This window comes from Pseudorasbora parva, chromosome 7 (genome assembly GCF_024679245.1).
Source record: "Pseudorasbora parva isolate DD20220531a chromosome 7, ASM2467924v1, whole genome shotgun sequence".
NCBI classification, from domain to species: Eukaryota; Metazoa; Chordata; class Actinopteri; order Cypriniformes; family Gobionidae; genus Pseudorasbora; species Pseudorasbora parva.
Window position 1 is genome coordinate 26831965 of NC_090178.1, and position 517500 is coordinate 27349464.

Consider the following 517500-nt stretch of genomic DNA (forward strand, 5'->3'; position numbering starts at 1 on the left):
GCAACATAACAAGGGGGTTGTAGGTTGCCAGAGCAACACACAAAGCTAGGCCGGCGGGAGAGAGGTAAAGGAGGGAGTGAAAAACAGAAAGAGGGAAGTTATATCAAAAGTTAAGCCTGTGAAGGACAGGTTCAATTTCTAACAGTGCAAAAGTTATAGTTCTTAAAAAATGTATAGTTCCTGTTTTTTTTTTTTTTTTTTCTTGTGGCATGGTAAACTGAGCTCAAGGACGTAGCTTACCCTCAGCTTTATTTACATTGTGGTGAAATGCCTCCACAGTATTGATTTTCATTAGAAAACATGAAAGATTGATGGAATTACTTGGAACATAACATTTAATAGTGAAATATGATAAAATGGATTATCGAAAAAAGAAAACGTGTAGGGCGGGACTTGGTTCCATCATCAGTTGTTGTTGATTGGATGAAGGCAGATCTGAATGCAAACTTATGGTCGATTGTAAGAAAGGGGCGTGGTTTACACAGACTAAATGATTGGAGAAGTCCGGTGTACATCAGCAACAAGTCTGTTGTTTCACCAGAAGATTGTGTTATGACATTTTGATGTAATAGCTGTCCGAATCCACATCTCTGAGTTTTCAAGAATATATCAATTAAAAAATTCACTCTTTATATCCCTTTTGACCACTGCAGAGCGCTGTGCGGTTGCGCTTTGCTGTTATTTCGATGCATTTCTAGAATTTCTTTAAAATGCTGGCAAGTATTTACGAGAGCAATATTTTTAATCACCACTGGCAAGTATTTACGAGAGCAATATTTTTAATCACCACTTCAAACAAATTAAAATAAAAGCACGTGAATATTTGAATGGGCTGTTATTTACAGCAGCATTTATTCTTATCATACTAAGCATATGACATTTTATGTACAGCATACAATCATGTTACAGACCACGTGAACAGTGCGTTCCCGATCACAAAACTCTCCCATCCACCATAACACAATCACAATCCAAATGCACGAGTTTTAGGTTTTATCCTGTGGTTTTATCACTGAGGTGGCCTGCACATTTATTTTGATGGATTTGTGAGAAACAGGCAAGGGCGCCTTACATACGTCATGACCAGACATTACCGAGTCTACCGGGGCAGATCCATGGATCCAATAGTTTAAAACTTCAGCAGAGTACCCGCCTTTGCGGAAGTAAATACTTGTCAATCGAGAGTGGCAAGACTCTCAAATAATGAAATGTATGAGAGTCTAGTAAGACCAGGTTTCACATGCCATAGAATAGAAGAACAAATTTTTGTGTCCCAAAGAATCGTTTTGTGAATGGTTCTTTAAAGAAACATTTAATTTTTTCTAACCATTTGATAGTCTAAAGAACAGTTTTGCACTACATGGAACCTTTTGTGCAATGTAAAGGTTCTTTGGATATTAAAGGTTCTTCATGGAACCATATACCCTTCCAAAGAACCATTTAAGAACCTTTATTTTTAAGAGTGTATTCAGAAAATAGATTTTTCATTTTATGCTGACAAAGTGTGAGGGAACAAAACAACCAATAACCACTTTTGAGTCTTTAGCATTAAAACTGTGTGTGAGCTAAAGTTAATCATATTCAAAGTTAAACCAGGTCATGCACAATTGTTCATTCAAAGCAATGAGGACAAAAAGAACAAGCTGCTTTACAAACAAAGTTTGAACTGGAACCATTTCAGTTTTTCTCTTTTTTTCTCTTTAAACACATTCTCTCCTTCAACACACCTTTGTTGCAGTTTCAGACTTGATGTTAAATGATCTCTCTCTGTTTTTCTCAAATGTACTTCACTTCTCTGTGCAAATTCTTTCTGTGCCATAAAAAGCAATAACTTCACACATTCTCATGCTCATGCACGATACCTGCGGTCAATAGGATTTGAGAAACAATATTGACTCACTAGGTAGACTGCTGTTTCTCTCGGTCCACTATTTACCTCAGTTTTACTGAATGACTGCCAACAAGTTTCCAATTCCCATCTCCTTCCAGTGAAGGGGCAAGTAGCAACACATAGCTGTGGAATAGCTCTTTTTCACTCACACACCCTTGTCTACCTGTCCTATTTACCTTTAACTTTGCTTTTCACTGACATTAAAGCACCACTCCCCTTTCATTCTCCTGTACTTGTGAATGTGAACCTATGGTGTTTGAACTTTTTAAGCTAATGACATTTCTTTTTCTTTCCTCTTCCTTCTTGACCTCATTGCCTCTGAACGCAGGGTTTAGTCTGTTAACACACTAGTCTTTATGTCTTGCCTCAGGACATAATGGTATATTGCTGTAGTTCTACTCTGTAATAATGCGATCTTTTAACACTACAAAGGTGTCCTACTTTCTATAGGCACTAACATCAAACTCAAACATGGGGAAAAGCCAACACATATGTTTAGTTATTTTAAATATAGCTAATACAAGAATTGCGACCCAAGAAAGGGTTAACAAGGTAAGTCCTGTTGTTTCCTTAACAACAATATTAAATTTCATATTCCCCAAATCCCTCCGTTCCTGTAACACTTTTAAAAAAAAAGTCTCTCAGAGGTCCGCGTCGAGTATCATTTACAGCGGCACTGCCAGGTCACGGGTTCCCCGCTTTACTCGCTCCGGATTGGACAATTGCCTCATGAAATATTTAAAGAAGCACCTGACTTAGCGCTGCCATTGGACGCAGCTAGTGTAGTTATGTAAATGAGCACCTGGTCGTGTTTGCAAGCCCTGAGGGGAAGAGAAAGAGGTCTAAAGCTAAGCGCTTATGAGCGCGCGTAGAGAGAAGCACTGATTGAGAAATAAATAAGGACGTCCGTGTCACTTGCGCTCGCAGAGGAGTCGGATTTAACAGAACATTCCTACTTACAAACGTTTTCGAACGTGGGACGTGCAACTTGCTTTCTTTCAGAAACTTTCTGCCTATCATCTTTTTTTTCTTTTTCTTTTGTACTGTTTATTCATTGGAACTTGTGTGGCTTTAAGCACATAAACATTGTGTGGCACTATATTTACCTAATAGTATAAAAACAACCTGAACAAAGTGAACAACACGGATTAAAAAGAAGAATCATTTGGAGACGCTTTCTTGTTCTGTCACACTTCTAGGTGAGTGATCAGAAAATACACCGATAAATGCATGTAAGTGTAGTTTTATTTATGGTTTGCAAGTTGTCAGACGTTACTTTGCCGCCTACTATATCGTTTTAAGTACGAAAGGCACTGTCGATTCTCGGATTGCGACTGTCAAGTGTTGTTTCGACCGCTGTTGGAAACACATGCGCCTTTCCATTAAACTCTAGTTGTTTTAGATTGCTCAAATGTGTTAAGTCGTCGCGCGAGTAAACTTAACCGTCTCTGTCTCGTGCATGGCGGCCAAGAGTCTCGGAGTGTGTATGTGAGGAGTTTGGACGTCTGCCACCGGGAATGCGCTCGGTCTGCTGTGGATCGAGTCGTGCTGTTTGTTTGTGAAGTTGTTATTCACACCCGCTCGCCGAATTTAAGTGGTTCCTGTTTATGATACCTGGAACCCGGGTTTGATGCCAACATTTATTAGAGCAAATACTGTGAAATCGCTTTGAAAACTGCTGTGGGTCATTCTGGTGGTATATTTACCCACCTGTGGCCCCGGCATTACGCGTCAGTAGTATTTATGGGCTACCGCAATCTTGCTTTTAACTGTAATTGCAGAGCAGTCTCCAAAACACTCAAAAACTGACGAGTCATGGTGTCAAAACTAGATCTATGCAAATGTCTTTTTAGACCTAGGCTATTGCACTGTGTTTTTGCTCTTTAAATTATTTACAGTTTAAATAATGATCTACCACATTAACTAATTTAATCACAAATAGTTTTTCCAGCTAAGAGAGCAGGTATACGTTTTACTTCTTTGATAGAAAAATGAAACAAACTGCATGCCTTTTTTTGAGATGGACACAATCTCTCAGAGGGACAAACAGAATTAAAGCTGCGAGCAGCGATGACGGGCCCAAGCCGGTGGCACCGCCACCCCGGTGGCATCAGCTTAACTGTGCACAGCAGGCCATTAGGCATTTAATATGGGAAAAAATAAATAAAGGGACTATGTCAAAGTCAATTGAATTCACCTCATTAACTGCAGCAACTGGTGCTGCTATGACCAGGAACCACAACACTCACATCTCTGAGATCAATTACATTTTATTCATTAATTTTATGTCAGATGATGTCAAATGTCAATTTCAAATGAGTGCAGAATACTGTCCAAATGCTGAAGTTGTATTATCCTTACACTTCTCTTAAAAATAAATTAAGCCAAATCACAGAGACCGCAACAATGATTTTAATATCAGTGTCAGGTAAGAGTAATATGCGTGCATAAAATTTATGGAATTATTTTATCATTAAATAATTAGTTTAAAGAGGTGTCATACGTGATCTTTGCAAACACAGCACATGACCTTCTTTAAAGCCCATGTTATAGAAAACAATTAAAAGTATTGGGACATCACTTTCAATTATGTGCAAATATATTTTTTTGCAGCTCAAAATTTTGTAAGTTCAGAAGACCAGTATTTAATTAAAGATATAATATATGTTTTTGTTTTTTACTTATTTTTCACAATAAAGTGATATATATTTGTGATAGCCTATGATATGAAAGGGTTAAATTATGAAAACACAAGAGAAAAGGTGACACACACACAGAGTGAGAGAGACCCCCTCCACACACACACACACACACACACACACACACACACACACACACACACACACACACACACACACACACACACACACACACACATAGTGATCCTAAGAGAGGGAGAGGGAGGGGGGAGGGGGAATGACAGACACAAAATCTAAACAGTGAGAGATCATTGTTTTTATTTCACTGTCTGAAAACACTGTTTTGCAATAACAACAATAGTTTTATCTTCAAAACAGTGTTCCCTAGGACATATCCAACCTGGTTACTAAATAAGGCTACACTTCCAACTTCTGGTTATTCTATATACCGGTAGCTCATTGGTTATAATTTTTGTCCTTAAACATTAATCTTCTCATTTTTAAGTTACACACACCAATTACTTTTTGTTGAAAAAGACAATTAAATGTGTTTTTTCCTTTGTTAGTAATTTTTTTTAAATATTTATATGTTTAATAATTATTTGTATTAACACAATTATTTAACTAATTATATAAAACAATATTGTCAATGCCCTACAAATAAACTGGTTTTATACATTTATTTTTTTATTCAAACCCAGAATAATATGTTTTATCCTTTAATGCAGGCCAAAGCACAGCATTGAGAGGTAATCTTTTTAGCGCACACACACACACACACACACACACACACACACACACACACACACACACACACACACACACACACACACACACACACACACACACACACTCATGTCTGGTTCACTATCTTTCTGGGGACTCATAGACGTAATGGTTTTTATGCTTTACAAACCATATATTCTGTCCTCCTGCCCCTACCCCTAAACCTTCCCATTTCACAAAACTTTCTGCATTTTTACATTTTCAAAAGAACTCATTCTGTATGATTTATAAGCTTTTGTACCCATTGGGACCTCAATTTAGGCCCCTACAGTGACATGTGTCCCCATGAGTCTGTGTGCATTCAGGTTGAAGTCCCCACCAGGCTAGAACAACACACACACACACACACACACACACACACACACACACACACACACACACACACACACACACACACACACAGTAGTAATGCTGAAGTATGCTGCAGGCAACTCAAATCAGCTCAGCCCATCCCCCCATCCACAACACCCCCCTTCACCCCCCCACCCCTGCCCCTGCCCCTCACACACACACACACACACACACACACACTCATGTCTGGTTCACTATCTTTTTCTGGGGACTCACCATAGATGTAATGGTTTTTATGCTGTACAAACCATATATTCTGTCCTCCTACACTGCTCCTACCCCTAAACCTACCCATCACACAACTTTCTGCATTTTCACCTTTTCAAAAGAACTCATTCTGTCTGATTTATAAGCTTTTGTACCCATTGGGAAGTCCCCATGAGTCTGTGTGCATTCAGGTTTAAGTCCCCACCAGGCTAGAAAACCATTCACACACACACACAGAGGTAAGGTTTTTTTTGCTTGAAAACTTATACAATATTGCCCTCTACTGGTCATTTAAGTGAGAGCATAAGTGTTGAAAAAAAAAAAAAAAAAAACACAGTGTGATATAGAGAATAACCAGCAGGTGGGAGTATAGCCTTATTTATGAACCAGGCACTTGTGTTCTTATTTTGTGTTTTTTAGGCTTTTGCTACGGGACCACCGTTTGAGATATCCAATAACCGTTCGCATTTTAGCATCTTCTGTATATTTACTTCATGTTGTCCGAGTTTGGAGGAGATTGAATGAATCGCTTTTGAGGAGAAGGTAAAAACTCAGAGCTCGCTTTGCCACTTCTTGTTATCTTCCAACCAAATTATCTGACTTCCTGTTGGTCAGAGCTAATGACTGTAAATTAGAAAGTTGTCCGGCTCGAAATGTACAATATATATACCGAGTTTGGTGAATGTAGATAAAACTAACCCCCCCACTTTGGACAAAAGTGACACACTTCCTGCTGCCAGTTGGTGGCGCTATAACTTTGACTCACAAAAGTCATATCCATGTGATCGGCCTCTTACAACGAACACACAGCTGAAGTTTCATCAAAATGAATTAATGTATGCAAAAGTTATAACACACTTCCTGTTTCCCTTTTCTCGCCATAAATTTGTCTCTTCGCCACGGCCAAACCGTTCGAGGTATCAAAAAGTTGCTTGCAATTTAGCATCCTCAGTGTCTTGACTTCATGCTGACCGAGTTTGGTGCTGATCGGGTGAATCGTCTAGGAGGAGTATCGCAAATTCCAGAGCATGCGTTTTCCGAACAACCCATAATAGCTCACTTCCTGTTGGGCTGACACATAACTTAGAGCACGAAAGTTGTTCGGCCCGATGAACTCTATATGTGTACCGAGTTTCATATGTGTACGTGAAAGTGTGTTTCATTTATAGACCCCGTTTTCAGACCCCACTTTAGGGGGCGCTGTCGAGCCCCCCTGCCACGCCCGGGTCCCAGCCTCAGCCCGGCCCTGATGGCCGCGCATTCTGATGCGTGTGCAAAGTTTCAAGAGTTTTCGAGCATGGGAAGGGCCCCCAAAATGCCCAAATAGTCGGGTTAAAATAATAATAATAATAATAATAATAATAATAATAATAATAATAATAATAATAATAATCCTTAGAAGAACAATAGGGCTCTGCGCCCTTTCAGGGCTTGGGCCCTAATTAAAAAGCTGGTGATATGACTTCTGCTATGTAAAAATGCTGATATGAAATCAATTGGTTAGTCTACTACACATTTGTTTATTTGATATCTCTGTGTAAATACATCTTTGGTTAGACCTTTCAAACCCAATGGTATACGTTTTTGTCATCAATTTTAAGAGTGGGATTAGATGGGTTAAATAGCAGTGATTTTAGTTTTTTAGCTCTTTTTAACAACTGTTTGAGAGTGGCGTGTTTGAAAGGGAATGTGGCATCCAGTTGTAACAGTCAGATCTAGCCTACATCCTCTCACCACCACAGTCCATGCGATTCGAGCACAACCCTGCACTGCTATGACGTCCAGGTAGATGAAACGCACTGTCATGGCCAAATTGGTGGCTAATGCATTTTCATTCATACATTTTCTTACAGTCTGTTTACTCCTCAGCAAGGTTGTAGGTGGACCCTCATTCTTCCTTTCCCCCCCAAAAAATCTTGCATTTCCATACAAAGTCACAAAAAATCAACACCATGTTAAGTTTTCTCATGAGATCAGTTTGGATAGTTACGACCACCGGAGGTGACTTCAGATCCTTGTAAGTCCTAGTGGATGGCTCAACGTCAAGAGAGCGACTTTGCTATCTGTTGTTATGTGTACCAGAGTCATTGCAAACATTAGAAATGACAATTGTCAATGCCTTGGCAATACACTGCAATGCCTGCCATGCCACTAAAGCACATTTGAATTGACTTTCTAAATCCTAAATTACGTGGCCATATGAGAAAATGTACACTTAAATGGACTTTTGCATTACAAAAAGCAGAATTAATTTCATGAAGCATGGATGGAAAATTAGGCTATTTAGTTACACATTAGTACATGTACTTACTATAGTAATAACAGTAAATTATTATTTAAAGTAACAAACCCTAAACCAAACCCCACAACTATAGTTAATTAATATTACTCTGTAAGTAATTTCGTAAGTCAAAGTCACCTTAAAAAAAGTGTAACCGTAAATTATCACGGTAACCATAGTGCTACAGTTATGGGATTTAATTGAGACAGTCATAATTTTTCCATCTACTTTATTAGAGTAGACATTTTTATTTTAAAAGTTTTATGAGAGGTTTCAATGGGAGGTTTAATATTTTTGAAGAGGCAAAAGAAAATCCAGAGTATGCGCAAAAGCTATGAAGAGATGCTAATGAATGCACCATGAAGCTGAAAATTCACCCATCCCCCTATTCCATCTTTTCCTCTCTCTCTCTCTTTGTTTAAAAGGGTTTTTTGGGACTTGTGAAGACACAATGAAAAGTGAAATGAATTGTGCTGTGTCACCAAGGGAGGGGACAAGTGCCAAGAGGGGTACAGAGGAATGTGTGTGTGTGTGTGTGTGTGTGCTCAGCAAACATCTCTGAGGAGGTCAAAAGCATGGATCTGAGCAGTGAGGGTTTTAATATGAGTTTGTTTGTGGAGAAGTTACCCAAGAACTCTTTTCTGGAGCGTCATACTCGGGAGATTTGGCTCTATTTAAATGCAACGAAAAAAATTATAAATCATTTCCTTTACATTCCTCGTTTTTTATACGGGTGGGTGTACGTTTTTATGTGTTTAAGCTCACAATGAAATGTTTTTCATGCATCTTTTAAACCCCTTTGTCTCTACAACCATATTTATGTTAACAACAGGGTAATCTCTGACTAGTGTGTAGTGGCTAATGGTAGAGGGATTGAAGGAGAATTGAAAGAGAGAGGGAGAGACACGGGTGGCATACAGAGTGGAAATGTGTTCTCAGTTGGAACTAACATCAGACGTCCCGAGTCTTGTTTCATCTATTAAATTGTCTTTTGACACACCCTATACTTCTCTCTCTCTCTTCTCTCTTCAGTCCACATACCTCTGATGCTTTAATTCATCCACCTGAGCAATCTGTCTTACTTCATATCACATTCTGTTCATCTTCTGTCTTCCATCACTGTCTCCATGCTGTCCCATCTTGATGTTAGAGTAGCTATAAATCATTTATCCGTACATCCATTTATCTTTCCATCTATCAGACAGTTACACATCACGGTCTCTATCTTCAGTCTCTTTTTTTTCAGCTCCTTTACAGTGCTGTGGGTGTTTGTGTGTACTGTATATGTGCTTTCATCTAGGGCTACTTAATTGTGGAAAAAATCATAATCACGATTATGTTGCTCAATATTGAAATCACAATTATTTAACACGATTATAGGTTGGTGATATGAACAAAGACTTATTTCATGATATGAGTAATCTATCAATAGTCTATCTATCATCAATCTATCATCAGTAAATTATCAATATTTCAGCAAAAACGAATACTAGGTTAATTAAGGCACATGAACGTCCTCAAAACAGTTACAGAAGACTAGTAAATACAATAAGAACAACAAAACTAAATTACAAACAAAACCTTTAAGTAGTTTGTCATGTTTTTATAGAAGCCCATTTCTGCTACAAAAAGAAGAAAAAATCATGCATTGATAAATCATAATTATTACAAAAAAGATGAAATTATGAAAGTCATAATTATGACATGACGTCATCATTACAAACAAATTCAAGCTTTTATGTAAATGTCATAATTTAGACTTTTTGTTCTCCTAATTAGTCTTGCTTTTTGTTTAATTGTTATAATTATGATTTAACAAATCAAGATTTCTTTTTTTCATATTTGGTGAAATGGGCTTCCATATCATTTATAATTGTTTCCTATTATAAACTTGATGATACATTATAAATGAATTCATGATATTTGTGATTTAAAAAAAAATATTATTTATTTATTTTATTGATTAATATGAAATATATATATAATTTGCTTATATAAAGCATGATATCCTTGTATTTTGATGGAATCAACTTTTATCTCCAGTATTTCAACCTAAAGATTTAAAGGTACATTTTCAAGGATTTTCTGCCTGTTTTTTTGTTTTTGTTTTTTATTCATCATGCTCCATATTGTGTGCTGTTCACATATTACGCATATAGCTCCTCTGTTGAAGCTTGGATCATTAAAGAAATCAATGTTCAGATCCTTGGCCTGTGTGTATGAATCACACTTATATAAGTGTTCTGCCTTCATTAATAACTTACTTGAAGACGTAACCACAAAGTGAAACATTACAGCCGGATCTGCACATGGCAGCCAGCTTTATACCAACTCACTCGCTCAAACCCGCAGGGGTGAGCAACAAACTAAAGTGTTTATCCAGATTTATTCATACGGGAAGAAATGATACATCATCCAACACAAAGTGGACACACTGTTTATATTATGTCGTTTTAATAGAGGAAATCACACATTAGCATGTCCTCTAGATACATTTTGCAGGTGTATGAACCTAAGTGTAATATGAAAATGTTTCCGCAACTGCTGTTGGGCTCGTTTTGACTCTAGTAATTACTCATGGCTTCAAGTAAACGTAGACAAGCTTTTGAAAGTTGTTTGTGAAAACAGGAACATTCAACATCAAAGCTGCAGGTTCTGTACATCCCTTCTTTCCGTTGCCTGAATCTTGATTGCCGAGCAGAGGAAAACCATGGCGACCATGACATCACTTCTCACTTCAGCTTTGTTAAACTTATTAAACAGTTTTCAGTAATCCTCCAGACATCATCTAGATATTGCATGTACACTCTTCTGTTTGCTTATTTTTTTTTGAGGCATTTTTATACATTGTAATATCTGAATGAATCAAATCAACAGTCCAGGTATGTCTCATGCAATCTGACGCTAAGCTCCAGGTGATGGTTTAGTGTTGGTGTGGTTTTCAGCATAAATCAGTGCTGTTCAAATTGCTGAGCTTTACATCAAGCCTTTCCGGTTGACCTGTTCAACTGTTTTTCTTTTCACTTTTGGCTTTTCTACTTTTTGAGAATGCCATTCTTTCTTGTATTTTCACCCGCTTTGAATTATTATTAACTCTCAATCTAAAGACCGGCATTTCATTCTCCTTTTCATTTTTCTTCAAGGTCCAAATGCGCATTACACTCTAAAAACTAATACTATGATTTACTCAATTTTTTTGGTGAAACATTTTTACACTAAAAAAATTGAGTAAAGTTTAAAGCAGTGAAATCAATTATAGACACCATAAGAACTGAGTAAATGTAAGTAAAAAAATTAAGTAGATCTGAGTAACTGCATTTGTTACATTAACAAATTCAATTGAGCAGAAAAAAATGGGTAAAAAGCATTTAAAAAACAATATTTATGACTAATATGAACTGTTTTTATTTATGAGTATTACTAACTTGTATAGTATAACTTTAATTCCCTCTAAACCTTTGTAAAATACTCCACAGTCCACACAAACAAACTTATACATGACATGGCCTTTATTGTCGACGAGTAATGTTACAACAATAACGTTACAGCATATATTACTGTTTTGACATGTAAAGAATAACAGTTATTTTACAACATTTAAACTCATGTAACAAACATTTTAGAAGTAAAAATTAAACATTTAAAAGTAATTCAAGTGTAATCAACCGGTCTGTTATCCCATTTCCACCGTATCAGCGCTGTTTCTGGAGCCTGAGATGGGCTAAAGTTAGCGGTCTGCGGGTGGACTTTGAACTTGAGACCGCTGTCCTGCGTTTCATTTGTAGCTGAAAGATGCTGCGAGGCGCCAGACTCCATAACCTGACAATAAACAAACAGTGCCCAGTTTTAATAAGATTTTATCATCCAAATTCATTATATTCATTATCTTTACGAATAAAGTTGTGTGTTTTGAGCAACACAGCAGGCGTTTCAAAGACCAACGCCACACGTTAACTTAAGGTGACTCAAACTGTCCCTGTATGCTGTTTTGAATTAAATAAAATGCCTTTTAGCACAGTAATGATTATATAGATAAAACAAAACATACAAACCTGAATTTCACAGAGGAAATGCCCCAATTCTGCGACGCTGAGAAGAAGAAACTGCTCTGGTGACTGAGGAGAATTCAAATATCCGCTCACTCAACCGTCGAGCTGTCGTCACGTCAGAGGGTGGGGGAGGGGCGCATTGTTTTAATCGAGTAAACTTACTCAATTTCTTCAGTGTGTGTTAAATATTAATAATCTTGATTTTAATTAAGTAATATTTATGGTTCTTGGAACAGATCGGTTTAATTCTCCATTCTCAAATATTTTGAAATATATTTCACAAATGTATTAAGTATATTTAAAATGAATAATTGGTTATTCGAATACTAAATTATTTTAGTGAAAAAAACTTAAATATAACTTTAAATTTTAGACAAAATTAATTGTTGGATTTTTAGTCAATTATTTTGGTATGTTTAACTAAAACCATCAAGTAAATGATATTGAGAGATTTTATTAAGTTAATAAAGTTAATTATTACTGTGATATTTACTAAGCCACTTAATTATTTTTTAGAGTGTAGCTCAGTTGAACAAAAGAGCTTTATCACACTTTTTATCTTCGCTTTCATGGGCAGTTTACACAACGCAGTATTCAACTAAAAGCCATTAATTTACACGACAACTTGTGTTTTCAGGCCCCCCAAAAAATGCTGATTTTCAAAGTGCAAATTTTTTAAATTGTTACCATTAAATGGTCTCCGTGTAAACATCAAAAATGTGAATTTGTGAAAACACATCATGTGCTTGTATATTTTGTGTGTGGGTGGGGGTGGGGGAGTCAACAAGCTTAGCCTGGCCCCCCTCATTTTGGAATCGTATCGCACCAAGCAACTTTTTGAAAGGGCAGTTTTTACAATAAAGAGTAATTTATTATGTCATAACCAATAACCAATGCAGAGAAGCACAACCGCACAAGTACAAGTAATGTTAGGGATGTCCGTTTAATGATTGTCACTGCGTTCACTCAAATAGTTGTAAAACACAGGCTATAATGGTTGCTACACACTTGATTATTGATAAAATAAGCTCTCTTTAGACACATTGTGTTGTGTTTAACTTCTCACCCATACGCAGCAGTGATACTGTAGATACATTTTTCTGACTTGACTACTTTGATTTCCGTTCAGTCATTTTGTTCATTTAAACATACTAGTATTTAAAATGTATTTTTTCAATGGCTAAATTTTCAGAACACAAATTCTCACTGTAACCTCGCCCCCAGACGCAAGCGGTTCTTACTTCTAGCCCAGCAATGTTTCGGAGCTACTTAAGAACCACTTTTTCTGGTTTGGGGCTGGTGCTTTGGGTGTGGAAAGACAAAGAAACGATTTGAAACTAGCTCTGCTCCAAACAAGCACCAGTATTAAGGAGTCATGGGTGTGTTTTAGGTAACATGTAATAAACCAATTAGAGTCTCATCTCCCATTCCCTTTAAAAGCCAGCTGCTCTTGAACCATGGTGAAATTTGCGAATGGAAAGACTGAACGTTTCTCCAGAGAAGAATCCTTTTTTTTAAATATTTGAAAATGTTTGTGTGCTGCTGCAATAGTGCAGTATTTGTAAGTTGCCTCAAAAATAGAGAGAGAAATGCACCCTTCACCTTGGTAATTAATTTTCAATTACATAATCAGAAAGTATTTGTTTTCGAATCGGTTTGTTTAAAAGTAAACATTTCAAGCTTTCTATATTTCTCAGGTCTGTCAGACATGAGCTATACGCTGCCTATGCTGAGTTTCGGTTCATTTATGTGAAGTGCTGCAGTCCAGGGAGACCAAGCAGAAAATGCATCATGTTTGGTGTCTTTTTTCTTCTTTTTTTTTTAACAAAATCACAACATTTTGCTGTTATTGTGAGTGTACACAAATAAAACCTCCATGTCATTAAGTGCTAGACTTCAGCTTCCACACTGCGTACGAACACTTGGATATACGGCTAATAATAACGCACATTTATCTGAGGTTAACGGTAGCGCAAACACCCATGCAAAATAGCTGCTATTACATTTGTCAATTTAAAAGCTTTATTTGATGTCGGTTGATGATAGAAAACGTTTGGATTTTCATGCCTATCACAAGGACCCACCGTTAACCTGTTCCTCGTGGACAGCATGACTTTACAACTTACTGTGGATTTTTCTTTTTGACAAACCAACGTATAAATTCTTGGTCGACTAAGCCCCTTCTTGATGACTATTTTTTAGTCGACAATTAGGGAGCAGCCCTAATTTAATATAAAGGATTTGTCCGTGATTTGGGAATGTGCTTTGACCATTCGTGTGCTAACAATCTTTAATAAATAAAAACGTATGTATCATGCCAACTTTAACCAGATTATTTGCTTATGAGCAATGTGATGTGAGTAGATTCAGCAACTGAACAAATGCGGCTGAAGCACCAAAAAAAAAATTTTTTGGTTTGGGACTGAATTATTTTGGAGGGCCAAAATCATTGAACGAAACAGTTAGTGACTTCTAAATGATCTGTTATGACCTTCAGTGGCTATATTGTGTAGACAACTTTGAAAAGCTAAAACAGGTAAACATGCCGTCAGTGTGGATGCACTTCACCACTGGTTCTAGAGTAGCAATATGTCACATTTGGTTGGCTCATTGCCAAATAACTGTTAGTTTATTACCTGTGAACAGTTCAGTTACCCAAATTTAAACAGTGGAACATTATTTTCTGTTTTAGTTTTGCGGATAAATGAAAACCTCAGTTTGACTGTAACTTTCTTTTTGGTGCGCCAATAGCTGTAAGTTTTAAAGAAAGTCATTGTCATTCTTCTCACCTTATTAGCATTGCACAGTAGGTGAAGTTGCAGTGGTGGAGGGATAGCGATGGGAAAATTGCCCCAGGCATGAGTTAATGCTGCTAGCATTTCCTTCTGTCATGACAGGATTAGATGAACAAGTTTCACCCAAACTTTAATTTTCCACTGCATTTCAAAGCCATCTTGTCATGTAAAAGGTCAGTCCTTTTATAGAATGTTTTTTTTTTCTTTGTTTTTTTTATTTTTTATGAAGCACATTCTGCTATTCCAAGGAATATCTGACCTCACAAATGACTTTTCCTGATAATTGGTAGATCAAAACAGATGGTTACTTCTAAGAAAACACATTTCTTATTTTATGAGCTCCAAGATGAGGAAACTAGGGTGATGTTCTCTGAATATTGGTGCGTGGAAAAATGGATTTGGCTTTCTGTTTAAATGGTCTGGGTGTATTGTGGGAACTGTCAGCTGTGAGTGTTTGATGAGGTGACGAGATGAATCAGGCAAGTGCAGAAATCTACCTGGCAGGTCAAGGGCATATAATGTCTTCTGGGTGAGCTTTTCATGTAAATGAGGCTTTAAGGCTTTAATCATTTTTCCCACCCAAGATTCCCGTAAGACATTTCTTTTTTTGTAAAGTGACTAAACCTTCCTGCTGTTATTTAACCTTCACTGCCTTTGTTTTCTGCTTGTTTCACTCTTGCTCGCTCTGTCTCGTATGTCCTTTATCTGACTCTTTTCCTGTTCATTTAGTGAATAATTCTGATTTACTCTTCCCGTTAGCTGCAAATTCACAAGTTAACGGTCATCTTGTCAGGATTGCCAAAAGAATAGCGCATCCGTGCGAATGAGTCGGGCCGGGGACTGACGCACACCTGAGTCATGATTTGGCATGCCAATGGTGTGTCCAAGTGTAAACACGACCCTTCATTCTTCAAAACACTGCTGCTGTTGGATAGCCAACTTCAGAGGCGGTGTGGTCGGACCCTTTGAGTTAAAGAATCATAGGTCAGTTGTGCGCTGAGGAAATTGCCTTTTATCTGATGTTTAAAGGGAAACATCAAAACAATGGAGCAGAGGAAGCTGAGCCTCCTCAGCACGACCATTACTCATCGATTCTTTCTCATGCCAGTGTGAACTCACACATCGTATTAAGTTATTCTCCGCAGATTTGGACAGACAGTGGTTGGAAACTTTTCATCTGCCTCACTGACTCACTCATAGCCTCACATACACACAAACTGTGACAATCAACACTGTTGTTTAAAACTGGACACCACTGTACTCTATCAGTGTTGTATATCAACACTATGATGATGTTGTAATGTGATTAAATAACAGTAATGCCATGTAATATCCTATACACTTTACTTAAAATCTTAACTGGGATTTGTCAGAGACTGAGCCTAGCAGTCAAGGCATGAAAATGTGCCTTGAGTACTGTGCATGAAACTGTGGTTTATATTTATGAGACCCAGGTTTTATTCATCTTGTTTTCATCTTTTGTTTTGCCATTAGGTGCTGTGATCATAAAACATAATATAAATGTTCACTGTTATGCAGATGACCTACAGTACTCATCACTGAGTTCTAAGGATCTGAATAGTCTGGATGTCCTTCAAGCTTGATTAACTGACATAGAAAAATGGGATGGCCTTACATTTTCTGCAGTTAAATACAGAAAAAAACTGAAGCTGTGATTAATTGGTCAGAGTTTAAGTAAAAATCTGATTGACCTTGCTTTGAATTTTTTTTAAATATTAACCAGGTAGAAAGAAATGTGGGTGTTTATTTTGATTCTAATTAAAACTTAGAATTTAATTTAAGAACCTGATTCAGTCCTGTTTTTATCAGTTAAGAAACATTTCCGCGTTGAGGCAGTTTTTAAATTTTAATGAAGCTTATTTATGCTTTTATTCCCGTCTCCATTATTGTTATCCTATGTTTTCGTCTTTGAATAATCACACTTTATCTTGTTTACAATTAGTGCAAAATGCTGCAGCCAGATTACTGACACAAACTAAGTAATTTCATCATATTACACCTGTTTTAGCTTCTTTAGGTTACCTGTTTATTTAAGGGTTGATTTTAAGATTTTATCGTTGACATATAAGGCTTTGGATGGTTCGGCACATATTTAACTGAGCTCCTGAGACCTTATGAAGCAAGAGGTCTGAGGTCATCTTTTAACACACTGCTGGATGTTTGATAGAGCATAGTTTGCCAATTGATATTAGAATCTGAATGTGTGTCTGTTTTGAAATGTCATCTGAAAACTTACTTTTATAGACCAACACAGTCTCACCCCTACTCGTCAAATGTCTGACGAATGGTCAAGGGACCCTGACGTCAGCTGTTGACACAGGGTACCCCTAAATCGTAATTTTTCGACGTACTGGGTAATCCACTGATTTCAATGAGAAACCTTGGGCGTCATATACAGACGTGTTGGGCATGTGAATGTTATCGTCATAATGGACATTATTTTGTTATAATTTTTCCATTATGACATGTTGGAGTGTGATTCTCAATTTAATCAGCCAGCATAATTATATTTACATTTATTTATGCTATGATACACGTTTGACAGTAGTCAAACCCCACCCCGCCCTAAACCTACCCATTTGCGTATTATATGATATAAAACACAGACTGTAACAGACAACAGGCACACTTTATTGAAAAAGTCCAACTATTCCGAGGCCAAACGATTGAATTTAGCAACCCGATCTCACAGATTTCCGTGAAATGAACACTGACCCTTAACTGGGCCAAAAATCTGTGGTAGTTTCACGGAATCGCCGAAAATTCCGTGATGGGTTCACGGAAGTGATGCCTATGTAAATCAATGACGGGCATCATCCGTGGTCCACACACGGATTCCCTGTTCCAACACCTTATATTCATCAGTTTGATTCAGTCAGCATAATTTATTTACATTTATTTTTCTTTTTATTCAGATACGTTTTGAACATGTAACTCCATCCCTTCCCTAAACCTACCTATTTGTGTATTATAAAAAACAGGATATAACAGGCAGATACACAGATACAGCAGGCACAATTTATTCAGAAACTACGAAAATCCCCAAAAGCGATCAGAAACGTCGAGTCCATCCGGCGAATATACATTTCAAGTATTGCCGCTGGAAGAAACGTCACGTCAGGTTTGACAGCATTGGCTGTTGTATGTCACGTGACCAATTGCGTCATTACGTCAGCTTTGATTGTGAAATGCCATTGGCTCTCGTGTGTCTCATGACCAATTACGTCATGCTGAAGAGTCGTTTGTATCATTTGAATGAGAAATATAAACGAGTGCGTGTGTGGAGCGTGATCATAATTTCAACGATTAAAACATTAAGATCAACTACATGAAGATATCGTATGAATTCAGAAGACTTGGAATGCAATATGAGTTAATACTTCTATACTGTTTCTAGTCCGTTTTTGCAATAAATAACTGTGACTGTACATTTATTTGCCTGTTATGTGTTTTATATTGTTGAGTGGGTAGGTTAAGGGTAGGAGTGGAGTTAGTTGCTCCGAAATATAAAAGTAGGCTATAAATATTCCAAAAATCATGTCTACTTTTACAAATGCAAATAATTAAATGTGTGTTGGGAATCCGTGTGTGGACCACGCATGCTGCCTGTCATTGACTTACATAGACATCACTTCCGTGAACCCATCACGGAATTTTCGGCGATTCCATGAAACTACCAGATTTTTGAGTTAAGGGTTTAGTATTTAGTTAGGGTTTAGTTTAGTATTCAGTGATGTCTTTTGTGTAGTTTTGGTTTTGATACTTTATATTATATTTTTTTTCTTCATGTATTGTGTATAGCTCTTAAAATAAAATAAAATAAAAATAGGGAAAGAAAAAAACGCATTTAGCTGCAAATCTGCAACAAATTTTTTTTTTTTTTTTCTGAAACATGAACGAGTCATTTCTTTGTGAATTTCACTCGTTTGGTACTTTGAGAGTTGTTTTCACTTTTATAGTTGGTCTCTGTCCTAACCCGTAGGGGGTTAAACAGTGCAGATGGAGTCATGGAGGTGAAAGTCAGCAGTGATGATGTGTTTCATGTATTGATGATGTGACATGTATTGAAAACTTCAAAGGAGTTTGCCCTACGGTTTGTTTCCTATAGGGTTATAGACTCAAAAACACATTTGTGAGATCTGCTTTATCAGCAGTTCTAATACGGACAGTTTTTGATGTGATTGTGTATGTGTATGAACTTGCTTCAGGCCCTTCAGGGTTTTGTTAAATGGAGCTGAACTGACAAATTTGCTGTGTGAAACTCCCCAGAGCAGAATCACACCCAGAGTGACCTCAGCTGTGTCAACTTGAGTTATGAGTCTCATTGTTACTGTATAAGGTATAGGGGATCCTGATTGACTTGTGATGTATGCAATGAGTCATTTAAGTGTTTAAGATCTTCATCTGTTTAAACTGAACACAGTACATAGGGGCGTCATTCCAGAGCGTTTCCTATATGCCTCCCACTGGACCAGTTCCACAGAGGAGGTTAAGCTCATTCACTCACTCCAGCAAGGAGACGTGAAGCTAATGCTGCTATATCCAAAATGTTTTTCTTTGCAGAACATGAAATGAGAGTTTATAGGGGAATTGAAAGATCAGATCAAACTAAGCTAAACTAAATTTGCATTTACTTTGAGTGTACAGCTATACTCATTTCATGAGTTTTAAATTATCCTAATGTTTTTTCCCCCTTCTCCTTTGTACACAGGGTCCTTTTTTGTCACATTTGCCCATAGCAAGCTACATATTTCTTACAGACCAGTAAACTATATTTGATACATTTCTGAATGTGTACTAATGATTATCCAGCCATATATATATATATTAAAAAAACTCATACAAAAAAAACTAATCTTATTAGTGAAAAAAGTACAGGTCATTATGTCAGATCAAAGGCAAGTCAGTTCATTCGGTGGTCATGTTTAACAGCCCTGAAGTGAGGATTTCTAGCCATTAAGTACCTACAGTATACAGCGTTTTTCTTCAATAGGGAAATAAATCTACATGACTGTTTATCGATTTTAAATCAGAAACAAAATAAAACAACATAAAACCATACATTTTGCTTCAGAAGAAATGAATGTAGACAAACACACTATTAGCTATTAGCTGTAAGATGGGACTTCCAGATGTATATACATTAGCTGCAATATTAAATGTTGCAGTTATTTGTGTGAGAGAGAAAAAAAGCCAATTCTATTTGTATTAAATGTGCACTTGTCACTACACTTGCAGATATTATAATATCGATGACATAAAAGGCTACATAAGTGTACTTAAAGAGTACACTTCATGACTGATTTGCAAGGTATGAAATGAATTAAAGGAACACGCAGACTTTTTGGGACTTTAGCTTATTCACCATATCCCCCAGGCCCAGAGTTAGATAAGTCCATACATTTTTATCTCTGTGCGTGCCATTACTCTGCCGGACCCACCAGCGCTAGCCTAGCACAAAGACTGGAGACTGGAGGTAAAAAGCAGGCGCAATGATATTACGCAGCGGCTGAAAATAGTCCCCAGTGTGCTCTCTGTGCAAGCAGGTTGTCACGTTGGTTATGTTGACGGAAGTTAGCCTACTTTCAGGGGCTGCGTAATATAATTGCATCACTGCATCCATGGTACAACAGCAAAGTACATGGATTATTATGCAGGAATGAAAGTATAATCCCTAGCCATAACGGTCTAGAAAATTGCAACTTTTAGTTTTCCGTCGGCCTTAGTGCACAATGTAACTATACACATCACAACATGTAAATAATTTTGTCACTTATTGAGCAATAGGTTAGATGGAGCCGTTTACCTCCAGTCTTTGTGCTAAGCTAGGCTAGCGGTGTGTGCGTGAGAGTTATAGCCGTACAGAGATAAGAATGGTATGGACTTATCTAACTCTGGAGGATACGGTGAATAAGCTAAAGTCACAAAAAGTTTGCAATGCAGGTTTCTTTAACATATTACACTTTTAGAAAGTGTCAAATTAAACTTTTTCATTTATAGTCGTTTCGATTGTGTTCTGGTGTGCACACTTATTTTAGTTGACTAACATACATAATAATACATACTACTAAAGCTCATAAAATTTTGCCCAGCAAAAAAAGTTGCTGTTTAGATTTAAATAGGCAAATGCAGAGTCTATGATTGGATCATTATTGCAGTGATTATCATGTTTCTAGCATGTCATATGTTTGGCAAAATTCTTCTAACTAATTGATGGAGTGTGTAGCACACATCATGGCCATATTCCAGGATGACAATGTCAAGATTCATAAGTCTCAAACTGTGAAAGAATGGCTGGGAGGGAGCATGAAGAATCATTTTCACTCATGAATTGGCAGATCTTCAATTCAATGAAAGTCTTTGGCATGTGCTGGAGGAGACGTTACAGGATGCTTGACTCTTGTGCTATGTCAATACAAGATTTTGAACAAAAACTGTTGCACCTCTTGATGGAAATAACATCAAAAGGTTCATTCATTTTTGGTCAAGTTCTTGTTCTATGCAATTCCAAATACCTCCTGCAATACCTTCTTTTTCACAAGGGTTATTCGCTTATTTATAATAGTCAACGTTTTATTTTATTTGATAAGGTCACACAATTGTTTTTAAAGTTTGACTTGAATGATGTAATGGTGCAGTTCATAATAAAGTTACCGGCCAAATGGCGACTACCTCTATTTTCTTTTCTTGCCAAAGTCAACTTTTACTTGCATTGGCATTTGGCAAGTGTTACATTTGGACCATATTCTCAGTATTTTGTTCTCTGTCGCTCTCTCAATCCTTTGGATTCGGTTAATTAAAACTGCTGATGGGTTGCTAAGGTTACGCAACAGCAATTGCACTTATTGTCAACAGACGTGAGAGGATTCACAATGCCAACTGTAATAAACTCACACTTGCGTTACAATAGCAAATTATTTGGCACACAAACTGATATCCACCCCTCCTGTTTTTCCTGGGTTTTGGAATCACTTGCAGTCTGTGTGTGTTGGCCACCGCCTGTCTTGAGCTCAGGACAGCTGCACTGGCTGCTACACACACACACACACACACACATTATGTTGAATATGACATACACACACTAACCTAACACACGGTCCATTAAGCTGGGTCTATTACATGCATGCCTCGTCTACACCTCTTTTCCACACCTCCTTTCAGATTCTCCTCTTCTCTTCTACTCTCTTTGTCCTTGTGTCTGCACAGCTGTGCATCAGCTGTCTGTCTCTCACAAGACCCCAGAAGCAGCGCTGTCACTCTGCACGGGGACAGCTGCCACCTCACACACACACACACTCTCAAGAGTCCCCTCATTCCATAGATTTGTGGGACACGCCGCTGTGTAAAACACATACAAACACAAATCACATTCACATAGAGCATGCTGTTATGGGGATGAAATAACTGTAATGCCAGATGATAGTGGAATAACAGCATGGGTGCTGTGTGTGAAAACTGTATCCTGTAAACGCATAAACTGTTCAAAAAATTGAAGGTGGTACGATTTTTTAAAAACAAAATGTTTATAAAGAAGACGTATGCTCACCATGGCATTTATTAAATAAAAAATACAATTGTGAAATATTAAAATAACTGTTTTCTAGTTTAATATATTTTGAAATGTAATATATTCCTGTTATGGCACAACTGAATTTGGTGGGGTTGGTGAATAGAAAGTTCAAAAGAACTGCATTTGTTTGAAATAGAAATATTCTGTAACATTTATAAATGACTTTACTGCCATTTTTCTCCTATATAGAATTTGTCAGTTAAAAACTTTGATTTGTGTGGTTTTTAAATGTACTGAAAGAACCTTAACCTCTAAACACAAACCCCATATCCACAGAGAAGGGGTGACGTTAATGGAAAAGATGGCGTGCTGTGCGATTTCGTTTTCTACATGTGGCTTTTGGATTGACAGTATGTTGTGTTTGGGAGAGTTTCTCAAACTTGATAGACCACCAGTGTAAATGAAGTGATATAAACTGCCTTCATCAAGAAGTGTAGAACAGTGGAGATTCTAGGGCTGGTTCGAATGCCATTTTTTTTAAGCTTCGGTAGTAATTAACACCAAATATTCGCAGGGAAGGGGCTGAACATTTTGCTCTCTTATAAAGGCAGGAATCTCGAGAAGCGGTGCGCCTCACGCGGGCAGGGCTTAAATGCTTCGAGAACGGACACTGCACTGGTGATACAAAACACACACGTCCCAGTAACAGCTTCTGAATTCCGCAGTAGATTCATTTCGATTTATATTGACGGCATTAGGCTTGCTGTGATAGTCAGTGTTATCGGTCAGGCATAACATCGGTTACATCACTTCGCCACCCCTTACGTTTAGATTTGTTTAATTGTAATACAATATTACTATTAGAGAACAGGCACTACAAATAAAAACTGAACGTGTCTGCCCAATACAGTGTGAGCTGAACTAGAGTCGGACAGAACTTACATGCTATCACATCATAAATGAGATCAAATTTGACCTCCTAATCAAATGGACAAAAACCAGCACATTTCCACCAAAAGAGAACCACATAGAACAGCATCGTTAATCAAATTGATGCTGCCAGGTATCCCTATAAATAACTAATATTAATTTAAAATAAAGTAATATAATCATTTTCTCTCTCTTCCTCAGGTATGTCTGTTGAAGATAGTTCAACTCTGGACAGGTAACCAGGTGTCACTGTTGCAATGGCAACACAGATGCTGCCGTTGTTGCCTGCCCTCCTTACTGTCCTCCTTGTTTCCTGGATAGCGGCCCAGGATTTGGATTGGCATTTTGACACTGGTAAGAATGCTCTTAGTTGTCATGCATCACAATGAATTCACAGTTTCTTTAATCCGTCTTCTCTTGTGTCTTTATACTCTTCTAGTCCATAGTCTTCCTCTTTTCTGTTTGTTGAGGTTTCTGATGTGTTTTAAATGCCTGTGAAATATTTCTGTGGTCATTAAAAACATTATATTCATGTCTAGTCTCTGAATGAAGGCTTTGGATCCGTGTGTATGGGCTGCAGTGTTTTTCTCCATGACCAGTTTCTGATAGTTAATCATGTAATAAGCTGGAACGTCTGCACTCACAGCTTGCCAAAGACAGAGAGAGAGGAGGGGTGAGGATAGTGGGGGGAATTCACTAAAATGTAATTAATACTGATAGACTAAATGGTTTTTTTTTTGCACACACTACGGATTCACTGTTATAATTGAGCTACAGTGGATTTTTTGCTGAGTATACGTGGCATAATGCTTTTGTACGATTTCAGTTAAGTTAAAAAGACAAATGACTGTTTTATTCCAATGTATTACTGTTTGTATACTTTGATTGCAGCATTTGGAATTTCAGAATTCATGTAACTAAATACATGTAGCCAAATACACTATATTGCCAAAAGTTTTGGGACACCTGCCTTTACATGCAAATTAACTTTAATGACATCCATGACATGTCTCTCCACTGCTCTAGATTCCAGAGGTGGCATGCTTTTACACCACTGCATCCAACGCTTTGCATTGCATTTGGTGATCTAAGGCTTGAATGCAGGCCATGGAAACACATTCCATGAAGCTCACTACGCACTGTTCTTGAGCTAACCTGAAAGCCGCACAAAGTTTGGAGGTCTGTACCTATTGATTCTGAACTAGTTGGCAATTTCTGCACACTGTGTGCCTCAGCATGTGCTGACCCTGTTCTGTGATTTTACGTGGCTTACCACTTAGTGGATGAGTTGCTGTTGTTCACTATTGCTTCCACTTTGTTATAATACCACTAACAGTTGACCGTTGAATATTTAGTAGTGAGGAAATTTCACGAATGTCAACCTATCATGGTACCACGCTTTAATTTACTAAGCTCCTGAGAGGGATCTATTATTTAACAAATGCTTGTAGAAGCAGTTTGCATTTAGCCTGACAAGCCAGACCCACATCAAGATGTTTGGTCTGGAAACTCACCATAGACAGGGCTCAATCCGAGGCGCGGGATAAACGGTTGTCTTTCAAACTTCCTCTGCACACGATAGGATAGCGCTACACCAACCAGAGCAACGAAGGTGAAACAGAGCTTGTTGATAGATTAAACATTCACCGTATCTGGTCGGCAAAACTCAGAACACAGAAAACGACAGCACACATCTTCCCTTTTTAAGAATGACTTCAGTGCCGTTCTTTGTTCTTTTCTCAGAGAAAAACTTAACTCCAAGTCTTCCAGAGTCGTGGTCAAAGCTGATTCGAAAGACCGCCATTTGCCAGTTTCTGTGTTTACTAGAAGCACTCGGCCGTAGTCATTATGGCCCCGCCCACCGACTCTATACACGATGTGATTGGCCCGGCAAGAGTTTGGCGAATACCGCTCAGAAGGGTTTTGAGTGTTGCTAGACGACACTCGCGGGCAGATTAGATTTGCTGCTGCTAAGGTGCGTCTAGATTTCTAGGCTAGTTTGCATTACTATGTGCTTGTTTTTTTACACATGTGGCCATGTAACTGATTTGAACACCTGAATTAAAATATTTGGATGGGTGTCCCAATACGTTTGGCAATATACTAGTGTATCTTTCTTTGTGCTCTTAAAGGGATAGTTCACAGAAGTTCAGCAGAAGTTCAGCAGAAGAAAGAAAGGCATACAGGTCTGGAGCAACTTGACAGTGACCTAATTTCTTTGTGTTCTTATCTTAATTTCTTATCTTGTCCATAAAAAAAATAAGAAATTTGTCACAAATAACCTTAGACTCGCAGGGGAAAAGTTCAGAAGAGGGGTTAACAGCAGCATTTATAGTGGCAAAAAGTGCTCTTGATTTTGACAGTTCTTTTCCAAAAGATATGAAAAATATGTGTCCTTTGCTTTTTTCACCCATTTCTGATATTGATTCAGAAAGGGGTGCTATCTTTTTCTGATATTTGATATAATGTACAGCACCTTGGTCAACAATTTTTTTAATGGTGCTTTATAAACTGAGTTGAGTTGAGTTGAGTTGAGTTGAGTTGAGTTGAGTTGAGTTGAGTTGAGTTGAGTTGAGTTGAGTTGAGTTGAGTTGAGTTGAGTTGAGTTGAGTTGAGTTGAGTTGAGTTGAGTTGAGTTGAGTGAGTGGGTGAGTGTAAGTCTGTCAGGTAATACAGTGTGTGCTCATGTAATCCAGTCGATTTGCCATTTTATTCCAACCATTGGTCAGAGGCTTTCATAAATATTTAGTTTTTATATGGTTAGGTTTCAACTAATGTAATGCTCACATTTTCACTGTGTGTTAGTTAGAGCTGTGATCTAGTGACCAACTCACAATTTCTTTTTAGGGTTCTTTGATTTATTCAGGATTAAATTGAAATTGTCTTTACCTTTACTTTAACTTTTGATTTAATGCATCCTTGCAAAACAAAACTTCCTGACTAAAAAGTTTTACAAAATGTCCTCAAAAATGTTAAACACTCTAACTCTTTAAGACCCCCTGCGTTAGGGAATTTGCCACCGTGCAACTATTGATTTTAGTGAGAACAATGTGTTTGAGAGAGAGAGAGAGAGAGAGAGAGAGAGAGAGAGAGAGAGAGAGAGAGAGAGAGAGAGAGAGAGAGAGAGAGAGAGAGAGAGAGAGAGAGAGAGAGAGAGAGAGAGAGAGAGAGAGAGAGATGAACTTGGAGGTGCAAATAGATCAGGAGCAGAAAATGAGTGTATTCGTGTCACAGAGGCCATTCATTGTCAAAACTAGAGAGCATCTGCTTATAATCTGTATAGACTGTAAAACGCAGCTCTCATCTGCTCTGTATTAGCTGGAGATAGTGAGAGACAAGTCATAGAGAGAGAAAGAGAGAGTTTGGAAGAGAGAAAGTATTTTACTGGCAGCACGTTGATGATGTAATGAAATGGGCACCTGTCCATTTGTGTGTGTGTGTGTGTGTGTGTGTGTGTGTGTGTGTGTGTGTGTGTGTGTGTGTGTGTGTGTGTGTGTGTGTGTGTGTGTGTGTGTGTGTGTGTGTGTGTGTGTGTGTGTGTGTGTCAGAGAGAGATAGAGTAAGGGTTTGCTGGCTGGGCAGGGTTTGTTTTCCAGCCATTGCATTCTTATCTCATGACTCACTTTACAGCAACTGAGTACATCCCCCCCAAAACCTCACCCATCACCCCCAGCTTCAGCACACACACTGTGACAGGCACACCCTCTGAACTGACACACAGGCAGGACTGACATGTGATACGTGCGGATGATTTCAACACTGTGTTTGTGCCAGAATTTTTCTCTACTGTCCTCATTTCATCTCTTTATTTCCCTGCACTACATCTGTGAGACATTTCTGAAGTCATTCCAACAGTGCAGAAATGCTGCTTTGGTATTTTTGTGAGAATTTGACATTGTGCCATGTACAGGACATAATTTACCTATTTCTTCAAGGAAAATGCCCCAAGGATTTAGAAAATTCTGATAAAGTTATCATGTTAAAACAAGTTTTGCACACTGAAATTCCTAGTAAAGCCCACATTTTATTAGTAAATGTTGGAGAAAGTGTTGGACCCTCTTTATGGCTAATTTATTTATAAATCAAACCCAGAATCAAAAGAAAATTCTCATGACATATCACAAATGTATTTTGTAGAAACCATGGAAACTTGAGAGATGCTTTAATATAGTATATGTTTTATGAGACAAGGGAACAACTGTTTAGATACATTTATAGACAGAAAACTAATTATTGTATAGTAATACAGCAATTTTTCCATCATACAATATGTTTTAAAATGAATTGCATTCCATTTAGCAAAACAAGCCATCCAGCATTTATAAATATGATGTTCTAATATCAATCTAGCTTACTGCAGTATGTAACAAGTGTTTCATAGCAGCCGCCGAGCAAACACACAAAGTAACATCATTCAATTCCCCTACACACAAATCTAATATGATAAAATACGCTTGACCAGAAGATGCAGAAACGGCGACTGGCGTAATAAAAGTTCTGCTGCTGTCGAGTTCTGTGTCGCGCTCGCCTCCCATTAGCAATCGCTTATAGTTCATCTCCCACAGCACTCGGCCCTGCTCTGCTTCATACTAAAGTAACGTTAATAATCACATCCATCAACATCATTTCTGCCCGAGTCCTGTCCCGATTCCAGAAAAACTACAAATTGTGCCTTTAAAAACGAACTGAACTACAAAATACTACTTCAATTTCATTTCAATATTTTAATCCATTAACTCAGGGGAGTTTTTAAAGTTATGTAAGGGTCCCATAATACTCTTTGACTACATGTCAGAAATAATCATTAGAATATTTTGTCTTAAAATATATTGTTATATTTTTTATATCTTAGGTTAACATGTTAGCTTTGTGTAAAATATTAAAGGGTTAGTTAACCCAAAAATGAAAATTCTGTCATGAATTACTCGCCCTCATGTCGTTTGCCACCTGTAAGACCTCCGTTCATCTTCAGACCACAAATGAAGATATTAGTGTTGAAATCTGATGGCTCAGAAAGGCCTTCATTGGCAGCAATGACATTTCCTTTCTCAAGACTTATAAAAGGCGCTAAAGACGTTGTGGTTCTATAATAATTTTATGAAGCGTCGAGAATAGTTTTTGTGCGCAAATAAGCTAAATAATGACTTGTATAGTGATGGGCTATTTGGGCGCGATACGCTGATTCATTAAGCTCCGAAAACTATTCTCGTGGCTTCATAAAATGATTGTAGAGCCACTGTAGTGAGAGGAACTTTGTTACGACGTCTTTAGCGCCTTTTATGGGTCTTGACATTGGTGTCAATGAAGGCCTTTTGAAGCGTTCGGATCGGACGGAGGTCTTACGGGTGTCGAACAGGATGAGTGTGAGTAATTCATGACAGAATTTTCATTTTTGGGTTAACTAACCCTTTAACATATTAACAAATTTCATTGATTTGTTTGTTTGGTTAATTGATTGATTGCCTTTTTCTTTAGTTATTCGGGGTAGGATTTTTGGTGTGGTTTAGTCTAATAATAATTATCTTTATAAAAATAAGATTAGGAGTACATGGCATTTTCATCAGACATCAGTTTTATTAGTACTATTATAAAATATTATAATTAATAAGTACTGTTAATAAATATGCAGTATATGTGAATTTGAGATACTAAAGTGCATGGTTTCTTGTGTGTGTGTTAAGCCATGTAATGGGGAATGTTGCGGAAGGGCCGATCGATCTACCTCGGCAAGAAAATTCATAAAGCAGTCACTCACAAATGGCAAGAGAGGGCCAATAGAATCACCAAGAGTTGAATAATATTCATTAATATTTTGAAATGCCATTTATTTTCTTAGATGTTTAGTTTTCATTTTAGTTTTCATAATTTCATTATGTTTACATTTATGCATTTTGCAGACGCTTTTATCCAAAGCGACTTACATTGCATTCAAGGTACACATTTTGACATTATTGTCAGTTCTTGCTTTCCCTGGGAATCGAACCCATGACCTTGGTGTTGGTAGCGCCACGCTCTACTGGTTGAGCTACAGGAAAGCCGTTGTTGTTTTTAAATTATGTAGATTTTGTAGATTTTTTGTGCTTCCTTTTGAACTTGTTTACTTTTAGTTAGTTTGCAACATTTTTTTTTCATCTGATATTTAGATTTAATTATTTTTCAGCTTTATTTTAATTAACAAAAAGTTTCAGTTAACGATAATAACACTGGTCAGAATAAGCATTCTGTCACAACCCTGACTCTTCATGATGCGTTTGTTTCTGAAGTATGTTTGGGAGAGTGTTGTCAGATCCTATCTGAAATGTTTCTTGTGTATGACAGCTAAATGTCGCTACGCTCTGGGGATGGAAGACGGCACCATACCCGACTCTGACATCACCGCATCCAGCGCCTGGTCCGACTCAACCGAGGCTAAACATGGCAGGTGAGCGCGTACACATGCTTTCATGTCACACATCTTTTGCTCGTGCATGCATAATAAAATATTCTCACTCTCATTTTGTGTTTGTGTGATTTGTGGTTGGTTGTTTGTGTTCATGGGCTCCATGAGGCTCATGAGAGGACGTGATTAGGTTACATGAGATGTCAGTAATGGAGCGTATCCTGATATAGAGCATTAGGTAATGACATTACAGCACTGTCTGTCTGGACCAGACTCACATGCTGCTGAATACAGGCCAGTACCACACACACACAGTAGCAGATGCAACACACACACGTTGGGTGTTTTATGGGGACTTTCCATAGACATAATGATTTTTATATTTGTACAAACTGCATATTCTATCCCCTAAACCAACTAATCAAAATTCTCCTCATAATGTCACTCTTAGAAGAAAAGGTTCTATCGGCGCTACGTATTTGGAACCCCTAAAAGTTTCTATATAAAACCCTTTTTAAGTGCCAAAAGGGTTCTTCCTTGTCATTTTAGAACCTTTTTAGCATAAAAGGTTCTTTGGAGTTGAGCTAAAATGCTAAAAAGGTTCTATAATGACAAGAAAGAACCCTTTTGGCACTTAAAAAGGGTTCTATATAGAACCTTTTAGGGGTTCCAAATACATAGCCCCGATAGAACCTTTTCTTCTAAGAGTGCAGGGTTTACCTGAACCACACACACACACACAGACACAACAAACACAAAAGCAAACCTAAAAACAAACTCTGAGGTTAGTATCACCATCCCATCCTGACACAGACAGAAGTGTGTGTGTGTGTGTATGTGTGTGTGTGCCAGTGGTTTCTGTCTTTTGGCATGTGGTTGTTATTAAGTCCACATTCTGTGTAAGACAGCAGGGGGATTTTGAACAGAGGGGAGAGGAGCTTACAGGGGAAAAATTAAGCAAGGGAGAGGGGGATATAGCCTTAGACGGAGAAGGGGAATACAGGGGAAAAAGAGGGAGGTTTATAGGAATGATGGGGTGCTGAGAGGTGCTGAAGATGGGATTTATGATGGGGATGCAGCGCTTTAGGGGTGTGTATGCGCAATGTTTGTATATTTGGCAGGGTTCTCACACACATGACTTCTCAAGTGAAACAGCTGCGACAGCATGCTGAAGAAACACAGTGAGGGAAAGACCGAATGAAGAGAGGCTGCAACTAACAAGTAAAGTAATTGATTCATTTGTTGGTTATTCCTTCATTTCATTTCACAATTTAAAAAAGGTTATTCCACACGTGGTGATCATTATAAATGATCTTTGATTTGGTCTAATTGTATGTCTTTCAGTCTGTGGACAACTTTGGCTGTTTACTTGACAACTATTTTGTTCCACACGCCTGAGAACAGAATGGTTATTCCGGTAACACTTTAGAATAATGGTCATTAGTTAGTTAACATGAACTAATAATGAACTGCACTTATAAAGCAGTTATTTATCTTTGTTAATGTTTAAACTTTATTAAAATTTTGTTAACATTAGTTAATGCACCTTACTGAACTAACATGAACAAACCATGCACAGCTGTATTTTTATTAACTAACCTTAACAAAGATTAACAAATACAGTAACGCATGTACTGCTCGTAGTTAGTTCATGTTAGTTAATACATTAACTAATGTTAACTAATGACATTTAGACATTTAGAATAATGACATATTCTAAAGTGTTACCATTATTCCTTCTTTTTTTGAGCGCATACAATATCCTTTTTGTTACATGACAGTATTCTGACAGTCTCTTCTCCATTAAGTGTCCCGTTCTTGGCCAGAAGAACATTTCAAAGTAAACCAGTCTTCATTATGCTTTTAAAAGGGCCTGTGAGACTGATGCTTGTGTCTTAATGGCTCTGAGGTCATGGTGAAGATTCAAGGGTGAATCTGAAATGTCTCGGACTGGTCTCAGTTTCTCGATCTCGGCTGTGTCACAATGAGGTCTCAGTGAGGTGACAATATCCACACTTCACTGGAATATCTTATTGCAGGTGCGTTTCTCTTTGTGTTTGAGTGTTTATGGTCTCGGCTGCCTGTCATTAGTGCCCTGTCACCTATGTGATAGCAGTAGCTGAATGCAGAGACATTCAGTGTTGTTCTTTCTTCTACGTGTGAGTAAATGTTAGTCTTTTCTGACACCTAGCTAGTGTATCACTTTTAGGCTATCATGCGTGTCTGAGTGAAGAAAGTGTGCTAGGAAGTTTAAAAGAGAAAACGGCTTAAATGTCGTGTGTGTGTGTGGGGGGGGGGGGGGCATATTTTAGTGAAATATCAGGACACAAATGTGTATAATGACAGGTATTACAAGGAGAGTGTGAAATATGTGGACATTGGTCATGTCCCCACTTTTCAAAATGCTTATAAATCATACAGGATTACAGTTTTTTTAGAAAGTAAAAATGCAGACTGTTTTCTGTGATGGGTAGGTTTAGGGGTAGGGGCAGTGTAGTGGAAAAGAAAATACGGTTTGTACAGTATAAAAACCATTACTCCTGTGGAATGTCCCCATATTTCACAAAAACAAACGTGTGTGTGTGTGTGTGTGTGTGTGTGTGTGTGTGTGTGTGTGTGTGTGTGTGTGTGTGTGTGTGTGTGTGTGTGTGTGTGTGTGTGTGTGTGTGTGTGTGTGTGTGTGGCCATGCTAAGTATGTTTACCCATTTAAAAGTATAAAATGTATTTGCTAATTTTTAAGTCATATATAGACTACATACATTTTAAATAAAAGTGCAAGGAAGTAATTAGGGAAACTAGTAGTAGTAATGCCACACATCTACTATTCACATGATCACCAAGGCTCTAACTTGTACATAATATTTGTGTTTGTCTCCTGTCCCAGGTTGAGTACTGGAGAGGGGGATGGGGCGTGGTGCCCGGCTGGTCCGGTGTTTCCCAGCGGCTCAGAGTACCTGCAGGTGGACCTGCACAAGCTTTATTTCCTGTCTCTGGTGGGCACGCAGGGACGCCATGCAGACGGGCTGGGGAGGGAGTTTGCACGTAGTTACCGGCTGCGTTACTCTCGTGATGGACGGCACTGGATGACATGGAAGGACCGCTGGGGACGGGAGGTTTCTAACCCTTAAATGAACTAGCATAACAAATTTAGATCTTTTGTATGTTAGAATTGTTGTTCTTTTATGTTTTAATTTTCTCTTCATCTCAGGTGGTAACAGGGAACGAGAACACATATGATGTGGTCCTGAAGGACCTGGGACCGCCCATCATAGCACGCATGGTCCGCTTCTACCCACTGGCGGATCGTGTGATGAGCGTGTGTTTAAGAGTTGAACTCTATGGCTGTGTCTGGAAAGGTGAGTCCCACACATCCTTTATATCACACACACTCATCTACATTACATTCACTGTAGGCATTTTTGTATGGTGTTTACCTTTGAGTGATGTGCTTCTTCTCTCTTAGACGGACTGAAGGCGTACATCGCTCCTGTGGGTCATGTGATGAACCTGTCAGGTTCGCCTGTCTACCTTAATGACTCCATCTATGATGGCAGTAAAGAGGAAGGGTAATACACAACTTTTTTCTTCAAGTATTTTTTTTAAGAATATAATTTCAGTTTTCCATGTCTGCATGAAAATGCTACATGAGTCCCAGTCTTGACATCTTGGCTAAAACAAGGCAAATTTGGCCTGTCTAACCAAAGAAATGAATCATTTATAAATGACATGTAACCAAATTCAAGGTTATTTTGGCTAGAAGTGGGTTACTCATAGCCGGACTATTCCAAGTCTATAGTTAACCGAGACAGTGAAATCACTGCCATTGCTTGCTGGGATGCTACACGTATTGGTATATAGCATTTTAAAGATGCAGTAAGCAATTTCTTATAAACACTGTTGCAAGTGGATCAGACGGAGCACCACAACACATTTGTAGTCAATTAGCAGTAAGGGGGCGCATACACTGATGATGGGGGAGGAGAGAGAGTGAGCAAAAGGGAGATTTAAAGAAAGACTGTAGAAAGAGAGAGCTGAGAGACATTACAAAAGAGAAAAGGTTATGATCAGGCAAAATATATGCTGAAATGATCATTCTAAATGTAGACCAGCATTCTTGTGTAAAGGCTCTACATTATTAATTCGTCACAAGTTTGGTGTAGTTGAACGGCCGGAGTCCTGTTTTTAAAGGGTTAGTTCACCCAAAAAAAAAAATTCTATCAAATAATTTCTTACCCTCATGTCGTTCGACACCCGACTACGTTCATCTTCGGAACACAGATGAAGATATTTTTGTTGAAATCCGATGGCTCAGAAAGGCCTTCATTGACACCAATGTCATTTCCTCTCTCAAGACCGATAAAAGACACTAAAGACGTCGTTACAAAGTCCATCTCACTACAGTGGCTCTACAATCATTTTATGAAGCGCCGAGAATAGTTTTTTCAGATCGGGTGTCAAACTGCGGAAATCACGTGACTTTGGTGATCCGGATCATGAATCGATACGCTGATTCATAACCGTTTGAATCTTTGTTTTGAAATCGGCCCATCACTATATACGTTTTTTTTTGCACATAAAAACTATTCTTGTCCCTTCATAAAATGATTGTAGAGCCACTGTAGTGAGATGGGCTTTGTAACGACGTCTTTAGTGCCTTTTATGGGTCTTGAGAGAGGAAATGACATTGGTGTCAATGACATCGGTGTTCAACAAAAATATCTTAATTTGTGTTCCAAAGATGAACGGAGGTCTTACGGGTGTCAAACAACATTAGGGTAAGTAATTATTGACAGAATTTTCATTTTTGGGTGAACTATAAGCCTTTAATATTAGAAAAGCTTTCCACCGTTGGAGAGACCCTGTCTCACGCCCTGTCCCAAATGGCACACTTCATGTACATTTTCGGTCTTGTGGACTTACAATGGCCACTGCGTGCACATGTCCATTAAGTCTACGAGGACGCAGGGTGTCCCATTTGTCATTTTAGGTCTCAGTAGGGTGCTCGCAAGCGCCCCCTTTGAGGTCGGTATGCGCTCTAAATGCGCCTTTCTGCCGAGTCCGCACTGGTGCAGGTTACACAGCGGACTTCTTCCCGGCAGTCAAAGCGGCATTACATCATGAAAGTGCGGACTCAGTGGAAGATCGTGAGGGTTTAGGGTGCCATTTGGGACAGGGCCTCAGAGGTTGCTTTTCGTTGCTCCTTACATGAGTAACACTGGTTTTGCTGTAAGGATACAGGACAATTTTGAAATAATTTTAAAAAAGCTGGATGCATTTAATACACTTAAAGAACTGGCTCATAAGAGTCACTCGTTTGGAAAGTGTTTCGACTACACTGATTGCTTGTATGTTTTTGATTTGCTCAAAAGAACCAGCTCAGAGTTGTTTGGAATCAAGACTTACACAATCTTAGAACTGTTGAAGAACACACATTGTAGAACCGAAAATGAAACAAGACATTCGATTCAAATATTGTAAAGAATACCACGCAAAAAGAACCGTTTCTCTGTTCCCAACCATAGTTTCATGCTGTGTGTCAGAAACAAGCAATTGAGAACATGCTGAGTTAACCTTCTCAAATCTCACCTGGCCCTGTCGTACTTAATTTTCTGTGATGTATGTTAGTCCAGACCCCTTTCTCATGTATGTATGTGTATGTGTCAGGTGGGGTTGACGGATATTGTGTAAAAACATTCCCAGATGTCTTTTAATGGAGCAGAAATGTTTGCAATAGCTAAGCTAACGTTTGACACTAGCCAGATGTGTGTATGCATGGGAAATTCCAACATGTATGCGAGTACATGCATCTGTGTGTATGTGTGTGCACATGCCTAATGACTTCACATCTGTAATGTCTCGCTCTTCTCCGTAGGATGATGTTTGGAGGACTGGGCCAGTTGTGTGATGGTGTTTTAGGTGGGAATGATTTCATGGAGAGTAAAGAGCTGAGAGTGTGGCCAGGATATGATTACGTGGGATGGAATCGAGATTCCTTGGGCCAGCCCACCGTTGACATTGAGTTTCACTTTGAGAAAACACGGGTCTTTCACACCATGCAGGTTAGTATGAATGCAAACAGCCCAAAATATGTTTAGACACACTTAAAATATCTTGATGACTTTGCTTTAGATACAAAAACATCACAGCAAGTGGCAAAATAATGAGACTAGACATTTTTCTCAGAAGTAATTTTACTTTTCTGAGCCATTTTAAATAATAACAGGTGTCAAGGAGATTTTTGGTGTTTTTGCACACATGTTTTAAGTTTTTTAAATGTTTTTAAAACATTTCAGGAATTTCTCATGTCTTTCCAAACCTGTATGACTTTCTTTCTTCTGCGGAACACAAAAGAACAGTATTCGTTCGTGCATTGAAAGTCAGAGGGTTCCAGAGTAACACTGGACTCACTCACTGACACTGGACAAAGCAAACATTTGTCAAAATATATTCTTTTGTGTTCCGCAGAAGAAAGAAAGTCATACAGATTTGGAAAAACATGAAGGTGAGTAAATGATCTGCTGTTCATCAACTCAAATGAACTCCCCACTATGCGAATTGGAAAAAGCAATCCCAGAATTCATCTCAGTTAGTTAGTGGGGCAGTATTGAAGCTCTGTCTCAGTAAATCACCCTCAATGAGTCTGTCATTATCCTTCAAGCCTTTAATGAACATTTGATTTGTTTTTATTTGTCTTTTTGCCTTGGGGCTTTTTGCATTTGTGGTTGTGTATGATTCTGAGAGGCATCCGAGTGTTTTGGTTTCCAATTTGCGGCACCATAATTATTTCTGTTATGTGTTTGTTTTGTGTATTGTCTGTTTTAAAGGGTCTTTCTGGCCAGGAATGCTGATTTGTTTTTTACCACTTCTGACTTTTTCTTCTCTCTTTCTGAAGAGGGCATTCTCTTCATTCCTTCATCTCTGACATAACACAATTCATAAGCGCCATCCTCTTCCCATATTGCCTTTTTTTTGTTCCTGCGGCTTCCCACAGTTTAGAAAACTTCCTCTCATTCTCGCTTCCTTTAAATCTCGCTGTAGATTCCCAAAAGAGACATGAGAAATAGGACCAGAGGCTCCATTAAAACATTTCTCATATTAACAAGCACTTGTTCACGTGCCTTTGTGAGATGATTTATGTCGCCTCCCTCCGTTCGCTCTTCCAGACTTTTGTTTAGAGTATTTCCGGCTGTATTCCTGCAGTTTTAAAATACCGCCAGCCTCACCGGCAGTTTTCCTCTACAAATCATCCCCCTCCCCCCCGGTTCAGGGACTCCTGTGTGTGTGTGTGTGTGTGTGTGTGTGTGTGTGTGTGTGTGTGTGTGTGTGTGTGTGTGTGTGTGTGTGTGTGTGTGTGTGTGTGTGTGTGTGTGTGTGTGTGTGTGTGTGTGTGTGTGTGTGTGTCCTTGTTTATATTACATTGTGGGGACCAAATGTCCCCATAAGGATAGTAAAGAGATCACCTACATTATGGGAACCAGCCAGCCATGTTTCCTGTGATGGGTAGGTTTAGCGGTTGGGGCAGTGTAGGGGGATATAATGTACAGTTTGTATGGTATAACAACCATTATGTCTATGGATAGTCCCCACAAAAATAGTGAACCAGACATGTGTGTGTGTGTGTGTGTGTATACCTACTTAACCATATTTTGAGAACATATTTATACCCAGAAGTATGCAAAACCTGCCCTCATTTGTAAAACTGGTTTAAAAATAAAGTAATTTAATTATTTTTGTAAAATGTAAAAATGCAGAAAGTTTTCTATGATGTAGGTATAGGCTGTGTGTTAGGGTTAGTCTATAAAATGTACAATTATCTGTATAAAAAAATAATAGAAGTCTATGCAACGTCTCAGTTTAGATAACAAAGGTACAGTCCTGGTAAACCCTACATTATGAGGACAAAATGTCTCTACAAAGATGGCAAGATCCAAAATGAACCGTTGAGAAAAACAGTTTATAAGTCACACAATGATGTTTTTTGAAAATATAAAAATGCAGAACATTTTCTGTAATGAATAGGGCCAGGGTTAGGGTAGAGGGGGATAGAATATACAGTTTGTACATTATAAAAATCATTATGTCCATGGAAAGTCCCTATAAAACATGAAAACACAATGTGTATGTGTGGTCCAGGTAAACCCTATGTTATGTGGACAAAATGTCCCCACAAAGATGGCAATATGCAAAATCCTTGTCCATGTGGGGAATTTTTTGGTCTCCATAAAAATAAAAATAACAAACTGATTATAAGTCAGACTAAATTGTGTTTTTTTGGAAATGTAAAAATGCTGAGTTTTCAGTGATGGGTAGGTTTGGGATAGAATATACAGTTTGTACAGTATACAAATCATTATGTCTATGGAAGGTCCCCTTAAAACATGAAACGTGTGTGCGTGTTTGTCTTTGTGTGTGTGTGTTGTGATGTATGAGGTGTCACCATGATAGCTTCGGCTACACTTTAACCTCCGCTGTTGTACTGGTTTGTTTTGAAACAAGTCTTGTGTGTCAGTGAGCGTTTGCACACATGTGCGCAGTTAGACGTTGACCTAACAGCACCATTAATGTCTAACCTGTCACATTATATATGTTCTTGCCCTCCACCTTTCATTCCCTCCCTGTTTCTTTTATTTTCCTCCTCTTCTCCCATTTGTGGAGTAATGAGACCCTGATGCCCTTTATTTCCACCTTTCCTTATTTTTGTTCCCAGCTGTCTTGTAGTGTCTTATAGCAGATTGTTGCTTTTTAAATGCCTCTGTTTCAGGTGCACAGTAATAACAGACACACTCAAGATGTGCGGGTGTTCAGCGAGGTGATGTGCGAGTTTAAGGCCAGTCTGTTGAGCCCGTGGGCGGAGCCTGCGCTCAGCCTTCAAGTGCCGCTCTCCGACCTACACGACCCTTCGTCCCGCACCATCTCACTGCCACTCGGAGGACAACCGGCCCAGATTCTCCGATGCCGCTTTACTTTCAGTGATCGTTGGCTCCTCATCAGCGAGATAAGCTTCTACTCGAGTATGAACACACACCTGACCTCTTGCAGCAACGTACACTGGCTTATTATCATTAAAGTTAAAAATGGCTGCTTCTTCCATGTAGATTAATAGTAAATTATACATTACTATGAAACATATTACATGGCTGTTTATAAAATGGATAAATAAAAATATAAAAATATGGAATTTTTTTTTAAGTGAGAAGAGTCTTGCTCAGCTTTGGAGGAAATCGTTCTATTATAAAGTTCGGAGGTCATTATATAAAAATACTTGACCACAGTGAGATGCGATTTGACCAATCAGGCAGTTTTTCATAGTCACGTTGAAACCCTTCTAATGTGGGGGTCTAAGCAGGTCTAGTTTGTCTTGGCAGGCTAAAAAAAACTCCAAACCGCTCAAAACTAGCTGAGACCAGCAAAAAAACTATTCCTTTTGGGTGGATTAAAATGTGTTTTTCAGCAGAAAATTAATGGAATTTATGATCTTTTGCCACAAAGCAAATATTCCCACAACATTCGAAACATAAAACGTGTCGACTGCTTCTGTTTTGTACTCATCCTCGTGGGCTTCTTTTTCTGACCTGCATGTTAATGAAATTTAGCTCAAGTGTGCCAAAGTAACCAAGTACTGACATCTTAGTGACACTTCAGTGTGTGACCTTGAGTTCTGATTGGTTGGTCAGTAGCATCCAGAAAATAAGCATTACAATAAGCCTCAACAACAACAATTTGGAGAGAAAGTGAAACTTTGTGATCACACTTGTTGAGTATGTAGATAAGATCGAGAGCTTAAATGATGAATATTCATGCTTCATCAGAGATAAGGCCTTCTTATCTAACTCTTTCTCTGTCTTGTCTCCAGTGCCGTTTGAGGATGGATCCGTCCTTCCTCCTCTCCCTTCCTCCAGCACTCATCCTGTCAATGCCACTTCTCCTCCCACCCCTAGCTCTGCAAACGGAACCAGCAGCCCCTCCGGTGAGTCAGACGCGTGTCAACCTCACCGCAGTATGAGTGTGTATGCCACGCACTGCTGTGTGACGTTTGCATTTTAGAATTTAGCACTAGTAGACATTAGTAGACGTTTGAATGTTTGTAATGGAACAGAAGAGTTGAATGTTTTCAGTTCATTAATGATTCTCCTAACAATCCTTTTATTTTTAAGGATGTACCCCAATAATTGGTCCAAAATATATAGTAAAAGTACTATACAAAAGCCATGATACTTCACATATTTTAATAATTTTGTGTTATGTATATATGCATGCACATACATATATGTATATATGTATGTATGTATGTATGTATTATTATTATTATTATAATTATTTTTTTTTACATATTTAGTTCTTGGTCCGGAGTGTAATTGTAATAAATGGTACTTTAGGCTATTATTATTAATTTAGACTTGTTAACAATGTATATGTATAATAATGTATAACACATTAACATGTGTGTGCGTGCGTGCGTGCGTGCTTGCGTGCGTGCGTGCGCGTGTGTGTGTGTGTGTGTGTGTGTGTGTGTGTGTGTGTGTGTGTGTGTGTGTGTGTGTGTGTGTGTGTGTGTGTGTGTGTACTTATTCATGAGGTTCATTGATAGAATTGGAAAAAAGATACATTTTTATTAGTCTGAAAAGGCCTACTTTCACCCCATCTTCACAGTCTGAACTCACCCATCTTTCAACACCCTCATGTCTCTCTGCCCCTCAGTCACCCACCCCACCTCTATTTCTCCCTCTTCTGACCTGTCCATCCTCATTTTTCCAGACCTCTTCATGAACATTACTTCACTGCTGCCCAGCAGCATGCCAACAGGTGAGAGAGAGAGAAAGAGAGACGGACAAGGGGAAGAAAAGAGTATCATCTCCATGCTTATTACACTGTAGATTTTTATGGCATGTTTTCTAGCACATAGGCCTTTTATAATGTTTCCCTCTAAATTGCTTTACATTTAAAAACCCTGTCCTCACATACTTTAAAATGCCTTGGGAATGTGGTTGGTGGTTTTGTGGTTGCATGAGTATCCATCTTGAAGCCTGGAGCAGACTTTTTTTTTTTGCATGATTTGGTTAATAATGCAATAGTGTTTTGAGGTCATGTTTTATACAGGCAAGCTTATAAAGGATCTTTATTGTGAAATTGCTCCAGATGTCCCTCTTTTGTCCCTCTTGAATTAACTTCAGTTCCCTCAGCTTTAGGACTGTGCCCACTCTCACAGCTCATTTACTCCTGTCAAAGCTTATTACTGCCCCCCAAAACAACAGCTGCCTCCTAAATTTACAGACATAAGCACACACACACACACACACACACACACACGCATGCACGCACGCACGCACGCACGCACTCACACACACACACACACACACACACACACACACACACAGTGTATAAGAAAGCAAGTCAAATTACAAAAAGTGTGTCAATGGCCATGAAGCCATTTACAGCACTGAGATTAAAAGGTGGCTGTAATGGACAGATAAGCTTTGGTTTTACCCTCTAAACACTCTGTAGACAATCAATGCCTTGTTTATGGTGTTTGTGATCTTTTAAATGTTAGATTAATATGCGTAATCATAAATCTGTCATGTTTCTTATTAACAGATTTCTCTGCCATCACTCTGAGAGCGGGGTTACCTGTGGCCAAAGATGACAGCAGCAACACAGCCATCCTGATTGGCTGCCTGGTTGGAATTATCCTGCTCCTATTGGCTATTATAGCCGTCATACTGTGGGGGCAGTACTGGAAGAAGCTACTTGGCAAGGTGGTTTTCATTACTGTGTTGTACAGTTAGATTCTTTTTTTCCCCAAGTTGACGTGTTTCCTAAAATTATATCCGTTTTTTCCGGTCCTTCAATCTGATTTGAAATCGCATAATTCCCCACTACATAGTAGGTGAAAAACAGATTGTGGAAATAGTATGTCCGCATTCACAATAATAATAAAAAAGTATCCAGATAACTTGCTACTTATGGAGGTTTAGTGTGCATCTGATGGACACTTTACAATCCCCTGAGGCCAAAGAGAGTATTTGGGAATGGCAGTGACGGGATGCGACTGACTCCGATAGGTCACATAATAAGGATAACATGATGTAGTACAAATGGATTATATTCACACTTTATACTGGAACATACTTTTTAAAAGGTAACAAAGTAATAACAAGAAGTATGTGGTCTTTATAATGAGTCTTTGAATCATTCACTCAGTTTATTCATTTAAAAACAATGATTAATTTATCAACGAATCAAGTAACTCTTTATGAATGAGTCATTGAATCATTCATTCAACAGATTTGTTCAAAAACACAGATTCATTCAGGAACGCCACTGCTGTGTGTTGCTCTAAGACATGCAATGGTTGATCCTGCTTTGGCTTTGTTTGGAACTTTTTCATTCATTGGTGGAGCAAAAATAGACAAAGAAACTGGATAATGCATAAATAAAACCGTTGTGTGTGTGTGTGTGTGTGTGCGTGTGTGCGTGTGTGTGTTTTACATTGTATAAGAAAAGCAAAATATTTCTGATATATATCTTTTTGATTCATTTTCTCAAGAGAAAACTATACATTTTATATGCATTTATCTGTTAGAACATTTAGGAGTAAACTAGCATACAGACAACTAACAGACATGGACGAAATGCTTTCAAAACTTCAAATTTGATTTCATGGCTCTTTCCTTTTATGTTTTTACGTATCCAGGCCCAAGGCAGCCTCTCTAGCGACGAGCTGCGGGTTCATCTTTCGGTTCCATCGGACAATGTCGTGATCAACAACACTAACACGCACACGTACTCCAGCCGCTACCAGCGCATACACACCTTCCCTGACGACAGGGACCGAGAGGGAGAATACCAGGAGCCCAGCACTGTACTGCGGCCCCGAGAGCAGCGAGACAGCACAGGTGACACACACGAAACACACTAAAGCATTCATATACCTCCGTCAGTAAGTGCACAGGAAACCCGGGTCACCACGGAGAATGAACTGCCAAAACGACATCAGAAAAAGTACTTTAGGACAATCCACAAACCAGACACAAAAGAGCCACTGTCCTATCTGACCGAGAGGAGGGAGATTTTATTTCACTCAAACTTTTCTTGTATACTTTTTCATGCCACAGTTGCTTTCGTGATAAATACTTCATTTTTTTTAATCATTGTGTGATTGTTTTCATATATTAATTAACATAAATGAATGCCTCAGAACACACTGACCAATGAAAAGATAATTAACAGCCTGCGTCATTCTGGATGATAACACTGCCTGCTGTGTTTGTGCATCTCACATGTAACTGGTTTGCTCTGTCACCCCTTAACGGCCCTGTTGTTTATGTTTTGTTGTTGTGTCGTCTCGTGTTGTGATGCGTCTGTGTTGTGGTTTGGTTGTGGCGTTTTGTGTCGTTTTTTTTTTTTTTTTTGTCATGTGGTGACCGCTCACACTGTCGTACTCTTCGTGGACTCGTGTGTCCGTGGGATTTGTGTATGTGTCCTCCTAGCACTGCTGTTAAACAACCCAGCATATCATCTCCTCCTGTCTGACCTGACACATGGCCCCAACAGGCTGACAATCTGCCACAGCCAGCAAGAAAAACCCCAAAACCTGTCCCAGGGTAAGAGAGGGTTCATGTTGCCCTAAGAAAGGGGCAAAGGGGGGTGTCCTCCCCAGGGAACTCTTCCCCTGTCCTCTGAACTCTTAAAGGTAACAGTTAGAGTGATATAATGGCCCCAGAACAGAACACAGGGTATTATTAAACAATGATGAAAAGGTGTTTCTGGGACTTTTATATCTCAGGGGTTGATTTTTATTAAAACTAAAAGGTTTAAATGTATCTTTTGTTATAAGAAGGTCACATTTAAAACTGTCTTGGAGGATATTGTTTTGTCAGGGATAAGGTACTGTAGAGAGTGTGTTAGTGTTTCCATACTGTCTTCTGACAGCAGTCTAAAGCCATACATATGCATGTAATGTCTCATCTCCAGTGTATGTGAGTGTTTAAGTGCATGCTGGCAAGTTCATAATTACTTATAATTTAATATGGCTGATTAGTTCTTTATTATAAGTTTTTTATTTTGTACCTTTTTTTTTCTCAGCATGTGCTATTGACATGGTTGATAAAGGCCTGCCCATTCAGGAGGGACCGCCTCCTTACCCTGGAGCTCCGCCCCCTGGTTTATCAGGGGCTCATTATGGAGAAGCATCAGGATGCGGGGGGAGTGTTCCTCATTATGCAGAAGCTGACATCATCAGTCTGCAAGGTGTTAGTGGTAACAATACATATGCAGTTCCAGCCCTCTCAGCCACGCCCACTGATTGCCCACCATTGCCCGAGTTGCCACGGGAACGACTTGTATTCAAAGAAAAGCTGGGAGAAGGACAATTTGGAGAGGTACAACTTTGGATTGCATTAACAACATTGCAAATTCCCAAGTTCTTTTAGCTTTATGGGATTCTTTATCCATAAACTGTATTGTTTGGCCAAAAGTAGACTTTTAATATTGTTTCCTTTATGCCAGTCTCTTTTTTTTGTCTGCTTCCTTGTTAGGTTCACTTGTGTGAGATTGAAAACCCCCAGGACCTTGCAAACCTTGAGTTCCCGTTTAATGTCAGGAAAGGGCGCCCTCTTCTGGTGGCTGTGAAGATTTTACGGCCAGATGCCTCTAAAAATGCCAGGTAACTGTACACGTTGCCAAAGCACACTTAATCATACACTTTATTTACAGTGTCCTTGTTACACATTACATGTAGTTACTATAGGAATTACTATAAATTCTGCATAATTACATGCAGCTAACCCCAAACAACACCATAATCGTAACCCTAACCCTATAGTAAGTACATGTAGTGGATTATTATTACTCAGTACTAAACTGTAACCCGTATACCTTAAAAAAACTGTAAAATATGTTTGAAAATGTAATATTTAAAATACAAAGATTATATAGTTTTTCTTAATGCCACTCCATTTGACCTTAACAAAGCAAATCATTGTAAAACTTTTTTTTTACTTACATTTTTTAATTGTATGCTTCAATATATATATATATATATATATATATATATATATATATATATATATATATATATATATATATATATATATATATATATATATAACTTTTATTTTTTATTTTTTTAAATCTGATACCTGATTAACTGCCACTTAAGCAATTTAAAAATGGACCTGGGCTACTATGTATATTATTTTATATATAATTTTATTTTATATATATATAATATACTGTGTATATTATTTATTATTACAATAAGAAGGTTTGAGCTTATATAAGTACACATTTTTATTCCAAATAATCAGATTTAGTTGGAAAAGTTCTTTATCTGTAAAACAAAAACTGTTGTTGTGTATTTTGTGTAATAAACTGAAAATCTTTTACGCTTCATTTCAAAATGTCCTTTTCCCTTCTCTTGTTACTCTCTCATTCTTTTCATGCTCTTCTTTCAACAGGAATGATTTTCTGAAGGAGGTGAAGATCTTATCTCGCCTGAAGGATCCGAACATAATCCGCCTGCTGGGTGTGTGTGTAAGCAGCGACCCATTGTGTATGGTCACAGAGTACATGGAGAGCGGAGACCTCAATCAGTACCTCTCCCATAGAGTGTTGCTGGACAAGACTGGACCTTCACATAATACACCGACCATCAGGTACACACACACACGGAAGAGTACGACGACAATATCAGGTAATGATGCATCTAGGCTAAATCTGTCTCTGTTTCAGCTACCCAGCTTTGATCTCCATGGCGAGTCAGATCGCATCAGGAATGAAGTTCTTGTCGTCTCTGAACTTTGTGCACCGAGACCTGGCCACACGGAACTGCCTGGTGGGTGGAGAGAGGAGTGAGGGGGAGGACAGCGGCGGAGAGCGTCCAATAAAGATAGCTGATTTTGGCATGAGCAGGAACCTCTATGCTGGCGATTACTACAGGATACAAGGACGAGCTGTGCTGCCTATTCGCTGGATGGCATGGGAGTGCATCCTCATGGTAAGAACACACACAACTGTAACTTGGCTATAATAAATAAATGAAAATACTAGAATATTAGTGTAAGTATAAGTTTTTATTGATAAGTTTGTTTTTTCAGTGTTACTATAATAAAGACAATATTAATTTCTTACTTTATATTTATTTATTAATATTTATTAGAAGGTTTAATATTTAATATCTTATAATTTAATTAAAAAATTGTAAAACTTTTTTTAAATTAATAATAAATTATACAAAATGTATAATGGGGTCCAAATAGTCTGCAACCACTAGTGAAAATGCTTATTTTTTTCTTCATTACCATAATAATAGATATATTTATTAAATTTGTATTTATTAATAATATTTTCAGACTTAATATGTATTAAATTCTATGTATTATCTATTCAACTTTATATTAATAATATAATAATAATAATTTTAATATATAAAATGGGGTCCAAAGGTTTGCTTCATTTTTTCTGCATTACCATTATATATTTTTATATTTATTTTTTTAAATAAATATTAATTTAATAAACATTTGTATTTATTATCATAGAATGAAGAAATACATTATTATATTTTAACATTTTGTAAATGTTTTTATTTGATAAAAATAAGTTATATAATGACTACCTAGACTACCACTACTGAAAATGCGTTTCTTGCAATTCAAATTTAATTACTTAATTTTTTTATTTATCAAGTTATATCTTTGATCATTTATTACCAGACATATTATATTGGATATAAAATGTGCATTAACATTTAATTTATCTGTAAAAAGGAGCTCACATGCTTAGTGTCACAAATCTTAAATATCATTTTCTTTTTTGGACCCCGCTATATATAATAAGTGTGTGTGTGTGTGTGTGTGTGTGTGTGTGTAGGGGAAGTTCACGACGGCGAGTGATGTGTGGGCATTTGGCGTGACCCTGTGGGAGATGTTGAGTGTGTGTCAGGAGCAACCTTACAGTCACATGACGGACGAACAGGTCATTGACAACGCAGGGGAGTTTTTCAGAGACCAGGGAAGACAGGTATGTATGTATTTCCTAACACTTATTAACCCCCAGTTTTTTAAACAAGCGTAGCCTCACTCTCTCTCTTCATCAGGTGTACCTGTCTCGCCCGGCTGTTTGCCCACAGGGTTTGTATGAGCTGATGCTTAGCTGCTGGAACAGAGACTGTAAACTACGGCCTTCATTTGCGTACATTCACTCCTTCCTCACCGAGGACGCCATGAACATGGTTTAGAGAGTGACAAAGATGAAGAGAATAGGAATGTAAGAAAGTGTGTGTGTGTGTGGACCACAGACTGGTGGTGTGTTTTTAAGCAGACACGGCTAAGCACTCTTATGTAAATTAGTATTTTTTGATCAGCGGGTTGGGGCGAACAAAAGCCGCAGGTTCGGTGCCTCTGAATGACCCACTTCTAATTTCTTATCCTGAACTCTCCAAGCAACATTTTATCCCCAAATCATTTTTAGGCTCACTATTCATACTTGTCACTTCACTATTCCACAGTATTTGGTTTCACTGAGCTCACATTTTTCCTAATGCACCACAGAAATGGCTTTGCTCTGCCTTATATTCTCTTTCTTTAAGAACCTGAGAAACAAACATCTATGTAAATATTTCTTGCTGTGAAACTAAAGTCTTTTGTGTTCTGTGAGGTTCAGTACTGAAGACTAAGCTATAGGCTAACAGGAATAATATGAACTAGAACTTGGGATAAAATGCTGCTTGGCCTTGGAACCTTAAATCCTAGTCCTGAAACATGAATCAAATCTGTCTCTTCATTCCCTGAACATTGAATAGATCTCAAAACATAATCATAGGAACTGGTGGAGGGTTTTTATAGCTAGATGACAGGCAGCACAAAAGCACACGGCTCTACAAAATGTCTATTTAGTCGTTGTTCTCTTCAGGCAGCATTTGACAAAATACTGATTATGCATATTAAAACTTACTATAGAAGAAATACAGAACATTTTCTACTCGCATATTAAGTAATAATAGTGAATAACATTTTAACTGTCTAACTTTGCTTCCATTCATGGTCATTTAGAAAATCTGAGGATGTATCAGTTTGTCATGTCTTTTTTGTGTGGTGGAGGGTAATTCATCATCACTAAACATTAACATTGAGAGGGACATTTTCTTCTAAATCATAAGAAATAAGGTTTTGTTGAATCATTGTAATGGAATAGCATACAGGGGTAAATTCATGAGTCATTGAACTCTTGGAGTTCAATGAATGTCAAAAAAAAAAAAAAATGCTGAAGAGCTTCCAGATATAATATTCAAATATAATTCACGGTACTATAATTATGTACAATAGTAGTTGATGTGTGAAAAGTTTATGACACGATATTGTCCAATTGTGGTCAATTAGAGGATGAATACATATGGTCTGCACATTAATGGTCCCTTGAGGCCCATTCACACCAATGACTATAACATATATAAACATTATACAAATACATTTTTAATAATCATTCTAATCTATTAAAAAATAGGGAAGTCCACACTAGAGCTCGTATGACAACAGAGAAACAATATTGGTGGAATCACTTTTTTCCAGCTGATGAGTGATATTAATATTGGATTGTGATTGGTTGTTAAAGAACTTGAGCATTTAAAGTGGCAGATGCTTATAATAAACAGAACGTTATTGTGTATTGGTGTGAACAGGATGCTAATATAGTTATTGTTAAAGTTATCATTCTTGGTGTGAATGAGCCTTTGCTCAGCTCAATGTTTATGGTCACTTTTCTTCAATAACTGTAAAGGCCATAAAGATAACTATTAGCGTCTACACCAACGGAACAATATGTTTATAACATCCCACAGTGGTTTTGATATCTTTAATATAAGAGGATGGCTGTCAACATTTGTATCTTCCATCAGCTTAAAAATTGATTGCAACAATATCGTTCATGGCCTGTCCACATTCAGAAAAACTATAACTATACAGTTTAAATATTCATTCTACTTCTGTGAAAATAAGGAAGACCACACCACAACGATAAGAGCACAGAGGAATCACTTTCAGAACTTGTTTTGCCAGCTGATAAAAGCCAATCAGAATCCACACAAGTTTAAAGCGCTTGAGCATTTAAAACAGCAGACGGCATGACTGCATCGCACGCGACATGAAGTTATCATCCGTTGGGTGTGGACACCAATATAGTTATCGTTATAACTGTTGTGAAACTGGCCTTAAAGGGTTAGTTCACCCAAAAATGAAAATGTCATGAACATTTGTCATGAATTACTTACCCTCATGTCGTTCGACACCCGTAAGACCTCCGTTCATCATCGGAACACAAATGAAGATATTTTTGTTGAAATCCGATGGCTCAGACAGGCCTTCATTGACACCAATGTGTCAGAAACGACACACAAAGACGTCGTTACAAAGTCCATCTCACTACAGTGGCTCTACAATCATTGTATGAAGCGACAAGAATGTTTTTGTGCGTAAAAAAACAACAGCTAAATAACAACTTATATAGTCATGGCCAATTTCAAAACAAAGCTTCAGGTTTAAGGGGTTTTTTGCACAACACAAAATATTCCCATCGCTTCATAAAATTATTGTAACCTCTGTAGTGAGATGACATGGATTTATTGGAGTAATTTTTGATGGCACAGCAAATGTAGTTTTTTTGACCTGCCATTGCGTGGACTGACTTAACGGAACACAGATCATGAACTTGTTGGTACCAGAATGTGCAGGGTTAAACTAGACTTTTGGAATTCAAAAACTGTTTTGAATGGGATGTATGGCAATGTACAACCAATGCACTATTTGAAAGGACTCAATATGAGCCTGGACATGCCAGAAATTGAAACGAATGGGCCGGGAAAGTACATAGTGAGAGAAAGAGAGGGGGAAAAAAGCAAGCATAATGGCCACAGAAATTTACATTTATACCAATAAGAAATGTATTGTTTAAAGAAAATAGAAAAATAACCAAAGTATTTGTCCTGAATTTACTATGTAAACCCGTGGGACACTTGCAGAAACTCTCTTAAAGCTACAGTACGTAATTGCATTTAATCTCAGTGGTGGTTTCAGTGACTGCAGACTGACTGTACATTTAACTTGAAACTGGTGTGGAGACGCCACCTCCTCCTCATTTAAGAGGAAGACTGTGTGTGTGTGTGTAGGTGGGGTAGAGAGAGCAACATACATAACATTTACTGTAATATACACAAAAGAATGTGATTCCCAAATGGTTATGTTGCCTTGCCTGATTATGCTAATTCAATAACTGTTAACCTTTTTTTGGTACAATGAGGCCTGAACTTTTGTTGTATTTTTATAAATATAGTTTTGGGCATGTTCTGTCCTCAGCTATTCATGTTTCTTAAATAATGAAAATGTAAATAATTCATGGGACATAATTTTCTTCATTAATATTGCTATCTGTTATTGTATTAATCGGTTGTGTCTGTCTCCGTTTTCGACTCCCTGCCTGTGTTAGTCAGTGTCATTGCCGGTGTTGTCTATTTTGTAGGTGTTTTAATAAAGTAACCTTTTCCAATAATGTCAAATCTGATCCTCGTTTTCATTTACAATTTGTAAAGTTCCGAGATGTACACAACTGCATTCCTGTTGAAAACACTAAATTTGAGCAAACACACTTCCACACAAGTTATAAGCTATACCACATGCTAAAAGTTTATTTTAAACCGTACATATATAATCATACGTATAAATCTCAGCCTGGATATATAGATCTACAGTTGAAGGTGAAATATCTACATCACCACTAAACACAGTAAGGCAAATATTGGGATAGGTTGTTAAATACATAGACACTGAGGCTTTAAGGCAATGAAAACAAACTAATGGCAAAAAAAGGTAATTATTCTGAAATTAGCTATTAAAGTCAGGAAGTATCACATGACATGTCACAGTTATGTTCCTGATGCTGAAACACTAGAGACCAGAGCAGGCTGCTGTCAGTTTGATTCATTGAGGAAGTTTAAAGGTCGCTTTGAGGCACTTTGAAGGCGTAAACTGGATATGCATAGGTTTATATTACTCTGGTAATGTTGAGTTGATTTCACTGTGAAGCACACAACAGCATTGGAAAATTATACGAGAAATTAAACCAGCCTTTACTTGAGTTTCTGTGGGCACAAAGACATGCTTGTGGCCTGCGTTAAAAACCTAACGTGTTACCTCTTCTTCTTTTTTCCTGTTTGTTCATCAATGTCATCCGGTTTGTTTCTTCACTCACTTCCAACCCCCTCTTACTTTTCAACTTGCAGTAAAAATCCCTTTACTGAGCACACAGACTTGTTTAAGGGAACGTGACCTGTCTGAAGAGTAAGTCTTCAATTCCAAATAACCTTTCAATGTGTCTAAAAACTCTTTGCCACTGTTTAAAAAAAAGTCTTAAACCGTCGAACAATATATTATCGGAACAAAAGTATAAAAAAGGCACGAATAAAGCGACATATTTTAGTGTCTGGACACGGAAGGCATTATGCATGTGGACTATGGCTTCAATAATGCACTTGAGGTGAATTTAAATGCATTGGTCTAGGATGCACTTTGGTTTTGAAAGGAACTGAACCAGAATCAACAGGCGTGTGGCTTAAACAGACAGAAACTATTCAAAAATTAAACGATCAGCCCTGCTTCCCTGAATATTCACTATTAACAGAGGCTCTTGAGTAGGTGTAGTTCACCTTTTAAATGTATAAAATTATAATGTGATAAAATCATGTCATTCACAAAACAGTATATAAAAACTGAATGTTACAAATTGTGGATTACAAACAATTAAAGACCTCAATGTTGTAAGTTCAGCATAAACACAGGCATGCACACATGCACACACACAGGAAGCGCTGAGATCCGCAAGCAGAACAGATCAGACTTGATTCCTTCTTCATGAACTCCATCAGCCCATTCGGGTTAAAGCAGCCTGGCCAAAAGAAAAAAAGAAAAGAAAGTGTCCACATTTAGCGTGTCTGGAGTGGAAACCAGGTGTTTTATAGCAATGCAGTAGCAAAAGTATTTGATGTGAGCTTAAAAGGGCATTAACACAGAAAGATTTCCATTAGATTTACTGCTAAGATTTAAAGGTGCTATTTATTTAGGCATTATGTTTGATATACATTTATTACCATCTGTGATTTAAACGTTAGCCAAAACATTGTGAGGATTGTTAAGTTTGATGCATATCCCTGAATGAGATCAAATTGCAACTGTAAATGTCAATGAAAAGATATAATACTTGTACTTGATGTAAGGATTGCCTTGTGTCGTCACTCAAAAATGTCCCCATGTGACATTTTTCATGTATTAAAATGTTTCAGTAAAAATTGCTGGTTAACACAATATTTTAATTCAGAGTGATTTACATTTATTTAGAGGGAGATTTTCACATTTTAATGCCTTGTCCTTCCTTCATTTGGAAGCGCTCATACACATAAACAACTACGTTTGAGCAGATTACCTCTGTACCTTTCGTTGGTTTCATACAGATTACATAAATCAGAGAATTTTAATTTACATGTCAAGCTTTCTATAGACATTTCTTGTTGTGACTAAGGCAAGTAGCCTAAAGAGTTTCATTTTATCAAAGGGTTACATTTTATCCCCACCAGGTATACAAAAATTACTTCTCCATAACTTCATCTAAACATGTTCCCTTCCCCCTACAAATTTCCTCTAAAAAGCTGTCCAGACAAAGCAGCATTTCTTCTTGCCAGTCACCCGCCATGTTTGTTTACTTTAAAGTCACGTTTGAGATGTTTTGACGAGACATTTTGCAAGATTTCCTGTGTTCACAGCCAGGACTCTGTTATTTGTGAATGGAATCGGTTCTTGGTAATGTACTCCACACAGTAGAGAAGCAAAACTGTTAAATCTCTGATTTGTTATCACATGTTTGTGGTCTCTCCCATTTTCGTCTGTACCCAGCATTAGCTGACGCCTTCGTCTTGTTGTATTGTGTTAGTTTAGCAAAATCATCTGCTGAAGCCTATTCATACATGCGTCAAACTACTAAGTCAACCTGCTCTCGAGCATTCACAGACTGGGGTTTTGACCATTCCAATATGGCAGACAGCTTACATATAGACGGTTTCATCGAACTCATACGCGTTACCGTGGCTACGTGCCTGGCCCGAAGCTAACTTCTGGTCTGTGTTTGTTTCTCGGTCTGGCTAGTGGATAGTATGGCGCACTACTCAGCAGAAACACATTTTTGACGTACTCTTCTTGGATAACATGATATAAATATTAACAATCAAACAGAGAACATATTACAATAGTGCAAAAATCGCTGTGTGCGACTCACCAAATAGCCTTGAATGCTTCATGCATATCCAATCTGACTGCATGAGATTGCCGTCAAATGTCATTTAGACTGTATGTCTAATGTGATTTACTTTTCATTAGTGATTAGTGTGATTTATCTTGTTATCAGAAATAATGTACATGCGTGCGTGTGGTCACCATAGGCCGTAAAAAAAATATGGACGACGTGACTTCTGTTTCCGCTGACCATAGTTGAAGCTTTCAGACGCCGCACACGGCGCTGACATCTTGGGACCAGAGTCTGTGCAGTAGTGATTTCGGGATCGGAGTCTGCGCAGAGCAGGATGTAGAGCAGGAAGTACAGCCGTGATATCAAAAGCCCGCCCACACTCTCACAGTTGCAGAACAATTAATTATGTTGGTGTGAAATAAACAGTTATGTAAATGTAGATATTAAGCTAAAGCTCCAATCTGCTCCCAAAAATCCAGAAAAAAGTCAGTTAGTGCCTCAGTGAGAACTTCACTCAGAGAAGACGTCGATCTCAGCTGTCAATCATGACGTCACACTTCCCGTTTTTATAGCATCAAATAATTAACTAAGCCATCTCCCTTACACTCTTACCAACACTCACACACATCATCAACACATCTCTCTGCACCGGCATCTTCCCTACCACATTCAAGCAGGCTCGGGTAACCCTACTGCTTAAAAAACCCTAATTAGACACATCACTTGCAGAGAACTACAGACCTGTTTCTCTCTTGCTATTCATAGCGAAAACACTTGAAAGAGTTTTTCAACCAGGTCTCATCTTTCTCACAGTCTAATCAACTGGACGTAAACCAGTCGGGTTTCAAAAAGGGCCACTCAACTGAGACGGCATTATTGCCAGTTACTGAAGCCCTGCGGATAGCAAAAGCTGCATCCAAATCATCAGTCCTGCTGCTGTCTGCTGCCTTTGACACTGTAAATCATCAGATTCTTCTGTCCACCCTCTCATCTCTGGGCATCACAGGGACTCCACTCCACTGGTTTGAGTCCTATCTCACAGGGTCTTTTAAGGTTGCCTGGAGAGGAGAGATATCCAAAGCACATCAACTGATCCCAGGGGTTCCTCAGAGCTCAGTGCTTGGACCTCTCCTCTTCTCCATTACACTACATCACTGGGACCCATCATTCAGGCACATGGCCTCTCATATTATTGCTATGCTGATGACACACGGCTCTCCCTCTCATTTCAACCAGATGATCCCACAGTAGCTGCACGAATCTCAAACTGTCTGGCGGATATCTCTGCATGGATGAAAAAACATCACCTGCAGCTCAACTTAGCAAAGACTGAGCTGCTCGCCTTCCCTACTAATCCGACCCTACAACACGACTTCACCATCCAGCTAGGTTCATCTTTGATTACCCCTTCAAGATCGGTCAGAAATCTTGGAGTAATCTTTGATGACCAGCTGTCCTTCAAAGACCACATCTCAGTGGACAGCTCGGTCATGCAGGTTTGCGTTGCCCAAAATCAGGAAAATTAGACCGTTCCTTACGGAGCATGCAACACAGTTTCTTGTCCAGGACCTGGTCATTTCTAGACTTGACTATTACAATGTGCTTCTGGCTGGACTTCCATCATGTGCAATCAAACCGCTGCATATGATCCAGAACGCTGCGGCACCTCTTGACTTGAATGAGCCCAAAATGGCTCATGTCACACCTCTTTTCATCTCTCTGCATTGGCTACCAGTATTGCAGTACCCGCATATTTCGACTCACTCCTACGAGCCTACACCCCCACCAGAAGCCTTCGCTCAGCTAACGAGCAGAGGCTTGTGGTACCATCACAGAGAGGCATGAAATCTCTCTCCAGAACTTTTTCATTCATTGTTCCTGGTTGCTGGAACAATCTTCCGTCCACCATACACATGACAGAATCACTCGCTTCATTCAAAAGACAGGTAAAAACTCATCTCTTCCATGAGCACTTAATCTCATCATTAAAAAAAACTCTTCCTCCACTACTTTTTTCTCTTTTCCCTCCCTTTGCTGGTTTTTGCTACTCTGAGTAATATACAAATCTTTGTATTTAGGGCACTTTTTGCGTTTCCTTCATGACAGATTGCTTCCTGTACTCCTCAGTTGTAAGTCGCTTTGGATAAAAGCATCTGCTAAATGCATAAATGTAAATGTAACTAATTAAACTAAACTTATTTAAAAAACGAACACTTGAAATAAAATCATTGTGATGATAACTGCCTACAATGACATTAACTTTGGGGAAAAAATATTTGAAGTGTAATTTGATTTGTTTAGTTTGCCTCGCGTCCATAAGAAAACACGGAGGGACGGCTATACTGGGACCGGCCACCTGGGGACGATCAAGGCGCGGAGGCTTCAGTTTCTGAGAGGAGCGTTGCGGGCTTGGTGGTCACCTGTGAGATCTTCACTCCAGTCAGTTTCTCCACTGCGCTCGGCAGGCGAGTCATGATTTCCAGTACTTCTCCTGTCAGCTTAGCAACGCCCACTTCAGACCCACCGCTGGACACCATGGTGATCTTCTTAGCTTCACAGAGTGGCCTGCTGATCTCTTCTGCCATCTAGAGGAGTGGAGGACAAATGGCATTTCAACATTATTGGGTGATCGTTATCATTTATCTTATTACCATTCAGAGGTTCAGATGCACTAACCAGTGGGAGTTTCTCCAGCAGCATGTCCACCATGGCACCCTCTTTGTACTGTTTAAAAGCTTCTGCCTTTTTGGACATCTGCTCTGCTTCAGCCCGACCCTTCGCTTCCATTGCAAAGGCTTCTGCCTCTCCCCTCATCTAAAAACAGAGACCGAAAAAGATGAGGAATGAGAGAACAGGGATGTGTAAGAGTCTAAATGCCCCGATATACTCACAGCAAAATTATTTTTCGTTCTTCGCTTAGGGGTAAAAAGAAGTTCGAAAAACCATAGCGATGTAGAGGTTTGCACAAGCTCTGCAATTTGGCATTGCAGTTGTCATGTTACGTTTATTTATATATAGCACTTTATACTTGTTTGCTTCAAAGCAAGTAGCTTTACAGTATTAAACATGAAACAATTATATCAGTGTCGCTTTCAATAAGTACAACTTCAATTTCTTCCACAAAGCAGCTCTGTGTTAGTTTTACTTGTGTCATGACCTCAAATGACTGAATAGAAGAAATGAATTGGAGAAGACTTCCATGTCAAAGTAGGCTGACCCCCAGAGCACACCTACCTATTACGCAATTGCCATGGACCAATGGTAGTTCAAAGGTGTTGGCAAGCCGATTCAAACTCCCAAAATTACTTAGCTTTGGCCTGATTTTGTTTGAAATGATGTCCCATCAGTTCTGATTACGCTTTAAATACATCAGGGGGCCTTAAAGGCGATTGTCATGTGAGGTGTGTCTTATGCAAACAGTAACGCTCATTGCCACTGATGGAAAAACAAGTGTGTAGAGAGATTCATGAACTCACTCTGATAGACTCTGCCTCAGCTTCTGCCTCCATGATCAACTGAAGCCTGTTAAATGAGAGAAGATGAAATGGTTTTTCGGGATTATCATACCAAGCTATCAGTTGTTGTTTTTTTTTTATTTGCTTCCAGCCAAGCACAAATGTGTGTTTAAGTAGACAAAAAGCGAAACCTTTGGATCATGATTCTTGTGTATCACTGCATCAGTTCCTCACCGTTCTGCCTCAGCGATCTTCTCAATACGGTATCTCTCAGCCTCGGCTGGTTTCCGGACCTTGGCTTCCAGTTCCTTCTCCCTGCGGGTGATCTCCTGCTCCTGTAAAGTGATCTGCTGCGTACGCTCCACAACCTGAACCTGCATCTTCTCCTCCTCGATACGCTGCTTTGTCTTGGCCACCTGATTCAAATGACAGTGGATGTCAGTAGATGTGACTTAAGTCCAAAGTATACTACAAAGGACTCAGCAAAAAATGCTTTTCTTACTTAGTATTTTTGTCTTGTTTCTAGTCCAAACGTCTAAAAATTCTTAAAACAAGAAGTATTTACTAGACAAGCAAACATTATTGTCTTGTTTTGAGAACAAATAACTGGTAAGTGTGTGTAAAATAAGAGAGTTTTTGCTTAAAATAATGCTTATTTTTAGCAAAAACTCTTAATTTTGAGTTATTTGCTCCCAAAACAAGACAATTATTTTTGCATATCTAGTACATCTTTCTTAATGTAAGAATTTTTTGATATTTTGACTAGAAACAAGACAAAAAGACTAAGTAAGAAAATGATTTTTTGCTGTTATATATGTAAAGTAGTTCATTTGGCTGGGAATTTCACATGTAATAGATATTTTGGATTTGGACTGCAAAAAAGTAACCAGCTATCCCATGTAATTACTGTACTTGCCCATGACAAACAATTGCCATCCAATTACTGTACTTGCCCATGACAAACAATTGCCATCCAACAAGGCCGTTTATCTTAAAAATATTAATTGATGTAAAGTTGCAATCCTCATTTTTTCAAGCTGGAAACCAAGTTGAATATCATTTGGTACCTGAAGCTGATAGGCCATTTCAGACTCTGCCTTCTTAGTGTTGACTTCATAATCATAGGATGCTTTCTTCAGCTCAAAGTCTCTTTGCGCTTTAGCCATCTGAATTTCATTTATATACTGAGCAGAGACCTTCTCCTGCATGGCGTGAGCCTCCTACACACACACACACACACAAAAACACATACATTTAGTTTTATCCAAAACCATTTAATGACAACAGGAATGTATAAAATCTCACCCTGATGACCGCATCTCTCTTGAACTGAGCTTCACCGATACGGGCATCTTTTTGCACCTGAGCAGTACGAGCTTTACCCAGCGAGATTAGATAACCCTGTGAGAGAGTCTGGATGAGTTTCATACTGAGGTGTATGGTTTACTACATATATACACTACTCTTTAAAAAGTTTGGGGTCAGCAAGATTTCTTTGGCATAAAAAAGTATACTTTTATTTGGCTACTAATTAAACTTATCAAAAGTGACAGTAAAGACATATATAATGTTAAAAAAAATTCAAATAATGCTGTTCTTTTGAACTTTCTATTCGAAGAATCCTGAAAAAATGCATCTTGGTTTCCATAAACCCCAAACTTTTGAACACCAGTATTTATTAGGGTGTGAGGTGCATAACTTCACCTGATCGTCATGCACATCTTTGAGCGTGTAGCTGACAACACCGATCCCCATGTTGACCAGGTCAGAGGAAGCCACCTTAAACACCTGCTCTGAGAACTTTTTACGGTCCTGATAGATCTCCTACAGAGAGAAAGAATGAGAGATTGCACAATAAATAACAAATAGCACACCACATGTCTCAGTCACCAGAGGTTGCTTGTTTATTTCAGCACTTAAACCCTTCAGTCCTCTTTGAAATGTTCTTATAAAAAGCTTGTTTCTTTCATTCTCTGTGTGTTTGATACAGAATACAAACAGCTCTTTAAGCATCTCACAGTACCTCCACAGTCAGGTGGGCGATAATGGCTCTCTGATGTCCCTCGAGGGTCTCCAGGGCAATCTCAGCAATCGCAGTCTCGGACTTCCCCATGAACATCTGACAGGCTGCAGCCAGCATCTCTTTATTCTGACCCTGGATCTTCACCTGCATAACACACAAATATCAGCACTCAAGACTGTTAAACTAATGTAACAGATGACTATTACGTGTGTGTTTCTAACCTGTGCAATGCCAGTCACTGAGACCGGTACTCCATGCCTAGTGTAGACCTTTTCACTCTTTACATTCAGAGTCAGAGTATTGAGAGAGATCCTAGGAGAAAAGAAAAACAGTTGTAAAGCATTTAAGTCAGCATGAAGCAGAAGTTGCGATAGTCTTTTCTTCCCAATTGACCTATCGGTAAGCCCCGCCCCCCTTAGTTACTGTTGCTAACTCGGACAAACAAACGGATCTTTTTGGACACAAAATGTAGCGTATACCCCGTCTGAATGATGACCAAACTTTACCGATGGTTTATTAAGTTTATTACATCATTTTTCACCAAAAAAAAAAATCACCGTAAGAGCTGAACAAACAAAGCGTGCGCATTAACGTCACATTCACAAACTCGCTCTCTCTCCATTGCATTATCATTAACATACACAGCAAATCACACAAAAGCACTCATAGAACTAACAATAAACAAACATATACAGACCATGTGCCTTTTCGGGGGTGCAGCTTATAACTGGTAAATCTGTATCTGCAAAACAACTCTGATAAACTGTGCGCAAGTTCTCCTTTTCACTACCCGTAAACTTCAATACTCATCAATATAGGAGTCCCTCATTACGATCACAGATGATAGCTACAATCCAGGATCAAAACTGTTCATGTACCACAGGGTTAGGTTAAATTAATTAACATTTAACCATCTTAATATGGAGAAATGCACCGAAATGCAGACCATCGTTTATGTGTTTTTGATCTAACTTACACCGTTACATGACGTGAAAACAGTTACCTATAACTGACTTTAATCGTGACAACCCAAAAAAATCCCGATACTTGGAATCAGTGTTACAGTACCCCAGGAACATTATTTGACCATTTTTGTAGCAGAAACACCATCAAACCGATGAAAGCATCAGATTTTCCAATGCTTCTCTATGGCGCTGAAACCTAGAGATGTACGAGTTCCGGTGCCCGTGCAACTGATGCTCAACATCTATTGGCTCATCTGCATTCGAGGGAAGGGGCTTACCGATAGGTCAATTATGACTTATATCCAAGTGAAACCGCTTCGCAACAGCGAATTTAAAGGGGCGATGAATTAAGGAATCAATTTTCCCTTGAGCTTTTGATATATAAAAATTCATGGTAATATAAGAATATCCTCTAAGTTTCAGATCTGAAAACGTTCTTGTTATTCAAATAAAAGCTTTTATAGACACCAGGCTCAGCAAATGGCCCTATGCTTCATACTGACGTCAGTGTGCGACTAAACACCTCTACAGCGCGTCTAATCCAGTAGCCCCGCCCACCAACTCATGGAGGGCTCATGCAAGCTGGTCAACAACAATAAATATGCAGAGGAAGATTAAGATATTGCCCTATTCCTGGTTGTGGAAGAACACAGTCGCTGCATAAGCTTCCTTCTGATCCTAATATTAGGAATGAGTGGTTGAACTTTATTTTTAATCAAGTTCCAGCTCACGTGGGGAAGACATATTCACTTCAGATGCTGGATTTGGATCCGACAGGAATGGTGCAACACACCATGTGAGTAAAACATGTTTTTATATGTAATAGTACTGCATTGTTATAGATCATTTTGCTTCTGTGTACATGTCTAACAGAACTTTAGCACGCTGGACTCAAACACATATGGGCCAGGGCTCGCAAAGCCCGGCAGGTCAATTAAACTCTTATTCCGTTCTTGTTCTGCTATTCTCTCTCTCAGTCTCTCTCAAGTTGACATCTGAAGGGCGGCACGCGCGGAACAAGTGCGCGCGCACAGTTCGCGCTTATATCGTCAGGTCTTGTGGGCTATGTGTAATATAAAAATAATAGTCCAATCAATCGCGGGTCGATGAGAAATAAATTATTGTGTTTGTTTGAAAAAGACGTTTACAAACCCTGTGAACGAGATAATCATTCTGGTTGCCGATTCTCCCTCATTCTCTCCTCTCTCATGTCACTGAACTGACAGGGGGCTTAAGCTCATTAAATATGCAAAATCTTATCCAATCCTAGCCGTCGGCATTTACTTCCAAGTCTCCAGTGCGTCACGCCCACCAAAACCCAGCGTTTTGGAGAGAGCCTCAAAACCAGTGTAGAAAATAGCCTATTACTTATTAGTTATGATGTTTTTGAATGTAAAAACCACACAAACGTCATTAGTTGATCTCAGACACCAATATAATTTTTTTTTTAAAAGCCAGTTCATGACACCTTTAAGGCAGGACTTTATTTTGTCCATCAGGAATTGATTGAATGGTTAACTGGTGTGAGGGCAAACCTGTCACTCACATGAGATTACATCAATAGCAAAAGATCAATGTCGAGAATGCTTTCTGTACGCAAAAAAAAAAAAAAAAAAAAATCTTCATGTCATTCTCCTACGCTGTTCACATAGTAAAACTTCCACGTTCTGTCAGAATTCTGGCTCATTATTGGCCAGCTTCTGCCTCAGTGAACACTTGAACAGCGTAGGAGAATGTTACTGAAGACAAGAGCTTGTTGAATAAAGTCGTTATTTTTGTATTGTTTTTTTGCGCATAAAACGTATTCTCGTCGCTTCAATAAGGTTGAACCACTATAGTCACATGGACTGTTTTAAAGATTTCTTTATTACCTTTCTGGGCCTTGAAAGTTGCAATGACGTTGTTGCCTATGGCTGGTTCAGAAACAGTGGCGGAGCCAGATTTGACTGGCCACCCTGGGTGCCACCCCAAAATTTAGATTTTGGGGTGGCACCCAGCTAAGCTATTTCCATTTCACATCCTATTGAAAGAAGCATGCATTTTGACGTGCGGCAATGACGTGCGTGTCATCCGCGCGCATCTATGGTGTAATACTTTAAAAGAAGTGCGGACAGGGCTGCGTGTGTGACGCGTCCAGGCGCAGGAAAGTGAAGTATACCCAGGGTTTTACCATTGAATATTAAGAGAATATTAGCGATAGTTTCCCAACAGATGATTAATAGCCTAATAAAAGTTGTTCACAATCCTGCATCGCCATTCATAGTTTTCTATTAAACAACACAATTTGTCTTAATACATTATTAATGTATAATGACTTCACCCGTTGGAAGAGTGTGTATAGACTAGCTATTTTCTTTCTGTGTAAAGTCTGTTTTAATGGATGGATATTATATAGCCTAGTTTGCGCTTTTGTTGTTGTTTCAGAATTTACAGCACAACACATCGATGCTACATCTTTCATTCTTGAAGTGAGCCTTTTTGACTGTATGGAGATTAGATTTACTGTTTAGCATTGCCGCCGAACGCGATACGTTTGGTGCCCAAAATATGGCGCTTCATCAAAAGCGCTTACACAGTAAGCACGTCTTGCACTTGCACGTCTTGAAAAATACGCATAAAAGCATGCCAAAAATAACGAATATCATCGTAAACACAGTCTCCTATGTCTTAACCTAATGTAAGCAGTGAAATCGGATGCATGTATTATGTATATTGGATTCAACATTATGCATTTGGTCTTAAAGGTGCCCTAGAATGAGTTGAAATAATATTTAGGGCCCAAGCCCTGAAAGGGCGCAGAGCCCTATTGTTCTTCTAAGGGTTTTTATTATTATTATTATATATTATTATTTTTTTTACCGACTATTTGGGCATTTTTGGGGCCTTTCCCATGCTCGAAAACTCTTGAAACTTTGCACACGCATCAGAATGCGCGGCCATCAGGGCCGGGCTGAGGCTGGGACCCGGGCGTGGCAGGGGGGCTCGACAGCGCCCCCTAAAGTGGGGTCTGAAAACGTGTTCTATAAATCAAACACACTTGCACGTACATATATGAAACTCGGTACACATATAGAGCTCATCGGGCTGAACAACTTTCGTGCTCTAAGTTATGCGTCAGCCCAACAGGAAGTGAGCTATTATGGGTTGTTCGGAAAACGCATGCTCTGGAATTTGCGATACTCCTCCTAGACGATTCACCCGATCAGCACCAAACTCGGTCAGCATGAAGTCAAGACACTGAGGATGCTAAATTGCAAGCGAATTTTTGATATCTCAAACGGTTTGGCCGTGGCGAAGAGACAAATTTATGGCGAGAAAAGGGAAACAGGAAGTGTGTTATAACTTTTGCATACATTAATTCATTTTGATGAAACTTCAGCTGTGTGTTCGTTGTAAGAGGCCGATCACATGGATATGACTTTTGTGAGTCAAAGTTATAGCGCCACCAACTGGCAGCAGGAAGTGTCACTTTTGTCCAAAGAGGAGGGTTAGTTTTATCTGCAGTCACCAAACTCGGTATATATATTGTACATTTCGAGCCGGATAACTTTCTAATTTACAGTCATTAGCTCTGACCAACAGGAAGTCAGATAATTTGGTTGGAAGATAACAAGAAGTGGAAAGCGAGCTCTTAGTTTTTACCTTCTCCTCAAAAGCGATTCATTCAATCTCCTCCAAACTCGGACAACATGAAGTAAATATACAGAAGATGCTAAAATGCGAACGGTTATTGGATATCTCAAACGGTGTTCCCGTAGCAAAAGCCTAAAAAACACAAAATAAGCACACAAGTGCCTGGTTCATAAATAAGGCTATACTCCCACCTGCTGGTTATTCTATATATCACACTGGCTGTTTTTCTGTTTTTTTCCCCCTGTTTTTTCAACACTTATGCACTCCCTTAAATGACCAGTAGAGGGCAATATTGTATAAGTTTTCAAGCAAAAAACCTTGCCTCTGTGTGTGTGTGTGTGAATGGTTTTCTAGCCTGGTGGGGACTTAAACCTGAATGCACACAGACTCATGGGGACTTCCCAATGGGTACAAAAGCTTATAAATCATACAGAATGAGTTCTTTTGAAGAAAGTTTTGTGTGATGGGTAGGTTTAGGGGCAGGGGCAGTGTAGGAGGACAGAATATATGGTTTGTACAGCATAAAAACCATTACGTCTATGAGTCCCCAGAAAGATAGTGAACCAGACATGAGTGTGTGTGTATGTGTGTGTGTTTGTGGGTGGGTGTGTGTGTTGTGGATGGGGGATGGTGAATGGGCTTAACTGATAAGAGTTGCCTGCAGCATACTTCAGCATTACTACTGTGTGTGTGTGTGTGTGTGTGTGTGTGTGTGTGTGTGTGTGTGTGTGTGTGTGTGTGCGTGTGTGTGCGTGTGTGTGCGTGTGTGTTCTTTTTTCTAGCCTGGTGGGGACTTCAACCTGAATGCACACAGACTCATGGGGACACGTGTCACTGATTTCTACAGTGTGTGTGTGTGTGTGTGTGTGTGTGTGAGCCACTCTTCTGTCTAAAAAGATTACCTCTCAATGCTGTGCTTTGGCCTGCATTAAAGGATAAAACATTTTATTCTGGGTTTGAATAAAAAAATTCATGTATAAAACCAGTTTATTTGTAGGGCATTGACAATATTGTTTTATATAATTAGTTAAATAATTGTGTTAATACAAATAATTATTAATAAAAAAATATAAATATAAAAAAACACTAATAACAAAAGAAAAAAAAAACACATTTAATTGTCTTTAAAAAAAAAAAAAGAAAAAAAGTAGTGTGTGTAACTTAAAAAATGAGAAGATTAATGCCTTTTGTTTAAATATAAATATAGAATAACTAAATATAGAATAACCAGAAGGTGGGAGTGTAGCCTTATTTAGTAACCAGGTGGGATATGTCCTAGAGAACACTGTTTTGAAGATAAAACTATATTGTTGATATATTAAAACAGTGTTTTCAGACAGTGAAATAAAAACAATGTAATCTCACTGTTTAGATTTTGTGTCTGTCATTCCCCTTCCCCCTCCCTCTCTCAGGATCACTCTCTGTGTGTGTGTGTGTGTGTGTGTGTGTGTGTGTGTGGGTCTCTCTCACTCTGTGTGTGTGTGTGTGTGTGTGTGTGTGTGTGTGGAGGGGGTCTCTCTCACTCTGTGTGTGTCGCCTTGTCTCTTGTTTTTTTCATAATTTAACCCTTTCATATCATAATTGCTATCAGTAATATCTATCACTTTATTGTGAAAAATAAGTTTAAAAAAAATTTATTATATATATATAATACTGGTCTTCTGAACTTACAATATTTTGAGCTGCAAAAAATACATTTGCACATAATTGAAGGTGATATCCTAATACTTTTAATTGTATTCTATAACATAGGCTTTAAAGAAGGTCATGTGCTGTGTTTGCAAAGATCACGTATGACACCTCTTTAAACTAATTATTTATTGATAGAATTCAAATGGATAAAAAAATTAAATTTCACATGATTTTATAAAAGTGGCTGTTTATAATAAACTTCTATAAATTTTATGCACGCATATTACTCTTATCTGACACTGATATTAAAATCATTGTTGCGGTCTCTGTGATTTGGCTTAATTTATTTTTAAGAGAAGTGTAAGGATAATACAACTTCAGCATTTGGACAGTATTCTGCACTCATTTTGAAATTGACATTTGACATCATCTGACATAAAATTAATGAATAAAATGTAATTGATCTCATAGATGTGACTGTTGTGGTTCCTGGTCATAGCAGCACCAGTTTCTGCAGTTAATGAGGTGAATTCAAATGACTTTGACATAGTCCCTTTATTTATTTTTTCCCATATTAAATGCCTATTGGCCTGCTGTGCACAGTTAAGCTGATGCCACCGGGGTGGTGGTGCCCCCGGCTTGGGCCCGTCATCGCTGCTCGCAGCTTTAATTTAAATTGTTCTCAGATATCTACATAAAGGGTATGTGACTTATTTAAGGGTAAAAAATGTCCAGATACGGTTTTACAGGGCCATTTACAACCCCATAAATTGTCCCTTGGATCAAATGCTCTGTTTTGCCTTATTTGGAAGGGTCATGAATATGCATCCAACCTTATGTTTGATCCTGTTTCTGGCGAAGATAAAGATTTTGAGGAACAACCAATTGTTTTGAGATTGGAAATGGATGCCTTTGAGTGGTAAGTTTAGTCTTTATTTTCAGTAAGACCTTCAAAACGAAGCGTCAGTACTATAACTTCAGCCTACATGTGAACTAGCACATAACATTAACTTTACATGTTAACTTATATCATCAGCAGTCACAACTTTGTTTTTAGCATTTTAAAACATTTTAATCACTGTAATGCATTACCATTTGATTTTACAATTATAGCTTCTTCACTTTGAATCACAAACTCTAAACAGCAAACTGGGTAACGTTAGTGCACAAATATGGTGTTTGTACAGTACAGTAGCCTACAGGTTTTTTTTTTTTTTGATGCCATGTCAAATTACTACCGTTTCAACTTAACTGGTGGAGATGACGTAAGCTAGAAGGATCGAGGGAGCGATCTGTAAGCAACTATACATAGCTCCACCCGAGTTATGTGTTGTCGATGAAAATAGCCTATAGGCTAAATTATAATTCTATCTGACAAAAGGTATTGCCATATGTATCTACGGTTGTATCTTGTAGATTTATATGACAACACTGGCAGGAAATAATATTAACTTTGACATTTGTCATACTGATGTATACTACTTGGAGTTTCCTATTGTTACAGTACTAGCATCTTGCATTGGATCTAGAAAACACAGGGGATATTATCGTTAATCCTCAATAAGAAACTTCCAGTTTAATCAGAAATTGTTTAGACAGTCAATAGGTGGATAGTATCACTACTTACTGCTCACAGGGATATAGTTTGAATTGCCGCTTCTCCAGTATCAGACGCTGAGTGAAGCCTGCTATTGTCCGTGGTGAAATGGGCCGAGCAAACAAACAACTTTTAATTAAATTGTTGCGGTATCCGGTTATACATAAACATGCCTGTTGACAGTTTTGTTCAGTGGGAACTGGGAAGGCTATGAAAAGTCCTCATGTCTCCTGCACAGCCTGGTACATAACATCTATATCCTTGATCTGCCTTTTCGCTATCCTCGCGTAACGCATGCTCTGACGTATACAAATGTTGGGGGCGTATATATATAAATGATCCCAGCGATTGTGTCACATTTGGCGTTATGTCGAGAATCACCTGTTTTTCTGTGGTGTTTTTCACAAATAAGATTTACATATAAAGGAGGAAATAACGGTGTTTGAGACTCACTGTATGTGATGTCCATGTACTCAACTCTTGTCATTTAACTATGCCATGGTTAATTAAATGTTTCATTCTAGGGCACATTTAAAGAGATTGCACCTCCTTCAGTCCATCATTAAAGTTAATCAAAGAACAAAAGAAAAAATAACACCCACTGTTATTTACTGAATAACTTTTTTAGCTAATTCTAACATGCAATAATCTATATTTAATTTTATAGTAAAGATTATGCAATGTTATTTTTTACATTTGATTATTCAATTTCGGGAGGCTAACTAAATTACTGTTACACCTTTTTTACAGAAATTTCTACAATTTTGGTGGCTGATTTTTTAGAATACAATGTTACATCGGTCAAAAAAAAAGAAAACAATTTAGTATTACACATAATATTCTTTCACGGTCTAATAGACCCCCAAAAGTAGCCTTGGCCACCCCCCACTCACTGAGGGTGAGTAATTAATGACATCATTTTTATTCACTAACCCTTTAATAGGGCAGAGTCCATCAGCAGTTATGTGGCGTCACTGCTAGAATCTGCGGTCGGCTTGTTCTGAGACACTGCTCAAGAACTATGGGGATTAAAAAAAAGAGTGGGTGGATTTTTTTCCATTATAAGGAGGTTGTGTACACACACTGCAGACACATTTATGTTCAAAGTGAATTTTGCATCATAGGTCCCCTTCTCAATACCACGTGTAAACAGGGCCACAGATGTGAATGTTAATGTAAAGCAGGCTAATCAGATCATGGACAGACTAATGCAAATTCATCCACCGTGATCTACAAACTACTGCAGTGATGTGTAGCAATCTACAAAATGGGACGAAGGTAATGTATTCTTTGAGGAACGAGTGATTCATTCATTTACTCCATGTATATGTGAAGAGGAATGTAAACACAAGTTTCTACTGCACAAAGGGCCTCCTCGTTCTTAATCCCAGTCTATTCTTGAACCACAGAGACAGCACTGCAGCACCTGCTTAAACAGAATAGTCCAGGCACTAACATGTTCTAATATTCAGTCTGGTATTGTAATTCAATACATACCGCTGGATTTGCTGAATGCAGGGAATAACAAACACTCTTCCACCAGCAATCATCAGAGGAGGAGAGCGACCACATCCTGGAAGAGATGAGAGTTTTGTTTGCTGGTATAAAGCATCAATACTTGACTAAAAGCATACTTGGAGGAATTTTGAAAATCCACTGGCTATGGGTGGGAGGTATACCAAAATCTAGAGTAGTTTTATATCACAGAAACAGTATGTAATCACAACAACAGGGATGCTCCAATATTTCAATAGTCGATAATTATTTTATTATGTTTACAGATGATAATAATTGATAAATGGTCAATAATAAAATCAAATGCTGTTTGAAAGAGATGTATGTTTGTATTCAGCATGACTGCGCTAAATTAATCAAAAGTGACAGTAAAGACTCTATAACAGAGTTACAAGAACTATTTCAAAATGAATGCTGTTCTTTTGAACTTCCAATTCATCAAAAAATCCTGAAAAATTGCATAAAGGTTTCCACCAAAAATATTAAAGGATTAGTTCACTTCCTGATAATTTACTCACCCCATCTCATCAAAGATGTTCATGTCTTTCTTTCTTCATTTGAAAAGAAAATAAGTTTTTTGAGGACAACATTTCAGGATTTTTCTCCACATAGACTTGACAACCAACCAACGGCTTTTCCATGGCAACCAACTGAAGGTCCAAATCAATGCAGTTTCAAAGGGCTTCGAAGGGCTTCAGAGCTTCTGCACGATCCCAGACGAGGAATAGGGCCTTATCTAGCAAAACCATCGCCATTTTCACACACACACCAAAAAAAATACTCTTTAACCTAAATTGCTCATTTAAATTGCTCGGTGGAGCACCAGTGATTACGCAATCACATCGGAAAGGTCACGCTACCGGCCCAGTGTTTACAAAGCGCACATGCAAAGACTCATACAAATGTCCTTTACCAAAAAAAAGTAAAACAACGTTTTTGAAGTTGAAGATGTTGTTTTTGGTAAAGGGCTTTTGTATTAGTCTTCACAGATTCGCTTGGGACGATACTTCCGCCTATGTCTAGCTTGACCTTTCCGATCATGATGCCGCAATCCATGGTGCTCCGCAGAACAGTGCAAGATGACTAATTTATGTTAAAAAGTATATACATTTTCAACAAAACAATTAAAACAAATGACTTTGCTAGACAAGACCCTGTTCTTTGGCTGGGATCATGCAAAGCCTCTGAAGCCCTTGCATTTGAAACTGCATTGATTTGGACCTTCAACCCATTGGTTCCCATTAGTCTATTATGTGGAGAAAAACCTGGAATGTTTTCCTCAAAAAACTTATTTTCGACTGAAGAAAGAAAGACACAAAACATCTTGGAATAATTAGAAAATACCAAAACATTAGAATTCAGATTTGCCATGACAGGAATAAAAAAAATTGTAAAATAAATTAAAGTAGAACCGTAATTTTAAATTGTAATAATATCTACAACATAATGGTTTTACTGTATTTTTGATCAAATAAATGTAGCCTGGGTAAAAATAAAAGACATTTTAAAAACCCCAATTTTTGAACAAATATCTCGTTCTTGTATGCATTTCCTATTACAATTCCTGTTTCAAATTACAAGAAAAAACTAAAAAAATATTTAACTTTTTTCCCCTGTGTAATTTAAAAACAAAACAAAATGTTATCACTGTTCAAGATAGACTTTTACTATCAGGTCACATTTCCAGTTTAACAACAGAGAAACACATTTCGTCATCATAACATTATATTGCTGGAAATTGTCCAGTTTAACAAATCATGGTACAATTATGATTTCCAACATTAGCAAAGACACTCATGAACACTTCGGCCTGACAACTGTTTACACAAAGAACAAGGGCGACAGAGGCATAATGGAGCAGGTGACTTATTTTCTGGCCCTCTGTAAAGTGCGGTTTGACTACATTAACCTTGTTATAGTAAATGTGAGCCTGCTGGGGTTTTTCCCCCTGAGCATTAAAGTCCTCTTGATGTGTAACCACTGGCATTTAGCTACAAAAAAATCACAATCATTACAGTGAACTTTGTGTCTGTTTTGACCTGTGAATGAAAGTCACATGAATAGCTGAAACCAGTTCTGCATTCGTCATTGTCTAAAAAGAAAAGAATGCAGTTTGCACAACATAATTGATCCGTACAATCAACAGAACTCTACGGGTTATTGCTAAAGTCTGATGAGTGTCATATATATATATATATATATATATATATATATATATATATATATATATATATATATATATATATATATATATATATATATATATATATATATATTACACACACACACACAAACACAGAGCATATACAGTATAATTATACTAACCTTCGAGGAGGACCATTACTATACTTATATGCATAACTGACATAACTGTGTAATAAAGCTAGACAGATGCAGCATACCTGAGATCACCATAGCCTCATTGGGACCACAGGTGTAAAACATCTTGAATTAGATCTGAGGAAAGAAAACAGCCACTTGAGCAATACATGCTGGGAATATTTTAGATATGACATCTGAGTAAACGGACAGCACTAGATAATCTCATGAGTTTAGTGGAATATTGATGACATTAGTCTGGCTCTTATGTGCAGCCAGGTCTTCCAATTGCCTTTCTGTAAAACATCATCTCTTTTCACTTTTATTCAAATCACAAATTTGACCAAGCAATATTTTTTTTTTAAATAAAATAAAAATTCTGAGTAACGTTATCTGCACAACAACGCTATGCAACAGGTTAGTTTACGTTCCAAAAAATTGTTTATACTTTTGAACTAACATTTAACTTTATTATACCAGGTAAAAATAGTTCCCATATAATTCATAAAATCGATACACTTCGGTTTCTAAACATCAATAATCCAAAACTAACTGGAAAAAGGCTAACAAACTAAAACCAACATGATTTTTATGTAACTTAACTTAGTAAAAACGCTAACGTTAACCTTCGACAAAAATTAAATATTTCAAAATAAAACCTAGACACGAAAGCACAATCACTAGCAAAACAGGTGCGAATATTATAATGAACAACGTGTAACGTGATTAGAAGCGCTTAATGTACGTTACTAATTTCCAACAGAACAGGAAATGCTTGGCTAGCGTTACTCCTTAGCGGCGGCTAATATGCTGCATTTCACGCGAATTAAGTTTACTTTGGTGTTGAGCTTCGCAAGTTCACACACTTGGTAACATTTAGACAACCCATATGTTCTTACCGATTGCTGATATTTCGGTAAAAACGAAGTATATGTGGTCCAGATTCTCTCTCGTGTCAACTGCAAAAGCTCGTCGTAGTCACGCAGTCTTGGCCACGCCCATTCAAAACACCCAGGCTGTGTTTGGTTTGAACCACTAGTAAGCTCCCTACCGTGACTACAGTTTTGAGCCTTCGAGATGCGTAAAATGCAGCCTGTAGTATCCACTAGGTTTTGGGTTTTGCGATGGTCATGGACTATTGGGTAGACTGCTCTCTCTGCAGCCTGTGAAGTGAGGAAAAGACACCTTCATTTACTAGTACCTAGGCATCTTAACATTATGACAGCTTTCAGAATCATGATTCGGTAAATTATTTATGACATAAAAAGTCATAGGCCTATTTATGCAAAAATTTAGAATTTAATGAGTTAATTATGAGTTGAAAAGTTATGTGCAAAATTAATTAATGTATTAAATAAAATTACATACTAAATCATAATATATTAAATAAGTCAAAATTATGATAACCTGTTAAGTCATAATTATAAGATAAAAGGCCAAAATAATTATAACATAAAGTTTAAATACTATGTCATAAGTATGACATTTTAACATCATAATTTTATATTTTATTAAATCTCTTTTTTTTTCTTTTTTTTTCCTCAATTTTATTACATCTCTGAGATTTTTTTTAAATCTCAACTTTTTTTATGACTCATAAAGTCCTCTTTTTCTGTCTATGTCTTTCTTTTCTTTTCTTTTTCTTGTGTGGCAAAAATAGGTTTACATTGGTAGCCTACAGCTATAGCCTATCTAAAATTAATCTCTCATTTAAACGCTTTTTACTATTATTATATTATATTTGCAAATGTGAGAAGTCAAAAGGTTATAGCCTATCCCAGAACATGTTTACTATTTATACCATGTGTTCCGGATTTTAATACTACTTTATTATATATTATATATATATATATATGGGAACACTTTATAATAAGCTTGTATGTGGTAACATTATGCATTAGTTAACATAAAACAACACCTCTTTTCAGCATTTCTTAACTCACATATAGTCATGTGTCTATTCACATTAACTAATTAACAATTAGTTAACATTATAGTTAATGCATTAGTTAACATGAACTAAACAATACCTGTAGCTTTACTGCTTTTGTAAGATTATCTCATGGTTTCCACTGTAGAATAGTTTACCAACAGTCCAAAATCAATGGCTTATTAAATAATGTTGATACACAAAAGCATTTTAACCTTTAGAGTGAGATGGTGAGTTAGAAATGTTCATCCAGTGTGTCATCAACTATGTAAAATATAAATATGTACTCGAACATCAATGGATATGTTGTTCATGTTTATACACACTTTACTATCATTACTTACATTTTGTGAGCCTTGTTGTAAATGTACACTATACATTACCTGATGTGTGTTACTAACATTTGTAGATTCTTTATTAACATGAATTTTCACTAACAAAGCATTTAATATTATTAATTGCTTTGCTGTAATGAATACAAATGTTGAAACATCAGTTAATGTTGAAATATTGTAAACTTGATAATAAGGACCTCAAAAAAACAATAATACATGTTTTGTTTAATAATGTTGATAAGGTACACAAAAGCATTTTTACATTTAGAGTAAGATGGTTAGTTAGAAATGTTCATCCTTAGTGTGTCTGCTACTGCTACATAAACTAATGTAAATATGTTCAGTAAGAAACCTTACAAAAACAGTAAAGCTACAGGTACTGTACTGTTCATGGTTAGTTCATGTTAACTAGTGCATTAACTAATGTTAACTAATTACGCTGTTAATGTGAATGCAATAATATATGTGAGATAAGATTTACTAATGCTGAAAAAAAGTGTTGTAGGCCTACATGGTTTGTTAATGTGTTAAATAATGTTAACTAATACAACCTTATTGTAAAGTGTTACTTAGGGTACTGTGTTTGGTTCTTCTGTCAACACCATATTTCTTTGTCAATGCAGAAGGTTTAGTGAGAATTACATTATTTTTTATGATTTATTGCCACTGTTTTTCCCTGTCTCCCCAGTTTGTATTCACAATGAAAATAATCTTTGTGCATTAACTTAACAAAATAAAGTTAAACAGTAATGCACAACATAGCTATACATATTTATAGCTTACTACAACATCATAACAATTAAGTCTGGCTAATAAGGGCATTTTCATATTTAAAATAAAATAGTTAATGTTTGGCAGTTGTAGCGATACAGATCAAACTGATGTATAACATGGTCAGTGATTGGTTTTAAAAAAAATGTACCAAAATTTTTTAAAAAGAAAAGCTCATCTGGATACAACCAGCAGACTTTCCTCTCTATTTTTCTACAAGCAATTCTTGTCTTGTTGGCACTCCCTATATACTTCCGGTCCTCCAAATTCCCGGCAATAGAATGTGTCTTGCACCAATCAGGTTCCTCAACATCCAGCAGTGCCCCGCCCACTAGTATCCCAGCCTCGTTCTGGAGACAGTCCAGGAATATAAAGCCTTTGTCCGGCTTTTCCAAATTATATCTGAGCCACGCCGTTACTTCACAGATTTATTTGAGAACTTCTCGCACAATTTGTAACAATGAGGGAGATTGTTCACATCCAGGCCGGTCAGTGCGGAAACCAAATCGGTGCCAAGGTAAGGACAGTTTTTCGGAGTTTAAAGTGAGTCATTTATATTTTGCAGCAATGACAAAAGAAAAGAAATCTGTGCAGGGGTCTCAGAATGCAACAATACAGCCATTATATGTTAAGAACTCCAGTGTTATTCTATTTCAGTGCTTAATCTGAAACAGAAAGATTGTATCTTACTTTTCTTTCTGAACATTAGAAGGCACACTATTATGCAGAACATAGACCTATGTTTGCATTGCACATCTTACCAAATTGTAGGCTATTAACGGATTGCACTATAGCAACACGTTAGGCAGTTTTTTAGACCCACATTATGTACAAGAATGTTTATATTACACTGCTTTGTCCTTTGTGAACCCCCTTTATTCACGCCCAGAATGCGGAGCCCACTCTTCATTCATTCTCATTATTTCTTTAACACAGCTGTCTGTATAGCTATTTCTCTAAATAAATGCTCAAATTCCATAGACTCTAAACATACATTTCTTTGTCTATAAATCAGAGATGTGGGTGAAGGGATTGACTGAGGGAAAGGGGGGTCTGTCTTCTTTCTTTCTTTCATTCATTCTTTTCAATGCACCGGGTGTGGCGGATCTGATGTGAACAGCAGCGCTCTCAGCAATTATACTACCCGTTATCAGTGTCACGAGCCCTTTAAACAGCTGTCACTGGACCAGCTCGCGAGCCATGACACATGATGCCACCAATATTACTATCGCATACCTTAACATTATTTACAAGCGAAATTATTTCGGGATATATATAAATATGTTCTGCCTTTTGACAAAAATTCTTAATTCAATGTGTATTGACTGCTTTGATTCAATAGTCTAGCGGAGGATGCTGGGAAGGGTGGGGCGATGGAGAACGACAATGAACAATTTTAATAGAAGGCTACAATTAAAGAAGGTGAAATTATGAACTATTAAGCAGTTAAATTAAACTTTTTGTTTGAGTCATTGTTTAATTTGCCCTAAAATTAGCTTCTTTTTAAACTGTAATTTTTCTCATAACAATTAAGGATTAACCATATGCATTTAAAATTTCCAATCAATCCATTCAATTCGATTTTGTACCACATCAACACAAAGATTAAAGCTGCCAAAAAAAGACAGAGCCTATTCACACCTATGACCCTATTGAAGATGCATATTTTTGTTAAAATATTTCCCATGAGATGTTCCATGTCTTCTGTGGCATCAGACATTCGGTTAAATCGTCCTCATCTTTTGTAAGACTTTGACGTTCCTTTCAAATGATGAGATTGTGAGTGTCTGTTGAACTCATCTGAGTTCAGGGCGGGGACGAGGAGGCATCCACAAATGGACTTAATGTCTCTAACAGCTGCAGCCCATCCCCTCTACAGTACAGATATAAATGAAACATTAATAGTTGATAAGTCAATTACATATTAATGGAAACCTTTGATTTAGTGGATTGAATAATTGTCGAAATTACATGTGATGGGATAATTATCTTACTGGCAAAAATGTAAAATATATAAAGCCGAATGATTTAATTGTGTCAGCATGGTGTTCTATGATGATATCATGTGATGGCAGCAGAAATCTAGGTTGCCTGAGTAACAGGTTTTTGATAGGCGAGAGTGTCAGAACAGGGTCACAGTAGGGCGGTGTCAGTCAGCGGCGTCCAGTTTATTGGCCTCATTCTTTCAAAACAATTATTTTCAATATATCCCAAGAACAATCTTTTCTTTCTTCATTTGTGTTCACTTGCTGCCTTAAGTCCATCTCAACCCCTCTCTCCCTGCGTATTTCTCAGATTAAGGTCACTTGGACACTAACATGGAATTAATGATTTAAACACCAATAAAGCCTCTTTCTGAGCTTAAACCCAATTCCAGATTAGTTGACAGTGTTTCTCAATATTTCAAGGTTTTCATGCAAGTGCAATGAGGACGATGTTTTAATTGCTGTGTGTTGTTTGCAGTTCTGGGAGGTCATTAGTGATGAACATGGAATCGACCCAACAGGAACCTATCATGGAGACAGTGACCTGCAGCTGGACAGAATTAGTGTCTACTACAATGAAGCTACAGGTACTTTACTAAGACATACATATGGGGCAAGATGCGGAAGATGTCTGTAATCTTTCATCAAAAAACTTTAATGCCCATCCCCCTCACCACGACACCCCTTCTCTTCTCTGATGATGTGTTCACCAGCAAGGCAGGACAATATAAAGCCTTTGTAACATTATAAATATCTATACTGTCACTTGATCAATTTAATGTTCTTTACCCCCAAAAAATCAATAAAATAAAATTCTTACCGACACAAAACATTTAAATGGTAGTGGTAATGTTACAAAAGCTTTTTATTTCAGATAAATACTGTTCTTTTGAACTTTCTATTTATTAAAGAATCCTTAAAAAAAAATTACACAACTGTTTCACCATTGATAATAATCATAAATGTTTCTTGAGCAGTAAATCATCATATTAGAATGATTTCTGAAGGATCATGTGACACTGAAGACTGGAGTAATGATGCTTAAAATTCAGACATTTTAAAATATATTCAAACAGATAACAGTTATTTTATATTTTAATAATATTTCGCAATGTTCCAGCTTTTTTTGTATTTGTCTAATAACATAAATGCAACCTTGGTGAGCAGAAGAGACTTCTTTAATTATTTTTTTTTATTTTTTTTTTTACCGATTTTAAACTTTTGACTGGTGTGTATATTTATATATATATATATATATATATATATATATATATATATATATATATGTATATATATATATATATATATATATATATATATATATATATATATATATATATATATATATATATATATATAATATGACTGTAAACATTAAATGTTAGAAATGCGCTTTGGCAATAAATTGTAACAATTGTTATTACAGTAAAGCACATTTGAATGTAATTGACATATAGGGGTCAAGAAAAAAGGGCATCGTACCCTTCATGCTCCCTTAAATCTGAATTCTGGTATTAAAATACATCGATATGTTTAAAACAAAATTGTATGCGTACTGAGCTGGTCTGCTTTTTTCCCCTTGTCCCTGTCTCTTCTCTCTTGTGGAGGAGGTAAATATGTGCCAAGAGCTATTCTAGTGGATCTTGAGCCTGGCACCATGGACTCTGTGCGTTCAGGACCCTTCGGACAGATCTTTAGACCAGACAACTTTGTATTTGGTGAGTGACTGGCAAAAGGAAATATGTTAAAATTAGCAAATAAAAGTAGCAAAAGCAAATGAATAATAAAAACAGATGTAAAATGTCTTGCACTTTCTGATATGTGCGCTTTCTCCCTGTCAACTCACAGGACAGAGCGGCGCTGGTAATAACTGGGCCAAGGGCCACTACACAGAGGGGGCGGAGCTTGTGGATTCCGTTCTGGATGTGGTCCGTAAGGAGTCTGAGAGCTGTGACTGCCTGCAGGGCTTCCAGCTCACTCACTCCTTGGGCGGAGGAACCGGCTCCGGCATGGGCACCCTATTGATCAGCAAAATCCGTGAAGAGTACCCAGACCGTATCATGAACACCTTCAGCGTGGTGCCATCCCCAAAAGTGTCTGACACCGTTGTGGAGCCTTACAACGCCACACTGTCAGTCCATCAGCTGGTGGAGAACACAGATGAAACCTACTGCATAGACAATGAAGCCTTATATGATATTTGCTTCCGCACCCTCAAACTCACCACTCCTACATATGGCGATCTCAACCATCTGGTCTCTGCCACCATGAGCGGCGTCACCACTTGCCTTCGCTTCCCCGGTCAGTTAAATGCTGATCTGCGGAAATTAGCTGTCAACATGGTGCCCTTCCCCCGTCTGCACTTCTTCATGCCCGGTTTCGCCCCTCTGACCAGCCGAGGCAGCCAGCAGTACCGTGCCCTTACCGTGCCTGAGCTCACGCAGCAAGTGTTCGACGCCAAGAACATGATGGCAGCCTGCGATCCCAGACACGGGCGCTACCTGACCGTCGCCGCCGTGTTCCGTGGACGCATGTCCATGAAGGAAGTAGACGAGCAGATGCTCAACGTCCAGAACAAGAACAGCAGCTACTTTGTGGAATGGATCCCCAACAACGTCAAAACCGCTGTGTGTGACATTCCACCTAGGGGTCTGAAAATGGCTGTCACCTTCATCGGCAACAGCACGGCCATCCAAGAGCTGTTCAAGCGCATCTCCGAGCAGTTCACGGCCATGTTCAGGCGTAAGGCTTTCCTGCATTGGTACACAGGAGAGGGGATGGATGAGATGGAGTTCACAGAGGCGGAGAGCAACATGAATGATCTGGTGTCCGAGTACCAGCAGTACCAGGACGCCACTGCCGAAGAAGAGGGCGAGTTTGAGGAAGAGGCAGAAGACGATGCTTAAGCAAATGAAAGGGCTTTTGGGGAGAGGCGATAGTGTGTTCAAGTTTGAGAAAATGTAGCAAAACGCATATGGAAACAACTGTTAGTGTCTCTGTCAGATGACGTAGAAATTAGCACTAGACAAACGGGGCCAAAAATAACCAGAGGAAGGCAGAAAGAATGTGAAAGTGTTTACAATTACAAATTGATCACTTTTTTGTATTTTTTTACTATTCTCATGGTCAGCTGCACTCTGAACAGAGCAGGGAAGAAAAAAGGGCAAACATCCAGTTAGAATCAATGCTATAAATGAATAGATGATGGGGTCAGGGAGGACAGCAACATCTAATTTTGCTTTCATTTTAACATTTGCTTCTTTTTTGTCTGCAAATAACTTGAGTAAAAAAAATGATGGTGTTTTTTGTGTTTTCCTTTGTTGCTATTGCACTAGAACAGGGTAACTCTGTGAGATAATGGCACTTGAAGGTGACCTCATTGGGTCTGAACGCAGTATTTAGAGAAATGTTTCGAAGAAAAAAGTATGTTGTGTGAAAGATGAAGGAAAAGAAATTGAATGAAAGAAAGACAGAATCACAGATTCAGAGTAACAGGGTTATTTATCCTTAACCTCACTTGGACGCCAGCCAACGTCTACAGGAGGACATGGATTAATAATATGGACGATACAGGAAAGTATTTTAGATTATGCAGGTTGGAAAGACAGGAATGTTGGCATGTTCAATTGATTGTTGGTGCAAATTTTAAATTCATGGACTCTGTTATGTCTTATTTCTGAGCCCATACTTTTAAGTGTTGCTGCATATTGTTAATTCAATATTTTAAATGGTTTGATGTTCATTGATTGTCCCTGTGTGGAAAAAAACTGAGCCTCTGGAGAAAACCAAAATAAAAATGAAAACAATTTCGTTAAGAATTAAGTCTTTGCTGTCTTTTTTTCTAACCTATAAGATCACATTTATTGTTATCCCTTACAATAATTAGTGACTATGCATTAATGATTCATAATACTGTAAAGTACAGCAATATAATACATGATAATAATAATTTCAGAGAATAAAAAGACAAAGCAATAATGGATAAAGTTTCTCTCATTTCTTGATTTCTTGTTGTAGGCTATACTTTCCAGAATTGAATACATTTGTTTTGCATCGTTCTAGTGAGTTTTTCTAACTATAGCCACCCTTACTATATCTCTCTCACTGGGGGTTGTAAGGCAAGAACGTAAACTGCTTACATACATTTATTGTGACATTTGCTTATACAATTTTAGTTGAAAATGTATATTATCCAATATTAAGTATAGCCAATTTAAGTTGGGAAACAATATGTTGTATTTATAAATGTCACACTTGATATTTATCTAACAGTTCAAATGTTTTTTAGATGGATTTTAGGAAGGGGATCCCTCATAAACGTTCATCATCTTTGGGGGTCCGTGTCATCATAAAGTTTGAAACCCTGGGCTAAAGTACTCTATACTGTATTCATTGTGTTTAATGTTATTTTGATATAAACAAATATGAGTAACTTAACCTTGAATAGTCGCGAGGTTTAGACATGAAGAAAAGGTAAGAAATATCAAAACGATTGCTTTTTTAAAAAAATCCTAACGGAAGAAAAACATAAACAGTAGTTTAAAACACGCCCCATTTGCAAGAGAGCGCGGAAAACTTTGGACAATGGCAAAAGCTATTTCTCAGATGACCAATCAAGGTGCAGTGACGTAATTTCACCCAATCAGTCTAGGCTGGGTCTCTGACTGATAGTTTGACTAGCGAATCAGTAGTCTTCGCTGAAAGGGCGGGCCTTATAGTTTTCAGGAAATGGCTTCCGTGTGTTCTGCATGGTAAGGTAAGCGCACATTTTTATTTAATATAGTGGATCATGCTCGATACCCCAGCACAAACGTAAACAGTGGTCATGTCTTGCATGTTTACCTTTGCATTATGATGGGAAGCTTTATTTTGGATTCGGGTTTCCTGAGAAATAGTGCATACTTTTTTCTAGCCAATTAACTCTGCTTCCAGTGTGGCAGAAAAACTTATTTGATCACAAAATATATGTTGTAAAAAAGAAGTTATAATATTATCCTAATATCCTGTCAAATGTGTTAAGCACATTGTATCATACATCACCATTAATCAGAAAATATATGATATTGGCAATGATGTTTATGTGTCTAAATCCATACATTCGGTTTTTAAAATATTTGTATTTACATTGTGAATGGTATCCATGACAACCATATTTCTGTTGTAACATCACTCTTGATCATTTAGCCAGGGAGGAAGATGGATGCCACTCAGCAGATTGAGGATCCTTTCTCTGAAGAAGAAGATCAGGAAGAAGAGGAGAAAGAAAAAGGACTAGAAAGAGAACCGTTAGCAACACTGAAGGTGTTTAAAAATGACCACATACCGGAGACAGGTAAGACAATCAACCTGTTCATATAGTCTACCTTATGTGATATTGTATAACTATTGTACTTCCTGAAAATTATTGAAATGATTACATGAATTCCCCCTTTTTTTCTCTTCACACATTTAATCAGAATTCCCTCTCTACGTTGGAGAGAATGTCTTGGGTCGTGATCCTGCTGCCTGTTCTGTCCTGCTTCCGGCCCAATCTGTGTCCGGTCGGCATGCTGTCATCTCTATCTCTGTGTTCCGCTCTAGCAGCAGCCACTCTGGGAACGGTGATGCTGTGGAAGCACTTTTATGGGACATGGGCAGTTTGAATGGAACCAGAAAAGGCAGATTCAAGCTGACGCCTCAGGTACGATACGCCTTGACCGAGAGAGAGAGTGTGGTGATCGCTGACGTGCCATGCGAGTATGTTGGCCTGAACATCTCGAAGAGAGATACACATGAAACTCCAGAGAAAGGAGTGTTAAAAAAAGAGAAAAAAGAAAGCTCACCACTATCAAGCAATGACTCTGAGTCAAAGTTCAGGGAAGGCGTGCGGAATGGGTTGAATGAGAACGAGAGGAGTGCCTTGCCTCCTGTGCCTTTATGGAACCACGAGGATGAAGAACCCAAGATGTGTTCATCACAGCCAGCTCACAAACATCCTGAGATCACCCTGGTACCTGAATCTGACTCTGGTTCAGATGAAGAGGATGCTACAGATGAGAGGAAAGATTTTGGTAAGGAAAGTGAGACCTAAAGAATATTACTGAAAGATATGGTAACAATATTTTCATGCTTTCTTTTTTCCCTTTTGCTAGTTTCAGACTCTGCGTCCTCCTCTCATCTGTGTAGTTCCACAAATTCATCATTCCTGACCCCTGCAAAAAAAGTAATTCCAGAGAGGTAGGTTGAGTTTTTCTTGAATTTTAAATTTACCCAAACTAGCCTAAAATTACATAATAGCTTGTTTACATAATGTTGATGTCTTACTGCATAAAGCAGGGCAACTAATGTTACACTATTAAAGGGATATTTTACCCATCACTTTCCTAACGTATTTGTTCTGCAAAACATAAAAGAAGATATTTGAAGAATATCTTTTCACTTTTTAGTCTATTATTAAAGTCAACTGGAGCAATGTAGATAAAAGTAGCATGAAGTTAATCCATATATGACTCAGCTGGTATATTCAGTTCAGTCAACCCAATTGTGTTGTATGATAGAAATGTAAGCCATTATCCCATTTCAAATTAATTAAAAACATTTACACAGATTACATCTAATTTAACCACACAAATATCCAACATCATCACGTTTGGTCATGCAATGTGCAAGAACCATTAAAGTTTGACATTAGTTGACATTTGAGGTTCTTATTGCCATGTTTGTTGTAGTTTTTGCATATTATGTTTGAAAAATATTATTTAGAAGCACATTAAACCTTGAATGTTGTTCTGTTCATCAAGTGTCACCTCAGAGCTCTGATAATATATATACCAGTCAAATCATATAGATTAATTTCACTCTAACTTTATGAGATTGAAAGTTTCAATGAGTCCCATCAATCTTCATAATATAGACAGAAACAAGAAATGTGTTCAGGAGAGAAAACATAAATTACAGTACAGAGTTTTAAAATAGAAAAGTTACAGTTTCAGTTTTTACTGTACTTTTTTATCAAATAAATGCAGATGTAGTGAGTAAAAGAGACTTCTAAATCTACAGACACCATAGTTTTGAATGGTAGTGCATAAATTAGTTTTGATCAACATGAGTGTGAGTAAATGAAAACATATTTAAAATCTCTGGGTGAAATCTAATCAGCTTTTTGCAAAATAGGTCTTTATGAAGCAACCAAAAATAACGGAGTGGATAAAAAAGATGGATTTCTGGCTTGATGCAAATTCATGCACTGAAAGGACAGCACTTTCTTTACAGTACATTAGTTCAGACACGTTGGGGTTTGGGTTCTCTTCTTAGATTAATTACCATTTGGATGTAAATGTGATGCGCCTTCTCATGTAATTTAAAATTCTCACCTCAATGCTTTAAACTGCAATACACCTATAGGATTCCCATCTTCTCCCAATAAATAGAGCTGCACGATTCATAGATTACAACAAATATAGATTTTAATGTTCCGGTGTGATTTTGTCAAAGGTGACATAGATGAATCGTCAGATTCTCACATAGGTCCTCATAGATCATGTGGGTGTTTAATGTGAGATTGCAATCTTTTAGTGATTAACCGCGCAGCTATACAAATATCCTTCGTTTTCTTGTGCTTAAAATTAACACAATTTTCATTTTTTTTTCTTCTCAGTGAGGATGAGAGCTCCATCACTCCATCTTCAGCCTCAGGTGACAGATTCAGACTGAGGGAAACCTCTGGTGAACCCTGTTCAAACTCATCTAAGCCTGGTCTGCTAGCTCTCAACTTGGACAGTGACACTGATTTTGAGGAAACCGACATGGAGAAAAGCAAAACTGACCCAGAGGTACAGCCTGAATTAGCTGCAAAGGTCAAACCAGTACCTTCAGCTGAATTTGATATGGACAGTGATACTGATGTTGAAGAAGAGGAGCTGGAGACTAGTAAGGCTGAACCAGAGGCTCAAAATGCAGTAACTCTAGATAAATCTGTATCTTCAGTAGGTCTTCATATGGACAGTGATACTGATTTTGAAGAAGAAGAAGAAGAGAAAAGTAAAACTGAACCAAAGGCTCAGATTGACAAAGCTCCAAAGGTGGAACCAGTATCTTCAGCTGAGTTTCATATGGACAGTGATACTGATGTTGAGGAAGAGGTGCCAGAGGAAAATAAAGCTAAACCAGAGGCTCAAAATGCATTAAATCTTGATAAATCGGCATCCTCGGTTGGACTTCATATGGACAGTGATACTGATGTTGAAGAAGAAGAAGAGAAAAGCAAGACTGAACCAAAGGCTCATATTGAAGAAGCTCCAAAGGAGAAAACAGTACCTTTAGCAGATCTTCATGTGGACAGTGATACAGATGTAGAGGAAAATGATGCTCCTATAACTGAAAAAGTCTGCAAAAAGAAGGCTGAAGTTTTAGCAGCTACAGAAAGTGCTTTATCAAGACCACCACATACAGAATTCAATATGGACAGTGACACTGATGTTGAAGATGACAATATCATAAAGGTTTCACATCCCATTGGAGAGCTAATACCTACACCAACTCCGGGCACAGAGCTCCACATGGTTACTGACACAGATGTAGATGAAGAGAATGAGGATAAGGAGAAGGTGAAGGCCAGAGATCTTCTGTCAAACAGTGAAACAGATGATGAGGATCCTTTTAAACCTGTACCTGGCAAAGCTGTTAAGGTTGCAGCAAGTCAAAAAGCTTCTGTGGGTGGCAAAGCAAAGCAGTCAGAAAAGAGCACCCATAAAAAGCAAGACCATCATCAAGTAAAGAATTGTCTTGAGGAACCAACCCAAGATTTTGGTCACTTGGAAGATTGGGACCTACAGCCCACACAAGCATATGGTAACCATCTCATTCACCTCCTACCTATTAATCTCATTCTTTTTGATTATCATATTAACAAAACAGTAAATGCCTAAAATTGGTACATTTTTAAGTTAACTGTGAGACTGCTGCTAATGGTACACACACATACACACATAAAATTATATATATATATATATATATGGCAAACCCAGCCCACCCGGCCCATGAGTTCCCCATGAATGTTTTTGCTGGGGTTAGGGCTTTAAATTTGAGTAAATAAATAAAACTAGGACAGGGACAAATACTGATAGATATTATCAAATTTCCTGCAAATGCACAAACTTAATATTGCACTTTTGCCATACAGAAATGCACTTGACAGTAAAGCACTGATGATTTTAAATTACTGCTTTTAAATGCTGTCAAAGCTCTGATGATTTAAATTAACTGCTTTTAAATGCTGTCATCATTTCTCACTCTCGTGTCCTTCCAAACCTGCATGACTTCCGTGAAACACAAGATATTTTGAAGAATGTTAGCAACCAAGCCAATTTGGTTAGGCTACCATTTGAATATTGTATGAACAAAAAAACAGACTCAAATTATTTTATTTTATGTTACACAGAAATAAATTAATTCAGGTTTGGAATGACATTAGGTGGTGAGTAAATGGTCAAATTTTTGGGTTGAGCTACCCCTTTGAAACCAATCTTTTTTTTAAAAAGAGTTAACACCTAATTTATGTAAGCCACTGATATGTTTCTTATTGAAATAACATTTAGTTAAATTTCATTAGATCTATTTAAAAAAGTGCTTAAAACATAAAAAAAAAAAAAAGTTGTCCTTAATTCATGGGATCCAGGTTTTAAAGCTGTTTTATTGACTGTAGTTTAACTGTAAGAACATGGTAGTCACAGTTAAAACAATACTCCTCATTACCATGGCTATATGGTTGCTAAAATATATAAAACATAATAAACTATGATATTTGTATTTAAAAAAATGTAAACACCTGTAGAAAATACGAAAACAGCCTCTATAAAAGTGATTTATATTCCGCAATATTAATTTAAGTAGGCTAGTAATAGCAACATTTTTAATAAATGTTTCTTCCATATTTATTCGCTTTTAGTAGCTGCAAGGTAATGTGTGTTTGTGCTAAAGTGGAACGTTTATAGTTGTGTGTATTGCCGTTTTCAACTTTACCTCATCATGAATACATGCCCGTGGCTGTTTTCAGCTGATTCAACACAGAACCTGTAATGTTCCCATATCACACGATTGTATAAAACTAAATTCGGAGTCAAAGTGCCGTTCATAGAGCAGCATTAACGAAGCGTACGTTCGTCAGCAGCTGCGCTGTGTGGATATTCGCCTTTATCAGTTCCATGCACTCAAAAAAAAAAAGTGCTTAATGGAGGGGAGGTCTCTCTCGCTTTGGCCTGTCAATTGAGATGACAAACCAATGGGCTGCTGTCGCTGCATGATGGGCCAGTCAGTGTCAAATAAATAAATTAAATAATAACCTATCGCCCCCAAAGTGCATCGGCTCACCGGGAAAATGCCCGGTATGCCAGATTACCAGTCCAGCCCTGCTTTATCATGACAACAAAATGCAACATAATACAAGTTTTAACAGAAGAATTAATGAAAATTAACTTACAATTTCATAAAAATTCTACTTTTACATCCTCCAAAAATTATCTGTGTTTATTTCCATTGTAAGTGCGTTACCTTTTTCTTTCTTTTGTTCCGTTGAATGAGACAATGTTATTTGTGCTAATCAATATTATGCCACCAAAGCGATCAGTTGAACTTAACTTATATTGAACCCATGCATTGTCATTAATGTCAAATCCAGGAGCTGCTGGGGCCAGTGCTGGGTTTAAGCCAAAGCAGCTTGATCTTGAGGCTACGCAAGCATATGGAACAGACACTGACAGAGAGGAAGACCAGGAGGAGCTACTGAGCCATACCCAACTCTACTCCAACCTCTCCACTGCTGAAACTCAGCTCATTCCTGTAGCAAAGGCTAATAATGATGATGATGTGGAGGAGGATGAAGAGACACCTAATGACTCACACCTTTCCACAGCAGACACTATTATCATCGCCAGCACCCCAACACGAGAAGAGCAGACACAGCCCTTTTCTCTCTTCACAGCCCAAACACAACTCATCTGGGAGGGAGAAGGCAAAGAGTTTTATCAGAGTGAGCCCACCCAGCTCATGGAGGCAGACACCATCAGTGGAACACAAGAGGGCGAGGAGGACAACGTGCAACAAGGTAGGCGAATCCATGGTGGAGAAAAAGTACATAAAGGTAAAAACTCCAGTTCCTCTTTTATCATTGCTGAAACTCAGCCCATGTGTGAGGAAGAAGAAGCAACAGATGCAGATCTGAGCGGGAACTGCTTTCTGAAACCAAGTACAAGACAACAGGCTGAGAAATGTAATTCTGCGCATCTTGATGAAAACAACTCAAGCTCCCATTTCACCATAGCTGAAACACAACCAATGGGTGATGATGAAGAAGCACCAGATCAGGATAATGTGGTCAGTAGTACTCCTACAGAAAAACATGCAAGGCCCCATATCACCATTGCTGAAACGCAACCAATGTTTGAGGAAGAACAAGCGGATGATCTGAACGAGGTCAGCAGAAGACAACCTAACAAAGATGAACCCTTACAACAAACTGAAAAAGCCACCACTTCCAATCTTCCCATCTTTGAAAAACAAGATGATGGTGAAGATAATGAGGGACAAGAAAAAGAGCTCAGCTGCAAGACGCCTAGCAGAAAATCAATCAGGGGTAGGCCCAAAAAAGTAAAGGAAGCCTCACAACCTGCTGAGAATGTTGTCCATCACACTATCATAGAAACTCAACTGATGTGTGAAGAGGAACAAGCATGTAATGAAGATCTGAAGAATAAGATCAACACCAGGGTTTCAAGTACAGGACAACAAACAGATCAACTCAGATCTCCAGAGCTTGCTGAAACAGGCTTGAAATCCTGTGTCACTATCGCTGAAACTCAACCTATATGTGAAGAAGAGGCGCCATGTGAAGATTTGACTATTACAGTCAGCTCCAGCCAGATAGATGAACACAGCTCCACAGAAATCCCAAAACCCTCAAACTCCCATTTCATTATAGCGGAAACACAGCCTATGCATGAGGAAGATGAAGGACAGGAGAAAAACCTCAGCAGTAAAATATCAAGCAGAAGATCACGCAGGGGGAAACCAAAGATAGACGAGGTTCCACAAACTTCTGAGGGTTCTGTTAATCACATTATCACAGAAGCCCAACCAGTTCCTGAGGAAGTGATTGAAAGAGATGAAGATATGAGCATTGGGTTCAAATCCAGGAGATCCCGAAGGGGAAGACTGATAAAAGAGGACTGTGTTCCACAACCTACTGAAGCAGCCGTCAGTTCCCTTTCGACTACCAGAGAAACACAGCCTGTTTGTGAGGATGGAACTGGAAGGGATGAAAATCTGAGTATCATCAGATCCAAAAGATCTTGCAGAAGAAAGCAAGAAGATGAAGGTGAACCTGCACAGTCTGTTGGACCAAACTCTGATCTCATGATTGTTGAAGCACAACCCATGTGTGAGGAAAACACTCAAGAAGAACCTAGTTGCAGAAGTAGCAGGAGACAGAGGAAAGACAAGACAGAGGTGGAGAGTGAGACACCTGCATCTGGTAAAGTCCAAGGTAAAACCAGAAAAGGGCAGGAAGGGAAAAGAAAGAGGGGAAAAGCATTGTCTGAGGACGAGGGAGAGAGTGAAGAGGAAAAAAACACAAGGAAAGGAACCAGAAGAGCAGGTTTGAAACAGAAATGTAGTGAAAAGGAAAAAGAGGACAGATTGGAAGAGAGTGCCCAAGCAGAAAAAGAAAGGATGGAGAAAGAGCTCCAAGAACAGGAGGAGCGAGAGAGGGCAGAGAGAGAAGAAAATGAGAGACTGGAGCGTGAGCAAAAGAAACAAGAAGGGAAGGAGAGGGCTGAAACTGAAATGAGACGACAACTGGAAAGACAGCAGCAAGAATTAGAAGAAAAAGAACGACTGAAAAGGGAAGAAGAGGAAAAAACAAGAAAAGAACATGAGAGAATACAGAGGGGAAACGATCGTTTAGAAAGAGAAGAGAAGGAAAGGTTGGAGAGAGAGAGAAGGGAGCAAGAAGAAAAAAGACAAAAAGAAGAGGAAAGAATTCAAATGGAGAAGGAAAAAACAAGAAAAGAACATGAGAGAATACAGAGGGAAAAAGATTGTTTAGAAAGAGAAGAGAAGGAAAGGTTGGAGAGAGAGAGTAGGGAGCGAGAAGAACAAAGACAAAAAGAAGAGGAAAGAATTAAAATGGAGAAGGAACAAAAAGAGAATGAAAGATTAGTGGCAGAGAGAGAACGATTAGAAAAGGAAGTGCTTCAGATGAGAGCAAGAGAACAAAAAGAGACAGAGGATAGGAACCATCAGGAAGCAAAACATAATGAGGGGCTGGAGGAGGACAAAACAGAATTGGAAACTCCTCTTGTTCTTCCAGCCAGACGATCACGGCGTTGTTCAAGCTCCTCTATGAACTCAGAACAATCTGTATCCTCACTAAAGGAGCCATCCAACCAGAGGGGCAGAGGGCGGGGCAGGGGACGGGCACGGGGCCGAGGGAGACAGTCAACTAATGAGCAACCAATCAGTGCTAGACAGTCTAGCCGAAGAGGACAAGCTATTGAAGTCGAAGACATAGAGCAGGACCCCAATTCAGCAAACCGATCAAGATCCCGCTCCAGTTCTAGAAGTTCTGAGAGATCTGCTATTAGTGTCGTAACGTCGAACCAAGGGACAAGAGGAAGAGGAAGAGGCAGGAAGAGTGTGAAACTACCAGAAACGCAGGACGTTTCCCAAGCTAAAACTTCAGGAAAAGGCAGGGGCAGAGGAGGCAGGCATTCTGTTGAGGAGAATGTAAATGTTGGAATGAGCAATGAGCGTAAACAAGATGCAGAGATGACAAAAGACACTGCTGTACCCCAAACCAACAGCAGAGGTTGCAAGAGAGCAGCCAACACTAGCACATCCACAGAAGAGGCTCCCTCACCCACGCCCAAGACTCCAAGGCGCTCTGTTTCCAGTCAGGCACACAAGGTCACACACGCCCTCACGTACAGACATTAACTAGTGAGTTTTATCACTGTGTGGATGACCTCAATCTGTCTTCTTCTCTTTTAGGTGTTATTTACTGGTCTGTCGGATGAAGATGGAGAGAGAGTGGTCTCTCGATTGGGTGGAAGTCTGGCGAAAGGGGTGAATGATATGACTCACCTGGTGACTGATAAGGCAAGACGCACTGTAAAGTTTTTGTGCGCGGTTGCCAAAGGGGTGCCGATCGTGACTCCCGATTGGCTAAAGAAGGTGAGGGAGAGATTTTTACAGAAATGTTCCTGGTTCAAACCAAGCCAAACCTAAAACCCACAAGACTAGGACTTTCTCCTATTCAATGCATATGTTTGATGTATCTTTTTAAATGCATTGTTAGGTGTTCGCACAAATTGCGACAATATACAATATACAAAAAAAGTGTAGAACAGTGCTATAGACCAGGGGTTTTCAAACTGGGGTCCGGGGACCCCCAGGGGTCCTCCAGAAGGTTCTAAGGGGTCCCCAGAAAATTTCAGAGAATAAAAAGACAAAGCCAAAATGTATAAAGTCTACTGTAACTCTTTTATTTCTAAATATTTCTCTCCTTTCTTGCTGCACTTTCTAGAATTGTATATGTTTGCGTCTTATCTTTAGCAAGTTTTTTTCACTAGTCTCCTTTGTTTTGCTTACTGGGGTTGTAAGGCAGTATTCTTAAGTGAGCTGCTTACATACATTTATTGTGAAAGTTGCTTACACAAATAATTTTTAATTGAAAATTGTTCTTCTTTGGGTTTATACATCCAACAATAAATATAGCCAGTTTAAGTTGGGACACTATATGTTGTATTTTTATATATATATATATATATATATATATATATATATATATATATATATATATATATATATATATATATATATATATATATATATATATTTATTATTATTATTATTTTTTTTTTTTTCTAACATAAAAAAAGGATTTTAGAAAGGGGGTCCCTCATAAAGGTTCATCCTATTTGGGGGTCCCTGGCATCATAAAGTTTGAAAACCCCTGCCATAGACAATCTTTGTTACTAGTAATGCTTTAATAACCCTACACAATCAACGCACACACACTAATATCTTAGTGAGTCTGTTCACCAAGGCTGCATTTATTTGATCAAAAACAGTAAAAACTATAATATTTGAAATATTATTGAATATTTGAAATATTATTATCAGTTTTATAAAATAAACATTGAAATAATTTTTCTGAAATTGGAAATGTTTGTCCACTACTCCATGCGTTTAAGAATTCTTTTGATATTGCTGATTTTTATATATATTTAAGCTGTTTAAGGGTTTCTAGCTGTATTTGTAATTGTTATTAAAGAAGTCTAAAGAAGTACATACATTTCCACCAAAATTACCCGGAACAATTTGTTCCCCCAGACCTGCTACTGTCTGCGTTTCCACTGTGGTCTAAAGTACCGTGAAGATTAGGCAAAGAAGTTAATTAATTAATTATTTACTGAACGCAGAACGAACCTCGCAAAAGACTTAAAAATGACGGTTGAAATTAAAGGCAGCTTGAACTCACCCAATCAGCATGTTCAGCGCCCAAGTCCTGGGCCTCGAAAGTTCCTGATCTTTGAAAAAGTAATACCTCGCGAGCAGGGCCGTTTGGAGGGGCAAATATTTACCCGGAACTTCAATTAGACCCTGGTTCCTGCGGTCGAAACACTGAGTACCACCCCAAAGTTCCCAGTTCCTGCAGTGGAAACGCGGCTTAATTATTTAGAACTGTCATTTGAGTTTTAATCAGACGACATCCTCTCGTTCTCTCCCAGTGTGGAAAAGCTGGTCAGTTCCTTTCTTGTGATGAATATATATTGAAAGACGTCGAGCAGGAGAAGAAGTTTAGTTTCAACCTACAGAAGACCCTGCAAACTGCTCAAAGACAACCTCTTTTAAAGGTATTAGTCCCTCACAAGCACTTCCGCCTTTGTGTATCAAGTTTAAACTGGTCTATTTCCATGACATATATTTACTCCTCTAATTTTGCTTTCATAGGGTTATGAGATTCACGTAACCTCATCTGTGATGCCAGAGCCATCTCAAATGAAAGAAATCATCACCTGTTGCGGTGCACGTTTCCTCCCTAAAATGCCTTCTGCTCACAAGGTACCCAGAATCAATTCTCTTATTTTAATGCACATTTTATTCCCATATTTCATTGTGGTTTCTCCCTCTCTATTCAGGAGCACACTGTGGTGGTGTCATGTGAGCAGGACAGGGCGCTTTGTCAGAAGGCAGCGAGTATGTCATTGCCCGTGGTCAGCACAGAGTTCCTATTGACTGGCATTCTGCAGCAGAGAGTTGACCTGCAGGCCTATTCTCTCATTTCCTCTCTCGACACATCCAATCAGCCTGCAGCCCCCAAAGCTGCTGCCAGGGGCCGTAGGAAGTAGTGTCAATGACACAGGAAACGACCTTTCTCTGTGCTGAAGACAGAATCTGATTTATGCATGGACGTTTAAGATGAAAATGTGACACATGACATCCCAGTTTTATGAAGATAGAAATGATTTAGATGAGATGCTGCTAGGCTTGTAACCACACACCCACCAATTCAAGTGAATGTGAGAGATGGAGAGAGTGTGAGGTGGCTGTCAATGAATGATGAGTTTGTTAGTGAAGGGATAATGGGTGTGTCTCATTTTTTTTAAATATTACTTAAATAAACGCTTTCAGATCCAAAATAAAAAGATATTGTGGATTTTTGCTATTTAGTGCTTAAAAACTAGATATATCAAAATGCAGATAAAAACAGCAAAATGGTCCAGTGCACATTTTTATTCATAAGGGCGTTGGTCTCAGTGATGGATCGATCCGAAGAACACCTTAAAGACCTTCACGTCGGTTCTGCAAAGGTTGGCTGAGTGTGTTCGGGTCCGTTGACACGCCCATTAGGGGTTGAAGCGCCGGGCTTTACCGACCGCACTCGAGACGCTGCGAGACACCGGACGAATTCCTTAGGTGCTTAAGTGATTTTCGAAAGGAAGCAGAAAGGGACGAATAACGGAATTCCCCCCCCTTTCCAGTCTATCATTTGTGGACCATATTGGAGGTGAGCTGTAAACACGGTAAGGGAGAATATCAATTTTGCGGCAGATATGTCATAAACGGGCAGCTGGCTTTGGGTGTCGGGATTTGAAGGGTTAAATTCTGCAGTTTCTGCTTCGTCTGGTACTTTTCCGATTGGATAAAGTTGCCGTTTGCTGCTGGAATGAAAATACAATAAGGCATAAGATGCTTATTTTGGAGGTTTAAAAGAGCATTTAGGCTTGTTGAAGAGATTTGCGCCCAGTTCTGCATATCACATCAAATGCCCCGTCAGCTCAAGAGCGCAGGTTAAGCATCCTTAATTAACATATGAAATGTTTACATTCAAATGTTCTTTGAGATGGAATGACTTAAACATTAAAATGAGAAAAGCCATATGATAATTAGGCCTGTTTGTAGCGATGAGCTCGACAAATGTCAGTTTTATAATAACATTAATAATCTAGATATAATATAATTTTTGTTTGAGACTAATTTCGCCGGTTGACTGGTTCAATAGGGATGTTGCACCGTAATAACCCCAGCATGTGTGGGCGATCTTTCCCATCGTGTGACCGAGAGAAAATTTGTTTCACTAGCAAATAGTTTTATGATTGGGAGGGGATAAGATCATTTGAAGGTTTTCCTCAGAAACAGAGGAGATGCGGTAAGTCAAAGCTTCCGCCGCCCCCGCTGCTCTTAACACATAGCTTACGCCGTGTCTCAAAACCTATCCATGCCTATCTATACGCCATATTTTTAAACATAATATGATGCTCCAAAATGGTGCCTAGGTAGGAAGCTCACTTGGTTGTGCAGACACAGCCATGATCTCATCGCCTTTCGTGTTATACATCAGAACCTTTTAACAATATCACCTTTTGAATTTAACCTCTGGTTCAAGGTTTAAAATGCATTATGACCCAGGAGATATAGTAAATTAGTCTGAATAGAATGATCTGGAAGTAATTTTTCTGATGCCCAGCAGTCCTGGTCTCTTAGGAGATGACCTGCTTCTAACATCAATAACCACATTATGATTTTGCTACCAAGCACCTTTCTTGAGGTTATGCTTGATTTCCCTGAGCCCCTATTTATCTTGTTTTATTTCCCTGGTTTACACAGCATGCTTCTGGCATAATTTACCAATATATAATACTGCAGCTCATATAGGGCCTGGCTATCTGCAGCAGGTTGATTTGAGCTCTGATTCATCGTTTGCATTACACTCAGGAGAACAGCATCTCGTGTTGTATATGAGCATAGGGTCTGCATTTCTGCCTTTATGTTGCCCATGTTTTATCCTGTCTTATAAGGGAGGAACTATAAGGTTGCTGTAAGAGATGCCATACTGAGAGAGAGAGAGAGAGAGAGAGAGAGAGAGAGAGAGAGAGAGAGAGAGAGAGAGCAAGCATGCATGCATGCATGCAAATGGACCAGATGGCACTGTCCATATGAAACGAAAAAAGTGCTGATACACTTTGCACATGTGTCTCATGGTCCAGAGAGAGAAAAAAAAATAGGGTAAACGTACCCATTAAGCACATTGAGACATAATGCACAGGGCTACGAAAAGTTATGTTAATATAAAAGATTGATCTCTCACAAGAATAGGATTTAATTCAGACATTTAATAATTTTTTTAATTATTATTCTTGTTGATTTTAAACAACATAAATTATTTTTAAAGAATAATTAACTTAAAGTGACAACCATTAGTTAATATTAAAAATATGTTTATTAAGTATTTACATAGACATTTAGTGTGGCTAGTAATCTAACAATGTTCTGATTGCACTTGCACTGTTGCTAAAACAGTATTTTGGATCTAGCTGTATAATTATTTCCCTCATCCAGATTCCAGGATATAATATGCAAAAGTCTAAACATTAATCTCTTAATTTTGCAATAAGAAGTTATACTTATCCAAAATAAAGGCTTAAACATTTAAAAAAGGCACTTTTAAGGGGCTCCTCTTCTGCTGAAAGTTTTCAGACCACTTTCAAAATGTCCGTCAGACAATGTGAACACATGGATATCCCTCTTCTTCTTCTTCTTCTTCTTCTTTTTTCTTTTTCTTTTCAACTGAATGTCAATAAATTGTTCATATGCAATATTCTAAGCAGAAGTCTGTTATGAAATCACTGAATGGCCTAAATGCATCTGCTGTTCTGGATGCTTGCCTTGCTGGCCAACACTCAGAAAAAACGGTACAGTCTTTCAAAAGGGAAAAGGTACATCTTTGTACCTACGTACCCCTAAATTGTACATAGGTACATATCAGTACTTTAAGAGAGCGTATTAGTACCTTTAAGATACATATTAGTAACTTTTTGGTTTTGTACTTTGTACCACCCCAGTGACAGCAATGTACCTTTTTTTTCTGACAGTGAATGTCTGGCCTGGCAAAGGGTTTTCTTTGGAATCTTGCTATGTCCTTATGGTTGCTAGCTTTTTCAGACTGTTAATGCATGTGTTTGTCTTGTTATTTACACAGATCAGGACATTTAACATATTTAAAATCCTCTAAGATCAGTGCAGAACATTAAAGGTTAAAAATGCAAAACAAATCAAAACGCCAACAAGGAAAGACAGATAACCGAGAGATTCGGTCTCATTTCGTTTCCTCTCACATTTTTAATGTCTTCAGTCATTAAATAGCATAATGTCCTGATTATGAAGATAATGATCCACCCAAATGATGTCATGTTTCTCATGTGCATTTATACAGACACAAACTCACAGAAAGCACTGTATCTAAAAACATAATAAATCACATGCTAGGTAATTTATTAGTGATAAACCTTAATTGGTAATCTCAATAAATTGTATGTTCTTACTATTCATTATAAATCTCCTCTGAGATACCAGATCAATGTCAGTTTGATAAGCAATACAAAAGTCAAGCCTATAAACCCACAATTATTGACATGTCCAAATAGCTCTTTAAAGAGAGGCTCATTTGTCAACATAGCCCTTTTAGATCCATGGCCTGATGGTCAGAGCTCCCATGTCTCCCATAAAGAGGAAAAACATAGATGTCTAACTTAAACATAAACTGATTTGTTTTATAGTCACACCTTATATTCATAGCATCAAAGCACTCAATCAACCAGTGTCCATTTGCCAAAAATGCCATTTTGATCATTGTCCTTTTCTCTAGCAAGAATCTTCTTTTACAATGTCAGTGTTGAGAATTTCAATCCTCACTGAATGTAAATGTATTTTCATGTGTAAATGTTTTCAGAGCCAATATGCAGAATCTGAGACTGCTCGTCTTGAGCGTGCTGTTCTGCTCAGGTAAGAAAGAGTTCTTGTGAATCTTTTGAGTAGTTGATCTTCTGTATTATTATCATCACTATACAACGTGTTGTTTCTGGTGCAGAAATGTTAAGGACAGTGGGTCTGACATGCTAATAGCTATTGTGGTGCTTTAATTACAGTCCTGATCCACAAAGCATCTTCTACAAATGCTGTAATGTTCTTACAAATGGCAATTGAGCACTGATGCTTTGCAGCTTGCGAAGACTGCATACTGTGCATAGCTTTTAGTTATATAATGAATATCTGACCCCACGTGACAAGTAATATTAAATGTGCATCTATAATGGATGTATATTATCATATTTTCCATAACAAAATGTGTAGTTTTCATACATGCTAAATTATGTATTGGGTCCCTGGATTTTCACCTGAGATTTGGTGCCAAAATACAAGGGGTAAAAATGACTTTAGGAAGATGGCAGTATCATTACTTTATTTTTACACAGAGATTGGTTAGTCTATTAGTAAAATTATATTCCTACGATGATAGTTCAAAAATGGGAAAAAAGCATTTCTTGTGTTTTTTGCATGAGGTTTGTCTGTAACTCAAGAGCTATTAATCTTAATATCATTTTAGATTATGGTAGTTAACAAACCTTTCTTTTTATAAGAATCTTTATTTCTAAGGCTCAAAAGGGTTAATTTCCAGAGAAATGGGGATTTCAGTGTGGCTCTGGCTCTGAGTAAATTGGCCAATTGTACACATGGTCAAAAATAAATGTGGCTCACATACAGCTGATACTTTTTCTTTTAAAGAGGGATATCTGAAGAACAAATAGTGCTGAAACTCTTTTTTTCTATCAACACAATTACCTGTCTGAGTGCCATAAGTAGTCTTTTACCAAAGTTTGCGTGCCTATAACTCAAGAAGTATTAAAGTTGTCTTATATATCAGCTGTTTGAAAAGTTACCCATATTTGGTTTCCTTCCATTGAAAAATGGGTCAAATTCAACAATTTGAAAATGCACATATCTACGGGACTGAACCATATAGGGCCATAAAAATAAGAGACAAAACAAGATACATTTCTAGTTTTAAAGGTGTCATAAACTGGCTTTGTTGTCTGAGGTCAACTAATGACGTTTGTGTGGTTTTTACATTCAAAAACATCATAACTAATAAGTAATAGGCTATTTTCTACACTGGTTTTGAGGCTCTCTCCTGAACGCTGGGTTTTGATGGGCGTGACGCACTGGAGACTTAGAAGTAAACGCCCACGGCTAGGATTGGAGAAGATTTGCATATTTAATGAGCTTCAGCTTCGCTGTCCTATGCCTCTGTCAGTACAAAATCAGTTCACATGAGGGAGAGATTATTAAAGCGACAACTGCAATGATTCTCCCAACCACAGGGCTTGTAAACGTCTTTATCAAACAGACACAATGATTTATTTCTCATCCACCCTCGATTGATTGGAATATTATTTCTGTATATGGCCCGCACTGTAGATGGCCTGCACGATCGGTCGATATAAGCGCGAACACACACACACACACACACACACACACGTGCGTGCCCAGATCAAGAAAGAATTTCTGCCAACGGGCGTATGTTTTGATAGCCCGTCTAGAAAACACACAGCCCCGGGACTTCTATTAGGCCTACATATAAAAAAAGACGTTTTACTCACAAGTTTGTTGGACCATTCCTGTTGGATCCAACATAGAAGGCACAGCATTGTGTCTGCAAATCCAGCGCCTGAGACTTGTTTACAAATGATTCAGTGGTGAAATGAAGCGAACACATGTATACGGTCTTCCCCACGTGAGCTGGAACTTCATTAAATATAAATGAAGTATCCTAATATAAGTGCATTCTAGTACATTCCTAATATAAGGATCTGAAGGAAGCTTATGCAGTGACTGTGTTCTTCCACAATATCTTGCTATCTTCTTCCACATTGCTATTGCTGCTGGCTAGTGATCTGAACCAGTGAAGCCCACAAACGTTTTCTGGGCCCGGTGTCTATAAAAGCTTTTATTTGACTAAAAGGGGAGACTCTGAAACTTACAGGATAATCTTATATTACCATGACCTTTTATATATCAAAAGCTCAAGGGAAAGTTGATTTCTCAATTCATCACCTTTAACATTATTTAGTCTTCAAATATTCTTCTTTAAAAGAAAAAGTATGTGTACAACTTACTCTGTTGTACAGAGTAAGCTGAAAGTGTGTACAATTTACTCATGAAGCCACATTGAAATCTTCATATCTCTCAAAATTAACAATATTGGGCCTTTAAAAATAAGATACTAAAAGAAAAGTTAATTGTAGACTTGAAATTATAGCCCCTTTCCCCATTGTTTAATTCATGGGTTTATTCCGCTGGATTTTGTCAGGCATAGGAGAGAAAAACGTTCTCCAAGTTTCTGGAGAGTTGTTATACGCAGCTTCTCTGTTGTTCTCCATCGTCTGTTTTCTGCTCTCCAAACTCTCCTAAGGGATTGTGTTTTATGCACCCAGAAGAACATATGGTTTCTATTAAAATGGAATGTGTAAGTCAACATACTGGTATATGCAATGAAACTTACACACAAATTCATGCTGTCTCCCACTCACACACATGGAACCACATAGTCCACTGCTAACTCTCCCATGCCTTGTAACACACATGAATTCAATACAATTATTACAAATTATTATGAATGCGAATAAAAATAATAATATAGATACACAATATAAACTGATTATGAATACTAATGAAAAGTAATATTGAAAAGTAAAATGTAATCTACATTTATTAAGAAGTAGAATCTAAAAGCAAATTAAAATATATTTTATACTTCTTGAGTTACGCAAACTACATGCAAAACACAAGTGCTTATTCACATTTTTGAACTGTGCATATAATGAAACAACGATGGCTTGAGTCAACATATTTTACTAATAGAACAATCTATTAGAATGACCAATCTCTGTGTAAAAATTAAATAATTATGCTGCCATATTTCTAAAGTAGTTCTTGAGCTTTGAAATGATCAGATGTCCATTTTAATTAAATGGCTTTGTCCACTAAAATATTATTGAAATTCTTTCTTTAAACTATTCCAAAAAAACGTGTCTTTCCATATGAATTTTCAAATTAATAAATTAAAAATGTCAGACAGTATGTAATGCGGTGTATGGCATGAACAGATGTTTAAGCAGTGTTTCATTCTTTAATTTGATATTCAAATACAAAAGAAAACATGTACATTTCTGTATGATTTAACTAATTGATGTCACATTATGTGTTTGTTAATCTAAACACTGGTGCTTTTCTTTTGGGATATTTAGCTCTTTCTGCAACTCTGAAAGGTAAAAGCAACAAGTCAATTTTTATTAATTTTTAATTTATTAATAAATGTTTTTTTTTTTTTTAAATAACCAGTATAATACAATAAAATCTTTCTATTTATGTGGTTCTTGTAGCCCAAAAAGTGTCCCAGACTCTGTTTTATGGGGAGGATTTCCACATCCCCATGCCGGCAGGTAAAGCTGACGTGTTGTTCAAGCCTTCAATTGTTCGAGGAAATGAGAAGTTGCTGATGAGTTCTGGTGAAGTGGTTGATCTTCGTGCCAAACTCAACACTGTTTTGACCCACCTGATCTTGGAGAACGTTGGAGAAAGTGATGAAGGAGTCTACACCATCACATCTGACCAAACCACAGAGGATGTTACACTCATCACACTCTATGTTAGAGGTACTGCATCATTTTCATGTCATAATACCAAAAACCGTTCTCTCACTTTGAACAGCAGCTTGTACACTAAATGGGATGCACACATTCATACTAGAATAGCTCTGAGTGGCTTCCATTATTATAGGAAGTCATGTGGTGAACAGGTTTAATGACCTCCTGCAGTAATTGTAGCTCTGTCAAGAGACACTGGTTGCCTTCCGTTCTTCTCTCCCTAAAGATCCTTCTTTCTCCCATTATTAGTGATGGTTGCTAACACTTTCCTTGTAAACGGAACATAATACAGCATTTTTTTCAGTAATAGCTCAGAGTGTGGAAAATTTAAGAAAAGTCGAGCTGTTAATATGAGCTGTTTTATTTTCTATTTATTTTGAGTGGGGTTTGCAAATATGTATACATTTTCTAATAAACATTTAATAAACATAAAACAATTTAATAATACAATTAAAAAAGAATACTGCAAATATTGCTGAAAAATACTGAAAATACTTATTTTTTTAACCAAATGTAGGTTTACTTTTCTTTCTTATAATAATGTGTGTAATGGTTTTAAAAGTTCAACTTGACACATGGTAGTCAACAAAGATTGAGAAAGTGGATTATGGGACAGGAAATAATATACACTTCATTGGGGAACAGACATTTCATCCTAGTTTAATGTTATGATAAATAATATCTAATAGTTCTTAGAACTAGCACAACTTCTTCAGAAAATGTAAAAATCTTCCTTTTCTTTTCTTTCCCTCTTTTACTTCTCCAGATTGCTATAGTGAGCTCATTGTTAAGTATGGTTCAGATTTTCACGTTTCTCTCAATGATATCTCGGAGCCGGTGCGTGTGGGCTTTCGTCACAGCTCAGTGGAGGCCAATCAGACTTCACTACCGGCTGTGGACCTGCTGAAAGATGATGGATCACCCAAGGAGAATTACCAAGAGCGCATTGAGATCACTTCTCAAAGGTTCACTCTCCGTGCTGTTACAGAGGCTGATGAAGGCAGTTACACCTTCAGTGATTCCGATAAGAAAGACAAAAAGAAGATCTGCCTGAATGTTAAAGGTGAGAGCAGGAAGCACTTTTCCAATGGCTCATGACACAAAAATATTATTTAAATGACATTATTGTCCTAATCCTGACCTTCTGAATTAAGCAAGTACAGCAATTGTTTACACTACATGGTAACTGAGATAACATAATAATATATGCGTAGCTATGGAAAACATTTTGAAGGAGAAATGAAATAGAATAATAAAGTCAAGCCTGCCTGCCAGCCCACATTGAGAACGTGACTAAGACCCCAATGTTCTAATAACCCAATAGCTGAACATTTTACCACACATTACATGGCTATAAATAAATGGAAATATTGATTTGTGGTGAAATTATTTGATTATGAGAAAAGAAAGTGCCACAGAGTGATATGAGATATGTGAAACTAGTGCAGGAGATTGTTTGCCAGGGACAATGGTCAAATAAACAGTTTAGAGGTCATTATACAAAAACTCCAACTGACCAATCAGAGTCAAGTATCCTGGAGGCAAAGAGAAAAATTAAGATGTGACATAAGACTGGAGTTTGTTTTTATGGAATATACACTAAAAATAAAGCTTCCAAAGAATTTTTTTTTTTTTTTTTTTTTTTTTGCATTGATACAATAATCAAAATAATAGTTTTTTCCACTTAAGAGCCTTTTACATGGAACCATTAATGCCAATAAATAACCTTTCTTTTTATTGTTGCATGTTGAGAATTCTTCAGGTACATCATAAAAAAAGAATAGTAGGGTAATTACAAAGATGGAAGAGAGACAGATGGAATGAAGTCTGTCATTCTCTGCCTGCAGCATTTATTCCCTTAAAAATTTATGCATTCTCCTCCCTACTGACTCCTTTTCCACTTTCCTCACTCTCATGACATCATCTTAGAAAATAGCTGAACACCTCGGCTTCAGTAACAGCTTTCTTTCTTTCTGTCTTTCTTTTGTCTTTTTTCCAGCACATCAGATATTTGTAACCCTTTCATACGGTAGCACTCTGAAGATAAACCTGCACCTAAATAGCTCCTTTGCTCACCTGTTTTACACCCCAAAGTCTGATAACAATAAGTATATGATTATGGAGAGAGGAGAGCTCAAACTGCCTGCTAACCTGGATCTTGAAGGTCGCCTCTCTTTGGAGGATTCTATGTGTTTTCTGACAGATGTGAAGGCCAGTGATGCCGGAGTTTTCAGTGTGACTGACCACCAGGGATTCCTGGTGTCTGATGTCCACCTGGAGGTGGAAGGTAAGGAGATGCAAAATGACAAATGGAAAAGAACAGTTTATTTCATTTTTATACTTTGCACTTATAGTTTTTTTTACAATCGCTATGACAATTTTTCTTTACTTTTAACAATTTTCCTCAACTTATAATGCAGCACAACATGTCTGTGTAGGTTATACTATTAACACATTTATGTTTGCTTTTACACAAAATGCATATAGATAACACATATTTAAAATGCTTCAACTTCTTTTACACACAAGCTCAACCAAGACCTAAATAATGGATCTTTACTGCCCACTTTACCAATGCTTTATGTAAGAACAGTTAACTTTAACATCATGTTCTAAACTTAACATATAAGTCAAAGTAAACAGCTGTTCACATTGAGAATGGAAACACAAATATAACCCCTTTATTTAATTCCATTGCTACTTCGAAACAGCGGATTGAAGGTTTGCAAATACACAAATCACAGCTGATTCCCATCTAGGAATGACAATAGCAAGTTTCTGTTCATCATTTATGAGCTTTCCTGAGGGAGGTAGATGTTGAATCCTGAGATAGACATAATACAGTTACATAGAGACCTGGGCTGCATTTCCCGAAACCTTCTTAACTCTACGTCATTCTTAAGTAATACCTTAAGGTATCCCTTAACGTTAATATGTGTTTCCTGAAACAAACTTAGTTAAGAATACCTTCTTTAAGTCATAGCCTACTTTCATAAGGTTGGTCTGGACCACCCTTAGCTATAACTTATCACTAATAACAGATCATTCCACTAGTGGCCACCACTGTGAAAAAAGCTTCATGTCAGTCTATACAAATATAAATCTGAAGTTGTAATATACACCCAGTCTTCAATTAGGCTAGTTGAATATTTTTTTTTTTTTTTTTTTTTTAATGCAAGCATTAAAAGTGTCATAAAAAATGTCATTACAAACACTAATGGTTGTTAGCTTTTTAGTGATATTATCCAAAGGTACATCAGCTGGCAAACCATTAGATAGGAAAGGCTTAGAAGTCTATTTAAAGGGAATGATTGTGGAGGGGAGTTCAGTCAAACTTTGGCAGCGAGGCAGCGAATAGAATTGTGCCAAATCAAAGACAGCACCGTCCGCGGAGCCATTCAGTGTATGTGCACTATTTCATAAGTGAAAACTTTAGTCCCTTGGCCACCATGTCAGAAGCTGCTATTAAAAATAAATTTCGCCTACCACGACAGCAAATTCAGCAGCTTTTAGATCTTGTTGGACCAACTTTGTCAAGACAGCTACCCCCCCCCCCCCCCCCCCCCCCCCCTGCGGAGCCCTAAAATCAGCTGCTGGCGGCTCTTCTCTTTCTTTATTTTTTCTCCGCCATATAGCCTAACTGGTTATATGTTTTGTATGTTTTGCGTGTTGCGTTTTTAATGACTAGGCCATCTAATAATATAAATGAGTTATTTACACAATAATGTGAAGCAGCTGCTGCATGGGCAATCACCCCTGGTTGTGGAGTAAATCAAGACACTATGGAAAATATATTATTAATAATTTAAATGACGTGTGATGCTCATGCGGTTGAGCATGAGATTGCTGGTTCGTGCACTCATTTCAGAGTTATGTAAAATTTAGGTGCAATTCTGTATGATAAATGAAAGTTCAACTATTTCTGAAGTGCTTATTTTATAAAGATTTTTTTTTCTTCGCATAACGCAGTGAAACAGCCCCTGCATAAGTAAATAATCGATTCTTGAGCCATCGATATAAGCCAATTCAGCACCGCCGCCATGGACAGCACCCGCTAACGTCGCACTTATGAAGGTTTACCTTAAGCGACCTCCTAAGGTATAGTTAGGGGAGCACGCCTAGAAATGGTATACCTTCAGTTAAGTTATACCTTTAGAGTCTTCGTAGCGCGCTAAGAGACAACGTTATCGGGAAATGCAGCCCAGATGCATACAGTCACTGTAATACATGGTAAAATTATTTACACTTTGCAGTAGGAGAAGCCCTTATACAATGTCCTTCCGGTTGGTGTCTTGAAAAATCTGGATAATGGATGCCACTATGTCCCGGTTAAGATTTGGCAGACTTAATTCACCAGCCTCTCTGTATGATATGCCGTGGTCTATGAAATGTTCTACGATAGTAGCTCTTATTTCATCAGTTACACTAATTCTGGCCCTTCTTTGAGCTCCACCATGCATCGTAACATCGTCAATCTCTACCTTGTACCTTGTCCAGGTATTCCTCTCTCTTGTCCTGATACTCATCTTCCTCTCCCTCATGCAGGCATTTTTTTACTTTCTTTGTGTTGCTCTATATTGTTACTTTTTCACACAAGATCAGCCAAAAGAGGCCCTCTTTTACTGTATACCATATGGCCATGTGATTGGAAAAACACCGGAACAATTCCTAGATGGGAATCAGCTGTGATTTATGTATTTGCAAACCTTCAACCCGCTGTTACTGTCAGGATCTGGGTTGCTTCTCTGTTTCCCCTCATTCATACCACCACACTCTGTCTTCACCTGTTGTTCATCACCATCAGCGCTCTCGCTGCTTTGTGCCCACACCTGTGTCGTGTCTTGTCTAATTACTTAGTCTACTTCTGGTGTTCTCTCTGTTCTGTGTCGGAGTATTGTTCAAGTGATGTGAGTAACGCTCTCTCTTTGTGTCAACTGTACATCTTACCTGTGTCTTGTCTTTTGAAGCAGCGCTCGCCCTGTTGTCTCCCGTTGCCCGCCCTGGCTAGCCTCACCTGTGGAATTATCCGCTCTGCTGCCGTCGTCTGGGGTCCCTCTCACTGAGAGGAGTTTTCTGTTTGTTATTAGCACTTGTGGCAGATGATCCACGGAGGAGCTGTCTTCCTGAGAGCACCGTTTTGAGTTCTATTTCTAAGCTGTCTGTCTATAGACTGTTTTTGGACATTAAAGACATTGCATTATATCACCTTTGCTTTTGGATCCTTCTTGCTTGTGACAGAATACTCCGACCACGCAATGGATCCAGCGAAGGGGGAATCATTTTTTTCTGCTGTAGAGATTCAAGGAGTGATGCTGGGTCGTCATGAGGAGGAGTTATCTGCTGCCAGAGATGCGGTGGACCATTTGGCCGCACAGGTTAATGATCTGTCCGTTCGCCTCCTTCATGCGCACCAAGAATCTCCTGTTGTTCAGCATCCTCCGTCTCTTCCTGAACCCCGTGTGAACAATCCTCCATGTTATGCAGGTGAGCCGACAGAGTGTAGAGCCTTTTTGACTCAGTGTGAGGTGGCTTTTTCCCTGCAACCACAGACCTATGCGGAGGATCGTTCCCGCATCGCCTATGTGATATCTTTACTGACTGGGCGTGCTCGTGAGTGGGGAACCTCCATGTGGGAGGCTGGGAGTCCCTGTTGTCACTGTTTTGATCTCTTTAAGGAGGAGATGATCAAGGTATTCGACCAATCGGTCTTCGGACAGGAGGCGTCGCGTCTTCTCACCACGATCCGCCAGGGGAGGAGAACAGTGGCGGATTTCGCAATTGAGTTTCGCACCCTGTCTACCACAGCTGAGTGGAACGAGCCCGCTCTGGTCGCACGCTTCCTGGAGGGTCTGAATGTGGGTCTGAAGGAGGAGATTTATGCTCGCGGTTCACCGTCCCAGCTCGACCAACTGATAGAACTGGCAATTCGCCTGGATAGATGCTTTGAGCAACGGCGTCGGGCTCGCGCCGGCTCCACCACTCTTCGCGACCCTTCTATGCCTGTTACTGCTAGACCTGATCCTGAACCCATGCAGTTGGGTAGCATTCGTCTTCTGCCAGAGGAGAAACAACGCCGCATCTCCAACAGACTCTGTCTGTTTTGCGGCACGGCTGGCCACTTCACAGCGTCTTGCCCAGTAAAAGCCAGAGCTCGCCAGTAGACAGAGGAGTACTGGCGAGCGCGACTGTTACGTCCTCTCCATCAAGTTCCTGTACCACCTTGCCCGCCTTCCTTCGTTTGGCCGGTTCTACCATCTCCTGCCCCGCATTGATCGACTCGGGGGCTGAGGGAAACTTTATCGACGAGAGATGGGCTCGGGAGCATAACATCCCTCTGGTGGACTTAAAGGGGAACACCACCGTCTTTGCCCTGGATGGTAGTATGCTTTCTAATGTCCACCGTGTCACCAGTCCGGTGAGTCTCACAATCTCAGGGAACCATCAAGAGACTATGTCCTTTCTCATTTTTCAGTCCCCTTATACCCCCATTGTGTTAGGCCATCCCTGGCTAGTCCGGCATAATCCTCATATTGACTGGGCCAAGAATACCATTTTGTCTTGGAGTCTATCATGTCATGTCAATTGTTTGGTGTCTGCTACTCCTGTGGTCTCCTCTGGGTCTGTTTTTCAGGAGGAGCCTGGTGATCTGACTGGGGTTCCGGAGGAGTACCACGATCTGCGGGCGGTCTTCAGTCGTTCCCGGGCCGTTTCTCTCCCGCCTCACCGCCCTTACGATTGTAGCATCGATCTCCTACCTGGCACCCTGCCACCCCGCGGTAGATTATATTCTCTTTCGGCGCCCGAACGAGAGGCTTTAGAGAGATATCTCTCCGAGTCGCTCGACGCTGGGATTATTGTCCCATCCTCTTCGCCAGCTGGTGCTGGTTTCTTCTTTGTTAAAAAGAAGGATGGATCCTTGCGCCCTTGCATCGATTATAGGGGGTTGAACGACATAACGGTCAAGAACCGCTATCCCTTGCCCCTTATGTCGTCGGCTTTCAAGATCTTGCAGGGCGCAAAGATCTTTACTAAGTTGGACTTGCGTAACGCGTACCACCTTGTTCGCATTAAGCAAGGAGACGAGTGGAAGACCGCGTTTAACACTCCTATTGGTCACTTTGAATATCGCGTCCTTCCTTTCGGGCTGGTCAACGCTCCCGCGGTATTTCAGGCGTTGGTCAACGATGTCTTGCGCGACATGTTAAATGTCTTCGTATTCGTGTATCTGGACGACATCCTCATTTTCTCACCCTCACTCGAAGTACACATTCAACACGTTCGTCGGGTCTTACAACGACTACTCGAGAACCGTCTGTTCGTTAAATCAGAGAAGTGCGTTTTTCATTCTCAATCGGTCACCTTCCTTGGTTCGGTGGTCTCGGCTGAGGGTATCAGCATGGATCCCGAGAAGGTGCGGGCGGTTCTCGATTGGCCCGTTCCGGATTCTCGAGTGGCTCTCCAGCGATTTTTAGGTTTCGCGAATTTTTATAGACGGTTCATCCGTAACTTTAGTCAGGTTGCCGCACCCCTATCTGCCCTCACCTCGACTAAGTCTCAGTTTGTTTGGTCAGAGATGGCACAAGACTCATTCGATCGACTCAAGAGGCTGTTCACCTCCGTGCCCATTTTAGTCACCCCGGATCCTGAGAGACAATTCATAGTCGAGGTCGATGCCTCCGATGTAGGGGTTGGGGATATTTTGTCGCAACGTTCCGCTTTGGATAACAGGGTTCATCCGTGCGCCTTCTTTTCCCATCGCCTTTCTCCGGCGGAGCATAATTATGACGTGGGTAATCGGGAGCTTTTAGCTATTCGGTTAGCATTGGGGGAGTGGCGGCACTGGTTGGAGGGAGCCAGTGTTCCATTTATCGTTTGGACTGACCACCGGAACCTCGAATACATCCGTTCCGCCAAGAGACTTAATGCTCGTCAGGCCCGTTGGGCTTTATTCTTTGGTCGTTTTGATTTTTCCATCTCCTTTAGGCCAGGTTCTAAGAACATTAAGCCCGATGCCCTCTCGCGACTGTTTGGCTCCACAGAGGCAGCTTCGACCAATGAGGTAATCGTACCTCCGCACTGAGTGGTCGGAGCTGCCGTCTGGGGGGTGGAGCGGACGGTGAAGAGGGCTCTTGCGCTCACGGTCAACCCCCCTCGCGCCCCGACCGGAACGCTATTTGTTCCCACGACCGCTCGTTCATCCGACCTCCAGTGGGGCCACACCTCTAAATTAGTCACCCATCCTGGTGTTAGGGGTACTTTGGCTACTATTCGTCGGAGATTTTGGTGGCCCACTAGAGAACGTGATATCCGTCGATTTGTAGCGTCTTGTCCTGTCTGTGCCCAAATTAAGTCGAGCAATGCCCCACCTGCGGGTCTCCTCCGACCACTTCCCATTCCGTCACGCCCCTGGTCGCACATTGCTTTAGATTTCGTAACCGGTCTTCCATCATCCGCCGGTAACACGGTTATTCTTACTATAGTCGACCGTTTTTCCAAGGCTGCGCATTTCGTTCCTCTTCCTAAACTACCGTCCACCCTAGAGACCGCGCAGGTAATGGTAGATCACGTATTTAAGATTCATGGTCTCCCTTCGGACATTGTGTCTGACAGAGGGCCTCAATTCGCCTCTCAGTTCTGGAGGGAGTTCTGCCGACTGATTGGGGCATCCCCCAGTCTGTCATCAGGATTCCATCCCCAGACCAATGGTCAAGCCGAACGGACCAACCAGATTCTCGGACGGATGCTGCGCAGTTTGACTTCACAGAGCCCAGCATCCTGGTGCAACCAGTTAGCCTGGGCCGAATATGCCCATAACTCGCTACCCTCGTCCGCCACTGGGTTATCCCCATTTGAGAGCTGTCTGGGTTACCAACCTCCACTTTTTGCGTTGCAGGAGTCTGAGACTTCCGTGCCATCCGTACAGGCTTTTATCCAGAGGTGCAAGCGTACTTGGAAGAGGGTGAGATCTGCGTTATGTCGTATTAGAGCGCGCACTCGTAGAGCGGCTAATCGTCGTCGGGTTAGGGCCCCTCGTTACGTTTGCGGGCAGAAGGTGTGGCTCTCCACCCAGAATCTACCGATACACGAGGGTTCTAAGAAACTTATGCCCCTTTTCGTTGGTCCATTTGCTATTGTAAAGGTCCTCAGTCCGGTTGCAGTCAAACTAAAATTATCTCGTCAGTTACGTCGGGTGCACCCTGTTTTTCACGTGTCCTGTATCAAGCCTGTCATTCGCGTTCCCACCCGTCCCGCCCCTCCTCCTCCTCTCAACGAGGTGGATTCCATTTACAGAGTTCGTAAGCTGCTTGATGTTCGTCCTCAGGGGCGTGGCCACCAGTTCCTGGTGGACTGGGAGGGCTACGGTCCTGAGGAGAGGCGGTGGATTCCGGCTCGGGACGTCCTGGATCGCTCGCTCATCGAGGATTTCTATCGGTCCCGCCAGGCCTCTTCCTTAGGAGCGCCAGGGGGCGCTCGTTGAGGGAGGGGTACTGTCAGGATCTGGGTTGCTTCTCTGTTTCCCCTCATTCATACCACCACACTCTGTCTTCACCTGTTGTTCATCACCATCAGCGCTCTCGCTGCTTTGTGCCCACACCTGTGTCGTGTCTTGTCTAATTACTTAGTCTACTTCTGGTGTTCTCTCTGTTCTGTGTCGGAGTATTGTTCAAGTGATGTGAGTAACGCTCTCTCTTTGTGTCAACTGTACATCTTACCTGTGTCTTGTCTTGTGAAGCAGCGCTCGCCCTGTTGTCTCCCGTTGCCCGCCCTGGCTAGCCTCACCTGTGGAATTATCCGCTCTGCTGCCGTCGTCTGGGGTCCCTCTCACTGAGAGGAGTTTTCTGTTTGTTATTAGCACTTGTGGCAGATGATCCACGGAGGAGCTGTCTTCCTGAGAGCACCGTTTTGAGTTCTATTTCTAAGCTGTCTGTCTATAGACTGTTTTTGGACATTAAAGACATTGCATTATATCACCTTTGCTTTTGGATCCTTCTTGCTTGTGACAGTTTCGCAGTAGCAATGGAATAAAATAGAGGGGTTTTATATATATATAAAACCCAGCAGGTTTAACAGCAGGTTTAAAACATGCTGTTATCTTTTCTGACATACAGTGTTAAAGCAGTAAATTTGACAGTAAAACTCTTTGGTCTTGGTTGAGCTTGTGTGTTAAAGAAGTTCAAGCATTTTACATTTGCATTTGCATATTTCCTCTTAGTCACACTATGCATTTGGTGTAAAAGCAACAATAAATGTGTTAATTGTATAGCCTACACAGACATGTTGTGGTAACTACTTTGAGAGTTTAGGAAATTAAAAGTATTTTAAAAAAATATAGCAATTGTAAAAAAAAACTGTAACATGTAATAATTTAGTAGTTATGTCTGAGAACTCTTTCTTAGCAACTTTATACACACATATATATTTCGTCTAGGGCGTCAAAATGGCTAGAAACATCCCTACTAAAACCAACAAAACAAAAATGTGGAAAGGCTTCACATGATCTACAATAAATTTAAAAAAAACTTTCTATTGTATAAGGGCAGACCTGACACATAAAATAATGCAGCTTCTGTAATTCTATGCAGTGTTAATGTTTTTATGACATTGTGCTGTGATTGACTAAATGTTGGAAGAGAACATGTGTTAGGGTTTTGGTCGATATAGTGTATTGTGTTAGTGTATTATTGTATTTTGAAAATTACTGTTGGAGTTTAGTTTACGATGTGTGATTTTGGGCATGACATTTATAGTTTTGGCAGTTGTGTTAAAGGTGTGTTGGTATGTTAAGAGTTTAGAAAAATTGTTAAAAGCACTGAAAAAATGGTCATAGTCATCGTAAAACTGTAATTGTGTATCTCTTTCTCTCTCAGCATACAAACTTCCTAAACTCTACATTGCCATCCTCGCTCTGGTAGCATTATTGGTGTTGCTGCTTTTGGTGTGCTTGGTGTCATGTCTGGTCAAGATACGCCAACGTGCAGCAAAGGCCAGAGCCATTGAGGAGAAAGCCCAGAACGCAGGGAAAGTGGAGGGAGATAACTTTAGACAGGTATTTACCACCTATCTTATCACCTATGTTAGCACCAAGTACAGAAAATAAAAACAGTCAAAAATATAATGGCCCTAAAAAGTATCTGGACTTAGGTCACTTTACAGATACAGTAATCTCATTACATTAGACACAAATGATCAATCCAGTCAAATTAGACTTATTTCACTTTTATTCCATTTATTACAAATATCATTATTTAAATGTTATAATCCCGTTGCTCATATTTCTGCAGGTTGTGAAAGACGCATGTACCCGTCAGAATGAGGAAGCCCCGGCCCTATCACAGAAAGAAGACATCACTGAGAAATCACAGAGCACAGAGGTCAGCATTAAGGTGAGAACCAGGAAGCTGAAATTATCATTGGATTTATCTTTATAGCTAAACCCCAAGCATTTGCTCAGTATAAAATGTTTTGTTATGTTTAATGTTGTTGAAATGCTTTAAAAATGCTAAGTTCTGAGTATGTTCCTCAGGGTTTGGAGGTGTCTACTAAAGAACCAAGCCTACAAGAGAGGAACATGGAGACCAGTGACTCTGGAGTGGGATTTAATACCACTGGGCTTCCGCTTGACAGTGACACTGATGCCCCAACAATAGCCATAGCAGATTCTGATATATTGAGTTGCTCTGCTGCCCCTGACATCAAAGCCGTTCCCAACCAAATTCCAGAGCCAAAGACGGCCCCCTCACCTCCAAAACCATCACCAACTTCAGATCTAAAACCTACAGATGTGGCTAAGTCGACGGCTCCTCCACCACCTTCTCCTGAACCCAAACCACCAGTAACACCAACACCTGAACCCAAACCTGCTGCTACACCTGAACCAAAAGTGACCATCTCACCACCTGAAACAAAACCGACCCTAAGCCCATCGCCAGAACCCAAGCAACCCATGACACCTGATTCAAAACCATTAAGTCCAGCACCTGAGGCCACATCAACTGATGTTAAACCAATTCCAAGTCCAACCCCTGAATCTCCAAAAGCATTAATACCAACTCCTGATGCGAAACCAGCCGTTACTCCAGATGCCAAACCAGCAGTTTCACCAACTCCTGAGCCCACACCAGCTAAACTTGGCACTCCTGAACAGAAACCTGCCGTAAGCCCTACACCTGATCTCAAGACTCCGGATCCTAAACCGGTTTCTCCAATCCCTGAGCCTAAACCACCAGTCTCACCAATTCTCGATTCGAAACCAACTACAAATGGTACTCCCGAATCCAAGGAGCCAAGTGCACCTTTATCTCCTGGCCTGGATGTGAAGGGCACTACCCCTCCCAAAACCCCTGATACTGGGAAAGGCTCAGTGAAAACTCCTGAGCTCATCTCCAGTGGAGGTCTAGACTCGGCTTCTCCCAATGACAGTGCACCACCTTCAAGCACTGATGGAGCTGCCACCAACTAGATTAAAACCATAGCCTCGTTCCTGCCTCCTCCTATATTAACCACCACAGACAATCTAGGCACTTGAATTAACAAAGATGAGCTAAGTGACTTCCTAAGGGGGTGGGTTCCTCAGTCTTTTGAGTCTCACTTTTAATACGATTAACATGCATCAATGGAAAGATCCACTGTAAATCCACTTAGTTTACTAATATTTAATCAGCCCATAAAAGGGTTTGAATGCAGAGATGAAGCACTTCAGAACTTACACCATTGGCGGATTTAATACAGAAAGAGGGAGGCTATCTGGGGTATTCCAAGAAAGTGTACAAAGACAAATCTTCCATCACAGAAATAATACATCACTGCATGAAGATATTCAGAAAATAAACTCTATTACCTGTTCCGTAATCCAAGATTACTGTGGTTAAATTTGGAGAAAGGCACGCAAGGGCATGGGACATTAATCATTTTCATTCTTTACAAGATCATTTCTGCTCCATTTTGAGAAGTCGGAGAACCTAAATTCCAGGATTGATATTGAAAAAGCGGTGAGCCAACCTTCTGCTATCTGAGGATTGGAAAATGGGAAAAATCCTGCAAGTCAACATGTCATTTTGACAAAGGGGATTAACAAGGAAACTACTGAAGTGCAAAGCCAAAAAAAGGAACAAACATTTGACCAACAAAAATCACAAACCTTCATGGACTAATCTGTGACTCTGTGCCTGGACGACATTTTTGAGAATCTTCTTCTATCAGTCTAACTTAAGACACTAGTCTCGCAGATGTTCTTGTCCAGATATGACAGTGCACATTTCCTATTCATCTAGTCACAAAAATATTGATGTTGAAGTCTCTTTCAGTTATTTCTGTAAGCAAGAACTGAATCAAAAAAAAAAAATCACTTCTGACAATGGTTGAAAGCAACAGTACATGTGAACAGGTACAAGTTTGGTTCTTAGATCTCAGTGGTTAGGTTTCCATCATTAGAATGTATTCTGGAATATTGTGGTAAAAATGAGTTGACCCTACTAATAGTGCCAATTTAGCATGTGGTTCCCATAAGGAAATATGCAAATCAGGTAATGATGCAAACACATCCAAAAAATATGCACTGAGCGCTCAGGTCTCCATTGCTGCCAAGAAGTGAGTGCTCAGTTGTGGTAGATGCAGCATACTACTGCAATATGCCAGACTTTTACTGGCACCTAACAGCATTACTCCCACATTGTGATCCAAACACTTGAATTGGCTAAAAAGTGTTTGATAGCACACCATTCACGATCAGTTCTTCAATGTTTGATGAATTGCTCCCATGATCCAAAATGTATTGAAAATATACGCAGTAGCGTAATGGTAAATAGCGCTGACTCTGAATCTATAGTGATCCTAATTTACATAAACAGGAGGCTTGTTTGTGCTGAAAAGAATGACAGTGATTGCACAAGAGCAGTGACTTAGCCCAAGAACATCATGTATGGTTAAATCTGCTGATTCTTCTTTGCTTGAGGAGCAAGAGAATATGGTTTGTAGGAAGATCTAGATTGTTTGAGTTGCTTCTGGTTAATCTATAATGTTCCACAAGTAATTTTGGATTTATAGACATATAGTTGAAAGACGGTCTCACATATCAGTTTACATATATTCCAGGTGCCTCCGGTGGAGCCTGAACACCACTGCCTGTTAATGTTGTATCCGTCCAGGAACCTGCTCCTACCACACTATCTGTGGGAGCTGATGGTAAATCGCAGTGAGTAGCGGATGGAAGCTATCTCGATATGTGTATTAAGAACTTGAAGCATGGGCAGATTTGGAGGTTTGTGGGTAGTTTTTCTGACTGATGATGATCACTACCTCACATTTAATCCTGACTAAAATACTAAACCACTAACTAAACATTGTAACATATGTGGACTTTAAAAAAAAAAGATGTAGTTCTTTTGGCAAAGCACAAGGTTTGAAATACAATCAAATGCCTTCTCCACAAACCTCTGAAAATGGCCTTGTTCGTTCTCAGCTGTCAACAGCTGTTTTAATATCAGTGCAAGGAAATGACACTTGAAGCACATATAGTCTTAGTGTCACATCTCATAGTGTAAATATCACAAACCCTAGCTGTCATAACCCTATCTGCACTGTAGCGTTCAAAATTATATATTCCATGACAAAATGGACTTTGTGACCAATAATGGATGCATAAGAAGTAAATCTGACTCAGAATGGCTTATCTAAACCATGGCTTATCTAAACCATGTTTTGAGATGTTAAAGATGCACTCAGTAATTTTAGTTTGTTGCGCTAACTGACAGTGTTCTTGGACTTACACTGACACTGACACCTGGTGGTGTGGAGGCAGGATTATGGAAAATCTATTTTAGGTACCCATACCATTGTAGAAATGCTCTGTTTGCGGTCAACCTTGATTAATGTATACAGTGACTGAACATGTCTGTTTATAAGTGGGCCTCAGATCAAATTATTAGTTTTCGGCTAGTTATGTGATTTTGACATGGCAACCCATGGCAACACTCCATGTAAAATTGCTCAAAAATTTGATTACAATTTTAATGAGCCAATTATAAATAAAATTACTGAGTCCCCCTTAAAAGTTAACCTCCTCACTCTGTTTGGAGAGAGAAAGAGAGCCGGTATTGAAGTAAGAACATCTAAGCAATATAAAAAAATGTCCAGATACACACACAATCGTGTACACGTGAATAATAACTTGTATTCACTTGCATTATGAGGTTCTGTAATTTGTTTCTACACTATCCAGATTCTTTTGTTTTTACAGCCATTCATAGGCAGCCACGACAGGATTTTTAGCATCTTTTATACAATACAATACAAAACCTATGAACATAGTGTAGCATAGCTGTCACTCTCCCATTAGCTAATCCCATTGGCTGATAAACCTCACACACCCTTACGATCTCCAGCAAGTTATGTCACAGTTAAGTGCATCCCGGTAATGCACATCACACAGGTTTCCAGGCTAAATCAATATTCTTCTGGTCACTCTCTGAATCATCACAGTGTCTTAAAGCAGAAGATCATACTTAAGATATACGTCACCCTTCAGGACACTGCCACTGATAATAGTCTTGTATCATGACATGATTATTGTCTGTTTTTGTATTTTGTGTGTTGATGCTTGTGTTGTATGTATGGTATTTATGATGAGAGATTATAGATGTTATTCACAATTGGCAACATCAAGAGGCCTGTATGTGTTTGTACAAGTGCATGTGAGTATGTTTGTGTGTGTCAGTGTGTTAGCAACAACCTCCATTGGATAGCTGTCATTTCAATGCAATTAGCAACGTCCTTTTTCTCCCCAGCTGGCTGGTAATTGCTGTTCCTTTCTAAGTGGTATTAAATGCAGAAGCAATTTAAAGAAGAGCACAGTTCGAGATTTATATCGGAATGCTGTTTAGTGGGACCTGACTATATCTGTTTTGACACCAAGATAGCCATGTACTACAGGTCAATTTAATTGAATTGATGCTCAAGAGTACGCCAACGGAATAGTAATGTAGTTATATAGCACTTTTCCCTTGGTCAAGGTGCTTTACAAAATATAGACACTAAAGTAACGATGCATCGTCATTGCAGTCTGTCATTGCATGCTATAAAGTTACTCTTCCATAGTGTCTATCTGTGCTAGTGTGGTCATGCCTATTTAGGAGGTAGTGTGTAGATGTCTAAAATAAGTACTCAGATCTTCATATATCGCACGGCTCTGCAGGTCTCTTTGTGTAAAACGTCCCTTCCATGGATATCACTGAAACTGTTGCATTTTATGTTTCACCCTATATCTTTCCATTCCGTTGGTCGATGACATTCTAAAGTGTATTAAAGGGACAGTTCACTCAGAAAAGAAAATTCTGTCATTGTTAACTCACCTTCATGTTGGTCTAAAGCTATACGACTGGCTTACTTTCAAAATGATTTTGTCCATACATTGTCAAGAGTTGTTTTGGAACCTGTTGGCTTTCATATCATGGACAAAACAGTTGAAATTTTCCTTAAACTATCTTCTTTTGTGTCCCACAGAAGAAAGTCACACAGGTTTAGAATGACATGCAGGTGAGAAAACTAAAGAATTTTAATTTCTGGATTAACTATGCCTTTAAGTTAATAGCCAGAATTCAATGGGTGTAGAATTATCTCTCAAGAGTGAGGAGAACGAGTGATGGGAATGTATAGAGCATGAGAAGTCCAAGTATCCTGTGGTGTTGTGCATCCTTCATGTAAACTCAAAGTGCAGTTTTGTCCCACAGGTGCATGAGGTTTCTGCCTCTCTTTTCCTCTCCTTATTCCACCTGAGTGATGCTCTACATTTTATCAGTCCCCGTTGTTCCTTTTTGCACAAACACAACACCTAAACATTTTGTAAAGAAAAGATACTTCCTTTATTTCATGCCTAGAAATAATAATAAATGATTTTAAAATGCTTGTGAGAGTTGTTGTGTTATTTTTCCTCCTCACACCTGTGACGCAGCAGTTATAAAGCCCCGCACACAGCACTCTGACATGGCTCTCCTGTGACTGCGAGGAAAAATAACTGCTTTCTGCCCTTGTGGTCAATCACACTCGAAGTCACTCAACTGTCTCTCTGGCTTTCTCTTCCTCTCTCCCTCGGCCTGTTGCTGGCAAGGTGCAGAATGGCCCTCCCTCTTAATTTTTCTTTTCTGCCCCTCCAACAGCACATAGTTTCCAAAGTAGTTTCCAGGCATGGCTGAATGCAACAGACATGCCTGGTTTATTTATAGACAGAAAATGGTAAACAATTTACTATAATAGTCTGTCAACAGTCACAGACATATAATTCCTTTTATATTTATTTAATGCTTTCCATTTGATTGTGCCAGTGCTTGAACAAAGATGATTTGCATAGAGTTTTGTATAATCAATTGCACATATTTTATTAATAAAGTGTATACAAATAAATCAAAATCAATCAAAGATAAAAATGCGTTCATTATTTAAATTTCAAACTAATTGCCCTATGTAGGGCCACAGGGATGCTGGAGCCATACTCAGCATCCTGGGCCAAATTCAGGGAAACACCCTACACAGATGGCCAGTCCATCGCAGTGCTAACACACACATTCATGCATTTTACTGTCTGAACAATATGTCATATGTCTTTGAGGGTAAGCCACAGCAACACAGGAAGAACATGCAAACTTCACACAAAAAGGCCTCCTGGCTCAGCTGACCTTTTTGCTGTGAGGCAACAGTGCTACCCATTGAGCCACCCAAGATAAAGCGCTTGGTATTCCCAGACACACTCCCATTCAAGTTCTAACTAAGCCAAACACTGGTTAGCTTCTGACATTTGATGCTCATATAGCTCATAGTCATAATACATTGATACAGTAGTTCAGCCTTTTTAGCTAAAGAAAAAAGAAAAGGACAAAAAGCCCTATAAATGTTGTCCATATGGCTCTCAAACCAAATAAAGTGCCTATGATGCAGGCTGGACATCAGTAAAATCAAAGCTCATTGGTTTTCAGGAGTCTCGTAACCAACATTGTGATGTCAATACATATTTGCATACTGTTTTGGAACAAGTAAATAATGACAGAATTAAGTGCAGTCATTCAATTAGATTAAATGTACCTCAATAACAAGTTTATAACTGATGTACACTCAATGGCTAGTCGCTACAGAATATTCATGCACTGTGAGTATTACTATTACAGCAAAATCACCAATTCTTCATTAGAATTCGCTCACTCATTTTCTTACACTCGTTTTCTTACACTCATTCAGTAGACTACATTAGTGGGGTACTTGGGAATAGTGAATGAGGGGATGGGGTGGGGGTGCACTATTTATTGTTACTTAAACAGTTGATCCTAACAAAACTACACAGCAAAAACTGCTCTCTAGCCTTATAGGTACAAGCTGCAAGGTGATCAGAATTCAGCATTTTAAACTGCCAGAAGTAGGTGGAAAAACCAAACATCTATTTTCTTATATCAATCCCTCAGAGTAATGGATGGAAGATGGAAAGAGGAGCGCTGTTCTTTCCTTCATCTGTGTCGCATGGGTTGTAGAATGGATAGAGCGGCACTAGAACAGTCCCTATGTAGAAGGAGAAGAGTGGCGTCATGGTGACAGCGTTGTAGAAAGACACCTCCTCCTTATCGCAGTCCAGGAAGATGCCGATGCGGGTGGGGAGGGTGTATAGGATCACCTGTGTGGGCTTTGGGTGGGTGCAGGCCACGATCGAGCCATTTCTCAGGGATAGCGTCCACAGTCCGTTTAACGTTGAAGAAGAGTCCATCTCTCCACGGTGCACATCCGCTCTGGCCACACCTACTCGCCAGGCGGTCTTGCCCTTCACCTCCACCTCCCAGTAATGACTGCCATGAGTGAAGCCCTCTGAGCCCATCACACAGTAGTAGTAGTGGAAGCACTTTGGGTTCCTCTCATCTGGGTTCTCCTTGGGTAGCACCTTGTCCTCGTTGTAGGTCACTGACGTCCTCTCTTCAGACAAGGTCAAGAGGGGATGTGCCGTTTCAGGGTCAAAAGTCAACATGGATATGTCTGTGTATGAAAATGAAGTAATAAAGTACAAACTTATTGAGAATTCAGTAATCAGTGATAGGCCTATGTAGTACAATAAATGTATTTAATGTAACAAACATTACATCTATTAGCCTAAAGTGGTGGTGTTTCCTTCGTGAATGATCCAGTGTTTTGAACGAAACGTTCTTGTCCAATTCCATGAGCTTATAGCATCATGGAAGTGGACAACTATACCATGGAATATCTTTTGTACATTTTGAAGAAGCATTTCATTGGATTAACTAGCTGAACATGTCAGTGAGTTGAGTCTATCAAGACTTGAATGAACACTTTGACTGCTTCTTAAATTGCATAGTTCCCTAGCAGTTGCCCTATTAGCATTTCTAATTTACGATACTCATAAAAGAGTAGGCAAAAAGTATGATCTACTACGTCCAATGAGATTCTGAAGAGTACATATGATGGACACTATCCCATGAGGCAACAGGAGAGGATCTGTGAATGGCAGTGAAGCAGCGTAACTGACGCTGATAGGTCACATGATAATGCCAACATGGCAAATATACTATTTCCAGATTACATTGACACTACACACATTCATATTATAAGAACTTACCTCTTTAGTGGTCGGAAAATAATTACTTATTTAAAATAAGTACTTCTTTAAAATAAGTACCTACTCAGAGAGTGTGCGATTGGGGACTTTAAATTATATCAGTATCAATCATAACACATTGACTCACCATCATTGGCCATCTACTGGCAATGTAACTGAACTAATCATTTTAGTGAACAGATTCAAACGATTCAAGTCACTAAGATTAATCAAAATCCCCACCACTATAGTGAGATGATTAGCTCTTAAGTACAAACCCGATTCCAAAAAAAGTTGGGACACTGTGCAAATTGTGAATAAAAGAATCCAATAATTTACAAATCTGATAAACTTATATTTTATTCACAATAGAATATAGATAACATATCAAATGTTGAAAGTGAGACATTTTAAAATGTCATGCCAAATATTGGCTCATTTTGTATTTCATGAGATTCAATTTGCAACTTATTAGGTCAATTGGCAACATGATTGGGTATAAAAAAAGCCTCTCGGAGTGTCAGTGTCTTTCAGAAGTCAAGATGGGCAGAGGATCACCAATTCCCCTAGCCTGAAGCCAGACCCACATCAAGATGTTTGGTCTGGAAACTCACCATTGACAGGGCTCAATCCGAGGGGCGGGATAAACGGTTGTCTTTCAAACTCCCTCTGCACGCGATAGGATAGCGCTACACCAACCAGAGCAACGAAGGTGAAACAGAGCTTGTTGATAGATTAAACATTCGCCGTATCCGGTCGGCTAAACTCCGAACACATCTTCCCTTTTTAAGAATGACTTCAGTGCCGTTCTTTGTTCTTTTCTCAGAGAAAAGCTTAACTCCAAGTCTTCCAGAGTCGCGGTCAAAGCTGATTCGAAAGACCGCCACCGTTAGCCAGTTTCTGTGTTTACTAGAAGCACGCAAACGCAACTCGGCCGTCGTCATTATGGCCCCGCCCGCCGACTCTATACACGACGTGATTGGCCCGTCCAGATTGTGAGGAATACAGCTCAGAAGGGTATTGAGAGTTCCTAGACGACACTTGCGGGCAGATTAAATTTGCTGCCGCTAGGGTGCGTCTAGATTTCTAGGCTACAATTCCCCCAATACTGCGGTGAAAAATAGTAGAGCAATATCAGAAAAGAGTTTCTCAGAGAAAAATTGCAAAGAGTTTAAAGTTATCATCATCTACAGTGCATAATATCATCTAAAGATTCAGAGAATCTGGAACAATCTCTGTGTGTAAGGGTCAAGACCGGAAAGATGCCCGTGATTTTCGGGCCTTTAGACAGCACTGCATCACATACAGGAATGCTACTGTAATGGAAAAACAACATGGGCTCAGCAAAACTTCCAGAAAACATTGTTGGTGAACACAATCCACCGTGCCATTAGCCGTTTCCGGCTAAAACTCTATAGTTCAAAAAAGAAGCCATATCTAAACATGATCCAGAAGGGCAGGCGTTTTCTTTTGGCCAAGGCTAATTTAAAATGGTCTATGGCAAAGTGTTCTGTGGTCAGACAAATGAAAATGTGAAGTTCTTTTTGGAAAACTGGGCCGCCATATCATCCAGACTAAAGAGGGCAAGGACAACCCAAGTTTTTATCAGTTCAGAAGCCTGCATCTCTGATGGTATGGGGTTGCATGAGTGAGTGTGGCATGGGCAGCTTACACAGCTGGAAAGGCACCATCAATGCTGAAAGGTATATCCAAGTTCTAGAACAGCATATGCTCCCATCCAGACGTCGTCTTCTTCAGGGAAGACCTTATATTTTCCAACATGACAATACCAGACCATATACTGCATCAATTACAACATCATGGCTGCGTAGAAGAAGGATCCGTGAACTGAAATGGCCAGCCTGCAGTCCAGATTTTTCACCCATAGAAAACATTTGGCGCATCATAAAGAGGAAAATGCGACAAAGAAGACCTAAGACAGTTGAGCAACTAAAAGCCTACATTAGACAAGAATGGGACAACATTCCTATTCCTAAACTTAAGCAACTTGTCTCCTCAGTCCCCAGACTTTTGCAGACTATTATAAAAAGAAGAGGGGATGCCCAACAGTGGTAAACATGGCATTGTCCCAACTTTTTTCAGATGTGTTGATGAAATTTAAAATCAACTTATTTTTCCCTTAAAATTATAAATTGTCTCTGTTTAAACATTTGATATGTCATCTATGTTGTATTCTGATTTTTTTTTGTAGACATTTTAAAGTTCCATATCATTGCATTCTGTTTTTATTACCAATTAGTACAGTGTTTCAACTTTTTTGGAATCGGTTTGTAAAGGAAATTTAAATATTTTAGTTTAGAGAAATGTTTCATTTAGTATGTAATATAATAATATAATACTATGTAATATTTAGTCTCAGTACTTGGGTAGAGAGATGCTTGCATGTGTTTCCAGATCCGGTACTGAATGGGCCCCACAAAATGACCAGAGAGGATTTCACATTCTATTGGGGCAGGACGAATGAAATTGACCTCGCATCTAATAAAGAAAAATAATGACAGATAAACAAGAAAGGAGGTAGATGATGATCAGTTTGCAATAATGAGAAAAATTACAACAATGATTATGATAACATAAGAATTAGAGACCAAGAGAATAGAAGTAGAAAAGGTACTTGCCTTTGTAGAAGCTCTTTGATTTCCTAAATGGATTAAAAAAAAATATATAGTGCTTGGAGTATGAACCTTCACATTCAAAGTCATGCCTGAATGTCAGCACTTCGAATTCCTCACTCTTTTAATCATCTGATTGTTATAGGCACTTGATCTGAACAGTGTCATATGGCATCTAGTATGTTCTGTGAGTGTCTATTGCACTGCATGAACAGTAATTTTGTCATAGTTTGACAGTAAATGTGTCATGTGGTAAACGTTGATGATGTCAAAACAGTTCAATAAAATAAACTTTTAAATTAGGCAATCCATATAGGATAAGGAATGATTTCCTTGCCTGTGCAGGTCACACCAAACTATTTAAAGCTTAAAGATAAAGTATTTCACTGCTTAGACTGTCAGTTTATGCAATTTAAAATGGAAATCCACCTTCAGAAGTTTGGGACTGTCATCTTCCCGCAGTTTGCAATTCAGTCGCTCAATGGCTTTCTCTAGATCTCTACCCTGCATGGCAATCTTTTTCTCTCTCTCTTTTAAGATCTTCACTCGTCTCTCCCTTTCCTTCTTCACTCGTTCCAGGTCCGTCTCCTCCTCCTCATCTAGGAAACGATGGAGGTTTTGGAACTCTGCTCGGATTTCACACTCTATCTCTTCAAATCTGTTCTGTGAGAGAGAGATATTACTGATTTAATGAGAAACGCAGAGGAAGAGAGACTAATAATTTAAAAGGCTAATAACTCTGGAGAAATGATCAGGGTGACATTAGCTTACTAATGAAGTTAATATTCTAATTTAATGCAGAAGATTAGAGGACATTTTTCAAGAAATAAAAAGATTAGAAGGGAAATAAAGTCATATTAATAGAAATTAAATAATGTATAATATTTTATAATATCTTTAATTTTTACAGTTTAAAGAACAGATCTTTATACATGACAATATATAACTTATATATGTTTGGAAGGGGTGTGTTTATATTATGATAATGACCATTCTCATACTTGCATATTTTGTGAGTTATCTTTCCATGAGTTAATACTTTTTCATCCACACATAAGTCTTACTAAAGTAAATCAATCAGTACCTCGACCTCCAGTGCATCCACAAAGGCGTCTTTCTCAGCTTCATAACATTCATCAATTTCATGTTTAATTTTTTTAATCGCTTGAATAAGCTTCTCCTGAAACACAAACACAGGCACAAACACAAAGCCACTTTGTAAATACACTAATTGGATTGATACACTTTCTGCATTAACCCTGAAATGTAATACTTCTTAAAGCTTCTTGAACAACAGATTTTCAGTTTATTCTTCTCATAAAGTTAACATAACAGGCTTAAGCCATAGATCTACTTGGAATCTTCCAGAAATTCAGACGGTGTATTTCACCTTGCTATGACATATGAAGGTGACATTTTATTCTTACCTTTTGGGCGCCAAGGAGGGAGTTGTTAAAGTGGTTGTTTGTGTCCTTCATGTGACTTGTGTGCATTCCAGTTTTCCTTGTCAGAACAAAGACAGAACTCTAGGATCTCATACGTGAGAGAGAGGGGGTTAAATCAAACTGAGTGATAGGTGTGTATGAGAGTTTTAGAGTAGAGAGAGAGAGAGAGAGAGAGAGAGAGAGAGAGAGAGAGAGAGAGAGAGAGAGAGAGAGAGAGAGAGAGAGAGAGAGAGAGAGAGAGAGAGAGAGAGAGAGAGAGAGAGAGAGAGAGAGAGAGAGAGAGAGAGAGAGAGAATATGAGGGTAATATATCAAAGGAGGGTGTCATACTGATTGGTCAGGGACACGCGCACACGACAGGGACAGGGACCAGCACACGACAAACCTAAATCTGCAATAAATTATTTTAAGTTAAAAATAAGTATAGTATAATACCTTTAATGGCTTGAGACACAATTTGACTTCACATAATAGAATGTTAGCACATGAGAAGAAAGGCAGAGGGAGGTATGGGGTCCACAGCTGTCTTACTGCAAAGCATGAGCAATTTATGGAAGTGAGAGAAGAGATTTTCTATTTCTGTCTGCAACAAGAGCCAACGTCAGAGAACAGAGGCAGACTATTACAGGCAGCAACAGAGAAGGGCTATTGGGGGGCTTATGTTTCACTCTATAAGGGGTCTGACACAAGAATTGTGTCTGTGTGTATCCACAAATTATATATAATGGCAGACAATGTGTGTGTGCCTGTTTTGTATGTGCAAACAGAGGAAGATTATGTTTCATAAAGAGCAGTCTGTCTGACAAAGATTTTTCAAATATTTCTGTCAAATAGTTGAGGGCAGAGCTGAATGACAAGAAACAAAACTCTTTGTGATTTACGTCATCTCTCTCTCTCTCTCTCTCTCTCTCTCTCTCTCTCTCTCTCTCTCTCTCTCTCTCTCTCTCTCTCTCTCTCTCTCTCTCTCTCTCTCTCTCTCTCTCTCTCTCTCTCTCTCTCTCTCTCTCTCTCTCTCTCTCTCTCTCTCTGTCAGTGTCTGTGTACACTGCTCAACCAAGGCAATGTATTATTCATGGACCTGCCCTGTGTGTGTGACTGCTGAGACTAAGATGCAGACACAGTAAAAAGGGAGAGTGCAATCATTTTAAATGCACAGTCTACACAAGACACTTAAAAATGGTCAAATTACACAGGCTTTTTAGATCTTCATAATATTGGGCAGTGGCTCTCAGGAATACCAAAGAGATGTCCTCATGCTACTTCTATACTGCAATGATGATACAACCGCTTGTTGTCATTTTTTATTGAGATAACAGAAACTAGGAGTGCCAATAGCTTAAATAATATAAAATTGTGATATATTACTAGCCTGGGAAAACCCAGACAACTTCCGGCAAGAATGGTCTGGTTTTAACCAGGCTAATATTTTACATTATTCATTTATTTCAGTAAGTCTTACTTTTATAAAACGTTTTTCCCCTTTAAAATTAATATTATTGGGAAATGAAAAAAGTAATGTTATGTCAGTTACCTCCTGATTATTATCGAATTTTACCATCTTATTTTTACATACAATTATTATATTACGACTTATTTCTATTTCAAACCCATTTTGGATGTGTAATAATGAGGCCCCCTAGTGGACACCAAAAAAATTAGTTACATGTGTCTCCATAGACCGTAAATAAATACTCTAATCCATGAAAATAATACATTTTAATGCAATTAATTTTAACTGTCAATGTAAAATTATATTATATTATATTATATTATATTATATTATATTATATTATATTATATTATATTACTTTTGGGGTGTGCTCTCTAATAAAGAATAGTCGAGAAAGGACACTGATACTCATGCGAATTTTAAAATCAGCATTTGTTTAGAGATGTAAGAAAAAGAAAACTATTTCCCCCTTATTCCCTTCCTACTCTAGCTTATGCTACTTTAAGCAATGTCAACACAGGCACTTTTTGTGATTTTTCGCCTCTTCATGACGAATCACTTCATGTATTCCTCAGTTGTTAGTTCGCTTTGGATAAAAGCGTCTGCTAAATGAAAATGTAATTATATTAAATGAATGGATTTACCATAGACTATCATTTTCTTTACCTACATTACCCACTTCCTGTACGTATTACGTTGACAGCGGAAGTAAACAAAAAGCACGTCGCAATTCAACACTGTGTGTGTTACAAGAGATAGGTCCTTTTTTTAAATCATTGTTAAATGTCCTGTATTTTTTTGGCATAGTAGATTATTACATTGTCATTGTCTTCGTCCATACTTGTTTATTAGACTCGACTAATACATAATTTGTTAATGATTTTTCTAGTTGGTTAGCGGTAGCGAGGCTAAGCAGCAGTAACGTTAGTTTATTTTAAATTGTTTTGAGTCTCTTAAATCTTCTTAGATAAACATAGGCATTAATGTTTGGACAGTTTTGGCCTCGAATCAATATAAAGTAGGAAAACCACCTGAAAACGAAGGTATATCTCCATTAAAACATCAACCATGAATGGACAAGCTGAAGTAGAGGTGGATTACAAGAGAAAATACAAAAATCTCAAGCGCAAATTAAAGTTTATAGTATATGTGAGTATCTTTTTCTTCAGTGTTATATTTTTTAGATTGTCCTTTCGAAATGTTTGTTAATTCTATTTATTTCTCTGTTAAGGAGCAAGAGTGTTTTCAGGAGGAGCTGAGAAGAGCTCAGAGGAAATTATTAAAAGTTTCTAGAGACAAAAGGTATCAACGTTATCAAATGCTTCACATTTGCTTAACCCACAGATTCATGCACAGAACTGAATGCTTTTGTTTCCATCAGCTTTTTGTTGGACAGGCTGTTGCAGTATGAAAGAGTGGATGAAGAGTCTTCTGGTAGGTCTATAAAGAAAAATGCCTATGGTTACTTCTGAAATTTCCAGGTATTCTGTTTCTGTGTACTGAGAGTTTTTTTTTGTTTTTGTTTTTTTTTTAGACTCTGATGCGACAGTCTCCTCAGACAGTGATGGAGAGGGAGCCAGAGAGAGAGAGAGGGATGCAGGGAAAAAGTGAGTTTACAGCAAGTGGATTGTGGTTTGGATTTCACAGATGTAAAACATTAGATATGTAACTGGTAAAGTTGAATGCTTTCATTTTTAGCATACATAAAATGTATACACTACTGTTTAAAAGTTTAGGCTCGGTAAGATTTCTGTTTTTAGGGAATTCATGCTTTTATTCAACAAGGATGCAGTTGGAAAGGAAACACTGTTCTTATTGAATTATTTTAGTCATCAAAGAATTCTGAGAAAAAAAGGGAATATTTTTTTTCTCCAAAAAGTGACATTTAGCGGCACAACTGTTAACATTGATAATAATAAGGCATGTTTCTTGAGAAGCAAGTCAGCATATTAGAATGGTTTCTGTAGAATCATGTGACACTGAAGACTGGAGCAATGAAAATTCAGCTTTACTATGAAGAAAACATTAAAAAAAAACATTTTAAATTGCAATAATATTTCACCATTTTACAGTTTTATTGCATTTTTGGTCAAATAAACCAAATCTTATACTTGGTGAGTATAAGAAACATTTAAAAAATCTTACCAACACCAAACCTAGTATAGTACCCTTAAAGAGTTGTTGGCATTATAGGGGTGTATGACTTTAGAATTTTGCAACCTTTAGAATTGCATGAGCACATTGCATTTGTAGTGCAAACACTAATCTGTGGCTGCGTAAAATCAATAACCATCCAATAGGAAAAGATTTGTAAAAACACATTAATTTATTTGCACATCTATTGTAATCCATAGGCAATGACAGATAATTAGCTTTGAAGAAATTTAATGTCAATTTATATGAATTTTTTTTTGTTTTTGTGCTATTCCTGATTTTATCAAGATAACATGTTTTATGCATAAGCCACTTCTGTTGTTGAATATGTTTTAATCTTTTTGAAATAGCTCTGTGTCAATCATTTTATTGATTTGTTGTTGTTTTTTTCAGGAGGAGAAGTCCTGGAGTTCCTCCCGTCCCATCGTCCTCGTCTCCTCATCTCTCACTCCTGTCCCGCTCTGGTGCGGTTCCTCTTCAGTCATCTGCTCCGGCACAGTACCTGAACACTGTGAGTACATCACACCTCCATGAGCACTCCACAGGTCTCATACATTCTGCACTCATGCTTTTCAGTTACATACATGAGCTATGTTTCCATCGAAAGTTGTGAATTTAACTACTGCACAGAATTGGGATATCACATGAAACATTTCCATGCCATTTGTTCAAGAGAACAAAAGCTGTCACTTTTTGGGAAATTGGTGCAAAATATCTGTAATAAAAAGTAAAGGTGGTTCTTTTTTATACATCATTTACTTGCCATGTTTTCTTACATTCAGATGCTTTGCAATCACGTGAGACAGTTCTGACACCCAACCGTTTTAATGACAGACTTTGGCTCAGGCGTTTCAGAATGACCAAAACAACATTTGAGATGCTGTGCAATGTAATAATTCCGCTGGTTAGTCTAGTTATCCAATCACAGTCTCTGTCAAGAATCAAGTTGTGAGGGGTTTTTTTGTAGCACATCAAGTGATTTATTCCGTAAATGTTTTTCAATCTTAGTTAAGGAGCATGTCTTCTTAATGGATAAAACAAAGCCTTAATTGAGTGCTATTTTAGAATTTATGTGCATCTTACCTGTTCCGTCCAGCATTTTTATGCAATATCCCAAAATTCACATAAAAATATGTGGATGGAAACTTAGCTAGTGTTTTACATTCTGTTTTTGTCACCTGTTAATTTGCCATTTTATTCATTTTCTTCTCTCTTTTTGTCTTTTATCACCTCACCTGGTTTATGTGGACTTCACACACATCTCTCTGGGCACTGGGTGTGTGTGTGTGTGTGTGTGTGTGTGTGTGTGTGTGTGTGTGTGTGTGTGTGTGTGTGTGTGTGTGTGTGTGTGTGTGTGTGTGTGTGTGGGAATGACTGTTATTTTTTGTTGCTGTGTGTGTGTGTGTGTGTGTGTGTGTGAGATTTGGGGGTGAGCAGTTATCCTTCCCTCCTGAGTATTTGGCTCCCTCTGCTGAGCGTGTGAAGAAAGAGAGAAAAACAAAACTGGCCAAACACAGGAAAGACGGTTCAGGGAAGGTGAGAGAGGGACAGAGAGTTTGGTGCTGGAAACACAGTTGCCTAGATTCATGTGGCCATTACTGTTACACTGTTTGTCATGTCTATCAATAATCTTTCAGTTAGAGTAATACATTTCTCTTCATGCATTTTTTTTTCCTGATATGCAGTCTAATAACTAACATTTCTCTGGTTTTCCCTCTCATTCAGGTTGTTGGCCCACTCACGTCCAGTTACCCTGCAGGCAGTGGTGCAGCTGGTGGTGCGAGTGGGCCGTTCAGCTGGGTCCCACAGCAGATGCTGAGTGAGGATGCAGTCGAGGAAGAGGGAGAAAGCGAGGGAGATAGTGACCAAGGAGAGGAAGAGAGAGGAGAGGGTGACGAGGCAGAGCTGGTCATTGACATACCCAATGAGTGAAGGTAATAGACAAATACAAGCCTCTGTGAGAATTTAGCAGCAGCTACAACTACTGAAAAATCTTTTCATCATTATGGATTATATTATTATTAAACGTGGGGTGCACTATGTTCTATTTTTGCTTTAAAATAGCCAAAAACCACTAGGCCAGTGTTATATATTTTGTTCACTTGAGTACTTAAAATATCCCAAATGTTTCCAACTATTTGTAAATTGTGAGAAAATTCCTATTGTAACCAAGGACCCAGGTAGCCGCCTGTCAACTGCGTCATATTTGCGTTACCCTCGGTTTACGGTTTTATTTGGCAGAAGCGCTTTACCCTTAGCAGTGTGAACATCATAAACATCAACGTCATAACATCATTTTTAAAACACTAAAATGTATCTAATATGATAAACAGAGCTCATTCTTATGACCGGAAAAGCAGAAATGGCGCCGGTCGCCCGGCAACTGTGTCCCATCCCGTCATAATAAAAGTCCTGCTGCACACGAGGCACGTGTTGTTCATCTCAATTGCAATCGCTCCAGCGGCTTTGCTCAGCTCCATAACACTCCTGCTTCATACTACAGTAACGTTAATAACCGCATCCGTGAACGTGATTTCTGCCCGAGTCCTATTTTCCATCGGCTGTGAGGTGAAGACCACTTGTCCCAAGATGCTGCGCTCAAACTTGCCGTCATCAAACTATGCCTTTTGTTTTGATTAGGTGATCTCTAGCGAATGGAAAAGTTGCATAGTGCACCTTTAAAACTACCTTATCATCAGGCAGCATCATGCTAAATCTGATATTAACTGTTGTAGAGCTCTTGCAACTAATTGAATTCAAAACCAAGTTGCTTTTCCTGGGCTCAACAATAGGAATGGCATGATAATGTTATCCAGACATACACTACTGTTTAAAAGTTTGGAATTTATAATATTATATTAATGTTTTGAAAAGAAGGCTGCATTTATTTAATCAAAAATATAGTTAAAACCATAAAAGTGTAAAATATTATTGTAATATATAACTATTTTATTAATTATATTTTAATATATAAATCTAATTTATTCCTTTGATGCAAAGCTTCAGTGTCACATGATCCTTCAGAAATCATTCTATGATGATTTTTTATTATTATCAATGTTGAAAACAGTTATGCTGCTTAATATTTTTGTGGAAAACATAATAATTTTTTACGACTAAAGAAGGCAGGTCCAAGGCGCTTAGTCAGATGTAAACGAAGGATAAGGAAAAAATTAAAAAGCCTCTATTAGGTATGGCTTAAGTCATTTTAAAATACAAGTGCAAACATGTTTCGACCAAACAATGTATTCATCAGGGCAAAGCAACACAAAGAATGAGAATGATACCAACAACATTCAATTAGCCTAATAAAGCCTTATACAATCAATTAGACAAATTAGGCAATCAGGTCTACAGGTTTGGGGAAACCAACGTAATGGGCAAAAAAAAAAAAAAAAAAAAAACTCCCCTTTACCGTAGACCACCTGGAGAGGAAAACATAGCAAGTGTCATAAATTAGAAGGCAACAAAACCCAAAGACAGAAAAAGCAAGAAGGCAAGACCATCATAAAGACATGTAAAATACATCATAAAAAACACGTGAACTCTGTCCTCGTTCAGACCTGAATAACGAAGCGCATCCAGTTGATGGACCCAAAATGACTCGCGCTGGTTAAGTTTGCGGAGCCTATCACCTTCTCTATCTAAAGGTCTCACATGCTCCAAAACCTCTATTTTTAGTAGGGAATCATTCTTATTTTACATATGTAAAAAGTGTTGGGCTATCTGATAATCAGGATTACTCATACGAATAGCATACCGTACTTATGCTCTGCCAATCGATCACGCAGACGTCTTTTAGTACGACTTACATAAAACACATCCTTACATCGGCAAGATAAGTATTTTTTAGGACTCTTTAATGAATAGATAGTTTAAAAGGACAGCATTTGTTTTTAATAAAAATCTTTTGTAACAATGTAAAAGTCATTACTGCCACTTTTGATTAAGTGAATGCATCCTTGCTGAATAAATTAATTCCTTTAAAATAAAACTTACTGACTTACTTTCCTTTAAAGACTTACTGACCCTAAACATATGAGCATATGTGGTTTTGTTCATTTGCAAAATTGACTTGAACATTTTTGGCTTGAACATTTTTGGTAAATTGTGTTTATGGATGTATGTAGTTACATTATAACTCTACAATTTATTTTTACGTTTTTAATTGGAAATATACATATTTCTAGAAAATATAAAAAATCCATTGTTAAAAATAATAGTTTTTTTTTTGAGAGTGCTGACAGGACAACCAGAATATTTGTTATTGCTGAGCCCTTTTTTCTGAACCTGTTCTATCTACACACCTTATATTGTTAGAGTTTTTTCTGAATATTACATATTTATCCCATGTGGAAAATATAGACTGACCAAGTTACCAGGATTTTAGATCTGTGTTGTCAATGTTGGCGTTTGGTTGTGCAACAGATTGAGTTACCAAAAATCCCCTGACTCATCGTGGATACTGGATAGGCTCATTCTTTATAGACTGCTGAGCTGCAATACATTACCTGTAAGCATGCAGTAAATGCAGAGTTGTGTGACAGAATTTAGACAAGAAGGGAGGGAAAGAGAGTGAGCAGAACAAAGAGAGGAAAAACAGTGATTGAGAGAGCCACACCCATTTTACCCAGGAGCGCATCAACACTAGTCCAGGCAAGTTGCTATGGGATTATTAATCATGCACAAACACCAGCTGAACATGAACTAGACACGGCAGTATCTCTAACAGTTTAACAAAATTCTTTATGTCTTTAATAAAATATATTAAATTAATGCAATTCAATTCTATTTTTTTTCTTTACACAGGTGCCAAAGGAAACTGCAAGCAAAACATTTCTGTTTTTCAAAATAATTTTTGGTTTAATGTCCTTTTAATGTCCTCTTTTTGTTTAATGCTGTTTTTTTTTAATTAAATATTTAAAATCTGTTCTCCCGTGTTTCCGTCTATACTTTCCTTATGCTGAATTTTTTTTTTTGTCAGTACACCAGCACTTGCTTTCATACACCACCTCTGATTTGTGGGTACCAAATGACATTTCAAATTTATGACTGAACATTTTTCCTGTTTGGCGTGTAGACAATGTCAGATTGTTCTTTTGGCCATAAAAATGTACTTTAACATTATTGCTAATGTGGATGTTGGGGAATGCTGACACACAGGTACTTATTAAGGTGTGTGAGAGGTGTGTGTACTGGTTTGTGTGCATTATAGCAATACTAAGATGAGGTGTAGTCAGAAAGGGTGATTTTGAAAGGGAGGGATGGATGAAAGTGAGTGAGAGAGAAAGGGGGAGGGATGAAGAAGGTTAGATTGTGCCCAGACTCTTTCTGCATTGCCGGAGAGAGAGAGTCTAGCAGGATCTTGTTTTGTGTAGCTGCTAGTTCAGCACTGTTAGCTGCAGTCTCTGCTTCGCTGTACTTAGGGTTTTGGCCATGCTGTTTGCTCTTCCCAGATTCGCTGTGTTTATCTCTGCAGTGCTGTTCAATGGTGTTGTAGTCTGGGCAAGTGCACACACGGATCTTGTTCCAGGTTTCCTTCAGTGTCAAGAGTGTTTCTTCAAAGGCACACCTCCACAATCACTGTCTGAGCTGGGTTTGGAGCAGAGGTGTCACAGACATCTGACCGGACGGCCTTTTGCATCGCTCTTTAACACCAACTGCCAGACCACCGTCTATACAGCCCTTCACCTCAGCCTGCATAATGGATGGGGCAGAGGAGAGCACAGCACGGTGAGACAGTGTTTTTCTCTTCCTTGGTCACTGGAGCTTTGTACAGACTTGACTTGAGCATTCTTATCTGCTAAGACATTGTTGTGATTCTAGGGTTGGCTGTTATTATCTTACAGCCACAGCTTGTGTACTAAAGTACTGTAATAAAGCACAGGTTATAGATGTCTGAGTTTTCGACCAGAGTCTTGCTAAACGACATGCATTACGGTTTCTGCTGACATGCAGATGTATAAGGCTGTCAAGTGGAAAAGAAAAATTGCACCATTTCAGGGATCATATTAGGTAGGGTCAATATGAAAATAAGAAACATGATTCTTATCAGTGTCCTTTCTGTAAATGTTTTCAACACTTTAAAAAAAATGCAATTCATACATTCTGTGACTTTAATGTAGTTCTTTTATGATAAGCATGTTTTTAATTCCTGTATTAGAAGTTTTTTTTTTTTTTTTTTATACACAAATTAAAAACATTCATCTTGGCTGAGTATTCAAATCACTTTGTGATGGAATTGTATTTTTAGTATTTTTATACCTAAATATACATATAAACGTATATTTATTATGTAATGTTTCATCAAAATTACTTTATTTGAAAAACATGTCTGCAAAATCAGTAATGTGGTGAAACCAACATGCAGAAAACAAACAGGAAGTGATGTCATTGAAGGATTTCTGCTGTTTGTATGTCAAAGCCATTTAGTCTTTTTAAATATCAGATAATTGGACCTTATTATAACAAGGCAGGGTTCATTTTGGCTGTGAAATGTGCAACTCCCCAAAATCCTAATGACATTATACTTTAAAAAAATTCAATTTAAAACCTTTTGGAAAATAACAATTAATAATGATACACATACATACATATACTGTACATACTGTGTGTGTGTATTATAGCAACATCACTTTTAAACATATAAACATGTTTATATGTTTCTTTAAAAAAAAAATCACAACCTGTATTACTTTATACATTTCTAAACTTTTCTAAGATTTTTTTTTTTTACAGTTCTTTAAAATGTACATTAAAATGAAGGTAAAACTATAATATGTAAAGTAACCTTTTAAGATGGTCTGATTGCATTTAATAATAAGGGCTATTCATGAAACTGAACAGAACAGGTTGTTTCATTCCGTCACACCTAAAAAAACATCTCATTAGTCTCTGTCAAACAATAATTATGTAAATCATGCATTTTTAGTTCATTTATAGTGTGAAGAAATACATTGTATACTTTTGCAATTAAGCAAGTAAATACATTGTACCTGTCTTTCTCTCAACACATCAGCAGGATGCCAAAGAAGAAATCAATGAGGAATCCCATGTGGCCATCCCAGCTCTTTACAGAGGAACCACCAAAATGACCCCATCACCCTCAAACTCCCCTCTCCAGAAATGGGATGCTCTGACAGCAGAGCTGATACGGAGCTCCATTGTACCGATGTGTTTAGAGACAAGAGGGGAAATTTATTTGCAGATCGGTGTAGGCGGGTTTAATGAGTGTGGGGGAAAATTATTGTGGTCAGCTGTGTGTTGTGCCGCTTCAGATGGAGATGGTAGTTTCAGTTTTGGGCTAGTGAAGGATGGGGGTGTGAGATTGCTCAGCATTAAGGCGTTAGAGGAGCTAATAGGAGTTGCAAGCGTGTTATCAGGAGATTGTGGTGAAATGGGACAGAAAGAAGAAGAACTTGCGTCGCTCTTGAAAAAGCAGCTGAATGACATCAAAACACCAAACTCTGATGCACTAAGTGAAGAACACACTGACATACGTAACTCTCAGGAAGCAGGAACATCTGATTCAGAAAACGAGGAAGTGATAGAGCATGTTAATGATGAAGCCTCAAGCTACACATCTTCCTTTAGCTCAGACATGGACGTTGAGGAGAGCACCAATGAGACCGAGAGCTCAGGGTCTGCTCTACTCTACATTGTGTCTTCCACCATCTCTCTCCTTTATGCCCCCTTTTCTCCTATCGTAAACAAGGTCACTAACTTTCCCTTCCAGCTCACCTACGTTCTTCAGGAAGATCTGGCCGTTCTGGCCTCGGTGCCTGGTGACAGCTACACTTTGGTCAACAACTTGTGCTCAGGAGTGTGTTCTGGGGTTACATGCACATTGAGCACCTTGTACCAGACAGGAGAAACAAGTGTTTGCACGGTTTACGCCTGTCTCAGTCCATTGGCCAGCAGCCTGGGCCAGGCATTCCTGGATGGATTCACAGGGACGGGCACTCTGGCGTCGGATGCTTTAGGGATCGTGACAGGAACGGTGGGGAATGGGTTTAGCATCATCAAGATGGTTTTTGGGCCAGTCTGTGATCAGATGGTAGATTACCTGTGTGCTGTGTCCTCTGAAATGGGCCACCAGGTGTCAACAGTAGGTAGTGGGACTGGAAAACTTCTCTGGAGAAGTGGAAGAGGGGTGGGCCACGTACTGAACATCATTGCGTCTGTTATGGGCGGAGTGGTGGAGAATACAATAACCAATGTCCAGGAAGCTTTCGGAGAGAGCTCAGGGGAATCATCCGAATCGCAAATGCCTGAATTGCTGACATCTGAAGTGGTTGGTGAATAGATTTAAACACATGTATATGCCTGCGTTAGAGACCTTATTTGCATATTACACTACAAATTGAGTTCAGAAGTTCCCACTTTTTCAGTAGAGTTGGTTCTGGAAGTATTTTTCCCATTCATTTCAATAGGGATTTGTAAAAAGCAAAGCATTAATGTATTTGATAATCAAACATAAAGACAACTCAAACTGCTTTAATGAACTACAATCCAAATAATTGCATTGCGATACAACTAAAATAAAGGAAATTGACTATATATAAATATTTATAAATATTTAAGTAATTTGAGAGTGTAAGGAAAGTGACTATTGTTTGCTGCAATTTGCTTGTTTCAGTGCTCTGATTGGTGGAGATTTCTAGCAGTATCATGGGTAATGTAGTTTAACACAAATTCAGCTGACAAACACAATTCTTTAAAAAATAAGTTAAAATAATGCTGACTGATGGCTTTTACAAAATATCATCAATAAGCAGACGCATAGCTCTCAGTACGTCAAGTATCGTTAAAAATCAATTCCCTGGTGAAATTGAATGGGATTTTTACTGCCATGAACCCAACTGTCACACTATATAGTGTGTTGTAGACTGGACAATGAATATTGACCATGGCATGTGAATCACGAAACCTCTATTTTACAGTCTGCTTTAAAAGGAGGAAGTGAATGGTGCACTGCAGGGTGATTTGAACCCACTTCAAGGTTCTGAGCAATGTTTATTAAGTGAAAAGCAAGTGATGTAATTGTTGTGAGAGGTTTATGTCATTGCATTTGACATAAAGGCCTTTGCTGTGTCATGGTTTATATGCTGCAATAAAACCTATTCTCTGTGAGTCATGCTCTCTGTCATTTATAGGCCAATCTGTAGTAAAAGACCTTCTCAAGCCAGGAAATCTACATACTGGAATCTGCATTGAAAAAGGAAATGCACTTATGATTATAAAAAAATATATTTATAACCGTTCTCATAATGCAGTATAAATGTCTTAATACGTCATAAATGTATTTATAAAATTGTGATGCTTATAAATAAGTATAAATGGGGCTATAATTCATAAGCGGGAGCTTCATAGAACGTTTTAGCAATGTTTTTAATGTACCATCATTGCTTGTACCAATATTAGAACAGCACATGGCTGTACATAATCTTTTATAATGACCACTCATTATAAAGTGGAACCTTTATGAAGTGATGTAAAAATAAAAACAAGTATTTTTTGTATTCTAATCTGGTATTTAGTGCCAAATACCAATTTGTAACATTTAGTATTGCCATAATGTTTACAATCTTGATTATTTAAGTTATTTAAACTAACCACAAACCCCCAAATATATAGTCCCTTATGTGAGGGACCCCCCCATCTTAAAATTAAATGCTATCTATATAAATTCTTGTAAAGAAATTAATATAATTAAAAAAATATATATTATTTGGAAAATATAATGTAGTGTTATTTTTATGTATTCATTTGCTCATTTATTTATTCTAATCTTTTATTATTATTATTATTATTATTATTATTATTATTATTATTATTATTATTTTAATAATGTTGTTTTTCTCAGAACTTTTCCATGGGCTGCTAACACTCTCTTGTGGTGCCCTATAGGAGTCTCTAGAGACCAGTTTGAAAACCCTTGATTTAAATTAATATATTAAAGAATGTAAGATCATTACAAAAAGATGAGATAAGATTTTTTTTTTAAATGACACCCTACATTTGTGAATATATAATTTGAACTTCAAAATTATAAAGTATTGTCAGTGCATATTTTTACATTCAAAATAACAAATAAATGTCCTTAACAGACAATATTACTCTTAAGTTATTAAAACGAAATAATGTAATTTCCGTAATTTCATTCGAAAACTGCCTCATCAGTTCTTTTTTCAGTGCCTTGCATCATAACGTTCAGTGTTTCATGTTATTGCAATTTCTATTGGGCACTGGTCTGTTTTACACATTTATTGCGTCAGACGGATGCGCTTTACGACGGTTATTATCACTTTACGGCAGCGCCTGTAAAACACGTAAAACACCGGATTCTGTGCATGCTGGATTTAGGCTGACGTTTCCCCACTGCTGCCTACAGGTGAGTTATTATAGATCTTCAGTGAGACTTTAACAAATACATGTACTACCGTATTTATGCTTATCAATAGAGTCTTATATGTGATTTAAAAAAAAAAACTTTAGTAGGCACCTAGCTCTGCTGAAATGAACAGATCATGCGTTTAGCCAATTAGCCGGTCTATCTTTAGACTTCAAATTACTCAAGTTATTACTGAAGCATTACATTATAATATAGATGCAAACGGTTACTGAGTAAAAGAGTTTATTGTGATCCTAATATTACTAAAAGTATTTATGGAAATCCTAAATCAAGGACATCATATTCTGAATATGGTTTGACAGTAATGTTGTCAAGTCCAGTTTGTTTGTCAATAAAGCAGTTTACACAAAAGTTTTTATGACGAGGCTTAAATCACTCGCAAATGTAATGTATATAAGACAAGCAGAAAAGTGTGATGTGCAATAACTGTAAATAATATCTTAAGTTTTGTTTATTGAATATTGACTACTGCATCTGATACTTTTGCTTTCATGTATTGACGGGCTAACGATGTAAAATCTATCTATACAGTTGAACAATAGTCATTGTACCATACACAAAACTGTAGAAATTAAATAAAGTTTTTATGTAGGTTTTATAAAAATAAAATAAAACATTTAAAAGAAGTGAATTATTAATTGACATGACTCATCATATCTCTCTGTCAGATGGACACTCTTTACATCTCTTCCCACCCTGATGACTTCAGGAGTTTGTTGCCCTTGATCGCTGCTGAATTCTGTCGATCTCCTCCACGAATAGTCCACGAGGACCCTCCGTCTGAGGTGGCCAGATCTCGTCCTGCTCTGGTCTTAGATGGTGCGGTGCTCACTGGTGCCAATGCTGTGAGCTGGTACCTGGCAGCAGCAGGTAAACGGACAGGCAGTGATAAGAAGCAAGAAAGTCAAGTGTGGCAATGGCTGAGCTTTGCTGAGAACGAGCTGATGCCAGTGGCCTGCTCTGTAGCATTCCCTCTGCTGGGGATCATGGTAGTCGATAAGAAGGTATGTCTTTTGTGTTTTCCTTGATGGTCTGATTGCCTGTGTATGTCATGTGTTGATTGAGACAGACACATTCTCTGTACGGCTATGGCTCCTCATTTTTAGACAATTTTTCTTCTTGGCACTATCTTTGATTATTCATTTTTGATGTAATATGACATTATCTTTAATTTTAGCTTCAGCAGAGTTCCAGAGCAGCGCTGCTGCGTGTTCTCAAAGCTCTAGATGAGACTCTAGCACCGCGGACATTCCTGGTAGGAGAAGGTGTGACTCTGGCGGATATGGCTGTTGCTATGGCAGCACTGCTGCCATTCAAATATGTGAGTGCACATCTGTAATCTTAAATCACTTGAATTATTTTATCACGACAGATTGTATTATTAAAAGGGACAATTCATGCAAAAATATTAAAATTTCTTATCATTTATTCTGCTTTGTAATTCCTTACCTGTATGACCTACTTTTTCTGTGGAGCATAAAAGAAGATATTTTAAAGAATGTTTCCGCTGTTTTTATCCATACAATGAAAGTCAATGGGGTCCAAAAACAATGTCGAATTCCATTGAATTTCATTTTATGGGCAAAAAACGTTGTTTTCCCCCCTAAATATCATCTTTTGTGCTTCACACAGTTCATAGAAGAAAGGAATTGGTGTTATTTTAGTATTATTTATGTATTGTTTTAGAATTATTATTTATTTTGTTATTTTTATTAAGCAGGTTAGACATTGGTACATTTTCTGCTTACATTTGATATATTACTATATGGCATTTATTCCTATTTATTTTAATTTTTAGTAACTTTAGTACTACCGTTTAAACTTACTTCAGTTAGTTGCCAATTAAGGCAACTTATGTTTGTCTAATTTTATTTCAACTTTATTTAAATAACGAGTTTTAAATAGTTTTTTGTTCTAGTTTTAGTTAACAATAATACTTGTACATGATGCACTGATGTTTCAAAAATGTTTTGAATAACATGAGCGTAATTTGTTCATCATTTACTGTTCATTTTTTAATAAACTGCTTCAACTTTCAGCTGTTATTGGTGTCAAAGAATGGTTCCTCATTATAGTCATTCCTCTTCTTTTTTTTTAAAGGCACTGGAGCCTGCAGACAGGAAGTCATTGGTGAATGTAACCAGATGGTTTAATACATGTGTGAACCAGCCACAATTCATTAAGGTGTTGGGTAAAATCTCACTGTGTGAAAAAATGGGGGCCGTGACCCCCAAACCCAGCGCTGCTGCCAATACCACATCAACTGCTGCTTCTGACGCTGCTACACCAGACAGCACACCTGGTAATGGTAAGTATGTGTGTATTTGGAAGGTTTTTAAAAAAATTTTTTTTTTAGAAATGTCATAGCATTCTGAGGGAATTGTATGACCATTATAAACTAGTAGATTGAAACATGATCCTTCAGATAGATTTTAGTCCTATTAGAGTCTGCAGTCTGTTAACCCTGAATAATTAGGTTGTCCTCTTATCCTTATTATTCTCAGGTCCTCCTAAGACAGAGGCTCAGCTGAAGAAAGAGGCCAAGAAGCGAGAAAAGATGGAGAAGTTTCAACAAAAGAAAGAGATGGAGGAGAAGAAGAAGATGCAGCCTCAGACCGAGGTAGAGTGACGATCTCAGCATCTTTTTCTCTTATTGACATAAGTAGAGATGAAAAGAAAGCAGAACGCTGAACTTGCATTATTGTTTATTCATCTGTCCCCTCCAACAGAAAAAGGCCAAACCTGAGAAAAAGGAACTGGGTGTGATTAGCTACAACATACCCACGCCTTCTGGGGAGAAAAAAGGTGTGCTTTTGCTCCCGTTAGCAATAATTTTCTTTTTCAGATGTGTCACACACCCATCTAGTTATTTATGTGTGTCTCTTCATGCGTCTCAGATGTCCTGAGTCCTCTGCCCGATTCTTACAGTCCTCAGTATGTGGAAGCGGCCTGGTACTCCTGGTGGGAGAAACAGGGATTTTTCAAGCCTGAATATGGGGTATGACATGAAAATAATCACAAATGATAGTAAAGACATTTAAAAAATTTTTTTTTCAAATAAATGCTGTTCTTTTGAACTTTGTTTATCAAAAAATCCTCAATTTTTTATTTCCCACAAAAAATATTAAGCAGCACAACTGTTTTTAACATTGATAATCAGGAAACAAAATCAGCATATTATAATCATTTCAGAAGGATCATGTGACACTGAAGCCTGGAGTGATGATTCTGAGAATTCAGCTTTACCATCACTGGAATACAATTTTAAAATATATTTAATTAGAAAACAGTTATTTTAAATTGTAATGATATTTCAAAATATTACCATTTTTACTGTATTTTTTATTAAATAAATGCAGCCTGAAATGAGCATAAGACACTTCTTTCAAAAGCATTAAAAAAAAAATGTAAAAATTTTGAACGATAGTGTATATTCATTAAATTATATTTTCTGCTGTTTCTTATCCAGAGAAAGAAAGTAAGTGAGCCAAACCCACGTGGCGTGTTCATGATGTGTATTCCTCCACCTAATGTGACTGGATCCCTCCACCTTGGTCACGCCTTGACCAATGCAATTCAGGACTGCCTGACAAGATGGTAGCTGGATATAATGGTTATAAATAATTAATCTAATGTGATAAGCCATAGTATTCATTTTATGCTTTATTAGATGTAATAAAAAAATGTTTGCAATATAAAAGTCGAGACGAGATACTTTGTGACTGACTGTTAATGTTAGGATAACTTTAGATATGGAGCCTGTGACGTCGTCATGTGTCAGAAATAATGATGTTTAATCATCGGTTTGCTTTGATGTGGAAATGCAGGCACAGGATGAGAGGAGAGACCACACTGTGGAATCCCGGCTGCGATCACGCTGGTATCGCCACACAGGTTGTGGTGGAGAAGAAACTGATGCGAGAGCTGAAGATGACCAGACATGATCTCGGGAGAGAGAAATTCATCCAGGAGGTCTGGAAGTGGAAGAACGAGTGAGTGTCGGAGGTTGAGGAGGACTCAAATGGGGATGGATAATTCCAAGATTATTAAATCATTATTTAAACTCAAATGATACGAACACATTTCTCTTCCTTTTGGCGTCAAACAGAAAGGGAGATCGCATCTATCACCAGCTGAAGAAGCTGGGCTCCTCTCTGGACTGGGACAGAGCTTGTTTTACGATGGATACTGTGAGTACAATGGACAAAAAGCGCAAGCATAGTATAGACTACTAGTATAGAAGTATAGAAAACTATCCAGGTGTTGCCAACGTGAATTTTTTTCTTTTGCTTGTCAAAATTATTATGGACAAGCTTCTCATTACTAAACTTTAAATTGTCATTATTTGATAAGGGATTATCTAAGTAATCATTTGTAATTCTTTCTGCTTGCAGAAACTTTCATTTGCGGTCCAGGAGGCATTTATACGTATGCATGAGGAAGGTGTGATTTACCGGAGCAAGAGACTCGTCAACTGGTCCTGCACCCTCAACTCCGCCATCTCTGACATAGAGGTACATTCAAACCATATATATGGCCAGTTTTGGGGTCAAGATTTTAAAAAAAGAAGTTAATACTATTAACTAGTGAGGATGTATTAAATATACCAAAGGCAGAGGTGGACAGTAACTAAGTACATTTACTTGAGTACTGTACTTAAGTACACTTTTTTAGTATGTGTACTTTACTTTGAGTATTATTTTTTTGGGAAACTTTAACTTCACTACATTTGAAAGACAAATATTATACTTTTTACTGCACTACATTTCTATTAAGTTCCTCAAAGTCGAAAGTCATTACTGTAGCAGTTTTGAAAGTCGGTGGGAGATTTTTTTTCTTCCTTAAAGGGATAGTTCACTTTAAAATGAAACTTATGTCATCCTTTACTCACCCTCAAGTTGTTTCAAACCTGTATGAATTTCTTTCTTCATCTGAACACAAGGGAAGATATTTTGAAGAATGTCAGTAACCAAACAGTTAACTGGAGCCATTGACTTCCATAGTATTTTATTTTCCTACTATGGAAGTCAATGGCTCCAGTTAACTGTTTGGTTGTATAGGGTCTGTGCATTCGGCCTTAAAGTGACAGCAGCTTTGTAAAAAGCTTTGTTACTTTTATACAAATATTGAAATGAGTTTAAGGTAGTCGAATGCTAGCCTGTCAGATGGAGCATGACTGACTGGCTTAAACCACCTTGATGGCATAATGTGCATATATATATAACAATTATAAAATAATGCATTTACATTGAAAAAATGAAATGATACTTAAAGGGGGGGTGAAACACTCAGTTTCAGTCAGTGTCATGTCAATCTTGAGTACCTATAGAGTAGCATTGCATCCTGCATATCTCCGAAAAGTCTTTATTTTTTTTATAATTATATAAGAAAGATGCGCTGTTCCGAGTCTTTCCGGAAAAAGCCGAGCGGGTGGGGGCGTATCGTGTGGGCGAAGCTAAAGAATGACGAGTGCGCGCTGCTGCTATTGTGTTGAGTGCGTCGTAAAGCTGTGTCATCCCTAACAGCGGGAAAAAAACTTTATTCAAAATAAAAATATGGCTTTTAATCAGATACAGCCATACATCTATGATCCGGAATCAGACCCAGAGGCTGCAGTTGAACAGGAGCAGCAGCAAAAACGACTAGAGCAGGACGTCTCTATGTGGTACAAGTTATACACTAACTATATAATATGCTTAGCGGCTTGTGTTATTTACATATTTATACTTGAATTATATCGTCGTATTTTTGTCTTTGAAGGTGTACATGTGGGAAGTGCAGTTGTGCACGTGTGTGTGTGTGTTTACGCGTGGTTTGTGTAGACAATTGTAACGTTAGTAAACGGACTGGTTTTGCACGGCAGGCTAAGTTAGTGTTTACATAGAAAGACACGGAATAGTAGCGCATTTGAATGAAGAAGCGTGCTTATTTAGTTCAACATATTTCCCCACTCTTTGTGTATTGTTGTTTGGAGTGCTTTTACAATACACAAACATAAAGTTACACATATAGTGGCCAGCTAAACAAATGTACACGCACTACACATCGCATGCTCCATTGATCAATTAACTATACGTGATCATGTTTGGGCTACTTGATGGGCATAGGCAAAAACACAGACATTTGAAGCAGTCTCACTCACAGCCTGCGGTTCTAACGTTGGGACCTTTATCGTTGGGACTGCTCCATCCTTCAGCATTAGGCGATCCGGCGTCGAGCTGGGCCTTGTTTATGAAACAGTCGGCACCGAAATGCAGCGAACAGATATAAACATTCGCGCAACTCAGTTGCTGATCCGGAAAAGCAAATTACATCCACTGTTGCCTTAACGCGGTGTTTTTGGGGAATCTGTGCAGGACTGTCTTGGTCTGGCAACCAAAAACGCACTTTTTTGGTGACATTGTTATGTGCACATTACCTGTGCAGCGCATCCTACGAGCCAGCGCTTTGATGGGCGTAGCCTGTTACTTTCGCTCTCTCCCTCTCTCTCTCTCACGCTCTTCCGGTAGAATTGTCCGTAAGGCCCATACAAGGAAATTCCGCCCCCATTAACGTCAAAGGGGACGCATGATCGCAAAAAACTTGCCGAAACTTATGACTAACCGGAAGTAGTATTTTTGACAAAGAAATACTCCCATCAAACGTCCACCTTAACTTTTGAAACTTTGTCCATGTTTAGTATGGGAATCCAAGTCTTTAACAGTGTAAAAAGATCAGTATGCATGAAACAGCATTTCACCCCCCCTTTAAATACTTCTGTACTTTTACTCAGGTAAAAATCTGTTTTTAGAACTTTCAGTTGTAGCGTAGGTCCATCTCTGACCAAAGGTGACGGTAAAGTCTTTTTATAATAATATTATCATGGTTTGATTGGTTTCTACAAAAATGTTAAGTAGCACAACTGTTTTAAAAATTGATAATAATAAATAAAAGCACATTTTTAGAATTAGAATGATTTCTAAAGGTTCATGTGACACTGAAGACTGGAGTAATGATGCTGAATATTCAGCTTTGCTATCACTGGAATAAATTAAATTTTAAAATATATGAATATAAATAGAAAATAATTGAAAACTTATTTAACACCAATTCACAATATTGTTGTTTTTACTGTATTTTTGATCAAATTAATGCAGATTTGGTGAGCAGTCTGTTAGTACTTCTTTCAAAAACATTAAACCTCAAACTTTTTAATCAATAGTGTATAATATTGACACAAATTGACACAGCAACGTTTTACCTTTTGTTTGTTGTTGATAACTTTCATAAAACTGAGTTTTAAACTATCTAAACACATAGTAAAAGCTAGTCTGAGAAAATGTATCCATCAATTTATTTGACAGTTTAACTACATATGTTGGAAAGTAGCTGATGACTGAAGTTACATCTACACTAAATGTCTCTGAGGTCACCTGATTAATTTTGTGTTCTAGGTCGATAAAAAAGAGCTAACAGGGCGAACCCTGCTTCCTGTGCCGGGTTATAAGGAGAAGGTTGAGTTTGGCGTGCTGGTGTCTTTCTCTTACAAGATTGAAGGATCAGGTAAGGGTTGTGTCTGGAGAAATTAATTTAAAAGTACTGACAAGACCTACAGAGGTTTATAAAATGACACGTTCTCCTGTAGATGAAGAGGTGGTAGTGGCCACCACACGTATTGAGACCATGCTTGGAGACACAGCTGTGGCTGTCCACCCTAATGACTCCAGATATCAGGTAATGCCAAAGTTTCCTTTTCCTTATAACTCTTGTCTTTAAAATGGTCTTGAGAATGTGTTTGAGTTAAATGAACTGTTTACTGTCCAGCATCTCAAAGGAAAGATGGTCGTTCACCCATTCTGTGACCGAAAGATGCCCATCGTGTTTGATGACTTTGTTGATATGAACTTTGGAACAGGTAATAAGCGTATATTTTCTGTAAGCTTGTCTTTGACGCTGCCGTCTTCTGGGTCTGTGTGCAGTTTACAGTGCAGTTTTGTTGTACAGGTGCTGTGAAGATCACTCCTGCTCATGATCATAATGATTATGAGGTGGGAGAGAGACACAAACTGCCCTTCATCAACATCCTGGATGAAAATGGCCTACTAATCAATGTTCCTCCTCCGTTCCTGGTAGGCATGCACATATTGTGACATCTTTGACCCTGTTCACACCAGGAATTATTTAAATCAAGTGACAAATTGTTCTCTGGTGTTTTAGGGGATGAAGCGCTTTGAGGCGAGGAAAACTGTGCTCCAGGCTCTGAAAGATAGAGGCCAGTTTAAGGAGGTCAAAGACAATCCGATGGTGGTGCCTGTCTGCAGGTTAGACTCTGACTTCCACTTAAATCCTTTCAGGCACAATATGTAAGACTGTTGGATTCAAATATCCAAAAAACAACTAGAACAATGTTATATATTTAGTTGACTTGTGTACTTATCCTAAATGTTTCCAAGGATGTTTAAATCCAGAGAAATTAGCAGTTTTAACCAGGACGTGCACCATGTCTGTGCGTCGCATATCAATGACATCATACCCGTGTTACCCGTGGTTTCCGGTTTTATTTTGTTGAACCCTTGGAAACACCAAAGACGCTTTAATGTATGTCACGTGACGTACTTCCCTTTTCTCTACTCTCCGGCACAGTATCAAACGGGTAGAACGGGTACGACGTTCTCTGGGGGAAAAAAAACACAACAAGCAAAGCAAACCACCACTAAGTCAGGCAGCATCGAACGAATGGCACAGCCAACAAACACACATCAAGCTCTACCCCGCCCTTCTGTTCCACCAGGTGTCCGTTATTGTGAAGCACAATTGTTGATTGGTCAAGTTCCATGTCCATCATAATGAATGATCTCAATCAGCAACCAATCACAGCACCTAAAACTGAGTGACAGAGTAGAACAGAAAAGTGAGACAAAGGCTGCGTCCCAGTTTGCCTACTTATACTACATCCTATGTACTCCTTTTGTGAAGAAAAAGTATGTACTTTTGAGTGTGTAGCAGAAAACTATGCAAGCTTCGGGACACTACTTCCCCATCTTTAACAGACTTGTCAATCATCGTCAGATTCGTCACAGTTAAAATCCTTCACATTCAGTTAAATTTCCTACTGTATCGGAGAAAAATGTAGCGCACGTTGATCTGCCATGTGTGGGTCTTTAATGCAGAGACTCCTCACGTTTGCAGTTTAAATATAATGACGCATTTAAAAGTTAATGGCCAAACGTGTCATTACAAAAGTTCACAATGCTGCTGCAGGTGAAATATAATGTGGATAGCACTGAATAAATATATTTTTGTCAGGTTGAATACTGATAATTGATCACTCAAACCTTTATCTAAACCTCTCTACTTAACTCTCGGACTCGCACATCCGTCATGTTTGTAGTTTTCGAACACTTTTTTTTATCAGCCTTTGTAGTTCTAATCAAATCCTCGTCCAACTCGCAATGGGTTGTGGGCAATATCAGCTATAGTTAGAGTGCGCATCGATCACTTCGAATTTTGACCGGAAATAGTAAACCATCCGGGTATCTTTGGAATACTCTTTTCAGCATACTACGATTTGGGACCTACTACTAATTCTATTTTCTAATACTATTTAGTATGAATAGTATTCGAATTGGGACGCAGGGAAGAAACCATAGCGAAGGGGAGAAACACAACAACCAATAACAAAAGGGGGACAATTAGAACTCAGAAAATGTTAGACAATTTACTAAAAGTCTACTATTAGACCAGTGAGGAACTCAAATATAGGCAGCGGATGTACTTATTTATTCACTTATGCGAAGAATCTTGGGACTAATAATATATCTAATATATTTTAAGCAAATTAATGCAAATATCATTTGCAAATAGTCCCAAATAGATTATTTCCCAACTAGAATTAGACCTAGAATTTCATTCACTGTTCTGTTTGACCTGGTTATGGCCTTGCTTTGAATTAGTCTATTATTTTAAATAAAATAAAAAATATATATTATTTCAGTATAACATAATGATTTAATTTCTATAGGTTATATAATTATTATTTTTTAAACTGAGGAGGAAAGAGAAGCCTATATGAACCATTCATGTTCAGAAGAGAATGTTCAGAAGAAACATTTATGTTGAAGAACTGTTAATAATAAAGATTGAGAAGATTGGATCAGTTGTGCTCTTGTTTTTTTTGTGGAATACTTGATGCGGCACAGCCTGACCCAGAGTCTACCTCCAGCAGCCCCATGTAATTTGAGTTTGAGACCCCGGTATAGATGCATTCTATTGAATGAGAGAACCCATGAATGGTCATTTTATCCACATATTGCATAAAATAGTATATAAATTAATTCCGGAAAAAAATCTGAAACCTAAAAATGTATTGGTGAATGAAAAAAAACAAATTTGTATCATTACATCTCAATTTATTTCTCAATTTAAGAGTCCTGGTGTCTACTTACAAGGACGTAGCATAACATAATAATAAAATAAAAATGTTCTAAATGTTTTTTTCCCATTTGATTATTATGCTCTAAGCAATGTAATGACATAAAAAAACACTAAATTCCCCCCCCCCAAAAAAGAAAAAAAAATTCCTGGGTCCTGTGTCTTAGGAGGTTAATGTCGGCATGAAATGAAATTGCAGTAGTCTTTTCTTTCCTACTGTGCTGTATATCCGAGTGAAATGACTAGAACAAGAAAACATGAAGTGCAGCACTTCCATTTTTTTCCATTGGGAATTGATTGGTTCGTTGGATAGTTGTGGTTTACTAGTGTGATCAGTAAACACATCATCACATCAGAGAAAAGAAGTGGTGTCATTGCAAGAGGGAGGGGAAGTTAATTTGATTAAAGGGATAGTTCACTCAAAAATGAACATTTGATGTTTATCTGCTTACCCCAGGGCATCCAAGATGTAGGTGTGTTTGTTTCTTCAGTAGAACACAAATGGAGATTTTTAACTCCAACCGTTTCTCGTATAATGCATGTCAATGGGGTCTAGACATCACATTTTTATTTTTGGATTATGAGGACACATGAATTTATAAAAAATAAAAAGGATGAATAAATGATATTATGATAAATCATTTATAATAAGCAATATTACATAAAAAATAAGAATTGCCATTTGTGACAAATGTTCTGTTAACATGCACAAAGCGATTGATGTGTATGTGTGTTATTCTCAGCCGTTCTAAGGACATAGTGGAGCCTCTGTTGAAGCCACAGTGGTACGTGGACTGCAGAGAGATGGGAAAGCAGGCTGCGGATGTCGTCAGAAACGGAGAGCTCAAGATCATCCCTGACCACCACCTCAAAACCTGGTTCAACTGGATGGACAACATCAGGTGATCCTTCTGTCTCAGCTCATATGTTGTCTGCTGGAGTCACTGTATGTGTGTAGTAACACTTCATGGGTATCAGGGACTGGTGCATCTCACGGCAGTTGTGGTGGGGCCACAGGATACCAGCGTACTTTGTGACTGTGAAGGATCCGTCAGTCAAACCAGGCGAGGTAAGCAGAGGCACAGCAAAAATGCGGCCTGTAGTGTGTGCTGTGGATACACAGGGATGGTAGGAATTAAGATGCTGTATTGTTGTATGCATTTAGGATGTAGACGGACATTATTGGGTCAGCGGGAGGACAGAGGAGGAAGCCAGAGAAAAAGCTGCCAAACGCTTTAATGTCACTGCAGACAAAATCTCTCTACGCCAGGGTGCGAGTCTGACACACTCATTACCACTGAGTCATTTATCCTTCTGTTTTGTTTGTGTCAGTTTTTACCCTCTGGCATCAATAAAGCATTTTTTTTTCTGTCTGGCTGTGTTTCAGATGAGGATGTGTTGGACACTTGGTTCTCCTCAGGGATCTTCCCCTTCTCCATCTTTGGCTGGCCCAACGAGGTCAGATATTAACACAGAATTAACACACACACTCATGTGCAGAAGGCAGCATGCAAGAATGTTATGGAAATATTTAGCTAAGCTCAGTCTAAATTTGCTGACTTGTGTAGGGCTGACTATTACTATTTTTGCAAAAAAAACAAACTAATAAATTTAGTATTTGTGCTAATATGCCATTGTCAATATATATATATACAGAGACTACAGTGATTGTGTAATTTTGTAATATTTGTGTGTTAGTCAGAGGACCTGAGAGTGTTCTACCCAGGAACGCTGTTAGAGACGGGTCACGATATCCTGTTCTTCTGGGTGGCTCGTATGGTTATGATGGGCCTCAAACTTACTGGAAAACTACCTTTCAAAGAGGTCAGTTTGTTGTGTTTTTTAATATATATTTTCTATTTTGTATATTTTATTTTTGGGGCTTCTAGGCCTGCAAAATTTAAAAGTGAGTGTCTAACAGGCTGATAAACTCCTTCTCAGATGTATCAGCAGGTGTCAATTCATTCAAAACTAATGTAACTTGTGGTGTAAATCTGGCATGTTTTTTTTTTCAGGTGTACCTGCATGCAGTGGTACGAGATGCCCATGGCAGGAAAATGAGCAAGTCTCTCGGTAACGTCATCGACCCTCTGGACGTCATCACTGGCATTTCACTGGAGGTGGCTAAAGTGCTGATTCTTGCATTAACACCACGTGGCTATATTTTTGATGCACAAAATGAATTTGAGGCTTGTGTGTGTAGGGTCTTCACGCTCAACTAACAGACAGTAATCTGGATCCTCTGGAGGTTGAGAAGGCCAAACAGGGACAGGTATAACCCTCTTGTATTCTTTTGTTCTTGTATGTTCTGCTATGCTTTTCTATTACATTCAGTATCTGTGTCTGCTCTCTAGAAATCTGACTATCCCAGTGGAATTCCAGAATGCGGGACCGACGCGCTCAGATTTGCTTTATGTGCTTATACCAGTCAAGGTAAAAAAAAAAGTATCAATCATATCTAAATTAATCTGCCAGTTATTGCAGTACACAAAAAGAAGAAAAATTATTATAATCACGATTTACTCCCCTCAAGCCATACTAGGTGTATATGATTTTCTTCTTTGAGCTAAATACAGTCAGAGATATATTAGAGCCAGGATATTAACATGACAAAACAGTTTTCAACGTCAATTTCGATTAAATAAAACTTCAATTTCTACTATAAAAGAAGCTCTCTGGTGTATTCATGCATCTGACCTCAACCGACTGAACAGAAGGAATGAAACCGAGAAGATTTTCTGCTCAATTCGAAAGCAAAGTTTTCTAGAAAGTTCACTTTGGCAAGATGATTTGAACTCTCAAAACACTCTAAACTAACTTAGTTTTGGCTGATTAGAGGTATGGTAAGGTACATGGATGTTACTATCATCACTGACAAACCTGTATTAATATATGTTTTCTGAATATTCAGGTGGATAATAATAATAATGGTAACACTTTACAATAAGGTTCATTATCTAACATTAGTTAACATTAACTAATAATGAACTGCACTTGTAAAGCATTTATTTATCTTTGTTAATTTCAACATTTACTAATGTATTATTAAAATCTTGGTAACATTAGTTAATGCACTGTGAACTAACATTTTTATTAACTAACATTAACAAAGATTAACAAATGCTGAACCGAGGTGTTGTTCATGGTTAGTTCATGTTAACTAATGCATTAACTAATGTTAATTAATACAACCTAATTGTAAAGTGTTTCCATAATAGTTAGTAATAAAACCTGTCTTGACTTTATGCATTTTTTTGGTTTATTTATACCAGGCCGAGACATAAATCTGGACGTGAACAGGATTCTGGGATATAGACATTTCTGTAACAAGCTTTGGAACGCAGTGAAGTTTGCCATGAGGACTTTGGGAGAGGAATTTGTTCCCTGTGAAAAAGCTCAGGTGAGAGAAAGAGATGGACAGACGGACTTGATGTGGTGTATTGTGGGTTGATTTCCCTCTCAGTTAATTTCTAAACATGTGATTCTGTGTCTCTCAGCTGTGTGGCAGTGAAAGTGTGTCTGATCGCTGGATTCTGTCCCGTCTGAGCGCGGCAGTAGGGCTGTGTGATAACGGATTCCAGGCCTACGATTTTCCGGCTATCACCACTGCCATCTACAATTTCTGGCTGTACGAGCTCTGTGATGTTTATCTGGTAATGAATACACACACCACCTACACACCTACACTTGCTTTTGGCTTCTTCATTTGTATACATTTCTTAGTAAGCTTTAGAGTTTTGTTGGAAAGGTTAACTTTGAGACTTTGGTTTTTGTTCTGCTCATGTAGGAAAGCGTGAAGCCGGTGTTGAGCAGGACGGATTCAGAAGGACAAAAACAGGCAGACGTCTGCAGACAGACTCTCTTCACCTGTCTGGAGGTGGGACTCCGCCTGCTGTCTCCCATCATGCCTTTTGTTACTGAAGAGCTCTTCCAGCGGTTGCCAAGGAGACGGCCTCAGGACAGCCCCCTCAGCATCTGTGTCACACCTTATCCAGACACTTCAGAGGTGAGCTGTTGGGATTTTGGGGTTAAAAAGGTGCAAAATCCCAAAGAGATCCAGCCAGCATAGAAGTTTTTAAATAAAAAAGTTTTAGATAACAAGTGATTAATAAAGTGTAAATGACATGAAGAGTGGAGAGACGAAATGATCTGAAACAAATTTTGTTTGATGTTGGGATGCTTGTTATCCGTCAGCAATGTTTTTGAGCTCTCTCCATCTCATCAGAGAGACCTTTAGGTAGTCCACCTCATACTGGGCTAGCGTACTCCAGAACTGGCTGTATAAAAGTCTAATATATTTGTGTTAAAACATCACAAGGGACCTGCTTTTTTAGCAACACTCTCGTAGTCATGTACTTAATGTGGGCGTCCCATGACAGATCGGAAGAGATATTAACTCCAAGCAGTTTAAAGGTGGAAACTCCACTAATTGCATGTCCTGAACTAACAGGAGAAGGACAGGGAATGTTTTCCTCATTCCTAGCACTGATGAGCATGTCCACTGTCTTAGTTCTATTTATTGCCAATGTAAATTCCTATGTGTTGGTTTCTAGTATAACTGGTGTTTTGTTTGGTTGTAGTTCTGTTGGCACAGCGAGGAGGTGGACCGGCAGATGGAGTTTGTCATGTCTGTGGTCAGAACCATCCGATCACTCAGGGCCGATTACAACCTGACCAAGACCCGCGCTGACTGTAAGATATCACAATACACTCCAGGGTCAATATTGTCATACATATGGACCATTTTAAACCAATTGGTCCAACGTGACTGATCCAAATCCAATGCTGGTCATTAAAAAAGAAATGCACAATATGTTGGTATGTATATCTGACTGATAGTAGAATTTTTTTCATCAGTATTATTAGTCGATTAGTGTTAGTCAATAGAAGATTAGTATTTGGCATTGGCTATTTACATTTAGAATACCTTCATCTAAAATGTACTTGAAGTTTATCTTAATAATAATAATCTAAATAATAATAATAAATACTAATAATTTATTAAATTAAATGTTGTCCTTAGCAGACCTCAAAATGACTTATTCATTTTGTACTGAACATTATAATGTTGTGATGTCTAAATTCACTTGTAGATTTTAAAATGATCTATTTAATTATTTATTTATTTATTTAGTTGATTATAGACAAAGTAGTGTAGAAGTTCATATCAGCCATATACACTACTGTTCAAAAGTTTGTGGTTGGTATAATGACTTTTTTTGTTGAAAGAAGTCCCTTATGCTCATCAATATAGCATTTATTTGATTGTAAAATATTACATTTTAAAATGTGTTTTCTGCTTTGATACATTTTAAAATGTGATTTATTCCTGTTGGCAAAGCTCAATATTCAGCATCATTACTCCAGTCTTCAGTGTCACATGATCATTCAGAAATCACTCTAAAATTGTGATTTATTATTATTATCAATGTTGAAAACAGTTATTTGGTATTTTGTGGAAACTGATAAACAGTTTTTTTCAGGATTCTTTGATGGATAGAACGTTTATTTGAATAGTATTTATTTGAAACAGAAATCTTTTGCAACTTTTGAAATGCCTTTACTGTCACTTTTAATTAATTTAACGCATCCTTGGTAAAAAAAAATCTCATAAGAATACATTCTCAAAAGGGAGGGGGAAAATGTGTATAATATGATGTGTGTGTATATATAAACATTTTCAACTAAATCCATATTGGATCTAATCAGTAACTTAATGTTTTAATCAGGCTATTACTTAATTTACCCCCTTTTTATAAATACATTTTTCAAGAACTACAGCAAAACAGTGTAAAGTAATGCAACACGCACACACACACAACACACAAAATAGCAATATTTAATTGTTATTTAAATATACCTCTGATTAAATTTATTAGAACATATGAGAATTATCAGTATGGACTCCATTGACTTGGATTTAATTAAATTAATTTGAAACTTATACTGCTCAAAACATTCTAGATTTATGAAACTTCATATTATTTTTCTAACAAAATAACACAATATTTTCATCAATAGGTGGCAGCAAAGTGAAATGTGGACTTTTTCCTTTTACAAACGCTCTTTCCTTTTTTAAATGTAGACAATTTGGTCTATGAACTTTTGCTCTACAACACTTGTCATTTTACTTTAATTTAGGAATTATTTTATGTGCATGTAAAATCATGTTTATTAACAAAATGAGGAAAGGGGTTAAATGTATTTGACAGAATTTCAGTTCAGGAGTTTAATTAAAGAATCAAACGTTGGGGCATACCTAGTCTCAACATTAACCACATCAAGCACAAACCCTACTGACCATAAAAAGGTATCATCACTTGAGAACCTCACAGAACCTATTTTATTAGCAGACATAAATGTAACTCTTGTGTTCTATGTCGGTCTCAGGTTACCTGCAGTGCATCGACTCTGATACTGCGGCTCTGGTCCAGACATACAATCTTCAGATCCAGACACTGTCGTACTCTCAGACCATTCACCCAGTGGTTGGAGGCGACAGCACTATCCCACAAGGCTGTGCGGTGGCCATCGCCTCGGATAAATGCACTGTACACCTCATGCTGAAGGTAAAATTGCATAAAGGGAATGCGTTTTGGCTTGCACTTATATACCTTATATACTTATATTCTGCTTGTCATAATCCCCACCACAGCTGCCAAATACAATAATTGAATTAATCAACCGGAAATTAGGAGATAACGTGAATTTAAATGATTCTCCAAAAATAACATCAGCACATGCTCAAAACCTAATAATCTGGTTTGGCTTTGCATCAAGAATTTATTTCCTCCTCCTACAGCGTCACATTTTAATGTGTAATGAGCTTTCTGTGTCTGTAAACATGCCAGTTTTGAAATCCTTTTCTCCGACTCAGGGTTTGATTGACTTGGAAAAGGAGGTCACTAAATTGACAGCAAAGAATGGGGAGCTGGAGAAGCAGTTGGAAAAGCTTAAGGAAAAGATGACCAAGAACGACTATAAGGAGAAAGTTCCTGTTAAAGTGCAGGAGGCAGATGCTGAGAAGGTAAGTAGGATAGAGTGGTCTTAAATTACAGTTCTCTACTGGTTCTTGTCTTGAAAAGTGCAACTTTTTTGTTTTTTCCAGCTGAGGCAGAATGAAACGGAACTGCAGAAAGTGAAGGAAGCCATTGAGAACTTCAGAAAAATGATGTAACAGCTCATCTTTAGAATGATTTTTCTATTGTGTGAACATTGAGATCCTTTCCTTTCCTTTGTTTAATGTCACTCAGTCTTATCTACTGAACAATAATGTGGGGAAGCTTAAATAAAAATCAACCTTATATTAAATATCAAAAACAGTCTGATTTGTGTAATATATTAGTTCCAATATAAAATGTCTCAAACTAAATTATCTATTTTCAAGAAACATACAACCATGCAATTTCAAGTACAATAACAAACTTTTATTTTGTGTTGAACAAAAATAATGACATGTTTGAAGTCCTGGAGAAATCCAACCACAGTTTCCCATTTTTATTTAATATTCATATACAATATAACATTCAGGACATTTATTTAACGATACAATTTGTTCATAATTACAGTGCTCCACGAAATAGAGAATAAAAATAAAAACAGACTGAGAAAGAGGCAAGAGACCTATGAGTCCCATCACTGAGTCTCTCAAAAGAAACAAACGTCCAGACGGTGATGACAAACCTGAGTGTCAACATTTCCAAGCCTCGTTTTCATGCTTAATACACACTGCGATGGAGGCACGGCACAACCAATCATTTAAAACGCCTCTGTCAAACCAAAAACTTGTAGCCTTGTCACAATTAGATGATCAACGAATTCTAAACGCCTCCCTGCCGTCCCACAGAGCTGACTCAAATGTACCGGTATGTGATTCCCTTTGACCTCTGGGCTCCAGTGCTCTCTTCCAGTCTCTTATTGGCTCTCTACAGTATCAAGGGAGGCCTTGAACTCAGAAATGGGGAGTGGAGTGCAGTGTGTCGTATCAAAATTTTGCATGTACTTTCGTGCCTGAGAGAGAGAAATGACCAGTTACCACAAAAACTTTAAAAGTTTGAAAACAGAAAAACCCTTAATAGCTTAAACACCACATATAAAGACAGCAATTATTGCACACTGATGTGCAAGATTGTGGGAAGCCACAATGTACTTCACTACAGTATAACGGTGTAGAGTCTGATATTTTTGGAACATACCAAGAATAGAGCAAGCTGTCTTCTGCCTTCTAGTGCCATGTCTTCACCTGAAACAGAAGATCAGATCACCGACAGTCAAATGTCTGTGCTGTTTTAAGCAGGAGCTGTAGCCATAGTAATGGAAATCATTGCTGAACATCCTCGCTTCTACCAAAGTGGAAGTGGGTATGTGTACTGTGTATGAAGCACGTACCAACGCTCCAGGGGAACAGGGTCTCTCTGTCTGTCTTATAGGACTGCAGCACAGACAAGCACCAATCATCATCCACCTCATAGCCGGTGTACACAGATTCTGAGGAACGGGAAAAGTGACATTCTGCTTAATACAGTAACAGCCATATCAAGAAGAGGAAACACAGAGGGAAAAAAACATGGAATAAAACCATCTAGAAATTCTGTCTGATACAGACACTACATATTAGGGTTTATAACCGGTGTTATGGCCAGTATTCTAATCCAGTTTTCAAACTTTCTGATTTTACTGACCACCAAATTATTATTCCTTTGCAAGAGCCTCCCTTTCAAAAATATACAAGAATATTTGTCAAAAAACAAATTCATACTGTACAAAATAAAAATTTACAGTGAGGAAAATAAGTAAACACCCTGCTATTTTGCAAGTTCTCCCACTTAGAAATCATGGAGGGGTCTGAAATTAAGGTGCATGTCCACTGTGAGAGACAATCTAAAAACAAAAAAAATCAGTTCTGGGCTGATTTCTCACCTTTCTTAGGATCATTGAGACCCCATGAGGTGAGATCTTGCATGGAGCCCCAGTCCGATGGAGATGGACAGTCATGTTTAGCTTCTTCCATTTTCTAATGACTGCTCCAACAGTGGACCTTTTTTCACCAAGCTGCTTGGCAATTTCCCCGTAGCCCTTTCCAGCCTTGTGCAGGGGTACAATTTTGTCTCGTGTCTTTGGTCTTGGCCATGTTAGTAGTTGGATTGTTACTGATTGTATGGGTTGGACAGGTGTCTTTATGCAGCTAATGACCTCAAACAGGCGCATCTAATTTAGGATATTAAATGGAGTGGAGGTGGACATTTTAAAGGCAGACTAACAGGTCTTTGAGGGTCAGAATTCTAGCTGATAGACAGGTGTTCAAATACTTATTTGCAGCTGTATCATACAAATAAATAGTTTAAAAAAAACATATATTGTGATTTTTGGATTTTTTATTTTAGATTATGTCTCTCACAGTGGACATGCACCTATGATGACAATTTCAGACCCCTCCATGATTTCCAAGTAGGAGAGCTTGCAAAATAGCAGGGTGCTCAAATACTTATTTTCCTCACTCTATGGAAAATATTTGGTACACAAAAAGATATTTTGAAGAATATGGTTAATCAAACAGTTGATGACTAAACAAACATGACTTTCATAGTATGGGGGGGGAAATACCATGGAAGTCAATGGTGTCCATCAACTGATTGATTATCCATATTCTTCAAAGTATCTTCTTTCATGTTTAGCAGAAGAAAGAAATTTATAATGGGTTTAAACAACTTGAGGGCGAACTATCCCTTTAAACAGACACTGTTTTCTATCCACCATTAACCATTACTGTTAAATTTACGGGTAAGCATGAAGAAAAACAACTGAACTGAATAAAATAAATAATGATTAATCTCATAATTTTTGACCAGTCTTTAGAAAGCAAAATTAATAAATAAAGTCACCATTGTGTACATTTAAACTTATTTATTAATTTTTACACCTTTTCTCTAATAGTGTTCCACTCACTGGAACACAGATTGACAACCTTTTCTAAGTTATACTATTTTAGATAATATTAAATATTTAAAAAAGGTAAAACCATAAGCTATGCTATAGTTCAGACATTTATTTCACATAGCACAGAAAAGGAGAATTTTTTTTTTACCTCAGTAAAAATATATATTAATATTAAAAAGCAATTTAAATAAAATAAGGAATATTTTGAATTCCAATATTTAACAAAGACAAATAAAAAAATATTAGAAATCAAATTATATTAATATTAATAACTATATAAATAAAATAAGTAATATTATCAACTTCTAATAGGCCAAGATATATTAATAAATACATCAAATTTAATATTTTATTAAAATATGTAATTCATAAAAATGAATCAATAACCATAAATACACACCTCCCTCAACCTGTGTCCCTGCTGCGAGCCACTGCCTGACAGCCCTGATAGCATCATCTGTCATGACCTTAGGATACCTGAGGGACAGAGAGACTGAGAGATGAAAGCAACCGAAGGAGCCGAGTCAGATTAAGCCGCTTGTGTGAATGCCGTCTGACCTGTACTGGAGTAGTTTGAGTAACAGGTCATTTCCTCTGTTGGACATGATGTCTTCTGGACCCCTGTATCAAAACACAATATGGCCAAGGCAAGATCAGGAGCGATTCGCGTTTGCCTCCATGGGCAAGAATGTGTTTATTAGTGTCCCGGATGACTCACGTGGTAGTGATGATTTCATCTTTGGTTCTTCTGATCAATAACACTGGACCCTGGTACCTGAAAGGAGAGCCAAAGGATTCAAATGGAGCTTACGTTCTACATTTCACATGATTCATTTAAAGTCACAATGAAATCAAAATTGACCTCTCTTATTAAATGATTTATCGGTCCTCGGTTTTATATGTGCCCTCATAATCTTTAATCAAAATAACTTCCCCTCCCTCTTGCAGCCAAATCCCTTCTCTGATGATTTTGTTATTGGCGCAACAATCCAATCAATTCCCAATGAACAAAATTAAGTCCTGTCCTACATTTTTTCTCATTTTCTCAAGTTTCACTCAAATGTACATCACAACAGTCTGTCGCAATGTCTATTTTATGTTGAATTTAATAGTAAAAAAAACAAAGATGACTGACTAACTTGCAAAGCTGTTCAGCATTGTTCAGGTTCATGTACTGCCTCACCGTATGGGTGACCAAGGGTCCTGAGGAAATAAAAGCAAACGGATTCATCAGTGAATTGTTTGGGTCACTCTTTAGAGAGGAGTAGAGATGGAGAGAGCACAACACTCACTCCAGCTTTCTGGCATGACCTTCAGCGCAAGGGGTAAAAGGTCATCAAATGAGGCATCTAGAACCAGTGCTCGGATCTCTGGGTATGACATCACAGCCCAACTGGCTAAAATAGAGCAAGTTAAGAATTACAGTAAAATTAAGTCATCATTTTTTCCATTGTCTGATCTGTGATGGTTTACCTGTGAAGCCCCCTATTGACCAGGCGTACACAATGATGTCATTCAACTGGAAGCCCAGTTTGTGCACGGCAAACTGAATGACTACGTCCATCGCGTTGGCCTCGTTTTGAGGAAATGGAACTCCCTGAAAAAGCAGAAGAGAAATATGTACACTTTTCATCCATTTTGCAGTTTAGATAATACATACAGATACTCTCGTGTAACCAATGTACACTACATTAGCTGTGTGCTGTTATGACAAGGTCAGTGTGAGGAACAGATGGTGCGATGTTGACTTACTGTACTGCCGCCAAACCCAGGGTGATTCCAGCCCAGCACTGAGTATCCACCTATAAACACACCAGAGGAAACAGTTTCACATCCATCTAGTGAATGAATGTTGAAAATGCAACAGACACACTGAGGTGAACACATTTACCTTCCAGTGGCGTATTCATGCAGCCGACCTCATAGAATCCTGCGTTTCCCTCACAGCAGATCACCTGTGACACTCATCATATCAGCTTTGGGTATATCAGGTAATTCTACTAAAAACTACTTTCTTTCTCTGAAGCTTCTGTTATGATTTCTCTATTGCTCTTTTCTAAATGGCACAATTACTTTATTTATACTATTTAGATATTTACCAGTGTTTTTCCAGATGGTCCTCCATCTCTCCTCCGATCCACAAACATGGTGTCAATCTCATTCCCATCACAAGCCACCAGTTTGTTCCGCTGACCGTCATACTGAAAACAAGGCAAAGATGCGTTTAGGGCCTTTTTGCCACGTTTTTCCCTACACATATTTCCACATCATTTCTTGGATTTACACCACTGTACAAAAGATATATATATATTATTTTTTTTCTCTCCAAATGAATGCTGTTCTTTGGATTAATCCAAAATTCCAGAAAAACTGGAAACTTTTTCTTGAGCGCCACATATTAGAATGATTTCTGAAGAATCCCGTGACACTAAAGACTGGAGTAATGATGTTGAAAATACAGCTGTGTCATCAAAGGAATAAATCACATTTTAAAAATGTATGAAAATTAAAAACTTTATTTTATATCATCCAGGCGGATGCTGCACATTGGTGGTGGTTGAGGAGATTCCCCTCTTCTATGTAAAGCGCTTTGAGTGTCTTGAAAAGCGCTATATAAATCGAACGCATTATTATTATTATTATATTGTGATAATATTTCACAAAATTACACTGTATTTTTTATTAAAATAAATATAGCCTTGGTAAGCATCAGAGACATTCTCGGTTTTGGTTTTATATATACACACACACACACACACACACACACACACACACACACACACACACACACACACACACCAAATTATTATGCAAATTATATATTTCTCTGATTTTTATAATTAGTCAATGCAAATGACAATCATCAACCATTAGGGTATAATTCAAATTTTAATGAACAAACCTCCTAATGATAACAGTATTTATTTCAAAATTGAAAAAAATGAAAATGCACTGCTCCAAATTATTATGCACAACAGAGTTAAAACATTGTATAGGTTGTAAAGGACTGAAAACATATTTACTTAAAATCAATTCTCATTTGATTTCATTTTGCTTATTCTATGCTCCATACACTTGCGTTATAAGCGAATCTGTTTTTAGAGATAAAAACTTTTTTTATTTACATTTGATTTTCATGAAAACGCATCCCAGAGAACAATCTACTCTGTAACCATGTGTTATTTACCCCCAGGTTCATTTGTCAGAGTTGTCCTTTAACATAGGACACCCTTCTTTGATATCACATCACAATTCTTGCATCCCTTAAACTTATGAGTTATTGGAAAGTTTCAGCTTGAATTAGTTTGAAGGATGTCAGAATAGCCTTCCAGAGCTGCTGATTTGATGCGAACTGCCTCCCACCCTCATAGATCTCTTGCTTAAGGATGCTCTAGGTTCTCAATAGGGTTGGTCAGGGGAGGATGGTGGCCACACCATGAGTTTCTCATACTTTATGCCCATAGCAGCCAATGATACAGAAGTATATTTGCAGCATGAGATGGTGCATTGTCAAGTATGAAGATGATTTTGCTACAGAAGGCACGGTTCTTCTTTTTGTACTATGGAAGAAAGTGGTCAGTCAGAAACTGTACATACTTTGCCAAGGTCATTTTTACACCTTCAGGGACCCTAAAGGGGCCTGCCAGCTCTCTCCCCATGATTCCAGCCCATAACATGACTCTGACACCTCCATGATGTCGCAGCCTTGTTGGGACATGGTGGCCATCCACCAACTACTCCATCCATCTGGACCATCCAGGGTTGCATGACACTCAGTAAATAAGAAAATTAGTTTTCAACCACTTCCGCTTGTTGAAGACTAATTCAACTAGTTGAATTGAATTTCCGCAAAAATTGGTTAGGGGTGGCCGAATATTATGCACAACTGCAATCCTCTGGAGGATCCTACACCTTGAAGTTCGCAGGACTCCAGAGGCACCAGCAGCTTCAAATACCCGTTTGCTGCTTTGTAATGGCATTTTAGCAGCTGCTCTCGACTCTTAATCCGATGAATTTGTCCGGCAGAAACCTTCCTCATTCTGCACGAACCCATCTGTGCTCTGAATTAGCCACAAATCTCTTCATAGTACGATGATCACACTTAAGTTTTCGTGAAATATCCATTGTTTTTTTATACCTTGTCCAAGGCATTACACTATTTGACGCTTTTCAGCAGTAGAGAGTTCCTTTTTCTTTCCTATATTGCCTGACACCAGTGTCCTGCTTAATAATGTAGAACGTCCTTCTTTAACTGTACTGGAAAACTTACTTTTCCTTTCACTGGGCTCATCTGGCAAACTAATTATAATGGGTGTCTGAGCTTCATTTCAGTGATCCAAAGAGCCCTGAGACACAATACCATCCATGAGTTTAATTGAAAAACAAAAAATGTTTATGACACATTTTTTTGCATAATAATTTGGAATGCGGCGTATATATATACACAGGGTTCCCACGGGTTCTTGAAATCCTTGAAAATGTGTGATTCTGAAATAAAAAATTCAAGGCCCTGGAAAGTTTTTGAAAATAAACATGCATAGATACAGGTCCTTGAAAGTGCTTGAAATTATTTTGTGAAAGAAGTTTTCTGGAAAAAAATCCCTATTATACCCTCTGGTCCGCTAATGTGTTACTTCGCCAACACTTCGTGGCCCATGCATACTAGCTTGCTTGGTTTACGTTAGTTACGTGCATTTATGCATTACGTTGTGTTTCCCGCGTAGGGTACTTTGTGTTGTACGTTGCCATGACGTTCACACACAAGAAACTACTGCAATGGTACCTCAATGTTTTCAGTGCTTACACTGAACCCCAATATGTTCAGTCAATGACTGTATATTGTGTTCAATAAACATAAACATTTTTGATAATCTGTTCCCTTGGTTTACGTTAGTTACGTGCATTTATGCATTACATTGTGTTTCCCGCGTAGGGTACTTTGTGTTGTACGTTGCCATGACGTTCACACACAAGAAACTACTGCAATGGTACAGTAATTATGTTACGATTGTTCCATTGACTGTCAATATGTTATCATTGGTCCATTGACTGTCAATATGTTATCATTGTTCCATTGACTGTCAATATGTTATCATTGTTCCATTGACTGTCAATATGTTATCATTGGTCCATTGACTGTCAATATGTTATCATTGGTCCATTGACTGTCAATATGTTATCATTGGTCCATTGACTGTCAATATGTTATCATTGGTCCATTGACTGTCAATATGTTATCATTGGTCCATTGACTGTCAATATGTTATCATTGTTCCATTGACTGTCAATATGTTATCATTGTTCCATTGACTGTCAATATGTTATCATTGGTCCATTGACTGTCAATATGTTATCATTGTTCCATTGACTGTCCATATGTTACCATTGTATACAGTCAATATGTTACCATTGACTACAACAAGCTTACACTGAACTCCAATATGTTCAGTCAATGACTGTATATTGTGTTCAATAAACATAAACATTTTTGATAATCTGTTCCCTAAATTTTTTTATTTAATGTAATGTTGCATTGCTCTGCTGGTTAAGATAATGTAAATCCATGAGGCAAGAAAAACTTAAAAGCATATTCATATATCTTAAAACTTCTGTTTACACGAGCCTAAGTGCGTTTCAATTAATTGAAAAAGTTAATATCAGACCATCCCAGTATAGGATGTAACGAATATTCTTCAGTTTTATGCAAAACAGAAATACCACAAATAGAATATCAGATCTCTGTCATATGGCCATAAATAAATGTAAAAAAGGTTTTTTACATAGTTGTAATAATGTATCCTAGAAGGAAACACAATGTAACCTTGCTCTCATCCTAAATATTTCCCAGAATTTGAGGGTACTGGACCTGGAAAGTCCTCGAATTTGAATTTTAACCAAGATGTGGGAACCTTGTATAGCAGTCGTTATATACAGATTTTTTTAATCCCTGATATTTCCAGGTTTTCCATGACCCAAGGAGTTGTATAATGTATAATGTGAGTTTTTTTCCCTTCTAAAACAGCTTTTAAAAATGAACTGGTTTTTAGTTGTCGTTCTGTTACCTCTTCTACGAGTCTGGCCTGGCCCTGCTGTAACATGGGCCTCATGGCCTTCTGCAGCAGACCCACTGACCCCGGGTACAGCATCCTCCGGCCGAAAGAGTGAGCTATCAGATAGCTACACAAAACACACATATAAGAGACTCGAACACGTGGCATAACTGCTGATGAATATGTAATAGGAGTCACCAATTACCAGACCTCTCCTCTAAATTTTTGTATTTGTACAAACCTAACAACAAAGTATATCCTTGTAAGTGTGTAAATGTGTTATCAGGCACGCGTTACCTTAAGATGTGGCACGGCAGCGTGCGAACTGAATTCAGCACACCGTCTGCAGCCCCTCTGTGTTTCGGCTCTGGCCGTAGCAGAGACACACCACCTTTAGACAGCTTCCTGCAGACAGAGGAAGTGCAGATACATTAGAAACACGCACTGATCGCAGAGCTAGCCAATGACACCCAATTAAAGCTAACTCTTTTAAAACTGAAAGACTGAGTTGTTGTTTTTTTGTCTTTTAATTATTTTTGTGGCAAGAAATATGTTTGGTAGCCAATGTCGAAACTATATTTGCTAAAAACTCCTTATTTGGTTTAACTTTGTTAAAAATGTATGCCAAAGTGTTGACTTAATAAAAAAGTTCTCACAGGGTTAAACACAGCACAATTTAATAAAACATGCTTTAGGGATAAGGGACTCGGAAAAAAAGATCATGTTAGTGGATCTTTTCCTAATATTGCAAACTTGTGTGTCTTCCTGTAATGGCCCATTTCTCAATGATGATCGATTAAAAACATCATATAAACTGAAGTTTGTTCACGGTGTATTGATCCACTCTGTTTGCCATTTGTTATTAATACAGGAATTTATTATAGGTTTTAGATCCGATGTCTGCTGATGGTGCCTCTTTTGCAGCAGTGTCTGCTTCCTTGTTTCTACACTAATTCCACAGTGTCCAGGTTCCCAAAAATGTAGAAATTAAAATGATGAACGTCTAGTTTCAGCAGTTTGCATTACAAGTGCTGCACTCTCATTTTTAAGGGATGACACACTGGTGTAAAAGACATGACTTTGAATGTAATAAGTAAATTAGAAATATACATTTCTCTATTCTAAGATGAAAGCCTTTGCCGTTGGGGACAGATATTCCTCTTTTTTGGTGAGAGAAAGAGAGAGACGGGCTTTACTTACGGACTACCGACTTCTTTCCAGCTGAAATCTACAGGCCAATGTTTGAAGTCAAAGTCAAAGCATGCCAGTTTTTTCTGTAGGGGATATAACAACATCCATTTAATGTGCTAATTAAAGCAAAGCTCTATGTGAATATTCCTATGGCACTGCTACTGTGTCACCTTGTTGCTAGGCGTGTGGTTCTTCCTGGTCTCCTCCAGTATGCTGATGAACTGAAGGTACTCTGGGTTTCTCCAGCGCCCCCACCCTAACACCAGCACAACAGTAAAACGTTTACTTTACGACAGTGTGAACATACATGAAGTAATTAAACAGACAAACATTACTAATAAACAAGGTCAAATATAGTGTCACCTCTCAGACAGGCCACTCCCAGCAGACAGACCATCGCTGTGCCAACATACTGACTGAAAGGAACCAGTTTACTGCTGCAGATGTACCCTAGAAGAGCCAGCATTATTAATAGCACACAATAACAATATTAATGTTTGGTATTACAATTGTTCAGTCTGACACAATTTAGAAATATATACTATTCAGGGCACAGCAAGGATGGTCACATGGTTTTACATTGATTTTATTGATCACGTATCTGCGTTTTTATACCTCGGAAACTGACATTTTTGGATTTCTAAAGTGTTTTAAATGTTGTTCTGTTGAATTCAGCAGTGTACAATGAAAAATATTACATACTTTGTATATTTAAACTATTATTCAAAGTTTGGGGTCAGTAAGATTTTTATGTTTTTGAAATAAATCTCTTATGTGCACCAAAGCACATTTATTTGATTTAAAACAGTAATGTTGTGAAATATTATTACAATTTAAATAACTGTTAGTAACATAATTACCCCAGTCTTCAGTGTCACGTGATCCTTCAGAAATCACATTAATGTGCTGATTTGCAGCTCAAAAAACATTTATTTTTATTTATTTTCTAACAGCATGCAAGTTTCTATAGCTATGATTAATGGCTCTATGGTAGGGTTAGATATTCAAAAATAAATTTTTAAGAATTTTTGGTAACACTTTACATTATTTTCATTAGTTAATGTATTAATTAATATGACCTAACCATGAGCAGTACATTTGCTACTGTATTTGTTAATCTTTGTAAACATTAGTTAATAAAAATCCAGCTGTTCATGGTTTGTTCATGTTGGTTCACAGTGCATTAACTCATGTTAACAAGATTTAAATAAAGTATTAGTAAATGTTGAAATTAGCATTAACAAAGATAAATACATGCTTTATAAGTTCATTATTAGTTCATGTTAAGTAATATAATAATGAACCTTATTGTAAAGTTACATTTTTTTTTTAAGCTGCTGTCCGTAACTTTATTTGTGTTCAAGATTTATAAAAAATATATAATGAGAATGTACAAGATAAATAAATTTTTCAAATCGTGTTTTTGTCTTAGCCTGAATCATTATTGGTACACTTATAATAAGTGTTTATATTGGGACTATATCAGACGGGTCTGGTAGGAACCGCTGTGGAGGAGCACAGTCCCTGCGTGATCCGCCATAGACATAAACAGAGAGAAGTAGTTCCGGCTGCAATGTTCTTCAAGATGCCGCTAGAGCGCAAATAGTTACGAACTGCAGCTTTAACTTTAAGATTCAAGATTTAAGATTTGGAATTTCTTGCTTAAAACCTTTTTTCAAAAGGTATCAACATAGTAAAACAAGTTCCTCAAAGGAGTAGATCTATTACAGTCCAGCAAAATATTTTTAATGGACAGTGGATTGTGACAAGATGAACAATTTGGGGAATTCTTTTTATCAATGTTGAAAACAGTTGTGCTGTTAGATACAGGATTCTTTGCTGAATGAAAAGTTAAAAAAGAACAGAATTTATTTGAAATGCAAATCTAAATTGATTGTAACATAAAAAAATATCTTTACTGTCACTTTTGATCAATTTAATGTGCCTTTTGCTGAATGAAATAATATTTTTATTATTTATCTTTTGAACAGTGTGGCGTATTTTTAGCAAGGTGTGCAAAAATCTGAACTACAGCTCACCTGAGACAGCAGAAATTGCTGATTCTTTTTATTAGTGGGAAATAACACATTATACTATCAATGTATCTTAAAGGTGCCCTAGAATGAAAAATTGAATTAACCTTGCCATGGTGAAATAATAAGAGTTCAGTACATGGACATCACATACTGTGAGTCTCAAGCATCATTGCCTCCTCCTTCATATGTAAATCTAGTGAATCCATAACACAACGGGGAAAAAAGTGCTTCTCAACATAAACTCAACCGTGACGCAAGCGTTGGGGATCATTTATATGCAGGCAGAAATGGGAGCGAATCATCAAAACAAGCTGCTCGCATGGACAAACTTCATGTTCCAGGCTGTGCAGGAAACTTGTCTACCCTTCCCACAGATAAAAAATGTCAATAGTCATTGTTGATTTTTATAATCAGATACCACAACAATTTAATTCTAGAAATCGTTCGGTTGTTCGGCCCATTTCAAGCAAGCTTCACTCAGCGTCTTAAACTGAAGAAAGTGGCAACTATATTCCTGCAAGCAGTAAGAAGCGATTTATCCACTCATTGACTGTTTAAACAATTTCTGATTAAACTGAAAGTTTCTTAGAGAGGCCGCATTGTCTAGATAACGCAAGATGCTAGTACAGTAACAACAGGAAACTCTAAGTACCCTACAAAACTAAATAGTGTGTCTAATGACAAAGGGTAATATTTTGTATTACAAAATACAACCGTAGATACTTTGCTTAGATCGTTCACTCGATCCTTCTAGCAAACGTCACCTTTTCCACCATATAAGTTAACACGATAGTATTCCACAAGGCTATTCATTTTGTAAAAATATAAGTTATATGTATATTTTTGAGAACTGAAGTATGGTGTTTCCTATGATGTTTTTGCCTATTTGTATTTCAGATTAGGCTACATCACAGTCACTGCGTAACGTTAGCCTACATTGTGACTAACGTTATAAAAACATTGGGTGATGAAATCGTTGACAAAAAAAGACAAGTCTAAAATGTAGGCTGAATGACACACTTTAAGCAGAACATCTCAAATGGAGATTGATAAAATGCAGCTTACTTGTTTATTGGTGTTTTCAGTTCACCAGCGTGCGAGAGAGAGCTTGCGTGCATATGGTTGCCAGATTGGACCTGTTTAAAATAACACTGGATATCATACAGGTTTTTTTCACAGAAAGCTGTTTGGGGGAAATCTGGCAACCGCGAGCTCTTTCTCGCGCGCGGATGATCTGAAAACACCAATAAACAAGTAAGCTGCATTTTATCAATCTCCATTTGAGATGTTTTGCTTAAAGTGTCATTCAGTCGGTCTGTGTTCTGTCAGGACGGTCAGAACTCACAAGCCGCTTCACTGAACTGCTGTGAGCTGCTGAAATAAGCCAATCAGAGCAGAACTCAACATTAATATTCATGACCCTTCCAAATAAGGCAAAAACAGAGCATTACATCCTAGGGACAATTTATAGGGTTGTAAATGGACCTGTAAAACTGTATCTGGACAATTTTTGCCCTTAAATAAGCCACATACCCTCTATGTAGATATCAGAGAACAATTTAACATATTGTTTCAAATCATTATAGGGCACCTTTAATTATACCAAATACAATTAGTAGTATTTCCTTGTCATTTAATTACACAATTATTAGAAAATGCCATTAAATCACCTCGTTGTAAGACACACAGGCACCCTTTCGCCAGAAACATAAGAGAACAACATGCTCTCTAACCATAATACACTCCTCTAACGGCACAATATCAAAATGATATTGAACTATAGTACAACCACAATAACATAACTTTATCATACTGGATACAACATTAAAATACAGTAATTAAACCTATTCAGTACTTAATATTATAAATGCATCATAACATCTTTGATTCAGCTATTTAAATATTCAAACAAAATCATACCTTGGTTTGATCATGATATAAAATATGGCTACCGAGTCAGCAAAGAGGTTGTTCAGTTAATAAAAGACAGCATAGCTCATTCACAACCTGAACATCAGTACTCCTCTCAGGTCTGCTTAGCAGAAGAACATCACTGAGACCTCTTATGAATGAACCAGGCTAAAAATACATACAGCACTGCTGTGAGAGCATTAGCCCGTGACTCATTTGATATGATTACACCGACTGAGCATAACAATAAGACTGAACCAATCAACACCTGCTCGTGTGATAACTATAAGATATGCATATTATATTTATATTTATTTTATATTTAAAAAAATTATATTTTAGCACACAAATAAATATGCTGGTAACACTTTATTTTGATGGTAAGTAAGTTTGAACCTAAATGTCAACTAACTCTCATTAGAAGATTATTAGTAACTGTCTTCCTAATACGTGCAAACACTTTATTTTGATGCTCCCCAACAGACATTACTATAAGTAACCTTGCAAGTACATGTCTTATTCTACTAACACTTAACCCCTTATTCTACAAACACTAATCCTACACTTAAGAGTCTACTTATACTCAACTAATACTCTAATGAGAGTTAGTTGACATGTAGGTGCAACATTATGTCTAGTCAACCGAATATCTAAAGGGGAGCATCAAAACATAGCGGAATCAATATGTTTAGTTGCTTGCTGCTGTATGATGCTGTATTTGTGTTTTACCTTTCCTGTAGAGATAGCAGAGGAGCAGTGGAGAACTGTAGTACGACAGAGACCACAGCACTGAAGCCTGAAGGACAACACATGACAGGGATTCAATTTTGCATTACAAAACTGTTTGACTTCTTTTGCTTTGGTCAGGGATAAACTGCAAAGAAGCTTAAAGGGTTAGTTCACCCAAAAATGAAAATTCTGTCATAAATTACTCGTCGTTCCAAGATCTTTGTTCATCTTCAGAACACAAATTAAGATATTTTTTAATGATTCATTTTTTATGATCCTCCATAGACTGCAACTTTATTACCAATTTTAAGGTCCAGAAAAGTAGTAAAGATATTGTTAAAATAGTAACTCCTTTGGTTTAACCTTCATTTTATCAAGCGGTGAGAATAATTTTACTTTTTGTGCACAAAAAAAACTAACAAAAATAAAGAATTTATTTATAAATTTCTTCTCCGTGTCAGTCTCCGGCACTGTTCAGGTGTGCTCCACGACGCAAGAGCCGGCCTATAGTGATCCACCGTTCTGACGTAGAACCCAGATGTGCTTGTCTGGCTAAAACCAAAGTGAGCTCAATCTTTAAACATTTAACATTAGTCTAGGGGTACTGCTCTGCATTTTCCACCACTGCTATTTGACAATTTTGTCAAACTGCTGAAATCATGTGACATTTGTGATCCGAATCATTAAACGATTCACTGATTCATGGCCGTTTGAATCTTTATTTGAGGTTTGAAAACAAATGCAGAAGAGAAGACTGATGTTGAATAAAACTGTAGTTTTTGTTATTTTTGGACCAAAATGTATTTTCGATACTTCAAGAGATTCTAATCAACCAACTGATGTCACATATGGACTACTTTGATGATGTTTTTATTATTTTTCTGAACATTGACAGTAAAGTGGGCATAGACTGCATATGCTCTGAGACTAAAATATAAAATATCCTAAACTGTGTTCCGGTGATGAACGGAGGTCTTACGGGTGTGGAACGATATTAGGGTGAGTCATTAATGACATCAATTTAATTTTTGGGTGAACTTACCCTTTAAGGATGAACCACTGGAGTCACATTGACTATTTGAACAACATTTCTAGGCCTTGAAAAAGGTAATTGTGTTGCAGTCTATGTGGGGTCAGAGCTCATTGATTTAATCAAAAATGTCTTAATTGGTGTTCCGAAGATGAGCATTCTTATGGGCTTTAGAATGACGAATAATTATTGAGAGAAATGACATTTTTGGATGACCTATCCCTTTAATTTTCAATGACATCACTCGGTCACTACACAAACTGCAGAGAAAATGTGCATGATTGATCACAGTGATCACACATACCCAACCGAGGATGCTGTCTGTGTGTTTCTCCAAACCTCTGGGCTGATAATTCCACCCCTGCAGAAGACAAAGATATGCCAGTTATGATGATATTTACAAAAGTTTGCTATGGTGACTGACCATTAGCCTGGCCACTCTCCATTGACGAGCGTTAACTTCCTTGAAGGAGGGTACTCTGTTGAGTTTAAAACTATTGGATCTGCCATAACCAATCACTAACGTTTGGCTAACGTTGATGACGTTGATGTCGTGTGCTAGTTTGATTTGACGTATGTCATCTCAAACAAGTGCACGACATCAACGTCTTCTTTCTCTGCCACTCCCTCTGTTCGCTGAATGGACTGGTTAAAATTTGACCGGAGAAAACCAGAGAATATACTGGAATCCCAGACAAGAGCGCTAAAGGAAAAGGAAAATTGAGCGGATGAGCCAAGCTAATAGACCATAGTGTTCAGGACATAAAAAAACTACAGATATTTTAAAACAATAAACATGCTTGATGGATATTTTTTACTGATATTCAATTATAAATAACAACAAATAGTATTATTATATCCATAATTAATATTTTGTTTTTATTGTTCCATTCTCAAATAATTAAGCTATTTAACAGAAGAAAACAACATTAAAGATGTATATCAATAAATATGGGCATACTAATATTAAATAAACATTAACAGTTGCAAAAAACAATACCAGTCAATCTAGTCTTAGCCATGAGTTTCAGTCATGAAAAATAATTCAGAAAGCTTCTTGAAGGAGAGCCTATTAATTAATTATTAGTAACAACACTACTGTTTAAAAAAAATCTTGACTAGGTACTATTCAACTTTATTGTTTTCATACAGCATAACCTTATTAAACTCTCTGTGAAGGAGTGCTCCTTCACAGAGTTTAATTAATAGGTTAGGCCTACGTAAGAGAAAGAGATGGTGACCACAATATTAATCAATTATTAATGCAACTGTCCAAGTACGAAACCAAGACAATGCCAGACGTCTGCTAAACTAAACAGAAACACTATAAAACGCAATCAATCAAGCAATCAACCCGTGGGTGCGGTAATAGTGTTGTTATGGTTGCGCTCCTCATGACAGATGGTTGACTGACCTCCTGTCATTCGACCATTAACGTTAGAGCCAAGCTCAATTCCGTTAGCAAACAGCTCTCTGTCAATGGGTGCGTCTTAAAACAGAGCGAGCTGCCTATCTAGGCTTCTAGCTGTTCAGGACTTAATTGACGCATAACACAAACGTTTGAATCATATCATCGCATATGGTGCCCAAAATGCTGTCTAGATAGGCAGCTCACTAGGATTTAGGACTAAACCAATAACGCAATTAAGTTATCCACTTCCGCACATTCATGCAAGACTGATCTTGTCAGTGTTTTAATGCTACGGCTCTATTTGAAGGGGAAGGAAGAGTCCTACCCTGCGGGGCGTTCTGCCGTCAGTTCGTGTCTGGTCCGGTGAGCGGTGGATCCGCTGCAGATTGGGCCCGAATAGGCACCGGAGCCACGTCCAGCCGGCCATTCTCACTCGGTAAGGTACTACGGCGGCCTGTGAGGATCACACATGCGACAGTAGCGAATGCTAAAACGCGCATTTTCACGTCACAGTGCGATACGTAAAATTTTTTACGGTCTATGGTTTCAATACAGTGGTGTACAAAAACTAAACCTTGTTTGAAGGTATTTATGGCTGATTTTCATTTGTATATTGAGTCTCTCCAATGTATTTATGACAAAAAAATATAGATACACAATTCTATACTTGAAAATTGAAATTGAAGTAACGTTAGCCTACAAACGTTAATTATTGATTTACTTTATTTTCTTTACTTCTATTTCAATAATAAACAATAATATTGTACATAGTTTTTATGTATTGTAAATCCAAGTTGTGTTATCTTTTTGAATGTCTTGTCATAGTTGTAAATGTTTTGTGTCTATAATGTTAAGGAAAAAAATTAAACAAAAGTTGTGATTCAAAACCATTTTTTTTACATTTAAAAAGAGATGAGATTTATAGAGGGATATAGCAGACAAAATAATCAAATAAATACATGGGAATAAATATATAAATCATAAAATGTTGCAGTCATGATGTTATATTTCTTATTGATCTTCTAACAAATATTACTTTATTAATAAATACATGTATTTGTATTTGAGGCAGATGATCCGCTGTGGCGACCGCTGAAGGGAAAAGCCGAAAGAAAAAGAAGTACATGTGTTCATGGGTGTATGCACATGTAAAAGATTATGTTTTAATAAATATTTTATAACATATTAAATGTCCATAATTACAATATACAATGATGTGCAAAAATGTTGTATTCTGTATTCTGTTGTGTGTCATGGTTAAAGGGGGGGTGAAACACTCAGTTTCAGTCAATCTCATGTCAATCTTGAGTACCTATAGAGTAGTATTGCATCCTTCATATCTCCGAAAAGTCTTTAGTTTTATTATATTTATAAAAGAAATATAGGCTGTACCGAGTCTTTCCGGAAAAAACCGAGCGCCTGGAGGCGTATCGTGTGGGCGGAGCTAAAGAATGACGAATGCGCACAAAGCGGTGACGTCCTCAAGCGTGGAGAAACCCATGGCTATCGATCAGATTCAGCTAATACAGATATGATCCAGAATCACATTCGGAGGCTGAAATAAATTGATCAGGAGAAACAGCAACAGCAGGACGTCCGTCTCTGTGGTATGTACTGTATTTAGTGTCCTGTCAACATTAAAACCTGTCAACATTTGTGTGTGTTTACTCGCAGTTTATGAGGACATGATTCGGTTTATGGACGGTTTTGCACGTCAGACTAGTGTAACGTTATACATAGAACAACAATGGAGTAACCGTTAGCGCATTTGAATGACGAAGCACGCGATCGTGTCGTTTACTGATGTTTATTCACACGACGATAGCCAACAGCATAGACATTTGAAGCAGTTTTACTCACCGACCGTGAACCTTTATCGCTGGGACCGCTCCGTCAAAAACACACTTCTTTGGTATGATTTGGTGAAGTCCTGTGACAGCAGTGACCATGGAGATCCACTTTGAGACGCAACTGAAGCGATGTTGTGAAGCTTCCTGTCATTTCTGCGTTCAAATCGGTTCAAATGCAGCGCTGCCTTCCCGGAATGCTGTGCTGAAGCGATGAAGTCGCTCGACGTCACCCATAGGAATAAAGTGGAGCACGGCGGGGACTATAACGACATAAGTGTTCACGGACGACTGGATCTGCACCTTGAAAGAGTGTTTATGGGGCGTGCATTTCCTCTCTCGCTCTAGTCACGCGCGCGCACGCACCCTACCGGGAGAAGAGCCCGTACAGCCCATACAAGGACCTTCCGCTCTATTAACGTCAAGCCGAGCCATACTCGAAAAAAACTCTCAGAAACTTGTGAGAAACCGGAAGGAGTATTTTTGACACAGAAATACTCCATCAAACGTCCAACATTAGTTTTTGAAACTTTGTCTATGTTTAGGATGGGAATCCTAGTCTTTAACAGTGTAAAAAGCTCAGTATGCATGAAACAGCATCCCCCTCCCCCAAAATAAATGTCTATAAACTTAATAGAAAATGTCCTAGCAGACAATTAACTGTACAATTTTTCTACAGATTTTTTTCTTATTGAGAAGACCATATGAAAGAACGTTTCTAAAAACTTCTGACACTTTTTGAAGAAGCATAATTTTATAGTAATAACAAGAAGAGTTTTCTGTCGTAAATTAATACACAAATCACATATACACCATCTTACAGATTTATGTATGTACAATTTATTTCAGACAGTCGTTTCCTTTCAACATCCATATATATGCTTAATAAACTCAACCACAGCACTAGTTGTCTCTGAAATGAGAAAACACACACACACACACACAGAGAAAACATTAGCTTGATGATTAATGCACAGAGAGCATATGAACAATGATACGCATGCACTGTGTCCTCCGTATGACTAGGAAATAATCATGTGTCTCACCTATCTAACTCTTTATATACATCCATTTCACCCGTTGGCTTAAGATCCTAGAGAGAGAGAGAGAGAGAGAGAGAGAGAGAGAGAGAGAGAGAGAGAGAGAGAGAGAGAGAGAGAGAGAGAGAGAGAGAGAGAGAGAGAGAGAGAGAGAGAAAGAGGGACAAGGATGAGAAGGGCGGAGACATCTCAGATTTATAGTTTGGCAGAGGTTCGATTTGGTCCATCCGCTAATATCACTAATGCAGGCGTGACAGAACTGGGAGGGAAAACACACTCCCTCACAAGTCGTGTTTTTATGTTTTATGGGGACTTTCCATAGACGTAATGTTTTTTTATACTGTACAATCTGTATCTTTTAACACACTTACCATCACAGAAAAATTTCAGCATCTTTACATTTAAAAAAAAAACACTTAGTATGATTTATAAGCTGTTTTCCTCATGGGAACCAAAATGTCCCCTCAAGGACAAGGATTTTGGATATTGCCATCTTTGTGGGGAGTGGGCACATTCTGTCCCTATAACTTAGTTTATCTGAGCCACACACACACACACACACACACACACACACACACACACACACACACACACACACAGTCAAACAGATTGTAAAATGTTGGGACCTGTTTTTTAGGAACACACACACACACACACACACACACAATTACTCATTGCTCTGAGAAGGACTATAATAACTCACCATGTAGACTGCGCCTTGGGGAGGTGTCTGCTGGGAGAAGAGAGGGAGAGAAAGAGGAAGGAAGAAATAGATTTAATAATAGAGCACAGATAGATATACATTGAGAGAGAGAGAGAGAGAGAGAGAGAGAGAGAGAGAGAGAGAGAGAGAGAGAGAGAGAATGAAAGAAAGAGGGGGTAGTAAAAATAGATTTAATAATACAGCAGGGGGGCGAAGGAGAAACAGCAAAGTAGATGGAGAGAAGGAGGTGCTGCGCATTTCAATCACCTGTCTTAGATCGTCAGGATTTTCATAGACGTTCTCCACCTCTCCGGAGTGGTGAGACAGCGATTGCTCGACACCTACAGGAATGAACACAGACACACAGGGGTTTCACATCACATCACACCAAATCCGTTGTGGTTTGCTCTGTCCATCATCCTCTGCCAGGGTGAACTGACAGCTTTCAGATCTTTGATGGACAGACTCAGGGGGGAAAAGACAAATGCGGGGCCTTACTTCGGTGGGTGACGCAATAGCCCTGTCTCCATAGCAACACCCCAACAGCTACGGCAATCATGGGTATTAGAAATAAGAGCAATGAGAAGGAAGAAACATAAGAGTATGCTGAAACATCTTCTGCTGGAGGGACTGTGAAAAAGACAGAAAAAGAAGTTAAGTTAGGTTACCCATTGGTGTGCAGAAGTGTGTGTGTGTGTGTGTGTGTGTGTGTGTATGAGTAGCAACACTAACCTGCAGGTGGCAGTGTAGGGCCTGGAGAAACTGTTGGATCTGCTCAACAAGAGCGTAAATGTGAGTAGACAGATATGGTTAGAAATGATTCAATTATTTTAAAAAATTAACTTTTTAAGATTGGATGGATGGTTCTAGATATGAAGGGTCCACACTAGGACAGTGCATGCAACTTTAGAGACAAACACAGAGCGAAAGGATGCGATAGCCTACCAACTGCATACATGATGTAACGTTAGGCCTAATGAGCATTTAAATATCCCAGAATATGCGCCAGAAAGATGCAGAGATATGGAGGATGAGGAAGAGAAATGAACAAAATATGGTTTTGACTTAATGTTTTTGCATATGGTGAGGTGACGTCATTCATGAAAACAGAGAACATTGTTCTTATCTGAGTCTGCCTGGTATTTGCATGCTATATCTGATGATGCTGCTGTGGTTGAAATACTCTCTAATCATAACTTGAACTCTTCGAAATATTAAATAATAATGTCAAAAAAAATATGTATTTATAAATCTTTAGTTTAGTTAATTATTTATTTATTTTTAATCTGAACCATGTTTAAATTAATAGTTCACCTAGAAATGAATTATTTATCATTATTTTATGCTGGGTTCAGACTAAACAATATTTTTGTCACTGTGTCAGATTATGCGATTTTGACTCCTAAATTCTTACTGTGTCATGGGCAAGAAGACTACATGTTGCTTCCTGACCAATCTTTGTTTGTCATTGTCATGACGAACCCTGTCCCCCTGTGAAATCGTGTCTGCTTAGGACCCAACGGTAGCTGTTTTAAATGCTTGATCAAAAGCTGTTTAGGGTAAGCCTAAACATGGTGTATAAACTAAGCTAATATGCTATGCTGTATAGTTTGCTAGAACGTATGCTAACTAAAAAAGACATTAAGAACAAGATATGCTTGATTTCATAACTTATAGCTTAATTGATCTACTACTAGTATATGAAACATGATTTGCAAGACATTAAAGACTATTTTAACATAATTTAAATGACAAAAATCAAAACGTGAATTTGTAAGAATTGTAATCAGGCTCTGAACAGATCACCCATGAAAAGTTCTTTTAGCCAATAGAATCTTTCTGGGGTCCTAGGCAGACACAATTTCACAGGATTTGGCATGACACCGTCATAAAGATGTTCGTAATGTCATGGTGAAGACTAGCCTAGAAATCTAGACGCACCCTAGCGGCAGCAAATCTAATCTGCCCGCGAGTGTCGTCTAGCAACTCTCAATACCCTTCTGAGCTGTATTCACCTAACTCTTGCCAGCCAATCACATCGTGTATAGAGTTTGTGGGCGGGGCCATAATGACGACGGCCGAGTTGTGTTTGCGTGCAGAAGCTGGCAAACGGCGGCCTTTCAAATCAGCTTTGATTGTGACTCTGGAAGACTTGGAGTTAAACTTTTCTCTGAGAAAAGAACAAAGAACGGCTCTGAAGTCATTCTTAAAAAGGGAAGATGTGTTCAAAGTTTTGCCGACTGGATACGGCGAATGTTTAATCTATCAACAAGCTCTGTTTCACCTGTTTGCTCTGTTTGCTCTGGTTGGTGGTAGTAGCGCTATCCTATCGCGTGCAGAGGGAGTTTGAAAGACAACCGTTTATCCCGTCCCTCGGATTGAGCCCTGTCTATGGTGAGTTTCCAGACCAAACATCTTGATGTGGGTCTGGCTTGTCAGGCTAGATGAAGATGGAACTAGCGACTAACTTCTGGAAACTAGAGCGTAAACAAAATGCTTGTATTGGCTTAGTCCTAATTGTACTGCTGAAGTGCCTCTATCGTTAGCCAGATTTTTTTTCCCTCCTCGACATCGGTCCTGTCCCAAATGCCACCCTATTGCGAAGTCCGCACTTTCTTGACGTAACACCACTTTGACTGGGGTGTCACTAGTGTGATCTCGGCAAAAGTGCACATCGATGGTGTATATTGGGTACAGGGGGTACAAAGGGGGTATTCGAGGAGGAGCACCCTTCTGAAAACAAAATGACAAATGGGACACCCTACTCCTACAGTCTCATAGAATTAACAGATACATGCAAGCAGCAAATGTATGAAGTGTGCCATTTGGGACAGAGCCATCGTGAAGTGTCGCAGTTGCAACGCCGCTTGTCTATACAAGATAAAATGTATCACTGTGATTTTGTGCCAAAATCAGGATGATATCAGGTAGTCTGACCCAGGCATAAGTTGTTATCTGATCTGCTCTCACTCTCTTTGGCGAGTTCATAGTTGCACTCCAATTTATAGGGCCCATGCAGTGTTCACTGCTTTCTGTTCCCTGAGCACAGGAAATCTGTTGAGGTTTACTTTATTTTGGCAAAATACGTTCATTCAGAACCTCCTGCAATGTCATCACACACAGAAGAAACTTGAGTCGAAACTTGATATTAAGAACAGAACACACCTCATGACAGAAGCAGGGATGTCTAATTCATGGATAAATAATTCAAAATGGTTTTGTGAACAGGATTCAATTTCTTGTTCTTGACTTCAGAAGACTTTCATGGACCACTTTTAGGGGCGTTCAAAAAGAGTCCCTTTTTTCGTTCAACTACCCTGTGTTATGCGTCATTCCACTGCAATGCTTTTTCTTTGTTTTATTTAAACATGCGTTGGACGGATGTGTTTGACCATTGCGCTTGTGGGAGTCAGGTTTAGGGGGATGAGCGTAACAGATGTAGGCCAGTAAGAGCTGTGCGTGTAAACTTCAATCCCTTGGCCTCAAGAGGTGTGCTAGTGGCTGCGGGTCGAGAAGTACAGGTGACAATTGCGTTGTTTTTTGAAGTCTGAATGGAACCCCTGGCCACGGACTCGAGATTAGCATGGAATTTTCTCACTGACTGTTGCTACAAACCACTGGCTGCTGCTGTTTCCGGTTGCACTTAAAGGGAAAAGCTGCCCATAGCTTCTGGTCTAGGATCAGTTTTCTCTTTAATAATAGCACACTCTTAGTAAAAAAGGTTCTATATAGAACCTTAAAACAACCGTTAAAGGTTCTATCGGCGCCACGTATTTTGAACCCCTAAAAGGTTCTATATAGAACCCTTTTAAGGGTTCAATCAAGAGAATCCTTTAGGGTTCTTTGTAACCAGGAAAAATGTTCTAAATATAACCTTTTAGGGGTTCATGCATTATCATTTGTTTTGTCCTTTCCAGGATTAAATATTTCATATTATTGACAAACATTTCACTGCATTATTCAGTGTGCATATTGTATGCATATTGGCGAAAACAGATTTGGTGTCTGCGCGCTTCTTGAGAGCGTCTAAGATTTCAATTTTCAGCATGTTTTGCAGCTATGAGAAATTATTATAAAAAATATTATTATAAAACTGTTTGCATGCTTTCTAAGGTGGCTATATATATATATATATATATATTAATTTGAAGATTGCTAGGGAAGGCAATGGTTATTCATAATTCGAACTGAGTTTTTATGCTGTCTTTTGGTTTCAACTAGCTGTGGTTTGAGAACGGAGCCATTTTAATAACAAATAATTTATCAAGAGCGTTTATGCTGGGATGTGTAGGTTGTTGATAGGTGACACATAACTATACACTGCCTTAAAATTTTGACTTCATTGAATTTAAAATTATAGTTAATACAATGAACATTTTTGAGAATCGACAACCTTTATTGAAATATTATTAGAATATTTTGTTAGCATATTAGGTAATTGTGCGTGTTTTATTTGTGATGATGCAGTGAAACATGCCAAATTGTGCTATTTTAATAATTTATCACATTTTTTATGTGTTTCAGTTACTAAACAAATTTTCTTCAATTTCATGACATATTTAAATGTGTTTTTAAGCAGAAAGCTCATCTAGCCTTAACCTGGAGTTGGTTCACCCTCCAAGGACAATAGTGATAAAAAAATAAAAATTCTCGTTTTATGTTCCATTGAAATATGAAATTTTGGTTTTGGAATAACATGTTGATGAGTAAATGATGACAGAATTCTCATTTTTGAGTAAATTATGCCTGCGGCAAAGATCTCTTCTCAATAGCAGAACTGCAGAAGATCTATTTTCTGCACCCTGCTGCTCCAGAGATTCACTACTCATGTTTGAAATAATCCATTATGATGGAGTTGGGTTTCATGAAATTGATTGGTCAAGGGACTTGATTGTGCTGCATTATGGTATGCGACCTCTCCCGTGACTTACATAATTCCACAAACTAATGTTCCTGTTATTCATTCATTATGAAAATTCGATGAAACACAGAAGCCCTATAACAAGCAACAAAAATAACTCCATGGAATAAATATTCACCTGCAGGCTTTTTAAATGTGACTGTTGACACCTTGAAGAAGCAAAGTGCCAGACAGAGAGAGAGAGAGAGAGAGAGAGAGAGAGAGAGAGAGAGAGAGAGAGAGAGAGAGAGAGAGAGAGAGAGAGAGAGAGAGAGAGATAAATGCATACACATCTTTCTCTCACCTATATTGGCCATTGTGACGTTGTACACATATTGCACTGAGTTTCCATTTTTCAGATACAGAGTGCAGGCATAACGTCCAGCCGTCTCAGGGGTCAAAGGTAGCGCTACAGAGGTTGTGATCCGGCCCAAAACAGCAGCAAACTGCAAAGAGCGACTGGGATCCTGAACATATGACCAGCTTACAGATTTGACCTGAGATCGCTCTGTGTACATACAACTCAGATCCAGAGCGTTGTGGGATGGCTTGGCATTTCCTGAGGGTGAAACAGACAGTCAGATGATGAGAGAGGAGAAATAAACACAGAGGATGGGCAGTGAAGGGTTAAAATGATATATATTCATTAGACAGCCGAGTGTAGCCGGTCAGCTGTGATTGACTGTGACTGATGTACAGTGTCTCCTCAAACACAAAGCAGCATCAATCCTGAGCTAATTGAGCTCCAACGGTAATGCCACAACCCACAGAGTTGTCAGCGGCAACAGGCAGGTGTAATTACACATAATGAGATCTGTAATGAGGCCTACTAAAAAACATTGCGTTAGAGAGAGGGATATATATAGAAAGAAGAGACCAAAGTAAAAGAGTTGAGTGAGTATAGGAGAGCAGGGAGGACGTAAGGGGAAAAGGAGATTAAAGTAGCATAGAGGGAGATCGGATTAAGAAAGGGAGCGAAAGATGAAAGTCAAGACACTGACGGATTGACTCTTGCATTATGAACTACTGTGATCGATATAACAGCTTGTGCAATTATAAAATGAATCCAAGCCCACTGATGCAAGAACATGCAACATTAAGAATCAGTAAATGAGTGTGCTGATGTGCATTCACTGATGATGAGTTAATCATAAACACAACAAGTGAAAACTTATTTCTAAGGTTTTTAACATTCTATTACATTTTTCAGTGTTTTTAATGAATCAGTTGATGAATGATTTGTTTACCAAGATTCTGAATAACTCACCGACTCAACGAAATAACAACAATATTAAACAACTGAACAATCCTTAATCCTTTTAAATTAAAATACGTAAAGATTATTTGATTCATTTTGATGGAATTTACTAATGGATTAACTAAGTTGCATAGGTTACATTTAAAAAAATAGTACAAATAACTTTTATCACGGTTTTGTGTTTATGTTTAGCATTCATTATGTTTATTTTCTGCCTATTGAGTTTGACCCAATTTCCCATGCTCCCGCTCCTTTTTAGTTGTCATAGTAACTATTTCGATTTGACATTCTGTTCAGGTGTGTGAAACATTCTGTTTAATAGTGGAGCAATATCAAAAAGGAGTTTCTCAGACAAAACTTGTTTAAAGTTGACATTATACTTAATATCATCCAACGATTCAGAGAATCTGGAACAATCTCTGCGTAAGGGTCAAGGCCGTAAAACAATACTGGATGCCGTGATTTTCGGGCCTTTAGACGGCACTGCATTACATACAGGAATGCTACTGTAATGGAAATCACAACATGGGCTCAGGAAAACTTTCAGAAAACATTGTCGTTGAACACAATCCACCGTGCCATTAGCCGTTGACGACTAAAACTCTATAGGTCAAAAAATAAGCCATATCTAAACATGATCCAGAAGCGCAGGTGTTTTCTCTGAGCCATGTCATAAAATGGACCGTGGCAAAGTGGAAAACTGTTCTGTGCTTAGACGAATCAAAATTTGAAGTTCTTTTGGTAAAACTGAGATGCCATGTCATCTGGATTAAAGAGGACAAGGACAACCCAAGTTGTTATCAGTGTTCAGTTCAGAAGCCTGCATCTCAGATGGTATGGCGTTGCATGAGTGTGCGTGTCATGGGCAGCTTACACAGCTGGAAAGGCACCATCAATGCTGAAAGGTATATTCTAAGTTCTAAGTCTAGAACAATAGTTCTAGAACAATACATTCTAGAACAATATAGTTCTAGAACAATATATTCTCCCATCTAGACATCGTCTCTTTCAGAGAAGACCTTATATTTTCCCACATGATCCTGGCTGCATAGAAGAAGGATCCGGGTACTGAAATGGCCAGCTGCAGTCCAGATATTTTATCCATAGAAAACATTTGGCGCATCATAAAGAGGAAGATGCGAAAAAGAAGAGCTAAGACCTTATTGATCCCTTTGTATTTAAGCCTTTAATTCAGCTCATTGTTCTGTGTCTTTTCAGTTTGTGTAATTGCCTATATTAAAATGATAGACTTTTTTCAATTTATTAATAATTTAATAATTTAAGTTAAATGTGTATGTAAAAAGTATTCCTTTATATCATTAAATATCTCACACACTGTTACCTGTATTATTATTATTCTGTGTTGTAAATTGTATTTTATGTTTTATGTTCTGTAGAACAGGAACCTGCTGGAAACCGAATCAGGCCCATTAAATTGTACATTAAATTGTACCTTAAATGTTACTTTTTTAACTTTCCTGTGTAATAAATTAATTAAAGGTCCCGTTCTTCGCGATTCCATCTTTTAAACTTTAGTTAGTGTGTAATGTTGCTGTTAGAGCATAAATAATACCTGTAAAATTATAAAGCTCAAAGTTCAATGCCAAGCGAGATATTTTATTTAAAGGGGGGGTGAAATGCTGTTTCATGCATACTGAGCTTTTTACAATGTTAAAGACTTGGATTCCCATCCAAAACATAGACAAAGTTTCAAAAACTAATGTTGGACGTTTGATGGAGTATTTCTGTGTCAAAAATACTCCTTACGGTTTCTCACAAGTTTCGGAGAGAAACAAGTTTTTTTAGAGTATGGGTCTACTTGACGTTAATAGAACGGAAGGTCCTTGTATGGGCCGTACGGGCTCTTCTCCCGGTTGGGTGCGCGCGCGTGACTAGAGCGAGAGAGGAAATGCACGGCCGTACTGCAGATCCAGTTGTCCGTGAACACTAACGTCGGTTATAGTCCGCGCCGCGCTCCACTTCATTCCTCCACTTTGACATTAAGCGACTTCATCGCTTCAGCACACGCAGAAATGCTTCAGTCGCATCGCAAAGTGAATCTCCACACTCCAAGAAGTGTGTTTTTGACGGAGCCGTCCCAGCGATAAAGGTTCGGTCCTGCTTTAGAAGCAGCCGGTGAGTAAAACTCCTTCAAATGTCTGTGCTGTTGCTTATCGTCGCTTATGTAAACATCAGTAAACGACACGATCGCGTGCTTCGTCATTCAAATGGACTTCATTGCTGTTCTATATAACGTTATAACGTTACACTAGTCTGACGTGCAAAACCGTTTTGCTTGCTACTAAGGTTTGGTCGCATACAATAGTCCATAAACCGAATCATGTCCTCATAAACTGAGAGTAAAGACAAATGTTGACAGGCCAATACAGTACATACCACAGAGACGGACGTCCTGCTGTTGCTGTTTCTATTTCAGCCTCCGAATTAGATTCTGGATCATATCTATTAGCTGAGATCGATAGCAAAGGGTTTCTCCACGCTTGAGGACGTCACCGCTTTGCGCATTCGTCATTCTTTAGCTCCGCCCACACGATACGCCTCCAGGCGCTCGTTTTTTTCCGGAAAGACTCGGTACAGCCTATGTTTCTTTTACAAATATAATAAAACTAAGACTTTTCGGAGATATGAAGGATGCAATACTACTCTATAGGTACTCAAGATTGACATGAGATTGACTGAAACTGAGTGTTTCACCCCCCCTTTAACAGAAGTTCCCTTTCAAAGCCTACAGCGAACGGCCGGTTTGGACTACAGCAGGAAGGGCAGGGATGTAATGACATCACTAGAACCGTTTGTTGACTAACCCTCCGCCCACAAGAACACGCGAAATAGGGGGCGTGATTTTGTTGCTCTCCCACGTGGAGAAGAGCGCGCATTCAGCGCTTGCATCTCCCCGTTATGGTAAGAGGTGGGACCTTTCCGGGCAAAGTGCGCCAAGCTGCTGTCCAATCACAACACGGGAAGCGCTGGCCCAATCAGAACTCGTTACGTGTTTCTAAAGGAGGGACTTCATAGAACAAGGAAATCATCAGGCCGTTTTTAGGACAGAGAAAACAGCGCTGTACAGATAAGTCAATTGTGTGAAAAATACAGTGTTTTTTTACACGCGAAACATAAACTCATGTTACATTGCACACTGTAAACATAATCAAAACACATGCAAAGAACGGGACCTTTAAATGAAATGGAAATAAAATATCAGACAGACAATGTGAGAAACTGCTATTCATTTACACACTAAATGTCATGTCAAAAAGTCTTGATGTACACAAAAAATATTACCATGTAAAACACTCAGTCTGTTGTCTTGGCTGAAAGCCTTGTCATCCAGGAAGACCTTGCATTTGTAATATCCTCCATCCTTCAGAGCTGGGCTTAACAGAAACGAAAAGTTCCCAGCAGCAGCCAGAGAGGCGGGATCTCTCAAATAGAGGTAGGCTTTGGTCTGGTTGGTGATTCTCCTCCAGCGGTCAAACTGGAATATGAGCTCCATTTTTTTTGAATCAGGACACTGCCAGTAGAGCAGCGCATAGTCACCAAGGATAGGAGGACAGGTTAGAGTGACCAGTGAATAAGCGAGGGCTGCAATAGACCTTGGCTCTCCTGTGGAGGACACAGGGTAGGAGAGATTACAAAGTGAAGCAGGGGAAGAGACTTTATCAACACAAGAAAAAGCTTGAAATAAAAAGCGCAAGGCAAAAGAGTACAAAAAGAAACTGAAGAAGCCAACTGAGTGACAAACTGAGCGACAAGAACTGTGTGATACAAGAACAATATTGTCAATTTGGACTGATCCTGTCCACTGTGCTGCGAGTCACTTTAGCCTCTTTGTTCTTGACACAGTCAAGCGAATAGAACATTAAGAGTCCCAGAGCAAAGTCATATGGGGAGATATCAGAAACGAGACAGGCATGAAAATGGGGATTATGTTATTAAGCTCAGCGAAAGCTTTTCAGAAACATTCTCCTCTCAGATTTAATAACCCAGATTAACCGTGTGCTGACACAACATTTGGGAAGAACAAACCAAAATAGCTGATTAAATTGTTGTACAATCAATCAATAATTAAAGCATGTTGAGGTTAACGGAAAACAATTCACCTTTAAGTTAGTTAAAAGAGCCTGAAGGAGAATGTTTAGGTTTGGCTATAGAGTAGGCTGGCACTCAAGGAAGGTCCCATTTTATTCACAATAGTATTTCAGTAACAAAAGAGCCTATTACCATGTGTCACATTTATGAAAGAAAACACAGCTCTTCCTGAAAGAGAAAAAGAAAAGGTTGGACAGAGAGAGAGAGAGAGAGAGAGAGAGAGAGAGAGAGAGAGAGAGAGAGAGAGAGAGAGAGAGAGAGAGAGAGAGAGAGACATTGTTTATAATGAGGTTGAGATATTCCCTGCTTTTGTGTGAATGTCTCAGATCTGTAACATTGCTTGCATTAAATAATCCACATTTTTAACACAATATTAGCAGCACTGTCTACTTTTGTTTCAGCAGTAAAAACCGTTTCAAACAAAAGTCAAAGTAGAATCAAACATTGCTTCTGCAAGCAACAGTAGCTAACTGGTTATGATTCAATTACTTATAACGATGGGTCCTGAAATAGCATACTCTCTGCTAAAATAATTATTTTTGGACCATTAAAAATACATTTGATATACAGTATACATTTTTGTGGTATATGCGCAATTCAGATTTACTACATTAGTCATTGTTATGCACCTCAGCATCAATTATGTCGCTTAAAAGAGTACAGCGCTGGTGATGAATCTGTATTTAAACTGGGTCATTAATGTAGTCGAAATGTGAATATTCACAGTCTTTTCTAGACTGAGAAAAGACAGAAAACGTATTTTTGTCTCATGGGGATGAAAGACAGCAATTCCCAGAATGCTTCGCAGCCACCTACTAGATTACTGAATCACTGATCACTTTCCCACCGCGACCGCGTTCATTTTCATAAAATCAGTTTAGTAAGAAAACAGACACTACAATTAAAAACAGAACGCGTCTGTTCAATATGTGATTTAGCCACTGAGGGAGTCTCACAGCCCAAAATGCTGCAGGAGTCACATTAACAGTCATGGATGAGCTCGAGATGAGAGCTGAGGTAAATGCTACGGCACTTGCGGCATAGATTCACAGCGCATGTTCAGTCTGGCGCGTTTTCAGTTCATGCCTTTGAAAGCTTAACTTTCATAGGAATTAGTTTGAGAAGTTGAAAGACTTACTTTGCTCTGCTGGCCGCACTGTTTAAACATGAATTCCTGAGGCTGCAGCTGAGTGCTGTGAGTGTGATCTCCCGTGCAAGTTGAAAACAAGCGGAAATGGCTCCCTCTGCTGGCTGTAGTCTAAAGCCTCTGGCCAACAATTCCTTGGATGGCTTCAATTTTATGAATATTATGAATTTGTATTCCGAAGCAACCTGACACTTGTTTCATTTCTGAATGAATCAGTGCTTTAAATCAGTTGAGTGAAGGATTCAAATGGGTACTCAAAACTGAGAAGCTGAGTAATTTTGGGGAAATGCTCCCCACGACTCTCTGATTGGTAGAATTGGTGAAATTTTCTGTACAGCATCATGGGTAAAGTATCTTTTACCACATAATAAATGTATTAATCATATTCACATATTACCACATACCTGTTTAGAAAATCTTTCAATGATTAAATTCTTTTGTTTAATTTTTTTTTTCTTTTAACATAAAACAATATGTTAAATTGTTCTCTGATATCTATATAGAGGGTATGTGGCTTATGTAAGGGCAAAAATTGTCCAAATATAGTTTTACAGGTCCATTTACAACCCTAGAAATTGTCCTGTAATGCTCTGTTTTGCCATATTTGGAAGGGTCATGAATATTAATGTTGAGCTCTGCTCTGATTGGCTTATTTTAGCAGCTCAAGTTCAGCTGTTCAGCTCGCGAGTCCTGACCGTCCTGACAGAACACAGACCGACTGAATGACGCTTTAAGCAAAACATCACAAATGGAGATTGATAAAATGCAGCTTACTTGTTCATTGGTGTTTTCAGATCATCCGTGCAGGAGAAAGAGCTCGCGGTCGTGCGGTTGCCAGATTTCAGTAGTTAAATCCCCCAAACAGAGCTTCTCTGTGAAAAAAAAACGTATTCTATCCGGTGTTTTACCTAAACAGGTCTAATCTGGCAACCATATGCACGCGCGCTCTCTCTTCCGCGCGGATGATCTGAAAACACCAATAAACAAGTAAGCTGCATTTTATCAATCTCCATTTGAGATGTTCTGCTTAAAGTGTGTCATTCAGCCTACATTTTAGACTTGCCTTTTTTTGTCAACAATATTGCATGTTTATATAACATTAGTCACAATGTAGGCTAACGTTACGCAGTGACTGTGATGTAGCCTAATCTGAAATACAAATAGGCAAAAACATCATAGGAAACACCATACTTCAGTTCTCAAAAATATAAATACCAGTATATAACTTATATTTTTACTAAATGAATAGCCTCGTCAAATGACTGTCGTTTTAACTTGGTGGAAAAGGTTTGCTAGAAGGATCGAGTGAACGATCTAAGCAAAGTATCTAACTTACGGTTGTTTTTTGTAATACAAAATAATATTACCCTTTGTCATTAGACACACTATTTAGTTTTGTAGGGTACTTAGAGTTTCCTGTTGTTACTGTAAACATTTTGCGTTATCTAGACAATGCTGTCTCTCTAAGAAACAATTTTATTTCAATTTAATCAGAAAATGTTTAAACAGTCAGTAAGTGGATAAAATCGCTTCTTACTGCTTGCAGGAGTATAGTTGTAATTGCCCCTTTCTTCAGTTTAAGATGCTGAGCGAAGCTTGTTTGAAATGGGCCGAACAAACGAACGATCTTGAACTAAATTGTTGTGGTATCAGATTATAAACATCAACCATGACATGTTTTATATGTGGGAAGGGTAGAAAAGTCTCCTGAACAGCCTGGAACATGAAGTGTGTCCATGCGAGCAGCTTGTTTTGATGATTCGCTCTGTCATTTCCGCCTGACAATGAACATGTTTGGACAGATGCAAATGTTGGGGCGTACATATGATCCCCAACGTTTGCCTCACTGTTGGGTTTATGTTGAGAAGCACTTTTTTTCCGTGGTTTTTTTTTTTGGATTCACAAGATTTACATATGAAGTAGGAGGCAATGATGTTTGAGACTCACAGTATGTGATGTCCATGTACTGAACTCTTATTATTTCACTATGGCAAGGTTAATTCAATTTTTCATTCTTTAGCACCTTTAACGTAATTCTTAATTACTCAAAATTTCTTTCATTCTTTAAACATTTATAATTTATTTTTAAAAATCAGACTGACTGGAGACTGTTGCCCCCTATATGGAGCCATAAGAGGGCATGATGGTGGGAAAAAATATGAGATGGGAGAAAATTATATTGCAATGATTTTATGTGCTATGCTCACGAAAGTATTGAGAGAAAACTAACATTTTGCTAGTTGGGTTTTTTGGCAGGAAAACGCAATACTATTGAGACCTCAAAAATTCTGAGGGTAAACTTTGAAAGCATTCAAATCTTAATTTCCAGCATTTTCATCTCATACGCTCTCAGAAAAAACGGTACAAAAGCTGTCAGTGGGGTGGTACCTTTTCAAAAGGTACAATTTTACTATTAAAGAGTGCAAAATGTATATATTAATACCTAAAGTGTAGCACCTCATGCAGTGACAGCATTAGTACCTTCTTTTCTGAGAGTGTATGTAATATGAAGTGTCTTCTACTTCTGGAAAAAATATCTGTTCTTTTTTTCTTTCATAAGAGAATGGTTTATTGAACTTTCAGCTTTTTTCAGTGTTCTAGAAAAAAAACGGAACCTTCTACCCCATCAGTCGTGTGGATAACATTGACTAGTGAGCAAATTATCTCACCGAGCTCTCACAAAATATCTCCAAATCTCACCGTTCACTGTCACATTCACCCTGTGCTCCGAGACAGATGTGCCATTGTTACCATGGACACGGATTCTGCAGGTGTAGACGCCGTTGTCTTTCTTGGTGATGCGAGGCAGCTTGCTGAGCAGACTGCCCTTGTCATGGGAGATTTCAGTGTATAGCTCTTCACCTGAGGAAGACACCCACGTACCCCAGGCAGCCACGGAAGAGGGAGACACCTGAGCTTTCAGTCTCAGAGTACTGTCCACTGTGACAGGGGGCGTGGGAGTGACAGTTACTGCAAAAGAGAGAGGGAGAGAATGCCTGGAGATATCAGACACATTGAGACATAAAGAGTGTGGTGTGCATGGTGGGGTTGTGTAGTCTACATTTAATCAGAGCGAGTAGAATGATCCTCTCCCGTAGCTTCTTGTCACCCTGTTTTATCACGCAGGAGTAGGATCCTTGAGCATGTGCTGTAGCCCTGAAGACGAGAGAGGCATCTGCAGTGATCTTAAAAGTTTTGCCTGCAAGATCTCCGCTAGTGCGTCCATCTGTTTGTCCATCGATGTAGTTGGCTGATAACAAAAATGACCAGCGATCCTTGCTCGCTGACATAATTTTCCAGGTAACCAGTACAGAAGATGTGGGTGGCGAATCAAAGCAGGATAGGGTGACAGATGTGTCCTCACGTACCATGACCACATCAGTCCATGCATTACCTATAGACCATATTTTTTAAACATAAGAAGTCACACACTTTTACTAAAACGCATGACATTTAAAACATCATATAGAAAAAAAACAGTTTCATCTCATTCATTTAAGACATTACATTTCAAGCTGTACTGAAAAATGACTACTGTTAGTATTTACATACATTTTTATGAAATCCATTCCCCCTCAGATTTTCTGTGGAGCCCCTTGAATCCCATTGCAGGCTCCCAGTTTGAAAACCCCTGTAGTGCGGTTAGGGTGGGGTATCGTTTGAATTTGAACGATTTTGACAACTAGCCTAACTAATATAAATTAAGTAAACACTCATTAATTAAAAAAGGAACAAATAAACAAATTAGCATGCACACAAATAAATGCAGCAGGACACAACAGATATACGATTGAAATTAACAGTGATTTAAGAGGTTCAGGTATTCACAGAAACTGTAATGTAAAATAATGTCAAATGTAAAAAATAGTGTAAAACACTGCGCACTTTATAAATAAAATATACGTTACAAATATAGTTACAAAAGTTATTCAGTCAAGAACAGCGAGTGAATTTTCACTTTGTCTTTTGTTGTCTGATTAACGTTATAGAGACGGCAGCATACATATTAGGAATATTAGCTGCACGGGGGGGTGAAATGCTGTTTCATGCATACTGATCTTTTTACACGGTTAAAGACTTGGAATCCCATACTAAACATAGACAAAGTTTCAAAAGTTAAGTTGGACGTTTGATGGGAGTATTTCTTTGTCAAAAATACTACTTCCGGTTAGTCATAAGTTTCGGCAAGTTTTTTTCGATCATGGGTCCACTTGACGTTAATAGGTCTGAATTTCCTTGTACGGACAATTCTACCGGAAGAGCGTGAGAGAGAGAGGGAGAGTGCGAAAGCAACAGGCTACGCCCATCAAAGCGCTGGCTCATAGGCTGTGCTGCACAGGTGATGTGACTTCAAGAAATTAACAATGTCACCAAAAAAGTGCGTTTTTGGTTGCCAGACCAAGACAGTCCTGTACAGATTGCCAAAAAACCCCGCGTTAAGGCAACAGTGGATGGAATTTGCTTTTCCGGATCAGCAACTGAGTTGCGCAAAGGTTTATGTCTGTTCACTGCATTTCGGTGCCGACTGTTTCATAAACAAGGCCCAGTTCGACGCCGGATTTTCCGATCGCCTAATGCTAAAGGATGGAGCAGCCCCAACGATAAAGGTCCCAACGTTAGAACCGCAGGCGGTGAGTAAGACTGCTTCAAATGTCTGTGTTTTTGCCTATGCTCATCAAGTAGCCCAAACATGATCACGTATAGTTAATTGATCAATGGAGCATGCGATGTGTAGTGCGTGTACATTTGTTTAGCTGGCCACTATATGTGTAACTTTATGTTTGTGTATTGTAAAAGCACTCCAAACAACAATACACAAAGAGTGGGGAAATATGTTGAACTAAATAAGCGCGCTTCTTCATTCAAATGCGCTAGCCTACAATTCCATGTCTTTCTATGTAAACACTAACTTAGCCTGCCGTGCAAAACCAGTCCGCTTACTACAATTGTCTACACAAACCACGCGTAAACACACACACGTGCACAACTGGACTTCCCACATGTACACCTTCAAAGACAAAAAATACGACGATATAATTCAAGTATAAATATGTAAATAACACAAGTCGCTCAGCATATTATATAGTTAGTGTATAACTTGTACCACATAGAGACGTCCTGCTCTAGTCGTTTTTGCTGCTGCTCCTATTCAACTTCAGCCTCTGGGTCTGATTCCGGATCATAGATGTATGGCTGTATCTGATTAAAAGCCATTTTTTTATTTTGAATAAAGTTTTTTCCCGCTGTTAGGGATGACACAGCTTTACGACGCACTCAACACAATAACAGCAGCGCGCACTCGTCATTCTTTAGCTTCGCCCACACGTTACGCCCCCACCCGCTCGGCTTTTTTCGGAAAGACTCGGAACAGCGCATCTTTCTTATATAATTATTTTAAAAAAATAAAGACTTTTCGGAGATATGCAGGATGCAATGCTACTCTATAGGTACTCAAGATTGACATGACACTGACTGAAACTGAGTGTTTCACCCCCCCTTTAAGACATAACTGACTGTGTTTATAAGGATATTTTGGCGATTTTTTTTGTGTGCATCTGTCCATTAAAGTGCTTAAGTATCTCGCACACTACATGAGAGGCGGCTTTCTGCGCACATTTTGGATGTATATGCAGCCCAGAAAACGCTTGAATAGTTTAAAATGCACACAAAGGAATCCATAAGAGGAATCAAAATTTAAATTTTATAATAAAGTATCCAATTCCAAAATTGGAATACATTTTCGATTCCCAACCCTAAGTGCAGTACACTGTAAAAAATTATATGTTCAATAAGTTATGACAACATAGGTTTTTACATTGTTTTAAATCATCAAAATAAGTTACGAAATGTTAAACTTTTTTTATTAGTTATACACGCTGTAACTCATTTTTTAAAGTCAGTTTAACTCAGTTAAATAACTTAAACATCCAAGTCGATTGTACTGCAAAAGTTAAAAATGTGTTTTTTTTTTTTTTTTTTTTACAGTGTATAAGCTTTAGTTAATCAGACCATGAATATAAGCCCAATGCAATTTAGTGCCTCTGTGGTTCATGTAGATAACAGAGATATCTTCCTTCTAGTCCCATGTTAAATTAGCTATACCAAAACTTTTCAGGTTTAACTTTAATTTAATTTCAGGCTACTTAAAGTGAATAAATATTCCAACTTTAAAAAGAGCAAACATGATCTACAATAATATATTAGATAAAATATTAGATTTGTATTAGAGAGAGAATCAATATTGTTCTCAGATTTTACTGTTGAACCCTTTATATATACACACACACTTCACATGTTTAACTCTTTGTTATATTGCAGCCATTTGCTAAAATCATTTATTTTTTATCATTAATGTAAACTCAGCACCCCATATTGACAGAAAAACACAGAATTGTTGACATTTTTGCTGATTTATTAAAAAAAGAAGAACTGAAATATCACTTGATCTTAAGTACTCAGATCCTTTGCTCAGTATTTAGTTGAGGCGCCCTTTTGATCTAATACAGCCTCTTTTTCTGTAAAGAGTCTTTTTGAGAAAGATGCAACACACACCTGGATTTGGGGATCCTCTGCCATTCCTCCTTGCAGATCCTCTCCAGTTCTGTCAGGTTGTATGGTAAACGTTGGTGGACAGCCATTTTCAGGTCTCCCCAGAGATGCTCAATTGGGTTTAGATCAGGGCTCTGGCTGGGCCATTCAAGAACAGTCACAGAGTTGTTGTGAAGCCACTCCTTCATTATTTTAGCTGTGTGCTTAGCATTGTCTTAGCATTGTCAAGGTGGCATGATTGTCTTTAACCCAGGCTAAGGTCTTGAGCACCAGTATATTCCTGTACTTCGATTGCAATGTCCTGTCCCTGTAGCTTCAAAACACCCCCACAGCATAATGCTGCCACCACCATGCTTCACTGCTGGGACTGTATTGGACAGGTGATGAGCAGTGCCTGGATTTCTCCACACATACCGTTTAGACTTAAGGCCAAAAATCTTGGTCTTATCAGACCAGAGAATCTTATTTCTCACCATCTTGGAGTCCTTCAGGTGTTTTTTTTTTTTTTTTTTTTTAGAAAACTCCATTCAGGCTTTCATCTGTCTTGCACTGAGGAGAGGCTTCTGCCACTCTGCCATTAAGCCCTGACTGGTGGAGGGCTGCAGTGCTGGTTGAACTTTCTCCCATCTCCCGACTGCATCTCTGGAGCTCAGCCACAGTGATCTTTGGGTTCTTCTTTACCTCTCTCACCAAGGCTCTTCTCCCCCGATAGCTCAGTTTGGCCAGATGGTCAGCTCTAGGAAGGATTCTGGTCGTCCCAAACGTGCAACCTTGGCCAGATCTGTGCCGTGCCACAATTCTGTCTCTGATCTTTTCAGGCAATTCCTTTGACCTCATGATTTTCATTTGCTGACATGCACTGTGAGCTGTAAGGTCTTATATAGACAGGTGTGTGGCTTTCTAATCAAGTCTAATCAGTATAATCTAACACAGCTGGACTCAAACGAAGGTGCAGAACTATCTCAAGGATGATCAGAAGAAATGGATAAATAAATATATGAGTGTCACAGCAAAGGGGGTGAATAATAAGGCCAATGTGATATGTCAGTTTTTCTTTTTTTAGTAAATCGGCAAAAATGTCAACATGGGGTGCTGTGTGTACATTAATGAGAATTTTTTTTTACTTGAAGGGATAGTTCACCCAAAAATGAAAATGTCCCATTGACATGCATTATACAAGCAACGGTTGGAGTTCAAAATCTTCATTTGTGTTCTACTGAAGGAAAACACACACACACACACACACACACACACACACACACACACACACACACACACACACACACACACACCCACAACTACACAACACACACACACACACATATATTTGTATTGTACTATCATATTGTATTGTATTTCAATACAACATTTCAGGTTTAACTTAATTTCAGGCAACCTAAAGGGAAGAAATATTCTATTCATGGCTGTTATCATTTACAGCTATATGATAATATATAATATCATATAATATATATATATATATATATATATATATATATATATATATATATATATATATATATATATATATATATATATACTTTACAAATAAATAGGTAATAGTAATATTCTAATAATTCTAATAATAATAATATTTTGTAACAAGCTTTAAACTTTGTTTAGAAAGATTTTCATACCTGCCATGAGAGGAGAGATGATAAAACATGAACCTGAACAAAGAAGTATGAAAGCATGAAAATAGTTCCCCATGGTGCTGCTAGAAAACAACATATTAATAGTTAGCTATCTAACGTGTAAGAGTACGTCTTCTTTTCTTGCATTTGACCAGAGGCACAAGACAGGAAAATGGCCCGACTCTGTGAGCTGAGAACAACATGTGACAGAAGCTGATAAACACAACAAATGTCAACACACATACAAAGAAACGGAAGCAACAATACAAATATGGAGGCTGATATCAGAAAACACTCATTTATATGCAGCTACAGTATGCTATATCATAATGAGATAAGTCTGTGTTTTTATCTGCAGTCACATGTCCTGCTTCTGGCTATAACAAGGAACATAGTATAATAACACCAAATATGATAATTTCTGAACTGCAAAGCGTTGAAAATGTTGGCCAGTCATAAAACTGAACAGAGCGGCATATTAGCCAAGAGTGTAGGAATATGCTTGTAAAAAGAGAGAGAAAGAGAGTGAGAACATGAGAAAAAGGATTTAGAGATGTAATCGGAAATGGTCTTCAGCTTCTGGCTAAATGTCTTTACATCCCCGTAAATGTCTTTAATTAAAGTTAACAGACTTATCAGCACCTCCAAGTCCCATTACCAGCTCAGCTCCTAATCACCTTTGAGCTAAAGAATGAGAAAGGGTCTAAAGAAAAGAGATAAAAAAAAAATGAAGAAAACTGAAATGGAGAGGAGATGGAAGGGCTAAATGAGCTAGGGAAGAGAAACTTCAGAGAGAGCAAACTAGGGCAAAGCAGCTAATGAGAGTCAAAGTACTGTACGTGCCATTGGCCCAGTGCAAACGACAGAGAGAATGAGTAAGGAGAGAGATGCTTCACTTTTGATTTAATGGGGTGGTGGTGGAAGTGACAGAAACTGAATGTGAGTCAAGCACTTACGCCCATGTATGACACAACTATTTCAGCAATCAGAACTCGTTTAAACTTTCAGTTTTGTTTTCTGGGAGATTCTGCCTTCTTTATAAGGAAAAACTGCCTGCTTCCACAGCATAAATTCTGAACAAAATCAATGTTCTTTCTGAAATGCAAGATGCAAGTGCAAAAATGTGTGCAGCTTTAGTGTGTGTAGTGTATATATGCTACCAGCAGGAGGGGAGCTAGAGCTACTTGTGGTAGTTCACCCACAACTCAACTAAACTTCCAACATAGCTATTTCTGCGTTCATTGCATGTTCCAATGTACTATTTTATAACGCAGCTAATTATGCTGAAGTTATATCTGCGCTTAATGCAATTTAACTGTAGACACAAAGAAAACTGATCCAAAAAGAGTTCGTTACAACCGTCAGAACTAACTGAAATTATGACAATTCCTGTCTTGTTTGGATCGATTTATATTTCAGTTGCCTGAAACGGAAAATATAACGGTCAACACCTCCTTGATTCTGGAAAGCACCGAGCGGCAGAGCCTTTTCTGAATTTTAGGTGACTTTAAATTCAGCGTGACGTGCGGCATGACATCACACGACTTTGTCCAATGAGCTCCGCGCTCCTGATAGAGTTTCAACAGAGTACGATCCCAGGGCGACAGGTTTGAGACTCCACCGTCTGAGTCGAACTCACTTACCGGATATTTATTCACCTGTAGGACGCTTCTTACCTGGCCGCCGGACGCCGAGCCGCAGTTTCGGAGGACAAGCTGTTCACAAGAGTTAAAAGGAAACTCGGACGCTATAGATTGTAAACCAACTCAAAAGGGACGCGCTGAGTAGGCTACGGCGACGCACCTTAACATTAAGTTTCTCTGCTCGATCATTGAAAGAAACTAGAGGAACCATAACAGTTTCTACCTCCATCTGACTGTCTCGGTTGTCTTTACGCGATTCGGTGCCGAGTTCAAGCGGAGAACAGATCATTATTTAAAAGGTGGACTGTCCACCCTTTCCCTCCGATGAACATGTCAGGACTTTTAAGCGCACTCGTTTTCCTATTTATTCAAGGTAAGATATCTTAATTTATATGATCTTTATATAAACAGTAAAGGGAATCTTTCACTTTCATTCAAATGGATAGATTCAATCAAAGCGCTAGTCGGGTTTCATATAAATATTATCTTAATCGTGCGCGCGATGCTTTCACTGAACTCTTGACTAACGTTACATATATTGTTCATCTTAAAATAAATGTATTAACTAGGCCAGTGTTTTGCAGTATGAGGGAAAATAACTTTACCGTTTTGGCTAATCATTTAGTTTCGTTCCCAGGAGATTGTATATGACTTTGGTTTCGATAAGCGCCATGTTTCTCTAGGTGTGGCCTTGGGAACTGCTTTTTTTCCTCATACGTGTTTACAGGTGTGTTTGTTTGCGAAACTATATGGACATTTTCCAGTCGTCCTCTCGTCCTTCAGTGCTCTCTTTCTTTATCTCGCCACATTGCTTTCTGTTCCTCCTTGAGTCTTAACCCCCTTCGCGTCATGTCATATTATTTCCAGCTGAAAGGACATGCAAATCAATCCACACGCAACAGGGTGATTCAGATATTATGCACGTATATATTTAACGTTGGTTTCAATTTAGTATTATTTTAGTCTTATCTTTTAAAACTATAAAAAATCACTTTAAAGACGCATCATGTTGTTGAATTATTTTGTTTGAGCGAAAATCAATATGAACCCAGATAGCAAACTTAAAACTATTGTGTTGTCACGATTAAGTAATTGAATCAACGTCGAAATCTGATGTTGATTCAACATCATTTTGCACCCTGTTTTAATATTGAAACAATGTTGAAATCCTGTCCATAGACCAATGGTATTTTAATTATCAGGAATATTAAAACTGTTTACCTGTCGCAGAGCTGTTTATTTTATAAGCTGACGTCACCGCCTTTTGTTTCGTCATATTTCTTTGCACGCCTCACCTCGTGCACTTTAGCTCCTTTTGATCGTATATTCAGCAGCTCCTCAGTGTCTTTGCAGTTTAATTATTCAGTGGCCGTGTTACGGTCCGCAGGTGCACAACACCTGACAGCGAGCGAGCTGAGCTGGTGTGTGTGTCAGGAAAAACTGTTGCTTGAGTGCCTCTAACCGAGCGTACATGCTCTAAAAGATCTTAGACAGTTTAAATGTCGAAATTGTACAATAAAAGGCACGAATAGTATGGCACATTTGTATTATATAGGAAAATACATTATGTATTAAGAGGATATGTGTCATAGCTTTGTGACATCACAGGATTCAAAAAAACAAAAACAATTTACTCCTTTAACTTATTCATGGTCTGGACCTCTTCTGCCTGGGCCCATTTCACAGTACATCGGCTGCACTTCACGAGGAAAACTAGAATAACGAAACAAAGGATTTGTTTTATTTATGAACAGAGCAGCGGAAGAAGGGGTCATGATTGCCTCGCTTAAGTGAACAGTATACACAGGCCTTGTGTTTTCTTTTTTTCCTTTCCCATTCGCATCCGTTTAGTTCAGTGTCCTGGGAGCTTTTTGCCTTTATACACAGCAGTTGCAAAATATTTTAAGGGTCAAAGCATTGTTTTGTACGCTCGACTCAATGGCCCCTGTAGACTCATTTTCATTGCGTGCTTTAAAAAAAAAACAATCAGACCAACTTCAAGCACACCAATAAAGAGCTTTATTTTAATAAACTTATTATTGCTTTTTAAATTTAAGAGCTATAATGGCAGGAAGTGGGTTTAACTAGTTTTATGATTATAAAACTTAAGCCAGTTCATCTTTCTAGTTCCAGACCGAAATGTAGGCTACAGGGAGCAGAGATCTGCACAATAGCAGCTACTGATTGTGTTATAATACCCTCCTAGTGAACACAGGTCAAAAAATGCTTGAACCCGTTGCCATGGACACGCTGTGTTTTCATTGAAAGCCAGGGTTAGGGGGGCTACTGTAGCGGCGTCTCTGGCTGAATGCATCAAGTGGTGTGTGTGTGTGTGTGTGTGTGTGTGTGTGTGTGTGTGTGTGTGTGTGTGTGTGTGTGTGTGTGTGTGTGTTTGTTTGAATGAGAGGAGGAGGAGGTGGTTGGGGAAAATGTTAGGCCGCTGTGATGATGGAGGCGGAGGCCAAGATGACCTTATTCTAAACTGTGTGAGTACTAACAAGCGCGCACAGCGATTGGGACAGCGCTAGCTCAAGCGGGTTAAACAGTGAAGAAGTGTTGAGTAAACAGAGGAGAGGTCCTCCATTGTCTGCCGTTTCCAGAACCCCGGGAGCATTCAAACTAAATTTAAACCGATTCGGAAGGAAGAAACTGATTTTTCTGCTGCCATCTTCTCCCGTTTCTTTCCCTCCCTTCCTCTCTTTTTGTGTCCCTTGCCGTAATTATCCGCTTGCTTTTGTTTGAGCGATGCTTGTCATTGGTGTATTCAAATCCCCACCCCCCACCCCCCCACCTCACCCTGACCTCAAGGCCACGCTGTTTATTAGCGTCTGAGCCAGTGAAAGAACGTGGGAGGAGGTGTATCAGTAGACAGAACTGAAAGACTTTGTAAAGAAAGAACATTTATTTATTAAAATACTTCATTCCTGCAAAAACTCTTTCACAAGGTCATCAGTCAGACTCCGTACACTCTTTAAAATAAAGATCTCAAAGGGGGATTTTCACAATTCTTAAAATAACCTTTTTTTTTCTTTCTTAAATGTGAAGAACATTTTAATAATCTAAAGAACCATATCTTTTCTATATAAAAATATTTTGTGTTGTGAAAAGGTTCCATGAATGTTAATAGTTCTTAATGGATGGCTTTAAAAGTAAAAAAAAAAAAAAAAAGAAATAAAGTAGTGAGATTTAGTGTGTGTTCACATAGTTGTAGTTTGGTTCCTTCATTTGGTTTGGAACAAAAAACTCCAAACATTTAGTCCTGGTCTGCTTGCATTCAGATTTGCGTTTTTATCTCTGAACCTAAGGGGATAGGGATACGTTCACAACCTGATTGGTCTGCTTTTATGACATATTGGCTATTTTGAGACGGAATTTACCGATCGTCCAAAACAATGTGTGCTGGGCTAAATGTGTTTGTTGTATGTGCATCGCTACATATGATTTCTATATAACCTAATCATTGTTAACAACATGTATTCTTATTTCATAGCCCGTTGTCTGTGCCTTAATTAATTTTTATATTGATTAATAATGCATTGTTAGCTAACCGTGTGCTTTGTATGTACATTTCTGAAATACATAACTTGGACACAGTGTCCTTGGATAACAAACTGCTTTAAATTGTAATGTAGGCGCATGCATTTTCCATGAAGCTGCTTTGGAACTATGTATTGTGAAAAGCGCTATAAAAATAAATGTGAATTGAATATGATGCTATTTTGAGCAGCTGAGAACTCGTGAAGAGATTTTTAAAATGTGTAAATGAGTCAAAACAGCGGCATGGATCCCTCCGTCACACACAAAGGATCTGATGCCTGTACTGAACTGTGATGGATACATCACGACCGTGACAAGAGAAAACAGGTATGCTTAAGCATTCTGTTCTTTTTTTTTTTTTTAGCTCATTTACATGTCTTTGGTCCATGTTGCGTTCATGTATCGGAACCGCACCAGAGTTTTTTGAAGCGGACCGAGGCCCATCTTTTTAGAGGGATCTTTTCAACTCGATCCGCTTGTTTGGTGCGCACCAGGGTCCGGGTGAGAGCATTCGCAGTAATATTCAAATGAACCGCACTAACAGAGCAATCGCACCAGGGTTTGTTTTAATTGAACCAAGCATATCAAGTGTGAACACGCCCTTAATGAACGTTCTTCTTCTATTGTAGTCTTTGATCTTGAAATTATCCGATGGTAAATAAAATGAAGCGCATATCTATTGTTTTCGCCGACTTGAGCCACTATAGCATTAGCATTTAGCGGGGGAATTAAAGATCGCATTTATATTCGTTTAGTTTAAATAAAACCGTTTAAACAAATTAGATTGCTATGCGTTCAGTAAAAATACATGAAAAGACCAGAAGTAAACAGGCTCTTAATGAGTGAATATAATGGGGTTTTCCTCTCAACGTGGTTGTCCAGAAGTTAAAATGCTGTGTGTGCGGGTGAAGGAAGCCATCAGTGATTGTGATTCTCTCTTTCTGGTTGCTTGTAGAGATAAGGCTGGATGAGTGTAGGGGGATTTGGGGATGGAGGGTTTGGGGATGGAAACCAAAGCTTTTAACACTTGTCGCAAGTCTGTGTTTGACATGCAGCTCTGGGAATGAAGTCTGCTGAAATCAATGACTGACCTTGTAATTAACTTCAACCTGCACTAATACGGGCACTGGATGTTTTCCCACCAAGCTTTGTACGATATTCATGGAACACAACGGAGTCTGACTTATGATTGACGGCTGAAATATAATATAAGTAACTTTTGTAGTCAGGGTTATTTTCAGGATCGCTTTTTCTTTGTTCAGAAGTGGAGCTAAAATGAATCTCGCCTGGTCCTCGAAGCACTTAGAGGACAAGGCTCTTTCAAGCATTTCTTTTCTGACTGCCTCGCTCTATTCTTGTCACTTTCTTTCTCTCACTCCGCTCTCACTGCTTCAGCAGATGTCAGATCTCAGAATGCTTTTACGGTATTAGAGATTCATGCGGTTGATATGTCCAGTTAATTGGTCCTCATATTTTAGTCTTTCGTCTGGTGATGGAAAGCCAACCAACCATTGTGGCTTTGACAAGATGGTGCGAACTGAAACAAGTGGCACTAAGGAATGAGAACGCGGGGTTCTGCCACTGCTGTGGTTTACCATTTACTTCAAATGTCATGTGATCTTGTGGAGAAACATTTCCTGTTTTCATGCATCTAAGAATCCAGATAAAACCTAATTTAGCGAGTGACACACAAACATAAGGCAGCATGTTATCACACCCCATGCTGGCTGAGTTTACCCCCTTGCCCTATTGCATGCTGGGAGATCAGTGACCCTCCAGGGGCCAGTAGCCAGTTGCTCTGAATAGTTATACGTGGTTGCCAGATTGATATAGAAATTTTGAGAGTTGCCACATTGCTGTAGTAGGTCATGTCTACTCGCAGGGAAAATGACCACAGATCTGCGCTCTTTAAAAAAGAAGCCAAATGGCATTAAAAGGAATAGGACATGAGCGTCCGGCCCCTCTAGACAGAATGCCATCCATTTTGCTTTATGATTAACATTGCAACCCTGAAGGTTTTTTAAAGATGCTCTTCTGTCTGATTTGTTAGCTCCATATTCACTGAGCTTAGGTTAGTCATGAACTTGATAGAAACGGATTTTAAATAAGTGGATTAGTTCAACCAGAAATCACATTTGTCGTCATTTCACTCTCATGTTCCACATTGACTTTCATTTTCCATAAAATATAAATGTATATATTTAGCAGAATGTCCAAGCTGCTCTATTCTGCAACCAAAGCAGGCCAAAAATGACAAAAAGCACTTTTATACTTTTCATTTTAATGAATAGATTGAGTCAGACTTCTCTGTATAATTTTTAGCGTGTATGTGCATAAAATGGACATTACAATTTACAACGGCAACATACCCAAATGAATCTATAACAAATCAGAATTGAATCAAATTGAGAGCTTGGGATGGGGGGCAGAGGGATGTGCCCTCTCTAAATTTGGGATGAGTTGAAATTGTTAATAATATCATAAACTTTCTTCTTTTCCCCCTCTTAAGTTGAAATGAGATGCCTATTGAGTGTTTTTAACAGATGCAAATCCTTTATCATTTGAGGCAGAAACATCAGATACTTTTAGTAACTGAAAGGCTTCTTTTCTTTTAGTGGAATAAGCGTGTATGTCCTAAGAGGTTTACTGAGGGAGGGACGAGGGGGGGTGAAAGTGTTTTTGATTCCTGAGGATTTTTTAAAAGCACACTCGTGCTGTCTCATGAATTTAGCATGCCGGTGGTTTCAGGACTCCTCACTGCGAGCGCCCTCGCACACTGGGCAGAGCGTATCGTGGAGAGGCGAGGTTACATGAAAGGGCGTGTCTGGCTGGGGAGCGGTGCCTCAAAATATCGACATAGGCGAGACTTGAACGCTTATGTAGCTATACTTGAAGAATTGCATTAACTATATTATATAGTAATGCTCCTACATGCTCCATTTATTAACATTTTAGACGCATTGTAGTTCACATAAAGAACGAGAAACCTAAAAATAATAACGTTCTGCTTATTTAAAGCGCAACCTGGGTCTACCGCTTTAAACGCTCAAGCTTTTTATAATCTGATGGATTCTGACTATTTTTATTGTTCAGTGTTTTGAGGCAAAAATCATTCTAAAAGTGATCCCAACTTATTGTTATAACTATTAAGTGGAATAACAACATATTATTATTCCTCTTAAGTGGACCCTATTCTCATACACTTAGGACAATTGTTAACTTTATCGTTATAGTTATCATCCTTAGTGTGAACGATCTTTTAGCTATTAATTGTATCATTGTTATGCTCCACAGGAGGGAAAATTAAAAACCGCTGTCTGTGACGAACCATGTGACCTTCGGTAGCCATCACTCACAAATCATGCAGGAGACAATCTTCCTCTTATTAGCTTCGGCTTCTCTCTCACTCTTTTATGAAGTGTCTGTGATGCTGTTTAAAAGATTGTCCTTCCTTTGCCCCCCTCCCTTTTTTCTCGCTGTCCTTTGCGTATCCATCTGGAGACGGCTAGCCAGAGGCAGACAAGGAAGCGAGGCTTTGCTCCATTGATCCTGCATCGATTAGCAAGGCCAGCGATGCCCTTGCGAGTCGACACGGCTTATTGAAGACGTTAAGCCTCTGCCCTGTCGGACTGACATCGCTGTGAATTATAGTCCCTCGTTTCCAGAGGACATCTGATGTGATGACTTGTATTCTCTTTTTTTTATTTACTCTCTGCTTTCTCTTATATTCCCACCACCCTTTTTTCGCTTTCACATCCTTTTCACACTCTTAATCCCTGCACTCAGTTGTAGTTGGCGACGACGTTAGCGCCTGTTTGCCCTTGTCTTTCACTCTCTTTTCCTCTCCTCCTCTTCCTGAGCGGCTTGCACCTGGTCCGCAGAATGTCGTGCCAGTCCGTGTCATGATGGAAACCGGATTGGAACCTTTCCAACCAGAAATGGCCTTCCTTTTTTTTTGTGCCGTCTCATTTTAGACCAGATACAGTAACTACAGCACAGTCACAGCGAGCTGAATTATCTTATTCCTGTAAGTGTGAGCAGCACAGCGCTCCTCAGAGAACGCTAATGTCATTAGCATGCCCAATGTAGCGAGCTGTCAGAGAAAAACAGCAGTGACCTTTAAGATAATTTTGCCCGTCCCCTGTGAGTTCTGTTGGGTACATTTGGTGAATACTAGTGTATGTTCTCTGTAGTATTTTATAAGGTCAGCGTATTTGAAGAAATACTGTAGAATAACGAAAGAGTGTGTGAATCACCCAAATTAAGTTCTCCTGAGATTGCTCTCCCAAGGAGAAATGGAGATTGTCTAGGTGACTCTTAGGAAGTTTGGAATTTAAAGGAATAGTTCATCCAAAACTATTGCCACGTTTCCACTGTCAGGCAATGCAAACCATTGCTTAAAGGGATAGTTCACTTTAAAATTCTGTCATCCTTTACTCACCCTCAAGTTGTTTCAAACCTGTATGCATTTCTTTCTTCAGCGTAACGCAAGGGAAGATATTTTGAAGAATGTCAGTAACCAATCAGTAAACTGGAACCATTGACTTCCATATTATTTAGTTTTTTCCTACTATGGAAGTCAATGTTAAGTTAAAGCTGCAGTCCGTAACTTTTTGCACTCTAGTGGTTAATAAATAGAACTGCATGCATCTTGCGAAAGAACTTTTCAGCCGGAACTACTTCTCTCTGTTTATGTCTATGGCGGGTCACGCAGGGACTGTGCTCCTCCGCAGCGGTACCTACCAGTCTGGCTTGAAATAGTCCCAATATAAATACTTATTATAAGTGTACCATAATGATTCAGGGTAAGACAAAAACACTGTTTGGAAAATGGATTCATGTTGTACATTCTCATTATACAATGTAAATCTTGAACACAAAAAAAGTTACGGACAGCAGCTTTAACTGTTTGGTTACTGACGTTCTTTAAAATATCTTCCCTTGTGTTCAGCTGAAGAAAGAAATCCATACAGGTTTGAAACAACTTGAGGGTGAGTAAAGGATGACAGAATTTTCATTTTAAAGTGAACTATCCCTTTAAAAGGTGCAGTGTGCTATTTTTAGCGGCATCTAGTTGTGAGGTTGTGAACTGCATTCCCTCTCCCTTTCGGAGCACATAGAGAGGCACCGGTGGCCGACACAGGATGAAAATGTCGTCGTCTGAAACAGCAGAGAGTAGCTAGCGCTCCGTAGAACTGTTGGTCCGTTTAGGGCTACTCTAGAAAGATGATGGCACAAAATGGTGACTTCACTGGGAACCGCAGTGTATGTAGATAAAAATTGCTCATTCTAAGGTAATACAACATAACGGTTCATTATGTAAGTTCTTTATACTCCACTGAAAACAATGTTGTATATTATATTGCATTTCTGTCAATAGATCCTCGTAAAAACTACACACTGAACCTTTTAACCGTTTCATTCTTTGTTGATCCGACCCCGCAGGTACAGATATGGTTTCATTTTCCACTGTGGGTCTGATAACAGCTCTTTGGAATGCAATACAAATGCGTTAGTCGTCTTGGTCGAGTTTACAGATGATATCAGATGTAAATGGTAACCTCATTATGGAGGGTGAATTTAACTCTTTCTCCGCCAATGTTTTTGACATTTCATAGTCCCCAATAACTAGTTGTATGAATATCTGAACATAGAATATATCAAAAGACAGAACATACTCTGTGCTTTTAAGCAAAAAAATAGTTTTATTCTAGCTTTTATTCATGCATTCTTTTTTATCATCACTTTTGAGCAAAAAGTTGAGAGAGTACCATTTTAATCATAGACTACATCCAGATTGAATTCAGAGAAATGTCAAAACACAGGTCGTAAAACAAGTCCATCAACACTCCCAAAGCTTCACAGTCCTATAGCTCGCCCTGAGTCGACTTTTCTATTCAGTAACATTAGGCGTTTTGATTTATATGCTGTTTAATGTTGATGATTGCGTTACTTTACATACATATTACATATGATATCACTTGTTTCTGTAGCTTCTTCACATGTTTAGTCAGGAGATTCTGTAGTCCTTTAAAAGAAGTGTCATAGCACCCCTTGCATATAACAGTGGAAATATGGAAACCTAGAAATTTGAGTGTATGCCGTTCAAGAGTTAAATGGTCTGTAGAAAGTCATGGATGTTTAGAACATCACAGAATGATCCGTTTTCGTTGGACCTTTCCTTAAAGCCTAATTTTAACAAACAACATACAAATATACAATTAACATTTAGTTAGGTATGTTTGCCGAACAGTCATCTTTGTATTCTTCTCGTTTTCTTCTGACCTCTGATCCTCATTGTGTTTCTCCAGACTTCCCTCTGTGATCTTTTCTTTTGTCTCATTCTTTTGCTCCTGTCAGCCATTGAACAAATGAGCAGTCCATCCTCCCACCAGTCTCCCTTTTCCTCTTTATCCCTTGTTTCTCACTTCTTCCATCTTGAGGATTCAGTCCACTTAACGGGTCTATCCGACTGCTGGGATGTTCAGTCTGTCACTCTCCAGCAACCTTCTTCCCCCTCTCTCTCTGACTCATTATTCCTCTAGTCATGTCTTTTTCTTTCTTCCTTGTTTCTCTTCCTCGGCTTCGTTGTTCTGCTGCTTCTTTTTCTCTGTTATGGACTTTTTCTGGATGTTGTTTAATCCAGTTAGCTTTGTAAAACCAGGACAGGTCAGAATACTGTGTTTCTGTGCTGTGTTTGCAGTTATTATTATGACAGGAGAACCCAGGCATGATTCCCGTTCCTGATTTACCTTTCATGTAAAATCATTCTTTCTTTCAAATGCAACCAGTCTATTGGTCTCTAATATTTGGATGCAGTCATGTCTTATGCCCTTTCCTTTCTCCTCTAAAATGAGTCCTTTTCTGCTCCCAATCACACTCTTTCTCTTAAAATTGGGTCTGGCCACTCTTTCCTTCTCCCAGTAGTCTCTCTTTTTTGGTTCATGAAGGTTAAATCAGTGAAACAGCTCATTCTCCATTGTTGAAAGAGAAAAACCCACACGTGGAGATGGCAGAGAACACCATTTGGTGATTCAGTTAAATGTCAAAATACTTGTAAGAATCAGTGAGAGAATTCACCGACACATGTGACACAAACAATAGATTCTGAGCAGGTGACGCATTTGCTAGATTTACTTTAAGCTATTGTTAGATGCGGCACATGGAAATGTACATTCAGTAATGTCTGTTTTATGAATACATATTTAAAGTGACCACCACCACCTACTGATGAACGAATAATTATGAATTATAGTTTGGCTGATAATGTTCCTCATTTTTAAGTTGTTTTGGATTAAAGCATCTGGTGTATGTGAAGAGTCAAAAGATGATTCAAAATCACCACTGCGAGCTTACGCCACACTATACACTAGTAGAGTTCAGTTGCTAAAGATGGTAGATTCATTATAATGCATTATTGTATTGTTTGTATTGAATTCCTCTCTAAATTACATATAATTATTCATTAACATATAGTACCTGTCAGTCGCAGCTCAGTTCATCAGTGAGTAAAGGGAACATGAAATTGTGACCAAACATAGAGGGACAGAGGAGCCATTGTGTTTGTTCTCTACCTCTTCTTGAATCACACTGCCTTTCAAACAAGTGTGTGTGTGTGTGTGTGTGTGTGTGTGTGTGTGTGTGTGTGTGGGGCGGGCGGACTAAAGAAAGCCCCTCATTGTTCTCTCAGCCGTGTCCATTCATACAGGTAAGTGATATGGCAGCGTCGGAGGATCCACCCTTCTCTTCCTCTGCTCTCTAGAGGACGGAAGAATGAAGAGAGGAGAAAATGTTCCTCGCGCTCTTTTTAGGGGTGAATGGATAGTTCTCACCCTGACTCTCCTTTTTATGGCCCTCTGTGCTCCCCAAGAAGCAAAGCGTGATGGGGAATAAAAGCGCTGACACTGGGTGAATTCCAAATGGAATTTGTGTGCCCTCGAAGGGCACTGCAGGAAAAGAATGCTATTTAGGGTCAATCTAAATTAAACTGAGCAGCTCAATCCCTCAATTAGTGAAGGCTATTAGTGAAGGGTACATGCCACATCATCATGATTCATCCTCACCAAGAAAAATTGCTTAATTTAAACAAAATATATATATTAATTTAGTTTGCTAAGGAAATATTCCTTTGAAAAATAAACTGATCCATGAACGCTGACTTGGTCAATGAATAGGGTGTGCTAAACACCTTGATATGAGATGACCTTCAGAGTTAGGAAGGCATCAGTTGTAACTTTCATATGAAATTTCCTGATCTCTTGTGTGCATGGTTGTTTTGTATTTTCATGCAGCTTTGTATGTGCACGCAAGCTTAACATCTGCTACTATATAAAATATGGATAAGTAGACTATTATGATATAAGTGTGATGTAAATTTGTTTTCAGTTTGTGAGCCATTCTTCTGTGCCATAACCAAGCCCTCAGGGCAACACGGGTCTGTGAGAGAACAAAAAAGAAAAGAACAGGAAAAAAGCCCCAGGCGGAGCGGCGAGCAAAGGAATGTAAAATCGACTCGAAGTGATTAGCACCAGAGCATTTTGATTAGGCAGATTCAGCTTTAAAGGGCAGAAATCTCTGCTCAGCCTTGTCTTCATCCCTCTGTCTCCCCCTGGAAAGATTTATCTGATTTGGATTATTAATAACATTTATTGTTACATAGTCAACAGATGCTTTTATCCAATGATGAATATTATCAGTTCATGCATTCCCTGGGAATCGAACACATGACATTGTGTTGCTAGCACTAGTTTTTGAGCTACAGGAATGCTAACATTTGTAGTGCCATTGACCACCCTTCACTGCCTGGTTTATCTTTCCTGAACATCTATACCCTTCTCTTCCTTTTTCCCTCATGTCTTCCTTCCTTCCTTTACCTAAATATGTGCCGGTATACCACTCCTTCCTGTCTGTCAGTCTCTCTCTGTGTGGGGGAGGTCTATGGGTCCCAGGTTGTAGTGTCCTAGTTTTTCTCTCCTGGTCTCCCTCGCTCCCTTCTCAGTGTTTATTTATTTAGATGTCGAGGGAGAGAGGGATGAATACATGGGTGGGTGAATGAAGCGATGGCTGATGGAGAAAGAGAGGTGTCAGGGACAGAGAGAGAAAGATTGATATTTTAACATTCAGTGGAAGTGTGGATGACAAACAAGCAGCTCTCGCGCAGAGGCTATGCAAACACGTTTTCTGGTGGATTTTTAGCATTTGAGATGGATTTGTTTGTTGAGCTGCGTGGTTATGATTTTTTTTTTTTTACCTTGTGTGAGAGATTTTACTTGATGTCATTCCTGATAAGCCAAAAGAGCAGATGAAAAGAATCTCCCCTCTTTAGCATTCTGCATTTCTCTGAGATCCCCTCGTTCAGTCCTTCGCTTTGATGAGAACTCAAAACGGCAAAACTGAAAGCCTTTGTGCTCGGATGGTCCCCGACAGAGCTTTCAGAGTTGAAGTAGTTTCTAGCTATCAGTAGAAGAATGTAGGCGTTATTTAAAGTCGATGTGAAATTGAAATGAATCTTATTTTTGTCTTAATGCACTTTCCTGGTCTTATTTTGAATAATTCATCAGAGCCCGGTATGTAGCAAATCTGGTATGATAAAATCAAACTCCTTTTTACTCATTAAATATCCCATTTCACTCTAAAATGCATCACATTATGGAAGTTAAATGGGTTTCGAAAGACAATTTCCAATTCCTGTCGACTTTGATGCGTATTTGTAATTATATAAATTGTTTTACTTTTTAAAGCGGAGCTTAAATTAGTGTTAATGCTAATCTTGCTGATAGCGGTTATCTCCCAGGATTCAGTGCATGTATGTATGAATAAATTAATTAGAGCATGGAAAGGTGGACTGCAGAAAGAGATGGATGATAAGAGATGAGAACAGATGGAAAGAAGAAGAACGACAGCGTGAGCATAACCTTACACCTGGTGCACTCTAATGGAGTTAGACAGGGTTAAATAGTCCACAGAGGCTGGTGGTGTGTGTGTGTGTGTGTGTGTGTGTGTGTGTGTGTGTGTGTGTGTGTGTGTGTGTGTGTGTGTGTTCATGTTTTTCTATCTCGGTGTGGACTACAACCTGAAAGCACACAGACTCATGGGGACCTAAATTGGGGTCCCCATGAGGAAACAAGCTTCTAAATCATACAGAATACGTTTTTTGTAAATGTAAAAATGTAGAAAGTTTTGTGATGGGTAAGTTAAGGGCTACGGTTAGTGTAAGGGGATAGTATATACGGTTTCTGGAAACCATTACGTCTATGGACAGTCCCCACAAAGATGGCGAACCAGACGTGTGCGCACGCGTTCGGTAAACAAAATGCATGAGAAATGTCACCGGGAGTTAATGAACAAAGTTGTTTGCAAAGCAAATAGTTTTCTGTTATTGTTATATTTTGGGTTGAAGTTAGTAAAACTAATTGGCTTTAATTTTGCCCTGTTTAAGTTGGTGAGTAAACATGCATGTGAGTAAATGAGTTTAGATCAGAGACGCGGTAAAAAATGACTCTTTGAACTAGCAAGTAAATATTTTAGTCCTCCGCAGTTGAGAGATCAATCAGGACAGGCTGAAAGCAAAGCAAACAACGCAGCGTTTGTATATTTAAGCTGGCATTATCAGTCAACAAATGCTTTGAAAGCAGTGAGAGAGGGAGATTCAGAGCCAGATTTGTGTGTGTTTGTATGTATTCTAGTGTGTTTTTCAACACGAGACCTCCAGTCTGATTCATCTCCTCTCAGTTTGATTCATTATTATCTTTCAGCCATTTGCTCTCTAGTGACCTGGGATGAGATTAACCTACTGCTAACCGTGTGTGTGTCTCCATCCCCAGCGGTTACCGGAGACGCAAACTCTGAGGGGTGCAGTGGTGGTGGTGGTAAGGGGGTGGGGTAATTTATCTGTTGCCATGGAAATGGTGTTAACCCCCCCCCCCAAAAAAATCCACCAGATGACCTCATACCCAATAAGATGTTTGTGTGTGTGTGTGTGTGTGTTGGTTTTGGCAAAGTAGATTTTCCTAATCTTTATGACTCATTGAAATACAAGCTGCACCGCGTGGCAGCAATTTGCGTTTTGTGTGCACCCAGTCCGCCGTTTATCATTGCATTTGCTTCATGTACAGATGTTAGTTTAATTTTTTGTCCCCAAATGAATGTAAGAACAGCCCTGCTGCTCATGCGGGGTGCCGTTTCTCCGACACGCGGCCTCAGATGGATGTGTCCTATTTCTCCTTGCTGCTGCTGCGGCTGCCGTGCCTTGACGGTGTAGCAGGGTCTGATGAGGACATTTGCACACACACACTCACACACTCGCGCACTTTCCTTTGGGTTCCTTCATCTTTGAACTCACACAGGCCCTTCTTGTTCCGAGTGTCAGAAAAAGGGAGCGAGAGCGCGAGCGAGAGGAACTTCAGCTGTCTGAGGGAGTGAAAGACTCACTCAAGGGGAATGCAGAGCAGGTTACTTCAGCGACTGAGCTCAACTCCAACTCTCGCTTTATCCCCCCCGCCATATTTCATCTACCGTTCACCCCCACCGTGACCATCCACACACACACTCACACACACCACCCTGTGTCTGTCTCTCTCCTCCGCAGGGCAGTGTCTGTGAGCTGATGGCTGTCTCTGTGCAGATGTGATGGGAAACAGCTGTTGCATTTCTCTGCGCGCTCTCATTTTTTTCCCTCCTCTCCCTCCTCCTGTTCCACCCCTTCTTATCCCTGGAAATAACAGGGTGATGGGTTTACGGCCCGTTTTTTTGCGACTGCTTGTGTCCGGATCTTCTTGGCTGATCATTCATGATAAGCAGAGGTCCTTCACTGATCTGCTCTGGAATGTATTAGTTGCTGTGTGTGATTGAGGAGAAGCAGATGTCTTTTCTCTTACATTGTCCATCTCGATTGGCGTAAACTAGTTAAAGGGGGGGTCTACTGCTATTTCATGCATTCTGACTTATTTACTCTGATAAAGAGTTGGATTTTTATGCTAAAAAAAAAAAAAAAGAGTTGGACGTATGACAGCATTTAAAGAAGTGTGTTTATGATTGTGAGGGAAAGATAACCTTGTTCAGCTTCCCAAATAACCCAGCGTTAAGGAAACCGTGGATGCAGTTAGTTATTGCAGAGCAGCAACGGAGTTGTGCGTGTGTGTGTGTGTGTGTGTGTGTTTGTTTGCATTTTTATGAAACCACAGGCACTGAGTGAAACTGCATTAAATGCCTGTGTTATGTTGGCAATCGGCGCGTAAGTACATATAATATAAACAACACACACGTAAAGTGAATCAAAAGTTATTTAGAGATAATACTGCGTGCGTGCGTGCGTGCGTGCGTGCGTGCGTGTTTGTGACTCTTTAGCTCTAGCCAACTGCCCCCCTGCATGAGTTCCGATGGTTTCGGAAAGAATCTCTTATCGAAAATAAGTCTTTTATAAATATGATAAAACTAAATACTCTAGGATATATGAAAGGATGCAGTACTAACTGCATGGTTAACTCAAGGTTGACATGAGAACGCACAGTTTCTGCCTATGTAGCCATTAAAGGGTCAGTTCACCCAGAAATGAAATTTATGTCATTAATGACTCACCCTTATGTCGCTCCACACCCGGAAGACCTCCGTTCATCTTCAGATAAAAGTTTAAGATATTTTATATTTAGTCCGAGGGCTTTTCTCTTCCTTCAATGAAAGTGTATGCACACTATACTGCCCATGTCCAGAAAGTTAATAAAAACATCATCAAAGTAGTCCATATGTGACATCAGTTGGTTGATCAAAATCTCTTGAAGCATCAAAAATACATTTTGGTCCAAAAATCACAAAAACTAAGACTTTATTCAGCATTGTCTTCTCTTCCTGCTTTTGTTTTCTCAGATAAAGATTCAAACGGTGAACTTTGGGTGAACTAACCCTTTAATATAAATCGATTCGGAATCATTAAAGAAATAATCCTTATTCATTGATTTAATCTTTTTTTTCCTACAGTAGCAATTGTCTCTCTCTCTCTCTCTCTCTCTCATCTATTTTGCGTCTCTTCATGTCTCATATTTCATGTAGTGTCCATCTTATCTCTGGTTTCATTAATACCATTACTTCTCATGCGCTTTTGGTGTAATCTCTTCTGTCTCAAGTTGTCTTGTTTTATGTCGTGTCTTCTTTTCTTATCTAATTCTCCTTCTCATCTGGTCTCTTCTCGTCTCTTTACCTTCTCTTATCTTATCTACCATGTTGTCCTAATGATAAGTCTCATCTTTTCTCTCGAAAACCATCTCATCTCTTTCTCTTCTCATCTTTCTCATTATTTATTTTCCTTGTTTCGTCTGTTCTGTCCCAGGTGTTAAAGTGATTGTCTCTTTCCATCTCATTACGTGTCTTCTCTTCTCATCTTTCTCCTCCTCTTCTTGTCTCCACACCGTCTCTTCTTTCCTTTCTCAGGAGTTAATGTTAAAGGGTTACTTTAGTGATTTAGCGTTAAGCTTTGTATTTAAACTGGGTCATTAATGTCGTAGAAATGTAAAATTATTTTTGAATTTGGTGCCTTCTAGACTGAGAAAAGTGTGAAAATTTATTTTCATGGGGATTAGTGTTGTCACGATACCAAAATTATGACTTCGATACGATATCAGACTAAAATATCGATATATCGATACTAAATCGATACCACAGTAAAAAAATAAATAAATAAATAAGATAAGATGCTTAATATGACAACAGAACTTGTTATTATTCATTGTTATTTTTTACTAAAAATTCATGTGGCCAGCATGTTCCTTAGGGTTGGGCATCGGTTTGATTTGAACAATTATTGATCAATTACTATTAAAATTATCTCACAAATGTTTGCTATCTCAATGTATTTTTTACAATGGGGTAATTGTGTTGCAATAGCTTACACACAGCACAAGAAAGCTTGGTTTCTAATGGTAAATTGAATTTAAAAAGACGAGTAAACAGTAATAAAATAAGAACAAATAAACAGATTACAAACAATAGCACAAATAAATACAATAGAATAGAAGATACAAATTAAATAGACTGAAAACTGATTTTTTCAGGTAACTCTAACATTCAGATAAGAAACTGAATAAAAATGCACAGTAATTACATTTAAAACAACATTGGATAATGTTCTTTGTAAAAAAATTCAATAGCGTACAGATGAAACTATTAAAGTTACACAAGTTGATCAGTCAAGAGCAGTTGATCGTTTGTCTTTTTGTAGTTTGAATAACAAATGACTGCTGTCCCTTTAAGACTAACAGACGCACGGATCCTAAACACTAATCCTGTTACTCGTTCTTCCTGAACTGTTTGCGACTGCGTTTACGTTAATACTCTTCCAGATGTGCGCTGATAATTCTTTGAGTGTATTTGACCAATAATAAGCTGGAAACGGAAGCAAATGTTTGCACTTGTATCATGTCAGAGGCGGCTTTATTACGGTAGGCTATGTGTGTGTGCGCTTCAGATGTGGAGCACGAAATCTGCGGGGATTAGTAGAATTAATTTATGTGCAATGCCGCGCGAAATTCAGACCGATCACACACTAACACTAACACACTGTCATGAGGAAAAAGTCCAGCAGAACGCGCGTTTGCCGTGCTCAGAGGTTAACCGGGCTGAGTGAGAATATGCCGGTGTGTGTGTGTCAACTCGCTGACGGTCAGAGAGGAGAGCGCAGCTGATATCGATACTGTAAAAACTGAGAATCGTATCGTTTCAGATATTCCAGTATCGATATATATCGAAATATCGATATTTTTGACAACACTAATGGGGATGAAAGACTACAATTCCCAGAATGTACTTACTTCGCTGCCCTAGGAGGCCACTCCCAGACAATAATAATAATAATAATAAGTTTTATTTATATAGCGCCTTTCCAGAGCTCAAGGACACTTTACAATAAACAAACAACAATAAAGCCAAGTGACAAACAGAGTAGACAGAACAACAATAGGCAATTGATAGTGCAAGTATAATAATACAGAAATCGGAGTGAGGAAAAAAAAAAAAAAATCATCTTTAAGACCTATAACATTCAGAAAAGAGATGTGTTTTGAGCATGGATTTGAAATCAGAGATAGTGGCAACAAAACGGAGTGGTCGGGGTAGAGAGTTCCATAATTTGGGTGCTATTACACTGAATGATCTGCCCCCCATTGAAGCAAGGCGATGCCGAGGGACAACGAGAAAGTTGGAATCAGCAGATCGTAGAGAGCGTGTAGGGTTGAAGGGGAGAAGCAAGTTACAGAGGTAAGGGGGAGCAAGGCCGTGCAGAGACTTAAAAGTGAGAAGAAGAATTTTGAATTTAATACGATAAGACACAGGAAGCCAGTGAAGATCATGCAGAATTGGGGAAATATGAGCAGAACGTTTGGTGTGTGTGAGTAGTCTGGCAGCAGAGTTTTGAATATATTGTAATTTTGAAATGGAGCTAGCTGGTAGGCCAATGAAAAGTGCATTGCAGTAATCAAGACGTGATGTGACAAATGCATGGATGAGTGTTTCAGCATCAGAGATACTTATAAAGGGACAGAGAGACAAGACATTGCTACTGGATTACTGGATCAATTGCCCACCGTGTTCATTTTTCTAAAATCAGTTAAGTTAGAGAACAGACACTACAATTAAAAACAGAACGTGTCAGTTCAGTATAATGTGAGTGAGCCGATACAGTGTCACTGCACAAACGCAGCAGGAGTCAGATTACGACCACTAGAGCTGAGGTAAGCGCGTCCACGGCATACATTCACAGCGTTTTCAGTTCGTGCCTTTGGAAGCTTAACTTTGATAGGAATTAATTTTAAAAGTTGAAACACTCACTTTGCTTTGCACCGCTCCGTTTACATGAATGCCTGCAGCTGCCCGAGCCGAGGTCTGTGAGTGCGATCCCACTCCCCATAGACGGGTTGATAACGTGGAAATAGCTCCTACTACACGCTTTAGTCTTTAGCCTCTGGCCAAAAAATGACAATATTTGCGAATATTTCAGAAATAAAATACATACATCTCTCGTCTCAGGGTGATATGAAAGAGGGGAGCACGATTGTTCGAATACTCTCGGGTTTCTACTGATACAAAGCCATAGGCTAAATCGCTGAAGTAACCCTTTAAGTCTCGTCTTTTTCTTAGCTCATTCTCATCTCTTTCTCGTTTTACCTCTTCTTGTTGTTAAAGTGATAACTCTCACCGCCTCTCTCCCAGGTGTTAAAGTTCTAACGGTCTCTTTCTCGTCTCGTCTCTCCTTTCACCTGCAGATCCTGTCATTTCCAGCAGGTAATTAGCTAGACATCGCTGCTGGAGCGCGTGAGGGCATTTGTGTGAGCCTGTGTGCGTTTGTAATTAGCCGCGTCTCTGATGTGCGAGTGTGTACGTGTGATGTGAAGAAAATCCAGGATGATCCGTTCCTAATCAAAAGTGGTGGCAAATCTCTGCTGCCTCAGCCTAATCTCCCTCACATCCTTTAAAAGGAGATGCCGGCAGCCAGCTCATTTAACAGCTTAATGCTGTGTGTGTGTGTGTGTGTGTTTCCTTTAGCCCCTCTCATACATGTCATATTTAGCTCTTTGGTGATCTACTTAATATATATTGTACTTCTGTTCGATTCTACCAGAAGTAAACAACATGTACGCATGTATTCATTTAATCAGCCTCCAGTTCATTCTTTCTCTCTCTCTTTCTCTCTCTTTCTCTCTCTCTCTCTCTCTCTTTCTCTCTCTTTCTCTCTCTCTCTCTCTCTCTCTCTCTCTCTCTCTCTCTCACCCACCCTCTTTGAAGATCAGTGTAATTACAGGGAGCTAGTTTAATTAATGGGGGGTGTTAGATCCTGTGTGTGTGCTATCAGCAGATGCAGGTAGTGAGTGATCTCTTGATTGATTTCCTCTTTTATTCTTCGACTTTGACATGACACATGCTGATAAAGGCAGGGGATTCACATTCAATTTTCCACACGACAAGTCACTCCGTGCCAACATTATAAATTTTGTTTGCCATGTAGTGGGCGCGTTCATGTCTCTGAATGTACACTCGCTGATGGGGACTCATGTCCCCATGAGGAAACAAGCTTATAATCATACAGTATGAGTTTTTTTTTTTTTTTTTTAAATGTAAAAAAGCAGAAGGTTTTATGTGAAACATTTTGTGTATGCCTGGAGAGTCCACACAAAGATAGTGAACCGTGTGTGTGTGTGTGTGTGTGTATGTGTGTGTGTGTGTGTGTGTGTTAGTCTGTTTGTCCATCCATCACTCTGTGGCACTGACTCTCACAGGAAAGCAGCACAGATTTGTGATCCGGATATTTCTGTTTCTGTACTCTGCTCCTATGAATTAGCAAGATTTATCTTTAATGCTGATAATGGTTTAAACTAAATGAGATTTATAGTTTACCACACACACACACAAGCAGAACTTTCAGTCAATATTCCAATTGTAGTCTGCCTCTGTGCTTGCATTAAAAACATTTATTATAACTATATCACTAATAGTTTTTATCACCTGATATTATTCAGTTTTTTTGCATTAGGAACACTATGACCATGTCTACAGACCTACAAAATTTGTACGAGAAAACCTACAAAACACGTACAAGAACAATGACAGAATATATCTGTACACCAATCACCATACTAAATCAGGTAGAAGAACAATCTGTCTTCTTGTAAATGTACCACCAAAAAGAAAAAACACAAAAATGAAGGTATCAAGTAAATTGTTCGATTTAGCAAATTGAGTGTAAAGAACACAGCACAAATCGTACTGACACTTCAGAACCAAGTCATGCTTAATAATCATGAGCCACAGGAATTCCATCAAGTCAAAAGACTAAGTGTAGTACAAATGTCATTAAGCTAATTCCTATTTTATTCACTATAAAATGATGTCATCTAAACCTGGTCCCAACACAGCTACACCCAAGTAGTGAAATGCTTAGTTAATGTGTTCAGTGGAATGTGTCTAACCTTGTAAATGCAGTGCTGTCTGTCCACACGCACGGCTCACCCTACCTGCCCCCCTCGTTCTCCTGAAATGGGCTGTTTTGTGTCTGTGTGCTGTGCTAACACTGGCCATTTAGCTCCTATGAGCCGAGTGTTTACGGACTCTCTCCGTGTTTACAGACGCTGTAATGAATGTACGTTCAGAACGCGTGCTGTGAATGCGTCTGAGGGGGTCTGTGGACTTTAAATTTGTGATCGGTTTTCTAAACAATCATGGCTAATACGTTATAATACTTGAATTTATAGCATTTGCAAAACATAACATATAAAATGCTTGAATGACTTCTTGGAACTCATTGATCGCATTGTGCCTGGTTACTTAAGCATGTTTAAATAGCTACAAACGTTTAAAATTTCAGCTTGATTCTAATTCACAATCCTTCCGATTGATTTGACTTGGCATTCTTATTAGATTAGATTATATTCTGATTCATTTGGTGGTTTATTTCAGTAATACTGACCATTTTTCTTAAAATAAATTTAGCTTATGTAAAGACATTTTAATGTGTGACAATTTTACAAAACCATAAACTCATGAACACTTCAGACCCTATGTTACTGAACTGAGTATATGGTCTAAGGGTGCTTTTACATCTCTAGTTCGGTTCATTTGGCACGAACCAAGGGCAAACCATTTTACATTGTTGCATTTACCACAGTATGCAAACAATACATTTCTATAATGAAGCACGGATGCGACTTGAAAACAACGTTCTAATGCACTGCAGACGGCGAGCGTGTATCACTCGTCACTTCAAGCGGAGGCGTGCATTAAGAATAATTAATGAAGGTATCCGACAATGATAACTGGGTGGGGCTGAAACTAGCAAAAAACACTTATTTGTGGCAGGTGGGGCCTAGGGCCCTTCGGTTACAAACTCCAATAAGGGTGCTTTCACACCTACCTTGTTTGGTCCGGATTTTCGGACTTTTCAGTTTGGTACAAACCAAAATTGCAGGTGTGAAACTTCCCTCGGACCATGGTCCGGACCAAACAGACGAAATTTGGTCTGACGAAAAGAGGTCAGTTTTGGTCCGGACCAAACTGAACAAAGGTTCGGTTCGTTTCTTGTGTGAAAGCATTTTCTGTATAGTTCGGACTTTCACACCATTTACAGGAAGTTCTGGTGTAGGATTAGTGAAAAAACAGATTAAACTCACAGCGCATGCAATGATGGATATATCATGTCTGTGAAACAAGTAGCTTATATGCTGAGTTTTGGTTTATTTATGAGACCAGTTCATGTGCAACGCAAATGATCGCTCCGTCACGGTTTGTGTGGTATATTATTTATTAAAGCTTATTTATTAAATTCAGGCAAATGATGAAACATTCATTAAAATTAATATACACTTTATACAAAGCTTTCTACAAAACTTAATGAAGTGGTCAAAATCATTTCTGACCCGATGTCTTTGAGATATATTGCACATCTGTGCACGTTTCATAATCAGTATAGCCTAGATGAAATTTAAAAATAACATTATAATATTTAAACATAAGTATAAAACAAAATACACTGTTTGGCTAAAAAAGTATAACCTATAGTCTTCTCCTCCTTTTTTCTGTCAGTGCCGATAAAATGTTTGCACAACGAGGACGTTCATTTGGTGAATTTGCCTCGGGTAGAGTTGGTGCTGCAGATAGTAATGCCATAATATTAACAGTATTGGCTACACTCTAAAAAATGCTGTGTTAAAAACAACCCAAGTTGGGTTGAAAATGCACCAACCCAACAATTGGGTTGTTTTAACCCAATGGTTGAGTTGTTTTAACCCAATGGTTGAGTTGTTTTAACCCAGTGGTTGGGTTAAATGTTGCTTAAGACAACCCAATTGCTGGGTAAGAACAACTCAACCATTGGGTTAAAACAACCCAATTGTTGGGTTGGTGCATTTTCAACCCAACTTGGGTTGTTTTTAACCCAGCATTTTTTAGAGTGTATGATATGCATCTTTTTATTCATTATTGTCAAAGTTACCCGCTGAATTGACAACAAACTGACATCAGATGCACGTCTGCTAACAAACAAATCGATGTTAAGATGCAGCATGTGCATCATGTGCAGTTCTTTAGGGCGCTTGCATAACTGCAATGTGAAAGCAAACCAAAACTAACCAAATGGATACAATGTATCAAAACACAAACTTTAGTTCGGACCTTGGTGCAGACTTTCAGGTGTGAAAACGCCCTAATAGAATTTAGAAAGTCTGAGGGTCTTTTTGGATGAATAATTGAAAGGGCCAAATAAGTAATTTATTCTTGAAAGGGGCTGCACTGGTTGCGTTGTATGTTTTGATTTACTAGAAATAATACTTTAAGACTCATTTGTTTGCAATCTGACTACACAGTAAATGTCACCATGTGCCACCCCCAAGGACATATGAAAATTAGGTTTGTCTTCTCACCATTATATTTGCAGCACACCGACCGTGTTTTGATCTCATATTCAATTTAGTACTGATCTGGCATTGTATAATATGAATGTTGAAGGTTATTCTAAAGGGTAGCCAAATCATTACATTCACAAAGCCGAGCACAAAAAGTAAATACAAGTGTGTAAAGCTAAACAAAAGTCATTCTGCCTCCTAGCAGGTCCCTGATCAGCTCTTCCGAGGATTGTTGAGGTAAATGCGAGCCTGCTGTGAGCTCGTATTGTACACGATTGAAGCCTAGTATAATGTGATTGGCTGCGGTCTCTTAGCTATGGCTATCTCTTTACTTTACCCAGAAGCGACTACCCAAACGGGGTTCCTCCTTCTGGAAAATGCAGGAATCCTATTACACACCACACACAGATGGAGACAAGTGTGTTTGTGTGTGTGTGTGTGCAAGGCAGCAGAAGTAAAGGGAAACCAGGAGTGTTTAATTATCGGATTCAATCTGTATTTAGTTCAAGGGCTAGTCATGCGATCCTCTACATAACACTTATGAATGTTTTCATTGACCGCTGAAAGAAGGAAGCTCTTCGCGTTGAAATGATGACTTGTAGATGCAAAACAGCTACTTTGAATGTGATTTGAACTCACGTGAGCTCATTTCTAGATGTAGTTCATTTTGTACAATTGTTTTAAATGTCAATATTATTGAAGGAAATGGAAGTGTTGCAGTTCTTTTTGCAGACATTTTCTGACATTTCATCCCCGAAAGGACAGCAAAACCTGTTTTTCCACAAACACACACAAAGTGCTTCCAGATTAGTCTTCAGATTACCTCTTAGCTCTTTGTGTTTGTTGAACATTCAGTGTGGTCTGTATGTCAAGTGTGGATGGCTTTTGTTGCCTCTAATCTTAAGGATTTGTGAACACCAAACAAACAGCAATCGTTGGTCTCCTAATCTCGTCTCATCTGATTGGTCACCCCTGGCCAGTGACATTTTAAGTGACATGCACCGGTGATTGACGGCTGTTACAAGCCCAGAATACATGCAGTGCTAGGACTCGACGTGTCCAACAAAACGAGGAATGACTGTAGCGATGCGCAAACTGTGTCACTCCTAATCGAAAATGAGAAGCCTATGATTTATTTGAGTGAAACGCTTCTCTTTTAGTCCTTGCAAAAAGCATCTTGTTGTTATTCTTGTCTCTCTCTCTCGGTCGTAAGTGGCAGATGAATAATTTAGCCTGTAGGATGGAAGTCCCTTCTTCCTGGTCATGTGTCACTCCTCTCAAACTGTGTGTATTGCCCATGTTTGTACAAAGAGGCAAATAGATGATGATTTGTGCTTCATTTCAAGCTGCACATGGCCCTCATTCTTTCTCTCAGGCCTCATTAGCTCATAATTGTGAGTCTATGTGTGTGTGGTGAAAGGGAGTTTTGTGAAAACTGCTCTTTTTCCTCTGTGTGTATAAGTGTCTATAGTATCATAAGAACACACACGCTCAAATTCAAAAATATCTGGTCAAAATTAGGGATGCAGCACCTTCTGGAAATATTCTGCTAAAACAGAAATTTCCGGTTTTGAGACGAAATTATTTTGGAGCCGAAATCAGTGACTGAAAATGTTTTCCATAAACTCACCATCATGTTGTTCCAAATTTATATCTCTGACATTCTTTTGAGGAACATAAAATACGATATTTTGAGAACTGCATGTTCTTTTTCTTCTATTTTCTTTTCTTTCTTTTTTTTTTATAATGACATTTAATGGTGATCTGTTTGGTTAATGACATTCTTCAAAATATCTTCTTTTGTGTTCTTCAGAAGAAACTAAAGAAAAGTTGAACAATCCTTTAGACTTGAGAAACAAGCAGCCAGAGATCTCTACCATTTTTGTTAAACTTTGTGAATCTGATGGATGTGATTTCCTACGGCCTCATGGGATGGCAAAGTGTCCACTGGTAGCACACTTCAGAATCTCAGCAGATGCATCATGCAGATAAATCATCTGGGGATTCTTCACCTACTGTTTCATGAATACTGAGCAAACAGACTTCAGACATTCTGTCTTTTGACATACTGCACTTTGCATACTGTATTTTTGTCGTGTTTTCCAGTCAGAAAATATTTGAACTTCCTTAAAACAAGATAAATTTACTTGATAAAAAAATTTTGTAGAATATTATGAAATACACACCGATGTTCAAAGGTTTGGAGTCAGTAAGATTTAAAAAAAATGTTTTAGAAAAGTTTTTTATGTTCACTACGGCTGCATTTATTTGGTTAAATATACAGTAAAAACATATATACAAATTGTAGATATTGAAGAAAAATGCGATATGCGATACCTTGTTAAATAATGCGATATTCAATATGAGATACGATATTGCAATTAGTGTGTAAAATCTATTTAAATGACCTTAAAAATAAAATAAAAACTGCATCGTTAACTTCTGAAAGTGACTAGCAGCGTTTTAGCAAAAATTAATGTCACAAATCTGACAGTATAATTTTAACATCAATGTAAACAAACAAAAAATGTAATTGCAAATGTAATGCAGACACGAAACTGAACTGAAGGGATCACACGCTTTTAGCAAGGCGATTTGTGCACGTTTCGGTATGTGTGTGTGTGTCAGACAGCGGGAGATTTCAAGTTGTTGTTTTTCACAAGTTATTGTGTTTAATAAATCTTTTTAACATCAAGCAAGTCACATAAGTGAAAGTCGTGTGCCCAGTCTAATCTCTGCTAAATGCGTCGCAGCTTCGACCTAAAAGTACACTTTTTCAAAATGTTGAAGTAGCCTATTAAAATCATTCAGATATTGCGTGCTGTTGCGATTTGCATATTGAGATATATAAATAAAATGTGTGTATAAACATTTATATATTAATAATTTTACAATATTTTATATATTACAATTTAAAATAACATATTTTAAATAAATTTATTCTTGTGATGGCAAAGCTGAATTTTCAGCATCATTACTCATTCTTCAGTTTCACATGATCCTTCAGATATCATTATAAAATGCTGATTTGTTGCTCAAGAAAGATTTTTATTGATATTGTAAATGCATTTTTGCAGTGTTTTAAGATGGAGGGATGGTTGGTGCTCATATGGGGGGCTAGGTTTAAATTGAGGTCCCTCTTATTCCCAGCTTCCCTTTCTCCTCTACTGTCTCTATCTATCTATAAAAAAGTGGAAAAATAAGGTACGGTTTCACACTTCCAGACATCTGCGCATGCAAATAAACATGTTTACTGTACGCGCAAACACGCGCCGGCCACGCTCCCCACAGACCCCCTCCAGCTGTTCATTTCCATCTGTTCCCACCCCTCAGTCTTTATTCCTCTCTCTGCACACATCAGCTGTGTCATGAATGATTCTCATTCACCCACTGGACATCTCCATTTTCCTGCATACCAAGCATTTACTCCGATTATGTGTGAGTGCGAGCGATAATAAGCTCTGAACCTGAATGCGCCGTCATCTGTCCTTGCGATATAAAATGAAGGTCTACTCTCTCTGCGCACACACACGTGCGCGCAATTGGTAGTCACTGCGTGTTGTCTGCCATCTAAACTCTCATTCTGGGCACTCGTCTGTCACTGTCCGCACTGGACTGAACAGTATTTCTCCCAGGATGGAGGGATGAGAAGCGGGAGCTCACCAGATTTAAGACGGCGGTGTTCTGTGTGTGTGTGTGTGACATGATGATAGGTGACAGGCCTCCGAATGGTGGTGGTGTGTGATTTACATAAACGCCCTCTAAGTGTGTGTGTGGCATGTCACCTGCAGGCGGCAAACGTAGAGAAAAACACGGTTGACACACAGCCTCTGTCTTTCATTCTGTTTTACATGTCGCTTTGAACCTTAATTTGGGCAGATGCCATGTTTGGTTTTATACAAATGGTAATGAAGTTGTTGGATAGACATATAGTCCTTTTAATGGTACTGTTTAATTAAAGGAACCCCAAATATAACAATCTCCTTATGAGGGATACCTTCGCTAAAATGTACAGAGACAGACATTACATTACATTTAATAAGTGTAAATGTAGAATTAAATATGCCATCTACACTGAATGAGGTGGTCTGCGTCTCTCCTGTGCCTTCGGTTTATTCTTGAATCTCTTTCTTCGAAACCCTTCCCTTCTTTCTATTTATGTTAAGGTGAGGAGTGTATGTGTTTAGCGTTCTGATGGACTGCTGACTCTCTCTACACATCAGTGTAATGACCTATCCACGTTCTCCATCTAGAGAGACAGCGAGAGGGAGATTTTCAATAACAGGGCTCAACGGTGCTAAACGCAGGCTCAGAAGTAATCGCCTCGGTGGGCTCTCACGCACACACCCACCCACCCACCCTTGTCTCAGTTTGAACACCTGCAGGAGACGAAAAGAGTTTTACATGACCACTAGTTGAAAAATATGTTTTGGTTTGTCTAAATTAATGTATCATTTCACATATATTTTTGTTTATACAAATTATGTAATTAGCATTACAGTTTGGGTGAGACGTTGAATTGAAAAATGAACATACATTTAAGGCTTAAAGGGTTAGTTCACCTAAAATTGAAAATTATCCACAATTTACTCACCCTCGAGCCATGCTAGATGTATATGAATTTATTTCTTCAGCCAAACACTGTCTGTGTTATATTAAAAAAATATCCTGGCTCTTCCAAGCTTTATTGGAGTGAATGGTACCCTAGATTTTGAAGCCCAAAAAAAGCGCATCCATCTATCAGAAAATTAATCCATAGGGCTCCAGGGGGTTAATGAAGGCCTTCTGAAGCGGAGTGATGCGCTTTTGTAACCATAATCACTGGCTTCCGGTAACAGCTGTACGCAAGTTGACCCAACGCATATGATGTAGGAGTAGCGCTAGCTTAGGTGGATTAGGTAGATGCCACTCGTGGTTCAAACAAATAGGGCTGGGCAACAAACTTAAGCTCATCTGACATTTCTCGTTAAAATTTCTCTTTAGAGCTCTAATTCCACACCGGTGGTTTGTTTTTCTCTCATCTGCACTTCCACATTCGTCAGTCTGTCAGGTTAGAGGTCACTCTACAGCCAGAGCTAAATCATGTACGGTCAATATCAGATGCCAGTGATTTGTTATTTATAAAGTTCTAAATATGGATATTTTTTCACACGCAAAAAAAAACAAAAATAACACACCGCTTCGCTTCAGAAGGCCTTTATTAACCCTTGGAGCTGGGTGGATGGATGGATGGATGGCTTTTTTGGATTTCAAAATGTAGAGGGTACCATTCAGTCCCATTATAACACTTGGAAGATCCAAGATATGTTTTAATGTAATTGATTGGGTTTGGCAGAAAGAAGAAAGTTATATATACCTCGATAATTTGTTTTTTGGGTGAACTATCCTTTTAATGGCAGCAGTACTTAAGTTGTATGAACTCTGATTGTCTGTACAGTCACGTAATCAATGCCGTAAATGATCCCATATTTTCAATGTGCAATTTTGAACCCTACTGTAGATAAAAAAGAGGAAGCAATGGAGTTCTCGTAAAACATGTTTACTTCAAGCTTCCTTCCTCTTAATACCTTCCTCTTAATACCTTAAATACATTTTACTCTTTCCTCTTCACTGTTTTGATGTGGCAGAGTTTCAGTCATTTCAGCTGATTAGCAGATAAACTGGTCTAACTAGTTTCATACCTATAATACTTTCTGACGCTTGACGTGCAATCGCATTAGAGAAATTAAAGCACTTTCTATTGTTGGTGCTGGTAATGTCGCGATGCATGAAGCACAGCTCACCCAGGAGTCACTTTTAAAACAAGTAGCTCTATTTTCATCAATGTGGTGAACTTGTGTGACCAACTTGAACCTAATGTGAAATTTTCATGGGGAAATCTTTCACCCTTATGCAATCCTCCTGATTGCGCAAATCCCTATTGAAATAACCGTGGACCACAAAAAAATATAACATTTTAAAATATAAAAAGATATTTTGTAAATTTCCTACCATAAATATATATAAAAAAAATATTATTAGTAGTAACATGCGTTGCTAGGGACTTGATTTGGACAACTTTAAAGGTGATTTTCTCAATAATCAGATTGCAGATTTTCAAATAGTTTTTATCTTATCTTGGCCAAATATCATCTTTATCATGACAAACCATCTATCAATGAAAAGCTTATTTTTCCAGTTTTCATGTTAATTCATCAATCTTATTTAAAAAAAAAGTTTTACCTTGTTACCTTATTTACCTTTTGTAGCCCAGGGTCACATATGTGACCACACATTTATGCAGTAAATGTGCTACTTTTATAATATCGCTGTAGAGCAGTGGTTCTTAAACTTTTTTGGTCCTGCCTCCTTTAAACAAAAGAAAATCTGCCGCCATCACCTTTGACTACCAAATACTTTCACTAAATATAATAAAGAAAAAAACGTGTAATGAAAAACACCATATCAGAACATAACCATTTCAGTGATGCTTTGGATGAACAGTATATAATCGGTGGCTGCAGTGAGCTCTTTTGACAGTCTTCTCGCTGGAACCCGGCAGCATTCACACTAGCAGCTTGTGTCATGTCATTTGCTGAAGAGGTCCTTTTCTATGTCGGCTTGTTTAGACGGTGACATGAAGAACGATTGGCGTTTGGTGCCGCTTTATAAAGGCAGAGACCAACCTCTATTCACGCACTTCAACACCATTACAGCGGCTGTTTCCTGTTATTTAATTTTTTTTCAGCTGATCTCCTTTGCATCCCCCCGGGGGGTTTGTCACACACTTTGAGAACCACTGTTGTAGAGAGAAGACAGGAAATTATGGGGAGAATGGGATTGGGAAATGTTGCGAGCTAGAAACTCTTAAACTCTGCCGGACTCTGCAAGTTGGAAAGGCTCTGACATATGCAGTGCTCCCATGGTACTTTACTGAGTTTTGTGTGCAATTTTCACTTCTTTACCACATTACACCCCCAGTGATGTGCACACGTACACACTCGTGTGCTTACTGAATGTGTTCTGTCAGGGTTGTGTTGGATGATGAATGCTTTAGGCAGAGAGCTAGCTGAATTTTTTTTTTTTTTTTCCATAGATACTTTCACACACTTGCGCACACACGCACATTCACATTTAGATTCGCACACCCTGGCTGAGATCAGAAACATTGGCCTACTTGCTGTTTTGTTGTAACCTCGTTTATCATTTCTCATTTTGCCATCCCTGAACTCCTAGACTGTGCTAGTATGTGCTGAATTTCTCTCTGGCTGCACTCGGCGAGGTGGTCGGGGTTAACGTGGAATTTAGCTGGACAGAAGTGAAGGTCGTTTCCTGTTCTCATGGCTTTTTCTTGTTCTCTTTCCAGGGTTATTGGCTGACCGCGTGAGGGTGGAGCCAGAAGTCGTGTCATATCCTGGTCAGACTGTGACACTGCGTTGCCAGTTTCCGAACCCAGGCGAAAACCAGCTCACTCAGGTCTGAAATCAACTTTGTTACCTGCCAATCTTAAGCAGATCTGTGGAACCCAACAAACAAGCGTCTGTAGGAAGAACTTGTTTGTTGGGCTCATAGTAAGAACTTTCTGTAAGTGTTTATTTGCTGTAATCATCTGTTGGTCATCTGCTGATTTGTTTTTTGTTTTTTTTTCGTTTTCCGTTTCCTCTGGCATGCAGGTGTCATGGATATTTGAACAGACTGACGCAGAGCGAACCAACATCGCAGTTTTCCATCCAAACTTTGGGGCAAGTTACCCTGCCAAATCCCCTCTTTCTGGGCGTGTCCGTTTTGTATCAGATCCGCCCACTTTGGACAACCCATCCATTCAGATCAAAGAAGTGAAGATGACCGACGAAGGACGATATATCTGTGAATACGCCACCTACCCTTCCGGCAATGAACAGGGAGTCTCTTCGCTGATCATGCTGGGTATGTTTGTGTGCAAAACATTAAATATGATAAATCGAAAAATTAAAACAAAATAATTTACAATTTTTTAAAATGAAATTAGGGAAAATAGGCATTTTTTTTATGTAACACATGACTGACAGCATTCTTTTCAATAAAATACAACTTGGAATTTGGCTTTTTAAAGTCAGATTAATCAAAATGTTAAAAAAAAAATATTGACAACTTGTTTCAGCAAAACCAGGGTGAAAAATTTAAAAGACTACAGATTTAATAGACTTAAATTCAGGCTGAATTTAAAAGGGACAGCTTGGTCGAGTATAAATATTATAAGTTGCAGCCTTATTGTGCTTCAAACAGTCATGTGTGTGTACGCATACTCTGACTCACGTCTGTGTCCGTTTGTGGGCTTAAAGGGGATTTATAAATGGTATTGTCAGATCAATTGTGCTGCTGTTAATGTGTGTGAAATGTGGTAGTAACCTTGGCCGGGCTCTCGCTCGCTTGCCCCCTCCCTCCTCTCTCTCTCTCCGCTATTGATCTGCCTGCTTATCATGCTGAGAGGCCGTCGCTTCCCTGTCGTTCCCCGTCTCCCCTGCTTTTCTCCTTTCCCTCTCTTTGATGTCTTTCTCAGAGTGAAACGTGAGTACAATGTGAGCGCTTTGTTAGCGTGTGGCAGGACAAGCCGATCTGTGATCTTCCCGTCTCCACTTCCTCCCCTCCTCCTCTCATCCTCCCTTACCCTCCTTCACATTATAGCATCAAATAAAGGTCAAACTCTCTCTCTTTCTCACAGCTAAACCAAAGAACATGGCTATACCTATCACAGTTACTGCCGGCACAACCCCGGTCATTGTGGCGCGCTGTGAATCATCCAATGGCCGCCCGGCAGCGACCATTACTTGGTCAACGACGCTAAACGGGAATGTGACGACGCCGATGAAGACGGACAATCCGGATAATACCGTCACCATCCAGAGCAACTACATGCTGGCTCCGCAGCCAGCGGATAATGGCAAAGACATCAGCTGCATTGTGTCGCACCGCACCATGTCCCAGCCTGAGACCTTCCCGATGAAACTTGTTGTTGAATGTAAGATATCAATCAGAACATTAACTACACAAGCAACTACTGATCCGAAATGCTGTTACTCTAAGCATTCCCTGTTGCTATAGCTGGTAATTGCTTGTTGTGAGCCATGTCTCAATCGGTCCATGCCAGTAATGTGTCTCAGAATATGCTAGACATTAGTAGAGGTCATCAAGCAAATTACCCTGAGGCTTTACAGTGCTGCTTGGACCAGAAACTAAAGGTCAATGAGGTCATCATTGAGTCAGCTGTCGGACCGCATCAGTGTCTGATTTACCTAAGACTTCAATGGTGCAAGGCTGAACTCATTCATAAAGTCCAGTTGTTCGATCCACCTATTTACTCTGTCTTTCTCTCTTTATCAGATCCTCCCCAGGTGCAGATCGTTGGGTACGATAACAACTGGTACAGGGGTCGGACAAGTGCATCTTTGACCTGTCAGTCTAATGGAAACCCCGTCCCCACCACTGTCACCTGGAGAACGTAAGCATTTTCTTTTATCTTTCAGTTCTGTTTAGTCTGAGCTTTAAGTAGGGTTTACACTGTCAAAATGTGGGCACCTTTTTGCTGTTTTTGTTGGATTGCAAAAGACTTCATAGGGCAAAATGTGCAGGCTTTGATTGCTTTGTGCAGGGTTGTCCAAACATGCTCCTGGAGGGCCACTTACTTGCAGAGTTTAGCTCTAACACATCTGCCTGGAAGTCTCTAGTGATCCTGAAGATCTAGATTGGCTGGTTCAGGTGTTTTCAGGGGTGTCCAGTCCTGCTCTTAGAGGGCCACCTTTCAAACCGGGTTTTGCTCCAATCCTAATGAAACACACACCTGAGCAAATCAATGTCTTCAGGATTACTAAAATGCTGTTTCTCAATTCCAAGAACACAAAGAACGGACTTGTGTTCTCGTGGAGACCAGTCTTGCCAGGTGACATTGAAATGCATCAAAGAACGCTTCCTTATGAAATTTGAGATGTGCTGCGATCTTTCTTGTTGCTCAACAGACTATCCCAGCATGTCAAGTAGCAGCTAATGCACAATAAATACAACACAACATCGCAAATATCACAACCTATTGAAATATTTATTTCATATTATTAGAGGCTTATTTTCATATTATTTTACTTTCTTCATTTCTTTAACACTTTATTCAAATTAATCAAAACATACGGATACAATGTTTGATACAAAGAGCCGTCACTATTTACGAGCTTGCAACAGGAAGTTTGAAGCTTACAGGCTTCCGTACGTCGACTGACTGCATTGTCTTCTGGGATTTTTAACAGTTCTATTCTCTCAAGTCTGCTTTCGATGCATCCTCGATATCAAGAACACATCTGGATACTTTCATGTGTCCTCTGTACTTGCATTTTTTGAGTATTGGAATTCAACTTTGACGGCTGATTACGACGTAGTACAAGAACACAAGGACGCGAGATTGCTTATATGAGAAACAGCCAAAGCTTCCAGTCGAGTGTGTCAGGGCAGGTAGGAGCTAAATTCTGCAGGACATTGGCCCTTCAGGAGCAGGACACCCCTAGCCTATGCAAAGAATCTCAGTATCAGACAAAGTTCTGTCAGTGTCAGAAATTCATTGGCACAGTTGCGCAGTTTGGTGACTGCTAGTAAATGTTAATTGGATGATTTGGGTCATAGTCTTGTCTAAGATCATAGATGTCACACACAGTGTTGGATGGGAATGCTTCAATGGGAATATACCGTACAGTCTGGCAAGCAATAATCCGAAAATACTGTAAAAGTCGTACAGTGTTCCCCCGACTTAAGATAATGTCCACAAACCAGCCACCGTTCATTTACAGGCCCTCGGGCGCGCACAAAATTGGAAGGCATGTTCTCAATCTGGCACTCGCTATTCTGAATCAGCTGGCTTTAACACAACTTCTGGGAATAAGGACTGTCACTTTTTTTTTCAATGCCAGACTATTATTGTGGTATCAATAATTTCAAATAAACCCACCTCTAAATAGTACCACAAAACTAACTGTTGTCAAAGATAGTCAGATAGCTTCTTCCAGTCTAAGTGGGTGGTTCTTGGCCAGAATAAGTTGCACAGGGAGTTAGACAGTGCTGATAGTCTTTGATTCTCTCTGAAACGTTATGCTAATGTTCCATGAATGTTGTCCCTCAGTTTGTCCGGGCTGATGCCTGAAACGGTGCAGGTGCAGGAAAACCGGCTCGCCGTGCAGAAGGTGGATGACACTATAAATACCACCTTCATCTGTGAGGTCAGGAACAGCTTGGGATACGGCAGAGATCAGATCACCGTCTTCGTGAGGGGTAAGTCTGTCTGTAGTATGTCTTAACAGGATCCTCACACATTTATACTGTGGTGAGTGTGAGGTGGTAACAGTGGTACTAGTTGGAAATTTAGACTACATTTCAAGGGGTTACAGTTCAAACATAAAGGCAGTTTGTTGGCACTTTCCTTGTCTGTGTATGCTTTATTCATCACTCTGTCTGTCCTTTAAGATCACCTTGCATGCGCTGTCATCGCTCAGCATTTAGCTGTTCCTGACTCTATGGTGGCGTTTTTACTTTAGCCTGTTGATCTTGAAAACATGTTTGAAATTGTGATACGGGTCCAATAGAATTCCAAAGGACATTTCCCACAGAGAGGACTGTGTGATTGCAGATATAACTTTGTTTGGGTTGGGTTGAGTGCAGCTGTATTTGGGTGTTGTTGCGCACTGTTTTCTGTTTAAATCATAGTTGTAGTGTATTCAGAAAAATGCCCTTTAAGTAGTCAATATGTTGAAGATATTGTATCACTTGCAGCATGCTGTTAAAGCAATTTCACAACGCGTGAAATTATATTTTGGTTATAGCTTACGCTCACACGCTGGGTCGGTAAGATTTGTTTGTTTTTGAAAGAAGTCTCTTATTCAGTACTTCACAGTCCAAGGCTGCATTTATTAAAAACAAAAAAAACAAACAAACAGTAAAACATAAATTTAGTGAAATAGTACTACAATTTAAAATAAATAAATTAAATTAAATTATAGGGTGAACTCTCTTCTAAGTCATCTCAATGGTTTCCCTATCACCCTAAATTAATCCAATTTTCAGCATCATTACTCCAGGCTTCAGTGTCACATGATCCTTCAGAAATCATTCTAAAATCCTGATTCGGTGCTAAAGAAACATTTCTTCTCATGTTGAAAACATTTGGACTGCCTAACATTTTTGTGAAAATTTGTGGGAAAAGTCTTTGATTAAATCGAAAATGTAAAAGAACAGCATTTACTTGACATGGAAATCTTTTGTAACAATGTAAGTCTTCATTTTCACTTTTAATCAATTTAATTTAATCCTTACTGACTGTTTTTTCTTTCTTTCTTACTGACCCCAAACTTTTGATATTGTGTTTGAGCAGTCATAACCAACATATGACGATTGGACTATTTAAATCAATCATATTCTTCCATCTACTTAATAAAAAATGTACTGCATTTAAAAAAAAACATTCTCATTATATTTGTATAAAATTATTTAGTCGTTTTCATCATGCAGTGTTAGTTTAATCTGGTCTTTATTGACTAAACTTATTTGATTCCATTAGGAATCTTCCTTTTATTTATACATGTTTTGACTGTGGCTACTTTATTGACTTTATTATAACATGTTCAGTTTGGCGTGGGTTTGATTAGTGACCTCTGGTAAACTACTCCTGCCCTTCACAATAGCTTCATGGCAAAAGTGAGCACTACGTTTGTTCGCTGTCATTGGATGCAAAATTGTCCTCTCCTGGCTTTTTCTGTCCCATTTTGATGTCCTGTGACAGGCTGATGGAATAACATATCCACATGGTTGACTGCGGAGGGACTGAGCTGCTTTAGTGCTGAGCAAGACTAATAGCTCTTAGGTAATGTGGAGGAAAGGTGCTTTTCTCTCACAACTTGGGTTTTAAAAGCCTTCTACCTTTCTCCATTCCTTTTGCTATCCTCTCTCTCTCTCTCTCTCTCTCTCTCTCTCTCTCCCTCCCTCTCGCTCTCTCTCTCTCCCTCCCTCTCGCTCTCTCGCATATATGTGTGGCTTTAAGGCAGATTTTTGCTCATTTGGAAAGGTACGTTCCTCTACTGTACACTAAACTCACAACATCTTGCCTCCCATCCACGTTTGGTTCCTCCCATATTCTCATGGAGTGAAAACAAGAGAAAGGGCAAGCAGGAAGAGACTGAACCAAGCGAGGAGGGTGGAGCGGATGAACGCTGGTGGCATTTCAACCCCCCTGGGAACCTACGGCTCTCCCATCGCACGTGCATCCTCTTGCTCTCCTCCCCTCTTCCGCTCACATCACTTTCATCCTCTTCACTTCCAACTCTCTCGTTTTGTTTGCCTGTGCCACTTCTGTGCCTTCCAAACCTGCTACCCACCCACCCACCCTCCTTCTCCGACCATCTCCCCCCACAAGAGGCTCTCGGTGAGGATAAGTCAGTCACTGCTGTTTCAGCTCCCGGCCTCTTATCCTCCTCTGTCAAAGGAAGAGCGGAAGGGAAATGCTAATCAGACCCATAATGCAGAGCCAGGCTGTGTGGTGCATGTGCGGACAGAATTTGTTGTTCAGTTGGCGTTCGCGGCATGTGGTGTTAGAATCAGGTGCAAGAGGAGATATGTTCTGTGGAGCGCCGTAGGAAGTGTTGGTTAACCGTGCTTAAGCGCAGCCGTTTTGACAGCCATGAAATGGCCACTACCTTCTCGGTCGCGTGGCTGTCTTCGCCCCCGGCAACCATCTCCATGGTGACTAAGGTCGGCCCGCACAGATCTTGTCTCGGTGTTCCTCCTGAAAGCATGAGAGCGGTACAGGGATACCTCGGAGCGCGTTTTGTAGCTCCACCACTGGAGCCAGAGCCGGGAATCCAACTTCGAATCCAAATCGTTTCTCAACACTGCCTCATGGCTAACCTAGATTCAACCCCCACTTCTCTCTCTGTCTCTCTCTCTCTCTCTCTCTCTCTCTCTCTCTCTCTCTCTCTCTCTCTCTCTCTCTCTCTTTCTTTCTTTCTCTCCCCTCCATCATTCATTTTCAACTCTGGAGATTGTCATATTCTCCATCCAGCTGTCGTGACAAAAAAATCTTGACTGTCTAGGAAAGCTCCATGAGCTTCATTCATCCACTCAGCCATTCACTTTAAGAGTCTTTCAGAGCACTAATATGTACATTTATTAATATACTGGCAGTACTTAGAGAAAGATAAAGAGACTACATTAGTGGTAATACAATATTATTAGTGGCGTTTGTTCACTAAGGCTTGGGTGAACTATCCCTTTAAGCAACTTTTAAAGAAATGTAGCAGAAGTATCGGCAGATCTTTTGTTCCATATAGTGACGTCTGAGTGAAAACATTAATAATTAAAGTCATTAATTATTTCTAAAAAATTAATCTGGATGAATCATCCATAATAAGATAAAAAGATGCATTTAAAAAATAGATAGGGCAATAAATACTTTAAGCTGCTTCCTTAACAACTTCCTATGGGGAAGAAAACGTATATAAAGATATTAAAGGTCCCGTTCTTCGCGTGTTTTCAAAGCTTTGATTATGTTTACAGTGTGAAATATAACATGAGTTCATGTTTCGCGTGTAAAAAAACACAGTATTTTTCACACACTTGACTTATCTGTACAGCGCTGTTTTCTCTGTCCTAAAAACGGCCTGATGATTTCCTTGTTCTATGAAGTCCCTCCTTCAGAAACACGTAACGAGTTCTGATTGGGCCAGCGCTTCCCGTGTTGTGATTGGACAGCAGCTTGGCGCACTTTGCCCGGAAAGGTCCCATGCAAGCGCTGAATGCGCGCTCTTCTCCACGTGGGAGAGCAACAAGACCACGCCCCCTATTTTGCGTGTAACAAACCGTTCTAGTGACGTCATTCCAGAAGGAAGTGCTGGGGTGTAGTCCAAACCGGCCGATCGCTGTAGGCTTTGAAAGGGAACTTCTGTTAAATAAAATATCTCGCTTGGCATTGAACTTTGAGCTTTATAATTTTACAGGTATTATTTATGCTCTAACAGCAACATTACACACTAACTAAAGTTTAAAAGATGGAATAGTATCGGATTTGATACTACAAATTGTGGTGCTTCTTGGTCAGTGTCTAGAAACCACATAATGACATGCTGAAAACCCCTCAGAACACCTTTTCAGTTGTGTGCCAACACCCTGGCATTGTGACTGAGACTTCCTCATGGGCAAGCACCCCCTCAGTGGCTCTGTGTGAGCGTGAAATCTTCCGATAATGAAGCCATGTAGATCCGTGTGTGCGCGTGTGCGTGGCCGCTATATGATCAGACTGTCATGTATAATTCAGAGGACTCAGGCAGGCAGTGAGAGATTGACTCAAAGATCAGAACAACACGCTCACTCTGACTGAAACAGTGGGAGGTTGAGGTGTGTGTGGGAGAGAGAAGCACACCACAGTGGGTGGCTAACGGGAACATGGCGACTGAAGCAGTCAGACATGATTGTGTTCCTGTTGTTTCTGTCGTTAACTCTGTCTGCGCAAGATGCACAAGAAAAAGTGGTAACAATCAATAAAAAACATAAGAGTTCGAGATAAAGATGTTTATTTTGGGTGTTAACACATCCACTGCTCTCTTTCAGCAGTGCTAGTCATGTCTCCGCACACTCATTTCATGTCACACACGCATTCTCCGGGCAGTGTGCGGCGTTGTTTGGGGCGCGTGTTTGGGGCTTCAAGGCCGATGCGTCTGTCTGCTGTCTCCCCTGTCAATCCCAGCCTCCTCTCTTACGTCTTCCCTCCTCTCATCCGTCCGTCTATCCATCCATCAACCAGTCATATGTTCCTTTGTCCATCATCGTTTCTTTTCTGTTTTATGTGAGGCTGCATGCTGGTGCTGTGTTTCCTTCTTCATTGTGCAGTTGTAAGTGTGAACTCTGCAAACTGGCCTTATGGAAAGCAGCTCCCCTTAAGGAATTGCACATAAATGTCACCCTCCCACATACATTCACGTGATTCAAAAAAAGCTGCTAAGGACTAGTTTTCTAAACGATGTTTGAGTTACAATTCTTATCACCCGACATCTGTGATTTCATGTACAGATTCGGATTGGACTGACTTTTATTACAGAGGTGGGAGTGTCTTTTCTAGACATGGCCGTTACAGATGGTCATCTTGCGTGCATCATGTATGATTTATATTTTTTAATAAATTACTTATTGATATAGCTTTAATTTATTATTAAAATAAACATCACATGGGTTTATAGAAGTGGCTGTTTTAAAATAAACCCACTAAGTAAACCAAGACCTCCAGACAAGTATCTTACCTGACACAGATAATAAAATGGGCTTCGCAGTTTCCAGAATTTAGAAATAATTAATTTTCTTCAGTGGATATCATCCATATTGAAATGATAAATGAAAGCAAGCATCCAAAAGTTTGGTACACAAACAGTTTTAAAATTAAAGTCACAATTAAGTATGCCTGTGAAATGAATTTCTCTAAACTAGTCTTATCCGAATAGGGCTATACACAAAGATATTTCAGTTTATACAGGGATGGTGTGTCTGAGAGAAACTAATTCTTCCCTGATGTCTCGTAAAGACCCCTTGAAAACACGCACATTAGATGTTTGTGAATGATTCAGTGTTTTTGAATAAATCTTTTAAGTGAACAAACTGTTCTTCCCTTCCATGCAATACTGTTGGACGTACTAAACAAATATGCTCTTAGCTGAACGACTCTCTTTTTTTTCTTAACAAGACTCTAGGGGACAAATTCACGAGCCATCACATGAACAAACTGAATGTACTTGGGTATCTTGCTTGTGAACAAGGATTTACTGACCAACTTAAAAAGTCGGCCATGGCATTTGTTCAGTTTGGCATGTGAGTCACACACAAGTAGAGAAAACGGCTTAACTGAATATATCCGTGTAACCTAAAAGGGTCACTGCATTAATCTTGTCATCATTAAACTGTTCAAAAAATCTCTACCGTTATAGAACATAGGAAAGGGCTGGTTCCTTTGTTTCACTTGACATGAACCAAGATTTGGTACTTGCTAGTCAGGGGCAGGTGGCATTTTTAATTTAGGGGGGTGGGTCTTTTTTTTTTTATTATTCTAGAGAGCATATGATTGGACAGAAATTTATAATGTAATTTAATGTAAATACTGTAATGAGTCATCAGTATTTTTAGTCTGCTGAAGATGAGTTTAGCTCTACTAGACATGGACTGAAAGGCAACAAATCTCCAGTTTTGATTTCACTGGGACATTTAATTCCATTTTCTTTCCATGAATCTAACTCTGTCTAATTCTGTTCTCCTTTCTTTTCTCGCTTTTTCACCTTTCTGTCTCTAGAGCAATCACCTCCGTCCTCAAACGCAGGTGTGATCGCAGGTGTGATCTTCGCGTGTCTTCTGGCCGTCATACTGTTATGTGTCCTCGCCTACTTCCTGGTATCCCATAATCGTCGCCAACAGCATGGTTACCGCGGCACCGGCAAGCCAACCGGTGCTCCCTACGACTCCTTTACCCGCCTCTTTGGCTCTGCTAAGTCAAGCAAAAATGGTACTGGAAACAATGGAAACAACAACACACCCATTTACAGAGGAGATGTGGGGCTTAACGAGAAAACGGCCAATCAGGGCATTCATCCAGGGGGCGTGGCTCTGCTCGAGACCACACGCACTCACACAGCGGAGGATATCCTGCTTAGTAGAGAGATGGATGAGGTAGAAAGGAAGAAATTCGATGAACTGGAAGAGGAGGATGAGCGATATGACCATTTCAGTGGGGTTGGACCCATTCTACAGCTCCGCCCACATGAAGATGACATAGATGATGACATGGAGTCCCAGAGGGATGGCTCTGTGATCTCTCGGACTGCTGTCTACGTGTAAGAGGAGAGCACACAGAGGTTCTCGAAGGGTGAACGTGGACCTCTTCCAGAAGGATTGCATTTCTTCCTCTCAATGAATATTCATTTTATTGTAAAAACAAAGTACGACATCAAATACTATGAGAAAAAGGATTAATGGATGGATTGAGTTGATGAATGGATGAATTAATATGCTGGATGTAGCACAGATTACATTGAAGGATCGGGTGGAGTAAATAGAGGCTACTAAATACAAAACTGTCAGGCTTCCATTCCTAAATATTGCTCTGGTTGTCATGGTGACAAGTTCTGAGTAATACGAAACTGCAAATGTTGCGTGATATATATGACACGCACACACATGAAGTTATGTAAATAGAACCACTGTGCTGTTATGTAATCATTTTAACATGTTCTTATTTTCTATTGATCATGGTTTCACACTTAAACCAGTTTAGTTGAGTTGGGTTAGAGCACATTCCTCGGCACGACGTCTCTCTTTCAGCACGTTCTATGGAAGCTATCCTTATGTATTGTGTAGATTTTGAAAGAGTCAAACGTGCACAGTGATTTGAATCTAAATTCTCTGTCTAAAGATGACGTGTACACTTCACTCGTTTTACAGCACACACTATATCAATCCTGTGACACGATTCCCAAGTGAATCATCATTTGGTTTTGAGGCTAATCAAATCAAATATTAATGAGTTGTGTTTGTTCTCACCCACAGTCCATTTAGTCAGGAAATGATGGGTTCAAGGCAGCGCATTTTACCATTTCCCCCTGCACATGTACAATTTCCTTAAACATTCGGTCACAAAACAATGTACTAGATTGCTTTAGTAATAAAAACCGTCAGGGTCACATCCTTATTCACAGTGAACTTTAAACCCTGTCGGAAGGAAGGAGTCAACTTAATATATTGTTCAAATTCTGAAGTGATGTTGTGCCACACATGCAACACTTTACAATATGGTTCAATATTATTTGTAGTTATCATGAACTAACATTAACATTCTTGTGTGGTTTGATACATTCACTAACGTTAATTTATAAACTTGAAATGTATGTCAAAATTGACTGTAGCTAAGATTAATAAATGCTGTGGGCAAATGTTTCAGTCAATAATACCTAATGCATTAACTAATGCTGACAAATTAAACCTTACTGTAAAGTGTTACCAACAAATCTATATTTATAACTGTAGCCCATGTCCATTGTTACCATGGCCACGCAGCTATATATACCTCTCCTCCGACACCACAGTTATGCATCACGTACTGTTTTTTTTTCTTGTTTTATTGTCATTCCTCTCGGTCGGTGAGATGCACTGCCTTGTTTTAGGGGAAATAAAATGAAGAAGCTCTTGAATGAGTGAACGATCATGTGTATTGTTCGATGTGAGGTGATTTGTAAACTACTGTATGTACACATTTTATTTTTCTTAAAAAAATGACGAAAAAATGCCTATACTTATAAATGTTGTAAATACGGAGACGGGGCGAGGGGAATATCCAGGTCGAATGTTGCGCATGTCAACCACGGCTCTGTGCGTACAGAACTATATGAGAGCACATATCACATATTTATATCCGTAATCTAGTATCGACTGTACGAGTTTCACCTGTACGAGTTCAAACACATTCACATGGTGGAAGCTTTCTATGGGGTGTAGTTTGAGTGTATGTGTGTGTATGAGTCAGCGTGTTAAGTGGTGTCTGACTCGAGGGCAGTGAGTTATCCCTCCAGTCTCTCAGGGTCTCGCGCACGTACACAGTGTGATTTAAACTGGACATCTCACACACACACACACACACTCACATGTATTCGTTCTCCCTCTAAATCATCTGTCAAACCAACTGCCCTTGAGTCTATAAGTGTCCCTCTCTGTGCCTGAGTATCAAAGGGCATATTGGGCACCGTAGTGTTGTTTCCCTGGGCTTCCATCTTGATTCAGTGACCCTATTAGTGCCACGTCTGGATCAATGCCGCTGGAAGAAGTTGTTCTCACCTCTGAAAGGGTGGTCAGTCTGACGGGCTGGTCTGACGCACTCTGATCCGTCTGGCACCGAATAGGCCGGGATTTCAACGCAGCTCAGTTTACATCCTGATTGAAAGGTCAGACCGCAATCAGTCAATGTGTGAGTAGAGGAAGTCATTTTGTCATTCGTGCTCTGAGAGGCAGAACGCTTTAGCTCCTCATTAGAGGAGAACGCACTGACCTTCCAGCTCAACGTCTCCACCAGGAATTCCGTAATGAAGGAACGGATGCCTTGAGAATATTAAGGAAGTATCCTCTGAGATTGATGCGAGAAGGTTTAAGTAGATTTCCAGAGAGCGTGGAGTCGTGAATAAGGGGATGTTACGTCTCATTGTCGATGTTCCACTGTCCTGGTGAACACATGCACACACATTTAAAAGCCTTAATGTCACCCGTCACAAACCATTCCTCCTGTGTACATAATATATATATATATAAACATGATATAAGACTAAATGGTAATGTCACTTTCTTGTGTTTTGTACTTCACTGCTGTGAGCATGAAGGATACCTAGTTCTAATTGAGTTGGCATCACTTTATAATAATGTTGAATTTGTTTGCATTTTTAATGCATTAAGTATCATGAACTAGCCATTTTCACAGCAGTTATTAGCATAGGTTAGTGACGATTTAGTGATTGTTCATAATACATTAGGTAATGTTAATTTAAAGAACATGACATTTGTAAAAGTAAACCTTAATCTATATTAATAAATGCTGTAAAAATGTTATTTAGTTACTTAATGCATTAACTCCTGTTAACATCTTGAACCATACTGTAAAGTGCAATTGAGTTTTATATCAGTTGATTTTACTGTTGTTTATTTTATTATTATTTTTATCTGTGCTTTAATTGTTTTAATTCTGAGTGGTTTATTGACGCCTGTAACGTGTTTGTGCTGTAAACTGTTGAGCAGTGCTCTTGAGCTCTCATGGACACAGAAAACACATCTATGCTACTAAACTGCTTTATTGCCTTGCGTTGCTTTTAGGTTTTATTTTGGTTGTCTGAATGTTTTTGCAGTCTTTGTAATATTGTCCTTTTTTATTTGGTTGCTTATTAAAGTCTTACCGATATTTGACTGATCTTGGTATGTGCTGAATGCTTTGGGGCTCAATCAATTCCCTCATGTTTGGGTTTTAGAAAGAGAGAGTGAAAGGCAGAATTGCGTGACGCTAACTCAAAAAGGTAATTGCAACTCTTTTACAGTATCTAATTATGACTTTATTTTTCACATTTTGCAATTACATTTTTAAGATTTTATGATTCCGCTTCAGCTCACATAGCTTGTGTTAAGCAATCTTCAACATCAATAATTGTAATGTAAAAAATATATATATTGTTGGTTTAACTTGGTTACCTGGTTACCTTAATTTTGAGTTAATTTAAATTGAAAATTTGAGTTAATACAATGCAAATTTGGTTTAATAAATAGAAACTAAAACTATAATGCTACCTGAGCCACATTAAGTTGATTTATTTAACTTTAAAATAGTGTTAAAAAAATGACAGTGTAAAAAGGTCCTTCTAGATCCCCCCATTCTTGATTTTGTCTTTAAGTTATTGATGACATAATATTTTTTATATTTTGTCAAAGTTCGTCTATATATTCAGATGTATCACTGAAACTTGTTCTTAGGAAACTAGGAAATAAATCACACACTGTTAAAAGAATGTGGTAGAGTTCATATTCCAGTTTCTTCCCTTTAGGTTATAAAGTTGACTGTCTCAGCATAGTTTAGCCCTACAGGAACTCTGCTCTCTTTGTTTACACCAACGCAACCGATCTCATATCTCAACAGGTTAAAATTTAACCAAGAACATACTCTGCGAAGGAGGGGGGAGTGAAACCGAAAGAGTTGTTGTCATCATAAAGGTATTCAGCTGGTAGAATTCCTCTCAGAGGGGTGTGTGTGTGTACGCGTGCGTTTGTGTGTGTGTGCGTGCATTAGCAGGTGACCCTGATAGAAATGTGCCTGTTAATGTAACAACAGACATTTTCTTCCAGAAGTAGCTGTGCCCTAGATTCCGTCCTTTTCCTCCCTTTCCCTCTCTTTCTCTTCCAGTTGACGGGGTCAGAATCTCGGTGCTCCTGGCACACTTGTCACTGTCGTTTGGAGTTGGAGGGTTTTTTTTCTCGGCCATTTAGCCATCTGCCTGCTCTAATTGCTCTGAGTTGCAACCTGGAGTGAAGACCAGCTGCTTCTTTCCTCTCTTAGTTCATCTCTCTCGCTCTCTCTCTCTTCCAAACACTAGCTGAATGTATCATGATAATAGCCTTATGTTGCTGTGTAATGGTGTGTTCCACTTGTGCTGAGACACAATCATGACCTAACACAGTTGTGAGGTTAAAGGTGTGTTCTCATTTTTTCCTCATTGAAAATAAAGTTATTTACTCACCTTCAAGTCACCTAAACCTGTATGATGTAAGGATTATTTACAGCCATCTATTCACTTTCAATATTTTATTTATTAATTTTTTATAAAAAAAAAAAACATATCAGTAGCTTAATAAAAGCAAGTTTATTTAAAATGGTGCCGGTCACCTAATGTAGATTGCCATGTTGAGATCACATGACCAGCAGAATTTGACTCACTTCATCTTAGTAACCTTCCTATTATCAAACAATTTACAAAGTAAATTCAATATGCTAATTTTTACAATGACACTGGTAACCAAAAACTCATATGGTATTAGTAGAGTATAGATGTTTCTCCTGAAAGCTTAATGCTGATTTGTATTTTTCCCAGTACGCTTCCTTTCATGTCACATGATAGTTATAAGTAGGCATGTCTAGTGAAGCCGTCGTTTTTAAAAAATCTGTTTCTGCAACCGAATTCTGATAGAACCAGATGTGGGCAGGTCTACATTAAAGGAAGTGTAAGTAAGATTGTGGCCAAAACTGGTACTGCAATTACTTTCAAATGACTGCAGAGCGCATGCCCAATCACTACTGACTTTGTGATTGGTAGATATGTGAAGGGCGGAGCTTCAGGCCAAAACATCAACATCAGTTGAGGGCTGCAACAACAACTTTTAAATGACAATATCCTGGCCGGACTACTGTTGTCAGTGATATAAGAATTTGAAATGAACATGATTTCTTAATGTCTAGTGACATATCAGGGCCATTTTATGACTAACTGAAAAAAATTTCTTACATACAGTTCCTTTAAAACTACATTAAAATCCATTTTATATGTAAATGTATTTAATTTGCATTCTATTGGCTGTACACTAGTTCAAAGATTTAATACACTAAGGGTGCTTTCACCTCTCTAGTTTGGTTCATTTGGTCCGAACTAAGGGCAAACAATTATACATTGTTGCATTTTTTCAGCTTTTTTGGTTCCTTTTCTTTGGTCCGAACCAGTTGAAACGAACCAAAATGCAGGCACGTGACAACATCAACATCCCTCATTGGCCATGGCGTATTTCCTAAACTGCTTTTCGATTGGTCAGAATTTACGTGTGGGAAAATTCCAACAGAAGAGGCAAAGCCAGCAAACTATAATTACACTATGGAGAGACGACTGCACAGGCTTATTTTGTCCCTGGCCATAATCTACTACACTGTGTGTATTTACCACAGTATGCAAACAATTTATTTCTATAATGAAGCACGGATGCGACGTGAAAACAACGTTCTAATGCACTGCAGACGGCGAGCGCACATCGCTCGTCACTTCAAGCGCGTGCATTAATTATTAACTCTGACATGCTCATCTTCCGAAAATATTGTCAACGATCTATCAGGTAATAATGTCATGCACATAATGTCAGTGCAGCTGACTACGGCGGCTGGTTTAGTCCAAAAATGATCAGTACTTTTGCAGTTGGTTCTGTTCGAGGTCGGATCACGTTCTCACTACAAACGAACTGCTCCAGAGTTCGTTTGAAAGCGTACTGAGACCACCTCTTCAAGGAGGTCTCGGTACGCTTGTTTGGTCCGCTTTTGGTGCGCACCCGAGTGCGATTGCTGCTTTCACACCTGACCAAACGAACCGCACCAAAGAGGGAAACAAACTCAAGTACCATTCAACCGAACTAAATAAGGCAGGTGTGAAAGCACCCTAAAACATACAGTATTTCGGCAACATGACATCATGACTTTACGTAAACAATCAAAATGCATACAGATAACACACTACTTGGCTTTAGAAAGTGGTGTGTTATCTGTAGCTATCCGCGTGTATCCGCTATCTACGCCGAAACGAACCATCATCTCCGCGTGTATGCAGAGGTGGACAGTAACTAAGTACATTTACTTGAGTACTGTACTTAAGTACACTTTTTGAGTATCTGTACTTTACTGGAGTATTATTTTTTCTGGAAACTTATGACTTTTACTTCACTATAATTTGAAAGACAAATATCGTACTTTTTACTCCACTACATTTCTATCTAGGTTGAAAGTCGTTTCTTTTGCAGCTCTGAAAGTCGGTGGATGATTTTTTCCTTCTTTAAAAGGTTTTTTGTTGTTGTTGCAGACAGTCTATCAGGAATCCCTCTTATAGTCATATAATTTCCCCAACTTTTTTTGAACACTGATCTGTTCATAGCAAAATGGAAGAAGACGGTTCTTAAGGGTCCTGCACACTGTGTGATTTGTCAAAATCCTTTGCGAATGTCCCTTTTCAGACTGTACGAACATGATCGCCGCTGTAAGCCATGTCACACTGTAAGATCTCAGTTATCATTAATGTCAGACTGTACGATAGCCAAGGCGCACTATAGACGGATGCGCGCAAGAAAACTCGTCCGGAGTTTTATATCATCAATGAATGACGCGTTCGGTGACGGTGAGCTGCATTACACGCGGGACTGAAATGCTGGCTATAAAGAAATCTCTAGCTCTCGTTTTGGTCATAGTTTGTCTTGAAAAAACGAGATATTTGACAATCGTCATAGGAGAAGTCACACTGCAGGATTTTGTAGCAAATCTTCTGACATTGCCAGAATTTCATCTGAGGTAAATTTTGATTGCAGCGCTCATTAATCGGCTGCCGGTGAACATGTCAGACTAACGACCAAAGACGTCAGATTTTAGCCGAGGATCAGAGGAATCTTTTAGGATTTACTACATTTGTCTCAGACAGCCAAATCGTGGGCAAAATCGCACAGTGTGCACCCGGCTTTAGGCACAAGTGTATGCACCCATAGCCATACTTTGAAAGTATGTTTCAGTTATTTTTTTAAAATCAAGATTTGTTTAGTTGGCATACACTTGATGCATGCACTGTAACGGATTTTTGTAATTTGAACAGTATTTTACTGTAATATGTACAGTATAATACTGTTAAATGTACTAACAGTATAATACTGTTAATAGCAAAGGATTATGGGAAAATATATGTTTACTACTGTAATTATTCTCTACTGTAAATCGATTTACAGTAGCGACAATGCCCGCAAAAAACTGACCAATGACAATGGAGACTTCTTTTCAAGTTTTTTTTTTTTTTTTTTCGGTTGGTGGGGGCAACTGAGGAAAGACTCAACATAAAGGTTAGTATTATTTCTGTCTTGATTTTATTTAAAACTGAGATATTTTCAAACTCATTCACTTATTATCAACAACCTAACATGAACCAGTGCTGCAAAAAGTGAGTTTAGCAAATTTCTGTCGAGACTTTTTTCTGCATGTTTGTCAAGGCGGGTGGTTAACATACGGTCGTCCTTGTGATTTTTGTTACTTCAACGGGGTGAATAAAGGTTTTCATTGACTAATAGTTAGTGAAATAGAAAAAAAGCTCTTTTAATGTTCATCTACCTCATTTAAATTAGCTAAGCAGGGGCAGCAAACTACCTTAAAACACCGAAAGAAAAAAGAGACGGTTGCACACCGGACGCAAAGCTCAGTTTTAAATCTTCTTCTGACAGAAGAGCTGCACGATGTGTGTATCTTGCAGCACAGGGTGAAATCAGTAACGTAAGTTATGTACATTGGTGATTTGAAGGAAATAAAATATAAATTTAATATAAAACCTTGAAATGGCGCTCCGTGGCACGGCAGGATTTTGATCAACTCCCAGAGTGGCCGCGGACAGGCACCGAATGCCGCCACCGGTGTGTTGTTAAGTTACACTGTTCGAATTTCAGCGGCGCCGTGCCGAGCTTTGCGTCCGGTGTTCGAGGTTGTAATCGTTTTTCATTGACTAATATTTTTCATTGACTAATGACTAACAGCATTTCGAACTGAATCTGTTGTTTTTGTTTAAAGTTTGCTGTTAAAACCGCCATTTGGAACATGGGAGCTAGGTGTCTTGGAGTGTTTTTCTGGCGGTTACAGTCTTCTGAGGAAACTGGTAAGCAGAAGCTGGTGATTATTTGACTCTTTTAAAACGTTAAACTTATATCGTTAAGATACAGTTTAAAAAAGCAACAGTCAAGATGGTTGTGCAGTTTGTGTGCAAACACTGAAAGTTGTCTGTGCGAATGCATTGCAGATTTTACACCCTCTTGTGAACGCATGTTGGAGATTAACGTAATATTTTGTAAATAAATTGTTAGATTATGTTTTATTTAGGCAGCAGCCAATCCAACCAGGCTGTACATCACAAGCACTTATCCTAAAGCTTTAAGGCTGCATTTATTTGATCAGAAACAGTAATATTTTGAAATATTATTGCAATTTAAAATAACTGGTTTCTTTTAAAATATATTTTTAAATGTAATGTATTCCTGTTATCATTACTGCAGTTTTCAGTGTCACTTGATCCTTCAGAAATCTTTGTAATTTAGATGGCTTACTGCTCAAGAAACATTTCTGATTATTATCAATTTCTTAAGACACAAAACAATCGGTTTCTGTGAGAAACAAAAAACTATTTGTTATTTTTTTACCTCATATCCTGACGAGTCATATCAAGTTTTCCCATCGTCTATTACTTCCATCTGATAAGGTTAAAATGACGCGATCCTCATTAGTTTGACCTTATCAGATGGAAGTCACAGCCGATTGGAAAACTTGATGAGACTCGTCAGGATATGATGTAAAAAAATAACAAATACTGTTGTGTTTCTCACAGAAACCAATCGCTGCGTGTCTTAAGACATCAATGTGTCGTCAGGAGCAGCAGGGTTTTTGTGCATGTTGTCTAAGCATGTTTTTTTGTTTTTTTTGTATGTTTTGCTCTCATAGACTTGTTACCCATTCACACCATTATATGACTGGCACACAGCAACGGTTGGAGTAAAAAAATCTTCATTTGTGTTCTCCTGAAGAAACAGACACACCTACATGTTGGATGCACAGGGGGTAAGCAGGTAAACATCACATTTTCATTTTTGGGTGAACTAACCCTTTAAAATAAAGTTACGTTATTAAGTGAAAGACACTGAAGCGCATTCTTAAGTTGAATGGGCGTTTTCATTGGAAATTTGCTGGCTTGAATGAATGGTAAATGGACTGCATTTATATAGTGCTTTTTAACAGACCTTATGGCCATCCAAAGCGCTTTACATTTTGCCTCGCATTCACCCATTTATACACAGACGGCGATGTCAGCCATGTAAGGCGCCATCCAGCTCGTCGGGAGCAGCTGGGGTTAGGTGTCTTGCTCATGGACACTTCGACACTTGGTCAGGTGGAACCGGGGATCGAACCACCAACCTTTCGGTTTGTAGACAACCTACATGAACTGAGCCACTGCCTCCCCATGAATGAACCAGAAGCATCGCACCAAAGGAGCGCGCACAGCGTGTTAACGGGTTAGTTTACACAAAAATGAAAATTCTGACATTAATTAATTACTCTAATGTCGTTCGACACCTGTAAGACCCCCTTTCATCTTCAGAACACAAATGAAGATATTTTTGTTGAAATCCGATGGCTCAGAAAGGCGTTCATTGACACCAATGTCATTTCCTCTCTCAAGACCCATAAAGGCACTAAAGACGTTGTTACAAAGCCCATCTCACTACAGCGGCTCTACAATCATTTTATGAAGCGACAAGTATAGTTTTTGTGCGCCAAAAAAATATTAAATAACGACTTGTATAGTGATGGGCATTATGAATCAGCATATTGATTCATGATTTGGATCGCCAATGTCACGTGATTTCAGCAATTTGGCAGATTGACACGCGATCTAAATCATTAATCAATACGCTGATTTATAACCAGTCAAAGCTTTGTTTTGAAATCGGCCTATCACTATATAAGTCGTTATTTAGTTTATTGCACACTAAAACTCTTCTGGTCTCTTCATAAAGTTATTGTAGAGCCGCTGTAGTGAGATGGGCTTTGTATCGACGTCTTTAGTGCCTTTATGGGTCTTGAGAGAGGAAATGACATTGGTGTCAATGAAGGCCTTTCTGAGCCATCGGATTTCAACACTAATATCTTCATCTGTGTCTGAAGATGAAAGGGTCTTACAGGTGTCGAACGACATTAGAGTAATTAATTAATGACATAATTTTCCTTTTTGGGTAAACTAACCCTTTAACACACTGTGCGCGCTCCTTTGGCGCGATGCTTCTGGTTCATTCAAGCCAGCAAATTTCCAATGAAAAAGCCCATTCAACTTTAGAATGCGAACTTTAGTGTCTTTCACTTAATAACGTAACCATGTCTTAATGCCAGAGACTGCTCTATATCTGTATATGCCATTCCTAATGCAGAGTAAAATGATGTTTCATCAGTCATCTCTATCTCCGACTTCTGTGGTTAAGTAGGATATACTGACCGGTGTGGTTCCCTAAACATAACTTGTGGCCACGATAAATAGATGTTGTTCTCTCAAAATATGAAGTCAAGGCCACGACATGTCGTTAACTCAACAAAATGATCTCGTGGCCACGATTAATTATCACGTTCCCATGACTTAATAGGACATTCCCACAAAATAATATCTCGTAGCAACAACATATCACGTTCCCACGAGTTTATATGTTGTGGCCACGACAAAACTAAGTGAACCAAACATGTCCAAACATGTCCCCTACCGGTCAATCTACTGAATCACATAAGTATTCCCCTAAAAATTATCTTCATTCACAAACCACTGTTAACTTTAACAGAAAATGTAAGCTTAGGCTACTGGATGTTTGAGTTGGCATGGCAGAAAGCACGCAAAGTGATGTCTCTTTATAATCACTAAAAATGTGCCCCTCGTTTTAAAGGGTTCATCCAAAAATGAAAATGATTTCATTAATTACTCACCCTCATGTCATTGGAAACCTGTAACACCTTTGTTCATCTTCGGAACACAAATGAAGATATTTTCGTTGAAAGCTGATGGCTGAGAAAGGCTTCAGAAAGGCATTCAGTACATTCCCACTCACAAGGCCCATAAAGGCACTAAACACATCGATACAAAGTCCATCTCACTACAGTGGCTGTACAATCATTTGATGAAGCGACGTGAATAGTTTTTGTGCGCAAAAAAAAAAATCAAAATAATGACTATCTGCCAAGTTATTGTCTTCCGTGTAGGTCTCAGACGTGAAATAACGCGAAAGCGGCGCTCCTCTTCTGGGTCAGGTATCGAACGGCGAATCTGCGTCATATTCTCGCGCATGTGTCGAGTTAATGTCAGTTACTTGGTGGATAAAGTAGTTATTTTGACTTTTTTTGCGCACAAAAACTATTCTCGTCGCTTCATCAAATGATTGTACAGTCCCTGTAGTTAGATGGACTTTGTATCGATGTGTTTAGTGCCTTTATGGGTCTTGTGAGTGGGAATGTACTGAATGCCAATGGAGGCCTTTCTGAAGCCTTTCTCACCCATCAGCTTTCAACAAAAATATCTTCATTTGTGTTCTGAAGATGAACAAAGGTCTTACAGGTGTCCAATGACATGAAGGTGAGTAATTAATGAAATCATTTTCATTTTTGGGTGAACTAACCCTTTAATTGCAATCTCACAAATTTCCATTATAATCTGTCTACACTGTTCTTTATTAATATAGTACATATTGCTTTTATTAACATCAAAGAGCATACATCACCATGTTATAACTGTTGGGAAAGCAGTGGTTTGATAAATGTTTTTTTTTTCTCTTGTGCTTGCAGGTTCATTCTGAGAATAAACCCTGATGGCACCAAATGGCAATCAAAATCACAGATCAGCCAGACATCTGGAAAAAGGGTCCAGAGAAAAATCGCCATCCTAAATCCCCTTGTGGCATCTTTCATCAGAGCTTGTTGACTTCGATTGGCAAAATTATTGAAGGCTTGTTCTGCTTTTCAGTATGTTTACATTTTTAGCCTTGTTAAAGGGTTAGTTAACCCAAAAATGAAAATTTGATGTTTATCTGCTTACCTCCAGTGCATCCAACATGTAGGTGTCTTTATCCCCATTCGCACGGGACTAGTATTATCTGAGGACCTCTGGTGATTTGTAATAATTGCAGAGAATGTCTGTGATCTTAATCCCGTGCAAATTGGCTATGTCTGTAATTTGTAAAGTAAAAATTCCCCCGCAAATTACCTACCATCTTTCACCGAACACCGAGGTCCTGTGATAATATTAGTCCCGTGCGAATCAGCATCTCTGTGATTATGGCCAGGATTAGGCCGATCGTATATCATTTTTGTAAGGTTTTTGTTTCCTTTGCGCATTTCTATCTTTATCTTTCACTTTTCACTTTATCTTTTCTTTTGAATGGGTAAACAATTCTATCAGAGCAAAAAAAAAAAAAAAACATGCTTAGAAAACATGCACAAAGAGCCCTGTGGCTCATCACAACACATTGATATATTAAGACACAAAACGATCAGTTTGTGTGAGAAATCGAGCCATATTTGTATAATTTTTTGTTACATCGAATACAACGCTATATCCAACAGCTTGGAACACACTTCACTTCCGGTAAGGTCAAAATACACACTCTGGAAATGGGATATACAAGCCAGAGCGTGTATTTTGACCTTACCGGAAGTAATAGACTTGTTACCCATTCACATGATTATATGACCTACACACATCAACGGTTGAGTTAAAAATCTTGATTTGTGTTCTACTGAAGAAACAAACACACCAACATGTTGGATGCACTGGGGGTAAGCAGATAAACGTCACATTTTCATTTTTGGGTGAACTATCCCTTTAAATACACAAGATGAATTCAAACACATTTGTAAGATATACTTTTTAAAGTAAATGTTAAACAGTTAAACAAAACAGCATATTTTAATGACAAATGTTCATGAGGACTCGTGCATTTTTTGGGGTAAAAAACTGTTTACAGTGCTGCCACACCTGTTGTTAATTTCATGGTTTGTCTTTTTAAACTCTGTTTGGTTTGGTTGTTTTGTTTCTTTGTTTTCTGTGTATGCTGAATTCTGTGTTAAATAAAACTGACTGCTGTGATTAGATCTGTTTCATCAACTTTATTGCAACCTTACGACATGTAGATTAAAATTAATTATATTTTGTTTAAAGTAAATTAAGCTAATTTAAAATCGTAAAAAAAATAATAATTTTGTAATAGGAAATCAATTATAATACTGTAAATAAAAATATGGTACTTGTACTGTAAATGAAATACAGTACTCATACTGTAAATAAAAATACAGTATTTATACTGTAAATGTCATTACAGTATACCTTATTATTACTGTACATTAAATTACAGTAGTGATACTGTAAACACTTTTACAGTAACTTACTGGCATCCAGCTGCCAGTAAGTTACTGTAAAATTTACAGCAACCCTTTTACAGTGTGTCTTATAAAATATTAAAAATATAAACGTCTGGGAGAAAGAGAATGGTAAAGTTTGGAGAATATCAGATGTGTATCTGACAGTGTATTGGATCCGTGCATTCGGCATTAAAGTGACAGCAGCTTTGTAAAGAGCTTTGTAACTTATATACAAGTATTTAAATGAGTTTAAGTTATGCTAGTACGTCAGATGGAGCATCACTGAATGGCCATGATGACAGTGTGCATTTATACAACAATAATAAAATAATGCATTGGCATAAAAAAGGAAATTTACTTTTATACTTAAGTACTTTTGAAAACAAATACTTCTGTACTTTTACTTGAGTAAAAATCTGTTTTTACAACTTTCACTTGTAACGGAATAATATTTGACCAGTAGTACTTTTACTTTTACTCAAGTAATAGAGTTATGTACTTAGAGTAATAGAGTTATGTCCACCTCTGCGTGTATGTCTACGCTGTGTGATTCCGCGTGAATGTCTACGCCGAAACAAACCATTATGTGTGTGTGTCCACAATATAAATAGATTTATAAACATACTAAATTATGTCTGTTTGTTTTTTAATGTAACAATGCTGAATGTTTCTTGTGATTGGGTAGATTTAGGGGCAGGGCTGTGTGTGTGGGGGGGGGGGGCAGTGTAGGAGAATTGAATGAACGTCATTGATAAACACGCTAAAAAGCGATTATACGTCTTGATAGCACGGCGAAATGGAATACGAATCGGGATATCATGTATACGCCATTTCATGAAATCAGTCTGATTATTATTACAAAAATAATTCACAATAAAATAACTGTTTTCACTTTTAGTATATTTAAAATTGTAATTTATTCTTGTGGTGGCAAAGCTGAATTTTAAGCATCATTACGCAGTCTTAAGTGTCACATGATCCTTCAGAATTCATTCTATGACAATTTCTTATTATCAATGTTGAAAACAATGTTGTGCTGCTTAATATATTTTGTGTAAATCACAAGATTATTTACTTTAACTAGAAATCACTATTTTAAGGCACCAGCTAAACATTACATGTACTTACTATAGTAATAACAGTAAATTATGCATAGTTATTAACTCTTAAACCAAAGCCTAAGTCCTAGGTAGTACACTTTGTTAATTAATATTAATCAGTACTTATTTGAGTAAGTATGTAACTACGTCACCTTAAAATAAAGGGTTTAAAAACGTTATGTTATGCCGTTATTGTTAAAGTGCAATTATATATTAAAGTACTGAGTAATATGAATTAACAACAGGTGCTTACTATAAGCACACGTTTGGTTGAGGGTTTGTTGGATGTCATTATGTTCAGTGTTATTACTATGGTAAATAAATGTAACATGTTACAAGGACAACCAAATAAAATGTAACCTTATAAATGTCTTTTCTGTCACCTCTGATTAAGTTATTCATTGTTTGCCGTGTGATTTTTGGGGCTGTGACGGAGGGTATTCACCCTGTTGATGGTGGTCACGGATAGATTTAGGCTAAAAGTAGTTCATGAGATCATGCACTGAAAAATCCCCCTTTCTAAAACAAGCGCACACGCACAAAACTCTATTTAACTCCCGTCACATGCCTCACATGTTGATGTGCGGTTAATAGCGAACGACGAGGCTCTATTTTTATTCCCTGTCATGGAGAGGGACGGTTTAGGAAGGATGAAAAAGCGAGCGGAATGAAGGCCCGAGCAAAGAGTGAGGATGCACTGGTGTGATTTGGCCCTGAAGCTGTGACACTTCCGTCATCTGTAGTGTTTCTGTGAATTGGACATGTGTGCGCACGCACCCGCGCTCGGTGGGAGATTGGATTGACCCACGTTGCCCTGAGCTGTCAGGCTGTGAGGATCGTCTGGTATCCCTTGTCTCCCGTGGGCACCCGCAGGCTACGACATTACACACAAAAAAACAGATGAAGAGATAGATTAGGCCCGATGGGGGTTCTTCTGGTGGCCTGTCTGACCTTATCAATTGCTTTGATTATGGATGATTGATCCGTTGGTACTGGAGAGTAATTCATGCTCAGTTTACCACTCTTCCATGATGGGGTTATTACCATGGGTAGAAGATCCAGTGACCTTTTATACACAGTGACATTTAAGTGAAATGATTATTTGATGTTGCTGGCGTGTTAAGAGGAGACAGAGCACATAATCAATCACCAGGGATGATGATATAGACCCAATGTGACAGGTAGCCATAGTAACACCAGAACTCTGTTTACTCGGTAACCATTATCCACTCTCAGCTGTTTGTCTTTCTTTTTTTTCTTTTTTTTTGGACAGGTACGCTGCCTCAAGTTTCCACTTATGAGCTCAGACACTGTAATTATGAGACGTGCATTCAAGTTCTGAAATAAGTGGATACAGTGGCCAATTTAATATTTCTTTCTTTTTCACTTACTGACAAAGACATGAAGCTTTTGTAGAGCTAGTGCACCAAAATGAAGCAGAGAGGACATTACATGTGTGTAAGTGATCCTTTAGCAGTTTATACACACATAAATGCACAGCTTGCTTTCGAAGCCTCTGACAATGACCGTTTTGGGAAGTATGCTTCATTTAATAATTTGTAATTTATCTTATAAATGATTGTATGCTTTCGAAATTTACCAGAATGCATGATGTTTTTTGAACTGGATTAATTTGCTTAATAAATTAAATCAGTTTCCACAACAATATTATGTTTCAAATGTGATAATTAGAAATGTTTTTTGAGCAAATCGGCATAATAGAATCATTTCTGAAAGATCATGTGACACTGAAGTAATGGCTGTTAGAAATTCAGCTTTGTAGAACGGGAATAAATTACATTTTCAAATATTTAAAAAAAAAGGCATCGATTGTTTTAAATTTGAATAATATTTCACAATATGACTGTGGTTACTGTATATTTTTCTTTGGTAAGCATACACTGAAAAAACATATTTTTGCTGCTTGTCCAAATTGCTTGATTAAAATGAGCTAAACCAACACAATTGCAATACGGTTTGTCCTAACTTAATTTGACTGTGTTCAATCCACTTAAATATATGTAAAATTTAAGTTTACTTAATCTGTTTGTGTTGAGATTACATGAATGATTTGTTACATTAACTGAAACTGGGTAGGGGTTGTTAGTTCCCAGCATGCTTTGCATAGGATTAAATCAAGAGAAAGTAAATGTATTTATTTCATATGTAAAAGTGTTTTTTCATGTATTTTTGAGATAGATGAGAAAGGGGGAGAGTTGATAGTGTGTAATTTGTTGAAAACCAGTAATCTGGGGCCGTCGGCGATCCTTGACACTCCAGGGGTTAATGTTCAATTATGTTGGAATTAGAACAATTTAAATTACAGTGGTCACCATTGTGGAGAAGAGACATTTTGCTTATAGGCTATGTGTACTGATACCGCTAATTTCATAACTGCTTTGCATAAGCTTTTAATGCTTAACATTTAAGATGCTAATGTGTGCTATTTCTAGCTAATGCAATATTATAATTTACTTGTGTGACATTAAAATATTTGAAATTGAATTGGATGAATGATTATGTGAAATTGAATGCCTGAATCATGTCAGGGAGCCATATACAATTCACTTTGAGAATACTTAATTGGGTCACTTAAAATGACTTAATTCCATGATGTTGAAGTTACATGAACAAATTATGTTTGTTTAACTTAATTAATTCATGTGGGGCCGATGCACAAGATTAAATCATGTAAATCTCAGTGTATGAGACAACTTTTTGTTGTTGTTGGTATAAATAGACTTAAGTATAATACTTTTTCTCAGCTGCATCTCTCTCTTTCTATAACAAGCTTTATACACTACAATATGCCCTTTCTAAATATACAATCACATATTCTACACCGTTTACCAGATTAAGGAAACAACACATCTTAACTCGCTCTCTCCTACTAATTTCTGCAACTCTTCATGAATAGTATGGAAAATAAATATAGTCATAAGTACAGTCAACATGACCAATACCAATTTGCTTCTGCCAGTGTTCTTAAATTGACACACCCTTAACTCAGAATGTCAGAGCTTCCAGAAAAACCCAGTAGCAATTACAGCATTGTGGTGGCATTCATCTCATAAACACAATCATTCTGACACAACTAGAAGACAGCAGCAGTCCCGGCCTCCTGCTGACATTGGAGTTGTCACAGGGAAAAACTAGCTTGTGTGAATGATGTGGTTGATATCCCAGAAGGGGGTACATGAGTGGACCTCTGCAGCAACAGCAGAATGATTCTAGGACACAGACGGGAAGGATTTGAGGAGAAGGAGGGTGGGTTTAATATATATTTATATATACTGTTTTTATATGTGCATGTGTATATATCATATATGATATATACACATGCATATATATATCATATATGAGTGATGGGCAAAGGGACAGGTAGAGAGGAAGGACAAAATTCATTTTCCTAGTTTGAATTTTCGTCTGTGAAGACTTGGAAATTGTCTTCTACAAATCACTCACTCTCGCACTTATTCTGTCCCCTCCCGGGAGAGACGGCCCACCTGCAAAAACAGAGCGTGAGATGAAAGGAGGGCGACTTTTTGTGTTCAGTGCATTCTGAAAGGACACACACACACTTCTCCCTCTTCCGAAAGGCAAGCACACATTGCCACTCTTGTATATTGATACACAAAGCACCCCTCTCATGCACTACTTCACAAACTAAGGCTCCGTTATATATCTACAAGCAAGAGTAAATGAATGATTAATCATTTACTCACCCTCAGTTCCTTTTTCCGTAAAACACGAACATTTTTTGAAGACTAAGCTGGATTCTCTTTTACATGCAATTATAGTTAATAGGGACAGAAGCTTTTAAGCTTCAAAAATACTGCAAGGGATTGTAAAAAGTGTTATAAAAGTGGCCCAAAGGACTATAGTGAACTAAATAATAGTCTTCTAAAGTCACTGAGACTTGGAACCAAATTAGCCCAACTTACAAAATCTTTTAGTCTTTTTTAGTATAGTTTCCCATACATATCTTGCTGCTTTACTACAATGGAACGATGTATAGTTGAAATGAGGAACTTTGTCGCTTGCCTGTTTTTCAGACCACAATGTTTCAAAGATGTAGAATTGCTATTAATGAAGTCACACAGATGGTGGAGTAATAGCTTATGATCGAATTAATATCAGTTAATTGTTGTAAATATCATTTAAACTGATGAATCCATTGCTATTATCGTTCTCCATTGTTTTACTTTCACAAGTAAACACAACTAATCAGTAAAGAGAGGATGGGTTTTTGGCGTGCTGTCCGAGAAAAAGAGCTCCGAGCTCAGAATTTGGTTTAGAGTACTCCTCTATATCCCTTAGGATAGGAACAAGTTGAGAACGTATAGTCGGGGTGATGAAACAATGCAGAAAACTGTCGAGGAACATCGGTGATTCGGCAACATATAGGCCTCATATATAGGCCTCCTCTCGTGCTGATTGGATAGATAATTTGAACGTGGTTCCATCCGAACTTTGCTAAGAAAACATAATTTATTTACATATGTTTGCTTCAATTGCGAATTCCCTCTTACATCATACTTTAGGGTTCCTACACACATGAGCACTTTTCAAAAATGCCCCTTTCATTCTCTTGACAAACTAAAAGACAAATAATAAAATTGGTACACAGTATAAGGAAAGAAAGATTTCGTTTGGATACCATTCTTGCTTATTTTGATCCAAGAGCCTGATGTAAGCTATGCTTAGGTCAAGAGCTTAACCAACCACACAACTGCAATGCTTTTTAGTGAATGTTCATACGATCTACGGTTTTGGGAAACACTGAATCATTGAGCTATGTTGCTAATGACAGAACTTGTGACTCTCTAAAGATGCTTTTGAGAAACGCACCATAGAGTGGTTTTATAACTCGGGCCGCCTGATTCGCTGCAAATAATGATTTCATTACACTTTTATGGTTCTTTTGCAGTTTAAAACATTTTTTATTAGATTTTTCTGCATGGAACATCGAATCAGCAGATATAACAACATTGTTTTAATTATCATTTCACACTTTTAATACCCCAGTAGGACCCTCCCTCAATCAAGAAAAAAAGTAAATGAGGGGAAAAACAACATCACCACAAAATGATATACTAACAAACATTGCTCTTCACAAAAAAACAATCCAAAAAAAACAAATATGTCAACCCAGGGTGAGGTTTAGGACTGTGCAAGCTTTGGGGGTGATGATGGACTACTCCATCTATGTTTTGATCATCATACTGAATCTGATCCAGACGTAGTCTTCGACAGAAAGTGATCTTCTCTAGCCTGACAAGCCAGATCCACATCAAGATGTTTGGTCTGACCAACTCACCATTGACAGCTCAATCCGAGGGGCGGGATAAACGGTTGTCTTTCAAACTCCCTCTGCACGAGTTAGGATAGCGCTACAACCAACCAGAGCAATGAAGGTGAAGCAGAGCTAGTTGGAAGATTAAACTTTCGCCGTATCCGGTCGGCAAAACTCAGAACACATCTTCCCTTTTTAAGAATGACTTCTTTGTTCTTTTCTCAGAGAAAAGCTTAACTTCAAGTCTTCCAGAGTTGCAGTCAAAGCTGATTCGAAAGACCACCGTTCGCCAGCTTCTGTGTTTACTAGAAGCACGCAAACGCAACTCGTCCGCCATTATGTTAAGCCCGCCCACCGACTCTATACACAATGGACTGCATTTATATAGCGCTTTTAACAGACCCTATGGCCATCCAAAGCGCTTTACATTTTGCCTCACATTCACCCATTCATACACCGACGGCGATGTCAGCCATGTGAGGCGCCATCCAGCTCGTCGGGAGCAGCTGGGGTTAGGTGTCTTGCTCAAGGACACCTCGACACTTGGTCAGGTAGAAACAGGGATCGAACCACCAACCTTTCGGTTTGTAGACAATCTACATGAACCACTGAGCCACTGCCGCCCCAATGTGATTGGCCTGACCGGAGTTTGGCGTTTACAGCTCAGAAGTGTATTGAGAGTTGCTAGACGACACTCGCGGCAGATTAAATTTGCTGCCGCTAAGGTGAGTCTAGATTTCTAGACTCGAAATGTTTAGCCTGGATACCAGCAGTACTTAGCCCCGCCCACAACATTTGAGGTCGGGAAGTTCGGTCTGGACTTGATCTGTTGTGGAGCAACTATGCTGGAACCAGAGCTGTTCGGATCAATCAAATTAATAGGGCGGGCTTTATCCACATCACCAAAGACCCCTTATTTACTAAACGGAGGATTTGTTCATAAATGCGTTTACCTTTTACTATTTCTCTAAAAAATTATGATCATGTTGGTAAGTACTCTGTGTATCCTTAAATTCTTTTTACAACACCGGCAAAATTTGTTTACACTCATCTTCTTCTTCATGCAGTTGATAACTATGCGTCGCTCAACATACATCACTCTGATTGATTGTAGGTCGATCAAATTGATTGCAGAGGAATTTTCTTTCCTGGTTCAGTTGAAACGCCTCATAATCACAGCCCAATGGAGCAGAATCAGGCTCATATTCTGACTAGAATCTAAGCATGACGACGTCAGGCTACAAAATGTATCCAGATTCAAGTCATGATAAGGAATGCATTAAAGCGACAATACATTTTTATTTTATTTATTTTTTGGGTATAAAAGCAGAGGGTCTGCTCTTTCTTTTGATATATTGCATGTTCAAATATTCTTACAACAAAATATTCTGGGTGCCATGATATTTTTTTTGTTGTGAAAATGGCCAAAATGCTGGTGGAGGCTGGCAATTTCTCAAAAACAAACGCTCTCTCTTTTGAAGGCTGTGCATAGTGATGAAGTGATGTGGATGAATGAGTGTGGGATACTTGAAATAATCCATCTGACAACCCAGCAGAGCGCGCTTTTCTCTCTTCTCTTTCGTCGTCTTGGTCATCTCTGCAGCTTCAGTGCTGCTCACTTCTGCTTCACTGGCTCAAACACTCGGTCTAACCATTCCACAACATCCACTGTTATCCTCCACGCCAAACAACTAGTCCAGACATACACTCCACTGCTCGATATCACATCAAAACAGTTCACTGCACTAAACACTTCACTGCCCAGTCCAGCAGGAGGATTGAGCGCCACAATATCAAAGGCATGGCTAGTCATTTTTTGTGCATTTTTGTCAATAAACTCTGACTCTGATGTTAAAAAGAATAATTATCCAGAAATCTACATTCATTATTTAAACAGCGTCATGTCATTCCAAACCCACACTAAAGATTCACTCTCCATATCAAAACTCAAACAGAGAGTAATACTATGAAATATTGTATTTGTAAAAAACTGTTTTCTTTTTTAAAATGTAATATATTCCTGTGATGCCAAATATTTCAGCAGCCATTCTGTCAGCATATGTCATTCAAATGACATGTAAGATTTATATGCAAAACCCATCAGCCTGTTTAACGTTCATATATCTGTTTCTGTATCACATTTACAAATATATAACAATCATCCTTGAATGGCATCAGACTGCATTGCATGAAATGAATAGCTATTTTGATCAGAGCAGAATTTCATTAATATATTTAGTCTTATAGCATAAATAGATTCATAATATGCAATCGACTGAGAATCCAGGAGTCAATATTCAATATTAATCAACTTCGAGAGCTATTCTGTACTTACAGGAATGAAAGTGTTTTGCTTTCATGAAATAATTAGCATTCACATTAAATTATAGAGATGTGGTTACTGGTTGCATTATCCTCAAAAGGTCACGTTCATTAAAATTCATCTTTTGGTATTTAAAACATTTGAATTAAACACGTCCATCAGGTTTACACATTCAAGCCACCTTCGTAGAAAACCAAAAAGATGATGTCTGAAGTGTTTCTAAAATGCAGGTTGTTTAGTTTAAACAGTCTACACTTTAACAGCAGTTATTTACAGCTTGTTTCCATCTCACAATTTTTTCCGCACCGTCGAATAATGGGTCCAAAATGACACGCCGCACGCCACTCTCCGTTTCTATTCAACAGCACAATACGCAGAAACATCACCCTTGAACGCTCACACACCCAAACGACTGCATGAGCCATATTCATGGATATGATTGTTCTGGACGACACTTCAGCCGGTCTGCTTTCCTGCAGAGTCAATTCCACAGCACTTGTGGTGTGTGTACGTGGACCACACATCAAATGTAGCACCGATAGCTTAATGTCGAGTGCCCTATAAAAATATGATGTGTCGGCGATGATGAGCTACCCTGCACAATCTGTGTGATTGGAAGTTATGTGCTCTGTGAATGTGCTAAAAGGGATATTTCAGCTAAAAACCACCAAGCTCCAAAACAGGGCAAAGTGATAGTTCACCTAAAAATAAAAATGTATTTTTATCCTCATGTCTTCTAAACCTACTGACTTTTTGAGACTTGTAATGAACTCCAAAAAGGGTACAAAAACACCATTAAAAAGGATATTTCACCCAAAAAATGAAAATCCTATCATGATTTAATTACCCTCATATCCTTTCATTTTTTGTGACTTTTTTGCGAAACAATTATGAAAGCAGATGGAGACCAAAACCTGCCAAGCTCCAAAAAGGACCAAAAAAAAGCACCATTAAAGGGATAGTTCATCTCAAGGTGAATATTCTGTCATCATTTGCTCACTTTCATGTTGTTCTAAACCTTTTGTAAAACACAAAAGAAGATATTTCGAAAAATGTTTGTGCTTTTGTCTATATACAGTACAAGTCAACAGAATTTTTTTTTTTTTTGGAACAACATCATGGTGAGTAAATGACGACAATAATCATATTTGGGTGAACTATCCCTTTAAATAGTTGTGTCTTGTATTAGGCAGGTTGAGCTGGAGGGGAAATTCAGTAACACTTGACCTGTTTCACTGAGTCACAGGGAAAAATACGAGGGAATGTGGGGGAGAAAGAGAGAGACACTGAGACGGAGAGAACCAGGGGTTTGTGGTGGGGCGAAGGCAGATGAAATGTGAAGGGGAAAGCAGAAAGAAAGAACAACAGCTGGGAAGGCCAGCGGGCAGAGAGATGACACTGCTCCCCCCTCCATTTTTCCCCTCTCTCTCCTTTTCTCCTCTCTTGTCCTTCACTGCCTAGCCTTTTGGCTCTTGCTCTCTCTCAGATGCCCCTGTCCTCATCTCATTTCTACAGCTGGAAAGGGCAGAGTTAGACTGCTCTATACACACACAAATGCGCGTTCTGCTTTTGTGGAGCGGTGACACGCCAGCAACCCTGCGTACCCGTGTGATCGCAAAGCCAAACTGCTGCGATTGGTTTTGTGATGGCAGGTACAATTTTTCACTCATTGATGGGTAAAGGTACATGTAGGCTATGTCTGAAATCGCATACTCTCTTGATACTTAATTTGAACAAGTAATTACTTCACGACTGCTAAAAAAAATGTGTTCATTAAAGTATACTACATTCGCCATGTTTTAATTAACATGTGACCAACCAACGTCAGTTACGTTGCTTCATTGCCATTCACAGATCCTGTTGCCTCATGGGATAGTAAATTGTCCATCTTATGCACACTTCAGAATCTCACTGGAAGAAGTAGGTCATTATGCTACTTTTTGCCTACTAGTACTGTAAATTATTTTGTCAAATACTGTTTTTCACCTACTATATAGTAGGGAAGCAGCCGTAGTGTCAGCCTCAGATGTCACACTCACCGACTGCCCACAGCATGTTCAGTGACCGAACAGTCAGATTGCCTGACAATAATATATATTCCCAACCCCAGGAAGCTGTTATCAGTCCGCCATGAAACAAAATTGTATTTTAATGTATTGGAAGGTAATTCTGAGCCTTTAGGAGAAGGATTCATACATTTAATTTATTGTATTGTTCAATTTTAAGTAAGATAATTTAATGATTGTGAAAGAAGTTACTTATGCTCACCAAGGCTGCATTTAAAGGGTTAGTTAACCCAAAAATGAAAAATCTGTCATGAATTACTCACCCTCATGCCGTTCGACACCCGTAAGACCTCCGTTCATCTTCAGAACACAAATGAAGATATTTTTGTTGAAATCTGATGGCTCAGAAAGGCCTTCATTGACACCAATGTCTTTTCCTCTCTCAAGACCCATAAAAGGCGCTTAAGACGTCGTTGCAAAGTCCATCTCACTACAGTGGTTCTACAATTATTTTATGAATCGACGAGAATAATTTTTGTGCGCAAAACAAACTAAATGGCGACTTAGTGATGGTCGATTTCAAAACACCGCTTCCTGAAGCCTCGGAGCTTAATGAATCAGAATCAGTGGTTCGGATCCTAATCATGAATCGATACACTGATTCATTACGCTCCGAAGCTTCATTGCTGCCAATGGAGGGCTTTCTAAATCATTGCATTTAAAAAGAATATCTTAATTTGTGTTCCGAAGATGAACGGAGGTCTTAGGGATGTCAAATGGCATGAGAGTGATAACAGAATTTTCATTTTTGGGTGAAATAACCCTTTAATTGTTAAAGGAACACTTTTTCAAGTCCCTCAGAGTTAAACAATTGAGTTTTACGTTTTTTTTAAATGGTTGCACTTTTAGCATAGCTTAGCATACATCATTGAATCAAATTAGACCATCAGCATCAGTGCTCAAAAAACTTTCAAAATTTTTCCTATATAAAACTTGACTCTTCTATAGTAACATCATGTACTAAGACCTACGAAAAATGAAAAGAGGCTATTTTTTTAGACCCTTTTAGCTAGGAACTATTTTCTCATTCCTGCGTATGAACTTTGCGGCCGTCGTGGGTGCAGCGGCGCAATGATATTACACAGCGCCTGAAAATAGGCAAACTTCTGTCAACATAACCAGCGTTACAATCTGCTTGCACAGAGAGCGCGCTTTGTAACCATGGAGACGTTTGTGAGAGACGCTTCAGAAGATATTTACTTTGGTGCAGATCCCAAACCGTATCTATTTGAACCGGAATAACAGTTACACTGAAGACGAGCTTTTGAAATGTGAAAGAGAAAGTGTGGCTGAACAGACGAGCAGAAGGGATGAGGAGAGCAGATTCAAACTGGTGAGTCAGAGAAGAGTCAAAATTCGAGGAAAAATGGTCCGACATGGATTCGGTCTTCCGATTTATTGATTTCGACTAATGTAATATATGAATGAAATATGCTAAGACGGTGCTGCTTATAATGAAGACAGAGAGAGTGTGTGCGCTCTGCTCTTTCTCTCTTTCACTCATTAACATGCGCCCTGTCATCTACATCAATCATAAATCACAAAAAACTGATCAAATAAGGTTTTCACGGGACACATTTTTTTGGGCTACCTCACCAGAATGCTACAACAAAACTACTAACGTTATATACTGTATAAACCAAATGGCCACGCAAACTTGGTGATTGCATTCACAGGTAACGTTAGCTAAAGACAACAGCAGTGCTTTTCAATCTGGTTGTTCAAGCTAACAAAAAATAATAATAATAATAATATTATACTTACAGCCATGGGGGATGATACACTTCACCCTGTCTGGCCATATCTTTTAGACGCCATACCGTGGTAACACTGTCCATGTTTTCCAAATAGTCATCTGATCCCAAATGCTTTGAGCAAACACGCAGTTTCTTGTTTGAATTTACCAGTGTTTTAATATCTATGGTTCAGAGCAATCAACCACTGACTCTTTTGTTACTTGATTTTCATTGGTATTCTGTGAAACATGATGGTGTTAGTATACACCTTCGACTCGCTCTTTACAACACACAGAACCATGGCTAATCGCACAGTAAATCCACTACATAATTTGCCGGCTGCAACTCTGCGTTATCTGCAACGACACAAACTTAGTGCCGATCGCATTGGAAGTTACCTATCTGAGGACTACTTTCAGACGCTGTGTAATATCATTGCGCTGCTGAACCCATACGCAGGAATCAGAAAAAAGTTCCTATCTATATCGTTGTAAAAATCTAAACTTTTAATTTTTCCGTTGGTCTTAGTACGCAATGTAACTACAGAATAGTCAAGTTTTAAATAGGAAAAATATTATCTTTATAGTCTTTGGTTCTTTTTGAGAGCGATGCTAATGGTCTAATATGATTCAATGATGTATGCTAAGCTATGCTAAAAGTGCTACCACCAGATACAGAGATCGGCTGAATGGATTAAAAAAAACGGTAAAACTCAACTTTATAACTCTAAGGGACTTGGAAAATTAGCCTATTTTCAAAAAAAAAAGTGGAGTGTTCCTTTAACAAATACAGTAAAAATAGTAAAATTACATTTCAAATTAACTGCTTATTTAACAAACATTATTCTTGTGATGGTAAAGCAACATTTTCAGCATCATTACTTCAGTGTCAGCCAGTCTTCAGTGTGTGTGTGTGTGTGTGTGTGTGTGTGTGTGTGTGTGTGTGTGTGTGTGTGTGTGTGTGTGTGTGTGTGTGTGTGTGTGTGTGTGTAACTAATTTAATATTACTGTTACATGTAACAAAATTATTATGATAATGATAATAATAATGATTTTATTTATAAATATCCCAATTATTATCCTTTTAATATCCATACATCATGTTGTGATGCATACATTTACTTAGATAAAATAGATACAACTATTGTGTTATTTTTAATAACAATGTATAGAAAATTGCTAATTTATCAACCATATCATGAAAATAATTTTCGTCTTATACTGTAGTTAGTGAGACATACTTTTTGATATGTATGACTGGACAGTGCTTGCTCCATCTAACTGTGGTCATGGCCAGAGCTTTTCAGACCGAGATCCCCCAGAATGCCCTGCAGCCAAAACAGAGCAGGGTGCTCTGCGACATGCTGTATTTCAGAAATAACTCCTCATCAGGCTTGACGGCCGCTCTCTTACTTATTTATTCAGCAGGACTTCTAGAGCTCCAAACAAACACACACACTCACAACCAAGCCGAGCTAAGTCGCACAAATGTCAATCTGGATCAACGGTCCGCCCAGAAACAGTCATGCACACTCCTTCTCGCAGTTCAGTCTCCTGTCAACCGTTTGGAGACGCACCGGACGCTGGATAAATATCTTGGCTACTGTTGTTCTGATTTTTATAGGGCACATCTAGCCATTGCTTCCGGACCATTTGAGCTGCTAACCCATTTCTTTATGGATATTAAAAGATAAGGCTTGTATGTGCTGTAGGCGGCCTACAAATCTGACCTTTTCTGTGAAAGCTTGAGCCTCAGGACAGGAAATACCGGATTGTTTGTTGTGCTTTGTATAAACTGGGTGGGGTTGGTATTCACTTGTGTGAGGATTGTAGTTTCGGTAGCAAGACATTCCTGCCATTTGTTATGAGAAATCTAACACATTTTGTTTTATTCTCTTCCATATCCAAGACAAAGATAAGATTCATTCATGGACAATATGTCTTTGTCTCTGAGAGCAGACATAAAGCATATCTCGCACCTGTTGAGTCATAATTTGGTCGTCTTTCAACCATTACGGCCCAGATGGTTATCAGAGCTCACCTGTAGCACCACGTTCTTGCCTCTGGCTATTGCTGTGGCAAAAAGTCACATGACAGGTATGGCAGCAGGTGTAGTGAAACCATTACAGCTTTAAAAGATGGCCTTTTTTCCTAATTTCTCTCAAATTATTTTTGTGCTGAGGCACAGACCAGAGTAGCTGTTTGTAGGCCAGTCCGAGAAACATTTGTCATTAGGCTCGTATGCTGCTATGGACCTGACATTTCCAAAAATGACTAGTGCCAGCCAGTCTCTGACCTAATGCAGTTTAACCTTATATAAACATATAGGCTATTTGTCCAACACTGACATGTCATGTCGACTCAGTGTTGTGAATGCCTTCATGGCCTACATAATCAGCTATGACAACTCTGACAGCATTTTCTGACAAGAGCTGGGGGAGAACATACTATGGTGTGCTTGCCAAAACACATCTTAGCGTTAAAATTGTATTCATTGCTGTTATTGTCATAAAAATAGTATATATATATATATATATATATATATATATATATATATATATATATATATATATATATATATATATATTTTTTTTTTTTTTTTTTTTTTTTTTAAACAAGAAATATGTTCCATTGATCTTATGTTATTTAATAGACTGGGTAAACCTATAGCCTGATCTGATTTGATTTGGCCCTGAAGCTAGGACTGGAAACCTGTACATTCATTTATCCTGCTTCTGTCACACTTTTGCCGGAACCAATCACAGACTGGCTTACCCACTTGCCGTACTATTGGCGGGTTTAGCACAATGACAGATAGAGAAGGATAGGTCGATGCCTGTTGATCACGCCTCTTGTGGTCTGATTGGTTGTAGGCCTATACTAGTAAAGAGTAATTTGTACTATGCTCGTTGATCACACCTCTTTTGCAATATATACATAGCAGACTCCACAGACCAATGTTCAATCTTAAAAAATTGAGCTTGTTCAGGTGATAGCCAGATAAACAGTTACTGTATTTTAGATATCATTTAGCATTGTTTTTTTTTTTTAAATCTAAAAACAGTTGACGCTGTTAAAACAGTCAGTACTGCACAAAAAAAAACAATATCATTCAAATAACTTGATGAATGGGTAATGAATGATTCAAAGCAGCAGACAACAAAACGAATAAAAAGAATGTTACTGTGTTTTGATGTTAACACATTATAAGCGTTATACTATTGTTATAGTTATCAATAGTTGGTGTGAACAGGCCTTAAAGCAGGTTTTCTCAGCCCTGGCCCTCGAGTGCCACTGTCCTACAAAGTAGTACTAGAAAGCTACAGGCAGGTGAGTTTGATCAAGGCTGGACCTAAATTCTGCAGGACAGTGGCCCTTGAGGACCAGGGTTGAGAACCCCTGCCTCAAAGGGTTAGTTGAAATTAGAAAGGAGAATTAAAAATGTTTAAAAAAATTAGCCCATGATTTACTCACCCTCAAGTCATCATGTATATGAAACTCTTCTTTCAGGCGAATAAAATCAGAGTTATATTAAAAAAGCCCCGGCTAATCCAAGCTTTATAATGGCAGTTGATTGTGGCTGTTTTTAAAGTCCATAAAAGTGCATCTGTCCATCTTAAAACTGTTCCACATGGCTCCAGGGGGTTAATAAAGGCCTTCTTTATTTGAGCAAATTGATGCATTTGTGTAAGAAAAAATACCATATTTAAAATGTATATTGTAAATTATCACAATTCCGGCTGATCGCCTTCCGTATTTAACTTACGGGAAAATTGTAGCACCTCTATCAGTTCAAAATGCTTTCAATACTTCTGACGAGCGAACTGGTGTGCAGTTTCATCAGACGTTAAGCATTTTGAATTTATTCAAATTAATGATAATATCTAAATGCTATAGTATAAAAGCTAAAGGGAGCTAATTTCTTGTAGTACACCAACTATCCTCATCGATGACGATGGCTCAGATTGTCCATTGCAGGTTCAAACCTAAAACCTCTTGATTACCAGCCCAGATATTCAACTACCAGATTAGCCTGGTGTTGCATTTTCAAAACAACAGTTCTGTGCACATGCCTCAGTGAACAACAGTGATTTGTCTCCATATATTAGATAAAGGGAGAGGTTGAGGGTGGGAAATTAACTCTTCATGAACTGGATGGGCACATTGATTGAGTGTTTGTGTGAGTGTCAGCACACTCATGACAGACTTCACTCATCCCTCATATGCATCTCATCTCTGTTTCCTTACTTAACGCTGCGTATTGATTATTCTTCATCCACTGACACTCCGGAGTCACCCAAGAGACTGTTGCCATGGCACTACACTGACAGATCCACCCTCCGTCTCCATAGCAGCTGTGACAGAAGGGTACAATGAAGTGTGATGGTCAGATGCAGAGCTTCTGTTGGTTGTGAAAACTCTCATATGTGCATGCATACAGATAGCCTGCAATAGGACATGATGGCACGAACATAATATTTTGCGGATTTATTAAATGTCAGGGCCTTTAACATGTATCTTTTATTGCTATGGTGGCCTCGTTACATTTTATGGAGAGCAGATCTTTATGACGGTGGATCAGGGTTTGATTTATATTTTCAGTTATTGAGGTTGTGGTGGTATTTATTTTAGAGAGAGAGAGTGAACGCTTAAAATGGGACGGTGTTAAAAGCCACTGATGAAATCATCCTTGAATCCATTGTAAATGTGGCTCTTGCAATGAAAACATCCAGTGAATCAGATCAAATGATTGCTTAATTAAGTTCATCTAAATTGATGCGCTGCATTCAAAGCAAGCTGAGAGTGGGAGATTGCTGAGTTTAACTCTTGCTTGGCTGCCTAGCAGGACTCATATCTTTCAAAAACACATTTAGAAATAGTTTAGCAGGCACAAAAGACAAGACTAGTGCATCATCCATTTCTGCTGTAGAACTGTACTCGATTGACAGAGCAAGAACAATATGGTACAATAAAACAAGCAGAACACTTTCTACACTTTTACAATAGCCACAGTGAATAAACACTAAAACGACATGACATGGGACTTTAATTGGCAGTTGAGTGGTAATTTACATACAGGTTGCACAAATAGACTGCACAGCGTTTACATGGACCCGTACATATATATATATATACACACTAAATTTGTTGAAGTTGGAGGGTCCCTAGCTTCATTAGAGGGAGGCTCAAAGCCCCAGGTGGAAAACCTCCTGACTGATAGTGTTGACATAAATTGACAAAAAAAAAAAAAAAAAAAAAAAAAAAAAATTATATATATATATATATATATATATATATATATATATATATATATATATATATATATATATATATATATATATATATATATATATATATATACACACACATACACACTGTAAAAAAATTGTGTTGGTTTTTGTTGGTTTAACTTAAAAAAGTAAGTAACCTGGTTGCCTTAAAATTTTGAGTTTATTGAAATTAAAAATTTGAGTTGATACAATGAAGGAAACTTGTTTAATAAATAGAAACTCAAAATATTTTTGTATCTGAACCACATAAAAAAATTGATAAATCATGAAAATAGCACAATTTGGCATGTTTCACTGCGTCATCAGAAATAACACACACATAATTACCCAATATGCTTACAAAATCTTTTTATAATCTTTTAATAAAGGTTGTCGAATCTCAAAAAATGTTCATTGTATTAACTCAAAATTTTAATTTCAATGAACTCAAAATTTTAAGGCAACCAGGTAACTTTTTTCTAAATAATTTTTTACAGTGTAATTTACAATAATAATTTATTATACAATTATACAATTTATAATTTTTTATTATTGTTGTTGAACTAAAACTTAATTCAATATAGCTAACTAAATTGTTAAATGTACTAAATGACTGAATATAAACTTTCATTTAAGAGTATTAATTATTTAATTGATCTAAAACAGGTCAGAAAGTATAAAGTCTATAGACCACAGAGTCTATTTTATATACCCCTAAAAGGACTACGTATCCCTGGAGATACAACCATTTACAGAAACACATTATAGACATTTACTGATCCCTGTGAGCTAAACCAAGAATGTACACTGATCAGGCATAACATTATGATGACACTGACAGATGAAGTGAATAACACTGATTATCTCTTTATCGCAGCACCGGTTAGTGGGTGGGATATATGAGGCAGCAAGTTTTGTCCTCAAACTCAGTATCTATCAAAAGTGGTCCAAGTAAGAAACAGTAGTGAACCGGTGGGTGACAGGGTCATGGGGGGGGGGGGGGCAAGGCTCATTAATGCTTGTGTGGAGCTAAAGGCTGCCCTGTGTGCTCCGATCAAACAGATGAGCTACTGTAGCTCAAAATGCGCAAGAATTTAATGCTTGTTCTGATAGAAAGGTGTCCGAATACACAGTACATCGCAGTTTGTTGAGCATGGGGGTGCATAACCGCAGACCAGTCAGAGTGCCCATGCTGACCCCTGTCCACGGCCGAAAGCATCAACAGTGAGCATCAGGACTGGACTATGGAGTAATGGAAGAAGGTAGCCTGATCTGATAAATCATGTTTTCTTTTACATGATGTGGCTTACCTGGGGAACACATGGCACCAGGGAGCACTATGGGAAGAAGACAAGTCAGCGGATGCAGTGTGATGCTTTGGGCAATGTTCTGCTGGGAAACCTTGGGTCCTGCTATCCATGTGGATGTTACTTTGACACGTGTCACCTACCAAAGCATTGTTGCAGACCATGTTCAGCCTTTCATGGAAACGGAATTCCTTGGTCGCTTGCGCCCTGCCACAAAGCAAAAATGGTTCAGGAATGGTTTGAGGAGCACAACAACAAGTTCAATCCAATCGAGCATCTGTGGGATGTGCTGACCAAACAAGTCTGATCCATGGAGTTCCCACCTCGCAACTTACAGGACTTAAAGGATCTGCTGCTAACATCTTGGTGCCAGATACCACAGCACACTTGCAGGGGTCTAGTGGAGTCCATGCCTTGACGGGTCAGGGCTGTTTTGGCAGAAAAAGAGGGGCACAATTCCACAATATTAGGAATGTTATGCCTGATATGTATATGAACAAGGTTCAGGATCTAAATAGTCAAAACAAACTCCCTTTCAACATGAAACCCAGAAATCAGAAATTCACTGTCTCTCACCACAGCCTCTCAAATGTTTGTATCCCTAATTATATAAACACCTTTTTAGGGTTAACTAATGAAACCTTATTGTAAAGGGTTACTGTTACATTACTGTTCTTATTCATTTACAAACAAAAAACAAAAAAACATGCTCATCATAGAAATCACTATATGAATTGCATTTCTAATGTATTTCTGAATAAATGAATAGCTAAAAATGAGCATCAGCGCACTGACCCAAATAATAATACAAGTAAAAAACACATGCAGTCTGCATAAAGAGTTTTCTACACCCTTTGCATAATATATGTGTAGAAAGAATAGACTATGGATGATTGTGGCTCTTCAAACACAGGAAGACACGGGTCTTGGCTTGTGTCTGTAACAGGCTTTCAATAGGCTGCTATCCTGCTCTGCCTGGTTGCTCTGATTAGTGATGATGACGACAGTCATGTAAGCTGCAAATATAAGCTGCATGGTTTCTCGCTGTCTCACACACAGACATTATACAGCAGTGTGCTCGCTGGGACCGGGCCAATAGCTAGATGAGCAATAATTTCAAATAATGAACGAGACAGTGAAAGAGCATAACATTAATCAATGCAGTATGGACGTTGCCCACAAAAATGACACCCACCCGCCCTGCAGAATCCATGGCAGAAAAGGACAACATGGACGCCTGTAATGATCATTATTACTGTCCTCCTTTCTCTCTCTCTCTCTCTCTCTCTCTCTCTCTCTCTCTCTCTCTCTCTCTCTCTCTCTCTCTCTCTTCCCGCTCATTGTTATTTTTGTTGCAGATAATGTAGTGTTTGTTGTGGAAGATTCTCTTGTAAGGTCGCAAACTCAGGCCATGTCTACATTTGAAAACAGCATAAAAGTCGGTACACTGAGCACACTGAGATGATACCAAGACCAGACATAAAGTTCTCAAGCTTTTCTTCTGGCACAATCATTTTAGTACCAAGTTAGCAAACACAACTTACCACTTAATAGTGAGCGCAGGTCGCACTCAATTGACATTCCATGTATAGTCTAAATGCAATTGCCCTCATGTTTTGCCACAGGACAGCAATTGGGAGGTAATTTCTCTCATTATTGCAGGAATTTAATATGAACCCAGTAAGCAATTTTGCACTTAAAGACGTCTAATAGCTGTCCAAACAGAGCCCTGATGTCTAGGCTAAAACAAGGCAAAATTTGGGCTGTCAGTGAAAATTTTATAGACGTCGAACCATAGCCCAAGAATAGACTAGTCATCTAGAACATGAGCATGTCGAAGAAATTAAACTAATCACTTTTGACTTTGCTTGCATAATGAAATATCATACATCTCGCAAGTTATCTAGGCTAAAACGACATGTAACCAGATTCAAGGTTATTTTGGCTAGAAGTGGTTTACTCATAGCCAGAGTATATCGGGTCTATAGTTAATCGAGATGGTGAAATGATTTTTTTTAGCAACTTACTGGCATGAGCATAGATATTGGTACAATATGTGTTACATGACTATGACTTAACTTGTGGCATCTCTTCAAATTTATCCACTTGGAACAGCTCTGAACAGTTCAGTTTTCACAGGCAAAAAGACATTTTAAAATGTAGCCGGAGTGTAGAGTTAGTGTAGACATAGCCTCAGTCACATTAAAGACTTTTCATCAGATTTGCAATTGAAGGTTTTGGGCTGTTTTATAATCATATACAGCTTCTGGAATATAGCACATTTGGTTTGAGGGTTAAACGATGCTGGTAGAATCTCAGATATTCAGGGATGTGTAGGGTCTGTGGTTGTGGACACTGGGATGCTTTAAATATCTGGATTGTGTAGGGGTGTGTTCGCTCCGGTTAATGCCGTTGTGTTGGGGTGAGTTTGGAATGTGGCTGCGGACTGTGGTGGGAAAGCACAGCAAATTACGACTGTAGCAAGCATGAATGCTCACTAATGATGCTGAATAACTTCCAGCTAACGAACAGGTAAACAAATACAGACACATCAGTGAGCACACACGCTCACGGAGCGATCGGGCCCCTGTGGCTGTATGCGGCTGTGTAATTGGGGTAATGGCCTGGTAATCAGGAACTGGTTGGTTCAGTCGTGAGGCTGTTTAGGCCACGGGCAGGCGCCTTAAACCACTGAGCTCTAATACATCTGCATCTCTAAACAGGAGCGATCGCAGCACTACTGCCCAGCAGCGACTGCTAAATGCTAATAAATGGAAATCTTAATGAGTGTGCTTGGATAAATGACTTCCTGTGCATGTGTGCGAATGTGCGTAATATAGATAGAGGTTAGAAAGGTTAACACTGTCTGCCCTCGGCAGTAACACATTAACTTTCAGTTGGGAGGAACTAGAAATCTTTGTGAGAAACTGTCATTCAATCAACAACGTCACATTTATAATATTTATTAAAGGATTAAAGGGTTAGTTCACCCAAAAATGAAATTTCTTTCATTAATGACTCACCCCAATGTCGTTCGACACCCGTAAGACCTCCGTTCATCCTCGGAACACAGTTTAAGATATTTTAGATTTAGTCCGAGGCCTTTCTGTCCTTTGAATGTAAGTGTATGCCCACTCGCCGTCCACGTCCAAAAGAAAATGAAAACATCATCAGAGTAGTCCATATGTGACATCAGTTGGTTAGTTAGACTCTTTTGAAGCGTCGACAAATACATTTTGGTCCAAAAATGACAAAAAATATGAGTTTATTCAGCATTGTCTTCTCTTCCGCGTTTGTTTTCAAACCTCAAATAAAGAATCAAACGGTCGCGAATCAGCAGATTGATTCGTGATTCATATCGCCAATGTCACATGATTTCAGCAGTTTGCCAGTTTGACACGGGATCCGAATCACGATTTACGATTAATGACCGTTTGATTCTTTATTTGAGGAACACGGAAGAGAAGACAATGATGAATAAATAGGGGTGTGCCAAAAAATCGATTGACAAAAGAATCTAGATTCTCATTTGCAACGATTCAGAATCGATCTGAAATGTCCAAGAATCGATTTAATAAATTAATAAGATCAGCTGGCTGTTCGCCTTCATTTTGTAAAGGCATAAAAGTGGCTAAAACGGGTGGATTGTGACATTTATAAAATGCACGGGGGGGGATGCGGGCGGATAATTAACTCTTTGCGGGCGGGTAGTAGCACGGATGAAAAATATGTGCAATATTTCTGTGGCGAGTTGAATGAGCGAGAGAGCGAGCGAGACCGGGGCGTGATTGTGAATGAGCGTCACCTGCGAGCCACACCGGTCTCGAGTCCTCTGAGGGAGCAGGCAAAAAGGACGAGAGATCACCAGACCTGGATTTGACGTTGAGTTGCGTTTACGTTTTATTATGTGTGTGCGTGTGGCAGTTGTCCGTGAGGGGCTGCCCACGTTACTTTCGTTTTGTTTGGTTAAAGTCTTTTAAATGTTCGCCAATTCCCACCTCCTTCTTCCCCCCTCGAACATACTGTATTATAATTTCTATGTCCAAATTACCATAACCATTACACATACACACAACAACGATATGCCATTTGACCTATCATGTCACCACCACTGCGACAGTGCAACTTTTGTTGATGCCTCTCGTAGACCAGACGGAGCGAGCGTTTAAGTAAAAGTAAAGTTGGTGAGTGGAGTATATGAAATTGTTGACAACGAGTCTTTAAAGGCAGAGCCTCTTTCATTAGCCAAATTCATGACGCTGTTGATGTTGAGAGAGGTGCAAGATAAAAATGTAAGTATTTTAATTTAAATGATTTTAGCGTGTGATTTATCGCGGGCACGGATATTAACGGATCTGGGCGGGTTCGGATTTAATTTTGATATTTTCAAAATCGAATCGTTTTGATTCGAAAATCTTTTTGAATCGAAAATCGATTATGAATCGAATCGTGGCCTCAATAATCGGAATCGAATTGAATCGTGACATGGTAAAAGATTCCCACCCCTATGAATAAACTCATATTTTTTGTTACTTTTAGACCAAAATGTATTTGTCGACACTTTAAAAGAATTTAACTAACCAACTGATGTCACATATGGACTACTTTGATGATGTTGTCATTACCTTCTGGACGTGGACGGCGAGTGGGCATTCACTTACATTCAAAGGACAGAAAGGCCTCGGACTAAATCTGTGTTCCGAGGATGAACAGAGGTCTTACGGGTGTGGAACGACATTAGGGTGAGTCCTTAATGAAAGAAATTTTATTTTTGTGTGAACTAACCCTTTAAGCCTTGTTTAAGATCCTGCCAAAAATGTATGGTTGCATTCTCAAAATGGACAAGATGCAGCTCAAATGTTGAGACAGTATAGAGAGCACTATTGGATTGAAAGAATAATGCTTGGTAAATAGTGAGACATAATTAAGTTTTAAATACCTGTAGCTGTACCGGAGAGGATGCTTCTCATCTTCATCATGTAGCCTAAGGGAAAGTGCAGTGGTTGCCCCTTCATGCTTGATGAGCTCCATATGTCTGACTGTGGGTGTTTATGTGAGAGAGAAAGTATTAGACATCAGATCACTGGTTTAAATATAATCCTGAATGACTGAGAGAATACAAGGGAAAGCAGCAGTGGTGTTTCCTCAACACTTAATTAGCAGCATGCATGTGTTTGTGTGCATTTAGGGGAAGTGGATGGAAGTATACGCGAGATCACAAGTTTAAAAATAATCTTGATGACTATAAGGGCACTGGTGAAAGTCATTTTTAAAACTGCAGCAATGTGTGTTTACTTAGCTATACTTTAGGGACAGACTTTTCATCTGAAGTGAGCTAAATGTGGCAAAACATCCCCTTGAGGGCATCTGTTGTCGTCCTAAATTGCAAAAATGATTCATACATAAAGTAATCAAACGAACCATAAGTTATTTTCTGTTGAATATCCTGTTTCGCTTGTAATTGCATGCCACAGCATGATTTGTGAGTGTATACCCATAGTCAAGGTAGACTGCACATAGATTTTTCCATTTTTGAAATCGAGGCTGTGAGGGAGACTTACTATTACAACATGCTCTGTATGAAGGTCCTAGATCACATGTAATTCACAATTTTAAAAATGTCTTAAATGTCATTTTGCCTGCTGAATGTCTTTATGTCATTGCCATGTTGTTTATGGAATAGTTCACCCCAATACAATTTCTGTAATCATTCAGAATCATTCAATCAAGAAGTTGTTCCAAACCAAATCTGTTGAACACAAAAGAAAATATTTTGAATAATGTCAGTATCCAAACAGTTGATTGATTGTGTGTGTGTGTGTGTGTGTGTGTGTGTGTGTGTGTCTGTGTGTTCAGCATAACAAAGAAATTCTCACAGTTTGGAACAACTTGGGTGTGAGTAAAGGATGACAAAACTTATCTTTAGGGTGACCTATCCCTTTAAATAACAGTATATCCCCTCACAATTCACACAGGCCCTGTCCCAAATGGCACACTTCATGTGCACTTTAGGTCTTGAGGACTTACAATGGCCATTGCGAGCGCGTGTCCGTTAAGTCCACAATACCGTAGTGTGTCCCATTCGTTATTTAAGCTTAAAGAAGGGTGCTCGTGAGCGCCCCCTTTGCGGCTGCTATGCGCCCTCGATGCACACTCAGAGGAAGACAGTGAGGGTTTAGGGTGCCATTTGGGACAGGGCCACAGTCTAGTTCGAATTTCTGTCAAAAATTAAATACAGTGCCAATATGCCTAAAGTCTACTGTTTTAATGCAACAATAAACAATAAGATAATACTGAGTAACTTACATTTTAGACAGTGTTTTTGAACGAATCTGACGGAATGATTCAATGACTCCCTCAATAACAGTTTAATTCCTAAATGAATCTGGGTTTTTGAAAAAAATCCACTCGTCCATATATATTCTCCAGACTGCTTGTGTCTAGGGTTGTGTCGTGGGGTTTTTGAATCGTTCGTACGACTAAATGAGTCGATGTTTTTCACAATAAAGACAGTCACTTGTCGCCACCTATAGGCATACCGATGTTTACATTTACTGATGTAACCTGCAGAAATATTCCCTGCAGAATTTATGTATAATTCAATGTTTATATAAAAACAAGTTTATAGTACATTATGTCCTGTTAACTAAGTAAACGTGTTTGTGTGCTGGACCAAACAGAGTGAAAGTTTGGGATGTACTGTAATTTTGGACAAAATCAGTCTTTGTCAGAAATTGTAGCATTGTAGCTAACTGAAAAAGTGATGTCAGGAGCTGTGGGCATTGAGGGAGCAGTGACCTTGGAGATGGGGATCCGGCCTGCTCCTGTGGCTACTGTCTACTGCCTTAATGCACAGTGGCAGAAACCTCACTGCCTCCCCAGAGAGACGCATACTCATGCACACACAGAGACTTGGTGTCGCTGACATCAGTTTAATCCTCAGACAGTTTAAATGCATGGGCTGAGTCTAGGCCTCAGCTGTGATTAGTGCTGGGCAGAGTGTGATGAATGAGACTGCTGAAGATACACACGCACACACTTGTGCCGCATTGTTATCATGAAGAGTGATGGGGTGAGTCAAATTGCATGGCATATATGCGGCATATTACACTGCTCGCCGCAGCTCAAGTGAAATGAATGGTGACCATTTGTGAACCGCATGTCTGTTCAAAGTCAGAGAAGACATCAGATAAGGTTGGGTTGATAAACCCATTGGCATGATAACCATTCACATGCCAACCCTAACATTTTTGAGAATCCCAAAACAATTTTTGTAGATAATTTATTTATTGTAGATAAAAAAAAAACCTTTTCCCATTTCAGCTTTTTGAGATCATTTGCTTCAACTGAAAATGAAGTCCTTATCTAACTCAAAACTGAGTTATCAAAATTGAGTTTTCCATATGAAAATTCATGCAGAGAAAAAAACTGTTAAAACAAAGGTAGAACATTTTGTCAGGTTGGAAATACCGTATCATGATGTGCTGCCACCATACAAAGGGGTCATGAATCGAGAAATCTACTTTCCCTTGAGCTTTTGATATATAAAAGGTCATGGTATAATATAAGAAAATCCTGCAAGTTTCAGACCTGAAAACCTCGTTGTTATTCAAAGGGAAGCTTTTATTGATGCCAGGCCCAGCAAACTCTCAATCTCAGAATATGCCACACCTTGATGTCAGAGTGTGGTGAAACGCTGTTTCTGATGAAGAAAAACTCCTGATTCTGTAGCCCCGCCCACCGACTCATAGAGCTAGGCTACATAGAGCTTAACCGGATCAAACTTCTAAGCAATAAACATACCGGATAAGCTTCATTCAGATTCCAATATTATGAATGCATGGATGAACTTTATTTTTAATGAATATCCAGCTAACGTGGTTCAGGACAGGCTATCAAGTGTGTTTTTCACTATCACATGACTTGATATTTGAAGGAAAAATGAAATCTCTGAAGTTTTGATCATGCTTTGATTTGTCTGACTCTACAGTAAGGCTTGCGTGTGCATTTTAGTTGATGCACAGTTTGCGGTTATATCCACCGATCGGGTGGGCCAAGCAATAAAAAAAATTACGTTCCAAATAATTGCAGATGGATGAGAGATAAATCATTATGTGTTTTTCAATAAAGACATTTTGCAAGCTGGGTGGATCTTTCCGGTTGCTGTTTCCTCATGTTTTCGAAACATTACCTCACGCATACTCGGGGGGGAAGCCGAAACTCATTAAATATGCAAAGCTTATCCATTCGTAGCAATGGCTGTTTACTTCTAAGTCTTCAATGCAAAACACCCATTAAAACCGAGCATTCTTGGAGAGTCTCAAAACCAGGATAGAAAATAGCCTATTATTCATTATGATGTTTTTGAATGTAAAAAACATGCAAATGTCATAATTTGACCTCAGACAACAGTATAATTTTAAAAAAAAAGCCAGTTCATGACTCCTTTAACATAACTAGCACATTAACCTCAACTGTAACCCTAGGTCTAATAACCATACAATTTCTGAATTATGCAATAGGGTGGGTCCTTTTGAGAGTAAAGTGAGACTCATTTTAAAATTTTCACACTTCACACTTTCACACTTTTCACAATTAATGAACAACACTAAACTAACTAGAGCTGAATAATGACATTATTATCTTCTGTGGTTGAACTGAGTTCCCTTTATAACTAATGAACTTGGCAACATTCACAATGTTATTGAACTAAATTGAATTAACATTGAACTAAATTGAGCTGAATTATGACACATTGTCTTTTTATAGCTGCTTTACAGCTGAAATTGCATTTGTTTCATAATTGAAGACATTGTGACATTAAAACTGTTATTTTGCTCATTACTGTGATCTGCTTTAAATCTATTGCCTATTACATAAAGCTCTTTAAATAAATGTGAAATTTGTTTTTCTACTTGCACCCTAAAAAAACCTATAACCTATTATTATAATCTGCAGTACTGCCAGATTATCACATTTTATATGCTGTTAAAAAAACCACCCACCCCTTCGATCATGTTTTGTCTCGCTTAGGGCACAAAGTGCGTCAGGATAACCACTACGCACTTTAAAAAACAAATAGGTGCATTACACCTCTAATAACACCTTCACTTTCATTTGTTCACCTATGGCAGCTTTTAGGGGCTTTACACAAGCTTCACAGTTTGGATTCATCATGTGTGCTGGCTTATGTGTCAAAACGTGTGTGTGATCATTTGAGTTTCCAGTGTCAGATGTGTCATCATCTCTCTTTGATCTGTCTGTCTCTTATTGTTATTCACCGGGATGCAGTTTCTCATGGGAAATGTTCTCTGATGTCAAATTCCACTCAGTCAGAATGGATGCTGATAATCTAACTCCATTAAGCATGGATCTGGAGGCTTGGCTCTGCAGAAACACACACACACGGTCTATTTGCAGTCTTACGTTGACAGAGCATCATGTCTACAGCCATAATCCCCCTAATTGCGTATGTCTTTTCACATTGACACATCCATAATTCACCTTAAATTGTTTATTCCACAAATTAATGCCATCAACCTGCCACTTCAGACACACCGTGTGAAATAGGATTGTCGTGGCAGAGATGGGTCATGTGACTCGATTGTAATCACCGTAACTGAATTACTGCATACTGTGGTTTATTGAGCCCAAGAGATTTCAAAATGCTTTTAGTTTCAGTTACTCTGAACTATGAGCCGAGGCCAAAGGAAAGATAAACAAAACTACAAACCTTTATCTCTAATCTGGCTTTGACCAACATTGGAGGAAAATTGTTCAGTGAAACTAAATTCATTTCAAGTGTACATTGGACGGATATTTGAAAACCAGTGTGTTATTGTTAAATAGATTATTAAATAGCATATTTTTAAATGAAAATCTAATATGTAAGACATTTGTTTTATTGTTGGATTCATTTGTTTTTCTCCTACTTGAAGAAAGAAAGGCTTTTGTTTTGTTTTGAATTTTTTTTGTATTTTTGGGTGAGCTATTCCTTTAACGTGACAAAGCAAATTTGGTCTCTGTGACACTGTTACGTTAATGCACTGCAATATATGTGTCCACCATTTATGTGGCAGTAAACAGCCTCACATGGACGTTCTTAGACTTTGAGCTGTAGACGGGAGTTTATAAACGGAGATGTCACATTGATGATTGATTGAGTTTTTTCCCTGCTTTCTTGCACCATTGCTCCACACACAGACACACAGACACACACACACACACACACACACACCCCTCATTCTGCTTCTGTCTGCAGTGACCTTCACTTCCTCTACACCTCATATTCTCTCTCCATCTCTTTCTGTTTGTGGTAAACTGCTAAAGGCTCTTCCTCAGATGAATCAGCTGTCTCTCTGATTGTGTTCTTAGATTTGAGTGGTGTTTTGCTCATTCTGTTTGTGTGATGATGAGATAGTTCTGTAATTCATGCTCAAGTATGTTCTGTTTTTATGAACTGTGTGTGAAATGCTGTTTAGTATGCGACTATGTGGCGTAAGGGATAATGTGCAGACAAGTTGGTCATTATCACAAAATAAACCCCAACAAGATGATCAGGATACTGATGAGAATACACACAAAATTCCTATTGAAATGATTGCATTTCACCTAATCGGGGTCAGAACGCAGGCCTACTAAACTGAGTGACAAACCTAATCACGTGACCATACCCAAATCGGGCCCACACCTCCCTCATTCTTCCGGCCCACATACTGCATGGAATGATGTTGATGACTCAACCGGACTGTGGCTGGCAATAGCATACATATCTGGGCCTCATCTGGGCCAACTACATATGGCTCAGTTCTAGCTGCAGCAAAGCTCACATTGGCCACACACAGCAAGCTACAACTCACACTAAAACTGCCTTGATATGTGTGGGCCAGATATACGTTCCATGACCTTTGCCTCTGGCAGAACCCAGCCATATGTGCCATAGTCGGCCGAGATGAGGCCCGGATATGCTTTCTACCTGGGTAGTAGATGCTGTAGTGAGGGTATAGGGTTGTGAGATGTCAATACTGTGCTACTAGGTCACACAATTAGGTGGGTTACACAATTTGGTATAAAACACAGGTACATTGCCATGGGCAAAAATATCCAGTTTATGCAAGGTCACAAAAATATTTCAGTTTTGCAGTCAACCAGAATGACGTAGGCCATACTTGATATTTGTATTTATTTTTTAATAAAATGATACGTTATTTTCTCGGATGTGTTATCTGCTAAGAGATTTCAGCTGAAGCAAGCGAGAGAAAAGAGGAAAGAGAGCTTTAGGACACGAGCGGGAGATTGACAGCGCGAGACGAACCGAGTGAAAGAACGACATGTGATTGACAAGGCAGATATTTGCCAAGACGTGACGCGCACACGCTCCTTTACTCAAACTTGTGTCTTTCTTTTAAATTAAAACATCCATTATGTCCTTTAAACCGGTTTGTCTGGCTGGACAACATTCTCTCTTTCTTTTTATGTCTTCTTTCATTCCCATGTTGATGACTTGTGGGAATTCACCAGCGCAGGCTCTCGGCCGACCGTAGGCCTACACCAGACGTTAAACTGTCTGTCAGTTTAACACCTGCATCGCAATGAGAGTAATCCGAAAGAGCAGATATATTTTCACAGTAAACGCTGCACTTTATGTTAGTGACATCAGGAAGCATGTGTCTAGAATACATTGTCCTTGAGGAGTTTTAAAAAGAGTTTTTTTTTTTTTAAACAATCTATGGTTTTTATGCAGCTGTAGCGCCATCTAGTGTAACTTAAAGTTTTTGCACTATGATACATTTCCATGCAATTATTTAGCTTAGCACAGTAGTTCCCAACCTTGGCCCTGGTGGAGTCAACATGCAGTACTGCACAGTTTACATGTCTCCATAATCAAACACACCTTATTAAATAAGAAAGATATCAAACAATGTGCAGTGTTGGGATGACCAGAGTTGAGAACCAATTTGGTTTTGTTCAAAGGGACTAAAGTAAGAATGTTTAGGCTAGTTGTGGAAAATCTTAGGCCTAGTTGCATATTAAGAAAATATGGGAGGTTACATAATTCAAAAATATTTCTCACCAGAGGCTCGGTGTCAGAGGTGTAAAACAGGCCGAGCAAAAACTCATCCCATCAATCAGCATGTCCTCGGTTGTATAGAAACAGAGAGTTCCCTTAAATATATGCATAATAATTATAATCATAAATATATATTTTAAAAAAACCTGAAATGAATGCATTATTTTTCATGGCTTTGAAGATCTTAGTGGTGATGTTAAACTTTGTGGATATGCCGTAGGCTATAAAACAGATGAGCATAATTCCATGTGTGTGGACTCTGGGATTTTATTTATCCTAAGGAAGCAGGATCTGCTGTGAGATAACAGCACAGCAGGATTTAAGTGGTGTTTATAAACTATCATAACAGATGAACAGAATAGATGTGGAATTATACGGTGTGCGGGTGGTCATGTGTTACTATGCAAGCTGTTTTGACTGAGGAGCATGCATGTTTTGAGTTCAGAAACCTATATGCTTATACAGTAGAGCACTGAACTGTTTTATTTCAAAATTTGAAATTTTGATTATTCTATGACCTCAATTTCAAACTGGTATACATAGAGCTATCAAATTGGTACACATAGAGTGATGTTTCTAAGTCTCTCTGTATCCCCCTACAGAATCTCCAATGCCAATGAAGGGAGCCTCTACTGGAGGTATTATTGGTGGTATTCTTTGTGTGATCATCCTCATAGCCGTAATTGCAACTACCATAGTGATGGTCCGCAAATGCAAGAGGAAAAACATAGAGTAAGTACTGACACTTCTTTCATATTCTGTCTTTGACCGTATACCCTGGTTTATAAGTAACAAGTTACTTATAATCAGTGAGTGTTGTGGAAAGTAAATGTACCTTTAAATGTAATGTGTTACAATATTGAGTTACTCCCTTACAGTGTTGGGAAGATACATATAACGGAGTTACGTAATTTAATTACGAGTAAATGTAACTGTAATTCAATACATTTCCTGAGAAAAATGTGTAGTTTAATACAGTTAAAAAAGGGGTTACATCTGAAAATGTTCTGTAAAATCTAGGATATGTTGAATAATATAAATTTGTTGCTTTGCTTGTATTTGATGTGCCTCCTGCCATTTAAAGGCCATTTAGTAACGTGCTGATTACATAACATAACTTGTTATGTTATGTAATCCGATGTACATATGTACACGTACATAACTTGTAATGCGTTACCCTCGACAATGCTTATAAATGACCTCTGAATGTTTCCTTCTTTACTGATCTTCTGTTTGTGTCTCTGCTTGCAGCCATCCACCCACTCACAAACCTCCTCCTCCTATGAAAACATATTCAGATGAAGACAGAGTGAGTATGAGAGATACATACTTTATTTTACACTTTGAGCAAATGCAGTCCATTTTAGAGTACAGGGGGAAGGACAGAAGATGTTAGGGAATTGTTCAGATATTATTTAAAAAAGAAAGAAAATCTATATAATATATGAACTATGTACAACCCCAAATCAAGAAAAATTGGGACAATTTGTAAAATGCAATAAAATCAAGAATTTGTGCTTTGTTTTTGTTTTTTGAAAAGTACAAATCAGACTGTACAACCATGGAGTGTTGAGCAAAAAAGTCCAACTGCAAAACTGCAACAATTAGTATCCTTAATTGCCAAACTATTACAAATTAAAAGTAAAGGTAAAATGGAAGTGGTAAACATGCCTCTGTTCCAACTTTTTGGAGTGTGTTGCAGCCATCAAAATCAAAATTAGTTTGTATTTACAAAATACATTTAAGTTGTTTAGTGAAAACATTGGACATCTTTTCTTTGTACTCTTGTCAGTTAAATAAAATTGGGCAAAAAATAACAAATCACAGATTTTTGCTTTTTACAAAATGTCCCAAATTTTCTTGATTTGGGTGTTTATGTACAGTATTGTCAAAAATCCACACTGAAAATTGGGGAGTCTTAATTTAATTGAAGCTTTGAGATGAACAGAAAGTTTTAAGGTTTTGAAAATGACATTAATGGATGGGTTGTGCATGTTACTGTTCCACTTTATATTAAGTGTCTTTTGCTATTATACGCATATTCAACGTTCAAATAATTTGATACACTGCACTTATTGTGTATGTACATACATGCTTCTACATGGTACATCTATAATTACACTGTTGATCATCCCCCTTCTCCTTTTGTAATTCACAATGTACAATTACGTAAAAAAAATCTGACAAGTACATAGCAGTTTAAACTGCCTAATTTAAAAGTGTGACTTAGGGCCTAATTGATCATGTTACAAATCTTTGTACAGACAGTCAGATGTTCTTACATTCCTTGAAGCACAAAAATCTCTTTGGATCATCTCAAGTCATGCTGGAGATCATCTGGTTTTACAATAACTTGTGAAGTTCACACAGCTTGAGTTCTGCTGTCATCAAAGCTTAAGGGGACATGATGGAAACTCAAGAAAGAAATGTTTTCTTTAAAATAGTGAAAGTGCTTTTAAGGAAGATAGAAATTCTTGTGACATTTTTATTAGTTTTGTTCAGGTACAGTTTTATTTCAGTCAGTTGCCCAAATAAGTAAATTAAGATTATTATTTTATAACATTATTTTATTTTATAGTTTTAGTTATAAAGAAATGTAGTTATAAATAGCTGCAGTCCGTAACTTTTTGTGCTCTAGCGGTTAATAAACAAAACTGCATGAGCCTTGCGGAGGAACAGCTGGAGCTACTTCTTTCTGTTTATGTCTATGGCGATTCACGCAGGGACTGTGCTCCTCCGCAGCGGTTCCTGACTGGTCTGAAATAGTCCCAATATAAACACTTATTATAAGTGTACCATAATGATTCAGGCTAAGACAAAAACACGATTTAGACAAATATTTGTATATTCTCATTATATATATTTTTTTGTAAAGGTGACAGGAGATCACCCAAACAGGAGACAAACCAAAAGCTTTATGTTCATTTTTTTTGTTTACTTACTTTTAACTCAAATTGTTTTGCTGATAATAATGCCAGCTTGTTTCTGCCACTGAATAAACCATAAAAATGGTAATTGTGACTTTTCATCTCACAATTCTTACTTTTTCTATATAAGGGAAATAAAGTCTGAATTTATGAGGTTAACTCGCAATTGCGAGAAAAAAGTCAGAATTGTCCGAAAGTTACATTTTTTATTCAGTGGCAGAAACAAACTTCCACAAAGCTCAGCAATTAATTTTTATTTTTGTATTTTTTTTATAGCCAACCATCAGTAAACCTATGTATGAGGAGCGCATGTACTATGAGACAGACAAAGGGGAGCCAATGACAGTAAGGGGCCATCTCTCTCTCTCTCTCTCTCTCTCTCTCTCTCTCTCTCTCTCTCTCTCTCTCTCTCTCTCTCTCTCTCTCTCTCTCTCTCTCTCTCTCTCTCTCTCTAATCATTTGTGGCATTTAAGATGGTAAATCATACATATTTGATGGCATGTTCATTTTCCATGCATTATTCATGCCTATTACTCACAGATCATAATCATCTCTATTACTGAAACACATGTGCTTTGACTCTAATGACAACACTACAATCTCTACTCTGACAGGATCTCTCAGCATACTACAATGACAAGGATCATCATGAGCCTTCCTGGGAGGACAAACAGACTCCTTACCATGATGACAGAGATGAAGATGAAGCCGGAATGATGGGAGAGGACGGCATATATCACATCTCTTCCTCTGCCACTAGAGGGAGCAGTTTCATGTCATCAGCTGTGATAGTGTAGGGATCATACTGAGCCGCAGATTTTTATACTGTAACCTGAACACTACTGTACTTTTATATTGTAACCCAAACACTATAAGGGCCCTGTTCTCATTGCCCAGTTCATAAAGACCTCAATATGACAATGAAGAAGTCATTAAGGTGGTTAGGCCTAGATGTAGTTGTGAACATGCACAATTATTTGTCCTTCTGTATCTGATTAAGGATTGTGCCATTTTTTGTTTACTATGAATATGTCATTTAGCAGCAAGGACAAAATGAGCCAGTGATCAACATTCATTATTAAAGCATTATTATTGTGGTTATTATTATTAGTCATGTAATCCACTGCTCCAGTTTGAAATTGTCTTCTTTTTTACTTTGTGCCTTACAAGATTTAGTTTTTGAAATAATTTCTTGTTTTACTAAATTGCAATAGATTTTTTTAATCATTTGCACCCTCCTGACTTTTAGGTATATATATATATATATATATATATATACACAATTATTATTATTTTTTAATTAAGAATATTATTCGAGTATTATTTGTTTCATTATTTTCCAGTGTACCGCTATGATTGTTTACACTCAATAAACAGGGTGATGTGTTTTCTTGGTATTTGGTATCTTGTATGTTTCAGTGACATTGTGTTATCATCAACATGCATGAATGGATCATCAGAGTCTTAATATTGTGTGTAGGCTACAAGGGAAATATGGAAATCTGACCTTTTGTACAAAGGAGTTCATGTGCAATTAACACATAGGAACCCACAGTGACGACGCGGGTGTCACAAACACTGGTGATTATCTGGAAAGGTCTTTTAAACCCTTTTCCCTCCATTTCAACTCAGGAAGTCTCTAAGTGACATATAAGAAACATCAAGTTTAGTCATGTGACAATCTGTGCATTTGTTGTTGTTGTTTTGTTTTGCAAAATGTTCAAAATGGTGGCCTGATTGGTTAGTGCCATTGCACATGTTCCAGTGTCAGCAATTTTTTTAAAGGCTTGATTTTGTAACTAAAAGGATCTTTCAACCCATGCAACAATTCTAATATTTTAATAACATATTAGATTACACTTAAAATTATTTTAATACATTTCTTAAACAAAATGATATAAAACAAGTTACGAAAAAATTGTGGTGACATATGTCACGTCGGGCTGTTAACCTTACAACAGTTGGTGTATTTTGAAGTGACTTATTTGTTATATTAAGAAAAATATTAAATGAGCTGCTCAATTAATTTAGCTTATTCAAATTGGTTAGTGTTATATACTTTCTCTATATGTTACATTATAAAATCTAGAAATGTTACCAGCAATGTTTAAAAAAAAAAATTGAAATATTGACTGGAATTGATCTGTGCATTATCTGAACCAAATGCCCGGAAATCTACCATAATTGGGAAAATGACACAAGGTGTCCCAGTGTGGCTGACAACATGTCACTCAACTGTTTTCAGACTCTACTAGCATGTCTACATTTCACTGACAACAATGATTCTTAAAATCAGCAGGCCGGGCGGGGATAAGTGTTGGAAGTGGACAAGTGTTATTTTGAATAATATGCATAATTTTGGTATATGTTGAGGGAAAAGAAAAAAATGTTATTTATCACAAAATAATACTGAGAAATAAACGCCCAATGAAACATACAAAATGCATCATAAACGCCAAATGTCACATAATTATATGTAGGCTAACATTACAGATCTTTCACAAGGAGGGGTTGTATTTCAAAAACAACTGCAAACATAATTTTCCAATAAGGATAAATTGGTCCGGATTCGTATGGGTTGAAGTACGACCATTTTTAAATAACTATTCATACCATTCAAAAAATTGCAATTTTCATTTGAATATTATTTGGGTTTTGGCCTTTTGGGGCCTTCTATAGCCTAGGCCTACCGTAGGCTAACAATAGTCATTCAGGTACAGCCAGGATAAATACAGTTTCATTTAATGTTCCAGAAGTATCTAACGAACAACCAAAACAACAATAACAATTTACTCACTGTATAATGCACAAAAAACACAAGAATATACTCACTTTATAAATGCGTAGACGCCGTGACGGTGGTTTGTTCAATGCGCACCACTGGAGGGCGCGCGCTCACAGATAAAGTGCACGTGTAGTTGCCGCAGGTGTTCAGTGGTGAACACTGACTGACTGCAGTTGCATGCTAACCATCTTAAACTAACAGGTAAATACTTTCTACAGCATAAAATCATTAAAAAAAAACTGTTATCAGAATGTGTACTAATGAACAACGAGTGACCTGAGGTCAGTCAACATTTCCTTCCGTCTAAAATCGTAAAAAAAGAGCAGACGTGCTGACTAGGCTAATAATAATACATTTTATTTTCTAATGTGCTTTTTTTGCACTCAAACAAAGCGCTAGAGCATTGAGTATAAAATGAAAACATACAGCAATTAAAATGAAATTGCTAACAAACCCACCCACGTCTTATCAACTAAAAAACATTAAAGAGTTTGAGCATTTCTAATTGTAATAGGAAGAGCATAACACAATTATAGGCACAAAAAATGATTTGTAGTTACTGGTAAACAGACAAACTGTGCGTCGCAATCAGCTCCCTAGTTTGGTAGTCAGGGCACTGATCAGGGAATGAGTCAATGGGCTGACTCCCTGATCAGTGACCTGAGAGGACTGAGACGCACCCAAAGAGAATTTGTGGAGAATTGATTAGCATAATTATAGTCAGCTGTTAGGAGGATGTGGTGAAATACTTTATGTATGCTGTGTCAACAAGCTTTTCCATCATCTCATCTTTTTCTCTTCATTTACTGGCAATAATTGAAGACCGAGCATGTCAACAGTAGGACTGAAAGGTGTCCAGAGCTGTAAACCCCCACACCCTAGTATCTATCCAATGGGTGTCCGCACATCCACATACACCCTAAGAAGAACACAAATAATTAAAGTTTAAATGAATTAAAGATGAGAGATCGGGGCAACTTGTCACCACAATGATCCAATCAATTCCCGTTGGACAAAATCAAGTCCTGCCCTACATTTTTCTGGTTCAAGAAGCTATTTCACTTGGAAATATGGCACAAAGGGAAGAAAAGACTAAACTTCTGTTTCATGCTGACTTAGTTACATACAAAGTGTATGCAGTGGCGTCCAAAAGAACATGAGAGAAAATGTTTTTATATTACCATTTTCTTATTTAATTAGATTTGTTGTATTACAAATTACATTATTAGAATGAGTAAAACGTTTAAGTGAAAACGGCAGATCTCTGAGGATTTACAGACCCCATTGTTGTCTGTTCTTCATCTTATCTCCTCTGACATAGTCTCGTGACCTACCTTGGCAGAGTGCTGTAAGAAGCCGCTGATGATCTCGACATCCCCAAATAATCCAAAATGTTCCCGCAGAGGCCCTGGTTGTGGGTTGCCCAGGGACAGCTGTTGCTAGGCAACCAATGACTTCACCACAGCAACAATTCTCAGCCTCATCAGTAGACTGACAGAAAGTGTGAGAGAAATAGAGAGAAGGACAAAGTGTCTGGCCCTGAACTGTGTGGTTGTTGTTAATTTGACAGCTGTGTTCTGGATTTAGAGCTGCCCTCGGAACAAATAATAGGGCTTATTACTGAGCAACTGGAAAAGAGCAGCCTTCTTCAAATATGTGCACCTTCAGTCCTAAAAACTAACACACACACACACACACACACACACACACACACACACACACACACACACACACACACACACAAACACACACACATAACATTATGACAGATGGAGTGAATAACATTGATTATCTCTTCATCATGGCACCTGTTAGTGGGTAGGATATATTAGGCAGCAGATGAACATTTTGTCCTCAAAGTTGATGTGTGAAGCAGGAAAAAATGGGCAAGCATAAGGATTTAAGTGGGTTTGACAAGGGTCAAATTGTGATTGCTTGGGGACTGGGTCGGAGCATCTCCAAAAAATTGCGGCACCTGGGTGTTCCCAGTCTGTAGTGGTCATTATCTCTCCTAACTTAAAATGGTCCAGGGAATGAATAGTGGTGAACCTGCCTGCATGGCCTAGGACTAGGTTATATCCGCAGAAAATAATGGCAAGGCTCATTGATGCACTTGGGGAGCGAAGGCTGGCCCATGTGACCCCATGCTGACCCCTGTTCACCGCCGAAAGCACCAACAGTGGGCATGTGGGCATCCAAACTAGACCACGGAGCAAAGGGAGAAGGTGAAAATCATTTACATCATGTGGAGGGTGTGTAAATCACTTACCTGGGGAACACATGGCACCAGGATGCACTACTATGGGAAGAAGGCCAGCCAATAGATGCAGTGTGATGCTTTGGGCAATGTTCTGCTGCTGGGAATACTTGGGTCCTGCCATCCATGTGGATGTTACCTTGACACTTATGTACACCCTTTCATGGCAACTGTTTCCTAGTATAGTGGCTGTTGCCTCTTTTAGCAGGTTAATGCACCCCGACAAAATGGCTCCGGAATGATTTGAGGAGCACAACAATGAGTTGGAGGTGTTGACTTGGCCTCTAAATTCCTTCTCTGCTGCCAACATCTTGATAACACAGCACACTTCCAGGGGTCTAGTGGAGTCCATGCCTCGAAGGGCCAGGGCTTTTTTGGCAGCAAAAAGGGGAACAACACAATATTATTTTGTAATATTATTATATTATTATAATGTTATGCCTGATCTATATATATATATATACACACAGTGGGTTCGGAAAAAATTTAGACCCCCTTACATTTTCCACTCTGTTATTTTGCAGCCATTTGCTAAAATCATTTAAGTTAATTTTTTTTCTCATTAATGTACACACAGCACCCCATATTGACAGAAAAGCATCCTCATATTGCAGACTTATTACAAAAGAAAAACGGAAATATCACATGGTCCTACGTATTCAGCCCCTTTGCTGTGACACTCATATATTTAACTCAGGTGCTGTCCATTTCTTCTGATCATCCTTGAGATAGTTCTGCACCTTCACTTGAGTCCAGCTGTGTTAGATTATACTGATTAGACTTGATTAGAAAGCCACACATCTGTCTATATAAGACCTTACAGCTCACAGTGCATGTCAGAAAAGATCACAGACAGAATTGTGGCAAGGCACAGATCTGGCCATGGTTACAAAAAAAATTCTGCTGCACTTAAGGTTCATAAGAGCATATTGGCCTCCATAATCCTTAAATGGAAGACGTTTGGGATGAAAGGAACCCCCTTGTTGAATAATCTTTATATTAACAATGTTTTTAAGTTACGGGTCTGGATAAAACTGTATTAAAAAATAAAAAAATAAAACTTAAAGACAAGACTCTGTAAAGTGTTTTAATGTAAACTGCATTAAAAAATGTAATTAAAAAAAATCAACCCCTGGGTGATACATTTATTGATTTATGAAAAAAATGTATTACATAATTTGGAAGATTAAAAAACCTGGATAAATGATTCCGTTTCACTAACAATCATTCATTTAGGATCTGTGTTCTTGATACAGAAGGCCTCGGGAACATCCTCCACCTCTCGACTAAGCTGTCTAAAAATAAATGAGAAGAGAGAAGGATGAGCAGTTGGAGAGGATGGAAGGATAAAAGAAGGAGGTTAAAGAGGGTGCAGGTGAAGTACACTTTCTTCTGATCCTTTCTTGCTCTCTGCCAGTTACAGTCAAATGTGTGTATGTACTTATTAGCATTTCTCTTCCTCGCTCATACAGTCTGATGGACAAACTCCACTCCTCCCTTTCTGTCTGTAACCATGTGTCTGACTATGATGAGCATGGCAGCATGTGCACTGTTGTCATGGCTGGTGAGTAAAGGCCGTTTCATGTAGAGTAGAGTACACTCAACACAAATAGTTTCCACACATACTAATAACACAACTGTTGCTTAAAGTCAACATGAAATGTCATTTGCAACACATTTTACTTTTCAGTGTGATGTATTCTGAAGTGAAACAATATTCAAGAAGAAAAAAATGTGTGTCAGGACTTGATTTTATCCACCAGGAATTGATTGGATTGTGTTAAGTGAGCGTAACGTACTGAAACACGGCCAAACCTGAATGCCTGAAAAGCTATTTGGCTAATTAATCCAATAGCCTGAATGGCTTAGGGGATGTCAGCAGAAAAGAAAAGTTGTTTTATAGGCGGAGCAAGTTATTCGATTTTGATTATTTGATTACATATTCATTATAGATTTTTTTCTTTGAAATATTTGATGAAATGTTGTGTAACTACTTTAAATTTTGTTTTGCAATTTAATGACAAGGCCTGAACAGCAGTTGGGGTTAACCAGGGCTCCAGGATCGTATTGCAAATTACACCTCGTATTACTAATGCTGCACAGTCCAGTGCTAATCTGTCACGATTTGAGAGAGATAAGCTCAGATGTGACGTCAGTGAGATTTGGAAACCATCTACAATGCCAGGAACTAATTCATATTTGTAAAACCAGCCATGGTGGGATAGTCCCAGAAGAAAATTAACACTGTACAAAAAGTATTTTCTTAATTGGTACAGTATTTTTGTGAGTAAAAATAGCTTTTTCTGTGTTAATCCCGCATTGCGGTCCTAAACTCTCGTGCTAGAATGTCATGACAAGATGCTTGGCAATGGACAACCATGGGATGCCAGAAACAGAGACACAGAAACAGTGCACATTGTATTAAAGGGGTAAAATGTCAAACGGCGACAGAAAACGTGACAATTGGAGTGAAGAAGAGACTTTTATAGTTGGAAAGTCCTTTCACGATAAACTTGACAGTACAGTCTCCAATATACAATATGATGCACAATTTTAGAGCTTTTGTGTAAACATTGCGTGACGCACAAATAAGCAAATAATTACGCAGTATAAATGTGAACACAATAATGTTGTGAGCACAATATTGTTATAGTGTCCTTTTTCAATTCAAATAAAATACGTCAGGAAATAGGCCTAGTATGAATGTTATTTATCGTGGGCTATGTTTTTAGGATATACACTGAAAAACAGGATTTACCTGATTTAATCATGTACATCGGTTCTACATCAATAAAATAAGTTGAACAAACATAATTTGTTCATGTAATTTCAAAATCATAATTTTAAGTATCCCAAGTATTAAGTAGTCTAAAAATTATTTTAATACGGTTCCCTAACAGGATTAATTCATTAAATGTTTTATATTTTTGCATTACATGACTAAATTATAAGACTAGCTTGCTTTCAAACTATTAGTTATATTATATTAACGTCCACAGCAAAGCATGAACTACACTTTCAGCAAAAATAATTTTCGATTACGTGATTGGTTTACCTTTACCCTAAATAATGGAATCTAGTAGATTACGCATTTTAGAGAATTACATTAATCGAAAGCAAAGAAATCAAGTTTAGAAGGGAAACACAATTTTGTCGCATAAACCACAAATAAGATGATTAAGTAAACTGGACAATGTTTCCCTGTTTTTTTTTGGTGTATATTAACTACTATACAATTAGCCTTAGCAACAAACAATATATATCTAATCAACCAATCACATGGCAGTTGCTTCAACACATTTAGGGGTGTGGTCCTGGTCAAGACAATCTCCTGAACTCCTAACTGAATGTCAGAATGGGAAAGAAAGGTGATTTAAGCCGGTCTGAGTATTTCGCAATCTCCTCAGTTTCTGGGATTTTCGGGAGCTTCGTGCTCTGGATGTGCATCCCACAAATCTCCATCAACAGCAAGATGCTATCCTATCAATATGGGCCAACATTTCTAAAGAATGCTTTCAGCACCTTGTTGAATCAATGCCACATAGAATTAAGGCAGTTCTGAAGGCAAAAGGGGGTCAAACACAGTATTAGTATGGTGTTCCTAATAATCCTTTAGGTGAGTGTATATATAAATGTACAGTATGAAACCTTAACTTATGAATAACCAGGATTAACCTAAAATTCTGTTTACCGGGTTTATATGACCCTGGGTTAAATATTTTAATATAATTAGCCCTTATGAGGGTTACTTTTAGGGGTATGGTTAGGGGAAAATATGAAAATGTGATTAGCTTAAAGATCTAGACTTGGGAAACCCAGCCTGATCTGCCGGCAATTTAATTTCGCCCGGCAACTCAGTCTGGAAACCTGTACATTAATTTCTGCTGCTTCTGTTACACTTTTGCGGGAACCAATCACAGACCGGCTTATCTATCTGGTGCGCTAGTGTCAGGTTTAACATGATGTTGCCCATTGATCACACCATCTTGTGATCTGATTGGTTGAATGACTATCCAATTGCACACAGAGTCATTTGAAAAATGCTTGTGCAGTAGAAAATACATAGCATATTCAGCATATTCACAGCATATTCCCTGGACCAATTTTCATTCTTAAAGTTGCCCTAGAATGATTTGAAACAATATTTTAAATTTTTCTCTGATATCTACATAGAGGGTATGTGGCTTATTTAAGGTTAAAAGTTGTCCAGATACGGTTTTACAGATCCATTTACAACCCTGCCTTATTTGGAAAGGTCGTGAATATTAATGCAGAGTTCTGCTCTGATTTTACTGCACTGCTGCTCAATGACAGCTAACACATCTATACCATACGTCATGGCAATGATTTTACAATGATAGCTTCTTAACTTTGAATCACGAACTGAACTGGGTAGCGTGTAAATGTGTTGTTTACAGTAAAGTTACAGTTTGACAGTAGAATACTGATTTAAAAGATGATTTATTTAGCCAAACAAAGTAATGTAAAGCCACTAAAAATAGTCATTCTCATGTTTACTACTCATCTGCTGCAAAATAATCATACTTCAGTTTTCAAATGTATATTTATTTAACAAATTGACTAGAAGCCTTGGCAAATAACTATCGTTTCAACTTCAGATGGTGAAGAATACAAGGAAAGAGTGAGCGATCTGTAAGCAACTAAACAGTAGTAGTAAACGTATATAGCTTCTGAGTTATGTGTTAATGATGAAATATAGGCTAATTTAGATTTCTTTCCATCAAAAGGGATCGACATGCGTATCTACTGTTGTATTTTATGACAACACTGGCAGGAAATAATATTAATGTTTGCTACTTGGAAATTGTTACTTTACTAGCATCTTGCGTTGGATCTAAAAAACACAGGGGATAATATCATAATGTTGTCTTACTAAGAAATTTTAAATTTGATCAGAAATGGGTTCAACAGTCAAGAAGTAGATAAAATCACTACTTACTGTTTGCAGGAATATGGTTGGAATTGGCCCTTTCTTCAGTTTTAGATGCTGAGCGAATCCTGCTATATTGCCCCAGGTTAGAAAAACTCTCTGTGGTAAAATCAAGCGGCAACCTCCCGCGATCTCTCTTGAAGCCAATACGGAAGTAATGTAAACTGCAATTCCTCAACTGGCCACTAGGGACAGGCTCCAGAAGGGAGCAGAATCTCATTGAGCCCCATGTTAAAATTCTCAACTTTAAAGCTGAAAAAAACATGTTTACAGCCTGGTACAAATTGTGGTTTTGGCTTATAAGGCTAATTTTGATCTTCATGACAACTCTGAGGGGGGTGAATTTTTTTATAACTCATTCGTTTACGTTATATAAAGCCTTAAGGTTCTGCATAATTAAGGGCGTGGTTACAAGTGGATAGCCATTTATCCGCCGTCTATAGTTATTGCGTCACCTCAGCTCCGCGCACATCCCGCCTTTTTGCCCATTTTCTGTTATCCGGGAGTGGCACGCGACGACTCGCTCACAAGATGGCAACGCCCAGCTCGCCCATACTTTTAGCTTCAGAACGGCTTATCAGAATCCTATGGGTGACGTCACGGACACTACGTCCATATTTTTTTACAGTCTATGGGTAAAATGGGCCGAGCAAACAACTTTGAATTATGTTGCGGTATCCGATTGTAAATAAACATCAACCATGACTGTTGACATTGTTTATCTGTGGGAAGGCTATGAAAAGTCCTCACGTCCCCTGCACAGCCTGGAACATGACATTTATTTCCATGATCTGCCGTTTTCGCTATCCTTGCGTAACACTTGTTTATCTGCTGAACTGATGATTCAGCTGCGCAGTTCCGCCTGAAAATGAACATGGGCTGACATGCAAATGTTGGAGGCATATTAAGGATCCCAGCAATTGCGTCACAGGTGGCATTCTGTTGAAAATAGCCTGTTTTTCTTTGGTGTTTTTCACAAACTAGATTTACATATGAAGGAGGAGGCAATGGTGTTTGAGACTCACTGTATGTGATGCCCTACTGAACTCTTTTTATTTAACTATGGCAAGGTTAATTCAATTTTTCATTCTAAGGAACCTTTAAATTGAGCTTGGTCTGGTGATAACCAGACAAATAAATGGAATGTCCTTGAAACTTCCTTGTACCAACAAGTGTGCTCTTGTTTTAAGCATAACCCTTACTAAGTTTTATTTAAAACAAGAAAAAAATCACTATTTACTTAAAATTGGATCAAATACAAAATATTTTTGATCCACAGAGATTGTTGCTAAATAAAGTTCCCTAAATACTTATACAGTCTGCTTTCTGTTACATGACACATCACACTTATTAAAATTTTAAGTGTGTGATAAGTTGTATCAGAAATAGTCCTTACTGTGCATTGCATTTTCTAAACACAGTAGCTCTGCTCCAAAACCCATTGAGCTTCTCACTCTATAGAAGTTTCTAACTTCTATAGCAGCATCCTAACAGAAATGGAAACTCATAAAAAGGACTGATTTGAAACACACTACATAGGCAACAGCTTTATGTGTCATATTACAGTTTTTCTCAGTCTTATTGGTACATTTATTTAATCATCTTCAACATTTGCAAAACAATAAGTGCATTTCTCAAAACAATTTGTACAAATAGCAAAACACCATGGATTACCTGCAAAAGCTGGTCTCTTGCTCAAAATCCTTCATCCTTGTTCAATCCTTAGCTCATCCTTAGCTCATCTCTCAAAAATAAATATCTGTCAGTGATGTGAACATGTCAGTGCCATCAAAATGACAAGGCTAAAAAACAATGTCATGTTGTCAATATAACAGTGTACACTGGAGGGATATTCTGATGTAAACTATGGCTTAAGTTTTGATGACAATTATTGTAAATGGTTGGTTACACCTTAGTGTATGTGGGCGTTTGATTCCAAGACACTGGAAAAGATTCACATTTACGCTTTTACTGTTTCTACTGTAATTTGTTGACAGGCCATGTCATTGCGGGCAAAGACAGCACTGCATAGCAAAAAAAAAAAAAGTAAACATAGAACAATCTTCTTAGTGAAAACTGCAGTGCTGTAGGAATAACAGTACAGTCTTCCTACACCTATTGACGTCCCTGTCTGTTAGGCCACAAATTCTCATCTACATCACAACAAATAGCTTTAGAAAAAAGTCTAATGGAAATGTATATAGACATGATTGACATATTATGAAAATTTTTCACGTAAAGACGTATGCTATGAACTAATGCCTAAATGTTGTGGGGGATGAGACTATTATAACCATCATTATAATACATTTTGATCAACATGACATAAGCAATTTATAATGTAGGAAATAGCAGATAATTGTAAATACTCATTTGCATGGATGTACCAAAGCCTTTGCAACTTGTTCGAAGAACTGCGTTTTGTGATGCCACAATGATGTGAAAATTGAACCAGTTTAGTTCTGAGTAGTGTACCAAAGTAACTGAGAAAAACTAGTAGCGCTCTGCAACCAAGGCACACATGAGACTCGTCTTACGATTAATCTCAATAGGCTGCATGAAAGAAATGATGTGATGATAAGTGAATAGTATAGTAGATTATTATATAGCGAATGATTCCACAGTAGTAAGCCCAATTTACAACATTTGAAAAAAGTCTAAGAGTATGATATACCTCAGACTGCAGAGTCAGACCCCCCTATAGTTACTCTTTGTGTGTGATGAGTAATAGAAGCTGTGATTAGTCTCTATGACTATGTGGACTGGAGTAGAGTAGAGGTCTTCTCTAACCCAGAATCATTTTAGGTGGTAGAGAATGAGAACCTTTCTCTGTCGTTGTCTGGGTAATGAGGTTGAGTAATTTCCCCTTAGCACAGTGGCATACAGGATATTAGTCATTGATTTTGCAGAGTTCTAAAAAAAAAAAAAAAACGTCTTCCATTTTCCACTGTTTTAAGACAACCCCTCAAAATCAACGTGACTAACAACTGACATTGTCCAATGGATTAGGTTTTGTCCACCTGCTCATATGAATTCAGCACCACATGGTTCATTGATAACCACATAATTAGTCATCACTCATGAGATCACACTTGATCAGCTTTTGTTTTCTTAAAACAAAATTAACCTTGTTCTTCAAAAGATGACATAAAAGCTACAAAATCTTGTGTTGTATGGACATTTCATGTTATGCTGGAATAAATTATTACATCTCTGTCTGGGATGGTTTGTGGACTGATCTGTCTTTCGACATTGCATTGGCTACAGGCTTGATCGGTTGTTTAATTCAACATTGGTTATTGGATTTCTGAGCCCTGAACTTTGCATGTGTGAATTGATGCGTTGGTGTGTGTGTGTGTGAAGCATAAATAGCATGACTAACAGATGTGGAGGAGGGGCTGTGATGTCATGCTGCTATTTATAGACTCCCTTACATGGTGAATTTTCTGCATGTGCGTGTTTCCGGTGTATGGCGGGTATCAAAAGAGAGAATTCATTCAAAGCAAGTCTCATCTAAATAATCACAAAACGCTGTAGAAATGTTCTAATCAGATACAGAAGCCCAGTCATTACATGTGTGTTCTTATACAGCATGGGAGTGAAATAAAATGTTCTCCTCACAGGTGTGAAACACGCTAACAAATCTGTCAACTGAAATTATGCTGATTTGATATTTTGTGCATGCGTATGTGTCTATATGCTTTTTTTTATGCAATACTGAGAAACAGGGAAATTATGAGGTGTCTAAAATCTAGCCACAGCACTTTTTCAGACTAATGGGCCAAAAGTGACATTATCTTCAGGGTGTGGTGTGTGTCTACACACCTTGTTCTTCATTATAAGTAAAAACACTTTATCATAAGCGATGATAGATGAGCTACTGATCCATGTGTGATACAAACATGTGCACGTGCTTTATCACAACTGAATTTACTGTGGAGACAGCAGTTTCAGATGCTACACTAAATGATAGCCTAATGCTAATAAAACCTGAGGACCCACACCTGGGAATCTAGAATGAGGTATTGGTTCCCTGTTCTTCTCTTTCTCTGTTCAGCTGACTGAGACACATTAAAGAACAAGGACTGCTAGAGCTTTCTGATTTAGAAAACTGAAGACAAATTGAAAAAGGTGCATGTTTGTCAATTGTTTTTAGTCTAAGTTTGTAAAATCTAGTTCAAAACTAAAATAGGCCTACTAAAAATCCAATATAATCATCATGTACTAAGATAGCATATTCAAGCAAGAGACAGCTATATAATCATGGATTTAACTATGTTCTCAGAACAAAAGTATTTTTAATTTTAAAATATAATGTTACGAGGTAGCAATTACATATGAATTTGTACAGCAAGAATCATACAACAAATTATAATTATTAGAAAAAGTAAGCATGACGGTCTGTCCCTAAAATATCCATGGGGGGTAAGCAGATTGTACGGAAGCCCTGAACGGCCATGGATAATATTTTTTTTCTGTGTTGTTATGTCGTGATCACGAGTTAATTTTCTCGTGATCTCAAGATAACGAAAGTTGTTTTCTCGTGATCACGAGAAAATAACTCGTGATCTCGAGATAACAAAAGTTGTTTTCTCGTGATCACGAGTTAATTTTCTCGTGATCTCGAGAAAACAAAAGTTGTTTTGTCGTGATCACGAGTTCATATTTTCTAAGTTACACAACTGCGCCACGAGGTGGCAGTATAGAACCAATTAACTGATGGGGTGCGGTATAGCCTATCCACCATGTGTTGTACTGGTCCAGATTGAACGCGTTGAAGACCTTTCGTGATCACTATAATTTGTGCAGTACTGTGTGCATTAGGCAATTAATATAACTGAATGGTCTAATGTGATTAGATCTCAAAAACAACTTTTGTTATCTTGAGATCACAAGATAATTAACTCGTGATCACGACATAACAAGACAGAAAAAAAAATTATTATCCATGGCCAAATTCATATGAACATAAAAGTTTGGGAAAGTGTTTACAGTTCGTTTTTATTTTATTTTATAAATGACATGACATTTCTTTTTAAACTTTAAACTATAAACTTTTTTGTAGCCAAGACTTTAAAGTGTGTGCCTATATAAAAAAGTGACTTTTAACAATAAACACATCCTGTGAAATTTTCAAGTTGTGAAATCTAGGCCTGGTTTCATAGACAGGGTTTAGATTAAGCCAGGATTAGGCCTTGGTTCAATCAGGACATTTAAGTAGCTTTTGTAAATGCTCTTTAACATTATGGGAGCATCTTGAGCAAAAACAATGGCACTGACACATTTTAATATATGTCAGTGCAAGTTGCTTTCAGTTAAAACAGCTCAAACATGCATATTAGTTTCGGACAATCTTAAGCCTGCTGTGAAGCCAGGTGATAGATTTTTTGTCAATTCTAAGGCCTTGAGGATTTGGATTCCCATTTCATACAAAAGCCTGACATAAAGGTAAAACAGCGCTACGTTTAATCTGAACTTGATTGCTTGCTTTAAAATCCTTGGCTCAAAACCAATCACATTCCCCCATCCTCTCTTTTTTCCTCTCTTACCTCCTCTTTCATTCCTGTCCGCCTCTCCGTAATCCTGGTCTATTCCTATCTTGTCCTCTACTCCTTTCAGGGAAGTCGTTATGCAACGAGGACACATGGTGTGCGGTCACTTTAATCTGGAGGGGATGACGTCTGTGTGTGTAGCAGAGACCTCTGTGCTCTCTGTCTCCTCGTTCATCTCTGTATCTCACATTCTTTATCTCTAAATCATTTCACATTTCGTGAACTGACATACAGCTCTGATTCCCCTGCCGTGACCTTTACTGAGGTTGTTTCCTCACCCGGTATGTCTCTCAACCCCACAAGGTCGTTTCCAAGGACACCCTATACTCTTACTGTTTGGCCTTCTGATTGGCTAACTGGCTCTTAAAGCAAAAGTGCCGCCAGTAAGCAGATGACTTTCTGAATCAAGCACTGTAACCTCATGCTCTCACAGCATCACGACAGACTGCAGAGTAAGCAGTCGTACCATCACGGCATCTGAGCCATGCAGTTTACTTAAGATGCGCCCTGGTTAAAAAAAATTGCTTCTGGGAGAGAATGTTCTGTTCTCTGTCAAGCAGCACAAAACCATGTTCATATGATTATTTTGCTCAGAATAGCGGCTGCTGCATCCAGATATACTGACGCATTCTTTCTATTCTCAGTTTAAGAATAAAGAAGCTCACTTGGGGAACTTCCTAGCTGCTGTTCCTGTCTTTCACAGAGTGTCGCCCAGTCAGAGCATTCTGACCTAGACTCAGATGAGAGTGATTAGATTAACACTTCTGATCTGATCAGTGAATATCAGATATGTAACACCATTGCAATGTTTTGAAGTCTGTTCTGTTATGCTTACCAAGGCTGTATTTATTTAATAAATAAATTAAAAAAAACAGTAAAACATTTTTAATGTTGTGAACTATTATTAGAAAATAATATTATTTAAAAAAAAACATTTTCTATTTTAATGTATTTATGTAAATTATTACTCCAGTCTTCAGTGTCACAAGATCCGTCAGAAATCATTCTAATACACTGAAAAAAGTATAACTTTAGTGTTGTTCGTTTAATGTGTATTTTCTCATTGAAATAGCTTAATTTTTTAAATTTTTTCATGTCAAGTAAACATTTTAGCTTAGATTTATGGTTCAATCCATTTTTTTACATTGATAGAATCTAAATGGGCAGCGGGACATTAAACTGAATTTATTAATTTGATCAGAGCATTTTTTTTAGATTAAGCAGGATTTGCACATGCGCATTGTTGACTTGCAGATCCCGCTCTCTGTGGTTCAAAAAAAAAAAAAAAAAAAAAGTCTGTGAACTGTCTGAGAAGAACACAGCACGAACTTGAGCGGTGGCCGTGACGATAACGTTACATTTCAACGGACGTCAGACCCATCCAGCCAGGCTCCGAGACAGAACTACGAGGAACATTGATAAGGTAAGAGAAACTTTGTCTACCGTTAACGTTTTTACCTCAAGTATATCTGACGGGACTTGAGTCTGGCCGTAATTTCAGCGCTAACGCTTGATAGCGTGTAAATTAACTTTTAAGATAGCACTCGAAATGTTCGTAATCTTCATTCAAACTATAACGTTCGGTTATTTTAGCCCCTCATTGGGCGGGTGAGTAATAACCTAAATGCATGCAAACTATCTAAATTCATTTTGTGGGGGCATTGGCCGTGTCAAGGGAAAGAGTTAACAATAACATTTCTCGAAACAAGTGCAGTTATAGCCTATATAAGCTACAATATTTTCTGCTTAACTTTTATTAGACTCCAGTTCAAAAGAAAAGTGTGTTTTTTCGCTGAGCACATTCTCTGCAGTCCGAGCGCGCTGAAGCGCTTGCTCATATATCTGAGGTAAATCATTAACACCATCACTGCTTACAGTATTGAACTAAATACATTACAATCAGCTAAAACGAATAAGCAGGTTACTTTTCTGAAAAAGAGTGCTCCCGAGTCTGTGTTTCTCACAGTTTGCGTGAATCGCGGCACAGTTCCACACACACACACAAAATACCGGCAGTTCAATAGTGAAACTCGCAGCTCTTAAAGGGGCCACACTCTATTCCAGCTCTTAAAGGGTTAGTTCACCCAAAAATGAAATTAATGTCATTAACTCCTCACCCTAATGTCGTTCCTTACTTTTAAGACCTCCATCTTCACACACAGTTTAAGATATTTTATATTTTAGTCCCAGAGCATATGCAGTCAATGCCCACTTTACTGTCCATTTCCAGAAAGCTAATAAAAACATAATCAAAGTAGTCCATATGTGACATCAGTTGGTTGATTAGATTCTCTTGAAGCATCGAAAATACATTTTGGTCCAAAAATATCAAAAAGACTTTATTCAGCATTGTCTTCTCTTTCGTGTTCCTAAAAAAAGATTAAACCGGTTCGTGAATCAGTGAATTGATCAATGATTCGGATCGCCAATGTCACGTGATTTCAGCAGTTTGGGAGTTCGACACGCGATCCGAACTGCTGAAATCACGTGACATTGGCGATCCGAATCATTGATTAATTCACTGATTCATGAACCATTTTAATCTTTTTTTGAGGAACACGTCGTAGATTAAAAGTCAGTTTTTGTGATACTTGGACCAAAATGTATTTTCGATGCTTCGAGATTCGAATTAACTAACTGATGTCACATATGGACTACTGCGATGATGATTTTATGAAAGTGAATGTTTTAGGTCGGCATATAGCAGAGAATAGACTGGGCACACGACTACTCGTTTACGTATGGCATTTGCCATACCCTGGCATTCCACATTTTTAGACCTAACTGTTGATTCACTAATGAGTTGTTGTTGTAATTTAGTACGGTTGTGCTGGGGATTCTGTTTTGTGTTCACCATCTTCTAAACTTATTTCTGTATGCTCTACTTTTAAGATCAATTTAAGTTCATGCGAATTACAACAGTTCCTTTGGTGACAAGTTGGATTACAAGTTCTTGGTGCAGTTGGACAAGCACTCCACCAAACTGTTGGAGGTCATCAGGAGCAAGGGAGGAGTCCACCAGGACATTGCAGGTTTTAGATGAGGTATCTATGAATTTGATAATCAGTGGGATCCATGGCTGAATAGTGTTGTTTTTTTTTGGTTTTTTTTTTGTAATTGTTTAATTTTAATTCATAGTTATTGTTCTTACTCAGACTGCAGACATCACCATCAGAAGAGAATGCATCCTCAAATCTCTGATCTACCTCGGCGAACCTTTTGCGCACCTTTTCAAAGAATACCAGGTAAGGGCATCTCTCTCACTTGCTCACACAAATAACACCTACAGACTAACATGGTCATAGTCTAGGTTTTCCTAGCCACTTTTAATAAATAGGGGTGTGATGAGAAACTCAGCTCACAAGATAAGATTTTAACACGATTTATAAGAAATCTTTGTTGCTGAATTTTGAGCTGTGAACACTTAGACCATGTCTAGACGTACCAAAACAATCTTTTTTTTCCTTGTCTTCCCTGGAACACTGTCAAAATAAGTGTGTCCAAAGGAATCCATTTGCAAATGACTTAACACCTATATGCTATGTAAAATCCATGCCTGGTCCTCTCTCTTCCTTCACTGTCGTCGCTCCTCCTTTTATTCTCCCTTCACTCCTCTGTGAAAGCTCTGAGACCAGTGTGACGTGCAGTTGGCACTGATCATCCAATTACTTACCGGCCTCGCTTTGCTCTCACTCGTCACACGCCTATTCAAGTTCAGTTTAGAGTGTGTAAGAGCTGAAAATGGGAGAGTTCTGAAACTATAATGTACTTATTTTCTCTTTGTTTTTTATGCAGGAAAATGAGATTGAAGAACTGGAGCAAACAACCATGGCGATCTTTATCACTGGGAAAGAGGATCCTCTTCATCCACCAAAAGACATTAAAATTGTCATTGAAGGATCAGAGGTCCGGAACCTGCTTGCTATATTGCATACAAATAGGTTATATTTAAAGGGTTAGTTCGCCCAAAAACGAATATTCTGTCATTAAAGGTCCCGTTCTTCGCAATTCTATCTTTCAAACTTTAGTTAGTGTGAAATGTTGCCGTTAGAGCATAAATAATACCTGTAAAATTATAAAGCTCAAAGTTCAATGCCAAGCGAGATATTTTATTTAACAGAAGTTCCCTTTCAAAGCCTACAGCGAACGGCCGGTTTGGACTACACCGCTGCACTTCCTTCAGGAATGACGTCACTAGAACCGTTTGTTGACTAACGCTCCACCCACAAGAACACACAAAATAGGGGGCGTGGTCTCGTTGCTCTCCTACGTGGAGAAGAGCGCGCATTCAGCGCTTGCATCGCCCCGTTATGGTAAGAGGCGGGACCTTTCCGGGCAAAGTGCGCTAAGCTGCTGTCCAATCACAACACGGGAAGCGCTGGCCCAATCAGAACTCTTTATGGGTCTTAAGAGAGAGAAATGACATTGGTGTCAATAAAGGCCTGTCTGAGCCATCTGATTTCAACTAAAATATCTTCAATTGTGTTCCGAAGATGAACAGAGGTCTCACGAGTGTCGAACAACATGAGGATAAGTGATTAATGACAGCATTTTTATTTTTGGGTAAACTAACCCTTTAAATGTAGAGCTTACAGCTCTGTATCAGAAACTGATGCAGTGATCACTGTTCACTGTCTGAGGAGCAGTTCCAGGATTTGTCTCTGGTGTTCAGCTGAAAGAGACTGTTCATCATCATATACATTTATGGACATGAAATACATTTGTATCTTAATATTTTAATTGTATTTTAGGATGTTTTATGGTGAACTGTGTTGTCAGGACAAACATTCCTAATTTAATATTACTACTAATGTGATGTCATCAAGTGGTGATTTGATTATTTGTAACAAATTTGTATTTTTGTGTGAAGCAGACTGTTCTTCATACATGTGAACATGTTCATTGAACAATAAATATAAATGTGTTCTAAAGGAAAGTGTTATGATAGTCATTGATCAAAATGTTTTAAAAGCTTTTTTTTTGTTTTGATTATACATTTTAAATAATGACATCTTAATTTGAGACAACCTAAAATAATTAATTTACTTTGGCCTATAAATATTACTTTGTTTTAATTTAAATAATTAGTTTATCCCAACATAAAATAATGATTTGTTAGTTTGATCCAATTTAAAATAATTAGTTTGTTCCAATCTAAAATAATTAGTTTGATCAACCTTTAAAAAGTGGTTGCATGGATTTAAACTTTTCAAATTAAACTAAATTAAATTATTTACTTGAGTCAATGTAAAATATTTCGTGTGATCGATTACTTCAATTTTTTTAAGTTGATCCAAGGGTTTTATTTTTTCAGTGTATGCTGATTTGGTGCTCAAGAAACATTCCTTATTATTATCAATGTTGAAAGTTTTTGTACTGCTAAATATTTTTGTTGAAATCATGATATTCTCTTGACCAGCAGCAATATCACCCTGGAGCCCAAGATTGTTTTCCCAATGAAACTAAGCAGGTACTGACCTGGGAGACCAATTGGGAAGACCAGATTGCTACTTGTAAAGGTGTTAGTGAGGCCAGCAGGGGGCGCTCACCCTGTGGTCTGTGTGGGTCCTAACACCCCAGTAGTGATGGAGACTTCTACTGTAACAAACACCGTCCTCCGGATGAGACATTAAACCATGGTCCTGACTCTCTGTGGTCATTAAAAATCCCAGGATGTCCTTCGGAAAAAGAGTAGGGGTGTACCCCGGCATCCTGGCCAAATTTGCCCATTGGCCTCTGTCCATCATGGCCTCCTAATAATCCCCTTATAAGGATTGGCTTCTTCACTTCGTCTCCTCTCCACCAATCAGCTGGTGTGTGGTGGGCGTTCTGGCACAATATGGCTGCCGTCACATCATCCAGGTGGAAGCTGCTGCACATAGGAGACCCCCCCCCATCACCGCCCCCTATATGTAAAGTGCTTTGAGTGTCTAGAAAATAGCTATATAAATGTTACATTTTTTCTTTTTCTTTTCAGGATTCTTTGATTAGAAATATTTGTAACATTATGTCTTCACTGTCACTTTTGATCAATTTAAAAGCATTTATTTATTTCTGACCTCAAACATTTGAATGATGTATTTTATACATTTCAACAGTAGTACTTAATTGGATTTTATATATATATATATATATCGTCATTAATACTTTATATTTTTATACAAATTATTTATATAATATTTGATTATACATTTACTGCTTGCACTTAATTTTACAGTATGTATGTGCATGTACTTGCAGCAAAAGTAAAATAAAATACTTTTTATTTTACTTAAAAATACTGGGTAATCGGTTTTGGTGTAGGTTAGGGTTAATACCTAGTTATTACCCAGTTATTGTAATAACAATAAAGTACATGAAACAGTACTGTAAAATAAAGTGCATACCTTTAATATTACTATAGCCTAATTATTTGAATTTCTGGTACACTGTACTTGTAACACTCAGCACAATTTTTAGCATTTACCTCTCTTGATTCTGATCCCCATCCTTCACCTAAGTAGGTACTTATTTTCCTCAACATTCAACTTTTCTCTCTCCTGACTATGCTGGTCACATCAGAGATGAAATAATGTAATAGATTATGAGGTACTCAGTTCTTACACACATGCAGCGAATTAGCAGGAATTCCTCATGCTACTCGGTGATATAATGGTTACAGATTTAAATGAGGGCTTATTTGACTGTCTCCCTCTCCTGTCTCCTCGATCCCCCATTTTCTGAGTCAGCACAATGACTAAGAGATAAGATCACCTGACCACTGTTGCCATGGAGATGGAGATTTTTCTCCCCTTCTAGTTCTCTCTGCAGCGAGGGGGGCGGGTGGGGGGATGCTGCCAAAGGTTAAAGAAGGATAGAGCATACATGGTGTCAGCCATTTTGGTTCTTTAAAAATTCTGAAAAAACTTTATTAGCAATATGCCACAGACAATGCTGCCTACATTAACTTTGAAGGGGTTTAATTGTGGTATACAGTTGATAAACACTATAACACTATATGAAATGTGGCCAAAAGCAATTTAGTAACTACTACTGCTTTGGGAAGACAAGATCAAGCAACACCAGTCATTGTAATACTCCTTACATACAAAAACACTGATTTACAACAAATCTAAATGTGGGCGCCGTAGCCAAGTTTAACCAAAGATCAAAAACAGAACTACGTGTCTCCCATGCATATTACTACTTTCCATTAAAAATCAATCCTTTGGCCCTAGGCGTGTGTGCTATAAAATTAAGCTAATGTGTTTATATGCAAGTCAATATAAACACATATAAAGTCTAGGGTACTAATGTGCACCTTTTAGGAGGCCTAGAGTACACAGATGAATGCCTTAAGGTACTACTATAAAACTTTTGTGGTATTATTATTATTTTTTATACTAAAATGTCCTTTTAAGAGTAATGCCCAAGTGACGAGCTGTTATACAATTTTGACAACCTTTTTTTCTCTGCATGTAGGAATTGTATGATTCATAAACATGAATTTGTGCCATTATGTTCTTTATAAGAGACATGAAAAAATATTTAGAGGGTATATGTATTATTTTAATATGACTGCATGCATTTACATTGTAAGCTTGACCTTTCCAGGGTCACTGACCCATTGGTTCTCTCTCACACTTTGATTCTCTCTCTTTCTAACGAACTTCTGTTTCAATGTAATGTAAATCGGTATACAGTATAAAGCTATTCTTCAGTTATCCTGTTAATGATAATGCACAAGGTATTTTGTTGCAGCTAATGGCATTAAAGTAACAATATTTCAAAGACTGATGAATTTAATTAAGATGTTTTGTACAGGAGAGTAAAGAAAATAGAATAGATAGTAATGGAGAGTAACTTGTGTAGATAAAATAAAGTGAATAGATTGCCTCCGGTGAAGCATTATGCATTCCTATTTAAAGAAGCTACAATATATCCTTTCATTATTCCTGTGTGGAAAAAAAAGATTAAATGTAAAACAGATTTACACCACACATCATGAGGAGACCAAAACTGGTGCATTAAAGTCAATCTGATAACTACAACAATAACCTATATATGTAATTGATTAGTTATAATAAAGCATTATTATGAAACACTGGTAAGATGTAACAGTATTAATGTATGAAAGTAGCCTAGTTTTTAACACATTGAACCTGGGGTGTTTGAGGCCTAACTGCAGTGTCGATTAGAGCTGCAGCTGTTCGTATGATCTGACAACAAATTGAATACATGTAGCTAATAAAAGAAAACACTGTAAGAAACAATATACCAAACACCTATACAATACATTAATCATGCAATCACACCGATTATGACTTAGCTTAGTTAGTCCATTTTATCAACTGAGATTTCTCAGAGCAAACGATGATGCTGTGCGACTTTGGAATTCTGCATTACCGCAGGAGGAGCTTTGTCCGCATTCGATTGGAGGCTTGTATCTGCTGCCTGCGCGTTGGTTGGACAAACGATACGTCGATATTAAGGCGTGCGTGCGTTTATTGGCTAAGAGCGTAAATGTGGGCGTTTCTCGTGAGGTTCTCGTTTATGAGGTCGGGCAGTTGGAGAAGCGCATCTCTCACATCCACCGGCGCTTCTTTCCAGGCGGAGTGGTGCGGCAGCTGGCGGTGTCGCGGAAGGACACCAGAGCATAAAAGGCAGCAGTGCGGCTTCTTAGTTTCGCCGGCTTTATCGCATCTACAAAGAGCAGTGCACGAGACCGGCATCCCTGCGAAATGCACTGCCTCGCAGTCGAATTTCATTGGACCATTTAGTTTTTCTGTATTTATTATTTACATAGTTTTGCAGGTTCATTAACTTAATGTTGCAACGAATAAGTTCGTTTATACCTTGAAGTGAAAGAATACGCGCATTAGGTCCCTCAGCCGAGGTAAAGCATTGAAACAAAGTTTTAAACCAATTATAATTGTCCGTTTTTCTTAAGATCCTTTTTGGTGACTGACATTCTCTTTTCGTAAAAGGCTGTCACTCTCTCCATCACTCTCATATTACCTGAAGAGAACGGACTGACTGCGCAACCATGGGGGTAAGACCGACATCTCTCTTTTACTGCATCATAGCAAACAGAAACGAATAAAAACTTGATTTTATACTGTATTATGCAGACTTCAAATACTGAAAAATGCAGCGTCATGTCTTATGCTCCCAGACATAAAGTGGCAGAATGACATTGACTTGTACGCGGATTTCTAGACTGCGACACTGATGGGACAGGACGTTCTGTAACCATACGTTATAAACGATACGCTATATTTCTGAAATTGTTAGGCTACTAGCCTTTATGAATGGTCAGCAGCAGATCTAATGAAACTGATTTAGTTAACCTTTAGAATGCTGTCGTCATGGGCAGCGTAGACGCAGATAACGTTTTAGCCGTTGTCTTAATTTCTTAATTGAAAGCTTGTCGGTGTTTGAATGATTATCTGGGCGGTTTTTTTAACCTTCACAAGACGGTCTAATCTGGTTATGCTAGTCATACTTTCTAAAGGGCAACGCTGCGCATTCCTGTCTTTTCATCGTAATTGTGTGGAGTCTTTCTCCACCTATTTATGCTCAAAAGTTGCTTGTCAGGTTGTTGTGTTTCAGTACTGTTTGAGTGCATCTTTCCCTACTGACCGCGGCGCGCGGCTCCTGTTCTTGACAGTTAATCCGCATGTTTTAAATATGCATTTGGATCATCTTTATGGTCACTACCGGCATTGCCGCGTGTGTTTAATGTGACTGGTGTCCACACACCACAAAGCCGGTCCATCTCTGAAGTTCGCATGCGTCATAATGCGGTTACCGGGAACCTGTACTAAAACCGGCTTATTTCCTGCATCTGTGACATAACGTAGCGCGGGTAATGACTGACAGGGCAGATTTATTAGATTCAGCTCTTAATAATGACTCGTAAGGTCGAATTTGAATTGCAGTGGGTAACTGCGTTGGGGTGAAACGAATGTCAGACTGAGTTGCGCAATTTGACTCATCCGCGTGGTTTTATTAGGGTGTTAGGCTCGGAATGACGTGGCGAGTAAAGCAGGTGCGCACACATCGAGCGCTGCGCAGTGAGAATGCCGGCAGCTGATGTGCGTAGCTAGTTTATAGCCGTTGCCAGGGACACGGAGACATCGGCTAAAGCAGAAAAGATGCCTTAGTAACATCGCAGGACGAAATGTCACAGACGCGCTGCAGCGAATGCGTCAAAACTGATGACTGGCAGGGCAAAAATGATTACGCAAACGGTTTCGTCAAGTCATGAATTAATCCGAGTGTGACCATTTACCTGGTTAAATAGGGCAGAAGGTAACAGAGATTCTGGCTACTTGAACGCAGTTTTCTTTAAGCTTTACAGCGGTTTGTTTAACGTCGCTGTGGCGTGCCGCACCGAGCCGTTCCGGTTGCTGTCGCAGTGATGCTCGTGTCGATGCACCACCATCAGCATCCCAGCTGTTTTATTCCCTATAGGCCTCCTTCTGCGTCAAACACGAGGCGGGGCCACGCGAGTGGAAATTCCCGGTACAGGCCTGTGATAGGCACGAGATGCGGATACGGAAAGCGAACAGATGAAATGAAGTAACAATCATTGTGGTCGTGCATCAGAGGAGTTCAAAGGTGCCCTTAAAGGGATAGTTCATACAAAAATTAAAAAGTGTCATTATATCCTCATGTTATCCTCTCAGGTTTATTCACTCCCTGTAATTTTATTCTGTGGAACAAAATATGAAATTAGACCGTTTCAGACACCATTTACTTTGATTGAAAGGTAAAAAAGCATTAAAAGTAAATGGAGGCTGAGTTTGTCAGTCCATCCCATTTGTCCTGTAACATTTCCATTTGTTCTTCACAAACTATTTATTTAATTGGCAAATAAATAATTTGCCTAATAAATAGTTGTTTGGTTTCTTGCTATATGGACACAAACACCAAGAAGAATAGCTAATTAAATATAACTGCACTGTTAATTAAAAATATAAATCAACTTGTGTGTTGTAACATGGATTTTAAAATATTCCTGAGTGTCCCTATAATGAATGTTAATTACTGGTAATGTAATCCAATTTAAATATTGTTACATTAAGAACTGGTAGCATTCCAGTATGAACATTTCATCTTCATGTTGCACCAGTAGTGTAGCCTATACACACTGCAGGTGAGTACCTGTGGGAGGGGAGGAAGGGAATGGGCAGGAGAGGGGAGAAGAGAAGAAGGGAGGGGTTGTGCTGCAGCAGGGAGGAGAGCAACACAGATCCTGTTACATGTAATTAGCTTGACTGAGCTTGTGTTTCCAGTGTGAGTGGGCTGGGTTACCTGGGTACAGACAATGAGTGACCAAGGATAAGGACACATAGGTGTCCATAATGTGGAACTAGAACGCAATGATGAAAACAATTTGTGATTTTTTTTTAAGTCAATTAATTATAATGATTAAGTATATTAAAGTGTAGTTAATATATAGTAAATAAGTGATTTATGTGTCTGTAATTTTTTTTATGGATTTATGAATGAATGATTTCATCATTCACCCTCAAGATATAGATTGTTATACATGTAATAAATTAATAATGTAACCAATCTGTGTATGCCCTCTCCGAGCATCACATCCTGAATAGCTAAGCTAACATCCTGTATAACATCCGGATGTTCATGTTTCACCTTTGAGCACATAATCAATAAATAGAGCATTTCATAACTACTTTTTACTTATATATGTTTACTATTGATATGACAGAAGCTTTTTAGTTAATTGACTCTTTGATACTTTAATGGATCAGTGTTATTAGGCCATATTTAGGGGTATGAAGGATTTGTTGTTGTAGGGGGTTAAAGGTGAAGTGTGTAATTTCTACTCTTTGTTTACACTTTTATGTCAGCTTGAAAGTGGCTTACAGATAGCTGTCTCTGTATAAAATAACAGACTTCAGTCAAGTGGGTTGGATTGGATCTGTTAGGTCTCATTATCACATTCTGTCCAAGGGACGTCTGTGAGTGGAGCGAATACTCAAGGTCAGATTACCCTCTCCTCGTCTTTCCTCAGTGTTGATGTAGCGTAACTGCCCCCTTAGGTCAGAGCCGCTGTGATGCCGCTCCACCGGTGGGAACATGCATGGAGTGTCGGTTCAGGTTCCACAGTCACACCCCATTATTTATTGATGTAATCCTTTGTTGGTAGAGGAGCAGAGAAAGAACAGACCATTCTAATGGAAGGAATTCTGTTGCACAACACACAATCGGCTCTTCTTTAACTAGATCTGTAATGAAATATAAGTGTCAGTTTGAGAATTTGACTGAAGTACTGAGGAGAAAAAAAGGGATGATACTGTGTGTACAGTAGCCTATGTCTGTGTGGAGACAGAATAAAGGAATCCTCAGACAACCGTTGTGAGACGTGAAGCATCTGTGTGTCCTGCTGTGACTGTAATTTGGGGCAGTGATTTATTGTTCCAATCAAGAACATGCACACAGATGCCCTACTCTTTGGCAAAGCTGATTGGCTCAGTGGATGAAGTATAGACAGATGGAAGGATAGAATAGTAGATAAAGAAGAACAGGAGTGGGGATATTAAGGTAATACTTTAACAAGAAGGATTATAGATTTTTGTTTAAAGTGAAATTAAATTATATTGCAACAACCCCCCCCCCCCCCCCGCGCTTGTGGTTACATTTATTTTTTTTTAAATACAATTTTCTCAAATATTTGGAAATATTTAATCTCAATATTCTTAATTGATTAAGGAGTTTGCTACATTCCCATTGGTCTAAATGAGTATTGATACAAACAGTATTCAGAGGCCATCCAAGATATTTACTTCTGCTATACCAGTGATGCTCAAAGCAATTGAAAAGCCTTTCAGAAACTAGGAGGGGCTATATAAAATAATTATATAGTTTATGCTTTATATATATATAAACTTTTTTACCAATATAATATTGTCACAGTTATGTTCTATTTTGAGTTAGTTTGTCATTGATGTTATCCTTCCTGGCTGAGTTCCTTATTATGCTTATTGGTTGGTCATTCATTGGATTAGTCATTCTGTTCTCCTGTTGTGTCATTAGTTCCCTTTTTTTTGGTCCCTGTTTGTAAGTCCCCTTGTTTAATTTCTGAGTTGTCTGGTCTCATCAATGTATACATGTTGGTGCTATTTACTTGCCATCATCTGTGTTTTCCTGCTGGATTATATATTATAAACTTTATTTGTGAGTCATCTTCGTGTCCTTATACACAACCCAAACATGACAGAAGGCCAGAAAAGGATATATATTTTTGCTGCATTTTTAGTTTTAGTTTTTGTGTTTCGTTCCACTTACAATGGACCGTGTCCACCATACAAATCTTGTGCCTGTAGCACTACTCTACACACCTGCCAGCTAATATAGTCCCAGTGAGAATTTGGTCACTTATGTGGAGTCGGTGCTGGTGAGCATTGGATCTGAGTTCCCCATCGGTCCATAGGAGGACATCCCCAGCCCCACTGTGGACATGTCGCCAGAGCCCACTGCAGATGGAGAGTCAGTGCCTGCTATGATGGAAAAGCCAGCTCATGAGCAAACTATCGCCCCGGAATCTGAATCTCGCAACGTGTCCATAACCAGGTGTGTGAGTAGCAACATCATGTGCCCCTGAAGGAGTTATTGTAGAGTACGAGAGTATCAAGAGGAGTCCCACCCACCCTCCTGCCACAGAGAGAGTGTCACTGCAGGACTCTATAGAAAGTTTGTTGGTGTTTGTAGAAGATGAACTCTACCCCCACTGATCCCACCCAGCCCTGCACCCCTGCTGGTCACATCCAGCACTAAGTTTTCTGTGTCTCTTCAAAACTCAGCCAACTCCTTTGCCCAGTCTTCGTTGTCCTCCATCAGCCCCTAGGCTCCTCCTCTGTCTCCACTCTGTGACGTTGATCGACCGAGGCCTTCCGTTTTCCAGCTCCTCCTTGGTCGAGTGGATCCCCTGTTTCTGCCTCCAGCCACTGATTTCGTCACTCCACCTTGGCTTGTTGCCCTAACTCCGCCCCCTTAGCTGCTCCCTCAGCTCCACCGGAGACCATCTGCCTTACGGCTCCACTGGGTTCCTTTGGATCAGCAGTTCCACATGGGTCAGACGTCGCCCCTCATAAAGCACTGAACTACTGTCTGCTGTGCTCCATCTTTCCACCCCTATGGCTCCATCTGGCTCCGCCCTCCCTCTGGCTTCACCCTCCCTCAATCGCCCCAGTTCTGCTTCAGCCCTCCGGTAACCTGGTTCCACCTCGAGTGGTAGTCGCTGCAGCTCCGTCGCAGCCTCCAAAGCCTTCGGAGGCGCTTTGTTCCATCTGCTCTTCATCTGTGCCTAGGGTTCCACCATCATCGGCTGCATCTCCATCAGTCATCCCCATGGCTTCGTTGAGGATCCACCATGACTCTTCCCTACCTTGACTCGACGTGGGACATCATCCTGGCTGGACTCTGGGTCTCCACCTGGCTCCTCCTGTTTCAGGCTCCTCCAACCGTCATTGGCACCCTGGTCTCTCCTTCTGTCATCTTCCCTGGTGTCCCATCCTCCTTCAGAGCCTCCTCCCTCAATTGGACTGTAATGTTACAGATATGTTCTGTTTTGAGTTAGTTTGTCATTGATGTTTTCCTTTCTGCCTGAGTTCATTATTAGTTTATATGGCTACTCATTTGATTAGTCATTCTGTTCAGCTGTTGCCTAATTAGTTCTCTTTGTTTGGTTCCTGTATGTAATTTTCCTTGTTTCAATGAGTTATCCGGTCTCGTCAGTGTTGTTGCTATTTTCCTGCCTTCATCTGAGTTTTCATGGTGGATTATATATTAAAGACTTTATTTGTGATTCATCTTCTTCATTGTGTGCTTATATACAACCCGAAAGTGACAATATAGAGCTTGACATAACTATTAATTACTTCTCTTTATTTTAAGATTTTACCATGACCTTTTCCAAGTTGAAAAATCACATGTTAAAATTCCCTCATGCCCTCATCCAGGTTTCCATGACCCTGGAAATAACAGTGGATGAAGGAGCAAATTTGATGTCATCTTACATCTTGATTTCTTTTAGCTGTTTTAGCATGTTTTAAAGCTTGCTTTGTCTTATTTTATATCATTCTAAAGCCCTATTCGGATGGTAATTGTTTCTCTTGGGTCATCAGATATTTTCATAATTTGCATGGGCTAGTCTGTGATTTTTATTGCCTTCTGAATGCAGAATGTCAGTTTTTTTCTCCCACCACCCACGTAAAAATCCCCAGCCGAATAACCTACTGTTTTTTGACAAACATCAAGGTCGTGTGGTAATTTAATTGCCATCCGAATCCACATTTCTGAGTTTTCAAGAAAAGATTGTTTCAAAATTAACTGTTTATATCCTTTTTGACCACAGCGGAGCACCGTATCATTGCATTTCCGTGTAATTTGGATGCATTTTAAATATATAGCCTACACTTTTATTACTGAAATGCTGGAAAGTATTTACAAGAATAAGCTTTCATCACCGCTCAAAAGAGAAAGAAATAAAAAAACACGTAAACATTTGAAATGAGGCGTTATTACGGCAGTAATTCATGTGTTTTTGTTTGAAAATAAATTTGCAGCATTGTATTAACTTCTGCTAATTTCCACATTTTTATAATCACATCTTTTTTTAAACAGGAGATTTAAATAATTAATAATTTCCTATTATTAAAGGGTTACTTCAATGATTAGCATATGGCTTTGTATTAGTAGAAACCCTGGAGTATATTCAAATGATTGTGCTTTCCCCCCTCATATCCCCCTGAGACAAGAGATTTATGCATTCCTCCTATGATGCAAATTGACGATATTTGCATCATAGGAGGAATGTTTGGCCAGAGGCTAAAGACTACAGCCAGCAGAGGGAGCCATTTCCTCATGTTTTGAACCCGCGCATGGGGGATGGAGATTACACTCAGAGCTCAGCTCAGCTGCAGGCACTCATTTAAACGGAGCTATGGTGAGCAATGTAAGTCTTTTAACTTCTCAAAATAATTTCTATGAAAGTTAAGCTTGCAAAGGTATGAACTGAAACGCGCCAGACTGAACTCGTGTTGTGAATGTACACGAGTGTAGTTGCGATTACCTCAGCTCTAATCACGAGAGCTCAGCTCATTTCTCTCACTCCTGCAGTTAGTGCTCAGTGCTATGATACTCGCGCGGTGACTCACTCATTATATTGAACAGACACGTTCAGTTTTTAATTGTAGTGTCTTCTCCAACTCAGTCACAGTAATCAAGTTGTTGGCTTTGGGAATGGCCTCACAGGGCAGCGAAGCATTCTGGGAATTGTAGTCTTTCATCCCCTTGAGACAAAAATACATTTTCTGTCTTTTCTCAGTCTAGAAAGCACCAAATACAAAAATAATTTCACATTTCTACTACATTGATGACCCAGTTTAAATACAGATTCATCTTCCCAGCGCTGAAGTACCTCTTTAAATGAAATAATATTTTATTCCAAGCATATGACATTTTTACAGCAGACAAGCAATCATTCGACTGACCACGTGAACAGTGTACCCAGGTGCGCAGGATCACAAAACTCGTTCCTTCACCAGGAATAAATCATCATCCAAATGGACGCGTTTTATCACTAAGGTGCCATGCAAATGTATTTTAACAGATGTCCACATGAGAAACGATTACCGTCCAAATAGGGCTTAAGATGTCTTGATGCTCCGTCGAAAATAAGATGAGACCCCCTGGTTGAGAACCATTGGCATAAAGAGTACAATTAAATATTTAGACATAAATCATATACAATAAATAATTCATTAATATTTTGATTATATAAGTTTTTATTTGTAGGTTGAAAAAATGTTTATTTCTGGTATTGCTTCAGTAAACTCTGCAAAGTGAGTCTAGCTCTTTGGTGATGGAGACGATTTAGAGGGAGCTAATCCCAGTGTGCCCGTAATCAGATTATTTAATCTGTACTTTGAGGCCCTTGCCTGGTCTACATCTCACGGCATAACAGATGGTACGGCAAGGTCACTTGTGCGCACACACACACACACACACACACACACACACACACACACACACACACACACACACACACACACACACACACACACACACACAGTCACATGGTTGAAGTGTTCAGTGTTATCTGCTTTTTGAACAAGCACTCCATGACTCACCCCAGAGTCGTGCACACAAATACACCCTCATGCCAGATCAAAAAGGTCTTTTTCTGGATGTATCGACATGTGTAAAAGTAATCGACACAGTCATAGTAATATATCACTGACCGAACAGTCCTCTAAGGGCAGTATTGATGTTGTCTGATGCCATAATTTTGTACAGCGGTCGCTCTGGTTCAGAACATCCTCCCATGATAAAAGTACAAGCTTTAACCATTGCTAGACCAGCACAAATTGTTGCTACTACAGTTTTTTAGATGGAAAACTAAATGACTACACTAAAGTGGGGCTTCTTATGCTTGAGGGAGAGAGAGATAAAAGAGATCTTGCTGCTGGCAGACATGCTTCTTCATGCTTCATGCCCTTCCATTGGCTCTGTATCGTGCCACATCTTAGTAAACTTATATAACACATAATCTTAATAATCAAATGGTGTAAAATATGGAATGGTTTCTATGTTTCATCATTGCTACAAGTTAAACTTTTGGGGTTAGATTTAGTTTTTGATTTTGAGGGCTTATACTCACCAAGGCTGCATTTATTTGCTCAAGAATATTATAAAAACTGTAATACTTGAACAAAATAACTGTTTTGTATAATTTACTCCTGTGATGCAAAGATGAATTTTCATCATACTCCAGTGTTAATTTGACAGCATTTATTTGAAATATTTTTTTGTAACATTGTAAATGTCTTTACTGTCACTTTTGATCAATTAAATGCAACATTGCTGTAATAATGTCTTATTGAATGGTAGTGTAAGTGATCATTCAGTGCTTTGCTTAAGTGTGCACTGTGCACATCGCTGTATTAATGAGGATTAAGGAATTTGTGTAAAAGTATATGTATGAGTACAGTAATACAATAGCATAAAATCAGTCCTCTCACTCTAAAAGCTTTTAAGGGCAGGATAACACACAGACCTTGGCAAACCAGTGTGCTTTTTACAATTCTGTAGACACAAACGTTCATGAAGGCTGCAGTCGCCTGGCAAACTCGAGCAGATGTTTGCTCTTCCCAAAGGGAAGGTTTGCTTATAGCTTATTCGCTGACTAGCTTACATTTTTATCATCATTAGAAAGTCAGTTAGGATATTTGCTGAGTTGGTCTGACAAAAATAAATAATTGTGGAGAGATAATTTGCTTCTAAACCTTTTTGACTCCAATGTCCACAAAAATGTTAAAGGCGACATTACTTTTTTAGCTCTTTGTCATTTACTTGATGAGGATTGCTTCAAATATTTTTTTAAATTACAATTTTAACCTATTTTAGAGTAAATTAAGGGTGCCGTGTGTAACATTTAGAAGAATCTATTGAAGGAAATACAATGTAATATACATAACTATGTTTTGAGTGGTGTATAAAGACCTTGCATAATGAACTGTAGAATGAGCCATTTCTATCTACACCATGGGTCTTCTTTCGTTAAACTCACCATTTTGTGCCCTCATGTTTCTACAGTAGCCCTTCAATGGACAAACTGCTCTATAGAGCGCTAGCTACTCTGCTGTCTCAGATGATGACACCTTTGTCCTGTGTCAGCCACCGTAGCTTCTCTATGTGCTTCGAAAGACCGCTAGATGCCTCTAAAATTTACACACTGCACCTTTAAGTAAATGAATATCTTGATTTTAGTTATATTACCATATTTTACATTAGTGTTTTGCATTATTTAGAGTCATCTTGAGAACAACTTGGAAGATAGCTGAGGCCCCCAGTGGTCATCACCCCCTAATTGAGAGAACCACTGTTTTAGTCCATGCTTATAAGCTTTGAGACTAACATCTGTGTACTATTATACTCCCAAAACTACTATTGTAGTTAGCAAAATTAATCAGATGAACACATTTCAAAGTTACAGTCGTTCCCTCCCATACAATATTACAGAGCTAATATTGAAAGATGTATATTCAAAAACTAGAAAGATGTATATTCAAATATCAAGAAATAGGTTGATTCAAAATCATCTTGGGACCTTTTTGGAAGTTTGTTAAGGCGCCCTAGTGGGCCCTTGGCACCTGGTTGAAAACTGCTGGTCTAGAATGAGAATGTCCTATTACCTGCAACAGTAGAAAAGAAAATGAAATGCAAGAAAATTAGCTCAGAACTTTTAATAACTTTGTGCTTTCTCTCTTTTGTAAAGTCTACCATAGTCACTCTGTCCAAACTTATGTAGGACATAAGTCCCTGGGCTCAGCAGCCACACACTTGTCTTCTCTTTGTGTGCCTTACTCAGAATGTGATGCACAAATGCTGACTGAATGAGTCCTTCAGTTTCAAGAGCATCAATAATTTGTTACAAGAGTTCAGGGGACAGACCTCGGCACGTGTGTGTGTGTTTGTGTGTGTGTGTGTGTGTGTGTGTGTGTGTGTGTGTGTGTGTGTGTGTTCTGACTCAGTCAGTAGAAGCGTCAGTGTGCTGGCGTGTAATTCCAGCCCATCGGCTCTGGTTCTCTCACAGAGCTGTACTGTATGTTTTTCTCTGCAAGGAACGCAATCAGTAACTTTACCACAAGAGCACAATTATATCTCATCAGGAATTAGATAACCACTCCTACCGCTTAATGACACTCACCTAAGACTTCTACTGTAAACCATACTGCTATTTAAATCATTTAGCCTATTCAATAAAAAATTGCTTCCAGATTGAAGGTTTTTCTCCATATTCCAAATTAGTAGTCCTGGCACATAAAGATTCTTAAGTTGCTTAATAGATGGCTATTCATTTTATTATGAACTGAACATAATATATATTTTTTTAAATTGCAGTGTAATAATTATATTATTCACTTTCACAAATTATATAGCATACCTGTACAAACATAGGTTGTCTATTTTGTATATTGTGTATTTTTGAATATATTTATTTTTAATCACTTATTTTTATTTATATAGTCTTTTCACTATGTCTTTTTTCACCAAGACAAATTCCCTGTATGTGTAAGGATACTTGGCAATAAAACTCTTTCTGATTCTGATTATAATCTGACCCTCGCTAATGTATGTGACATGAATGATTCAAATTCTAAGATGAAGTAACGAGCACATCTTCTAGTATCTCAGTGGAAAATGTACTATCAGAAGATTTTGTAGGATGTTATGAATTTTCTGCACAATAAGCCAACAAAACATAAAAAAGAGACATTTTAAGATTTTTTTTTTTCATTTTTCCAGTGTCTTCCATTAGCAAGTGTGGCCAAAAGTTAGTTTAGAACTCTGATCTTCTTGACTTTCTCAGCCCCTCGCTGCTGTCTGACAGTGAATCTCTCAACATGAGCATTACTCAAAGTAAATATTAATCTGATATCTCTTTAAAATTGCTTAAGGGCTTGTCTGTGAGAGAATGAGTGCTCTTCTCCTATTTCCTCTGGTGTTATGCCGCAGTGCAGGTATCGTTGCAGATGTACATTGCACACACACACACACACACATGTTGGGTTTTCATGTTTTATTTGGAATTTCCATTGACATAACATAATCTATCACCTTACACTAAACCTACAAATTACAGAAACTTTCTGCATTTTTATAAGATTCAAAAGAAAATATTAATAAGATTTTTAAGCTGTTTTCCTCATGGGGGACCAAAAATGTCCCCTCAAGGTCAGAAATTATCAGTATTACTATCCTTTTTGGGGCATTTGGTCCCCATAATTTATGGAATTCCAGGTACACACACACATACACACACACATACACACGTCAAAAGACGCATAGCATAAAAGTGTAACATATTACATTGTATACACAATTTTTTTTATTCTGGTTTCCTCTGTCTCTCATTCTGGTTTTTCCAACTCTCGTTTCTCTCATCGTTCCTTTTATTCTTTGCGTGTGTATTCAGCTGTTTTCAATTTTGTAGAAATGAAAGATGACCTGTTTGTATGTTTGCATTGTTTAGTTATGTGTGTGTGTGTGTGTATCTTCAGCGTTCACACTTTAAGCCACTTTTACAATGCCAAACTCAAAAAATAAAAACCTAGTATGTGCTATAGTGACAAGATGTTTCATCTGTAAGATCAGTGTGCCGATAGGAGCGATCCTCACTTTCTATTTACTTAATTATTAAGTGGTGTCACCTTCCACACATGCACTCGCTTTTGTCACAGGATCTGTGGCGCTGTTGTGTGTGCTGTGCTGGCTGGTTAGAAGTGTGTGTGTCCGGTTGGGTTTGGGCAGGTGGCGTCCTGCTGAGAGTCATCAGACATTAAATGCAGCCGCTGACGGCGACAAGCTCTCACGCTGAGGGAGCAGCAGGTCAATATCTAATTACCCCACAGGAAGTGGCAAATATTCCTCTATCTCTCCCGTTTTCTCTCTGGTAACCTCTATCTCTTCGGATATCTCTCTTAGTCCATCAGCTTTCTGCCAGTCCCCACCCCCGCATGCTCCTCTCTCTTTCCATCTGTCCCCTGTTCTTTTTCTCCTCTTTATCCATCCATCTTGTTCTCTCACATTCTCATTCTTTTTTAATCAGTATCACCTGGCTGCATGCGTGACTCTGCCCCTTTTGATCTAAGTCATGTCAGCTGACCATAACCATGCAGATATAAGACTCCTCTTGTACAAGACTCAATAGTAAGGATTTGTTCTGATTGTCCTGAATTTTTGGTATTTCATTGCCAATATTTTGGCAAAACAAAAATTAAATAATAATAAAAAATTAATATAAAAAAACAACAACAAAAAAACGCTGGATTAATGTAATATAAAATATAGTTCAAATTGTTTTATTTTATTTATTTATTTGTAACAAAATGTTACTATATGTTTTATCTATTATATAAAATAAAAGGTAAAAACATTAATATTTATATATTAGCTATATATTTATGAATATTAAATATATTAAATAGATATGAATACTTAAATGTATTCATATATTTTTATTAAAAATATTTTTTACAGAACAAAGTATACAATAAAACCATTAGTACACATTTTGTCTTTACAAAAAATACAAATTTAATTCCTAATAATAGTTTTTAGATTTAACAAAATCTGTAGTATGATTAAAACGAAACAATATACCTGTGCAAATAAAGTGTGCAATTTACCTGTGTGTGTGTGTGTGTGTGTGTGTGTGTGTGTGTGTGTGTGTGTGTGTGTGTGTGTGTGTGTGTGTGTGTGTGTGTGTGTGTGTGTGTGTGTGTGTGTGTGTGTGTGTGTGTGTGTATACAGGTCCTTCTCAAAAAATTAGCCATAATGTAATGATACAAATTAAACTCCACCTGAAATATTTCAGGTCTTTTATTGTTTTAATACTGATGATTTTAGTATACAGCTCATGAAAACCCAAATTTCCTGTCTCAAAAAATTAGCATATAATGAAACGTTTCTCTAAACAAGCTTTTAACCTAATCATCTGAATCAACTAATTAACTCTAAACACCTGCAAAAGATTCCTGAGGCTTTTAAAAACTCTCAGCCTGGTTCATTACCCAAAACCGCAATCATGGGTAAGACTGCCAACCTGACTGCTGTCCAGAAGGCCATCATTGACACCCTCAAGCAAGAGGGTAAGACAGAGAAAGAAATTTCTGAACGAATAAGCTGTTCCCAGAGTGCTGTATCAAGGCACCTCAGTGGGAAGTCTGTGGAAAGGAAAAAGTGTGGCAAAAAATGCTGCACAACGAGAAGAGGTGACCGGACCCTGGGGAAGATTTAGGAGAAGGACCGATTCCAGACCTTGGGGGACCTGAAGAAGTGGACTGAGTCTGGAGTAGAAACATCAAGAGCCACCGTGCACAGGCGTGTGCAGCAAATGGGCTACAGGTGCCGCATTCCCCAGGTCAAGCCACGTGGGCTACAGAGAAGCAGTACTGGACTGTTGCTCAGTGGTCCAAAGTACTTTTTTCGGATGAAAGCAAATTTTGCATATCATTCGGAAATCAAGGTGCCAGAGTCTGGAGGAAGACTGGGGAGAAGGAAATGCCAAAATGCCTGAAGTCCAGTGTCAAGTACCCACAGTCAGTGATGGTCTGGGGTGCCATGTCAGCTGCTGGTGTTGGTCCACTGTGTTTTATCAAGGGCAGAGTCAATGCAGCTAGCTATCAGGAGATTTTGGAGCAGTTCATGCTTCCATCTGCTGAAAAGCTTTATGGAGATGAAGATTTCGTTTTTCAGCACGACATGGCACCTGCTCACAGTGCCAAAACCACTGGTAAATGGTTTACTGACCATGGTATTACTGTGCTCAATTGGCTTGCCAACTCTCCTAACCTGAACCGAGAAAACTGAGAACTGAACTGAGAAAGTTTGGAGACGCAAGACCCACCACTCTGGATGAGCTTAAGGCCGATATCGAAGCATCCTGGGCCTCCATAACACCTCAGCAGTGCCACAGGCTGATTGCCTCCATGCCACACTGCATTGAAGCAGTCATTTCTGCAAAAGGATTCAGAAATGATCCTTTTTTAATATATTAAAATTGTCTTTTATTGGTCGGATGAAATATGCACATTTTTTGAGATTTTGGGTTTTCATGAGCTGTATGCCAAAATCATCAGTATTAAAACAATAAAAGACCTGAAATATTTCAGTTGGTGTGCAATGAATCCAAAATATAAGAAAGTTTAATTTTTATCATTACATTATGGAAAATAATGAACTTTATCACAATATTTAAATTTTTTGAGAAGGACCTGTATGTATGTATGTATGTATATGTATGTATATATATATATATATATATATTGTCACGGGGTGAAGAATCACTCGACAGGAGGTACGTGCAATCAAAGCCCCAGAGGGTGGTTTTATTGAGGAATGTGGTGTGCCTGATGAAAAGGTGCGGCTCTGTGTTCTGGTGGCCCGTGCTCCCGGTGCGCTCGTCGTGCTCTTCGTTGCGGGGCGAAGTGAAAGTGGGTGCCCAGACGTGCTTCAAAGTGGCTGGGCTGTCGGTCACTCGCTGCTTTCTGTGAAGAGATGAGACAGAGATTAGAACAGCGTTGAATTTGCTTCAAGCGCCCCGTCTCAGTGCAACGTGTGCTCCTTAAGAGCATGCGGGCTGATGGGGAGCAGCTGTGACCGATCAGCCGGTGACGAGGATGTGCAGGTGTTTTCCGTTGATTGCCAGGGCGATGCTGATTCCTCTGGGAGTGCTCGTCACATTCCCCTCCCCTAAGCGTTGTTCTGGTCCTGTGAAGACATGTAGAGAGTAGGGGTGAAATTCGGGGAGGGTGGGGAATGACCCCTGACAGACCTGCGTAAGCTGTCCAGATCCGGGAGAGGCCATCGGCGTTCGCGTTGGCGGCCCCGGCTCGATTGCGAACTTCAAAGTGGAAGTCCTGGAGTGCTAGGAACCAGCGAGTCATCCTGGCGTTGGTGTCCTTTGCCCTGGCCATCCACTGTAGGGGCGCGTGGTCGGTTACCAGGGTGAACTTGCGGCCTAGTAGGTAGTACCGGAGCTCCAGGACTGCCCACCTGATGGCCAGGGCTTCTTTCTCTACGGCGGCGTACTTCCTCTTGGCCGGGGACAGCTTCCTGCTGATGTAAATGATCGGATGCTCCTCACCTTCTTGAATTTGGGAGAGGACCGCTCCTAGTCCTGAGTCGGAGGCATCCGTCTGCAACAGGAAGGGGCAGCTAAAATCCGGGGCACGGAGAACCGGCGAATACATGAGTGCTGCTTTAACCTGGGAGAAGGCCTCTTCCGCCGACGGGGTCCAGCATACTTTCTCCGGCTGCCCCTTCCTGGTCAGGTCTGTAAGGGGGGCGGCTAAAGAGGAGAAGTTGGGGATAAAACATTGGTAATAACCCGCCAACCCCAAGAAGGCTCGTACCTGGGTCTTGGTCCGGGGTTTTGGGGCAGCTTGGATGGCCTCAACTTTCTTTTCTTGCTGCCGGATCAGTCCTCGTCCGACCTGGAAACCTAGGTACTTGGCCTCAGAGAGGGCTAGGTGGCATTTTCGGGAGTTGGCGGTAAGTCCAGCCCGCCGGAGCTCCGAGAGCACCCTCCGCAGACGATCCAAAGGTTCGTCCCACGCCTCGGAGTGGACCACGACGTCATCCAGATAGGCCGCCGCGTAGGCCTGATGGGGCCGCAGGAGGATGTCCATCATCCGCTGGAACGTTGCGGGGGCCCCGTGCAGGCCGAAGGGAAGGGTCCAGTACTGCCAATGGCCCCTGGGGGTGGAGAAGGCGGTCTTCGGCTTGGCGGCCTCGGAGAGCGGTACCTGCCAATAGCCCTTGGTGAGGTCCAGAGTACTGATGTACCGGGCCCTTCCCAGGTGGTCCAGCAGTTCGTCCACTCGAGGCATGGGGTACCCATCGAATTCGGAGACTTCGTTCAGGCGGCGGAAGTCGTTACAAAAGCGGAGGGTGCCATCCGGCTTTGGGACCATCATGATGGGGCTGGACCAAGGACTCCAGGATGGTTCTATTACCCCCAACTTTAGCATTTGTTGGACCTCTTCCTCAATAGCCTGCCAACGAGCCTCTGGGACTCGGTAGGGCCGTTGCCGAACAACGACCCCGGGGGCCGTCCGGATGTGGTGTTGAAGCACGTTGGTCTGCCCGGGCTGAGAGGAGAACACATCCTGGAACTGACTGACCAGGTGCTGCAGCTCCGTCTTCTGGGCAGCCGACAGGTGGGGGATGACATCCACAACCACGGGCTCGGTGAGGCTTAGGGCAGCTACCTGGTCCCGGGTCCCCACCCATTTCTTCAGGAGGTTTATGTGGTAGAGTTGCTCTGTCTGCCGTCGTCCCGGCTGTCTCAGGTGGTATGTGACTGGCCCGATCCTCTCCACCACGGAGTAGGTTCCTTGCCAGGAGGCCAGAAATTTGCAGGCAGAGCTGGGGACCAGGACCATGACGCGGTCTCCCGGTTGAAACTCCCGTGGTTGTGCTGCCCAGTCGTAGAGAAGTTGCTGCACCTGTTGGGCCCTGGTGAGGTGTTCCTGGACTAACGGCATCACTCGATCGATCCGTTCCCTCATTTGCTGGACGTGTTCAACGATGGTCCGATGAGGCGCCGGCTGCTGCTCCCACGCTTCCCGGGCCACGTCCAAGAGGCCCCGAGGTTGACGGCCAAACAGGAGCTCGAAGGGGGTGAAGCCAGTTGAGGCCTGTGGCACTTCGCGGATCCCGAAAAGCACGTAGCCGGGACATGAAGGGGGTTCCCTGGTCAGTCAGGATCTCCGAAGGGAGGCCGACTCGGCTGGCCAGCAGAAACAGCTCCTGGGCGATGGACTTCGCGGTGGCCTTCCGCAGGGGTCTGCTTCTGGGTACCGGGTGGCATAGTCGACGATGACCAGGATGTGCTCGTGTCCTCGGGCAGACTTCGGCAACGGCCCCACGATGTCCATTCCAATCCGCTCGAAGGGCACCTCGATAATAGGCAGCGGGATGAGTGGGCTGGGGGGAGGAGTCCTGGGCGACGTGGCCCGACAGGTCGGGCAGGCTTGGCAGAACCGCTTTACTTCGGCGTCCAGACCCGGCCAATGGAACCGATCGCGGATACGTTGAGCGGTATTGGCTGCCGCGAGGTGGCCTGCCATGGGGTGGGAATGGGCCAGTTCCAGGATGGTCTCGGTCTTGGCCCGAGGCACAACTAGAAACTTTTTTTCCTCCCCCCTTCGCTGGGCGACACAATACAGCAGGCCATTCTCGACAACAAAATGTGGGAGAGGGTGGGGCCGGGGGAGGACGTCTTCTCCATCTACGACTCGCACCTGGCCCCAACAGTGCTTGAGTCGGTCGTCCTCCCGCTGTTCCTTGGCGAAGGAGCCCCCTCCAGCAGCCTGTTGGTACACATCATAAAACAGATTAGATGATTGGGAGGGGGCCTCACCTTCTCTCCCACTGTCGGAGACGAGCAGGGCCGGTCGGCGGCGGGGTCCAGACGGCCGCCTTGGTCGTCGACGGTTCCCCTTGGGGCTGGCAGGCTGCGTAGAGGCGGACAGTAGCTTCTCGAAGCCGGGCCAATCCCTTCCAAGCAGCACGGCCACCGGAAGGTCCTTCACCAGGCCTACTTCCACCGGCCAGGTGCCCTGGGGGGACGAAATGACCATCTCACGGGCCGGTACTTGGCGAGTGTCTCCGTGCACACAGGTGATCGGTAGGAAGTTTTTCGGGCCGATTCGACAGGCGCACAGACTGCATGAGGACCCCACTGCATGAGGGTGACCGCGCTGCCTGAGTCCAACAGCGCCCGGAGCCGTCTTCCATCAACCTTCACCTCTGCTTCGGGGGCTCCCGCCGGCACTCGTTGATGGAGGATGCAGCCTGCCAGCCAGGCTCGCGGAGGCGATGGTGGATCTGCGCTTGGCATGGGCTCATCTCGTGGGGGGGGAACCGTCGGCCTGCTGATTGGTCGCGAGGTGCCTTCGAGCGGGCGCTGCTCTTGGACCACCCTCCGGGGGAATGGCGTCGGGCGGTCCCCTGCCCCACTGGGATGGACAGCATCCGCCAGCTCGATCGCCTCCACTAGTTCCCGGATGTCACGTGGGTCCCTCATACCGACGGCCTGTCGTTGGACGCGAGGCAGGGCGCGCAGGAGGCGATCGACCACCACCCGTTCTGCTACCTGCGCTGCGGTGGGATCTCCTTCTAACAGCCAGTGCTGAGCGAGGCGGCTGAGTTCGGCGGCCTGGGCACGGGCTGGCACCCGGGGCTTGTATTACCACTCATGGAACTGTTGGGCGGCGCACACCGGGGAGAGGCCCAGCCTTGCCAGGATCTCCCGTTTAACTGCGACATAACTGTCGGCGCTCGTCAGGGGAAGCGAAAAGTAAGTCCTCTGTGCTTCACCTGTGAGGAGGGGTGCCAGCGCGCGTGCCGACTCGTCCTCGGGCCATCCCTCTCGGTGGGCGGTGTTTTCGAAGACCTGCAGGAAGGCTTCCACATCGTCCTCAGCTGTCATCTTGGGTAACAGGCGGATGGCCTGCGCCCGAGGCTCTGGTAGCAGAACGCGCTGGGCTGCGGCAGCCTGGATGGCGGCGAGGTCATCCTCCGTCCGACCCAGGCGAGTGGCGAGATGTTCAGCTATTTGCTGCTGGCGGATGCTTACTTCAGCGAGGCGTTGTAAGACGTCCTCCATCGCGGGGACGCGCGCGCCGCCTTTGGTGGTGCTGGTGACACAAACAGAGAAAGGGGAAAATTATTATTATTATTCTTTTTTATTTATTTTTATTTTATTATTATTATTATTTTATTTTTTTTATTTTTTTTGGCGTTGGGGCGGTGATCTTGTCGGTGATTCCTCACGGTCATGCCCGCATTCTCCACCACTGTCACGGGGTGAAGAATCACTCGACAAGAGGTACGTGCAATCAAAGCCCCAGAGGGTGGTTTTATTGAGGAATGTGGTGTGCCTGGTGAAAAGGTGTGGCTCTGTGTTCTAGTGGCCCGTGCTCCCTGTGCGCTCGTCGTGCTCTTCGTTGCGGGGCGAAGTGAAAGTGGGTGCCCAGACGTGCTTCAAAGTGGCTGGGCTGTCGGTCACTCGCTGCTTTCTGTGAAGAGATGAGACAGAGATTAGAACAGCGTTGCATTCGCTTCAAGCGCCCCGTCTCAGTGCAACGTGTGCTCCTTAAGAGCATGCGAGCTGATGGGGAGCAGCTGTGACCGATCAGCCGGTGACGAGGATGTGCAGGTGTTCTCCGTTGATTGCCAGGGCGACGCTGATTCCTCTGGGAGTGCTCGTCACAATATATATATATATATATATATATATATATATATATATATATAATCGATGTATAGTTTTGATAATACTCTCATAATTAATGAAATGGCCTGGTTCTTTCCATACATTGACCAGCAGAGGGCTCTATTCATCCAGAACATTACATGAGAGTTCCTGTTGCAGGGTCTTGCCTCAGTAATTTCCTGGAAGGGAATTCACACTTCACATATTGACAGTGCTACAAAAATAGTAATTTATTCCCTGGAGAAAGGCATGTCAGTTTTTCTGGAAGCTCAGTATTGATCAGCCTGTGTGGAGAGATGATACACGGTTTCCTGCTTTAGTGATGACTAAAATAGCACCACCTGAGAGTCTCACGGGAGCCATCTTGGCTCTGCTCTCTGTGCTGCAGTCTTCTGGTGTCATTGGATTACACATGCAACCAATAGAAAAAGAGGATTTACAGAAGGAATTGAATAATGATGGTACACTGAAAGGTCAAAATCAGAGACAAGACTAATTATCTTGAGGTTATATCTTTTTAATTGGAAAAAATAATCTGCCTGTTAGAGGAAAACAAAGCTCTTACTTCATTAGGATAAAGAACAAAGTATAAAAGTTTGATTTAAAATTTAATTGTTTTAAAACTTGTGAACTCACTGAACTGTTTACGCGTGCAAGTTTACTACATATTTTAGACTTTTATGTCACTGTGATCTGAAACAGATACATATTCAACCTAATCAGAGTCTTTTTGGTGAAATAGTGATGTCTCTGTGTTTATGTGAACAACATAAAAGAGGGAAGATCTGTATTCTTTCAGCAAATTATATTAGCTTTATTTTATCTCTTTGAGTTGACCACAGATTGTTTAGTTACCACTCATGATCCACCATCTACCAGAAATAGTGTTCAAACCGCAGTCAATATCAGTTCAGAGTAAATGATCTTACATTGGTGGTTTTGTCATTATTACTGAACCACATCAGACAGAGAAAAAACAACATTTTTAAATTTGATTAACTGATTATTCTCTCTCTCCTCTATCATTTTTGTTTTAGTATGGACGGTCGGATAGCTACCGCGTGGCCACCACGCAAGATAAAGATGATAAACTTTCGCCAAAGAAGAAAAAGGCAGCAAAAGATCTTGATGAGCTGAAGAAAGAAGTTCCCCTGGTAAGAATCTCACTGGACTAGTAGCGCATTTATAGTCGTTTTGCCTTTTTACTTTGTTAAATGTTGCTTTTTAACTTCCATTTCAGACAGAACACAAGATGTCTGTTGAGGAAGTATGCCGGAAATTTCAGACAGACATTGTTCAGGTAAACTCACACATTATTTAGTGTTTGCTAAACCCAGATTTCCACATTTGCTAAATTATAATAGTGCAGGAAATACTCCCATAAGTTTAAGTTTATGAACACATCATTTGTCTGGGATTGAATGTTGTGATACACTTCTCTTTATTGACCACTAGGGTGCATCATACTCTGGATAATACATGGGTTCTCAAACTTTTTGCGTTCCATGTAGAATACCTCCGGTACTCCTGCTGTTAGTCAGGTCAAGTCACGTTTATTTCGATAGCACTTTATACTATACAGATTGTTTTGCAGAAAGCAGCTCTTAAAAGAAAATAGTGTCATTGTTCAGCTGAGGTCATTTCATTGTTGTTTCGCTTCTGTTCAATAACTGGGTAAAGATCATCAATGTAATGATGACAGAGCTGCTTGTTTTCAAACTTTTTAATGAATAGAAACTAGAAGTGTCAGTAGATGGCACTTCATGATTCAGGACGTTTAATCAACTCTGTTTTCAATGTCAATTTACACATTTTTCATCTTCATATTTAGAATTGTAAGTTATAAATGTTTATATAAAATAATACATTTTAATACATTTATTTATTAAATATTCAACTATTTCCTTTAAATAATTATACAAGCAAATATAATAGCACCTAAAATGTATTTTATTTTATGAACACATCTTCACTGGTCTTGGGAATGCCCTTGTGCTGCACATCTCATGTGCCATATGTTAACCATATTATAGTTATTTAATATAAATTTTTAGGGCTGTGAAGCAATCGGAATTAATCGCATCCAAAATAAATGTTTGTGTCTACATAATATATGTGTGTGTACTGTGTATAATTATTATGCATATACACACATACATGTACAGCACATATTTAAGAAATATTTGCATGTGTGTGTATATGTAAATATTTTATGTACCAATATAAAAAAAATATTAAATATATACATGCATATATGTGTATTTATACTGTATACATCATAATTATACACAGTACACACACATATAATATGTAAACACAACATTTTATTTTGGATGCACTTAATTGTTTATCTTTTTAATAAATAAACAAATAAAAATGTATTTTAAATAATTTTCAAGTCATCTTGTGGTCTTCTATAACAGACCCTTAGTAGTACACAGTACACATGATATGTTCAATCTGTGAGTACTTCAAATAAAACTGAATGTGTATTAATAATAATGTTTGCTAATGTTTGATTAATTTTGACAATGGTCTCTCTGTCCTTCTCTCTCTGCAAAAGGGTTTAACTAATGCAAAGGCCAGAGACTATCTGGTGAGAGATGGGCCAAATGCTCTGACCCCACCACCCACAACACCTGAGTGGATTAAATTCTGTCGTCAGCTGTTCGGAGGTTTCTCCATCTTGCTGTGGACCGGAGCCATTCTCTGCTTCCTGGCCTATGCCATTCAGGCTGCCACCGAAGATGAGCCGGCTGGAGATAATGTGCGTATATGCATCACACGATAATATCCTGCAAAATTTGCCCTTTCAGTGAATCTGCATTAAATATGAATATGATAACTGAATACGTTTTCTCTGGTCTCCTCTCAGTTGTACCTGGGAATCGTGCTGTCTGCCGTGGTCATCATCACTGGCTGCTTCTCCTACTTCCAGGAGGCAAAGAGCTCCAAGATTATGGAGTCATTTAAAAACATGGTGCCACAGGTACTTGCATCATTCCATGCAAAACTTTTAAGACAGAAACGCAAAGAAATGAATAGAAATGACACTCTTTCTGTCCACAGCAAGCGTTAGTGATCCGTGAAGGAGAGAAGATGCAGATCAATGCTGAGGAAGTGGTAGCAGGTGACCTGGTGGAGGTCAAAGGTGGAGACCGAATCCCAGCTGACCTCAGAATCGTCTCTTCTCATGGCTGCAAGGTACTTGGTTTATAAACCTCAGTCATTTGTCAAGAATTTGTGAAACCTGTGGTTCTACCTAGTTAACAATTGTGTCTTTGACATCATACGTAGGTGGATAACTCCTCCCTCACTGGCGAATCAGAACCTCAGACAAGATCACCTGACTGCACTCATGACAACCCTCTGGAAACCCGCAACATCGCTTTCTTCTCCACTAACTGTGTGGAAGGTGCAGGATTTGCTTCAGTGCTGAATACGTCTATCTACATAAAAGTTAAGTTCAGAAGTCTGACTTTTTCTATTTCGTTGTTAGGTACTGCTCGTGGTATTGTGGTCTGCACTGGTGACCGCACCGTGATGGGCCGCATTGCCACGCTGACCTCAGGACTGGAGACGGGGAAAACCCCCATCGCCAAGGAGATTGAGCACTTTATTCACATCATCACAGGCGTGGCTGTCTTCCTTGGACTGTCATTCTTCGTTCTGTCAATCATTTTGGGATACTCCTGGCTGGAAGCTGTCATTTTCCTCATCGGAATCATCGTCGCTAATGTGCCTGAGGGTCTGCTGGCTACTGTCACTGTGAGCACATGCAGACATCTAAGCATTTGAATACTGTTCAGAAGGGTTGGGAGCCAAGAATCAAAAACATACAATGCAACCAGTGTAGTCTGAATCCTGAAGTGAATGACTTCTTTATGAACCAGTTCTTTTTAATGCACCAAAAAATTCAGCACAGTCAGATTCCCGAGCAAATGACTCAGGTTTCATTGTATTGCATCAAAACAAACAATGGATTTATAATAGTACTGTCAAAAGACACTTTTTAATCGCGATTAATCACTCCCTTTTGTGCGATTAATCACATACTTGTCGCCATGAAATAAGCAGACATTTATCTTGTTTAACAAGTTTATTTTGTCATCATTTCCAATCAGCTGCTGATGCTATGCATCAGATTTAAGGGTGTTTCTTGTATGTATACAAGATATACTAAGTGATATATTTTCTGCAAGCTTTTTTTCAAGGTAAATTTAAATGTCTTTTCAAAAAAGGACATTTGGAGACTCCAAAAGGTCATCTATTAACCAAATGATATAAGGAGTCCATATAATTCATAAATTTATGCTCAACAAAGCACACACAAAATAAAACATTACAGAAGAAAACATTTCAGAATTCAGTGTAGAGTGTGTGTACAATGCAAAAGTTTGTTTAGAGCTTGTTTACGTTTTACACGTCAAGTTACGATACTTAACAGGACCACATGGAGATGCCAAAAAAACGCCTTGACCTGACTGCATATGCCTACTACAGTACACGGACCCATTCAGAAATACTAAACACAGCAATATATAGACATGACCGATAAAAATTAGGCATGACAGCCCTAATTTATAAGTTATTTGGTTGCATTTATACTGTATTTAAAAAGGCTATGAAAAAGCATGTGCAAATATTGAAATTATTAATTCCTAATCATTTGGCATTAAAATGAATTTGTTTTTCTTCCAAACATTCCTTTCTCAAAACTGCTAAAACAATGGTTGCTGGAACTATAAAGGAACCAAACAACATAAATTGATTTAACAAATTCCTTAAGGCAATTGAATTAATGTCTCTGTATTGTCTCTTAATCTCAGGTGTGTCTCACTCTGACGGCTAAACGTATGGCTAAGAAGAACTGCCTGGTTAAGAATCTTGAAGCTGTAGAGACACTTGGGTCCACCTCAACTATCTGCTCGGACAAGACTGGAACATTGACCCAGAATCGAATGACTGTTGCACACATGTGGTTTGACAACCAGATCCATGAAGCCGATACCACTGAAGATCAATCTGGTTTGTTCCTTTCTTCTTATGCAGAGACTAATGATAGTTTTGTCTTTTTCCACTTTACGACTCCAATTTTTCCATCCTGAGTCTAAGTTGGTCTCTCTCTGCAGGTGCATCATTCGATAAGAGCTCTGTGACATGGGTGTCTCTGGCCCGTGTGGCGGCGCTGTGTAATAGGGCTCAGTTTAAGGCAGGACAAGATACTTTGCCCATTCTAAAGAGAGACGTAGCGGGTGATGCTTCTGAATCCGCCTTGCTTAAGTGTATTGAGCTGTCCTGTGGCTCAGTCAGGACGATGAGAGATAAGAACAAGAAAGTAGCCGAAATCCCATTCAACTCTACCAACAAATATCAGGTTTGTCATAAGTATTTGATTTGAACAGCAAATATCAACTTGAGTTATGATCATTGGAAGAGCTGAGGTTCAACAACCAACGAAAAGCATTTCAAAGCTCCATAAAATATGACATGCAAACATCTCTAGTCTATTAAACTTGTGTACTGCAATGCATTCTTATGAAAATATTTTAAATATCGTTGGTTCCTATAAATCGTCTGAAGCAGCTCTTCAGCATGTCAAAAACAAATCATTTTAATTGTGAGCTGTGTCATGAAACCCTAAAACTGAAAGTGCCAGATATGAAAACAGTGACTAGCATTACCACCAGCAATTCAATCAATCAATCAATCAACTTTATTTATATGGCGCTTTTACAATGACGATTACTTCAAAGCAACTTCACAGTATCAAACAGGACAATATTGCAACAAAATTGTGTCTGTTCTGACAAATTTTCGTTCTGGAGAAAACAGTGATGTTATCAGCTTATTTTAATTTATCATAGAGCGACAATGTTGGCAGATCAGTATTATAGTTTATAGAATTAAATAAGACCTAATTAATTTATTTTATTTTTATATTTAGTTGAATAATTTGGATCATAATTTTAGTGTCCCCAACTGAGCAACAAGCCAAAGGCGACAGTGGCAAAGAACCAAAACTCCACCAATTCCCTCTTATCCATCTTTACATATTTCCCCAGCTCTCCATCCATGAGACGGAAGACCCCAACGATAACCGCTACCTGTTGGTGATGAAGGGGGCGCCAGAGCGCATCCTAGATCGTTGTTCCACCATAATGCTGCAGGGTAAAGAGCAGCCCATGGATGAAGAGATGAAAGAGGCCTTCCAAAATGCCTACCTGGAGCTTGGAGGACTTGGGGAGAGAGTGCTGGGTGCGTAATATATGGTATCATTACACAGCACTCTGGAATACTCAGTTCTGATTGGTCAATCACAGCATTGTAGGTCAAAATTGTAGGTTCACTTTCTAGACTTTGATAGCACTCTGTGGTTTCTTTCTTCATTCTAATATAAAAGAATATATATTTATAATATAAAACGTTATATTAAAGTATGTGCTATGGAAGTCGGTTTCCGCCACTAAATAAAACATTTTAGAGTAATTGTGACTTTTTATCTCAGAATTCTGGCTTTTTCCCTCACAATTGCTAGTTATAAAGTCAGAATTCTGAGATAAAAAGTTGCAATTACTGTTTTAATTTTTTTCATTTAGTGGCAAAAACGGGCTTCTATAATGTGCACTACTGATCAAAAATGTGAAAAATATATATTTTCCAGGTATAAATAAAATATATTCTAACAGAAATCAATATTACTGTTTTATTGTATTGTGTATTATAGTATAAAATATTTAAAAAAGTGTAAACTTGCCTCCTTTCCACAGGATTCTGCCATGTCTTAATGCCTGAGGACCAGTACCCAAAAGGCTTTGCCTTTGATGCAGATGATGTGAATTTCCAGACAGACAACCTTTGCTTTGTGGGACTGATGTCAATGATCGACCCGCCTCGTGCTGCCGTGCCCGACGCTGTGGGAAAGTGCCGTTCTGCTGGAATCAAGGTCATCATGGTAACAGGAGATCACCCCATTACTGCCAAGGCCATCGCCAAGGGTGTGGGCATCATCTCAGAGGGTAACGAGACTGTGGAAGACATCGCTGCCCGTCTCAACATCCCCGTCAGTCAGGTCAATCCCAGGTAAACCAGCACTGTAAATGCACACAGCATGTCAACATGCATTGAGGGTGTGGTCACATTAGTGGAATGTTGCAAGCAAAAAAAGCTTCCATTATCATATCTGTCCCCCTCGTGCAACATTCCAGATAGAGTGGATTATTATTGAAATGAAAAAATTAGCAGAACAACATGACTGCACCTTTAATCAGTTTTTATATAATAAATATAGTAGTGTATTAATAATTTGTTTTTTTGTGTTTGTGTTTTTTAGAGATGCCAAAGCATGTGTGATTCATGGAACAGATCTGAAGGACTATTCTCAGGAGCAAATAGATGAAGTTCTGCGGAACCACACTGAGATTGTGTTTGCCAGGACATCTCCTCAGCAAAAACTCATCATTGTAGAGGGTTGCCAGCGTCAGGTAAATGCATATCCTGGCATTCAATATGGTTAATGATCTTTTGTCATGTCAGTAATGTCCTGATTTAACCCTTCTTTCTTACCCTTTTCTCATCTGTATCTTTTTCTGTCACTCAGGGGGCCATTGTGGCTGTAACAGGCGATGGTGTGAATGACTCTCCAGCCCTGAAAAAGGCTGATATCGGTGTCGCTATGGGCATTTCAGGGTCTGATGTGTCTAAACAGGCTGCTGACATGATTTTGTTGGATGACAACTTTGCTTCAATTGTCACTGGAGTAGAAGAAGGTGCGTAAATCTCAAGAATTGGAGCACATGGGTGGACAGGACTGATGTTGTCAAACAAGATTTGTAAATCCATTTCTCCCCTTGCAGGCCGACTCATCTTTGACAATTTGAAGAAGTCCATTGCGTACACCCTGACCAGCAATATCCCCGAGATCACACCCTTCCTGTTCTTCATTATCGTCAATATCCCTCTGCCTTTGGGCACCATCACCATCCTCTGTATTGACCTGGGAACTGACATGGTAAGCACTTTAATTGTAAAAAAAATGAATAACCTGTACTCAACATTCAGCCTTCGTACACACAACCATATATACACACATATGAATAAAATGTTTACCCAATACACAGAAATCTACTGTCTCCCTACCTCCATAGGTACCTGCTATTTCTCTAGCTTATGAGGCTGCTGAGAGTGACATCATGAAGAGGCAGCCCAGGAACCCTCAGAGAGACAAGCTTGTGAATGAGCGTCTCATCAGCATTGCTTACGGACAAATTGGTTAGTCTTGTGCTGTAGCTTTTACTTCAGAATTTACTTTATTTAAAGACCAACAGAACTACAGTTAAGATGTCTAAGCTACTAGGGTCCTATGGTCAAGGAAAACCTGGAATTAAAAATTTTGAGTTCCAGGCCTGGAAATGGCATGGTAATAAACAAAAATGTGGGAAGTGGAGGGAGGCGTAAAATAAAATTGTATAGTCAATATAGTTTTTGTATGCTATAATCGCACCGTAATCTCACCGAAATCAGTTTGGATTTGGTGCGATTTTTAAATGTTTTTCCACCAAGGCTGCATTTATCAAAAATACAGTTACAGTACATTTCTTCGTATTATTATTATTATAATCAGTGTTGAAAGCTTGTTCAAAAGTGTTGTTTTGCTGCTTAATATTTTTGTGAAAACTGATGCATTTTTTCTTTGCTGAATTAGAATTTTTAAAATAACTTTCAAATGTCTTTACTGTAACTTTTGATTAATTGAACCAGTTTTTGATTAATACATGTGTTTATTGCTTTTTTTTAATCGACCCCAAACTTTTAAACACTATTGTACATGTTAGTTAGTTAGTTAGTTAGTTAGTTAGTTAGTTAGTTAGTTAGTTAGTTAGTTAGTTAGTTAGTTAGTTAGTTAGTTAGTTGATATATTGTTTTAACAAATTAAAAATGTGTTATTATTACTTTATATTATTTTGTCAAAAGAGAAACAAATATTTTGTAGGTATCTGTGCAAAAAAGTAAGCATATGTGTATGTGTGTAGGTATGATCCAGGCTTTGGGTGGTTTCTTTGCCTACTTTGTGATTTTGGCTGAGAATGGCTTCCTGCCCTCACTGCTGGTGGGTATCAGGCTCAAATGGGATGACCGCTCACTGAATGACCTGGAGGACAGTTACGGACAGCAGTGGGTGGGTATCTTGTGTTTTAATATGTTGTGACGTCATAAGTGTTTAGCGTCATGCAAGTCTCAGAGGTCCCTGCTTGTTGTAAGACGTTGTGTTCGTGATCCACAGACATACGAGCAGAGGAAGATTGTCGAGTTCACATGTCACACAGCGTTCTTTGTCAGTATTGTGGTTGTACAATGGGCCGATGTCATCATCTGCAAGACCAGACGCAACTCAGTATTCCAGCAGGGCATGAAGTGAGTTCAGGAAGCGTGTGTGCAGGAAGTGTTTGTATTCATGAGAACATTGGATGTAACTGTGCTTGTCCTTTTACAGGAATAAGATTTTGATCTTTGGGCTGTTTGAAGAAACAGCTCTCGCTGCATTCCTCTCATACTGCCCGGGCATGGATGTGGCCCTCAGGATGTACCCGCTCAAGTGAGTTTACCACACACACATGCACAAATTCATACATGAAAATACATTTCACACATCCAATTCCACCTCTGGTTCCCTCAAAGACCAGTGTGCTTTCCTCCCACGAAGAAAGTTTCTTTTTTTTTGTATTGTTTTTTTGTTTTTTGTTTTTGTTTCTGTGCCTTTAAATATTTAAATCATACCAAAATAATCGAATCAAACTAAAACTGATTTAATGATATATTTCAGGAAAGAATTAGGTTAATAATGAATACATGTGAAGTACGTGTTCATATATCACACATACACTTTATATTTATGCTGCATACTTTATACAATGTTAACATTTCAGATTCTGCTATATGAACAATATGTATATGGTACTTATGAGCAGTCTGCCATTTAAAATGTCTTTCCTCATTTGTCTCTCTCCTCCTTAGGCCGAGCTGGTGGTTCTGTGCTTTCCCATACAGTTTCTTAATCTTTGTGTATGATGAGGTGCGAAAGCTGCTCCTGCGCCGGAACCCCGGTGGTATGTGTTCCTCTGCACTGCCTCAAAGACACACACTCAGAATTACACACTTCATATGAGTCCCGCAATTGGATCATTAAGGGTCTTTGTTTGAATTAAGAGCTATGAATGAACACTCAAAGTGATTCCTGCTCTTTTTCTGTCTTTTTTGCAGGATGGGTGGAAAGGGAGACATACTATTGATCAACAAATGTTCTTTACTCACATTCCCACATCTTCCATTTTGTTCTACTACTTCTCCTCCCGACCAAGACGCACAACCACCCTTTCCCGCCCTCCTTTCAAAGAGACGGCAGCTTCAAGCCAATAGCACGTCTCTCCCCCCCCCCCCCCCCAAAAGAGGAAACCACAAAGCACCTTCCAGACTCTCGACCCCCCATCTCCTATAATACTCTTTGCATGTATTTTCACACGGCTGTGTACATAAAGTCTAATATATATCTAAAAGTGGCAGCTGCATAATCATTATGTAGATTCGAAAGGAGCTTTTGACGCTAAAAAGGGAGTATGTACGCTCGCCTATTTAAAAAGGCCGTCCCTCCACCGATCCTTTACATCCATGCCTTTTCCCTCGACCTGTCCTCCAGTCACACACGGATACACAGATCACACAAAACCTTGTTAGGTCCCAATGCACACACTAGACTCCGTTTAACATAGTAACTTTGACTAATACTTTTGCTTCTTAGGACATTTCATGTTCTTTACTCTCTAAAGGAGGTGGTTTGGTGGCTTTGAATTTGTATTTCAATTTTTAATTTTCTACTTTAGTTTGATTGACATTGACATCCTCTCTCGCTCTCATCGGTGTTCACTCTCTGTCTTTGTTTGTGTGCTTGTTTGTCTGCTACAATAACCCCAGATGTTTCAAAACACTGTCAATCTCCGTGTTTTAGGGAAAATGTAAACAATACCACATCTGATTAAACAAATGAAGCAAAATCTTGGAAGATAGAAACACAGAAACACAGTACAAAAAATATTCTCTTGTATGTTTTAACTCATATGAGTGAAACATAGAGGAAGCAAGTCAGATTCCTATCATGTTTTGCACAGAAAACTAGTATGATGTTGAACAGCGTCTCTGGGATAAAATCCAACTGCCGTCAGGGACCTAAACACACCAGGTTTTATTGTTTCCCAGTTAAATTAGCTGTTTTGTTGAAGGTGTCATATCAACTTTAACCATTTGTTCTCCGAATATCTCACTTGAGAAACCAATTTTATCTCAACTTCAAACTTTGGACCTACCAATTGAGCCTGGTGTGTGTGGGTTCCGCCGCTGGTTTATCAGGAGATGCCATCGGAATGAAGCAGTATTGGGTCATGTGGTCTGTATGTGCGTGAGTGTCTGCGTGTGTGTGTTTGATGAGGGACAACGAGTGTGCTGCTGCAGTCGGCCATTGGCTGTTCATATGACAGACGTGTGGATGTTCAGACTAAAGACAGAAGGACAAAAACAACTGGTAGAAACATGCATATGAAAGGTCAAATCCAATAAAACATCTAGTACATTTAATACTACCAAGTGATGCCTGTCTCTTTATTTTCCACATTTCTTACAGCTTCAAAGATCTAACAAAACAATCCTTTGCAAGTTGTGTGTGGGGTGGGGGGACTTCAAGAATTGTAATATGAGATGTGACAGTTCTATCTATCTATCTATCTATCTATCTATCTATCTATCTATCTATCTATCTATCTATCTATCTATCTATCTATCTATCTATCTATCTATCTATCTATCTGTCTGTCTGTCTGTCTGTCTATCTGTCTGTCTGTCTGTCTGTCTGTCTGTCTGTCTGTCTATCTATCTATCTATCTGCCTGTCTGTCTATCTGTTTATCTATCTAGCCATCTGTCTGCCTCTGTCTATCTAGCCATCTATCTATCTAGCCGTCTGTCTATCTGTTTATCTATCTAGCCGTCTGTCTATCTGTCTCTGTCTGTCTATCTGTTTATCTATCTAGCCGTCTGTCTATCTAGCTAGCCGTCTGTCTATCTGTTTATCTATCTAGCCGTCTGTCTATCTGTTTATCTATCTAGCCGTCTGTCTATCTATCTAGCCGTCTGTCTATCTGTTTATCTATCTAGCCATCTGTCTTTTTGTCTCTGTCTGTCTATCTGTTTATCTATCTAGCCGTCTGTCTATCTGTCTCTGTCTGTCTATCTGTTTATCTATCTAGCTGTCTGTCTATCTGTCTCTGTCTGTCTATCTGTTTATCTATCTAGCCGTCTGTCTATCTGTCTCTGTCTGTCTATCTGTTTATCTATCTAGCCGTCTGTCTATCTGTCTTTGTCTGTCTATCTGTTTATCTATCTAGCCGTCTGTCTATCTGTCTCTGTCTGTCTATCTGTTTATCTATCTAGCCGTCTGTCTATCTGTCTCTGTCTGTCTATCTGTTTATCTATCTAGCCGTCTGTCTATCTGTTTCATGACCAAGGTCATTTTAATAGCTCACTAAACACTTAGGAGCAACCATTAATCAACAATGTGTCTTTTCTTAGGTTTATCACAATTAATACTAAATAAAATATTTAAAAAAATAAAATGATGTAGCGCATTCCTGTTTATTTTATTTTTTGATATTCTATTTTCCTATAATATTCATCCGGTTGTCTTTTATGGCAGAACTTATGGGCTAAACCTTCTGCGTAGGGTGTATTGATAAAATTACTTTTTTTTTTTTTACATATACATTATTTCGGTAACTTGAAAACCAATCATGAACATAAAATTAACAAATACACCAACATTAGCCACGATTTTATCTATTTATCTCAATGATGGCAATTGGCAAACAAAACCATCTTCTTCGGCCACAGCAGAGAGCGACTGAAATCTGCTGCCTGCAGCATTCATCATACATTTATGTCACTGCAAACTACTGACTTGCAAAACTGGGCTGCCCAACACACACACACACGGGCACATCCGTAATGTCCCTTGGGTGAATGCTATGGGCTCACTGCAGTGCTCTTTCTCCCTCCCTCCCGTAAATGGAATATCGATCGCTGCTCTTGCCGCAGTGCTTAAAAGGAGAGAAAGATTGCACTCAAGGTCATCACTATGGCAACTTAAAAATTAGATGGACTGTCACTGGACTGCTGTCATAAAAACAGGCCATGTACATCAAATGTGTGTGATGTGAAAAAAAAGGACCCAAAAGATGAAACCAGACAATAAATCTATTTACTTTCTCATGAGCGGCCATTAAATAAATAATAGACTTAAAGGTATCATACAGGCTGAGCATTTTATTGCACTTCCCATTCATTGACAAAACAGAAGCAAGTTGTAAAATAAAAGACAATACATTTCCATAAAATGAGAAAATATAAAAAAAAAAACTTCCACTGGGAATATTGGCATTGATTACATTGAATAGCAATAATACACTATATTTGCTGACACATGCAGTTATTAAATCATGTATGTGATACTGTCCTAACAAGACTGATGTAACAACTTAAGAGATAAGGGCCCAAGACAAATGTGTGTGTGTAGATAGATAGATAGATAGATAGATAGATAGATAGATAGATAGATAGATAGATAGATAGATAGATAGATAGATAGATAGATAGATAGATAGATAGATAGATAGATAGATAGATAGATAGATAGATAGATAGATAGATAGAAGAAACTGTCAAGACAGTACATTCTTGTAGTCAGGTTTTCCCCCCACTATTTTGGATAAGATGGCATAACATTAGCTATCATCAGGATTGGGTAAATGGTGCCTCTAAACTGCATTTTTTGCTTTGAGTCACAGTGCATTTAGTTTGTGCTTTGATGATATTTAGGAAATAAATAATGTAACGAAATGAACATGATATCCAATAGGTACCAGTAAAGGCATTTGAGGTCTTTTAATGTGCTTGATCTGTTCGGGGTGATGTCCGTCTAACAGTCTTCTTTGCTGGCCAATCTGTGAATAAACTAGTATTGTCAAATTAGTGTAACCAATATGTGGCCATTGTAAATGATGAGGCCAGATATTTTCGGTTAACGCGAGCCAAAAGGTCAAAGGTGAAAGATTTAAACAGATTCCATGAGCAGCTCATCCATGTCAGACGACTCCAGCTCCCGAAAGGCCGCATGAGACCCGATGACAGCTAGTGTGGCACCTGAATAAAATGAGTCAGAGAGTTTCAAAAAGACTGTTTGGGGAAAGGCACAAATAGAATGAGATGAAGGTGAAAAACTCACCCAGTATCCAAAACACAGCAGATCCTGCCCCTGCCAGCCAGAACACAGGGAAGGAAACCCCTCCTGCTAAACCTAACTGGTGTCCCTGAGTCAACTCACGACCTGAGAGAAAGAAATGAGAGTTTGCTTAATAGATCATTAGAGCACTTGCATTACATCAAATACTTAGCAATTAAACTCTAGCACTATAAGCAAACAAATCAAATGACGTAACAGGCATTAATCATTAAAATTACATTTTCATTTCAAAATGCTCTGTCCACACTAGCATTTAAGCCTTTTTCAAAAGTTTCCTGTCCACACTAAAATGCTTGACATAAATCATCTTACTGCATATGTGTAAAAGAGAAAAAAAAGCATGCTGAGATGATACCGAGACCAGACTTTAACACTATTCTTCTGGCACAATCATTGTAATATCACACCACTACGTCCAGGTCACACTTAAAGGTGTTGTGTGTAATATTTATGAGGATATATCAAATAAAAAAATCCAATATAATATACACTCACCTAAAGGATTATTAGGAACACCATACTAATACTGTGTTTGACCCCCTTTCGCCTTCAGAACTGCCTTAATTCTACATGGCATTGATTCAACAAGGTGCTGAAAGCATTTTTTAGAAATGTTGGCCAAAATTGATAAGATGTTGGTCCTAGCAGTTGATGGAGATCTGTGGGATGCACATCCAGGGCACAAAGCTCCCGTTCCACCACACCCCAAAGATACTCTATTGTGTTGAGATCTGGGGCCTCATTTATAAACGTTGCATATGCACAAAAGGCGTACACCAGGCCTTTTTGCCATTAGTAATGCCCACACTGTGCCCTCCAAACAACATTTTTCTCCTCTTTTTCACCTCTCCAACGATAACTTCTACTTCACATTCAATGAAGTTACGTTTTTTCCTCTCTGTGTTTGCCATGATTTCGCAATCGATAAATATTAACTTGTGGGCATGTCACTGACTATTTATCGGCAACTATGGGCGTGACGTGAAGCCGCAAAAGCTGTGCTACATTTAAAATTGATTTATTAAGGTAAAACTGTGTAGGATGTGGTTTTATAAATCGGTTTTATAAATCCGAATATTTCTGTGCGTGCGCACGTCCTATGTTTCATCCATATGCCACTTATGACGCAAATCCTACGCAAAGTTTTATAAATAAGGCCCCAGGTGACTGGGGGGGCCATTTTAGTACAGTGAACTCATTGTCATGTTCAAAAAACTAATTTGAAATGGAGAGTTTTGTGACATGGTGCATTATCCTGTTGGAAGTAGTCATCAGAGGATGGGTACATGGTGGTCATAAAGGGATGGGCATGGTCAGAAACAATGCTCAGGTAGGCCGTGGCATTTAAACAACGCCCAATTGGAACTAAGGGGCTTAAAGTGTGCCAAGAAAACATCCCCCACACCATTACACCGCCACCACCAGCCTGCACAGTGGTAACAAGGCATGATGGATCCATGTTCTCATTCTGTTTACGCCAAATTCTGACTCTTCCATCTGAATGTCTCAACAGAAAACGATACTCATTAGACCAGGCAACATTTTTCCAGTCTTCAACTGTCCAATTTTGGTGAACTTGTGCAAATTGTAGCCTCTTTTTCCTATTTGTAGTGAAGGCGAGTGGTACCCGGTGGGGATCTTCTGCTGTTGTAGTCCATCCACCTCAAGGTTGTGCGTGTTGTGGCTTCACAAATGCTTTGCTGCATACCTCGGTTGTAACGAGTGGTTATTTCAGTCAAAGTTGCTCTTCTATCAGCATGAATCAGTCGGCTTATTCTCCTCTGACCTCTTGCATTAACAAGGCATTTTCGCCCACAAGACTGTTGTCTTTCACACCATTCTTTGTAAACACTAGAAATGGTTGTATGTGAAAATTCCAGTAACTGAGCAGATTGTGAAATGCTCAGACCAGCCCGTCTGGCACCAACAACCATGCTACGCTCAAAATTGCCTTTCTTTCCCATTCTGCCATTCAGTTTGGAGTTCAAGAGATTGTCTTGACCAGGACCACACCCCTAAATGCATTGAAGCAACTGCCATGTGAATGGGAGATTAAATAATTGCATTAATGAGAAATTGAACAGGTGTTCCTAATAATCCTTTAGGTGAGTGTACATAACTATGTTTTCAGTGGTGTATAAATCCGTTTATAATGAACTGTTATGTTTTTATTATATTAGAATGAGCCATTTTTATCTACATACACCATGGGTCCTCTTACAGTGGTCACCATTTTGTGCCATTATGTTTCTACAGTAGCCCTAAATGGACAAACTGCTCTACGGAGTGCTAGCTACTGTCTGCTGTCTCAGACAACGACACCTTTGTCCTGTGTCGGCCACCGTAGCTTCTCTATGTACTTCGAAAGGGAGCGGTGAGCGGTGGGCGTTAGATGCAGCTAAAATTATCACAATGCACCTTTATAATCACCCATCCAATGTATAACCTAAAAAGCAGTTGCAATCCACAGGACAGCAATTGCAAGGCAATTGTCTGTCATCTTTGCAGGAATGTAATATGAAGATAATTGTACAAAAAGTAACATTTATCTTGAGCAACACTGTAAAAGTGAAAAGCTCATACTGGTATAAACAGATATCAATCATTACAACATGCGTCACAGGACTAAACAACAACCGTGCATCTTTGTTTACACATTCTCCACAACAACATGAAAACTGTTTTTTTTTTCTTTCAGATGTATCCTCTTGGGAAAGTGTATGGACAGAAGACCAAAATGTAGAGGAAGGAAAAAATGCATTTTCAAAAGTATCTGGATTAATGTAGACAATGTATCCTCATATAGCCTTAAACTAAACTAAATCTCACTCTCTTACCAAAAACAACCAGCTTCTTTTCCAGTGTTTTCAAGTGGATTATGTAGAAGGCACCAGCAAACACTCCCAAAGCAATCAAGAGCATAGGGGAACTGATACTAAAGGAGAAAACAACAGAGAAAACTGTTAATTAGCTATTTATTTGAACACTTTAAAGGGATAGTTCAATTCTGTCATTAATTACTCATCATCATGTCATGCCAAACCTGTTAAGACTTTTATTCATCTTTTAGAATGAAGATCTTTTTGATGAAATCTGAGAGCTTTCTATCCCACCATAGACAGCTACGTAACTGACATTTGCTTCCAAAAGTTAATAAAGAGATTGTAAAACTAACCCATATGAATCGAGCGGTTCAGTCCAAGTTTTATAAAGAGACACAGTCGATTTATATGATGAACAGATTTAATTTACACTTTATTGAAACTTTTCAGTTATAGTAAACAGAAGACCAAGCATGTTCGCTTGACATGCAAGAACCAATGAGGTTCATTCTCGTGTTACGCAGCAGTTCAGTTGAGCTTCTGTTTATCTTCACTGATCAATGTTTATAGGTGAATAAAAGCCTACGTTAAATCTGTTCCTCATATAAAGCAATCGTGTCTCTTCAGAATATTTGGACAAAACTGCTCAATTCATATGGTTTAGTTTCACAATCACTTTATGAACTTTTTGAAGCGTCAAAGTGTCAGTTGAATAGCTGTCAATATGAAGGGACAGAAATCTCTCAGATTTCATCATAAAGATTTTAATTTGTGTTCTGAAGCTAAACAAAAGTCTTAAGGGTTTGGAACAACATGAAGGTGAGTAATTAATGGGAGAATTTTAATTTTTGTGGAGAACAATCCGTTTAAAACTTCCTGTGAGTGTTTTATGTGGTTGTGTGAATGTGGACCTTCAGAGAAAATTAAACACACACACCCATGTTGTGTACATAAGAACAGAGGCTTGTCTCTTGCATATTTATTTCTACAGTGGACCTTTTTATATTGTAAGCTGTATAAAAATTAAATCACATTGCTAAATATGACCTTATTTGTACTCAAAATTCATGATTCAGCAAGAAGTTCCTTACATGCAGTAGAGGATGAGTCCCATGAAGATGAAGGTGTAGTTGCTGTGATAAGTGTTCAGGTTCCTCACCACACGCTGGCACAGATCTCCAAAATTCCGAGGTTTGGAGAACTTGCGCTGGTCTACAAACCCGGCCCACGGACGGATGGACTTCCGCCTGCGGTCCACCCAATCCTTAATCACACTACCAGACAGACCTTTGGGCAGCCAAAGCCTGATGTCCGAGATAGACAGGAAAATATAATTATCAGAGTACTAATATAATATACAATAAAAATAATAGCATCATAACAGTCCAAGGTAATAAGAACTCATAAAACATCACATTCAACCATGTTTAATTTAATATAATGACAAACATGAATAAGAATGAAAGGAAATTATTGAGTGTATATTTCAATGTTGATAGACTCACCTCCCTACTACTCCTGCCCCAGGAAGCTGTTCTGCCTCAGTGCTAAAGGGGTCACTTGCTTTTCCATCCATATCAACGTTTCTAATAACACACAGATCTTAAATTAGCAGGAATAATGTTAAAGGAAGTCAATGTAAGATTGTGGCCAAAACTGGTACAGCAATCACTATCCCCTCTCCCCCTCCCCCTGACTCGAGGTTGCCAGATAGCCTGCAGGATCCAGCAGGAATGATGTAGCTGCAGCTGTGGTAACTATAGTATAGCTGGCAACCCGGATGCTGAAACACTTTGTGATTGGTAGATAGGTGGAGGGTGGTGCTTCAGGCCAAAACACATGTCAACATCAACATCAGTTGAGGGCTGCAACAACAACTTTTAAATGAGAATATCCTGTCCGGAGTACTGTTGTCAGTGATATAAGTATTTGAAATGAACATGATTTCTTAATGTCTAGTGACATATCAGCGCCATTTTATGACTAATTGAAAAACATTTCTTACATACAGTTCCTTTAACTGTTAAATGATCCATTTCCAATGTATTTAAGAATGCATATATTATATAGGTTCACTATACATTAGGGATGAAATGATTACCGGTTTCAAGATAAACCACGATAAAATGTACTGATGGTTAGTAATATTGTTTAAAATTCAATTATCATTAAAACTGTCAGTGATTATTTTTGAAAATAACACAGTTTTGAAAACTCGTGGTAAATCCTATCCAGTTTGGTGACAGAAAACGCTGTTTTCTGATTGAGAAGAGCACCGGGAGATTTTCCAGCCTTCTAAAAGTACAACATTTAAGGTGTGGCTATATTTTGACTTTTACAAAAGTCCTGAGGGAAAATGAATCGAAGATGCTCTGGTTACCCTATCTGCAGCAGAACATGCCAGAAGAGAAGAAAGTCACTGTAATGGGGAAACACTTCAAATCTGCGAAGATTTGTGAACGCAAGGCAGGCGGACTTTGAGCTCAATACCAAACCTACGTCTGGGAAATAATAACGTGAAGCTTGAGCCAAAGACGAACAAGCACGTTAAGACATGACTAGGGTGACATTTAAGGAATAATAATCAGGGCTCGACATCAACACCCACCGTTTGTCTGGTGTATTTCGGCTGTGGCGTGTAACACAGTCACTCACGTCGCTGTTGCTATAGTCTAGTCACCTACTTATTATAGGCTTCTCAAAAGCCATCTGTTATAACCGCGTTGCGCATTATAACCTATTGCACGTGTTTCTATTGAGTTTATGAATGCAATGTCTAATAATCATTCAGATAAACCAGAGTTTTGTTCAGAGCGCGCTCTCACTCACTGTAATCTGCAATCAAAGCAGAGATGATCGTGCGATGTACGCAGGAGATTCATTCAGCATACAGTCAGGGGTTGAATGTTTTTGTTATAGCCTATTTCAGCAGCGAAAATAGTTTAAAACAAACACAGCAGAACCATATCACTTCTCATATGACTGGCATAAAGTTGGCTTGAATTTCGAGATTCGCAAATTTATCGTCTCTAAAGTTACAACATTGGTATGCGCGTTTGTATAAAACTGACTGTAAAGTGTTTATCTAGGTGTCGGGTATAATGCACACCTTTTGGATATTTGATATTTAAAAATAAACTGTCAAATCAAATGAAAATATGCATATGATTTCTTTTACTGGGATACTGTTTGGGCTTGTACACAAAATATGCTAGATTTAAATGCGTCATAGCTGATGGGACACTGATGAGAATATTGCTTGAACATATTTATAGAGATAATATTAGAGATTGTATTTACACCAATTATTATTTATTCATTATGTGGTGCTTTGACGACGGCCAATAAGGAAATAAGGAAAATATATAATTTCCTTGAATACAATCTAAGGAAATCCCACAGAATATAATCTTGCTTTTTAAAAGTGCATAGAGCTGCTTGATTTATTTGTTGTTTGTTGATTTTCAAATATAAAACTTGGTTCTTTGGTTCTTTTTGAACAAAACCGTGATAATATTGATAACTGTGATAATTTGGGTCACTATAACCGTGATGTGAAATTTCCATGCCGGTTCATCCCTACTATACAAATATTAGTGCTACTATTCTCTAAAAAAGTAATTAATTACTAGCTACTGATTACATTTTTGACAGTGTGTTTATATTATCGTACTAATTAGTCTCTCTAAAAGTATTGCATTACTTCTTACTAATTACTTTTTAAAGGTGCCCTAGAATGAGTTGAAACAATATATTTGAAACAAATTGTTCTCTGATATCTACATAGAGGTTATTTGGCTTATTTAAGGGCAAACATTGTCTAAATACAGTTTTACAGGTCCATTTACATTGCTAGAAATTGTCCCTAGGATGTAATGCTCTGTTTTTGCCATATTTGGAACAGTCATGAATATTAATGTTGAGCTTTACTCTGATTGGCTTATTTCAGCAGCTCACAGCAGTTCAGTTGTTCAGCGAAGTGCTTCGTGAGTCTTGACCGTCCTGACCATAGACCGTAAAAAAATATGGACGACTCGACATCATCCGTTTCCGCTTGCCATATTTGAAGCTTTCAGGCGGGGGTGCACGGCGCTGACATCTTGGGACGGAGTCTGCGCAGTAGCAATTTCGGGACCGGAGTTGCGCAGGAGAGCGCAAGAAGTAGAGCAGGAAGGACAGCTGCGATATCAAAAGCCTGCCCACACTCTCACAGATGCAGAACAATTAATTATGTTGGTGTAAAATAAACAGTTATGGAAATGTAGAAATTAAAGCTAAAGCTCCAATCTGCTCCCATAAATTCCGAAAAAATTCTGTTGGTGCCTCAGTCACAACTTCACTCAGAGAAGACGTCAGTCTCAGCTGTCAATCATGACGTCACACCCCCCGTTTTTAAAGCATCAGATAACTAACTAAAACACAGATCGACTGAATGACACTTTAAGCAGAAAATCTCAAAAGGAGATTGCTAAAATGCAGCTTACTTGTTTATTGGTGTTTTCAGATCCGCGCGCATGCATATGGTTTCCAGATTGCAAATGTTTAGGTAAAACACTGGATAGTATACGTACTCTTTTCACAGAAAAGCTCTGAGTGGAGGATTTAAATGACTGAAAGCTGGCAACCGCAAGCACGAACGCTATTCTTTCTCTCCGACAAAACCAAAACCAGTATACTATCCGGTGTTTTGGTTATACATGGTACTTGGAGTTTCCTATTGTTACTGTATTGTTGTTTATATATGAGAAAAAGCTTAAAAGCTTTATCATATAGTGATCTCTTCAGAAGAAATTTTTGATTGACTTTAAATAGACGGACAAAAAAAATATTATACAAAAAATATCTATTTGACATGCAGTTTATGCAGCGTTCCCCACATTTTTACCTGATAGATCGTTGACAATATTTTCGGAAGATGAGCATGTCAAGAGTTAATAATTAATGCACGCCTCCTCTTGAAGTGACGAGCAATGCGCACTCGCCGTTTGCAGTGCATTAGAACTAGGGTTGGGCATCGTTTTGATTTGAACGATTCTGATTCCGATTCCGATTCTTACTTTCGATTCCGGTTCTTTTCGATTCTCGATTCCGATTCTTTGAGGGGTGGAGTCAAAACGTGTCACATCGATATTCAATGCTATTTTCAATACAACGGGGGGGGGGGGGGGGGGGACGCTACATATACTGTCAATTAGATATTTTTATATAATTTTTTTTTTTGTCTGTCTTTTGAAAGTCTAGGCAATCAAACATTTCTTCTGAAGAGATCACTTTATATGATAAAGCTTTTAAGCTTCTTCTCATATATAAACATTGATCAATTACTATTAAAATATCTCACAAACTTTTGTTAACTCAATGTATTTTTTACAACGGGGTAATTGTGTTGCAATAGTTTACACACAGCACAAGTAAGCTTGATTTTGAATGTTAAATTGAATAAACAAACATACATAGGCTATTACAAAAAATAGCACAAATAAATACAATAGAATAAAATATATAAATGAAATAGACTGCTTAATTTTTTCAGGTAGGTCTAACATTCAGGTAAGAAACTGAATAAAAAAACACAAAGTGGCTAAATAAATTTAAAATAACATTGGATTATGTTTTTGCAAAAAAAAAAAATAGTTTCATATAAAACCATTAAAGTTAGACAAGTTGATCAGTCAAGAGCAGTGTGATCGTTTGTCTTTTTGTAGTTTGACTTTGGATAACAAATGACTGCGGTCCCTTTAAGAACTGCCTCACTCATGGATCCTGAACACTGTTCCTGTTACTCATTCTTCATTTCTTCCTGAATTGTTTAAGACTGTGTTTACATACTGTTCAAAATGTGCACTGAGAATTTGTTTGAGTGTATTTGACCAATAATAAGCTGTAAAAAGAAGCGAATATTTGCACTTGTATGTCAGGGGCGGCTTTATTACGGTAGGCTATGTGTGTGCGTGCGCTTCAGATGTGAGCTTGAAATCTGCGGGGATTTCGTAGAATTATGTGCAATCCCGCGCGAAATTCAGACCGATCACACACAAACACTAACACGCTGTCGTAAGGAATAGTCCAGCAGAACGCGCGTCCGTCGTGTTCAGAGGTTAACCGGCTGAGTGAGAATATGCGGCTGCGTGTCAACTCGCTGTCGGTCAGAGAGGAGAGGAGAGGACAGCAGCTGGGATCGATTGTGTAGGCTGAGCAGGCTATCGTATCTTTTCAGATATTTCAGTATCGATATTTTTGACAACACTAGTTGCACTGTGCCGACCCAGGCTTTTAAAAGTGAAATAAATCCACACTTCAGAGCCGCTTACCGGGCTTCCATGACTAAAAGAACAAGCGGGCGCGCAAGCACCGGAAATCAGGTGGCCATGGAAACCAAAACTTGCGCGCTTGGAACCGAAGATCGGAACCGAAAATAAATTTTCTAAACGATTCCAATGGAATCGTTATTTTTTAAACGGTTCCAAGTTAGAACCGGTTCTCGATGCCCAACCCTAATTAGAACGTTGTTTTCACATCGCATCTGCGCTTCATTATAAAGGTATTTGCATACTGTGGTAAATACACAGTGTAGTAGATTATGGCCAGGGACAAAACCAGCCCGCGCAGTCGTCTCTCCATAGTGTTATTATAGTTTGCTGGCTTTGCCTCTTCTGTTGGAATTTTCCCACACGTAAATTCTGACCAATCGAAAAGCAGTTAAGGAAATACGCCATGGCCAATGAGTGATGTGGATGTTGTCACGTGCTTGCGTTTTGGTTCGTTTCAACTGGTTCGGACCAAAGCAATCAGTGTGGTGTGAAAAGGAACCAAAAAAGCTGAAAAATGCAACAATGTATAATTGTTTGCCCTTGGTTCGGACCAAATGAACCGAACTAGAGATGTGAAAGCACCCTAAGAATCGGAATCAGGATCATTACAATCAAAACTTTGCCCAACCATAAGGAATATGCTGGCCACTTAATTTTAGTAAAAAAAAAAAAAACAAAGAATAATAAGTTCTGTTGTCATATTAATTTTTTTTCTTTTTTTTTTTCTTTTTTAACCTTGGTATCGATTTAGTATCGGTATCGAGGTATTTTAGTTTGGTATCGTATCAAAGTCATAATTTTGGTATCGTGACAACACTACCTTGAACTGACTAAAGTGTTTAAACGGAGGTTGCATTAACATACATTTTAAAATAAGATGTTACATTTCGATGTTAAATCCATATATATATATATATATATATATATATATATATATATATATATATATATATATATATATATATATATATATATATATATATAATATTAGGGGTGTAATGGTACACGTATTCGTACCGAAACGTTTCAGTACAGGGCTTTTATAAGGTGCACGTGTACCACACGGTACAGAATGCAATCTTTAACAGTGAGTTCCCAATATAGCTTTCATCATTATTCTAGCTAACGTTGCCTCGCTTAGGAAAATCACTGCAACTGAGCAGCAAGTTATAAATGTTTTAAATGACATCATGTGAGCTAATGGAAAATCGATGTCACTCATGGGCTGGTACAGAAACTGCATCCACAACGAGAAAGAATCCGGATGAACAAGTTTGTTAAGCTGCTGCATTACGTCAGATTCGTCCAAAAACATAATAAATTAGGACATCTTACACCATTTAAAAACAAGATATTTCTGACAGGTTGGTACAAAAACACTCCGCAAAGTTTGTTTATCAAATATGTAACGCAAACGCGCTATTAAATAATGCTGATTTACGCCTCAACTATAAACAAATAATAAAAGTGAGCTTTTGAAAAGCGACAATAAATTCAGATATTGCTAAAAACAGTTAACTGAGAGGCAAATAAATCCTAAAACTAAATTATTACTCACATTACTTTCTGTAGATGTGTTCAGTGTTGATGAACGGCGGCGGATATGATGTGGTTAGCTGTTTACGTCGATCTTCTTCTGTAGACGTCATCATGAGTCGAACTTACGACTGCCTCCTAGTGACATGGACGAAACTGTCAAGGCAGACAAAGCGGTCTACGAGACAAAGCGGTAGTATTCACATATGAATTAAACATATAAAGTATTATATTGTATATTATAATAATATTTTATACGTAATATTATATAGCTGTTAAAAATTACGTAGGCCAGTCTAGGAAGGCTAAGCATTTATGGGTCTTAAAATAAAGGTTTGAAAATGTATGAATTAAGTGATGTGTATAGTGTTAGGTTTTACATTTTACAACATAAATGAAACACAACCATATGTCATTTTTGTAAAAAGGGAATTGCTGAAACGTTGCTGCATGTTTTACAACTGCCACAAGGATGTTTATGTGCTTGACAAACTGTTATCCTCATAAAGTAACTTGTCAGAAGCCTATCACATTTTTTAAATAAATAATAGTTTTTAAAATAAAGTCTAGGAATTGTTGTGTGGTGTTATTCCCTATTTATTTTACAGAAACTGGTAGAATTATGGTATAATTTTGATAATTTTCATTTGATGCTATTGTGAATAATTCATCATAGCAATATAGTTGTTTTGTGAAATGTATTTTGTAAAAACAAAATAAATCACAGAAAGCAAAGCAGATCTATATAAGCGAAACGGATGTATAGAATTTTTGAATCCTTTTCTTGTTGTCCAGAGTATATTTTTTTCATTTTATGCTATTATGAATGTAATAATTCATCATAGCAATAGAGTTGTTTTGTAAAATATTTTGTAAAAACAAAATAAATCACTGAAATTATTTTGCTAAAAAAAAAAGCTATATACAAAACCAATAATTTCAGAGCAAGAGCTCCATTACTCGTATGTGTTTCTAATTTCCCTTCACAATATGGCGACATTTTGCGCATGATCCAAAGACTGTAAAAAAAAATTATATCACAAACGTGACACGTGAATGGTTTGTTGACTTGAAGCCTCGATCTACAAATCATATGCGAGCGACTTTCCTCACACATACGACGATCTCCGACTGTGCGGGGATCAGTCCACGAAAAAAAAAAAAACTGTAGACGCTTGAGTGTTGTTTACCAGTTGAGTGGGTGGTGTTTTTGGAAGGGTCGGCAGTCGGCACAAGATTTATCACAATCCAGATAAACAGTTAGTGGTATAGGTAAGATTGCTGGACCTTAAATATGCGTAAGCCTATACAGCGAAATATAAAAATAAATAGATACAGAATACATTGTTGTAAACAACACAATTCCTACCGGAAGCTAATATACGATGATGTGGATAACAAGTGCACTCGTATGCTGTGTGCAGCATGTAACATTCTTGTGCGTCTGGTTTTATCCATGATTATTATTTTACGTCGAGTGTTTTGGTGGTTTTGGTGCAGTGTGATGTCAGGTCAGGTCAGTTCAAGGAAAAATCTAGTAATGGAGGCGGAAGTCAGCTGCAGGAATGTCAGCTGACATAGCGAACGCAAACAATTGAAAAAAATTTGGTCTTTCAACCGTATTATTTGGTCATATAATTGAATTTTTTGTTTGTTGGTTTATCAATAAAACATAATTGAGGGTCTTTTTTATCACTTCGGCTTTAGGGCTTCTGTTATCTTTTCTCAAACGTGACGTTACATAAGGAGGACACGTGACACTGCGCGAGAGGAGGAACGTTTGACAGCAGTTGGAAAGGCTGAGGGACGGACCGACGGACTGACTGAGGGCGGATCACCACAGAAACGCTGTTCGAATCAAAATAACTGCGCTGTTTCCACGACGAACGTGTAAATATCTTTCTGTGTAGTTTTTGTACTCATTTGAGACACAAACATTGTATTTAAACGTGTTATAGTAATTTTATTTTAATCCACAATCGATTCCGATAGCTAGCTCTTAGGCTAAGATATGTGAGATTTAGCGTGATTGTTTAACTGCTTTGTACTGTTCTTTTTATAATCTTGAACCCCAGTCTATTTTGTGTTTTAATCAGTATGTCCTTTATTAACTTTTAATTATATAACTCACGCGTATTTGTCCACGTTCTTCTTTACCAGACGCATTTAGACATTTCTTCATGGCTTCAGCGCAGTGCACTAGATATTCCCTTTACTGGGAGGAGACTGAGTGCATGAGCTACTATGAGATGCTGTCCCTCCATGAGATCTTTGAAATCGTGGGCTCCCAACTCACAGAGTCTGATGTCGAGGTGTTGTCCTTTCTCCTGGATGAAACCTATCCTGGAAAACATCCCCTCGATCCAGAGGGATGGACTGAAGATTTACCTCCAGGGCCTGATGGACCTCCACAGGGTAATTCTCCATCTCCTCGGCTTCTGAAGACATGGCGAAGAATACAGCCGCAGAATGAGCCGTGCCCGGTCGCCTGTCGCCACCGACCCAAGAGTGGCGTTGAACTGCTGTTGGAGTTGGAGAGGCGAGGGTACTTAAGTGAGGGAAACCTCAGACCTTTATTGCAGTTGCTGCGGATTCTGACACGGCATGATGTTTTGCCCTTGGTCTCACCAAAGAAAAGAAGAACAGGTGAGTATCAGCTTTAAAACTACATTACACTGTAGTGTAGTAGTAAATAAAACCAGTAATGTTTATAGTCAAATACTAATGTTTAACATGTGCTGTTAGTGTCTCCAGAGCGAGTGAAGATAAACTACCCTGAGGTGGATACCAGACAGGACACACAAATCAGCTCAAACTCAAATATACCATCCTTTGAAAACACACAAGACCAGCAGTGGCAAGCAGGTGAGCAGAAATTGCAGCTAAAAGCTCAGCCCATTCATTTATTAAAGTTTTTTTCGGTCTTTGTTTATTAAAAGATGTTGTCTCTATGTTTATAAGCCTTTTTGCCCACTCTTTTACAAAATAAAAACATTAAATCTGCACTGGGTAACTTTTGCTCGGGGTCCCCCTACAGTTGGGAAAAAATAATGTCCTCAATTACTGTCGTAAGCTCTGTCATCCTACAACAGCGGATGCCATCGCGCATGCATTTGTTGACATGACAACCCTGATAGCCTAGTGATGCAACTAGTGATGCACGGGTCGTCTCATAACCTGCGGACCCTGTATGTCTATTTAATGGTCGCGGGTGCGGGGCGGGTTGTAAAACTATATACAGTGGTGCGGGGCGGGCCAAATAAATTAATAAAAGTGGCCCCGTGGGTTGGTGCAGCACTAAGGCCGTGTGTCCACTGTCCACCAAAGCGTTTTTTCACGCTGCTGGCTGGCGTTTTCAATTGTTTTCAATGAGAGCGCCGCGTTTTTAGAACGCCTGGAGCGCACCGAGGCGCTAAGCGAGTTTTTTGCTGGTCGCCAAGAGTTGAAGAATGTTCAACTTTGAGTAAAAAAAGGCAGCGCTCATCACTGTCACTTCTCACCCTGCCGCCCAATCACAGTGGAGGAGGGGCGGGACAAACACAACACAGACCCACCGCCACATTCTGCGAGTCGTCATCAGATGACAACAAGCAATAATAACGGAACAAAATGATTTAAAACAAATGCCAGAGCAAATACTTTACATTGTATCTGCAATTTTATGTAGAATCAATACAGGAACAAACTACCTGTGAAATTAGAAAGACCTCCACGGATTTTCCGTTTCGGAAAATGATGTTCCGCCTAACGTTTTCAGCTTTGGTGGACACACGGCCTAACAGTTACACTGAACACTCCAGGAGGAGTTCACATGCCGGTGTTCTGTTTGCGTCGAATGTGAAATGTCCCAGGTACAGTCAGTGGCATATGTTTCAGCATGTCATATGAATATAATTTCATGGGTTTTATTTTTTTCAAACACGTTTACAGGCCACCGTCATTATAATAGTCTATTGGTTACCGTTTTACAGATTCTATATGATACTTCAATTCAATGTTTGAGTGGTAGGTAATCACCGTAACAAGCATGACAGCATCAGTCGGGCACGCCTCCTCCTTCTTCAGCTCACGCCAACGAGCAAACGCTGGTCCAATGTTGATCCTCGTCCTGCCTTTAAACAGATCACTTTTCCGTTTCCTCTTATTGCTTTCCTCCAACAAAACCTTTTCTTTTCTTATTTGTCTGTGCTGCTTCGGACATGACTATATTATCCGATGAATAAAGTTGGGCTCGCACATCCGAATTTAAGGAAGTGTGGGTGTTGGTGGAAGTGTCGAATTTTGTAGTTCTTTTTGTTCTCGGGTTACTACCCGAAACCCGAAGTTTAAAAGTACGATTAAAAACGAAACAGACCCCATCAACCTATGGCAGACATGACATTCAACCTATTGTAAGTCGATGTATCATCACAAGAGTCTTGAAAATATATTATGAAGGTTGAAAAGTTACCTAGTGCTGTTTTAAAAAATATTTTTTAATCATTAGCCGCTTTTCCACTGTCAGGAAATAATAGTGAAACAATCATAATTTACACACCCTCATGTTGTTCCAAACGTGTAAAACTTTCGTTCATCTTCAGAACACAAATTTATATTTGAACACAAAAAGATGTAGTTCTGTACTCTACATTGACATCTATGCAGCTACCACTTTGATGCTTAAAAAATGTCCTAAAGAGATTGTAAAACTTATTCATATGAATTGAGTGGTTTGGTCCAAAATTTCTGAAAAGAAATGGGTGAAATGCTGTTTCATGCATACTGAGCTTTTTACACTGTTAAAGACTTGGATTCCCATCCTAGACGTTTGATGGAGTATTTCTGTGTCAAAAATACTCCTTCCGGTTTCTCACAAGTTTCAGAGAGTTTTTTTTCAAGTATGGGTCCGCTTGACGTTAATAGAGCGGAAGGTCCTTGTATGGGCCGTACGGACTCTTCTCCCGGTTGGGTGCGCGCGCGTGACTGAGGCGATAGAGCAAATGCACGCCCATAAACACTGCTCTCAGGTGCAGATCCAGTCATCCGTGCAACACTTCTGTCGCACCGCGCTCCACTTTATTCCTATGGGTGACATCAAGCGACTTCAACGCTTCAGCACAGCATTCCGGGAAGGCAGCGCTGCATTTGAACCGATTTGAACGCAAAAATAACGAGAAGCGGCACAACATCACGCTTTAGTCGCGTTGCAAAAGTGGATCTCCACGGTCACTGCTGTCACAGGACTTCACGAAATCAAAAGTTACCTAAGAAGTGTATTTTTGATGGCGCGGTGACGATAAAGGTTCGCGGTCGTGCTTTAGAAGCAGGCGGCGAGTAAAACTTCTTCAAATGTCTATGCTTTTGGCTATTGTCGCGTAAGTAAACATCAGTAAACGACACGATCGTGTATAACGTTAGTTAATTTATCAATGGAGCGTGCGATCTATGGTGTTTGTTTAAATACATTTGTTTAGCTGACCAATATAGGTGTCAGTTTGTTTATTGTAAAACCACCCAAACATAAACCTAGCGTTCTCACAAAGCGTGCTTCGTCATTCAAATGCGCTAACGGTTACTCCATTGTTGTTCTATGTATATTGTTACATTAGTCTGATGTGCAAAACTGTTTTGCTTGATACTGCTAAGGTTTAGTCGCATACAATAGTCCATAAAACAAATCATGTCCTCGTAAACCCACACAAATGTTGACAGGCCACTAAATACAGTACATACCACAGAAACGGACATCCTGCTGTTGTTGCTTCCCCTGTTCAATTTAGTTCAGCCTCCGGATCTGATTCCGGATCATATATGTGTTAGTTGAATCTGATTTAGGGTAGCGTTTTCTTCTCCGCGCTTGAGGACGTCACTGCTTTGTGTGCGCTCGTCATTCTTTAGCTCTGCCCACACGATACGCCTCCAGCTGCTCGTTTTTTTCCGGAAAGACTCGGTATTGGAAAGACTGGTTTTCACATTCAAAAATATCATAACTAATAAGTAATATTAGTTATTTTCTTCACTGGTTTTGAGGCATCTCAAAAATGCTGGGATCTGATGGGCGTGAAGCACTGGAGACTTGGAAGTAAACGCCCATGGCTAGGATTGGATAAGATTTGAATATCTTTGAATAATTTATGAGCTTACTCCGCTGTCAGTTCAGTTCACATGAGAGAGGAGAGATTGAGGGAGAAGTGGCAACCAGAATGATTCTCTCGACTAGGGCTGGGCGATATGACGAAATATATCATCTGGACGATAGAAAATGTCTATAGTTTTATATAAGGCTCTATCGCTTACACCACGATAAGGCGTTTACGGCAGAATTTTACGTCAAGATGCATCTCATGCCACGGCATGCCCATGGACGCTGCAATACATAAACAAACATGGAGAAAGACGGTAGTAGACGCGGTTCAGACCAGGGTAATTCTAAGAGTAATTATGCCAGAGTGGTGGCATAAGCGCTCAAAACAAACTTCAGACACAGACGCTGCAACAGGCTTTTACGCGTGGCAAACCATATAGCCATATATTGAAATATTTTAATGGCAGGTGTAGGGATGGCGAAAACTAAACATTTTCTTGACCGACCACCGAGCCTCATAAGCCGGTTGAAACCGGTTAACCGATTAGTTTAAAATATGCTGCGCTATTTGAAATAACAGCCGCGAGCCGCGCTCCCTCTCTCTCTCTCTGTCACACACACACACACACACACACGCACTGTCCTAACGCTGCCACCTCCCTTCCACTCACGTCACTTTTTTTTAAATCCCCCACAGCAGCGCGAAACATGAGTCCCGCAAATGCGGCGCCGAGGAGCTTGTTTGTAATCTGAGGACAATGGCTCCTTAGTTTCGAGATGGTTTGGGTACAAGGTGATCGCGTTGAAAATAAAGGCGTTTGTCTAGCGTAAGAAGCTCATTTGAAACATTGCCGCGGCTCATTTAAGAAAGTGACAGCTCCGAAGAGACGCCGCTTTAGTTCGAGGTAGTGCTAAAAATAATAAAGAAAGATGATCAACACCTTATGTGTTACCAAACCCTTTTTACTTTTTTACTTTTTACTTTTACTTTTTGCAATCCCTGTGAGCGCACAAACCCAAATGCTGTGACGGTCAAATGTTTTTATTGGTTTATTAAGTACAAACAGGCGATTTATGAAAAATTGAGTGCGAGGGGTATGTTCACTTCACACAAAAAGATTTTGGAATGAGATTGCTAACTGTAGTAGCGTTTAGTCCACTGTATAATAGTCTAATTTAGAGATCACTTTGTTTTTTTTTAACCGACAACTTTGATCGGTTAACGTTGATACGGTCAACCATCGGTCAAACGGTCATCGGTTAACATCCCTAGGCAGCCAACAGTCTTGCTTGAATAAAAAGGTTTTAAATAAAATAAAAATGTAATCCATACTACCTTTATTTGTTTTGTATATCATTTCAAACTGCATTTCCACATTGCAATTTTGTATAGACTATTCATAAACTGAATTAACAGAAAAATTGCTATATCGTTATGTATATCGTTATCGGGATATCAAATGAGCTATATCGAGATATGAAATTTTGGCCATATCACCCAGCCCTACTCTCGACCACAGGGCTCGTAAACGTCTTTATCAAACAAACAATGATTTATTTCTCATCGACCCACGATTGCTTGGACTACTTTTTTTATATTACACATAGCCCACAAGACGATATAAGCGTGAACATGTTCGGCGCGCACGCTGCCCTTCAGATGTCAACTCGAGAGCGAGAGAGAGAATAGCAGAACAAGAACGGAATATAATGACATTCATCGGCCTGCCCTGGCCCATGTGTCTGAGTCCAGCGTGCTAAAGTTATGCTCTGTTAGACATGTACACATAAGCAAAACGACCTATAACAATGCAATACTATTACATATAAAAACACGTTTTACTCACATAAGTGTGATCCAAATCCAGCATCGACCGGAGATTTGTTTATAAACGATTCCGCAGTGAAATGAAGTATCATACATTCCTAATATTATGATCCGAAGGAAGCTTATGCAGCGACTGTGTTCTTCCACAATATCTTGCTTAATATCTTCTTCCACATGTTATTTTCTGCTGGCTTGTTATCGACCAAACAGCTCAATGAGTCTGTAGACAGGGCTACTAAATTACACGTTCTGTATAGTTGTGTTTTGTCACGCAGTGAATTAATGATGAAGCACTGGACCGTTTGCTGAGCCTGGTGTCTATAAAAGCTTTTCTTTGACTAACAAGAAAGTTTTCAGGTCTGAAACTTAGAGGATATTCTTATATTACCATTAGGGATGTGCATTTCAAGCAAAAATAATATTCGATGATCGCTGGGAATTATTCGAATATTATTCGAAAATCGCACCCCTCCCCCGCATGCACGCAAACTGGCATAGGTATATCCTTAAATAAAAGCCTTTGGTCAATTAAACGCCGGGTCTCTGATAGTGGCGTGGTCAGCACAAACAAATAAAGGCCGGGGGGAAATGTGTGTATAATCTCCTAAATGCCTTTAATTTAATGTGCACTCAAGTTCATCGTGTAGGCTACAGTAGGGTTGTGCCGTGAAGGCTGACCAACATCACGCAATCATCCTGATGCCACGCCCGTTCTTGCGAGTGCGACACACACTAATTCTATATAGTCTCTTCTATAGTTAACCTAAAAACTTTGTAGGGATGGCTCTGTAAATTAAATTGAGAATATAACTGATGCATTTATACCATTTTAAATAGGCTTAACGATGAGATATGAGATCTGTGAAAATACCGTGTCAGGCAGGCTACACAAATATTGATCTTCTCGTCTTTTTTATACGTCTTAAACACTATTCGCACGGGATTAGTATTATCTAGGGACCTCTGTGATTTAGAAATTACTCCCCCACATCTGCGTTTTGCGTGGCACGCATTCGCACGGGATAAGCCTGTGATTTTACTCGAATTTACTGACTTATTACCCGGATATGATGTCAAGACTTCGTTATAGATATAGCTGTATGAAATCATTAAACAGGCGTCCATTTCGTTTTGATTATTTTATAGTAATAAATAAACATAATTTCGTTTTTTATTTATTACGCAAAACTCAGATGTGGGGAATTAGCCTAATTGAGGTCCCTAGATAATACTAATCCCGTGCGTATAATTCTATAGCCTACTCTGCATTTAACTTAAAAAATATTTTATTTTGTACACAGAACAAACAGAATAGAATAGGCTTCAAAATAAACTATGTTGATGAAATATTGTAAAGTGGTCATGAACTATAGGCTACACGAACGACCGTTAATAAAAATAGGCAAAATCAAGAATGAATAGGCCGTATCTCCGAGAAAAGTGCGTCAACCTATTGGAAGCACGGGTGAGTAATTAGTTTGGTCAGAAAAATAACTAAATTATAGTTAAAAAAATTATGTAAAGCGACATATAAAGTGCATAAACTCTTACGTGGAAGGAAGCTTTTTTCCCCTCACGTGCAACGATAGCCTTTAGAAAGCGCGGAGTCATTAATTGGGTTAAAAAAATAACGAAATTATATATATTTTTTAATAGAAAATAATATTTATGTAAAGAAATATACTAAATTAAAAAGTGCTTAAAAGTACACTACTCTTAATGGAAGGAAGCTTTTTCTCTCACGTGCAACCTAAAGCACTGAGTAGGCTAATTAGTTGGGTTAGTAAAATAACGAAATTACAGTTTAAGGATAAAAAATATTTATGTAAAGAGATATAGTAAAATAAAAAGTGTTTAAAAGTGCACAACTATTCTCAAGTGGAAGGAACCTTTTTCCCTCATGCGCAATATAGAAAGCGCAGATGCATCATTAGTTGGGTTGGAAAAATAACGAGATCAGTTTTTTAAAGTAGACAATAATATGTATGTAAAGAGATAGCCTATATTAAAATAAAAAGTGCTTAAAAATAGGCTATACAACTCTTAAGTGGAAGAAGGCTTTTTTCCCCTCACGTGCAACCAGACGGTGGAAAGCGGAGTCTGGTTCGGCTAAAATAACCTCACGTGCAACCTATATAAAAAATTAGGCGAGGAATAAGCATTTTACATTTTTCTCAATGCTTGTTACCGATTAGGCTACAGTAATTCTGACCGAAATTGCTTTTTCGACTTTCTAGCTTGTTGTTGTATAAATGGTGATATGTTTGCATGTTTCGAAAAAAAAAAAAAAAAAAAAATCAATGATAGATATCTGTCCACTGGAACGTTATCGCTTTTATTCGCTATTAATTTAAAACGGTTTAAAGGCTACATATATGAAGAAAGAGAGGGAGAGAGACCAATGGTGACTGTTTAATTCATGATGGTATAGTTAACAATTAATTCACTGTAATGTGGATAAACGCGCTGTCCATGAATCTGTCGTCAGTGCCATTTTTTCAACTATCCCTAACTGACTGTGCAGCTCCCTTACATGGTCATCAAAAAGTTTCTCCAGTCTGACAGTGATCGTCTTTCTAGACGGGACAGTAAACTCGGGTTCTACAAACTCCATCAGACTTCTAACCCTTTCCTTCTACAAAGCTGATCAGAAGCATATCTTTAGCGATCATCTTCGTGATGAGGGCCGTTGTTTGCTCTGCCCGTCTAGCATCCGACTTGGTTGATCGGATCATAAAACTAGCCACTGATTGCTGCTGACCTGTGGATGGACCTGCTGGGTATTTTGCTCTCAGATGACTGTGCATTGTAGTGGTTGACCTATGATAAGCAAGCATCGCATGGCAGAGTTTGCACTGCACTTCTTTTTCATTAATTTTATTATAAGAACTCCACACAGAACTCTTATTCATCGTGACTCTACGTAGTGTGCATGATGATGTATTATTTTTTTTGTTTTGTGAAAATTGATTGACAGCTTTTACGTGCGGTTTTGACAGCGCGCGCCACCCGCTGGTTACATTAACACGTCACCACCGCATCAGCGCAGCAAACCTGGATTTTTTCTAGACGACAATCACACAGCCTATTCGATATTCTATAGTTAAATCAACTAATCGAATATTCGAAAATCGTGACTCATCCCTAATTACCATGACCTTTTATATATCAATAGCTCAAGGTAAAGTTGATTTCTCAATTCATCACCCCTTTAAATCATTTAAGTTCATTTTTTTTCTCATTAATGTACACACAGCACCCCATTTTGACAGAAAATTAAAGAATTGTTGACATTTTTGCAGATTTGTTAAAAAAGGAAACCTTAAATTTCACATGTCCTAAGTATTCAGACCGTTTGTTCAGTATCCCTCCAGACCTCCCCCCTTCTCTTTTTTCACTGAACTCTAACCCCCTGACCCTCCCCCCGACTAAAAGGGATTAAAGACTGTTCTGTGCACTTTATCGTTTTAACAGACTGTATAAGCTCATCTGCACTACACTATTATTATCATATTGTTATTATTATAATACCTGCACTTTTTTTTTGTATTTAACATACATTTATTTTACATTATATACAGGACCTTCTCAAAAAATTAGCATATTGTGATAAAAGTTCATTATTTTCCATAATGTAATGATAAAAATTAAACTTTCATATATTTTAGATTCATTGCACACCAACTGAAATATTTCAGGTCTTTTATTGTTTAAATACTAATGATTTTGGCATACAGCTCATGAAAACCCAAAATTCCTATCTCAAAAAATTAGCATATCTTGAAAAGGTTCTCTAAACGAGCTATTAACCTAATCATCTGAATCAACAAATTAACTCTAAACACCTGCAAGTGATTCCTGAGGCTTTTAAAAACTCTCAGCCTGGTTCATTACTCAAAACCGCAATCATGGGTAAGACTGCCGACCTGACTGCTGTCCAGAAGGCCATCATTGACACCCTCAAGCGCGAGGGTAAGACACAGAAAGAAATTTCTGAATGAATAAGCTGTTCCCAGAGTGCTGTATCAAGGCTGCAAAATGAGAAGAGGTGACTGGACCCTGAGGAAGATTGTGGAGAAGGACCGATTCCAGACCTTGGGGGACCTGCGGAAGCAGTGGACTGAGTCTGGAGTAGAAACATCCAGAGCCTCTGTGCACAGGTGTGTTCAGGAAATGGGCTACAGGTGCCGCATTCCCCAGGTCAAGCCACTTTTGAACCAGAAACAGCGGCAGAAGCGCCTGACCTGGGCTACAGAGTAGCAGCACTGGACTGTTGCTCAAATTTTGCATGTCATTCTGAAATCAAGGAGCCAGAGTCTGGAGGAAGACTGGGAAGAAGGAAATGCCAAAATGCCTGAAGTCCTGTGTCAAGTACCAACAGTCAGTGATGGTCTGGGGTGCCATGTCAGCTGCTGGTGTCGGTCCACTGTGTTTTATCAAGGGCAGGGTCAATGCAGCTAGCTATCAGGAGATTTTGGAGCACTTCATGCTTCCATCTGCTGAAAAGCTTCATGGAGATGAAGATTTTGTTTTCCAGCACGACCTGGCACCTGCTCACAGTGCCAAAACCACTGGTAAATGGTTTACTGACATGGTATTACCTGCCCAATATGCAGGGCAGGGCTGGGACAGTCATGTGACACCTACCATAGGTGTGAGATCGTCACCGCCATCACCACAAAAACAAACAAAAAAACAACATTTACATGCAGCCTTCATATTTTTTCATATTGTTCACTTTATTGTGATGGACGATGACATCGTCGTTTTTTTTTTTTTTTCTGTATAAAAATATATTATTTATTAAAGGCTACTCTGTATTTTATCTCTTTACATAAATACTATTTTCTACTTAAAAAATATAATTTTATTTTACTAACCCAAATAAGGACTCATCCACACGGTGTTGTTTAAACAAATATTACATTTTCTTATGTTCTTAAGATTACCATTATTTACTTATAATCATTTAAATGTTTTACAGGCTAGAGTATTGTTTCACTGATGGAAAATAAACACGCATGCTTATGAAAGGGATGTTTGAGCGTTTATTATTTTAAAATATAGGCTATATATATCTGGCATAGACTAAAGTACCGTATTTTCCGGACTATAAGTCGCTCCGGAGTATAAGTCGCATCAGTCAAAAAATGCGTCATGACGCGGAAAAAAACATATATAAGTCGCACTGGACTATAAGTCGCATTAGGACAGAGCTGGAGCCGCGCGCATGCGAGCACGCGAGCACCCGCGCGCGCATGCGAGCACCTGCTCGCGTGCACTCGCTCGTGCCCGCTTCACTGCATAACCCGAGCAGAAGAAAGAAAGTTTGAAGTGAGTGAGAAACTTGTAAGGGACTGGCGAAAAGCAGAGGTTACTTTAACTGTGATGAAGAAGAAAAAGAAATCTACTTGCGGACTGTAAGCAAGATGGCCAGATCTGAAGGAACGAGTCCACAGACGCTTGAACTCTCTGCCGGGAGAGGCGCAGCCGCGCGAGACGAACGCTGTGAGACTCGTTCTCCGCTGCATGTTTTACTACATGCTGTTTGTGTTTTGCAGAATAACATTTTCTTTATGGGGGCATTTTGTTTGTGTTCAGTCTTTCTAAGTTGTTGTCTATAAGTAAATATTAGGCTACAGGAGCAGCATAGAGCGCATTCTCGCGACTATATGTTTATTCTTGTCAGTCAGTATGAATTAAATTTGATATATAAGTCGCACCTGACTATAAGTCGCAGGACCAGCCAAACTATGAAAAAAAGTGCGACTTATAGTCCGGAAAATACGGTATTTAAAATAGCATATGCATTAGTTATACTCTCAATTTAATTTACAGAGCAAGCTATAGAAGAAGATTAGTGTGTGTCGCACTCACAACAAGATGCGCAACAGGGAGCGTGGCATCAGGGTTTGAAAGCGGTTTACTGCGAAAATGTCTTGCTTTTAAACTGCGGTAAGAAAAAATCCATACTGTCCCAGCCCTAATGCTGGGAGATTAATTTGGAAACAAGGGTTTACAGATCACAATACAAGCGGGAGAGGCCTCATATTACGATTGCAGATGATCAACACTGATCAACAGATGATCAACACCTCCAGGATCAACACTGTTCATGTACCACAGGGTTAGATTAAATTAATTTACATTTAACCAACCATTTTAATATTGAGAGATGAACTGAAATGTAGATCATCGTTTATGTGTTTTTGATCTAACTTACACCGTTACATGACATGAGAACAGTTATACCCATTTTCCACCAAGGCAGTGCTGGTGCTAGTTCAGAGCGAGAGCCTAGTTTCAAATCGATTCTTTGTCTTTCCATAGTCAAAGCACCAGCTCCAAGCCAGGAAAAGTGGTTCTTAAATAGCACCAAAACATTGCTGGGCTAGAAGTAAGAACCGATTGCGTCAGCGGCTGTGGGCGGCATACCATGATCAACAAGATGAACACAAACTTGTGACCATCATTTTTTAAATAGCAGCTAATCAAGCTAACAGCTGCTCTATTGCAATCTCCGTCTATACAAATCATGGAGAGCTGCACAGATGCGTTGGATGTAGGGTCATAAAGCCATGAGCCATTGAGGGAAGACTCGTTCGAGTTGCATCGGCACGCGCTGTGCAGACCAATTGCGTATGTCAAGATATGATATCAAGGTCCTGCCTATACTTCTGCCTAATCATCAATTTTTGTGAATTTAGCAGTTATGGAAATTTAGAAATTAAAGCTCACATCTCTTCCTAAAGTTCTCAATAATGTCAGTTGGTGCCTCAGCGACAACTTCACTCAGAGAAGCTGTCAATCTCAGCTGTCAATCAAAGGTCACACCCATAGACTGTTAAAAAAAAAAGAAAGAAAAAAAAGATATAGTTGTAGTGTCCGTGACGTCCGTGACGGTTTTAGAAGAGCAGTTTTGAAGCATTAAGTCGGCCGTTGCCATCTTGGCAGCGCGTCACTCCCTGATAACTGAAAATGGGCAAAGAGGCAGGACATGGAGCTGAGGTGACGTGACGTGATGACTAATAGATAGCAGACAAACAGCAATCCACCTGTCACTCTAGTTGCCACACCCTTAATTATGATGAACTTTAAGGCTTAATATAATTTAAATTAATAAATTAGTTTTCACCCCACTCACACAGTTGTCATGAAGGGTAAAATTAGCTGTTTAGACCAAAGCCACAATTTGTACCAGGCTGTAAACATTTTTTTTTTTTTTCTGCTATAAAGTTGGTTATTTCAACATGGGGCTCAGTGAGATTCTGCTCCATTCTGAAGCCTGTCCCTTGTGGCCAGTCGATGAATTGCAGTTTAAGTTGCTTCCGTATTGGCTTCAACAGAAACTGGGAGAGGTTGCGACTTGGTGACTCTTTTATAGCGTCTAATAAATAAATAACAAAGTAACAGCATGATTTTAAATCACCTACACAGATACACACAGAGATACATTGAGATTTACGATATATATATACCTAGATTTAATTATCATGTGTATTAATCTGTTGTCATACCCGTATCAGGGGCTGGCTCTTCTGTGACACCAACCACCCCTGTCCGACGGAAGCGAGGTAGAGGTAACCACTGGAGAAGAAAATCTGGGGGAAAGCCTGAAATCCAGCTTCAACCAGCACCCAACAAAGTGACCTGTGGTAAGAACACATTCTGTACTCTGTTACACTTTTTCTGTCACTTAATCTCTCTTACCAGCATTCTCTGAATATATAAATCTCTACCTTTTCATTTCTACTTTTGGGTGAATTTACAGAATCTATACAATTTTCTAGAGCTGATAATTTCTGAGTGCACTTCAGCAGTTTATAATTAACCATATAATTAATCATTCATTCATTAGTGCCTGAACACCTAATCAGAATGAAAGTGTCAACCCATCACACAATAGGTCCATGTTAAACGTATGTCATCTCCATTCATCCCTTTGTGAATTCCCTGCACACTGCACTATTATGACTTTGAGTTTCATCTGACTGGACTCAAAGGGTGCTCACACCAAAGCCTCTTTATGCTTTTGCTAGATGGGAGCTGTCCTGCCATCAGGGCATTGCTAAAATCTCTTCAGAACAGAGCACTTGAGACACACTGAGTGGCAATAATGGCACAGTAGGTAAGGAAATACCAAACTATTTGTTAGGAAAGAAGGATTGTGTGAGGCATTTATTTTCTGCAAGGAGTGTTTTTCTGGGACATTCAAGTCTCAAAATACCAGTGGCCTCAATTTACCTCATGCTCCAATTTGCTGTAAAGCATTAAAACAAGTTTTTCTGTATAATGCCCTTGTGGGAGCTGAATGTCTCATAATGACATTTAATACAGATACTTATGTCTATGGTAATTTTGCTTTAATTTATTCGTTTTTGTCACTATATTAGGTTTTTTTTTCTTTGCAACGGTGCAGATTCATCTCCCTATAATCATTTTATCTGCATGATTTTGCCTCCTTTCAACACTTCATCTTTGGCTTCCCAGTGCTGCATCTGGTGTTACTAAAATATGAATATTATGTTGGTTTTGTTGACAGGAATAAGATTTTCACTTTAAATGTGTGGATTCTTTCTAAATATCTGTCTGATGCATGAGCCACACACGGATGAAAATCAGGGAACTATTAAAATATTTTTTTCATCTATTATAATCATTGATTTTAAAAGGATAAAACTATACAAATGTAGAGGAGTTATGTTACGTTTACTCAAATATCTGCATCCAGCCTTATTTATGCATAAGGGTGCCATCTTGTTTTGTGTGTGAGTCAGGCTCTAGACATGCTCTTTGTCCACCTCATTGCGCCAAGATGCGCAGTACCTGTCAGTTTCACTCTATTGTTACAGATGCTTATTGACCCTTTATATCTGCCTGTACTAAGACTGCATGGCTTTGGTAACCTTCCTCATTACGTGCACTGCGGGGGTTCTTAAACCCTCAATTGAAGCTGCTTATTTCCTTGCATATTCATGTCTCCTGCTCAAAGCATTTAGCTTTTGCTAAAAGCAACAAGCAAATCCAAAGTTGTAAATGTTTTGATTATAGTCTGTTATGTACTTAGTATCCCAGTAGAAGTTGCTCTTATTAGTTAAAAGTAACATAGTAGAGGTCTGCACGGGATGAATTTTTTTTGGTCCTGGTCCGGATAGATTCCATCTCATCCTGGTGTCTATACGCTATTTTTCCAATTTCACTACACACGACTCTTTAGATCTCCAGTAACAGACTTCTACATTCTGTTATAATTAGATAATTATTTTTTGCGGTAGCCCATGAGTGATTTCTTTCTCCTACTTCCCGCACACACACCTCTCCCGCATCCAAGCAATTCAAAACTTGTGGATTGCAGACCTCTATAAAAGTTATATGGTGCAGCACAATAGTGCTTAATAGTTTATATATTCCCTTCTCATCAGAAACAACATTGTATAATTAATATTTGGTTAAAGATTGCATTTTTATACCCAATAGACCTGAGTCAGGGTAGTGCCACATTTAACTTTTGACAGTGATGGCGAGAAGTAAAGTGTGTACAATGGATTGTACTGTTGTTTAACAACATAACTGAACTTCAGTCTTAATGAAGAAGAAAAAAAAAAAAAAAAAAACCTTTTAATAGTATCTCTTATATGATCTGGGACTTATATCGTCTGTGCCATTGTAAAGACCGTAACTCGCACAGCCTCGTTTTTATCCGCCTTAAATTCAATATGGTGTCTAACCTGACTAAGGTCTATTGTAGTTGTGATCAGTGTTGGGGACAACTCATTACAAGTAACTTGAGTTACGTAGTCGGATTACGCTTTTAAGTAACTAGTAAAGTAATGCATTACTTTTAAAATTTACAACAAAATATCAGTTACTTAAAAATAAAAATAAAAAAAAAAGTTACTGTCACATTTATTAGAGTGAGAAAAATCGAAGGTAAGTAAAGTACAGAGTAGGGCTGGGACAACGCGTCGACGTCATCGATGACGTCGACGCAAAAAATACGTCGACGCAAAATATGCGCGTCGATTCGTCAGACTCAAAATAAAGATGGCGGCGCCGGAGAGTAGTAGCAACCATAGATGTACATAATAAAGTATATTATGTAATTAAGTATATTATTTATTATGTATATCTATGGTAGCAACACGAGTGGCTCCTCAGACTTTCAGAAGTGCAAGGCTTGAGGGGTGGCCACAGTCTATGGGGTTGGCGCGCGGTGCGCACGGAGAATCACAGGCATGCGCGCACGCGTTTTGTTGTCACGGCTACATAAACAAATTTCTGCACACAGGAAGACAGATGTTTTGGTAATATTTGATGTGTTTTAATCACAAAAACAAACGTTTGCATCAAGTGAAAGCATCGGACACATTGGCTACGTTACCTACATAATAAGCTGTTTTAAATTTAAAATGTTCAATGTCTAATCGCGCTGATGTGACCGAGGGTATCCATCCTCTAAGTGAGCAGTTTCATCCCAGGACTATTCCGGTTTTAAACGGAGTATTGGCGCCCGTAATGCACTCTACATGTAACTTTTTTCACTGTCATGCCGCGGATGCGCGTGGCGTTTCTGTTGCGGGTCAGCCACGGGGCTGCGTGGTGTTTTCTCTGCCTTTGCACACTAGAAGCGTGTCTGACGCGGCGCTGCTGCTGCTATTGATGCGGAGGGAAGCCCTATTCCTAATGTTAAACATAAATAGCCTACTGATACAGCAAAGAAAACGTCGGGAGTAGCCACATATCTATGGTATTGACGGCAAAATAGGCTACAGAATATTTCGTTCTGTATTGACAGTTGCAATATTTCAAAATCGATCATTGACGTTTTTTTATTATTACAATTAGGCCTATATATTTGCATTTATGTAAACCTACAGACTTTCAAACATGAAAATGTAATTTAATAATATGTATTCGTGTCAAAATGATATATAAACATCTTTTCCTATTCTATTTTGCCTGGAGACGCTCCCAACACGTGAAAAATAGGCGCTCTTCTATTTCCAGCATGCGCGTTTTCCGCGCGTCACAGGCAGTGTGCAAACTCCAACCTGTTAACATGGGAGCCAAAAACAAAAACGGACACGCCACGCAGCCGAGACGCTCACGCTTGCAGTGTCCCCGGATTTGATTAACCAACTTGTTGATATTTAATCGATGGGCATAGCATGTAGGCTGAGCTGCATACATAGAAAAATCGTATAATATGTTTCTTTGTTGTAGGTTAATACTTATTTATTTGTGTGTGTGTGTGTGTGTGTGTGTGTGTGTAGCCTACTTTATGTTTTCAAGGTTTTATTGAATGCATTGCTCTTGTATAGTCTTACTTTGGAATTTTAAGAGCAATAAACATATATTGCAATGTTAAGGAATTCGTTTTTTCATTCAGATAATTAAATCAACATGTATAAATTGCTATTAGGCAATTAATGGGGAGATAATCGGTAATCGAATCGAATCGTAACCGAATCGGACAGGAAAAATTAATCGTTAGATTAATCGATGCATCGAAAAAATAAACGCTAGATTAATCGTTTAAAAAATAATCGTTTATCCCAGCCCTAGTACAGAGGCATTATGTGTAAACATGTTATTGCAGTTCTAGACTAAATATGAGCATTTATTCATCTCACCTGTACAAAAAAGTTGAAGTATTTTTCTCAGAATTAATAAAATCGGTCAAATGCAGAACCAGAATACTTTGAAAACCTCCAATAATTAAATATTAAATAAAAAAATATATTTTTATGCATTTAATCTACCTTTATTGACCAATGTCTTTCTACTGATTTTCAACGAAAATTCAGTTAAACCATGAGCAAACATTTAAATACTTTTTTTGTTTTTATGAAGTAAGTGTTGAAGCTTTTTCTCCTGCATCCTATTCTTCCATTATCCAGAATGGAACCACAGCTAGAAGTTTTGTATGAGCTGCGCCCTCTACTGTATATGCGTAAATTCACGTTTTTACCTCAGCCTTAGGCTTATTATTTCAGTTTTGGTGTAAAGAGGTTTGCACAGAAATATAACATGTTTTGTTATAAAAAAAAAACAAAAAAAACAACAACATCAAAAAACAGGCTATGTGAGGAAAAATAACGCATGTAACACATTCCTTTAAAAAAAAAGAAAATTAACTGTTATTGAATTAGTTCCCTTGTAAAGGAGTAGCGCAATATTTAAATGCATTAATTTTCAAAGTAACTTTCCCCAACACTGGCTGTGATCATTTGTGTACAAAAAACAATGTTTCAATTGGGCTTTAGACTTGCTTCAATCCACCTGCTTCCTTCATGGTTCGATTTATAGACAGAAAAGTACACCCATGTTCTTTGTTTTTATTTCTGTCACATTTTTCATCAATTTCTCTATCCCTTTTTCTGTTCCTTTTCATTTTCCTTTGGATAAGCAGTTTTCGTGTGAATAACTCCTGTGGTGTGCCTGAAAGAGATTATTGAGTATTGGGCCACTGAGACTGAGCTTAATCAGCCTGTATTTCCTGGTGTTTCTTATCCAGTAAAAAACTGATTATTGTCATTCCACTTCTTATTTAAATCATCGATCCTCTCACCTCTGTAACTGAGCTTTGATGCAGCAAAAGCTAATCTACTTTCTGCACTGACCCTTTGTTTAGTGTGGTGAGAATCCTTTGTGCCCTAACTTGCCTTACCTCTCCCTTAAACATTAGGTTACACTGCACTGTGAGCTTTTTTTGGCCTATAAAATGTTCATAAAACAAACTTCAAATGGTTGCAATCTCAAATGGTTACATGTAAATTCTCTATCGACTATGAGATCCAGCCTAGAAATGCTTGTTGTTCAGTTTCTCTCAGACAACAAGTTCTGCTATGCCATGACTGACCTTTGAACTTTCACCTTTGTTTTACTCCTGAACTAGCTGAACATGCTGTTTGCTGTGTTGACTCCACATTTGATCTTGGCAGGTTGACTCAAGAATGAGTAGGAAAAGCAGGAGAATGGATAGAGTGAAAGAGACAGAGCTCACAACAAAAACAAGTGTGTGCTGTCCGCTCTGTGCGATCATACACAGTCAAGACATGTGTGTGATTTAACTCACGCGCCTGGTCCATGTCCTAAGGTAAAGAACCCCCTTCCTAACTCGCATAGGCGGAGGGGTGAATCTAATACTCTGTGTTCAAATGTGTTCAAATGTCCACTTCCCCAGTTACATGTGCTAAACGATGAACTAGAATTGGGAAAAAATAGGAACAAAATCCTCTCTGGAGGGGTTGTTGGCCTCAGTGTTTCACAGAACTGACTCAAAGAATTCATGAAAAATTACTTGGAAATTTATGGGAGTCCATTGGGTGCATCCTGATAATTTGTCTATATTACACCAACATTACACGACATGAAATTACTCTATTTTCAGCGTGTTCAAAAACAAGCCATTGTACAGTCGTTGGCCAAACTAAGCGGCAAAGCTCCGTTTTGCGATGTTTTGTCCTCAAAAATCTCCTCTGTGAACCTTTGTTGGAGCAGTTCTGAGGAAAATGACCCAACAGTTCTTGTTTAGACCCATCCCAGTGTTTGTGTGTTTTCAGCATTCAAACTTTAAGAAAAGTTAAAGGGTTAATTCACCCAAAAATGAAAATTACCCCATGATTTACCCACCCTTAAGCCATCCAAGGTGTTTATGACTTTCGGACCAATACAATCGGAATTGTATTAAAAATGTCCTAGCTAATCCAAGCTTTATAATGGCTGTAAAGGGGAGCCCAACATTTTAAACTGCACCTATTTTGTCATTATAGATTCATTTATTATTGTGCAAAAATATATATACGTACAATCTTACACACCTTGAGTCGTTAGCGACCCTATACAATTTTGACAAAAATGAGTGTAAAAACAGACATTCAATTATAATGCTTTTTTTTTTCTTGTTATTTAAGGGTTAATGTAAAACATATATCTCTGCCAGACCCACTTCCGCATTCAACTTGAGAAAAAAGCGTAACTGGCGTGCCTGTGACGTATGATGTCAGTTATAGTGTAGCCGTTTTGAACTGCGAGAGGCATTACACTTTCTTCATATTACTGCCATTATAAAGCCTGGCTTAGCCAGAACATTTTTTATATAACTCCATTTTTATTTGTCTGAAAGAAGAAAGAAGAATGTCATGTACACCTAGGATGGCTTGAGGGTAAGTGAATCTTGGGGTCATTTTCATTTTTGGGTCAACTGTCCCCTTAAAAGGTACCTTCATTTATTGAATCTTGCCAGTGTTTTGATTTTGCAGAGATGAAGTAGACACTGGCTGTAAAGTTAGTAAAATAGTAGCCTGATAAACTCATTCTGACCCAAGAGGTCTGAACCTACAGTCTGCATATGAATTAGAAATGGCTGCTTTCTGACACAGACAAGAAATTATGTATATGAACTTTGCCTGCTTGACCAAAAAATGAGACCTAGTAAAACTACTGCAACAACGTTCATCCAAAACTGCTTGTTTCTCTCTCTCTCTCTTCCTCTCCTTTCTCTATGTCCACAGTTGAAAAACAGACTGACACAAGTGTCAGGAACAAAAACAAGTTGGCCATCCTCACATACTAAGAGAGGGAGAGAACGAAAGAAAGAAAAAAAAGTCAAAAGATAAGCCTGACCCTGACCTATGTGTGCAGTCGGTCAGCCTTTTGCCCTCGTTTCTCTCCCTCCATCTTGGTTTGTTGTTCAGCAGAAAAAGAGGGATCGAAATAAGTGTGGAAGCTCTTCGCATGGAGCAACACCCCATAAAATGATGCACTTTTTTAAATTGATTTTTAGAAATAGTTATTTATTGTTTATTTTGAAGAAATTTACACTATCAATACAATATATAATTTTTTTTTTACAAAATATCAAAATATTTGTGAATTCATGTTATTTATATATTTTGAAATGCTCTGACACATGCTCTTAACTAAAAAATGGTCTTAACAAAAAAACATCCACTGTGCTGCTTATTATAGGTACCTTTTGTGTACTGAAGCTGGAAGCAGGGAAAAGACTTTGTTTTGTATTAGTGTATGTGACGAGCTCTGAATATGTTTGTTTAATGGAACTAAAAGTGCTCTGTAAATGTGTGCTGTGTTTAAAAGAACGTTAAAGAAGTTTTGTGTTTCGAGTCTGCTTTACAAACTGCATTACAAATTGTTTTTGGGAACATATTTAGGAGAGGGGGACCACTATGACCTTTTAAACTTAACATACAATAAGTAATGTTGTTCCTGTACGCCAAATTTACATCCTTGTTTTAAAGGGGTCATGACATGTTTTTTTATTTTAATATTTCTTGAGGTTCACCTATAATGTTAGTAAATTATATGTAAGCATTTCGAAAATATCCATATAAAACCACCAGTTTGTCTGCTTCATTTATCAACAAAAGTTTCTTTGTAACTCTACATTACACTGCCTCATTTACAAAACAAAATGTTCTGAACAATCACATAATACTCTGATGTAATCCGGGACACAATTAAAATAATCTATCCATTTGTTTCCAGTGGTGGGATCCTACAGAGATGCACACCAGCTGTTTAAACTGGACTCGTCAAAGTGAACATTCTTTGACTTTTCCATTTGTCCTGTTGTCGACAGACTCGAGCGCGTGTAGTGTTTTAGAAACATTGTGTCAGTGAATGCCATGTGATCTGTTTGCTTTTGAATGCATATGCTCACAATAACAGCCTTTAAGCAGCTGAATGCCAGTGGCCAGGGCCTATGGTGTAATGATGTATAAATATTCATCAATGTCTTGTTTTGACGGCAGTCATATGCAAATGTATTTGCCCATATGACGTCAGATCATAGCAAATGTATTCATTTATGGTACAAAGGTACAAAGACCTCTTATATCTCAAAAGATTAAGATCAAGGTAAAATGTATTTGTCATGTCCTGACCCCTTTAACATAGAGTACTAGTAGCATCATTAATAAATCTAAATATATGTTAGACCTCACATTTCCTTGTCAAGTGTGAAGTTAAGTCTGCATCTGAAATAGATAATCTTTGAACAGTATAATTTAATAAAGGCATATGTAAATTGTTAGTTTTAGATTATAATGATCAAAAGAAGCTTTATTGTCATGATAATTAAAACATCACTTTGCCAAAACATTAGTAGGATTGTATATACACAATGCACACATACAGTTAGACTAACTTTCACATGAATCCTGGTTTCACATGGCATTTAAAAAAAATATTGGGTTACACTTTATTATAAGGTTATGTAGTTACATTGTACTTAAGTATTGAATAATATTAATTAACAACATGCACTTACTGTAGAGTTGCGGTTAGGGTTTGGTTTAATGATTAGTTGCTTTAAATTATGGATAATTTATTGTTATTACTATACCAAGTACATGTAGTAACATGTAACTATGTCACCTTAAAATAAAGAGTTACCAAATTTTGTAATTGCACTACTGTTCAAAAACTTGGGGTCGATAAGATTTGTGTGCGTGTTTAAAAAAAAAAAAAGTCTCTTGTCCTCAGCAAGGCTACATATATTGTGAACGGTAAAACAGTAATGTTGTGCAATATTAATACAGTTTAAAATATAATTTATTCCTGTGATGGTAAAGCTGAATATTCAGGATCATTACTTCAGCCTTCAGTGTCATAAGATCCTTCAGAATTCATCCTAATATGATGATTTTGTGCTTAAGAAACATTTCTTACTTTATTATCAATATTGAAAACTGCTGTGCTGATCGTTTTCTTTTTTCTTTAATGTCACTTCAATTTAATGTGTCCTTGCTGAATCAAGTTATTAATTTCTTATATAAAAATCTTTCTGACCCCAAAAGGTAGTGAATGTAATTATATTTACTAGCTTTAGCCCTGTACGCCTGCATTGTTTTTGGAATATGGCTGGGTATTTAGCTACAGTGAGGAAAATAAGTATTCAAAATAGCACCCTGCTATTTTGCAAGTTCTCCAACTTAGAAATCATGGAGGGGTCTGAAATTGTCATCTTAGGTGCATGTCCACTGTGAGAGACATTATCTAAATAAATAAAAAATCCAGAAATCACAATGTATGATTTTTTTTTAACAATTTATTTGTATGATACCGCTGCAAATAAGTATTTGAACACCTGAGAAAATCAATGTTAATATTTGGTATAGTAGCCTTTGTTTGCAATTACAGAGGTCAGGTCTGGAGACTGGCTAGGCCCCGGCAGAACCTTGATATGCTTCTTACAGAGCCACTCCTTGGTTATCCTGGCTGTGTGCTTCGGGTCATTGTCATGTTGGAAGACCCAGCCTCGACCCACCTTCAATGCTCTAACTGAGGTTGTTCCCCAAAATCTTGCAATACATGGCCCCGGTCAACAGTGCAGTCACCCTGTCTCATCTGCAGAAAAACACCCCCAGAGCATGATGCTACCTAGGGCTGTGTGATATGGACAAAAAAAATCTATTACGAATTTTAGTTTTTTTCCGATTTTGATTTTAATCACGATTTTAATTTCCAATGGAAACCAATTAGAGCTTTATCAAAAAGTTAACACGTCTCTAGAACAGACAAATGGCCTAAATAAATAAATAAAATATATAAATATATTTAAAAATAAAATTTGCTGCTGCAAGTTTTGCTACTAAATGTGTAAAGCAAGCCAACTCAAATGCCTGTTAATAAAACTTGAAATAAGTCTTAGATGCTTAAAAACACAATCATCTTCAATAAAAATTAATGAGACTAAATGATCTTACAAGTGCGTAGGTAGGCCGCTCTCTCATATTGCGGTCTTTGAATTTGAAATGAGCTGCTGAATAAAATGCATCTTGAATCTTTTGCTTTCGTTGATGTGAACGTTAAATAAGCATTTGCCGTGGGAATTGAAGATCGGATTTATATTCATTTTGTAGATGTATAAGGTATTAGACAACCTGCATGTTCTTTTTTTTATTTTATTTGTTTAGATTGTTTATCTTGTGTCGTTTGCGAGCAGTATCAGCCTCAGATCGTCAAAAATGCCTTTTACAGTGTGGAGGTAATATTATAGAAGGCTAAATTAACTAACATTGTGATGCTTAAAGTGTTTTATATCTAAAATATTTTATTATAGGCAAGACAAGTCAAGAGTTGATTTGAGAGGCTAAATCGATTAAACATGCGGTTAATTCACTGTAGGCCGATGGCCGTCACTTAAATAAATTTAAACTTTAATTTAACAAACAAGAAATTGCTCTAAACATTTTTCTAAATTAACTTAATAAAGAAACAGAACAAAATATAACTACTTTGACATTAAAAACAAAACTGAACTATTTTAATGGCTGAGGCAATGTAAAAAATAAAATAAAAACACAGACTCCAGTTGGACTCGGGCCGAGAATTTTGATAAGCTATCGGACACGGGCCGGGCTAGGGCCTAGATTTGAGACGCATGCAGGGATCTCGCCACTCTCAGAAAATACATTCATCTCATTTTACTGAGCTATATGCGTTTAAAAGTAGCCTATTCAAATGGTAGGCTACAATGGCATTGCTCAGTTCAGCGTGTTGGGATGCCCGCGTGTCAGGAAAGGGGTTAAAAGGGCTATAAGGTGCCGTTGGTGGCCTAAAACTGAAGATTAGCCTACTTATTTTTAGCTTTTCTCGCGCTGTGTAGAAATAATATTAAATCAGCCGTCCCTGGGTTGAGACGGTTTCTTCTCGCCTCTGACACGACCTGCGGAGCTGAATGTGCGCTCACTGCTGCACTTATGCTGGAACGCAGAGGCTCCTTGCCAATGGATTTTTATATTAAATTGTGTCAGGTAGGCTACTATATAAATTACAAAGGTTTATTTGGCAACTTTATTTTAAACGACCTGACCGACCTCGACCCAAATAACATTAAAAATATTTTTGGATATAACCGCGGGTGACCGCAGGCACTTGCTCATTTTGGATCAAGCCGTGCATCACTGATTAATGTAGGTAAACAAAACAACAACAACAAAAAAACAACCCAGACTAAAGTCTCCAAAATTGGTAAGTTTGTCTAGCCTTTATCCCAGCACTGCCATAGCCATTATTATCAATGGAAGGATAGGCGTGTTATCCACGCATTTAAAGGAATGAATTGTTTGAATTTGCATGGCGGTAACGTTTTATTTTATTTTTCCGATATTTTGGCTTTGAATTTCGTTTGCTAGAAATATGAACTGAATGAAATCTATGAAAGCAACTATGAAATTTTTTTTTTTTTAAATGAAGACAGTGTTTGGAGTGAGAGCATGCAAAATAATCCGTTATTCGAATCAACGACCTTTGTGAGTGTACACAAATAAAAGTAGATTGTTTATAGTTTATAATTTATAATTATGTCTTGCACATATCTGTATGGCTAAAAATGTCTTCAGCCTATGTGATTAATATCTGCTGCCATTAAGGACAATGTCCATCAGAATGCGCAAACTTCATTGGCCATGGGTTAAAGAAAACGAAGCCTATTTAATTAGGCTTTATTTAAATATTAGCCTATAATATTTTTTTTTATTTCTTATGTTATGCCCGGTCTGTTCCGTTCTCATGCTCAATTTAGGCTTGCGGCATTCTAAATTGGTTCGGATAGCATACTGGGAGGTTGGGGCCAGGAGTGCAGAAAAAATCGTGCTCTAAAGCGATTTAGAAATCGTGCATGCTCAAATCGCGATTTGATTATGATTACAATTAATCGCACAGCTCTAATGCTACTACCCCCATGCTTCACAGGGATGGTGTTCTTGGGGTGATACTCATCATTCTTCTTCCTCCAAACACGTTTAGAGGAATTATGACCAAAAAGTTCTATTTTGGTCTCATCTGTCCACATGACTTTCTCCCATTACTCCCCCAGATCATCCAAATGGTCATTGGCAAACTTAAGGTGTGCCTGGACAAGTGCTGGTTTAAGCAGGGGAACCTTCCGTGCCATGCATGATTTCAAACCATGACGTCTTAGTGTATTACCAACAGTAACCTTGGAAACGGTGGTCCCAGCTCTTTTCAGGTCATTGAACAGCTCCTCCCGTGTAGTTCTGGACTGATTTCTCACCTTTTTTTAGGATCATTGAGACCCCACGAGGTGAGATCTTGCATGGAGCCCCAGTCCGAGGGAGATTGTTTAGCTTCTTCCATTTTCTAATGATTGCTCCAACAGTGGACCTTTTTTCACCAAGCTGCTTTGCAATTTCCCCACAGCCCTTTCCAGCCTTGTGGAGGTTTAAAATTTTGTCTCTAGTGTCTTTGGACAGCTCTTTGGTCTTGGCCATGTTAGTAGTTGGATTCTTACTGATTGTATGGGTTGGACAGGTGTATTTATGCAGCTAATGACCTCAAACAGGTGCATCTAATTTAGGTTAATAAATGGAGTAGAGGTGGGCATTTTAAAGGCAGACTAACAGGTCTTTGAGGGTCAGAATTCTAGCTGATAGACAGGTGTTCAAATACTTTTTTGCAGCTGTTTCATAGAAATAAATTGTTAAAAAAGCATATATTGTAATTTTTTTTAATTTTTTTTTTAATTTTTTAGATTATGTCTCTCACAGTTGACATGCACCTAAGATGACAATTTCAGACCCCTCCATGATTTCCAAGTGGGAGAACTTGCAAAATAGCAGGGTCTTCATATACATTTTCCTCACTGTACAGTCAAAGTTATCATCAAAGTTGACCGTTCACAATGACTTCCTAAATGCAGTATATTCAAGCATTTGAACAATGTTTTATTAATTTTCACTAATGAATAAATTTAGTCTCATTGCTTACTCCCTACATTACTGGATGGTTTTCTATTTCATATTGACTGTTGCTTTGTAAACGTCCCAACATGCAAAAGGGTGGAATTTTTGGTGGGGCTTTGGTTGTAGAAAGGTTGGATTTGTGTTGCAGCAATGTTCTGAAGATTGATGGGTCCACTTCCTCCTCTGACCTCTGAGCTAATGACATGAAAGGAAATGACATCACTGCGAAGCTCTGGTTCAGTATGTATACTCCAATCGTATTTTGCCGTCTCTGTTCCCTGTGCTGTTGCATGACATCAGTTCTACCTCCACTGTTTGGTAAAGCCAACCTGCATCGTTCTGTCTATCAATTATGGCCCCTACAGAATTCAGATGCACATACGAAAGTTTAAACATCATCAGATCTGTCGACTGAAACTTCCAATGTGAGCCCATCTCTGGATTTAGCTTGAGGTGCTATCAGTCCACCTGAGCTTACGAACGGCCTCAGTTAATGTGCTTTCTTAACTCCCTCACGTTTCTGTGACCTGCGAATATACAATCACTATGTTCAGTAGACATGTTGGACTTTACCAATGTGTTTCCAAGTCCCTGTGTGCCTGCGAATAATTCAAATGTCACATCATGATGAAAATTATCTAGATCTCCCGCCCCTCCTAAAGTGCAAAACCTGAACTAGCTGACCGGTTTCACTTGAAGCCTTAATGACTACAAGTTAAGAATCTCAATGTTAAACATTTTGAAGATTTTTGTGCATTCTGGTTTAATACATTGTCCGATCAAAATTTAAATGGGGAAGGAACTTGCTTTAAGCAAATCTGTGTGAATCATTGCTATTTACAGTTATTTTTATACCAAATTGTTTTGGTATAAACAAACAAACTGAACGTCAAGTCTCATTATAACTGTATTTTTGCCCTCTTTTTTACCCCCCACTGATCTGCTTCATTTCTCGTGTTCTCCCCTTTCCTCCGCTACTGTTTTTCTTATTTCTCTCCATCCTTGCTGCAAAAAAACCCTTCGATTTCAAACCAAATCTTCACATATCCATCATCTTTTCTTTGTCCCTTTGCATGCCACCCTTCATCCTTCATCCCACCCTCCTCTCTTTCTCTGTCTCCCACGCTCTTCCACTCTCAGATATCCGACTACGCGTACGTGCGGAGTATTCAGAGCACGAGTCGGCCCTTCGTGGAGGCGTTTCGTCAGACAAGCAGCAGCCGTTGGAGAGGCAGTTTGAACTGTTCAGCCGGGCGAGCCAGCTGCTCCGCGCCCGGGATCTAGGCTCCATTGTCTGTGATATCAAGTTCTCAGAACTCGCCAACCTAGATGCCTTTTGGGCAGACTACCTGAGCGGGGCTCTGCTCGAGGCGCTTAAAGGGGTCTTCATCACAGACTCTTTGAAAAGGGCAGCAGGACAGGAGGGGGTCCGGCTGCTTGTCAGTGTGGATCAGGATGACTACGAGGAGGGCAGGAAACTGTTGCTTGGCAGCCAGACACATAATGGGACAAACTGGGAGACACAAAGGTGAGTGAATTTGGTAACACTTTATTTTACAGTGTCCTTGTTACATGTTACGTGTAGTTACTACCATAGTAATACGTTATGTATTATTACATGCAACTAACCATCACCATCACCAAAACCCTAATCCTACTCTAACCCTATAGTAAGTACATGTTGTTAATTAATATTATGAAGCACTTAAATGTATAAATACACTGTAACAATGACAATGTGTAACAATTTTTTCTTTTTTTTCTTTCTTTTTTTACTTGTGTGTTCCGATAATGATCATACATTAGTGTTGACGGTACAATTTTAAAAAATATTCCCTATCTAGATACATTACTAACATACTATATTAACATGTAACCACCAGGGGGTGTTAGAAAACAATTTTATGTGATCACCTTTTTTCTACCAGGAGAGTGAGTGTTATAAGTGTTATTTATTTTAGCATTATTTTATTCTACTGTAGTTTTTATACATTTTTGGGATTATCTTTTATTATTTGATTTTTATTTTAGTAATTTTATGTGCTTTTGTCTTTTTTTCTTCAGTTTTAGTCATTTTCAGTTTGTTTTTTGGTACTTTTAAATTTGACATTTTACTTCAAATAAAACTTTTTTCAGTTACTGTAGTTGCTGAGTTTTTTAAGTTTAAGTTTTTCATTAATTATTTATATTTAATCAGTTTTATTTTAATTAACAAAAAGGAATTGTAATAGTTTTTGTTTTTAAAAAAAACAACACTGGTCAGAATGTTGTAAATACTAAATAAGTGATTTTATACAGTCATTCTTCTAAAGCTAACTAATATTAACTAAATATATTAATTTGAATTAAAATTCATTAATATAAACGCTGTCTTTGTGTACGCTGCTTTTGTAGCCCCGTCCACCAACTTGTGGAGCTAAACTGATCGCGTTACTAATAAACATGCCGAAGAAAGCAAGATAATCCTTTGTAAAAAAGACATTGGCCCTCATTTATCAAAAGTGCGTACACCAAATTTCCAGCGTACACCTTGCGTACACCCAAACCCACGGTGACTTTGAGATTTATCAATATGGACGTTGGCGTACGGCACGCTCAAATCCTACGCCAGCTCAGGAGGTGGTGTACCCACGTTTGAGTTAGTGCGAAAATGCGCAGAAAAACAATTCCTAACACCACAAAACGCACTGACAAGATATGCTATATGACCCATTGTTAAAAACCACAACAACAACATTCAGTGTTTATTTTTGTGCAACATGAACGTCAATGTTTAATTTGTGTGACTTTACCAAAGCGTTTGATTTGTAGGCATATGTATTCCTCCAGTCGCGAGCCTGTGCGCTTTATCTGACGTTTCAGGCCCGCCTGGCCCGGCAGCTGCACACGGACTGGGACTAAAATAATTCAGACTGACAAAATAATAAAAATGACATTCTTCTTTTAAACAATAATAGTAATAAAATCAATAAAAACGACACTCTTCTTCTAAATAACAAGCGTCATTAAGAATAATAATCATAATAATAAGAATAAGAATCTTACAAATTGTCATGTAATTATTAATGTGAATGAATCTTACTCCACATCACATCATCATCACTATTGTACACCCCAATACATGTGCCGTGATACGAAATTAAATGCTAATTGTTTCAAAACATGCTGTAAAATAATGCATTGTGATGGTAATTTATCATCCAAACAGCTTTAAACTGCTGGAGTGCGCTTCTCAACCTCCTAAGAGTACTCGTAATTTGGGTCCATATTTTGTTTTTGTAGGTGCCTGTAATCCCACTCTTTAAACTCCCGAATAAAACAATTTCGTTATTTTTTTCACTTATTCCCTGGTGATGGTCTCGATGGGCGCGTCTCAATCATCTCACTAGTTCAGTAGTCAGAGCACTGATCAGGGAATCAGCCCATTGACTTATGTCCTAATCATTGCCCTGACTAGTGAACTAGTGAGATGATTGAGCGCGCCCGATCTCCACGTCGGAGAAGTTTCGCTTCTTTGCCGTCTTCTGTTTGTCCATGACGTAAAATAAGGGCGTGGGGGAGGCGGAGACTTGAATATCTAGGGGCGTGTTATTCTAATGACGATCGTTTTCAGCCGCCGCATTTATCAAGGGCAAGTATTGCGTACACCTGGATTGCAGAGGTGCGCACAGTTTCATAAATCAGGCGGTGAGAGGAGTGTAAGCATAATCTTACGCCAACATATACACCGGTTTCTACGCAAGATTGATAAATGAGGGCCATTGAGATTAAAACACAATGCTGTGTCTTCTATATTGGATCCGACAGGAATGGTGCAGCACACTTTTTTTTTATGTGATAGTATTGCATTGTCACAGATCAATTATGTGTACGTGTCTTAATATAAAAATACCATAGCACACTGTCATAGGCTGGAGAATCCCTTATTTGTTGGTTCATTGCGATTAGGGATCAGAACAGGTCAGCTCGGATATGTTATGGGTCAGGGGGCTCGCAAAGCCCAACATCCCAGGGCTATGTGTTTTCCAGACCAAAGCGTAAGTGCGTCGGTAGGCCGGTGAATCTAAAATAGTGAAATAACATTCATTTCTTGATCTACGTTGTTAATGTTCACTCTCTTGACTTGATATTTGACGAGTGCGCGTGTGTGCGGTTCACGCTAATCCACCGATCGGGCGGGGCCAAGTAATAAAAAAATAAATGAATTGCGGGTGGAGGAGAGAGAAATCATTGTGTTTGTTTAATAACTACATTTTGAGAGCCCTTTCAGATAATTATTCCGGTTGCTGCTTTCAAAACAATCCCTCCCTTGAACTGACAAGGGAGTTAAAGCTCATTAAATATGCAAATCTTCTCCAATCCTAGCCGTGGGCGTTTACTTCCAAGTCTCCAGTGCGTCACGCCCATCAAAACCCAGCGTTCAGAAGAGAGCCTCAAAACCAGTGTAGAAAATAGCCTATAATTAATTCATTATATTTTTTTGGTATGTAAAAACCACACAAACATCATAAGTTGACCTCAGACAATAGTATAAAAAAATGTAAAAGCCGGGAATTAATGTATATTTTGTGTAAATGCTTATCCCCCCCCCCACCCTCCCCAATTGATTAGTTTGCTTCATAGTCTACAGTATTGTTTTCAAAGCAGTTCTGCAAGTTCCCAAATGTATTAAGTGATGTGTATCATGTTTCCTTCACAGGCCCTGAGAAATGTCAGTTTCACCCGGGACCTTCAGTTGTGATGGATGAAGATGTTTTGCCTTTTTATTTTGTTGCCCATTGAGTGTCGGTGACCCTGCTGGGATGGAAAGCCTATTGGAGGAGTCTAGATTAAACTGGGCAGCCGTTTTGTTGGACACAAGAATAATTTTCCGTCAGAAGCTGTCAGACCGTTCAGAGGTTAGGTTCAGATGAGGGGTTGTTTCTCTCTTCTGCAGGTCAGTTTAAACATGGACAAACACACTATAATAAACCCATAGAAAAAACAGGAGGGACCACTTAATCTGCCCCAGGTGGTATGTGGATAGAATTTCTTTGTCTAGTTTTTTCTTTCTTTTTTTCAAATGTAACAACCTACAGTGAACCCTGGAATTCAAGTTATATGTTTAACTTTGTTTGGGAAATTTAAAACAGCCTGTTTCTTTGATTTAAAAGATAGAAAGGATGGGAATACACAACATATATGTAATGTAAAGATTTACAAATAAATCCACAAAAGAGTGACTAAAAAAAATATAAAAATGTGTAATTAACAAAAAGATAAGATTTTTTATTTTTTATCACGTCTCCTGTTTTGAATAGGTTTTGATAGGTTGACTGCTAACTTAATTCTTAAGAGTTTGGGCTGGTGATGCATCAGAAGACCAAAGTCACACTTCAGCCCTCGGGCAGGCGGATATGTCGCGTAACCAAACTGCCCCAGAGTGGTCTGTTGTACTGCTTATAAGAGTCACAAAGATGACATTTGAAATCCTTTATACAGTACTGGACTGGACCAGTCAATCAATGTTGCCAAAATTTGGAAATGCCACAAAATGGAGTAGACATTTGTGCTGATCTATTACAACAAAGACTTTCTACAGTGTACACCACTGTGAGACTATATTTGTACCAACAACTCCATGTTAACATGCTATTTGTCTCAGAAACAGCAAAGTCATGGATTTTCAGGGCCTTTGGATGCCTTTGTATATTGCTGATAGAAAAATTATAGTTAACACCAGCCTTGACACAACCAGACTAACTTCTGGTCCTGTTTCTAGAATGTGTTGCCCTTTTTGTTATATTTGTACCCTTATGACAAAAAGATAATAGTTCAGTAGTAGTTAGTGGCAATTCAGTCCTGTCATTTGACAGGTATCAAAGTGAATTGGGGATAGAAAATTGAGTTATTTTGTGTTTTCATGTTTTTGTTTAAACTGATATTACTTGATATTGTTTTGGAATATGTACATTTACGTAAATATGATTCTTAATAAATTACTGTCAGAAAATGATTGCCTCTGATTTTGTGTATAAACTATGTTTAATTTCCTTTTTTTTCTGGGGAATAAATTAATTCTTGGGTTAGTTCACCCAAAAATGAAAATTTGGTCATTAATTACTCATTAATGTCATTCCAAACCTGTAAGACTTTCGTTCATCCTCGGAACACAAATGAAGATCTTTTTGATGAAATCTGAGAGATGACTGTCCGTTCAAAGGCAGCAATGCAACTACCAGTTTGACCCTTCAAAAAGATCATAAAGCGATTGTGAAACAAATCCATATGAATTGAGCGGTTTAGTCAACATTTTCTTAAGATACGATTGCTTTATATGATGAACAGATTTAGTTTAGTCTTTTCCTCACAAAAAAAGCCATGTTTTCTATACTTTTGCACCCCCTTGTGGATTTAAGGTTCAGGCATACTGCATGTGTATTAAACTTAGTTGTTTGTATTTCTCCTTTTAAATGGGAGCTGCTTGCTGGACTAAATATATATTCCATGCCTTAAATAATTGCGGACTCAGATGATTTGGATTTTGAATAATATCACACCAACATCAGGTTAAGAGGGTGAGCGAATGGTTGGATCCCAGCTGTGTCTCGAAGAGGTTTTAGGCTGTGAAGCTAGTCTACACTCATTTACAAATTGCTTCAAAATGAACATCTACTAATATATTCATGTACAGGTCATAGTGCTTTCTTTTGTACTATTAGTATTATTATTGTCCCCTATCCATTAATGATCAAAACCTATTTAATATGAGAAAATAGGTGAAATATTAGTATCTAGGAGTGTCCACGGGCTGTTCCGTTAGAACCCTGTCCATGGTGCTGAAGAAATGTGGCATGTGTATCTGTTAGCTCTGACATTCTTTTTAAGGGTACATAATGTATGAACCACAGCAGGACACAGCTGTTCATTTAACAAATAAAACATTTATAGGGTGTAAATTAAACGGTATGACTATATTCTAGTGTGCTTGGAGCACAGAGGAGAGAGGCCTAATTCGAGCCTTCCTCGAGTTTTTGTGCAATTATTGATTTCACCTGTAGATGGCAGCTACATTTTTTTACTTAACCCTAGTCAAGCCTACGCAAAATATATACTGATGCATATAGGCCCTTTGAAAGAATCCGACGAAGGAGGGTGAAAAATAATGATTAAAATCAAGACTTAAACTTTTTTTTTTTTTTTTTTTGCTCCTCTCATTCTTGCACAAACGTGAAAGTTTTTGCTTGTTTCAGCACCGGCGGTCAACGCGTTGTTATGGAAACCGCTAGAGATATAGGGGGCAGCGAGACACATGAAGGATTCGCGCACACCCTCCACCCGACCCCATCACCTTTCGACCCTAATTTCAAATTCAGGCTCCACACCCGATTCCTTTTCTGTTCCCCCCAAGAAAACACCCCCACCCACCCCAAATATCTGCTATCTCTCCCGTTTTGCTGTGTCCGACTGTTTTTTTTTTTTTGAGCCCGAGCAGCTCGCGCGTGTGACGGAGACGGCCACGTACATCGATGGAAACGCGGGTAATGTGTAAACAAAAACTGACAGCTTCTTAAAATTATTTTGCATATCATATGTAAAACTTTTTCGTACTCAAATGCCATTTTTACCCTACTATATAAGTTATGCCTATTTTACTTTCTGCTGTTTCTGTTAATTATAACACATAGGCTAATACATTAAAAAGATTATCGCTAAAGTTGTCGTTATTTTAACCCGTCTGTGCTCGAGCTGGGGAGATTTTGAAAGAGTTATTGCCTGTAATGATTTCTTGATCGAACCGGAGTTTCCTGTTTATTGATTAGATAGAAATTAATTCATGGGACAGCCCTCTCTTCCCAGTGTAGGCTACGTGCTTATGTTTCTCTGCGTTTCCTGTGAATTACGGTGTGTGTGTGTGTGTGTGTACAACCGCTGTTCTGCATCCTGTAATTGGCGCAGGACATCGCGGGAATATTTGATTTGAAAAGGCTGAGCTCGTGCTGTGAAATATGCATGCGCTTGTGTTTTACAGTGAACAGTGTTGACTTGGTGATAAATGCACAGCTTTCTGTCATAGCAAAGCTTTTAGGAGCTATCTTTGCCCATCACTGCTGTTTTTGTTATGAAAAACGCTGTGTAGACCAAATACGACGCCAATATAGCGATTATATTGAGAAGGGAGGAATATAAACCGTATGTTTGTGAAAGGTCAAAGATTTGTATGCTAGCCTACTTGTTTTACAGTCTGTTGTTACAGAATGACATACGGCCTAATGTCAACAAATGCTAATGTAATTGTAGGCCAAACTGCAAGCCCTCATTTCGTAGTTTTTTGAGTAACGTTGCCAAAGTCGTGGTTAAATATTTAAAACTTAAGCTTGAAAGTGGTGTTGTTTTGCCATGGTTTAAATCATATAGGCTATCGGTATCTTCATTTCTGTATGATAATTGTGCGCGTAAGCTTCTGTTTTGCCTCTTGACTTGTGGAAAATCTGGACATGGCCTATGTTTACTCCTTTGGGAAGCTTTGTAATCAATATGGTCGATATTTGTTTGGCGGCGTATCCTTGATAACGACGTTGTAATAGTAGCTACCGTCACGCGGCCTCGGCATGGCCGTTAGTGTCCGCCGCCACACAAGCCGAGTCTCCGCTGAGGGGAAAATCGATGAGCAGACTGAGTTAATTATGAGAAAATCAATTAAGAGGTGGAGGTTTTTGGCTTTAAAAGGCCAGTGCCAAAGAAAAGGGGACTGCAGTGCGCAAGCCTGTTTTGGGGTTGTGTGTTCTCCACGCTCTTCTCGTCATGTTCAGGGACATGCAGGGTGCGCGAGGCTCGACCACGACCACTCATAAACCACGGGTCATTTTCTTCGTGGCATATGATGACATTGAACTAGCCAACATTCTGTCAGCCGAAGCTAGGCTACAGCATATTTACAATTCTGTAATGAGGATATTTCATTCAACAGATTTTTTAAGGTAACAGCTGCACGTGTTGGTGACTATGGTGAGAAGCGCGCGGAGGTAGCCTACAGCAGGTCTCATTACTGCCTTGCCTAAACAAAGTCCGATAAAAAAAAAAAAAAAGTGTTTCGACGTGGACTATTTATTCACAGTGGATATTTCTTTATTTTTCTTTGTTGAATAGGATTGTAGCGATGGACAGAAATGTGGAGAGGTTCAAGTAGAAGTTCTGATAGTGAAGAAGGTCTGTCAAATATTTGAACAGCATTAATATCTGTATATATGTGCTCTCACGTTTCATGGTCATACACAGGCACATGCTTTTTATTGGCTTCATATTTACTAAGAAACACATACACAGGCACCTCTTCACGGTGGTGAAGTAGGTTATATGCCTATATTTGAAGATACAAAGTCATTCAATCTTCAGGACTCATTATTGATGAAATTTGGACGATGGGGAAATCACGAGAACCATTAGGAGCTGGTAATCTTTAGATGTAAAGTTTTTAAATGTTAAATGTGGGCCTATTAGGCCAGTATTTTGTGATTTTTTTTTTCATGCAAAGTTCTAAAGAAGAAAACGCAGATATATTACACAGTAACCTACACAAAATATTACTGCATTCTGATATAGGAAATCTGACAAGATCTCTTTTTTATGACGATACATTCAAATAATGCAAAATAAGAAAATTATTCAGTCAAATATGCACTGCATGCATATGAAAATATATCTGAGCCGAGCAGCCTAATGGTCTAATTAAAAAATTAAATAAAAATGATTTAATCGTATATCTGTATCTAATGGGACGAAGTTGTTCACGTGGCTTCCCATAATTAGCCTAGCTATAGTTCAAATATTTGAAGAAGCTTCGTTCTTAAATTAGCCTTGTTGCCTATATTCAAAATTGTTTAGCCAGTTTCCTATGTTGGATTAATGCTATATTCGCATTGCCATGCTTGCCTCAATTACGATGATAATTGGATTTAATCCCAAACTTTTTTATAGGCCCTAACACACCAGATATTTTTTTAAATAACTAAATTAAACTCAAAAAGGCCTATAACTGATGTGCAAATTGCTGAGCATTAGATACACATTCTTAGTTCTTTAGCATTTATAGGCTACCCAATGTAATTAGCCTAACATAAAACGCAAATAAAGTGTATAGGCTATAGCCTACATCGAATAAACGATTTGCCCAATAAATACATCAAATAGCCTAAATAAAATAATTTCCCTTGAGCGCGTCTTCAGGAAAAACAAAAGTGCCAGACTTTCCCATTGTAGAATTATGTAGCCTGTAGCAAATAAAGAAAATGGTTGTTAAAACAAAAACACGCTCTCAAAACAAGTAGCCTATATGCTCTCTCGTTTCAGTTTAGTTAGAGACAAAAATAATCCTTTCATGAAAGTTTGCGCCGTTACTTTTCAAACCATAAATCATCTGTTGTTATTATGCAAATTAGTGATAGACATTATGATAAACCAGAGAATAACACGGTTAAAATAGCGGGTAAAACAACAGTAAAGCCATTTTATAAAGAAAACTGTATAGTATAGGCTAGGCTACGAACAGAAAAAACACAATGGACTTATTATTAACTGCTTAATTAAATATCCACCGTATTTCCCACTCAATCCGATTATTTTAATATGCCGTCCAAATTTAGTTTGCACGTAGCCTGCTATCAACTAACACATCGATTAAAGCTTATCGCTGGATTAGGCTACTTTCGACGCCTATAATTCAGTAGAATAGGAGCCTGTTTTTTATGTTATGTTTTATTTTTTAGGCCTTCGCTACTCGGTTTATACTCGTATCTGTTTATATTCCTTTGTGAGGGGAAGCTTGCATCTCGGACAGTATTTTCTCTCGTTATTTTAGGAAATTGGTAATTAGACTACTGATCAGACAGATCCTCAATATCGGTCGGTCTGTCATGAGGAGCATTTTTTTTGTCGTCGAGACCGTCGCTGTGTGTATCACTCATTTAGAATGCACACATTAGGCTATATTCGTATTGTTGTTATTATTCTTTTTTCTTCTTCTTTTTTCTGAATATCTGCCCCGCAGATATTTAGTGTCCGGTATCAATCTTGGGGTTTTTCATAAGCAGCTGTCAGCGTAACTCACGACCCCGCGGGTCAAAGGCCAAACGACCACCGGTGCAATTAAAACGGACAGAGATGGAGCATTATGGCCCCATCCAATTTTCCTCTCACAAAAGAACAAAACTGCTGGCAGTTTATTTCAGAAATATGATGTTATCAAAAGCATATGACCATAATACTGCTGTAAAAGAATGAAACATTTTGACATAGTCACTTATTTTATAACTTATTTTATTTGGTTGTGGTAGGCTACTAATTTTTGCTTTCTGGATATGTAACTTATTCTGCTAGCTACATTATTTAGAATTCAGGATATGATCTCAGCATTGATCTGTTTTGTATTGTCTTGTGGATTCTTCAGAAAAATAATTTACGGAAGGCAGGATAAATTTATGTTTACTTGAATTTATCAGAATAGAAAATTTGAAAAGAAAACAGTTGTTGGTGGAGGTGCATGATTTATATTATACAAATTAGGGAAGCTTCTGGGTAAGTGTTTCATTTTAAAATGCATTTATTTTATTTAGATGGCATAAATCAGACATTATTGGCCTTTCCACATTCGCAGAGTAAAATCCACCAGGCGAAACCTCAATATCAGCAACTAATAAATTGTGTCGGTTGCTGTAACCTTTGCAGTTGTGGCTTTTGCTCCTGGTTTGAATGTGTGGCTGCTCGGTTTGCAGCTCTATTTTGTTGCTGCTTATGTGGCTGTTGAAAGAATCAAGATGACCACAATAATACACAGAGGGGCACGCGCGCCGTTTATGAATGTGCGCGTGTGTTTAGAACCCAATGAGACGATGGGGTCAGAGTTCAAATTCAGCCCCAGACGGACGACCTTGCCCTTATGAATGACCCCGGGGTCGATGGGGGAAGGACATGAAAGGATATAGAAAATTATTTGAAGGGGAAAACAGAGAGACCAGAAGCAAAGGGTAAAAAGATAAATACATCCAACATACAGTACATATTTTTTGTCCCGTTTACAAATGCATACTCCATTTACTTCAGTCACACCAACACAAAAGAAAAAGTTAACCTTTGACCTTTATCTCCACACCAGCTCCACAGTGTTCCTCTATCCCCCGGCTGCTAGATGAACTCTTCTGTATCTCAGTACACATTCACACACACTTCCTCTATAACCCAAGATTGAGGTTTAAATACCTGCAGTTGCCTTGTTCACCACCTCAGGTACTGGGGGTTAGTAAAGAATCAGGGCTGATGGCTGCTCTAAAAGCCCCGGCAGGGAACAGGGTTGGGGGCCAGGGGGCTGATGATATGGGTGCAGTTTCATATATGACCTGTGCCTGGCAGCAGAGAGCTGGCTGTCTGGCCCATTTAGTTTAGCTACTCATCTTAGCCAATGACCAGGGGAGGATACAAGAGTGAGAGGGAGGACGCAAGCAAGCCTGAGGGTGAGGAAAATTACATGAAAAAGCTCGCAAAAATGTCTGTTTTTCCCTTTGTGCTCAGTTAAAGCTTATTGCAGCACGCACGATATTCTCTATCACAACATGTGCTTTGTTCTAAAACATACTAATTTAAGTTTTCCCAAAGCTTGTTTCTATTCTAAATTCCCCAGATTTTACTGTTTTATATTTCTAAAATCCTTTGGCACTGTTCCGAACGCTTTCGAGCTGTCTTTTTCTCACACACCTTTTTTCTGTGTCTGAACGGCCCTATCCTGTAACCCATTTAAACAATTACTCCCATTCTTCTCATGGGCCAGATCCAAAGTTATATCTGTGTGTTCTCTCACTGATGGAGAACAGCAGGTTTGGCTGACATACCCTTTATCTGGCCTGTGCTGGTACGGAATCAGTCGGCCTTTACCTCTAGAAATGGGGTATTTAGTGGCCATTTTCTCTTTAATGGAGGTATTTAGGGAGAATTTTCTTTATAACGCTTTATAATAGGTCTTCCCAGTTGAAGTGTAGAGGGATTTGGGTATCTGGTATTTGAAATTGCATCGTTCTTCTATTTTTTTCGTGATGGTTCAGATATTTTGATTTTGCATTGAGGTTTGGATATGGAGGAACAGGCAAATCTCTCTCTCTCTCTCTCTCTCTCTCTCTCTCTCTCTCATTATGAGTTTTAAATCTACTTTAAATTAAATCAATAGAATGTTTTATTTGATTTGTGATTTGGTAGTTGGCAAACAATAGCTAAATGATGGAGAATTCATTTATGAGTTTTAGCCTAGTTCTTATTTTTTATTTTCCACAAAATCTGAAACAATCAGAAAGTTATTATTTCTTAGCAGATTGCAATGGGACAAATTTATTAGATTTAGTGTTGTCAAATTGATTAATCGTGATTAATCGCATCCAAAATAAAAGTATGTACATTATATGTGTGTACTGTTTATAATTATTATGTATATATAAATACACACATGCATGTATATTTTAAGAAGAACTTGTTATATTTATATATAAAATTTTTATATAATAAATTATATAAATATATATACATTATACACATGCAAATATTTCTTACATATTTTCATGAATGAGTGTATTTACATAATAATTATACACACTGCACACATATATTATGTAACATAATTAGAATTAATTAAAACTAATGATAAAACAATTATGGAAATGTAGAAAGGCACATCTTTTATAACACGGTAAACTGATTTTTTGTTTATTTAATCACTTTTGAGTTATATTAAATTTAATTGTAACTGAAGCAGTCAATATGGATTCGTTAAAAAAAATTAATTGTAGATCAAATGACCTCTAATATTTAGCAATTTCTGTATAAGACATTGTCTGTTTCTTAGATAATATCTCATGCTCAATGTTACTTTTGAGGGGGCATATGAGAGAAAAGCTTTTATTTTCTCCTTCCTTGTTTTTCCCCCCAGCACAAGTCCAGATATTCTGGGTCGTTCATTTGTTACAAGGAAGAAAATGACCAAGAAACCAAACACACATAAGAAAAGTGCCGTGTGAAAGGGTGTGAGGGATGAAGAAAGGGGGAGAGAGCAAAAGAAGGCAGAACAGCTTTGAAAACAAGGCTCTCAGTCTCAGCTGAGAGGGATGAAAGGGACTGGATGTAGACACTTATTTGAGGAAAAAAATCATCTCTAGAAGCGTCCCCACAGCCCCAAAAGCCTATTTTATTTTTTTATTTTTTCATCTCTCACTCTTGCTATGTCTCATTTCACTGTAGGATCAATAGCACGTAATCGGTTTGAGATTTCTTTGTCCAGATTCATTTATTCACTAAATTCTCTAATTCTCTAAATTGCTTAAACATTTTGCCCCCCAGAAGAATTTGAGTTTGTATATTTATATTTTTGCTCATCCCCAAACACGCACAGGAAACCACATTAAAACAAGCATTTTCAAGGGTTTGCTCCATTCATTTTTTTCTTAGAAAACCTTTTGTAATCATCTTTGCATCCGTTTGCAGTGTTGTTTAGAAAATGCCATAGACTACCAACCACAGAACAAACTCTTCTGAGAATAGAGAGGTGGAGAAATGGACAGAACAGAGAGCAAGAGTAGAAGACCATGCATGTGTTCCATTATACTCTCCATTTACAAATTAACAGCAGTTTTGATGAGAACTCACACTAATTTAGTGTCAATTATGTTCCTTAAGCAATATAGAAGACAGTGAGTGAAAATCTTGTGTCTGTGAGGGCTATTGATGTACGATGTGTGTATCAACCTTATTTTTAATGTAACAGCGGATCCGGCAATTTCGTAATTGTAATGTTTCTGGCTTCCTGTGTCATTCACATTAAGTTATTTTTAGCTGTACAAAACAGCTTGATATTAAAAATGGCTATTTCTTAACATATTGTTTTAATGTATTGTCTTAATTATAAACATACTGGTTTGTAGGGCAAACTGTTTGTTTTATGTTTTAATGCACTGTGATATTATTCTCGTTGTTTCCCTATAGTGTCTATAGTAATAGAAGTCTGGCACATTCACAGAAAAGTTTACTTCTGCCTTAAATAATAATGTGGGTGTGTGATACACCCTTAAAAATAAAGGTGCCAGAAAGAACCAAAAAATGGGGTTTCACAGTGATGCCATAGATTGTAAGAACCATTTTCCCCAAAGAACCGTTTTGTGAAAGGTTCTTTAAAGAACCATTTTATAGTCTAAATAAACTTTTTGCACTACGAGGAACCTTTTGTGCAATGGAAAGGTTATTGGATATTAAAGGTTCTTCATAGAACCATACACCCTGCCAAAGAACCATTTAAGAACCGTTATTTTTAAGAGTTAGACTTCAACTTAAAAGCAGACAATGTATTCTTAAACTTTTCTTATATTACTTTTTATTTTGATGAGTTGTTCATACTGTATGAGTTAAATCTGGTTGTATAGAGGAAGTAATACAATGGGGAACCCAATTTTCAAAAACTGCTTGCAAAATGAACAAGTAGTTTTACACAAATCAAAATAGGACAGTCTAAATCGGATGTCGCATGCTGTGCTGGATTGTGAGAGTTTTGCCAAAGTCTCCCTTAAAGGGATAGTTCTCCCAAAAATGAAAATGATCCCATATAATTTACTCATCCTCAAGCCATAGGTGTATATAGCATTCTTCTTTCAGCCAAACAAAATCGGAATCATATTAAAAAATGTCCTGCCTCTTCCAATTATTGTAATAGCAGTGACTGGCAGGCCAAAATTTGAAGTCCCAAAAAAAGTATTTCCATCCATTATAAAAGTTATCCACACGGATCTAAATATCCATACACAACACATTAAAAATAAAAAAATATAACCGAGCTAACAGTAGCCACAGGGAAATTCAAAACCTGGATTTATTTGGACATATTTGGTCATAAAGGGATAGTTCACCCCAGAATAAAAGTTCTGTGTGTCATCATTTAGTTACCCTCATTTTTCTCCAAACCCCAACATTTCTGTCTGTTCCTCACACAAAGCTATGGGTTTCAGAAGACTTGAAGACATATGGACTACATTTGACTGACCATTCATGTTCATTGTAGAAATGAGAAGCCAGGAAATTCTTCAAAATAACTACTTTTGTGTTTCACATAAGAAAGTCACACAGGCTCGGAACGTCACGTGGGTGTGTAAATGATAACAGAATTTTCATTTTTGGATGTTCTATCATTTTCATTTTTATTGCCATCCTTTAGAACCAGAATGATTGTTCTTAAGATTTGAACACAGGAATACGTTTCAGTTTTGTTAATGATTTTTAAAATTGTTTTGTTTTAAAAACCTTGAAGACTGCATTTAAATGTCAAATTTAGTGCAGTAAATGGCTTGAATACTTGACAACAAGGAAATTAGCCTTGACTGACATCAGTCCCATAAGTGTTTGTTTGGACGTGCATACTCGTGTTTGCACATCTTCTCAATCAATAGGTTAATTGGAGCTTTGTAGTGTGTGTGAGTACGTGATTAGTTGTATGTTCAGCAATTGACAAGCTGTGGGATTTTTTATTGATTGCCTTCAACAATGAACAAGACAAGAGAGAGAGAGAGAGAGAGAGAGAGAGAGAGAGAGAGAGAGAGAGAGAGAGAGGGGCTGTGGGTGGTATTGATTGATTGACCCCAAATTAGCCCCTTCTTTCCATCCCCCTCCCTCAGTCAATGTACAGAGTCATTCAGGACAGACTCCATCAAAACACTGTAAAAACGTAGATTAAGTAGAGTTTTTGTAGAATGGCAAAAGCATTTTGCAAAGAAATGGATAAAATGCCTTATGAAGCTTTAGTCAATGACCATAACTGCAAACCATAGATTTAAATGAATAATAGGTAGCCTAGTTGAGTATTTTCAATCATTTCTTTTGTGCTATCTTTCACTTACTTGTGATCTCTCTCCCTCTGTAAGCCCCCCTCATGCCTCCCGTTAAACATTTCTTCACCTCTTAATTGTTTTGACGGAAACAACTGTCATACTCATTAGAGCTCATTGATTTCCTGGTTGTTAGAGCATTGATTTTTGAAACTTCTCATTGATCTCGGGCTTAAATCTCTCTGCCGTTCTCTCTCGCTTCCCTATATGGACTGTTTATCCACACACAACAGAGTCTAAAGCACTGAAATGGAAGTGATGAGTCAATAGAGGGGTGGACAGATAAATAGATAAACAGAGAATTTATAGAATAATCAACATCTGCCAGCTCGCAGGGTCCTAGAGAAGGAATGAGAAATAGTCAGCGAGATGGAAAGGAAGGTGATGGGATATCTATATAAAGAAAAAGAACTTGCTTTTTCTCTTTATTTTCTGAGTGATTGGACACAGCTGAGGGTGACCACTGATGAAAAGGCTGAGAGACCTTTCCTGACCAAATGTGAGCGTGTGGCCACAGCCTCCTCCGAAATAGTGTGTATTCATGGGGAATAGAACTGATCTTGTCCATTTGCTGTGATATGCTCAGTCACAGCAGAGTGAGAATCCCACATTTCTTTTTCCCATCATCAGGATTTTCATCTAGTTTGGAATGAAAATGTAATTTTTAATGTAATTGATTCCTATACCTTTCTTTCCTTTTCCACACATAGCGATGTGCTATCTTTGATTGCTTGGATGGTCATGTGTCACCCCTCCTCTCTGAGGAGATTTCCTTGTTATCATTGTCTTCATGTACGCTGATTTCTGCATCAAATTCAAGTGCCCTTAGTTTCTATGGTCTGTTTGAATTCCCCATATCATCCTTAAAATCAATTATTCTTAAATTATTATGTGAATAAAAGCCTACATTCAATCTGTTCATCATATGAAGCGATCGTGTCTCTTCAGAAAATTCAAACTAAACTGCGTTAGATCTCTTTATCAACTTTATGTCACAAGGGCGTGGAATGATGACAGAATTTGCATTTTGGGGTGAACTGTCCCTTTAATAAAGCCATTCTTTTTGTCGGATTCTGAAAACACCTCAATAGAATTAAATTCTTAAAAAAAGAAAACCTTTATTTATTTTGCTTATTTTAAATGTTATTTTATAAATTTTATACTAATAAATATTATTTGTATTCATATATTTCTTTAATTATAGGCCAGTTTCTTTGAAAAAGAAAAATATTAATTTATTAGAATTAATAACAAACATCTATCCTTCAAATCAAACTCACATATTGTGACAAACATGCTGAAATATCTTAAATAAAATCTTTAATTTTAAATAAGTTATAAAATACAATGTGGTGCGACTATAAAATTAATTAAATATTAACTTAATAGTTCAGAAATACTGTTTACCTTGAAAATATACTTAAAACCCTTTTTTATTACTTTTACCGCAGCACAGCTTTTTAAATTCATAATTATCTTGAAACCTTTCTTGAAAATTGTGTAAATCTTTTTCAAAACCATTTAAAACCAACATAAATACATCATTACACTTTATATGTTTAAAAAAAAAAAAAAAAAAAAGATTTTCTACTCTTCTTTGTCATGGCTTTTACTTTTTCATGCAATTGTTCACTTATGTATTTATTTCTATTCTTTTCTGTTTGTTCCATGGCTGGTTCTCCAATGTGGCCAGATTCCCATTTGCTTCTGCTGACCAATGAGTTAGCAGCACCTGCTGTGTCCTAGAGAGAGAAAGAGAGCGAGGGAGAGAGAGGGAGGAAGAGAGAAAGAGGAAATCGATAGGAGAAGTGATGAGGAAGGGAGGTGTAGATTAACGTCTGGAGGCCTTGGGTCTGGGGGGGTTCGCGGGGGGCTGCCTCAGGACTTAGCCATGAGGCTGTAGCTCTCCTCAGTAAATCTCTCTACGCCACAGGAGATAAAGCACCCCTAAATTATATATCCGCTGAAAAACATAAAAGTGATGCAGTCAAAAGTAAAAAAGAAATGAGGAAATCAAATTTAGTACCTCGGTCCTGATCAATGTACCTACATTTTCTTCAAGCGGCTGTTGCCAAATGCTCTGTATCTGTTCTTGTGTTCCAAGTTACCACACCAAGAATCGCAGGTTGTCGAAGGAGTATATTGCAGTTACACGTTCACACATGAGCACTGCAGCACTGCTGAGGATAATAAATATATCTAATAAATATCATTATTTTTGGACCAATCTCCCACAATAAAGGAAGAACAGTGAGGGATGGCACCGGGGACCAGCTGGGATATTGGCAATATATCAGCATTGATTATTGAGAGTACTGACAGAGACAGAGAAGGAGAAAAGGGGAGAGGGAGTTCATAAAAACTAATAAAAGAGCCAACGAGTGAGGAAGAAACAGAGGCTTTAGATGGATCTGCCTTTCTGCTCTAAAATAAAAGTGTGTGTGTATGTGTGGATGTACAAGGCTTAAATGTGTATGTTCACTTAGACAAACACTAAAATCGGTGCAAACGCTCTATATATTTTCGGCAATAGGTGTCGCGGAGAATTGTTAAGACGTCAACTCTTTTCGAGCTCTTTGAATGTGCATGACGAGAGAGAGCGAGATGATGCAGTGGTGAGATATTATTGATCAGACTTCCATATTGTAGATGAAAGCGAATCTAATCTGACTTGCTCATCTGTCAACGTGGCATCATTGTTTAGCCGCAGCCATCACAAACCCACAAGCACACAAATAAAACTGCTTATTCTTGGCTTCTCCATTCATACATACATTCTCCTATAGCCTGCTCTTTTCCTCCATTATATTAATCATACTTTCCACTCTGCTATATGTCTCTGTCTGGATAATGTGTGTTATAGCCTAAGAGAATTTATTATTTCCTGTGCACATAAGCATGGAATATTTCTGCAGTTGTCAAGACGTGACAGTTTAATCATCAATAACAAACACGGCAGCATTAATCATGCATGCGTTTCATTCCACGCTCGCATGGAGTCATTTGAAGACCTCTGTGCTAAAGCTGTCGCCTCTCTTTGGTAGGCAGACAATTGCTATCAGCCAACTGTGTTTTAAGGATTCTTGTGATCTCATCTAAATAATTCATTCCAGTTGAAGCAATAAGCAAAATGACTGACAACCATTTTGTCAATTTTCACAGCACTTTGTGGAAAACTCAATGAATGAATAGTTTTTCTTCATTGGGTTTCTGATAAACTCAATATTTGTTCTGGATATAGTATGGGTAGGGTTATGATAACTGGATAGCATGAAGTAATAGTAAGTTGTATGTCTGTTATATACTCTTAAAAAAGGTTTCAATGTTCTCCCAGCAGCGCCATAGAACCATTTTTTAGGAACTTTTTAGTAAACATTTGAAGGACATTTTAATAAGAACCTTTGATAACACTTCATTTTACAGTGTAATTGTTAAATGTAGTTACTATAGTAATTACTATTGTGCATAATTACATGCAACAAATCCTTAACCAAACCAAACCCCAAACCTACATTATAGTATATACATAGTTACTTAATATTACTCAGTTCTTAAATGCATAATTACAGTGTAACAAAGACAGCTAAAAATAAAGTGCTACTGAACCATTTGTGCAATGGGAAGATTTGATTTGAAAAGTTTTTCATAGAACCAGATGCCAAAAATAACCTTTTGAGAGTGTATTAACGGAATAGTTCACCCCCAGAAGTATTCATCATGCAATTTCAAACCTGTTTTACTTTTTGTCCTTTGGAACACTAAAGATATTTCAAAAAATGTATCAATGCTTTTTACTTGACAATGTTTTGGACCCCATTGACTTTCATTATATGGAAAAGAAAGAATTTTTGGGTGCACCGAGAAAATAGTATGGACATTTCGCAAGCATGTCACATTCACAGTTTGCGGTGTTTTGTGTTATTTCACTCTTGTATGCCAACATATTTAAGAGCGTATGTGAGTGAGAAACAGCTTTCCTTTCCTCTTACTCCAGGAAGCCAATGGCTAGGTATGTTGGAAGAGTAGAGCACAGCTAGGAAGGGGATGTTAGCTCCCTATCCTTCCAACACCATCTTATTTTCCTCTCCCTCAATTTCGCACTCTCTCTTTCCCTCCAGTCCCTCTCTCCTTCACTTAGATGCGCACAACCACACTATATTCTACAAGAAATAATTGCTTTTGTCTGAAAGGAGTACTGGAGGGAGGGGCCCGAGCGCCCCGTTACCTCGGCGCGTCAAGGGGGTATGCGAGGGACAACCGGTCACTCCTTTTCATCTCTTTCACTTGACCTGCGGATGTCATCTATCAATAGCGAGATGCGAGAGATGGACAGGGACAATGAAACACATCCGTCTGTTGAACAAAATAAGGATGGAAAGCGATTTGTTGCAGACGTAGAGACCCCCCCAAAAAATGAACACAACGTGGTCTTCATAGAGGAATAAATGTATCGCTTTTATTAGTAATGTAAAACACAATGTATACATCATTAATTGTGGCTGCAAAAATGTATATATTTCAAAATGCATGATTTGTGTTTTGGATTGCATCTTGGTCATTGCCAAGACTTCTGAGCGTGAGCTCGCTGAGAGTTTTGCTGCCTAGTGGAATCGATTTACTCCTATCGATTGGAGTGTTTAGCGTATAGATTTTTCTATTTAAAAATCTATATTGACAATAATCTTGTGTGTAAGTGCGCCACAGCACGGGTTGTAATTGACAGGGCGTGATGAATTGGCGGTAGGAGAGAGAAGCAGCGCCGCTCGCTGATTAAGGCCCTCGGGAGGTTTGCTGGCATGCCGAGATTTTCAAGCACAGTGTTTCCCAACCCTGGTCCTGGAGGCCTCTCCAACTGTACAAATTTTGGATGTCTCCCTCATCTGACACACCTATTTCAGGACTTATAATGGTGGACTGATGAGTATAATCAGGGATGTGTGCTGCTGTGGTGTGCAGGAACAGAGTTGAGAAACCACTGCTCTCCTCAGATCAGCCAGTTTTGTTTCTGCTGTTGTTAGGTAAACACTATGTATAGACGGAAAATGTAAATAACTGTCTGTTGGACTTTAAAGGAAATTAAGGGAATCTCATGTGCGTCCAAAAACAAATACTGTATATCTGCATGTTCTGATAATAATCAGAATTTGGTGGATTTCCAGTTATATAGTAATAAGCCAATATTAGGCTACAGTTGATTGGAAATCTGAAAAGAACAGTTCCCATATGGCTTTGCTAATCGGAGTGTGAACACCTTTTTTTTGTGGGGATATCTATGCCATAACTGAACTTTCATTTAGAAATGTAGGCCTGCATGTTCAGGACAGGTTGATTGGGGCACTTTTTTGCCATTGAGATGTCCAACCCGAAAATCAATACATTGAACAAACACATTTTTATAGTACTATCATTATACAGCCATTTAAAAAATATATGACCTATATTTTGTCATCATTTATTGTGCTCTTGTTTGAATGAATTATGAATGAATGACAATCAATGAGTTGCTGTCATAATAAATATGCCTAAAAAATAAAATGTCATAATTTACTCATTCTGATATACTGCGGAGCACAAAATAAGGGTTTGGGGTATTTTGTCCATAGAATGAAAGTTAATTCAACATGGTTTGAACCCCAACTTTTTTATGAAATATCTCAATTTATGTTTTGCAGAGCAACGAATGTGCAACGTGAAAGTGATTATAACAATGTTATAACAGAAAAAAAACTTTTTTTGTCCAAAATAACTTAGCATGAATAGGCCTAGTATTTCCAAAAGAGATGACAAGACAACTGTTCTTTTATTCAAAATAATAAAAAGCATGGAAATTAATGTGGAAATGGTGTGCATGTAAACGTGGTCACTGATGGAGTGCCTTTCTTTTTGTATTAGCTGTAAAAAGGTGTGCAGTGTTGAATTAGTATTATTGAAGAGAGATGTTTGCAGTTCGTATCAGTATGTGTGATTTTACCTTTCAGCGAGGCGAGCACAGGGGTACGGAGAGAGAGAGAGAGAGAGAGAGAGAGAGAGAGAGAGAGGTGGGGGTGGGGTGGTGGTGATGTGAGAGTTGTAACGGCTCCGCTCGCGCTTCAATGTTGCGGGCAGCGTGGAATCAGAGCGCGCGAGCGTATGGGAGGAGAGCGTGCTCGAATAAGCTATTGGGGTTCCCAAATATCGGGAACAGGCAGACAGACCAAAACACGCAGGCGGATGGACGGAAATATAGGCAAGTGTTCTTAAAAAACCAGCGACATATCGAGCTCTTTTCCCCTGATGTTTTCGTGCTTTATTTATTTGTTTGCCTTATTTAGTCATGTATCGATTGATTGCGTTTTAATTACTGGCGTGTGACAAGGTGCGTGGGAGGAGGGGCGAATCCGGAGAACACGTTGAGTTGCCTTATTTTTCTATAGATTTTTAATTTAAACGAAGAAAATAAGAAGACGATTTAACCACGTTTAGTGACTTTGTGTAGCCTGTAGCTGCTAAAACAAGGAAGAGAGCTATAGAAGAGCTAGACCAAATACATTCACCAAAAATGCACCACATGTCCAAGTAATAACAATATCCGCTGTGTTTTATAGCCTACGTGATACAGTCAGGGTGTGCATTCTATTTTCTTTATTAGAACAAGTGCAGAAAGGTCAGTTTATTTTATAAGCAGATAACCAAAGTTAAAGCGACTGCAGCCAAGGGGCGAAGCAGCAGGCCAGCTGAACATACAGTGGTCAGTGTCGACAAGGACAGAAACACCACAGTTCACAACGGGAGAGTCGAGATATGCAGTTATAAACGTTCGCAAACATATGCCTTTGAGTGACAGATACATATATGTTCGGCAAGCAGATCGAACAGCTATACCAAATACTGCAGCTTAATACCAAAAACGAATAGACAAACGTGAAGTAATAGTGAAATAACCCACGTTTGTCTTCTTTCAATCCGTCTATCCGCCTGTGTGCGCGCGCTGGGAAAATACAGTCGGGCTCCGCGCGGCTGCGTATCTATGCATGCAGATTAAAAGTAAACTACAAGCGAAAAGGAAAGTATAAATGCTATATTATGAATAAACAGTTTTATGTTAGAAACGCCTGGATCGCAGACGGAACCCAATGATTTAAGTGAGAAAAGCCTATCTTGCCACAACTGCTAAAATTGCAAAGAAAAGCCAACAACAAAAAGAGCATCTGATAAGAACCAGACAAGAAGACGGATCATGTTTGTTCCTTTGCCGGTGCCGTTTGTCTTGCCGAGAACTGCCTCTGATCTCCACGCCTGGCGCCTCAAGTCCCCGCTGGCTCTGCGCTCTCACTCCGGTAAGGCTTTCATCCAGAACAACCACCTCTTTTTCCCTCCAATACAGAATCCCGTGAAACCTCCCTTGATCATCCCGCTGAGTGGCATAAATCCCCGTATATGTGAATGAAACATCCTCGTTCGCCGTTTTCTGTTTGTCTCGCGCGCTTGCAGCCCTTTCCACATTTTCAGTTTAGTCCAAACGACGCGGGTCAAGTTTGTCTACAGCTGAACTAGCACTGCGCTGTCGCGCTTCGAAATGCAGCGCAGGTCGGGTTTATTTAGTTAAAGGTGTTTCCTGAATATATTCCTGTCTCGCTGGGCTTAGTTTCGTCAGGGCTCCGTGTCCGTCCGTCTCCTTCTCTCGCCTCTGCCTCTGCCTCCGTCTCCCCCGAACTAAACTCGCGGTGAGCTGGGAATATTCATGCCAACTTATCGATCTCCGCAGGATCGATTCCGGGGCCGGCGGATCGAGGGGAGAGAGGAGAGAATCAGAGCAGCTACAGAAAACAGAGAAATGAGCATTTATACTATTCAAAAATCATGTTTGGCTCACAAATGGGTTATATATGTACAGTGTGATGATCATGTAGACATTTGCACGTGTATTGGCGTTTTGAATAGATGCTCGCATGCATCGTGTAGGCTATAATGTGATTTGCACCTCGTCTTTTGCAATTAGAGATGGGCGAAAGGCAAACGGACGACTTGGTCCGTTTTTATTTTCTTTGCGGGAACTTGCCGGTTGTTCGGTGGCCACATAAAGATGAAAACAGAAGGAAGCGAGGATGGAGAAGGAGGGCGGGGGTGGAGTAGGAGGAGATGGGTGTAGTCTGAATTGAGGAGGCATAACTGCATAAGCAAGCTGCTGTTTATTGGGCAGGTGAAAGTCTGATAATACAATGAAAATGATTCTTTTCTGGATATTTTATGCAGTGACCTATGTATTTTCTATTATTTCTTATGTGGGTTGTATAGGAAAATGTACATATTGTTTAGTGTGAAATGTTATGCTTCATTGTAAACATAATTTGGCTAGTTATTTTATTAATTATTCATGCAGTTCTAATAAGCTCATATTAATTGAGAGATTGCATTGGATATTTGGAAAAATATGGCTACTTTTAAAAAATAGCAGATTTTTAAGTACAGGACTATTTTAAATGAAAGAAGAATGGTTATTAAAAAGTTAAAAGATGTAAGATACACTTTCTAGTATACATTTATTAGAATGAAAATAAAAAATATTTCTCTTCGTGATTAAAATTAAGCTGATGTGTAAATATCATATACTTTAGTCCATTTTCATGCATTCAGACTGTGTACAATGAAAGCTGTTGTGCCTTATTATTTGTCAGACTTTTTTGCAACCTCATTTTACATTGTTTAGTGGGGTTGCATTGTTCTCTGGCTGCACGATTTCACGATTTCATCTTTTCCGTAACTAACAGGTAGTCTTACAGGTTCTCATAGGCTTTGGGACTGAAGAATGATTCAGGATGGTTAAGGGGAAGGATAATGAGCCTCTTCCCCTCAGAGATTAACAGGGCCAGGGGAGAGGAGGAGGAGTTTCGTGCCCCTTTCGCTGAAAAATAGCGAGTGTCAAAAGAAGATAAAAAAAGAGGGAAGAAAAAGAAAAAGCTGTGGACCACTAAAGGAAAGTAGGTGCAGATGACAGTGAAAAATGGGAAAGAGTATGGAAAACCGAGTTTGAGAGGGAGAGGTGATCTTGAGCTCCAGACTCAGCTTGTATGGACGCAGTCGCTCATTAGTTATGAATGATAAGCAAGGCTGTAAACTTTGTTGTTTGGATATACATACATAACACTTGTTTCACATAGACATGTATATGGAAAATATTTTATTAAAAGTGTACAAGTTAGTTTGCTTAAATATTTTTTGATGAATCATTAGATGAAACTGCATATTTGTCCTTCCCAGTCAGCTAAACCCGCTAAAATCTGAGAGCAACTGTCCCTTCATTTCATGCTGTCAAATACCATTACGACCAGCAGAAATATGCACAGCTCATCAAAGGCTCTTAATCACCATTAGAGAGAGCAGAACCTATAACTATTATCCAGTTACTAATATATGCAGCTATTACACCATATTCCCATTAGATAGTGAATATAGACATGGGCATGGAGAGAGATAGAGATTATCAAGACCTATTCTTGTAAGTGGTCTTGGGAATTATTGCCATTAACAGCTCCATTAAAGTTTATGTGTGTTACAGTAACAGGCAGGTCCTGGAGGATGAGAGTATATTGACATGCAGAGAGAGAAAAAGAGTGAACTATTAAGCAACGTTCTGCTGTCTGTGCTGACATATGAAACAAACAAACAAAATCGGTTTCTTAGCTTATCAACAGGAAGAAATAATATATCTATCAACTAAGATGATAAGATCCTTTACTTTAAATTCAGTGAAAGATAATTGTCTCATTGTCATAATAATTTGGTGCAAAAACATGTCAAATGCAATGACAGGTGACAGAAATAGAATCCATATATTTTGCTATTATTTATTTATTTATTGGTAGCTAAACGCTGTGTTTGTGAGCGAATGTGAAAGAAAGTGTGTTTATAGATCAGGGCGAGTCCTGGTGTTAAGATGATTGCCAATGACAAAATGTCAGCTTGGGTTTGTTTGTAACATAATGGAAAACCAATGGATATAAGGAAGATGTCAATACAGACTGTTCTACTGCATTTCACTCCCTCTCTCTCGCGCACACACACACACACACACACACACACACACACACACACACACACACACACACACACACACACACACACACACACACACACACACTTCCACCATCTCTTGCTCTGATTGATATTCCATGTCGTCATGATGTTCATTTAGTGACCGTACTCCCACAGGTCTTTTTGTTACTGTTAGTTTTGGCAGAGGAGAATGTGTTTGCATCTGTTAGGTTGACCTTCTGTAGTGCATTAACACAGACGACACCCTTTCCCTCATTAGCACTGCTGCTTTTCACTCTGTAAGAAATTCCCTAGAGTTCTTTCCTCCCAGTTATTATTATAAGCACACACATGTCTTCATACTGTAGACATACAAACAGAAAGAGTCTAGTCTATAAACTGATAATCCATCATAAAGATTTACAAGTGCAAGACTACACTATATTGATATTCCACAAACATTCTGACTCTTAATGTTAAACTTCTGCAAATAATTCGGGCAAAATCACTAAAAGTCAATCACTAAATGTCACTCTGATACAAAAGCTGTCACTTGGAGAAAACCCTTTCAAAAGTTTCTAAAATGCTCCTTTTAGGGGTATATAAGTTACAAAGGTGTATTTTTTTTAAAAAGGGTACCACCCCAGTGACAGCTTCCGTACCTTTTTTTTTCTGAGAGCGTATGAATTGAAAATTAAGATGAGTGGATTTACATGCAGTCTCACGAATGTACTTAATAAGAAGTACTGATGGGTGTAATGCATTACATATTACAGTAATTTAATTAATTTTCCCTTTAAAAAGTAATTTAAGAGATTACTTTATTCTGTAATTTAACTACAGTTACTTCTGATGTAATTGCATTTTAATACTGTATAAACTAGAATAATTCTATTCAAAATAAGAATGGATTTAGCATCAACATTTAACATCTAAAGATGAAATGTATGTTTTTTTTAAACTTCCCTGTTAAAAAAACTGTGGTCAGTTCAAGAATAATTTATGCAATTTTATGTTATTTATTTGAAAGTATTAAAAGTGCAGTTTCATGTCTATTCATGTATTGTTGAACTGGTCGAGTTTGAGATTTAGTAATTCCGCCTTTAGTAATGCAATACTTTTTAGAGAGAGTAATTAGTATAGTTGTTAAACTACAGTGTAGAAAATGTAATTAGGAAGTAATTCATTACTTTTTTACAGTAACTTACTCCAGGGGTTTTCAAACTCTATGATGCTAAGTACCCCCAAATATGGTGAACCATTATGAGGGAGCCCTTCCTAAAATCCATCTATTTTTATGAGAGAAAAAAAACATTTAAACTAGATAAATAGTTAGTGTAATATAATATATTGTTTTACAATAAATTACAACTTTTACAATAAATGTACAGCAAACTCCATACTGCGTTACAGGGTTAGTTCACCCCAAAAATTCTGTCATTAATTACTTACCCTCATGACGTTCTACACCCGTAAGACCTTCGTTCATCTTCGGAACACAAATGAAGATATTTGTGTTGAAATCTGATGGCTCAGACAGGCCTTCATTGACACCAATGTCATTTCCTCAACTGATTTCAGCAGTTTGGCGGTTTGACATGCGATCCGAATCATGAATCGATACACTGATTCATAACTGTTCAAAGCTTTGTTTTGAAATCGACCATCAGCCATCACTATATAAGTGGTTATTTAGGTTTTTTTCAGAGGTGGTAAAAGTACTCAAAAGTTATACTCGAGTGAAAGTATATATACCTTAATGAAAAAATACTCCAGTAAAAGTAGAAAGTCCTCCATTCAAACATCACTTGAGTAAAAGTACAAAAGTATCTGATTTAAAAGGTACTCAAGTACCGAAAGTAAAAAGTAAATATTCAAATTAACTGTAAATATCAATAAGCAGATAAAATCTTTTGGGACTGATATGCAATGCTTTAATTGAACAAATGTTAAGATTAGATACTGCAAATAAGAATTTGTTAGATTTGCAATTAATAGGAGACAATGAAGCACCTTAACGCAGTATAGGGGTTAAACTTAAAATAGACATGTTCCATAACATTAGCAGCATAAAACAGATGAGGAGCAAGATACTATTAACTAATTCAAAATGAATTCAAAAGCCATAACCACAATGACATATTACGTAACAATTAGTTAATAGTCATGTGCCTCAACAAAAAAGTTATGATATAATTTTGCCAATTGTTATGATTAATGATTAATTAAACAGACAACTGAGAGTTGGAATGCATGGCTTTGAATACATGAATTTACATTATTAGTTCATGTAATATGTTATTAGGGAATTAATGATGTCATATTTAATTAATAGCAATTCATGTATTACTTAATCTATTAATCATATAGAATGTTCATTAGTTGCTGATGCAGTAATCATTAATAAATGGTTTAGTTCTTCATTAGTAATACATTAACTCATGGTTATCTGAGCATTAGTTAGGCATGAATAATAATAGTGCAACTGTATTGTAAAATGTTACCGATGTTTTCATAGTAAATTGTGTGCCGCAAAATAAAAAAGTTGGGGAAACACTGAGCTAAAGTTAGTGTGGCAAACCTGACTTGTCAGCTTTTCCAAGTCTATACCCGACTGGATCATCCATGACCGACCAGACCGGTTTGGAAATCAAGTGTAATAAATACTTAATACTTGGAGCGGGCATGGGGGAATGTATTGGAGTAAAAAGTACACTTTGCCTTTAATATTGTAGTGGAGTAAGAGTAAAAGTAGATGCAAATAAAATATACTCAAGTAAAGTACAGATCCCCGAAAAAAATACTTAAGTAAAGTATCAAAGTATTTTTACTTGAGTACTTACCACCCCTGGTTTTTTTGCACACAAAAACTATTCTCGTGCTTCATAAAATAATAGTAGAGCCACTGTAGTGAGATGGGCTTTGTAACGACATCTTTAGTGCCTTTATGGGTCTTGAGAGAGGAAATGACATTGGTGTCAATGAAGGCCTTTTTGAGCCATCGGATTTCAACAAAAATATCTTCATTTGTGTTCTGAAGATAAACGGGGGTCTTAGGGTGTCTAACGACATAAGGGTGAGTAATTCATGACAGAATTTTCATTTTTGGGTGAACTAACCCTTTAAGGATACTGCTTTAGTGAGAAATCTAGAAAGATAAAAAGTGAACACACAATTCTGTTAGAATGTTCGATAGACTTTATCTATTTTTGCTTTGTCTTTTTATTCTCTGAAATTTTCTGGGGACCCCTTCTGGAGGACCGAAAACCCCTGACTTACTCAACACAGATAAAAAGGCGTAACCATATAGCCTAAACATTGTGTTCTTTTGTCACGTCCTATGCGTACATTAAAAGAATAGAAAAAAAATGAATTTATGCTATATGTGAAGTTTTTATAATTAACACATTTTTCATATTTACATTTTTTCTGCATGAAAATCTACTCATTGATATAACGACTGAACCTGAAAATGTGGTAATTTTGCAACTGTGATTGGTTGAACAACTTTCAACTTCAGTGCCATGTCTTTAGAATGCCGCATCATGTATGTGTCACTGCAAAAGATGTGTAACTGGTCGAGCATCTAGCCCATGTTTACATAAAAACAGTGGACTGCAGAAATGCGTACAGTGTGAATGGCTCTTTACACCAATGTTTGCCAACCCTTTTCCAAAAGGGACACCAACAGTACACATTTTGGATGTCCCTCTTATTTGACCCATCCATATCTGGTCCTGGACACTACTAATGAGTTTAATCTGGTGAGAGTGAAAATGTGTACTGTTGGCTCGCCTTCAGCAAAGTGTTGGCCTTACACTGCACAGTGATTGTGTTGATTCTTGCGTGTGGTCGGCTGAAAACAAGACGCAGGCAGCAGCAAAACCGCTCTGGTGCAGCATTACGCTTAGACTGTTCCAACCTCACCTAATATTTTAACATTTTTATTTAGCTTCCTTGCAGTAAAATGCAAATCTTTTTTTAAATTATCAATCTCTCTTTCTGCCTCCTCCTGTCTGCAAATCACACTCTGGAGGTGTTGGTGGCTACATGATGGCGCAAAAGTTGGAGAAGTGTTCTGACAGGCCCTTAATCAACACATCTGTGAGAGAAAGCACTTGGTCAATACACCCCCTACCAGTACAGCAGCACTCACACAGATTCTCCACTGCTGTGTTAATTTAGTGTGATTATCTGGCTGCACGTGTGTATTTGTGTGTGTATGTGCACATGTGTTGGAGAGGTTGAGAGGGACATTGTTATATCACCTCAGACACAGAGAAATGTTGTGTGTGTAGATGGATGGAGGGATCGAGACTGGAGTGAAAGATGAGCATGAATAGACATGAATGAATATATTGATATTTGATAAAGCAGGTACATGGTGGCTTTACTGGCAAACTGATGTACTGAAATAAATTCTGCACGAGAGGTCAAAGAAATTTCTGTGTGGGATAATTAGATGGATGGACTGACACAGCAATATAATACTTTTTAAATCTGGCTCCCCCTTTGATGCTGTTAGGTGAAAAATTGGCTTAAACCAGTGTAATTTGTCCTTTCAGCAGCAGCTGCTGTGTGAGTGTGTGTGTGTGTGTGTGTGTGTGTGTGTGTGTGTGTGTGTGTGTGTGTGTGTGTGTGTGTGTGTGTAACAGCACACATTTTGATAATAGAGAATGTGTAATAAAAGCTTGCTCGTTGATTATGTCCTTCACTCCTCATGAACAAGCTCAAGACCTAAATCTTTTCTCTTCCTCCATTTCGTTTAAGAGTTATAGTGATCAAGGTCTCCAGTTCATATGCAGGGTTTAGCGATTTGTTTCAGGGTGTTTTTTTTTAACCTTTTCATGGTGGTAAGGTTGTCTAGTTTCATGTTTTGATTATTAAAAATGTCAGTAATTGGTAGATTCATTATCTATTATCTATTAATGTTATTAATAATCATATTAAGTGATTTGATCTGATAGATACAGTTTGATTTAGTTTACATAGTTGCCCAGTGTTACAGTGTAAGTATTCTTATATATGCTTGTATTATTTGGGATACTCCTTCCTGGATGCTTTTGAGAAAAGTACAGTAAATGAACTGTTAGAGAGGTGACAGAATGAATTTTCCTTCTTTGTACTGTTCCTTTATCCTGTTATGCCCTCTAGTTTTGTACATAACAGTTTTTTTTCCTGAATCCTGAAGTTCCTGTTTCCCTGGTTATTTACTGTGTGCATTTCTTTGTTCTGTGAATCACAAAAGAAGACATTTTGAAGAATGTTGGTTGGTAACCAAATTGCTTTGCCGTCCATTGATTTCCATTGTATGGCCAAAAAATGAATAAAAACAAAGCACTGAGACTGTGTCCTCAAAAATATCTTCTTTTAATGTCTCACAGAAAAAAAGAACGTCATTCAGTTTAGGAACAACACAAGGGTGTTAATTTTGCGGTGAACGATCCTTTTAATCTACACAAAACAGCACAAGCTGCAGTAAAATGAGGTAACAAATACAGTTTTACCCCAAAAAGGGCCATTTACAACCACACAGCATTTTTAACTGACAACACAAGCCGAAACCACCAGCCACCTACCCGTACAAATCTTGTAATTGGCCACATGCTGCCTTGAGTGACAAGTATGATCATCAATCAAATTAAGATGGAGAGAGGGGAGGGATGGATCCCGACTCCCCAGACAGGCTCCTGTTAACAGGGTTTCCTTCAATCCGGGTTTATCGATCAATACATGGCTTGCCAATTTGTACTCTGCACCTGAGTACATAAAATGCCTATTGCATCAGATTACTTTAAGTTTATATCCATTATGCAGCATGTTCTCATCACTTCTTTACGAGAAAATTGTTTCCATTCACTTTTGAAACAGGACCAAAATACTGAGATGCCTTACTCGGAGATGCTTTGATGGGATAATTATATTCCGCGAAAGCAATTTGCACTGTGAGTTTATTACCATCAATGCATATGAGCTTGATTGGTGTCCAGCGTCTGATGATGCAGATGGACATTAAACCTGGAATGCCGTAGGGATCACGGCTGAATGACTGCATGTTCTGTGCAACGTATCCGAGGAGACGTACAATGAGGGAGCTTAGGCAACATTGCAGAAATGATTAAAGTCATAAAAATATGTTTAACTGCAGATTGTATGAGGAACAGTTTTATGGTTTTTATGGTTCTACGAAGTACTAAATTCAGTGGTCTGTTATTTCCTCATGTTCAGTGTCATCCATGGGAATGCTGTGACCAGAAAACTGAAACCGGTGCTACTTCCATTTCTCTTGTATCAAAAATAACAGCAAATAAAACAAAATATTGAACATTTACTGTAAACTGTCGTTCCAATTTTTTTCTTATCTAAAATGGAACTGAAAAGTAACCAAAAATGGGTTGATTCTTCATCATTCTTGAACATTCTTCAAAATATCTTCTTTTGTGTCACGCAGGAGAAAGTTGTATAACCTTTGAAACAAAACAAATTTCCATTTTAGGGCAAACTTATCCTTTAAATATTAATATTACTGAAACATCATTGCATTGTTTGTCTGTAGCTGGGCTGATGGTTTTGTAGTGGATTTGTAGCTACTATGCAGGTAATTATGTATATAATGTTGTATAACTCAATTTAATTTTCCATATCGACATATTTATTTATTTTAGATAAATACGTATTTTATTACTGATTGCCTTCCTGCGTCGTGGCCCTTATTTTGCAATAATAACCGTCTGTCTGTTCATTATCCCTTTACTTATACTTCCATTTCAGACAATAATGTGATTTCTAAATGGTGTCCCTCACCAATGCATTCTGCCCTGTTTGTCTGTTCTCTCTTTATTGTTGTGGGATGTTTAATGGGGTTTCTTTATAAAGGCTTATCTGCCCTTCTCTCCGTATCTCTTGCTCTCCCTCTCTCTCTCTCCACCAGTCTTGGTGTGGCATGATGGAGGGATTTTTAAGGAGATTTTTTTCCGTGTTCATTGGACGTTGATGAGCTCCTCTGTCTGTCGCTGCTGGCCTGTCATAGCCTCAACACTGCTTATAGCAAAATCAATCGGTCTCAGTCACAGAGGGTGAAAGAGACGAGCGTTAGCTAGAGCGCCACACACACACACACACACACACATTCATGTACCCAAAGTTTATAGCCAACAAACACACACTTGGTTCAACTCCTGCCCTCCCTCACATCTTGAAGAGAAGAAGATGGGATGAAGGGATGGAGGGAAAACGCATGAAAGGAAAGGATGACAGAGGAAGAGAGGGAGCAAGAGCGAGGGAGAGATAGTAGCATTAAAATTCATGGCTTTTTTTACTCTGCTGAAAAAATCAATAGTGTTTACTATGAATGAGAGGAGCGCTGGACAGCAGAGCTGGGGGCAGATAGACGGGGGGAAAGGGGGAATGGGGAGCGGGGGGGTTGACTTCATTACTGGAGGCAGAGGCACGAGAGGTCAAGGTTAAAGACTCAACCTAGCGGGTAGAAGGTGGGGGTAGTCTACCATTTACCCACAATGCTGCAATAGTATTGTGGAGTCGGATACAACAGCCCTATCAGTATAAATGAGAACATGTCGGTTTGGGATCCCTGCTTTCTCTATCTCATGCGCCCACCGCATACACTCTTGTTTGCGTGGATAAGCATCTGTAAATTCACATTTGGATGGTCCTGGAACTAGTTGGATGTTTTGTACCCAGCTGTGTTGCAGCTGATAGCGGCATATGCCACTTTTGTAAGTTTTAACGAACCTTAACGCCTCATGTGATGCGAAACACTCAGGGAAAAAGTCACCTACCCTCTATTAAAAAGCCTGGAAAAGCTTGATTCCGCATCAGCCTCTAGTTTGGAATAGATTCAGACAGAACGATTCAAATATCTGGTGTTGGTTTGAATCCTGCTTTTACATTTCAGTTTAAAAGAATACTTGGGATTTAGTGCAAGTTAAGATCGAATGTTGATATGATAAGAATGTTGATTACATCACTTTAAAAAGTCAGGTTATAGTGAGGCACTTGCAGTGAATGGGGCCAATCAGTATATAGACACAAGACAAACAATATGAGTGTTAACATTACTTTTTCTGTGTTAAGTTATATCCAATTTTCCAACTTTGTTACCATGAAAATGTAATCTAAACATTAAAACTGCCCTAAAAATGACAGGAACACCTGTTTTTGCTGCTAAAGAGAAGCAAGGTCTAGAGATGTATTTTTAACAAACAGGTCCATCTAGTGTGTTAAAAAACGAAACAATGAAAAAAGCAGCGCAGAGGACTGCAAAAAAGCTTTCTGCGTGAATAGCCCCTTACTGCTTTTTATAAATTATAACCTTCACCGCTTTTGAAATCTCCAAAAACTGGCCTGCATTTACTGCCATTATAAGTGTCTCACCACTGATCTTTGGGGGCAAATCTATATTATTTTTGTGGTATTAACATTATGCTACAAATACTGTTGACTGGGCTTAACTTGTGCTGAACCCAGAATAATAATTTGAGGTAGAAATGAAAGCAGAGGGTTATTTTCTGAATAGGAATGGCCTTGCAAATCTCCACCCCTTTATTTTTCTCCTTTGGTGGAGAGTATGTGTTTTCATGGTGATATATACAGTACTCAAGCAGTTTGATATTCAAGGAGACTCATGAATGATGTAACAGGAGATGCTTGTCTTAGGCCGGGTTTATGTGGCTGTAGGAGTATATGGGATATAAATGGAAATGTGAACTTTTACATCAGAATAAATTTACATCAAAGCCAAATGATTAGAGGACATAGCACTGAATAATTTCCTCTGTGATGGCTGGCAAATGAAATATTTTTTCAGAGATATTATTAATCAGCTTTTACATTAGTTAGATAGTGTGTGAGTTTTACAGACACTGAGATTAATATCAAGTGCATTAGAAGCCCAGCGGCTCATTTCTTTCATTCTTTTGTATTAGTAAACAGTAAGATGGATGTGTAGAACAGGTGAACAGGCACACTGGCTGCTCTGCAAGCCTTGACTTAGACTTATATGCCACCGCTGCCTTAAATAATGTAATAATCCCACATTCACAATGTCATAATGCCTCATTTAGTTAACTTAACTTGCTAGAGCACATAATCTAATGAGCTGCATTTAATATGACTTAATGTTGTTTGAAATGTTGATAAGATACTATATTGTGTGTTACTATCTGCTTTTATGTCTCATCCTCTCTTTCTCTCACTCTCTTTTGGTGGTTTCCTCCTTTTTTCCTTTGCACGGCAGGACAGGATGCTTTCTTATTCTCTTTTATTTCTTCCGCTCTTTTTCACTCTTTCTATCTCACTCCCTCTCTCTTTCTTAGTCGTCTGTTCCCTTAGCGACCGTTTCCAAGGCACCCACTCCCAACGGCTGGGGGAGGGGACCTGTGATGTCATGCATGCATAACTATACACCTGAATCCTCGTGCTTTCAATCTTTCTTCAGGACTCTCTTACTTTTCTTTTTCAAAACTTTTGTATTTCAGACCCAGATGGCTCATTTGTTGTTTTTATAAATTCCATACACAGTTATTTGACTGGGTGTTTGTGTGTGCTATATACATGAAAATAAGTATTTACTCTACATTACAATGCACGCAGACTCTGTGTCCTTGCCGTATCCGTTGAGATCTGATTCATATTAAACAGGCCTTTTATCAGTGCGGATGCTATAGTGTGTGTGTGTGTGTGTGTGTGTGTGTGTGTGTGCGTGTGTGCGTGTGTGCGTGTGTCCTGATGAACCCTAAGTTATGGGGAAAAATTGTCCCAGCAAAGGTGGCAATATCCAAAATCCTTGACCTTGTGGGGACATTTTTTAGTACCCATGAGGAAAACAGTTTATATAGCATACTAAGTGATGTTTTTTTGAAAATGCGGAAAAACATGCGAAAAGTTTTCTGTGATGGGTAGGCTTAGTGTAGGGAGATACAGATTGTACAGTATAAAAATCGTTGTGTCCATGAAAAGTCCCCATAAAACATGAAAATGTGCGTGCGTGTATGTGTGTGGGTGTGTGTGTGTGTGTGTGTGTGTGTGTGTTTGTGCGTGTGTGTGTGTGCGTGCATGTGTGTGCGCGCACTCCTTCTCTTAACCTTTCCTCATCTTAGGTTTGTCCCCATGATGCAATCTGATCTCATGTGTAAGTAATCTTTAAAGGGTTAGTTCACCCAAAAATGAAAATTCTGTCATGAATTACTCACCCTCATGCCGTTCGACACCCCTAAGACCCCCGTTTATCTTTGGAACACAAATGAAGATATTTTTGTTGAAATTAAATGCCTCAGAAAGGCCTTTATTGACACCAATGTCATTTCGTCTCTCAAGACCCATAAAAGGCACTGAAAGTTACAAAGTCCATGTCACTACAGTGGCTCTACAATCATTTTATGAAGTGACGAGAATAGTTTTTGTGCGCAAAAAACGAAATAACGACTTATATAGTGATGGGCTCATTTCAAAACAAAGCTCCCCGAAGCTTCGAACCATTATGAATCAGTGTATCGATTCATGATTCCTGAGAGAGGAAATGACATTGGTGTCAATGAAGGCCTTTCTGAGCCATCGAATTTCAACAAAAATATCTTCATTTGTTCTCCGAAAATGAACAAAGGACTTACGGGTCTGGAACGGCATTAAGGTGAGTAATTAATGGCAGAATTTTAATTTTTGGGTGAACTAACCCTTTAAATTATTTAGGAAAAATACTTTTCTTTAAAAAGTATGAAAAGAGTTGGCTGGTTTGCTAAATGGAAACGCATAATTCTGACAATCACACCAGCTGTAAGCGGCTGCTTAAAGTGATAGTACACCCAAAAATTTGACCCACCCTCAAGGTGTTTCAAATCCAAACCTGTATGAATTTCTTTCTACTGTTGAGCACAAAAAAATATATTTTGAAGAAAGTTGGTAGCCAAGCAGTTGATACTAACTTCCAATTTTTCCTCCATACTATGGAAGTCAATGGGGTCCATTAACTGTTTGGTTAATGAGTAAATGATGCCAGAATTTTCATTTTTGGGTGAACTATCCCTTTAACTTGCTCCCGTGTTGACATTGCTCCACCATCCCACCTTCCACTTGTAGTCCCTGTTGGTTGTATATCTAATGTGAATAATTTTTTGGAGGGCATCCAACAATGCCATTAAACAGGAATGTGTGTTTCACAGGTAAAGGAACTAAAACAGTTTGCATACAATTCTCAAGTTAGGAATGCATGTTAACAGCTAGACTGCCTAAAACAAAGATAAATAAATCAGAATTATTTGTGCATATAACTTTTCAAAAATATAGATTTATTCATACATAATAATAATAATAATAATAATAATAATAATAATATCTCTATAATGTTGCTCTATATAAAAGTAATGAAATTTGATATTCATATCAATGCCACATTGGCATTGTGTTTATTGTTGTTGTCTGATGATTATGAATTCACTGTTGAAAAAAAAAAAAACTATTAAGAATTGATTATCTGGCTCTTAAACATACTGTACTAATATACTAATAATCTGTATCATTACTAGTTATGATTTTTTTTTAAATCAGTAACAATGATTGTATTGCACTGCCTGTGTATTTTGTCTGTATTATTTGTTTTTAAACATGCATTTTTCTAATGCATTTACATGGCTTTACCTAAATGCTCTCATTGTTTAAAACTTTGCTTTTAAAACTCCAGCTAAGGTGCACTAATGCATGCTTTTTGGACAATGTTACATTACTAATCGACAACTGAGTCAGAGGATGTAATGAATATTGTGTTGTTTCTGGTGTTGGCTGGTGAGGGTCATGGTTACTAGGCAACGACCAGCACAGTCTGTAGATATGCATTCGACTCCTAATGGGAGCGGAAAAGGGGAGTGTGTGTGTGTGTTGGGGGTCAAGTTTGTCTGAAAGGGGATTAATATTTTGAGAAGGGGTAAGCAGTGGGTCTGTCTGCACTGCTTGTGTCTACACAGTTCCCTTGTTGTTACTACTCTTTGAAGCTTTTGTCCCGTTATTACACGCATTTCCGAGGAAAAGACGTGGTCTCGGCTACAAAGTACTGAACATTTATTCAAACTCGGCTCACACATTCAGGCTGTATACGTTGCACACAATGATATTCAGGCACTTTTTTTGTGGGCAACACTGGCAGCCCTGATCCACTTTATTCTTAGGCAAAATAATAGATTCATACATGATGAATACAAAGAAAAACATGTTTTTATTCATTTTTAAAACTTTTTCTTTTTGTAAGTGGTAATTTTATGGGCATATTAAATGTCAGGCTAACTTTACTGGGAAAAAAGTGTGTTGGACTTACATGATTTAATTTTTGCATCGGTCCCACATGAATCAATTAAGTTAAACCAACATAATTTGTTCATGTAACTTCAACATCATGAAATGAATATATTGAATACAAGTGACCCATTTAAGTAGTTTCAAAGTGAATTTCAAATGGCTCCCTGACAGAATTCAGGCATTTATTATATATTCATGCATCCACTTCAATTTCATGTATTTCAATGTTACACAACTGAATTATTATACTGCTCTAGCTAGTTAGTTCAGCAAAGCCGTAATGACATTAGTTGTTTTAGTCCACATCCTAAGCAAATGCTCCACTCTTCTCCATAATGGTAACCCACTGTAATTTATTTCTAAATTTCTACAAATTCCAACATAATTGAATATTAAACACTACCAAACACAATCAAGTCTCCCCCTTTCTCATCTTGCTAAAAAATACATAAAAATAAGACTTTTACATATAAAGTAACAACATTTACTCTCTCTTGATTTAGTTATATGCAAAGCATGCTGGGAACTAACAAACCCGCCCCGTTTCAGTTAATGCAACAATTCATTCATGTAATCTCAACACAAAAGGATTAAGTAAACTTCAATTTGACTTATATTTAATTGGATTAAACACAATCAAATTAAGTTAGGACAAAATGTATAGCAACTGTGGTACTTTAGCTCATTTTAATCAAGCATTTGGACAAGCAGTAAAAATCTTTTTTTTTCAGTGTTGACTGCCAAATGTAGACATTTGGATGCATGTGCTCGACACTTGTAATCATTATGATGTCAATATGAATTCTTAAACATGTTGATATTTTTATTTCATGCATCATTGTATTACCTACCTCACTCTTGTCCTCATTTTCACACTTGATTTTGTCCCTATCTCATTCCCACCTATTGGCCCTCTTTCCCCAAACAATTCCCTCTTTCTCTGTCTCTCTTTCTCTCTCTCTATTGATCGACACATAGTGAGCTCTGTTCTTCACTGTGCTGCCTCCCTTTAATCAATACAGATAATTGTCTGCTCTCTCTCTTTGCCAAATACTCTCTCTCTCTTTCTCTCTCTATCAATGAACCCCCTAAGTCTGGGATTCCCCCTGTCTTAATGACCAAAGGTAACCTGTTCTCTCTCTCTTTCCATCGATTGGCGTGGGAGCGATTGACTCACATGTGTAAACATGGTGCACGATCGTGCTGCGTCGAAGTCACTTCAACTATTCCCATGTGGTTATATAGAGACAGACTTTTCAGGGGTTTTCTGGCTATAATCATGTAATCAGATTCATATTGGAAGGTCACACCATACCAATTCTCTATGAAAAGAAGAGATGTGAAATATAAAAAGTTAATAAAGATATCAAACTGTAGTAGTCACTCTAATCATGCTGTTGCAAATAAACACGTTTCATATATTTTACTATATGACTACATCCTACATGAGCAGTATATATATATATATATATATATATATATATATATATATATATATATATATATATATATATATATATATATATATATATTAGAAAAGATTAGAGGAAATTACTTAGGAGACTGGGACCAGCCAGATTTGAATCTCCATTTTCCACATGAACAGCAAGGCTCAATTTCTGGGATATGTGCACTAGACCACTGTAGCTTTTAACTCACTCTATAAGGACAGAGGAGATGTGCAGATAGAACTTTAAATTCCCCAAGGTCGAAGTTTAGTCTCTGCAGGTCAGGCTTTTTCAGCTATAATAGAGAATTAATATTTATAGTATACTATGTGTGATTTTGGATAGCCATGGAAGTACCAGAAAGCATTTTCTTTCTGTTTGGTCGAGGTGTGAGAGAGCGAGAGAGAGCAAGAAGAGGTGAATAAGAAGGTGAGATTCTTGTCTTGCCAAACTCTGATTTAAAAGTGAGGAATTCTGTGAAGAGGGAGATTACAGGTGGTATAGGCTTCATTCCAGAGTGTGAAATCTCACTGGGATATGAACACGTAGACATAGTAGGAAAGTATTTCTTTGGTGTTAGACACAATTTACAGGGCCAGTGTACAGTCTTTGTTGTGTATCCTTGTGTTTTCATTGTTCATGTGAATGTTTGAAAAACTACATAGTTACTCATCAAATCACTGAATTCAGCCAACATATTTTCATGTGCTATTAAGTATATAGAAGATGTGGAATAACAGTGAGCTGAAAGGATAAGAGAAATGTAGCACTTCATATGTATTCGTAGGCTATTGAAATATTGATATATTTTCTTTGCTTTGTGTCTCTGTTGGCTCTTTCTTTATCAGATTACATCTCCTCTCGCTTTCTCCCCCTCTTTCCCAGTCAAGCCTCAAGGATAGAAACCTTGAATTTGAATTTCAGTGGCAAAGAAAGAAAAAAAAGGGGGGGTAGGGTGGGGTTGTGCTCTTAGGGAGCGGTCGTTGAGAAAGTGCCTCTAATGGGCGTCTGTGCGCTCCCCCCTGCCTAGGGCCCCGATCGATACCGACTCAGAGCAATAAAGCTTTCCCCTGTCATCTCCACAGAATACAAAGCAGTATGGGGAGAGAGAGAGAAAGAAAGAGAGAGATAGGTGAAAAGCTGTTCCGCTAGCCAGACCGATTTCCTACACCCCCCCCCCCCACCACCACCACAACCACCCACCCACCCACCCAGCCCATCTACCCCCATCTAACAACAGTAGAGCCCCTACCCCCTCTCGTTCCCTCTCCATCTCATAGTCCACCTCTCCTTTCCCCAAATGTAGCACGGGTCCCCTGTGTCGGCTCTGACTAGGTTTTGATATCTCCCTGCGCTCAGGAGGAGGGAAATAAATAATGGCAGAAGAAACTCTTATTTTAGTTATTATCACAAACACAGAGACAAGGACAGATAGAGAGACATCCAAGTGGGGCATAAAAGGGAAAGGAAATTAAACAATAAAAGAGGTAAGAAATGGCAGCTGGAAATGGATGGATAGAGAGAGTGATGTAGTTTAGGAAGTGAAATGGGATGAGAAGAGAACGAAAGGGGGAATGAAGTGATACAAAAAGGAGGGGGGAGCGAAGGAGAAGGGGATTATGGGAGAAAGAAAGATGGATGTTGTGATAAAGATGGAGGGTGAGTGGGAATATTGATGAGTTGATGAGTAAGAACGACAGACAGGAGACAGCGTGAAGCGGAAAAAAACTGCAGAGGGGAAAGGTGAAAGGCAGGTTAAAGGTCAAATTATTCCTGTAACCACATTTAATCAGAACTACAACATCAGAAAAGACAGAAACACGGTTTCTTTGTGAGGATGGGGGATATAAAATAGGAATATGTAGGGTTTCTATCTTATATAAGTTGGATTCTTGTGTTTAAAAGCAATTATTAGAGCACTAGAAACGCCTGAGATGAAGTTTGACGTGCACTGAATAAAACTTTTAAAAACGAAATATCGAATAAAAACTCTAGGTGTACCAGTCAGCCTCACTTGTTGACCATCGTGACCCGTCCTTCATGTCAAAGCAAACGTTCCTCACGAAAGTGACAGTGTAGGTGTGAACGTGTCCGTGTTTGTCCTCCATCACTGTGCGCTTGTGCTTTTTCTGTGTGACAGCTCTGGAGTTGCTCCGTCATTACACTGCTGTCAACCTAATAACATCTCTTCCTCATCTCTCAAAAACAACGGTTTGTGTGTGTATGTGCGTCTCATCTCTTTTGTTGTACTCTCACCCCATCCTCCCCAATTCAATCCCTCATTTCTTCTTTTATTGGAAAAAGATGGGATGAATCCTTCATCTTCTCTCTTGTAATGCTCTTCTTTTATTATACTGCAGTAGGGCTGGGCGAGATAACTAAAAATATTATAGTGGTCATTTTCAGGCTTTTGAAGTTATTTGATATCTCATAATGTATGTATTTGCTCTGATATCGGTGTTTATGGTTCAGAGAACCAAAAATCCTTGAAGCCAATTAATTTAAAACATTTAATGCAAAAAAATGTCATATTAAGTAAAAAGTTAAAATAATGTTTTTAAATAAAAAAATATAAATATAAAATATTTAATCACTTTCATTTTTATGCACAGTATAGCAATTACTAGTAGCTTTATAAACATTATATAATAAATAACAATAAAGCAGTATATAACTAATTAATATTTAATAAATTAATTTAAAAAATAAACTAATTAGTAATAACAAATACCTTAAATCTATTATATTAACTTGTTACTGAATTTAAGGCAAACCAAAAATGTACACAAATTAATCATAACATTTTGAAGGAAGCATCATCAATTAATTGAAATGGAAAGTTTAACTCATCCATAGAAATTAATTCAACCTTCCAACTTAAAAGGTTTTGTGAGGTTTTAAATCAGAGCTTAATTTATATATATATATACACACACACACACACACACACACACACACACACACACATTACATTGTGAAAGTAAAAGCGTTGCATATATATATATAGTGAATATTTAAAATAATGTAACTAACTGTAAGGGTTTGATTCAATATTGCAACAAATAAATAGTTCAGTTCTGTTTGAGTACCGGATTGGTGGCACTTTTTTCCGCTAACACACATTTCCTTCTACTTCCTAGTCTTATCTTCCAAGTTTTTCATTTATTTTCTCATCTCTCTTCATCACTTCATGTCCTTTTCTTTCCCTGTGAGATTTTACTATCAATTCTCCCACTCTGCACTTCTTTTTCAAGTGGCCTGACTCTCCTGCATCCGCGTTCTTTCCTGTTCTGCCGTATGAATTCCTCTAAGCTCCCCTTATTTCCCCCTCTACCTCTCTACACAGTAATAATGCTACTGATAGAAAGAGGCCTGTGTGTGTGTGTGTGTGTGTGTGTGTGTGTGTGTGTGTGTGTGTGTGTGTGTGTGTGTGTGTGTGTGTGTGTGTGTGTGTGTGTGTGTGTGTGTGTGTGTGTGTGCGCGCGATTATTGTCGTGTCGGGAGTCAGAGAAATCGATCGATGCAGAAATATGAGGGTCTGTGTCAAAAACAATAACCGCCTTTTCCCCAGACACACACTTTCTCACACACAGCTGCGTTCACACACAGATATAAGCCTAAATATTAAACATGCACGTATTCATTCAGGGGAAACGATACTCAGCCCTCACATTACAGGAAAAATGCTCCATTTCAGATAGGAAAACTTATCAGCACAAGAGCCACTCTCCGTTTACCATTTCACTGTCTGTCACAGAGGTAAAAACATACACATAAGCACAGACAAACACACGCACACACACACACACACAAGAGACCTTTCACTGCTGTTGCCTGGCAACGTGGGCCAGTGACCAATCACAGTGCAGCGCAGTGTCCAGTGATGTCACAGCGTCTGCTGACCAGCAGGGAAGAAAGAGAGAATGAGGGAAAGAAAGAACAAATGTCTGGAAACAATTTAAAAAGAGCATTTTTATCATTGCGTTACGGGACATGCTGATAGTTTCACAGCTGGAGGAGTGAGTGGAAAGTGCAGGGAATGGACATTTGTGTTTATGGATGTGAGAAGGTGGACGTATCAGCCTGGAATGGTGGACGGACGGAAAGAAGGCGTCTCTGTAACTTTATCAGCATTAAAGACTAAGACACATTTGTGTTGGAGAGAGCGCGATTGCATCTACAGCGCAAAGAGTGTTTGCTGTGCGAAATAGTTAGTATCTAATCACTCACACACATCCGCGCGCATACGGCTCTGAGCTGTGACAGCTGTGAGATTGATGGCTCTCTTGAGGCCTGGAGCTTGCACTCTTAAACAGACAGCTGATCAGATAAACATGGAGAGAAGGAGAGCAAGAGGAGCGGACGAAGAAACACACTAGCTTTTAAAAAACATCGAGGCGTAGTTGCAGGTGGATCACGAGATGTTCCTGGTTGTTTCACACATGCATCAGTCCACAGGTCATCACACACACTAAAACTGATGCCATTAGGAGGAGTGACGTTTCCTCGTAAACCATGTGATGAGGGGCCAGGCAAATGGCCTGAGACCCCCGTGACATATGCAGACTTGTCTGTGGTGTATGACCTCTGGGGTTATGAACTTTAACCCCACCAGCCGCACAGGCTCTCGATGACCGTGAACCTGACACGCTGCTCTCTTTGTGTGAAACCACGAAACACTTAAGCTACCATCTGTGTTAGTTTTTGATGTTTAGGAAAATGCATCAACAAAATATCTATGTTTATATAGAGAGAATATATATATATATAGATATATAGTGAGTACGAGCAGTAACTGAAGCTCTTATACAGGCCTGTATGTATATACTGTATAGGTATTAGCTGTGTCTTATCTATAGGCTAGCAGTCTTTTGTTAGATTTGTCTAAGTGTGTGTGTGTGTGTGTGTCTGTATATTAATGAGACTCTAAACTGGACATGTTGATTCACTTGAATCTTTCTTTGAAATAACCAGAATATTTGTAAAGGGAGCATTTGAAATAAGGCCTATCAATTGGGAGATTCCAGAAAAACTCTCAACTTCACAACATTCATAAAAAGTGTGGCAATGCCTCCTCCTAGTGTTGAATATACAGTACTACAGTCTCTTATATCATACATACACTGTAAAACAAATTCAGGTCTCCAATTGAAATTGTTCTAGTTACTTATCTCATCTACATTTTTTAGTTGGCCAAATTGAATTTCTGTGAGTTGCGTCAATTTACAGAAATTCTATTTGGCCAACTAAAAAATGTAGATGTGATCAGTCACTAGAAAATTTTCAATTGGAGACCTGAATTTATTTTTTATTTTTTTACAATGTATGTATCTTAAATACCCAGAACTAACATTACATTTATTTATTTTCTAACAATTTGATGTTTAATAAACATTATATAAGCTGTGTGTGTGTGTGTGTGTGTGTGGGGGGGGGGGGGGGGGTTCATGTTTTTGTGACATATGAGGACACAAATGTGTATAATGACATAGGAATGACAGGCATTACAAGGAAAGGGTGAAATATGAGGACATTGGCCATGTTCCCACTTTTCAAAATGCTTATAAATCATACAGGATGAGATTTTTTTAGAAAGTAAAAATGCAGAATGTTTCCTGTGATGGGTAGGTTTAGGGGTAGGGGCAGTGTAGGGGGATAGAAAATATGGTTCGTACAGTATAAAATCCATTACGCCTATGGAAGGTCCCCATATGTCACAAAAACAAACGTGTGTGTGTGTGCGTTAAATATGTTAAATACATATGCATCCTGAATGCTTTACATTATTCCATCAATATTATCTTTTCTCAAGACTTAAGGAAACTTTCGAATAATATTTAATAAATATACAATATCATATTGTGTATACATTTGCTAAAATCTTCCTTTCATGAGAAAAGCAAAGCTTTTTTTATATTAGGATTTTATGTAATAATAGTCTATCTTTATTTAATGTTCAAATTATTGTGATTACATTTTCTTAAATTCTTTTAAATTTCTGTAAATGCAAATACTGCAAAAAACTAAATAAAAACATACAGGGCCAGTAAAATGGGACTGCTTCTTATAATAACAAATAATAGATTTTATGAACTTTTATGAACTTTTTATGAAAATGCTCATGCTTAAATTAATTTTCTCAGTCAATGGATGCATTTCTTTACCAATTTTTTAGTGATTTGAATTGGAGCGAATAGTGAAAAGTATATTAAACACTTCAAAATAGCATCCCAGGATGTTGTTTGTGTTATTTCACAGCATATAACAACTGTGCAACTGTCATTTTTCTAAAATAAAAAATGTGGCATGTCCACACTGTTCTCTGAGGTGGTGCATGTAGTTAGGACAGTTGGGACATGTCTATTTTCCGTCATTGAAGAGTACAGCTTGTGATATCTATCCCTGCTTCCTGCTTCAGACACATTACGATTTTATATTAACACATATGCTTGTTTTGCTTTCTCTGCGTTGTTTTGGGCTCCTACGGGGTGATTCATGCCCCAGTGTGGACGTGTGAGGTTGGAAAAAAGCTGTGTGAGCAAGCGTCCTCATTCTGTATTTTCTGATGGAGGCTTGTGTTGTAACAGATGCATTGATGTACAGTAGAGATACGGCGTGACACGAGTGTGCTAGAGAGACCGAGAGTCACCACAGGACTCGTGAGCGACTCTTTCCAACAACCCCAGCACTTTCCAGCGGCACAACTCTCCCCCTCTTTTCACCTCTATCTCAACATCTGCTTATTCTTTTATCTCTCACTCCACACTGCCGACTTCCCACTCTCAACCTCTCTCATCCTCTCTCTGTTCACCTGACCCCACTTTTCAGCCCACCGATCGACAGCGCTTCACTTCCTCCTCGCTCGCTCGCCATCCTGCTTGCCTTCCTCAGCCTGTCATCCTCCAAATGCGACCGTCCATTGCATAAATCCGCCTGATGAACCGTCCTGTTACACACTTACGAGTTTAAAATGCATTGTATTGCACATGCAAATGTGGCATATCTGCTCTGACCCACTCTGTTCTTGCTTTCTCGGGGTCAGGAAGTGGGCACAGAGGGGGTGGTGGTGTGGGTGAGTACAGCGTAGAAAGGAGGTGACGGAGGGAGGAGAGAAGGAGGAGTGGAGAGTTCCCCCCTCTTGTTATCAGTTTGTTCCTCCTTCTTGGCCACACACTGACAGAGTCATTAGAGAAGCAGAGAGAGAGAGAGAGTGAGAGAGAGAACGAGTGTGTGCATGTGTGAGAGAGGAAGAAGACCTTGCTGAACGAGTGCACACATATTCATCAACATGACAAAGACCGGTCCTGTCGCAGCCATGGATTATTCCCATATGTGGTTGCCAGGTATGTGTCCGGGGCGTCTATGTGGTTGCCTGGTTGGGCTCTTGTGAGTTGTATTGATGGATTTGTTAGAAATGCAGGGACGTTTGTGGTCATCAGACCAAGAGATAGAGAAATTGAAAGGACAAGCTATGCAAAGTTACGTGAAAGCTGAAATTCCGAAATATATATACTTCTTACAGTTTCTGTTTTTTTTTTTTTTTTTAATACAGGAATTTATGTTACAGTGCTTTGCAAAAATATTCAGACCTACGTTTTATTTCAAACCACTGAAACTTAAAATAGTTTTGTATGCATTTTATTTTTTATCTTAATGAGATTTGTTTATTTTATTTAAAATTTTATTTAATTTTAATTATCCCACTTTATATAAGGTGGCCTATGTATTTACATCAAAATATAATTACAATGTACGTGTTGTGTTCATATTGTATTGTAAAAGACCTTTGCTGATATTGAGGTGGATACGGGTAGAGTTAGGGACAGGTGTGGGGTATGGGTCAGTTTAAGGGTAGAGTTAGGGACAGGTGTGGGGTATGGGTCAGTTTAAGGGTAGAGTTAGGGACAGGTGTGGGGTATGGGTCAGTTTAAGGGTAGAGTTAGGGACAGGTGTGGGGTATGGGTCAGTTTAAGGGTAGAGTTAGGGACAGGTGTGGTGATATGGGTCAGTTTAAGGGTAGAGTTAGCGACAGGTGTGGTGATATGGGTAAGTTTAAGGGTAGAGTTAGGGACAGGTGTGGTGATATGGGTCAGTTTAAGGGTAGAGTTAGGGACAGGTGTGGTGATATGGGTAAGTTTAAGGGTAGAGTTAGGGACAGGTGTGGTGATATGGGTTAGTTTAAGGGTAGAGTTAGGGACAGGTGTGGTGATATGGGTAAGTTTAATGGTAGAGTTAGGGACAGGTGTGGGGTATGGGTCAGTTTAAGGGTAGAGTTAGGGACAGGTGTGGGGTATGGGTCAGTTTAAGGGTAGAGTTAGGGACAGGTGTGGGGTATGGGTCAGTTTAAGGGTAGAGTTAGGGACAGGTGTGGGGTATGGGTCAGTTTAAGGGGATGGTTAGGGACAGGTGTGGGGTATGGGTCAGTTTAAGGGTAGAGTTAGGGACAGGTGTGGGGTATGGGTCAGTTTAAGGGTAGAGTTAGGGACAGGTGTGGGGTTTGGGTCAGTTTAAGGGGATGGTTAGGGACAGGTGTGGGGTATGGGTCAGTTTAAGGGTAGAGTTAGGGACAGGTGTGATGATATGGGTCAGTTTAAGGGTAGAGTTAGGGACAGGTGTGGGGTATGGGTCAGTTTAAGGGGAGGGTTGGGTAAAGAAATGTTCAACAGTGAAATTATAGATTTAACTGCATGAATTAATTACAGATGTAATTACAGGCAGGTATTTTTAAATATATAAGTACAATGCTGTATGAATAGAATAAGTGCATTGTATCAAATCATTCATTTCAATGTTAGTACATATTTAATGCCACCTAATATAAAGTGGGTCCTTCATAATAAAATAAACAAAATAAAAACAGCACATTTTATTATAAATGCCACTCACAAATGAGACATTTGGCATGAGTGTCTTAAGTGTTCAAAATGTTGTGAATCTTTTTTTCTAAGAATGTTTCAAGATTCAGGCTTTTCAGGTAGTCAAATGATGTTTCACACATTTGAATCAGGGTTGAAATCTGGTCCAATGTCAGACATTCACCTTTATGTTCTTGAGTCACTCAGAGTTTAAGGTCATTGTCCTGCTGAAGGTCAGATCAGCAGAGAGAACAAGATTTTTTGGGGGGTAGTATTTCCCTGCGTTTTGTGCCATTTATTTTTCCTTCTACCTTAACGAGATGCCCAGCGCCACAGCGGGACGCTTCCACCACCCTCTTCACTGTGAGGACAGGGGTTTTAGAAGTGTGGCCACTTTTACAGTTGCACAGCATATGTAACTTTTAGCTTTTTTGACAGACCCAAGGTTTTCTTTTACATCATTTTTTGGAGTAACTACTGAGCTACGTGGCTGAGCTGAGCTAAGTCTCTTGTAGATTGTATTTTTTTCTATGCAATCAATGGTCTCTTTGTAGCATTTGCAATATAGTAAAATGTAAGAACTGAAGTGGGCAATGATCTGAATTATAAAGGTCTTCTGATTTCTGAAATGCAATCCTCAAAATAATGTACATTTCTCTGCAGCGTTCATTTCAAAAAACAAAATTGTTACAAAATAATAGTTTAATAATACAAAAATAGTTTTTCCTCTTCATAAATTCAGAGAGCTCTGGCTTTTAAGGGCTTTACCAGTATTACAATTTGTGGTATTATGTGCATCAAATCTTCAGGTTATTATACTGCCATTATGTATATCTAGTTTTTTGCTGATCCATCAGACAAAGCCCTTTTCAGTACTGAAGATGGGATGAAATCATATTTGTTGACTGGAAGTGCAGGGGAACCTCTGGGAAACCCAGTGAGAAGTTCTTCATAGGGTTTCCCCCGTTCCTCCCAGATCCCAGATACTTAAGGAAGGGACGGCTATGAGAAACAGGCTATGAGAAAACCCGAAAAATCGTTTCCTTAAGACATCTTGCGTTATTGTTACTGAATATCTGAACTTCCCAATATAGTAAATTGTCATAGAGGCCAGAATTCAACTCAAGATTCAAGTGTCTACTGGAACCTTTGTATGTTTTATTTGCAGCTAAATACATACATTGATGGAGATTTGAGGTAGCCCTGATTATTGTCACAAGAAAGCTCTTCATCTTGGCATGTGGTTTCTTAGTCTTTAAGTTGTTGAATATCATGTAAAACACTATTAGCTTGCAAATCATTTCCAGTACGTGCAAGCAGTGTAAGCATATTTATCTCGGTTTTATAAAAAGAATAGATATCTTTGTAATACAGAAGTTATAAAATGGAGAAGTTCAGAATATTGTAAGAAATAGATCTGTGCGTGTCAGCTACTGTATAAAGGCTGTATATGATAGGAGCACTTACATTCAAGTGTGTGAGTGTTTGAGTGTGTATTAATAGCTTGCCCGACAGTAAGGGTTTGGTTTAACACGTTGTGTTTGCCCCAGCCTGAGGGGAAACAGAGAGGGAAGTGAGACATTAACACCAAAACCATCAGGCACTCTTTCATATTAAGTTCATGAATGATGAACTGCACATTCACTCAATAACAAACTTTAAATTCTAGATCTGATATGTGAATGCATATCAAAAAAGTTATGATAGAGTCCAAGGTGTCAGATAAGTTTGTGATGATTCACTTGAATTGGTCAATGATTAAACACGTTTCTTTGATCTTTTTGCTTTAAATAAATGATACGTTCCTCTCTGAAGAAAGACCTCTCAGCAGCTTAAAAGACCATTAAGTTCATTCATATGACACGTAATGTCACTCAAAATAATCACAATATGACACAATTTGAAAATATTCTCGAACTGTTCTCAAACACTCTGAGCTATCAGAGCACAATTTTTTTCTAGCAGGCCGTTTTGTGGAAACCCTGAATTAGATACAGCCCGTTCTCTGATGAGCCTCAAGAGGGGCTTTTTCCTTCCTTTTTCTTCCTTTCGCCAACCACTGTGGCTGGACCACGGATTCGGTCGTGTGAGGAAGTCGGCAATTCTTCAGCTTTTTGGTGGCTTTTACACAAATGACACAATAAGATAAAAGGGAAACTGGTTTCCTCTGTAACTTTCTCTGGGATTATTATAAGCAATCTTATTTTTACAGCTACTGCCCCCTGGAGGAGTCAGATATTAATTGTCAGTATCTTATAAAGGCCTCATTGTTTCATGTAGTTGGAAGGAATGAAATATTAATGAAAGGAATGGTGAAAGAGTGAGAAATTAAAGATGAAGTGTGAGTGTTGAAGGGAAGACAGATAAAGAGGATCAGACGAGATAGTGGTATGCAGGTGGGTGATATTATTAGTCAGTCGTTGGCTTTATTTGCATTTTTCACAAAAGGGAAGTGAGTGTTTCTGTGTGTGAGTGAGCATGTGTGTGTGAGTGAGCATGTGTGTGTGTGTGTGTGTGTGTGTGTGTGTGTGTGTGTGTGTGTGTGTGTGTGTGTGTGTGTGTGTGTGTGTTTATGCATGTATTTTTGAGAGATTCTTTTTCTTGCTACAGAGTTTATACTTCTGATGCTCCTTTGAAACAATGTGTATTGTAAAATCTGCCATACAAATGAAAAGAATTCACTTGAACTCATCAGAAACACACACACACACAGTTCTGATTCACAGTTCAGTTGTGTGTTCTGACTTTATATGTAGAATATATGTATGTATATCTACCTACTTCAGTGTAGACAGAACTTCATAAAACTCTTTCAAAACATGTTATTAATATTCTAAGAAGATAATCGCACGCGTTTACGTTTCACACTCCGCCGAGGGACTGGGACAGTCCCATGGGCTCAGTTACAGTTAAATTTGAAGTGACACATCTGTGTTGATCTAATAACTATTAGTTTTTTGTTGGATTGGTCACATCTCCACTAGCTTGAGAATGAAGGAATCTAGATCTGGAGCTGCTCTATAATCAAAAAAGAATTTTGATTCCAAATGTAACATACTTGTGCTTGTTAAACTCATAACATAACAGAAGACATGCTTGAGCATGTAGCAACAGGTAATGCCTGATTTCATACCTCTCTGTGTTTTCCCCCCACCATAGATATCAGAATGTCAAAGCCAGTAGAGGTTGAGAATCCAGCAGCAGACTCTCCGATGGAGAGCACAGGTATATACATTACATACAATACATTATATTTTTTGTCATAGGGCTCAACAAAAAAGATTTTTCTGCTCAGATTTCTGCTTACTTGCCATGATAATATCTACACACGCATTATAACAAATATGATCAGTAGTATTTAAGTACTACTTTATTAAATTTTATCATATAGTTTTTTTTATATGTTAACAATATACATAATACAGTTATGTTAACTGTTTATACAGTTAAAAATATAGATCTTTATTTAACAAAATAAATCAAATAATCTATATTAACTCATATGTTGTATTAACATATAGAGTAAAATGACACCTCTGTTTTGGGTAACACTTTACAATAAGGTGTCATTAGTTAACATGAACTAAGAGAGACAATACTTCTACAGTATTTATTCATCTAAGTTAATGTTAATATCAACATTTAGTAAATGCACTTTGAACTAACTTAAACAATGAACATATTTATATTTTATTAACTACAATGACTAAATACTGTAACAAATTTATTTTTCATGGTTAGTTAATTTTAGTTAGTAAATTAACTTATGTTAAGAAATGAGACCTTAGTGTAAAGTGTTAGCGTCTTGTAGAAGTTTTCTTCACAAAAAGACTATACTAAATCTTCTAATGTCAAACTAACTAACTCAAACGTAAATTTACCAACTGAACTAATATCTTTCCTTTTCTCATTGTGTTTCTCAGACTCGGAAAGAAATGGCTCAAATTCAAATAATCAGGCAAGTGACTGGTACCCGTGTTATCTTTCATCTGAATGCAGCATGATTAAAAAATGAATCATATTTCCAATGTGTTTCCCTCCAACAGGTTCAGCCAATGAAAATCAACCCCTTCTCCCTTTCACCCACACTGAGTAGCAGCACCAAGGTGAGTAAATGTGTGTAAATGGATGTGAATGCTTGTGTTTAACAAACAGAACTGCACATTTTCTGTTTAAAACTGTTTTTTAAATAACCACCCTCATTTAAATACCCCCACTCACCGTGCCCTTTTCAACCCATGAATTCATAATCAACGTTTCTCTGTCTCTGTCTCAGGCTAAGGTGGAGGAATGTGGTGAGATGTCTCCCGCTGCACCTGCTCAGACGGCCCTATCCCACACGCAGCTGATGCTAACGGGTGGCCAGCTCGCAGGGGTGAGACGAACACATGCACTCGAACGTACTTCTTATATGTGTGTCTGTGCGGGTTCCTGCGTGAGCATGCTTGCCTTGCTTTACGTGTGCTTTCTTTCATCCACTTTTCTAACTCTTATTTTCACCGCATTTTCCTTCTCTGCCGCTCTTTCTCTCTCTCTCTCTCTAGTTGACTGCACTTTTGCCTGCACAGCAGCAGCTGCTCTTACAGCAGGCGCAGCTCCTCGCCGCAGCTGTGCAGCAGTCACATGTGGCCCACGCAGCCAATCAACAGCAAGCCCAGCAGCAGGCCAGAGAGCAGGCAGCTCAGCCGCAGTCGCAGGGCCAGTCACAGAGCACACAAGAACAAACCGGCACCCCCGTCCCACCTCCTCCTCACCAGCTCCCTCTTTCTCAGCCAATCCAGCTCACTGCCCAGGTATAGCCAGTCAGTGCTGAGCAGCGCACCTGAGGGGATACTAGGGTCAAATTCACTAAAAGCCTGCGTCTTATTTGCTTATTTTCAGTGAGTTCCCTCCTCAGATCAGAGTGAAACCACCACGTCCTTTCAGCATCTGTTTCTTTTCTCTCTTTCAGGACATTCAGCAGTTGTTACAACTGCAGCAGTTAGTCCTCGTTCCAGGACACACTCTGCCTTCACCCGCACAGTTTCTTTTGCCACAAACACAGCAAGGGCAGCAAGGTAGTTCATTTACTATTTGTTTTCTCAGGTTGTGTCCTAAATAAGTTTCCTATGTCTGGTCATTTGTCTCTCCTTACTATAAGCCAGACTTGTTGCATGTCAGATGTCATGAGCCCAACTGGTTAAATAAAAAAACATAGACAAAATTTTATTATTATCACTTTATTTTATAATTTTTCAAGACATAGTGATTGAATAAAAAAAAAATCTGTGGTTGCCAATCAGATTTAATTTAATAGTAATAAATATAATCATATGGTTGTGTATGTTTCAGGGCTGCTATCAACACCAAATCTAATTTCACTACCTCAGCAAAACCAAGGAAGCCTGTTGGCCGCTCCATCCAGACTTAGTCTTCAAGCACAGGTACGTCATCTCATGAAAGTTCAAAAGATACATAAAATGATACATTCAAAAGATAAAACAAAAGTTTTTGATCTGCTAGATTTTTATTTTTTTTATTTTAGAAGAAGTATCTTATGGTCACCAAGGCTGCATTTATTAAACTAAATAACTTTAAATAACAATATTAAACAGTAATATTGTGAAATATTATCAAAATGTAAAATAACTGTTTTCTATTTGAATATATGTTTAAATGTAATTTATTCCTGTGATGCAAAGCTGAATTTCAGTATCACATGAGCTTTCAGAAATCATTCTAATATGCCGATTTGATACTAAAGAAACATTTTTTATTATTATCAATGTTGTAACATTGTAAAGGTCTTTACTGTCACTTTTGATCAATTTATTGCATCATTGCTGAATAAAAGTATTAATTTCTTTAAGTTCTTTCCCCAAAAAACAAATTTGTGCTGACCCAAAAAGTTTTGAACGGTTGTGCAAAAGCTTTCCATTTCAGATAAATGCTGTTCTTTTGAACTTTCTATTCATAAAATAATCATATAGTCCAGTTTTACACAACTGTTTCCAAAACTGATAATAATCATAATTCTTTAATGTTTTCTGAAGGATCATGTGACACTGAAGACTGAAATAATGATGATAAAAGTTCAGCTTTGATCACAGGAGTAAATTACATTTTAAAATATATTCATATATTTTAAACATATTATTTAAAGCTACACTGTGTAACTTTTTTAGTTTATTCTTAGCTAAAAACACTTAGTTCTTTCAAAAATATATGTGCTCATTAATGTATATTTACTTCTTTCAAGTTATAAAGTATTCTCATAAGTTTATAATATGCCATTTAAAATACAAACGGGTGAGGGATTCGAATGCCATTCGCCATGTTGAAGCCCCTCCATCTTGACAGTACATTAGCCAAAGAGGGACATACCCGTAAATTCAAGCTTCGCTTTTCACGTTTTAACACTCGATGGCAGTCATGAATGAGGCCGAACTGGAAGCCATCTTAATCTTAGACTAAACTGGCCACCGTAGGAGTTAAAACGAAATCGGAATTGAGAGGAACAGAATCTAATATTCACTGGATGGTCATATACCTTTACACCGCTAGATGGGGAAAATATCACACAGTGTAGCTTTAATATATCAAATATATTATTTCACAATATTACTGTATTTTTTTAGTATTTTAATAAAATAAATGCTGCCATAAGAGACTTCTTCTAAAAACATTAAAAATCTTACCGATCAAAAATTTCTAAAGAAGTATCCAAGACGTCTTTGCGAAGATATTTCTTGATGTAAAAAAAAACTAGAAAACATACAACATTCAAGTTGGCTCAATGAAGAGCGTTCTGTCATCACTTACTCATCCTATAGTTGTTACAAACCATACAAGTCCTTGATTCTGCTAAACACAGAACAAAATATAGGTAGCCAAACAGTTGATGTTAACCTTTGACTTCCATAGAATAAAAAAAATATTAGTGCTTTTATTATCCCTTTAGAAAGATTAGTGCTGTCAACAGAATAAAATAACTGATTAAGTATAGTAACTATAGAAATTGTAATGATTGTCATAATATGTGTAAACTTTATACACTACTGTTCAAAAGAGGTGGGCTCGGTAAGTTTAAATAAAATAACTTAAAGGTCCCATGACGTTGATTTTTATTATTTTATAATGGTTCCTGGGGTGTACTTATATTGTTAGTATGATTTTTACCTCAAAAATGATATAATTTAGAAATTAGAGGTAATTTTCTTTCCTGATATTAGCCCTCTGGCTTGAATGCTCTGTTTCAAGGCGCTGTGAGACTTTACCATAGGTGGTGGAGAGGGGGTGGTTTAGAGAGGTCTCCATGCAAGCACTGCCAGCCAGAGAGAGGCAGACAGAGCACTCGTGGACCAGAGACGATAACAATTGCTGAGAAAGTTATATTATACTAAGTTGTTGAGAGCGCTACCGAGCACGAGTTCTGAATAAACACCCAGTCACGCCGACCCTGTTGTCTTCCTCCTTTGAGTACACAGTACACAGGCAGTCTGTTGATGGCATGAATGCAGTGAGCTCGTCATTGCAACGCTATTTCTCTCACAAAATGCTTTGACCACAACTACCAGCAAAAACTACATCGATATGAAAATAGTAAGAGCTTCTGTTGAGCATTACAGCGTCATTTATTATAACGGCAGTTTGGACAAGTGTGCAGAGACATTCGTGAGGTGTGATTGACAGCTTCAGACATTATAAAGAGTGTTTTGATCACTCTCTGTAGTTTAATCATTTAAATAACAGATTTTGTTTCATGCTAATAACAGAAATGATGTGAAGTTGATCATTTAGTCACTGGCTTGATTCACTGATGCATAAACAGCATTAAACGATTTAGAAAGAAAGTATGTGTGAACCTGAATGATACAAATCAGAAATCACTGATCACAGATCAGGAAATTTCAAGAGAAAATAAAATTAACCCACTGGTTCTTCTGAGGATCATATGAAGGAACTGAAAAAAAGACTTCTGTTTTCATCTGTACATCCAAAAATTGAGCAACTGCCAAGCTGGACAATCAAATATAACACTCTCATGGGCATGCCAAATTCTCTGGGTGGAGGAAAGGGAGGTAACCGTTCCTGGTATGACATCAGAAAATTCAAGATCGGCTCGTCTGAGCTCGCATTTTCTCAAAGGCAGAGAAAGATAGCCAGAACTCTGCACCGATCAAAATTTCCAATATTCAGGCTTGGGGAACTGAAAGTAACTCATAAAATAAAAATGTCATGCCATGGGACCTTTAATAGGTTTATCAGCAAGGATACATAAATTGCTCAAAACACTAAAAGTAAAAACTTATACTGTTCTTTTGACATTTATATTCATTAAAATATTAAGCATACTATTAATATACATACTAAGAAGTATTCATTTTAACTGTAAACATTTTTTTGAATGATTTCTGAAGGATCATGTGACACTTAAGACTGATGAATGATGCTGAAAATTCAGTTTTACCATCACAGGAATAAATAAAACAAATATTTCTAAAATGTTTTACTGTTTTTAATCAAATAAATGCAGCCTCTTTCATAAAACTTTTTACCAAACCCAAACATATGAGCAGTAATGTTTGTGCACAATACTGCATTCTGTGCTATTGACTCATGTTTGAGTCTGGATGTGTGTCTGGTCTGTGGCAGAGAGAGAAGGTTGCAGAGAGCAGCGTGAACACAGTGACACCAGTGACTTCTCACCCCGAGGAGCCCAGTGACCTGGAGGAACTGGAGCAATTCGCCCGCACATTCAAGCAGAGAAGGATCAAATTGGGATTTACACAGGTAGACACACACGATATGCTTGTTTTGTTTTCATTTTTTATGGGTACTTTGCATTGATATATGATTTGTATACTGTACAAACTGTATATTCTATCCCTTAAAGCTACACGGTGTAACTTTTTAAGTTTATTCTTAGATAAAAACACTTAGTTCTTTCAAAAATATATGTGCTCTTTAATGTATATTTACTTCTTTCAAGTTATAAAGTATTCTCGTAAGTTTATAATATGCCATTGAAAATACATACGGGTGAGGGGTTCGAATGCTAAACGCCATGTTGCTCCTCCATCTTGACAGTACATTAGCCAAAGAGGGACATACCCGTAAATTCAAGCTTCGCTTTTCACGTTTTAACTCAATGGCAGTTATGAACGAGGCCGAACTGGAAGCCATGCTAATCTTGGACTAAATCAGCCACCATAGGAGTTAAAACGAAATCAGAATTGAAAGGAACAGAATCTAATATTCACTGGATGGTCATATACCTTTACACCGCTAGATGGGGAAAATATCACACAGTGTAGCTTTAACACTAACCCTAAACCTACCTATCACAGAAAAGTTTTTGCATTTTTACATTTTCAAAAAAAACATCACTTAGTATGATAAGCTGTTTTGTCGCACAAGGACAAGAATTTTGGATATTTACATCTTTGTGGGGACATGTTGTCCCCATAACTCAGCACATACACACACACAGAAGATTTGTATTCTTTTTTTTTAATAGTAACGTTTGGTCTGTTTCCCTCTGCAGGGTGATGTGGGATTGGCCATGGGGAAACTCTATGGGAATGATTTCAGTCAGACCACCATCTCTCGATTTGAGGCGCTCAATCTCAGCTTCAAGAACATGTGCAAACTCAAACCTCTGTTGGAGAAGTGGCTGAATGATGCAGGTACACATCACAAAGAGCTCCATCCATCTCAAACTCATGTCTTATGCATGCATTAATACTACAGTTTAAATGGCATTTAGGCTACTTTATTATTTAAAAATAGAATGGAAAAATTGACTGTCAACCACAATATGTTTTGTAGTAAACATTTTTGGAGGTTGCATTAACAGTAAAAAATCAGATCTCTTTTTATCTCGGGATTACTTAGAAACGATGTCGATGGACAGCACCTTGCCAAGTCCCAGTGCTCTCTCTTCTCCCTCGCTGGGGTTTGAGGGCCTGCCTGGCCGGCGCAGGAAGAAACGCACCAGCATTGAGACCAACGTCCGCGTCGCTCTGGAACGCAGCTTCATCACGGTCAGAACACGTGATCACAAAACCATTGAATAACATACACTACCGTTCAAAAGTAGGACCAAAGCATTAGAAAATATTATAATAAATATTTACACTTCTGTATCTAAAAATGTAATTTGTTCCTGTGACGATTTTTTAGCAGCCATTACTCTAGTATTTGTGTCACATGATCCTTCATAAATCCATTTTTAGTGTTGATTTCTAAAAAAGAAAAAAGAAATCCCCAAACTTTTGAATGGTAGTGTGTACCCAAATAAACATTCATATACACTTCCCGAAATGAATCTCCTCAAATAATCCCATCTTAAACCTCGGAATCGCTTGTTTTCTGCATTCAGAACCAGAAGCCTACCTCAGAGGAGATCCTGCTCATCGCAGAGAAGCTCAACATGGAGAAGGAGGTGATCCGCGTCTGGTTCTGCAATCGCCGACAGAAAGAGAAACGTATTAACCCCTCCAGTGCCACCCCTCCCTTGCCCAGCCAACCCCAGCCCACCTCGCACAAACCCCCCTGCTACAGCCCGCACATGGTACGACCTGGCTTGCTCCCTTGGCTCATACCCCCATCTCAAATGACCCTGTGACACAACACTCTACTAGTTTCTCCTGCATGAGCAGTTGATAATAATCATTCCTATAATGGCACATGTACCAGTCATTCCCGAATGTGGTTTCACCCGCCCTGCATTGCTTTGCATTTTAATGTGGAATAATCCTAATTCACACTTTCATAGCTAAAGTACACATCTAGTTCACTGTCATTGTCGTAATAATATAGGAGGATTCAACCTCTGTTGCATGTACTTGATTTTTGGATGAATGTTGCATGTATTCACTAACTTACAAACATTTAAACACAATATTTGTCTCTGTAATTGAGGTTTTGCACAACTGAGTCAGTGAGTAGCATCTACAAACAGAGCACAAGCCTTTCCAGTGTTTTACACCGGCCTCTCTCCTTTTCACCCTCTGATACTTTCTGTCCATCATGTTTCCCTTTTGACCTGTGACATCATATCCACGTCTTCCTTACAGATGTCCAGTCAGGGACTATCCCAGACAGTGAGCAGTCTCAGTACAGCAGGTAGGGTGCACAAGTGGACATCTGCTAAATCATAGATACATAAATTGTATTGTATAGTATATATGATGGATGTTCTATTTGTTATTATTTCCCTCTTTCAGTGACCACCATGTCATCAGTTTGCCCATTGACCACAAGCGTGCCCACCTTAAGCACCGCCTCTTCACCTGTAACCCCGCCTCCACGTAGTGATGCCAGCCCCGCCCCTCCGATTCACAGTACACTAAGTCTGAACACAGGGTGAGTGGATTTCTCTCTCATACACACACACACACACACACACACACACACACACACACACACACACACACAAAGGTTTGTTTTGCTATATAAGTGATTACATTGCATAGACGTAGTGGTGTTATATACGGTAAAAATTGTACATTCTATCCCCCTATACCACCCCTACCCCTAAACCTACCCATCACAGGAAACATTCTGCAATTTTAATAAAACATTGTTTAGTATGCTTTTAAGTCTATTTTAAATTTGAGGACATATGAAATGTCCTCAAATTTCATGTTTACATCGTAATACTATTGTACTACACCCATGTCATTATACAAATTTGTGTCCTCATAAATCACAAAAAACAAGCACACATACACTTACTCATCCCCTTTTACTCCCTCTGGCTCAGCAAATATAGGTAACTGCAATGTTTGTGTGTGTGCAAATGTATTTTTGTGTGGTTTTGTTATCCGCAGTTCATGGCATAAAAAGAATGGTGACGTTTCTAACTACATCAATGACTTTGCTGCAAGTTTGAGGTGAATACAACCAGCAGAGTCTGAGTTCTTACATACACACAAATATAAAATAAACACACATTCACATAACATTTGTCATTGCCAAGCATTGGGAAATGCGCATTAGGGCATAGGGTAAATTCTGGTAAATTGGCTTTGTTTTTGATATTAACCTAACCATTAATGACAACATACACACAGTGAGCACCAGTGTTCACTACAGTGATATCAGAATATCACAATTTTAGCAATTCATTGCAGGGAAATTTCTCAATATTAATCTAAATTTCATTATTTTTCTTTATTTTCTAAGTTTAATATTTGATGTTAAATGCTTTATAAACAAATATTATTAATGTTATATAATCTTTTACAATTAATGATAATTTAATTGATATAACACAAGTAAATATAACCTTCATCAATATAGCATTATCAATACTGTTCAAAAATAAAATAAAAACAGTTGCTTAATAATTTTAATTTGATCCAGGATTATTTGATAATTATAATGTTCAAGAGAACATAATTTATTTGATATAGTAGAATTTTTGTAGCAATGCAAAAAAGTTTTGTAATTGTAAAATGTACATGTTTGCTTAATTACTGTCTCCGAAAAGTTGTGTAAACAGGCCTTGCCTTGTTGTAAGGTAAAAACACCCTCAGTTTAATATATGTTAAAAAATATATTAATTATAAATTATCATTTGTTTTGATAATACAAAAAAATTATAGCTTTTTTTGTATCCACTCGGTACACAAAGTGCTAATGTCTCTTGCGTATTTGTTCAGAGATTTTGCATATTTGTTGAAAAGATTTCGTAAAATCCCACTACATCTTAGTGTAAGGGTTGTTACGGACTGATGCGTCACTGAGTTCTGCTGGTATGTGGCCTGCATTGTTTTACAAGTAAAGCCATGTTTATTCTGCAAAGATTTGTCTTCTTGCACTGTTTTTCCAGCTCTTAACTATGCTTCGAAATGTTTTCTCTTTTTCCCTTCCTATTCCCTGTATTCCTTTCTGTTTTCCGTTTCTGTCTGTGTGTTTTGTGGGATGGTTGTATGTTTGTGTGACTCAGGAATACGATGAGGGGAGTTCACACAGGAATGAACCATGCTCTTCTTGGCAGCAACCCACTTGCTACTATTCAAGGTTTGTGCGAAAGGGAGGGCGAGACGCTGATGACTTTGCCAGCTCACATCAGTCATGTGTTGCTTTGTCTTCTCCGTTTGAGTGTTTGTTTACGTGCTACCACTCCTATTCTTCTTTGCTCACATTGTTCATCAGTTCATACGGTACTAATGCATCCTGTTTATCATGTCACATTATTTTTGTTGATGTTTGTGAGTAATACTGTGTCTCTTCCACAGCTCTAGCAGCCAGTGGTGGCCAGCTGCCCATTTCCAGTCTTGAAGGCAGCAGCAAGGTGTTAATTGGTGGTTCTGGGGCCCAAGGAGCAGGTCTTACCTCTTCCCTCTTCCTAAACCACTCCTCTTTGTTGCCCATGGGATTGGGCGGTTCAGCTGTTGGCAAAACCTCATTTCCTGTCGCAGGCGGCATGAGTCCCTCCCCTTGCTCGAGCCCCATCTCTTCCTGCTCTTCCGGCGAATTGCTACACAGCCCGCACTCAATTGGAGGGGCTAAAATCGAGTGATATTGCCCTTGTCCAATCACAAAAAGGAGGAGAAGGAGGAGGTGAAACCTTACCTGTCAACCAAAGCATCTCTTGATCCCCTCGCTCCCTTTCACACTCTCTTTCTTCCGCTCTCCCGCTCGACTGATGCCAAAAATACACCGAGTAGAAGAGGGGAGAGATGGAGAGACAGAGTGGAAGGAGGAAGGAAGAGGAGAAGAGGGAAAATGAAACCAAAAAAAACCCACCATGAGGCTTAGCGGGACGCAGCCAAATACGTAAATAAAAGGAGAAGAAAAAAACAAAAGGACAAAAAGAGATCCTTGAGCACCAAAAACAACAAAAAGACTAACTTTACTGTGTTGTAGAACAATGGCAACTCTTTGAAGAAAACGTGGAATACCAAAAAGTATAATGGAACTTTGAGAGACTCACTATGACGAAAAATACAAGCATACCAAAATCTCAAATACCAAAAACAAACACCAAAAAATACGGATGGAAAAGCTTTATCCAAAGGACCTGTAAATAGCCAACCGTCCAGGACCAGACCCAGTGACAACAATCCAGCCATCTCTGAGCTCATCATCTCATTTTCCACGCAATCGTACTGTTGTCTTTCACTGTTTCAGCATAAAATGTGAGCGAGCCGGGCTCAAACACTCATGTGTTTTTTCTGGTTCTTTGTCATTCTTGTCTATATTGTTTTCACAGAAGTAGCAGATTTTCCATCAGTCTTCATTAAATGTTTCAGTACATATGATCATCATCATCATTTCATGTCTTATGGAGCATATAGAGAGGATTGGGTGTTTGGTCTTTGATGTTCATCATATTAGCACTGCATAGCTTGATGCACTTGTTTGTCTAATGACATGAATGTCATAAAGTGTAATAAAAATGAGACCAAACTCCTCTCTCTAGCTTTGACTGCTCTAAGTGTAAATACTCTCATTTCTCTCTTAATAATGAAGTGCTTGCATGCCTCCTTCCCTCACATTCTCCCTTTTGAATACCAAAGTGATTCATTCATACATGATCAGCTCATCATTCACATGATGCAGAAAGAGATCGGGGGCCCAAACCTTGACAAGGCCGCTCTGGTAAGACAGCATGGCAACATGGGAAACGATAAAAGGGCTCCTATCCTCTCTGCTTCTTCCTCAAGCCAAAAAAATGAAGCGAAACTTCACAGCCAGCCAAACTTCCCAGAAAGGAAAACCAAACCAAGCCAAAAACAGATGAAGGAGCAAAACGAGTAACTGTACAGAAAAAAACAGCATCCCTTCATGCATCTCTGGACCGAGGTCACCCAGAACCCGTTTAGCAAGGGATCCGCCTCCTGTCATTCAAACTCTTTCTGGTCCTGGGTGGCGGGATCTTTGATGACCTCACTGGACTCATCTGAAGATGAAGATGTTTCGGGTTCGTTTAGGGGTTGGGAGGGTTGTTACTTTTGGTCTTTCGTTCCGTCTGTCTGTTTTGTGGGGCTTTTCTCGGCTGTGTGTGTAGATTTGTGTGCTTTCATTTGGGGAAAAGGTATTCACGTATTTGCGGAAATCTCTCCTTTTTTTTTTTTTTACGTTCCTTACTTGTTCCTATCTAGTTGTGTTAGAGACTCTAATCAGGTGGTTGAAACAATACTGTGAAAATTCAGTTCAACAGATAAGAAACCAGGATAAACATGCTCAAGTACACCCAAAGAACCAAAGTCAAGTATAAACAAGCTTTAAAGAGAACCAAATATCACATACGCAACGATTCACATGCTCTCATCCACCTTACCGTTGTATTTATATCGTGCTGAAATCTGTAGTGGGTGAGCGCTGCAGGTTCAACGAGGGATGGATACATGAACCCAGTTCTCTACGTTACTGTATAGTCCGAATGGGTCAGTTAGTGCTTCTATAGATTTTGTAGTAAATGATCTATGTTATAATGCTTACTAATTGCTAATGAATGGAAGAAAAACATTGTGAAAACATAAAAAAATGTTGATATTTACTTAGACCAAAAATTCACACTATCTCTCTTTTGGGTTTTTGTGTTTTCTTCCTCCCCCATTTTAAAGAAATTGATTTTGTTATTTATTCTCCTCTTGCTCGTTTGTGAATTTTCTTAACAGACCTTTTTTATTATTATTATTTATTTAATATATTCCAAATGCTGTTTTGTAGTGGGTGTGTTTGAGGCACCAGATTGTATTCAAATGTAAACTTCCTTTGCCAAGGCGACCTTTCAAACCAAATCCATCGACAAATGCAACCGTCGGTCCTAATGGGCCGGCCACTAATCGGCAGCGTAGGGGCGGACACTTGTCTTCTCGACCTCTTAGCTGTTCCTTACTGGACAGAGCCTGTGGAGGGAAACCTATCAGGGGAAAAAGCAGCACTGTGGTTCTTCTGCTCAAATGTTTCGGTAGCTTTCATTCAATGCTGAAGTAACCTTCCAGAGTAAAAGCACGCACTGCCATGGCTTAGAAGGAAAAGGGTTCTATAGGAACCTGCATTGTATCTTCTGAACGTACCTGTCTGTCTCACCACTGCTGATGTTACTGATCGTGTTGCTATGGTTACTGTTGTGATGGCTACCGTGTGTGTGTGTGTGTGTGTGTGATGCCGTTGAGCGCAGTGCTGCTGTGAGCCTTGACCTGAAAGCTTTAAACAGCTACAAAACCAAAAACTTTAGGAGAGAAAAAATTGAGGCATTTGAGGTTCTTGGAGAATAAATACAGCAAAATGTATGTATTGTATGATAGTGAAAATGTATCAGTGCTCCATCTTCCTCTCTGCCTCACTCCTCCTCCTCCTCCTCTTTGTCCTACTTCTATTCCTGCTTTGTTTTGTATTTTTCATATCGTGTCTTTTGTCCTGGTTAGGGGGTATAGAAGAGAGATAGTTCCTCATATACCTCACTCTCTTAACAACAAACCAAATAGATGAATGCTTTAAAACAGAGAAGTGGGCTCCATCCTTCTGTAGGGGCCGGGGGGACTCGTGTTCTGATTGGCCAGGGAATGTTTAGATGAAAGACCAGCAGGGGCCAGTTGTATAAACATAGACATTATGTTAAGACTGTGTCTTAAGAGCTAGTATGACCAACTAGTAGTTAGTTAGGGGTAATCAGTCATTACTTTTCGGAATCAAATATGTTATATGTAACAAGTATAGACCGTCTTAAAATTTGATGGCTAACTTGTAAGACTAGTCTTAGCAGTTTATGCAACCGACTCCAGGGATGAAGATGAAAGCACTCAAAGAACTTCATTGTAAGATAGATTCTCAAGCATGTTCACTCCCTCGGCCCTTGGTACCACTTTTCCAGTCACCAAACACAGGGCAGGACACATACACACACCTTTTTAATATATACACACACTTAATGTGCAAGTGTATGTAGGCTATATAAGTCAGACAGGTGACTGTTGTTGCTAGGTGACAAATATTACAACTTAAAGCGCAGGAGATGTTTAAGAGGACTATAAGGAGAAACCTTTCCATCTTTCTTCATCCTATCTCTAGCTTTCGTTCTTACCGTTACAGTCAGGCGCAGTTACAGACGTCTTGAAAACTTCATGTTGTTGATATGCAAGTAATAACTGCAGCGTAAGGGACCGTGTTCAAAGTGTTCAAGTCTATCAGTGGCGTGAATCTCCAGAGAATGATACCAAAGCAACACGCCATTCGAGGACCGAGCACAACACACACGCTCCCTAAAGTCTGCACACAATCCTTGAGTTCGATTCGCATCGGTTTTCACTTTATTAATTAGTAAAAATCGGATATGGGTGACAAAAATCATAGCATTTGAAAAGGTCTGACCAAGAGAACTGCAAGTATGAGTCTTTTCATTCTCGCTCTGATTTATCTCCGTCTATATATTATACATTTAAAAAATACAAAAAAGATACCAGCTTCAGTCCAAAGGTGTTTAAAAAGATTTTTTTTTAAAATAGCAAAGAACTTAAACACATCTAGTTAAACCAAAGAGCTACACTAACACATCCTCAGCAGTTTTTTCTTTCCTTTCCCTGGTCACCTAGCAACCCAGTTTCTGAAGGTGAAACCTCAACTATCCAAAGTAACGTATGATGAAGATAATTATGAAATGTATATTTTTTAATTATTCATTATTTAGGGACAAATCTTCATGATCTTAAAGAAAAGACTTGGTATGTCTGTGATTATTTTATTTTATTTTTGTGTGCTTAGTCATGTTGATCTGTCCCCTGATTTCATTCACTTAGTGCGTAAATGAGAGCGCGTGGGTGCGTCATTGTCTGTGCGTACATATGTTCCTGTGCGCGTGAACGTATTTTACACTCTAAAACTGAACAGATATGCGGTTATTTTGGCAGTGTGGATACATATGTGCGTGAACGTGTGCGTCTGTTTTGCTTGTTAATGTACATTGTCAAGTTTTACCCTCTCCATCCTTTGTTCTCTTTTTAGTTGAGCAGTTCTTTTTCTTCTCTTCTGTCCTCCGTGTCTCTCTTTTCCTCCCTATGGTGACAGGTTAGCCTTTCGGTGTAATTATCTCTGAAACCAAAAAATAGTTGACAAATAACTCGCTTGTTCATTGTACAGTGTTGTTCATTTAAAGTCATTTTTGTAACTGGAAGTGTTTCACTCATCTGAATAAAAACGGTAGAGAAAAAGAACAGCGCATGAAAATGTTGTCTTTTCTTGTGAGTTCCTTTAATCGATATGTGAAAACGATCCGTAGGCCTATGATGCTCCCTGCCTGTCCACCTTTGGCCGCTGGGTGGCAGCAGCAGCAGACACACTGGTCTTCTCATTCACATGGATGAATCATCCGTAAGAGCTTCTGCCTCCACATGGTGCCTCAACTTAGTCACCTTCTCATCCCCTTCCTTCTTTCACTCTCTCTAGATCTATCAGTTTCTCTCTTTCTCCCTCCTTTTCCACTTTTCACAGCTCTCATTTGCTCATCTGACTCATGGGACATCTGGTATTTGCCAGACAGCTTGTCCTTTACTCATGTTCTACTCCTCTCTAATTTAGACGATTCAAAATCTCACCTTAAGATTCATGTCCTCACATCTGCTACTTAAAAAATATAACATAAACCAAAGCATAACTTTAGTAACAAAGCTAAATTTCAAATACTTGTTTAAATCCAACATACATTTTTGTTGGTAAATTTCATAGAACTTTTTGTGAAATTAGCCGTTCTTTCTGATTTGTGCAAACCCATGGAGTTTTTATTTGACTACTTTCAGAAAATAATAAAACGAGAATCAACATAGGCTTGGCTTTTCGGAGATGGCAAGAACTGATGAATTTGAAATATTGTAAAAATGAGGCAGAGATGTTATTTGTATTACTTACTAACAGGTTAGTGAAATATTTTAATATATTTCACTTTTAATATCCCCCCCCCCCCCGTTCGTATATGCCCGTTCGTAACCTGAATAATTCCAGAGCAAGTCAGAATCAATCAAAGTGTAACAATTTATTAACAGTCAGGCAAATGTATAAAGCCAATTACATAGTCAATTCAAAGGCAATCCATATTTAACATCAAACACTCTGAAGTACAGAATGAATATATATACCTGACTTCTGAAAATTACATAATGCTGGCTATCTTGAAACATCCAGCATAACGGGCTGACCTGTTTAAAGTGTCAAGACCCGATCTCTTTGCAACATTCCCTTAAATACCCAGAAACAAATGTACAAACTCTTTCAAATGTCAACACTAGTTCACAATGGGAATTTGCATTAATCAAGACTTGTATTGATGCAAAGGCCAAATGGCTAAAAGCCACACCCACCATACTAAGACAATATATCTCTAAACTTTTAAAACATTGATTATTTTTTTGTTAACTTCTGTGGAGTTGAGATATTTGTTCCAGTCGCACTGAGACATTTCAAACGATATCAAACACATATAATATTGTGTCGTGTGGATTGACATTGTAATATAGAGATTCTGGGTGTATTTTCAGTGATCTCAGCATGAGAGAGGGAAGGAATTGGGGGGGGGGGGGGGGTCAACAGGGAAAGATGTAGATTAGCTGATAGTGAGGTGAGACTTGCGACTCCAGTGGTGTGTGAGGGACAGTTCAGATGTTAATTTCCTTTATTTTCTCAGAGAGTCCTTGCTCCTCATATGGACATTTCGGCATTGTAACAAGTTCTTTAGGTAAGGAAGGAAGAGGACAAGGGGTCGGCGTGACTACTGACGCTTTCTCTTTATTATTCAATAAACTCAAAACAAATGTACACATCAACGTGTATCTTTCTCAGTCTCAGATCACTTCCGGGTTCAGGTCTCACTTTCCGTTTCCGGGTTACTCAGTGTCACGTGGGTGTCGCGTCAGCAGTCCCTCCGATTCCTCTGCTTCTGATTCCACAGGCGTTTCATCCTCTCCCCACGCCCATTACTGGAACAAGATACAGGTGTTATCAATCTGCTTCCAACCCACTCACTTACCGCTCGTCCCGCGGCCCTCTCTCCCGCTGTAAACCTCGCTGAACCACGCCCCCCTTGCCACATACCCCCACTGCCCGACTCTGGCCGGAGAGCCATCTGGCCTGCAACCCCCAACCCCCCCCCCCCCCCCCCCCCCCCCCCCCATTTCTGGAGAGGAAGTCGGCCACAGCCATCTGAGCACCGGGCCTGTGGACCACCTGATCCGCGCGTTGGTAACCTTCATGCGGTGGAGCCATTGGAGAGGAGCGTGGTCCGAACAGAGGGTGAACTCCCGCCCCAGGAGGTAGTAGCGGAGGGTGAGAACGGCACACCTGATGGCAAGGCATTCCTTTTCGATGGTGCTGTACTTAGCCTCTCTCTTGGAGAGCTTGCGGCTAATGTACAGCACCGGCCGCTCTCCCCCCTCCACCTCCTGGGCCAGGACTGCGCCCAACCCTCTGTCCGACGCGTCAGTCTGCAACAAAAAAGGGAGAGAAAAGTCAGGGGAGTGTAAAAGCGGCCTGCCACACAGAGCAGCCTTCACTCGGGTGAAGGCCTGCTGGCACGGCTCCATCCACTGGACCGTATCTGGTAGCCCCTTTCTAGTAAGGTCAGTCAGAGGGCTGGTGAGGTCCGAATAATTGGGTATAAACCGCCTATAATATCCCGCCAGCCCCAAGAACTGCCTTACCTCCTTTTTGGTCTTGGGTCTCGGACAGGTCGCAATCGCGGCAGTCTTATCAATTTGAGGACGCACCTGCCCATGGCCCAAGTGGAAGCCCAGATACCTTACTTCCACCCGCCCAATTGCACACTTCTTCGGATTGGCCGTGAGCCCCGCTCCCCTCAGCGACCTCAGGACCGCCCTGACATGCTGCATATGCCGCTGCCAATCGTGACTGTAAATCACGATATCATCCAGGTAGGCAGCAGCATATGTGGCATGGGGACGCAAAATCCTGTCCATGAGACGCTGAAAGGTAGCGGGAGCCCTGAACAAACCGAATGGAAGCGTGACAAATTGGTGCAATCCAAACGGCGTGGTGAAAGCTGTCTTTTCTTTGGACAATGGAGACAAGGGGATCTGCCAATAGCCCTTTGTTAAGTCCAATGTCGAATAAAATCGAGCCGTGCCCAGCCGATCAAGCAACTCGTCAACACGCGGCATTGGATAGGCGTCGAATTTCGACACAGCATTCACCTTGCGATAGTCCATGCAGAACCGGACCGAGCCGTCGGTTTTAGGAACCAAAACTATCGGGCTCGCCCAGTCACTGTTGGACTCCTCTATTACTCCCATGTCCAGCATCGCACCTAATTCCTCCTGAACCACCTTTTTCTTGTGTTTTCAGGTAATCGATATGGCCGGCTGCGAACTACCACACCCGGCTCGGTCTCAATATGGTGCTGAATCAAGTCGGTACGTCCCAGTAGGGGCGAGAACACGCCGGCAAACTCAGCCTGTAACTTAGATAAATCAGCGAGTTGGGACGGTGAGAGGTGATCTCCACCAGGGGCCAGCGCGACTGATTGTGCCTTGATGCTCGCCTCTGGCCCGAGATCATCCTCCCCCCCGATCACCGTTGCCAACAACACTGATTCGACCTCATTCCATTTTTTTAGGAGATTGAGGTGATACATTTGACGAGCCCCATTCCTATCGGACCGTATCACTTCATAATCGAAATCCCAGACTTGTCGTGCGACCTCAAACGGCCCCTGCCACTTTGACATTAATTTTTAGCTCGACGTGGGGAGTAATACAAGCACTTTCTCTCCCGGTGTGAATTTGCGTAGTTTAGTTCCCCTGTTATACGACCGGCTCTGGCGGTCTTGGGCTTGCAACAAATTCTCCCTGGATAGCCGCCCCAGTGTGTGGAGTTTTGTTCGCAAGTCCAGCACATATTGAATTTCGTTTTTTCGCCAAAGAAGGTCCCTCCTCCCAAGTTTCTCGCAGGACATCCAGCACCCCCCGAGGCCGGTGTCCGTAGAGAAGCTCAAAGGGGGAAAACCCCGTGGAGGCTTGCGGGACCTCCCGCACGGCGAATAAGAGGGGTTCTAACCACTTGTCCCAATTTTTGGCGTCTTCCTGTACGAACTTACAGATCATGGTTTTAAAGGGGTACTTCAGCGCTGGGAAGATGAATCTGTATTTAAACTGGGTCATTAATGTAGTAGAAATGTGAAATTATTTTTTAATTTGGTGCTTTCTAGACTGAGAAAAGACAGAAAATGTATTTTTGTCTCATGGGGATGAAAGACTACAATTACCAGAATGCTTCGCTGCTCTGTGAGGCCATTCCCAAAGCCACCGCTACTGGATTACAGAGACTGAGTTCCAACAATTAAATACTAAACGTGTCTGTTCAATATAACGATCGAGTTGCCGCGTGAGTTTTACAGCAGACTCAGATTAGGAGTCAGATTACATTTAACGTCATAAATGAGTTGATGAGCTCTCGTGATGAGAGCTGAGGTAATCGCGACCACATTTGCGGCATACATTCACAACGCGTTTTCATTTCATGCCTTTGGAAGCTTAACTTTCATAGAAATTAATTTGAGAAGTTAAAACACTTACATTGCTTAGCATCCGTTTAAATTAATGCCTGTAGCTGTGCTGTAAGTGTGATCTCCATTCCCCATGCACGAGTTGAAAACATGCGGAAATGGCTCCCTCTGCTGGCTGTAGTCTTTAGCCTCTGGGCAATCATTCCTCTTGTGACGCAAATATCGTCAATTTGCGTCACGAGAGGAATTTTTCCAGAAATAAAGTGCATAAATCTCTCGTCTCAGGGGGATATAAGAGGGGGGAGCACGATCATTTGAATATACTCCAGGGTTTCTACTGATACAAAGCCATATGTTAATCGCTGAAGTAACCCTTTAAGCGTGCGATTAAACCGTTCGACCAAGCCATCCATTTGTGGGTGATAGACGCTTGTTCGAATGGATTTAATGCCCAGTAACCCGTACAGTTCGCGTAATTTACGTGACATAAATGCCGTGCCTTGGTCAGTGAGGATTTCTTTCGGAACCCCCACCCGGGAGATAAGTCGAAACAGTGCGTCCGCAACACTCTTCGCCGAAATGTTGCGGAGAGCCACTGCTTCTGGATATCGTGTTGCGTAGTCCACGATGACCAGGGATGGGCAGTATTTCAAATACATGTATTTAAAATACGTATTTGAAATACAAAATACTATTTTGTATTTTGTATTTTAAAGCCTTTGGAAAAAATTGAATGTAATTTGTATTTAAATACATTTAAGATGAGTATTTTTGTATTTTCAAAATACTCAAAATACTTTGAGCCAGGCAACCTCTTTATCAGGAGCTGTTTTCATGCATCTACTAGTTCAGACCAGACACGCCCCTCCCCCCAACATTCATTCAGGTGAGCCGCTGCTGTATAACCCTAGCCTGACAAGCCAGACCCACATCAAGATGTTTGGTCTGGAAACTCACCATTGACAGCTCAATCTGAGGGGCGGATAAACGGTTGTCTTTCAAACTCCCTCTGCACGCGATAGGATAGCGCTACAACCATCCAGAGCAACGTGAAGCGGAGCTCGTTGACAGATTAAACTTTCGCCGTATCCGGTCGGCAAAACTCAGAACATATCTTCCCTTTTTAAGAATGACTTCAGTGCCGTTTTTTGTTCTTTTCTCAGAGAAAAGCTTAACTCCAAGTCTTCCAGAGTCACGGCCAAAGCTGATTCGAAAGACCGCCGTTCGCCAGCGTCTGTGTTTACTAGAAGCACGCAAACGCAACTCTGCCGTCATTATGTTAAGCCCCGCCCACCGACTCTATACACGATGTGATTGACCCGACCAGAGTTAGGTTTTTACAGCTCAGAAGTGTATTGAGAGTTGCTAGACGACACTCGTGGCAGATTAGATTTGCTGCCGCTAGGGTGCGTCTAGATTTCTAGGCTAGTACAACCCAGCCTTGGATCGGCAACTTTACAAAATTGTTGGAATAAGGTGAGGATGTCATGGTCAATTCTACTTGTTGATTAAAGTAGCTTGTCAAATGTGTTTGAAGTATTAACGTTACTGCATGTTAGGGATGAGTGATATCATATGACAATACATATCGTAGATTCGTAGCAATAATATAAAATGTGAATCGATGGAACTTTTTCTAAATCATTTACATAGATAGGCCTATCGGGATAAGCACATATATCTGTGCAGCTTTTAGTGGGCAGGAATAATTGGAATGTTGGAGTGGAAAAAGAAGTGAGGGCGAATGAGTTATTGACGTAATTTGTGTTATTATAACTGCCGCTAAAGGAAATTCAAATTCAAATTGAAAACGAAAGTTTCTAAGCAGTTGCACACATCTAAATGCTTTTTGGCATTCAGAATAGGCCCAGATAGATTACAGCCTAATATGGATATCTTCACTGAATTGCCAATTTCACATGTATTTGGTGTATTTTCAAAATACAAAATACTGTATTTGTATTTAAATACATTTTTCCACACAGTATTTTGTATTTGTATTTAAATACATTTTTCCTCACAGTATTTTGTATTTGTATTTTAAATACATTTCCATGTATTTATGCCCATCTCTGACGATGACTAACGCAAAACGATGTCCGCGTCCGCGATCGCTCTAATGGCCCGATGAGGTCCATCCCAATTCTTTCGAAGGGGGCCTGCATTAATGGGAGGGGGCGCAATGGCGCTTTTGGAGTGGCCAGTGGGTTTACCAACTGACATTCCGGACAAGACGCGCACCACCTGCGCACGTTGTCATGAATGCCTGGCCAAAAAAATCGGGTCATGAGGCGATTCAGTGTGGCCGCCTTCGGATTGGAGTGAGCCGCCGGGAAATGCTTTTTCCGGGCGGCTCACTCCAATCCGATGGCGGGCCACTTGGGAAAGGCGGCCACACTTAGGAACTAATAATTGGGTTGTATCTACCTTTGTCTGAGTGTCTTGGGTCACTCGATCTTTTAGTATGGTGAAATAGGGATAGGTGACGGGCAAGGCGGGTTGGAGAGACTGGCCGTCGATAGAGCGGACCTGTTGGAAGGCATGTTTGAGGGTCTCATCCTGTGACTGCTCCAGAGGAAAGTCATCGCGGTCCGAGAGAATCAGTCTCTCGATCCTGCTCGGTTCCTCTGGAGCCATCTCCAGTGGTCCCGTCTCAGTCTCCCCAAGCTGCACTCGCGCCGTCCCTATCCTAGCCTTTTTTCCCCAAGCGGCATCTGCACATAACGACCCCAATAAAACCGCAAATGTGGGCCAATTCGTCCCTAGAATTAGCGGATGCCGGAGGTGAGGACTGCAGATGCAGAGCTCTTCAGAAACAGCGGAGACCGCACCGCAGACAACTTCACCACACTGGTTCACACTGTACGGTCCTTACTGGTTCACAACACTCCCTCCACCGCTACCAATGCTAGCGTATCATCACCTGCACCACCGGCACCTGCTACTTCGTCAGCTGCCTGCACAAGTCCCATGGCCCGACCAGCGACCTACAGCGGCGCGGCGGAAGATTGCAGCGGGTTTCTCTTGCAATGTTCCCTGTATATGGAAGCGAATTCCCATCTGTTCCATAGCGAGAGAGGCCGGGTGGTGTTTATTATCACCGTCATCGGCTCCACCACAGCCTTCTGCACTCATCTGAAAGAAGTATTTGCTGAATTGTCTGTCCATGATTAACTGTTTTCAATTCACCAAGGCAAACGAGAGACAACGAGTTCCTATGCACTTCGTTTCTGCACGCTGGCCTGTATGAGCGGATGGAATGAATCAGCCCTCGTCACCACCTTCCGCCACTGCCTCCTTGCTGGAATCAAGCAATTTATTGTGGTCTACGAGGACGCCACAAACTTCATCATTCAGCAAACCCTAGAAAAGCTAACCACCCCACGTCAATGTTGTCCCGTCAACTTCAGAATCACCACTATTCAGGGAAAACCGCTGGGCCGAGGTCATGTCCGCCATTTCTCCCCCACACTTACACTACGCGTTGGTCATCTGCATGAGGAAACCATCACGTTCATGGTGCTGTAGGAGCCAACCGCGGACATCATCCTGGGATGCCCCTGGCTCATCTTGCACCAGCTGCATATCCACTGGTCCACCGGAGAGATCCTGCAATGGGGTGAGAACTGCTTTGATCGTTGTATTCATCGTCCTCGCCGAAAAGGTCCATAATCATTGTCAGTTCCTTCATTATTACCTGTCCAGTCCAACTCAGTAGACAGTCTCAAAACTCAAGTCAACGTGGCAAAGACAACGTAGAAGACAGCCTTCATCACTCCCTCAGGTCACTATGAATATCGGGTGATGCCGTATGGGCTGTCCAACTCACCCTCCGTCTTCCAAAATTACATGAATGAGGTATTTTGTGAATTCTTAAACAAGTTTGTCATCGTCTATATTGACGATATCCTCATCTATTCTAGTGACCTGAGGGAGCATGAGGAGCATGTCCGTTAAGTCCTGCAAAAGCTCCAAGACCATTACCTTTATCTGAAGCTCGAGAAGTGCGAGTTCCAAGCTCGAGAAGTGCGAGTTCCACATCTCCACTGTCCAATTTCTTGGGGTGACAACCACGGAGTCAAGATGAACCAGAGGAAGGTGGACACCATCACCCATTGGCCTCAGCCCACTACCTGAGCTGCAGCGCTTCCTGGGATTCGCCAACTTCTACCGCCGCTTCATAAAGGATTACAGCCTGCTCAGCTCTTCATCACCTCTCTGCTCCAGAACCGGCCCAAGTCTCTGTCCTGGACTCTATCGGCCACAGAAGCCTTCCACCAGCTGAAGAAAGCCTTCCAGTCCGCTCCGATCCTGGTCCACCCCAATCCTTATCTTCCGTTTATCGTCGAAGTGGATGCCTCACCGACCGGGGTCGGAGCGGTTCTGTCTCAGCGGCAGGGGACACCCTCACGACTCCATCCATGTGCCTTCTTCTCCAAGAAGCTATCCCTGGGGGAGCAGAACTACAACATCAGGAACCGGGAGTTCCTGGCGATCAAGCTCTCCCCGGAGGAATGGAGACACTGGCTGGAGGGAGCAGAACATCCATTTCATCACCGACCATCGAAACCTTGAGTACCTTCGAGATGCCAAACGGCTGAATCATTGTCAGGCCCGCTGGGCCTTCTCCTTCACCAGATTCAATTGCAAGGTGACGTACCGTCCAGGGAACCAGAACAACCGGGCGTATGCCCTTTCTCGTCTTCACCAAGCCAACCCTGAGCCAGAGCACCTTGAAACCATCCTCCCTCCAGCCATGGTTTGTCAGCCCGATCCAGTGGGCGCTCCACGAGCAGATCCAACAGGAGAACGCCCAACAGCCTGCTCCGCCGGGAGGTCCAGAAGGGCGCCTCTATGTCCCGCCATGCCATCGCCTGCCCCTTCTGGACTTGGCTTATTTTTTACCGGGCTCTTGACACCCAGGCAGGAGAAGGACCCTCTCGCTCCTTCGCCACCATTACTGGTGGCCCGCCATGCCTCGGGACGTCTCCTGATTCGTCAAGGGATGTTCAGTCTGCGCCATTGCTAACACCCCTAGGACACTCCCCAAGGGCAAGCTGGTCCCTTTTCCGATCCCCGAGTGACCCTGGAGCCATCTGGGGATCGACTTCATGACCGACCTGCCACCATCCCAAGGTTTCACTTGTATCCTAGTTATTATCGACCGATTTTCAAAATCCTGCAAACTCATCCCCTTCAAAAGTTTGCCTACCGCATTGGAAACCGCAGAGGCACTCTTCACCCAAGTCTTCCGACATTTTGGGTTTCCGGAAGACATAATTTCTGACCGAGGACCCCAATTCATCTCTAGAGTGTTGACTGCCTTCTTCCATCTCCTAGGGGTATTCGTCAGCCTCTCGTCAGGTTACCATCCTCGAACCAATGGCCAGAGTGAACGGAAGATCCAGGAGATCGGGAGATTCCTGAGGGTATACTGCCACCAGAATCAGGAGAGCTGGAGCCAGTATCTGCCCTGGGCCGAATATGCCCAGAATTCACTTCAGCAGTTCACCACAGGGCTCACCCCGTTCCAGTGTGTCCTTGGCTACCAACCACCGCTCTTCCCCAGGTCCCAGCGGTGGATTACTGGTTCCGCCAGAGCGAGAGGGGCTGGGACTCAGCGCACGTGCAACTGCAGCAGGCAGTCCGGAGACACAATCACCACACTGCCGCCAAACGTGGAACCACACCGCAGTAGCAGCCAGGCCAGAAGGTCTGGCTATCCACGAGGGACGTCCGTCTCCGGCTGCCTTGCCGTAAGCTGAGTCCCCGATACATCGGACCGTTCATGGTAGACAGGCAGCTGAACGAAGTCACCTACCGCCTTCACCTTCCACCCACCTACAAAATATCACCATCTTTCCATGTATCCTTACTCAAGCCCTTCACTGAACCTGTCCCTTTCTTCACCCACAGATCCTGGTGATGGTGCCGTACCTCCTTCTCCTACCATCGACGAAGACCCATCAGTCTACTGGGTGAGAGCCATCCTCGACTCGTGGCGACGGGGTTCCCGGATGGAATACCTGGTGGATTGGGAGGACTACGGTCCTGAGGAGCGGATCTGAATCTCCAGGAACGATGTGCTGGACCCCAATCTTCTCACTCAGTTTCACCAAGACCACCCTGACCGACCTGCTCCTCGGGGCCGTGGTAGACCCTGTCACCGCCGGTCCCAGCAGTCAGGAGCTGCCCGTGGAGGAGGGGGTACTGTCACACCCTCACAATCATCTGTCACTGCCACGCCCCCACTCGTTCCCCATCACCATCATTCTTAACACCTGGGCACCATCACCAGTCAACACTATATCAACCCGGCTCACCTTCACTCCCATTGTCTGGTCTCGCACCGATCCCATCGTTGACTACCTGTCCTACCTAGAAGCCTACATCCGTATCCATCTTCGTCATCATCATCTTCGTCTTCACCTTCATCGTCTTCACCATCATCATCCTTCGCCTGAGTGTCACCATCCCTTTAAGTATCACCTGTGTCTGAAACCTCTGATAATAAACCTTGCACTTGCACTAATCCCTCTGTGTCCTTGTCTGTGTCTGACATCCATAGGCTTTTAGCTTAGCTAAAAAGCTAAAAGCTTTTTTGTCCAAAACTTGTCCACCAAGATAGGTATAAAAAAACTACACGACAGTCCCACAAATTCAGCATCACCATCGTTAAGCTTTATCATTAAGCTTCAGCTTCAACTCTTTTAGTATTTATCTAAAAACATTTCCCCTGAAAGTTTGAGTTAGAATATTTTATACGAGCACAATTATAAGCATAACAAGGCTGTAAAAGCGAACTGATCTTACTTGCTCAGGGTTGGCGTTTAAAGTCCTCATGAAATCAAAATTGACTCTATTTACTTTGTTAGCACTTGGGTTGAACAATTTAATCTGTACAGGTTAATACACAAAAAAATAGTTTGCTGTGGTAATCTTCAATTAAAATTTGAAAAGTTACTTCTGGTCTGGAAACGGCGTTACTTCTCAGATGACGGCAGTTTGACAGCTTAGGTTTTAAAATGTGTAACCACTCCCCTCCAACCGTTAGTCTGCTATGAGCGCGAGCAGGAGAGGGGGAACGCTGAGGTAAAACCCTGCCCTCTGTTCAATATTCCGTTTCCCTTGGGAATATGTCACAGCACTAATATGTCATTTGCTACTTTATGTTCCTGGGACTTTAATCTCCGCAACAGCCTCTGTACACTTTAATATATATATATATATATATATATATATATATATATATATATATATATATATATATATATATATATATATAATAAGTTACCTGCTTGCCTTAAAAATGCCTTTGAGTTCATTCAAATAAAAAAAAATTTGTTAATACAATGAACATTTTTTAGAATCGACAACCTTTATTCAAATATTATTGCTGTTTCAGTGTTTGTAAGAGATTTTTGAGTTATTAGTGTAAATATTTGACTATGGTTTATCAATGTGTTCATTTCACTAGTGTTTGTATAGAGGCTTTTTAATAAATACTGCCTATACGGCCGCTCATACTACCCACAGCCTTGTTAAACTTTGAGCATGCAACATTTCTACAGACACTGCAACAGTCTTGACATGACGTCACGCCCAGCAGCATCTTTTTAATAAACATGAATTCAACATAATACACACAAAATATAAAATACAATATACTCAACTTTACTAGAAAAATATTGTTCTTTTGATTCAGTCAAGTCACACTCTGACATATTGATCTTCTTTTCCTGATGCGAATTCAGCAAACTTGAACTTTGGGATCCAGCCAAGTGCGAAACTTTTTTTTGCATTTGCGGTCCGACACATTCGCACACCTATGAATGAAAGACTTTTAGATAATAATTTAAAATTTGTATTAAGCCAAGTAATGGTGACGTTGAATTTGTGGAACTGTGGTTGTATAACCTACCTTTAGTTTTTCACTTCTGGCAAATCCATTCAGTGAAAATTATCTTGATGGACAAAACGTAAGTATCATAAACTTTTGTTGATCACAGAGCTTATTTTTTTGCAACAATCCAAAAGCATATAGGGTTTTAATCAAGGGAACCAGTGTGACCCTAACTGCCGGTTGACGCCATATGCAACATAGTAGGCTAAAGAGGCCGTGAATCTTTGGGTAGGCAGCGAATCGATTCGATTCACGATTCATTTTTGATTTTTGCCAATTCAGAACGATTCAAATCAGGATGATTCACATTAAAATTCGATACAATTCGATTAATTCAGTTCGCTTATGCATTTTCTTATATGCATTTATAGGATTATTAAAATGCTTCCCCTAATGTGTCCTAGGAAGGGTGTGAATTACACAGCGGCCTTTATATGTCAGAGAGTGGGCAACAAACCCAGTAACACTTTACAATAAGGTTCAGTAGTTAACATGAACTTATAATGAACTGCACTACACATTTCATACCCAATGGCAATTCAAAGTGCTTAACATAGAAATTAATTCAAATAGTGGTAACATACGAATGAGAAAAAAGGTGTTTAGGGGCAACTGCATTACGTTGTGAAAGTGCGGACTCAGAGGAAGAGCGTGAGGGTTTATGGTGCCATTTGGGAAAGGGCCTATAATAGGAAGAGTAAGGGGTTAACAGGTCTGTGATATATTGGGGAGACTGTCCATGTAGTGCTAAAAGTTAGAACTAAAATTGTATAATCAATTCTGTATTTTACTGGAAGCCAGTGTAATGTAAATAAAATTGGTGTAATGTGTGCCCTTCTGTTGGTTCCTGTTAAAAGCCTGGCTAGAGTGTTTTGCACCATTTGGAGACTGGAGATTTGTTAAAGCAAGTAAAAAGAGAATTACAATAATCTAAATGTAAATAAATAAAAGCATGAATAATCATCTCCATGGTAGCTTTGGGCAACAATGTCCTCAGTTTAGAGATATTTCTCAAGTGATAAATACAGTTTCTGACCAAATGTCTAGAATGACAATTCAGAGACATCAAATTGTCGAACAGAACACCAAGGTTCCTCAGGCTCAACTGAACCAATGAGTCCAAGGAACAGAGATGTTTCATGTAGTCTTTTTTCTATTTAGTTGTAAGTAATTATTGTTTAGTCTTAATGCATGACAAACCAATTTTTGGTTAACTTACTAAACTCTGACTTTTTGAATGAGAGGTACAACTGAATGTCGTCAGCATAAAAGTGATAAGACACAATACAATTTATTTCACCAAGATGGCTAATATAAAACAAAATAGGACCTAAACCCGAGCCCTGAGGAACTCCACATTACAGAGGTGTCATTTTTGACAGAATGTTGTTAACAAATACACACAATGTTTTGTCACTCAAGTAAGAGTAGAACCATTTTAAAACCCAGAGAACCCCATTTAATTTTGTAGCCGATTTATCAATGCAGTATGGTCCAATGTATTAAATGCAGTGTACTCAACACAGTCAAAATACTCAAATTAACACAGTGTACTGTCCAGAGTCTCATCCATCAAAATGTCACTTGATACTTTTACGCATTTTCAGTTAATGGCATTTGTGAAAACCTAACTGAAATGTATCAAACAACTTTTTTCTGTCAAGAAAAGCATTCAACTGCCCTGCACCAATCTCTTTTAGATAAAAAGGCAGTTTAGATAAAGGCCTGTAATTAGTTTTTTTTTTCAGTATGGGGCTGATAAACTGCCTATTTAAAAGGTCTGGGCACAGAACTGGTTAAAAGGGAAAGATTGATCAGTTTAACAACATACGGTCCAAATAAATCACACATATTTAAGATCAAAAATTAAAAACATCTTGCAGGCTTGAGGATGGTTTCACTTTTCTCAGTAAACCCTTAATATCCTCTCCAGTGACGGGTAAAAAAGTATCCCAAGAGTACAAGGGAGATAAACAACAGGATGTGACCTCAGAAAATGGGTTTATAGTAGCCCTAATATCTTGCACCTTGTTTACAAAAGCGTATAAAAACATGTTACAATCAGTCTTTGAGTGTACAGGCACTTGAGGGGCTAGAGGAGAGACAATCTTATAGATATTGTATCAAACAGGACTTTAGGATTTTTCTTGTCCACAAATACAAGATAGTCCAACCTGGCCTGTTTTATCATGTCATTAAGTAATGTGATAAGCTCAGTGCAGTCACTACCAGGCTTGTGGATTTCAACACTTTCTCCTGATAGACAATATTTCTTCATTCACCCAAGGACATGGATTCTTAGGGAATGTGCTTTTACTGTTCAGGGGAGCAATATTGTTTAAAACGGATAAACAATGATTGTTAAAAGACTGAAGAAAATATTCAGTCTTTGTGACATTGGTTTAGGTAGACAGTCCACATTAAAAGACAAGTTGAAAAACATGCAACTGGGGTCTGTCACATTGATGTCCATAACACTAAACTGGTCAAAGACCTAGAGAAAAAACAAGGCCCACAGTATGGCCTTTTATATGTGTAGGACCAAAGACACTGTTTATAATGAAATTAATCATTGAGTGTTAAAAACTCAAATGCTACAAGACACGAAGAGTCATCAATATGAAGGTTAAAATCTCAGAGTATGAGAACATTGTCGGAAGATAAAAACAAGCGAACAGGACCAGTAGGTTGGTAAATTAAGACAAAATAAAATTAGTCAATATTTCCAATCTTGGTCATCTGTAGCTCAAAGGAGTCGAAAAAGTCCGGGTTCATCAAGTTGGAGCAGAAACAGTACACGAGTGCCCGATACTAGAGGTGTCCCAAACACTGAATATGCCGGGGGACACAATTCATTAAGATGAGTGTACATTTCTTGCTGCCAAGTCTCCGTTAGGAACATCAAGTCATGTTCAATAAATTGCTGAGGACGAACACCTTTTTAGCGATGGAACGCTCGTTGAACAGAGCAAATCAAGACAGGTTGGCACATTCAGATATGCCGTTTTCACTTGCTAACTGGCAAGTTAGAGGACGCAAGATTTGCTCACGTAGAGCAGGATAAATCCAATGAGATTGAATACACCAAAGGGACGTAGGCGCACAGGACGAGTTCCTTCCCGACTCATGGATAGGAACCACCTGCAAGCAAGATCCTGGATCACTCGGACAAGATGGTTGTTCACATTGTTTCCTCAGCCTGGCCTGGACACCAGCCCTGGATCCCTGTTATTTCTTCTGCCTCAAGGCTTAGTTAGCAACAGGTACACCAGCAATGACATAAAACATTAAAAATTTGAAAAACTACCTAGCCCAGGTAACACAAAAGTATTTTATAATCTCCTTGAGTAATGTGTCTCGATTATATTTTAATATAGCTGAGACACAGCTGTTATCAGGGCTGATAAGACAAAAAAACAACAATTGAAAAACCACAGACAAGAGAGCAGAATGGCAGCAGAGACAAAGCCAAACACACCACCATTGGGTGCGTTTACATGCATGTTCTTAAGCCAATTATGCCTAATAAGCTGACAATGAACATGGTAACGTTAACGCGGTAACCCGTTTTCTTTTATCGGAGTAAGGTCATAAATGGCGTAAGCATAAACCGGTCGACACAGGTGTCTCTTACCCCAATTTCAAGCGGCATGTAAACGCATTAACCTGCTTTTCTCTGTGTTATAGGTGACAAAAACGCAAACTTAGAGCAGATTTAAACGTATCCAGACAGAGCGAGCTAGCGTTTTGCATGAAATAGGGACATATAATCACAAACGCAGACTCTTGTAAGACCCAGAAAATTGTAAAGATGTGTTCTTATCTCATGCAGCAGAAGTAGAAGAGGTTTAGTCAAAACGTTGCAGAGTCAGATATACGGACATTATTATTTTTGACGTCACTACAAGGAAATAACTCGGTTTATTAATAAAGTCATGTAAACGCTGTTTACTTGCGTTGTCAGTTTACTGGTTTGCATGTAAGCGGGGAAAACAGGTTATTTCAATAAGCTGATATTTGTGAGTTATCAGCTTACTGTTGTGGTATGTAAACGCACCCACTGCTGTATAATGTTGATGGAGGACACTCATCCATCCACTCCCATGAAGCAAAGTGATTAATATAATGGTGACATCAAGAAAAGATGTCAGTCTCCCTGTGCTCTCAAAAAACTTTATTTTGATAATTCGCAATGCTTCATGGTCATGGGGTTGTAGTTCTTTCTCTCTTTTAAACTGTTAATTACACAGTTTTTTAAATACATTTTTTCCCCTTCAAATCAAAATCTGTAATGTGATTCACCTCGTTGCTGATTTGTTTGGTTTCTGCCGTTTTAAAGCTTGGAACATATTATGCAAGAACAAAGAAATTTGTTAGTTTTCTCAAGGTGGCAAGAACAAGAACAAAGTTCGTTCTGGACAGAACATTCAAACTTCACGAGAAAAGCAGGTGCCGATCATCTGCGTTTTTTTCTCAACCCTGACCAATCACACAATAGTTCTCGGACACCCACAAGAAAAACGTTCTGCTCAGGCGATGTGTTGAGAACAAGCTGCGAGAACTCCCAAACCAGTGCTGCGAGAACAAAATGACATCATTTTGTTCTCGCAGTCCTGGGAGCAAGAACTTTTTTCTCTGTTCTTCTGGAGTACAGGTCCTTCTCAAAAAATGAGCATATTGTGATAAAGTTCATTATTTTACATAATGTGATGATAAAAATTTAACTTTCGTATATTTTAGATTCATTGCACACCAACTGAAATATTTCAGGTCTTTTATTGTTTTAATACTGATGATTTTGGCATACAGCTCATGGAAACCCCTGTAACAACAACGACTCATGAGTTTAATGTCTCGGGGAATAATTAACTCAAAAGGGATTTAATATTCAATATTCATGAATTTATGAATATGATTTGCCAGTTGTTCATTACGTATTAAAATTTTCCGATAGGGAAAATTGTTTAATTAAATACAAGTAACCCTTTATGAAATTGCTTGAAATTATCCTACTAAGTTTGTCCTGCAAATTAGTTATAGACTTTTCAAATCAATTCTCAATAATGGATTACTGCTTTACGAGCGCATGAGAAACATTAACTTTACTGATCAGGATAAGTTCAATATTTCAAATGGTCATACAGTTTACTTTACTAACATAGTAGCATAAGCAGTTAGGTAACGTTTAGATCGCAAGTTTCATTGACTTTGTGTATGTGGCAGAATAACAGATTCAACTCATTAAATGTCTTTCGGAGGTTTAATAAACACAGACTAAAAATAACACTACAATTCACACAGAAAGTACATACTAAATATGCAACAAGAGAGTAGAAGTATAGATATTAACGAAAGAATACATAAAAGAGAATAATGAATAGACTGAAGTTAGAGAGAGATAAAAGAGAGAGAGAGAGAGACAAAGAGAGTGAGAGAGAGAGACAAAGAGAGTGGGGGAGGGTAAGAAACAGCTTTCCTTCAGTTCAACCAAATACGACCTTCACGGAGTTAATTTATCCCAACGGGAGAATAACACACCCTCTTTACAGCAGTAAGAAATAGAATACTTGCATTCTTTTTGGTTTCGTTTTGGCTTCTCGCTTGTGTGCGTATGTGTCTCTGCGTGTTCAAATGTCCTGCATGTCCGGCGGTCCTTTCCGAGGTTGGGAGGGAAGCGGCTGTTTGCTTTAGCGATGCTTCGTGTTCTTGAAGATCGGATTGTAGAAGAGAAGATTTTTGGAAGAGATGAGGCCTGCTTGGAGGGCCTGCATTGGTGGCATGGCTTAAGTGCCAGCCCCCCCCCCCGTGGGTGTTGGCTCCCACAGGAGAGAGTTGAAGAAGTAAAAGCCAGAGAGTTTCGGAGAAGAGAACAAGAAGTGAGGAGGAGGGCATCCGAGGTCCTCCTTTTATGGTCTGGCCGTAGTCCCACCCTCCAGGGTTAGACTTAACCAATGAGATTGTTGGGATTTCCCGGCGGGAAATTCCTCAGCAGACTTTATTGCCCTTTGTTTGAAAGTTCGACTCAGTGGGTCTCTGAGTCTTCATACTATAATTAATGCAACAAACACACACTGCATTTTCTGAATAAGTGATATACATGGAAGTGTAAGTCGTGAAGTGAGCATTAATTTGATAGGAGACATGACATATATGAGGTTATCTGAACTAGTAATTTGTTAAGACAAAGATAAAAAGATGCAAAATACCATACAGAATAAACATTTTACAAGACAGTTATGTGTTTACATATAATGTCCTGGGGTGCATGTTCATTTATAGATGGTTTGTCTATAATTTGAGGCAAAAGCTCTGTGTCTTTGTGTCTGAAACTTCATGTGGCCAAATTCCTTTCGGGGCCATAAAAACACCTTATCAGATGGTTTCCAGGGTGACTGAAGAATCTCCCTCTGCTGTGTTGGGGGAAGGTCTGCTAGTGAGCACAACTTTCAAAACATATTTGTTAAATGTAACTGGCGATTGTGTGTTTGATTCGCCTGAGTCGCTACATAATCCCCCCTTTCGCTGGTTGTTGTCCCTCCTATGGACAACAACGAGCGATATCAAAGATTCAGGAAGATCAGACACACCATAGCCATGTTAGGCTCCAGTTGTTTGTGTCTCCTGAAGTGATGGTCGTTCCACGGCAGATAAGGCAGACAGTAGCCCAGTTCAGGTCTCTGTGCTTGTGCAGCAGGTGTCGAGGCAGCAGGTGCCCTGACGGTGCGTCACCTGTCATCCAGAAGTCCGTTTGTGTGGTGCAGGTGTGCTGTGGGCTTTCTGCAGCCCTGGGTGGAACCATGTTCCTCGCAATGGCCAGTCAGTCCTTTAGGTCTCCTGCCTAGGAAGATGGACTGCATCTTGACACTTTTATGTCCTATGCTGACTAGGAACTTTTCAGAGGGTGCCTCGCATTGTGGCCAGGCTGGGTGCCTTCTGGTGATCCACTTTGGTTTCTCTGTTTCAAAGTTCAAAGTCATTGGGGTTTTGAGAATCCCTTCAGAGGCGGCCTTGTGTTCGTTTAAGGCCTTCTTTCTCAAATCACATGCATGACATAGTGTGGGGCTTGGCAGTATTGCCTACAAGGTGACTAACTGGTGTTGGAGGAGAAGGTTCTTGAAGCTGGTGTAAGGTTAGGCAGAGGGCTTGGGCTCCTCCCCCCCCTTTGCGTTTGTGTGCAGGGCTGGAGGAGCTTGCGCTGCTGATGTGAAGTTCAGGAGAGTACGTCTTTCTTTTGAGGATTCATTTGCAGTTGGTGATCAGCAGTCCAGGTTGCTCTCTCAGTGCGATGCCCGAGGTTGGACCCGGTGTGATGATGTCTGGTGGTGGCTGGCCTCTGATTGTCTGGAGGCACAGGAGCATGATCACGGCCGCGTTTCTTAGGCATTTCCAGATCTGTTGCATGGCCTCGGTAGTGAAGTGGATGCCTCTGTCTGAGTTGATTCTCAGTGGCAATCTTGACAGGAAAAAGCTGTGATTCATCAGGGGGTATGCCGTGGTCTGAGCGGTGTCGTTGGGTGCTGGTTGACACTCCACCCACTTGGTAAACTGGCACACCACTGTGAGAAAGTACTTTTTGCCTTTTGTGGACCTGGGCAGGGGTTCTACCCGGTCGATTTGTAGGTTTGACCATGGGAACGTGGTCCCTCTGTGTTGCAGTGGGGCTCTGTGGTTCGGGTTTGCTGGTTGGAACCGGCAGCGAACTAGCCCTTCTCTAACATACTCTGCTGCATCTTGATGCATCCCAGGCCCATATGCTACCTGTTTCAGTGTGTCATACGTGGCTCTGGTGCCGTGGTGTCCAGCACATGGTGTGTTGTGGGCGTACATTAGCATCACCCCCCTTTGCGACCGTGGCACTACAAGCTGTGGCGCTGTGTTGCCATCGGGTGCACACCAGAGAATGTTGTCCATAAGACGCATCATGTGTCTGGAGTTATGTAGATGCTTGTGGCTAGAGTCATCAATGAGCTCAGAGTCAGTGATAGGGTGGTTGGAGGGGTCTGAGAGGTGGTCAAGAATAGTCTTTGTTGCAGTGTCAGAGGCTTGCGTATCCGCAATATCGTTGTGTGAAAACTGCGGCGTTAGCGATAGCAGCTGCAAGGGAGGCATTGTAGCCGGTGTCGATCGCTTGCTGTGGGTTAGCACTGCAACAATGGGGCTGGATGTGGGGTGCGGGGGTGCCCACATGTCGCCGTGTGGTGTGTTTTTACTGATTGTATTGCACAGTGGTAGACTTTTTGTTGAGTTGTCTGCCCACAGTGCAGGGATACTGTTCGTTGTGACAATGTCATTCAGCTGTAGGTCATTCATGACCTGGGGGCAGAAGGCATCAGAGTCTTTGGATAGCTGAAATGTGCAAAGTAGCGAACTTGAACTTGGCTTTGGGGCTGAGGCTGTGTTGTCACAGTGTGCTGCAGGGGGTCCCGTGGCCTTTGTGACCTGGCAGTCTGGCTCTGTGGGAGTTCCCGTGACCTCTGTGACTTGACAGTCTTGCTCAGACGATGTGTGTGTCTGAAGGGGCAGAGGGTCACGCACTTGAGCCCAGACTTTCAGCTGTTTGAAGTCCAGTACGGGTTCGAAGCGGTCCAGCAGGTCTTTTCCGATGAGAAACGGATAAGTGTTCATAGGGGAGATATAGACTGGGTGTATCAGCCTCATAGGTCCAATTGTCAGGTGGATGGAAGCTACGTGCTTGAGCTGGATGTCGTTTTGGCTATACGACTGCACATTTAGCTTACAAGTGTGAAGGTTAAGGGTGCGATTTTTCCTCTGTGCTTCAAATCTGAGTCTTTCAAACAGTTGGGCGGATATAAGCGTGAGGTCAGAGCCAGTGTCAACTAGGGCTTCGAGCTTAAATTCCCTTTCCATAGTGATAGTCAGATAGAGTTTTCGAGCCATCCCCTTCTCGATTAGGTTTCCCAGGAGTCTTGGTGTGGGGACCTGTGTGTTGCTTGATAAGCCGTCTGGATATGTATCAGGTGTCTCATTATGCGTGCAAACAAACAAAGCAGCGCTTTCTGGTACGCTGGGCTGTCCCATGATGCTGTCTTGATTAGAGGCTGTTGCTGTCAGCTGTAGTGAGTGTGTGCTGCTGACGTGTGGGGGTGCAACAGTTAGTACACTAGTCCGTGGTTGGGGAACAGTGTTCAGGGTGGATGATTCAGTTGCAGGAAGGGCGGGAAGGTTGATTTCAGGTATCATGTCTAGTCGTGCTGTACCTGGTCCGTCCTTCTTGTCTTCCTTGTGAGGTTTCTGTCGGAGGAACTCTTTCAGGATCTTTATGAGCTCTGTAACTTCAGAAGCAGCTACACTTTCTTTTCCAGACGTGGGTTCAGGTCTGGGCCTACCATTGTCCCGACGAGAGTGGCCTCTTCGCTGGCTTTCTGGGCGAGGCGGGTCCCAGGATCCTTCAGAGCGATCGCTCTGGTACCGTGGACGGTCGCCATTATGACCACGCTGCCCTCTGCTGGCTTGGAGTGATTTGGACTCTCTGTTGACGGGTCGGTAACTGTGGTTCTGTTTGGCGCCCTCTAGGGTTAGCTCTGGGTGGTGCACAGAGACAGGGCAGATGGTGGGCTGTTTTACAGTCTTTTCAGAAATGGTTTTCTGTTTGACGTAAGCTTTGTGAGCCAAGTCTCTTAACTGTTGCGTGCCCATGCTGCGCGGGCACGCCAGCACCCCCAGGTGGTAACTGATGGTAGGGTGCAGGTTTCGGAGGAAAAGAGTTTTGAAGTTGATGTCCTCCTCCATGCCTGGGTCGTTACGTGCCCCGAAGTAGGCACGTCGCAGTCTGTTATAAAAGTTCTGTGAGGTCTCACGTCGAGCTTGCTTGAGGTCCATGGCAGTGATGAACCCCTGGTCTGACTCGGGGTCGGAGTACTCACGAATTAGAGCTTGTCGTAGATGCCAGTAGTCCGCTTTGATGGCCTCTGGTTGTCGATCCAGAAAGCACCGTACATCACGATTAGACGTGGCCCTGAGCAGGTACAGTCTGTCCCAGTTGTTCGCGTGAGCGACAGTTTGCAAGTAAAAGTCTATGTCTTTTAAGTATGCGTGGACGTCGTGTCCTCCTGCCGGGTCTGGGCTGAAGGTAGGAATATTTCTGGCCAGCTTGTCAAGGTTCTTTGAAGCTTCGTGGCTGTTGACCTTGACTTCCTGGAAGGGCGTCCTTTCCTTTGCTGCTGACTGGGATTCGTGGAGACTGGCGGGTGCTCTTTTAAACAGGGGGCTGTCATTTCCCTTCGTAGCTCTTGCTTTGTGGCTAAAATGTGCGGAGTAACTGGTCAGGGGAAACTCTGTGTTGTGTGTTTCCCCCTTCCGGTAACGTTGCACTATATATGATTGTCTCAGTTCTCTTTGCACCATGTCAAGTTCATCTTTGAGCTTGTGTCTTTGCTGGATGAGCTCGTCGATCTCGGCTTGTGCCGACTGCAAATGTTTTGCATAGACTTTAGCGGTAATGTCTCTGTCTTTAAGTTCATCATGGGCTCTCTCCAGGAGGGATTCGCCACGCCGAAGCTTTTCGTCGAGTTGTTTCTTGGCGTCTTTCTCTGACTGTACTCGTCGGTCGGTGTCACGACGGAGCTCCTTCAGGGTCTCCTGAAGTCTTTCTATTTCTTGTCTTTGTTCTTTGTCTGTTTCGTCGTCTTTCTCTGTGTCTAGAAGCTGATCTAGACGAAGCTGGGTGAGGGCTTGGTCTCTCCGGGCCTCCTTGGCTTGAAGCTTTAGCGTTGCTGCCTCCTGTTCCAGGTTGTCGTAGCTCCCTTCGCTTAGACGTGCCTGTGCGATGAGGACGTGGGCGAGGCTTCCGAGGATCTTGGCCACTTCCTTGTTGGAGTAGCTGTGCGTGGGGTCGTGTGTCATCAGCTGGTCTAGCTCGGTGTCCAGTTGCTCCTGGCTTGGCTGGCCCAGACTTCCTTGACTGGTGGCCGTTAGCGCTTCCAGCCATGTCGTTAGGCGGTCCCACGGGACGGCGGAACTGGGTGCACGGAACATTACTGCGGACGAAAGAAACACAGCACACACACACACACAGAGAGAGAGCCAATGCAAGCTTGTTCTAAGCTAATGAGCTATCGTACGGATAGCTGGGAATTTTGGCTAACTGATCTAGACAGTTAGATAATTAGACAATTCAGACAATTAGGTGGGCGGTAGCCCTGGGGGGTCACTTGGTGAACTGCTGCTCGGTCGTCCCGGGACTATTTAATTCTCCTTGGGGTCTCTTGGTGAACTGAAAGAAACACAATCGTGATAGTCCAACAGTGAGGATAGGAAAGAGCACAGTGGAAACAAACACAAGATGAATTGGTCTGTAATGAAAGGAATGTCAGCGTGCGCGCCGGGAGTGTTAGGGAAATTAATTGGCTAAATGCTCAAGATATACTAAAATTCGGCTTGTACTATGGGTTATCCCATTTAGCTCATCCGGGGTGAATTGAGGTCGCTTACGTGGAAGATTAAATATCAAGAGCAATTTAGAAAAAGGCAAAAGTTTCTGTCAAGTAATGATAAAACAAAAAGCACTTTTGATACCGTTTGTAATTACCAGACTGAGCTTTATTCCCAATGGGAGGGGAACAGAAAAACTTTTGCAGAGAAAAATAAAAATAAAAATAAAAATAAAAATTTAATAAAATTTTTTTTAATTAAAATTAAAAATTAAAATTAAAAATTAAAATAAAATTATAAATAAAATAAAATAAAAGAATTAGAAGCTCAACTTAATTCAAATTAAATTCAAAGCAAGTTTAAATGAAATTTAAATAAGCCTGTAAGGAAAATCAAATAAAAGAAAGCCAATCAAAAATCTTATCCTATAACGATTAATCTCTAAGTGGGAGTTATCCAAATAAAAGAATTAATCAGAAAGGGAGTAGTGATTTAGTGTTGCGCTGACTTAACAGGGTATAACCACACGGTGGCGTCCTTCCTTCCAATTGGACTGTGTGACTTAAACCTAATTTCACTTTGAGTTAGAGGAAGTTATGTTTCTTTTTAAACTTCAAATTCGAATAAGGGTGTTTAATCAGCGAGAAAGGAGACTTGGTTGTTGTTAGAAAAATTGTATAAATGAAACTGTGTACAACAGTAAGCAATAAACAATTTATAGGCTCAAACTTATTTTGTTAAGGCAGAATCAAATGACGGAGAGTGAAACTATCCGAATTTATCCACACGATGGCGCTATTGCGCCCGCCCTAGACTAGAGTTAGTTAGGCGGAAATGCTCACCAGATGGCTTTGTCTGGTTCTAGAGTCGCCCTCTGGCGGTTTGCAAGCGGCGTTGCAATTCTTGAGTCGCCCTCTGGCGGTTTGCAAGCGGCGTTGCAATTCTTGAGTCGCCCTCTGGCGGTTTGCAAGCGGTGTTGCAATTCTTGAGTCGCCCTCTGTCGGTTTGCAAGCGGCGTTCCCTACACTCTACTGGCTTTTGCACTCATTTAAAAATGACTGCACTTTATGTGCACGAGCAACGAAACGGGTGACAAACAGGAATTTATCTTCTGCCTATTCACGCATTTTACATGGACTCCAATAGACATTTATCAATATGGCTGACGGTTTTCAGCATTTTTGATTCAAATGTTTTAGGTCTCAGGTCTTTGGTTAGCTAAGCCAGACTTAAACCAGGAGTTATCGTTTATCTTAACGATATAATAATTATTCTGAGGCCCCTTATATTGTACAGGAGAGTCTCGCCCTGTCCCAATCTTCCGCAATGATAGAACTTTCCGTAGTTCAGATCAAGCGGGATAACGCAACGTACGTGTCTACAGACAACATCAAAATCTCATTATTTTGATGGAACACATAATATATTGCTCGAGTCAAATGTATGGGTTTCCTACAATACATTTGTTAGGAAATCACGCGGATAAACCCTATTGCGCCTACGGCCTGCAGAGTTTTTCGGAGATCACGCGGATTTTCGTACCGTTCATATTTTTATTAATATAATCCGGCTACTTCAACATTTCTCAGCATCTGTTTATGCTTGGGTTGGCTTTGCGCGTACCGTTCATATTTTCATTAATATAATCCGGCTACTTCAACATTTCTCAGCATCTGTTTATGCTTGGGTTCGCTTTGCGCGTACCGTTCATAATTCACCAACAACAACAAAACAAAAACGAAACAAAACGCGCGTGCCGGTTATTAATACCTCAAAAATACACAATGAATAGAATATGAATATCATTCACACATACACAAACGTTTGAAACTTGCTCGCATTTTTCTCCACCAAATACATGTAACAACAACGACTCATGAGTTTAATGTCTCGGGGAATAATTAACTCAAAAGGGATTTAATATTCAATATTCATGAATTTATGAATATGATTTGCCAGTTGTTCATTACGTATTAAAATTTTCCGATAGGGAAAATTGTTTAATTAAATACAAGTAACCCTTTATGAAATTGCTTGAAATTATCCTACTAAGTTTGTCCTGCAAATTAGTTATAGACTTTTCAAATCAATTCTCAATAATGGATTACTGCTTTACGAGCGCATGAGAAACATTAACTTTACTGATCAGGATAAGTTCAATATTTCAAATGGTCATACAGTTTACTTTACTAACATAGTAGCATAAGCAGTTAGGTAACGTTTAGATCGCAAGTTTCATTGACTTTGTGTATGTGGCAGAATAACAGATTCAACTCATTAAATGTCTTTCGGAGGTTTAATAAACACACTAAAAATAACACTACAATTCACACAGAAAGTACATACTAAATATGCAACAAGAGAGTAGAAGTATAGATATTAACGAAAGAATACATAAAAGAGAATAATGAATAGACTGAAGTTAGAGAGAGATAAAAGAGAGAGAGAGAGAGACAAAGAGAGTGAGAGAGAGAGACAAAGAGAGTGGGGGAGGGTAAGAAACAGCTTTCCTTCAGTTCAACCAAATACGACCTTCACGGAGTTAATTTATCCCAACGGGAGAATAACACATCCTCTTTACAGCAGTAAGAAATAGAATACTTGCATTCTTTTTGGTTTCGTTTTGGCTTCTCGCTTGTGTGCGTATGTGTCTCTGCGTGTTCAAATGTCCTGCATGTCCGGCGGTCCTTTCCGAGGTTGGGAGGGAAGCGGCTGTTTGCTTTAGCGATGCTTCGTGTTCTTGAAGATCGGATTGTAGAAGAGAAGATTTTTGGAAGAGATGAGGCCTGCTTGGAGGGCCTGCATTGGTGGCATGGCTTAAGTGCCAGCCCCCCCCCGTGGGTGTTGGCTCCCACAGGAGAGAGTTGAAGAAGTAAAAGCCAGAGAGTTTCGGAGAAGAGAACAAGAAGTGAGGAGGAGGGCATCCGAGGTCCTCCTTTTATGGTCTGGCCGTAGTCCCACCCTCCAGGGTTAGACTTAACCAATGAGATTGTTGGGATTTCCCGGCGGGAAATTCCTCAGCAGACTTTATTGCCCTTTGTTTGAAAGTTCGACTCAGTGGGTCTCTGAGTCTTCATACTATAATTAATGCAACAAACACACACTGCATTTTCTGAATAAGTGATATACATGGAAGTGTAAGTCGTGAAGTGAGCATTAATTTGATAGGAGACATGACATATATGAGGTTATCTGAACTAGTAATTTGTTAAGACAAAGATAAAAAGATGCAAAATACCATACAGAATAAACATTTTACAAGACAGTTATGTGTTTACATATAATGTCCTGGGGTGCATGTTCATTTATAGATGGTTTGTCTATAATTTGAGGCAAAAGCTCTGTGTCTTTGTGTCTGAAACTTCATGTGGCCAAATTCCTTTCGGGGCCATAAAAACACCTTATCAGATGGTTTCCAGGGTGACTGAAGAATCTCCCTCTGCTGTGTTGGGGGAAGGTCTGCTAGTGAGCACAACTTTCAAAACATATTTGTTAAATGTAACTGGCGATTGTGTGTTTGATTCGCCTGAGTCGCTACACCCCAAATTCCAATATCAAAAAATTTGCATATAATGAAAAGGTTCTCTAAACGAGCTATTAACCTAATCATCTGAATCAACAAATTAACTCTAAACACCTGCAAAAGATTCCTGAGGCTTTAAAAAACTCCCAGCCTGGTTCATTACTCAAAACCGCAATCATGGGTAAGACTGCCGACCTGACTGCTGTCCAGAAGGCCATCATTGACACCCTCAAGCGCGAGGGTAAGACACAGAAAGAAATTTCTGAACGAATAAGCTGTTCCCAGAGTGCTGTATCAAGGCTGCACAACGAGAAGAGGTGACTGGACCCTGAGGAAGATTGTGGAGAAGGACCGGTTCCAGACCTTGGGGGACCTGCGGAAGCAGTGGACTGAGTCTGGAGTAGAAACATCCAGAGCCACCGTGCACAGGCGTGTGCAGGAAATGGGCTACAGGTGCCGCATTCCCCAGGTCAAGCCACTTTTGGGCTACAGAGAAGCAGTACTGGACTGTTGCTCAGTGGTCCAAAGTACTTTTTTCGGATGAAAGCAAATTTTGCATGTCATTGGGAAATCAAGGTGCCAGGGTATTGTTGAGAGATGCAAGACCCAACACTCTGGATGAGCTTAAGGCCGCTATCGAAGCATCCTGGGCCTCCATAACACCTCAGCAGTGCCACAGGCTGATTTCCTCCATGCCACGCCGCATTGAAGCAGTCATTTCTGCAAAAGGATTCCCGACCAAGTATTGAGTGCATAACTGAACATAATTATTTGAAGGTTGACTTTTTTTGTATTAAAAACACTTTTCTTTTATTGGTTGGATGAAATATGCAAAAAAAATTAGATTAAAGATTCAGATTTGAGATTTTGGAGTTAAAATTAATAGGAAAAATACTTTCAGACTGCTGAAAAAGTTGTTGCACTATATTGATTAGTCACATGACATTTACTGTTCAGTTAATAGGCTCTGAAAGTTTTTGCCATATTTCAAATCCAGGATTTCCATTGAGAATGCTAACAGCGAAATTAGTCTGCAGAAGCAGTGAGATGTGTACAGATTGGTCACAGGATGCGTCAGTCATCTCTGCTCCCACTCACAATCTGCCTCAGTCTGTACCCGCCCACTCACAGAGACAGGTGGCCAAGCTGTCGCTTCAGTGGCACAGGTGTGTGTTTGCATGTGTGTGTAACATTGGTCCAAGATGGAACAGATGACGGTGGCATTTCAGGTGTGTAACAGGAGCACAGTAAATTCCACAAACATGGAGCTGGAGCATATGCTCTTTTGTTTATGTTAGATTATCAACCATAACACTGTATCTTTGTCATGAAATCCTGCAACAATGATTAAAACCTAAACAAATGCAGATGTCCGTGTGGGAATGAGGAACTCATCTGATGCCAGAAGACGTTTAGTGTTTTGGACGACATTCTCACACAAACAATGAAATTCCCTTCCTCTACCTGTGTGTTTTCACACCCTGCCCTGAGCCACCACACCTGAACTAAGCAAACAAAGTCTCGAAAACTATTCAACATATGACACGACTCTTAAGCAGCCATTGTCATTCAGGCTGAACACACAAATGGTCAGTGATCAGCTGTATTATTCACATCTGTGACCTTTGTGAGGAATGTGTGTTCATGATTTAGACATAACAGAGCATTCAAAACCTCCCAAATGACTTATGCCATGCTTTTAAGCAGATTTAGCAGAAACACACAGCATCAGCTGCTTAGTACAGTATTTACAAGGTAACCTCATTGATGTCCACAATACCTGGACAAATCTCAATGGTAATTGCTCTGTGTGACTTTTGATTGATCCCATTACCTGAATTCTGTTTAGTGCCTGATTGGACATTCTACTGCAATATTATGATGCATGTCATATGAACAGTTGTTAAATGTGCATTCAATAATTTGGTAATAATTTGAAAAAATGTACACATTAAAAAAGAAATAGTTGATGTGAATATTCATCTGAATGGTTCATATTCACATGAGAGGAAGAATCATCATTATAGTTTTCTATAAAGAGTGTTTTAATTATATGGTGTGCGTGCGCACCACCCCCTCACTGTATTTCACCATGTTTGAATAGTGTGACCTGCAGTGTTTTACTAAATGTTGGAGAGAATCCTCACGCACATTGGCTGCCGCTTCTGCTAGTAGCGTGGTGTTTTTAGTGATGCAAAGAGTGAAAATTAGACAATGGACTCCATAGATCAACTTAATAGATTATCCCTTCCAGAGTTTGAACTGTGGAGCTTTGGGTCCCTGGCTTCTGTCTTGAACACACCACCACCTCCTGTCAGTTAATACAGATCATAAGAGCATGAAACGTACAAATACACAAAACTGAGAAAATATGGGGGTGTCCCATATTACACATGGACTTGGTGAGTCATTAGGAACATCTAGTGCCCACAGCATGAATTTGGTACCTACACAAATTTCCTATCTTTGCGATTTGCCCACACACACAGAGAATAATGTACATCTGTCATACAGCAGAAATGTCTAAACTCTTCAACTAACATACCTATTAAAGTCAAAAAGATTAATATCCATATTTTCCTTTTAGGTTGTACCTTGATGCAGCTAAATGATGAATTGATTTTGAATGATCATAGACTATGTTTTAGTAATGAACTGTCTAAATTGTTTTACAACATACATTTACATTTACATTTACATTTATGCATTTGGCAGACGCTTTTATCCAAAGCGACTTACATTGCATTCAAGGTACACATTTTACATTATTGACATAGTTATCGCAGTTTAGGAAATACTATTAGAGGAAATAATTACTAATTTTGAACAATTAAAAAAAATGTTTCCTTACCCTTATGTCATTTTATTTCAGGTATACCATGTTTTTTCCATGAAACACAAAAGTAGTTTTTGAAAATTCAATATGCAGATATTGCTATTTAATCACACTTTAGACATATTGACCAGAGGCTGTCAAACTCCAAAACTAACCTCAGCCACAATGAAGGCCCACAGCGGAGTCAACAGAGGAGAAGAAATTATGGAGATTTGGAACCAGGGGGACAACAGACGGAACTGATGAAGGTGGAGACCCAGGCAGAGCCTGGTGAAGCCAAAATGCAGATGGTCCTAGGTGGAGTCAAGGGATGGAGAAGCCAAGGTGGACCCAATGAGCCGAGGTGGTGACAAGCGGAGACCAGGAGCTGGAGACCAGAGGAGCCAAGGCAGATCCATGCAGCAGAGTGGAGTCAACAGAGAGGATGCCGAGGGAATTAAGGGATCACTAGAGACGCAGGAGTCTTGGAGCTGGGTGGATCACTGGAGATTCAGGAGTCTTGAAGTTGGGGCAGTTTGCTCTGGTGTCAGCTCTGGTGTAGGCATCATGTCAGTCTTGGGCTCCTTGTCTGTGGTGGGCTCTGGTGTTTGCTCCATGCAGTGTGTGGGAGATGGCTGGCTGTGCTTTGGGTCTGGAGTGGGGCTGGTGATGTGCTCCACAGCTGGGCAGATGGTAAACAGTGATCATTTGTTCAACAGCATTCACTTTATGAAAGCACCAAAATCCCCCTGAGGACCGTTCATTGGCAGGTGTCCCTTGGACCACAGAGTAAGGGTGCTTTCACATCTCTAGCTTAGTTCATTTGGTCCGAACCAAGGGCAAACAATTATTCATTGTTGCATGTTTCAGCTTTTTTGGTTTCTTTTCACACCAATTTCAATCTTTCCGAACCAATTGAAACGAACCAAAACGCAGGCACGTGACAACATCCACATCACTCATTGGCCATGGCGTATTTCCTAAACTGCTTTTCGATTGGTCAGAATTTACTTGTGGGAAAATTCCGACAGAAGAGGAAAACATTTACATTTACATTTAATCATTTAGCAGACGCTTTTATCCAAAGCGACTTACAAAAAAGGGGAGAGTAATAGAAGCAACGAAACAGACAAGGCCAACAACCTGTAAGAGCTGTAAGAAATCTCAATTAATTAGCACAGTACACAATTTTTTTTTTTTTTTTTTTTTTTTTTTTTTAAAATAGACATCTACAACAAAAACTCACGTACGCAAAATGCCGAACACTGGATTTTGATAGCTATGATAACAACCCATTAGGACTAAGGCTGTTGCCCCAGCTGTTGTCGTTAATGCAGATTCAGTGGCCAACAAAAAGCCAGCAAACTATAATAACACTATGGAGAGACGACTGCGAAAGCTTATCTTGACCCTGGCCATAATCTACTAGTGTGTGTATTTACCACAGTATGCAAACAATACATTTCTATAATGAAGCACGGATGCGACTTGAAAACAACGTTCTAATGCACTGCAGACGGCGAGCGCACATCGCTCGTCACTTCAAGCGGAGGCATGCATTATATTTATTCTTAACTCTGACATGCTCATTGTGATAATGTTCGTGGGTGGGAAGGAAGAGGACAAGGGGTCGGCTTGACTGCTGACGCTTTTTATTATAAATCAATAACTCAATAACACGGTACACTCTCAGCGGGTGTCTATTTCTCTCAGTCACTTCCGGGTTCTGGTTTAAAACCGTCCGCTTCCGGGTCAACGTACTCAGGTCAGGGTGGAGCGTCAGCAGTCCCTCTCTCTCTCCCATGCTTCCGATTCCACAGGCGTTTTATCCTCTCCCCACGGCCATCACTGGAACAAGATACAGGTGTTATCAATCTGCGTCCAACCCACTCACTTACCGCTCGTCCCGCGGCTCTCTCTCCCGCTGCAGACCTCGCTTGAGGCCGGCCTGCAGCCCCCCCCCCCCCCCCCCCCATTTCTGGAGAGGAAGTCGGCCACAGCCATCTGAGCACCCGGCCTGTGGATCACCTTGAACTTGAAAGGCTGAAGAGCTAGATACCAACGGGTGATCCACGTGTTGGTATCCTTCATACGGTGGAGCCATTGGAGAGGAGCGTGGTCCGAACAGAGGGTGAACTCCCACCCCAGGAGGTAGTAGCGGAGGGTGAGAACGGCACACCTGATGGCAAGGCATTCTTTTTCGATGGTGCTGTACTTAGCCTCTCTCTTGGAGAGCTTGCGGCTAATGTACAGCACCGGCCGCTCTCCCCCCTTCACCTCCTGGGCCAGGACTGCGCCCAACCCTCTGTCCGACGCGTCAGTCTGCAACAAAAAAGGGAGAGAAAAGTCAGGGGAGTGTAAAAGCGGCACGCCACACAGAGCAGCCTTCACTCGGGTGAAGGCCTGCTGGCACGGCTCCGTCCACTGGACCGTATCTGGTAGCCCCTTTCTAGTAAGGTCAGTCAGAGGGCTGGTGAGGTCCGAATAATTGGGTATAAACTGCCTATAATATCCCGCCAGCCCCAAGAACTGCCTTACCTCCTTTTTGGACTTGGGTCTCGGATAGGTCGCAATCGCGGCAGTCTTATCAATTTGGGGACGCACCTGCCCATGGCCCAAGTGGAAGCCCAGATACCTTACTTACTTCCACCCGCCCAATTGCACACTTCTTTGGCTGCCAATCGTGACTATAAATCACAATATCATCCAGGTAGGCAGCAGCATATGCAGCATGTGTACGCAAAATCCTGTCCATGAGACGCTGAAAGATAGCGGGAGCCCCGAACAACCCGAATGGAAGCGTGACAATTGGTGCAATCCAAACGGCGTGGTGAAAGCTGTCTTTTCTTTGGACAATGGAGACAAGGGGATCTGCCAATAGCCCTTTGTTAAGTCCAATGTCGAATAAAATCGAGCCGTGCCCAGCCGATCAAGCAACTCGTCGACCCGCGGCATTGGATAGGCGTCGAATTTCGACACAGCATTCACCTTGCGATAGTCCACACAGAACCGGACCGAGCCGTCGGTTTTAGGAACCAAAACTATCGGGCTCGCCCAGTCACTGTTGGACTCCTCTATTACTCCCATGTCCAGCATCGCCCCTAATTCTTCCTGAACCACCTTTTTCTTGTGTTCAGGTAATCGATACGGCCGGCTGCGAACTACCACGCCCGGCTCGGTCTCAATATGGTGCTGAATCAAGTCGGTACGTCCCGGTAGGGGCGAGAACACGTCGGCAAACTCGGCCTGTAACTTAGATAAATCAGTGAGTTGGGACGGTGAGAGGTGATCTCCACCAGGGGCCAGCGTGACTGATTGTGCCTTGATGCTCGCCTCTGGCCCGAGATCATCCTCCCCCCGATCACCGTTGCCAACAACACTGATTCGACCTCATTCCATTTTTTCAGGAGATTGAGGTGATAAATTTGACGAGCCCCGTTCCTATCCGACCGTATCACTTCATAATCGAGATCCCCGACTTGTCGTGCGACCTCAAACGGCCCCTGCCACTTTGACATAAATTTTGAGCTCGACGTAGGGAGTAATACGAGCACTTTCTCTCCCGGTGTAAATTTGCGTAGTTTAGTTCCCCTGTTATACGACCGGCTCACGGCCGCCCCCGTGTGTGGAGTTTTGTTCGCAAGTCCAGCACATATTGAATTTCGTTTTTCGCCAAAGAAGGTCCCTCCTCCCAAGATTCTCGCAGGACATCCAGCACCCCCGAGGCTCGCGTCCATAGAGAAGCTCAAAGGGGGAAAACCCCGTGGAGGCTTGCGGGACCTCCCGCACGGCAAATAAGAGGGGTTCTAACCACTTGTCCCAATTTTTGCCGTCTTCCTTTATGAACTTACGGATCATGGTTTTAAGCGTGCGATTAAACCGTTCGACCAAGCCATCCGTTTGTGGGTGATAGACGCTTGTTCGAATGGATTTAATGCCCAGTAACCCGTATAGTTTGCGTAATGTACGTGACATAAACGCCGTGCCTTGGTCAGTGAGGATTTCTTTCGGAACCCCCACCCGGGAGATGAGTCATAACAGTGCGTCCGCAACACTCTTCGCCGAGATGTTGCGGAGAGCCACTGCTTCTGGATATCGTGTTGCGTAGTCCACGATAACTAACGCAAAACGATGTCCGCGTGCGGATCGCTCTAATGGCCCGATGAGGTCCATCCCAATTCTTTCGAAGGGGACCTGCATTAATGGGAGGGGGCGCAATGGCGCTTTTGGAGCGGCCAGCGAATTTACCAACTGACATTCCGGACAAGACAATCCCGAAATCCCGAAATAGGGATAGGTGACGGGCAAGGCGGGTTGGAGAGACTGGCCGTCGATAGAGCGGACCTGTTGGAAGGCATGTTTGAGGGTCTCATCCTGTGACTGCTCCAGAGGGAAGTCATCGCGGTCCGAGAGAATCAGTCTCTCGATCCTGCTCGGTTCCTCTGGAGCCATCTCCAGTGGTCCCGTCTCAGTCTCCCCAAGCTGCACTCGCGCCGTCCCTATCCTAGCCTTTTTTCCCCAAGCGGCATCCGCACATAACGACCCCAATAAAACTGCAAACGCGGGCCAATTCGTCCCTAGAATTAGCGGATGCCGGAGGTGAGGACTAACCGCCACCTCTACACTATGTTTTTCTCCCCTGAACTGAATCGTGATTGGGACAACCGGGTACTCCACCACATCCCCGTGCACACACCGCTCCTTAACCACGCGGCTTGTATCCAATGCCCCCGGCTGCATCAGGCTTTGATGGATTGAGGTTTGGTTACATCCTGAATCCACCAAGGCCTGATATGTACCCCCCTTGATACTCACAGGAATTTGGTACTCTCCTGCTTGATCGGGGGTGGCCTGCGGGACGTCCGGAACCCGGATCATTGTCCCGATGTCCATCATCGGACACCGGTCCACAAAATGATCCGGGTCCCCGCAACGCCAACAGGCCAGCCCAGGCCTACCCGCCACCCCAACGGCGGGGAGTGGGTTGGAGAATGGACGTGGAGAGGGAGTAGAACCGGAAGCATTATCCCCTCCTGCCCCCATCAGCCCCGCCCCCCTCGGTGGGGCCCTCGAACTCCCGAACTGCCCAGGGCCCATTCCGCCCCAGCCTCTGGGGGGAATGCGAGGGACAGGGCGAGAGAGAGAGACAGAGGGGGGAGAGAGAGGGGAAGAGGTTAGTAGGGGGTCGCCAACCCCAGGGCACGCCACCATGTGGTCCTCCGCCAGGTTGATGGCCGTCTCCAGCGACATGGGCCGGTGGCACTGGACCCACTCGGCTGCTTTCTTGGGAAGCCGAGCGATGAATTGCTCCAGCACCACCAGATCGACAATGTGGTCCACGTCGCTTCCGCCGGCCAATAGCCATTTGCGACAGGAGTCCCGGAGCTGCTGGGCCATCGCGAAGGGTCGGCCGGCCTCGCCCCAGTCCAGGGAGCGGAAGCGCTGGCGATGTTGTTCCGGTGACCGGCCGACCCGCTGGATGATGGCCCTCTTGAGGTCGTCGTACTCCAGGAGGTTCGCCACCGGCAGTTGTTGGGCAGCCGCCTGGGCTCCTCCCGATAGTAGTGGTATTAGGCGCACCGGCCACTGTGCCCGGGGGCACCGGCAGGCCTCTGCTGACTTCTGAAACAGCTCTATGAAGGTCTCGGGATCATCCTGCGGCCCCATCTTGTGCATGGGCACGTGGACCGGTGCGTCGGTCTGCCCGGCGGCCTCGGCGCGAGCCTCCGGGTCAAGCCAGCTCCGGAACCTCTCGCGGTCCTCCTGCTGGCCTTGGACGATTGCCACGAACCGCCGTTCTTGATCCGTCCGAAGATCCAGCAGAGCTTGATGTTGTTCGTGGTGAAAGACCGCGAGGGATGTAATGATGTCCTCAAATGGCGTGGCGGATGACGTCTGCATGGCGGCGGCGTTGTCCTGCTTCCTCCCGGGTTTCGGCACCAGTGTGATAATGTTCGTGGGTGGGAAGGAAGAGGACAAGGGGTCAGCTTGACTGCTGACGCTTTTTATTATAAATCAATAACTCAAGAACACGGTACATTCTCAGCGAGTGTCTATTTCTCTCAGTCACTTCCGGGTTCTGGTTTAAACGTCCACTTCCGGGTCAACATACTCAGGTCAGGGTGGAGCGTCAGCAGTCCCTCTCTCCCATGCTTCCGATTCCACAGGCATTTTATCCTCTCCCCACGCCCATCACTGGAACAAGATACAGGTGTTATCAATCTGCGTCCAACCCACTCACTTACCGCACGTCCCGTGGCTCTCTCTCCCGCTGCAGAACTCGCTGAACCACGCCCCCCTTGCCACACTCATCTTCCGAAAACATTGGCAATGATCTATCAGGTAATAATGTCATGGAAATTAACTAGCGAACAGAACTCAAAGCAGAAAACAGAACAGAATGGCCCTCATTTATCAATCTTGCGCAGAAACGGGCGTATATGTTGGCGTAAGATTATGCTTACACTCCTCTCACCGCCTGATTTATGAAGCTGTGCGCACCTCTGCAATCCAGGTGTACGCAATTCTTGCCCTTGATAAATGCCGCGGCTGAAAACGATCGTCATTAGAATAACACGCCCCTATATATTCAAGTCTCCGCCTCCCCCACGCCCTCATTTTACGCCATGAACACACGGAAGACGGCAAAGAAGCGAAACTTCTCCGACGTGGAGATCGGGCGCGCTCAATCATCTCACTAGTCCACTAGTCAGGGCACTGATCAGGACATAAGTCAATGGGCTGACTCCCTGATCAGTGCCCTGACTACTGAACTATTGAGATGATTGAGACGCGACCATCGAGCCAATCACCAGGGAAGTGGAAAAAAGCGAAATTGTTTTATTTGGGAGTTTAAAGAGTGGGATTAAAGGCACCCACAAAAACAAATATGGACCTAAATTACGAGTAACAGTGTGGGGGTGGAGAAGTGCACTCCAGCAGTTTAAATAGCAGTTTGGATGAGAAATTATCACAATGCATTATTTTACAGAACAATGATTTTGAAACAATTAGCATTTAATTTTGTATCACGGCACATGTAGGTAGGCTATTGGGGTGTACGATAGTGATGATGATGTGATGTGGAGTACCATTCATTCACATTAATAATTGCATGACAATTTGTAGGATTCTTATTATTATTATAGTCCTTAGTCCTAATGGGTTGTTATCTTAGCTATCCAAATCCAGTGTTCTGTATTTTCCGTACGTGAGTATTTGTTGTAGCTGGCTATAAAAAAAAAAAAAAAAAAAACATTTGTGTACTCTGCTAATTAATTGAGATTTCTTACAGCTCTTACAGGTTGTTGGCTTTGTTTGTTTCGTTGCTTCTATTGCTCTACCCTTTTTTTGTAAGTCGCTTTGGATAAAAGCGTCTGCTAAATGATTAAATGTAAAATGTAAATGTAAATTATGATTTTTATTATTAATGACGCGTATTGTTATTTAGAAGAAGAATGTCGTTATTATTTTTTTATTATTATTATAACTATTATTTAAAGAAGAAGAAGGTCATTTTTATTATTTTGACAGTCTGAATTATTTTCAGTCCCAGTCCGTGCGCAGCTGCCGGGCGTAACCCCGAACCGTCAGGTAAAGCGCACAGGCTCGCGACTGGAGGAATACATGCCTAAAAAATCAAATGCTTGGTGTCACACAAATTAAACATTGAAGTCCATGTTGCACAAAAATAAACACTGAAGTTTATAATTACTATGTTCTTGTTTTTTTTTTTTTTTTTTACAGTGGGTTATAATATAGGCCTAGCATATATTTGTCAGTGCGTTTTGTGGTGTTATTGTTTTTCTGCGCATTTTCGCACTAACTCAAACGTGCGTACACCACCTCCTGAGCTGGCGTAGGATTTGAGCGTGCCGTACGCCAAATGATAAATGAGGGCCATTGAAACCAAAAAAGAATGAGACCACAACAGGTAGCTACTTTAAAGGGTTAGTTCACCCAAAAATGTAATTTCTCATCATTTATCACCTTTGTGTCTTTCCAAACCTGTAAGGCTTTTGTTAATCTTTGAAACACAAAATGAAGATATTTTTAATTAAATCTGAGAGATTTCTGTCCTACCATTGACAGTCTATGCAACTACCACTTTGATGCTTTGAAAAAGTTGATGAAGAGTTTGAATTGACCGGTTCAGTTCAAATTTTGTAAAGAGACTCAATCGCTTTATATGATGAACAGATTCAATGTAATCTTTTATTTACATTAAAATTAATCAAAGCACACATCAGATATGGTAAATGGAAGGTCAAGCATGCTTGTTTAATGTGTAAGAACCATTCTTATATGTTATGCAGCATGTTTGACCTTCCGCAAAAATCAATAAGGTCTGTTCTTGCGCATCAAAACAAGTAAGACTGAGTTTCTGTGTATGTCCGCTGGAGTTTCAGATATGAATCTAAGGTATGTGTAAAACAGAAGTCCATTTTGTTATCTGTGGAATGTCATGTCATGATTTGAGACAGATTGAGTTACATGAAGTTCAGCAGCTGGCATACTATCAGCAGCAGTGAGTAGCAGCCCGTTCTTGACCCCGGTTTAGGCCTGTCATGCTGCTAAATCGGACCTCTGATTAGCTCCCCGCCTCTGAAATGACAGCTGTACCGGATACAGATCCATTACGCGGGAATGAAGGTATGGAAGCTTCAGAGAGGCGAGTGATAGTGGAAACAGTGAACTGTGCCAATAGGAAGAGTTTGATCCTAAGCATGATACTGGAGACACTATCAACACACACTTTTTGCTTAATATAGCAACTGACATGTGCAAGACATAACTCTCTATCGCTCCTCAAATATCACTGGCCTGTTACTCTGAGGGGCTGGGGGGGGGGGTGATAGGGGGTGCACTGACATCGCATTCTGTTCTTCAGCTTGTACTCCTCATTTCCCTCTGATTTCCCGCTCCTCTCTCCCTTTTCATCCCCCTCTTTAACCTGTCCTCCTATCTCCCCCTCCAGTCTCTGTCCTTGGCAGAACAGTGTGTGGTAATCCTATTACTCTTGTGCGAAAACCAGCTGAGAGAAAGAGAGGGAGATGGAAAGAGAGGGTGAGTGGGAGAGAGGGATTGTCAGATCTGTTATAATGGTGAGCAGACAAAAAGCGCTTTAAACTATGGAACATGACCCTAAAGACTGGAGGAAGAATACAGAGAAGAGAGAGGAGGGGCCCTAAAGGGAGATGATGAGAGTCCTGACAGTTGGAGCGCCAAACTTGAAAATAAACATGTTCTTTGATGACAAAGGGCCCATTGACATGCTTTCTCATCCTTTCATTCTCACACGAACACACACAGATAAGAGAAACAAAAGCAGATAGGATCGTCTAGAACTGTTATGTTTTTCTTGTAAATTTCATCTGTAATTATCAATATAAAATATATATAATCTCCACTTGTCTAATAACATTCAGGACAAAATAAATAAAATATTCTAGCCATGTGGGCAAGTTATGTTGTATGGCTGACTTTATGTTTTTCTGTCATTTTTTTGTTCAGCTTAGAAATATGAAATGGCAGCCTGTGTCATCATTATGGAAAGTTACTACTATGAAATTTAAATTAAATTATAAAGATATTTGATGTGTGTAGCGTAATCCACAATAGCGGCATTGGCCTATCCTTCCATCCCTTGTTTTTATGGAATCACTTCACTCTCTCTTGCTCGGTCTAACAGATTCATCACATTTGTGTGCTTCACTCCACTAGGAGGCCAAAAGATAAAGAGCTGCAATGAGGCCCTCTTAAACAAAGTACATGCTCTTTTACCATCTAACTTGACAGAGCAACAGCACTCATGGGTCTTACAATGTGCAATGCATGCTAGTATGAATATTTTTAAACACCTCTGTTTTAAATCTGTACTCAGAGCTCTAATTTCTGAGAACAAGCTGTGTCACTCGGGACATGACTGAGTATCGTGATCATGTACCTTCATTAGCAGCAAAACAGAGGGAGGAGGAACGGCTGAACTGTGCAAGGGTGCTGGAAAGCACTGTATCACTCCGGCATCTGTCTGTCAGTCCAATTTTAAATGCTGATCATCTCATAAAGAACAGGGAAACTGAGCTGGTGGGGTGAGGTAACAGAGAGGGGGGTTTCCCCCATTATTCTGCAACTGAGACACATAAAAGAAGAACACAGAATTACAAACAATGAATTTTAAAAAAAACTTCTTATTTTAAACTTTATCTCACAATCACTATAGTAACACTTTACATTAGTTAATATATTAACTAAAATTAACTTACAAAGAGCAATTCATTTTTGTTAATGTTAGTTAATAAAAAATGTCAGCTTCTTTTTCATTTTTTTCAAACTAATGACGTTTGTGTGTTTTTTTACATTCAAAAACATCATAAACTAATTAGTAATAGGCTATTTTCTTCACTGGTTTTGAGGCTCTTTCCTGAACGCTGGGTTTGATGAGCATGCCGCACCGGAGACTTAGAAGTAAACGGTCACGGCTAGGATTGGATAAAATTTGCATATTTAATGAGCTTCAGCTCCCCTGTCATATCTCTGCCCCTGTCAGTTCAGTTCACATGAGGGAGGGTTTGTTTTGTAGCCTAGAAATCTAGATGCACCCTAGCGGTAGCAAATCTGCTGCGAGTATCGTCTAGAAACACTCAATATACGTCTGAGCTGTAAAAACCAAACTCTGGTCAGGATCAACTGTCTTAAGTCTTCTTTGTCACATCTTCCTCTTTATGATGTGCCAAATGTTTTCTATGTATGAAAGATCTGGACTGCAGGCTGGCCATTTCAGTACCCAGATCCTTCTTCTACGCAGCTGTGATATTGTAATTGATGCAGTATGTGGTCTGGCATTGTCATGTTGGAAAATATAAGGTCTTCCCTGAAGAAGACAATGTCTGGATGGGAGCATATGCTGTTCTAGAACTTCGATATACCTTTCAGCATTGATGGTGCCTTTCCAGATCTGTAAGCTGCCCATGCCACACGCACTCATGCAACACCATACCATCAGAGATGCAGGCTTCTGAACTGAGTGCTAATAACAACTTGGGTTGTCCTTGTCCCTTTTTAGTCCGGATGACATGACGTGACGTCCCAGTTTTCCAAAAATAACTTAAAATTTAGATTTTTGAAAATGCCTGCGCTTCTGGATCATGTATTGATATGGCTTCTTTTTTGACCTTTAGTTTTAGCCGGCAACAGTGAGTGGCACAGTGGATTGTGTTCACCGAGAAGTATTCCTTACCCAACGTTGCGATTTCCATTACAATAGCATTCCTGTATGTGATGGAGTGCCGTCTAAGGGCCCAAAGATCACGGGCACCTAGTATGGTTTTCCGGCTTTGACCCTTATGCACAGAGATTTTTTTTCTCAGATTTTCTGAATCTTTGGATGATATTATGCACTGTAGATGATGATGATAACTTCAAACTCTTTGCGATTTTTCTCTGAGAAACTCCTTTCTGATATTGCTCCACTATTTTTCACCACAGTATTGGGAGAATTGGTGATCCTCTGCCCATCTTGACTTCTGAGAGATGCTGCCACTCTGAAAGGCTCTTTTTATACCCGATCATGTTGCCAATTTACCCAATAAGCATAATCTCTAGCTGTTTCTTATATGTACATTTAACTTCTCTGGCCTCTATTTGCTACCTGTCCCAACTTTTGGTAGCTGTGTAGCTCTCATGAAATCCAAAATGAGCCAATATTTGGCATGACATTTCAAAATGTCTCACTTTCAACATTTAATATGTTATCTATATTCTATTGTGAATATAATTGAAGTTTATGAGATTTGTAAATTATTGCATTCCTTTTTTATTCACAATTTGTACAGTGTCCAAACTTTTTGGAATCGGGTTTGTACATTAAAATTAATAAATTCTTTAAAATACATTTTTATTTCATTGTTAGTTCACATTAACAAATGTAGCCTTATTGTAAAGTGTTACCCAGTCAAGAATAATGAAGTGGAAACGGCTTCCATACAGTAATATAAAATACAGTAGGTTACTCCAAACATGTTTCTCCAGTCAGTCCAGCTTTTTCCTTGTTTGTGGAAGCCAGTTGGTGAGAGTGCTGTTGGTAATACCTGAATATAAACTGTGGCGGTAAAAGCAAGCTGTGTGACAATACATATTATGAGAAAGAGAAGAGTAAGGAACCTTTCAGAGAAACAGATAACCTTGAGTTTACTATAAAAGACTTGACACAAAGTGAGTGGAAGAGATTTAGGAGAGCGGAGGACGTGGAGGAAGAGAATGTTGGTGGTGCTAAATAATGGTATGGATGAAGAATACAGAAATGAAGGAAGCTGTACAAGGATGAATAGGTTGAATCAGACTGAATGAATTGTGCTTTGGCAGAGAGGTAGTGAGTATAAAATAGTGATTTTGCAGAACGAGAAAGATTTTGTTTGTTTTTGTGCTTAACTTCCCTATTTTATCAATGATATGAACCTTTTTTTTAACTCACCAATGCTGTTGAAGACATTTCAGCACAATAGGAAGCAAAGATAGACATAAGTGAAGAGACATGTAGAAGAGAGTGTGAGAGAGAGGAAATGAAAAAAAAGATGGAGAAATTGTGCTTTGTAAATACAATAAACTGTATTTATTGTCTCTATGGTCAAAGGAAATTGCCCATCACAGTAAATGCTCTTGTTTTCGTTCCTGGGGGAACGAAAACAAGGGGGTGTCTCGGACAGATGTGACAGAGCTGGATATTTCCAAAACACACACACACGTTCACACGGACTGCAGCAGCAGCATTATGGAGCTGAGATGCTTATCTGAGGTACGTCTGTTTCCTGTGACCAGAAATGCCTGCTGTCACTACAGCCTGACTAGCACAAATAACAACAAGCACAATCATGAGAACCACTACAACACACAGAACAGCTCACAGCACAATAACAATGTGGTTTCCTCTTAAAGGACTAGACAATTGATCAGGTTATGGCTCATAAAACGCAGGCCATCCTGTCAGTCTTGCCTTTACCTTCCCATGACATACTCGAGAAATCTGATGAATTGCTAAGACATCACATTCCAAACTATGCATCTAACAGTTTCACAAATATTTTATGTTGCGCTGGCTGATATGACTGATATCATCTTGGATTTAGTGACGCCTAGTGGAAAGAATGGAGAATCATACTGCATAATTTTAGTTCATTGGGATAAAAAACTTTTTTAGGATGGATAATGTTAAGTAGTGCAATTTTAAAGTTATTGTGTGTCTTCTAAGCCCCGTTTTCTATAGCAGTAGGATGTGCTAATCTAGAACAGGAGACATGCTACACTGCTCATGAGAGACACCACATTTACTCAAAAACTCTTCATGAGGGAGGGAAGGGGGTCCTTTTATGGTTCAGGTGCTCAGCTTTAACACAGGATGTATATGCTTTGGCAGATGGATCACATTCAAATCATACAGGAAACAAACATTCACACACACATTTTCTCACACTGCAATATTCTCAATTCCTTCTCATGCACGTGCACCAGCAGAATTCAATGAATTGTGGTCATTAGGCCATGCAATTCTGTTTTACTGGTAATCTTCTTGTAATCATTGAAAAGAAAAGAAATATGTGTGTAAAATGTTATACAGCCATTATTTAACAGCCACACACACACACACACACACACACACAACATTTTTTATTTATTTTAGATTATGTCTCTCACAGTGGACATGCACCTACGATGACAATTTCAGACCCCTCCATGATTTCCAAGTGGGAGAACTTGCAACATAGCAGGGTGTTCAAATACTCATTTTCCTCACTGTAGGTAAATATATATATATATTCATGATGAAATAATGTATATATATATATATATATATATATATATATATATATATATATATATATATATATATATATATATACAATAAAATATATGTTACCTTATTTGTCTTATAAAACATTTTCACTGTACACCTGTATGATGCTACATAATATTTGACATTTTGTTGAGAGTGGCCTTTAGAGTAAAGTATTTTATCTTACGTGGTAAAATCCGGAAATCATTATTCACTGCACTATTACCTCTCGATGGGGGTAGACAATTATCATTAAATGAAAGAGAAAGAGGGCTAATTAACTCGAAAAACACTTGTTGCTGACGTTCAGATGACGCTGAATCTCAAGTTCTCTGCAGCTCGTAGGACGCGGATGTGATGTCATCACGGACAGTGGCTATGGCGGTCTCCATAACGACGCCTCGTGCTGCAGTGACGCCAGCCCCGGCTCGTGGTGAGGGGGCGTGACTCAGCCAATGCCCGGTACCCCCCCCGCCCCATTCTCCTCCTTCCCCCGACCGTGTGGGCGGCCCCGTGCGGCAGCAGCGAGCGAAACACGACACCCGAGAGAGAGAGAGAGAGAGAGAGAGAGAGAGAGAGAGAGAGAGAGAGAGAGAGAGAGATGGGGGGGGGAGGAGACAGCGAGTAGTTTCAGACTAGGGAGAGTGGAGGAAGGAAAAAAAGTCGGTGTGAAAGAGAGAATGGGAAACTGACTGATATACTGCGAATGGCGAGCCTCGGGAGAGCAGATGACAAACTAACACAAGGATAAAATGTTGCGAAAACCATCAACTGAGCACAAGAGCGCGCAAATGTAACAGGGAGACGCCGAGTGCTGCTTTTCTGCCGTGTTGGGATTGTATCGATCGCTCCCGGGACAGACGGGAAAGCGCTGTTTCGGAACTCCGTTGCACCCCGTCCCGTCGCGCCAGTGGAAGTAGCCTACTGAGCCGCTTTCCTAACTCTGCGCTGTCGGTCGGGGGTTTGGGGGAATCGTGTAAAGAGACCAGACATAGTACAGCGGGAGCAACAAGAGTGCTGAACATTGGACAAAAGTTTGGCCTTTGGAGACGGAGGAGCGGGAGAGGCCGAGTCTCGCCGCTGCTGAACTGACAACTTAACGCAGCTTGCTGTGTGTTAAGGGCAGATAACTTTCATCATGAAAACCCCCGGGGACTCGGGTAAGTTACGCAGGCATTCATTATCAAGTGCTGCCAAAAACTTCTTTGACTTGTGAGTTTGTTAAGCCAGTGTAGCAAAAGTAAAGATTTTACGACAGTTCAGTCAAATCATCCTTATATATCATTCAGTGTCAAAATTGTTATTAGTTCATTGACTTTTACTTTTAGAAAAGTTGACAATGTTTTTCTAGGACATACCAACTCTGATGTTTTGTTTCTATTTTTACATTATCAGGTCATCTAATATATTTGTAACTCGTGAACTTGAATGGCAGTTTTCACTAATAAATAATGCGGTCCATTCATTTAAATAACCTCAAGTGTTGCAGTGTAGTCTACTCTAGACAAGTAACCTAGACGAGCCCAGCGTGTCCATTCTAGTAACTTAGTTCTAATGTTGACAGATTCTCAAGTTTGCGGTTTTACTTTAAATAGTTACATTCACACCCAATGACCGCTTTATTACCCACTGTTTCTTTCAGTCCTGTCAGAGCAAAACGCACCAGACCTGTTGAATGGCTACTTTTAAAACAGCAGCTTGTACTTTTGTCGTTCCTGTAAATATGTCAAAATCGATGTTGTCAATCTCCCACAAAATGTTAAAGAGTTCCCCCCAAAATGTTCCCCCTCGCACTCTGCGCGTGCCAGCTGTGTGCAGCTCAAGCGCGAGCTTTGAACCAGTAGCATGGCACATTCAAAATGGAAGCCCCGCTTTCTCACCAGGGTATTTAATAAAGGTTTTCAGTTTATAACTAGACCACAGTCGGTCCAGTTTCTAGCATTTTTAATGTAGGCCTTTAAGCTTGTAAAGTGCAGTGAAACCTAATAATATAGCGGCGCACTAATTTCCCTTCAGGCGTTGGATCGCCTACTTTTACGATGAATGCTTCCCAGTAGTTTGAAATCACTTAAAAAAACTGTTAGCATACTTCCCGCAAGTATTTATTTTGCAACGTGTATCCACTTGTCCAGTATGTAGCTACTTGTGAAGTTTTTACTGTCCCGTCAACTACAGGAAGTTTCAGTAGCCGTGTTCAGGAGGCCTATTGTGGCATGTTTGGGAATCCATGTTGAGTCTCTCTCTCTCTCTCTCTCTCTCTCTCTCTCTCTCTCTCTCTCAATCACAATCAATTCTCTCACATCACGATTTTCTCAGCGGCAATACCCCGCCACCCACGTTGCTCTAAGTTTAACGGACTTATAACTATTACAATCTATCAACACTCGAGCGCGCGACGACATAAACAACAGTGTGTGCGTAGTGTTGCCGCCTCGCGCTGCAGAGTAGACTGGGCTTTATGAAGTTCGTGCGCTGCGTGGAGCCTGGAAACGTCATGGTCACTTTCACTTTTATAAACCCTGCCCTTCCCTCCCTTATAAAGTTAAGCTTGTTGTTTTTCTCTTAAACCAAATTTGTTTTTGATTATGCAGGGTTCTAAATTGCAATTACTTTGGTGTATGATCTTTTCATTTAGAGAATGGCGGCGATATCTTGGCAAAACATAAATGATTATATCCGAAATCCCTCAGCCTAGTGCCAAACTAGTGCTTTTTCAAGTTTGTAAAATGTGAAAGTCATGAAAACAAAAGGTATTACTAAAGCTAAAGCAATACTTTATATGTGACCTGGGTCACAAAACCAATCATAAGGGTCAATTTGAAAATGAGATTATACATATATAATATAATAATAAATCTTTTCATCTATGTATGGTTTGTTAGGATAGGACAATATGTGGCCGAGATCCAACTATTTGAAAATCTGGAATCTGAGGGTGCTGAAAAATCTAAATATTGATATCATCTAAATATTGCCTTTTAAAGTTGTCAAAATAAAGTCCATAGCAATGCATATTGCTACTAATTATATTTTTTATATCCATTTAGGAAATTTACCAGATATATTTTAATATCTTTACTTAATATCCTAATGATTTTTTGCATAAAAGAAAAATTACCAATTTGTATTGTTGGTTATTGCCACAAATATACCCATGCAACTTATGACTGGTTTTGTGTTCCAGGGTCACATATATAAGACTGCTTGCTTGGTTGTCTGTGTGCATTTAAACTCACTATAGTCTTTGCCTGGCATGTACTTAAATCGCCTGTAAAAAGTGCTGATTAGCCCAGAATGTGTCCCACAATCCTGCAAGGATCAAGTACATTTTTTTTGGGATGGGCGTGAAAGAAACGCATCACCTCATAATTTTGTTATCTAATACAAGTGTCAACACTTGAAAACCACATTTTACCTTCAGCTGTGATTTGTTTAGACAATATCATCCAAACATATCCCTATATGGAGTGTATTTTTGTGTAAAATCAAAATTTGATGAAGGTTTCATGAGGACCTCTCAACCTGCTCTATTAGACTTAAATCATCTTAAATCCACAGACTATGCGGTTTGTATGCTGACTTTATGTAGCTGAATGTCAGGAATGAGACGGGATGTAATGTTGCTTTAAGTCAGGTGGCAAAAACTACTACAAGTACCTTGTGGTTTTATCAGTCTACGGCTGTGCAGGCCACATTCTGACCTCGATAGTTACGAGGTGAGCTCAGCTGCTGAGTATGCAAGAGAGCGAGCAAGCAAGCGAGTGAGACGAAGATACAGTACTGAGTATAGGATGTGGTTTCCAAGTGCTTCTTTCTCTATCAGATTTGAGTATCTCTTCAGACTGTGTTCTTACCTGCAAACACCCACAGCAGTATAAATTCGTAGTGCATTTCGGTGAGAGAGCGTTTTCTCTGAAAGCCGTGGTTTGTTATGAGAACAGGAGGTGATAGCAGTGTCAGTATGGTGTGCGTCCTGATATAAGTCATGTGTGTGTCTGTCAGTCCTTAACACTGACACTATCAATAGCATGAAAAAAGCTCTCGCCACATAAATCACATTAGATAAGAGACTCAACTCTTATCAGTTCCTCACTCTCTGACTGCCGCTTTGCATGAATTCAGAGAATGATGCGCACCTCTTCGGGGTTTCTTCTTTTTCCTGGTGGTGTGTGTCTGCACAAACAGACATTAGCTGACCCTGGCTGATCTCATTTCCTCTGTAACAGCTGAAAGTGTCTGTGGTTCCACTATGGTCTACCCATCAGGCCTCAGTGTGTATTTAGTACAGCATTATCCTGAATGGCTAACGCTGTAATTTGTGTGCTCTCTCATTAGATGGTCGCTAGTAAAGAGTCTGTGGTTAAAATTGCAGCTTTAATTTGTAATATTGGTTTGTTATTTCTCAGCATTACCGATGTCAGAAATGTAATCAATTTCAAAGTTTTTTTTTTTTTTTTTTTTTTTTTTTTTTTTACTTTGTGGCATCCTTATTACAAAGCCTGCTCATTTAAAAATAAGATTAATTTAATTAATGAATCTGCATGATAATAATGAACTACATGTACTTACTATACGGTCAGGGTAGAATTATAGTTTTGTTGATGGTTAGTTGCATGTAATTATCTATAATTTACTGTTATTACTATGTAATATATATATAACAAGGACATTGTAAAATGAAGTGTTACCTAAATTATTAGTCTGAATAATTAGATAAGCTATTAACTATTAAAATAAGTCAACATCAACTTATACAATATTTTATGCGATAATTTAACCTGTGCTAGAATGAAATATTAAGAACTATATCACCCATCAGCGCCGATAGTCTCGTGGGCAGCTGGCATATAGTGCTGTTTTATTTTGGGTGACCCGAGTTTGAGTCCCGGCTCGCTGACCTTTCCTTGCAGTCCTATCATAATAAAAGGCAAAAAGGGCGTAAAAAATCAGATTGTCTACCTAATTGTTAGTGTGACATTGTCTCAATAAACAAGAAGTTAATACATTTACACATTATTGCCATTTACTTTATTTATTTTTGTCTGTTTTGTCTAACAGTGTTTTATTTTTGTTTGAATCAGTGTTTTAAACAAATCAATAGAGTGAATGATTCAATGACTCACTCATAAACGCAGTCCCTTGTTTTGCTCTTGAGTGAATCATTGTTGTAAAATGAATGATTCAATTAATCCAACCTAAAGAACTCTGCTTGTCCGATCAAATTCGAATTGTTGTATAAAGAAAATTATATTAAAACTAATCACACTTTGATTTTCAGTGTACTTTTGACCTGATGCATCTCTAGTTCATTTCTAACCCTGGCTCAGTTTTCACTGTGCTTTGCTTTATTTTATTTAACATGTTTTTATTATAGGGTCATTGTTATGCTCATTGTTAGCCGGTTTCCATGTAGTTGTAATATATTGTTAATTGTGAATAATTAGCAGCCTTTTATCGCTCGTTCGCATTGTCACACAGGAGACCATGTGCTCTAATTTAGTCAGTGTTATGCAGCCGCCTCAGTTGTTCAGGTCTCTTTGGAACCAGTTCAACATCAGCAAGCACCTCTCTGTGTTTACATGCTTATGTATCCTGTTCAGCAGCATGTGCGTGTTTGTTCTCTACAGTCAGCGTGTGAGCGAGCGTGTTTTGTATTTTCCACACTGCCTGGTTTCCCATCAGGCCCATCAAATGGTTGCTCCATCATGCTATTTCTCTGAACACAAATGGAAAGCCTGTAAATGTCACACACATTGGCTGTTTTTGTCGTTGACATTGATGTGTGAGACTGTATTAAACACTGCAGCGATACAGTATGTTCCTTTTTTTCTTACACTGCTTGCCTTGAAAGAACTTGTACCTTGATTTGGGAGCATTGGGAATAAATGTTTCACTGGAAGTGTACGGATGGTGTATTTCTAGGGATGAATGAGGTCCTCTGGGGTTGAATAGTATTTTGTTTGTTTTTACCCCTGGAGAACAATAATGGTGTGTCCACCAACAGGGGAGCACAGTGGTTTGTGTGTGTTTGCTATGTCAGTGGGTTACGGGGGCAGCGTAGAATACGAGCGAGAGTGTCCATGTGTTGGAGTCATTTATGGACTGACAGCAGCACAGAGGCCCCTGTGTATGATCGGGGGGAGGGGGGAAACGTGTTTGTGTGTGTGTGTATGACCCTGACCTCATGACCTTCCATAGCTGCACCCCTAACCCTGCATTCCACAACACGCCCCTGCCCCCGTTGGTCACATGCCACGCAGTCAATGGCATGAGGGCATGATGCCATCTCCTCAACCGCATATGATACTCTAGGTCTAGAACACCGTAAGAACCACGTCAGCCTGGTTTCATTTCCTTATCTAATTTCCTAAATTCTTCTGTGTAATTCCCCATTTCTTTCAATCAGAAGTACTACAGATTTACAATATTTTATTAAGGTTCCGGCTCACTCTAGTTAGTGAAGTCAAATGCCATCGCTCTCACTTTCCTTCCCTTCTGTCCTGGTCTTTCTCTTCGAGCATCAGGAGAATGCTAATCATTCAAAGCAAATGTGAGTTTTGTGCATTCCCTCTTTGTACCCACCCAGTTTTCTAGCACACAAGATCAAGTTGATGATTGAAGTGTCGTGCAGAAAGAATAGTTTAAACGATGCTCTATTATGTGGTTGGATGTCTTTCACAATAGCATACCTAACATATCCGAAGAGCCTTCAGTAGGATGTTCATTAACATGACAAACCACTGAAGATTCACTTGGAGCCAGAGGCCTATATGAAAGCATTTAATGTTGTCAGGGTGCTTATTTTTGGGTGGATTCCCATCAGTGCCTTTTGGTTTCCATTCAAGCATAAACCAATTGATCAATTGATTTTTCTATTTTCATTTTTAAGGTTAAGTTTGTTGAATTTTTTAATAGTATTGTATTGTCACAGTGTAATGTATCTCTGCCCACAGACATTCGGATCGAGCCCAGTGCATTATGGATGTTGAAGTTTTGCTATCGTTTTAGCAAACGTAAATGCAGCAGCCCCTTTTCAGTTTTTCCAAGACGTATAGTACCAATTTAAAAGAAAAATTGCCTTTTTACTGCATGGTGAGGCAAGTTTTATTAAAACAGCGGCACCGGTGAATCACCCATACTAAACATTTATTTGAGAAATTATGTATGTTTAAACAAATGTGCATGTTTTACCCTAAAGCTTTATTTAATTTTGTCCTGTTTTTTTCTAGTCTGGTCTCTTAAACAGTTATAATGGCGGATCAAATATTCTGCAAACAAATGTAAGGAAACATATACTTGTTTCTAACATTTTTTTTGTAATAAAATAAAGTCTTTGACTAGGTTAGGTACATAACACACACAGTTTCTGCCCATCATGTTAATCTTGAGTACCTATAGTACTGCATTGTTCATATATTTGAAGAGTCTTAGTTTTATCATTTTTATAAAAGACTTTTTCTATAATAGATTCTTTCCAAAAACACCCAAGCTCGTGCAGTGGGCGTAGCTAAAGAGTCATGAGCACACACACACACACACACACACACACACACACACGCACTCACATGCAAAATACGTCATGGCATTATCCCTGTATAATTTTTGATGCACTATATGTTTGTGTTGATTACATTACATGCACTTACGCTCCGATTGCCAACAAAACAGACATTTGATGCAGTTTCACACACCTCCTGCGGTTTCACACACTCGCTGCTCCAGAATAACAAACTGCATCCACTGTTTCCTTAGCGCTGGGTGATTTGAGGAGCTGAAAAAGGTAATCATTCCCTTACAACCTCTTTAGTGACATTGTTGAATATTGTGATCTAAAAACAAAATGACAGCGCTGCCGATGGCTTCAGTAACCCAAACAAGGCTTGTCGATGGGCGCGCTATGCACTCCTGCATCCTCTCACTCTAGAGCCCCTTTCACACTGCACGTGGGACCCGCAATATTCCCGGAACATTGCCGGGTCGCCTTCTGTGTGAAAGCAACCACGTCCCAGCGTTGATTACCGAACTGAACCCGGGTCGGGGACCTAGTAATATTGCGGTATTCGACCCGGGACGAGCGCTGTGTGAACAAAAGCCGAAACTAATGCCGCAACGTGTGCGTAGTTATCGTGCGACTCCTAGAGCTTGTTTTTTCAATAACACAACCCTGCAGTGCCAGAAGAGCTCGTCAGTGTTTTAAACGCAGAGAGTGTTCGTATACTAAAGAAACTAAAATTAAACAAGCAGAAATGCGCGCAAACTGGACACAAGTCGAGACCATGGAGCTCCTTACCATCCGCGCTGAAGCGGAGATCGCTCGCCGTTATACGTCACATCAGGATGTCACGTGTCAACTCGACCCGGGACCGTTACGGGTTGTGTGTGAAAGCGCACATATTACGGTATTTCGCTGGCAGTGAGAATGGACCAAATCTAGCGGCCCGGGAACAAATGCCGGGTCACATTATCCGTGTATTTGCCGGAATCGCAGTGGGAAAGGGGCTTAGCTGACGTATAAATGCTCATCCGGATGTGGTCATACAGGGCCATACTCGAAAAAAAATCACACCATGTCACACAAAAAATTGCGAGTTGGACATATGACGATGTTTAGCATGAGAATCCAACTCTTTAACAGTGTAAATAGGTCAGAATGCATGAAATAGCAGTTAGATCCCCCCTTTCAATTTTTTTAACACCTTTCTCATCCCTATTAACATTTTATTTGTGCGAACCCATACTTAAAGAAATAATTTTTAAACGATGGTGATGTCCATCTAATCTCATAAACATGTACCCTTTTTCTTTTTCTTTTTTTATACAGTAAAAAAAATCACAACAAATGATTTTACATTAATGCTGATGATGCTGAACTATTGTCAAGTGTTTATGCCATCCTAGATATCAAACATTTGGCATTGAAACATGTCTTTATTGATACCTTTAAAACAAAGTAACTTCAATTGGTTTAGTTATCCTGTCACTTTTTACCTTCTATACTCAATTTCTTAGCTGAACATCTGAAAAAAATCTGCTTTAACATCTAAAGACTCACTATCAGTCTTTGCTGTTCTTGTGGGATCAACAGAAAGTGTCCCAAGACTGCACAGAATAATAGCTAGCCTGAGGAATACAATTCATTCAAAAACTCAAAAAGGGTAAAATAGCTTTTAATTCATATTTTTAATTGAATTCTGTGTCTGTGAATGTTAATATGCGTTTTATTGAGATGCTAAAGGTTAAGTGACCTTTTCTGCTGATTTTAAACACCTCTTTCCGACCAGTGTTTACACTTCATATTGCAGCTTTCCATTACACTTTCAGAGAAAAACTCCATTAGCCTTTTATTAGACTTGCACATAATTGCACTGTGCATGGAGAGTTTGGACATCTGTTTTCACTCATTTAGGACGCTGCAGAAGAGACGCTTTCCTGTACACTACATAGTGAGCCACGTTTATTGATTTTGAATAATGGACAAAGTGTTGATATTGATGGACGTGCCATTGACAACCGATAATGGGGCAATCTTCTTATGGTTGAGCAAACACTCATTCTGTTAACGCTGACACACATGCTCTCACACTGGTTTGTTTTGCAGAAAAAAAACGTGGACCTCCCACATTCCTGCTCAAAGCTTAAATCACTGCAGCCTGTGTGGCATTACTCATTCCAGGAAAAGCATTCTGCCAAACACACACACTCATTTACTCAAGCACTAACTCTCACACATCGAATCACATTCTTGGAAAATCTTGCTTCATATTTCTGAACACGGATGCTTCAGGCCTTGTGCTTTCGAACACAGAAACTTTTAGGTCATGTCAGTCTTTTAACATGATTTTAAATCTTTTTCTCAGTAAGATTAAAGCTTCAACTATGTTTGTAGACTGTGCTTCCCTCTGTCACGCTGTACTTAGTTGTTTTCCCGAGACGTTTTGTGCTGCTCGTTAGCGCTAAGCTGCTGTTGGATTGTGTGTTTTGGGTCCAGACTGCATCAGGAGCTTCTGTGCTGCCTTGAACCTGATGAAATTCAGCCTGCTGTGGAAGAATGTTGCTGTGTGTGCGTGTGTGCGTGCGTGCGTGCATGTGTGTGTGTGTGTTGGGAGAGAGAAATGTAATACAGGTAGTTTACAGAGGCTGCATTGTCATGAGCATGACTCAGTGTAACACCTGCATTGTGCATATGTGTGTGTTTTTCTGAGCGCAGCATCCAGTGACGTTGAGACGTTAACTGATGTTAAGTGCTGATCAGAAGCTCTTCAGATAAGATTAGGAGTGTTTTGCTCACAATATGCCCTATATATATGAGACCATTTCCTTTTCCTCTGTTCTTCACCTTTGACTCACTCCCTGTGAATCCCTGGGCGACTGGTAAAACATGTTGGGCTTTTTGTATTGTGAGGGTGTGAGTATGTCAGTTTTTGCCTACATTGTGTGTCATAGAATCCTCTTTTTAAGGATTGTGAAGTCTTATTGTAAAAATAGGTTCAAATAAAAATGTGGTTTAATAATGGATTATATTAGCCTATATGTATATTAGATATATTCAAAACAACAAAATATTAATTCCAAAAAGAATGAATATTTTAATGTTTTTAATATTATGCATACAATTATAATATAACAATAACATGTAGATACAATTATATGTAACACATTATTAACTAATAATGAAATTAATAATGAAAACATAAATGGATGTCAATAGAAACTCTCCACAGTGATAGAAAAACAAATAAAAATGTTAGAAAAAAGTACACACACATATATATATATATATATATATATATATATATATATATATATATATATATATATATATATATATAACAAAAACTTGCATTTTAGCAGTAGCATTGTAAGGCTAGTTTGTAGTTATTATATTAATTTAAAAACAATAGATGTCTGTGGTGTGACCTTATTTAGCTACTAGTTAGTTAATATAACAGTGTATGAGTTTGTGATAATGCTGTTTAAAGAAAAATAACAATAAAAGCCAGCGCACACACACTTTTATTCATTATATACACACACACTAAACCTGTGTGTGAGAGTGTGTATTTGTGTGGTCAACTGCCGGGAATTCAAATGCTGTCTGGCGCCGCTTTAACACCCCACCCCACCCCCTCTCCTCCGTACCCCGTCCCCTTTCGTTCTCTTCTAAAGGAATGCAAGATCATGTTCGTTCTCTCTCTCTCTCTCTCTCTCTCTCTCTCTCTCTCTCTCTCTCTCTCTCTCTCTCTCTCTCTCTCTCTCTCTCTCTCTCTCTCTCTCTCTCTCTCTCTCTCTCTCTCTCTCTCTGTCTCTCTCTCTCTCTCTCTCTCTCTCTCTCTCTCTCTCTGTCTGTCTGTCTGTCTGCTTGTCCTTCTCTTCATGTGTTTAAACCTGTTCAAGAGTTTACTGGAGTTTGTTTTGAACTTTGAACCAGTCTGTCACCGGCATTTACGGCACTCACTTTCTAATTCATCAGTTAGGGTGTGTATGTGTTTAGTCAAGGGATGGTCTGTGTGTGTAACGTATTGGATATGAGCAGGCGAGTGTGTGCATGTGCACCTGTGCACTAAATACTGTTAATCATATGAACGCCTTAATGGAAGACAGGTGGAAAATGTTTTGAGAGCTGTGAGGAGAGGATGTCCTACCCTCACGTGTTGCCCTCTTGTTGTGTAGATTGTTTGAGCGGTGATATTTGTTACACGTACACAGAACCCAACACACCTTCTGTATGACTATTAAATGATATAACTGTGCAGATACAAGTTACCATATGGTCTGAATGTGAAACATTACAAATGTACAGTGTGTTTTAAAAAGTTTGTGATTTATGCATCACTTCACCGAAAAGTAAAAATAATTACATTAATATATTAATATTTTTTTATTTTATGTTAAACATTTAGGCATAGATAATAGCATTAGCTCAGTATTAAACTGTCAACATTTAGCTTTTAATTTAACATTTAAATTACTGAAAAAGTTGTCATTCGGTTTGAATCTGAAACATTCCCAAGCTGAGGTATGTAGTTTGTGCATTACTAAACCAGTCAGAATAGTAAAAATAATTAATCATTAAAATTAATAATAATAATAGCATACTATATATATATGACATTATGTAAATTGAACAACAAAAAAAGTTAATTTAACTTGCCCATTTAAAGTTTGTTGAGTAATTTCTTCTTCAATGAAGTTTACTTTGCAATACTTTGTTGGAAGTACGTTTTACTCAACAATTTAATGCTAAATTAAGCCATGCTTTTAAAGTGTATGCTTTCTTTACCTAAATAATGGAGGTAGATATTGTGTAAACAAAGCATCTACATTATAGAAGTAATGTGGGACTCATCCGAACACAGAGATCGCAAGACTTGGTACAAAATACACAATAAATACTGTTCGCAATGCCTAATATATTGGAAGAAAAATATAAATATTTAATACGGGATGGTGATGATACATGAATATATCTCTAACGGGAACTGTCTTTAGAAAAGTTTCGATTGCACTTTCTTTTCCTCTTACTTCCATATAATGCCTGTTTATAAGCGCATGCGGCTGTTCAGCGGCAACCGAAAAAAGTTGGAGAGTGAATTTGCATTTTCATTCAGTCTGTCAGCTGTATTTGTTTTGTGCAGGTGTGTCTTGTGTAGCATAATTCCACAAATCTAAAGTCAGAACTGTTTTTTCTTTAAATCTTGAAATTATATATCTAATTTAAATAAAAAACAACTGCTCGTTCTTCTGAATAGCATCTTTGTTTGGATCATGATTCGATTCAGTGGTTGCCTTTAATTTCAAATGGCTTAAGATATATTTTGTTTAAGGTCAGTTTGGCCTGTTATACTCCAAATAAACAACACATTTTCTTAAACAAAGGGGAAAAATTTGCAACGGGAATCCGAATCAGCCAATGAAGTAGGGTGAGTAAACGTCCTGTTTTCCCAGGACATAGACATTTTGGTTACAGATAGTATTTTGTAATATCACAAATTTCGTTTAACTTAAAAAAGTAAGCAACCTGGTTGCCTTAAAATTTTGGGTTTATTGAAATTTAAAAAAATTGTTGATAAAATGACAGAAAATGGTTTAATAAATATAAACTCAAAATATTATTGTATCTGAACCACATAAAAAAATTGATATTTGGCATCTTTCACTCCGTCATCACAAATAAAACACACAATTACCCAATATGCTTACAAAATCTTTTAATAATATTTGAATAAAGGTTGTCGATTCTCAAAAATGTTCATTGTATTAACTCAAATTTTTAATTTCAATGAACTCAAAGGCATTTTAAGGCAAACAGGTAACTTATTTTTTTTTAATAATTTTGAAAATGTGTAGAAAATGCCATCAACTCTAAATATTGTGAAATGCTGAGAAAGTCCTTTAAAACAAATGTGTATGTCTTAATGTAATTGAGCTATACCTAACATCTAGACTTCTTTTTTTTCTTAAGCGTGCAATTTATGCACCACTACACCAAATGAAATAGAAAAATTATTGTTTCTGAACAGTTTTCTCAAGCATGCTATCTCAAACAGAGCACAGCATATTCACAGCCTATTCAGGGAAATGTTTCAAGTATTTTAACATTGAAAAAATGACACTCTTCAGGTTTAAAGTGCCATTTGACTTTCGTTACAAACCTCTGACACTTTCACTACAGTCAGAATAGATGATATTGGTGCTTGACATGTAATCTGAAAATGTGTGTGTGTGTGTGTGTGTGTGTTTTCAGATGAGTTTTGTGTTTCATAGTGAGCTATGAAAGAATAGTGTGTGTGTGTGTATATGTGTTTTGGTGAGACTGAAAACCTTTTAAACCATCGATTACACCTCCATCCCTCCACTCCTCTTACACACACACACATAACCTCTCTGTTACTAATCCATGCTGGAATACCCCAGTGGGATCTCATCTTCCATCACTCTCTCTTTCTCTGTCTTTTCCTTCTAACCCTATCCTGTTTTTAGGCCGGGTGTCAGTTGCACATGCTTGTGAGTATTTGAGTGATTTTTCAGGCCCGGTGGACTTTGTGCTGTGTCATCATCTCCAACTTAAGGCTGTAGCATTCAGGAAAAACTCCACAAATTCCCATATCTCTGTTTCTGCGCCGAATGATGCGATCTCTCTGTGTATGCAAGAAAACAAACCATTCAAGCTCTTAACGCCTTTATGCTCTCTCTTTAACGTATATGCATGGACGTGTAATGTCTTGTGTTGTTGAATAATGCATATCCGACTGGTCTGAGAGCTTCTCTATTTAGGCGACTGTCGACATCAAATGTTAATGGCATGTTTGCCCGTCACACACGCGTGTCTTTGCTGGAAAGAAGTCAGGCGTCCATTAGCTCTATTATTAGTCTGTTCATTCATTGGTATATTCTCTCGGTTTCTTTCTGTGTCTTTTAAAACATTGCACGTCCTTTTTTGCACTCTCAAATGCTTATTTCTGCGGCTTTGGGTGACAGTCTGGGCTGTAGATGACATCAGCTTTAAGCTTCTTGAGTGTGTTTGTGATCTCTGGCCAAAGTGCTTGCCTCATAATTGTTTCAACTGTACCATATTTAGCCTCAGACATGGTTTGGCTGATTATGCAATGCTTACACTCGCATGTGGGCCAGGTTTTAAGGGACGCGCTCGATTATTCTCTCCCTAAAGCAGTGTAAGGCAGTGGAGGGCAGCTCAGGGCTTGCCTGCATAACAGTGTGTGTTTGTTGTTTTAGGGGATTAGGGTTTATAACGGATCGGGGCAGAGACCGCGAGGCCCTCGGCACAGCAGCCGTAGCGCAGCTTTTAGCTTTAGATTTCAGTCTGTCACAGGAATAGCTGCCCTGCCTCACACTGTTTTAGCACTTTGCAGCTGAAAGGTAGTGGCATGTAGCTTAAAGTGTTTTACATCTTTTTTCAAATTTAATAAGCAGAGACAGTTATTAGTTAGCTTTTGCTCTGGTTCAACGTAGCACGTAGAGGTTGAAATAAATTGTAAAAAAACATCTCAAGATGTATCTTTACATTTTTGGGGGGTTGCACCACATTACGTTACACTTATGTTATATTTTAAAGGGGGGGTGAAACACTCAGTTTCAGTCAGTGTCATGTCAATCTTGAGTACCTATAGAGTAGCATTGCATCCTGCATATCTCCGAAAAGTCTTTATTTTTTTTATAATTATATAAGAAAGATGCGCTGTTCCGAGTCTTTCCGAAAAAAGCCGAGCGGGTGGGGGCGTGTCGTGTGAGCGGAGCTAAATAATGACGTGTGCAGCAGCGCGCTGCAGTGAGGAAAGTGAGTCGCTCTGTGAGGAAAGTGATTCGCTCAGTGAGGAAAGTGATTCGCCCGCCGCGTGAGGAAAGTGATTCGCTCTGTGAGGAAAGTGATTCGCTCTGTGAGGAAAGTGATTCGCTCAGTGAGGAAAGTGATTCGCCCGCCGCGTGAGGAAAGTGAGTCGCTCTGTGAGGAAAGTGATTCGCCCGTCGCGTGAGGAAAGTGATTCGCTCTGTGAGGAAAGTGATTCGCTCAGTGAGGAAAGTGATTCGCCTGCCGCGTGAGGAAAGTGATTCGCTCTGTGAGGAAAGTGATTTGCTCAGTGAGGAAAGTGATTCGCCCGCCGCGTGAGGAAAGTGATTCGCTCTGTGAGGAAAGTGATTCGCTCAGTGAGGAAAGTGATTCGCCCGCCGCGTGAGGAAAGTGAGTCGCTCTGTGAGGAAAGTGATTCGCCCGTCGCGTGAGGAAAGTGATTCGCTCTGTGAGGAAAGTGATTCGCTCAGTGAGGAAAGTGATTCGCCTGCCGCGTGAGGAAAGTGATTCGCTCTGTGAGGAAAGTGATTTGCTCAGTGAGGAAAGTGATTCGCCCGCCGCGTGAGGAAAGTGATTCGCTCTGTGAGGAAAGTGATTCGCTCAGTGAGGAAAGTGATTCGCCCGCCGCGTGAGGAAAGTGATTCGCTCTGTGAGGAAAGTGATTCGCTCAGTGAGGAAAGTGATTCGCCCGCCGCGTGAGGAAAGTGAGTCGCTCTGTGAGGAAAGTGATTCGCTCAGTGAGGAAAGTGATTCGCCTGCCGCGTGAGGAAAGTGAGTCGCTCAGTGAGGAAAGTGATTCGCCCGTCGCGTGAGGAAAGTGCTAATACAGATCGACCGCCGGCCTATCAGTGGGTAAGTCAGTAGCTACTGGTTATATCACCTGTTTAGCATCCTACAAGCCAGCGCTTTGATGGGCGTAGGCTGTTGCTCTCTCTCTCCCTCTCTCTCTCTCACGCGCTTCCGGTAGAATTGTCCGTAAGGCCCATACAAGGAAATTCCGCCCCCACTAACGGCATGATCTCAAAAAACTTGCCGAAACTTATGACTAACCGGAAGTAGTATATTTGACAAAGAAATACTCCCATCAAACGTCCACCTTAACTTTTGAAACTTTGTCTATGTTTAGTATGGGATTCCAAGTCTTTAACAGTGTAAAAAGATCAGTATGCATGAAACAGCATTTCACCCCCCCTTTAAGACTTGACCTTATTTCTTTCCACGGACATTTTTCCCCCAAATATTATCAAAATGAAAGATTATGCCAAACAATGAATTGCTTTGTGTTTTACGATAATTTAATATATCTGAACAAAAACAGCAAATCAGCATAAAATAATGTATATTATTATTTTAAATAGCAGTTATTTTAAATTGTAATGATTTTTCACAATACCATTGTTTTATTGTATTTTGACCAAATATAGATTGTTGTCTTGATGAATGTAAGACTTTTTCCAAAACATTGACTCCAAGCAGTGATGTATACAACAAATAACATACATATTTAGTAAATTATTATGTTTATTCTATAAATAGGAATAAACATAATATAGTAGTATGTGCAGTGATCACAATAAGTATCTATTACACATGTATTAACTGACACCTAAACATTTGTGATAGAAATTACACAGTTCACCTGTAAATGTACAACAAGTCTCTACCTTTGGCATTTAAGATAAGACTTGATAAGTACTTTATTGATCACTTGTAGGAAATTGTGAAAGAAGGAAATCTCCCTACTGGGGGAGTCAAACCTATGCAATAAACTAATGAGGAAGATCTGACAATTTTATACCACAATTCTTTCAAAGAGCAAATGAAACATGCTTGACTGAGCGGCCATTTTGTGCTAATGTGTGGTGAGCGTTATTAGGTTTACCCTGGCCTGCAGCTCGGAGACTGTTATTTCTGTGTTATCCCAGGGGCTCAGTTTGCAGACCTGTGTGTGTGTGTGTGTGTGTGTGTGTAACTATTCATAAAGTGATTGTAGAGCCCTCTGTATACCACTTTGTAGAAGATGTGTGGTATCTAGCATCTGTATAGGTGTAGTATTGTTGTATTATAGTATTGGTGAGTGTGTGTGTGTGTTTGGATGACTCAGCGAGGTGTGTGTTCTGAGAAATGTGCACTTCCATTGTCTCTGCCACTGGTAACTCAATGCCAGTGTGTGTTTGTGTGTTTCGTGGATAAATCACTGTGATAGATATGTTTTTGGATGGGATTCCCCTGGGTGGGGTACTGTCCTACTATTTTCCATCCCTTACTGTGTGTGTGTGTAAATGACTGCCAAGTGTATGATGATGTTCAAATACTTATACATCTTGTACGCTCATTGTGTAATGTGTATTGTGTTTATTCACTCATGTTTATGGTTTAGTGACAATAACGTGATTTAATTAGACAATTTAGCTTCTTATCTCTGCCCAATGGAATGCATTGTGTGTGTGTGTGTGTGTGTGTGTGTGGATGTGTCTGTATGTGTGTGTAATATCCTAATTTTCCCATTACATAATCCTCTCCAGCAATAATCGAGTTAGAGATCTCTGTCTGTCCCTCACTGTGGTGCTAACCTGGTCAGTAGGTTAGCAATGTGCCTTACTTTATTTGCTAATGATGATGAAACAACACCCAAATGTTTGCAAACTTTGCTTGCTTAGTTATATTTTGCCAAAGTTGCAATAAAGTAGTCTTGTTTTTGTGACCTAATCTTTAACCTCAGCGTTGTAAACACTGATACATTATAGGCAGAATTGCAGGGTTAGAGCCACAAATAAATTCATGTTCAGCTGGTTTGCTTTAAAAACACACACTGTTCGGTCAAGGGTCATTGATTTCATCAGAAGTGAGTGTTGCATGTTTCAAGTGGAATCACTTGCAAGGCTAATGCTGTTACTATAGGAGTCCTTATGATGATGATGATGATGATGATGATGATGATGATGATGATGATGACGATGATGGTGGTTGTTTTGATTCTCTGCATCCCAGTAGCTGATGCTCGTTGCTGTGGTGAGACGCAGTGTGTGTTTGAGAAGAGTGAGTGAGCGTGGTTACATCATCAGTGTCTTGCATAATGTAGCAGCCTTTACTTGCTCTAGCTGAGGAGGGTAATCTGTCCCTGGAGGCAGAGACTGACAGAGTGAGAGACAGGGGGACTGGGACAGAGATTTGATTTGATTTATACATTTATTTAGTTTATAATGACAATGATGTTGATTGAGATTATTTTTTGTCACTGCTTTTGTTGTGTGCTGTCATGCTTTGCAACCTCTCCTGCAAAGTATTTTGAAATTAAGAGACAGTGGAACGGAGAAAGCAAGATATGGGACAGAGAGAGACTGTGAGAGACAAGCAGGTGATGGAGAGAGTGACACAGAAGTAGGTGACTGGCGATAGAGAAACGGGGCTAGAGAGACAGATAATGTTTGAGCGCGAAAGACAAACAACAGGATGAGAGGAAGATGGATGAGATCTGGACCCAAAACCTTCTGCCCTGATAATACAATCATTCCAGCAATTAATGATGTTTCTCCCTGCTGTGTGTGTGTGTGTGTGTGTGTGTGTGTGTGTGTGTGTGTGTGTGTGTGTGTGTGTGTGTGTGTGTGTGTGTGTGTGTGTGTGTGTGTGTGTGTGTGTGTGTGTGTGTGTCCCACATCCATGGTCATCAGTGATCCACACACATACTCAGCTGAAGATAAACACCGAATAACTAGACAGACTGAAGAGACACTGAACTAATACAGTGTGATCACACACACACACACACACACACACACACACACACACACACACACACACACATCGGTGACTGTAATCCAGGTCTCCTGTGGTGTGAGTGAGGTGAGTGTTATGTAATGACGAGCAGCAGGACTTTAATCAGCTTGAGCAGATCCATTTAAGCATCTCTCAGATACCGTCCTGCTGCTTACCATCACACCACCATCACATACAAACACGTCTGTGTGTGTGTGTGTGTGTGTGTGTGTGTGTGTGTGTGTGTGTGTGTGTGTCTGTGTGTGTGTGTGTCTGTGTGTGTGTGTGTGTGATGGTGACAGGCGGTATCTCTGCATGTCTTCCAGCCCTGTGCATGTTTACCATTAGAACACACACACACACACACACACACACACACACACACACACACACACACACACACACACACACACACACACACACACACACACACACACACACACACACACACACACACACACACACACACATACACACTGTGTCCTGTCCTCTGTCCCCTTGGTCACACATACACACACACACACACACACACACACACACACACACACACACACACATACAGGGTCTGAAATGAACGCTTGGAAGTGCCAAATCAAATGTGAGTAAAAATTGGCTTGGGTAAGTAAATAAAGCTACTTGCCAGTTAAAATGAACTGCAAAATATGTGGTTTATATTTGTAAGAATGATAACCTCACCCTCACTGATGCAAGTGATGCGAATGAAAGACTTGTAAACTAATTCAAATGTCAGAGCTCATGCAAAGCAGAGATGCTTAAATGTGATTAATAATATAATTGATTTAAAACACACACACACACACACACACACACACACACACACACACACACACACACACACACACACACACACACATTTTATATATATAAATATATATATATATATATTCGCCCACTTTTGAGAGACAAAGCAATAGCAAGGCCATTTTGGACCCTGACACATACACACACACTCCCATACTACTTATAGAACTTTCTCACCAACTCCAAGTGTTACAACTGTGTAACTTGAATAGAAACACTCATATCCCTGTTTCTCTCGCTCTCTCAGATTGTTCGCATTTGTGTGACGGGCTTTCCCCCCACTATCTAAAATTAGAGAGGTAGAAGAATAGCAGGAAGAGAGGGAGAGCAGGACTGATGGAGGTGAAGGAAGGAGGGGTGAGGAATGGGGTGATGGAGATAAAGAAGAGGGAGTATTTTTGGCCGGTTACACGTCACACAGACGCAAGTCAGGCTGTCGCACACAAACAAAGATGAGGAAGGTGATAAAAACACGCTGCTCTGGTGGGAGGGGGGCACCATTTGTGTGTACACACTTGTTAACCATTTAATGACAGTTACCCATTTCAGTGACTGCTTTAACAAGACACAATGTCTGTTTATTAAAAAGTATGATTTGAATGCCCATATCATACATATCATTTATTGTGATTGTGAGCACTCTTTATTTCTAATCGCATTCAAGTCAGACATAATTAACACAACTTTTATCTATTTTAACTGTCATCATTTAGTCACGCTCAAGTTGTTCCAATCCCAACCGGTATAAATGTCTTTGTTTGACTGAACACAAATGAAGATATTTGGAAGAATGTTTCTAACGAAGCAGATCTCAGCAGCCACTGACTACCATAGTGGGGGGGAAATAGATCTGTTTGGTTAGGTTACAAACATTCTTCCAAATATCTTCATTTGTGTTCAGTCAAACAAAGACATTTACACAGGGAATATTTTGGAATGTGTCACCTGAATGTATCTTAGATTTTCTATATTATATCAAGTTGAAATGTTTGTGTTATTGACATTTATATAGGTTTGGAACAAGTTGAGAGTGAGTAAACGATGACAGAATTGTAATTTTTGTCTGAACTATCCCTTTAAATGCTCTTGAGAGTTTTGCAAGACCCTTACAATTTTCCAATAATCCATTTAATTTGGATGCCACAATACAGAAGAAAAGGTCTGGTGCTACTTTTGTTTCATTGCTACTTTAATTTTAAAACCTATTTCATTATATGTTTGCCCTCAGTTCCAATCACAGTGCTTTTGTAATAAATGTGTGACAAAAGTCTGTCTGAGAGAAAGAGGTTTTATCGTGTTTGACAGATTTTATTATCTCTTCTTTATGTGTTGGATTTAAATTATTTCCTCTCCTTTCTCCGCACACACAAAGAGGAAGTCTGTGGTAGGACCGCACCGTTTAGATCAGGTGTGCTAATGAAGCGTGTGTGAAGCAGGTTTGCTCTGTCAGGATTGTCATTCAGTTAAGAACGCATAAGAGTGTGTTCTGGTCCCTTTAACCCACCTGCTACATTTGTTCTAGAACTTTGACTTTATTCCAAAGTCAAAGCTAGAGTTTTGTGCCTCATGAACTTCATGGTCTTTACACACAAATCTATCAAATATAATGATGTGGATTGTTTTTTTAGGTGAAGGTTTAGAAGTTGAGTAAATAGCATTATCTTAGTGTGAAAAACATTGTGTGTGTGTGTGTGTATGTGCGTATGTGTGTGTGTGTGTGTGTGTTTTTGTAGACTCTGAGAAGTCTGCTTACTTCCCAGCAAGCTAAAAGTGCTGGAGTGCTCGAGAAAACTAACAAATACCTGTTGCTGGCTCTCTCTTGTTTTCTTTCATCTCTGCTCCTGGGCCTTGCTTATTTCTCTTCTGCTTCTTTCTGGCTCCTACCTTTTCTATTTGAGACTCATGCTCTGGTGAAAGGATTAATTGTCGTTTATGTTTTAGTTCTTGTTCTCTTCATTTCTAGGGGTTTATTTTTAGGCCTGAAGTGTCTGGTTGCTAAGAGACGGTGTCCAAGAGAGAGAGAGAGAGAGAGAGAGAGAGAGAGAGAGAGAGAGAGAGAGAGAGAGAGAGAGAGAGAGAGAGAGGATGGAGAAAGCAAGGGAATGGAGGAGAGAGATTGTTTGCGTTGTGAAGGCTGAATTACAAACACGCTCACGCATTGAGTCAGCGCTGACGCACGCTCGCACACACACCGACACACACTGTGCCTGTTGCTTGTTTTTCTTTATTATCTTTATCACTCCATGCTGCAA

The 517500-nt window shown here is 39.1% G+C and overlaps 17 protein-coding genes, 2 long non-coding RNA genes and 1 other non-coding gene across 38 annotated transcripts in view; 14 read left to right on the plus strand and 6 right to left on the minus strand.

Annotated features, from left to right (window-relative positions):
- Positions 1-2722: 2722 nt before the first annotated feature.
- Positions 2723-50369, plus strand: ddr1 (discoidin domain receptor tyrosine kinase 1). 3 transcript variants are annotated; one of them, XM_067448843.1, is made up of 19 exons: positions 2723-3090; positions 23662-23814; positions 29779-29881; positions 32725-32953; positions 33049-33196; positions 33304-33406; positions 35713-35899; positions 38602-38851; positions 39694-39807; positions 40596-40643; positions 41433-41593; positions 42532-42733; positions 43328-43441; positions 43923-44218; positions 44375-44502; positions 45296-45493; positions 45570-45834; positions 46710-46859; positions 46936-50369. In XM_067448843.1, the coding sequence occupies exons 2-19, from the start codon at positions 23718-23720 to the stop codon at positions 47074-47076; spliced, it is 2934 nt and encodes a 977-aa protein (XP_067304944.1). In that variant the 5' UTR covers positions 2723-3090; positions 23662-23717; the 3' UTR covers positions 47077-50369. The 3 variants fall into 3 exon arrangements, with proteins under 3 accessions (XP_067304944.1, XP_067304946.1, XP_067304945.1); XM_067448845.1 differs by lacking the exon at positions 43328-43441; XM_067448844.1 differs by lacking the exon at positions 40596-40643.
- trnag-acc (transfer RNA glycine (anticodon ACC)) lies at positions 29423-29497 on the minus strand. Its single transcript has one exon. It is a non-coding gene; the product is annotated as a tRNA-Gly (tRNA).
- Positions 50370-50486: 117 nt separating the features above from the next.
- Positions 50487-71279, minus strand: flot1b (flotillin 1b). Its single transcript, XM_067448846.1, has 13 exons — positions 71159-71279; positions 70343-70397; positions 67923-67998; positions 58820-58910; positions 58599-58742; positions 58280-58399; positions 57881-57976; positions 57643-57795; positions 56810-56991; positions 56597-56642; positions 55797-55934; positions 55541-55705; positions 50487-51770 (listed from the first exon to the last, which is right to left on the minus strand). Exons 2-13 carry the CDS (start codon positions 70383-70385, stop codon positions 51747-51749), a joined length of 1278 nt encoding a protein of 425 aa, XP_067304947.1. The 5' UTR covers positions 70386-70397; positions 71159-71279; the 3' UTR covers positions 50487-51746.
- A 2352-nt stretch (positions 71280-73631) lies between these two features.
- On the plus strand, positions 73632-79098 carry tubb5 (tubulin, beta 5). Of its 2 annotated transcripts, none has more exons than XM_067448851.1 (4): positions 73632-73812; positions 75759-75867; positions 76891-76998; positions 77129-79098. In XM_067448851.1, the coding sequence occupies exons 1-4, from the start codon at positions 73756-73758 to the stop codon at positions 78184-78186; spliced, it is 1332 nt and encodes a 443-aa protein (XP_067304952.1). In that variant the 5' UTR covers positions 73632-73755; the 3' UTR covers positions 78187-79098. The 2 variants fall into 2 exon arrangements, with proteins under 2 accessions (XP_067304952.1, XP_067304951.1); XM_067448850.1 differs by having other exon boundaries at positions 73633-73812; positions 76888-76998.
- Positions 79099-79955: 857 nt separating this feature from the next.
- Positions 79956-91965, plus strand: mdc1 (mediator of DNA damage checkpoint 1). Its single transcript, XM_067448847.1, has 10 exons — positions 79956-80036; positions 80465-80612; positions 80737-81330; positions 81412-81496; positions 82917-84109; positions 85935-89218; positions 89303-89485; positions 91045-91170; positions 91268-91378; positions 91456-91965. The coding sequence occupies exons 2-10, from the start codon at positions 80477-80479 to the stop codon at positions 91663-91665; spliced, it is 5922 nt and encodes a 1973-aa protein (XP_067304948.1). The 5' UTR covers positions 79956-80036; positions 80465-80476; the 3' UTR covers positions 91666-91965.
- Positions 91966-92182: 217 nt separating this feature from the next.
- Positions 92183-116199, plus strand: si:dkeyp-77h1.4 (uncharacterized). 2 transcript variants are annotated; one of them, XM_067448849.1, is made up of 9 exons: positions 92183-92324; positions 95547-95599; positions 98902-98922; positions 99037-99309; positions 100067-100363; positions 101300-101587; positions 110169-110347; positions 110583-110684; positions 110825-116199. In XM_067448849.1, exons 2-9 carry the CDS (start codon positions 95554-95556, stop codon positions 111758-111760), a joined length of 2142 nt encoding a protein of 713 aa, XP_067304950.1. In that variant the 5' UTR covers positions 92183-92324; positions 95547-95553; the 3' UTR covers positions 111761-116199. The 2 variants fall into 2 exon arrangements, with proteins under 2 accessions (XP_067304950.1, XP_067304949.1); XM_067448848.1 differs by having other exon boundaries at positions 92188-92340.
- On the minus strand, positions 115735-123098 carry si:ch73-54f23.4 (zinc-binding protein A33). Of its 2 annotated transcripts, none has more exons than XM_067448854.1 (6): positions 122940-123098; positions 122597-122692; positions 121942-122170; positions 121519-121541; positions 121263-121378; positions 115735-118302 (listed from the first exon to the last, which is right to left on the minus strand). In XM_067448854.1, exons 2-6 carry the CDS (start codon positions 122656-122658, stop codon positions 117740-117742), a joined length of 993 nt encoding a protein of 330 aa, XP_067304955.1. In that variant the 5' UTR covers positions 122659-122692; positions 122940-123098; the 3' UTR covers positions 115735-117739. The 2 variants fall into 2 exon arrangements, with proteins under 2 accessions (XP_067304955.1, XP_067304953.1); XM_067448852.1 differs by having other exon boundaries at positions 121942-122175; positions 122940-123097.
- A 2017-nt stretch (positions 123099-125115) lies between these two features.
- Positions 125116-131490, plus strand: ino80e (INO80 complex subunit E). Of its 2 annotated transcripts, XM_067448857.1 has the most exons (8): positions 125116-125555; positions 125638-125708; positions 125788-125840; positions 125941-126013; positions 126954-127071; positions 127998-128096; positions 128286-128494; positions 131370-131490. In XM_067448857.1, the coding sequence occupies exons 1-7, from the start codon at positions 125475-125477 to the stop codon at positions 128490-128492; spliced, it is 702 nt and encodes a 233-aa protein (XP_067304958.1). In that variant the 5' UTR covers positions 125116-125474; the 3' UTR covers positions 128493-128494; positions 131370-131490. The 2 variants fall into 2 exon arrangements, with proteins under 2 accessions (XP_067304958.1, XP_067304960.1); XM_067448859.1 differs by lacking the exon at positions 127998-128096.
- Positions 131491-131637: 147 nt separating this feature from the next.
- Positions 131638-135686, plus strand: si:ch73-54f23.2 (uncharacterized protein LOC107988037 homolog). Of its 2 annotated transcripts, none has more exons than XM_067448855.1 (2): positions 131638-132293; positions 133579-135686. In XM_067448855.1, the coding sequence occupies exons 1-2, from the start codon at positions 131997-131999 to the stop codon at positions 134863-134865; spliced, it is 1584 nt and encodes a 527-aa protein (XP_067304956.1). In that variant the 5' UTR covers positions 131638-131996; the 3' UTR covers positions 134866-135686. The 2 variants fall into 2 exon arrangements, with proteins under 2 accessions (XP_067304956.1, XP_067304957.1); XM_067448856.1 differs by having other exon boundaries at positions 133582-135686.
- A 1170-nt stretch (positions 135687-136856) lies between these two features.
- Positions 136857-154704, plus strand: vars1 (valyl-tRNA synthetase 1). Its single transcript, XM_067448860.1, has 31 exons — positions 136857-136953; positions 137643-137978; positions 138152-138295; positions 139075-139282; positions 139479-139594; positions 139704-139779; positions 139872-139972; positions 140444-140571; positions 140802-140966; positions 141083-141164; positions 141369-141488; positions 144408-144516; positions 144599-144687; positions 144778-144868; positions 144958-145082; positions 145171-145274; positions 148128-148286; positions 148363-148453; positions 148550-148655; positions 148772-148842; positions 149083-149208; positions 149400-149504; positions 149588-149656; positions 149739-149817; positions 150657-150784; positions 150882-151037; positions 151172-151390; positions 151965-152076; positions 153775-153953; positions 154262-154411; positions 154493-154704. The coding sequence occupies exons 2-31, from the start codon at positions 137643-137645 to the stop codon at positions 154559-154561; spliced, it is 3813 nt and encodes a 1270-aa protein (XP_067304961.1). The 5' UTR covers positions 136857-136953; the 3' UTR covers positions 154562-154704.
- An 85-nt stretch (positions 154705-154789) lies between these two features.
- On the minus strand, positions 154790-172157 carry abhd16a (abhydrolase domain containing 16A, phospholipase). The gene is made up of 20 exons (XM_067448861.1): positions 172004-172157; positions 170572-170628; positions 169238-169304; positions 164925-165011; positions 164732-164817; positions 164571-164644; positions 163668-163775; positions 163383-163497; positions 159420-159521; positions 159212-159275; positions 159073-159122; positions 158794-158917; positions 158613-158717; positions 158460-158523; positions 158039-158095; positions 157879-157941; positions 157721-157797; positions 155773-155871; positions 155580-155626; positions 154790-155394 (listed from the first exon to the last, which is right to left on the minus strand). The coding sequence occupies exons 1-20, from the start codon at positions 172103-172105 to the stop codon at positions 155299-155301; spliced, it is 1644 nt and encodes a 547-aa protein (XP_067304962.1). The 5' UTR covers positions 172106-172157; the 3' UTR covers positions 154790-155298.
- A 2185-nt stretch (positions 172158-174342) lies between these two features.
- Positions 174343-195034, minus strand: g6fl (g6f-like). 2 transcript variants are annotated; one of them, XM_067448863.1, is made up of 12 exons: positions 194870-195034; positions 189745-190077; positions 189384-189653; positions 185669-185704; positions 184730-185050; positions 180473-180727; positions 176001-176039; positions 175767-175898; positions 175536-175609; positions 175269-175295; positions 174572-174618; positions 174343-174438 (listed from the first exon to the last, which is right to left on the minus strand). In XM_067448863.1, exons 1-12 carry the CDS (start codon positions 194961-194963, stop codon positions 174429-174431), a joined length of 1638 nt encoding a protein of 545 aa, XP_067304964.1. In that variant the 5' UTR covers positions 194964-195034; the 3' UTR covers positions 174343-174428. The 2 variants fall into 2 exon arrangements, with proteins under 2 accessions (XP_067304964.1, XP_067304963.1); XM_067448862.1 differs by having other exon boundaries at positions 175269-175298.
- A 1400-nt stretch (positions 195035-196434) lies between these two features.
- si:ch73-22o12.1 (nectin-2) lies at positions 196435-287217 on the plus strand. Of its 2 annotated transcripts, XM_067448865.1 has the most exons (10): positions 196435-196882; positions 227767-227876; positions 228074-228326; positions 229102-229398; positions 229761-229878; positions 231538-231686; positions 283656-283785; positions 284305-284362; positions 286257-286325; positions 286595-287217. In XM_067448865.1, the coding sequence occupies exons 1-10, from the start codon at positions 196834-196836 to the stop codon at positions 286775-286777; spliced, it is 1416 nt and encodes a 471-aa protein (XP_067304966.1). In that variant the 5' UTR covers positions 196435-196833; the 3' UTR covers positions 286778-287217. The 2 variants fall into 2 exon arrangements, with proteins under 2 accessions (XP_067304966.1, XP_067304965.1); XM_067448864.1 differs by lacking the exons at positions 283656-283785; positions 284305-284362; positions 286257-286325; positions 286595-287217 and adding an exon at positions 237733-241376 and having other exon boundaries at positions 196436-196882.
- A 1680-nt stretch (positions 287218-288897) lies between these two features.
- Positions 288898-294122, plus strand: LOC137083147 (uncharacterized). The gene is made up of 3 exons (XR_010906460.1): positions 288898-288966; positions 292279-292397; positions 292495-294122. It is a non-coding gene; the product is annotated as an uncharacterized lncRNA (long non-coding RNA).
- Positions 294123-302806: 8684 nt separating this feature from the next.
- LOC137083762 (uncharacterized) lies at positions 302807-306604 on the plus strand. Its single transcript, XR_010906599.1, has 4 exons — positions 302807-302948; positions 304418-304569; positions 304681-304770; positions 305321-306604. It is a non-coding gene; the product is annotated as an uncharacterized lncRNA (long non-coding RNA).
- Positions 306605-310093: 3489 nt separating this feature from the next.
- On the plus strand, positions 310094-341956 carry atp1a3b (ATPase Na+/K+ transporting subunit alpha 3b). Of its 2 annotated transcripts, XM_067448868.1 has the most exons (22): positions 310094-310400; positions 310492-310556; positions 331364-331480; positions 331567-331626; positions 332890-333093; positions 333202-333315; positions 333396-333530; positions 333624-333741; positions 333826-334094; positions 335156-335354; positions 335459-335703; positions 336392-336584; positions 337097-337409; positions 337660-337810; positions 337927-338095; positions 338183-338337; positions 338474-338597; positions 339359-339504; positions 339610-339740; positions 339820-339921; positions 340341-340432; positions 340587-341956. In XM_067448868.1, the coding sequence occupies exons 2-22, from the start codon at positions 310551-310553 to the stop codon at positions 340613-340615; spliced, it is 3072 nt and encodes a 1023-aa protein (XP_067304969.1). In that variant the 5' UTR covers positions 310094-310400; positions 310492-310550; the 3' UTR covers positions 340616-341956. The 2 variants fall into 2 exon arrangements, with proteins under 2 accessions (XP_067304969.1, XP_067304968.1); XM_067448867.1 differs by having other exon boundaries at positions 333624-334094.
- A 1714-nt stretch (positions 341957-343670) lies between these two features.
- On the minus strand, positions 343671-355491 carry rabac1 (Rab acceptor 1 (prenylated)). The gene is made up of 6 exons (XM_067448871.1): positions 355358-355491; positions 348994-349074; positions 348580-348792; positions 347504-347601; positions 344649-344750; positions 343671-344566 (listed from the first exon to the last, which is right to left on the minus strand). The coding sequence occupies exons 2-6, from the start codon at positions 349062-349064 to the stop codon at positions 344478-344480; spliced, it is 573 nt and encodes a 190-aa protein (XP_067304972.1). The 5' UTR covers positions 349065-349074; positions 355358-355491; the 3' UTR covers positions 343671-344477.
- Positions 355492-357020: 1529 nt separating this feature from the next.
- On the plus strand, positions 357021-389951 carry dedd1 (death effector domain-containing 1). 2 transcript variants are annotated; one of them, XM_067448869.1, is made up of 6 exons: positions 357022-357225; positions 357496-357981; positions 358081-358200; positions 370754-370882; positions 385100-385487; positions 388659-389951. In XM_067448869.1, exons 2-6 carry the CDS (start codon positions 357516-357518, stop codon positions 388663-388665), a joined length of 1110 nt encoding a protein of 369 aa, XP_067304970.1. In that variant the 5' UTR covers positions 357022-357225; positions 357496-357515; the 3' UTR covers positions 388666-389951. The 2 variants fall into 2 exon arrangements, with proteins under 2 accessions (XP_067304971.1, XP_067304970.1); XM_067448870.1 differs by lacking the exon at positions 388659-389951 and having other exon boundaries at positions 357021-357225; positions 385100-385491.
- A 16808-nt stretch (positions 389952-406759) lies between these two features.
- pou2f2b (POU class 2 homeobox 2b) lies at positions 406760-447313 on the plus strand. 8 transcript variants are annotated; one of them, XM_067448872.1, is made up of 17 exons: positions 406760-408155; positions 436616-436681; positions 437380-437414; positions 437503-437562; positions 437733-437831; positions 438001-438249; positions 438408-438513; positions 438788-438879; positions 442091-442228; positions 442983-443124; positions 443306-443481; positions 443820-444011; positions 444517-444565; positions 444667-444805; positions 445273-445335; positions 446394-446467; positions 446686-447313. In XM_067448872.1, the coding sequence occupies exons 1-17, from the start codon at positions 408056-408058 to the stop codon at positions 446967-446969; spliced, it is 2064 nt and encodes a 687-aa protein (XP_067304973.1). In that variant the 5' UTR covers positions 406760-408055; the 3' UTR covers positions 446970-447313. The 8 variants fall into 8 exon arrangements, with proteins under 8 accessions (XP_067304973.1, XP_067304974.1, XP_067304976.1 ...); XM_067448873.1 differs by having other exon boundaries at positions 443333-443481; XM_067448874.1 differs by lacking the exon at positions 406760-408155 and adding an exon at positions 431794-431944.
- A 48639-nt stretch (positions 447314-495952) lies between these two features.
- Positions 495953-517500, plus strand: part of erfl3 (Ets2 repressor factor like 3) — a 53861-nt gene continuing 32313 nt past the window's right edge. Inside the window, exon 1 of the mRNA XM_067448881.1 lies at positions 495953-496523. Coding sequence (XP_067304982.1) covers positions 496502-496523 — 22 coding nt within the window. The 5' untranslated portion in view covers positions 495953-496501. The remainder of the gene's footprint in view (positions 496524-517500) is intronic.

What these genes read in the sequence shown, in the direction of transcription:
- atp1a3b (XM_067448867.1), top strand. An exon ending in TAGAGGGTTGCCAGCGTCAG is followed by an intron (nt 337,811 to 337,926) that starts GTAAATGCATAT and finishes TCTGTCACTCAG; the next exon opens with GGGGCCATTGTGGCTGTAAC. An exon ending in ACAGTTACGGACAGCAGTGG is followed by an intron (nt 339,505 to 339,609) that starts GTGGGTATCTTG and finishes CGTGATCCACAG; the next exon opens with ACATACGAGCAGAGGAAGAT.
- si:ch73-54f23.2 (XM_067448855.1), top strand. Translation starts at nt 131,997, where the DNA reads ATGCTGTTTGCTCTTCCCAGATTCGCTGTGTTTATCTCTGCAGTGCTG. An exon ending in GCAGAGGAGAGCACAGCACG is followed by an intron (nt 132,294 to 133,578) that starts GTGAGACAGTGT and finishes TCAACACATCAG; the next exon opens with CAGGATGCCAAAGAAGAAAT.
- g6fl (XM_067448862.1), bottom strand. Translation starts at nt 194,963, where the DNA reads ATGTTGTTTTCTAGCAGCACCATGGGGAACTATTTTCATGCTTTCATA. An exon ending in CTATTGCGTCACCCACCGAA is followed by an intron (nt 175,610 to 175,766) that starts GTAAGGCCCCGC and finishes TCATTCCTGTAG; the next exon opens with GTGTCGAGCAATCGCTGTCT. An exon ending in CCCAAGGCGCAGTCTACATG is followed by an intron (nt 174,619 to 175,268) that starts GTGAGTTATTAT and finishes CTCTCTCTCTAG; the next exon opens with GATCTTAAGCCAACGGGTGA.
- tubb5 (XM_067448850.1), top strand. Translation starts at nt 73,756, where the DNA reads ATGAGGGAGATTGTTCACATCCAGGCCGGTCAGTGCGGAAACCAAATC. An exon ending in CTACTACAATGAAGCTACAG is followed by an intron (nt 75,868 to 76,887) that starts GTACTTTACTAA and finishes TCTCTTGTGGAG; the next exon opens with GAGGTAAATATGTGCCAAGA. An exon ending in ACCAGACAACTTTGTATTTG is followed by an intron (nt 76,999 to 77,128) that starts GTGAGTGACTGG and finishes GTCAACTCACAG; the next exon opens with GACAGAGCGGCGCTGGTAAT.
- abhd16a (XM_067448861.1), bottom strand. Translation starts at nt 172,105, where the DNA reads ATGGCCGGCTGGACGTGGCTCCGGTGCCTATTCGGGCCCAATCTGCAG. An exon ending in CTGCTATCTCTACAGGAAAG is followed by an intron (nt 165,012 to 169,237) that starts GTAAAACACAAA and finishes TGGCTCTTCTAG; the next exon opens with GGTACATCTGCAGCAGTAAA. An exon ending in GGGAGTGGCCTGTCTGAGAG is followed by an intron (nt 164,818 to 164,924) that starts GTGACACTATAT and finishes TGCTGGTGTTAG; the next exon opens with GGTGGGGGCGCTGGAGAAAC.
- dedd1 (XM_067448869.1), top strand. Translation starts at nt 357,516, where the DNA reads ATGGCTTCAGCGCAGTGCACTAGATATTCCCTTTACTGGGAGGAGACT. An exon ending in ACCAAAGAAAAGAAGAACAG is followed by an intron (nt 357,982 to 358,080) that starts GTGAGTATCAGC and finishes ATGTGCTGTTAG; the next exon opens with TGTCTCCAGAGCGAGTGAAG. An exon ending in ACCCAACAAAGTGACCTGTG is followed by an intron (nt 370,883 to 385,099) that starts GTAAGAACACAT and finishes TTCCACTCTCAG; the next exon opens with ATATCCGACTACGCGTACGT.
- pou2f2b (XM_067448872.1), top strand. Translation starts at nt 408,056, where the DNA reads ATGTTTGTTCCTTTGCCGGTGCCGTTTGTCTTGCCGAGAACTGCCTCT. An exon ending in CACTGAGTAGCAGCACCAAG is followed by an intron (nt 437,563 to 437,732) that starts GTGAGTAAATGT and finishes TCTCTGTCTCAG; the next exon opens with GCTAAGGTGGAGGAATGTGG. An exon ending in GACTTTGCTGCAAGTTTGAG is followed by an intron (nt 445,336 to 446,393) that starts GTGAATACAACC and finishes TGTGTGACTCAG; the next exon opens with GAATACGATGAGGGGAGTTC.
- si:ch73-54f23.4 (XM_067448852.1), bottom strand. Translation starts at nt 123,005, where the DNA reads ATGCACACAAGTCACATGAAGGACACAAACAACCACTTTAACAACTCC. An exon ending in CCCTCCTTGGCGCCCAAAAG is followed by an intron (nt 122,693 to 122,939) that starts GTAAGAATAAAA and finishes TTTGTGTTTCAG; the next exon opens with GAGAAGCTTATTCAAGCGAT. An exon ending in ATCAAAGAGCTTCTACAAAG is followed by an intron (nt 121,379 to 121,518) that starts GCAAGTACCTTT and finishes TTTCTTTATTAG; the next exon opens with ATGCGAGGTCAATTTCATTC.
- ino80e (XM_067448857.1), top strand. Translation starts at nt 125,475, where the DNA reads ATGAATGGACAAGCTGAAGTAGAGGTGGATTACAAGAGAAAATACAAA. An exon ending in AATTAAAGTTTATAGTATAT is followed by an intron (nt 125,556 to 125,637) that starts GTGAGTATCTTT and finishes TTCTCTGTTAAG; the next exon opens with GAGCAAGAGTGTTTTCAGGA. An exon ending in AGTGGATGAAGAGTCTTCTG is followed by an intron (nt 125,841 to 125,940) that starts GTAGGTCTATAA and finishes TTTTTTTTTTAG; the next exon opens with ACTCTGATGCGACAGTCTCC.
- ddr1 (XM_067448843.1), top strand. Translation starts at nt 23,718, where the DNA reads ATGGCAACACAGATGCTGCCGTTGTTGCCTGCCCTCCTTACTGTCCTC. An exon ending in GCCCAGCAGCATGCCAACAG is followed by an intron (nt 40,644 to 41,432) that starts GTGAGAGAGAGA and finishes TCTTATTAACAG; the next exon opens with ATTTCTCTGCCATCACTCTG. An exon ending in GATGCCTCTAAAAATGCCAG is followed by an intron (nt 44,503 to 45,295) that starts GTAACTGTACAC and finishes TTCTTTCAACAG; the next exon opens with GAATGATTTTCTGAAGGAGG.
- mdc1 (XM_067448847.1), top strand. Translation starts at nt 80,477, where the DNA reads ATGGATGCCACTCAGCAGATTGAGGATCCTTTCTCTGAAGAAGAAGAT. An exon ending in ACAGCCCACACAAGCATATG is followed by an intron (nt 84,110 to 85,934) that starts GTAACCATCTCA and finishes TGTCAAATCCAG; the next exon opens with GAGCTGCTGGGGCCAGTGCT. An exon ending in CTCCCGATTGGCTAAAGAAG is followed by an intron (nt 89,486 to 91,044) that starts GTGAGGGAGAGA and finishes GTTCTCTCCCAG; the next exon opens with TGTGGAAAAGCTGGTCAGTT.
- flot1b (XM_067448846.1), bottom strand. Translation starts at nt 70,385, where the DNA reads ATGTTTTACACCTGTGGTCCCAATGAGGCTATGGTGATCTCAG. An exon ending in TGCATTCAGCAAATCCAGCG is followed by an intron (nt 58,911 to 67,922) that starts GTATGTATTGAA and finishes CTTTTCTCCTAG; the next exon opens with GATCTCTCTCAATACTCTGA. An exon ending in AAGATGTGCATGACGATCAG is followed by an intron (nt 57,977 to 58,279) that starts GTGAAGTTATGC and finishes ACTCTCTCACAG; the next exon opens with GGTTATCTAATCTCGCTGGG.
- si:ch73-22o12.1 (XM_067448864.1), top strand. Translation starts at nt 196,834, where the DNA reads ATGAACATGTCAGGACTTTTAAGCGCACTCGTTTTCCTATTTATTCAA. An exon ending in GCGAAAACCAGCTCACTCAG is followed by an intron (nt 227,877 to 228,073) that starts GTCTGAAATCAA and finishes TCTGGCATGCAG; the next exon opens with GTGTCATGGATATTTGAACA. An exon ending in CTCTTCGCTGATCATGCTGG is followed by an intron (nt 228,327 to 229,101) that starts GTATGTTTGTGT and finishes TCTTTCTCACAG; the next exon opens with CTAAACCAAAGAACATGGCT.
- si:dkeyp-77h1.4 (XM_067448849.1), top strand. Translation starts at nt 95,554, where the DNA reads ATGCAGAATCTGAGACTGCTCGTCTTGAGCGTGCTGTTCTGCTCAG. An exon ending in GAGCGTGCTGTTCTGCTCAG is followed by an intron (nt 95,600 to 98,901) that starts GTAAGAAAGAGT and finishes TGGGATATTTAG; the next exon opens with CTCTTTCTGCAACTCTGAAA. An exon ending in GATCTGCCTGAATGTTAAAG is followed by an intron (nt 100,364 to 101,299) that starts GTGAGAGCAGGA and finishes TCTTTTTTCCAG; the next exon opens with CACATCAGATATTTGTAACC.
- vars1 (XM_067448860.1), top strand. Translation starts at nt 137,643, where the DNA reads ATGGACACTCTTTACATCTCTTCCCACCCTGATGACTTCAGGAGTTTG. An exon ending in AGCTCTGTGATGTTTATCTG is followed by an intron (nt 151,038 to 151,171) that starts GTAATGAATACA and finishes CTGCTCATGTAG; the next exon opens with GAAAGCGTGAAGCCGGTGTT. An exon ending in AGGAGGCAGATGCTGAGAAG is followed by an intron (nt 154,412 to 154,492) that starts GTAAGTAGGATA and finishes TGTTTTTTCCAG; the next exon opens with CTGAGGCAGAATGAAACGGA.
- rabac1 (XM_067448871.1), bottom strand. Translation starts at nt 349,064, where the DNA reads ATGGATGGAAAAGCAAGTGACCCCTTTAGCACTGAGGCAGAACAGCTT. An exon ending in GGGGCAGGAGTAGTAGGGAG is followed by an intron (nt 348,793 to 348,993) that starts GTGAGTCTATCA and finishes CTCGGACATCAG; the next exon opens with GCTTTGGCTGCCCAAAGGTC. An exon ending in AAAGAAGCTGGTTGTTTTTG is followed by an intron (nt 344,751 to 347,503) that starts GTAAGAGAGTGA and finishes TCTTTCTCTCAG; the next exon opens with GTCGTGAGTTGACTCAGGGA.